The sequence below is a fragment of the Lissotriton helveticus genome, chromosome 3_1 (assembly GCF_964261635.1).
Source record: "Lissotriton helveticus chromosome 3_1, aLisHel1.1, whole genome shotgun sequence".
Taxonomy (NCBI): Eukaryota; Metazoa; Chordata; class Amphibia; order Caudata; family Salamandridae; genus Lissotriton; species Lissotriton helveticus.
The window spans coordinates 2,120,475,751-2,121,052,466 of NC_136061.1; positions in this window are offsets into that span (position 1 = coordinate 2,120,475,751).

A 576,716-nucleotide genomic window follows, 5' to 3' on the forward strand; every position below is an offset into this window, starting at 1 on the left:
ACCATTGCTGCGTCCATATCATTTCCCCATTGCGTTCGTGAGGGTGTAGAGTCAGATCCCCATTTTCTAGCGATGTTTCGCTTTGCTAAGGTCATGCCCAGTGTGGCCCATGTTAGCAATCCACGGTTAAGGTCCGGTGGGGGACCATATATTCAGGAGACAGCACCTTGGTTCTGGTGCTAGTTCTACTTCACTCGCTTCCGATATCTCTGACATGATGGACATCCAGTATGTTTGTATGGAATGACACTCCCATATTGTGTGATAGTATGTACCCCTCATTCCACAGCCTCGTAGGCAGTCTGGCTGCGGTATGCGTCCTAGTTTGTGCAGAAGCGTGCGTGTACAGTACACTCTGTGTAACACTTTTAGTTGTACAAGTTTCAACCGGGATGGTATGGAGGCGTCTCTAGCCGAACCCAGTGCATATAGCCAATCCTCATCGTCTAGATCTCCCAGTTCCACCTCCCATTTGCTTCGGAGTATCACCATGGGATCTGGAAGATTATTGATGAGCTTACGGTATGTAAGCGAGATGGCTTTTTTGTCCAGGTGATCGGTAAGGAGTCTATCTTCTAGTGGGGAGGAGTCCGCTAGTGTGGTCCCTGGGGGAATGGCGCCCTGTAGGGCATGTCTGATTTGTGTATAGCGGTATAGTTCAGTGTCCGCCATTCCGTATTTGTCTTTCAAGGCCTCAAACGTGATAATTGCTCCCTGATTCCACATGTCCCCAATCTTAGAAATGCCTATTAGGTCCCATTGTCTGAAGCCTTTAGTGTTTGCTAGGGTGCCAAGGCGTCGCGTGTCCCATAATGGGTTAGCAAGAGTAAAGACTCCCTCCCATCCCAGTGCTCTTTGGGCTGTATGCCAGATCCTAATCGTGTGTGCCGTCGGACCAGTGAGTGTATGTCGACGTTTGTTGGTATAGAGAGCTTTCAGTAGCTTGTCAGGGGGGAGTATGGCTCTGTCGAGGCAGTAAGCCGGGTCGTTCTGTGGGGCATGTAGCCATTGGTTAATGGTCGTCAGTTGTGAGGCCCAGTAATATAGTTTGACACTCGGGAGTGCTATCCCTCCGTCGTACCAACTACGGATGAGTTTGGAATGTGCAATGCGTGCCGGCTTACCATCCCACAACAGAGAGGAGATTTCAGCATCTATCGCTTTAAAGTAGGTTAACGGGATCGGAAATGGGGTATTTTGTAATGCGTATAGGAATTTGGGGAGTGAAAGCATTTTGAAGAGTGCTGCTCTTCCTAATAGTGTCAGTGGGAGGGAGCGCCAGTGTTTCACGTCAGACTTAAGCCTTTGTAGTGGTTTTAGTAGATTTTCTGCCATAAAGACAGATTGTTGCGGTGTAACGTATATCCCGAGGTATCGGAATCCCCTAGTCGCTATCTGCAGTGTGCATGTAGGGGGTAACGTGGGCGTTTGTCCGTGGAGTACGTATAACAGTGATTTCGCCCAATTAATTGTGTATCCTGATATTTCTCTGTGTTCCTCCAGGATGTCTAGCAGGGTTGATAGGGACGTGGTCGGGGACATTATATAAATTAGCACGTCATCGGCGTAGAGAGAGATACGGTCTTCCCACCCCGGTTCCCATGTGATTCCACGGATCCGTGGTTCCGTTCTAATTTTCACCGCCAGTGGTTCCAGCACGAGTGCGAACAGGAGCGGGGACAATGGGCATCCTTGTCTTGTACCGCGACCTAGTGTGAATGTACGCGAAATGTGTCCATTTGCCACTACCTGCGCCAGGGGACTAGTGTACAATAGCTTAACCCAGCCACAGAACTTGGGGCCAAATCCCATTTTCCGAAGCACCGCAAAAAGAAAGGGCCATTCCACTAGGTCAAATGCCATAGTTGCATCTAAGGATAGAATGGCCGCCTCTTCATTCAGCATCGGAATACGGTGTAGTACGCCATTAAGGCGTCGTAAGTTGAGGGACGTATTCCTCCCGGGCATGAACCCCGATTGATCCGGGTGTATCAATGTCATGAGGTGTGGTTGTAGGCGTAACGCCAAGAGCTTCGCCAGAACTTTGGCATCCGCGTTCATCAGTGAGATGGGCCTGTAAGAGGACGGTAGGTCTTTCGGTTTGCCAGGTTTGTGTATGGCTACAATGGTGGCTAAGCGTTGTTCCTCTGTCAGACTACCTGTCGCTAAACAGTCATCGTACATGGGAAGCATGTGGGGAAGGAGATGTTTCGCCATCGTTTTATATAGTTCTACTGGCAGACCGTTGGGCCCCAGCGCTTTGCCCGTGTGTAATGCTGTCAGTGCTTTTCCTAACTCATCCACCGTCACGTCATCTTCCAGTGTTTGTGCGTCCTCTTGGGACAGTGTGGCAAGTGGTATGTCATTGAGAAATTGCTCGCTGGCGTCTTCTGTTACGCTGCCTCGTGCTGTGTATACCTGGTCATAGTATGTGGCTAATTCTTTGACTATTCTCTGTGGGGAGGTAGTGTGCGTCCCATTGGCCAGTTTCAGTTGGGCTATCCATCTGTCTGCTCTCTCCTTTTTTTCCAGCCACGCGAGCATCTTCCCCGTTTTATCCCCCAGTTCATAAATCCTATGCACGGTTTCAGTGTGTCTTTCTTTGGCCATCTCTTCCACGTATGCTTGATATGCGTGTGAAGTTAGGGCAAGTGTGTGTGTCGTGACGTCTGTAGGAGCTGCGGTATGGGCTGATTCTGCCAGAAGGACCTCAGATTCTAGCCGTTCTATGGCCTCCCTTTGTTCCTTTTTGTGCCTTGTAATAGAGGAGATGGCCTGTCCTCTGAGAACAGTTTTAAACGCCTCCCATAGTATGGACGGTGAGTTTACTGACGATTGGTTTTCTTCAAAGTAGTGCGTGGTTGTAGTGTCTAGGGCTTTTGCTATTTTGGGGTTCTTCAGATAACCTGGGTAAATCGGGTAGATTCTTTGTCGCCTCGTGGGGTGTGTAGTATAGGTGAGATGGAGTGGAGAGTGATCTGATATCCCTCTTGGTAGGTGTTCCAGGGATGTTACCGTTTCCGGGGGCATGTCTAATGTGAGGATGTAATCTATTCGGGAGAGACTGTTGTGTGCTCCGGAGTAAAATGTGTAGCTACGTTCATTACCATGTTTAGTCCGCCACATGTCTAGAAGCCCTATTGCGTCCTGGAATTCCCTGAAGAGGTAGCTCGATCTGGTTGGGTCCCGGGGAGGTAGGCGGTCTATGTCTGTGTCAAGTACCGCGTTAAAGTCCCCCCCGATGATCAGGCGTCCCTCCGGTAGTTTAAGTAGTAATGTCCCTAGATCCTGAAGTGTCCCTTGGTGTAATGAAGGGGGAATATAGACCGTCAGAATGTTGTAAATCCTTCCCTCCCATTGACATGTGATCCCTGCAAAGCGCCCTTGGTCATCCGCCCATGTGTTTTTGATTATTAACGGTGCCTTTTTACTTACTAATATGCCGACTCCCCGGGATCCGGAGGAAAACTCCGCATGGATGGCCATTTTGAAACCCCAGCGATTCATGGCTTGGCTGGCGTTTCCCGCGAGGTGTGTTTCTTGTAGGAGGATAAGCGTGGGGGACTTTCGCTTTAGATATTGTAAGACCAATCCCCGTTTTATTTTATGCCCCAGGCCGTTCACATTCCATGAGATAATCGATAGTGTGGGGATGTCACTTTGTCTAATTGGTGGGTTACGCCCGGCAAGCTATCATCCCCCATCGTGATCAGTATAAAAGGGTGTCGGGAGTGACGCGGCGTGCGTCTGTAACTGAGCCAGTAATAGGCCGCCATCCAGTGAAGCGTCCCACGTCTCTGAACTTCGCGCAAATGGGTGTATGAAGTGTATGAAAGTAATGCTGAATGCATTTTGTAGGCTGGCCTCGTCCGAGGCCGTATTTCTGAGTACACGAGAAAGAGCCATGTCGGGCCTATCTTGTATGTGTGCTAAGGCTAGCCAAGCCAGAAACCTAGAACATAAACATAACAAACACATTGCGTGTAACTCCCCTGCCCCCCTCCCTGCCTCCCTGCCCGGTGGATAAAGAACTTTCCACCCCCCCAACTGAGCAGAGCGCTTAGTGTCCCAACTTAAGATCAGTGTTCGTGGGGGTGAGACTTCTGTAGTCTTCCTTGAGTCTCTCTCATCGCAAAGAATGTGCCAAGTCCGGTAGATCAGGGTGTCTTACCTGCTCGACGCCTACGCCTCAGGTCGGAGTCTTACCCTGTTCGCCAACATCAGGAATGAGCAGATAGTCTTTCTACCCCTGGCAGTGTCTTTGCCATACCTGAGGATAAGGGTGCTGTGTACAGCGAGACCCTCCGTGCTCAAGTCGGCCTGTATGAAGATGGCTGTCGCATAGGCAGCATAGCGGCGCCTGCTCATTCATTTCCAGCATTCATTTGGGGGCTCCTTTCACCGTTGTTCCGGCGTGGTTCACGATGCTTTGGTCGTTTAGCTGGTCTCCAGCCCTCCAGCCAATCCTGTGCGTCTTGTGGCGATTCAAAAAACCATGTTTTACCTTCTGATTCAACGCGAAGCTTCGCCGGGAAGAGCATTGAGTACTTTAGTTCTCGGGCTCGTAGTTCTCTCTTCACGTCAGTGAAACTCCTCCTTTGTTGAGCCACGGCCGCCGTGTAATCCGGATAAAAGTTAATGTCCGAGTTGTCAATCCTGATTGGCGGGTGCATCTGGGCGGCCTGTAAAATGGCGTCCCGGTCTCTAAAGTTGAAAATGCGCGCCAAAATGGGGCGGGGTGGAGCCCCCAGCTTGGCCTTTCCTCCTGGTACGCGGTGAGCCCTTTCCACCGAGAAATAATTTGATAGCCCTTTGGGTTTGAGCTGTTTTTGGATAAGGTCCTCAACATATAGGTCCAGGGCTGGTCCACCTTCAGATTCCGGTACGCCAATCAATCGGACGTTATTGCGCCGGGAGCGCCCTTCCTGGTCATCGAGTTTGGCTCTGAGCGTGGTGTTGTCGTTTTCTAGTCGCGAGACCCTGCGTTGTAGGTCTGACGTGTCCCCAACGAGGTGGTTTTCTCCACTTCTCCGAGGCGCTCCGACATTTTCGCCAAGTCGGCCCTTATCAGTGACACGTCGTTAGAAATGGTGCCCATGGAGGATTGCATCATCTTCAGGGTCGCCATCGCGTCGTGGAGGGTGATCTTCTCGGTGTCATTAGATGCCCCGTTGGGCTGGGGCGATGTACGCTGTGTGTCACTTCTTGGGGTGTCTGGCGGGTCCTTATTATAAGCGAATTTGTCCAGCTTTAGGGTCTGCTGGCCCCGTGTCCCCCTCCCACTCATACTGCAGGTGCTGGGATGTGTCCCTTAAAGCGGGGACCGTGTATGTCCGGGGCTGGATCTGGGCTCGGTGGAGTGGTGGGGCCAGCGCCGTGATGTTTGGCCGGGCTGGCTCTCTTCTGGCTCTGATATGCGGCTGTGGTAGAGCTGGTGTGTGAGGGAATGGTAGGTCGATTCAGTGTTGTATGCCCGGAGCGCGCTGGTCAAAGAGCGCCGTCTTGAATGTGCAGGGTAGCTCCGGGTGGTCCTCTGTTAGGGGTTGCGTGATCTATGCTCCTTAATATGCCAGGAATCTGGTCTGGTGTTTGCTGCTGAGTCCAGGCATCATCACCTCCGCCGGTGCCACACCATGCAACCGCTACGGCTATCTGAGGGGCCCGGGTGCCGCGGTCGGCTGCAGCTCGAGTTCGCGGCCGCTCACGATCCTCCCCGCTTCCCGGGTCACCAACACGCCGGTCTACTTTGACGGGGGACCAGGCAGGGTTCCTGCCGATGGTAGGTGGGCCGCCGACGCGCTGCTGGAGCGTGGCACGTCTGTGAGCAGCTACGCGTCCGGACGCTGCGCAAGGTGTCCGCCCCGTCGGCCTGGCACTCACCACAGTCCCCGGCTTCAGGCGCGAGATTAGGCCTCAGTTCTGATCTCGACATATCTTCGTTGTTTTTGCCCTCACCGAGACGAGAGTCGGCTTTTCAGGGATCGAAGGCTTAGCGCAGGCAGGCAATGCTGGTCAGAGGTTGCGAAATTGCGGATCAGTGCTCGGATATTTCACAAGAGAGCTCGGCAGCTACAGAGCTCAGTTAGTGTGCGGCCATCTTGGCTGGTTGCTAGCCACGCCCCTGAGATCCACACTTTTTAATGCCTGTGTCATCTCTGAAAAAAATCAGTGAGGAGTGGGGCTTTGGTATCTGCCCCTATGCAGATGACACTCAACTGCTGATAACCATTGAAGAACAGCATGAGAACACAAGACTAAAACTGAATAACTGTCTCTTGGCGATAGCAACCTGGGTGGCAAAACACTGTCTAAAATTTAAAGCTGGAAAAGCAGAGATTTTACTCTTTGGAGGAGCTAAACCTGTCTGGAATCCCACGTGGTGGCCCCAGACAATGGGCAATGCCCCAGCTCCAAAGCAATGCACATAAAATCTGGGGGTTATCCATGTAGGACGACGTGTGGGTTCTATGTGGAAGAAGCTTTGCGATGCTGAAGCTTCTAAGAAGGCTTTTTCCTTGGATCCCGCAAGATTGTAGGAGAACGGTCACGCAGGCATTACTTACCAGCAGACTGGATTATGGCAATGCATTATTTGTAGGTATGGCAGACTACCTTTTCACACGACTACATGTGGTGTAAAATGCCGCCGCCAAACTGCTATGTAATGAAGACAGTCTCAGTTCATCGTCCGAGTCCCTGAAACTACTTCATTGGCTGCCAATGCGCCACAGAGCGAAATTTAAGCTGTTCAGCTACACACACAAGGCCCTGCATCAACGGGGCCCTCTTATACTTTGGAAGAAAGTTTAATTCTATGTACCCACTAGGTGCTTAAGATCACGGTAAGATCACGGTCCCTAGCTCTAGCCGGAACAAAACTCATTAAGAAAGTAAGAACAGGGGGTCATAGTTTTTCATACTTGGCAGCAAAACACTGGAATGATCTACCACAAGAACTCCGCCTTACAGATGACCATCTTGTCTTCAGGAAAAAACCTAAGACTCATCTGTTCTCTGGAGAATAATACTGGCCAAGTTCATGAATCACTGAGTTACACACCATTAGTCCTACCACAGCGCCATGATATCCTCTGTATGAATGTCGCGCTTTACAAATACAAATCTCTGATTTGGTAATCTTGCCCTTTTTTTTCTGCGCACTGTTGGCTCATCATCTTTGTCACTTTGCTCAGATTGGCTCGAGACTTCTATCACTTGAAGATATTCTACCTTCAGTCAATATATGTCTCAGCTTTTCACTTTTTATGGGCAATCGGTCTCCTCTTAGCACTTGCCTTTTGCTTTCACTGTTCACGTTAACCAAGTCAATGCTTGGCCTAGTCACCTTCAGTTTGACCCTTGTTACCAATTGTGACCAACTCTCTTTGAGTTTCGTCTGAACCAGGGTATTGAAACCCAGTAGCTGGCGACTCCAATACTCTGTGACGAACCTGAGTTGGTCGTCTCTCTGCCACCACCGGCTCATCCACTACAGGTCCTCCATTTTCAAGGGGACATGGGACTCGGCGAGTGTGGGCAGCATGCACCCAAGTAGGCGGACTACCACATTTAACAACAGTTATGGTTACAAGTATTACTTCATACGGCCCACGCCAACGAGGTTCCAAGCATGTTTTTCGAATGTGCTTCTTCACTAGTATCCAGGTACCTTAGCACAAATCATGAAATGCTCCTGTTGTGCTGAGTTTGCAGCTTCCCCAACCTGGTGAGTCACAGAACTTAGCACATCAGACAATACTTAAAGTAATCAAGTAGCAAATCATCAGCTATCTTCACAAGCTGATTTGCTGGTACTGCAGGCTGTCTCAAAGCCCTCCCCATTATTATCTCAAAAGGGCGCAGTCTTTTTCTTCTGTGTGGGACACAAAAGGTAAAGCATCAGGCTATTTCAGAGATGCAGACGCACATACTTTTGCCAACCGGGACTTTAATGTTCCCTTAACCTGTTCGACCACTCCTGACGCTTCAGGTCGATAGGCAAAAAACAGAAAACTTGGCTGTTTAATGAGTGCAACTAATCTCCTTTTTCTTGCTATTGCTTTCATTAGTCTACAAGCTTAGCACTGGGAAGCCTTTGGGTAGCCATGCGCTCTATGAATCTTCTTAACATAACATAAAACAGTCCAGCTGCTGTTCAATCTAGAGTGCTGCACAAAGCATTCGTATCATTTCGTTATTGAAATGAGATCCGCCATCTGATTCCAGAGGTCGGAAATCCAAAACTTGGAATAAGCTTTCTAAGAAGCAGTTTAGCTACTGATAGACTGTCATTACGTCTCACAGGGTATGCTTCCACCCAGAGAGAGAACAGACACACAATCACTAAGACATACTTTAATCTATTGCAAGGGGCCATCTCCACAAATTCGATCTGCAGCCTGCTGAAAGGACCCCCTGATTTCTCTATATGACTCATACTGACCAACATCTTCCTTCCTGCATTTTATTGTTGGCATACCACACATGTCCGAAACAGAGTTTCTGCAATGGCTCTGAATTGGGGATGGAACCATGTTTGTCGAAAGAGGTGCAACATAGCATCCCTTTCCACATGCGAATGATAGTACCTTGTCATGGGCGACAAACTATCCGGTAAGACTGGTCTCCCATCAATGGACACCCATACCTCATCCTCCTGTTGACGATTGCATCCTGCTTTAATCCACCCTCCTCTTTCAGTTTGTGGCACGGCATCTTGCAATTCTTTGATTTCTTTCCATGTTTATACAACTGAAAACATTAGTCTGCATTCTGTGTCATCAGATTGTTCCTTTAACAGGTCCCCATTAAAGAGGTAAGAATTTAGAGCTCAATATACGCTGTCTCGTAGCGGTTTCCGACCGTCACATAATTCTTTCCTGTCAGTGCGCTGAGCACTTTACCACTGCAATTTGTGCCGGCAGTTGTAATGACATCAATAGGTTTCTCACGCACTCTCCATTTCGTATGGGTGAACACGAAGAGGTCATGTACCTACGCTTAGACCACAACTGCCCAAAATCATGGAAAACCCCAAATCCATATTGGCTTTCAGTGATTATGGAAACTCTATTTTGTTCAGTAATTCTGCAAGTCCTAGCAAGAGTAATTAGCTCAGCCACTTGAGCCAAGTACACTCCTTTCAACCATGATGCTGCCACAACTCCTACTATCCTACAAATAACAAATGCCGCTCGCAAAGTACCTCCTAATCTCTTAAACAAGATCCATCCACAAACAATACATGGTTTTTTGCAGGCAATGGAACATCCAAAATATCAGGACATGGTTTAATGCACAATTCAGTCACATCCAAACAATCATGATCTGCCTCATCAATCACAACTTCATGTCGAGGTAGGGGCATCAAGGTACCTGGATTTAAACTTGCACATCTTGTCAATGTCACATTCTCCGCTCACAAAATCACCTACTCGTACTTAGTCAATCGACTACTTTTGAGATGTTGCATTCTGGTATGGGTAAGCAAAATCTCAGCAGAATGTGGCGCATGTACTTTCAAAGAATGACCCCTCATAATGTTTTCACACTGATCCAGACTCGCATAGTTTGCAGCAACAGCTTTTAGACATCCAGGCAGCACTACAGCTACACGATCTAAAGTAGGTGAAAAGTATGCAACAGGTCTGAGAGCAGTTCCATGTATGTGCTTTAGAACTGACAGTGCACAACCTTCATGCTCACTGTACAACAGAGTAAAACTTTTCAAAGTTGGGCATTCCCAATGCTAGAGATCAACACACATTGTCCTGTGGTTCGTTAAAAGAGCGCAAGCATTCATCATCCCATGGGGCTGGATCTGACACGTCTTTGTGTGTAAGCCCTTGAAGGGGCTTGGCTGTCAAGGAAAAGTTTGGAACCCATTGTCGGCAATAGCCAACCATTCCCAAAAACATGTGAACTTCCTTTTGTGTACTTGGTGGATTCACCTGCAGAATGGCAGTAATCCAGTCTTGCGGTACTTTCCTGACTCCTTTCTCAATGTGGTGTTCCAAGTAAAGAACTTCTCTTTTGCAAAATTATATTTTTTCTGGTGACACCTTATGCCTACTTATTGCCAAATGATTCAATAAAGCAATAGTGTCATAAACTCAAGCCTCTTGGGAACCTGATGCAACTAATAAATTATCTATGTACTGTATTAACACAGAGTGATTCGGCATCTCCAGTGATTCCAGATTTCTTTTCAATATCTGGTTGAAAATCAAGGGGCTTTCTGAATATCTTTGTGGAACTCAGCACCATGCCAAGACACGGTTTCCGAACCGGAACGCAAACAAATATTGGCTATCCGTATGCAGGGGTATGGAGAAAAAGCCTTCGCACAAATCAATAACAGAAAACCGCTCAGCTTCGCAAGGGATCTGGTATAGAATCACAGAAGGATTTGGTACAACTGGGAAACATGGTATCACAGTCTGGTTTATTTTCCGCAAATCCTGCACAATCCTATATTTTCCATTTGGCTTTCGAATACCCATGAAAGGTGAATTGCATGGACTTCCCAGGATCTCTCTTAAGATTCCTCGCTCGATCAGAGTATCAATCAAGGGTGTTATACCTGAAATAGTTTCCGGGCTCAAATTATAAGAGGGTTTTCTAGGAAATTCTGCATTTGGCTTCAGCGTTATTCAGATTGGCGCTACTCCTCTCATCAGACCGATATCTTTTTCTGTAAAATCCCAAACCTCAGGTAACACTATGTCTCTTAATTCAAGTGGCAAAATATTTTCTGTAAGTAAAGGAAATAATCTCTCCACTTCTGTTTTCTGTTTGGCCATTTTGAATACTACATCTTCATCATTTGTATGGAATTATATTCCCTTAGGTGTACAATAGATAGAACAATTTAGTTTTCACAACGGGTCTCGACCTAACAAGTTTACTGGACTTGAGTCACACACAACAAATTTATGTAAATCTTCGAATGACCCAATTTGACCTTGTACAGGTTCAGTCACTGGTGTTGATATTAATTGTTTGAAAACTCCTACAACTTGGATTCTTTCTCCCGAGAGGGCTATGTTGGGAATTTCCACAGTTCTCACAGTGTAGCAGGTAGCATAAGTGTCTACAAGGAATAAAATAGGTGTTCCATTTACCTTGCCATCCACATAGGGACCACTCTGGTCTACCTCTAAGGATGCGCCAAGCACACATTCCTCCTCCCCCTCAGGCACCGTCTTTGGGACATTTCAGAATCACTGTCATCAATTTGCATTAGGGACTGTGAAGCTACTTGTGCATTCAGGTTTATTTGATCACTAGTATGGAAACCCATGTTTACATTGTATTTCTTCACCTGACCATTCAAATGAGGCATAGGAGCTTGTGGCATATCCAAATTGTGATTTCTCTGTCTCTGTATTGGCTGATTTTGCATCATATCACCCATCTGAGGCTGCATCACTTTCCCTAATACTGACTGCTCAATCATCTGGTTTGCTGTATTGTCTTTTTTAACGTCTCTATAGGAGTTCCCCTCTGCCACTTCCTTGAGGCACCAAATTCTGCAGTGAATTTCTTGCTACACCTCGCATTCCAGTAGTTGATTGACCATTTCCCTGGATCATTCCTGATAATTCTGTGTCAAAACCTTTGTAACCCTTTTTCGCTGCCTTCATCTGAGCCAGCATCAATTTCTCTTTCAACTTCTTATGCAAAGAATCTATGTCATCTCCACAATACTTCGCGTACCGGAGAATTTTGTCAGTTGGTTTGCTTTGCCAACATATCAAATTCTGCTGTATCATTGCAATTATTTAGGGTCTTAAGCCATGCACAAACTGTCCCATATCCTTTACTGACACACTCTCGATTCCACTATGTTGCTTAAATGCCTGTAGAAGCTGTTCATAATAAGCATGCACAGTCTCCTTTAATTCGAGTCATCCTGTCTATTTTGACCCAATCAGTTTCTTATGGCAAAATGTTCCGCTTCAAATAGGTAATGACCTGATTGCATTTTCTCATTACTTCTGGTGACGGTGCACCTGTTTCTTAATCTCTGGTAGGCTCTGTTTCTGGCCAATCTACTGTGATCTTACACTCAGTCCATAAATCGGTCGGAACTACAGTGTCAAATAAGGTTTCCAAATCCTTTAACATTACCTGTGAAACTTTCACAAATCTCTTGGCCTGCTTATACTATTTGACAGGCTAGTCTCTCAGCCTTGGAAAATCATTTGTAAATGATAAAATGTCTGACCTAGTCCAAGGGACATGGTCATAACCTCTTCCTGGCACTTCTCTTATGGGTTGTGCTTTTGTCTCTGCTTCCCCATTTTCCATTCTAATCATTGGGTACAGGGGCAGAGCCACTACTGTATTGTCTTTCCTTTGAACGCATCTACCTTCTCATCGCTCTACATCTCCCTATCGCTTGAGGGTTGTTAACAGCTCTTTAATCTGTAATCGTTTTCCCGATGGGTTTAAACTTTACAAATCTGTCACTGAAATCCAATCGATATATCTTCTGCAATGCCTTTGATTTCTACACATCCACTCCATATCTCCGAGATACCTCAATACATTTCTCATGTGTCTTTCTAGGTTTTCAGGAAATAGCCTTGCAAATGAACAGTAATTCTTTTCACGGTATTTTGCTGACCCCTCTGGACTAAGTTCCCAATATCATTTCTTTTATTTCTACCTTTAGCCTACCTATATCTAAGCTACTATCTGTACTATTTTCCACTTCCTTACATTTTCTTCCCACTGTATTCTTTGTAATAGTCGTTGGGGCTATATCTCTCATCATCACGTTCCTCTGAGGTGGGCCATATGGATTTATTTGTGTCTCTCCCTTGAGGCTCCTCACCACTCTGCATAATCCGATGCAACAGGTGTCTCTAATCTTTGAGTCCCCATTTGTAATATTTTCCCTGCTATAGCCTGTGCACCTCTATTTGGTGTTTCAGGAATTATGTATTGAGGTACCAGTCAAAGAGTCTGATCTCTCTTCCCTTGTAGGTATGATTCTCTCACTAGTTTCCTTTCCGTTTTCTCGTGTCACAGTATTTCCTCTTGCATGTGCTGCATTCTGATTTATTTCTCGTGAAATGATATTCATTCCCGATAAACCAGTAGGAAATGTCATCACATGTACCTGTGATGTTCCCCTTCCTGACTGATATAAAGGAACAACTTGTGTTGCAGGGATTCTGCTCATGCACAGAACTATGCACAAGAAACCAGGACCTCGGTGTATTGTGGTGTATCAAAAAGCCACCTCAGTGCCTAGAACCCCAATCCAACTAGCAATAGTGTCTCATTCGTTCTACGTACTACAGTGAAGCTACCAATGATTAGACAACCTAGAACATGCGACCAAGTAAACTCTCAGGAATAGTGGCAATCAAGAACATTCTTTTGCTCTAACACGCATACTAGTCCACAACATGAGTAGTCAGAGACACAGTATAGTTTAACATTTTTATTTTAACTAATGTGCTCTAATGTGCAGTACACTAGCAACAAAATGCATAAGAATAATTCAATCAGCATTGTTACAATTCCATAAAAAACACAAAGGGGAAATCATACCTCTAAGATCAGGTGTAATGAATCACATCCCAGGACAATCACAGGTCATCTCAGTTGGAAAGGTTTCCTCCAAGTGCCCTTTCCTTCATGTAATGCCATATTAAAAAGCACCCGAATTTTAGTTGGACAACTGTGCCTCCTGTTATGTCTATGTGCGTGGGACTGACCAACCTGAGTCAACAGCATACATTGTTATTCAATGTTGAACACGCTGTGCAGACAAAAAGCACAGTGGACGTCTAGATATACGAAAATCAGACCGTTCTCATGTGAAGTAGGCAAGCCGTGTATTCACGAGAATGGAGCCCTGCAGTATTGTGTGCAAAAGTGGCAGAATTGTGTCTAAGCATATATTTCATTCATGCTAACTTAACAGTGTCTGCTGTTTACCCCATATCCTCACTACAGTACCCATTGCTTACAAGTCACAATTGTACACTTCGGCTGAAATGCGCCTTTCAACTGTGCATAAAGTCTTGACAGCGGTCCATATGGCGATCTTTGAAGGAACGTGCACTATCGCAGGGAAAACGCAGGTTGGTGGTGTCACCATATCCTGCTCTTAAAGCTGTGACAAAGTCCAGTGTACCAAATTCTAAAGCTTTAGATCCTCGTTGGATACAATGGGCTACTTCGTTGACATCTCCTGATGTCACATTTATCTTTGACTCCTCGTTGCAAACACAGGAGTTCTTACAGTATGAATTTGTTCATCCTGCTACTCTGTCAATGCGACCTCTTGAGGATTACCATTGTATCATTTACACAGACGGTTCAGCGCAGCCAGCGACGGAATCTAAACATTCTTGTTCAGCAGCATGCGCTATAGTGGCCGGTACCATGGTGCACGCGCAGGCACTCAGGGACTGTACAGGCCAGTTGGCAGAGCTGCTTGCTCTGGTGCTAGCACTGGAGTTTGCTGATCTTCATGTGACGACCTTGATTGTAAGTGACTCTTACTACTGTGTTCAGTCTTTTAATGACAACTTATTTTTTTGGTCTCAGAATGACTATTATGATTCCAAAGGCAGCAGAATTAAGCATAAAATGCTTTTGGTTCGAGTCGCTGATCTTAAAGACCGTCTTCCTCTCACGCAAGTAATTCATACTCTTGGCTACCAGCGCGTGGGAGTACATGTGGTAGGCAACAGCTGATGAAGCAACTAAAACAGCAGTAGCTACATATTCAGTTACAGCAGTTACGCGTTCCAGGAGTAAGATTGATGATAGCTGCTACAGAGAAGGGAGATAAATACCCACGAGGCTTCCCTTCGAAATACTCTTATCATTTATGTCCTGATAAAGTTCCATATGTGGGAATAAATGATGTTGGTGACAGGTTGATTCCCAACGTGGACCGCAGACTTTCATTGATAACAGCCGCACATGCAGGCATTTCAGCGACTGTATTGTATTGTATCTTAGATTTATATAGCGCATACTGTCACCCTACGGGTATCTTGGTGCTGCGACTTGCCTGGATGACATTGTATGTGAAGCTGGCTTGTTTATCGATATGGGTTGCTGAATATCTAGTTCTTGGGAAAGAGCCATGTCTTCAGGTTCTTCCTAAATGAAAGCAGAGATCTGATTTGGTTACCAGATTTGCGCTTGATGAGCGTAGATTTCTCCCTGGGGGTGTACCAGGTGAATCTCCCCTGCATAAATATTGGACCTAGTCCATGTACTGTTCTGAACACCATACAGAGAGATTTAAAGTGAATGCTCTCATTTATGGGCAACCAATGAAGGTCTTTCAGAGCTACAGAAGTTGAAGATCTACGCTACCTATTTAGCGCCAGTTTGGACTGGATCCTCTGTAGCTTCCGTAGTATTGACTGCGGTGCTCCCAGATATATGGAGTTTCAATAGTCCAACCTGCTCAGTATTAGACTCCTCACCACCAAAGGTCTTGAGGTGGCGGGAGGATCTGGCGTAGTGCTCCTAGCAAGGAAAAACAGGTACCGACAGTTTTGTTGACTTGTGACTTGTAGATTGTTGTCCTTTAGGACCCCCAGGTTGCGCACTGCTCTGACTGGAGTCAGTGGTTTCTCCATCGGGGTAAGTCTAAACTTGGTGGGATAAGGCCAGGTGATTTTGGCTGCCGAGCCGTATACTAACTCATTTTTTTTCTCCGTTGAATTTTTCCTAAGCCAACTGGAGGTTCTGAGAATGCATTCCTTGAATTTCTCAAGGGATACTGGTTGCTTTCCTTCCAGAGAGAATATCAGTTGCGTATCATCTGCATAATTGACTAGGTCAATGCCGAAGAGTTTAATAATTGGAATTCAAGGGCGCAAATAAATATTAAAGAGAAGTGGGCTGATTGCTGAGCCCTGTGGCACCCCAGGTCTCACTGGGGTCTTGGGGGATGTGTTTGGTTGAATGGTTACCACTTGTTGCCTTCCCGTCGGGTATGATTGCAGCCACTTTAGCACCCGTCCTGTGACTCCGATGTTCTCTAGTCTTTTTAGCAGGATGCTGTGATTTACCACATCGAATGCGGCAGACATGTCCAGTAGCACTAACACAGACAGATTGCCATTGTCGTCACGTATTCTCAGGTTATCCAAGACCGTAGCAAGGGCCGTTTCTGTTCCATGCCCTGGTCGGAAAACAAATTGACCCTTGTCTAGCAGTTGGTTTCCTTCTAGGTAGATGGACAGGGACTTACTACTTGCCCGCTCCAGGATTTTTACTGGATACGGTAGGAGGGATATTGGTCTAAAATTTGATGGACAGTTAGGATCGAGTGACGGCTTTTTGAGCAATGGAGTCACCACTGCCTGCTTCCAGACCTCCGGGACAATTCCCCTTTCTAATGACTGACAGCAAATCTGCTGCAGCCCGGGAAACAGTTCTGACTGGAACTCTTTCCAGATCACCTGTGGAAAGGGTTCCAACGGGGACCCAGAGGACACGCTTTGGGCTAAGTTGTTGAAAATATCCTCAGTAGGGATTTGAAAGTCCTCCAAAGCGGGTGGCTGGTGATTCATTGGTGTCTCTTTCTGTTGCTTCATTAGTGATCTCGTGGGGAGTTCCTTTTCCTCATCAAAGCTACTGTTGTTATTAGAATTTAGGCCGCCAACTATCTTATTGATTTTTTTGTCAAAGTAGGGAGCAATGTTATCGCAAAGTTTTTGTGTTGTGGTTACTTTGTTGCGCGTACATGCAGGATTGGATAGGTCCTTTATTATTGTAAATAGCATTTTTGTACTATTGGGTGCCTGCAAGATTGTTTAAGCATAGTACTCTGCCTTGGCCCTTGAGATTGCTTCCTTATATAAAGTCTGCACTCATTTCAACTTCTCTCTATCATATTCCTCATATGACCTTCTCAATATCCCTTCGGCCCATTTACGTTTTTTTCTCAAAAGTTTTAGCTCTTCACTGTACCAGGGGGCTGAGGGTTTCTTTCTATACTTTTTATCGGGGCGATCTGATCTAGAGTGCCTTTTATATGGCCACGATAAGTTTGGTATTTTTCAACGACTGACTGACTGGGCACAAATACATTCTGAACTGTGAATGTCAGAGAATTCCTATTTCTTAATAAGTTAGCCCATTCTCTTCCCATCCGGAAGGTTACTGACTGGCTTGTATTGCTGGCCATACTGGGCAGCGTGATCCTGAAATGGATTAGGGAGTGATCGGTCCAGCATTGAGGTAGCACTTCAATCACCTCTGTTTCATTCTGATTCGCAAATAAGAGGTCTAGAATGTGTCCTCCATGATGGGTGGACTGATGGACTAGTTGGTGCAGATTAAAACTCTCACAGGATTGTTCCAGATCTTTTAATGGGGGGCCAAGTGACCCATTGTCCCAGAGATTGAAGTCGCCTGTTATGATCATCCTTGAATGTGTTAAGGACATGTTAGGAAAGGTGTCAATAAGAGCTTGATATTGGGTAGTTTGTCCAGGGGGGCTATAACAGTATTCCAGTCTTCACTTTCCCTTTTACCTCCTGCAATGAAAAGCCTAAGAGTTCAATACCTTCAACCTCATCCAAGTGTAAAGGGGTAAAATCCCACTTTTCTTTGAAGATCACCGCTACCCCCGCCTCTCCCCACCAGCCTTGGTTTGTGAAAGATTTTATATCCCTCTGGGCAGGCAAATCCTAACTCTACCACTGAGTCAGCGCTGGTTCATGTCTCAGTTAAAAACAGGGCGTCGAGGTCAAGGCACTCCAACATGGTTGCCACCTCATGATGATGTTTGACTAGGGATCTACTATTAATCAGACCAAAGTTCAGTCTGCACAGGACTGGTCTGCTAGGACATGCTTGCCGTTATCAACCGCTTTCTGTGTTCCTTTAGTAGCCCTATCACCTATGTTCATAAGTTGTTCCCTTCAGTATCGAACTGGTCAGGCCCTGAGACCAAACCGGCAGCGTGGCTGGTGCTGGAGCGTGGAGGGCCGCAGACGGGCTTGCCTCTGGCGCGCACGCTTGCATCACCCTTCCTAAATAGGAATAAGTGTGCTAGTTAGGGAAAAACAACTAGTGCGCTGACCAAGATGGCATTGTGTCGGTGACCTGCTCTGACAGGCGGAGTACACCAGCATACCTCGGTCAGCAGGGCGCAATTGCAAGTGCCGGTGGAGCGCAACAGGTAAATTCCCACAGTGTGCCCCTTCCCCGTTCCCCGTTCTACACAAGCAGCAAAATCCTAAATATATTTAAAAATCCTGAATATATTTTAAATAATAACTCCCATTAAAACAAGTGCTGGCATACATGCACAAGCGTATCCGCAGTATAGCGTAGCATTGTGTTGGCAGTATTATGATGTGCGCGCTTGCATCACCCTTCTTAAATAGGGAGGCGTGTGCAAGTTAGGGAAAAACAACTAGCGCGCTGACCAAGATGGCGTCGTGTCGGTGACTCGCTCTGACAGGTGGAGTACACCAGCACACCTCGGTCAGCGGGGCGCAATTGCAAATGCCGGTGGAGCTGTGGGGCATACATGCACAAGCGTATCTGCAGTATAGCGTAGCGTTGTGTTGACAGTCTTAGGTGTTTCTATCTTACAGCAGCGTTCATGGTAGCGTGGTTTGTATAAACAAACCCGTAATTATGTGCTTTTGTGTGACATTTGTCAGCAGATTAATCCTTCAACAGCAGCCCCCTCGTCACAAACACAGCTGTACATCTCTAATAAGCCATTCGGTTGCGTTTATTCAGATCACTGCGGTCCATGTTCTTCAGATACTGCGTATAAGTTTATCTTAGTTGCAGTTGATTCGTGCACACATTTTCTTCGGGTCCGGCCACAACGCAGTGCTGATACACGAACTGTCATCAGGGATTTGCGTGTCTTTGTGGGTATTTTTGCATGTGACACCTTCCATTCTGACCAGGGTCCCGCATTTGCTTTTATAGCGTACAAGGATGCCATGAGGTCTTTGGGGGTGCAAGTCAAATTTTCGTCTCCATACAGGCCTGAGGGCAACTCATTTGTGGAGCGAATGAACAGTGACTTAAAGCAATCCTTGACAGCTAGAGTTATAGGTACTGGCAGGAACTGGTTCCCCCATTTATATGGCATATAACGTGCACTAAATAATCTCCCTAGAAGATCTCTGGGTGGGCGGACCCCATACAAAATGCTCTTTGGCATGAAAATGTATGACCTTATGGTCTAGACATGGCCGCGACAGCCACAGCCTTTGACGTTAATAATGATTCTGCTGTGTTTCAGAACCTACAAGAGACCCGTGACAGTCTTGCAAAGGAACATTTGCCCTCCGCCACTGAAGCTGCACTACAGATTCCGGTAGTTGGCTGGCTACCCAAAGTCAGAGACCTGGTCCGTGAGAAGGTGGAGAACAAGAAAGAGTTTGGTCTATCTTATCGTGTACCGGTTCTAGTGCTTGGCGTGAAGGGAACTTTTACAGTCATTTTACCACCACTTCCTGGTGTCATATAGATATGCTTTGCCTACACACTGTGTTAAGTTAGCATGAGCTTATTAGGAGTTTAAACGCCATTTTACCTTTCTGCTGCTTCAGCACGTGACACATAATTGTTGCTTTAGCTTTGAGCTTAGTAGAATGTTTTGCTTCACACGAGAATAATATGTTGTTGCTCTGATATCAGCTTTGCTTAGTGAGCTGTATCTGTACAGTGAGTGCCGAGGCCTTCAAGGATATCTCAACACAGTGGTTGTTGTGAGGTCTGATCTTCGCATGTTCTAGACATAACATACACGCAGCTGCGGCCAAATTCTGGCTTTAGGCGCGTTTTATATTGCACTGCCCAGAGCATACACACACACTTGGTGGTGCTTCGCATGCAGAGAACTGGTGGAAGATGATGTGATCCCTTACCACTAGGATCTGAGGTTTGGGGCTGCCCTGCTAAAACCCAAAGAGACCTTCTTAGATATAATATAACATACTAGCAAGGGAGGGTGAGAATTAGGTGTCTTTTAGCCTTCTTCCCTCTAGCATTTTAACATGCTTTCACCCTTTGTATTCTATGGACTAGTAACTATGCTTATTACTTTGTTTCTTATAATATGTTTGCTTGTATTAGCTAAGATACTGCGCTTGAGAACACTGCATTAGAAAATGAACATTTCAAATGTGCACGCGTCCTCATTTACTCCTTGTTCTGGATTGAAATGATTGTATAATGAAAGAGTGTTCATGTGTTCCACGTTACCTGAGGTGTTCCAAGTCCATGTTCTGGTTTGTCTAAACATTGGGAGTTTGTAAGAACCAATGAGACACTGTTGCTAGTCTGGTAGGGGATTTTGGGTACTAAGGTGAGTTTTGGCATACCCTAATTCACTGAGGTTCCAAGTCTCTATGCACAGTTCTGTATGAGAACGGAATCCCTGCGACACTGGTTGCCAGGATAACAGATACATCTCAGTGGACAATGTCAAATTACAGCGACTGGCCGATTCTTCATAGTATGACACCAGCTGTTTCCTGTCCAGCAATATTAAGAAATACAGTCTTGGACACAACGAACATCATCAGGCATGACGCTGCCATAGAGAAGACCTCTGTTACTAATCCATTGCTACTTCCTCCGACTTGCAGTCTACATGAAGACACTAAATATGCATATGCCACTACAGAGTCATTGCCTGGTTTATAAGCAACTGTGGTTGACCAGTTACGTTTTTCCTTTTACCGCAGTCCATGGATCAGTGGGAAGACCTAAAGGGGGATTGGTCATTTTTGTTTCACTGAACTTGGTAGGGGTTTTTAAGAAACTGGAAACTGCCTCAATGAACGTCCTCATAATTGAATGGACTATTTCCGAGCAGCAGAAATATTTACTTATTAATTTCTATAACGCTAGGGAGGGCTCATCTTTGAACGAGCACTTGAGCGCCCTTGAGCAATTTCTGTCAGTCTAGAAACAAGATCTTTCTTCTGCCCCAGGGTGGTTCTTCTGGGAGATTTTAATATTCATCCTTGCTTGTGGGAATGCTATAATGACATTTATGGAGGGTCACTGTGTGAGGGGGTGCCCCATTTTGAGCACAGCAAGGAGGGAGAGGCCTTGAGGGTCTCCTCTCCACCATGAATTTATTTGAACCAGATATTGGTAATGGGGAGGTGAGAGCTCCAACCTTTATAGGGAGAGGGGCAAACACCGTTATTGATTACATTTTGTTATCCCCTGGTGTCTTGGCTAAAACTATGGGTTATAGCGTAGTGACCTCAACCTTCAGCGACCGTAACCCGGTTTTGCTGGAAGTTGATCTTGTCATCTTCAGGAAACAGAATGACTTAAGAGAGGGGGCGCCTAGGCACCTGTCGACCACAGACCAGGGGAGACGGATTAAATGGAACAGGGTTGTCCCAAAAGCTTTTTTTGAGGAACTTGCACTTAAAACTGAGGCCAACCTGGCTGTCTGCTTGGACGACACTGCTGCAGGTGCTGATGTTGTTGATGCTTATGTAGTAGTGTGTAAGCAGATTTCCAAAGATTTAGAGAGCCGGTGACACCGCCCATACAAAGAGGGCCTATAAATGGTTAAAAAAAAAAAACTGTTCAATCGCTCACGGAGCCCTGCTTAAGGCACTCAAACATAGACCGAGGAATAGAGCCCTAGTTGGTGATCTCCGCAAGGAGTACAAAATCGCAACCATAACACGCAAGCGTCAAATTAAGGAGGAGGCCTGGGAAAATCTGCAATCCGTGGATGTGAGTAGGGACAGCAGGAAATTCTGGGCTGTTATTAATCAGCCGTTCTTCTCGGACCAGGAGAATCTGGATACGGACTGTGTGATCCCGGATGAGAGTTGGCTTGTACACTTTAAAAGCATTTATGACATAGATCAGAGGGGTCCAGCATTTGCCGACCTTGCTACTGTTCGGCACGCTATGCCCGTCAGGTTCTACTTGGCTGAGGTTGAAAGGGCGATTAAAGAGACAAGCAGAAATAAGGCCCCAGGCCCGGATGGGGTTCCTGCAGACTTGTACATCCTGTACCCACAATTTTGGGCAAAAATTCTGACCAATGTGTTTAATGCAGTGTCCACTGCGGGTTTCCCGTACTCTTGGTCCTCTTTGGTCATAGTTCCTATTTTTTAAAAGGGGAATAGAGGGGACCCCGCCTGTTATAGGCCAATCTCATTGTTGGACTCTGCCGTTAAAATCTTGTGCAGGGTCATTTTACAGAGATTGGGGGATTGGCTTGCAGACAGGGGGGTCCTCTCCAACCTCCAGTATGGTTTTAGAGCACATAGGGGTACCATGGACCAATGTTTAAATTTATACTTCCTTATAAGTAAATATACCGTCGCGAAGGAGAGACTCTTATATTTGGGTTTCATGGACCTATCGTCGGCATTTGATTTAGTTAACCGTTCAAAATTATGGTTTACTTTGCGGGAGATGGGTTTGGATGCGTCCTTGGTTAATATTTTAAGTGATCTTCATCAGGACCTGTCCGCCTCTGTCAGGGTTACGAGGGAAGGCCAGTGTACTGGGCAATTTAGCTCTAGAAGGGGGGTCAGACAAGGCTGTATTCTGGCCCCTCTTCTTTTTACTATTTACATCAACGCCCTTAAAAAATCGGTAAACAGTCATAATATCGATTCCAAAATATAGAATGGACAAAATATCGAATGGACACAATATAGTGGTTAAAAATATCGAATTTAAGGTAAGTAATATCGGTTTTGAAAATATAGAAGTGAAAATATCGAAGTATACAATATAGGCATTAAATATATCGATTTTTTAATAATATCAATTTTTTTAAAGTGTTTTGTATGTTAGTATATGTGTGAAAAGTGTATATTAATTTTTGTAATGTATGTTTAATGTATTTTAAGTAATGAATTTTATGTTATTTAATTTTTGCGTAATTTAAGTTTGTAGCGGGTTGTGGGTTTATAGGGGAATAGGGTGGGAAGTAATTTAATTATATTAAATTAAATATTAATTTTTAGCACTTATTATTAATTTTTTATTAAATTTTGCTTTCTAGTTCTGTAGCGGGTTGTGGGTTTATAGGGGAATAGGGTGGGAAGTACTTTAATTGTAATTAATTAAATATTTGTATTTATTTATTGGTATTTATTTTGAATTTATTGTTATTTTTTAATTGGTAATTAATTTTTATTAATTGCCAATTAATTTGTATTCATTGATTAATTGTTAATTATGTTAATTTTCTAAATTTATTTTCTGTAGCGGGTTGTGGGTTTATAGGGGAATAGTGTGGGAAGTAATTTAATTGTAATTAAGTAAATCATTTTATTCATTTATTGGTATTGATTTTAAATTTATTGTTAATTAATTTGTAATTGGTAATTCATTTCTATTATTTGGCAATTAATTTTTATTAATTGGTAATTATTTTATATTAATTAAATATTTTATAATCATGATAATTGTATTAATGTATTTTCTGTAGTGGGATGTGGGTTTATAGGGGAATAGGGTGGGAAGTAATGTAATTGTAATTAATTACATATTAAAAATACTTTTTGTGTATTGATAATTAATTTACTGTTAATTTTTAATTGGTATTAATTTTTATTATTATTTAGTTTTTGTTATTGAAAATTAATTAGTTGTTAAATAATTATGTATAGGTTATTAATTTTTAATAACTAATCTGTAGTTGTATTTCTAATTAATTATTACATAATATTAATTTGGTTATTAATTTCAATTAATGTTTTATTGGTATTGATATTTAATTTATTTTTAATAATATATTAAATCATTACTTTCCCTACTGTTAAACTCACTAGAGTGTGAATAGTAATTTTCACCCTCCCGCTATCCAACGCTTTCCCTACTGTTGCACTCTCTGGAGTGGGAATAGTATTTTTTACCCCTACGCTATCCAACGCTTTCCCTACTGTTGCACTCTCTGGAGTGGGAATAGTAATTTTTACCCCTACGCTATCCAACGCTTTCCCTACTGTTGCACTATCTGGAGTGGGAATAGTAATTTTCACACTCCCGCTATCCAACGCTTTCCCTACTGTTGCACTCTCTGGAGAGGGAATAGTATTTTTTACCCCTACGCTATCCAACGCTTTCCCTACTGTTGCACTCTCTGGAGTGGAAATAGTAATTTTTACCCTCCCAATATCCAACACTTTCCCTACTGTTGCACTCTCTGGAGTGGGAATAGTAATTTTTACCCCTACGCTATCCAACGCTTTCCCTACTGTTGCACGCTCTGGAGTTGGAATAGTAATTTTTACCCTCCCGCTATCCAACGCTTTCCCTACTATTGCACTCTCTGGAGTGGGAATAGTAATTTTTACCCTTATGCTATCCAACGCTTTCCCTACTGTTGCACTCACTGGAGTGGGAATAGTATTGTTTACCCCTACGCTATCCAACACTTTCCCTACTGTTGCACTCTCTGGAGTGGAAATAGTAATTTTTACCCCTACGCTATCCAACGCTTTCCCTACTGTTGCACTCTCTGGAGTGGGAATAGTATTTTTTACCCCTACGCTATCCAACGCTTTCTCTACTGTTGCACTCACTGGAGTGGGAATAGTATTTTTTACCCCTACGCTATCCAACGCTTTCCCTACTGTTGCACTCTCTGGAGTGGGAATAGTAATTTTTACCCCTACGCTATCCAAAGCTTTCCCTACTGTTGCACTCTCTGGAGTGGGAATAGTAATTTTTACCCCTACGCTATCCACCGCTTTCCCTACTGTTGCACGCTCTGGAGTTGGAATAGTAATTTTTACCCTTCCAATATCCAACGCTTTCCCTACTGTTGCACTCTCTGGAGTGGGAATAGTAATTTTTACCCCTACGCTATCCAACGCTTTCCCTACTGTTGCACGCTCTGGAGTTGGAATAGTAATTTTTACCCTCCCGCTATCCAACGCTTTCCCTACTGTTGCACTCTCTGGATTGGGAATAGTATTTTTTACCCCTACGCTATCCAACGCTTTCCCTACTGTTGCACTCACTGGAGTGGTAATATTAAATGTTACCCTCCTGCTATCCTACGGTAAAATATTGTACATTTTTTTATTAATAACTTAAATTATTTATATCTTAATTTTAAGGTTATTTGAGTATTTTTAAGTATGTTTTAGTTAATTATATTTATTATTTCTTTAATTTTAAATTACTTTTAAGACATTTAAAAAAATTCGATATTTTAACTGACTATATTTTTTACAGACTATATTTTGGATTCGATATTTTTTTACTTACCTGTTTGTAGATAGGAATTCGATATTTTGGCATTCTATATTTTGGTGACTATATTTTGGTAAGTCTGTATTTTGTCATTCTATATTATGTCAGTGATCCTGAAAAATCATTGGACTTGGCTACACTGGATGTTCCGCGTATAGGTGGTTCGGATATTCCGGTCCTCCTGTACGCGGATGATGCCGTCCTACTTGCACGCACCAGCATGGGCCTTCAGAGGCTGTTGGATCACTTTGGCAGCTTTATGGAAGCCCTGGATTTAAAAGCTAACACCATAAAATCCCATGTAATGGTTACGGGAGCACAGAATAAAAACATGAAGGTCAAAACCTTCACGTGCAACGGTACCGTAATATCGAGGGTGCCGTTTTTCTCCTACTTGGGAGTTCTATTTGACAAAAAGGGGAACTCATATGAAGCTAAAGAGTAATGTAGTTGCAAGATCTACTACAGCTCTTTTGAACTTCTCTAAAAGATTTGGAGCAAGACCCATGGAAGCAATGCTAAAGATCTATACATCAAAGTGTTTTGCAATTGCCTCCTATGGTTCGGATATCTGGGGTTATGTATCATCGCCCAAGATACGAACTGCAGAAAATAGGTTCCTCAGATCCCTTTTGTCACTCCCGCAATCATCCCCCACATTCTATATACACTGTGAAGCGGGACTGGGCTATGTCTGAGATTATCTGAAAATGGCTCCGTTGATTTGTTGAGTCAAAACCTGGCTGAACGAAGAGATCACTCTTAACCACCTGATATTGAAGGACTGTGTTGCCCTTGAGAAGGCTGACAGGGTCCCATGGCTGTCGTATGTCAGATCGGCATGCGGCAGGTTGGGCCGACCAGAATTGTATTCATCGTCACAGAGCATTAAGAAGGAGGATGTAGGGTGGATCAAGCATAATTTTCACAACTTGCTGGAGGCGGAAAGGGAGGAGGAAGAACTTATAAAACCTATGGTGAGATCCATTTATTGTTTATTAATCTCCCCAGGGATTGAACCATATCTGAAGTATGTCACCAAGCCCTTCCATCGCTTTCTTTTGGTCAGATTCCAGTTCAACCTTATTCATCTCACTTTAGGTATATATCCTAAATGGGGGAAACCAGAAGATACACCACCATGTACTTGTGACAGCTTTTCCTTACAGGATACGCGCCACTTGGTAATGTTCTGTGAGCCCTACTCGGTGGCGCAGAATTTTTTTTAAAATCCAATTCTGCGGGAATCTGGTTTTGTACAAGTAAGGCCTGCCCTCCTATATTTGCAAATGCTTAGTTCTGTCCAGGTCACCAATAGTGTAGCCGGTTTTTTGGTGGCAGCAGCCCGGTTAAAAAAAAGGAGACTCCTCTAACTGTAATTGTTCTGAAGGTTCAAATGGGCTTATGGCCATTAATGGATATAGTAAATGATACCAAATTATGCACTTTATACTGGACTCAAATTGCCGTTGGATAAGGAACTCTCGTACAATTTTATATTGTTTTAAAGTATCCTGAACTTTGTTTATATGAATTGTCAAAATTGAATGTGTTCTTAACCTTTTATATAATCTTAACGTGCGGAGGATGATTTTGTACTGTCTTTTATGATATTAATTAATCGAAATAAAGAACTTTGACCGACTGACTGACTGACTCCACGACATTGAGTCCCCCATCTCAATTTTCTATTTTTGTCACCTGGTTTAAACAGAATTATTTGGTTCCCTCTTGGACATACATCTTGTTGATGCTCCTCGCCATTTTTCATGTCGATTGGATTTGTGACATTCCTTTTCCTTGTAATCAATGGTCTTTGGGAAGAATTTTCCTGCAGTGTGGAGCTCATTGGATATGCGGGAGCCCCCCCCCCGCATAATCGGCACCTGTCCGCGAGTGCACCAGGTAGGTGCATTGTGGAGCGGTAGTATATATATATATATATATATTCACTGAAAAAACCATAGGTTAGAGACCATATATAGTTAGCTGGACATTTTATTGACATAAAACCAAGGAAATTCCATATATAGTTAGTTGCACTAACTATATATCGCGCACCCGCAATCCACTGCTGATGATGTCACATATTCATGACATGGTCAGTGACATCACTGATGACATCACTGATGACATCTCAAATACTAGTTTCTCTTGCCCCCTCTGGGGAATCCAACATCTGTGTAATGACCTAGAAATCCAAAGATCCACTTCACTCACAATGCAGTGGGTAGTTTGCATCTCTCCAACCTTTCTTATTTTTCACGTTTTTCATCTTCCACTCAATCTACACATCATCCACACATACACACATCTAATTGCTGCATTCCTTAGCTGTGATTATCAACTATTCTTCTATTTTATATTCATATTCAAAGAGCAAGCCCTTTATCGAGCCTTTTTGCTGTAACTACTGTTTCAGGAATTCTGCTCATACACAGAACTGTGCATAAAGACTTAGGACATCAGTAAATTACGGTGTTCCAAAACCCACCTTACTACACAAACCCCCTACCAAACCAGCAATCAGTGACTCATTGGTTCTTCGCCCTAGAGCAAAAACACCAATGACTAGTCAACCCAGAACATGCGATTTAGATTACGTGAAGTAAAGTGGATAACAAAAACACTCTTTCAATATAGTCTTACACCAATCCAAAACAAGATGTAAATAAAGACACGTGCAACTTTGAAATGTTTATTTCTAACACCATAATCTCATGCGCAGTACCTTAGAAAATACAACCAAACATATTATCAGAAACAAGGTTGTCAGCATTGTTACTATTCTATGAAATACAAACGGAAAAAGCATCCTATAATGCTAAAGGTAAACACATTTAAAATATACCTACATTTCACCCTCCCTACCTAGCAGATTAGTTTATAACTACAGAAAGTCTAATAGGATTACATGGGCAGAACCATTTTTTTTTGTTTGAATATTTTTATTGTTACAAAATGCAGACATCAAGCCATTAGACAATGCTTGTACAGTGACTAGGGAACTCAACTGAGCATGTTTCACGTCCGTTCTCTCGGAAATGCATATTGTGTAAGAAACAACAGTCACATCTGACTTAAAAACAGATCAAGTTAGTCTACTTGGCAATAGTTACAGATACTGTCCATATTACAACAGATAACAGAAGCAACAGCGGTCGCATGTCCACAGGAACTATTAACTGTTTCTACATATCTCTTCTCCGGAGTGGCATCATGAGAGCACTCGTTACATCATACAGGTAATTGCAAACTTTCACACATATACCCTTGGTATTATACATATTCAAATCTTACTTCTAAACTCAATAAAACAATGAGTGACAATATGTAACAAATCATAGAGACATAGAAACAGGAGACCAAATGCCCACAAATGAACAGAATATACGTTTATATGCACCACACTAAGGATAGGCGGTTTGGGGCGGTGGATGCAAGTGTGTCCGGTGTTATACCATCACAGGGGGTGACCGGAATTGCCCATAGGGAATGTGTTGGGGGGGGGGCGGAAAGCCAGCGCGGAGCAGCGGGGGGGGAGTGGAGAGGGGGGGCAGAGCAAGGGCGAGGGCAGTGGGAAGGGCAGGAGGGAGGGGGGGAGAGGGAGAAGGGGCTCTGGGGGGGAGCAAGGTGGGTCTGTAGGGAAGTCGCTGGCAACAGAGTGATCAACGTCAGTTGGGTGTCTAAGTAATGCCCAGTTGCTGACACGATTGTTGATGGGCGGACAGGGCGGCGTCCCAGTACTGTGCTATAGGGTACATGCGGAGCCCCGCCGTTTCTTCTCTATGTAGCGCCACGCTCTCCACCCCTGCCCAGTTATTAAAGGAATTGCGCCAGTCTATCGCTCGGGGGGGGGCACTATTCTTCCAGCGCTTGGTAATGAGGCGCTTCGCTGTTATCAGTTCAGGTCCCAGAATCGCTCCTGAGCCTTCATTTGTTTAGTTCGCCGAAATAGTCCCAAAAGACAGGCTTCCCACGTGTGTGTCAGGGAGCCCCCCGTCGCTGCCGACAATGAGGTCGATACCGCTACCCAGTAGCTACAGAGGGGAGGGCACTCCCAGAGGACATGCAACAGATTTGCATCCAATAGTCCACATCTGGGGCATGCCGAGGTGGTGAGACCGAAATAGCGATTTAGTTTATCCGGAGTCAGATATGCCCGGTGCACTATATAATATTGGATTAACCTAAACCGTGAGTTACGCAGAACATTGCCCGCCCCAGCTAGTACCCTTGCCCACTGCTTATCGGACCAGTCGTGACCCCTATCCACCTTCCACTTGTCTCTCAGTTTTTGAGACGAAAATTGCGTGTGGTATTGCAGCGCTTGGGCAAGCCAGTGCACTACATGGGAACCGTGTCCCATCACATGCAGATATTGCACCAGTAGGTGCGTGGGCAGCTCCTCAGAGAGGTCGCCCCAGGCCCTCGTCAGTATGTAAAGGAGTTTTGCGTGGACCAAGAATTGTCCTGGCGGCAAGTCAGTGTTAGCTGCCAGGGTTTCGAAGGAGAGAAGAGCTCCCTCCTCGTACAGATCTCCCAAGCCCTCCAGGTCCACAGACGTCCAGCAGGTCAGTGCGGTCTCCGTCAGTGTTCCTCCCTCCCAGGGGGTACCCAAGAGTGGCAGATTTGTGGCATAGGGCTTTAAAGAATTTGTGATTTTAAGGCTGCTCACAAAACATTTCCTCGCCACCGCTAAGTGTATTTGGTCGGGGCAGCGTACCTTGGCTAAAGGATGGAACAGCGCATGAATCTGTGGCACAGTCATCGCTGAATCCATTGTGGCCAGATCGTGTACGTTCTTGCCACTTAGCCAGTAAGTGACCCATTGCAGTTGTGCCGCTAAATAATACAATTCCTGGTTAGGGACGGCCAATCCACCAGCTTCCGCTGCCGCATAGAGGGTTTTCAACGCTACCCGAGGGCGCCCCTTGTTCCAAATTAGGCGTCTGGTTAGAGTTTCAAGTTCACGAAAGATTCGGGTTGGGACGTACACCGGTAGATTCGCATAATAGTATAGCAATTTCGGGAGCACAATCATTTTCGTGAGTGTGACTCGGGCTGGGACATTTAGCGGGAGAGAGTTCCAGAATGTGACCTGAGCTGACAGCGCCGAGATGGCCCTGACCAGGTTGCCCTCTAGTAAATCAATCGGGTTGCGGTAAATTCGGAGCCCCAGATATCGGAAGACAGTCGGGTACCATATGAGCCTCTCCCCCATTACCTCAACGTCGCACTCCGGCATGTCAGCTGCAAACGAATACACTCCGGATTTCACCCAGTTCACGCGCAAACCTGACAAGTCACCGAACGTTCTGAAGATGTCGGTGAGAGTGCGCGGTATGCAGGTTAAGTCCCTGACATAGATCAACAAATCGTCAGCGTACAGGGACACCGAATGCACCCTGTCTGCCAGTGGGATACCCCAATCTTCTCCGGAAACTCGGAGTTGCTCCGCCAGAGGTTCCATCATAAGCACAAATATCAGTGGGGACAGGGGGCAACCCTGTCTGGTGCCCCTGCGAATCAACACTCTATCGGAGAGCAGCCTCCCCGTTCGGATTCGTACCTCAGGTGCGTGGTACAGCAGCTCCACCATTTGAATATATGCATCCCCGAGACCAAATTTCTCTAACACCCGCAATAAATAGGGCCATTCCACCGAATCAAACGCCTTTTCCAGGTCGAGGATCTCGCAACCCGAGCGGGGCCATCTAGATGTGGCATATCGTTGAACCCGGAACAGCCGTCGGATGTTATAGGCTGTGCTACGAGTTGGTACAAAGCCGTTTTGGTACCAGGGTAGGGACCAAGGGTGCCAACCTCTGAGCCAGCGCTGCCGCAAGGATTTTATAATCCGTGTTGAGCAGTGCAAGCGGTCTATATGATCCCAGGTCGAGTGCATCCCTGCCCGGCTTCAGTAGAGAGATCACATTAGCCTCATTCAGGGATGGTGGAAGCATGGCATCTTCTATAGCTGCCCCATACATCCAAAGCAATTCGGGAATTAGAATGGTAGAGTAGGCTTTATAAAATTCCGCCGGTAGTCCATCTGGACCCGGCGTTTTGCCATTGGAAAGAGAAAATATAACAGTACGCAGCTCTTCCTCCGTAAGTGTCGCTCCCAATTCCCCCCCTTGAGCGTTGGTGGCCGAAGGCAGACGCAATAGCGATAGATACTCCGCAATGTCGTCGTCGGTAACCCGCAAGCGGGAGCTATACAAAGATGTATAGTGGGCCGTGAACGTCTCGTGTATGGCTCTCTGTGTATAGACTTCCAAGCCCCCAGGTGTACGGACAGAGAGGACCGGGGCCGTTTGGGTGTCGCGTCTTATCAACCAAGAGAGCAGTCTGCCCGGCTTGTCCCCTGTGTGGTGAGTACGTGCCGAATGTGCAGCATAATTGAGATTTTTCAACCTATCCAGTAGCCAAGCGTGTCGTCCCTGGTCGTCACCAGTGGCGTGTCATCACCCTCCACCGCCTCCTGCTCGCGCTCCAGTAGGATATTCTCCACTTTCATCAGGTCTTTCTCAACCTGCTTGCGCAGTCCCGCCTGCATGCCTAGGCAATTACCCCTGGTGACTACTTTGAAGGTGTCCCACTCCACCCGCGGGGAAGACGCGGACCTACATGGGCAGAACCATACCTCTGATACTCAGCAGTAGTGGATCACATTCAGTGCTCCACAAACTGTCAAGATACGAATGTTCTCCAACTGTGTGTAACTTTTCCTCCACAATGGATTATGAAACACGCAAGTATCAGAGGTGGCCACAGCTCCATATGTATTATGGCTCGAACATGCGAGGATCATTCTGAATAACAGACACAGTATTCAAGATAACCTTGATGTTCCATGCTCTCACTATACACACAAAACTAGCGAGGCAGTTTACAAATCTAGCATACCAAATTATTCTCATATAAAGCAAAATACTCAGCCTTCTCTAAACAATATCACAAGTACGTGTCGTGTGCAAAGCAGAGCAGGAAAGCAAAAATAGCGTATAAACTTCTAATAAACCCATGCTAACTTAACAGGGTGTGAGTGCAACGCTCAGCCCCACGGCACCCTTTCTTGATCAAAGCACGTGATATAAATGTGGGCGAATTAGAAACGCAGAGTCCAAGCCTAAAAAGCAGAGTCAAGTTCACATTTCCCCAAAAAGTTATTCGCTCTTTGATAGAAAGCAGTAAATAAATAATAAAGAATACGTAGAAAAATCAAAGAGTCTTAATCCGACATTGTGTAAGCACAGTATGTAGCAACAGCCCCCAACAGGAAGTCATTGTTCTCATCTGAAAACATTTCAGCCATCCAATTCAATAGTGGGAATGAACATACATGTTCCTCAACGACCGGAACCTCCATCACCATCGGAGGAAAACTCGGGTCATCTTCAATGTAACTGCGTGCCAAGAACTCAAGCGCCGCTGCAAAAACATTCCAACGTCCCATTTTTCCATGTGTGGCTGCTAAGGCCATAATCCCGCCACCAGAACAGAGCACGTCATGAACCAGTAAGGGGCTCATCAGCTGGTCATAATCCACGTTGGGAGACACCGTACTGCAGAGACACAAATCGAGGCCCAGTCGAAATCACAGCTCAGGCAATGGAAGACAAGTTGAACGCATGTGAAAAAGGAGAATCGAAACGATAATCCATAAGCTGCACTCAACGTTGCAAGAGGCAGCGCTCCATAGTAACTAATCATTTGGTTGCGAAGCAGCAACAGCCGGGACATATTATCGTCTGCTGCAGGATGTGCATCCATATTTATGTAAACAAATTAATAAAAGCACACCGGCAACAAACGTGAGTATTAAGCACAAAACACCAAAGATGCTGGAAAAAATCGAATGAAAAAATCCCGAAAAGACACCAAATATACTTTCTACAGAAGTCACAAGGCCACTGCTTCTAACTTTAAAAAAGTAAGGTAACCCGTAGTCAAGGACACATTAAAGATACTCTAAATTAACTCCCCAAAATTCAAGAGCACGTCTGTATTTAAAAAATCATGCACTTCTGTGCGGGTGTTTACTACATGAAGGACAAATGTTTCTGTACCAGATATAAGAGCGACCTCTTTTTGAGACAATAGCGCTCTTATATGACTCATTTGGTTGACTCTGCTTTCAAGGTCGAAATCAACAGCCAGATGGAAACATCCAGCTTCCCATGCAGAGGAGTTAACACAACTTTTTTTTAATCAAACCACACGCTCAGTTACCGTAATCATGTAAGCGATGCCTGCTAACATTGCACAACAATCTCCATTATTTCAAAGTAAATAACTCCCGTTTCCAGTAAAGTGAACATTGTTATGATAGCAGGTGTCGGACTACCTTTCAAAATTCTGTCCAAATTAGGCGCATCTTGTATACAAGAGCCATGCAATTGTATGTGTCTACAAATTAAGTAGTGATATGGTACTATTGTGCAATCGTCGCCATTCACATAGACTTCTTTTCCCTCCCTCCGACACCTATATATAAATGGTAATAACCAAGCTTCATACAGATAAGTGCTCCCTAAACATCCATATCTGCCTATAGCATAGTATTTCATGCAAACCTCAAACTTAACCAGATTAAAAAATAACGTTATGACGTTATGATACTGTGGATAAGCCACACACCTGAATTGGATCTCCAATGAGTCAGCACTTCTAACCATTCTCATAGCGCGCCATGTGCTCTGATTTGACAGTCAGAGAGTGATCGCACCATAGTTTGTACTGCTAATCATTCTCAGCATACGCTACGAATACCCTTTGACGTTACACGTCGCATCAAAGCTTCTGTGTGACATCATGTACGGCGCCCCGTAGAAAAAAGACGCGAATGTTTTTAATTGTTTAAAAACATATATTCATGTATTTAATGAACATACTAACCGAAGACTTAATCTAGGATAATTATGGAATAATTTATTTTTAAGTTTTAAAAATCCTATATTACTTCTATATTCTATGAGTGCAGCTGCGTGCCCCTCCGCCTGGTACCCTAGACTCCACCACGCCCAGACCCGGTTCATAAGCACGCGTGATCGTCACCACAAAACCATTAGAACGCATATCGCTTTTCCACACATGCTTTTACAACTAGTATGCATTTACCAAACATGATAAACGCATAATCTTAATAATGTTTTTTGTTGACCAACACGTGTAGTAATGCCTGTGCCTTACGTCCTTCAAATTAGTTTCTAGCTATACGCGTGACCAAGTCTGATAAGATCTGAGACCAAGGACAAACACCGTGGTATCTGTGGCATGAAATCTCATCAATCACAGAGAAAATATGCACAGGGTAAAATGAAAGTAACAGGTATAATAAAAATAACGGAGAAAAACTACTAAAATGGCGGTTGGAAGGAGTATGTAATCAATGTTTGCGCCTCGACACTACATTTCAAATAAATATACATACAATATGTTTATTAATATATTACAAAAGTATAGCACCGGATGACACACATGACCCGGAAAAAGAAACTGCCAAATTTAATACCTAAAATCAGAAGAGGTTTGCTTGGCGAACTTGAAGAAAAAAAAAAAAAAGTGCACTTGCAAACAAAGCTGCGCATGCGTAGAGAGTACAACTGATGCAGGAAAAAAAAGCGGAAAGTTTTACATACTGTCATAGAAATATAGCTCTAAAAATTGCCCCCGTAATTTGCCCCCCCCCGGGGCCTAATAAACAAAATGGACTTCTAGTTTTTTTTCACCTTTTCCACCACGTACAAGTACTGCACGAGTAACCCGCCATTTTTTATTTTATGTAAAATAAAAATTGAGCCTAAAGATCCATATACCACCCCCTGACCAAGACTATAGGGTCAGAATGTTTCTACCCTGCCCCCTTTCCTTATTTCTCAACTTTGTTTTACTGTTTTCTTGTGACTCTGCTCTCGCGACAAACAAGATGGCTGCCAACATTTCCTGTTTTAGAATATTGACAGCCAATCATAATGCAGCTCCTGCTCGTAATTGTACGTATTTCCATACGCGTACGCCGCGATTTTCCTTTAAAAAATAAATTAATAAATAGAGCCTAAACATCCATGTACGACCCCCTGAGCAAGCCTATAGGGTCAGAATGTTTGTAGCCTACCCCCTTTACTTATTTCTCAACTTTGCTTTACTGTTTTCTTGTGACTCGGTTCTAGCGAGGCACAAGATGGCCGCCAACACTTCCTGGTTTCGAGTGTTGACAGACAGTTCACAGCCAATCAGCATGCAGCTTGTGCTCATAATTGAACAGATTTCCGTACGCGTACTGAACTCCGTCTCTAAATATCGCTATGATTTTACTTGCAATTTTCTCAGAAACTACTGAACGGATTTACACCATTTAACAAAAAGCACAATCTGCAAACAGAACTCTACCTCTCTGTCAAATTTTGTGTAATTCCGTTCAGCCGTTCGGGCTGTAACCCTGGTATAAGGTCCCTATGGAAAATTGCATGGGGAAAACACGTTTTGGGACCCCCTTTTTTCTCGGCCCTCACTTGATGAATCACCCCCAAACTTTCAGGGAAGGAGCGGAACAGAGCAGGCCATTTGCTTGGAGAAATTCACGTGGATTCGTCCACCGGTGCCAAAGTTATTCCAAATAGAATGTTATGGATTACCTATGGAAAGTAGGTCCTAACTATAACTACCTACTGGCGACCGCCAGTAGGTTTTATATATATATATATATATATATATATATATATATATATATATATATATATATATATATATATATATATTTATTTATGTTGCTTTGAATCTTCCAGCCCTCCAGTTCCCTTCTGGCAGAAGTCACGGCACAGCAGCAGCAAGTACGTTTTCACAAAACTTTTTATTTTTCACACACCATATGCAAGAGGACGGCCTACGCGTTTCGGCTTCTGCTGCCTTCCACTGGACCATAGAGTTCTTGGTGTCTAGACCCTCTTTTAAAATTACTTAGTGAGCGTGCCCTTTTTCCCTTTCTATTGCTCCTCTAGACAAACAACCTTAGTTACAGATTATGGCCAAAAGGTGGGCGCCATTTTTTTGTGTGTATTTCGTTTTTTCTGGGGTTGAAGAGATTTTAACTCCCATTTCACACATATTTACAGTGAAGTGCACATATATCAATTAAATTTGAGTTAAATCATATTATAGCGTGCATCATCATTCTAATTTGAATTATTCATTCACAGTGAAGTACTTATCAATCAACATATCAAATTCAATTTACTAGCTATTATCCATATTCTCACTTATTCTCCTATTTTCATAAATGAAAAAATATTTTTTCCATTAACACTCCCACTATGTGCACTATTTACCATCATTTATAGACATATCCTCAATCCATTCATGTACATTCCATAATATGTTTTTTATATGTATATTTCTCTTGTACTTCCTAGTACGATTGTCATTACATAAATTACATTTTCCATTTCTGTAAAGTACCTCAGTTTTTATGTTATGATATTTGTATGGATTGGGTTATTTTGTTGTATTCGTCTATTGTCAGTACATAGTCTACAATGTTCAAAGGAGAACCTAGTGATATTGACTCTTACAATCTATAATTTTAGCAGCTGTTTATATTTCATTGTCACTCAAATTCAATGGGTGAGCTACGTCACTCTTTTCTGAAATATTTACACCTATATACAGCGATTTGATTGATTTTGGAAATTCATATATCACTTTTCAGAATTATTCATTTTTAGTGATTTTTAGTGTTATTCATTTTTAGAGTCTCATGGTTTATTTACAGATGTACATGCAATTCAGCATCTTGGTTGTGCCCATAAGGATACTCCGTTCCCATTGCCAGGATCATTCTTGATTCCAGTTTGCGAAGTTGCATGGTGCGGTCACCCCCTCTTTGTGATTGTTTACTGATCATTAATCCTGAGTAACGTAGTTGATTACAATCAATTAGATGATGTTCCTCAAAAAGTTTTGCCATCGGGTAATTGGGGTCCTTATTCTTAATCGCACGTAGATGTTGCAATATCCCTAATTTTAGTTTATTGATGGTGCTTCCTATGTAGGACTTCCCACACGGGCATGAAAGTCTGTAAACTACATATTTTGACTCACAAGTAATGTGGTCCATGATTTTCTACGACCTGCCATTTTGCAGTATATACTCTGTGATATTAAGACCTTGATCACAGGCCTTACACTTTGCGCACTTCCAAAATCCAGGAGTCGTTAGCCAAGTTGATTTGGTTGGTGGTTTGATTTCCAAATGACTTTTGGTTAGGATGTCTCGCAGTGAGGATGTTTTCCTGTAAGTGACACTTGGGAATGATGTTAAGTTCTCCTTTAAGGTTTCATCCAATAGCAGAATCTTCCAATGTTTCTTCAGTGCCCTCTTCAGGTCATCACTTTGATTGTGGAAGTCCAGGATTAAGCGAGTTTGTTCCATTTTCTCTCCTGATCCCTGTTTCATTCCTCTTATGGTGTTGGTTGTTGGTGTCAGGAGATCAGTTCTGTCTTTCAAGTTCATTCTTGATACTGCTATTTCAACTAATTCTAATGGGTACCCCCTTTCCAGAAAACGAACACTCATTCTTTCGATTTCTTGTTTCAGGTCCCCATCCTCAGAGCAATTTCGTTTAGCTCTTAACATCTGGCCATAAGGTATGCTCCATATTTATTTATGTATTTATGTATAAACCATCCAAAGAGCCTCCGGTCACGAAAGCCATTCCATAATATATAGCTTGATGTCCTGTTACAAGGATGTCTGTGTGTCAGACTTCAACAGTCCATTTCTCATGCTGTGGTGGTGCTGCCTTCCCGGCCTGGACAGACCAGTAATCATCATCCAAAGGTTGTCCACAAATGAAGGCGCACACAATATCAGCCAACCCCGGCTTTCACTGCAGGGTCCTTTATTTGCAAAAATAACAGCTGCTTCTGGAAATCTCATATTACACCCAACGTGTTTCGGCATTTCAATATTCCTTGTTCATGGGTAGTGTGACCGGTAGAGGCAGTTTTTCCCAAGTCTCAATGCATGATTTACGCCCTCTAATGGGCCATATGTGTGTATGTATATATGTTTATATATATATATATATATATATTCACAGAAAAAACCATAGGTTATAGACCATATATAGTTAGGAATTAGCATTTACAAAACCTTGAAAATTCACTGAAAAAAACATAGGTTATAGACCATATATAGTTAGGAATTAGCATTTAGAAAACCTTATTTTACTCACACAAAACCATTGAAATTCCATATATAGTTAGTTGCACTAACTATATATCGCGCACCCGCAATCCACTGCTGATGATGTCACATATTACATCATTCATGACATGGTCAGTGACATCACTGATGACATCACTGATGACATCTCAAATGACATCACTGATGACATCACTGATGACGTCTCATTTGGCATCATTCTTGTGCTAATACGATAAACCTCTTCAGACTCTAATATAACCTTAGATACACTCAGTGTATACAGACACTCACACACTGCCACTCATCCATGGAGTTACTCACACACCCAGTCAGTCATGCAAAGAAACAATCTCACCTCCATTTCTTCAACTATACAGTTATACACACCTTACTTATTGAAACATATACTAACACATATTTACTCTCTTATACAATCCCTGATACAAGTTCACAATGATCGATACAACCACTCACTCAGTGGCTCTCATGCACAGTTATTTATATATGCCAACTCTCACATGTACTGTGTTTTACATATGTACTTACTATGACATGTAGCATTGAGATATCCATTCACTCATCAATACACTCATGCACACAGTCAACTGCCCATGTAGCTGTTTCCACATGCACTCTTGAACTCATACACCTAGTGAATAAACTGCTCACACATCTATGCACAGAGTCACACACCTTCCAGCCACCCCCACACAAACTCAATCTCCCATAGAAATACTTGGGCAACCAATTAATAACACATATAGCCTCTCGTATAGCTAATGATCAACACATGCAGCAGTTTACATCACAACAGACATAATGATGCACAAATTAAGACAGTTTAGTCACTAACCCATGCATTCAGTGAGACACATTTAATCACTCACTCATACAGTCAGTCACGCACCTACTAAATCCTTCATCCAGACACTTATACATCCACTCATTCTTCAATATCTAAGACATATTTTAACTTTACAGAAACATACAGTCACTGGATGTTGTCATCAGTGATGTCATTTGAGATGTCATCAGTGATGTCATCAGTGATGTCACTGACCATGTCATGAATGATGTAATATGTGACATCATCAGCAGTGGATTGCGGGTGCGCGATATATAGTTAGTGCAACTAACTATATATGGAATTTCAATGGTTTTGTGTGAGTAAAATAAGGTTTTCTAAATGCTAATTCCTAACTATATATGGTCTATAACCTATGGTTTTTTCAGTGAATTTTCAAGGTTTTGTAAATGCTAATTCCTAACTATATATGGTCTATAACCTATGGTTTTTTCTGTGAATTTCATTGGTTTTTTAACAGCTAATATCTGTAGCTGTAAAATGTATTCTTCTTTAAATCCAAAAATATATTTTATATGTTTATGAATAATTTTTTTTTTAAATATTTTTTTTTCTTCGTTCCCGCTTCGCGAATCGGGAAGCTTCCCGTTAGCTGACCTTGATGCCGCGAAATAGACCGCGAGCCGGTAAACGTTTCTTTACCGCAAGTGCCGCGTTAGAAAACAACATCGTGACGCCTCCCGTCCGCATGACGTTTCACGTTGTCGCGTGATACGTCATATGACGTGCTACGTTAGCGAACTGGTACGCGAAGCGAGTCGCAAAGCGCAGGTTTCTGGAAGCAAACCGGGAGGCCCTGCAAAGCGCTTAACGTAAACACAGCAAGTCATGTGACTTGGTAATAACACTTTTCATTGGTTCATTTCACTTTTGGTTTCCTAATGATGTAAGACTAGGTCATATAATCTAAAATGAACACTTTTGATTGGTTGAGAACTCTTGTTTTTCCCAAATGATGAAAATCCCTCCTTCTTTCCTCACTCTGACTTTCATCATTGTGAGAGAAAGACCCTTTGTGATCACTGAGCAATGGCTTCTTTAGTAGCTTCAGCTGGTGCTTCCCCACCACCTCCACCACATCCAAGGAAGAGTGGACCACCTGCTCAAGTTCTAATTCAACAAGAAGAAGAAGAAGAGGAACAGGAGGACGAGCACGAAGAGAGGCAGTTTTTGCCTGAGCAGCCCAGGACGTCTCACCGGAAAGAAAACTTCATTTGGCAATTTTTTAAAATTCCCAAAGGTCAGAAAAAAGTAAATGCAAGATACGTAACTTGCCTTATATGTCAAGATAGACTGTCCAGAGGGACCGACAAAAAATACAGTTTCGGAAACTACACAATGCATCGCCATATGACTAGGTGGCATCCTAACAACTACAGTGCTGCACAGTTTCGGAACGACCTAGATAATCTCCCTATTATGGCCAGAAGATCTGTTGTACCGGAAGTAACGGGACCAGAGGGCAGGGAGATGGTGCCAAATATACAAATGAGATTTGGTGATGTAAAACACATCTGCGCATTTTGCGATGGATTCATTTCCTACGGAGAAAAAAGCATCACTCTGATCAACAGAGCTATTGACTATCATATGCAAGTTTGTCCGAAACGCCCAAAATAATAAATACTTCTTTTTTTTGTTTTGTTGCTCCTGTTGAGCCCTTTACAATGAATCGTTTTCATTGCCCCCTCCAAGAAAAACCCAAAAAAATATAAAACTGTTCCGAAAAATTCAAAAACAGTAAAAAAATGTTCAGAAAAATAAAAAAAAAAGTTCTTTTCAGAACTACCTCCCCGTTATTAAAAAATTGGTACAATATTTGGAATTGTGCCAACCTCTATTTCTCTTAGTTCGCTTCCTAGTTCGCTCGCTGGTACGCGAACCGGAAGCGAACCAAAAACAGTAAGTATAAGGGAAGGAAACAGACACTTATGTTAAAAGAAACACAGCTATAAGGGAGTAAACTAGAGATACCATTACCCGTAATCCACTGCTGATGATGTCACATATTACATCATTCATGACATGCTCAGTGACATCATCAGCAGAGGATTGCGGGTTTTTTGGCAACATGCCTTATCCACGGTTTAATAACGCTGCCTTTTGCTTTATATAAGTTTTCAAATTGTATGAAATATATACCAATAGGTCGTTATGAACCTTTAGGTAGTGCTTTTCTTCATGAGGTCTGGTCGCTTCCATACACATACAGATGTTTCAAAGATGATCAAGAAGTTTATCTGAATGGAGAGGAATGCACTGAGACGCCAGATCATTCACTAATGTGTAGGCACATACAGTTACACGGTTCATGCAACAAACACCGACCAAATATGGCTTGCGTGTTGCAAGGCACGCCAGTTCCTGCTATCATCCCCACGTTCAAGTTGTTGGAAAATGGTAGTTATTTGATGCTCAATAATGAAGATTGTTCTGAGTTAATTAAAAGTATTCCTTTTATCGTAACAGTAAGTGAACGGGTTATTTGCTGCAGAAATGTTCTATTTCCTCCCACACATGAACATAGGGAGTTTTCAATCTGGCCACAAATACCAACCTTGGGACACGTTTCAACGGCATGGCAAGAATAAGAGCTCTTTTGTCTCGGAGAGAGGTGGCCTTGAGTTCGGCCCGTGAAACTTTCGTACTTCACATAGCGAACACCCATACAGAGGTGCACACCCTTTTCAATTAAGATTTGCCTTTCAATTTCAGCAACATGTTTCCGACTATCTTTAACGCATCCTCCACAAAGTCCCTGGCACACTTTTTTAAAGTTGTTACCAGTGGTCTCGTGACTTCATTTGAGAAAATCTTTGGAGTCATCCCTGCTTCCTTTCATTGTATTTTCTGCACTCTGGTTCGTAGATTGGCATTTTTACTTGCATTACCAGCGGACGCTCTTGTGCTTTTTTACATTTTTAAATATGGATGTCCCTCCTATGCAACCTCCGACCCTGCAGCTGCTGACACTGTTCCGCAATCGCATGCTAGAATATTATGGCACAATGCCGTTGGCGATATTAAGCACGGCATATGGATTATCTTTTCGGTTCTCCTACTTCACCTGTGTCCAGCCTGTATTTCACTGCCTGACCTGTGATTTCGATTGGGCCATTGATTTGTGTCTCTGCGGACCGGTTTCTCCTGACGTCGACTTTAATCAGCTGATGACTCCTATCATTACTCACGAGTTGGTTTGTCCTGGCGAAAGGATTATGGCTGTGGCATTGATGCATGGACTACTTGGTCCCTGGAATTTACTGGCGGCAGCACAGTCTTTCTTGGAACAGAGCTTTCTTGAAAACCCATCGAGCTGTCCTCTGATGGTGATAGAGGATCCGGTGCTGGGAGAGCACGTATGTTCTTTTCCGCTTTTAAATTGGATGGCTGAACTGTTTTCGGATGAAGACGGTGACTTCCTATTGGAGGCTGTTGCAGCTTATTTTGCATACACAGTTATGTCATAGACCTTTTTCATGTTTGATATGCTGAGTACTAGCATTTCATTGACAATTCATTGACTTATTTGTCAAGTTTTTATTATTTACCTTGCCTATTGGCTTAAGACTCGATAAAGTACTTGGCTGTTTTATTTTTCTTTAGCATTAAATTTTCCTAGTTTTTAATGCTTTACCTTGCGGACCGTCCACATATAAACTTGCAATCTGCTCTCATGAGATGGCACTTCTATTATCTTATTCAGTTCGTTTCCGGATCATGAGGAGGTGTCATCTAGGTCCTGGATATCTTTACACCGTGTTAAGTTAGCATGGGCTCATTACCGGTTTAAACGCCATTTTTCCTTTTTTGCAACTTCTGCACACGACACTTAGTTGTTGCTTTAGCTTTCCACCTAGTAGTTCATCGTGGTTTACATGAGAATAATATGTTATTGGTCTACTATCTGCTTTACTTGTTAAACTATATCTGTACAGCGAGTGCTAAAGTTTCAAGAACAACACGATACAGAATTGTTATGAGGTCTGATCTCCACGACTTCATACTCATAACATAAGTGCAACTTCTGCCAATTCTGGGCATGAGGCGGGTTTTATATTGCTTTGCCGAACACACATACACAACAGTTGATGCGGTTCACATGAAGAGAGAGCTGGTGTATGCTGATGTGATTCCTTCAAATCTAAGACACTAAAGTATGGGCACGCCCTAAACCAACACAAAGAGACCTTCTTAGCAAATAATATAATATGTGTATTAGGGAGGGTGAGATATAAGCAGCCGCGGGCCGTGGAGGGAGTTACGATGGGGCAGGGAGGCGGGGAGGGGGAGAAGCAGGGTGGAGCCCTCTCTACCTTGCCCCTCCCACTCCCCGCCTCCCTGCCCCACCGTAACTCCCTCCACGGCCCGCGGCTGCTTATAAGTGTTGCTAACTCTTATTCATTTACAGCATGTTAACATACTGTCACCATTCGCTTTTTATGTACTACTAACTATGCTGGTAATTTTGCTACTGATAATATGTGTACTTGTATTCTCCACCCTGCTTCTCCCCCTCCCCGCCTCCCTGCCTCACCGTAACTCCCTCCACGGCCCGCGGCTGCTTATAAGTGTTGCTAACTCTTATTCATTTACAGCATGTTAACATACTATCACCATTCACTTTTTATGTACTAGTAACTATGCTGGTAATTTTGCTACTGATAATATGTGTACTTTTATTATCTAAGGTACTACGCCTGAGAAGACGGCATTAGTAAATAAACATTTCAAATACACATCTGTTCTTCTTAACTCCATGTTCTGGTTTCTAAGAAATCTATAACGACCGACTGTTCATGAGTTCCACGTATCCTGAGGTACTATAAGTTCATATTCTGGATTGTCTAAACATTGAGAGTTTGTTATATCCAATGTGACACTGTACCTAGCTTGCTAAGGAGTTTTTGATTACTAACGTGAGTTTTGGGACACCCTAATTCGCCGAGGTTCCAATCCTCTGTCCACAGTTCTGTGTGAGAACAGAAACCCTGCGACAGGGGCACCCCCGACCCTTGCTGGAGCTTCATCACACTTGCGATACAACTCCAGCAATGCGCCACCTTTACGGCACAGATACATCACGCATCTGTGCTGTTTTTGCCCCATGATGCGCCGCATTGTAAATGCAGCACACCATAGGTGACGGAACAGCGGCACAAAATGACTAACACATCCCTGGTGATGCGCCAGTCATCATAAATGTATCCCTATGCTTCTTATCTTGTTAGAGATGAACCGCCATATGTATCATCAAAGTTATTTGCATTTCCTAAATAGCGAACTTTAAGGAATAAATAGCAATTCTTTACCATTCCTAGTTTGCGATGAGCTATTTGCTAATTAGCCGAATGTAGCCCAATGAAGCCCAATGTAGCCCAATGTAGCCCAAAGATGGCCGCCAGACACACAAAAAAACAAATGTAGCCCAAATATCAGCCAGATGTAGCCCAACTATAGCCCAGTGACAGAATGACCAATCAGCTTCGCAAACCTCTGTTACGCGAAGCGGAGCGCTGTTACAGATATATATCTTTTTTTGAACGTTAATTTCTCAAAATCCACTGGAGCACATATATTGAGACCTAGCAAAGGCACATCGGGCTACCAGTCCCTAATATTTTGCCAAGTTTCGTGCAAATCCATTCAGCCGTTCAATTATTATTATTATTTTTTTTTTTTGCCCCGCGGGGCCCTTTTAAAACCTCCACATCAAACCTAGGGGGTCAGCGAGGATCTACTATGCCCCCTTATAGTTATTTCCCCCTTTGTTTTGACCTCCTCTTGTCTCTCGATCCTACCGAGAGACAAGATGGCGGCCGCTACGGACTGTTTGGAATGTTGACAGACGCCGGAGAACCAATCAGCTTCGCTTCACAAAGCTCCGTTGCGCGAAAAGTCCGCGAACCAGTGCGCTGCCCGGTCCGCTGTTACAGATATATATCTTTTTTTAAACGTTAATTTCTCAAAATCCACTGGAGCACATATATTGAGACCTACAAAAGGCACATCGGGCTACCAGTCCCTACAATTTTGCCAAGTTTCGTGCAAATCCATTCAGCCGTTCGGGCTAAAAGTGAGGCCAACCGCCCTATGGAAAACTCAATGTTAAAAACACGTTTTGGGACCCCCCTTTTTTCTCGGCCCCCACTGGACGAACCCCCCCCAAATTTTCAAGGGCTGCTCAGAAACAAAATGTGCCATTTTCCTGAAAATTTCAGCCAATTCCGTCCACAAACGCCAAAGTTATTAGACATAGAATTTTCAAAAAACCCATAGAGAAAAAATCCTAACTATATATACCTACTGGCGACCGCCAGTAGGTAATATATATATATATATATATATATATATATATGTATGTATGTATGTATATATGTGTTTGTATATATATATGTATATATATATGTGTGTGTATGTATATATATATATATATATATATATATAAATATATATGTATATATATAAATATATATATATATACATATATATATTACCTACTGGCGGTCGCCAGTAGGTAGTTATAGTTAGGATTGTTTTCCATAGGGAAATCGCAACATTCTATTGGGAATAACTTTGGCGCCGGTTGAGGAATCTGCCGGAAATTTTCCTCAAATTTGCCTCGCGGCTCTCCATAGGGCGGTTGGACTGACTTTTAGCTCGAACGGCTGAATGGATTTTCACCAAACTTGGCAAAATTGTAGGGACCCGATGTGCCTTTGCTATGTCTCAAGATATGTGCTCCAGTGGATTTTGAGTAATTTAGGTTTAGAAAAATATATATATCTATAGCCGCGCCCCGGTACGCGCACCGGGGAGCGCTCCTGGCGCGCACCGCGAGTTCACGCGCGGAAAGCTGATTGGCTTTCGGGTGTCTGTAAACATTCGAAACAGTCCGGAGCGGCCGCCATCTTGTGTCTCGGTAGGATCGAGACACAAGAGGTGGCAAAAACAAAGGGGGAAATAACCAGAAGGGGGCAGGGTAGACCCCTCCTGACCCCCTAGGTTTGATGTGGGGGCCATAAAAAGTTCCCGCGGAACAACAAAAAAATTGCTTTTTTTTCGATTTTCGCGGGGGGAGCGCCCTGTACGCGCTCCGGGGAGCGTACCGGGGAGCGTACTTTGGGGAAAAATAGTGAAAAAAATTAGTGTAAAATAATCATTTTGAGTGATCAGAGGTAGGGTAGCTCTGAAAAGAGCTTTTGGGTTCTGTGGCTGATTTAGGTACCTACAAGTACATCCCACACACACCCACACACACACACCCCACACACACACCACACACACACCCACACACACACTCCTCACACACACACACCCACACATCTCACACACACACACACACTCCACACACATAACCCTACACCCCCACACCCTCCCCACACATACCTCACACACCCACACCTCCACCCACACCCAAACACCCCACACACCCACACCGACACCTTACACATCCACACCCACACCCACACACCCACACTCACACACACACCTCACCCCTCCTCCCCCCCACACACACACACCTCACAGACACACCCCACACATCCCACACACACACACCTTACAGACACATCCACACATCCTACACACATGCACACATCCCACACACCCCCCCCACACCCACACCCCCCCCACACACACCTCACACACCCACACCTCCACCTATACCCAAACACCCCACACACCCACACACACACCTTACACACTCACACCCCCACCCACACCCACACACCCCACACACCTACACCCCCCCCACACACACACAGACACACACCTCACAGACACCCCCTACACACACCTCCCCCTCTCCCCCCTCACACATGGGGAAAACCCAGTGAAACAGTAAAATAATAATTTAAAGTGCTTAGAGGTAGGGTAGCTCTGCATAGAGTTGTTGTGTTGTGTGGGTGATATAAGTACCAGCATGTAGGTACCAATGCAGAGTTTTAAATTCAATGTAGACTGTGTCCTCTGTAGATAATTTGCATGTTGTTACAGAAGTTATTGTGGTATATGGAATCTATACTATAGTCTGTCAGGAAAGCAGAAACAACATGGAGGCAGGAGATGAAAAAGAGATGTCAAATAAACATTGGAGATAATATAGTGGGAGAAAGGAAGTAACTATGAGGAAAATTACTATGTAACATAAAAAAGTTGCACAGTATACTATAAGTCTCACATTATATTATATTCATGTTGGTACTATTTCATGAATTACATATAAAAAAGAATAATGTCTGGAACAATTTTTAATTATTGTTAAGCGTACCGGGGAGCGACTTTGGTGAAAATTAGTGAAAAAAGTTAGAGTAAAATAATCATTGTGAGTGATCAGATGTAGGGTAGCCCTGAAAAGAGCTTTTGGGTTCTGGGGCTGATTTAGGTACCTACAAGTAGGTTCCAATGCACAATCTTAAATTCAGGAGGAATATTCTATTCCCCTCATTAGAGAAGTGCACACCATCTCCTCTGTAGATATCTTGCATGTTGTAACTCAAGTTGTTGTTGTATATTGAACCCATTCCATAGTCTCTCATGTAAGCAGAAACAGATTTATTCACATGTTTTCGTGCTTTCTCAATCTGTGGACAAAATTGGTTGGACCACTTCCATTTCTGCCTTTGGCATATATTGGAATATACCAAGGCAGTTTGTGGAAAAAGTGTCATCAATTGCCCAAAGGTGTCCTTTAAAACCATTTCCAGACCTACCCCAGTCAAAGTGCCTAGGTCATTTCCACCACAGTGCAAAATTATAAGGTCAGGCTGTGGCAGATGGTGAAAGGTTTTCACCAATGGTATCAATTGATGACATCTCAATCCTCTTTGGCCAATCCATTTTATGTGCACATTTGGTAAATCAAGGTTGTGAACATTTCTGATAGCTGCATACCTTTGAGCCCAGTGAATGTAGCTATGTCCAATAATCCAGACAGAGTACATGGTGAGAGGAGATTCTGGTGCAGTCAGATGAAGTGTAGGAATGAAATGGCAGTTGGAACAGTAGGAGTTTGCAAAAATAAAACTGTGGAGTTTCAGTGCTCTTGAATCACAAGCAATGATTGGTGGATTCATATCGTTGAAAAGTGAAAGTTAGGGTGCATGGTTGTGTTCTGTGAAAGAAGTCATTTGAATGGTCAAGAAAAAGTCATAAAAAGAAAGATTGCACTTGATAAGCTGGTTTATTGATAGGTCAAACATCCTTGCTGAGTTCATGTGCAACATTGTAGAATAAACTTTTAACCCTGAGAGCTCAGTGAGGAGGGAGTTGCTATGGTAGCAGGTAGAAAGGGCTGAGGGGGGGAAGGGTGTTGATTTGAAAATAGAGAGGGAAGAATTTTGATTGGTTACCATGAGGAATATGTGTGTAGAATTAGAGGTTTTCTGTGCCATTCATGGTTGCAGTGGCTGGAGTACATACCTTTTGCTCTGCTAAAGAAATATTGGTGTGTGTATCTGACACTGTTCTCAATCTCCCAAAGCATTTGTAAAGGTGAGTTATGATTCATTCAATATAGATAGAGAGTTCAGATTAAGAAGCACATTGAGCTTCTTTGCTGTTGGTTTGTGTGATGCTTTTTGAAAATGCATGGTATCAATATTTGCAATAGAGAGGAAAAGTATTTTGTAAAATAGTGAGTTTTCTTAACTGAAATGGATTTCTTGTACATAGGACCTGCGCTGTGTTTCTAAAATGTTATTCAAAAAACGATTTTGGGGCAAATCAATGGTTTTACATTTTTGAGAAGGAATAAATAGTGTGTGCATGATTACATAAAAATATTTGAACCTTTCACAATCATATCACCTGTGTTACCTCAGATTAGGAAGCAGAATGAAGTTCTTTGCTGTTGGTTTGTGTCATTTTTGGGCAATGCCTGGTAGGAATGTTTGCAATAGAGAGGAAATGTATTTTGTAAAATAGTGAGTTTTCAGAACTGAAATGGAATTTTTGTAGATCTATTGCGGCATTCTATCAAGCACCAACTGCTAGAGTATTAATTAATGGAAATCTATCTTCTCCCATAAAAATTAACAGAGGCACAAGACAGGGTTGTCCGCTTTCACCCTTGCTTTTTGACCTTTATATTGAGTCATTGGCAGAAAATATAAGACAAGACCAGCGCATCGTACCATTTAAATTTAATAATTGGGAAAAAAAAGTTTCTTTATATGCTGACGATATGATGATATATACAGCAGATCCAATTAATGCTATTTCTTTTATTTATAGTGCCGCGTCTCATTTTGGTCAAATTTCAGGTTATCAAATCAATCAGGCCAAAACAGAATGCATGTTTGGAATGTCAGAACTTTACCAAATATTCCAATTTTAAAGCAGGAAATAAGATATTTGGGAATTCAAATTACGCAGGATATAAACCGAATAGCGGAAAAAAATCTTATAAAAGTAGAGCGGGAAAGTGAGGAAGCATTGAAAGGTTGGGCACTTCTTCCTCTGACCTTGATTGGTAGGGTTAATATGATCAAAATGATGCTGTTACCTAAATTAATCTTTATTTTTCAGAACGTTCCACTTGCCTTTAGTGAAGCCCAGCTAAATAAAATTCAAGCTAAATGGAACACTTTTATTTGGGCCTCAAAGGGCATAAGAATCGCATGGAAGAAGTTACGTAGACGTAAATGTAAAGGCGGACTATGTGCACCGGATCTGAAACTCTATTCCTGGACTTTACTGATCAAGGCAGGAATCAGGCTATTCGACTCTCCAACAATGACAGAAACAGATAATATGTTCCAGATTATGCTTTCTGAGCTCCAGGAAGGAACTCATGGATTTTTGTTTAAGTTCGGTGATGTCCGTTTTTTCAAAAAAGTTCGCTTAAAAGTCCTTAGAGATATGGCCTATGTATGGGCAAGAATGAGAAGGGCGTTGAATATTTCATATTACTCTGCGATGGCTCCAATTTGGGATTCACCAGGCTCGCCAGAATGGACTAAAGATTCTTTAGCATTGCCTCTACGGGCAGCTGATTTGAATGCATGGGGCCAGATAATTCCGGAAGGAGTTCTTTTGAGTTGGGAGGAGATCCTCACGCTTACTGACAATAACTTATCCAAGTTTAAATACTTACAAATCAAAAGTTGGGCTCAGGATAAGTTGACTCAGATTGGTGTAAACTCTCCTTTGGAAGAACTCTTATTGAATAAAGCAAGGAAAATTAAAACATCGGTGCTTTATTGGACAATCTTAGAAGCAGAGGATGGGGAGTTTAGCCTACCGGAGCATCTTTGGAAAAATCATGACCTAGATGTCGACTTGCAGACTATATGGCAAGTATCTTTTGACTTACTATATCTGACAGTCTCACCTGCCAATTTAAAGCGAAACCATCTCTTTTCCCTTCATAGAGTCTATTGGTCTCCGGCTAGATTGGCTAAGTTTTCTAAAGGCTCTATTCCATGCTGTCCAAAGTGTAAGTTGGAGAAGGCGGACGATCTCCATATGTTTTTAACCTGTCCTAATTTAAAGATTTTTTGGGCCGAGATTGAAGAAGGTATGAAATCACTTTTTAATTTTGATATACAGGTCAGTATATTACTAGTTTTCTTTGGATTATTTGGTAATTATGATGAACTCTCTCAAGATACCAACAAACTGTCTCTTTATTTAATAATTCTTGCTCGCAGAGAAATATGTAAACTTTGGGTGAGTGATAAATCACCTTTGTATATTGATTGGATTAGGGCAATCAGACATACACTTAATTTAGATAAGGTTGTATGGAAAAGAAGGAAGCATTTCTGGAACCCATGTATTAATTGGTTGGATAGGATGTAAATAACCTTGTCCAATGATTATGCCTTTTTGCAGACGGAGTTACCCTAAGATCAGTTCATGGGCCTCGATACTCGGTAGAACTGAATTGAGCCGGTATAGTGCAGTTTTGCTATGGACGCACTTGGGTATCTGCAGAAAGCGCACCTATAAGGATCGTCAGAGTCTATAAGGGACCCCTCTGCATTCTTGCAGAGGGTGGTTGGAAACACTGACTTTGAGAATATCCTTACGGCATATGAGGACAAAAAAAAAAAAAAAAGAACTGAAATGGAATGCTTGTACATAGGACCTGCGCTGTGTTTCTAAAATGTTATTCAAAAAACGATTTTGGGGCAAATCATTGGTTTTACATTTTTGAGAAGGAATAAATAGTGTGTGCATGATTACATACAAATATTTGAACCTTTCACAATCATATCACCTGTGTTACCTCAGATTAGGAAGCAGAATGAGCTTCTTTGCTGTTGGTTTGTGTCATTTTTTGGGTAATGCCTGGTAGGAATGTTTGCAATAGAGAGGAAATGTATTTTGTAAAATAGTGAGTTTTCAGAACTGAAATGGAATGCTTGTACATAGGACCTGCGCTGTGTTTCTAAAATGTTATTCAAAAAACGATTTTGGGGTAAATCAATGGTTTTACATTTTTGAGAAGGAATAAATAGTGTGTGCATGATTACATGAAAATATTTAAACCTTTCACAATCATATCACCTGTGTTACCTCAGATTAGGAAGCAGAATGAGCTTGTTTGCTGTTGGTTTGTGACATTTTTTGGGTAATGCCTGGTAGGAATGTTTGCAATAGAGAGCAAATGTATTTTGTAAAATAGTGAGTTTTCAGAACTGAAATGGAATGCTTGTACATAGGACCTGCGCTGTGTTTCTAAAATGTTATTCAAAAAACGATTTTGGGGTAAATCAATGGTTTTACATTTTTGAGAAGGAATAAATAGTGTGTGCATGATTACATAAAAATATTTGAACCTTTCACAATCATGTCACTTGTGTTACCTCAGATTAGGAAGCAGAATGAGCTTCTTTGCTGTTGGTTTGTGACATTTTTTGGGTAATGCCTGGTAGGAATGTTTGTAATAGAGAGGAAATGTATTTTGTAAAATAGTGAGTTTTCAGAACTGAAATGGAATGCTTGTACATAGGACCTGCGCTGTGTTTCTAAAATGTTATTCAAAAAACGATTTTGGGGCAAATCAATGGTTTTACATTTTTGAGAAGGAATAAATAGTGTGTACATGATTACATAAAAATATTTGAACCTTTCACAATCATGTCACTTGTGTTACCTCAAATTAGGAAGCAGAATGAGCTTCTTTGCTGTTGGTTTGTGACATTTTTTGGGTAATGCCTGGTAGGAATGTTTGCAATAGAGAGGAAATGTATTTTGTAAAATAGTGAGTTTTCAGAACTGAAATGGAATGCTTGTACATAGGACCTGCGCTGTGTTTCTAAAATGTTATTCAAAAAACGATTTTGGGGTAAATCAATGGTTTTACATTTTTGAGAAGGAATAAATAGTGTGTGCATGATTACATAAAAATATTTGAACCTTTCACAATCATGTCACTTGTGTTACCTCAGATTAGGAAGCAGAATGAGCTTCTTTGCTGTTGGTTTGTGACATTTTTTGGGTAATGCCTGGTAGGAATGTTTGTAATAGAGAGGAAATGTATTTTGTAAAATAGTGAGTTTTCAGAACTGAAATGGAATGCTTGTACATAGGACCTGCGCTGTGTTTCTAAAATGTTATTCAAAAAACGATTTTGGGGCAAATCAATGGTTTTACATTTTTGAGAAGGAATAAATAGTGTGTACATGATTACATAAAAATATTTGAACCTTTCACAATCATGTCACTTGTGTTACCTCAAATTAGGAAGCAGAATGAGCTTCTTTGCTGTTGGTTTGTGACATTTTTTGGGTAATGCCTGGTAGGAATGTTTGCAATAGAGAGGAAATGTATTTTGTAAAATAGTGAGTTTTCAGAACTGAAATGGAATGCTTGTACATAGGACCTGTGCTGTGTTTCTAAAATGTTATTCAAAAAACGATTTTAGGGTAAATCAATGGTTTTACATTTTTGAGAAGGAATAAATAGTGTGTGCATGATTACATAAAAATATTTGAACCTTTCACAATTAATCACCTGTGTTACCTGAGATTAGGAAACAGAATGAGCTTGTTTGCTGTTGGTTTGTGACATTGTTTGGGTAATGCCTGGTAGGAATGTTTGCAATAGAGAGGAAATGTATTTTGTAAAATAGTGAGTTTTCAGAACTGAAATGGAATGCTTGTACATAGGACCTGCGCTGTGTTTCTAAAATGTTATTCAAAAAACGATTTAGGGGTAAATCAATGGTTTTACATTTTTGAGAAGGAATACATAGTGTGTGCATGATTACATAAAAATATTTGAACCTTTCACAATCATGTCACTTGTGTTACCTCAGATTAGGAAGTAGAATGAGCTTCTTTGCTGTTGGTTTGTGACATTTTTTGGGTAATGCCTGGTAGGAATGTTTGCAATAGAGAGGAAATGTATTTTGTAAAATAGTGAGTTTTCAGAACTGAAATGGAATGCTTGTACATAGGACCTGTGCTGTGTTTCTAAAATGTTATTAAAAAAACGATTTTGGGGTAAACCAATGGTTTTACATTTTTGAGAGGGAATAAATAGTGTGTGCATGATTACATAAAAATATTTGAATATTTCACAATCATTTCACTTGTGTTACCTCGGATTAGGAAGGACACTGACGGCCTTATTTACGAAAACAGCGATGCGTCAGTTTTCACTGCGCACTCCTTGCGACACCAATGATGCGTCATATTTAATGTATGACGCATCATGTCGCAAGGAGTTACAGATAAGTCAGTATTTCTGACGTATCTGTAAGCGCAAAAGTGACGCATTGCTGGAGTGTGTCACAAAAGTGACGCAACTCCCACAATGCGTCTTTTCAAATGGGGAAAGCCCCATGTGAAAGGGTTTGCGTCAGTCTTACGCCTGCTGTGAGGCAGGTACAAGATTTTGACATAACAGTGTCCTAAAAGTGACGCAGTGAAATCTCATAGATTTCACTGCGTCACTATTACAAGGTTTTTTACGGGGGAACGCCCCCTCTGCATACATTATACCTGACGCAGGTATAATGTGACGCAGGGGTTTAAAAAGTGATGCATCTACCTAGATGTGTCATTTTTTAAATATGGCGCAACAAGGCACATGTTTTATGCTGCCGATGCGTCACAAAAAGTGACGCATCACCAGCGGAAAACTAATGCAGGGCCTCATAAATTAGGCTCTGAGCTTTTTTGCTGTTGGTTTGTGTCATGCTTTTTGATAATGCTTGGTATCTACATTTGCAAGATAGAGGATTTTTATTTTGTGAAATAGTGAGGTTTCAGTAGTGAAGTTGAATGCTTGTACATAGGACCTGTGCTCTGTTTCTAAAATGTTGTTCAAAAAACGATTTTGGGGCAAATGAATGGCTTTTACATTTTTGAGAAGGAATAAATAGTGTGTGCATGATTACATAAAAATATTTGAACCTTTCACAATCATGTCACCTGTGTTACCTCAGATTAGGAAGCAGACTGAGCTTGTTTGCTGCTGGTTTGTGTCATTTTTATGGTAATGCTTGGTAGGAATGTTTGCAAGAGAGAGGAAATGTATGTTACCTGTGTTTCCTCAATTTAGGAAGTGGATTGTACAGATGAGGTGAGGCATGTCCAGGGGCGCAAAGGAGTTGAGGCCTGTGTCCATGAGTGCAATTGAGAGGACTTACCTCCTCTGATCCTTAGACAACATTATGTAATCTGTGGCCCTTCGACAGGCCTCAATACATTGAGTATAATTGATGGTAACAGGGTGGAGATGAGATGAGGCGTGTTCAGGGGTGTAAATGAACTGAGGCCTGTCTAATGGTGCAGATGAGTTGATTTCTATTCTGGGTTGCAGATAAGGTGAGGATTGTCCATGGGTGCATAGGAGGTGATGCCTGTGTTAAAGAGTGTAGTGGAAGAGAGGTCTGTCCAGAGGTGGAAAGGAGGGGAGAGCTGTGTCTAAGAGTGTAGTGGGGGATAGGCTTCATGAAGTGCAGTCCAGTGGACTCTTAGACACCGGCCTCACCACCTATGTTCCCCAGGACAGTCCTTACCTCATGTGTACAATCTGTTTACTAATCTGAGGAAACAAACATGCAGATACTATCTAATCCTTGTTAAAAATGTAAAAGTAATTCATGTGCCCGAAATATTTTTTTAGAATTATATTTAAAAAACAGAGATAAGGTCATATGTAGAAGTATTATAGTGTTTATATTGTTTGCTTTTTGTCATTGTTTTGTTGTTTGGTAATAGTGGTCTATAATAATTTTTTTATTTTTATTTTTGTTTTGCACAGATTTAAATCAAGATTTCAAAAATAAGAAAAATGCCCTCAATGGAAAGGAGACGAAAAGATTGTAAGCGGAAAAAATCAAAAACAGCAACGGAATTAAAGCAGTCTCCTACAACAAATACTTCAAAAAACAGGAAAAAAGCTCCTGGTAAGACAACTAAGTCTTGTGATGTATTCCTATAGGTTCTGTATCGATCCCCCTATTCCTGACCCTATTCTGGTTAACAAATTAACTAGCAGCCATCCCATGATGCAGAAACCGTTATCTGATTACGCCAGACCACGGCACAGGAGCGCGTTATCTGATTAGGTCATAACGCTTGCCATCTAATTAGGCAAGCAATATTCCTCCAGCCCCTGATAAGGCATACGGAGTTCTCAAAACAAATCAAACCTATGACAACCTGGGAAAAACCCTGCGGCCATTGTTTTGATTTCACCGAGAACTTCAGTAAAAGAATGTGCTAACGACCAGCTCGTATGACATCCTTATTGACGTATCTATGTCCATCCTTACGTCAATCTCGGCACCTTACAGGTATAAATATTACCGATATTGCCTTAAGCAAACACACGCGGTGGTGACGAGATCGGAGCAGCGAGACTTGCCGAAGCTCAGCAGAGAGCGAAGCCCACTGACGCTGCCCCGCCTTCCTGACGCGCTGAGAACGAGACGCTGCCTTTCTCCTGCCGAGAAATCCAGCTCCGGCGCTTCCGAGCAGCCCTTGCAGGCAGCCTGGAATATCGAGACCAAAGATGAGAGATACCATCCCTCAATCATCCTAGATTCAAGGTACGGAACTGAATAACCCCTTGCAGAGAATTCTTGAATCAGTCACTTGGCAAAACAAACTTAACTTAAACTACTACTTTCTATCCCCGCCCACGTATTAGGCTTAGGTCAGGTACACTGGGGTAGGCGTAGTTAGAAGCACCAGTTGAGTACGATTAGTCAAATGTTTATATGTATGTATCTATTTTATCCATTTTAAACCACCATATGGCTTAGAAACCATATAAATGTTTTTACAGTATTATTTTATACTTCTGCTTTTATTGTATGCACTTTACTTAACCATAAGTATTGCAATAATATCGATTCATTTCTCTTGTACGAGAAAAGAGACTGATCAATAAATAACATCTTTTATTGAACACGCCCGTCTCTTCCTTTTCTCTACAATCTGGTGAAACTAAGAATGCACGTACTGACTGAGTAAAATAAGTTGTCTTTTGTTTTCACACGACTCTAGAGATACACTCTTGATTAGGGGAGAGCAAAGTTGTCATGTTCTATGGTTGTTAGAAACTAAATCCCTTCTTGTCTATCCAGGGAGGTTCAACTCCTCCTTGCCTATTCGAGAAAGTTTCTAGTGAACTCTGAGCTAGCTGGCAAACCCAAAACTTTAAGTCTAATATCGACAGTAGAAGACCTAGTTAAAGTCTGGTCTAGGTCTATACCATTGGAGGTATTATTCCAATGCGCAGAGCCTATTGGGATAATAGGAACTACACTACATGGCGCCCAACGTGTTTGGATAGGCGATAAAACTAACGCAAGACTTTAGAGTAACTCAGTCGTGCTTTTTCACTCAGACCCCTTTTTTCCCATAATACTCCAAAGACGTCTGGAGTGGGTGAGAGGTAAAATCCGCCAAACCTCGCAGGAGGGAACTCCTATGTATGGTTCTTGGTTCAATCAACGTTGAAGGATACACTGTTCCAAAATATTGTGCATCTCATCTTTGTTTCCACAAGAAACCTGATCTGCAAACAAACAGAATAACCATCCTGACAGTAAAATGCCAGAAAGTGATGATGAAAGAGAGAGAGCTAGAGTAGCAGCTGAAGTAATAGAAGCTGATAATACTATGCAAGAAGCAGACCCGGATATAATACTCATCCCGGTCAACATAAGAAGATCTATAACGTTAAAGCTTATAGACAATGGACTGACACCAAGAGGTGGTACAGTCATATTCGTAATTGAGGCACACGAATATAGGCAGACAGAGGTATTCTATTCATGGATAAACTTTCCAGCAGCAAATGCTGTAACAAAGGAGTTCCACTGTTATAAAATAGAGGAACCTCCGGATACCTACACTCCTTTCGAGGAAGTGGAAGGACCACTTAAATTCCAAGAGCACCTGCTCTTGTTTAATGGCGCCCTAAAACATAATAATCACATCATCAGGCTCGGTCCACTAGGTAGACCAGGAGCAACGTGGCCGGTCCTAGCCGGATACACACCACATCCAGACATCGAAAGAATGTCTGCAGCAGATGTTTTAGTACAACTAAAACAATTAATTAAAATATATAGACAACTAGTCCAATATGTAATGCGGACTTCAACCATCCAACCTGTAGTTAAAATCCCACAGCTGACCCCTCATCAGGGGAACACAAATAAAATTACACCACAGAACATACAGTCCTGCCTAGGTAAAGTACCAGCTAAACGGGAACAAATACCATTCTGGTTAGCACAAAAAATCACCCAAATAGAGGCGGTGTTTCCAGACACCACCCCTGTGGATAAACACAGGATTCTGACTATCTGTCTTCCAATGGGAATCGCACCACACGTGGAGGACTGTGACACTTGGGGTACAGTCTTTGCTTCCATTTACACAAAAACACATGGAGTTCCATCCATGTCAGTAATACCAGATGTGCTAAAACAAATTCAAGACGAATACGGTCCAGAACCCGCTTTAACTCTTGGTATGAAATTACTAAAAGACTTCAAGCAGGTCTCGGCAATATTACTAGCCAACATAAAAGGAGAAGCAGCGAATGTGGCGATCCGCCAGAAGTTAAAAGAGACAGATATAGCAGACCAACCAGCTGAAATTGCCAGAATTATAGAAAAATCCTATGAAGAACTAGGTAGAGATAGTTTGGGTGGAATACCAGTAAAGCCCCAACTAATTGAAAGTCCTGAAAAAATATTTATTAAAAATAATCTAAACAGTCAAAAGAAGAACTGGGATGGAAACAAACAATCCAATCCAAAAGAAAAGAGATTCCAGTCCAGAGGAAGGTCTCCTTGGCGGAGAGAAAGATCTCCGGACCAAGGACCCAAGTCTCCCCAAAGGGAGCCCTCTGTGAAAAAATACAACCTTAGAAATAGGGATAACATAAAGAAACCTGATAGATATCAAGACTTTGATACACGTCCCTCTCAATCTTTTCAGACTTCCTCGCAGAAATCGGAAAGAAGAGGACGATCGGAACCCAGGGAAGGGCACGTCAAGTTCAAAGACAAGGAACCTGCTCATCCAAATAAAAAATTACAGTTTCCAAAAAAGAAGGTAGTCAGTATTAAAGTATTCAACAATGCCGAGAATACTGAGGACACAGCTGAAAAACGGAGAGTGGGCTCAGACAATGCTAGACAGCGCAGCAGAAGTGAGCATAGCACGCAAAGTCCTTATGAATCATCTGGAGACAGTGGACACGAATGAATACATTCAGGTGGAAATTGAAAATAAGGGGCCTTTTTTGGGATAATCTCTCCAAGGGCTATGACATCCTTCTAGCTGAAAAAGATTGGCCACCAGAGTTCATCAGGGAGTGCCCACATGGCGAAGAAATAATTATGCCTGCCTTCTCAAATCATATTCCAATTCATAAAAAATATACACTTGCAAGAAAGTGGGCAGTAGCTCAAGCTCCTGCTTTATATAAAAATCATGTAGGATGGGATGAGGACTCTCCTCCTCACAAAATCCAGTTAAAATCACAACCTACTGCACAAAGACAGTATCCAATCAAGCAAGAAGCTAAAAAACAGGTAAAAGAAATTCTAGATCAACTAAAATACCAGGGGGTGATTGAAACTTGCACCTCACAAAGGAACAACCCTTTGTTTCCTGTCTCCAAACCAGACAATTCATATCGTCTAGTTTTGGATTACAGACACCTTAACTCGTGTTGCAAAACTTTTGCAGTACAAAACTCGCATAGTGCTGCACTAATGAATAACATAGTGCGCAAAAAATATAAAACAACATTAGACATCTCTAATGGATTCTTTTGTCAAAATATAGCACCAGAGAGCAGATACTTATCAGCGTTCTCAATAAATGGCGCTCAAAAAGAATTCTGTCGGTTACCCCAGGGGTACAAGAACAGCCCAGGATTATTCTCAGCGAGAGTAACAGAGTTACTACAAACATATGATGACGAAGCATTATCGTATGTCGACGACATATACCTAACAGACGATGACTTGGATACTCACTTGAAGAGAGTGAACACCATAATACTTGGGTTCGCAGCAGAGGGTTACAAATTCAACTTTAAAAAATCTAGAATTGCCCATCTAACAGTCCTGTTCTTAGGATATGAATTATCAAGTGAAGGCAAAAGCCTGGCTGACAATTTCCTAGAGAAATGTGCCGTACTCCAAGCACCTAGAACACTAAAAAACCTACAGTCAATTCTAGGCTTCCTAAATTTCGGAAGAACATACATTGCAAATTACGCAGAAAGGGTCAAACCCCTTTATGATCTAATAAAACCAGATTTTAAAAAAACAAATTGGACTCAAAAACACACAGAAATTCAGAGATCCTTACAAACAGATATGTTAATTAAAACAAAATTAGAAACACGTGATAACACACGCAACCTTGTGATTCGAGTCATCCCAGGAAGATGCGGATTCACATACCTGACCTCTAACGAGGGAGAAAAGGTACCAATTGCATTCAAATCACACTTGTACACAGAAGCTGAAAAGAAATTCAGCATTAAAGAAAACATTGTTCATGCAGTTCAAACCGCAATAGCTAGAGAAAAAGATAAAGCTGACGGTAGACACATCACAGTCAGAACAGCAGAATCAGCCTTTGAGGCATTACCAACCCCGTGTAATTTACCAACAACAGCATTGAATCCGGAATGGATACAATGGGTGAATTCCATTACAATGGACAAAGTAAAATACTACTTTGATCCAGAACTAGAGGAACTAAAATATCTAGAATATGAAAGAATATTCCCTCTGCCAATCGACATTCTGCCATTACGACAGTACGCTTGTGTAATCTATACAGACGGACATGCTCAACCATCCGTTTGGGGGGAACAAGCATACAACCCCACATGTGAGATTACAAAAGAAGTGTGGCGCGGAGGTATACTAAGACCTCTATTAACAAAAACACACTCAGTAGAAACTAATTCAGAACAACAGACTGAAATAATAGCATTGAAAATGGCGCTAGATAATGCAGATCGCGAATTCCCGACACTCATAGTGTCCGATTCGTATTACTGCGTCAAATCATATAACAGCGATTTACAGAAATGGATTCAAAACGGTTACAAAGATGACACAGGTGCAACAATAAAACAAAAACTGCTTTGGGAACAAATAGTTCTGTTAAAAAAAGAACTACCAAAGACTCACGTGATACACTCACTGAGTCATCAGCGTGATGGCGTTCACGTTGCAGGGAATTCATTGGCTGAGAAAGCCACAGCGGTAGCAACTGAATCGGCTTCCGTAGCTAGAAAAAAGCGTACAGTAAAATACATTGACGGTGAAACAATGCTGGCGGTGAAAACGTCATCAAAAGGCGACTGCTCAGCGTTACCGATCAGTTACCCACTCAAATATACATACATAATCGATGCGAACTCCGTTCCTTTTGCTCGAATCCCTGGAGTGGGGGATAGAGTAATTCCAAACAAGGACAGGAGAACTTTGTTAATAGCAGACGCACATATGGGCGAGGGTCTCAGACACCTCAAACTAAAAGATTCTCTGGAAGAACTACAATCAGTGTACTGGTGGCCAGGCATGAGCCTGCATCATCACATCTTTGTAAAAAAATGCCCGGGCTGCAACAGAGATCACAGCGGCGAGAGGAACGGGGTAATACCATGGCGTTTCACTCAATAAGGGCTAAACAATAATCAGTGAAACAAGTGTAAATAATGCGTCCCATTAACAAATAAAGACTAGTTTCCACTTATAAATGTAGACCCCAGCACTCGGCTTACGTCGGGACTGTTATACAAAGATTTGCGAGTCTAAATGGCATATACGCTAGGAGCATGCTACGTTTGACCAATGTTTTCACTTTAGCCCTCAAGCTTGTGGGAAAGCACGGCCAAATGAGCATAGCAAAGCGGGATTCTTCTCACTTCCTTCCTGAGGGATACGGGACGGTGTAAAGAAAAAACCAAGGCATAAAGCAATCTATAACAGCAAAGGTATTAGGTTCGGGAGCTGGGTGGGTCAAACATCTAATAAGTGTCCAACGTAGTCTAAACAACTTGCCAAGAAATTCTCTGAGGGGATTCAGTCCGTACGAATTGTTGTTTGGAACTAGGATGTTAGTCTTAGATCTTGACAGTCAGACTTCAGTGGTAAAAGAAGAAGGCTTTGATATCAAAGACCGTTTGGCTATTTTGCAGGACTTAAACGAAACAAGAAAAGACCTGAGCAACATAAAGTTGAAACAGCAGCCAACAACCACTGAAGAACCACCACCTGTCCCAGCAAGACCTGTCTGGATTCCAAAAGTCGGGGATCTAGTCAGAGAAAAGATCGCGGTAAAGAAGGAATTTGGGCCTTCTTACAGAAAAGCAGTTCCTGTCTTGTCCATCAACGGGACAAGATCAGTTGTACTACCGCCGCTTGCTGGTAAAAAGGAGAACCGAGTTGTATCCATCGACCTGGTAAAACCACAATCATGTGGCCGATAACAAACAGTAGGCCAAGTGGACTCCCGATAAGTAGTAGAACACCGAGGTTTGCTACAAGTACAGAGGTGCTAACTAAAAGGCTAATCACATTCGAAACGCCTACAGAACAACAACAAGGACTATGCAACAATGCAATGGAACTCACACCTCTGAAAACCCAAATAAAAACATTTAGTAGAGACACACCAACCTACAATGAAGTAACAAATGAATATGCTGAAGCTGCAAGAAACAGTAATCCTGAAGCAATTGGAACAATAGACAGAACGGCATCCGGCTACTTCATCAACTTTGAAGATTCTTCTGAAGATCTAAGTGAATCAAAGACACAGCCATCAACAAAAACCTTTAAAGATAAAGCTAAGGAAATATGGAAACAGCTGAAAGAAACCTATCTGATTTCTCCATGGATTGAATTTTGGGTGTCCTTTGGTGTATTTATCCTGATACTTTGGCTCATCATGATACTATGTTTGGGACGCTTCATTGAGGGAAAATATGCTAAAATGGACACAGCAAGCCAGAAAATCAACTTGATCCTCAAGCCACACACGTCTTCACACGTCAAGAAAAGAGAACTTTCTTCAGTCAATTTCACAGCCAATCCTATACCGGGTGGGGTAGCATGGGACAATACTGACTATGAAATTTATGGTCCGGTCGAAATCCTCAAATATCCACACCAAATCAAGATCTCGTTGAGTGACTTTGTAAAACCAAACTCATTTGCTGATGATTGGGACTTTGAAAGTATCAATGACATGATATCTGACCTAGTGATGTCTGCTAAATTTACCAAACATGATTATTTGCAGGGTTCGTCTAATTATGATGGTATGTACTGCTACAACCACTATGGTAACCATTTTTTACATAAATCAGCACAACCTAGAAATGTTTTAAATTATAATCAATGGGAACATTGTGCAACCCCTCCAAAAGGAAGCTCAAGAACCGTTTATGACAAATATTCATATTTTTCAGGGTTCAACACAAGTAATGCTGAAACATTTTATTTCAAATTGTCAAATAAGACAGGAACAAAAACCATGCTTACAAACACAAAATTGATATATTCGGACTCATTTTTTGAACAAATGAATACATTTGGTTTTGATTATTGGGACAAAAATGTTGAAGTAAAAAGTGTTTGGGGTACAAAAGAATGGCAAGTACAAGGTATAGAATCATTGTTTAGAGCCTGCATGATCCCAGAACAAATTATATTCTTGAATGAAACTATTCAACAAACTACCTGTCTTGGATTAGCCAAAATCAAAGACTTAAATAAACCGTCTATTCCAAAACCAACAATGTAAATGTAAATGTATTGGCATTTATATAGCGCACTACTTACCCGTAGGGTCCCAAGGCGCTTCGACCGCTGCGAAACCCTTCCTGGCTTCCCTGAGAGATGGTCCCTTAATGGGTATCTCCAGGGTGAGACCAGGCATCCCCGGCGGTCTGGTGGGGCCGTTAGTGAAGATGAGGCAAGCTAATGCCCAGAGTTGCCGAGTGTGATCGCTGATCAGAGTGGGCACCGAGGCGAGAGAATTATCGAGTCCGCTGACCCTGGTCCAGAAACCTGCCGCGCCGGGAATCGAACCCTGGTCCCGGGCCGTCCTCTGCTCTCGGGTCTGCCGCCTCTAACCAGTGAGCCACACTACTTCACTATGAACAGCAATAACTCTGCAGATGAAGAGATAGACGTAAACTATGTATTAAACCAAAACAGAACAAATCCTGATTGGAAACAATGGTTAATCTGGCCCACAGATACTAATAACTGTCAAGACAGATTCCTGAACAAAACACAGGGGTTCAAATTGACCAGGCCAGACCCTAGATATTCCCAAAGACAACACCCAGGGATAATCACCACCTACAGTGTGGGCAAACTCTGCCTTCATTGGCTAAAAACTTTTACACTGACAGAAATTAAGCAACACCTAACTTTACTTACTGATGGTGCTGACTTGCGTGATTTCATTATGGGACCACGCAAACAGCGTCAAAAACGCTTCATAGCAGCCTCTATATATGCAGCTTACAACGAGGCCTGGAAGATAACTCAAATTGAGACAGCAGAAAGTATACGGGAAATTGACCGTATTAATTTGGAAAAATCGCTTTCTGTAGTGGACAATGGGTTAATGACTCTGTCCTCCAGAATCTTTTCATTGGACAGCATTGTGTCATCAGCAATCGACATATTATCGCAAGACTTACTGTTGTTACAACACGGTCAGTCTCAATTGCGTTCTATTGTACAGCTTGGCTGGACGTTACAAAATCTGCGTTCAGGCTATGTGCCTTGGCGTTTAATCAACACAACGTCACTATTCAATATCTTTAACCTTACTGATAAACAAATCAGTATGGCACAAAAGGGTGCTAATTATACAATACTGAGCATTGAGAAACTCGAGAGATTACCATTGACAATGTCAGAACGACCTGTCATTGAATGGATAATACATGGGATAATTAATATTCCGATATCTACTTTCAGGTTTCAATACTGCCAAAAATATATACAGGCTGGCATGTACGAAAAATTGGGAAAAGGGTACATTAAGACAACATGGAACTTGCCCTATTCACATGCATGTGTCAGTAATAAAGGACAGAAAGTGTTTCTTAGTGGCAATAATTGTGCGATGTCACTAAGCGGTACACTTCTGTGTAATGGAATTAGTTTGCATGGAGCCTGTGAAGGGAACTCAAATAACCTTTCATGTCACCAGCTAGGCACACCTGCAACAGAGATAGAACCATTCTTTAAAAGACTCTATAACGGGAGTTACATTCTAATTGTGGATCGCAGATGTTGTAGTCTACTGCCCGGGGTTCCTTATCTCGTTAGTACGACTGCGAAGGTCATGTGCTGTGGACGCTTATTGTTCCCCAGCTCCTTTCCAGACAGGGAGGCAAGGGCATGGCCTAACTTGAAAATTACTTCTATTCGAGTTGATACTTTAAGCAGAATGAAAACAGTGCTTCTTCAGACGCCGACCAGGCTCACATCATCAAAAGAAACGTATGATCTCCTAGTCGCAAGGACGACTGCAGAGATTCACTCATTGTTATCAACTAATTCCCCCATACATTTCGCAGAAATCCTGAATGAAATCTTAAATATTTCTGATACCAGTGGAGTCTCAAATGTATTTAAGACAGTATTTTCGATGGCATTAACACCATTCAAAGCCATACTGGGTATTTTTCCAGACTTCGTCCATTCGATTTTTGGAGGAGTTCCCCTCATTCTGGGACTAATTGCAGGAATCCTATTCTTAGTCCTTATATTTCGTTATGGCAAACCATGTCACAGACAAAACACCTGCGACACAGGAAGAAACAATCCGAGCCATTGGATACCGGGACCGGATATCAAAAATCCTGGGACTAACCCGGCTTAGAGACCTGAACATGACTTGGTTTCTTTCATTTCGGCCGATATGGCAAAGATGTGTTTTACCTGTATTAAGGTGCATGCTGTGCGGAGAAGAATGCGTGTTGGACACCTGTCTGACGCTACAATCGGATGCGCCAATGGATGCAGAAACATTGTTGGGTCCGGTAAAGGCTCATGCATTGTGCTGCCCTCAACGGCTGCCAATCCTGATGACGGCATTCGTGGAAACTTCACCACTACGATTAAGGGGTAGTGAAGATCAAGATGAAAGCAGCATCGATCAGGTACAACCTTCTGTCAGCAATACTACTCAAAACGTCAATGGAGACAATCATGCACATGAATGCATGGTTACATCCTTTTCCGAGTTAGTGGAACTCTCACAGGAAGCTGTTGACAGCTTTTTCAGCAGTCTCAACAATATGATGTTCTCACCAGAGCAGAAATAATGACTCTTGAACAAGCTAGCACACGGCGTTCCCGACACCTTGAATTTGGCCTTCAACTTTAATAATAAAGTAGCAAGATCGACTTTTCCTCCAGTTCACGGACAGCAATTTTTTAGCAGCCCCAAAATATTTTTGTTAAATTTTACGGGACACTTTTCTTCTGCTTAAAGTAAGAACTATTCTTAGAGAACTAATTTCTATTTTTAGAAACTTCATAGACATTAGCTGCCCGCTGGTATGTTTATAAATATTTTTGAACTGTGATGAAGTGGTCTCGAACTTTTCTTCTGTATTAAGAGCCATTTCATGTGTAATTCTAATATTCAATTACTAATAATGTATACATATGCATGATTATTTTAGCATTATTCTACTGCTTGAGTGCATATAGTACATATGACTATTTTTTTCCCGTATGTTACATAATTTCAAAATGCATTATGTGTAGTTTGGGGTGGTAAGGTATACACAATACTCTACAGTATGTTTTACTATGCCTAGATTCGTAAATATGGCCATAGTTAGCGTGGAGTGGGTGTGATGTATTCCTATAGGTTCTGTATCGATCCCCCTATTCCTGACCCTATTCTGGTTAACAAATTAACTAGCAGCCATCCCATGATGCAGAAACCGTTATCTGATTACGCCAGACCACGGCACAGGAGCGCGTTATCTGATTAGGTCATAACGCTTGCCATCTAATTAGGCAAGCAATATTCCTCCAGCCCCTGATAAGGCATACGGAGTTCTCAAAACAAATCAAACCTATGACAACCTGGGAAAAACCCTGCAGCCATTGTTTTGATTTCACCGAGAACTTCAGTAAAAGAATGTGCTAACGACCAGCTCGTATGACATCCTTATTGACGTATCTATGTCCATCCTTACGTCAATCTCGGCACCTTACAGGTATAAATATTACCGATATTGCCTTAAGCAAACACACGCGGTGGTGACGAGATCGGAGCAGCGAGACTTGCCGAAGCTCAGCAGAGAGCGAAGCCCACTGACGCTGCCCCGCCTTCCTGACGCGCTGAGAACGAGACGCTGCCTTTCTCCTGCCGAGAAATCCAGCTCCGGTGCTTCCGAGCAGCCCTTGCAGGCAGCCTGGAATATCGAGACCAAAGATGAGAGATACCATCCCTCAATCATCCTAGATTCAAGGTACGGAACTGAATAACCCCTTGCAGAGAATTCTTGAATCAGTCACTTGGCAAAACAAACTTAACTTAAACTACTACTTTCTATCCCCGCCCACGTATTAGGCTTAGGTCAGGTACACTGGGGTAGGCGTAGTTAGAAGCACCAGTTGAGTACGATTAGTCAAATGTTTATATGTATGTATCCATTTTAAACCACCATATGGCTTAGAAACCATATAAATGTTTTTACAGTATTATTTTATACTTCTGCTTTTATTGTATGCACTTTACTTAACCATAAGTATTGCAATAATATCGATTCATTTCTCTTGTACGAGAAAAGAGACTGATCAATAAATAACATCTTTTATTGAACACGCCCGTCTCTTCCTTTTCTCTACAATCTGGTGAAACTAAGAATGCACGTACTGACTGAGTAAAATAAGTTGTCTTTTGTTTTCACACGACTCTAGAGATACACTCTTGATTAGGGGAGAGCAAAGTTGTCATGTTCTATGGTTGTCAGAAACTAAATCCCTTCTTGTCTATCCAGGGAGGTTCAACTCCTCCTTGCCTATTCGAGAAAGTTTCTAGTGAACTCTGAGCTAGCTGGCAAACCCAAAACTTTAAGTCTAATATCGACAGTAGAAGACCTAGTTAACGTCTGGTCTAGGTCTATACTATTGGAGGTATTATTCCAATGCGCAGAGCCGATTGGGATAATAGGAACTACACTACAGTCTTTCTTACGGAACATATGTAGATAAAAAAAAAATGTTGGACAGTATGTAGAAAAAGAGAAAGAGAGAGCAATTTTGAAGAGGAAGGAGAGATTCAAAAATGTTTTTACTACTGCAGCAGGAGACAATAATATGTATAGGAATAGAAGGCAAAATCAATTTAGAGACATTCGTAAACGAATGTTTCGCAATAGGGTGGTTTTAAATTTGTTAAAAAATATTAAAAAAGGTAAACAGAGATCTGCTTTTTATAAGAAAAAGAAAAGTGTAGAGAAGATTGTTGATCATGCTTTTGAAGTTAAGAAAAAATTATTTATTTTAATAATCAATAGAATTAGGACACTTAACAAGACAATTGATGTTTTCAAATCAAACAGTAAATGGAAAAGAGTAATTATTCAGACTAATTTTTGTAAAGTTTTTTCTGGAGAATGGATGCACAGTTCAAGTTGTGAGCCATTTTTTAATGAGGAGAGTTACTTTCAGGAGAATGATTTAGTGCATGCAGTTGACACCAGTGGTCGAGCATATGAGGTGAAAGACGGTTATCCGATTGAAAAAGAGAAACTTGTGCCTAGAGAACCAGAAGAAGTGTTAACTGATGAAGGTTTAGGGAGACGTACTAAGGGTCCAGTGTACACTTGGAAGTGTAGTAGTATTTGTAGTGTGCGACAGGAATCAATCGATTTGTTTTGTAACTTCTTACGTACATATAGTAAGAAAACTCTAAAACAGAAAATGAAAATGTTGCAAGACTTAGATCCTTGCAGAGTGAGAGAAAAGACAGGTTTGCAAGGCCATTCACTGGCTTGTCTTTCTAGAAAAGTCTGTCAGAGTGTTTTTCATGATTTTAGGATGTTAGCAGTGCATCATAACAAAATGAGGAAATTAGTGAGAAGGTTGTATAATGCAAAAAGTCCAGCACTTAAGCATAAACAATTAAACAGTGTTCTTTTGCATGGAACTGAATTAGATGTGAAGAAGATTTGTGAAGAATTTGAGATTTTTTATTTTAGTGAAAAAGAGAACAGTGTAGAAATTGACACAGAAATTCAAGGTAATGTGGAAGACAATGTACAGATTTCAAGTACAGAAAAGTTTGACCAGGAAATTATCAGGTTTAAGGTGAAATCAAGTGAAAGGCCGAATTTTACTTGTGTGTGTTGTCGACGAACTCATTATAAGCATCAAACTAGATTAGTTGATTTATACCTAAAAAGTAAAAAGATAAATAATTATGAGTGGAAGGATTTTGCAACTTATTTGTGGGTGGAGAATTCTTTTGATTTGAGTTCTGATCAGCGTATTTGTAAATATTGTTATGATACATTAAATCAAAACAGAATGCCTGCTAGAGCTGTTCATAATAATCTTGAGTTGGTAGACATTCCTCCTGAATTGATGGATTTAAATACATATGAGTGTATTTTGATTCAATGTATCCATCCTTTTCAGGCAATTGTTCGCATGGAGCCTAAGATAGGGAAATTGCCTCCTTCAGATTTACAGAGAGGATTAAAGGGAAGAGTTGTTTATTTGCCTCTAGATTTCAAGAAAAATATCGATACAATTGGTGTAGAGAAAGTGGAAGAGGAACCTCTGGTTATTCTAGTTAATGGGGTTCCGACAAAGAGTAAGAAAATTTGGCAAGATTTAGTGGATGTTAGGAAAGTCAAAAAGGCAACGTTGTATTTGGTCAAAAACAATGAGTACTACAAACATGTATGTGTTGGAGCAGAGGAAACAGCTGCAGATGAAGACAGTGATTGTTCAGCTGGCCAAATTGAAAAAGTTGATGTGTCTAGAAGTGAAGAAATATATGAACATTATACTGTTCATCCTTTGCATTCCAAAGAATTAATGGGGAATGCAATTGACTTGTTTCAAATGAAATCAGCAAAAGGAAGTCCCATTAGTGTATGGGAAGAAAGTTTGGAAGCTCGTTGTTTTCCACAACTATTTCCAACAGGTCGAGGTGGACGATATGACGATCGACCACTTCAAATTCCAGCATCTGAATACCGGACTTTAAGATTATATGCTGAAGATCCAAGGTTTCGTCAATGCATCCCATATTTGTTTCATCTACTGTATGAAAGTGACTTGTCTGGGCTTTCTTATGCAGTAAACCATATACTGAAAAGTGGACCACATCTCCAAAATGTTTCGGCGAGGGACTTTATGGAGAAAGTTAATCTGCAAGATAATATTTTGGAATCTCATCTAATCAATCTCATGGCATGTCAGCGTGGTACAAACGAGTATTGGTACCGTCGTCATGGGGAATTGAAATGTATGCTAAGAAACTTAGGAACTCCTACATGGTTCCTCACTCTTAGCTGTGCCGAGTATGCATGGGACGACTTACTTCAATTTATACGCGAGGCAAATGCAAATATACAAAATATAGAATTCAAAACACCTGGAGAACTATGTTCTTTGGATCCAGTGAATGTATGCAGATATTTTAATCATAGTTTTGAAGCTATGATGTCTTTCATTACCAACAAAAAAAATCCTCCCCTTGGAGAGGTTTTGGATTTCTTTTGGAGAAAGGAGTACCAAGCAAGAGGTGCTCCTCACATACATATGTTGTTGTGGATTAAAGATGCACCCAAATTTGGAACAGATTCGGATGAGGCAGTGATGAGCTTCATTGAAGAGTATTCAACATGTGCTGTTCCGAAAACTACTGAAGAAAATAGTTTAAGGCAACAAGTTTTACGCTTTCAATCCCATCGTTGTGGAAAGTACTGTCGTCGAAAATTCAGAAACAAGGACAAGTTCTACACAAAATGTCGTTTTGGTTTTCCACGAGCAGTGATTTCTAAAGGAAGAGTAAATAATTTGATGTCTTCTCTGCGACATACTGTGATGAGGAAATCACCCAAAAATACATACAATTTAAAAAGAAACGAAGAGTCCAAGTACATCAACGACTACAACCCAGTGATTTTGTCCATGTGGAATGCTAACATGGATATTCTGTTCGTTGCTGACAAATCTATTGCTGTGGCTCGATATGTGACATCTTACATCACAAAAAAAGAAAAGTCAGAACTGAAGGAAATGTGGGAGGACATTTCACATGAAAAGAGTCTAAGCAAGAAATTATACAGTTACAGTCTAAAGATGTTACCACATCGAGAAATTGGAGCATATGAATGTTCCGATCGATTGTCATCAGCAAGTCTCTATGCCAAATCTAGAACCATCATTTGGGTGAGTCTAGGTCTTGCTGCAACATGAAACCGAGTTTTGAAATCTATACAGGAAATAGAGTATTTGGCGGAGAAAGAACCAGAAAGTACAGATATTTTGAAGACAAACATGTTGGATACATACTATCCAAATAGAAGTCCTTATCTTGAGAATGCTTGTCTCTATGAAGTTCTGCAACGATATATTTATAAGAGGAACATCAGAGAAGATATCAATAATGGAATATATGCTGTCATTGGATGTGAAGGATGTCTAGTGAAGCAGAGAAAAGGCCATTTGATTAATCATCGAAAATTGAGTTGTGAAAATCCAGACAAAAGAGAATTTTACTATTTGGCTCTTTTGCAACTCTTTAAACCATGGCGTACAGAAGAGGAACTACTTGGAGATTTTCTCTGTTACGAAGTCTCTTTTAATGCAACGAAGGATACCATAGAATGTCCTGTTTATCCAAATTATCTGCAAATGTTGAATGAAGAAATAGAGCAAGAAGCAACAATTGCTGCAGAGATTGCGAGAGACAGTTCTCAAGACAGTCAGAGTTCTGCTTCATTGAGTCAGGATCCACTAGGAGGACTAGTTATCCAAAATGAAGCTGCCACTGCCATGGATGAGGTGGAAAGAGCTATGGAGCAAGCTCAAGAGGATGTAATTAATTTAGAAGATTTGGTGAAACAATTAAACCTTGAGCAGAAACAGATATATGACGAAGTCACAGAACAGGTTGAACATGGATTCAGTCATGAGAAGAAAGAGTGCTCATGTACATCATTTAAGCCTGTCCAACTATACGTGAGTGGAGAAGCGGGACCTGGAAAAAGTTTTCTGATTAAAGCAATTGCAACTTATCTGCAGAAAAGGACTGAATCACCGCTGTCTTGTGTTGTTACCGCTCCAACTGGGCTGGAAGTACATAATATTAAAGGGATTACTTTACATCGTTTACTGATGCTGCCAGTGGAGCATGATAACAAATTGCAATACCACAAGCTATCTGGAGATGCGTGTTCCGAAGTTTCCAGAGTCCTGAAGAAAATGAAACTTCTTATTATTGATGAATTAAGCATGGTCTCAAATCTAATGCTTGCTTTTGTGCATTTGAGAATGCAAGAAATTCTTAGAACAGAGTATGATGTGTTATTCGGAGGAAAACACATTATTGTTTTTGGAGATCTACTGCAGTTGACTCCAGTGAAAGGACAACCAGTGTTTAAAATGGTCACGCATGAAGATACAAGGAAGTGCCTAGGAAGCATTGGAAACGTTAATATATGGTTAAATTTCAAATATGCAGAACTACTCCAAAATATGCGGCAGGCAAATGATGAAGATTATAAAAATATTCTACAAGATGTAAGAATCGGAAAAATAAGTCAGCATGGAAAAGAAGCTTTACATGGACGATTAATTTCAAATTTGTACCCAAATGAAAACATTCCTCCAGAGAATATTTTTAAGAAAATTAACAAGAAGAAATCTGGCATATGTTTGATGCCTACTCTGAAAGAATGTTCCATGTTCAACAACAAAATGTTAAAGTTAGAAAATAAAGAGATAGTGAAACTGGAAGCTATAGATAAAATCGAGCATATGGGAGCAACAATTATTATGTCTGAAAATTTGAAATCAAAATTGGATTCATTAGAGAAGACTATATCTAAAACTGCTGGTTTTGAAAAGACTCTGAATGTGTGTTTAAATTGTCGTATTATTTTGAGAAGGAATTTAAATGTTGAAAGAGGTCTGGTAAATGGAGCAATGGGTCATGTTGTTGAATTTGTGAATTACAAAAATAGAGATGGAATTGAAATTTTAAAAATTAAATTTGATGGCATTGACGAAATAGAACAAATTTGTCGTTGTTCAGCTAGGTTTTTGCTTGTGAAAGACTTATATATTCGCCGAAAACAGTTTCCTGTTTGTTTGGCATATGCTGTGACAATTCATAAATCTCAAGGTTTAAGTGTAGATAGTGCTTTGGTGAACGTTGGAAGTTCTGTGTTTAAAGATGGTATGGCATATGTGGCATTATCACGAGTCAGAACTTTATCAGGATTGTACTTGATTGAGTGTGATGCAACAAAGATTTGTGCTGATCTAGATTGTGTTAAAGAATACAATAGGTTAAGAAGAGAGTATACTCCACATTTGCCTCAATATCCTTTGTTTGAAAAACGTGTGGTGAGGCCGAAAAAGAAGAAATGAGAATAATTGCAGTGAGGTAGTAGCAAAAAGACAAAAAATAGATGAAACTGTAATTGTAAGCAGAAAGAAAAAGGATTCTGTTGAAGATGTTGTTGGATTTCAGTTTGAAAACAGTTCTGGTTTCTTCAAAATTTACAAGAACAGATTGTTGAAAATCAGGATCAAACATTCTGCTGTTTATTGAATTCCGTGTTTGAGAAATGTAGCAGTGATAGAGCAAAAATAGAAAGTGTTTCAGAAATTAGAAATCTTCTAGACATATGTTCTGGTCAAAATCAATTTTCACAGAATATTCAGCAGGATTGTCAGGAATTTTTAATGTATATGTTTGATGTTTTGGAAGATGAAGGTGTAGATATAAAAAATCTTTTTAGCCTTTCTTATCAATGGCAGCATGACTGCGACAACTGTAGTTTATCAAGTAGTACTAGAATAGACACTGAAAGATTTATATATTTGACTTTACCAGACTGCAAATCAGTGCCTTTTAATAATCTAGTTAAAGCAGCTGATCACAATGTGGTGTGTACCCAATGTAAGTCTGCAATGCTGTCCACATTATTTTTACAAACTTATGGCAAATATGTGATTTTAATGTTCCAACGATGTAGACCTGATGTAAGTAAATTGTCCACTTCTATTAAAAAATTTGTGGCTTCTCATTTATCAATTTCAGGCAGAACGTTTGCAACTGTAGCTATTATTTATCATGACGGTCCTTCAACAACATCAGGGCATTACACATGCTATTTAAAAAGTCGTAAAGGTTGGACCCAGTGTAATGACACTCATTTGACTTTCAAACAACGTTTGCCTTTTGACTTAAAAAATTCATACCTAGTATTTTTAGAACCAAAATTTAAGTAAAGGTAATTGGCCTATGAAGACGGAACCAGTTAATAAAGGTTATTTTGCAGTTTAAAATTATATTCTGAGTAAAAGTGATCAAGATAATATAAAAAATTGAGTTGTCATATAGGTACTGTAAGTGGATCTCATAGTAAGTGATATAAGTATTATAGGAAATGATGAACATGAGTGAGTCAGAGATGGTTTTACAAATACTTAAATATTGTGAAAATGTTGTATGAGCCTTTCTTTCAGAACAATATTTACAACAAGGGGTGGTGATGGACAGAGTCTCTGAATTAAGCAGAATACTCTCACCCAGTCAAGAGATCAGGGCTAGATCCAACACCGTTTTTTAGCTCATTGCACCATCCCAGTTTCAGAACCTGGCTGTATGCAAATTAGTCTGTCCCTGGCCCAGTGCATCATGGGAACAGGGCAGACCAGACTACAAAAACCAATTCTTACACTGGGAAGGAAACAAGCTTCCGGGGACCGGTTTCTGGCATTTCAGCCGTCTTCGGCCCGGCTTGCTTGAATCCAGATGGTGCAATGAGCAAGGGACTCACATCTGAGTATACCCTTCCACGCTTAGGGTGGACAAAAATATTTACAACAAGGGGTGGTGATGGACAGAGTCTCTGAATTAAGCAGAATACTCTCACCCAGTCAAGAGATCAGGGCTAGATCCAACACCGTTTTTTAGCTCATTGCACCATCCCAGTTTCAGAACCTGGCTGTATGCAAATTAGTCTGTCCCTGGCCCAGTGCATCATGGGAACAGGGCAGACCAGACTACAAAAACCAATTCTTACACTGGGAAGGAAACAAGCTTCCGGGGACCGGTTTGTGGCATTTCAGCCGTCTTCGGCCCGGCTTGCTTGAATCCTGATGGTGCAATGAGCAAGGGACTCACATCTGAGTATACCCTTCCACACTTAGGGTGGACAAAAATATTTACAACAAGGGGTGGTGATGGACAGAGTCTCTGAATTAAGCAGAATACTCTCACCCAGTCAAGAGATCAGGGCTAGATCCAACACCGTTTTTTAGCTCATTGCACCATCCCAGTTTCAGAACCTGGCTGTATGCAAATTAGTCTGTCCCTGGCCCAGTGCATCATGGGAACAGGGCAGACCAGACTACAAAAACCAATTCTTACACTGGGAAGGAAACAAGCTTCCGGGGACCGGTTTCTGGCATTTCAGCCGTCTTCGGCCCGGCTTGCTTGAATCCTGATGGTGCAATGAGCAAGGGACTCACATCTGAGTATACCCTTCCACGCTTAGGGTGGACAAAAATATTTACAACAAGGGGTGGTGATGGACAGAGTCTCTGAATTAAGCAGAATACTCTCACCCAGTCAAGAGATCAGGGCTAGATCCAACACCGTTTTTTAGCTCATTGCACCATCCCAGTTTCAGAACCTGGCTGTATGCAAATTAGTCTGTCCCTGGCCCAGTGCATCATGGGAACAGGGCAGACCAGACTACAAAAACCAATTCTTACACTGGGAAGGAAACAAGCTTCCGGGGACCGGTTTCTGGCATTTCAGCCGTCTTCGGCCCGGCTTGCTTGAATCCTGATGGTGCAATGAGCAAGGGACTCACATCTGAGTATACCCTTCCACGCTTAGGGTGGACAAAAATATTTACAACAAGGGGTGGTGATGGACAGAGTCTCTGAATTAAGCAGAATACTCTCACCCAGTCAAGAGATCAGGGCTAGATCCAACACCGTTTTTTAGCTCATTGCACCATCCCAGTTTCAGAACCTGGCTGTATGCAAATTAGTCTGTCCCTGGCCCAGTGCATCATGGGAACAGGGCAGACCAGACTACAAAAACCAATTCTTACACTGGGAAGGAAACAAGCTTCTGGGGACCGGTTTCTGGCATTTCAGCCGTCTTCGGCCCGGCTTGCTTGAATCCTGATGGTGCAATGAGCAAGGGACTCACATCTGAGTATACCCTTCCACGCTTAGGGTGGACACAAATATTTACAACAAGGGGTGGTGATGGACAGAGTCTCTGAATTAAGCAGAATACTCTCACCCAGTCAAGAGATCAGGGCTAGATCCAACACCGTTTTTTAGCTCATTGCACCATCCCAGTTTCAGAACCTGGCTGTATGCAAATTAGTCTGTCCCTGGCCCAGTGCATCATGGGAACAGGGCAGACCAGACTACAAAAACCAATTCTTACACTGGGAAGAAAACAAGCTTCCGGGGACCGGTTTCTGGCATTTCAGCCGTCTTCGGCCCGGCTTGCTTGAATCCTGATGGTGCAATGAGCAAGGGACTCACATCTGAGTATACCCTTCCACGCTTAGGGTGGACAAAAATATTTACAACAAGGGGTGGTGATGGACAGAGTCTCTGAATTAAGCAGAATACTCTCACCCAGTCAAGAGATCAGGGCTAGATCCAACACCGTTTTTTAGCTCATTGCACCATCCCAGTTTCAGAACCTGGCTGTATGCAAATTAGTCTGTCCCTGGCCCAGTGCATCATGGGAACAGGGCAGACCAGACTACAAAAACCAATTCTTACACTGGGAAGGAAACAAGCTTCCGGGGACCGGTTTCTGGCATTTCAGCCGTCTTCGGCCCGGCTTGCTTGAATCCTGATGGTGCAATGAGCAAGGGACTCACATCTGAGTATACCCTTCCACGCTTAGGGTGGACAAAAATATTTACAACAAGGGGTGGTGATGGACAGAGTCTCTGAATTAAGCAGAATACTCTCACCCAGTCAAGAGATCAGGGCTAGATCCAACACCGTTTTTTAGCTCATTGCACCATCCCAGTTTCAGAACCTGGCTGTATGCAAATTAGTCTGTCCCTGGCCCAGTGCATCATGGGAACAGGGCAGACCAGACTACAAAAACCAATTCTTACACTGGGAAGGAAACAAGCTTCCGGGGACCGGTTTCTGGCATTTCAGCCGTCTTCGGCCCGGCTTGCTTGAATCCTGATGGTGCAATGAGCAAGGGACTCACATCTGAGTATACCCTTCCACGCTTAGGGTGGACAAAAATATTTACAACAAGGGGTGGTGATGGACAGAGTCTCTGAATTAAGCAGAATACTCTCACCCAGTCAAGAGATCAGGGCTAGATCCAACACCGTTTTTTAGCTCATTGCACCATCCCAGTTTCAGAACCTGGCTGTATGCAAATTAGTCTGTCCCTGGCCCAGTGCATCATTGGAACAGGGCAGACCAGACTACAAAAACCAATTCTTACACTGGGAAGGAAACAAGCTTCCGGGGACCGGTTTCTGGCATTTCAGCCGTCTTCGGCCCGGCTTGCTTGAATCCTGATGGTGCAATGAGCAAGGGACTCACATCTGAGTATACCCTTCCACGCTTAGGGTGGACAAAAATATTTACAACAAGGGGTGGTGATGGACAGAGTCTCTGAATTAAGCAGAATACTCTCACCCAGTCAAGAGATCAGGGCTAGATCCAACACCGTTTTTTAGCTCATTGCACCATCCCAGTTTCAGAACCTGGCTGTATGCAAATTAGTCTGTCCCTGGCCCAGTGCATCATGGGAACAGGGCAGACCTGACTACAAAAACCAATTCTTACACTGGGAAGGAAACAAGCTTCCGGGGACCGGTTTCTGGCATTTTAGCCGTCTTCGGCCCGGCTTGCTTGAATCCTGATGGTGCAATGAGCAAGGGACTCACATCTGAGTATACCCTTCCACGCTTACGGTGGACAAAAATATTTACAACAATTCAGAAAGTCGGAAAAACGGTAATTTCAGAGTTTCTTAGAATTAATTTGAAAATATACTCATACATCTGACACTATTTGGCCAAAAGGAAAGGTAAAGGAATGAGTAAAGAGTCATGACTGAAAAAAGGAGTATATGAAAATAATGAAAATATTTCAGATGTTCTTGGAGCTTTTCTTCTAGAAAGTCGATGAAATGGATTTTTTAGTGAACAGCAGAGTACTTTCCAACGAGAAAAGGACCTTCATGATATACTATTTGGCCTAAAGGAAAAGTAAGTGAATCAAAGATTAGTGTACATTTGTCATTTGTCAGTATCTAAGGTTTTTTTTAAAACACAATCTTTTAGATTGTGGTGTTTTTTTTCCCGCTGTCATATGATGAGTAATTTGAACTCACTGTTTTAAGTGAAATTCAATATATTCTGAGAACAGCAAAAATAAACTATGTAACATGTTGTACAAGTTATTCTATACTTTGGATTGTGTAAATTAAATTGTATTCCATTTGTCTGACACTCACTTTCCGTTTTCCATCCTCTTTCAGCTCTTTTCACTCACTTATAATGTCTTTCTCTCACTCTCTGTAACCCCGTTCCTTTACTCCACTTCTTTCACAACCCCTCATTCTCATTTCAACTGTCTGCATCCCCTCTCTCCCTTGCATAACTTTTCAGCTTTCAGTCTCTCTGCTTTACTTCCCTTTTCCGTATTTTACTCCTTTGCTCTTTTAGTAATTCCTCTTTACTAACTCAGCGGTATTGTCGCACTCTATCACTATAAATCACCCACTCTCCCTCGCTTATCTTTGTTTGCTCCTTTCTTTTGACCTCTTCTGTCTATTTTCCGTTCACTACCTCTACGTCCTCAGTCCCTCACTCTCCTTGTGTTATGTTCAGTTGTGTTTATCTACCTTGTATCATTTCTCTTACAACAACTTCACTGCTCCTCTCTCATCGTTCTTCATCCCATTTCTTTTACTCTGGTTCCATCACTATCCCTCATTTCCTATCTTTCAGTGTCCTTCTCTTTACTTTTATCACCGAATAATTTTCTCTCAGTACCACTGTTTTAGTCCTCTTCTCCTCTTTCCTTTTTTTGCTCCCTTACTCATTTCCTTTCCTCACTCATTGTACTCCACTTCACTCAATTTTTCTCTTAGTCTGTCTGTCTACTAACTTCCTCACTACTTTTCACTCAATCCTTCTATATTATCCTCTCTCCCTTCATCCCTTCACTCTATGACTGTTCTTCACTTACTCGCAGTTATCTTCCATTCCTCATTCTTCTAAATGATTCCTTAATTAGACTCCTTTCCCTCTCAGTCATTATCTTTTTACTTACTCCTGTTTCCTGATTTAGTTTTGCTAACTCACATTCTTTTAGTATCTTTCTTACCTTCAGTTCATTTCTCTCTTCTTCTCTTCCTCTCTGTCAGTGAATCTATATGCCTTACTCTTAGTAATTTGCTCTCCTTCTATTTCTTTTTCTCTCTTTTTGTCCTCTTACCTTACTTTATTTCTCTTTCTGTGTCCTTCACTCTTACTTTATTTCTAAATACACTGTTATGATTTTTAACCTCTTCATTTGTATCTTTTATTTTAAAATAGATATTTTACTAATTATAACTTATTTTTTCTTCTCTCTTTCACAGATACAAAGTGTAGTAAAAAAATGTAATAAAAGTTACATTTATTATATGGTAAGTGTGACTAAAAAACTGTAGTTTGTCATCACCCTTTGCTTTAACCTCACTAATAATTTCTCAAGCAACCTCACTCCTGTTTCCTTACTCTGCTTCGTTCACTCATTCTTATTCTCCATGTTTACTCCCCTTTCCCTATTTCCCCTCTCACATTCAACTTCTTTCAGTCCCCATTCTTTAGTTCACTTACCCTCTGTTCCCTTTCTTTGCTCCCTCACTCATTCTCTTTTTCTTAATTATTTACTTCACTCCTACACACACACCTCATCCCCCTCTCAACACATACACACACCTCTGACATACAGCCCACACACACACCACACACACACCTTATACACCCCCCCACACACACTCCTCACACACACACACACATTCCATACACACACATACATCCCACACACATACCCCCCACACCCACACACCCCTCACACATATCTCACACACCCTAACCTCCACCCACACCGAAGCACCCCACACACCCACACCCACAGACACACCTTACACACCCACACCCCGACCTACACCCAGTGACTCCCTATAAGTCACACACACTGCATTACTTACCTTTCTTTGCTGTTTCACTCAGACCCATTCAGGCACTGTTTCCTTTTCTCGCTCTGTCCTTTCTCTTTGTCACTCCCCATGTCTTATCCTAATTCAATTTTTCACCCTCTTTCACCCCTCTTTACTTACACTCACTGTTCTTTTCTCACCCTCTCTCACCGTTGTTCATTTATCCCGGTTCCGTCACTACCCTTCATTCCTCATTTTTTAGTGTCCTTTCTTTTTCTTTCAACAGCAACTCACATTCTCCCACTATTTCTACTTTAGTCTTCTTCCTCTCTCTTCTCTTCTTTCGCTCCCTTATTCATTTTAGTTTTCTCACTTTCACCCTATTACACCTTCTCTGTTTTTTACTATGTAATAAACAATCCCTCTGTGTTTCTCCCTCTAGCTCTCTTTCTCTTAACATTACTCTCTTTGTGTTCTTCCCTCATGCTAACTCCTTCATTCATTTTTTTTTCTTTTTTTTGGGTACGCGCCCCGGTGCGCGTACCGTGAGGAAAAAAAATTGACAGAGATTCTTTAAAAATATATGTTTATTTTTATAAATTAAAGTTAGTTCTAAAAAGAACTGGGTTTTTTCTTCTTTTTGTTGTTTTATTTATTTTTATGTTTTTTTGAACATTTTGTACTTTTTTTGGCTTTTCTAAACAGTTTTATATTTTTTTTGTATTTTTTATGGGGAGAAACAAAAAAAAGGGAATTGAAAATGGCTCAACTGGAGCAAAAAACAAAAAACGGAAAAAGATTAGGGTTATTTGGGGCAATTGTGGTTGTCACCAGCAAGGACGATGAGCTTTACGCTCTTTTCACCATAGGAGATGAGCTTACCACAATAAATACATGTAATTCGGAAATCCTCAAATCGTTTTTGAATGCAAGGCATCGTCTCCGTTGTCTCTGGTCCCGATGGAGTGGGTTGCTTTCTTTTGCGGGTGGTCCTTGAAGATTGGGGGAGGTTACTGGCCAGTTCCCTCATCTCTGCAGCAGAATAGTTGTTCGGATGCTTGCGGATCATGTGTCTAATCATGGTATAATTACCAAAAGAATATTTCTTGTTAGGGTTCCCCCTTGAAAGTTCTGAGCCACAGATTCGGCAAGTCACCTTGGCTGCATTGACTTTTTTCTTGCCCTCTGGGATAGAAAAAAGTCCCATACAATGTGTGGCCTTGGCTGGTATGGGGTATTGTCTTCATGCAGCCATCTTCTCCCCTGCTCCTCTTCCTCTTCCTCCTCCTCCTCTTCTTGACCACCAATGTAATGTTGTGGTGGTCCTCTTGGTGGTGGTGGTGGGGGTGCAGATGCTCCAGCTGCTGCTGCTACTGTAGCCATTTTAAAGTACAAAATATTTCTCTAAGTTGTTCAAACAGGTCTTCCTCAGTCAAAGGACAAAGTCAGAATAAGGAAAAAAGGTGGGGTCTTTCATCATTTGGAAAACAGAACTGTTCTGGACCAATGAAAAGTGTTATTTTCAGATCACATGACCCGACGCGCTTACGCTACGCGCCCCGGGGCGCGCCCGTAGTCGCGCCCCGGGGCACGCCCGGGGGCGCGTAGCGTAAGTGCGTCAGGATGTTCCGCGATCGTATGCGCTCGCGTGCTTCCGGGTGCGCTTACGCAATGCGTCATATGACGCATCACGCGGCTACACGATACGTCACGATGTTGTTTTCGTTCGCGGGAATAGTGCTAACGGGATGCTCACCGGTACGCGCCCCGGGGCGCGCCGCAACATTGCGCTTACCCGTGCGTTCACCGGTACGCGCCCCGGGAGCGCTCCGGGGAAAAAATTAAAAAACTATTACATAATTATACAATATAAAATTCGTTATAATTTTTTTTTACTTTTTATACCTATAGAAATTTGCTATTAAAAAACCATTGAAATTCACTGAAAAAAACATAGGTTTCACACCAGTTATAGTTAGGAATTAGCATTTAAAAAACCTATTAAATTCACTGAAAAAAACATAGGTTTCACACCTGTTATAGTTAGCTGGAAGTTTTACTCGCATAAAACCATTGAAATTCCCACGTTATAGTTAGTTGGACTCACTATAACTTGCGCGTGCAATGCACTGCTGATGACATCACATATTACATCACTCATGACATGGTCAGTGACATCACTCATGACATCAGGTCTGTGCTGTTGGTTCCCTCTGGTGGTTTAGTCATGTCTTTTATCAGGGAAAAGATGGTTTTAGATGGATTGGGACTGGAATTAATCATATTAGTATAAAATGCAGCTTTCGTTTTTTGTATAGATGTTCTTTGCTAGAGGGTCGTAGGATCGCCTCCGGGCGCGCTCGAGAATCTTGGAGTGCTTTTTTTATGCTGCTAGTATCTCGGAATACCATGGATGTGACTGTTCGCGTTTGGGCCGGGACACTTTTTTGGGGATAAAGTGGTCTAGTGAGTTGTTGATCCACCCCCTATAGGCTTTGTCTGCTTCCTCCAGATTACTGGGCCAATCTGGGCGAGAGGATTTAAGGCTGAACTCGAAACTGGGAGCGTCCAGTTTATGCCAAGGGTGCCTCCAGAGGGGGGGGAGATTCTGCCGAGAGGTGGCAAATGTGCTGATGCATATGTGGATGAGGAAGTGGTCCGTCCAGATAAGCGGAAGGGGGGCATGGACTTTGATTCCCTCAATGTTCGAGAACACAGGATCAAGTAAGTGGCCTGCCAGGTGTGATGGGCCTTTAACTAATTGGGTTAGCTGGCAGGCTTCCAAGTCTCCCAGGAAGTTAGTGATGCCATGGGAGTCAAGGCGCTCCAGATGTAAGTTTAGGTCTCCCAATATACTAAATTTGGCTGTCTGCAGGGCAAGATTAGAGATGGTCAGGGTCAGGGTTTCTTGAAAAGTGCTCGCCGACCCTGGGGGCGGTAGATAAGAAGCCCAGAAAAAGTGAAATTATCTGATATCCTGATCTTGAATAGAGCGCATTCGCAGTCAGGTATAATCACGGGGGAGAGGGTGCAGGAATAGGCAGATTTGGATAGCACAGCTAGCCCGCCCTCCCTACCACTTGGTCTATTCTGAATACGCATCGTATAGCCTGTCGGAAGGGCCAGGGCTGGGATGGGGGTCGAGACACTGGTTAGCCAGGTCTTGGTTAGAAAGAGTAGGTCCGGGGACCGGTCCATGAGGAGCTCCAGTATTTCTTCATGGTGTTTTACCAGGAACCTACAGTTCAAGCTATATACGTTGAGATTTGTGGGTTTGGAAGACTGTGGTGGTGTCTGAGGGACCTCTGTGGCCCTGAACCCGCATTTGTTGCACCGTAAGCGTGGGGTATCTGGGTGCCAGAGATGGTCGGCACAGGGAGCCCAGGTGTGAAGGGTAAGCAGGTCCACTCGGGAGTAAGGGGGCAGCTGTGCCATCCGACAACCAGGGGTTCTGGCGTCTGGCGTTAGACGGGCGCGGACGGGCGCAGATGGGCGCAGATGGCGTGCCCGCTGCGCGCGTCCACTGCGTGGGAGTGCTGGCATGCCGGCTATGAGGGCGTAGGTCCCACCCCTACCGGAAGTGCGACACCCTCGGTGGCGGTGCCCAGGTCTATTCACGCCCTCCACACAACCGGCACAGACCGTGCTGGAACGGGGCTTAGACCGGAAATGAGGGGAGCAGGTAGGGACCAAGTAAAATGCTATTTTTAAAATATATACAAGCTTTAAAAAGTATTATGTAATTTACTTATAGCGCAAGTGTGGAGTTTCACAAATACAAAAACATTTGCCGCACTGCCGCCCGCTAGCGCCTTACTGATCTAGCGCGTCCGCGTGTGTGTATATGTATGTTTATAAATAAATAAATATATGTGTGTGTATATATGTATATATATTCACTGAAAAAAAAACATAGGTTTCACATATGTTATAGTTAGGAATTAGCATTTAAAAAACCTTTGAAATTCACAGAAAAAAACATAGGTTTTAGGGGTGGTATAGTTAGCTGGACATTCCACTCGTACAAAACCATTGAAATTCCCCTGTTATAGTTAGTTGTACTCACTATAACTCGCGCGCCCGCAATCCACTGCTGATGATGTCGCATATTACATCATTCATTTCATGGTCAGTGACATCACTGATGACATCTCAAATGACATCACTGATGACATAACCGATGACATCATCCACGTGACAATCTGATACATCTTATTATACACTAATAAAACTTTTCAACACTCATTATAAAATATGGAGTACGATATTTGAAACCTTTGAGACTTTTACAAGTTTCTAAAAACCCACTCTGTGATTATTACTTCTACACAAACATTTAAACATTTACCTATAGATTCACTTATATATGCTAACAAAAATCAATAGAACACTATTAAACATACTTATGCACCTACATCGACATTACACACCAGCACACATTCTATTCATTTACGCAGTCATCCTACTCACTTATGCAAACAATTGATCATACTTACATATAGTAAGCTATATACTTATACAAAGACCATTTTATTTATTCATATAGATAGTAACTCAGTGACATCACTGATGACATCTCAAATGACATCACTGATGACATCACTGATGACACCATCCAGTGAATGTGGTTTGGTTTGATTTTTAAATAAGTATTATACATAAAGCAATCTTCATTGAAGACTGAGTGGATGTATAAGTGTCTGGATGGAGCATTTACTAGCACTATGATTGACTATCTAAGTCACTAATTTAAAGTGTCTCACTAATTATATGTGATAGTGATTAAACTGTGTGAATATGGGTATCACCCTATATCTTGTTGTGTAAACTACTACATAAGTTGGTTACTAGCTATGTGAAAGTCTATATTAGTTATTAATTAGTAAACTGAGTATTTGCATGGGATAGTGAATGTGTGTGTGGTTGGGTGGGAGGTGTGTGACTGTCCAAAGTTGTGTAAATAGTTGATTTAGTAGGTATATCAGTTTAAGACTGTATGTGGAAATAGTGGTTTGGGTGAGTGAATCTCTTTATGGGTGTGGTGACGAGTAAATATATTTCTAAATGATACATGTCCAACAAAGTAGAAATATAAAAGGCAGTATATGTTACAGTTCTTGTATATAAATAAGTATACATAAGACTCAGTGATTGTATAAGTGACTATCGAAAAGTGTATACTTTTAATAGTGATGTTATAACACATTAAGTATGAGTTACTATCTATATGAATAAATAAAATGGTCTTTGTATAAGTATGTAGCTTACTAAATGTAAGTATGATCAATTGTTTGCATAAGTGAGTAGGATGACTGCGTAAATGAATAGAATGTGTGCTGGTGTGTAATGTCGTTGTAGGTGCATAAGTATATTTAATAGTGTTCTATTGATGTTTGTTATCATATATAAGTGAATCTATAGGTAAATGTTTAAATGTTTGTGTAGAAGTAATAATCACAGAGTGGGTTTTTAGAAAAAGTCTCAAAGGTTTCAAATATCGTACTCCATATTTTATAATGAGTGTTGAAAAGTTTTATTAGTGTATAATAAGATGTATCAGATTGTCACGTGGATGATGTCATCGGTTATGTCAACAGTGATGTAATTTGAGATGTCATCAATGATGTCACTGACCATGTCATAAATGATGTAATATGTGACATCATCAGCAGTGGATTGCGGGTGCGCGAGTTATAGTGAGTACAACTAACTATAACAGGGGAATTTCAATGGTTTTGTACGAGTGAAATGTCCAGCTAACTATAACACCCCTAAAACCTATGGTTTTTTCAGTGAATTTCATCGTTTTTTTAAATGCTAAATCCTAACTATAACATATGTGAAACCTTTGGTTTTTTCAGTGAATTTTAAAAGTTTTATCATTGATAATTTTTAAATGTATTAATTGCTATATTTATTTTTTCATATTGTTTTAATACATTTTTGTAATCTATTTATTTTTAGATATGATATTTTTTTAATTACATGACACATTTTTAATATCATTTTTTTAAAATTAAAAATATATAATTTTTATTTTTTTATATTTTGTAAAATATATTTATAATATTTTCGTTATTGTTTTTTTCTTTTTCAAATTTTTTTGGGGAGTCGCGCACCCAAATCCCAGATTACTCGATTACCGTGCGGAACCTTGCTGCCATTTTAGGATTGTTCAGTTGGATCCACGTAGGGTGTGCGATAGGTGCGTATTTCCCTGCGTGATCCGTATGCGACCCGTAAAGGACTTGAAGCGCATAAGCAACATATACGTATCGCGGCGCTCTTGTGTTTCCGCATGACGTCATCGACATGTTCAATGCAGTGGGCGTGTGACGTCCGTGAAATTTTTCGATGTGCAAAAATATATATATATGTATTTAATATAAATATTAAGGCAAAATAAATAATAATAGTCTTTTAGTTTTAATAAACATATTACTTTTAAATGCAATTTCGGGAAGTCGCGCTGGGCGCGTGTTGCGTGTACGCACCCAACGCTGATTCCATGTGACCAAAAAATAGAGATTTGATTGGTTTTTAACACTTACTGTTGTAACTATTCAAGAACCCCACCCATTTCAATTACTCATCTTAGACCTTTCTTAGGAGAAGACCTGCCTGAGAAGAACCTCGCTTTTTCTTCATTGGAGACCTGAATTTCTTTTTTGGAGACAAAAATGGCTACACCACTGGAAGAATCATCTGATTCTGATCATTTTGCTGCTGAAGAATTTCTACCAGAACCTCCCCCTCCCGAAAGATACACATCCATCGTATGGAAATGTTTTACTTTTCCGGAGGGGCAAAAGAAATGTAATGCCACCAAGGTGACATGCAAGATTTGCCAGGCAGTGCTGTCCAGAGGAGATCCTAATAAAAAATACTCCTGTGGCACTGCTAGTATGCGCAAACACCTCCAATCCCTGCATCCTGTGTACTATGCTCACGAAGAATGTAGAAGACTGCGCCAAAATGCACCTCTACCACCGGCAATACCAAGTACCTCTAGGGCATCCCCATCAACATCGCTACCAGACATACGTCCTCAATTTGGGAAAGTTAGAATGCACTGCGTGAAGTGCAATTGTTTAAATTGTTATGGGGAGCAGTCAGTAGACCTAGTTTGCAGAGCAAATGATAACCACTGATGTTAGTTTTTTTTTATTCCCTCAAAGTTCATGGTTTTGTTCATCCTGTTGATTTTTTTTTCTTTAAAAAAAAGAAAAAAACATTCAAAACCCCCCCCAAAAATAGAAAACTATAAAAAAAAAAGTTATTTTCAGAACTAACTACTCTGGTTAAAGAAAGAGCTACATTTGTATGCCAGTGTGTTAAAATGTTTAGATGAATGTATAAGTACTGCATAATTGACTGAAAGAAAGCATTTGTGGTGTATGGTGAATGTATAACTGCAGAACTATAAGGAAGTGCTGCAGTATGACACTGTAAGCTCTTTAGAGGTACTTCCGATGCAACATATGTACATAAATATGTTGCAAGTCTGTGCTTCTCTCTGCACTGCTGCTTAAACTACAGCCATGTGGTGACATAGGCACCCTAGCACCATGGTGCTAGAATATCTGTGTCATGTAGAGTTTATTTTGGTACAAAAGGGCACACCTTCCTGCACAAAAACAATCCGTACACATTGTTCTCTTTCAATGTATGCTGTGAATTGTACATATATTGAAAGAGAAAAAATGAGGAGAAATAAAAAGAATTCTCTCTGTTGTGCCTTGCTGCAACAATTGGAGGATGGTGCAGTATTCACACACGTCCAGATTTATCATTTCTGATAAATCTGTGAGTGTTGTGTGCAAAAATACACACAGCAACACCTATAGAACGCCCTTTGAACGTAAAGTGGTGAGTATGATGAAGTTGTATTTACATAGAAAAGAAAAGGTACACAGACTGCTTTCTCCTCTCCTTGTAAATATGAAAGATTTTTTTGCGCTATCACTATGTTACAAAAAGTGACATATTGTTGGCACAGGATGCTTTCTACACATATCTGCTGGGTTAGTTGACCTACATTGACACTCAGTATTCATGTTAACTTTATCCTGTAACTTAAAACACCCAGAGAGCATCTTTACACACATATCTACTCCGTCCATCTCCACTTTCTTCACCTGTGTGCAACCAGAGGTTATTGCGCATTTTAATACTTAGTTAAACTTACCTTCACAGTTATAGAAATAAACAATGCTAGACATTTTTTTCCAGTTGTTTTTTTATAAAATAAATTTGTGAAAATGTGATATTGTAGAATTAGAGTCTGTAAAAGAGAAGAAAAATACAGTTATAATAAATAATACTATATTGTTTACAATACAGAGTAATTTTTTACATTTTACAAATTATTTTCTTTGCCTTTTTTGCTGTTCTCAAAATATATTGAATTTCACTAGAAACAGTGATTTCAATCATACTCATCACATAACAGCAGGCAAATAAAAACGAATCAATAAGATTGCTTAAAAATAACCAAGAATTCATCTTCAATAAAATACCACATAATAAAATCACACATATATAAAATGCTTACTGGTAAGAAAGTTTTATAACTTAAAATTATAAACACTGTAAATGTTGTTGCTTACAACTATACGCTGGGACAATGAGCAAAAAAAGTCCATAATTTAAATAAACTTAAATAAACACCTTTCCTCAAGGCCAAATGGTATTATTCAAATCCTTTTTGTTTAAATTTAGCACTAGTAATCGTATTAATACATATTAATAAATTCTTCAGAGGCCGAATTATGTTCCTAAAACTTTGGCTAAAAAAATATTAGGTAGGAATTTGGGAATTCGCTATGCAAACGTTGTTTAAAAACCAACTGAGCATAATTACAAAGCTTCCACCCTTTTTCACATTTTAGATAGGCAGTGTAATGTCCAGATGTTGTGGAAGGACCATCATGGAAAATTATTGCTACTGCTACAAAAGTTCTTCCTGACTTGCTACAACAAGTAGTCTAAAGTTCTGACTCGTGACAAAGCAACATATGCCATACCCTCTTTAAACACAGTATTTCCAATGTTCACCAAAGCACTGGCTACACTTAAACCTTGAGATTTATGAATAGTCACTACATATGCCAGGGAAACTGGAAACTCTTTTCTAAGGACATATAAATCTTTGACAAGCAAAAAACAAACTGAACAATGACCAATATGTTTAACTTCTCCAATCTGATCAAATTTAATTTTAAAAAATTGCTACAAGTTGACTTGCTACAACATGTTTTATTAAAGTGTCCAATTTTCTTCCATCAGCTGTACAACTTTGCATCATTAAAATTAGATATTGTCCATTTCTTTGTATTAATAATGTTGATAACATTTCTGATTTGCATTGGCTACACTCCATGTTCTGATTTGCAGCTTTAACTAGTTTATTGAAAGACACTGATTTACAGTCTGGTAATTCAAATATATAAATCCTTCAGTGTCTATGTTAGTGCTACATGTAGACATACAATTTTCACAATGATGTTCCCATTTGTAACAACGGACAAAAATATTTTCAATGTCTATGCCTTCATTTTCTAATATGGTAAGCATATACATTAGAAATTCCTGGGCATCTTGTTGAATATTCGGCGTAAATTGTGTGGACCCAGAACATACATCCAAAAGATTACAAATATCACAAACACTTTGTATTTTACTTTTATCAGTTCTCAATTTTTCATAAACGCAATGCAACAATGAACAAAATGTTTTTTCCCGATTCTCTATAATTTGCTGTTGCAAACCTTCATGAAAAAAAAACAACACTGACCACTACATTAGCAGAGCAGTTGACACCTGAACTATTTTCAAACTGATAACCAACAATCTCTTCAACAGTGTCCTTTTTCTTTTTGCTTGCAATCACATTATCTTGTTTTTTCCCTTCTCCATACCTTCAGTACAGATGTTCTTGTATCTTCTTTTTCGTTCTACTACATGCCTTTCAAATACAGGCTATTGACCTAAATTGGGAGCATACACTCTTCTTAACCTATTATACTCGTTTACACAGTTTGCATCTCCAGTAACCTTTGTGTCATCAAAATCAATCAAAAACAAACCAGATAAAGTTCTGACTCGTGACAAAGCAACATATGCCATACCCTCTTTAAACACAGTATTTCCAATGTTCACCAAAGCACTGGCTACACTTAAACCTTGAGATTTATGAATAGTCACTGCATATGCCAGGGAAACTGGAAACTCTTTTCTAAGGCCATATAAATCTTTGACAAGCAAAAAACAAACTGAACAATGACCAATATGTTTAACTTCTCCAATCTGATCAAACTTAATTTTTAAAAATTCAATACCATCTTTATTCGGATAATTAACAAAATCCACAACTTTGCCCAATGCTCCATTAACTAAACCTTTTTCTACATCCAAATTACGCCTTAAAATTACCCGACAGTTTCTACATGCATATAGATTCTTTTCTAAACCAGCAGTTTTAGATATCGATTTTTCTAAAGAATCCAATTTTGTTTACAACTTTTCTGTCAAAATAATAGTGATTACTTCATGCTCTATTTTATCAATGGCTTCCATTTTTATTATTTCTTCATTTTCCAGCTTCAAAAGTTGTTCGTTGAATATAGAACACTCACGCAGTGTTGGCATTAAACAGATTACAGATTTGTTTTCTGCAATTTTAATATATATTTTCTCAGGAACTACATTTTCATTTGGAAACAAATTGGAAAGTAAACGACTCTGCAAAGCTTCTCTGCCTTGTTCTGTCAGTATGCCAATTCTTATATCTTGAAGAATAGTTCCATAATCAACATCATTTGCCTGTCGCAAATTTGTAATGAGTTCCTTGTATTCAAAATATGACCAAATGTAAATTGTAAATTGATACTTGTATAGCGCACTACTCACCCGCAAGGGTCTCAAGGCGCTTGTACGAATACCGCTGTGGAACCCATCCTGGCATTCCCTGTGAGGTGTCCACTCCTGGGCACCCCCAAGGTGGAGGCCAGGCATCCTTAGCGTTGTGGGGGCCGTTGTCGAGATTAAGCAAGCTATTGCCCAGAGTTGCAGAGTGGGACTCCATGATTGGAATAGGCACCGAGGCGAGAATTATCAGGTCCGTGGAATTTTGAGCCCAAGACCCGCCGAGGCGGGGAATTGAACCCTGGTCCCGGGCTAGACCTCTGCATCAGGGTCTGCCACTCTAACCATTGAGCCACACTTCTCCAAATGTTACCAAATGTTAACATTTCCAACACTACCCAGAGACTTTCTGGTGTCTTCATGCGCAAGTGTTTTAAACACTGGTTGTCCTTTTACGGAAGTAAATTGCAGTAAATCTCTAAAAACTATGACATGTTTTCCTCCAAATAAGACAATTATACTCTGTTTTAAGAATTTGCTGCATTCTTAAATGCACAAAAGCAAGCATTAAGTTTGAGACCATGCTTACCTCATCAATAATCAGAAGTTTCATTTTTTTCAGCACTCCTGAAACTTCACAACAAGCTTCTCCAGATAGCTTGTGATATTCAAATTTGTTTTCATGCTCCACAGGCAGCATCAGTAAACGATGTAATGTAATTCCTTTTACGTTGTGTGCTGCTAACCCAGTTGGAGTAGTTACAACACAAGACAAATGTGACTCAGGTGTTTTCTGTATATAACTGGTGATTACTTTAATTAAGACACGTTTTCCTGTTCCAGCTTGTCCACTCACATACATTTGGATCGGTTGAAAAGATGTGCATGCACATTTTTTTTTCATGTAGAAATCCATGATCAATTTGTTGTCTCAATTGCTGATATATTTATTTCTGTTCAACATTTAGTTGTTCTTCCAAGTTTGCTAAGTGCGTTACATGTTCTTGAGCTTGATGCATTGCTGTTTCCACCTCATTCATGGCGATTGCTGCTTCATTTTCAACAATTGGTTGTTCTAGTGGATCTTGACTCAGCGCAACAGAACTTTGACTGTCTTGAGCACTGTCTCTAGCAATCTCAGCTGCAATAGTAGCTTCTTGATTAATTTCATCGTTCAACATTTTCACGTAATTTGCACAAACAGTGCATTTTATGGTATCTTTACAAGCATTGAATTCCAATTCTGAACGCCACGTTTTGAATAATTGCAAAAGAGCTAAATAGTAAAATTCCCTTTTATCAGCAGTGTCGCAACTCAGCTTACTGTGATTAATCAAATTTCCTTTTGTTTGTTTCACCAAATATCCTTCAGAACCAATAACTCCATATTTTCTATCATTGATGTTCTCTGTAGTATTCCATTAAAACTGTAGTTTTGCAGCACTTCTTAGAGACACATGTTCTCAAGATGATGACTTCTATTTGGGTAATATGCATCCAACATATTCGTTTTCAAAATATCTGTACTTTCTGGATCTTTTTCTGCTAAATATTCAATTTCTTGAACAGATTTCAGTACACGATTTCGCTTTACAGCAAGACCTAGACTAACCCAAATTATTCTTCTAGCTTTGGATTTTAAACTTGCAGATGATCTCTGATCTGAGCATTCATATGCTCCAATTTCTCGATGGGATAACATCTTCAAAATGAAACTGTCATATAGTTATGCTTTGCCTATATGCTGTGTTAAGTTAGCATGAGCTTATTAACTACATGAATGTTACAGCAATTCATCCTCTGTGCTGCAGATCCTAGATTCCCATTGTTCATGACGAGCTCAGCATGCGCTGAATTTTGCAGAAGAGTGGGCTAGAGCCCTTGCGCCGGCTCTGTACCGTACTCACTGTGGTTGGGATACATTTTTCCCACACCACGAAATTCCATTGCGGTCGCAGCCACAACTACAACCTCCATATCCCATTAAACGAGAAGCAAAGGCTTCCGTTATGGAAATCCTTTGAGCAATTGGAATATCAAGGTGTAATTGAAACGTGTGTGTCACCAATGAATAACCCACTTTTTACTGTGACCAAGCCTGACGGATCGTATCGTTTGGTATTGGATTACCGGCATTTAAACTCGCATTGCTGTACCTGTGCAGTACAGAATACTCACGGCTCTGCCTTAGTGGATAGTCTTGTGCGTAAGCGGTTTAAAACCACGCTTGACATTTCCAACGGTTTTTATGCCCACCATTTGGATGGTCTGAGTTCACAATGGACAAGTTTTACATGCGGCGGCGTCCAAAAACAATTCTGTCGTTTACCAATGGGTTATAAGAATAGTCCTGGGGTATTTGCCGCCTGCATTGTCTCTCTGCTAGAGAGGATCGACCCTGATAATTACTCGTATGTGGATGACATTTATCTCACAGACGATGAACTTTGGGAGCTTTGTGTCGAGTTGACCGCATAATTTGTAGCTTTGTGGACTTTGGTTACAAATTTAATTTTGCAAAATCGCACATTGCAGAGTATACAGTGTTGTTCCTGGGCTATGAGCTCAACAATGAAGGTCGAGGGTTGGCTCCTCGCTTCTTGGAGAAATGCGCACAACTGTGCGCTCCTACAACACTGAAAAAATTACAGTCTTTGCTGGGGTTTTTAAATTTCGGAAGGACATACATTCCTAAATATCCCCAGCGTATCAAGACTTTGATACAACGTATTTTCACCAAATCGTGCTGGCTGCCTGAGCACTCAGCTATACTGCAATCTTTGCAGGCTGATCTGCTCGCTTCTAAATACTTACTGACTCGTGATAACCACACCAACCTGGTGATAAGAATCGTCCTTGGGACGGTGGGTTTCACGTACCTTACTTTTAATGAAGGAGACACAGTACCTATTGCCTACAAGTCACACTTGTACACATCGGCAGAAATGCGGTTTTCCACGGTGGAGAAAGTTTTAACGGCTGTACAGATGGCGATTCTTAAAGAACGTGCTCTGTCACAGGGAAAACGTATGTTGGTTGTTACCCCGTGTCCTGCTTTGGAGGCAGTCACGAAAGCCAGTGTACCAAATTCTAAAGCTTTGCACCCTCAGTGGATACAATGGGCTGCTTCATTTACGTCTCCGGATGTCACGTTCATTTTTGATGCCTCCTTACGGTCGCAGGAGTTTTTACAGTATGAATTTGTTCATCCTGCGCCTTTGGCTATGCAGCCTTTGGAGGATTTCCCTTGTATCATATACAATGATGGTTCGGCGCAGGTTGCGCATGGTTCTAAACACGCCTACATTTCCGCATGCGCCATTGTGGTAGGTGCCATGGTGAACGATGAGTTCAAGTCCAGAGTTGTGCACACGCAGACTCTAGGGGACTGCACCGCACAATTGGCAGAGCTTCGTGCTTTGATGCTTGCATTGGAGTACGCTGATCCTAGTGTGATGACTCTGATTGTGAGTGATTCTTACTACTGTGTCCAGTCTTACAATGAGAACTTGTTCTTTTGGATTCGGAATTACTTTCGTGATTCCAAGGGTAGCACAATAAAACATAAAATGATCTGGGTCTGAGTGGCTGAGCTCAAGGAGCAGTTGCCTCTCGTGATTGTAATTCATATTCTTGGTCATCAGCGCGTTGGAGTCCACGCTCTTGGCAACTCGCCAGCTGATGAAGCGGCGAAATCAGCGGTATCGACATATTTAGTTGCAGCTGTTACACGGTCCAAAAGTAAGATTGATGATGATATCTTGGCGGCTGTTGCTGCCACTGAGAAGGGAGGTAAATATCCTAAAAGGTTCCCTTCGAAGTACACATACCACTTAAGTCCCGATAAGGTTCCTTATGTGAAAATACCTGACGTTGGGGAGAGATTGATTCCCAAATCGGATCGCAGAAAATACATTGATCACAGCGGCTCATGAAGGTGTTGCATCTGCGCATGCGGGCGTTTCTGCCACTGTGTCTCAATTACAACAGCGTTTTTGGTGGCGGGGACTGTACAAACAGACGTGTGATTATGTACTTCAATGTGACATTTGCCAGCAGATTAAACCTTCAACTGCTGCGCGTCCGCCCCAAACACAGTTGTTCATGTCTAATAAATCACTAGGTTGTGTTTACTTAGATCACTGCGGTCCTTTTTCTTCTGATACTGCATATAAGTACGTCTTAGTAGCAGTTGATTCATGCACACGCTTTGTATGGGTCTGGCCGCACCGCAGCGCTGATTCACGGACTGTCATAAGAGATTTGCGTGTCTTTGTAGGGATCTTTGCCTGTGGAACCTTCCATTCGGATCAGGGTCCTGCTTTCGTCTCTAAGGCGTATAAAGATGCCATGACTTTGTTGGGGGTCCAAGTCAAGTTTTCGTCTCCATACAGACCTGAGGGTAATAGTGTAGTGGAACGAATGAACCGTGACTTAAAGCAATCATTGACAGCTCGAGTTATAGGCACTGGCAGGAACTGGCTGACCCATCTCAATGGCGTGCAGCGTGCTCTTAGTAATCTCCCTAGAAGGTCTCTGGATGGGCGGACCCCATACGAAATGCTCTTTGGTATCAAGATGTATGTACTGGAACTTGACGATCTAGACTCGGTGGCTGATGCTACCTCCTTTGACGTAGATAAACATTGCAATGTTTTACAGACCCAACAAGAGACAGTCTTGCAAAGGAACATTTGCCCTCCACTTCGGATGATGCGTTGCTGATCCCGGTAGTTGGCTGGCTACCCCAAGTTGCAGAACTGGTTCGGGGGAAGATCGAGAACAAGAAAGAATTTGGTCCCTCTTACCGTGCTCCAGTTCCTGTGCTTGGTGTGAAGGGCACAAGGACAGTTATTTTACCACCACTTCCAGGTTGTAAGAAAAACAGGTATATCTCCATTGACAATGTCAAGATACACAGAGTGGCCGATTCTTCTTAGTATGACACCGGCAGTCTCCTGTCCTTCGATTGTGAGAAATTCTGTTTTGGCCACTGCTTCTAGTCCTGAGCCAGAGGTGGCCATCGAGATGCCTACAATTTCCAGACCTTTATTGAGTACATTGCCTGGTACTCACCTTGATGAAATTGACTACACTTACCCAACTGACTTATCGATGCCTGATTTGCAAACCTGTTTGGCCATAGAATCCAGATTTTCATTTGACACTGTCTCACACACTTCGGGAAAGCCCTCTCGGATTGCAGTATATACAAGTTTATTTAAAAAACATTTTTTAATTCCACCTTGGACATACGTTTGGCTGGTACTTTTTTCAATTTGCCTGTTTTTTTATGTCAATTGGTTTTGTGTTTTATTTTTTCTGAATTGTCAACGGATACTATGTCGAAGAAAGAACATGCATTTGACATCTCAATGGAACATTGGCACCACTTTCCTCGTCACATTCTGCCCACAGACTGAAGAGAGACTTGGCATTTGTTAATATCACTGCTTGGCCTGTCCTAGATGGGATTGTATGGGATGCAGTTACATTTCAAATCCATGGCCCCACTGAAGTGATTAATGTCCCTAATGTACTTAGAGTTAACATGGGGGATGTAGTTAAACAAAACATACGTTCTGATGATTGGGATTTTCAGGCCGTAGAGGCGTTGTTTTCTGATTTGAAATATGATGCTGCCTTTGATGCTGAAGATTTGTATTTGGAATCTGCTAATTATGGTGATTTATTTTGCTTCCAACATTTTGGGAATCACTATCTACATAAAACTAATTCCAGAAGGAGTGCTGTCAATTACACAGTGGGATCATTGTCCAGCTCCTTTGCAAGGCAGTTCAAGTACCTTTTTGAAAAAGTACACTCATTTTACCGACTTTAATCAGTCCAATCCCGCTTCAGTTTATTTTAAAATGACAGAAAAGTCCATGTCCAAAGTTAGACTTACCGATACTAAGTTATTGTACTCGAAGTCCTTCCTAGACCAGCTAGCTGTTGGAGGCTTCGAGTTGTGGAAGGAAACAATTGACCTTAAATCAGTTTGGGGTTCTAAAAGTTGGCAGGTGCAAGGCACTGAGGCTTTGCACCGTGCATGTCTCATCCCGAATCATATGTTGTTTTTGAATTCTACCATTTCACAGACAACGTGCTTTGGATTGGCTACTTCTAAAAAGTTAAATACTCCTTCCTTACCTGATTTGGAAGAATATTCAGGTTGGAGTAATCCTACAAATTTTTTTATTAGAGAGTTGCAAACTCTATTGCAAAATTCGTCCTTTAACATATCCAGTTTGGTTCCCAAGGGTTGGTTGATGTGGCACAAAAGTGCAGATTCATGCCAACATCGTTTTCTGGGTTTAGCTGATAGTTTTACACAAGTCAGAGCTGATCCCCGTTTTGAGAATGACCATTCTGTCACCACTTATTCAATAGGCAAATTATGTCTGAATTGGCTCAAACATTCTACCTTGGTATCAGTTAAACTGCATCTATCTAAGCTGACTGGTGATGTTGACTTGAATGATTTTATAAAAGGCCCGGCTAGTGGTAGATCAAAGAGATGGATATATGCGGTTTTTAATGAAATCTGGAAAACATCACAGATTGAGGCGGCTACCCGCCTTAGGGCTATTGATCAAGCTAACTTGGGGAAAGTGCTTGCAGTTGTTGATAATAGCATTAACACGCTTTCTTCCCGCATTTACAAGTTGGATAATATTGTGTCATCTGTTGTTGATATTGTGCAAGATGAAGTGTCTGTGTTATACCATGGTCAGAATCAATTGCGTTCCATTATGAAATTTGCTTGGACCCTGCAGACGCTTAAGGCCGGAAAAGTGCCTTGGAATTACATGAATGTCTCCTCCCTCTTTGCCCCGTTTAATTTGACTGAAAAGCAGCGGTTGCTGTCAATGAGAGATGCATCTTTTTCAATGTTACACATTGAACGCTTAGAGTCTTTACAATTCTCTGTGGCAGAGGCTACTGCTGCAACGTGGCTTATCCACGGTTTAATTACTTTACCGTTTGTTTTGTTTAAATTTACAAATTGTATGAAATATTTTCCAATTGGTAGATATGAGCCTCTTGATAGTTCCTACCTTCATGAAGCGTGGTTGCTTCCTTTTACATACAGATGCCTTAGGGAATGAAAGGAAGTTTATCTCAAAGGTGAAGAGTGCACGGAAACACCAGATCACTCATTGATGTGTAGACATATACAATTACACGGCTCTTGCAACCAAGAACAGCCTAATTTAGCATGTGTTTTAAAAGGTAACCCCGTGCCCGCTATCGTTCCCACTTTTACACTACTGGCAAACAGCATGTATTTACTTTTAAATAATGATGAATGCTGTTGGTTAATAAAAGGCATTGCTTATGTGGTAACAGTCAGTGAAAGGGTGGTTTGCTGTAAAAATGTTTTATATCCGCCTACGCATGGGAATCTGGATGTTTCCATCTGGCTGAGGTTTCCGACCTTGAAGACAGAGTTCAATGGAATGAGTAGAATAAGAGCCCTATTGTCACAAAAGGAGTTTGCACTGACTTCGGCTCGTGAAACATTTGTCCTTCACGTAGCTTACACCCGCACAGAGGTGCAAGCTTTATTAAATACTGACCTACCGTTACATTTCAGTGAGCTGATTCCCACAATCTTTAACGCGTCCTCCACTTCGGGCCTGGCTCATTTTTTTTAAAGTAGTTAGCAGTGGGCTTGTGGCTTCTTTTGAAAAGATATTTGGAGTCATTCCTGCTTTCTTCCATTCAATCTTTTCCAGCCTCTTTGGTGGATTTCCCGTTTTACTGGCGCTGGCTGCGGGCTTTCTGGTGCTCTTTTGTTTAATTAAAAATGGATGCACGTCCTGTGTTCCAAAACGAACTGCCGTTACTGGCGCTGTTTCGCAACAGGATGCTTGATTACTATGGCAATGGCGCACTGCCACTCGCCACCTTAAGTGCAGCATATGGATTATCATTTCAATTTTCCTATTTTACATGTCTCCAGCCTGTCTTTCATTGCCTGAGCTGCGATTTCCACTGGGCCCTGGATTTGTGTCTCTGCAAGATGGTGTCTCCTGACGTGGATTTTAATCACCTCATGAGTCCCTTAGTGGCTCATGGGTTACTTTGTTCTGACAAAGGGATTATGGCCTTGGCAGCGATGCATGGAGTACTGGGTCGCTGGAATATATTTGCAGTGGCGCAAGATTTCTTGGCACACAGCTTCATTGAAACACCGCCGAGTTGTCCTCTGATGGTGCTAGAGGCTCTGGTAAATGAAGAGCATGAATGTTCTTTCCAATATTAAATTGGATGGCTAAATTATTTTCGGATGATAACAGTGACTTCCTTTTGGAAGCTGTTGCTGCTTATTTTTCATATTCAGTCCTGGGCTGAGACTAATGCAGGGCTATTTTTACGGTAAATTTTTGGTTATATATTTTTTTTTAAATTATGGATGACTTTTCAGGTCCCAGAACTATTGACTTTGTTGAAAATGAACACAGAATTGTCATGTTAGTGAGATATTTTTTGATAGTGATAATATTTTTTCACGTTTCCTCAAATTTGGATTGAATCTCGTCCTTGAACTCTGCATTTCAAATAAGAACTCCTTATTTTTTTATCTTTTCTTATCCGTGCTCGGATCATGGGGGGATGTCATATAGTTATGTTTTGCCTATATGCTGTGTTAAGTTAGCATGAGCTTATTAAGAGTTTAAACACCATATTTCCGTTCTGCTGCTTCTGCACACGACACATAACTTTTATTGTAGCTTTGAGTCTAGTAGAGTGTTTTGATTCACACACGAATAATATGTTATTACTCTGATATCAGCTTTGCTTAGTGAACTGTGTCTGTACAGTGAGTGCTGAAGCCTTCAAGGATATCACGACACAGTTGTTGTGAGGTCTGATCTTCGCACCTTCCTAGACATAACATACACGCAGCTGCTGCCAAATTCAGGCGCTAGGCGCATTTTATATTGCTTTGCACAGAGCATACACACACACTTGATGGTGCCTCGCATGCAGAGAGCTGGTGGAACATGATGTGATCCCTTACCACTAAGATCTGAGGCATGGGCCTGCCCTGCTAAAACCCTAAGACCTTCTTAGATATAATATAATATGCTAGCTAGGGAGGGTGAGAATTAGGTGTTGTTTAAACCTATTCATTTTAGCATTCTAATATGCTTTCACCTTTTGTTTTGTATGGACTAGTAACTCTGCTGATTACTTTGTTTCTTATAATATGTTTGCTTGTATTAGCTAAGATACTGCGCTGGAGAACACTGCATTAGTAAATAAACATTTCAAATGTGCACGCGTCCTCTTTTACTCCTTGTTCTGGATTGAACTGATTGTATAACGAAAGAGTGTTCATGTGTTCTACGTTACCTCAGGTATTCCAAGTCCATGTTCTGGTTTGTCTAAGCATTGGGAGTTTGTAATGACCAATGAGACACTGTAGCTAGTCTGGTAGGGGATTTTGGGTACTAAGGTGAGTTTTGGCACACCCTAACTCACTGAGGTTACAAGTCTTATGCACAGTTCTGCAGGAGAACGGAATCCCTGCGACAAAACTGTATAATTTCTTACTTAGAGTCTTCTCATGAGAAATCTCTTCCCATATTTCTTTCAATTCCGGCTTTTCTGATTTTGTAATGTAGAACGTTACATATCGAGCAACAGCAATGGAATTGTCCACAATGTACTGAATATCCATGTTAGCATTCCACATGGACAGAATAACCGGATTGTAGTCATTTATGTATTTTGACTCTTCGCTTCTTCTTAAATTGTAGGTACTTTCTTGTGATGGTATGTCGCATAGCTGACATAAAACTGTTCACTCTTCCTTTGGATATTACAGGACGTGGAAATGCAAAACAACATTTGGTATAGAAGAAACTTCTCCAAAAGGAGGATTTTTTTATTACAGATAAAAGACATCATAGCTTCAAATCTATGATTAAAATACCTGCATACATTAACAGGATCCAAAGAGCACAATTCTCCAGGTGACTTGTATTCAATATTTTTTATATTGGAATTTGCCTCGCAAAGAAATTCAAGTAAATCTTCCCAAGCGTACTCAGCACAGCTTAGGGTAAGGAACCATGTAGGAGTTCCTAAGTTCCCTAGCATACATTTCAGTTCTCCATGACGACGGTACCAATATTCGTTAGTGCCACGATGACATGCCATCAGATTAATCAGCTCAGATTCTAAGTGAAAATCCCTCCGGTTCACTTTATCCATAAAATCCTTTGCAGAAACATTTTGTACTCCTGTTTTCAATATGTGATTGACTACATATGAAAGCCCAGACAAGTCACTTTCAAACAAAAGATGAAATATATAAGGGATACATTGTCGAAATCTTGGATCTTCTGCATATACTCTTGTTGTCCGATATTCAGATGCAGGAATTTGCACAGGTCGTTCATCATATAGTCCTCCTTTTCTTGTTGGAAACAACTGCGGAAAACAACGCGCTTCCAAGCTCTCTTCCCATACACTCATGGGACTTCCCTTTGCTTTTTCCATTTGGAATAACTCAATAGTATTCCCCATCACTTCTTTTGAATAAAGTGGATGTACACTGTAATGTTCATAGATTTCTTCACTTCTTGACATATCCACTTTTTCAATTTGTCCACTTGACGTTTCAGTATCTTCTACTAAAAGTATTTCTTCTTCTCTCATATAAACATTTTTATAGTACTCATTGTTTTTTATTTAATACAAAGTTGCCTTCTGCACTTTCCTAACATCCACTAACTTCTGCCGGATGTTCTTACTCTTAGTAGGAACGCCATTAACTAGAATAACTAGTGGTTCATTTTCTACACTCTCTACACCAATAGTTTCAATATTTTTCTTTAAATCTAATGGTACATATACAACTCTTCCTTTTAATCCTCTCTGTAAATCTGAAGGAGCCAATTTACCTGTTTCAGGCTCCATACGAACAATAGCCTGACACAGGTGCACACATTGAATGAGAATAGACTCATAGCTATTTAAATCTATCAGTTCTGGAGGACAGCTCTAGCGGGCATTTTATTCTCATCTAATTTGTTATAACAATATTTACAAATACACTGATCAGAACCCAAATCAAAACAATTCTCCACCAACAACTAAGTTGCAAATTCCTTCCACATATCATTATTTTCTCTTTCACTTTTTAAATACAGATCAACACTCCTAGTCTGATTTTTATAGTGAGTTCGCCGGCAACAAATACAAGAATAATATGGCCTTTCACCTGAAATCACCTTAAACTTTGTAATTTCACCTTTAAAATGTTTTGTACATTCTCTTCAACATTTTCTTCTATTAATGTTCAGTTTCTGCACTCTCTTGTTCAGGACCAAAGTAACAAAACAAAATGTCATCACAGATCTTCACTTCTGAAACTGACCCACTGAAAAGAGCACTGTTCAACTCATTTAATTTTAGTGCAGGACTTTTTGCATAAAACAATCTTCTGAGTAACTTCCGCATTTGAGTATGATGTACTGCTAACATTCTGAAATGATGAAAAACACTTTGATATACTTTTCTAGAAAGACAAGCCAGAGAATGACGTTGCAAACCAGTATTTTTTCTAACTCTGCAAGGGTCTAGTCCTTGCAACATCTTAATCTTTTTTTAACACTTTCTTTTACCATATTCTCGTAAGAAATTACGTAAAAGATCAATAGATTCTTGTAGTACACTACAAATACTACTGCAATCCCAAGTGTACACTCGGGCTTTAGCACGTCTGCCTAGAACTTCATCAGCTATCACTTCTTCTGCATTTCTGGGAACCATTTTTTCTTTGTCAATTGGACAACCATTTCTAACCTCCTAAGCTCGACCACTGGTGTCAACTGCATGCAACAAATCATTGGTCTGAAAATAACTCTCTTCATTAAAGAAAGGCTCTGAACTTGAACTGTGTTTCCATTCCCCCAAAAAAACATCACAAAAATTAGTTCCGTTAATTACTCTTTTCCTCTCACTTTTGGGCTTCATTAAATGGATTGGTTTATCTAGTGATCAAATTCTGTTTAAAACTAAAATAAATAGTTTCCTTTTTACTTGAAAAGCCTTTTCAACAATAGATTCAATATGCTTCTTCTTTTTTATAAAATAGTGATCTCTTTTTATATTTCTTCATATCTTTCAGCAAATTATGTACTACTCTATTATAAAATATTTTTTTGAGTATCTCTTTATACTGATTTTGGGTTCTTTTACCATATGTCAAATGTTTTGATTGTACATTTGCTTTTTTTCCTTTCCTACTATTTTGATTATTTTTTGTGGTTCAAGCGTTGTCACTGGTTTCAACATTCTGAACATTCTCTTTGGGCCTAGAAAGATTTTAAATACATTTCTTAGTAGTCTTACCAGACGATTTAGTCTTTTTGGCCACATTATGTTGCTCATCCAATACTTGGTGTTGAGTTTTCTTCAAGTAAGTGTCCTTTACCTCTCTTTTTCTCTTTCTTGATTTTTCAGGCATGATAACTTTATTTTAATGATGATAAACAATTTCTGTAAAAAATAAACATAAATAAATGTATATTAATAACTTTATAAATTATACTTTTCTATTACTATACAAACACATTCTATATAGATACTGACAGCGGAATTGTAGACCTTAAATACAAGTGTGAAGGTGGTTAGACCACTACATGCATAGTGCATATGAGTTTGAAGCAGTCCATGTCCTAGGACCTGGCTTGCTGCACGAGTACATGCATACTAACTGAATGATTAGAGTACTACAAGGAGATACACTGGGTGAACTTATATTGTGGGAAAGGGGCCACATGGCCCCCATTCTGGAGCAGTCGAGGCCCTATGGGACATCACTCCCCAAGGCCGGCTCCTACTGTGTCTCGGGGTGCCTACCCCTGGAAACTGCTGTTTGCTATGGCAGGGAGGGAGTTGAGGTTGCTGATCTGTCATAGCAAATTTGAGGGCATATTAATAAGGGCCATTTCAACGCATTTTTTAAACAAAATGCGGTGAAAATTATATCGCCCTGTTTTCTAGGCAACGGTAAGATGCATTAACGCAAGTTAGCAGCCGGTTTGGTAACATCTCGCCTCGCATCTCCAATGAGTTGCAATGTAGGCGTTCCAAGAGGCAAGTTACATTTTCCTATGGCAACAGAACATGAAAGAGGGGAGTACGACATTGCGTTGTATTTACAAGGTTACCCTGAACTTGAGGAGCAATCACAAAACTCTCGCTAATTGCGGTTTATGCAAGATCCTAACATGTGCTCTGAAGTAGACTTAAGCATGTTTAATATGGGAGACGGATTGATTCTATGAAAATTTAACAACAATAAAGGTTTTTAAGCACTTATATGCCTGCAAACACATGAGGCACTCAAATGCTTCTCTCACAATTTTCCCAAATACACACTAACTCACAGTGTGATTATAGACAAATAATAGTATCCTTTGCACTTTACCAAAAAACATTTACTAGTCTGGAACAAGTGAGATGACTGCACACATTCCACGGGCAGATCTACAAGAAAGTGCTGCAGCGCAGCACTGCAAACCCTTTAGCTGCGCCACACTGCGGCACTTTCAGAGCACAGGAATGCAATATATCTACAATGATATTTCGCATTCCTGTGCTCTCCACTGCACCAGCGCAGAAACAGCTGTCATGCGCCAGAGCAGGCACCCTTGCACCATGGTGTAAGGATGCCTGCACCATTGGGAGATTCCTTTTGTGAAGGAAGGGGCCCCTTCCTGCACAAAAGCAATCACTGCAGGCATTTTCCTCTTTCCATGCGTGCTGTAGAATGCAGCATGCATTGAAAGAGGAAAAATTAGGACAAATGAAAATATTTCTCCTTGTTTCGCTTGCCTATGTCACCCCTATGGTGGCGCAGCAAACGAACGCATTTACAGGTTTACAATTTCTGGTGAATCTGGAAATGCATCAGTAGACATGGGTGTTGCATAGGAACACCCATAGCAACACCAATATCCCGCCCCTAACACGCAAAATGTAGTGTGAACAGGGGCGATATTTACAAGCACAGGTTAAGTCACGTAAGGTGACTTTACCTGTGCTTGTAAATATCCCTTGATGTAAAAACACGGGTTAACCCAATAAGTCACTGGGACCTGGGAGAATAAGTGATACAAACAAGGTGGTCCCAGATACTAGAATGAATAAACCATAACTAAAAAATTTTGGAAAATATAAACAGCATTGTTTTTATTCACAACGTGTATCATAAAGAATTATTCATAAAATACATCCACAAATGATCACATTTAATGCCCCTAAAGAGAAGGACAGGGAAGGGTAGTGTTTGGATAGTGAGGGTACTGAAATGAGTAAAGACAACAGTGGTCACTATGACCTCGATAAGCCAGAAATAATAATTGATTGACAAGCTAAAAAATCACAGTTCATAAATTCATTCAAACAATATCATGCCTAAGGAAATCACAAATGATAAATCAGAAGAGAGGCTGAAGGTGAAAAGGAGTGTCGACGTTTCGACCCAAAATCGTGCAGGTGTGGAATGAAACCTTGCAGATGGTCTTCATCAGGACAAGGACGCGGAAGGGGGCAGTGAATCTGCGTACAAAGTTAATAAATCAGTATTAGTAATGATCATGATGATCCATATTACTCATAAAATAATTATAAATGGCCGGGAAAGGGAGGAATAGAAAACATATCACATAGAGGAATACATTATAAGGGTAATCGGTGTCCAGTACGACCCCGATGGACATCACCAAAAGGTGATAGCATGACCCAGTCTAAGTTAGATGGGTAAAGCCCAATTACATGTAAGGTCTGCAATTGCTAATGCATGGTACATCAAGTATGTTGAACCCTTACCAAAAGTCAAGGTCTGTTGGAAATTGGATAACAGACTCACAACAGAGAGGTGGACACATCCACCAATTCATATCGTGCAATATATCAAGCAAGAAACCAAAGAAAGGGGTTTTGTCATAACCCTAGTGATATGGTAACAGCCATTGTCAAACACATCAAAACTAGTTACCTTTTTCTAGGGAACGTAATCAGGGATGGAAAGTAATCCCTCATGTAAATCACGATCCTATATAAGATGTATTGTCAGAGATAGTGTCATTGGCCGTTCAGTTGCAAAAGTTAATCAAAATACGTAGCAAATGTCCATTCGCCTACCTGAAAATCTTAGTGAGGCTATGAGAACGAGGGAGTTCTTAAGCGATAGGTCTCTCAACTTATGCACTCAATCTTGTTCTATAAGAAATATATAAATGCTTAGTGCTAGCTACACAAGTGTGGCCACATTCATGGTTTTGCTAACAAAAATTTAATAGAGACGTGTCCCGTACCTGACACAGTACAAAACGCTGTGCTTTAATGAGGGGGTCTGGAATGGCAATTAATTGTAGTCGATGCTAACCTCACCCATTGAGAGGTATCCGGCTTCTAGAAATTAAAGAAGCAACTGCATTATATTATTACCACAGGTGCAGTCTGTTATCTACATTATCGCGTGTCACAGTAGTAGGTAGCCTACCTTGTAATACAGGATCTGCAACAACATAAAATCGGCGAGTAATTATTGCCGAACCAACCACAGACCAGCAGACTGTGATACTGTTTAAAGTGAGGTTCTAAAGTGCATACCTTCAGAAGATAGACACTCGTTTTAACGGGGGTTCGGTTTGTCCACATCAGTCGGCGTTCGCCGTTCGAGTGGCAAACAGGGATATTGACTGCCTGGTGGAAGTTCCGATCACATGACCACCAATGGTCATAGAAACGGAAGATAGACTCCCGAAATTTACTGCGAGTCGGTAACATTATGTATTGAGTTGCGATGAATAATAGTCAAACAATGAAAAAGATGGAATGACTCCTCAACAAATTACTTGTTTGTAGCACAGATGGGTCATGATCGCACTATTGGTGATAAAAAACACGATATCACCAAAGTGACACACTTAAATGCATTAATCTGTACTTGTCGTCATAAAGGGACAGTGGTAAGCTCAAGGCTGAAGTATAAAAAACTGCAAGGGATCTGATAGAAAGCACTGGGGCACCATAGTGTCGTGATTCCCAACTACAATTAAATAGGTAAAGTCTTATAAGGCAAAAAATAATATTTTTTTTAGATGGCAATACCTTAGTTAATAGTTATAACCAATAAACCATGAATAGTACGGCGTACCTATCATACAAGATGGTAAAGCCGTTCCATCGTTGGAAACATGCAGGGTACATATTCACAGCCTACGGTGACAAATATTTAATACAACAAGACGATTCCAGATAACCATATTGGGCGTACCTGTCTGGCACGATGGTAAAGGCCATATGGTTACCAAGATCAAAATTAACAGTATAAGGAATATTTGAGATCACAATGTACATAATCATAGATCTTATAAATTCTCAGTCATCCTAATGTACATAATGATAGATCTTATAAATTCGCCATTTGGGCAAAGGTACTTTCTGTTTCGTTAAGGCCCGATTTTACAGAGTCCAAAAGGAACATCCATTTAGCCTCTCGGATGTTGAGGATATTAGAAATACTGCCATCTCTAGGTCCCAATGTGATTTTCTCCAAGATAACCCACTTGAAATTATCTGGTGAGTGCTTTTCAGTTATAAAGTGGTCTACAAGGGGGGCTCCTACCACCCCACATCTGATCCTACTTGTATGCTGCAAAATCCTGACTTTTGCCTTCTGTTGAGTCTGACCTACATAAATCAGATCACATTCACAGATGATGGCATAAATAACGTTGGGGGTGTTACAATTCGTGTGTGATTTTAAAGGGATCTTGTGATCCTTATACTCAAAGACCTTGGTCTGAATTGAATTGTTACAAGCTTTACACTTGGTACATCTGTGATGGCCTGTCACTGGTGGAAGATTCCAAAGCGTTAACACAGTTCTGGGTTCAACACGGGGGAGGAAGGATCGAACAACATGATCCCTGATGTTTTTACCCCTTTTAAAGGCATGCAGTGGCAGGGCTGAATAGCCGATATCATCCGATATCAGTGGCCAATGTTTGTTTATGATTTTCTTTACCCTATTGCTTTCAGTTGAAAAAGTGGTTACACAGACCATCCGGAATCTTCTGTAAAATCGGGCCTTAACGAAACAGAAAGTACCTTTGCCCAAATGGCGAATTTATAAGATCTATCATTATGTACATTAGGATGACTGAGAATTTATAAGATCTATGATTATGTACATTGTGATCTCGAATATTCATTTTACTGTTAATTTTGATCTTGGTAACCATATGGCCTTTACCATAGTGCCAGACAGGTACGCCCAATATGGTTATCTGGAATCGTCTTGTTGTATTAAATATTTGTCACCGTAGGCTATGAATATGTAACCTGCATGTTTCCAACGATGGAACGGCTTTACCATCTTGCATGATAGGTACGCCGTACTATTCATGGTTTATTGGTTATAACTATTAACTAAGGTATTGCCATCTATAAAAAATTATTATTTTTTGCCTTATAAGACTTTACCTATTTAATTGTAGTTGGGAATCACGACACTATGGTGCCCCAGTGCTTTCTATCAGATCCCTTGCAGTTTTTTATACTTCAGCCTTGAGCTTACCACTGTCCCTTTATGACCACAAGTACAGATTAATGCATTTAAGTGTGTCACTTTGGTGATATCGTGTTTTTTATCACCAATATTGCGATCATGACCCATCTGTGCGACAAACAAGTAATTTGTTGAGGAGTCATTCCATCTTTTCATTGTTTGACTATTACTCATCGCAACTCAATACATAATGTTACCGGCTCGCAGTAAATTTCGGGAGTCTGTCTTCCGTTTCTATGACCATTGGTGGTCATGTGATCGGAACTTCCACCCGGCAGTCAATATCCCTGTTTGCCACTCGAACGGCGAACGGCGACTGATGTGGACAAACCGAACCCCCGTTAAAATGAGCGTCTATCTTCTGAAGGTATGCACTTTAGAACCTCACTTTAAACAGTATCACCGTCTGCTGGTCTGTGGTTGGTTCGGCAATAATTACTCGCCGATTTTATGTTGTTGCAGATCCTGTATTAATGTGTGTGGCCTCTTCTATATGATACAATATATCCGTGCGGCAGCCGGTGAACCTTTTTACAAGGTAGGCTACCTACTACTGTGATACGCGATAATGTAGATAACAGACTGCACCTGTGGTAATAATATAATGCAGTTGCTTCTTTAATTTCTAGAAGCCGGATACCTCTCAATGGATGAGGTTAGCATCGATTACAATTAATTGCCATTCCAGACCCCCTCATTAAAGCACAGCGTTTTGTACTGTGTCAGGTATGGGACACGTCTCTATTAAATTTTTGTTAGCAAAACCATGAATGTGGCCACACTTGTGTAGCTAGCACTAAGCATTTATATATTTCTTATAGAACAAGATTGAGTGCATAAGTTGAGAGACCTATCGCTTAAGAACTCCCTCGTTCTCATAGCCTCACTAAGATTTTCAGGTAGGCGAATGGACATTTGCTACGTATTTTGATTAACTTTTGCAACTGAACGGCCAATGAGACTATCTCTGACAATACATCTTATATAGGATTGTGATTTACGTGAGGGATTACTTTCCATCCCTGATTACGTTCCCTAGAAAAAGGTAACAAGTTTTGATGTGTTTGACAATGGCTGTTACCATATGACTAGGGTTATGACAAAACCCCTTTCTTTGGTTTCTGTGCTGGTAGAGTGGGAGGAACATGGCGGCGGCAGGCTAACGGCTGCTGCGGCGCTTCTCACCCAAGATAGCACAATGCAGTTTCAGAGAGGTTGTTTTCCCGTTTAGAGGACGGATATTAACACCTTAAACGGTGAGGATATGAGTACCTTTCCCCTTTTGCGTGTCAGGCTTGGAGAGTAAACTCTTGCTTTGGTTTTCTCTTTCTCTCTCCTTCGGCGTTTCGTGAGACTCTGTGGAGACGCTCCGGGGCACTAGGACCCTGTAGCCGCGGTTCAGGCGATGCTGACGCGGCTCACACAGGAATACGAGCAGTGGAGAGCTTCGGGAGGAAGACGCTGCATTTCCCATTCAAGCTGCCTGTCACAGTCAGAACAGTCGGTGGGATCGGTAAAATCAGGTGTCCGACTGCAGGAGACTCGCACTCGCACTTGGAGCAGTGGCAGAGGCAGAGGCTGCGGTAGTTGCGGCTTCTACATTGGGCATTGGCAGCGGTCAAGAGGTGCGCTAATACAGCGCGTGAAATGCCCAGTGTGTCGGGGGCTTTCTGCTTTTGAGAAAAGTACAACAACTGTCGGTAAGAGGTCCCTGGAGGGGGGGGCTTGCATGGAGGTAGAGGGTTTGAAGCCCATATCGTCTGAAGCTGTGGGGTCAGGTCAAGCTGATACTGAAGCTGGAAGTGTGTTTGCGACTGTGGGTACTGACTCTGTCCTCCTGCCCTCCAGTACAGTAGCAGCCCCATATGCAACATTGAACCTGAGAGAGAGCGTAGTTTCTGGTGAAAGTGCTGGAATTTCGGGAGAGACTAGAAATAGGTATCAGTTAAGGTCCAAGCAGGCACTTAAGAAACAGGGGCTTTGGGAGTCAGGGGATTTAAGTGAGAAGAGAGGTCCAATACCGATATCTCCTAAGCAGAGGAAGAGAGGGGGTCCCAGGAAAACAGGGGCAGTTAGGGGCAATAAGCAGTTTCAGGCTCAGAGAAGTACGCCCTCGCTTAAAAGCTTTTTTAAGATTATGGAGCAAGCAGTGAAAGATGGGGGACCAGCGGATAAAGTTGTTGATATAAACACCAGCACTGGTGCTGGCACCAAGGATAACACCAAGGCTAACACAAAAACAAAGACAATTAAGACAGTTGTAGCCTATCAAACTAAAGTTGACCAAACGAAGGCGACCCCCAACTTCCCACCTACACCTGTATCATCTACCTTGTCCCTTTTGCCGCTGGAGAATAGGTATTCTGTGCTGGAAAGTATACCTTGTGAGAGCGGGGGGGACCAGACAATCCCAAAGGGATCAGTATGTAACCCAGAGCAGGACTTAGTTCCCATTTCTAAGATAGGGGAGCTAGAGACATCGGTTTTTTCAATTCCCTCTGGCCCTTCTACCCCTGCTCCGTCTGCTCCCCCTGCCCCTCCAGCTACAGCGGTTACAGCAGATGCAGCGGTTGTTTTAGCCTTCCCCTCGGCTCCCCTAACCATGGTAGTCACTCCAGCTTTAAATCCTGTGTTAGAGGGGAGAGTAAGAGCAGAGCAGCACCTACCGCTGTATCTCAAACTGTTACCCCAGGAACACTTGCCCCAATCATACCAATGTCATTGACACCATTTATATCTGACCCATTGACAGAGGGGGGAGAGGGGAACAGGGCCATTTCTTCTAATCTTTCCAGCTCTTCAACTCCAACTCCAGCCGTGGAAGGGGAAAATTTAACCCCGGTCACACTAACAGATTTGTCTACAGCATTGCCAGTATTATTGACCTCCTCAAATCCCCTCCCTGGAGTCTCACATAATTTCCCCATGTATTCTCCCCTCTCCTCCACTAGTTATGCAATTAGTACAGCTCAAAGTGATCCGTGTTTGAATAGAGAGGTTAGAGATTTAGCGGTAGGAGGAGCGGAGGAGGACAGGCTTGGTCAACTGTTCAATTCACTGAGGGAGGACTTGATGGAGAAATTTGCCACATCGGAGAACTACCAAAGAGGGCTCCATGACAGATTTGACATTTTGGAGGCAAAAATTGAGGGTATAGCTGCTCGTACAGGTGTGTTAGAGGGAAAGGTAGCCTCATTGACAGAAATATCACTGGAGAACACTAAGGATATTGAGGCTCTCAAAGCTCAAAACCGTAAATTAGTTATGGACATGGAATGGCTGGAAATGCAGAGTAGACAGAATAATCTACGAATTCTGAAAATTCCAGAGGGCGCAGAAGTGGAAGATATTAAGGGTTTTGTATGACGTCTGCTACGCGAAGATGTACTAAAAGACAGACCCGATATAGATTTGGAAGCTGAGATACAGCGTGTGCACCGAGACCCCTTCAGACTGCATCTGGAACGCAAGGCTCCGAGGAAAATACTTGTTTATTTTCAAACGTATGCGGTCAAGGAACTTATCCTTAGCAGATGTCTTGCACGCTCTTCTCTCCATTACCGTGCTAATCCTTATCAAATCAGATCAGATTTAGGGGGGAAGACTGCGCAGAGGCAATGGGAGTTGGGTTCTAGGATGCCTGAACTCAGATCACTGGGCGCACAGGTCCAAATGAAATTCCCCGCACTACTAAAGATCATGTGGAACAACAGAATGTATAATTGTAATTACCCAGAGGAGGTAGATGAGTTGTTGGTGGGGATGAGAAAGTAGTAGGGTAATAAGTTTATTTCTAATATAATTATCTTTTGGCGGGAGGGGAGTGATAGACGGAGGGGCGATGTGATGAATGGAAGTAGGGAAAAAACTAGAGGTACTTAGAAAGTTTAAAAAAATATATATATATAAATAAATAAACCAAAAAAAAAAAAAGTGGAAGGGACACAAGCTATAGGTGTTGTATAGGTAAAGGTGTATAAGCATTGAAAATAGAACTAAAATGGGTGGGGAAAATTTCTACTAGATGTTCTTTGGGCTGGGAGCTCCCTAGGGCGTCGGATACGCCAATTGTGAAGGGAGGGTTCCTCGGGGGGTGGTGGGAGGTGAAGGTCCAAGGGGGGGGTGGTGTAAAAACAAAAAAATGTCCTCATATGCCAGAATCTTATGTTGCAAAGGTTTGGAATATCACTACAAGTCTATGAAATTATTAGTCAGAATATCATTATTCTATCAATGTATATATGGCATCGAGTACTAGAATCCTATCATGGAATGTAAATGGATTGGGAAGCCGGAAAAAACAACAGAGAATATGCGAGTTTTTAAAGAATTCTGAAGCATCTTTGTATCTTTTGCAGGAAACACATTTAGAGTCGAAGGAATGTGCGCAAATCTTTACTAGATATAATTGGGTCCAGGAAGTCCTGTGCTCTAATCAGAAAGGGTCAAATAGAGGTGTAGCCATCATGGTACGGGCATATAAAGGGATAAGGGTGATCAGTTGGGGTACTGACCAGTCGGGAAGGTGGTTGGCAGCAGTACTGTCTGTTGGAGGTTTTACTTTTCTTTGCGCTGTGTACTACGGCCCTAACAAAGACAACGCAGTGTTCCTTCAGAAGCTACAAGAGTACTTTACACAGTATACAGTGCCAGTCATACTAGGTGGAGATTTTAACTTAGTGTTTGACCAAGATCTAGACCGTACCTCGAAGGTGAAATATAATCCTCCCAATAAATCTATCTCAGCACTAAATAGTATTATTAAAGAATTTGTTTTAGTGGATGTCTGGAGAATTAAGCAAGGTAATCTTAGAGAGTACTCCTTTTTTAGCAAAAAATATTAACAATTTTCCAGAATAGATTTTTTCCTGACAGATCAAACTTTCCTTTCAGACATACTGTCTGTATCTTATATCCCAGTAGGTTTGTCAGACCACTCTGCGGTGGAGTTGGAAATGAATTTCAAAATTAACTATACAATGCGGCGGTGGACCCTGGATAGAACAATGCTCTTAGACGAAAAAGTTCAATTGAATATCAAAGAAAGTCTCTCTGAATTCTTTCGGTTTAACGTTGGGACAGCTTCAGAGCGAATTGTTTGGGATGCATTAAAATCCTTCTTAAGGGGGGTCTTTAGGTCACAGAAGGCTTCAAAAATAAAATGTAGAAAAGAAATAGACATCCACGATCTAGAAGAGATTAAAAATAAGGAACAGCAACTCCAACGGGCAGCATTAAATGACAGAGGTAAGATACAGGTATTAGAAAAGGAACTGGGCGAGATACAGGCACGTTTTAAGGCTCGTACTGATAAAATTAACAGGGACAGGTGGGAGGTGAGCAAGCTCCGTAATTTTGAATATGGGGAAAAATGCAGCTCGCTTCTCGCATGGAAGGCCAGATCTGAGAGAAGCATAAATAACATTATGTTGTTAATTCAGGAGGGAACGGGGTCAAAGTTAACAGAGGACTCCGAAATAAGGGATGAAGCAAGAGGGTTTATGGAGGAACTGTATAAAGAACAAGATATGCCTAGTGAAGATATATTGGACAATTGGTGGATGGAGAAAGAACTGCCACAGTTGAGTGAATCTGATAAATTTGACCTAGTTACAGCTATAACGGAGGGAGAGGTGAGGACCCAACTGAAAAAAATGACTAGAAACAAAGCGGCAGGCCCGGATGGGCTGCCAACCGAAGTCTATAAGGATAACGTAGAGGAGGTAGTAGGCCCACTTGTTTCATTATTTAATAGGATTCTTATAGAGGGGGAATGTATTCCCGACACTTGGGCTGAGGCAACAATAACATTACTGGCAAAACCTAACAAGGATCCAAAAAGAATAGCTTCATATAGGCCTATTGCGCTCCTTAATTCAGATTCCAAAATATATTCCGGCATCCTTTCGACTAGACTCGCAAAAGTAATTAAATCCATCATACACTCAGATCAGAGAGGCTTTATACCTAGACGCCAATTAAATGAACTAACTTATCAGGTTATAGGGGCCATAGACTTTGCAACTAAGAACGGGCTTCCACTGGCTATCGTTGCGATCGACGCGGCAAAAGCTTTTGACCAAGTAAATTGGAGGTTTCTGTGGAAAACTATGTAAAAATTTGGATTTCCAGACACATTTATGAAGGGGATTGAGACTCTATATAGACGACCTAGAGCTAAAGTCTTAGTTAACGGAAGCTTAACAGATTGGCTATATATTTCAAGAGGAACAAGACAGGGCTGTCCCCTGTCACCTCTTCTCTTTGATATTTACATAGAACCTTTTGTTTGTTCTATAGGATCTGACCTTAATATCTTACCATTTGCATTGGGAAATCTGGAGCTTAAAGCGGCACTTTACGCTGACGATCTTTTACTCTATACATCAAACCCAGATGAGGCTACCCCACGCTTAATAGAATTGGCCAAAGATTTTGGTACAGTGTCAGGGTACGGAATAAACCAAGACAAAACCGACATCATGTGTTGGAATTGCCCGTCCCCCATATTAGAGGCGAAAACAAAAATAAGATATTTGGGGATTCATATCACTCAAACCCTGGATGAGATAGTGAAGGCCAGTTGGAACACAGTATTAAAAGAAGTAAAGAAACTCTTGACTAGATGGAACGCTCTGCCTTTTAATATCTATGGCAGAGTGAATTTGGTTATGATTATTTTACCAAAGTTAACTTTCTTATTGAATTCAATTCCTCTGGGCTTCGATAAAAAAGATATAGCTAATCTCCAAGGTCGGATAGGCTCAGTCATATGGGCTACTAAATTCCCTAGAATAGCATGGAGAAAAATGAGGAGGGGTTTGAAACTAGGAGGATTGGCTTTACCAGATTTACTCCTTTACTGTTATGCTTTTCAGTTTAAAAATTTTAGGCTCCTGGCAAATAAATTGGATTCGTCATCCCATGGTAAACTTTTTCAAGCTATGCTCACAGACTTGCCACAAGGCTCAGATTTTTTTTTGTTTAAATTTGGAGACCAGAATTTTTTTTAAAAGGTCCGTTTGAAGGTCCTGAAAACCGCGCTCGCTGTATGGCAGGCGATGCGAAGAATTTTTTATATTCCCTACTATCATCATTTGGCCCCCATTTGAGACTCTCCAGGTACCCCAGAATGCTTAATGGATCGTTTAGCTATTCCATTGAAAGTTGCAGGTTTTTCGCAGTGGGGTGATCTGTGTAATCATGGAGAACTGTTAAGCTGGGAATCTCTTCTCAGCCTCACAGGAGGTGCCATTTCAAGGTTTAAGTTTTATCAGCTGTCCTCATGGTGGGAAGAGCAATGCGGGGGAAATAGAAAAGAGGTTGTAATGTTGGAGCATGTTAACAGGGGAGGGGGCTGGAAGGGTGAGATATCACACTGGTACACTAAAATGTTATACGAGAAAGATAATTTGGGAGCAGAAATAATCAAACTCTGGGGAGACTTAATAACTGAGGACTTGGGAGAAATGGTAAAATTATGGATGGATTCGTTTGTTCTCTCACAGAATGTTATAAAGCCCTCTAATCTAAGGAGGAACCATTTTTATACAGCGTATAGGGCCTATTGGACTCCATCAAAGCTCTCAAAGATATCTGCAGATGAGTACCTATGTCCCAGATGTAAGACAGTAGCAGCTGATGACAGACATATGTTTGCGGAGTGTCCTGCATTGGAAACTTACTGGGAGGAGGTAGCTAGTTTTTTAGAGCAGGTAACGGTCAAGGCTGGGACCATCGTGGGCCACTGTCCGCGCAATGCGTGGTATTTGGTAATCTCCGGCCGCGCAATGCGTAGGACTTGGCAACCACTGCTATCGGAACTACAATTCCCAGATGCCATGGGGTCACGTGGCGCAGGACGTCAGCGGCACATCCCCGGAACTTAAACCAGGAACCGGAGAAGAATGGTGCCGATAATTTTTCCCCGTGAGTGAGTCGAGGTGGGTGGAGGACGTATCGTCAGAGCCACAGTGAGTAGAATTATAGTGTGTATGCCGGCTGGAGACACACGGACCCCGAGACAAGCGGAACGGCGCTGCGTCCTTGTTTGGATGGCATACACGGCTGTGTGTGTCAGAATCCTGTGAGTCCTGGTTCTATTTGTGAAGGTTTGCCCCGGTTGCGGAGAACAGCGGCTGTGTTCTCGTGCAAGGGGGAACCCTTAGGAGACTCTTGTGTTTTGGATCAAACAATACCAAAATCTTTAGAAGCAAGTCGGATAATTTCACCTTGGGTATTGAACTTACTCTTCAGGTCTCACTCGAGTGGGAACATAAAAGTATCCAAGGAAGAGTGCCTTTATGACTTCAAGTTGCGGGGTACAAACTTTTCCTTAAAGAAACTTTTATCGTTTATTTTGGAAGGCTGGGAAAGAAGGTGCTGATAACCTTCAACATATCGTTTATTATTTGTTGCCTGCAACCTCTTTGTGCTTTCTTCACGGTGCAGGAGAGGAATCAATGAAGGGGGGTGCCTAAACACTCAGAAGAGGTGGCGCAAAGCAGAACACTGTCAGAAAGTGGTATGTGAGGAGCTGTAAGAAACTTATGCCAGTGGTAATAAGGATGTCTAATCTTATGTTCATTCTTGTTCCTTTGTTTAGCTGATTGCTGCCACAGATATGACCCTTACCTCCCTCTCCTGTATACACAGCTTATGCTTTTTTTCCTTTTCAGGTATGAATGGGTCTGGGTAAGAAAGGAGGGTGCCTACATAGATCGTGATTCAGAGTCATAGAGTAGATAGGGAGGGGTGTGATTCTAAACACCTTGTCTTTCTCGTTTCAGATCTCCCTCTCCGCTGTTCCCTTCCTTCCCCGCGCTCGCAGAATCATCCTGCTGGTCTGTGATATATACCGGGCTGTGGGGTGGTTGCGTGCGTGTAGGGATAGGTCTCTCAACACAGCCCTGAGGAGATTGGTGCCAGAGCCTGACAGAATTATCGGCCCACGGAAACTGTCCTCCTCTTGGCTGTGTTGACAGAGAATGGCCTCACTTGACGATGTTTTGGCGGCCTTGGCTTTAGTTCAGACGGAACTGGCTGCCTCCAATAGAGAGGTCGCTGCTTCCAAAACAGAAAACGCTCAATTGCGAGCTCGCATGGATAGGATGCAGGGGAATCCATTCGACGTGGGGGCTATCTCTGCTTCCCCCCCTTCCTTAGTCGTAGAAATGCCCACACAAATCCCACTGGCTCCCCCTGAGAGGTTTTACGGGGACAACAAGAAGGTGCAGGTTTTCATGACACAAATCCTCCTACATTTCATGTGCAAACCCAAAATGTTTTCAACAAATCAGGCCAGGGTGGCATTTTTGATTTCATACCTTGGTGGGGAGGCAGCACAATGGGCGGTCCCCGTAGTGAGAAGAGACGATCCCTTACTATACGATTGGGACGAATTCAGGATAGAATTCGAAAAGACATTCGACCGTAGAGCGGAAACATTCTCAGCAGACCGTGAGTTGTTAGTACTTAAACAAGGCACTATGGATTTGGTGTCTTATTTGAACAATTTCCGTCGCTTGGTAGCCGAAACGGACTGGCCTGAGGTCAAACAATCTGCCTTATTCTACCAAGGATTGAATGACGAGATGAAAGATGTGCTTGCGCACATAGACCCTCAACCACCTACTTGTTCTGCGCTTATAGAACTCGCGCTCCGTCTGGACCACAGAATCAGGGAGCGCAAAGGCGACCTACGAAAGAAAGAACCGGTAGTGGTGGTTCATGAGCAAGGAGGAGGTGGCGAGAAACCTACTTCAGCACAAGACGCAATGGAAATAGGAGCCGTCCGGGCTTCCTTTTCTTTCAGCGAAAAAGAGCATCGCAGAAAGAATGGCCTCTGTTTGTATTGCGGGAAGAAGGGGCACTACCTATGGGAGTGTCCGGCGAAACCGAAACCCGGAAGGTTTAGGACCAGTCAAGCCGCAGCCGGAACCCTAGGGAAGAAGTCGGAAAACTCCAATGCTTGAGAGTGGAAGGAGGGGAACCCTCAAGCAGAACTATCATCCCTTCTGTCACGCCTGGTTGCGATCAAGAAAGGAGTCATGTATTCCTGTCCATGTTATTGGTGATGGAGACCGGAGAAAAGGAAGTCAAGGCCATGGTGGATTCCGGGGCCACCGGGTGTTTTATGGATTATACTGAAGCAGAAAGGTTGGGGATACCACTCATAGTAAAGAACAACCCGGAACCAGTATATGCAGTAGACGGTAGCGAACTGATTGCAGGACCCATTAAATACCACACCCCGGAATATCGGTGTATATGCAACAATATGCCCCAGGAAACTATTACATTCAACATCATACAAGCACCCCAGTATGGCATCATATTGGGGCTTCCATGGCTTCAAAAACATGAACCATACATCCATTGGACATCGAGGACGATCAATTTTGTCTCGGAGTACTGCAAAGAGCAGTGTTTGGTGACTGCTGAGAGTCCATCCCAAACCCTGGCCCGGGTATATGACATTGCCACAGCAGCTGAAAAAGAAGTGACCCTTCCGTCATGTTATTCTGCTTTCTCCTCAGTATTCAGTGAAGAACAGGCGGAGGCTCTTCCGCCTCACAGAGACTTCGATTGTCGGATCGATCTCGTTCCAGGAGCGGTCGTGCGAATGGCAGACTATATGCTCTTACGGTACCGGAAACCGAATACATGAGAGCATATTTGGATAAGTATTTGGCTCTTGGGTACATTCGCCCTTCCAGGTCACCAGCCTCGTCGCCGTTATTCTTCATTCCGAAGGCCAATGGTGACAAAAGGTGCTGCATCGACTACCGCGCACTAAACACCATCACGATCAAGAATCAATACCCTTTGCCCCTGATTCCTGTTTTATTGGAACAAATCAGAGCAGCCACAATTTACACCAAGTTGGACCTGCGAGGGGCATACCACCTGGTTCGCATCAAAAGGGGCGATGAATGGAAAACGGCATTCAAGACGCGGTATGGGCTCTTCGAATATCTAGTGATGCCCTTTGGGCTGTGTAACGCCCCAGCCGCGTTCCAGTTCTTTTTGAATGAGGTGTTACGAGAGTTCCTAGATCTCTTTGTAGTCGTCTACATCGATGACATCTTGGTATATTCCAACAACACGAACGAACACCAAGGACACGTGAGCCGAGTGCTTGAAGCACTGATGAAACACCATCTGTACTGTAAAATCACGAAATGGGAGTTTCACGTGACCACCGTCGAATTCTTGGGAGTGATGCTCACGCCATCAGGACAGGTAATCAATAAACAACTAAGGGTTGGCTCTAATCAGTATGGCTGAGCCTTCATGGAACATAACAAAAGAGAAATTGCCAGTACTGATAATACCACAGTAACAAAAATTCAAAAACAGTACTTGAAGAAATATTCAAGACCGAATGCTAGTTGATAGCTTTTATTCTTATTTATGATTTAATCAAAAGATACTTTTTTGTTTTTCAAAAACACACATGTAAAAAACAATTTACTATCCACAATTAGAACTAGGGATGAACATTCATCATAACACTCATATCACAACCATACGGTAAACAATCATTCAAGGAGAGAAGGAAAGCACTAAAGCAAAAAGCTACAACAATTGGAAAAACATACAATATTTACAATATCATACAGTACCAACAAAAACTAGAAAAGCCAATGTCTGCAAAAACAATTGGGGAATGTTTTCTTCTGATATACAAGCAATTTTGGCGTACATTCCTATAGTCAAATGTAAAAACTACTTCTAAATTCTTTTTGGGAGAAGGAGATAATGTACGAAAAAACGTGATAAGCTACAATTATCATAACATTCGCGCTTATCACTGCAGCAGACAGTAGGGAGGTTTGGGCCTACGCGTTTCGAATCCCAATGACTTGCAGAGATTCTCTTCAGGGCCTTTGAAATTTTCTAAACATAGAAAGACAAAGCAAAAAAGAGGGGGGAACAAAGATTAGAACGCAACTCAAACAGGTACAGTCAATTATAATCACAAGATCAACATCAGTCACCTACACTCAGTTAGCACCCAGGATTTCTCAAACTAAATTATGCACAAATTCCTGACTACTACAAGAAGTCCTAAAAATACCGCAGGCGATTTTACTCACATTCTTTAGTTGTGAGCATTAGTAGTCTCACGGGGACAGTTGGTTGGAACCCTTGGTGGGAGGTAGACCTGTAACCGAATTTATGATTTTTTCAGAAACGGGCAAAATGTTATATTGCATTGGAGGTGCTTAGCGTTTAAAAGAGACTCTCACCTAGTAAGAATGTATGGGGAGACGATTCGACAGGCTGTTCAATTGTAGTGACTGGACGTTTCTTTTAGGAGAATAAAGAAATGTCATATTTAGTATAACCTGGTGGCATAATCTGAAGCCGTAGTAAACAGAACAACAGATATGTATCAATTACCAAAGACGTAGTATTATGGGGCGTTGAGGTAGCACTTGTTCGCAGGGCCGTCTACACACGAGGAAGCTTTCAACGTGTAGCTCGTCTAGAAAAATAGATAAATAGAGAACCTCGTAAGCCGGCAGCGTGCTTTCTCAAAAAGACGGTGAACTAAGACGGCGGCGGCCGCTTACCAGCAAGACAAGTCAGCTACAAGTGGCCACGATAAATCCAGCATGCGGTCGTTTGGAGTTCAAGGCGCCAAAAGGCGGCACATTTTCACGATCAGCGGTAATTTTTAAACTAGGGAGGAATGAAAATACCAGAATTAAAACCTAAATTAGACTATCCAAACAAAGCGTGAATCCGCACGTTTGCCAGCTTAAAGTACTTACTAGCTCTAAATGTATCCAGTTTTCAACAGAAACGGCAACGTCCAAGACAGCACACGCTCGCGTCCCCTCCGCAGTAGCAGACTCTGGTTAAACTGCTCTGCCTATATACCTGGTTAATGGACCCGGGACCCGCCCATTCAGTGGCGACGGTTGCATAAAAGTCCTGGGTTGGATCCAAGAGGGATTTACGGATCGAAATTTTGAAATTTAAACGAACAGCACCAATGTTTACTTCAATGCATCTCATCACAATACTTGGAGATGAATTACCTATGTGCCCTTTACAATTTGAAGATTTCGCTCAGTTCATTGAGTCCAGATACTGCCGTATCGAACTTTACGATAAGGAACGCTTCACGTTTTAATAATATCAAATTTATATCACCACCTCTGGGATTCCGCTCTATCTTAGAGATTACTGTCCACTTGAGGTCACTCACAGAGTGCTGCAGTCGCGTCCAATGGTGCACCAAGGGAGCATTTTCAACTTTCCTATTAATCCGTGATTTATGCTGCGAGATCCGCTGACGGATCTCTTGGTTTGTTTTGCCAATATACAACAATTGACATGGGCATATAATGCCATAGACCACATATTTGCTCTTACAATTACTCATCGTGTCATGTTTCCATGACACTCCATTATGCTGGAACAAAGCACCTTCAAGGGTTGATTCACAGCATAAACAGTTTCCACATTTGTGGTGTCCCAGGATGGGTGGCATCCCCATCATTTGGCGCAACGTTTGTGGTTTGGGGATGGGCATGGCAGCTCGAACAATATGGTTCGCAATATTATTCTCTTTCTTGAAGGCAAATAGTGGCTCATTGGCCAGACTCGAGTCGAGGTTCTTGACCAAGTGCCAGTTCTGTTTAATTACCCTTTTTAAGTGGTTGGCATTAGGGCAGTATGTGGTGACACATACCTGCTTCTCTAGGGCAGGTTTGGATTTGCGCTCCAGCAGTATTTCCCGTGGGGTCCATTGAGCTCTTTTCTTGCAATTTTTAACAAGTTTCTTAGGATAGCCCCTCTCACATAACTTGGATGTCAGATTTTCTGAGTGTTGTTCGAAATCTTCTTTAAAAGTGCAGTTTCTGCGAACACGCAGAAACTGCCCATATGGGAGATTTTCTCTTAAATTTCTGGGGTGATTGCTGGTAAACATAAGAGACTTGTTACGATCCGTAGGTTTAGTATACAGAGTAGTTGCTAGCTTGCCTTTGGAAGGGAAGACTTCCACGTCAAGGAATGCAATCCTGCTGGTGGATTCAGAAATGCTGAATTTTATATCTGCTGTTCTATCATTCAGCCATTGGTAAAACTGATTTAAAGAGTCACCATCACCTTTCCATGTCAAAAAAATATCGTCAATAAAACGGAACCAAGTTCCGATGTATTGAGAAAACGGGTTGTTGTTATAGATGTATGCATTCTCATACATGGCCATAAACAGGACCGCTAATTCTGGAGCAAAGGGGCAGCCCATAGCCACCCCCTTGACTTGGTAATAGAAGTCACCATTAAAGCAGAAATAATTCCTTTTTAAGGCGAAAGTAGCCAGGTCCACTATGAACTTAGTAGGCACCCGCGCTGGTCTTGGCCTAGAGTCAAGAAAATAAGTGAGTACTGCTATAGCCTCATCCTGAGGAATCTGGGTGTATAATGCAGTAACATCTAGAGTGACAAGCCTGTCACAGCCTTCATTGAAATCTATGTTTTCAAGTTTTTTTATGAAGTCAGTAGTATCCTGAAGATAGGATCTGACCTCAACCATAAATTCTTTCAAAAAGCAATCCACATATTTTGCCGCAGGTTCTAATACCGAACCACACCCCGCCACAATGGGTCTACCTGGTGGATGGTCTGGGTCTTTGTGTATTTTTGGCAAAACATAGAACATAGGAACTTTGGGATGTTTATTTTTCAAGTATTCAGCCTCCTTAGGGCCAACAAAACCTGAGTCAAAACCCTCTTGCACAATGGCAAAGAGCTCATTCTGTAATTGTGAAGTAGGATCTTTATTTATTTTGCGGTAACAAGCAGGGTCTTGAAGTTGTTTTAATACTTCAGCGGTGTAGTCTTGAATATCCCACACCACGATTGCCCCGCCCTTATCCGCTTGCTTGATTATAACCGTGTTGTCAGTTTTAAGGTTATTTAAAGCCGTCATTTCTTTTTTAGTGGTATTAAACTTGATGTATTTTTTCTCCCGTTCCATAGCCGATATGGCAGAGAGTACACTTTTCTCAAACGTTAAAAGGTTTTTCGGGACTTTATTAGCTGGGGGGCAGAAGGTTGACTTAAACGTGTCGCCTATTTTTAACCTTTCTAAAAAAGTGTTGACACCGGACGAGGTTAGTGTTTTGGCAAAAGGGTTGTCATTCGTTCCTTCCAAAAGAACCGACTTCGTTAAAATGAAGTCTGAGTTTATAGAGTTTTGCAGAAAGCTACGCTTGACCGTGTTCTTTAGTGAGAACCCTACTATCCAATCCGTAGAGGTGACTGGTCTCAGAAATAAGTCAACCTTCTGCCCCCCAGCTAATAAAGTCCCGAAAAACCTTTTAACGTTTGAGAAAAGTGTACTCTCTGCCATATCGGCTATGGAACGGGAGAAAAAATACATCAAGTTTAATACCACTAAAAAAGAAATGACGGCTTTAAATAACCTTAAAACTGACAACACGGTTATAATCAAGCAAGCGGATAAGGGCGGGGCAATCGTGGTGTGGGATATTCAAGACTACACCGCTGAAGTATTAAAACAACTTCAAGACCCTGCTTGTTACCGCAAAATAAATAAAGATCCTACTTCACAATTACAGAATGAGCTCTTTGCCATTGTGCAAGAGGGTTTTGACTCAGGTTTTGTTGGCCCTAAGGAGGCTGAATACTTGAAAAATAAACATCCCAAAGTTCCTATGTTCTATGTTTTGCCAAAAATACACAAAGACCCAGACCATCCACCAGGTAGACCCATTGTGGCGGGGTGTGGTTCGGTATTAGAACCTGCGGCAAAATATGTGGATTGCTTTTTGAAAGAATTTATGGTTGAGGTCAGATCCTATCTTCAGGATACTACTGACTTCATAAAAAAACTTGAAAACATAGATTTCAATGAAGGCTGTGACAGGCTTGTCACTCTAGATGTTACTGCATTATACACCCAGATTCCTCAGGATGAGGCTATAGCAGTACTCACTTATTTTCTTGACTCTAGGCCAAGACCAGCGCGGGTGCCTACTAAGTTCATAGTGGACCTGGCTACTTTCGCCTTAAAAAGGAATTATTTCTGCTTTAATGGTGACTTCTATTACCAAGTCAAGGGGGTGGCTATGGGCTGCCCCTTTGCTCCAGAATTAGCGGTCCTGTTTATGGCCATGTATGAGAATGCATACATCTATAACAACAACCCGTTTTCTCAATACATCGGAACTTGGTTCCGTTTTATTGACGATATTTTTTTGACATGGAAAGGTGATGGTGACTCTTTAAATCAGTTTTACCAATGGCTGAATGATAGAACAGCAGATATAAAATTCAGCATTTCTGAATCCACCAGCAGGATTGCATTCCTTGACGTGGAAGTCTTCCCTTCCAAAGGCAAGCTAGCAACTACTCTGTATACTAAACCTACGGATCGTAACAAGTCTCTTATGTTTACCAGCAATCACCCCAGAAATTTAAGAGAAAATCTCCCATATGGGCAGTTTCTGCGTGTTCGCAGAAACTGCACTTTTAAAGAAGATTTCGAACAACACTCAGAAAATCTGACATCCAAGTTATGTGAGAGGGGCTATCCTAAGAAACTTGTTAAAAATTGCAAGAAAAGAGCTCAATGGACCCCACGGGAAATACTGCTGGAGCGCAAATCCAAACCTGCCCTAGAGAAGCAGGTATGTGTCACCACATACTGCCCTAATGCCAACCACTTAAAAAGGGTAATTAAACAGAACTGGCACTTGGTCAAGAACCTCGACTCGAGTCTGGCCAATGAGCCACTATTTGCCTTCAAGAAAGAGAATAATATTGCGAACCATATTGTTCGAGCTGCCATGCCCATCCCCAAACCACAAACGTTGCGCCAAATGATGGGGATGCCACCCATCCTGGGACACCACAAATGTGGAAACTGTTTATGCTGTGAATCAACCCTTGAAGGTGCTTTGTTCCAGCATAATGGAGTGTCATGGAAACATGACACGATGAGTAATTGTAAGAGCAAATATGTGGTCTATGGCATTATATGCCCATGTCAATTGTTGTATATTGGCAAAACAAACCAAGAGATCCGTCAGCGGATCTCGCAGCATAAATCACGGATTAATAGGAAAGTTGAAAATGCTCCCTTGGTGCACCATTGGACGCGACTGCAGCACTCTGTGAGTGACCTCAAGTGGACAGTAATCTCTAAGATAGAGCGGAATCCCAGAGGTGGTGATATAAATTTGATATTATTAAAACGTGAAGCGTTCCTTATCGTAAAGTTCGATACGGCAGTATCTGGACTCAATGAACTGAGCGAAATCTTCAAATTGTAAAGGGCACATAGGTAATTCATCTCCAAGTATTGTGATGAGATGCATTGAAGTAAACATTGGTGCTGTTCGTTTAAATTTCAAAATTTCGATCCGTAAATCCCTCTTGGATCCAACCCAGGACTTTTATGCAACCGTCGCCACTGAATGGGCGGGTCCCGGGTCCATTAACCAGGTATATAGGCAGAGCAGTTTAACCAGAGTCTGCTACTGCGGAGGGGACGCGAGCGTGTGCTGTCTTGGACGTTGCCGTTTCTGTTGAAAACTGGATACATTTAGAGCTAGTAAGTACTTTAAGCTGGCAAACGTGCGGATTCACGCTTTGTTTGGATAGTCTAATTTAGGTTTTAATTCTGGTATTTTCATTCCTCCCTAGTTTAAAAATTACCGCTGATCGTGAAAATGTGCCGCCTTTTGGCGCCTTGAACTCCAAACGACCGCATGCTGGATTTATCGTGGCCACTTGTAGCTGACTTGTCTTGCTGGTAAGCGGCCGCCGCCGTCTTAGTTCACCGTCTTTTTGAGAAAGCACGCTGCCGGCTTACGAGGTTCTCTATTTATCTATTTTTCTAGACGAGCTACACGTTGAAAGCTTCCTCGTGTGTAGACGGCCCTGCGAACAAGTGCTACCTCAACGCCCCGTAATACTACGTCTTTGGTAATTGATACATATCTGTTGTTCTGTTTACTACGGCTTCAGATTATGCCACCAGGTTATACTAAATATGACATTTCTTTATTCTCCTAAAAGAAACGTCCAGTCACTACAATTGAACAGCCTGTCGAATCGTCTCCCCATACATTCTTACTAGGTGAGAGTCTCTTTTAAACGCTAAGCACCTCCAATGCAATATAACATTTTGCCCGTTTCTGAAAAAATCATAAATTCGGTTACAGGTCTACCTCCCACCAAGGGTTCCAACCAACTGTCCCCGTGAGACTACTAATGCTCACAACTAAAGAATGTGAGTAAAATCGCCTGCGGTATTTTTAGGACTTCTTGTAGTAGTCAGGAATTTGTGCATAATTTAGTTTGAGAAATCCTGGGTGCTAACTGAGTGTAGGTGACTGATGTTGATCTTGTGATTATAATTGACTGTACCTGTTTGAGTTGCGTTCTAATCTTTGTTCCCCCCTCTTTTTTGCTTTGTCTTTCTATGTTTAGAAAATTTCAAAGGCCCTGAAGAGAATCTCTGCAAGTCATTGGGATTCGAAACGCGTAGGCCCAAACCTCCCTACTGTCTGCTGCAGTGATAAGCGCGAATGTTATGATAATTGTAGCTTATCACGTTTTTTCGTACATTATCTCCTTCTCCCAAAAAGAATTTAGAAGTAGTTTTTACATTTGACTATAGGAATGTACGCCAAAATTGCTTGTATATCAGAAGAAAACATTCCCCAAGTGTTTTTGCAGACATTGGCTTTTCTAGTTTTTGTTGGTACTGTATGATATTGTAAATATTGTATGTTTTTCCAATTGTTGTAGCTTTTTGCTTTAGTGCTTTCCTTCTCTCCTTGAATGATTGTTTACCGTATGGTTGTGATATGAGTGTTATGATGAATGTTCATCCCTAGTTCTAATTGTGGATAGTAAATTGTTTTTTACATGTGTGTTTTTGAAAAACAAAAAAGTATCTTTTGATTAAATCATAAATAAGAATAAAAGCTATCAACTAGCATTCGGTCTTGAATATTTCTTCAAGTACTGTTTTTGAATTTTTGTTACTGTGGTATTATCAGTACTGGCAATTTCTCTTTTGTTATGTATCAGGACAGGTAATGGCTGAGAGGAAAGTCAAAGCCATAAAGGACTGGCCTCGTCCGCGTACAGTTAAGGATATCCAGTGTCTCCTAGGATTTGCTAACTTTTATAGACAGTTCATAGGTGGATTTTCTGCCCTGGTGACACCCTTAACCCGTCTGACAAGAAAGAACGTCCCGTTTCATTGGAATGACGATACGCAGCAGGCGTTCGATGACTTGAAAGAAGCCTTTGTCAGTGCCCCTATCTTGACTCACGCCAACCCCGAATTGCCGTTTATTGTGGAAGCAGACGCATCTGAAGTTGCGTTGGGGGCGGTTCTCTCACAAAGGCAGGAAAAGACCGGAATCCTACACCCTATCACCTACATGTCTCGAAAACTCAACCCGGCGGAGGTAAATTACACCATAGCCGAAAAAGAGCTTCTGGCAATACGAGACGCCTTCTTGGAGTGGCGGCATGGCGGCATTGGTTGTTGGGAGCGATCCATCAGGTTACGGTCTATACGGATCACCGTAACCTGCAATTCATTAGAGCTGCACGCCACCTTACTCCCAGACAATTACGCTGGATGCTGTTCTTTGAAGAGTATCGTTTCATTGTTACGTACCGACCGGGAGTAAACAACAAGAAGGCGGATGCTTTGACCTGGCAAGAACATCCTGGGTTGCATACTGTGACCCCGAACAGATCGATCATAGATCCAGCTAAAGTGGTGTGTGTGACACAATCCGGTGACTTTGTGCAAGCATTACGTTCAGGGATCCAGTCATGCGTTTGGAGAACATGGCTTCGTCATCACCCAGAGTGGAAGGTGAGACAAGGGGTAGCCATGAAAGGAAAACAAGTGCTCATACCAACAAAAGCCCTACAACGTACGGTGTTCCAATGGTGCCATGACTTGCCTAGTGCAGGACATATGGGACATGTGAAAACTCTGGAAAAAGCGTTAAGACAGTTTTGGTGGCCCTCCATCTGTCAAGATTTGAGTCTTTGGGGTAACCAGTGTGTGCAATGTGCCAGAATGAAATCGGATCGGCAACGACCCCAGGGGTTCTTGCAACCTTTACCCACGCCTGAAACGCCTTGGGAAAGCTTCTCAGTGGACTTCATAGTGGGCCTGCCTAAAGACCAAGGGAAAACGGCCATTATTGTGGTGGTGGACTACCTCACGAAAATGGGACACTTTATGGCTTGTAAACAAGTACCTACAGCGGGGCGTTTAGCTCATCTCCTGTTGACACACATCGTTAGGTTACACGGTCTCCCGAAAGTGATAGTGTCAGACAGGGGGGCCCAATTCACTGCAGGGTTCTGGAAAGCGTGGTGTGCTGGGTTACACATATCATCTTCCCTATCCACCAGTTTTCACCCCCAGTCGGATGGCCAAACCGAGAGGCTTAATCAGTCCCTGAAACAATACCTCCGTTGCTATGTTCAGGCAGATACAGATTCCTGGGTGGATTGGTTATGGGTGGCGGAGTTGGCGTATAACAGCACACAACATTCCTCAACTGGCCATTCCCCTTTTCTCTGTAATTATGGCCACCACCCGAGGGTGAATCCCTTGCTCCTCCCCAGACACGAGGTCAGGCTGCCAAACCTCAAGGCAAGATTGATGCGCGTTCGCAGGATCCTTCTGGCGGCGCGCAGAAATCTTGTTCAGGCCAAGGCACGGTACAAGAAACATGCGGATATTCACCGTAGACCGTGTCCTGTGTATAAGAAGGGGGATCTGGTGTGGTTATCCACTAAGCATATCAGATTCCGGAGACAGAGCGTGTTCAACCCTAGATTCATTGGACCTTATAGGGTGGTGAAACTGGTGAACCCGGTAGCGGTGAAGTTGCGGCTGCCTGCTCATTTCAAAATCCACCCCGTGTTTCATGTGTCCCTCCTGAAACCCTCTCGGGTTCCTGTTCGCCGACCTCCTGTGCCAGTTTGGGTGCAACAGGATAGGGAATACGAGGTGTTGAGGGTGTTGGACTCTAGGAGGGTGAGGGGGCGGCTCCACTACCTGCTTTCCTGGAAGGGCTTTGGGCCGGAGGAGAACTCTTGGGAACCCCCTGGGTCTGTGCATGCTCCCCGTCTGGTGTCCCGGTTCCACCGACTCCATCCGGAGCGTCCTGCTCCTGGACAGCGTCCCTTGTGAGGGGGGATGTACTGTCAAGGCTGGGACCATCGTGGGCCGCTGTCCGCGCAATGTGTGGTATTTGGTAATCTCCGGCCGCGCAATGCGTAGGACTTGGCAACCACTGCTATCGGAACTACAATTCCCAGATGCCATGGGGTCACGTGGCGCAGGACGTCAGCGGCACATCCCCGGAACTTAAACCAGGAACCGGAGAAGAATGGTGCCGATAATTTTTCCCCGTGAGTGAGTCGAGGCGGGTGGAGGACGTATCGTCAGAGCCACAGTGAGTAGAATTATAGTGTGTATGCCGGCTGGAGACACACGGACCCCGAGACAAGCGGAACGGCGCTGCGTCCTTGTTTGGATGGCATACACGGCTGTGTGTGTCAGAACCCTGTGAGTCCTGGTTCTATTTGTGAAGGTTTGCCCCGGTTGCGGAGAACAGCGGCTGTGTTCTCGTGCAAGGGGGAACCCTTAGGAGACTCTTGTGTTTTGGATCAAACAATACCAAAATCTTTAGAAGCAAGTCGGATAATTTCACCTTGGGTATTGAACTTACTCTTCAGGTCTCACTCGAGTGGGAACATAAAAGTATCCAAGGAAGAGTGCCTTTATGACTCCAAGTTGCGGGGTACAAACTTTTCCTTAAAGAAACTTTTATCGTTTATTTTGGAAGGCTGGCAAAGAAGGTGCTGATAACCTTCAACATATCGTTTATTATTTGTTGCCTGCAACCTCTTTGTGCTTTCTTCACGGTGCAGGAGAGGAATCAACGAAGGGGGGTGCCTAAACACTCAGAAGAGGTGGCGCAAAGCAGAACACTGTCAGAAAGTGGTATGTGAGGAGCTGTAAGAAACTTATGCCAGTGGTAATAAGGATATCTAATCTTATGTTCATTCTTGTTCCTTTGTTTAGCTGATTGCTGCCACAGATAGGACCCTTACCTCCCTCTCCTGTATACACAGCTTATGCTTTTTTTCCTTTTCAGGTATGAATGGGTCTGGGTAAGAAAGGAGGGTGCCTACATAGATCGTGATTCAGAGTCATAGAGTAGATAGGGAGGGGTGTGATTCTAAACACCTTGTCTTTCTCGTTTCAGATCTCCCTCTCCGCTGTTCCCTTCCTTCCCTGCGCTCGCGCAATCATCCTGCTGGTCTGTGATATATACCGGGCCGCGGGGTGGTTGCGTGCGTGTAGGGATAGGTCTCTCAACACAGCCCCGAGGAGATTGGTGCCAGAGCCTGACAGTAACATTATCACCCGTTGAATGCAATACCAGATTAATACTTCTCGGCCTCCCTCAAGACTATGATATCAGAGATAATATAACACAATTGATCTTTTATGTTTTAGTCATTGCTAGAAGAGAATTATGTAGGGAGTGGAAGTCCGCCAGTCCTCCGAGATTAGCAGACTGCCTCAGAAACATTATGGTGGTGAGTGGTTTGGATCTGCTATGTGGTGGAGAGAAGGCACGTATGTTATGGTCTCCACTGATGGCATTGTCTGAGAGCTAATTCGGAACCGAGCCCGATGATTATCCCAGAGGTTCTTTTGGTCCTATCCTCCCGCAGGGCAAGAATCACCGCAAACGGGAGTGGGATGGGAAATGACCTACCTCTGGGTGATCTCCGTTGGTTGCCTGCAGACTCCAGGGCGGGAACAACTAAGTCTGAGGTGGTGGCCCGGAGAAAGCCTTTCTAGAGTCATATTTCTGGTGGCATTATATGAGGACTCAAAAAAAGAAAGAAAAAAAAAAGGTCTTTGAGTATAAGGATCACAAGATCCCTTTAAAATCACACACGAATTGTAGACCACTTTATAACTGAAAAGCACTCACCAGATAATTTCAAGTGGGTTATCTTGGAGAAAATCACATTGGGTCCTAGAGGTGGCAGTATTTCTAATATCCTCAACATCCGAGAAGCTAAATGGATGTTCCTTTTGGACTCTGTAAAATCGGGCCTTAACGAAACAGAAAGTACCTTTGCCCAAATGGCGAATTTATAAGATCTATCATTATGTACATTAGGATGACTGAGAATTTATAAGATCTATGATTATGTACATTGTGATCTCGAATATTAATTTTACTGTTAATCTTGATCTTGGTAACCATATTGCCTTTACCATCGTGCCAGACAGGTACGCCCAATATGGTTATCTGGAATCGTCTTGTTGTATTAAATATTTGTCACCGTAGGCTGTGAATATGTAACCTGCATGTTTCCAACGATGGAACGGCTTTACCATCTTGTATGATAGGTACGCCGTACTATTCATAGTTTATTTGGTATAACTATTAACTAAGGTATTGCCATCTATAAAAAATGATTATTTTTTGCCTTATAAGACTTTACCTATTTAATTGTAGTTGGAAATCACGACACTATGGTGCCCCAGTGCTTTCTATCAGATCCCTTGCAGTTTTTTATACTTCAGCCTTGAGCTTACCACTGTCCCTTTATGACCACAAGTACAGATTAATGCATTTAAGTGTGTCACTTTGGTGATATCGTGTTTTTTATCACCAATATTGCGATCATGACCCATCTGTGCTACAAACAAGTAATTTGTTGAGGAGTCATTCCATCCTTTTCATTGTTTGACTATTACTCATCGCAACTCAATACATAATGTTACCGGCTCGCAGTAAATTTCGGGAGTCTGTCTTCCGTTTCTATGACCATTGGTGGTCATGTGATCGGAACTTTCACCAGGCAGTCAATATCCCTGTTTGCCACTCGAACGGCAAACGCCGACTGATGTAGACAAACCGAACCCCCGTTAAAATGAGCGTCTATCTTCTGAAGGTATGCACTTTAGAAGCTCACTTTAAACAGTATCACCGTCTGCTGGTCTGTGGTTGGTTTGGCAATAATTACTCGCCGATTTTATGTTGTTGCAGATCCTGTATTAATGTGTGTGGCCTCCTCTATATGATACGATATATCCGTGCGGCAGCCGGTGAACCTTTTTACAAGGTAGGCTACCTACTACTGTGATACGCGATAATGTAGATAACAGACTGCACCTGTGGTAATAATATAATGCAGTTGCTTCTTTAATTTCTAAAAGCCGGATACCTCTCAATGGGTGAGGTTAGCATCGACTACAATTAATTGCCATTCCAGACCCCCTCATTAAAGCACAGCGTTTTGTACTGTGTCAGGTATGGGACTCGTCTCTATTAAATTTTTGTTAGCAAAACCATGAATGTGGCCACACTTGTGTAGCTAGCACTAAGCATTTATATATTTCTTATAGAACAAGATTGAGTGCATAAGTTGAGAGACCTATCGCTTAAGAACTCCCTCGTTCTCATAGCCTCACTAAGATTTTCAGGTAGGCGAATGGACATTTGCTACGTATTTTGATTAACTTTTGCAACTGAACGGCCAATGACACTATCTCTGACAATACATCTTATATAGGATCGTGATTTACGTGAGGGATTACTTTCCATCCCTGATTACGTTCCCTAGACAAAGGTAACTAGTTTTGATGTGTTTGACAATGGCTGTTACCATATCACTAGGGTTATGACAAAACCCCGTTCTTTGGTTTCTTGCTTGATATATTGCACGATATGAATTGGTGGATGTGTCCACCTCTCTGTTGTGAGTCTGTTATCCAATTTCCAACAGACCTTGACTTTTGGTAAGGGTTCAACATACTTGATGTACCATGCATTAGCAATTGCAGACCTTACATGTAATTGGGCTTTACCCATCTAACTTAGACTGGGTCATGCTATCACCTTTTGGTGATGTCCATCGGGGTCGTACTGGACACCGATTACCCTTATAATGTATTCCTCTATGTGATATGTTTTCTATTCCTCCCTTTCTCGGCCATTTATAATTATTTTATGAGTAATATGGATCATCAAGACCATTACTAATACTGATTTATTAACTTTGTACGCAGATTCACTGCCCCCTTCCGCGTCCTTGTCCTGATGAAGACCCTCTAGCAAGATTCCATTCCACACCTGCACGATTTTGGGTCGAAACATCGACACTCCTTTTCACCTTCAGCCTCTCTTCTGATTTATCATTTGTGATTTCCTTAGGCATGATATTGTTTGAATGAATTTATGAACTGTGATTTTTTAGCTTGTCAATCAATTATTATTTCTGGCTTATCGAGGTCATAGTGACCACTGTTGTCTTTACTCATTTCAGTACCCTCACTATCCAAACACTACCCTTCCCTGTCCTTCTCTTTAGGGGCATTAAATGTGATCATTTGTGGATGTATTTTATGAATAATTCTTTATGATACACGTTGTGAATAAAAACAATGCTGTTTATATTTTCCAAATTTTTTTGTTATGGTTTATTCATTCTAGTGTAAATATCCCTTAGCAGGCTGCGCCACCGATGCATCACGTAACTTGATGCACTGGTGGCGCAAGGGGCTTGTAAATCTCACAATGTGATTATAGACAAGCAACACTACTCCCTGGACTTTACCAGGAGAAACACATTAATCGTATTCAAAACAAAAACATCACATACAACTCCTCACAAATAATAACTTACCTTTCAAATTGATTTGTAGATTAAGAAGTATGTCAGTAACACACCAGATTTTCTTATATAGAATGCCTGTACTGCACTACTCAGCAAAACCAAAAAATTGCAAAGTTTCCCTCTCATTCTGCACACATATACATGTAAATATCAAATCACATTGCTTCCCACATTAATTCAAAAGCTAACACACATTTCTAGTGGTTACACATTTCAACCATTTCCAATTCACATAAGTATGAACCCCACCCCCAACTTGCTTACTGCCTGTTACCATGGTAACAGCACATGGATCACTGAACTAAGCACACAGGTCACAAGTTCAACACACAATGTTGCTAATACAAACAGCAAGTGTGCTTGACTTTTCAAAATGTTCCACCTTAACTAATGTAATGTTCCATTCAAACAGTTTTTAATAACCAATAAGAAACATGCTTTTAAAAAACAGAAACATGCACCCTGGTTTTTAGACTAGCATGTTTTTAAACAGACAATCATTTCTAAATTGTTTTCTAAACTGCATCTTATCCACCATTTTATAAAAATCTTACTTTTCAAACTGACATTTCATTTACAGAGAGAGCATCTGAGTGCATCCAGACCTCCTTTCAAGATGCTTAGAGTGTGGATTGTTGTACACAGCTATATTTTCTGGAGCCAAAGGTACGCAGAAAATAGAGCCAGTGACAAAGGCATAGATTTGCCAAATGTAGACATTAAATGGATTGGACAGAAAGGGTTAAAGTGGCACCAATTGATGCCATTGGTTAAATCCTTTTTACATCTCCAACACCCTGACCTCATAATTGTGCACTGTGGTGGCAATGACTTAGGTACTTTGACTGGGGTAGGTCTGGAAATGCTTATGATGGACACCTCTGGAGAATTGATGTCACTTTTCCCCCAAACTGCATTTGTCTATTCCCACATATGCCAAAGGCAAAAATGGAACTGGTCCAATAAATGTTGTCCACAGATTGAAAAAGCTAGGAAACGTGTCAATAAGTCTGTTTCTGCTTTTCTCCGAGATTATAAGAGGGGGTCCATTTACCACAACAATCTGCGTACCAATATAGATGGCATCTATAGGAGAGGTGGTGTACATTTTACAGATGAGGGCAACAGAGTCTTATTCATCAACTTTAGACTCTACATAGGTACTTACTTATAGGTACCAAAATCTCTCAATACACACAAGGGCTCTTTTTAGAGCCACCCAAGATCTAAACACATAAGCTTCATGTTTATCCTAAAAATATTACTTAAAATCAGATAAAAATATCATTGTGAAACACTCGGGCAAGGGGGGGAATATAGTGTTGCAGACATATGTGGACTACAACACAGAATTGGCGGACCCCCTTTGCTATGAGAGAGAACAGAAAAAGGTGTACCTGAGTAGCATCTCTAATTGTAATGAAACGTTGAAAAAATGGTATGAAAAGGGGATTTTGACCTCGGATGAATTTTTATATTTGAGATGTCTGAACCCATTGACACCAAGCTTTTATCACCTACCTAAGGTGCATAAAGACAATATGCGACCACCAGGTAGACCAATTGTGAGTTCACAAGGGAGTTTATTAGAACATATATCTGTGTATATTGACTATTTTTTGGCAGATTTTGTAAAATCTTTGTGAAGTAATATCAGAGATACCAAAGATTTTTTGAGACATATTGAACCAATGGATTGGCACGAAGGTGACTGTATGGTGGTAATTGATATAGCCAGCCTTTACACCAATATAGCACATGATGATGGCTTGAAAGCAGTTAAATCATTTTTGGACAAAAGTTAAGTGAAATTCATAGATTATAATCTTATGCTGTTGGAGTTCCTAGCCTTCTGTTTACAGAATAACATCTTCCTGTACCAGGACCAGTACCAGTACTATAAAAAACTTATGGGCACGACTATGGGCACCTGCTTCGCTCCCAGCTACGCGAAACATTTCGTGGGCTGGTGGGAGGAGCAGGTGACCTTGTTGTTTGCCAATGTAGAATGGACTGAGAGGATAGTGGCCTGGTACAGGTACATAGATGATCTCTTCCTGGTATGGAGAGAATCTTTGGAAACGGCATCTATGTTTGTTAAGATCTTAAATCAGATGAGTACAACTACTGTGAATTTTCTAGATCTTGAGGTATTTATTGCTAAAGGAAAAATCTGTACTCGGTTATATCGTAAACCTACGGCAGGGAATTCCATTTTGCATTTTGAAAGTAATCATCCTCCTCAATTGATTTCAAGTATCCCCTATGGGGAGTTGTTGAGGATGAAAAGAAACTGTACCAATAACGAAGACTTTCCTAGACATGCAGAAGCAACATTGAGAGATTCAGAGCCAGAGGCTATGGAGAACAGCTGCTAAGAGGCTTGCTTGCTAGAATACAGGCAATAAAAATAAAAACGAAGCACGGGCCCCTGTGCTTGTTTAAAAATTAGCTACCTGGGAGGGCCAAATCCTGGGGTCTAAAATATTACACTTGATGGGCGTTCTGAGGGGCTCTGTAGCCTGGGAACCGCCATTCCTCGGTGCTACAAAATAAATGGGTGAGGGAGCTCAAAGGTCTGTCTAAGCCCTGGGGATTACCACCCTCAGGTGCTTTTTGTATTTTGGGAGGGGGGCCACGTGGTCTGCATTCTGGAGCAGTCGAAAGCCTTGGGGAACACCACCCCCCAGGAGCGGCTCCTGCTGTGTCTAGGGATGTCTACCCCCGGGACTCTGCTATTTGCTATGGCAGGGCAGGAGTCGAGGTTCCTGCTGTGTCATAGCAAACTTGAGGGCATATTAACAAGTACCATTTCACCGCAATTTTAAAAAAAGCCAAAAATGCGGTGAAAATTATATCGCCCTATTTACTGGGCGAAGCAAAGATGCATTAATGCTTGTTAGCAGCCAGTTTGCTAAGGGCTCGTCTCGTATCTCTAATGAGTTGCAATGTAGGCGTTCTCAGTGGCAAGGTAGGTGTTCCTATGACAATATAAAAAGGAAGAGGGAGGTATGACAACAGCGTTGTTTTTACAAGGCGGCCCTGGATTTGAGGACCGATAGCAAAATTCTCGCTAATTGCAGTTTATGTCGGATCCTAACGTCTGTTCTGAAGTAGACTTAAGCATGTTTAATATGCGAGGTGGATTGATATGTTAAGTCCACAGTCTTATATTAACAAGCTTTTCACTGGCGAACATGAATTTTACCGTAAAAAAAAATCACCTACTATTAACTTTTATTCTTTCTCGGGATCCCATTCCATGGGATACAATGTGGAGGACTGTGGGTGGAGGCCCAATGTCTCTACGGTCCCAGTTAGCTCCCTGTGTCCTTCGGAAGCCACCATTACTTTTGCACACGGGGAGCTGCTAATATGCAGCTCCCCGTGGGGAACAGCATTCTGCTTAGTGTTTTAAAAGAGAGAGTACGTTTTCGTGTTCTCTCTTTCAAAATGCAAACCAAGTTTGCTATGGCAGGGCGCAAGCCTCGGTTCTCAACCTGCCATAGCAAACAGCAGTGTTGAAAAAAACTTCCGGTAAGAAAACAAAGGATTTTGAAGTCGATTATCGCCCTTTTAGTTGTAGTTTGCTGCCGTTAAAGCGGCGATAATTTTAACACCGTCTTTGTAAATATACCCCTAAGTTTTGTAATGTCGACAATCCCGTCTCCCATTTAAATAGGCACAAAGTATTTAATGAAGTGCATTGTGAATCGTGAAGCAACACTGTCTAATTGTGATCGATAAAGAATTCAAAAAGTTGTGTACTTCTTTTGCTCGTAATGTACATAGGGGTAGATTTACAAGTCCCTTGCGCCACTATTGCGTCACTTTTAACATGGCGCAAGGGGCTTGTAAATCTGCTCCATAGTGTTCTGTCGTCTCAGTTTGCTTTCCCCTCTGTCATGTAGAGGATCCTAGGTAAATATAACGGTTTCTGTACAGGCAGTACCTTTCAACCCTACCCCAAACTGCTTGCCCTCTGTTACCATAGTAACAGTTCATGGAACACTTAAGTGAGCACACAGGTCACAAGTTCACCACACAATCTTGCTAATCCAAACAGTAACTGTGCTGGAGTTTTTAAAGTTGATTATAGGAACCATTCGCCGCCCCGCTCCCGCCACCCAGCTGCTCCTCCCTCCCGGCTCCTTACTTATGACGCCCCCAGAGCGACCGCGCAGCGGACGCGCGCAGCGGGAGCGCCGATTGAGCGCCGAAGGTGCGCCAAAGGTAAGCCCGTCTGCGCCCGTCCGCGCCTGGCCCGCGCCCAGCACCAGGACCCCGGCCCTCCCCGCCGAGGCAAGACGACCCGACTGACCTACGACGCCGCCACTCCCAACGCACTCAATGCCGGCCGGACCCACGCCTGCTGCCGAGCCTCCCCGGGACGCACCCACGGACCCTTCACCTGCTGCACCTGCAAGTTCACCTGCCTCCGAACCTGCCCCGCACCCGCCAAGACAAACACCAGCAGCAACCACCTCAAGTGCATCCTGATCAACACCCGCTCCGTCCACATACACGCCGTGGAACTCTGGAACCTCCTCGACGCTACATCACCGGACGTCGCCTTCCTCACGGAAACCTGGATGAACGCCTCCTCTGCACCCGACATCGCCATCGCCATCCCGGACGGGTACAAGATCATCAGAAGGGACCGCATTAACCAGACCGGAGGTGGCATCGCCATCGTCCACAGGAACACCATCCGCATCACGACCGACGCCAACGACTCCTTCGCCGCAGCCGAACATCTCCACTTCCAGATTCACACCGACCCTAAGACGACCCTCAGAGGCACCCTCGTCTACAGACCCCCGGGACCACGCACACAATTCAGCGAAGACATCACAGACTTCATCAGCCCGCACGCCCTCCCCTCCACTGACTACATCCTCCTCGGGGACCTCAACTTCCACCTGGAGAACAACAAGGACCGCAACACCACCGCCCTGCTGGAAAACCTCGCCAACCTCGGACTCAAGCAACTGGTCAACACCCCCACCCACTACGCCGGCCACACGCTTGATCCCGTCTTCTCTTCCAGCAAGTACATCACCTTCAGCCACGCCACCGGACTCCACTGGACCGACCACAGCTGCGTCCACTTCAGCTTCAAAAGATCCACGACCCACCACCACCCGCAACAGGTACCTCACAGGAATTGGAGCAAGATCACCGTAGACCAGCTCACCACCTCCCTCAGCCAGAGCCCACCCGCCAACACAACGGACCCCAACGAAGCAGCCCGCAACTTCACACAGTGGCTGACCGCCTGTGCCGACGACCTCGCGCCACTAAAGAACCCTCCCAGCAGACCCAGAAGCAAGAAGGCATCCTGGTTCACCGACGACCTCAAGGACTCCAAGAAGACCTGCCGCACCCTCGAGAAAGCCTGGCTCCTCGACCGGACCACCGACCACATGACCGCCCTCAAACACGCTACCCGCTAGCACCACCAGCTCATCCGCACCACCAAGAAGAAATCCCTGAAGGAACGACTGGACAACAACGCCCAGGACAGCAAAGAGCTCTTCACTATCGTCAAGGAGTTCTCCAACCCCAGCACCGGCACCAATGACATCACTCCGTCACAAGACCTCTGCGACTCCCTCGCCTCTTTCTTCCACCGCAAGATCGCCGACATCCACAACAGCTTCGGCGCCCCACCCACGCACCCAACCGTCGAACCAATGCCCCCCACCGCCACCCTTCGCACCTGGACCACGGTGACCACCGAAGACACAACCAGCACGATGAACACCATCCACTCCGGATCACCGACCGACCCCGGCCCACACGACGTCTTCAACAAGGCCGACTCCACCATCGCACCCCAACTCCAGAACATCATCAACGCCTCCTTCAACACCGCCACCTTCCCGGAGAGCTGGAAGCACGCCGAGATCAGCGCCCTCCTGAAGAAACCTAAAGCGGACCCCACCGATCTCAAAAACTTCCGCCCCATCTCGCTCCTCCCTTTTCCTGCTAAAGTCATCGAGCAGATCATCAACAGACAGCTGACCGCCTTCCTCGAGACGAACGGATCCCTCGACCCCTCGCAGTCCGGCTTCAGAGCCAACCACAGCACTGAGACCGCCCTCATCGCAGCCACCGACGACATCCGGACCCTGCTCGACAAGGGGGAAACAGTGGCCCTCATCCTCCTGGACCTATCCGCTGCGTTCAACACGGTCTGCTACCGCACCATAGTCCAGCGCCTCAGCAACATCGGTATCCAAGAGAAGGCACTGGAGTGGATCATCTCGTTCCTCGCCGGAAGAACACAAAGAGTCCGCCTCCCCCGTTTCGCTCTGAGGCCACCGAAGTCATCTGCGGCGTCCCGCAAGGATCTTCACTCAGCCCCACCCTCTTCAACATCTACATGAAACCTCTCGCAGCCATCGCACGCCAGCACAACCGCAACATCATCTCTTACGCCGACGACACCCAGCTGATCCTCTCCCTCACCAGAGACCCAGACACCGCCAGAACCTGCCTACACGAAGGGATGAAAGATGTCGCCGAGTGGATGAAGGACAGCCGCCTGAAACTGAACTCGGACAAGATGGAAGTCCTCATCCTGGGATTTTCGCCCTCCTGGTGGCCCCCAGCCCTGGGCACCGCACCCAAGCCAACCGACCACGCACGCAACCTGGGCTTCATCCTGGACCCCTCCCTCTCGATGACCAGACAAGTCAACGCCGTCTCCTCATCGTGCTTCAACACCCTGCGTATGCTTCGCAAGATCTTCCGCTGGATCCCGACAGAGACCAGGAAGACTGCCACCCAGGCACTCGTCACCAGCCGACTGGACTACGGAAACGCCCTCTACGCCGGAACCACAGCCAAGCTACAGAAAAGACTCCAGCGCATCCAGAACGCCTCCGCCCGACTCATCCTGGATGTCCCCCAACGCAGCCACATCTCCAGCCACCTGAGGAACCTGCACTGGCTCCCCGTCGACAAGAGGATCACGTTCCGGCTCCTCACCCACGCACACAAGTCTCTCCACGACCTGGGCCCCAAGTACCTCAACGACCGCCTGACCTTCTACACGCCCACCCGCCAGCTACGGTCCACCAGCCTCGCCCTCGCAGCCGTACCACGCATCCGAAGAGCCACCGCCGGAGGAAGATCCTTCTCTTACCTGGCTGCCAAGACTTGGAACTGCCTCCCCATCCACCTTCGGCTGACCCAGGACCATCTCGCCTTCAGGAAACAACTCAAGACTTGGCTGTTCGAGCAGTAGCATACCCCTCCCCCCAAGCGCCTTGAGACCCTCCCGGGTGAGTAGTGCGCTATACAAATAGCATGATTGATTGATTGATTGAACCGTTAATCGCAGCTACAGACTCTGGTAAAGAGCTGGTAAAGAGTTAGCCTCAGTATTATACTTCTAGTTATAAACATAATTACTACTTTAATTGTTAAATCTTCTCTAAGCATATGATTATCACACTAAATAGTAGTGAAATGTTGTCAGAAACAGAAGACGTATACACTTTTTTAAAATTAACTTTTATTACAACAAAAATAAATAAACGTAAGTTTAACATAACAATATAGTAAACAAAATGTGAGATGGACTCTAAGTGTAGGAGGGTAGGTAACCTGCAAAACAAAAATGAAAATACGTTTTTAAAATTAGATCTGTGTGACTGAATGAGGTCATAGATCACAAATTACCATAACACTTGGCAATATTTGGTAATTTGCACGTCTGCAGTGTGCCTGATACATCCCACCCCTCTCATAGGCCCGCGTTGAAGAGGTGTCTGTAGGGAAGTGCCTAGTGCGTCAGATCTACAGTATGGTCCAGCAGGTATTTAAAATGATTCAGAGATGAGACAGAATTAGGTGAGATATCTCGTCATTATGCAGGACAATATTGTTTATTTGCAACGCATTTAATTGGAGGCAATGTGTATCTAGGATGCGCTGCTTACCTTTTGTAAACACTGTGTCGAACAGAGTTCACAACTTGAAGTCTGCTTTGTTTGTACACTGCAGACTGTAATAAATTCAGCCTTGATGTATTTATCTGCAGAGTGGACAGCAGCGTCCATAACTTGAAAGGAGAAAGAGAAACAATGTGAGAGAGAGGGAGAGAGAAAAAGAGAGACAAAATGAGATTAAAAGTGTGGGAGAGAGAAAGTAAAAGATGGAGCAGGAGAGGTAGTGGTAATAGTGGAGAAAATCTTCATAGCTCACCTTTTTGCCTCCTTTGTGTGTCCAACAACGTCCCGGTTCATAGTGCACCCTCAAGGTTAGTGATCTGAAAGATAGTACAGACTTAGTAATAGCAGAGTACATACAACTGAACAAGTATATTTCTGAATTATGCCTTTGGACACTCAGGATACTGTATTACATCAACTACCCCTGCAAGGTGGTATCTATGCGCTCTTTTTCTCCCAGAGTACTATACCCATGCACTCTCACTGCATAGCGGTGAGTTCTCATTACTGCGTACCCAGACTGTTGGCTCCCCATTGACTCCCAGAGTCCGGAGGTGAGTGCCTTTTCTTGCACACCCAGACTTTTCCAACCTATCCATTCTCACTGCCGGAGGTAATTGTATATTTCTACTGCTGCACACTACCCACTCTCTCCGCCCACAGGTGACTTCTCAATGCTTCGGAAACAAGCTTCTTTGCTCACCTTCTGCCATTGGCTTGATTCAAAGAGGGTGCACCACATGTCGAAGCAGCCTTCTCAGGCGTTGTTACGAATCATCTCAGAATCCTCAAACCTTGTGCTTTGGAGGAGTTGGGGGGACGCCAATTTGTGAAACACAACATGTTAGATAAAAAGGAAGATAAGATTGTGCACCATTTCTTTATTAAAGGAGAGAGGAAGTGAGAGAGTGACTGAAAAGAATATTTGCAGCTCACCTTTCTGTCATCGTTGTGTCTTCCACCACGTGCCGGGACATAGGGCATCCTGAAGCTCTATATCTAAAAGATAGTGAAAGAAAGATGTTATGATTGGTAATTGTCACTATCTTAATGTGGATTAGAATAACATTGCCCTTACACACACCTTCGCTCCTGCATTTAAAATACAACTATTTATAGAGCTCCAACTTGTTTAATGGGCTTCGATTTATGAAGAATTAGTAGAGTAGTAATGTTTTCCATCCAGTTGTGAAAACAAGTGGTGCGCAGTGATACACGTGGTTTCAATCATCACGAGAGATGGACATTTGACCGACTATAAAAACGTTCCTGCTATTGGAAAAAAAAATACAAATGCAATAAGATACAGTATAGAGGACTGAGTAGGCCTAAATCACTGCGTCACCTTTTTGTATCCAATCTGCTACACCCCATTTACTCCCTCCGCTGTGCACCCAGGCCTCACTGCTCACCTTTTCGCGGGCAGAGTACGTTCTACATCATGCAGTCCCGCTCTGCTACCATGAAGTCTCAGATTTGGTGCAGAGTCTTAATATCACTATCACAAAGGACATACTCGTGCACCTATCTTCATCGCAGGTTCCTCACCTGCTCAGTCTTTGTGGTACCACTAACTCAGTGACGAAAGAGGCCACGCACATGGTAGTGGGCCCCCCTGTTCGGTAGTTCAGGCCTACATGAGACGTTCGAACCACTAGGACGGGCCATCACAGCGCTTGTGATGGAAGCAACTCTAAAATGGGGTAGAGCATGTGCGCTCCATCTTTTTTATTGGTAGGGTCATGTGTGTAGTGACGCATTTGCTGGATGGGTGTGGTGTGGGTGTATAACAGCCATGAGGGAGTGTGTGTGTGCCGCTCTGACAACTAGACTTGGAAGTAAGAAATCACTACAATGGAAATCTGGGCCATGTACGTTGTTGTGTTTTCCTGGAAGCGTAAGCGGAGTGGGCTGGCCTGACGTATGCCAGTGCTGCACGAGGCTGTGAACGATGACTACGGAGCTATGGGCGTAGTTCTGTTGTTAGCTATATGAGAAATCAACTGCTGATTCAGGTGCCCGTGTTGTAGTGCTGCCATCACCCAGGTCTTAAAAGCAAATGTGTCATTATGTCTGTAAAGTCCCACAACATGGTCAACATGGAAGGTGCGGGGTATCACTGACCCTATATTCATCCATAGTTGCACACATAAAAGATGGTGGACATGGCGCATTTCTGAGAATATGAATGTGTTGTTGTACATTCAGTGGAGGGTTGTAGCTGTAATAATACAGGGCTGTGAAAGCTTTAGGTTGCAGTTTTTGGCACATGAAGAGCAGTTAATATATATACGTATGTACTTATTCAGGTATACTGTCGAACTTGGTACTGGAAATCAGTGTTTGAGGCGCGTCCACATCCTGTTATTGTAGAGAAATGATGTAATCTGCAAGTGCCTGAAAATGTAATGTACTGTAAATACAGTGCTCAAGTAAATTGCTGATATACTTTTGGGTCGACTTCTCGCTATATAAATATGCTAAAAAAACGAGAAATAGCACAAACTTATTAATTTACTATGCACTTTCTTGGCAGTATTGTAATGATCCAGTTTGTACGTTAGTATTTGTAGAATGAGCGAGAGAAAGTTATATAATCAAAGTTTTTGTTACTGGCAGAGGTAAGATGGTTGCATACGCTGTTTACAGTACAATATATTGTGGTAGGGCGTAGGAGCAGCATTTTACAAACATAATAAATACTCAGACACAAATAGATTGTTGAAGTGGGTACGGGCACGTGTGCTCGATTCCATTTTATTACATTGCTGTTGGTAACAAGTATAATAGTAATCATGATATCATACACAGATATTCAATCCTAAATGGTTTATAAGTTCTGCTGTACAAAGGTAGGAGCACTATATGTGAAATAATACACAGAAGATTCTATCGTAAAGGGTTCATGAGTTGTGGTGCAATAAGGTAGGGTCGGTTTGTGTGGTACCTGCAATGATGCGTGGTTGAGGCAGAACGCACTGGTAAGAATGTCTTTTGGCTAGTGAATTGTGCCTTAATAAGGCCACGTGGCGATTATTTATGGTGCACTGAGTTAGTGGTACGTATGGTGCTCAGCGTGTTGCCTACTGCACTGTATCATCTGTAATCACGATTTAAATAAAACATGAAACGTATGGAATACATTGTCGAAATATGTATTTTCAGGGACATTATAGTTCAAGTTGTGACCTGTGCTGTCCACACTGTAGACTACCATTGAGTGTGACTTTGGACTTGCAGCGTGATTTTTGTTTTTCAACTAAATCTAGAACTGAAAGAAAAGAAGTTTTTGAAGGAAGGCTACTAAAGGGATATTATGTAGGTTTGAGGGATGTTATACTTTGTTTGGTACTGCACTCTATTAATAATGAATGAAGAGTCAGTTGAATTCTGGCTGAATATGGCCACGTGGCAATGAATTATGGTGCACTGAGTTAGTAGTACCTTTGGGACTGAGCGTGTACGTAACCTGTGATGATGCATGGTCCGGACAGGCCGCACAGGGGGTAATGTTTTTTGACTACTGAATTTTGCCTTAATAAAGCCATGTGGCGGTAATTATTTATGGTGTACTGAGTTAGTGGTATGTCTGGTGTTTACCGTGTGCTCACCTTGAGATGATGTGTGGTGTGAACGGGCTGCACTCAAAGCATTGAATGTTGCATACTGAATTGCATGTACTTTGAGGGGAAAAAAAAACTACCATCGATGGTTATCAATTGTTCTGCAAACTAGGTCTACTGATTGCTCCCCATAACAAATTAAACGATTGCACTTCACGCAGTGCATTCTAAGTTTCTCAAAATGGGTACGTATGTCTGGTGGCGATGTTACAGATTAGGAGCATTTGGTTTTCTTAACCGATTATAGTCTCATACACAATTTGCATGGGTACTAATCTTGAATTGTGAGCCCTACTGTTTTCAGTATAGACCGGAGGCAGTCATCAGGAAGGGCCCACAGCCATGTGGCATCGACTTGAGCTGTATAGAGTTAGTGGTAGGTGTGTCTCTCAGCGTCTACGCAGCCAACGATGATGCGTGGTGTGGGCCAGCTGCACTGGGAGCAATATTTTTTGCCTAGTGAATTCTGTCTTAATAAGGCCACTGGGAGATGACTTGTGGTGCAGTGAGTTAGTGGTACCTGAAGAACTCAGCGTGTGCACAACTTGCGATGATTCGTGGTTCGGGCAGGTCCCACTGGGACAATGTCACTTGCCTACTGGAATGTGTCATGTGCAATCGCCATTCCACCTGAATCGTGAGCCCTCACAAAGTAGATCAAAGGCAGTAGTCAGCATAGACATTGAGGAATGTTTTTAACAAAATCTGAGGACATAGGGGCACATTACGATTGCGGTTTTCCCGCATCCTCCGGGCCGGCGGAAGTCACCGCCGGCCCGGAGGATGCGGGAAAACCGCTGGGGAGGCACAAAAGACCCACCGCCAAATTAGGATGGCGGTGGGTCTCAAAATCGGTCCGCAGCTTTTCCACCGCGGTCGCCTTCCGACCGCGGCGGAAAAGCTCTAACATGGCTGGCGGTGTCTATCAGACACCGCCAGCCATATTAGGATGGCGGAAAACAGATGCCTTTCCGCTGCGGATGCCAGGCTGGCGGTCACATCCTAATTGCACTGGAGGGACCGCCGCTGCCCCTGCGGATGGTCCCTCCCCCTCTAGGGTGGCGGACGGACGCAGGTCCGTCCGCCATCCTAATGAGCCCCCTAGTGTACAATTGTCTCTGCCTTAAAGAAAGCAAGGCTGAATTTCATGCTATCCGTAGTGTAAATGCAAAGCTGAATTCAAGTTGTGAACCCTGCTGTACGCAGTGTACATCGAAGGCAGTAGTCAGCACAGTTATAGACAAAAGCTTTTTGGCACATCCTTTTACAAAATCAGAAGACATAGAGTACAATTGTCTCTACCTTAAATAAAGCAAGGCTTGAATCAATGCTGTTCGTAGTGTAGATCCAAAGCTGAATTCAAGTTGTGAACCCTGCTATCCACAGTGTAGATCGAAGGCATTAGTCGGAACAGTTGTAGACGAATGCTTTTTGTGACATCCTTGTACAAAATCCGAAGACATATAGTACAATTGTCTCTGCCTTAAAAAAAGCAAGGTTAAATTCAATGCTGGCTGTAGTGTAGATCCAAAGCTGAATTTAAGTTGTGAACCCTACTGTCCGCAGTGTAGATCAAAGGCATTAGTCAGCACAGTTATAGACGAATGCTTTTTGGCACATCCTTTTACAAAATCGGAAGACATAGAGTACAATTGTCTCTACCTTAAATAAAGCAAGGCTTGATTCAATGCTGTCCGTAGTGTAGATCCAAAGCTGAATTCAAGTTGTGAACCCTGCTGTCCGCAGTGTAGATCGAAGGCAGTAGTCAGCACAGACATTAAGAAATTCTTTTTGTCGTATCCTTTTACAAAATCTGAGGACATAGAGTACAATTATTTCTGCCTTAAATAAAACAAGGCTGAATTTCATGATGTCCGTAGTGTACATCCAAAGCTGAATTCAAGTTCTGAACCCTGCTATCTGCAGGGTAGATCGAAGGCAGTAGTCGATACAGACATAAGTCTACGGTGCTGTGGCGCAGAGTTCGCAATGGGCCTGTATCGAGGAGGCACGTGGTCATGGCGGCAGCCATGTGGCAAGGTGAGAACCTTCGCTGTTGCAAACTAGTTTCTCTTTGCAGAAGTGAACCACGGCCAAGGCGTAGGCTAATTACTTATAGTCTTACGCTGGAGTTGCATACGTTGGACCAGCCCACTGCGCTTCTGCTTCAAGGGGGATGATAACATAGCTACATGACCAAGATATTCCCCAGTGTCTGAGATAATATGGTTGCGTCCACTGTGCAGTACACTAGACGTATCAATAGTATATCTACACACGGAAAAGTGTTTGGTGTGTATAGTGAGTTGTGTATAGCATATCACCGGTAGTGTTAGGATTGTATATGTTATTGTTGATGTGCGAGTTCCTTCCCTTATACATAGTTGATTGCCATATCTCTGAACATTGAGCTAGTGTGCTGTTGAAGGGATATATTACTTTGGGAAGGTTTGTTGTCCTGCTTTGCGCTGCCTCTGAGGTAGTAGAGGGTGAGAGGTCAGGAGGGGTGGTTGTAGTGGTGGTGCACTAGGTGTTGTGATTTTGTTGGGTGTTGGAAATGCATAATTAGTGACCTCTATCACATATTCATCTTTAAATATGGGTGTGAGTTAGGTGTAAATCACGCAGTAGATAGCCGACCTCCTTACACCAGTTAAATGTTGATGTTAATTTGTTACTGGAAAGTGGAGCGATCGCCTGTTTTTTAGTGATTTGTGGCGGTTTTGTTGGATGGTGGAAGGAATCAATTGAAGAGTGGTGATATTTGCAATTTTTACTAGGTTGAGATTGGGATGATAATTAAAAAAAGAAAGAAAAAACATATATGCTTAATGAACATTATAATTAGGAATTTTCATTTGAAAAACCTTTGAAATTCACTGAAAAAACCATAGGTTTCAGGCAGGTTATAGTTAGGAATTATCATTTAAAAAACCTTTGAAATTCACTGAAAAAAACATAGGTTTCAGGCAAGTTATAGTTAGGAATAATCATTTAAAAAAGCCTTAGAAATTAATTGAAAAAACCATAGGTTTCAGGGGTGTTATAGTTAGCTGGACATTTCACTCATACAAAACCATTGAAATTCCTCCGTTATAGTTAGTTGTATTAAATGTAACTCTCGCGCCCGCAATCCACTGGTGATGATGTCACCTATTACATCATTCATGACATGGCCATAAGTGCCATGGTTGATTGCGGCCAGCTGGGACGCCCAGTAATATCTCTTGATATCCGGGAGGGGTATGCCATCGTCATACCAGGAGAGTGTTAATTTGCGTAAAGCAATACGGGGCCTACCCTCCCACAACAAATTCCGCTGTAAACTCTCTATCTCACTAAAGTATCTAGATGGTACCACATCCAGGGTGTTTTGCAGGGCATAGAGAAAACGGGGGAGGACCATCATTTTAAAGAGGGCTGCCTTTTCCAACAGTGAAAGAGGAAGGAAGTTTCTTCCAATTGGTAACATCACTCTTCAATCTTTGGAGAGGAGGAAGAAGGTTTCGAGTATACCTAAGCGAGGAATCCAGTGAAACAAGAATTCCCAAATATTTGAACCCTTCTGTGTTAACCTGAATAGGAGAGATTCTTGGAGGGACAGGAGGGTCTCCCTTCAATACAAACAGCAGGGACTTCTCCCAGTTGATTGAAAGCCCGGAGTTTCTCCCGAAGGAAGCCAGGACATCAAAAACCACAATAAGAGATTTACGCGGAGAGGTCAAATAAAGCAGAATATTGTCTGCATACAATGATATATGGTCCTCCCATTCAGGGGTCCACTGCAGACCTTTGATTGAGGGCTCCCAACATATCCAAGGAGCCAAAGGCTCTAGAGCCAATGAGAAAAGAAGGGGGATAGCGGGCAACCCTGACGGGTGCACCGTCCCAGCAAGAAGGGAGCGGAAGCTCTATTATTCACTACTACTTGATCTAGAGGCTCCGAGTACAACAGATTAACCCATCCAATAAACCTGGGACCGAACCCAAACTTTGCCAGCACTGCCCACAAGTAAGGCCATTCTATTGTGGCGTCAAGCGCCGCAATTATAGCTGGCTCCTGTAGAGTGTGAGCTCTGGCCAACACCCTGTGCAGTCTGCGCAGATTTAGAGCAGTGTTCCTATGGGGCATAAAGCCCGACTGGTCGGGGTGCACCAGATCGCTGATGACTTTTACCAGTCTATTTGCCAGGAGCTTGGCCAAAATCTTCGGCTCGGCGGGTAAGGAGTGAAATGGGCCTGTAGGAGGCACAGCTTGTTTTAATCTTGCCCTCCTTATGGATCACAATTATCAACGCGATTCTCTGATCTCTATAGAGAATCCCTGCGTCCCTTGACTCCATAAACATTTCCTTCAAATAAGGCGCGAGTTTATCAGGTTTAAGCTTATAAAGTTCAATGGTAATCCCGTTGGAGCCTAGTGCCTTACCGGAGTTCAAAGAACGGATGGCCAGGGCAATCTCGTCCGCTATCAGCGTACTATCCATAAATTGCCGTTCGTCAAAGGAAAGACACGGGAGTTGTATATCTCGGAGTAATAAATGGGAATCAGCTTCCGGGCAGGAAGAAGCTGATGTGAGATCACTTTGAGAGCACTCGCTCGAATTGGACAGGCAAGCACAGCGGATTTTAGCGCTGCCACGTAGCCTCCCACAACACTCCCCCTGACACCAGCACCGGCCACGAGAGAGGCCATGCCCCTTTTCAGGCCACGCCCATCTAACCTCCTTCTTCCGGCATAAATTATGTGCATCCACCGGAAGCGCAGCGGGAGCGCCTAAGGCAAGCCCGTCTGCGCCCGTCCACGCCAGGACGGGCCCTAGGGCACACCACGCTGACCATCTCATTATGTATTCACCTCAATCACTCAGAGATCTACAATACACTGCCACCATGTTATCTCCAATGGCTATTTGCCGCATATCCTCCGTCGGCCTTATGCGCCCTGACCAACTCCATCTGCTCGGACGCTCACCCCCAGTTACGCCGATCAGGAACTCCACGTCTATTAGGGTATCATATCTGAATACCCGCTCGTTAGTGAAACACTCCAAGGACATCTTCATCCTGCTATCTAACTCTAATCCTGACATGCTCCTGCTCACGGAAACGTGGCTAACATCAGAGTCCCTCCCAGACATCCTGGCTGCCCTCCCGCCTGATTACTATATTCTCCACGCCGATCGCCCTGGTGACCGGCCCGGGGGTGGGGTGGCAGCCATTATATCTAAACGCCTGAAGTCTATCTCCTCTTACTCTCTTCCCCTCCCGGAGGTGGAGAACATACTCATCAGTGTGCAAACTGACACCGGCCCCCTCACTTTCCTCCTTTTATATCGGCCTCCCCATTCTATGCCTTCTTTTTCCTCCACTATGAGTGAACAATTGTCCACCTTGCTAACGCTGCACTCCTGCTTCGCTATCTTCGGCGACCTAAACTATTGGTTTAATGACATCAATGCAGGCCCCCATGCCACTGAGCTCTTCGAGACTCTTAAAAACTTGAATCTCACTCAACATATCTCCCAATCCACCCATATTAAGGGACATATCCTGGACCAGATTTGGACCTATAATCTGGCCCTGTCCCCACCAGACATACTCCCTTGTGTCTGGTCTGACCATCAACTGGTGGAAACCTCCATCACAGTCATCGGTCAGACCTCTGCCCCCCTGATGGCCGGTGGTCTTTCACGAAAATGGAGCACACACGACTCTCAGGGCTTCCTTACTGCCCTGGCCGACTCCCGCCCAGCTTCTCACTCCTCCAATGACATCGATGAGCTAGAACAAGGTATCGGTTCCTGGTTAGAGTCGGCCAGTGACCTGTTCGCTCCCCTAGTCAAATTCCCCCGCACCAGGCATCGGAACTCCCACAGGTGGTTTTCTGACGACCTCAAGGCTCAGAAATTAAAAACGCGCCAGTCAGAACGTACCTGGAGACGTGACTATTCTGACTCAGCTAGACAGTCCTATCTGGCCGCACGCAAAGACAATAAAGCAGCCATCAGTTTAGCTAAAATGGAACACTTTGCTAACAGGATCTCCTCGGCAGCCGATAAATCTAAGGAGGTGTTCAAAGTCTTGAACGAGCTAACTACAGATGACAGAACCCTCCCAGTCCAGACCCCCACTCAGGAGGCCTGCAACACCCTGAACTCTTTTTTTTTTGGAAAAGATTACAAAAATCAAAAAGTCTATTCCCCCCCCTTCCCCAGGCACTCTCACCGGATATCTCCGTTATTAACTCCTTAACTTTCACTACCTTCCCCGCTCTAGATCCTACCTCCCTATCGGAACTCGCCACCCGCATGAAATCTGGCTCCCGAACGACTGTTGTCCACCATCTGTCCTGCGGAGTATATGTCTCAACCTGCCAGATTGTATTCTACACTTACTCAACAGATCTCTTAGTAGTGGCATCTTTCCCACTTCTTTTAAGGAGGCTATCCTAGTACCCCTCCTCAAAAAACCCGGCGCCGACCCTGCGGATCCGTCAAACTATCGCCCCATTTCCCTCCTCCCATACTTCTCAAAATTAATGGAAGCCCATGTCACCCTGTGCCTGTCAAGCTTTATTGAATCCTCCTGCCATCTCGAGCCTAATCAGGCCGGCTTCAGACCCGCTCACTCTACAGAGGCCGTCATTCTGGCAGTCCTTGACACACTCAGGAGCAATGCGGATGCGGGGCTCCCCCAAGCCCTCGTCCTCCTGGATTTGTCGGCTGCGTTCGACACTGTGGATCACAACATCCTTCTCCACCGTGTCGAGCAGGCGGGCATCCAGGGCACTGCTCTTGAGTGGGTGGGTCCTTACACTGCCAAAAAATCTCCCACGTCCTGCGGAGTCCCTCAGGGCTCCTCCCTCTCCCCGCTCCTATTCAATTTATACCTCCGGCCACTGATTCAATCTCTTCTGAAATGGGACATCATCGTCTTTAATTACGCCGACGACTTGCAAATCATCTTTTCACTCAACTCACCACTTGCCATCAATACGTTCCACGCAGCCATGATTCATATCCAACACTGGATATCCCCCAACCCGTTAAGGTTCCAACTTAATACTTTTATTTCACTACCCCCATCGTCTACCCTGTACTTCCAGTACGTCCTGGCATTTCGCCTATTGAAACAGGATTCTGTACTGATGCGACAAACAGACCAATCAACATATAAACCAAACCTCCCTCCCTCAAATCCCCCCACCCCACTCCCCTGCCCGCTGAGCTTCAAACTGCCCATTGACAGTGCAGAGTGCCTGTCGCCCCTAACGATTCAAAGAAAGAAAAAGAAAGGAGGAAGGTTTGGCTTTTCCACTCCCACTCAAGACCCCTTCTGATACTAATAAATCCCCCCCAAGCCCCAATTCCCAATAACAAACCGAACTCCCAGAGAGTCTTGTGGTAGTTCCAAGGCCATACGGTCACTGATACCTGATAGATTCAAGTCACACATCAAAATAGAAAACAATATTATTCACGCTCCACTGTCTCATGCTCTTCTGATCGGTCAGGCGCTCCTGTTCCGTCCCGAGGGAGAGTGTCTATCCAATCTGTCACAGCATCTGGGTTGTCAAAAAACCAGACCCTACCTTTGACCTCCGCCCTTAGACGTGCCGGGAACATCATGGCATATTTCAACCCCTTCTCTCTCAGTTTCTTCTTAACAGCCAAAAAATTGCGTCACTGCTTCTGGAACGCCTGCGTAAAGTCCGGAATAAAGGAAAGGGCAGCATTTTCATACCGGATCGGGTCCCCGGACCTTGCAGCTTGCAGGATAGCGTCTCTATCCCTGAAGTTCAGGACCCTGGCGATCTTGGGGCGCGGCGGGGTGAACCCTTCGGCAAAGTATAGCGGTCAAGTTTGTTTCACTGTATTGGCTTTAGTGACCTCGCCCCCCTAGAGAAGTGCCTCTCCCCATCCTCCTTGGACACCATTGCATGCGTTATGCACAGGACAGCTTGGTATTTAGTCTGGTCCCCCTGCGCCAGCGAGCGAGATACTTCAGGGTCCTAGGCACGATATATCCCTCAGCTGGATATTTCAAGTGAGTCTCCTATCAGGGGGGGTTCTCCACATACTCCACTGCCCAGTCACAACAATCTCCACCAGCACCAGTGCACCCCCCACTACTAGCGCTCCTTAGGGCCAATTGTCCCACAATGTTGGATTCACCACAGTTCTTCCTTCTGCTCCTGGCCAGGCACCTCTCTCCTTCCGTTTGCCCGTCTACCGTAGAGTCTGGCCCAGCTCATGGGCAAGGGGACCGGGACCTCTAATTCACACAGGATAGTTCCCCAATATGCTGAGTCTCTCCCAGTCCCCTGCCACACCAAGGCCTCAATGAGAAGTTCAGGGGGGGAGGGGAGGCACTATGTACCCGCAATCTTTACTCACTCCCCCTTTTCAGCCAGGATGTTGTCTGCCTGCCTCCGGCGATCTCCAGGGCCCCGCTAGACCCGGGGCCCTCAGCTACTCCTCTTGCTTTGTGGAGGGAGGGGGCGGGGAGGTGAAAGGGGGAAATCCAGCCCAACCGCAGCTCTTTATACTGCCACCGTCTTCTCCACAATTTCCCCTCTGGCGGACCCGGCTGGCAACCTCTGGTTCGGGCTGCCGTTGTTGTCGCACTCGCGAGCGGCCGGGTCGGAAAACCCAGTCCCCGGCTGCAGCTCTCACGCAGGCCCGAACTGCAGGTGGGCGCCACTCCGGCCCTCGACATCCCCGGGACTCCGGAGCCAGCTGTATGTGCTCCGCGCGACCTCCGGATACAGCTGTGGGACTCGGGGGTCAGGATAGATCACAGGATAATGGGGCCGGCGGATGGTCTCGGTGGAGCCGAGGGTCTATGCGGCCATCTTTATCAGGCATGTAGCTCCTACCCCCACACACCATAGTCTTTATCCTCATTCATAGACAGCCAGGGGACAAATTCCATAAAGCGTGATTTTTAATTTAAGGCAAAAAGAAAATCTCCCGATGCGTTTCAAAGCAGAGCTTCTTGGTCAAGGGTCAGTTTACAAATCACCAATGACAAATATGTGTATATATTTACATGTGTGTGTGTGTGTGTATATATATATATATATATATATATATATATATATATATTCACAGAAAAAACCATAGGTTATAGACCATATATAGTTAGGAATTAGCATTTACAAAACCTTGAAAATTCACTGAAAAAACCATAGGTTATAGACCATATATAGTTAGGAATTAGCATTTAGAAAACCTTATTTTACTCACACAAAACCATTGAAATTCCATATATAGTTAGTTGCACTAACTATATATCGCGCACCCGCAATCCACTGCTGATGATGTCACATATTACATCATTCATGACATGGTCAGTGACATCACTGATGACATCACTGATGACATCTCAAATGACATCACTGATGACATCACTGATAACAACATCCAGTGATTTTTTGTTTCTATAAAGTTTAAATATGTCTTACATATTGAAGAATGAGTGGATGTGTAAGTGTCTGGACGAAGGATTTAGTAGGTGCATGACTGACTGTATGAGTGAGTGATTAAATGTGTCTCACTGACTGCATGGGTTAGTGACTAAACTGTCTTAATTTGTGCATCATTATGTCTGTTGTTCTGTAAACTGCTGCATGTGTTGATCAGTAGCTATATGAGTAACTATATGGGTTATTGATTGATTGCCCAAGTATTTGTATGGGAGACTGAGTGTGTGTGTGGCTAGCTGGGAGGTGTGTGACTCTGTGCAGATCAATCTGTACTTGTATCAATGATTGTATAAGAAGGTAAGTATGTGTTAGTATATGTTTGAAAATGTAAGGTGCTCTATGTTTAACTGTATAGACAAGAAAATGGAAGTGTCATTGATTCTTTACAGGACTGACTAGGTGTGTGAGTAACTCCATGGATGAGTGGCAGACTGTGAGTGTCTGTATAGGTGTATGAGTGCATATGATAGTGTTGTAAAGATGAGTGATTGTATGTATGAATGATTGTATGGGTGAATGAGTGAAGGTGAGTGTAGACGTAGCAATCAGTGAGTGCGTATGTAGTAACTAGTATTGGTGTGTCAATGGTTTCAAAAATTATACTCTCTTTTTAACACTGGGTGAAACAGAGGTTATATTAAAATGTGAGGAGATGCATTGTATTGTCACATGAATGATATCATCAGTGATGTGGTCATTGATGTCAAATGAGATGTCATCAGTGATGTCATCAGTGATGTCATTTGAGATGTCATCAGTGATGTCATCAGTGATGTCACTGACCATGTCATGAATGATGTAATATGTGACATCATCAGCAGTGGATTGCGGGTGCGCGATATATAGTTAGTGCAACTAACTATATATGGAATTTCAATGGTTTTGTGTGAGTAAAATAAGGTTTTCTAAATGCTAATTCCTAACTATATATGGTCTATAACCTATGGTTTTTTCAGTGAATTTTCAAGGTTTTGTAAATGCTAATTCCTAACTATATATGGTCTATAACCTATGGTTTTTTCTGTGAATTTCATTGGTTTTTTAACAGCTAATATCTGTAGCTGTAAAATGTATTCTTCTTTAAATCCAAAAATATATTTTATATGTTTATGAATAATTTTTTTTTTAAATATTTTTTTTTCTTCGTTCCCGCTTCGCGAATCGGGAAGCTTCCCGTTAGCTGACCTTGATGCCGCGAAATAGACCGCGAGCCGGTAAACGTTTCTTTACCGCAAGTGCCGCGTTAGAAAACAACATCGTGACGCCTCCCGTCCGCATGACGTTTCACGTTGTCGCGTGATACGTCATATGACGTGCTACGTTAGCGAACTGGTACGCGAAGCGAGTCGCAAAGCGCAGGTTTCTGGAAGCAAACCGGGAGGCCCTGCAAAGCGCTTAACGTAAACGCAGCAAGTCATGTGACTTGGTAATAACACTTTTCATTGGTTCATTTCACTTTTGGTTTCCTAATGATGTAAGACTAGGTCATATAATCTAAAATGAACACTTTTGATTGGTTGAGAACTCTTGTTTTTCCCAAATGATGAAAATCCCTCCTTCTTTCCTCACTCTGACTTTCATCATTGTGAGAGAAAGACCCTTTGTGATCACTGAGCAATGGCTTCTTTAGTAGCTTCAGCTGGTCTTTCCCCACCACCTCCACCACATCCAAGGAAGAGTGGACCACCTGCTCAAGTTATAATTCAACAAGAAGAGGAAGAAGAGGAACAGGACGACGAGCACGAAGAGAGGCAGTTTTTGCCTGAGCAGCCCAGGACGTCTCACCGGAAAGAAAACTTCATTTGGCAATTTTTTAAAATTCCCAAAGGTCAGAAAAAAGTAAATGCAAGATACGTAACTTGCCTTATATGTCAAGATAGACTGTCCAGAGGAACCGAGAAAAAATACAGTTTCGGAAACTACACAATGCATCGCCATATGACTAGGTGGCATCCTAACAACTACAGTGCTGCACAGTTTCGGAACGACCTAGATAATCTCCCTATTATGGCCAGAAGATCTGTTGTACCGGAAGTAACGGGACCAGAGGGCAGGGAGATGGTGCCAAATATACAAATGAAATTTGGTGAAGTAAAACACATCTGCGTATTTTGCGATGGATTCATTTCCTACGGAGAAAAAAGCATCACTCTGATCAACAGAGCTATTGACTATCATATGCAAGTTTGTACGAAACGCCCAAAATAATAAATACTTCTTTTTTTGTTTTGTTGCTCCTGTTGAGCCCTTTACAATGAATCGTTTTCATTGCCCCCTCCAAGAAAAACCCAAAAAATATAAAACTGTTCAGAAAAATTCAAAAAAAGTAAAAAAATGTTCCGAAAAATAATAAAAAAAATATAAAACAACAAAAACAATAAAAAAAAAAGTTCTTTTCAGAACTACCTCCCCGTTATTAAAAAATTGGTACAATATTTGGAACTGTGCCAACCTCTATTTCTCTTAGTTCGCTTCCCAGTTCGCTCGCCGGTACGCGAACCAGAAGCGAACCAAAAACAGTAAGTATAAGGGAAGGAAACAGACACTTATGTTAAAAGAAAGACAGCTATAGGGGAGTAAACTAGAGATACTATTACCCGTAATCCACTGCTGATGATGTCACATATTACATCATTCATGACATGCTCAGTGACATCATCAGCAGAGGATTGCGGGTTTTTTGGCAACGTGCCTTATCCACGGTTTAATAACGCTGCCTTTTGCTTTATATAAGTTTTCAAATTGTATGAAATATATACCAATAGGTCGTTATGAACCTTTAGGTAGTGCTTTTCTTCATGAGGTATGGTCGCTTCCATACACATACAGATGTTTCAAAGATGATCAAGAAGTTTATCTGAATGGAGAGGAATGCACTGAGACGCCAGATCATTCACTAATGTGTAGGCACATACAGTTACACGGTTCATGCAACAAACACCGACCAAATATGGCTTGCGTGTTGCAAGGCACGCCAGTTCCTGCTATCATCCCCACGTTCAAGTTGTTGGAAAATGGTAGTTATTTGATGCTCAATAATGAAGATTGTTCTGAGTTAATTAAAAGTATTCCTTTTATCGTAACAGTAAGTGAACGGGTTATTTGCTGCAGAAATGTTCTATTTCCTCCCACACATGAACATAGGGAGTTTTCAATCTGGCCACAAATACCAACCTTGGGACAGATTTCAACGGCATGGCAAGAATAAGAGCTCTTTTGTCTCAGAGAGAGGTGGCCTTGAGTTCGGCCCGTGAAACTTTCGTGCTTCACATAGCGAACACCCGTACAGAGGTGCAGACCCTTTTCAATTCAGATTTGCCTTTCAATTTCAGCAAGATGGTTCCGACTATCTTTAACGCATCCTCCACAAAGACCCTGGCGCACTTTTTTAAAGTTGTTACCAGTGGTCTCGTGACTTCATTTGAGAAAATCTTTGGAGTCATCCCTGCTTCCTTTCATTCTATTTTCTCCACTCTGGTTCGTGGATTGGCATTTTTACTTGCATTACCAGCGGACGCTCTTGTGCTTTTTTACATTTTTAAATATGGATGTCCCTCCTATGCAACCTCCCACCCTGCAGCTGCTGACACTGTTCCGCAATCGCATGCTAGAATATTATGGCACAATGCCGTTGTCGATATTAAGCACGGCATATGGATTATCTTTTCGATTCTCCTACTTCACCTGTGTCCAGCCTGTATTTCACTGCCTGACCTGTGATTTCGATTGGGCCATTGATTTGTGTCTCTGCGGACCGGTTTCTCCTGACGTCGACTTTAATCAGCTGATGACTCCTATCATTACTCACGAGTTGGTTTGTCCTGGCGAAAGGATTATGGCTGTGGCATTGATGCATGGACTACTTGGTCCCTGGAATTTACTGGCGGCAGCACAGTCTTTCTTGGAACAGAGCTTTCTTGAAAACCCACCGAGCTGTCCTCTGATGGTGATAGAGGATCCGGTGCTGGGAGAGCACGTATGTTCTTTTCCGCTTTTAAATTGGATGGCTGAACTGTTTTCGGATGAAGACGGTGACTTCCTATTGGAGGCTGTTGCAGCTTATTTTGCATACACAGTTATGTCATAGACCTTTTTCATGTTTGATATGCTGAGTACTAGCATTTCATTGACAATTCATTGACTTATTTGTCAAGTTTTTATTATTTACCTTGCCTATTGGCTTAAGACTCGATAAAGTACTTGGCTGTTTTATTTTTCTTTAGCATTACATTTTCCTAGTTTTTAATGCTTTACCTTGCGGACCGTCCACATATAAACTTGCAATCTGCTCTCATGAGATGGCACTTCTATTATCTTATTCAGTTCGTTTCCGGATCATGGGGAGGTGTCATCTAGGTCCTGGATATCTTTACACCGTGTTAAGTTAGCATGGGCTCATTACCGGTTTAAACGCCATTTTTCCTTTTTTGCAACTTCTGCACACGACACTTAGTTGTTGCTTTAGCTTTCCACCTAGTAGTTCATCGTGGTTTACATGAGAATAATATGTTGTTGCTCTACTATCTGCTTTGCTTGTTAAACTATATCTGTAGAGCGAGTGCTAAAGTTTCAAGAACAACACGATACAGAATTGTTATGAGGTCTGATCTCCACGACTTCATACTCATAACATAAGTGCAACTTCTGCCAATTCTGGGCATGAGGTGGGTTTTATATTGCTTTGCCGAACACACATATACAACAGTTGATGCGGTTCACATGAAGAGAGAGCTGGTGTATGCTGATGTGATTCCTTCAAATCTAAGACACTAAAGTATGGGCACGCCCTAAACCAACACAAAGAGACCTTCTTAGCAAATAATATAATATGTGTATTAGGGAGGGTGAGATATAAGCAGCCGCGGGCCGTGGAGGGAGTTACGGTGAGGCAGGGCGGCGGGGAGGGGGAGAAGCAGGGTGGAGCCCTCTCTACCTTGCCCCTCCCCCTCCCCGCCTCCCTGCCCCACCGTAACTCCCTCCACGGCCCGCGGCTGCTTATAAGTGTTGCTAACTCTTATTCATTTACAGCATGTTAACATACTGTCACCATTCGCTTTTTATGTACTAGTAACTATGCTGGTAATTTTGCTACTGATAATATGTGTACTTGTATTCTCCACCCTGCTTCTCCCCCTCCCCGCCTCCCTGCCTCACCGTAACTCCCTCCACGGCCCGCGGCTGCTTATAAGTGTTGCTAACTCTTATTCATTTACAGCATGTTAACATACTATCACCATTCGCTTTTTATGTACTAGTAACTATGCTGGTAATTTTGCTACTGATAATATGTGTACTTGTATTATCTAAGATACTACGCCTGAGAAGACGGCATTAGTAAATAAACATTTCAAATACACATGTGTTCTTCTTAACTCCATGTTCTGGTTTCTAAGAAATATATAACGACCGACTGTTCATGAGTTCCACGTATCCTGAGGTACTATAAGTTCATATTCTGGATTGTCTAAACATTGAGAGTTTGTTATATCCAATGTGACACTGTACCTAGCTTGCTAAGGAGTTTTTGATACTAACGTGAGTTTTGGGACACCCTAATTCGCCGAGGTTCCAATCCTCTGTCCACAGTTCTGTGTGAGAACAGAAACCCTGCGACAGGGGCACCCCCGACCCTTGCTGGAGCTTCATCACACTTGCGATACAACTCCAGCAATGCGCCACCTTTACGGCACAGATACATCACGCATCTGTGCTGTTTTTGCCCCATGATGCGCCGCATTGTAAATGCAGCACACCATAGGTGACGGAACAGCGGCACAGAATGACTAACACATCCCTGGTGATGCGCCAGTCATCATAAATGTATCCCTATGCTTCTTATCTTGTTAGAGATGAACCGCCATATGTATCATCAAAGTTTTTTGCATTTCCTAAATAGCGAACTTTAAGGAATAAATAGCGATTCTTTACCATTCCTAGTTTGCGATTAGCTATTTGCTAATTACAAATTACCCATTCATTTCCTTCATTTCCATAGGGCGGTTGGACTCACTTTTAGCTCGAACGGCTGAATGGATTTCCACGAAACTTGGCAAAATTGTAGGGACTGGTAGCCCGATGTGCCTTTGCTATGTCTCAAGATATATGCTCCAGTGGTTTTTACGAAAATTAACTTTGAAAAATATATATTGGGCTACATTGGCCTATATATATGTTGGAGCCCAAATGTAGCCCAATGTAGCCCAATGAAGCCCAATGTAGCCCAATGTAGCCCAAAGATGGCCGCCAGACACACAAAAAAACAAATGTAGCCCAAATATCAGCCAGATGTAGCCCAACTATAGCCCAGTGACAGAATGACCAATCAGCTTCGCAAACCTCCGTTACGCGAAGCGGAGCGCTGTTACAGATATATATCTTTTTTTGAACGTTAATTTCTCAAAATCCACTGGAGCACATATATTGAGACCTAGCAAAGGCACATCGGGCTACCAGTCCCTAATATTTTGCCAAGTTTCGTGCAAATCCATTCAGCCGTTCGATTATTATTATTATTATTTTTTTTTGCCCCGCGGGGCCCTTTTAAAACCTCCACATCAAACCTAGGGGGTCAGCGAGGATCTACTATGCCCCCTTATAGTTATTTCCCCCTTTGTTTTGACCTCCTCTTGTCTCTCGATCCTACCGAGAGACAAGATGGCGGCCGCTACGGACTTTTTGGAATGTTGACAGACGCCGGAGAACCAATCAGCTTCGCTTCACAAAGCTCCGTTGCGCGTAAAGTACGCGTCCTGGGACGCTGCCAGGTCCGCTGTTACAGATATATATCTTTTTTTAAACGTTAATTTCTCAAAATCCACTGGAGCACATATATTGAGACCTACAAAAGGCACATCGGGCTACCAGTCCCTACAATTTTGCCAAGTTTCGTGCAAATCCATTCAGCCGTTCGGGTTAAAAGTGAGGCCAACCGCCCTATGGAAAACTCAATGTTAAAAACACGTTTTGGGACCCCCCTTTTTTCTCGGCCCCCCCTTGACGAACCCCCCCCAAATTTTCAAGGGCTGCTCAGAAACAAAATGTGCCATTTTCCTGAAAATTTCAGCCAATTCCGTCCACAAACGCCAAAGTTATTAGACATAGAATTTTCAAAAATCCCATAGAGAAAAAATCCTAACTATATATACCTACTGGCGACCGCCAGTAGGTAATATATATATATATATGTGTGTGTGTATGTATATGTGTGTATTTATATATGTGTATATATATATGTGTGTATGTATATATATGCTTATATATATATATATATGAGTATATGTATATTCACTGAAAAAACCATAGGTTATAGACCATATATAGTTAGGAATTAGCATTTAAAAAACCTTATTTTACTCACACAAAACCATTGAAATTCCATATATAGTTAGTTGCACTAACTATATATCGCGCACCTGCAATCCACTGCTGATCATGTCACATATTACATCATTCATGACATGGTCAGTGACATCACTGATGACATCACTGATGACATCTCAAATGACATCACTGATGACATCACTGATGACATCTCATTTGACATCATTCTTGTGCTAATACGATAAACCTCTTCAGACTCTAATATAACCTTAGATACACTCAGTGTATACAGACACACACACTTCCACTCATCCATGGAGTTACTCACACACCCAGTCAGTCATGCAAAGAAACAATCTCATCTCCATTTCTTCAACTATACAGTTAAACACACCTTACTTATTGAAACATATACTAACACATATTTACTCTCTTATACAATCCCTGATACAAGTTCACAATGATCGATACAACCACTCACTCATTCGGTGGCTCTCATGCACAGTTATTTATATATGCCAACTCTCACATGTACTGTGTTTTACATATGTACTTACTATGACATGTAGCATTGAGATATCCATTCACTCATCAATACACTCATGCACACAGTCAACTGCCCATGTAGCTGTTTCCACATGCACTCTTGAACTCATACACCTAGTGAATAAACTGTTCACACATCTATGCATAGAGTCACACACCTTCCAGCCACCCCCACACAAACTCAATCTCCCATAGAAATACTTGGGCAAGCAATTAATAACACATATAGCCTCTCGTATAGCTAATGATCAACACATGCAGCAGTTTACAGAACAACAGACATAATGATGCACAAATTAAGACAGTTTAGTCACTAACCCATGCATTCAGTGAGACACATTTAATCACTCACTCATACAGTCAGTCACGCACCTACTAAATCCTTCATCCAGAAACTTATACATCCACTCATTCTTCAATATGTAAGATATATTTTAACTTTACAGAAACATACAGTCACTGGATGTTGTCATCAGTGATGTCATCAGTGATGTCATTTGAGATGTCATCAGTGATGTCATCAGTGATGTCACTGACCATGTCATGAATGATGTAATATGTGACATGATCAGCAGTGGATTGCAGGTGCGCGATATATAGTTAGTGCAACTAACTATATATGGAATTTCAATGGTTTTGTGTGAGTAAAATAAGGTTTTTTAAATGCTAATTCCTAACTATATATGGTCTATAACCTATGGTTTTTTCAGTGAATTTTCAAGGTTTTGTAAATGCTAATTCCTAACTATATATGGTCTATAACCTATGGTTTTTTCAGTGAATTTCAATGGTTTTTTAATAGCAAATATCATAAGCTGTCGAATGTCAAGTACGTGGTAAGTGAAAACATTTTCGTGTTTATGCACACTGATCTGCTTTGAATGGTGCCCCCCCCCCTCATTTCTATTAGGAGTACTCTCTCTTTGCAGATAGTGAAAGGTAGTTAACGCAGGCCTTTGCCCCCGTTGTAATCCGTCGTGCCTGCTTCTCTCTCCATTTGATTGATTGTTATCCAAGTATTTACTGTTTTAGAATTAGTTCTCTTTGGTTCATTCTCTATTTACAAACAAACACAGAGTCGCAATACTCTGTTTAGTCTTTGCAGATAACGAAAAATCGTGTAAAAAAAAAGAAAAGGAATCGAGCAAAATCAGTAGGCCACTAATGGGATCTCTTTTTGACCTCGCTAAAATAGAAACATTAGGAACAACCCCTCATGACAAATACAAAACTAGTGAGATGAACTGAACTCCACACAATGATGGCTGCAAAACAGCTCGGCTCCGCCACCCACCCCGCCCAAAATAACGATAAAGAGCGGCTGCCATGATTGGTTGCGGAATGGCCACGACGGAGCTACGAAATGATGCTGCTCTCATGCTAACCCCAGCTTCAGTCTGAAACATCCAGAAACACTGTAGACTACCAATTCGATCAGTTCCGGTAGCGCCCCAATGTAACCCGGTAGAGAAGAACTAGCCCTCCCCTCTTTCACTGATGGTTCTTGTTGCCTGTCCCTTCTGTTCTCATTTAACAGAACTATTTAGCCTGCTGAAAGGGGTTGTGTTCCGACCGCTGGTTGGTGGAGACATTTTGACTATATTCTGGACCTGCGTTGTCGCGTAATGCGTCATATGACGCGCCGCGTTAGCGCATCCGGGGCGCGCAGCGCGTAACGTAAGCATAACAAGTCATGTGACTTGTTAATAAAACTTTTCATTGGTTCATTTTACTTTTCTTATTGTAATGATGAAAGGCTTGCTCATATGACCTAAAAATTACGCTTTTCATTACTTCCGAACATTATTTTTTCTTAAATATATGTTATAATGTTCCAGGCTAATGTACTTTCCCGGAAATTTTACAACTGTCCTGCAAGTAAAATATATTCTTTTTTCGAGAAAAAGAGCGTTTCTTCGTCCCATGATGGAGCCGTTGAGCAAAAGAGGGTCGACCTGCTGTCTTAGTCGCCGATACGCCTGAATATGAGATTCTTATCGATCACTTTATGTTGCAGGAATAGAAAACACAACAGCCCTTGACCATTTATCTTTACTGCGTTCCTTCGTATTATACCTTTTACCCTTCATGTAATTGGTCTGCTTTATTTCACTTGCCTTTTAATGATTCTAAAACAGTGACTATTATTACAAACTTTACCAATGTATATACTACTACCATGTTTTCTTTTAAAAACCTTTATTGTGAAAATTTCATTATACAAATACGAGCCTATAACCACGTGGGCCGGCCACGGAGCAAACTGTAATCGTATGTGATGAGTAGACATTTACACTGTAGAGGAACGTAACGGGCGGGCCATTAGGTTGCAAGAACTAAGGTGTCTAACAGTTACGGAATCGGTGGACGTACATTTTATAATTAAAATACAACAGGGCCAGTTACAATAAAATTATCTAGATATACATTTGCGGGCAAGTACCATGGCTGACGTTAATTCGAACTTTCAACAGTACAGTAATCAATAACACATCAGAACTTAATATCAATAGGGATGTCGAAATATTCAATCAATTCTCGTCCCCGCCCGCCATGTGCTTCAAAACTGCATACGTATCTCGTGATTTCAAGGTTCTGCAACCAGTACACAACAAGGAGTTACGAGTCCCATTTATTCCGGCGCCATTTTGGGCGAGGACGGGCAGGTCCAGGATATAGTCAAAATGTCTCTACCAACCATCGACTATGATGATGTTCATATGCTGTATTTATTAGAGTAACACTCATCTGCCCACATGAAATTAATTTACCACAATCTAAACATGTCATTTTAATCTTTCCAAAGTTCTTCTAAATATTTGGGACCGTTTCCCTTGCCTCTGAAGCTCTCAGTGCCACTTCTTTGATGAATGTACTAGCAGGTCAGGGGTTCTCCTCCAAATCTCTCTTTTATGCAGCACTATAATTAATTGGTACCACCTCTCCATATGATGATGCATGGTATAGTTACCACAACTATATATTTTTTCGGTTCCTCTGGAGAGTTCATCGTGGCAGATGAAGCGTGTAACATACCGGGCATTTACCTTTTTTTGCATGTACAGGAAAGGAAAAAAAAATCGAGCGTTCGAGTTCTTAGGTGTCCCAGGGCCATTTTAGTGGACCAGGCCCAAATCCAAAGAACAGCTATCTCACAGGCTAATGGGGCGACCCACGCCGAGTTTCAGCATTGTAGGATGACCACACAAGTACAGCAACTTGCTAGACATCACCTCGGTGCCATCCGGATCTCGGCGCCCCACTGCAGATGAAGTGCCTCTCAACTATGAAACCACCAGAAAACGCTTGAGTCAGCTTTGTGTGAAGCCGCCATTTTGATTCAATCAATAGCGTCCCCCTGCACACATTCAGGGACCTGGTCGTGTCTTCAGGTCAAACGAATTTGGGACAAGATGCAGAAAGGAAAAGGAAAAAAGTTCCGCCGGACCCCGGGAGGTGGCCGCCTATGTCATGGGCGATCTTAGGCCACACCAGGGCAATAGTGAAGCTGCAGCAGGTGCAAATAAGCTTCAGACAGTGTTACAAGCGCTGCTCAGAACTCTCAACTATGACACCACCTCGGTGCCATCCGGATCTTGGCGCCTTGTGCTGGTTCCGGCCTATTCACACATCGGTCCGCTACTGACGCCACCTCACAGGCCAACGGGGCACCCCACGCCGACTTTCGGCGCAGCATTGTAGGATGGCCACACCAGTGCGGCAAATTGCTGGACACCACCTCGGTGCCATCCAGATCTCGGCGCGTTGTGCTGCCTTCGGCCTATTCGCCACAAGTGCGCACGCAACTCAGCTGCATAGCGAGTGAAACACCAAGGGGCGCCCCACTGCAGCCGAGGAACCTCCATCTTGGGGGCGACGCACAGCATCACATTGCTTTCCAATGCAGTCAGATCCTCAAACAGCCCCCACTGACTGACGCGAACTCACAGGCCAACGGGGCGCCCCACGCCGACTTTCGGCGCAGCATTGTAGGATGGCCACACCAGTGCGGCAAGTTGCTGGACACCACCTCGGTGCCATCCGGATCTTGGCGCGTTGTGCTGCCTTTGGCCCCATTCGCACATCAGTCCGCTACTGACGCCATCTCACAGGCTAATGGGGCGCCCCACGCCGACTTTCAGCATTGTAGGATGACCACACCAGTACAGCAACTTGCTAGACATCACCTCGGTGCCATCCGGATCTCGGCGCCCCACTGCAGATGAAGTGCCTCTCAACTATGAAACCACCACTGTGACATCCGGATCTTGGCGCGTTGTGCTGCCTTCGGCCTATTCGCACATCGGTCCGCTACTGACGCCATCTCACAGGCTAATGGGGCGACCCACGCCGAGTTTCAGCATTGTAGGATGACCACACCAGTGCAGCAACTTGCTAGACATCACCTCGGTGCCATCCGAATCTTGGCATCTCAACGCCTAGTGGTATCTTCCATACTGAAAATATTGTTACGCTACCTTTGGCCCCATTCGCACATCAGTCCGCAACTTAGACATCACCTCGGTGCCATCCGGATCTTGGCATCTCAGCGCCTTGTGGTGTCTTCTCGTCAGAAAATATTGTTGCGCTGCCTTTGGCCCCATTCGCACATCAGTCCGCTACTGACACCATCTCACAGGCCAACAGGGCGCCCCACGCCGACTTTCAGCATTGTAGGATGGCCACACCAGTGCGGCAACTTACTAGACACCACCTCGGTGCCATCCGGATCTTGGCGCGTTGTGCTGCCTTCGGCCTATTCGCACATCGGTCCGCTACTGACGCAAACTCACAGGCCAACGGGGCGCCCCACGCCGACTTTCAACATTGTAGGATGGCCACACCAGTGCTGCAACTTGCTGGACACCACCTCGGTGCCATCCGGATCTTGGCGCGCTGTGTTGCCTTCGGCCTATTCGCACATCGGTCCGCTACTGACGCCGCCTCACGTGCCAACGTATTTTCTCCGCATTTTATACCCTATGCCGCATAACAGGTCATGTGACTTGTTTATAAAACTTTTCATTGGTTCATTTTACTTTTGGTTTCCTAATGATGGAAGGCTTGATCATATGACCTAAAAACAACACTTTTCATTGGATGAAAACTTTTTTTTTTTTCCAAACGATGAAAGCCCCACCTTGTTTCTGGATGTTTCAGACTGAAGCTGGCGTCAGCATGAAAGCACCACCATCTCGTAGCTCAGTCGTGGTCATTCCGCGAGCAATCATGGCAGCCGCTCCCCACCAGAAGCCTGCAGGAGTCGGGGCCCCCAAAACTTTTGATGAATTCTCAAAGCGGAGGGGACGCTTTCGAGAATGGGGTCCAAGACCTAGCAGACAAGCGTCCGATTTCCAAGGTGTCCCAGGGCCATTTCAGTGGACCAGGCCCAAAAAGGAAAGAGCCTGCCGCCATTTTGAGAGTCCTGTGGCAGCCGACTATCGCTGCACCGCAAGAGTGGGCGCAACTCAGCTGAATTGCGGCTTTTGACACAGTGGACCAAAAACGGACGGAATGGCAACTGAAACGGTAAAGGGGCGCCCCACTACAACAGATGACACTCCACCTGGAGAGGCCCGTTCACGCCGCCTCCCCCGGGGCGCTCCACGCCGTTATTCGGAGCAGCATTGTAGGATACCAAAACCAGTGCGGCAACTTACTGGACATCACCTTGGTGCCATCGTTCTGCTGCCTTGGAACTATTCGCACAACAGTTTGCTACTGAAGACCCACCCCCCGCGACGCCCCACGCCGTTATTTGCTGGGTGGCAACTTACTAGACATCACTTTCGTGTCATGTAGATTTCAGCGCGTTCTGCTGCCTTGGAACTATTCGCACAACAGTTTGCTACTGATGACCCGCCCCACGCCGGAAATCTGGACGTTGTGCTGCGTTGGGACTATTCGCACAGCCGACCGCTACTTCGTTGTTTTTCCCTAAAAATGTTTATATGTTATTACTATTTTTGTTTTCTTGTATATATTTATAAATTATTAAAGTTTTATAATCTTACTACTTTGTCGGAGTGCTATATATTTTTAATGTGACACATAATTGTAAAAACTTTGATGTACAAAGAGTCATCCCTGGAATCTTCCGCTTCACGCTCGGTCCCCTCCCCAATCACAATACAGAATGGTTTTCAGATAATAGCAACGCTTCTGCTGTGACGGATCTCATCGAGTGTGGGCCTTGATCTACTATAACTCCTTTGAAGAGGGGTGAATCTTTACAGCTGTGGCCATAAACTACATCTGCAGGGCTAGCTGATACCCTAGGACCAGCCTGGACAATCGGACACAGAGGAAAAGGAGTGTCAGAGGGTGCAGTAGTGAATAGGGCGAAAGGGAGGTGTCGGGCGGGCACAGGGTGTGATTCTCAGGAAAGAGCAGCGCAGATGGGGGGAGGTTTATTACCCATGCATAAGACAGAGAGCGGGGGTGACCACTGCCTGGGGGAGATGCTTGCGAGGGTGGGGAGCCATGCTAAGGATCGACAGCGTGCACAGAGTGGGTCTGGTCAAGGCATCTAAAATGGCTGCCGTGCACGACAAAAGTGTGGCATTTGAAAAAAGACAAGATGGCGCAGACAATGTTTTTCAACACTTCCTGATTTCCTTCGAATCGAACGTTAACAGACGTTGGGGCATATTACCAAAGTTAAGCGATATTTATCCCTAACGATGCATTGCAAAGATTTTTTTACCGTCAGAAATTATCGCAGATAAACGTTGCTATTATCAAAGTTTATCGCAAATACGATAAAAACCGACCGCAATGCATTAATATCGCTGAAAACTCAGCGATATTCATGCATTACCGAGCTAATCCTCTTAGCCATGTTATCCACCTCCCATAGGATAACATGGCTAAGAACTGCTCAGGGCAGCTGTTACTTTTTGGAGATATTCGCGCTTATCTCGAATATTTCCAAAAGTTGATAATAGGAGATAGCGATGTTAGCGACTGTTTCCAGTCGCTAACATCTTGGCATGCCCACTTTGCATGTCATTAGTGATAAATATCACTCACATGCAAAGTGGGGCCCAAGATGGTCGCTATCTCCTACTAGCCGTCGCTAACTGGTGTTAGCAACAGCTAGGTAATACAGATATAATTTTATCTCCGCGAAGCGGAGCGCTGTTACAGATATATATCTTGTTTTTGAACGTTAATTTCTCAAAATGCACTGAAGCACATATATTGAGACCTAGCAAAGGCACATCGGGCTACCAGTCCCTAATATTTTACCAAGTTTCGTGCAAATCCATTCAGCCGTTCGATTATTATTATTATTTATATTTTTTGCCCCGCGGGGCCCTTTTAAAACCTCCACATCAAACCTAGGGGATCAGCGAGGATCTACTATGCCCCCTTATGGTCATTTGCCCCTTCGCTTTGGCCTCCTCTTGTCTCTCGATCCTACCGAGAGACAAGATGGCGGCCGCTACGGACTGTTTGGAATGTTTACAGACACCGGAGAGCCAATCAGCTTCGCTTCGCAAAGCTCCGTAACGCGAAAAGTACGCGAAGCGGTCCGCTGTTACAGATATATATCTTTTTTTGAACGTTAATTTCTCAAAATCCACTGAAGCACATATATTGAGACCTAGCAAAGGCACATCGGGCTACCAGTCCCTACAATTTTGCCAAGTTTCGTGCAAATCCATTCAGCCGTAAGATTATTATTATAATTTATTTTTTTTGCCCCGCGGGGCCCTTTTAAAACCTCCACATCAAACCTAGGGGGTCAGCGAGGATCTACTATTCCCCCTTATGGTCATTTGCCCCTTCGCTTTGGCCTCCTCTTGTCTCTCGATCCTACCGAGAGACAAGATGGCGGCCGCTACGGACTTTTTGGAATGTTGACAGACGCCAGAGAACCAATCAGCTTCGCTTCACAAAGCTCCGTTGCGCGAAAAGTCCGCGAACCAGTGCGCTAACTGGTCCGCTGTTACAGATATATATCTTTTTTTAAACGTTAATTTCTCAAAATCCACTGGAGCACATATATTGAGACCTACAAAAGGCACATCGGGCTACCAGTCCCTACAATTTTGCCAAGTTTCGTGCAAATCCATTCAGCCGTTCGGGCTAAAAGTGAGGCCAACCGCCCTATGGAAAACTCAATGTTAAAAACACGTTTTGGGACCCCCCTTTTTTATCGGCCCCCACCGGACGAACCCCCCCCAAATTTTCAAGGGCTGCTCAGAAACAAAATGTGCCATTTTCCTGAAAATTTCAGCCAATTCCGTCCACAAACGCCAAAGTTATTAGACATAGAATTTTCAAAAAACCCATAGAGAAAAAATCCTAACTATATATACCTACTGGCGACCGCCAGTAGGTAATATATGTGTGTGTATTTATATATATATATGTGTGTATATGTATATATATATATGTGTATATATATGTGTGTATGTACACATGTTTATATGTGTGTGTGTGTATATATGTATATATATATTCACTGAAAAAACCATAGGTTATAGACCATATATAGTTAGGAATTAGCATTTAAAAAACCTTATTTTACTCACACAAAACCATTGAAATTCCATATATAGTTAGTTGCACTAACTATATATCGCACACCCGCAATCCACTGCTGATCATGTCACATATTACATCATTCATGACATGGTCAGTGAAATCACTGATGACATCACTGATGACATCTCAAATGACATCACTGATGACATCACTGATGACAACATCCAGTGACTGTATGTTTCTGTAAAGTTAAAATATGTCTTACATATTGAAGAATGAGTGGATGTATAAGTGTCTGGATGAAGGATTTAGTAGGTGCGTGACTGACTGTATGAGTGAGTGATTAAATGTGTCTCACTGAATGCATGGGTTAGTGACTAAACTGTCTTAATTTGTGCATCATTATGTCTGTTGTTCTGTAAACTGCTGCATGTGTTGATCATTAGCTATACGAGAGGCTATATGTGTTATTAATTGGTTGCCCAAGTATTTCTATGGGAGATTGAGTTTGTGTGGGGGTGGCTGGAAGGTGTGTGACTCTATGCATAGATGTGTGAGCAGTTTATTCACTAGGTGTATGAGTTCAAGAGTGCATGTGGAAACAGCTACATGGGCAGTTGACTGTGTGCATGAGTGTATTGATGAGTGAATGGATATCTCAATGCTACATGTCATAGTAAGTACATATGTAAAACACAGTACATGTGAGAGTTGGCATATATAAATAACTGTGCATGAGAGCCACTGAATGAGTGAGTGGTTGTATCGATCATTGTGAACTTGTATCAGGGATTGTATAAGAGAGTAAATATGTGTTAGTATATGTTTCAATAAGTAAGGTGTGTTTAACTGTATAGTTGAAGAAATGGAGGTGAGATTGTTTCTTTGCATGACTGACTGGGTGTGTGAGTAACTCCATGGATGAGTGGCAGTGTGTGAGTGTCTGTATACACAGAGTGTATCTAAGGTTATATTAGAGTCTGAAGAGGTTTATCGTATTAGCACAAGAATGATGTCAAATGAGATGTCATCAGTGATGTCATCAGTGATGTCATTTGAGATGTCATCAGTGATGTCATCAGTGATGTCACTGACCATGTCATGAATGATGTAATATGTGACATGATCAGCAGTGGATTGCGGGTGCGCGATATATAGTTAGTGCAACTAACTATATATGGAATTTCAATGGTTTTGTGTGAGTAAAATAAGGTTTTTTAAATGCTAATTCCTAACTATATATGGTCTATAACCTATGGTTTTTTCAGTGAATTTTCAAGGTTTTGTAAATGCTAATTCCTAACTATATATGGTCTATAACCTATGGTTTTTTCAGTGAATTTCAATGTTTTTTTAATAGCAAATATCATAAGCTGTCGAATGTCAAGTACGTGGTAAGTGAAAACATTTTCGTGTTTATGCACACTCATCTGCTTTGAATGGTGCCCCCCCCCCCTCATTTCTATTAGGAGTACTCTCTCTTTGCAGATAGTGAAAGGTAGTTAACGCAGGCGTTTGCCCCCGTTGTAATCCGTCGTGCCTGCTTCTCTCTCCATTTGATTGATTGTTATCCAAGTATTTACTGTTTTAGAATTAGTTCTCTTTGGTTCATTCTCTATTTACAAACAAACACAGAGTCGCAATACTCTGTTTAGTCTTTGCAGATAACGAAAAATCGTGTAAAAAAAAAGAAAAGGAATCGAGCAAAATCAGTAGGCCACTAATGGGATCTCTTTTTGACCTCGCTAAAATAGAAACATTAGGAACAACCCCTCATGACAAATACAAAACTAGTGAGATGAACTGAACTCCACACAATGATGGCTGCAAAACAGCTCGGCTCCGCCACCCACCCCGCCCAAAATAACGATAAAGAATGGCTGCCATGATTGGTTGCGGAATGACCACGACGGAGCTACGAAATGGTGCTGCTCTCATGCTAACCCCAGCTTCAGTCTGAAACATCCAGAAACACTGTAGACTACCAATTCGATCAGTTCCGGTAGCGCCCCAATGTAACCCGGTAGAGAAGAACTAGCCCTCCCCTCTTTGACTGATGGTTCTTGTTGCCTGTCCCTTCTGTTGCCATTTAACAGAACTATTTAGCCTGCTGAAAGGGGTTGTGTTCCGACCGCTGGTTGGTGGAGACATTTTGACTACATTCTGTACCTGCGTTGTCGCGTAATGCGTCATATGACGCGCCGCGTTAGCGCATCCGGAAGTCATCCGGGGCGCGCAGCGCGTAACGTAAGCATAACAAGTCATGTGACTTGTTAATAAAACTTTTCATTGGTTCATTTTACTTTTCTTATTGTAATGATGAAAGGCTTGGTCATATGACCTAAAAATTACGCTTTTCATTACTTCCGAACATTATTTTTTCTTAAATATATGTTATAATGTTCCAGGCTAATGTACTTTCCCGGAAATTTTACAACTGTCCTGCAAGTAAAATATATTCTTTTTTCGAGAAAAAGAGCGTTTCTTCGTCCCATGACGGAGCCGTTGAGCAAAAGAGGGTCGACCTGCTGTCTTAGTCGCCGATACGCCTGAATATGAGATTCTTATCGATCACTTTATGTTGCAGGAATAGAAACACAACAGCCCTTGACCATTTATCTTTACTGCGTTCCTTCGTATTATACCTTTTACCCTTCATGTAATTGGTCTGCTTTATTTCACTTGCCTTTTAATGATTCTAAAACAGTCACTATTATTAAAAACTTTACCAATGTATATACTACTACCATGTTTTCTTTTAAAAACCTTTATTGTGAAAATTTCATTATACAAATACGAGCCTATAACCACGTGGGCCGGCCACGGAGCAAACTGTAATCGTATATGATGAATAGACATTTACACTGTAGAGGAACGTAACGGGCGGGCCATTAGGTTGCAAGAACTAAGGTGTCTAACAGTTACGGAATCGGTGGACGTACATTTTATAATTAAAATACGACAGGGCCAGTTACAATAAAATTATCTAGATATACATTTGCGGGCAAGTACCATGGGTGACGTTAATTCGAACTTTCAACAGTACAGTAATCAATAACACATCAGAACTTAATATCAATAGGGATGTCGAAATATTCAATCAATTCTCGTCCCCGCCCGCCATGTGCTTCAAAACTGCATACGTATCTCGTGATTTCAAGGTTCTGCAACCAGTACACAACAAGGAGTTACGAGTCCCATTTATTCTGGCGCCATTTTGGGCGAGGACGGGCAGGTCCAGGATATAGTCAAAATGTCTCTACCAACCATCGACTATGATGATGTTCATATGCTGTATTTATTAGAGTAACACTCATCTGTCCACATGAAATTAATTTGCCACAATCTAAACATGTCATTTTAATCTTTCCAAAGTTCTTCTAAATATTTGGGACCGTTTCCCTTGCCTCTGAAGCTCTCAGTGCCACTTCTTTGATGAATGTACTAGCAGGTCAGGGGTTCTCCTCCAAATCTCTCTTTTATGCAGCACTATAATTAATTGGTGCCACCTCTCCATATGACGATGCATGGTATAGTTACCACAACTATATTTTTTTTCGGTTCCTCTGGAGAATTCATCGTGGCAGATGAAGCGTGTAACGTACCGGGCATTTACCTTTTTTTGCATGTACAGGAAAGGAAAAAAAAATCGAGCGTCCGAGTTCTAAGGTGTCCCAGGGCCATTTTAGTGGACCAGGCCCAAATCCAAAGAACAGGCCGCCATTTTGAGAGTCCTCTTGCAGCCGCCTGTCGCTGTAGCATCAAGAGCAGCCGAAACTCAGCTGAATGGCAACTGAAACGGTAAAGGGGCGCCCCACTACAGCAGACGAGCCTCCACCTAGGAAGGCCCATTCACGCCGGCTCCCCCCCCCCCTTCGGGCACCCCACGCCGTTATTCGGAGCAGTATTGTAGGATGGCCACACCAGTGCGGCAACTTGCTAGACATCACCTCGGTGGTAACCGAATCTCAACGCCTTGTGGTGTCTTCTATTCAAAAAACATTGTTATGCTGCCTTCGACCTATTCGCCGCAAGTGCGCACACAACTCAACTGCATAGCTTGCTAGACACCACCTCGGTGCCATCCGGATCTTGGAATGTCAGCACCTTTTGGTGTCTTCTCTTCAGAAAATATTGTTGCGCTGCCTTTGGCCCCATTCGCACATCAGTCCGCTACTGACGCCATCTCACAGGCTAATGGGGCGCCCCACGCCGACTTTCAGCATTGTAGAATGACCACACCAGTACAGCAACTTGCTAGACATCACCTCGGTGCCATCCGGATCTCGGCGCCCCACTGCAGATGAAGTGCCTCTCAACTATGAAACCACCACGGTGACATCCGGATCTTGGCGCGTTGTGCTGCCTTCGGCCTATTCGCACATCGGTCCGCTACTGACGCCATCTCACAGGCTAATGGGGCGACCCACGCCGAGTTTCAGCATTGTAGGATGACCACACCAGTACAGCAACTTGCTAGACATCACCTCGGTGCCATCCGAATCTTGGCATCTCAACGCCTAGTGGTATCTTCCATACAAAAAATATTGTTACGCTGCCTTTGGCCCCATTCGCACATCAGTCCGCAACTTAGACATCACCTCGGTGCCATCCGGATCTTGGCATCTCACCGCCTTGTGGTGTCAGTCAGAAAATATTGTTGCGCTGCCTTTGGCCCCATTCGCACATCGGTCCGCTACTGACGCCATCTCACAGGCCAACGAGGCGCCCCACGCCGACTTTCAACATTGTAGGATGGCCACAGAAGTGCGACAACTTACTAGACACCACCTCGGTGCCATCCAGATCTTGGCGCGTTGTGCTGCCTTCGGCCTATTCGCACATCGGTCCGCTACTGACGCCATCTCACAGGCCAACGGGGCGCCCCACGCCGACTTTCAGCATTGTTGGATGGCCACACCAGTGCGGCAACTTACTAGACACCACCTCGGTGCCATCCGGATCTTGGCGCGTTGTGCTGCCTTCGGCCTATTCGCACATCGGTCCGCTACTGACGCAAACTCACAGGCCAACGGGGCGCCCCACGCCGACTTTCAGCATTGTAGGATGGCCACACCAGTGCTGCAACTTGCTGGACACCACCTCGGTGCCATCCGGATCTTGGCGCGTTGTATTGCCTTCGGCCTATTCGCACATCGGTCCGCTACTGACGCCGCCTCACGTGCCAACATATTTTCTCCGCATTTTATACCCTATGCCGCATAACAGGTCATGTGACTTGTTTATAAAACTTTTCATTGGTTCATTTTACTTTTGGTTTCCTAATGATGGAAGGCTTGATCATATGACCTAAAAACAACACTTTTCATTGGATGAAAACTTTTTTTTTTTCCCAAACGATGAAAGCCCCACCTTGTTTCTGGATGTTTCAGACTAAACTGGCGTCAGCATGAGAGCACCACCATCTCGTAGCTCCGTCGTGGTCATTCCGCGAGCAATCATGGCAGCCGCTCCCCACCAGAAGCCTGCAGGAGTCGGGGCCCCCAAAACTTTTGATGAATTCTCAAGGCGGAGGGGACGCTTTCGAGAATGGGGTCCAAGACCTAGCAGACAAGCCTCCGATTTCCAAGGTGTCCCAGGGCCATTTCAGTGGACCAGGCCCAAAAAGGAAAGAGCCTGCCGCCATTTTGAGAGTCCTGTGACAGCCGCCTATCGCTGCACCGCAAGAGTGGGCGCAACTCAGCTGAATTGCGGCTTTTGACACAGTGGACCAAAAACGGACGGAATGGCAACTGAAACGGTAAAGGGGCGCCCCACTACAACAGATGACACTCCACCTGGAGAGGCCCGTTCACGCCGCCTCCCCCGGGGCGCCCCACGCCGTTATTCGGAGCAGCATTGTAGGATACCAAAACCAGTGCGGCAACTTACTGGACATCACCTTGGTGCCATCGTTCTGCTGCCTTGGAACTATTCGCACAACAGTTTGCTACTGATGACCCACCCCCCGCGACGCCCCACGCCGTTATTTGCTGGGTGGCAACTTACTAGACATCACTTTCGTGTCATCTAGATTTCGGCGCGTTCTGCTGCCTTGGAACTATTCGCACAACAGTTTGCTACTGATGACCCACCCCCCGCGACGCCCCACGCCGGAAATCTGGACGTTGTGCTGCGTTGGGACTATTCGCACAGCCGACCGCTACTTCGTTGTTTTTCCCTAAAAATGTTTATATGTTATTACTATTTTTGTTTTCTTGTATATATTTATAAATTATTAAAGTTTTATAATCTTACTACTTTGTCGGAGTGCTATATATTTTTATTGTGACACATAATTGTAAAAACTTTCATGTACAAAGAGTCATCCCTGGCATCTTCCGCTTCACGCTCGGTCCCCTCCCCAATCACAATACAGGATGGTTTTCAGATAATAGCAACGCTTCTGCTGTGACGGATCTCATCGAGTGTGGGCCTTGATCTACTATAACTCCTTTGAAGAGGGGTGATTCTTTACAGCTGTGGCCATAAACTACATCTGCAGGGCTAGCTGATAGCCTAGGACCGGCCTGGACAATCGGACACAGAGGAAAAGAAGTGTCAGAGGGTGCGGTAGTGAATAGGGCGAAAGGGAGGTGTCGGGCGGGCACAGGGTGTGATTCTCAGGAAAGAGCAGCGCAGATGGGGGGAGGTTTATTACCCATGCATAAGACAGAGAGCGGGGGTGACCACTGCCTGGGGGAGATGCTTGCGAGGGTGGGGAGCCATGCTAAGGATCGACAGCGTGCACAGAGTGGGTCTGGTCAAGGCATCTAAAATGGCTGCCGTGCACGACAAAAGTGTGGCATTTGAAAAAAGACAAGATGGCGCAGACAATGTTTTTCAACACTTCCTGATTTCCTTCGAATCGAACGTTAACAGACGTTGGGGCATATTACCAAAGTTAAGCGATATTTATCCCTAACGATGCATTGCAAAGATTTTTTTACCGTCAGAAATTATTGCAGATAAACCTTGCTATTATCAAGGTTTATCGCAAATACGATAAAAAACGACCGCAATGCATTAATATCGCTGAAAACTCAGCGATATTCATGCATTACCGAGCTAATGCTCTTAGCCATGTTATCCACCTCCCATTGGATAACATGGCTAAGAACTGCTCAGGGCAGCTGTTACTTTTTGGAGATATTCGCGCTTATCTCGAATATTTCCAAAAGTTGATAATAGGAGATAGCGATGTTAGCGACTGTTTCCAGTCGCTAACATCTTGGCATGCCCACTTTGCATGTCATTAGTGATAAATATCACTCACATGCAAAGTGGGGCCCAAGATGGTCGCTATCTCCTACTAGCCGTCGCTAACTGGTGTTAGCAACAGCTAGGTAATACAGATATAATTTTATCTCCGCGAAGCGGAGCGCTGTTACAGATATATATCTTGTTTTTGAACGTTAATTTCTCAAAATGCACTGAAGCACATATATTGAGACCTAGCAAAGGCACATCGGGCTACCAGTCCCTAATATTTTACCAAGTTTCGTGCAAATCCATTCAGCCGTTCGATTATTATTATTATTATTTTTTTTTGCCCCGCGAGGCCCTTTTAAAACCTCCACATCAAACCTAGGGGGTCAGCGAGGATCTACTATGCCCCCTTATGGTCATTTGCCCCTTCGCTTTGGCCTCCTCTTGTCTCTCGATCCTACCGAGAGACAAGATGGCGGCCGCTACGTACTGTTTGGAATGTTTACAGACACCGGAGAGCCAATCAGCTTCGCTTCGCAAAGCTCCGTAACGCGAAAAGTACGCGAAGCGGTGCGCTGTTACAGATATATATCTTTTTTTGAACGTTAATTTCTCAAAATCCACTGAAGCACATATATTGAGACCTAGCAAAGGCACATCGGGCTACCAGTCCCTACAATTTTGCCAAGTTTCGTGCAAATCCATTCAGCCGTTCGATTATTATTATTATTTTTTTTTTTTGCCCCGCGGGGCCCTTTTAAAACCTCCACATCAAACCTAGGGGGTCAGCGAGGATCTACTATTCCCCCTTATGGTCATTTGCCCCTTCGCTTTGGCCTCCTCTTGTCTCTCGATCCTACCGAGAGACAAGATGGCGGCCGCTACGGACTGTTTGGAATGTTGACAGACGCCGGAGAACCAATCAGCTTCGCTTCACAAAGCTCCGTTGCGCGAAAAGTACGCGTCCTGGAGCGCTGCCCGGTCCGCTGTTACAGATATATATCTTTTTTTAAACGTTAATTTCTCAAAATCCACTGTAGCACATATATTGAGACCTACAAAAGGCACATCGGGCTACCAGTCCCTACAATTTTGCCAAGTTTCGTGCAAATCCATTCAGCCGTTCGGGCTAAAAGTGAGGCCGACCGCCCTATGGAAAACTCAATGTTAAAAACACGTTTTGGGACCCCCCTTTTTTCTCGACCCCCCCTTGACGAACCCCCCCCCAATTTTCAGGGGCTGCTCAGAAACAAAATGTGCCATTTTCCTGAAAATTTCAGCCAATTCCGTCCACAAACGCCAAAGTTATTAGACATAGAATTTTCAAAAAACCCATAGAGAAAAAATCCTAACTATATATACCTACTGGCGACCGCCAGTAGGTAATGTGTGTGTGTATGTATATATATATGTATGTATATGCATATATATATATATATATATATATATATATATATATATATATATTACCTACTGGCGGTCGCCAGTAGGTATATATAGTTAGGATTTTTTCTCTATGGGTTTTTTGAAAATTCTATGTCTAATAACTTTGGCGTTTGTGGACGGAATTGGCTGAAATTTTCAGGAAAATGGCACATTTTGTTTCTGAGCAGCCCTTGAAAATTTGGGGGGGGTTCGTCAAGGGGGGGCCGAGAAAAAAGGGGGGTCCCAAAACGTGTTTTTAACATTGAGTTTTCCATAGGGCGGTTGGCCTCACTTTTAGCCCGAACGGCTGAATGGATTTGCACGAAACTTGGCAAAATTGTAGGGACTGGTAGCCCGATGTGCCTTTTGTAGGTCTGAATATATGTGCTCCAGTGGATTTTGAGAAATTAACGTTTAAAAAAAGATATATATCTGTAACAGCGGACCAGGCAGCGCTCCGGTTCGCGTACTTTACGCGCAACGGAGCTTTGTGAAGCGAAGCTGATTGGTTCTCCGGCGTCTGTCAACATTCCAAAAAGTCCGTAGCGGCCGCCATCTTGTCTCTCGGTAGGATCGAGAGACAAGAGGAGGTCAAAACAAAGGGGGAAATAACTATAAGGGGGCATAGTAGATCCTCGCTGACCCCCTAGGTTTGATGTGGAGGTTTTAAAAGGGCCCCGCGGGGCAAAAAAAAATAATAATAATAATAATCGAACGGCTGAATGGATTTGCACGAAACTTGGCAAAATATTAGGGACTGGTAGCCCGATGTGCCTTTGCTAGGTCTCAATATATGTGCTCCAGTGGATTTTGAGAAATTAACGTTCAAAAAAAGATATATATCTGTAACAGCGCTCCGCTTCGCGTAACGGAGGTTTGCGAAGCTGATTTGTCATTCTGTCACTGGGCTATATTTGGGCTACATCTGGCTGATATTTGGGCTACATTTGTTTTTTTGTGTGTCTGGTGGCCATCTTTGGGCTACATTGGGCTACATTGGGCTTCATTGGGCTACATTGGGCTACATTTGGGCTCCAACATATATATAGGCCAATGTAGCCCAATATATATTTTTCAAAGTTAATTTTCGTAAAAACCACTGGAGCATATATCTTGAGACATAGCAAAGGCACATCGGGCTACCAGTCCCTACAATTTTGCCAAGTTTCGTGGAAATCCATTCAGCCGTTCGAGCTAAAAGTGAGTCCAACCGCCCTATGGAAATGAAGGAAATGAATGGGTAATTTGTAATTAGCAAATAGCTAATCGCAAACTAGGAATGGTAAAGAATCGCTATTTATTCCTTAAAGTTCGCTATTTAGGAAATGCAAAAAACTTTGATGATACATATGGCGGTTCATCTCTAACAAGATAAGAAGCATAGGGATACATTTATGATGACTGGCGCATCACCAGGGATGTGTTAGTCATTCTGTGCCGCTGTTCCGTCACCTATGGTGTGCTGCATTTACAATGCGGCGCATCATGAGGCACAAACAGCACAGATGCGTGATGTATCTGTGCCGTAAAGGTGGCGCATTGCTGGAGTTGTATCGCAAGTGTGATGAAGCTCCAGCAAGGGTCGGGGGTGCCCCTGTCGCAGGGTTTCTGTTCTCACACAGAACTGTGGACAGAGGATTGGAACCTCGGCGAATTAGGGTGTCCCAAAACTCACGTTAGTAATCAAAAACTCCTTAGCAAGCTAGGTACAGTGTCACATTGGATATAACAAACTCTCAATGTTTAGACAATCCAGAATATGAACTTATAGTACCTCAGGATACGTGGAACTCATGAACAGTCGGTCGTTATATATTTCTTAGAAACCAGAACATGGAGTTAAGAAGAACACATGTGTATTTGAAATGTTTATTTACTAATGCCGTCTTCTCAGGCGTAGTATCTTAGATAATAGAAGTACACATATTATCAGTAGCAAAATTACCAGCATAGTTACTAGTACATAAAAAGCGAATGGTGACAGTATGTTAACATGCTGTAAATGAATAAGAGTTAGCAACACTTATAAGCAGCCGCGGGCCGTGGAGGGAGTTACGGTGGGGCAGGGAGGCGGGGAGGGGGAGGGGCAAGGTAGAGAGGGCTCCACCCTGCTTCTCCCCCTCCCCGCCTCCCTGCCTCACCGTAACTCCCTCCACGGCCCGCGGCTGCTTATATCTCACCCTCCCTAATACACATATTATATTATTTGCTAAGAAGGTCTCTTTGTGTTGGTTTAGGGCGTGCCCATACTTTAGTGTCTTAGATTTGAAGGAATCACATCAGCATACACCAGCTCTCTCTTCATGTGAACCGCATCAACTGTTGTGTATGTGTGTTCGGCAAAGCAATATAAAACCCGCCTCATGCCCAGAATTGGCAGAAGTTGCACTTATGTTATGAGTATGAAGTCGTGGAGATCAGACCTCATAACAATTCTGTATCGTGTTGTTCTTGAAACTTTAGCACTCGCTGTACAGATATAGTTTAACAAGCAAAGCAGATAGTAGAGCAATAACATATTATTCTCATGTAAACCACGATGAACTACTAGGTGGAAAGCTAAAGCAACAACTAAGTGTCGTGTGCAGAAGTTGCAAAAAAGGAAAAATGGCGTTTAAACCGGTAATGAGCCCATGCTAACTTAACACGGTGTAAAGATATCCAGGACCTAGATGACACCTCCCCATGATCCGGAAACAAACTGAATAAGATAATAGAAGTGCCATCTCATGAGAGCAGATTGCAAGTTTATATGTGGACGGTCCGCAAGGTAAAGCATTAAAAACTAGGAAAATTTTATGCTAAAGAAAAATAAAACAGCCAAGTACTTTATCGAGTCTTAAGCCAATAGGCAAGGTAAATAATAAAAACTTGACAAATAAGTCAATGAATTGTCAATGAAATGCTAGTACTCAGCATATCAAACATGAAAAAGGTCTATGACATAACTGTGTATGCAAAATAATCTGCAACAGCCTCCAATAGGAAGTCACCGTCTTCATCCGAAAACAGTTCAGCCATCCAATTTAAAAGCGGAAAAGAACATACGTGCTCTCCCAGCACCGGATCCTCTATCACCATCAGAGGACAGCTCGGTGGGTTTTCAAGAAAGCTCTGTTCCAAGAAAGACTGTGCTGCCGCCAGTAAATTCCAGGGACCAAGTAGTCCATGCATCAATGCCACAGCCATAATCCTTTCGCCAGGACAAACCAACTCGTGAGTAATGATAGGAGTCATCAGCTGATTAAAGTCGACGTCAGGAGAAACCGGTCCGCAGAGACACAAATCAATGGCCCAATCGAAATCACAGGTCAGGCAGTGAAATACAGGCTGGACACAGGTGAAGTAGGAGAATCGAAAAGATAATCCATATGCCGTGCTTAATATCGCCAACGGCATTGTGCCATAATATTCTAGCATGCGATTGCGGAACAGTGTCAGCAGCTGCAGGGTGGGAGGTTGCATAGGAGGGACATCCATATTTAAAAATGTAAAAAAGCACAAGAGCGTCCGCTGGTAATGCAAGTAAAAATGCCAATCCACGAACCGGAGTGGAGAAAATAGAATGAAAGGAAGCAGGGATGACTCCAAAGATTGTCTCAAATGAAGTCACGAGACCACTGGTAACAACTTTAAAAAAGTGCGCCAGGGTCTTTGTGGAGGATGCGTTAAAGATAGTCGGAACCATCTTGCTGAAATTGAAAGGCAAATCTGAATTAAAAGTATTCCTTTTATCGTAACAGTAAGTGAACGGGTTATTTGCTGCAGAAATGTTCTATTTCCTCCCACACATGAACATAGGGAGTTTTCAATCTGGCCACAAATACCAACCTTGGGACAGATTGCAACGGCATGGCAAGAATAAGAGCTCTTTTGTCTCAGAGAGAGGTGGCCTTGAGTTCGGCCCGTGAAACTTTCGTGCTTCACATAGCGAACACCCGTACAGAGGTGCAGACCCTTTTCAATTAACTCAGAACAATCTTCATTATTGAGCATCAAATAACTACCATTTTCCAACAACTTGAACGTGGGGATGATAGCAGGAACTGGCGTGCCTTGCAACACGCAAGCCATATTTGGTCGGTGTTTGTTGCATGAACCGTGTAACTGTATGTGCCTACACATTAGTGAATGATCTGGCGTCTCAGTGCATTCCTCTCCATTCAGATAAACTTCTTGATCATCTTTGAAACATCTGTATGTGTATGGAAGCGACCATACCTCATGAAGAAAAGCACTACCTAAAGGTTCATAACGACCTATTGGTATATATTTCATACAATTTGAAAACTTATATAAAGCAAAAGGCAGCGTTATTAAACCGTGGATAAGGCACGTTGCCAAAAAACCCGCAATCCTCTGCTGATGATGTCACTGAGCATGTCATGAATGATGTAATATGTGACATCATCAGCAGTGGATTACGGGTAATAGTATCTCTAGTTTACTCCCCTATAGCTGTCTTTCTTTTAACATAAGTGTCTGTTTCCTTCCCTTATACTTACTGTTTTTGGTTCGCTTCTAGTTCGCGTACCGGCGAGCGAACTGGGAAGCGAACTAAGAGAAATAGAGGTTGGCACAGTTCCAAATATTGTACCAATTTTTTAATAACGGGGAGGTAGTTCTGAAAAGAACTTTTTTTTTTATTGTTTTTGTTGTTTTATATTTTTTTTATTATTTTTCGGAACATTTTTTTACTTTTTTTGAATTTTTCTGAAGTTTTATATTTTTTTGGGTTTTTCTTGGAGGGGGCAATGAAAACGATTCATTGTAAAGGGCTCAACAGGAGCAACAAAACAAAAAAAGAAGTATTTATTATTTTGGGCGTTTCGTACAAACTTGCATATGATAGTCAATAGCTCTGTTGATCAGAGTGATGCTTTTTTCTCCGTAGGAAATGAATCCATCGCAAAATACGCAGGTGTGTTTTACTTCACCAAATTTCATTTGTATATTTGGCACCATCTCCCTGCCCTCTGGTCCCGTTACTTCCGGTACAACAGATCTTCTGGCCATAATAGGGAGATTATCTAGGTCGTTCCGAAACTGTGCAGCACTGTAGTTGTTAGGATGCCACCTAGTCATATGGCGATGCATTGTGTAGTTTCCGAAACTGTATTTTTTCTCGGTTCCTCTGGACAGTCTATCTTGACATATAAGGCAAGTTACGTATCTTGCATTTACTTTTTTCTGACCTTTGGGAATTTTAAAAAATTGCCAAATGAAGTTTTCTTTCCGGTGAGACGTCCTGGGCTGCTCAGGCAAAAACTGCCTCTCTTCGTGCTCGTCGTCCTGTTCCTCTTCTTCTTCTTCTTGTTGAATTATAACTTGAGCAGGTGGTCCACTCTTCCTTGGATGTGGTGGAGGTGGTGGGGAAGCACCAGCTGAAGCTACTAAAGAAGCCATTGCTCAGTGATCACAAAGGGCCTTTCTCTCACAATGATGAAAGTCAGAGTGAGGAAAGAAGGAGGGATTTTCATCATTTGGGAAAAACAAGAGTTCTCAACCAATCAAAAGTGTTCATTTTAGATTATATGACCTAGTCTTACATCATTAGGAAACCAAAAGTGAAATGAACCAATGAAAAGTGTTATTACCAAGTCACATGACTTGCTGTGTTTACGTTAAGCGCTTTGCAGGGCCTCCCGGTTTGCTTCCAGAAACCTGCGCTTTGCGACTCGCTTCGCGTACCAGTTCGCTAACGTAGCACGTCATATGACGTATCACGCGACAACGTGAAACGTCATGCGGACGGGAGGCGTCACGATGTTGTTTTCTAACGCGGCACTTGCGGTAAAGAAACGTTTACCGGCTCGCGGTCTATTTCGCGGCATCAAGGTCAGCTAATGGGAAGCTTCCCGATTCGCGAAGCGGGAACGAAGAAAAAAAAATATTTAAAAAAAATATTCATAAACATATAAAATATATTTTTGGATTTAAAGAAGAATACATTTTACAGCTACAGATATTAGCTGTTAAAAAACCAATGAAATTCACAGAAAAAACCATAGGTTATAGACCATATATAGTTAGGAATTAGCATTTACAAAACCTTGAAAATTCACTGAAAAAACCACAGGTTATAGACCATATATAGTTAGGAATTAGCATTTAGAAAACCTTATTTTACTCACACAAAACCATTGAAATTCCATATATAGTTAGTTGCACTAACTATATATCGTGCACCCGCAATCCACTGCTGATGATGTCACATATTACATCATTCATGACATGGTCAGTGACATCACTGATGACATCACTGATGACATCTCAAATGACATCTCAAGTGAATATATATATATATGTGTGTGTGTATATATATATGTGTGTGTATATGTATATATATGTGTGTGTGTATATATGTATAGACCTGACTGGGTGGCAACCCTTTTAAATCACACCATAGTCTTTATCCTCATTCATAGACAAATTCCATAAAGCATGATTTTGAATTGAAGGCAAAAAGAAAATCTCCCGACACGTTTCAAAGCAGAGCTTCTTGGTCACGGGTCAGTTTACAAATCACCAATGACACACATAAGTACATGTGATCTACCAACACCATAAAGGTAGGACTCTAAAAGGCAAAATGTCCTGCACAGCTGTGGGAGCCATCTTTTAACGTGGGAGCATTCTTGATCAAAACATAATTTCTACATTGGTGCATTACCAATTACATATCCACACTGCAGTTATTAATGGCATAACTTGTAAGCATCCATTTTCTTCACAATAGATGTCAGTAAAGTTCAGAGAGTTCTGCCACAGTGGGCATTTTCACTCATTTCCATAATAAATGGTAATCCAATTCTGCCCCAGTGGGCTACATACTGATACTTATTGATGATCCACCACCTTCTTACAGCAGGCGAAAATTACAGCTCCGCTATTCAGTAGTTCCCACCAGATTTAAGATCTCTTGCGTTCTCCATGCCCTCTATGACCTACAAAATCAAAAAATATTATTAGATCTTTATACTTTTAAAATCTGAAAAATGTAAACTCATTTTCTTAGAGACATATGTCAGAATTTCTTTTTTTTTAAATTCTTTTTATTAACAGAAAAAGACAAACATACATCAACATTGATTAAAGTGCCATAGTGCATAAGTACCAAAACCTGCATTATTTTGTCGTTAGGGTCCGACATATATATATATACATATATTTATGCTACCAACTGGTGGTCGCCAGTAGATAGTTATAGTTAGGATCTAGTTTCCATAATAATGCATTTTTTGATTTGCCAATAACTTTGGTGTCGTTTGACCAATCTGCACGACATTTCCCAAAACAAAGTGTCAAAAAAGTATAGGTTCTGTGTGGTATAGAAAGTTTGGGGGTGATCCATGCAGTGGGGACTGAAAAATAGGGGTGCAAAATAAGGGTACCTTTGTAAGGTTAATTCCCATGGGATCATGTTTTCAAACCTACAGACTGAACCGCTGGATGGAATTACACCACATTTGTCAGAAAGGTAGATGTTGTTATGCAGATTGTGCTTTTTGTTATTTGGTGCATATCCGTTCAGTCGTGTTTTAAAAATGTAAGCTGAAAATTATAGTGACATCTCTGGCCATAGATATTTTGTGACGATTACGCGATTAATTGCGAATGCGCACACCAACGGTAATTCTCTGATTAGCTGGACCCAATCTGAACAGAAAATTGTGGCTGTCATTTTATTGATTGGGGACTGATCCTGGGGCTGAAAACTTCTGTGAAAGCTAACATAAGGGTGTAGGTTGAAGTTACTCTGACCCCATGTTTGAGAAATTGGAGTTTTAGTGACACAAATTATGTGTTTAAAATGTATTTTATTAATCGACAGCAATATTCGCAATGACTCTACGATCTCCTGCACGGTCCGCCTGTACCGTTGCATGGGCATCACAAATATTGCAACATCATTGCGAATATTGGTGAAAATATAAAAAAAGATATTTTTACACACTCGCTGGTCACTGTAACACACTTGCAAACCTACTCAGACACTTATATACCCATTCACATATTCACTCACACACTTATACACACTTATACATTCAGTCACATACCCATTCAGATACTCATGCGCACACTCACATATCCATTCAGATACTCATGCACCCACTTATAGACTCACTCAGATAGTGATGCACCCATGTAGAAACCCACTCAGAGACTCATTCACCTACTTAGAGACCCACTCATAGACTTATATGTACAGTCTCATAGAGACTTTTACACCCACCCACAGACCCATGTGGGCACTCATGCACCCACTCACAGACCCACTCACACACTCACGTATGTATTCAGACCCACTGAGACACTCATGCACCCACTTACCGATCCACTCAGACACTCATATACCCACTCACACACCCATACAGTCACTCCTACACTCAGTCACAGACCCTCTCAGAGATTTATGGACTCAGTCAGTCACTCATATACTTAGAAACTCACACACCCACTCACAAACTCACTCTGATATGCACATACCCACTCACTCACCCGCTCACAAACTCACTCAGATATACACACAACCACTCACTCACCCACTCAAGGCACATACATCCACTCACAGACCCACCCAGACATGCACCCTCCCAGTCACAGACCAACTCAGACACTCATGCATGTACCTTGTTCTGATGCCGACCGGCCCAACACCGCAGGAGTGAAGAACGTCCCAATCCTCTACCCTCACCGTGACCCCCAACACCCGCAATAAAAACGGATGGTGGAGAACACAACACCGGGAGAAGGTGGGTAACAAAACAAGGGAACCCAAGGTCTTGGGGAACACAACTCGTCTCCTCTGGCTTCTTGGCAGCTGACAGCTTGACACAGACGAGAACGCTAAAATGAAAGAAGGAGACAAGATTAAACACACCCCTACTACTATTACCAGTGCCAAGTACACACACGAACCACCGACCTCCCTGCTTACCCCAGATAACAAACGGGAGTGGCTTGATACGAAACAGGAATTCTTCCACTGCAATCGTATTGGTTGCTTCTTGCGTAACCCCAGACCAACCCACGCCCCCTCGGGAAACACCGAGAATGACAAAGGGGGTGGAATTCACAATTCTTAGGACAAAAAAAAAGGACAGGGGAAAAAATGGTATCAAAGGGAATACGAAAGACACCCAAAAAAACCCTGGAATCTAAAAAAGAACACGAAGGTAGCACAAAAACGGCCGTTTTCAGCTCCTTCGTGAAACCACCCAAACACAGCGTATAACAAGATGGTTTGGATACAAAAAAGGGATAATAACGGGACGTTAAAACTCAAAGGAAACGCAGCTGCGAATCCCAGAACGTCACCAAAGATCAAAAAACAGGTCCCCAATAAAGGGTTCTGAAATGCCCAAGAGAATAGAAAAACAAGGGAGCAGGGGAAAAAGGGGATCAAAACCCAGCACTAGAAAAGACCGCTGGAACGGAGCACGAAGGAAGGGAAACAAGGTATAACCACAGGAACAGGAAACACACGGCAAGGAACCAATAAAGAAACCAAGCACCTGTTTCCTGTTGGCAGCCCCCTTTTAAAGCGAGCTCTAGGGAGCGTCCATAAATTTGCATATGCACTTGGCACTTTTAAGAAAAACCGCTAATGGGGAACTAGACAGAAGGAACCAGGCCCCCTTGAACCCCAACACACCTATTCACTCAGCCTCTCAAAGACTTATGTTTTTACTCACAGACCAATCGAGACACTCATATACCCACTCACAGATCCACTCAAAAACTCATACATCCACTCACAGACCTACTCAGACACTCACACACTCATATAGTCACTCAAACTCACTCATAGACCCACTCAGAGACTTATGACCCAATCAGTTAAATACCCAGAGACTTATGCACCCATTCACAATCACACTCCGAGACCCTCACACCCACTGATAGAACCACTCAGACATTAATGCTGCCAGTTATAGACCCACTGAGAGACTTATGCTCTCACTCACAGACCCACCCAGACACAGAGGTACCCACTCACCCACTCAGACACTCACTTAGACACTCATGTATCCACTTACAGATCCAGTTAGATAGTTATATACTTAGTGACAAAGGCACTCATGCACCTACCCAAAGATTGAGTAAGAGACTTATGCAAAATTCACATAAACATTGTGACACTGATGCACCCACGCATAGAGGCAGTCACACAGTTTGTTACAGAAACATTGATAGATGTATGAACCGTCTTACAGATCCACTCAAATATTATACAGTGAATAAGAAACTTACTGATACAGTGATGTATGCAGTTATAGAGTACACTGAAAAAGTTATGCACCGTTGTTTAGAGCTATTAAGGGAGTTGCACATGCTATTATACAGTCATTTTGATAGTAATGTGCTTAGCCTGTTGGTTATAATCCATTTTGCAGTTTTAAGTTTTAAATGTGTTGGTGGCTATTGAATGTCTGCATTTGTTTCATCATTTCACGATGTATTCGCGGCGATCACAGCTAAAGATATAATTGCGACTTCCGTCATCGCCACAATCATGCACAACAGCAAGTAAAAGGCTTTTAATTGAAAAATTCTTCCAAAAGTTAGATTAAAAGAGTATATTATTGAATAACTTCTGTCAAATATCAATTAAAATGTGTAAATATGTGTTCCATGGTTTAAAAAAAAAACATGCGCACTTCGCGACTACCAACAACGTGCAGGTCTACAGAGTCATTGCGAATATATAAGACACAACATTGAAGAGGTTTTTTCACGAAACCATCACACAAACTCAAATATAAACTACATTGCTAAAATAGTGTCTGCTAATAACTAAAATATGTCTATATATACATATGCAAGACTTCCTGACAAGCATGCGCCTTTCGCAAAGTCACCGCGGGTATCGCAACGTCGCGAGTAAAGAAAGAAAAAGCTACTCTTATTAATCCACTGAAGAAAATACAAGACAATAAAAATAAACATTATCGAGCCATTCTAGAAGAAAATACAATTTAAAAACCTTAAACATTCAACAAAAAAACCATAGGTTACATGGATGTTACGTGGAGTGGTGTGGCTCACTGGTTAGAGGCGGCAGACCCGGGAGCAGAAGTCGGCCCGGGACCAGGGTTCAATTCCCGACGCGGCAGGGTCGTGGACCAGGGTCAGCGGACTCGACAATTCTCGCCTCGGTGCCTACTCTAACCTGGGGTCCCACTCGGCAACTCTGGGCATTAGCTTGCCTAATCTTCACAACGGCCCCACCAATGCCGGGGATGCCTGGCTCCACCTTGGGGATTCCCAGTAGGGACCATCTCACAGGGAAAGCCAGGACGGGTTCCCCAGCGGTATACAGCGCCGGGACGCCCCTTTGCTGGGGCAGCTGTGCGCTTTACAAGTATACGACATTTAACATTTAACATTTAGTTTAGAAATAGAAAAGGTTACAGGGGCATTATAGTTAGAAATTAGAATTTTAAAAAAACCTTAGAAATTCACTGAAAAAAACAAAGGTTACAGGGACATTATAGTTAGGAAATGGAATTTAAAAACCTTAGAAATTCACTGAAAAAAAAAGGTTGCAGAGACGTTATAGCTACGCTCAGGGTTCACTTATATAAAACCAGTAAAATTCAGCAGTTATAATTAGCTGAGCTAACTACAACTCGCACCCCTGTAATGCACTGCTTATGATCTCACATATTATATCACACATGACATGGTCAGTGACATCACTGATGACATTACTGATGACATCATCTACAAAATCTGACACACCCACTCACACCCCATATAACCTTTCATACATCTACTCCAACTTCCACACTAACATTCTCAAAACCATTGACACACCCATATTAGTACTTACACATCCACTCACTGATTCATAGATCTATACATACATCCACTCAGTTACCCATATAGCCACTCATACACCAACTCACTCACTAATACAGACCCTGATATATCTACTTATACACCCTACAGCCATTCACACTGTAAGTCACTCATAGTGTTACTCACACATCTACACACTCACTCAAAGAAGCAATCACACAGTCATTTACTCACCTATACTGTTATGTACACATCCACTCACTTATTCATGCAGATACTAACACATAGTCACTCACCAATACAGTCACTCACACAAGCACACACTAACCCATATAGCCACCAGTACAATCCCTCATTCACACATAGTCAATCGTATATACTCCAACACTCACCTATACTGCATTTCCCATATCCAGTTACTCACCCATACACCACTGATACATCCAATCACTCAATAACACTGACATACTCACACTCACTTACACACCTACTAACCCATACAGCCACTGACTCACCCACTCACTCATCCATGCAGGCAGGCAGACACCCTCTCACCCACTCACACAGACTCTCATACACCCCTTCAGGTACTCAGACAACAAATTAGTCACCCATACAGCCACTCATGTACCCACTTACTAACTCATACATCCACTTAGACACCATCTGACAGACTGATACAGACATTCAGACAACCTAGTCAGTCACCCATACATTCACTGAGACACCTAATCACTCACTTATACCGTTATTTTCAAACCTACTGAATCATTCATACAGGCACTCATACACCCACTGATTCAGCAGTACACCTTGGTATTGATATTTAACTCTCACAGTCACTACATGATATCCTCAGTGATGTCATTTGAGCTGTCATCAGTGATTGTCACTGACCATGTCATGAGTGATGTAATATGTGAGGTAATAATGTGAGGTAATAAACAGTGCATTACTGGGGCACAAGTTGTAGTTAGTTCAGCTTCCTATAACTGATGAATTTCACTGGTTTTGTATGAGTGAAACCTGAGATTAACTATAACGTCTCTGTAACCTTTGTTTTTTTCAGTGGATTTCTATGTTTTTTTAATTCAATTCCCTAACTATAACGTCTTTGTAACCTTTGATTTTTTCAGTGAATTTCTATGTGTTTTTAAATTCTATTTCCTAACTATAATGTCCCTGTAACCTTTGTTTTCTACAGCCTGCCTCCTTGGTACTGCACTTGATCTACCAGCGCCGGGACGCCCCTTTGCTGGGGCAGCTGTCGCACTTACACAAACTTTTAACATAACATAACATAATGTGGGTGTATAAATATGTTTATATATATATATATTCACTGAAAAAACCATAGGTTATAGACCATATATAGTTAGGAATTTGCATTTACAAAACCTTGAAAATTCACTGAAAAAACCATAGGTTAGACACCATATATAGTTAGCTGGACATTTTATTGACATAAAACCAATGAAATTCCATATATAGTTAGTTGCACTAACTATATATCGCGCACCCGCAATCCACTGCTGATGATGTCACATATTACATCATTCATGACATGGTCAGTGACATCACTGATGACATCACTGATGACATCTCAAATGACATCACTGATGACATCACTGATGACATCTCAAATGACATCACTGATGACATCATCTAGTGTCTGTGTGTTTTTGTAAAGTTTAAATATGTTTTACATATTGAAGAATGAGTGGATGTATGGAAGACTGAGTGTGTGTGTGGCTGGCTGGGAGGTGTGTGACTCTGTGCATATCAATGTGTACTTGTATCAGTGATTGTATAAGAGAGTAAGTATGTGTTAGTATATGTGTGAAAAGTATGGTGTTCTGTGTTTAACTGTATAGATGAGGAAATCGAAGTGTGATTGATTCTTCACAGGACTGACTAGGTGTATGAGTGCATATGATAGTGTTGTAATAATGAGTGACTGTATGTATGAGTGATTGTATGGGTGAATGAGTGAATGTGTGTGTAGACTTAGGAATCAGTGAGTGCGTATGTAGTAACTGGTATTGGTGTGTCATGATGTCATCAGTGATGTCATTTGAGATGTCATCAGTGATGTCATCAGTGATGTCACTGACCATGTCATGAATGATGTAATATGTGACATCATCAGCAGTGGATTGCGGGTGCGCGATATATAGTTAGTGCAACTAACTATATATGGAATTTCATTGGTTTTATGTCAATAAAATGTCCAGCTAACTATATATGGTCTCTAACCTATGGTTTTTTCAGTGAATTTTCAAGGTTTTGTAAATGCAAATTCCTAACTATATATGGTCTATAACCTATGGTTTTTTCAGTGAATTTCATTGGTTTTTTAAAAGCTAATATCTATAGCTGTAAAATATATTCTTTATTACGTGACGTATAACGTAGCCACATGAGACGCCTCATGACGCGTCGCATAACCGTGACGTATCGGCTCTGCAGCGCAAACAAAACCCGTAACGTAAGCGTGCCGGAGCACGCTTACAGATATATATATTTTTTTTAACCTTAATTAGACAAAATCCACACGTGCACATATCTTGAGGCCTTGCAAAGGCACATCAAACAAACAGTCCCTACAATTTTGCCAAGTTTGCTGGAAATCTATTCCCTTAATTTTTTTTTTACTGTTTCTCTTGGTTTTCCCCTTGTTACGCTTACCGGGACGCTACCCGGTACGCGAACCGGACGCTCCAAAAACACAAGATGGCGGACTCCCGTTACGCTGCCGATTAGCTGCCCGGTTCGCGTACCGGGAAGCGCCTCTACCGCGAAAAATCGCGGGGGACTTTAATATCCCCCTCATCAATCCTAGGGGTTCAGGAGGGGTTTACCTTGCCCCCTTTCCTTCATTTCCCCTTCTTTTTTCACCACATCTTGTCTCTCGAACCTAAGCTGCCGGTTAGCTGCCCGGTTAGCTGCCGGTGAGCCTCTACGGCGTAAAATCTCAAAAAAAATTTTTTTTTTTGCCCCGCGGGGCACTTTAATATCCCCCTCATCAATCCTAGGGGGTCAGGAGTGGTCTACCTTGCCCCCTTTCCTTCATTTCCCCCTTCGTTTTTCACCACATCTTGTCTCTCGATCGTACCGAGAGACAAGATGGCGGCCGCTCCGGACTGTTTAGAATGTTGACAGACACCGGAGAGCCAATCAGCTTCGCTTCGCGAAGTTCCTTTACGCGTCAGGTACGCGAACCGGGGCGCTAACCGGAGCGCTGTCACAGATATATATATTTTTTTTAACGTTAATTTCTCAAAATCCACTGGAGCACATATATTGAGACATAGCAAAGGCACGTCGGGCAAACCATATCTACAATTTTGCCAAGTTTCATGTAAATCTATTGAGCCGTTCGAGCTAAAAGTGAGTCCAACCGCCCTATGGAAAAATGAATGGGAAAAACGCGTTTTGGGACCCCCCTTTTTTCTCGGCCCCCCCTTGACGAAACCCCCCCCAAATGTTCGGGGGCTGCTCAGAAACTAAATGTGCCATTTTCCTGAACATTTCAGCCAATTCCGTCCACAAACGCCAAAGTTATTAGACATAGAATGTTCAGAAATCCCATAGAGAAAAAATCCTAACTATATATACCCACTGGCTATCGCCAGTAGGTAATATACATATATAAACATATATAATCTGCATATCTATATAAATATAAATGCATGCATACATATACATATATGCATACATATGCATGTTATTTACATGAAAGTTTTAAAAACACTAATAAAAGCAAAGCTAAAAAGCCACCTCATTACAAACAGAATGGCTTTAACTTAAACGAGGGCGAGATCTATTGCATTTTCAATGCTTGTTTACTTTGGTTCTATCAAGAAGGCATTCAGATGTGTCACACATTTGCCATAAATTCTGAATGTTAGCACTCTAGTTGCTCATTAGATCACTGTAGTAAAGCTAGTGCTCACCAGGGAAGTCTGCTGCTAATCATGGTTTGCAGCCATTTTCCCGCATTTTTTATCCCGCAGACTTTCAGTCCGCATACCATTATCCCGCAAGGTCATTGACCTCGCATACCATTATCCCGCATTTTTTCAAAACGCATGTGCATTTATCGCGCATGCCTTTACAAAGAATTACGTTTTAAAGGCATGTATGGTAAATGCATTTGCGTTGTGAAAACCACGATGACGAGAGAGGTAAGTGGGTTTGTGTTAATTTTTTCGTGGGTTAGTGATTGTGTAGTGTAGTGTAGTGTTGTGTAGTGTAGTGTTGTGTTAGTGTAGTGTAGAGTTGTGGTGGTTGTTTAGTGTAGGGTCATGCTGGGGGTAGTGTTTTAGGGTTTAGGGCAGTGTTGTAGTGTTTGCGTAGTGTAGGGTCATGCTGGGGGTAGTGTTTTAGGGTTTAGGGTTGTGTTGTAATGTTTGCGTAGTATAGGGTCATGCTGGGGCTAATGTTTTATGGTTTAGGGTAGTGTTGTAGTGTAGGTTCATGCTGGGCGTAGTGTTTTAGGGTTTAGGATAGTGTTGTAGTGTTTGCGTAGTGTAGGGTCATGCTGGGGGTAGTGTTTTAGGGTTTTGGGTAGTGTTGTAGTGTTTGCGTAGTGTAGGGTCATGCTGGGGTGTAGTATTTTAGGGTTTAGGGTAGTGTTGTAGTGTTTGCGTAGTGTAGGGTCATGCTGGGGGTAGTGTTTTAGGGTTTTGGGTAGTGTTGTAGTGTTTGCGTAGTGTAGGGTCATGCTGGGGGTAGTGTTTTAGGGTTTTGGGTAGTGTTGTAGTGTTTGCGTAGTGTAGGGTCATGCTGGGGTGTAGTGTTTTAGGGTTTTGGGTAGTGTTGTAGTGTTTGCGTAGTGTAGGGTCATGCTGGGGGTAGTGTTTTAGGGTTTTGGGTAGTGTTGTAGTGTTTGCGTAGTGTAGGGTCATGCTGGGGGTAGTGTTTTAGGGTTTTGGGTAGTGTTGTAGTGTTTGCGTAGTGTAGGGTCATGCTGGGGGGTAGTGTTTTAGGGTTTTGGGTAGTGTTGTAGTGTTTGCGTAGTGTAGGGTCATGCTGGGGGAAGTGTTTTAGGGTTGTGTTGTAGTGTTTGCGTAGTGTAGGGTCATGCTGGGGGTAGTGTTTTAGGGTTTAGGGTAGTGTTGTAGTGTTTGCGTAGTGTAGGGTCATGCTGGGGGTAGTGTTTTAGGGTTTTGGGTAGTGTTGTAGTGTTTGCGTAGTGTAGGGTCATGCTGGGGGGTAGTGTTTTAGGGTTTTGGGTAGTGTTGTAGTGTTTGCGTAGTGTAGGGTCATGCTGGGGGAAGTGTTTTAGGGTTTTGGGTAGTGTTGTAGTGTTTGCGTAGTGTAAGGTCATGCTGGGGGTAGTGTTTTAGGGTTTAGGGTAGTGTTGTAGTGTTTGCGTAGTGTAGGGTCATGCTGGGGGTAGTGTTTTAGGGTTTAGGATAGTGTTGTAGTGTTTGCGTAGTGTAGGGTCATGCTGGGGGTAGTGTTTTAGGGTTTAGGGTAGTGTTGTAGTGTTTGCGTAGTGTAGGGTCATGCTGGGGGTAGTGTTTTAGGGTTTAGGGTAGTGTTGTAGTGTTTGCGTAGTGTAGGGTCATGCTGGGGGTAGTGTTTTAGGGTTTAGGGTAGTGTTGTAGTGTTTGCGTAGTGTAGGGTCATGCTGGGGGTAGTGTTTTAGGGTTTAGGGTTGTGTTGTAGTGTTTGCGTAGTGTAGGGTCATGCTGGGGGTAGTGTTTTAGGGTTTAGGGTTGTGTTGTAGTGTTTGTGTAGTGTAGGGTCATGCTGGGGGTAGTGTTTTAGGGTTTAGGGTAGTGTTGTAGTGTTTGCGTAGTGTAGGGTCATGCTGGGGTGTAGTGTTTTAGGGTTTTGGGTAGTGTTGTAGTGTTTGCGTAGTGTAGGGTCATGCTGGGGGTAGTGTTTTAGGGTTTAGGGTAGTGTTGTAGTGTTTGTGTAGTGTAGGGTCATGCTGGGCGTAGTGTTTTAGGGTTTAGGGTAGTGTTGTACTGTTTGTGTAGTGTAGGGTCATGCTGGGGGCAGTGTTTTAGGGTTTAGGGTAGTTTAGTTGTTTAGTGTATGCTAAAGGCATATTCGTTCTAAAAGTTTTCGTTATTTTAATTTGCGGCCTAATAGTACATGCGGGATTTTTTTTGCAGACTGATGGTATGCGGGATTTCGTTATATATTCGCTAATCATACTTTCTATGGCAAAATGAACCCCCTCATTTTGTTCCTTTTTAAATTAAATGTTTTAAGAGTTACCACTTTATTCCAATCAAGATGGCTTCAGGTGTGCCATACCTTTGTAATAAGTAGGACTGTTAGCACTCTAGTTGTTCTTTAGAACACTCTGGGACATTCTGTCATTGGGCTATAGTTGGGCTACATCTGGCTGATATTTGGGCTACATTTGTTTTTTTTGTCTCTGGTGGCCATCTTTGGGCTACATTGGGCTACATTGGGCTACATTGGGCTACATTTGGGCTCCAACATATATATAGCCCAATGTAGCCCAATATATATTTTTCAAAGTTAATTTTCGTAAAAACCACTGGAGCCTATATCTTGAGACATAGCAAAGGCACATCGGGCTACCAGTCCCTACAATTTTGCCAAGTTTGGTGTAAATCCATTCAGCCGTTCAGGCTAAAAGTGAGGCCAACCGCCCTATGGAAAATTGCATGGGAAAAACATGTTTTGGGACCCCCCTTTTTTCTCGGCCCCCCCTTGACGAAACCCCCCCAAATTTTCAGGGGCTGCTCAGAAACAAAATGTTCCATTTTCCTACAAATTTCAGCCAATTCTGTCCTCAAACGCCAAAGTTATTCGACATAGAATTTTCAAAAATCCCATAGGAAAAAAATCCTAACTATATATACCTACTGGCTATCGCCAGTAGGTAATATATATATATATATATATATACATATATATATATATATATATATATATGTGTGTGTGCGTATACATATGTGTGTGTGTGCCAGTGGTTAGATCAGAGTTTGCATTGAAACAGCATTTTTTGATTTCTTAATAACTTTGGTGCCCTTGGAATCTGCAGAAAAATTTCCACTAAAACCTTCGTCCAATTTTAATTTGGCATGGCACTTTTTGTACAGATTTGTCAAGCAGGGGCCAAGAGAGGGGTACAAAAAAGTGGAATTTTCCATGTTACGGCCTGATTTAGGGTTTGGCACACAGAGTAAAGGAATACAGGGTGGTGGAAGACTTTGCATCTGCCTTTACTTGGCCAGCCAAATATAGAGATGTCCACCGGCCCCACGGACATCTCTATAAATTGACAGCAACATCTGTCATGGCAGTTCCTGGCAATGTAGGAAGCATATGACGGATGGCTCCGCAATACATGACGAAAGGCTGCCAAACTTTTCCAAAGTTTTTTATTTTTTGAAAAACAAACTCTCAAATTTGAGTGCTGTTTGTTGAATTTACACATCATTTGGCAGATGTGCTGCATGCTTAGCTTACTCTTGCATCTTTATACTTGCACAGATTTATTAAGTGGGCACAGTTAAATGGAAGGGGGTTCAGAAAGTTCTTTTCCTAATAACATAGGCATCATTTAACCAATCCACATGAAATTTGGCAGCCATTTAGCATGTTATGTTTTGACTAATTTCATGCAGACTCATGAAGGGGGCAAAGATGTTTTCTTGTGCTAATAACTGTAATTTATATGATTAAAATGTCGCCAGCTGTGAGCTCCTTAGCCCTTTGTATAAATCTCAGAATGTATGCACATCTAACAAAGTGGGAAAAGTAAAATGATGGGTGGGCGGGCAAGGCATTGAATTGCTAATAAATTTGTAGCAGTTTTCCCATTCTGCACAATACTAGGTGCATACTTACCATGTTTGGCTTACTCCTAATATTTTGATTTCTGCACATATCTGTCAAAGAGGGAGCACGCAATGAGATGGTAAAAAATTAGCTTTTCCCATTTTAACATGTATACTTATCTTTTGTTTGCGCTAGAGAAAAACAACCCAGAATACAACGCAACAGACCTTGACATGAAACTGGAATTTTTCTCAGGGAAATGCCCTTTCTTTCTTTGGCGTAAGGCACTTTAGAAGTTTTTGAGAAATCAGCATTGCAAAACATTAGAGATATCTTAATTGTTAGTCCACAGACAGACCTTGAACTCAGGATCGCAGACAGTCCACGTAGAATCCCATTTAAAGCCTACTCATTTGAGAAAGAAAATCTTTGCTCCAGTTGTCCACTTTGGGTCTGCACTACAGTACCAAAGCTGTGCTGTCAACCTCCCAAACAGTTCACAAACCTTCAAAATATATTATTTATATACATCTAGGTCCTCTGGCCAGCCCTGAATGTGTATTTCTAAAGGTGGCATGCAACAGGGGTTAGCCGCCCGTCGAAGTTCGGGCAACAGGCCTGGCCTTATACCAAGGCATGTGGTCAACCCTGCTGCACATAACCAATGAGAGTTCGCAATATGGGTTGCTGTACACAAAGGGTTGAGCACAGGGACTGGCCAAACCCTGCTGCAAATGGCCAAACCCTGCTATGTACATTTGTGAACAGTGGGTGAGGGCACTTGTGGTACACTGATCACAGGGCCTGCGCCCAACTGTTGAATGTAGTAAATGGTCAAAACAGAGATTCACTGCAAAAAAAAATCAAAGTTAAGGGGAAGTTATGATTAGCTTTGATGTTTAAACAAACCTAGGAAGTTCACTTAAAAATCCACATTTACATTCCAGTTACGATTATGACACATATTTTTTTTTTTTTTTTGGCGGAGTTTTATATAGCGCGAACTAGACCCGAACCGAATCAGGTATCAGAGCGCTTTACATAGCACCAGTTACGTTACATGAGGACACACTTTCATTTTAGGCACAGGTAGATTAAGTGATTTGCCCACAATCACAGGAGGTTTTTGGCGTCGTTACCGAGGCTCGAACCCAGATCCCCAGGTCCGAGGTCGAGCGCCTTAGCCGTTAGGCCACTGAAATTCACCAGGTATTCTTAAGATAAATTGACAATAGCTCATGCCCCATTCATGTACTTCACATAATCCTACATATGACATCACTGATGACATAAGTGACTGAAACGATTGATTTCTAATGTTGCATCCAGTCATAAGAAGTAATGGCAAAGTCAGTAGTTTTGACTTGCATTTTCACCTATATGCTTGTCAGGACGTAAAGAAGCAAAACATTAGCAAGACAGAGGAATACTGTCAGCTGGAGAAGAAGAATGACTGTAGTGTTAGCGAGTCACACAATAACTGGCTTTCGGAAGTTGGGGCACAGAGGTTCAGGGTTATGTAGGCTGATGCTGAGTAGGGAAATTCCTGGGCTAAATAAATAGAGGGAATACTTGCAACATCCCTGAGGTGTTGGGTTATTTAAAACCTCATATACACATTTTTTAAATAATTAATGGTTTTATTTTAAGTTAAGGTTGGAAAGTGAAAGTGTTTTCACCCATAAACCTTGGAAAATGGGATTAAATAATAGGTTTGATTTTAAGTGGCTTGGGGTATTTACCACCCAATAGGCTTAACAGAAGGATTTCTGAGTCTAACATAGTTACTGACAGTAGGTTGGGAAGTGTTCAATAGTTTTTAAATATTTTTATAAACACAATTTAATTTTAATTAGAGTAAATACAGAGACAGTTTGTAGTAACCATTGCTTTATTTCAACTATTATACATTTTATTGTTGAGAGGTTGACAATTATTGATTATTTAATATCAGTAGAAAAATATGAAGAGCTAGTCTAATAGGAGCTTAGTTTTCTTTTTGTTTTTGTTTTTGACAGCTGACAAACCTGTAAAAAGTCTGATATTAGTATTATAATTTGTACTTTTTTTTTTAATTACCTGTAGGAGAATGAAAAAAGTGTTTTCTTTTATTTAATCGGTTTTATTTTTTGCAAATCTATGAAAAATAACTTGCTACTTCATTTTAATTGGTTGTAATTATTTGATAACCATTTTCTTCGTATATAAAAATAAAGAAAATACTTAGAATGTTTTAATGAATGCAATTATTTGACATTTATAGTCAGTCTTGTTAAAGAAAGATATCTGTTTATTACCATTTGTTTTCCTTAATTGGTTATACTCTTGGGTAAAAAAAAGCATTACAATACTGTTTTATAATTTAAGAGACATTTTTAGTTTACATTTATTAAATTGTTTTGTGAAGACAAAGAATATATTATTAGTTTGTTATATATATATATTCTCTGAAAAAAACATTGGTTTTAGGGGTGTTATAGTTAGCTCGACATTTCATTCATACAAAACCATTGAAATTCCTTTGTTATAGTTAGTTCTGCTAACTATAACTCGCGCACCCGCAATCCACTGCTGATGATGTCACATATTACATCATTCATGACATGGTCAGTGACATCACTGATGACATCACTGATGACATCTCAAATGACATCACTGATGAGATCACTGATGACATCATCCAGTGAAAGTGGTTTGGTTCGTTATTTAAATATGCCTTATATTTAGCAATCTGCATTGAAGAATGGAGGTTTTTAGTAGCAGTGTGATTGACTGTTTACTTGACTAATTTATAGTGTCTCACTAAATATATTGGATAGTGACTAAACTGTGTGAATATCTGTATAATTTTGTCATTAGTTGTGTAAACTGCTGCACCAGTTGGTTACTAGCTATGTGAAAGTCTATATTAGTAATTGATTAGTTAACTGAGTATTTGTATGGGAGAGTAAATGTGTGTGTGGTTCGGTGGGGTGTGTGTGACTGCCCAAAGATGTGTGAATAGTTGATTCAGTGGGTATATGAGGTTAAGACTGCATGTGGAAACAGTTGTTTGGGTGAGTGAATATCTTTATGGGTGTGGTGATGAGCAAATATATCTCTCAATGGTACATGTCCAACAAACTAGAAAAATAAAAGGCAGTGTATGTGACAGTTTTTGTATATAAATAAGTATACATAAGACTCATTGATTGCATGAGTGACTGTATAGATAACTGTATACTTGTAATAGTGATTTGATAACACACTAAGTATGAGTTACTATCTATATGAATACATAAAGTGCTATTTGTATAAGTGTGTAGCTAAGTAAATGTAAATATGATACATTGTTTGCAGAAGTGAGTAGGATGTGTGCTGGTGTGTTCTGTCGATTTAACTGTATAAGTATATTTGATAGTGTTCTATTGATCTTTGTTAGCATGTATGAGTAAATATATACGTTATTGAGTAGATGTATGTGTAGATCAAGGAATCACTCAGTGGGTTTTTAGATACTTGTATTGCTGTGTCAATGTCTGAAACCTATGTTTTTTTAGTGAATTTCAAAGGTTTTGTGAATGACAATTTTTAAATGTATTAATTGTTATATTTATTTTTTTATACTGATTTACTACACTTTTTTAAACTATTTATTTTTAGATATTTAATTTTTTAAATTACATTATGATTACATTATATAACACATTACAAAATATACTTTTTCAGAACGAATTACTTTAGTTTAAATACTTTGCAAATAGGCAATAGACTTTTAAGTACAGTAGTTACAGTTGTTGCAATGGGCAACACAATTGCAAACACAATGCAACATTGAGCTCAATGGGAATTTCTAGTTAAATGCAATTAGTTACTTTATGGATTGCTTTTGTAACCACAGGACTGGATCCTAGATTGAGTCCTGGGACATCTCCTGTAAACAGTTGAGTATAATCGTTTTGGTTACAGTAGTGATTTTTAAGGAATATTATTGTATTTTAAAAGTTGACACTTAGAAACTTTTTCACATAGAATCACCAATGTTATCCTGTGGAACGAAATTTACTTAGCAAGTAAATAGTAGATCTAGCACTGGTGCATCTCCTGTAAACAGTTAAAGAATGTGTTTAAGTTATACAGGCAATTTTTAAGAAATATTTGTAGTTTGTGAAAAGCAACGCTTAGAAACTTTTCTTGTGAAAACCAGACAATGGATTCCTATGGAAAGAAATACAAGTTAATGGTAAGTACGCTTAGAATTAGTTTTTAGGGTCAGTGCTGGGCTAAAAGCACTGCGTTCTCTCCTGATAACAGGTGAGTAAATCGGAATTTGTTGTTCAAATGATTTTAGGTGAATATTTTAAAGTTCGAAAACTTCACACTTATAAGTTTTTCCAAGTGAAACCAGTCAATGTTAGCCCATGGAACGATATTCAAGTTACTGGTAAGTACGGTTAGAATTACTTTTCAGGATCAGTACTGGGGTCAAAGATGCAGCACTGAGGTATCTTCTGATAACAGGTGAGTAAATCGCAATTCGTAGTTCGGCTGATTTTAGAGGGTCTCTAGGGTCAAAGTAGCCCACTAGATACCTCCAATAAGCGCCACAGAGCTGTGTTGCAGTGAGGTGTAACAAGGGGCGTGGCCTCTGAACACCTCTCTGCAACGCAGCTCCCTGGCGCATACGGGAGATACCTGTTGGGCTATTTGGCCCTCATGGACCCTCAGTATTGAAAGAGAATTAATTACCCAACTTAAAACCCACAACGGGGTACAGTGGTTAAAGAAGGGGAGGTGGCCTGAGGTGACGTCTGCAAACACGCCCTGTGGCGCGTTTTCAGTTAGGGAATTAATTCCTCCTCAATCCTGTGGGTCCCTGGGGGCCAACTAGCCCACCATGTACCTCCATATGTTCGGAGATGTGGCAAACAACTGTGTATAAGGGAAGGAACTCGCTCATCAACAATAATGTATTTATTTGAATACTCGAATAAATTTAAAAAAACGAATAGCACCTTTTAAAAAAAATAAGGATAATAGGGGTTTTGGATGGGGAAGTGTATTAAAATTGTGGACAGAAACTGTACACATAGGTTTAGGTTTTTATTGACTGCGCAATTAATTACAATCTTTACAGTAAAAGAGAAAGTACAAAGATCAATAATTCTAAAATGACCTTCTAAACAAGATAAAGAATAAAAAAGAAAATGTACCTATGGTGATTAGGATAATAGTATATAGGGGAGAGCAAAAAAAAAAAATGGGTGGAGAGGAGTGCAACTCCCGCAGTCTTAGTCTCAATGTTTAAAAGTTCCCAGCGTTTGTATTGGTTCAGGTAAGAATTTGCGTTGCTGGTTACGATGGGGAGCTGGTGACTTTTTCGGTGGAACAACGGGTCTGGTTCTGTTCAGCTCATATCAGTTCTTGTTGTGGGGATTATCCTAAGTTGGGGGGGGGTACTCTCATTATGAGTTTTTAGTGCTATACTAATTTGGTGAACAAATTTCGCTGATCGCGCTAGGTACATGGTGTTGGTGGTTGACAGGGCTGATGCTTCTGAGCATGTTGTAATGTTCTGATTGAGACAGATCGGGCGCAGCAGTCGCCGACGTTCGCTCTTGAAATAAGGACAGCAGCAAAGGAGGTGCAGGCAGGATTCTCTCTTGTATGTGCAAAGCCTGCATGATGTGGGAACCCCTTTTTGGGCCCAAGCAGGGTTGAAATCGGCTATCCCGAGTGTGACCAGCCTCATGGATAGAATTTTACTTCGGGCATGTGTTGTGATGGCCTCGCTTAGGTATGGTTGTGCTTTGCCCACCGTGTAGGAGTTGTTTAGGGGTTCCAAATTGGAGCTTTGACGAGTGGATCTATGATCAAGTTCAAAGGAGATTTTATTCACCTGTTTATTGATAGCTCTCTTCCAAAAGTTCAACGGGATGTCCTGCTGCGGTAGGTTTTCTTCTACTAATTTAAGGGTTTTAGTTGCTATACCCAGCCTACTGTGCCATGTCGAAGCTGGGTCTTCGAAGATGGGGCGCAGATGGTATTTTAGGGAGTTGGCCGGGGCCTTTAATATCCTTAGGTACAATTTGATGAGCTCCCCCTGGCCGATCACGTCTGGCCTTGCAAGGCCAAGCTCCAGTCTCAACCTGGTTCTCCTAGCGGACCTTGGGATGTGTAACACCGACTTGTACGCCTTAATTTGGGCAGAGGTGAGGAGTGCATCCAACTTCCCTGGAAATGCCAAGTGCCCGTAGGAGATTGCGGGCAGAAGCTTTGCTCTTAGAGCTATCAAAATTGGGCTAGCAGAGGGGCTGGTCAGGTTCCGATTTAGTTGTCTTAACAGGTGTGTTACTTTATTAGCTTTTGAGGCCAGATGATTGAGGTGAACATTTGCTTTTGCCCGTTCCGAAAACCAGACCCCCAGATAATTGTAAGAGGCCACTGAGTGTATTTGAGCGTTCCCCAGCTGCCACTGTGCGTGCCGTTTATGACGGAACGTTCCGAAGATGATGACCTTGGTTTTCCCTTTGTTAACCATCAGGCTGTTGGCAATGTTGAAACTGTTTAAGGCCGTTAGAGCTCTTTGTAAGCCTATCCTCGTATGGTCCATTATGGCTGTATCGTCGGCGTACTGTAAAAGTGGTAGCCTTATGCTTCCTAGTCTGGGTGCTACTAGACAGGCACCTTTTAGGGCCTCTCCCAAATCCGCAGTGTATAGATTAAATAGGAGGGGGGCCAGCACGCACCCTTGCTTCAGCCCATTTGCTGTAGGTATTTTGCGAGTGACAGTGTGTGTGCTTGTTTTAACCCACACCCAGGTGGCCTCATAAAGTGCCATTATTGCCTTCAAGAGTTTCGATGTTATCCCCCATTTTTCTAACTTCCACCATAGGCGTTTTCTGTCCACTTTGTCAAATGCTGTACTATAGTCCACAAAGCAGCAGAATAATGGGGGATGGTTCTTCTGGGTTGCCTTGGCTGAAAGATGTGCTAACGCCAGGACACTGTCCATTGTGGAGGCCTTGGCCCTGAAACCAGTCTGATATGTTGGTATTATTTTTCCTCTTCTGCCCATTTTTCCAGATCGGTAAGTAATAGGCATGCATATGCCTTGGCCTCCAAGTCAAGCAAGGCAATAAGCCTATAATTCGAAGGCTCGGAGCGGTCGCCTTTTTTAAAGATGGGAAACAGTATGGAGCCCCTCCATGAGTCGGGGATTATTGTGGTGTGGTAGGCGTAACTAAAGAGTGGAGTTAAAAGTGTCGCCCAGAACTCTGCTGCCTGTTTAAAGACAGATGCTGGGATCCCGTTGGGCCCTGGCGCGCCGTCATTCCTCATCCGCTTGATGAAGTTGATGACCTGTCTGGTGTTCGCCCAGGTTGATGTGGTTGTGAGGGCGGCGACCGGGGAGCTGTTACCCCTTGTGTTGTTTCTTGGGGATAAGGTGGCTGTGTCTGACTGGAGGCATGGCTGTTGGACTTTCTCGGTTAGCTCCACCCTGTCCGCTGTCGGGGGTTCCTGGCTGGGGGCAGATTCGTATAGCTGTTCCACGTATTGGATCCAAGCTTTTTCGGCTACCCCGTTTTCCCTCGTTGGCCCTCGGTTGCTCAGCTGATTGATGAAGCTCCAGAGTTGAGCAGGGTTCTTTTGTTTGAGAAGAAGGAAGACTTTTAGCCATTTGCTTTCCGTGTCCATTTTTTTTAGTTCCCATAACTTCTTCCTTAGGGAGGTCCTCAGTTCCGATATTGAGGGCCCTTCTGCTTGGTGGCCACTTCTTTTCTTTGCTGCGCAGGCCTTGCGCAGAAGTCGTTTAAGTTCCCGGATATCCTGGGGGCAAGTTCTCCGGTTCTTGAAGGGCACTCTTATTGTTGGATTGTGTGATTTAGGATTACCGAGTTTATTTTGTAGGTCCTCGATGATTTGCACCCATCCTGTTGTGGGGGGACCAAGTGCGGGCAGACTCCCTTGCTGTGTCTGACATAGCCATAATTGATAGTCTGTCATTCTATCCGCCAGTGTCCCACTTATCAGGATGTAATCAATTCTGGACAGATTCCGAAAAGTGGGATGTGGCTGCCAGGTGCTGGAACCTAGTTTTTTCTGCGTATGAGTGGATGACAGTTTGTAACTGCGGAAGAGGTCGCGCAGGGGAGCCACCCTTCCTGTGCCTCGAGGAAGGGTTTCCAAGTTATCTAGGTCTTTTAGGTTAAAGTCCCCTGCTAAGATGACCTGATGTGTGTTGTATTTGATTAACAGGTCCTCCAAGTTGGATGCCAGAGCCTCCAGGTGGTCTTTCATAAGGGTCTGTGCGGGGTTGATGTAGCAGTTTAATACAAGCAGATGAATTGGTAGACTAGTGAGGCTCAGACCCCTTATCAGTAACCAATAAATATACTTGTTTTAAAAAATAAATACAAAGATATTTATTTTAATACTCGTATAATAAAAGAGTGAAAGAATTAAAAGAAAAAGAAAGAGTGAATACATATGAGGATATAAAACTAAACTAAAACTGTTTAACAAGTTTCACTTTTACAAAAACACGTTAAACAGTAGAAATGTGAGCACATGTCAACTGAAAAAGTGACAAAAAAATGGGAGGAGCACTAAATTGGTTCCAAAGCGTATATAAACCACACCCATAGCATGATTACTTTCGTTTCTGTGATTAATTTACGGGTGAACAAACTACGAACAAGATAAAGTTTACGATCATCGGATTCATCTTCAGTTTATCGTCCATTTCCTCAGAGGGAACATAAAACTAATGTATATACTGTAATATATAAAACATTATGCTCCCTCCAGAGGAGTTGGATGTTTGTCGACGGAAGGAAGAAAGAATTTTAAAGAGAGGTAAATTAATAGTATAAGTTTATGCTTTATATATTTTTCTAATGCAAGAATATTATTATGATTTTCAAATGTAGTGTGTAAAAGTATAATTGTACTTTAGAAATGAAATGACGTAAAAACAGTTCATGCATTATCGTCGCAAATTGAAAATACTACAAAGACGAAGAAAAAAGAAGGTTTGAAATATGTACAAATCAAAAAAATATGATAAAGTAATTCTCTTTTTCTTCTAGAGTGAAAATGGGTTTATCAGTATGTATATTCCATAAAGCCCTTTATGGTAGGGCACCAAGCTACATGAAATCACGCCTGACTCTCTACAGGCTGGGTAGGGCGTTAAGATCTGCAGAAGCTACCCTCCTTGTTCAACCACGCTGTAGACTGTCTACTGTGGTAGGTCGTGCTTTCTCCTACACACTCCCAGCTCTCTGGAATAAATTGCCACTGGAACTGCGGAAAGAAACCAAGCTGCTGCCCTTCCGAAAGAAATTAAAAACTGTGCTCTTTCAGCAAGCGTGGGGTTGCCCCTGATTCGTGACCAGCTGCATCTTTCTGAACCGCCATGCGGACCCTGACAAAGCGCTTAGAGACCCCTGGGTTATAATGCGCTATATAAATCAAATAAATAAATATTGTGCAGTACTGTGACCTATTTTCACTCATGAAGAACTGGAGGTTTATCGTTGCAAGCAGTAAACATGGAGAAAAATATTAATGTCAATTAACAAATAATAAAACAATCCTTTTAACAGTCACAATGTTTTCATAAAGAGTAATTGAAAAGAAATGTACAAAAAACAAAAAAGAAAGATGAAGTAGTGAAGGAGTGTTTGTAGAAGCACTTCTATTCTACTTTATCTGAAAGTAAATCATGCCCTCTTATATTGATAAGAATTTTGGGCAACACTTTAAAAAAGATTTGAATAGAAAATAGTGTTTGTGGAGAAAAAAGGGAGTGTGTGCACATATATATAGTGCAAAGTCGACCTAAAATTATATCAGCAATTTACATGAGCAGCGTATTTACAGTACATTTTCAGGCAGGCGTAGATTACATGATTTCTCTTCAATAACAGGATGTGGACATGACTCAGAGGCTCGAACACTGATTTCCAGCACCAAGTTCGACAGTGTACCAGAATGACCACCTACGTATATATATTAGCTGCCCTTCATGTGCCAAAAACTGCATCCTAAAACTTTCATCACCCTGTATAACTACAGCTACAACACTCCACTGAATGTACAACAAGCATTCATATTCTCAGAAATACGTCATGTCCACCATCTTATATGTGTACAACTTTGGATGAATATAGGGTCAGTGATACCCCATACCTTCCATGTTGGCCATGCTGTAGTACTTTACAGATATGTTATGTTATGTTTTTGCGTCTTCTATAGCGCACAGCTGGCCCAGCAAAGGGGCGTCCCGGCGCTTCCAGCTACGAAGTATAACACACACAACAACCTAAAACCGTTTCAACTGCCATAACACCGTAAACTAGATTAAAGGAAAGAGAAATGTTTTAACAGCTTTCCTAAAGGCGAGTAGACAATCTGTGCTGCGGATCTGTTCAGGCAAAGAATTCCACAACCTAGCTGCAAGGTAACGGAAGGACCGGCCTCGCGCACGGCTGCGCTTAACCCGCGGGACAACAACCAGCTGCTGCCCCACCAAACGCAGCCTGCGGGGGGGAACATATGGAACAAGCAAGTTACTCAGCAAGTTGGGGCTAGCAAGTTTCACTTCACTATCTTAAAAGATAGGCACAGTGCCTTAAATTGAATATGCTTCTCCATAGGAAGCCAATGCAGCCTCCGGATGGTGCCAGCAGCAGAACAGAATCGCGGGAGACCTACCAGGACTCTGGCTGCGGCATTTTGGACACGTTGCATCTGAAGTATTTGAGCCTTATTTGCCCCAAGTAAAAGAGAACTGACATTGTCCAGGCAAGATAGAATGGTCGCCTGTACAACCAGCTGACGTGTGGCGGGATCGAAAAACTTCAAAAGGGGCTTAAGACCCCGCAAAAGGCCAAAACATGTGCCAGTCACTTTCCTGGTGTGATCCTGAAAGCTAAGAGAGGAGTCCATCCACACCCCAAGATTTTTGACCAGAGCCTTTGGCATGGGGACATCACCCAAAACAGTTGGCCACCACTGCTCACTCCACAGGCTAGCGTTCTTCCCAACCAATGAAACCTCAGTTTTGTTGGCATTAAGTTGCAGGCAATCAGTAGCCATCCATTCGGCTACAGCCGCCATTCCATCTCTAAACCTAGAGGCATTCGGGGAAGACCCTTCAGCCAAGGTGACAACCAGCTGCGTATAGTCGGCATATGAGACCAAAACAAGGTCCCATTGCCTGGCGACAGCTGCCAAAGGCTGGACGTAACGATTGAACAACGACGGGCTCAAGGCTGAGCCCTGGGGTACCTCCTGGTCAATGGAATGGACCTGCAAGAGAAACGGAGGAGCGAACACTCTGAACGATCTTTTGGTCAGAAAAGATCTAAACCATTCCGGAGCCGACCCGATCACTCCAGCTTCCTCAAGCCGCTGTAGCAAGATGTCATGCGAGACCATGTCAAAGGTGGCACTGAGATCTAACAGGATCAGTGCCGCACTTTGACCAGCATCCAGAATGGACCGCAGATGTTCAGTAGTGGCCGGGAGAGCAGTCTCCATGCTGTGGCCTGGTCGAAACCCATTCTGAGATATATCCAAGATGTTATTGGATTTCAGAAACTGAGTAAGCACGTTGTTGACATGTGCCTCTGCAACCTCAGCCACCCAAGGGAGAAGAGAAATGGGTCTAAAGGTTTCCGGTTTCGAAGAATCCAATGTAGGTTTTTTAAGAATGGGGACACCCAAGCCTGTTTCCACAGTGCAGGAACAATAGCAGTTGAAAAGGAGGAATTAACTATTTGATAAAGTGGAGCCCGAAAAATAGAGAGTGACTCTCTTAACTGCGTTGGCCTCAAAGGGTCAGCAGGAGAGCCAGTTTTAATTTTACCACTCAGCCGAGTGAATTCCTCCTGAGGCATACAAGGGATGGCTGCCAAGGTCAGCCGCGACCCAGTGCCCTGGGGCAAAGGAATGGAATGAGTAGAGACTAAAGGAAAAGATTGATAGATGGCGCAAACCTTTTCCAAAAAAAGGTGGCTAAATCGTCACACTGCTGTGCCGACGATATAGCAGACACTGTAGCTTTCCTAGACCTAAGGTCTTTAAGAATCTTAAAAATACATTTTGCTGGGTTAGGACTCAACTTGATTTCGCTAGCATAGGGAGCAGCACGAGCTTTACAGATGGCTTTATGGTACTGCTTGATTTTAGCGAGATAGCATAGCTTTTCCTCGGAGTCATAATCCATACTCCACTCCCGTTCGGCTTTTTTACATGCTTTCCTTAACATAGTCAAAGAGTCATTGTACCAAGGGCTAGTAGTGGAAGATCACCCCTTAAACCATTTAGCAGGGATCAAGGAGTCAAGACAATGTTTTATCCAGTCACAAAACGAGCCATGATCGGACTCAGAATCTTGTAACGGTCCCAAAGTGTTCACAGCGAGGAAATCATGAAACGCCTCTAGCTTCAACTTATGCCATGGGCATTTAAAGACCGGCTTTACGATATCTGAATTATGAGGCTCAGTGAGCGGGACCGACATTGCAACCAAAGCATGGTCCGTCCAACCCATAGGTATAGGCGCCTCCACCTTAGAAAGCTGAATATTAGAAAATATAGGGTCTAATAAATGCCTAGCTATATGCGTAGAACCAGATACTAATTGGTCCAACTGAAAAGCAGCCAAGTCTGCAAGTAAACTGCAGATTTCACTGTCATGGATTAAATCAAAATGCAAATTAAAATCCCCAAAAATACTAAAATTAGCCGAACCCACGGCGAGCGAGCTGACTGTTTCCAAGAGGGCGTTTTTAAACTTGGCAGCCGGCCCCAGAGGCTGATATACCAGGAGTCCTGAAAGTGTTAAGTGGATAGCACAGTCCCCAGCGATTCTAAAACGGGCACATTCGATAAGTTCCTTGACATGAATAACAAGATTTGAAGATAACTGCAATGCCTCCCCCTCTGGATTCCCTATTGATAGTACATATGGAATATCTAGAGGGTAATGCTATATTAGGCTCCGCTACCATGTCCTCACGTCTCACACAGAAAGAACAGATCCGGAACTTCCTCTGTAACATGTTCGTAAATTTCCAAATAGTGTTTAGACAGCGACCTCACGTTAAGCTGCAATATTTTTAACCAGACCTGGGGCCGGCCACCTGAACCGCATGGTCGGGGTAGGGGGGGCAGGTATAACATAGCTACAGGCCGGGCAACCGATAGATTCTACCCCTAAGTTAAAAGGAGCTGCCTTACATAGAGTAGACCCTGAATTAATAGCCAAAAGTTCTTCCCTGCCATATGAGTACAGTCCGCGCCGCCTCCAACCAGGGGTCCTGGCGAGAGGCGACGTACAGGTGGAGACGAGCGCAGACGGCCTTGCCTTTGGCGCTCCCGCTCTCTAGTCCCTTAAGTATAGGATTACTCAACAGCTAGACAGGCAACCAAGATGGCGTCTAGCAGAGGAAACCGGAAGTGAGGGCTTCCACGAGTCGTAAGAATGCTGTCGGAGAAAGTTAAAACGTTTTTGGTAGGTAAAATCACATACACCTTGTGCAAAACAGTAGATGCACGCCCGGCCCCCAGTTAAATACCGGAGAACCCAGGGAGCACCCAACAGCTAGACCGCCAACCAAGATGGCGTCTAGCAGGGGAAACCGGAAGTGAGGGCTTCCACGAGTTGAGTTCAAGACGCCCTCCACAACAATCAGCCTGAGAGGCTGCGGTGGATCGGGGCACTTGAAGCAGTTAAAAAGTGCAGGTAAGATAAGAAAAAAAACTATTAACAAAATGAAACACACTTTAAAAACATGTAGCCCTAAATGCGCGGCTGTGCAAGCGGCGTAAAAAGGCTGGCAGAGAAAGTTAAAATGTTTCTGGCAGGTAAGATCACATACACCTCGTGCAAAACTGTAGATGCACGCCCGGCCCCCAGTTAAATACGGGAGAACCCAGGGAGCATCCAACAGCTAGACCGCTAACCAAGATGGCGTCTAGCAGGGTAAACCGGAAGTGAGGGCTTCCACGAGTCGAGTTCAAGACGCCCTCCACAACAATCATCCTGAGAGGCTGCGGTGGACCGGGGTGCTTGAAGCAGTTAAAAAATGCAGGTAAGACAAGAAAAAAAACCATTAACAAAATGAAACACACTTTAAAACATGTAGCCCTAAATGCGCGGCTGTGCAAGCGGCGTACAAAGGCTGTCAGAGAAAGTTAAAACGTTTCTGGCAGGTAAGATCACATACACCTAATGACACATTTGCGTTTAAGACCCGGGTGACGTCAGCACTACAACACGAACACCGGAATCAGTTGATTTCTCATGTAGCTCACGACGGAACCACGCCCATAGCTCCGGAATCATGGTTCACAGCCTCGTGCAGCACTGGCATACGTCAGTCCAGCCCCGGATTCGCTTCCAAGAAACCACATCAAATTTAAAGACACTTTCAAAACGCTAAAGTGACGATAATTTGAACGCTGTCCTTGTAAATAAGCCCCCAATATCATGAGAAATACAGCGAAAATTCATGTTCACAGGTGATAACCTTGTTAATATAAGACTGTGCACTTAAAATATCAATCCACCTTGCACATTAAACATGTTTAAGTCTACTTCAGAACACTTGTTAGGATCCAACATAACCCGCAATTAGGGAGAGTTTTGCTATCAGCCCTCAAATCCAGGGCCGCCTTGTAAATACAACGCTGTTGTCATAACTCCCTCTTCCTTTTTATATTCTCATAGAAACACCTACCATTGGAGATACGAGGCGACCCCTTAGCAAACCAGCTGCTAACATGCATTTATGCATCTTAGCATCACCTAGTAAATAGGGCGATATCATTTTCACTGCATTTTTGGCTTTTTCTAAAAAATTGCGGCGAAATGGCACTTGTTATTATGCCCTCAAGTTTGGTATGACACAGCGAGAACCTCGACTCCCGCCCTGCCATAGCAAACAGCAGTGTCCCAGGGGTAGACACCCCGAGACACAGCAGGAGCCTCTCCTGGGGGGTGGTGTTCCCCAAAGCTTTTGAGTGCTCCAGAATGGAGACCACTCGGCCCCCTCTCAAAATATAAAAAGCCCCAGAGGGTGATAATCCCCGGGGCTTAGACGGACCTTTGAGCTTCCTCATCCACTTATTTTTTTGCACCGAGGAATGGTAGTCCCCGGGCTACAGGGCCCCTCTGGACGCCCAACAAATGTAATATTTTAGACCCCAGGATTTGGCCCTCCCAGGTAGCTAATTTTTAAACAAGCACAGGAGCCTGCGCTTCATTTTTTTTTATTACAGCGGATCCATGCACCCAACGCACATGTCCCTGTTTTTTCCCCCAAAGAATAAGTTTGGGGGGTCTTAGGGGTCCTTGTGGGACCCCCTGAGCAAGTCTAGAGAGTAAAAATAATTCTTACCTGCCCTCTTTATACGTTTTAAACACTTGTTCCACTAATTTCTAGACCCTCGCTTCTACCGAGGCACAAAATGGCTGCCAACACTTCCTGGTTTTGAATGTTGACAACCAGTTGACAGCTAATTAGCATTCTGCGCGTGATCGGGACGGTGCGCTTATAATTCGCGCATCCACGAGGCCATAGATATATATGTACTTTTAATTGTAATTCTCTCAGGAACTACTGAACAAATTTACACCATATAAGCAAAAGGCATGAGTCTAAACCAAGGACTACAACTTTGCCAAATTTGGTTTAATTCCGTTCAGCCGTCCGGGCTGTAGCCACGATGAACGGTACCTATGGAAAATTGCACGGGGAAAACACGTTTTGTGCCACCCCTTTTTTCTTAGCCCCCACTTCACGAATCACCCCAAGACTTTTGGGATCGGAGCGGACCGGAGCGCCCCAACAGTTTGGAAAATTTTGCAAAGATTGGTCATTCGGCGCCAAAGTTATTCCAAATAGATTGTTGCGGATTTCCTATGGAAAATAGGTCCTAACTATAACTACCTACTGGTGACCGCCAGTAAGTAATATATAGATATATATATATATATATATAAATATATATATATATATATATATATATATCAAACGCTCCGCCACTTCTCTCACGCTCTGGAGTCACACCAGCCAGGATACGAAGTACACGACACGGACCAGTAAAGTGCTTGCGTTTTTTATTTTTTAGTGCGGGGTAGTCTCACGACGTTTCGGCTCACAGGAGCCTTGTTCACATGACAATGTTCTAATGCATGGTTTGCCCTTATAAAGTGCCAGTGATTGGTTAATTAACGTCACATGTGAGGGCTGTGTATGGACATAGAAAACATACTGAGCTTATGTAACAGTTATATTTCTAACAACATTGTTAAGTTGCTTTTTACAAATCACTGTAGAATACCAGATTAGCAACAAGTAACCTTCTAGCAATGAACTGGAATGTTGACATTTGTAACATCGTGGGAAAAACGAGGTATCATAGTTAAATACATTGTACTAGTAGGCTGTATAATTCAAATTTCCACTCAACTCTGGATACAATAATATCTTCATTAGTCCTAAAAATATATATATATATATGCACAGATATCATTTACAATTCTAATCCTGCTAGACCAAAAGATGTATAAAGTGCATATGCATGATTTATGATGTGCAAGTGTTGCTTTCAGTGCAGTTATTTGTGCAAACATCGCATCAGTGCAAAACAAATCCGATCAGGAATACTGTTCCCCATCTATCTGTACAAAAACGCTAAAGTGCAAAATTGGTATGGTCAATATTCATAGCAGCTGATCGTGCAGATATCCTCCGCCTGTGCAAAAAATCGCAAGGCTTCAAGTAATTAAAAAAGTTCATAAGGACACTGTAAAATATCGAAGCATAATTCTTCAACACTAGATAAAACAATCTGAGTCTAATACTTGCTTACTATTTGTATCCAATGTTTTTTTACAAGATGTTAAAAACAGCCTAAAACTCGTTCAACCCCAATGTTGTCAAACCACCCTTTAAAAGCCCTGGAGGGAATCTCATTATGTACATACACTGTGATAGGAGTGAATTAAGTGTCTACTAAATAATCAACAAAGGACTGACCGGGATTAAAGACCCACACAGTCCATCTAGTTTCTAAAGTGCCCTTCAATAGTGAAAATCAATATTTCAAATATAAGTAGCAGCAAAATCAGTTATTTATATTGGGTCCCACCAATGTCTCTACCTCCCTCGTCCTCATGTGGTACCTCCCAGCCGGTTGGTTCCTGCTCATGAGGCTTATAGAAGGGAAACATTGTGTATTCTGTAGTTGTTGAAAAAAACTCTTATGGTAAACATGTGTAAAGATCCTCGGTCACATTGAGGCCCCCAGGAGTCTTTGTGTTAAGCAACAGGATATATTTTGTTTCAAGCTTTCTCAATGTGGCCTCTCTGTCCCCTCCTCTTCTACTGGCATTTACTGAATCAATCACCCAATATTTCAGGGTAGCATTATTGCTTTGGTGGTATTCCCTGAAATGACGAGCCACCGGATAAGTATTGTCGCCATTGGTGATTGCACGTAAATGCTGAAGGATACGCTTATGAACAGCATGTTTAGTGCTGCCCACGTATCTTAATAGGCAGGGACATTGCAGGATATATACCGCAAATTCAGTCTTGCAGGTTGATACCTGCGTGATGGGATGTTGGAAGTCAGTAAACCCATCCCTGTAGGTCTTAGTATTTTCTCCATGGAGGCAGGCCTTACAGGTTTTACACCGATAAAAGCCCTTATGCTGTTGCCACCAAGCAGACATGACATAGGGTTCTGGATTGGTTTCCACCAGATGATCTCGTAAGGAGGGTGCCCTGCTATAAATTAAAGACACTCTTTTAGGAAGGGTGGTACCTATAATGGCATCATTGGTTACCAAGGACCAATGTTTGTTCATGATCCTATATATCTGCTGATGTTGCCTGCTGTATCCAGTGATTGTCCGGAAGTTCGTACTATCCTTTTTCTTCCTACCTCCCGTTTCTACTATGGCAGTTGTCTGTTGATCAGTTTTCTTGGTCAATAGGTCATCCCTAGATAGTAGCATAGATTTCTCTTTGGCTTTATGGATCAACTGGCTTGAGTATCCTCTTTCCAGGAAACGAATCCTGCTTTCCTCCTGTGCCCTCTCTAGGTCAGCTGGGTTGCTGCACACTCGCCGTAGTCGTAGCATCTCCCCACAGGGGATGCTAGATACCAAGTGTGCAGGATGTGCACTCGCAGCATGCAGTATGCTGTTTCCAGCAGTGGATTTTCGGAAAATTCTAGATTCTAGGTGCCCATCACATATGTACAATTCAGTATCCAAGAACGTAACAGTATCCTGACTGAGGGTAGCAGTGAATCTTAAATTTAATTCATTATCATTAATGTCATCAATGAATTTTAATGCTTCTTCTTTGCTCCCCCTCCAAATAACCAGCAAATCGTCAATGAAACGATACCAAGCAACTAAATTATTGCGGATATTGTGTTGGTATTCCTGGCCCAGGACCAGCTCCTCCCAAGCCCCCATGTGCAAACATGCGAAGCTAGGGGAGAAGCTGGCCCCCATTGCCACTCCCTGTAATTGGCGATAAAGTTGTTGGTTAAATAAAAACACATTATTATCGAGACAAAATTGCAACATATTCAGAAGCATCACATTATGATCATTGAATTCTGGATCCCTTCTTGGTAAATAATGTTCGACTGCTCTGATGCCGTCACTGTGTGTAATGCTTGTATACAGGGATGACACATCCAATGCTATAAGCCAATCTCCTATATATATATATATACTCGCTCCAAATTTCAACGGTGTGCCACCGCAAAAAAGACAAGCACTAAGGGTGGCGAGCTCTAGAATTTTATGTATGAGCTCACGGTGTCCAGACGCATTTCGGCATTCACCTTCGTCGATGGCGAATGCCGAAACGCGTCTGGACACCGTGAGCTCATAAATAAAATTCTAGAGCTCGCCATCCTGAGTGCTTGTCTTTTTTGCGGTGGCACACCGTGGAAATTTGGAGCGAGTATATTTGCGGAGGGCACCATCCGCTGGAAAGCACCCGCCCGTGAGTGCAAAGACTCGGTGCAACCTCGGAGCAAACATATATATATATATATATATATATATATATATATATATATATATATATATATATATATTCACTGAAAAAAACATAGGTTTCAGGAGTTATATAGTTAGGAATTAGTTTTTAAAAAACCTTTGAAATTCACTCAAAAAACTATAAGTTTTAGTGGTGTTATAGTTAGCTGGACATTTTACTCATACGAAACCAATGAAATTGCTCCTATATAGTTAGTTGTACTAACTATATATCGCGCACCCGCAATCCACTGCTGATGATGTCACATATTAGATCATTCATGACATGGTCAGTGACATCACTGATGACATGTCAAATGACATCACTGATGACATCATCCAGTGAATGTGGTTTGCTTCGTTATTTAAATATGCATTATATATATAGCAATTTACATTGAAGAATGAGTGGATATATATAAATAAATATTTGGATGGAGGATTTAGTAGCAGTGTAATTGACTGTTTACTTGACCAATTTATAATGTCTCACTAAATATAGTGGATAGTGACTAAACTGTGTGAATATCTGTATCACTTTGTCAGTTGTTGTGTAAACTGATTCTACAGTTGGTTACTAGCTATGTGAAAGTCTATATTAGTTATTGATTAGTTAACTGAGTATTTGTATGGGAGTGTGAAAGTGTGTGTGGTTCGGTGGGGGGTGTGTGACTGTCCAAAGATGTGTGAATAATTGATTCAGTAGATATATGAAGTTAAAACTACATGTTCTAACAGTTTGGGTGAGGGAATCTCTTTATGGGTGTGGTGATGAGCAAATATATTTCTCAAAGGTACAGGTCCAACAAACTAGAAAAATAAAAGGCAGTGTATGTGTCAGTTGTTGTATATAAATAAGTATACATAAGACACAATGATTGTGTGAGTGACTGTATGGATATCTGTATACTTGTAATAATGATTTTATAATTCACTAAGTATGACTTACTCTCTAAATGAATAGAAGAATTGTTTTTTGTATAAGTGTTTTGGTAAGTAAATATGTAAGTATGATCCATTGTTTGCATAAGTGAGTAGGATGACTTCATATGTGAATAGGATGCGTGCTGTTGTTTAATGTCGATATAGATGTATAAGTATTTTTGATAGTGTTCTATTGTTCATTGACAGCATGTTGAGTGAATCCATAGGTAAGTGATTAGATGTGTGTATACATCTATGAATCACTGAGTGGATTTGTAGATACTTGTATTGCTGTGACAATGGATTTAAATATGATACTCTGTATTTTACAAACAGTGATGAAAAATTGTAATAGTGTATGAAAAGGTGTATGTGATTGTCACGTGGATGATGTCATCAGTGATGTCATTAGTGATGTCATTTGAGGTGTCATCAGTGATGTCACTGCCCATGTCTTGAATGATCTAATATGTGAAATCATCAGCAGTGGATTGCGGGTGCATGAAATATAGTTAGTACAACTAACTATATAGGAGCAATTTCATTGGTTTTGTTGAGTAAAATGTCCAGCTAACTATAACACCACTAAAACTTATAGTTTTTTCAGTGAATTTCAAAGGTGTTTTTTAAATGCTAATTCCTAACTATATATGGCCTGAAACCTATGGTTTTTCCAGTGAATTTCAAAGGTTTTTTTAAATGCTGATTCCTAACTATATAAGGCCTGAAACCTATGGTTTTTTCAGTGAATTTCAAAGGTTTTTTAAATGCTAATTCCTAACTATATAAGGCCTGAAACCTATGGTTTTTTCAGTGAATTTCAAAGGTTTTTTAAATGCTAATTCCTAACTATATAAGGCCTGAAACCTATGGGTTTTTCAGTGTTTTAAAAAAAAAATGATTGGTTAACTGGCTTATTAAGTGTATCTTAGTGAATACATATATTAGCGAGTAATGTTTAAATATTTAAATATATGCATGAGTGATGTAATATGTGACGTCATCAGCAGTGCATTGCAGACGTGCAAGTTATAGTGAGTCCAACTAACTATAACGTGGGAATTTCAATGGTTTTATGCGAGTAAAATTTCCAGGTAACTATAACTGGTTTGAAACCTATGGTTTTTTCAGTGAATTTCAAAGGTTTTTTAAATGCTAATTTCTAACTATAACTGGTGTGTAACCTATGGTTTTTTCAGTGAATATATATATATATAAAATTTCTATGGCAAAATGAAACCCCTCATTTTGTTCCTTTTCAAATTAAATGTATTAAGTGTTACCACTTTATTCCAATCAAGATGACTTCAGGTGTGCCATACTTTTGTCATAAGTAAGACTGTTAGCGTTCTAGTTGTTCTTTAGAACACTCTGGGACATTCTGTTATTGGGCTATAGTTGGGCTACATCTGGCTGATATTTGGGCTACATTTGGGCTCTTTTGTCTCTAGTGGCCATCTTGGGAGACTGCATATCAGAATTTTTTTAATGAAATATAAGAGGATTTGAGAAGTCACTCAAAATGTGCCCTAATTTTTCTTTCTTCAGCACTAATCATAATTTCTATGGCAAAATGAACCCCCTCACTTTGTTCCTTTGCAAATTAAATGATTTAAGTGTTAACACTTTATTCCAATCAAGAGGACTTCAGGTGTGCCATACTTTTGTCATAAGTAAGACTGTTAGCGCTCTAGTTGTTCTTTAGAACACTCTGGGACATTCTGTCATTGGGCTATAGTTGGGCTACATCTGGCTGATATTTGGGCTACATTTGTTTTTTTTGTCTCTGGTGGCCATCTTTGGGCTACATTGGGCTACATTGGGCTACATTGGGCTACATTTGGGCTCTAACATATATATAGCCCAATATATATTTTTTCAAAGATAATTTTCGTAAAAACCACTGGAGCACATATCTTGAGACATAGCAAAGGCACATCAGGCTACCAGTCCCTACAATTTTGCCAAGTTTGGTGGAAAACCATTCAGCCGTTCGGGCTAAAAGTGAGTCCAACCGCCCTATGGAAATGAACATGGGGAAAACACGTTTTGGGACCCCCCTTTTATCTCTGCCCCCGCTTGACGAATACCCCCCAAACTTTCAGGGAAGGAGCGGAGCGCCGCGAGGCAAAGGTAAGAAAAATTTCAGGAGGATTCCTCAACCGGCGCCAAAGTTATTCCCAATAGAATGTTGCGATTTCCCTATGGAAAACAATCCTAACTATATATACCTACTGGCTATCGCTGGCGGTCACTAGTAGGTATATATCAACTTTCGTTTTGTCAATGGCATTTTCTTGCGCACTCAGGGCTTTCTTTAAATGACGACCAGCAATTCCATGCAGTGCACGTTCTTTTAATTTCCTAACAGCTTTACCAGTATATATGTATATATATATATATATATATATATATATATATTCACTGAAAAAACCATAGGTTATAGACTATATATAGTTAGGAATTAGCATTTACAAAACCTTGAAAATTCACTGAAAAAACCATAGGTTATAGACCATATATCGTTAGGAATTAGCATTTACAAAACCTTATTTTACTCACACAAAACCATTGAAATTCCATATATAGTTAGTTGCACTAACTATATATCGCGCACCCGCAATCCACTGCTGATGATGTCACATATTACATCATTCATGACATGGTCAGTGACATCACTGATGACATCACTGATGACATCTCAAATGACATCACTGATGACATCACTGATGACATCATCCAGTGACTGTGTGTTTCTGTAAAGTTTAAATATGTTTTACAGATTGAAGAATGAGTAGATGTATAAGTGTCTGGATGAAGCATTTAGTAGGTGAGTGACTGACTGTATGAGTGAGTGATTAAATGTGTCTCACTGAGTGCATGGGTTAGTGACTAAACTGTCTTAATTTGTGCATTATTATGTCTGTTGTTCTGTAAACTGCTGCATGTGTTGATCAGTAGCTATATGAGTAACTATATGGGTTATTAATTGATTGTCCAAGTATTTGTATGGGAGACTGAGTGTATGTGTGGCTGGCTGGGAGATGTGTGACTCTGTGCAGATCAATGTGTACTTGTATCAATGATTGTATAAGAGAGTAAGTATGTGTTAGTATATGTTTGAAAATGTAAGGTACTCTATGTTTAACTGTATAGATTAGAAAATGGAAGTGTGATTGATTCTTTACAGGACTGACTAGGTGTGTGAGTAACTCCATGGATGAGTGGCAGAGTGTGAGTGTCTGTATAGGTGTATGAGTGCATATGATAGTGTTGTAAAGATGAGTGATTGTATGTATGAATGATTGTATGGGTGAATGAGTGAATGTGTGTGTAGACGTAGGAATCAGTGAGTGCGTATGTAGTAACTAGTATTGGTGTGTCAATGGTTTCAAAAATTATACTCTGTATTTAACACTGGGTGTAACAGAGGTTATATTAAAGTGTGAGGAGATGCATTGTATTGTCACATTAATGATATCATCATTGATGTGACCATTGATGTCAAATGAGATATCATCAGTGATGTCATTTGAGATGTCATCAGTGATGTCATCAGTGATGTCACTGACCATGTCATGAATGATGTAATATGTGACATCATCAGCAGTGGATTGCGGGTGCGCGATATATAGTTAGTGCAACTAACTATATATGGAATTTCAATGGTTTTGTGTGAGTAAAATAAGGTTTTGTAAATGCTAATTCCTAACGATATATGGTCTATAACCTATGGTTTTTTCAGTGAATTTTCAAGGTTTTGTAAATGCTAATTCCTAACTATATATAGTCTATAACCTATGGTTTTTTCAGTGAATTTCAATGGTTTTTTAATAGCAAATATCATAAGCTGTCGAATGTCAAGTACGTGGTAAGTAAAAACATTTTCGTGTTTATGCACACTGATCTGCTTTGAATGCTGCCCCCCACCCCTCATTTCTATTAGGAGTACTCTCTCTTTGCAGATAGTGAAGGGTAGTTAACACAGGCCTTTGCCCCCGTTGTAATCCGTCGTGCCTGCTTCTCTCTCCATTTGATTGATTGTTCTCTTTGGTTCATTCTCTATTTACAAACAAGCACAGAGTCGCAATACTCTGTTTATTCTTTGCAGATAGCGAAAAATCGTGTAAAAAAACAAAAGGAATCGAGCAAAATCAGTAGGCCACTAATGGGATCTCTTTTTGACCTCGCTAAAATAGAAACATTAAGAACAACCTGTTGAAAATAGCAATGTGTATGTACATAAGCGGCGTCCATTTGTGTTCACAGTACCCCTTGTTGATTGTTTGAATCGAGCATTGAATTGTTCGAAGTTGGTTCTCTTAAGGATCTTCTCTGCCTGCAAACGAGGAAGAATAGGAATATTCTCTCTCCCTTTGCAGATAGTGAAGGGTAGGTAACGCAAACCTTTAACACGTCGTGCCTATTTCGTTCCTCATTGATTGATTGTTTGCCCAAACATTGACTGTTTGGGAATTGGTTCTTTTTGGAGGTATTCCCTGTTTGCAAATATACGTAGGAAAATCTTTGCAAGTAGTGAAAGGGTAGGTAATGCGGACCTTTCTCCCCCGTTGTAATCTGTCATGCCTATCTACTCCCCACTGATTGATGTACCTGTTTCACCCGGACCATTTACTAGAGATACGTCATCTGGCCCGACCAGAGAGCACCCCTAGTGAAAAGGACATATGCAATAATAACGAAGTGATCACTGTATCCTGTTAACAGAAACTTTAGCATGAAACAACCTGGAAAGAAAAGAATAGGAAAACGAAAATCAGTAGGCCACTGATGAACTTTTTATTAAATAACAAACAAAGAAACGATAACAATACGTAATGATAAAACCTATTATTGTCCTAGAAACAAGAAACGTTAGAAGTAAGCCTGTAATAAGAAACCTGAAAACATCGCCCCTCACTGCCCCAAAACCTGTCTGTCCCACCGCCTGCCACGGCCAAATAACGGCAAACTGGGAAAGATAGAAGTCAGCAGACATCCGCCCCATTCTAGAAACTTCCAAAGGGCAACAGGTTTTCGGCTACGCCCAGCCGGAAGCAACACATATAAGACGGGTCCTGCTGCCACGCCTCGGCCAGGAGATCATCACGTAGGGTGTAGCCGGAGGAGAGGCCGAGGCCAGCGGGACCCGGCCAGGGGGATTGACAACGCTGGAGAGTTGCAGGGGGGGGAATGTCCGTGTCCTCGACCCTCCCCTCTCTCTCCCAGTCCGGCCGCGGTGGCCCTTGACAGTTGCAGGTAGTCCCGCCACATTCTCTACCGGTCCGGCCACCAACGGCCGGGACCGATGGGATCCGGCTGCAGCCGATAAACCAAGGAACCCGTTCATGGGGCCAGAGCAAGGGGCGTCCGGCCGACATCCACCGGAAGCCCGGCCCGAAGACGGACGGGACATTTCTTCTTTCTTCAATAATGGCTTTGACAACACTGGGGGGATGTCTTGCACATGCCTCCGACCCCTCCCCCCCCTCGTCCTCATCGCCTGGTCCGGCCATAACAAATCTCAAGTGAGACGCCGTGGGGTGCACTGGGAGGGAGAGACGGTGCGAACAGGCCTCTCCCGCCTCCCCAGTGGAGGCTTCCCACCTGCACCCTCAGCACTCCAGGCGCCCGGAAAAGGGTTCTTCCAATGTGGCGATGCTGCAACGTCTCGCCCGGCAGGGTGGAGCCCGTCCGCTCATTTGACCCCGCGATCGCCAGTAGCTACCGAACTCTCAAAATGGCGGTCGACCTGGCAAGAGCGGGCCCAGCATAAAGAAATGGCCCGGTCACTGGTTGACTCCACCACCGTAGTCCTCCACGACCTTGAAGATTCTAGAGGAGCCGCGGGAGTCTCCGACCCCCGCAGACACCCCCGATGGGGAATGACTGCCATGATCGCCCGTGGAGTGACGAAACTGTATCCGCAGGACGTCGGCGCTCCCATGCTGGCGCCAGCCTCACTTTGAATGACTAGAATCCTGCAGACCTCAGTTCCGGTGAAAGCACACTGTGACCCGGTAGGAAAAATTGTTGCACCCCCTCCCCTTTTTGACTGATAGTTCAAACCACCGATCCTTTCCTTTGCCCTTTTACCAGAACTTTGGACTGCCTCCCCCTCTTTTACATTTTCTAGAGAAAACAAAACATTAACCACTACATTAGCATAGCAGTTGACACCAGAACTGTTTTCAAATTGAAAACCAACAACATCTTCAACAGAATCCTTTTTGTTTCTGCTGTGACCCTGCTAACGCACAGGCATTGTCCCCAGCAGTAATTCTGCAATGCCGGTAAGAATAGCTGTGGTGCCTACTGGACTCACTCACCCCCGCGGCGCCCCACGCCGTTATTTGCTGGGCGGCAACTTACTAGACATCACCTTCGTGACATCCAGATTTCAGCGCTTTCTGCTGCCTTGGAACTATTCGCACAACAGACCGCTACTGACAATCCACCCCCCGGCAACATCTTCTGAATTTTCATAATTTGAAAGAACTAGTAACATGTCCTCATCAGGAATTTCCTCATGAAAAGTCTGCAATGATGATTCTTGTAACTCTATGGTCTCCAAACATTCGATAAATTCGCCATCAACAGATTGATCAAAAAAATCATTCATGTCATCTCCTCCTTGTGACAATATTTCATTATTGGTGCCGTCAATTTCAATCAATGTAGTGGATAATTCAAAAGAAATTGCCACGGTCTCTTCATTGTGAGCCATTTTATTTTGAAATTGCTTGCTGTAAATTGCAGAAAAAAATAATCACTTTCATTTATCGTTTTTAGTAATACATAATATAAAACTAACTTTATCAAGTATTTAGTATAACAGAAGGACTGCAAATAAATAACAGAAAACATTTTTCAAATTATCTTCAAGTGTACAACATGGTTCCCCTTACAAATTAACAACTCACCTTTTTAAAAGTAGGAGAAGTGTTAGTACTGTGTAAATCAAACACCAAAAATTGACCACCAAAAATTCCTCACAAATGTACCTCAGACAGTAGTATCACAAAATGGCTGTGGTTTCCTCTCATTTGAGATATATACATAACCAATTAACTTTCATCACACACAAATACAAAACCAAAGTAACATTTTAATTGGTTCTAAATTTCAACACTTTCAAATGTGTTTTCCCCATGCAATTTTCAATAGGACATTTACATACGTCTACAGCCTGAATGGCTGAACGGAATTACACCAAACTTGGCAAAATGGTACATCAAACCTAAGAGGTCAGGGAGGATCTACTATGCCCCCTTATGGTCATTTGCCCCTTCGCTTTGGCCTCCTCTTGTCTCTCGATCCTACCGAGAGACAAGATGGCGGCCGCTACGGACTGTTTGGAATGTTTACAGACGCCGGAGAACCAATCAGCTTCGCAAAGCTCCGTAACGCAAAAAGTACGCGAAGCGGAGCGCTGTTACAGATATATATCTTTTTTTGAACGTTAATTTCTCAAAATCCACTGGAGCACATATATTGAGACCTAGCAAAGGCACATCGGGCTACCAGTCCCTAATATTTTGCCAAGTTTCGTGCAAATCCATTCAGCCGTTCGATTATTATTATTATTTTTTTTTTTTGCCCCGCGGGGCCCTTTTAAAACCTCCACATCAAACCTAGGGGGTCAGCGAGTATCTACTATGCCCCCTTATGGTCATTTTCCCCTTCGCTTTGGCCTCCTCTTGTCTCTCGATCCTACCGAGAGACAAGATGGCGGCCGCTACGGACTGTTTGGAATGTTCACAGACGCCAGAGAACCAATCAGCTTCGCTTCACAAAGCTCCGTACCGCGAAAAGTCCGCGAACCGGAGCGCTGCCCGGTCCGCTGTTACAGATATATATCTTTTTTTGAACGTTAATTTCTCAAAATCCACTGAAGCACATATTGAGACCTAGCAAAGGCACATCGGGGTACCAGTCGTTTCTGTTGGGAGCCTGTTTGCAAGCTGCTCGAAATGAAAATAAAAGTGAATTGGTGTACTGCCGGTGGCTTCTCTCTTTTCGGGGCTAACTCGTGTGTGTAATATATATATATATATATATATATATATATATATATATATATATATATATTACTTACTGGCGGTCACCAGTAGGTAGTTATAGTTAGGACCTATTTTCCATAGGAAATCCGCAACATTCTATTTGGAATAACTTTGGCGCCGGTTGACGAATGAAATTAAAATAAAGTGCACTGCATGGAATTGCTGGTCGTCATTTAAAGAAAGCCAGGAGTGCACAAGAAAATGCCAGTGACAAAACGAAAGTTGATATTGATATATATATATATATATATATATATATATATATATATATATATATATATATATATATATATATATATATATATATATATATATATATATATATATATATATATATATATATATATATATATATATATATATATTCATTTGAACAAGTCTTAGGATAAAAGTTTTTTCGGGATTTATCCTGGTATTTTTAACCCCTTCCATGCTCATGACAAGCTCAGCTCGTCATGCAGTACACTGCTCGTGTGCTCATGACGAGCTGAGCTCGTCATGAACAATGGGAATAAATGAGTGCCAGCGCTCAGGGGAAATTGCTGCAGCATTGATGGTGTTCACCTCTTCGATGCTAATGACAAGGTCAGCTCGTCATGCAGTACACTGAACGTGTGCTTATGACGAGCTGACCTTGTCATGAATAATGGGAAATAAGGATCTTCAGCGTAGGAGAAAAATCTCCATAGCATTGAAGGTGTTAAACATGAAATGTTTTTTTAACAATGATTTTATACAAACATGACTATATATTTATATATATGTACCTTGTACTGATTCCGGGAGTTAAAATGTATAGGAATCAATGATAGTCTTTTTTCATTGTTTACTCGAATGGTGACCCAATCAGAGAGTAGCACTTTGCACTTTAAATATTCACTACAAACGATGATGCGCTGTCATGTGATCAAGGCTTTGTGCTGAAACGTTATGGCGACAGCTGAATAAAAAACAACAGCATCTGAATTACCTGGTCCGTGTCTGCTTCTGAGGGCGTTATCGTGGGAGGACGATCGCACAAGGGAGACGGAGGTCGTTTATGTATTTAGCCGTTCTGATAACACACGGCTATACACGGGACCCTCTTTATCAATCAGCTCGAGGAGTGGGAGCTGAGAGGTCGACGCCTAAGTGATATCCAGTCCGGGTGCACCTGGACAGTTAAGAGCTTCCGCGAGGGAAAATAGCGTCTGACCCCCTGGAACTGGAGAAGCAGTCGGAAGTCGAACAATCCCCGAGGAAACTGTGCCGGAGAGTGGGCGTGGTGAGACTGGGATGAGGTTTGGGACTCCGAGAAACGGCTATACCAGGTACCCAAGGGAAGAGAGCATATATGGATGCACGGGGTTAACTGTGATCAAAGTGAAAATAAGTCATAGTGAAACGAGAAACCCACACTGATTTAAGCAGCATATTAAAATGTCGGCCGACAGCGTAAAAGAACGAGATGCTAGGGCGAGCACAATGTTCTCGGATAGCCTTCCTGTTCCAGCGGCTATTCGTGATAAGTTGGAAGCTGCCAGTGGCCCCAAAAACGATTCACTGTAGGATAAAATAAAATTATTGGAGAAAAAATCACGTCAGGAACAAAGCAAATGGTCGAAGTCCCTTCAGAGGTATATAGATGTCAACAGGATACCTCGGGGCTTGGAATCCTCACCGCTACCAGCTATGAGAACCCTAATCCGGACTTAATGAGGGAATGGGCGGACAGTAACCTGGTGGCTTCCAGGCGACAAGTACTTATATTGATAAAGTACGCTGACATAGATCGCGCCAAGATCCTTGAAGAAATTTCAGCCCTATATGAGGAATTGGAATCCATGGGTCCGGATGATGAGAAGGAAAACCTATTAAAAGAAATGAAAATAAGGTTAAAAAAGGAGGAAGAAAAAATAATAGACGGGAAGACATATAAGTTCCAAAGAGACCGAAAGGACTATGAGCTGGGACAGATCTTTACATTTTCAAAAAGGTATGACTCATTTCGCACAGTAATGTCGGGAAAAGTACAACCAGTAATGCGGGAAAGGGGGTCTCAAAACAAAGCCCGCAAGGATCAAACGGATTCAACATTGTCTGATTTCAGCTCGGAAGCTGGAAGCGGGTCCGAGTCTGAACAAAGGGGCGCAACATCAAATGAAACAAAAAAAAAGCCCTCCCCTGGTGAAGAAATCAGTTTTTTATGCCAGGACCGACTTCAGTCTCTAAGACCGGGGACGCGAAAAAACTACAGCGAAAACGGAAGAACTACACCGCAAGGAAGAGGCAGAGGGCAAGGCAACGGAGGTGAGCCCAAATGGAGAGGTCGGGCCAGTGGTCCAAAAAATAGAAACAATGACAAGGAAGACCATAATTAACCTCACCCCAATGATACTAACGGATAGGGAGGAGGATATTTTGAAATTGGGACTTTCGTTTGCACCAAAAACCAATTTAAACTATGTGGCAGCTCGAACTGATATTTACAGGGCCACGAGGAAGTTAAAATTGAAAAAATTCGACAGGATTAAAAATGCAAGTAGGCGGACTGCCAATAGCGGTTTGAGCCAAGAGGACCAGGCAATGACCCTCTCACAGTAATTGGCGGGACTATGGGAGACAGAAGGGGCAGAACCGATGGCACTGGAGGAAAATAGGCCTACATCGGAAAGCAACAATTCGAGTAAAATGCAAGCCATTCAAGCCTCCATCGACATTTTGTCCAATAATGCCGCACGATGGATTAGACATTTTTCATGAGAATGTTACCATGGATTTAAAAGAACTACAAAAAAAGACATGTAAAGGGCATTACAGAAACATCCAACTCACAGTGGACTATGAGCAACTTGTGGCCAAACTTAATAAAGATAAGAATATCTATTCTTTGTGCGTCCTAGTGACAAAGGTGGAAATGTGGTTTTATTGACAAAGGCGCAATATGATAAGGAGGCATATGCACAGCTTAATGATCGTAATCATTATGAAAGGGTAAATGCGATTGTGGTCAAGGGGCTGCAGAATGAATATCACTTGCTTTTAGCTAGATGGAAGGGTATGAAATTATTATCTGACTGTGAGTATCAATAACTGAAAACTGATTACCCTGTAATGCCCTCGATATACTTCATTCCTAAGGTGCACAAGGACCTCATAAATCCCCCGGGCAGGCCCATAATAAGCGCAAGGGGGGACTGCTTGAGAGTACATCAGTGTACATAGATTACTTTCTGCAAACCCATGTCCAATCCCTGGATTCTTACATTCAGGATTCAGGGGATTTTCTGTGCAAATTAAGGAATATCCAGTGGCAGACGGGTGATTGGATGCTAGCCCTGGATGTCAGGGCCTTATATACGAGCATTCACCATCAGTATGGGATCAATTCTGTCAAATATTATCTGGAAAGAAGGTTTGCCACTTTCAAAGAACACAATGTTATGTTGATCAAAATGCTAACATACTGCCTGGAACATAATGTGTTTATGTTTAACAATTTACTATACAGACAGCGGCAGGGATGTGTGATGGGGGGCAGTTTTTCCCCTAGCTTCGCATGTTTGCACATGGGAGCTTGGGAGGAACTGGTCCTCAGGACTGACTTTGAGCACGAAATGAAAGAGAATGTCATTGCATGGTACCGCTTTATTGATGACTTGTTTGTGGTGTGGAGGGGCAGTCGTGAGGAAGCAGTGAAATTTGTGGAGGACATCAATGAGAATGCATATAACATCAAGTTCACTGTCACGATGAGTCAGGAGCTGGTCCCCTTCCTGGACATTGAAGTATATGTCCACAGGAATAAACTGGAAAGCAGATTATTCCGAAAAAGCACAGCAGGCAACACTACACTGCATGCCAGTAGCACCCACCCTGCACACTTAATAAAGAGCATCCCATACGGGGAGATGCTCCGTCTAAGAAGACTATGCAGTGAGGATGGGGAGTTAGTGAAAGCTCAGGAAGCCAGCACAAACAGGTTTTTGGAAAGAGGTTACCACATAAACACTATTAACCAGGCGAAACAGAAATCCATGGCTTTGGATAGATCCAAGCTACTTGCCAAATATGATGTCTCGGCTGAGACACAGAATCAGCAAGCTATGGCAAGCAAGGGCAAGATGGAGAAAGCTGATCCTTTTCAGATAATTACGGGCTACTGTAATCAACACAGAGAGATTCGTAAAATAATTGACAAAAATTGGCCAATAGTATTTAAAGATCCAGTCATTGGCCACGACCTCCCTAAAAAAGCATCCATCACTTTTAGTAAAGCTCCCAACATGAGAGAGAGAGTGGTTGTCAAATGCCCAGAGACACTGGACAATTCATCATGGTTCAAAAATAACAGAGGGTTCTTCAGGTGTAAAACCTGCAAAGCCTGTACCCATGGTGTAAATAAACTGTCATACAAGGATGGATTTAGTGATCGTGAACATCAAGTCACTAAAGTATTACCTTGTAAAACGGAATATGCCGTATACATCCTGGAATGCCCAGGTGGGCTCAGATATGTGGGGAGCACTAAGCTCCCCGTCCACAAAAGAATACTTCAGCATCTCAGGGCAATAACATCACAGGACAATACCTATCCGGTGGCACGCCACTTCAAATTATGACACCAGAGCAATAATAAGGATCTCACATATTATGTGGTGGATGCTGTCCTTGCCAGTAGAAGGGGAGGGATCAGGCAGGCCAAATTGCGTAAACTTGAAACCAATTACATTCTGAAATTAAATAGCAAGCAGCCAGGGTGGTTGAACCTCACAGAGGATTTATATACGTGTTTACATTAGGATGTACAGGCTCATTAATTGTTACCCGCAGGCACCCGATGAACAGGAATACATATACGGGTGCAATCCAATGAATCAATTATTTTCTCTTGTATAATAGCATTTTTAGAGATTTTTGTATTTATTGTTTTAGATTTGGAATATCAAGTTTACCAACATGCATTTAAGTACAGGCAACTGAACTGAATATAAGTGACTGTAACATCATTTGAATTTCACCTCATATCTGGAGCCATTTATTCTTGGTATAGACTGTGTAATTGGACACTCGTTTGGAATCAATCTGTTGTTATGAAGGACAGTAAACCTAAAGTGGTCATTATGCATTAATGTATGATGTTGCACTTAAAAGACGAAATGATATAGAGGGAAAGATTTATTTATGTTCGGACTTCAAACCTTCTTCCTCCTTTTATCTTGAAATATGGGTACCCATAACTTTATTGTGGTCCAAAAGGGAGCTGTATGGGCATAAAACGAATATAAGCAGTGGGGCATGTCAGTAGGAGCAGCAACCATGTAGATGATTGAAGGGACTGGGCTCAGTCATATTCAATCGTAAATATTAACAAAACAAGTTTTATATTTATTCTATTACATTTTTTGCACTTTTTTGCACATTTGCACAGTATGTTTTAGCTTAGCTGGTGTGGCAAGGGCCATCAGTTGGTATAGTATGAGTTTAATGGGATTTAACCAATCATTTGAACAAGTCTTAGGATAAAAGTTTTTTCGGGATTTATCCTGGTATTTGTAAACATGAAATGTTTTTTTAACAATGATTTTATACAAACATGACTATATATTTATATATTTATATATATGTACCTTGTACTGATTCCGGGAGTTAAAATGTATAGGAATCAATGATAGTCTTTTTTCATTGTTTACTCGAATGGTGACCCAATCAGAGAGTAGCACTTTGCACTTTAAATATTCACTACAAACGATGATGCGTGTCATGTGATCAAGGCTTTGTGCCAAAAACGATATGGCGACAGCTGAATAAAAAACAACAGCATCTGAATTACCTGGTATTCACTGAAAAAACCATAGGTTTCAGGCCTTATATAGTTAGGAATTAGCATTTAAAAAACCTTTGAAATTCACTGAAAAAACCATAGGTTTCAGGCCTTATATAGTTAGGAATAGCTTTTAAAAAACCTTTGAAATTCACTCAAAAAACTATACATTTTAAGGGTGTTATAGTTAGCTGGATATTTCACTCATACAAAACCATTGAAATTGCTCCTATATAGTTAGTTGTACTAACTATATTTCGCGCATCCGCAATCCACTGCTGATGATGTCACATATTAGATCATTCATGACATGGTCAGTGACATCACTGATGATATCTCAAATGGATTAACCGCCATCCTAATCGGCCCCAAAATAAGGCCTGAAACCTATGGTTTTTTTAAGTGAATTTGCAAGGTTTTTTAAATGCTAATTCCTAACTATATAAGGCCTGAAACCTATGGTTTTTTCATTGAATTTCGAAGGTTTTTTAAATGACAATTTTTAAATGTATTAATTGTTATTTTTTTTATACTGATTTACTACATTTTTGCAGGCAGGTGTTCAGAGGGCACGCCCCCTTTTTACAACGTTCTGCAGCGCAACCCCTGGCGCGTTTGCAGAGGAGGAACTAATTCCCCTTGCATACTGGGGGTCCCTGGGGGGCAACTAGCCCACCAGGAGCCTCCAGTATAAGCCAGGGAGCTGCATTACAGAGAGGTGTTATGAGGCCACACCCTTTTTTACACCTCTCTGCAACGCAGCCCCCGGGCGTGTTTGCAGAGGGGGAACTAATTCCCCTTGCATACTGCGGGTCCCTGGAGGCCAACTAGCCCACCTGGAACCTGCAGTATGTGCCAGGGGGCTGCATTGCAGAGAGGTGTAATGAGGCCACACCCTTGTTTACACCTCTCTGCAGCGCAGCCTCTGGCGTGTTTGCAGAATAGGAACTAATTGCCCACCAGGAGCCTCCAGTATGCGCCAAGGGGCTGCTTTGCTTTGCCCCGGGGGCAGCGGTCCCCGGGGCAGTGTGGGGGGGATTGTGGACCCCCCCACTTCTTTATCACTATGCCGCCGCGATTTGGTCCCCCCGGGGGGTAATTTTAAAAAAACAGACCAGGTTTATTTTTTAAAATATGTGGGCCTTTTTAGTCCTTGTGGGACCACCTGGGCAGGCCTAGGGGGTCAGGGTGTATCTACCCTGCCCCCTTTTTGTGTTCTTCACATTTGGTTTTCTGCTTTCTTGTGCCACGGTCTATCTACATGCACACATATACGCATATATATGTGCATATATATGCATTTATATATATGTATGTGTATATATATATATACATACATATATAAACATATATAATCTGCATATCTATATAAATACAAATATAAATGCATGCATACATATACATATATGCATACATATGCATGTTATTTACATGAAAGTTTGTAAAACACTATTAAAAGCAAAGCTAAAAAGCCACCTCATTACAAACAGAATGGCTTTAACTTAAACGAGGGCAAGATCTATTGCATTTTCAATGCTTGTTTACTTTGGTTCCATCAAGAAGGCATTCAGATGTGTCACACATTTGCCATAAATTCTGAATGTTAGCACTCTAGATGCTCATTATATCACTGTAGTAAAGCTACTGCTCACCAAGGAAGTCTGCTGCTGGTATTCAACGTACATATTTCAGTCTGCATGTCAGAATTTTTTTAATGAAATAGAAGAGGATTTGAGAAGTCACTCAAAATGTGCCCTAATTTTTCTTTCTGAAGCACTAATCATACTTTCTATGGCAAAATGAACCCCCTCATTTTGTTCCTTTTTAAATTAAATGTTTTCAGACCTACCACTTCATTCCAATCAAGATGGCTTCTGGTGTGCCATACTTTTGTCATAAGTAAGACTGTTAGCGCTCTAGTTGTTCTTTAGAACACTCTGGGACATTCTGTCATTGGGCTATACTTGGGCTACATCTGGGTGATATTTGGGCTACATTTGGGCTCTTTTGTCTCTGGTGGCCATCTTGGGAGACTGCATGTCAGAATTTTTTAATGAAATAGAAGAGGATTTGAGAAGTCACTCAAAATGTGCCCTAATTTTTCTTTCTGAAGCACTAATCATACTTTCTATGGCAAAATGAACCCCTCATTTTGTTCCTTTTAAATTAAATGTTTTCAGACTTACCACTTCATTCCATTCAAGATGGCTTCTGGTGTGCCATACTTTTGTCATAAGTAAGACTGTTAGCGCTCTAGATGTTCTTTAGAACACTCTGGGACATTCTGTCATTGGGCTATATCTGGGTGATATTTGGGCTTCATTTAGGCTCTTTTGTCTCTGATGGCCATCTTGGGAGACTGCATGTCAGAATTTTTTAATGAAATACAAGAGGATTTGAGAAGTCACTCAAAATGTGCCCTCATTTTTCTTTCTGCAGCACTAATCATACTTTCTATGGCAAAATATACCCCCTCATTTTGTTCCTTTTTAAATTAAATGTTTTAAGAGTTACCACTTTATTCCAATCAAGATGGCTTCAGGTGTGCGATACCTTTGTAATAAGTAGGACTGTTAGCGCTCTAGTTGTTCTTTAGAACACTCTGGGAAGCTGCAGTAGAACACAAAGGAATCAACTGACAGTCTCTGTCCTTGTTGGATGTACATGTTTTACTGAGAATGTCAGACTTCATTCTCACATGATTGAGAAAGATAATGTGAATTTACAGGAAATATGCTTTCAGTTTAGCTTCTAGATCCCCTTCCAAACCACTGTGGGAAAAGCATGAGATAATAGTTTTCTTTCAAACATGATTCATGATATTCCAGCAGAAGGCTTTTTCACATGGTAAAATCACCTTAGAACACACCACAATTCCTAAAATGAGTATGGTACCATCAACAAATGATTTATAATGTAACTAAAGTCCTAAAACCTTCTATTAACTGCAATGCTTTTTAATGAGGTGCCAGCATGTATATTGGTCCCAAGATGGCTGCCAACACTTCTTGGATGAAGTGCTGACAGCCAATCAGATCTCGCGATGAGATGTGTGGTTAGGCTCCGCCCAGATATATATATTTGTTTGAAGTTAATTTTCGTAAAAACCACTGGAGCAATTTTCACCAAATATAGAAAAGGCACTTCTGCGTACCAGTCCCTACAATTTTGCAAAGTTTGGTGTAATTCCATTCAGCGGTTCGGGCTGTAGCCTTGTCTACTCGTCCTATGGAAATTAATATGGGGAAAACACGTTTTGGGACCCCCCTTGACGAACCCCTCGAAAGAAGCGAAGCGAGCTGGCCTAAATTTTGGAAAATTACACGCAAATTCCTCCACCGGCGCCAAAGTTATTCCCAATAGAATGTTGCGGATTTCCTATGGTAGCTAGGTCCTAACTATTTATACCTACTGGCTATCGCCAGTAGGTAATATATATATATATATATATATATATATATATTCACTGAAAAAACCATAGGTTTCACACCAGTTATAGTTAGGAATTAGCATTTAAAAAACCTATGAAATTCACTGAAAAAACCATAGGTTTCACACCAGTTATAGTTAGCTGGAAATTTTACTCGCATAAAACCATTGAAATTCCCACGTTATAGTTAGTTGGACTCACTATAACTTGCGCGTGCAATGCACTGCTGATGATGTCACATATTACATCACTCATGACATGCTCAGTGACATCACTCATGACATCACTGATGACACCATCCAGTGAATGTGTGTCTTTCTGAAAAATAAATATGTGTTATATATGTATATGTAAAAGTTGATGGAAGAATAAATGTTTAAATAAGTGTTTACATGGATGTTTTTTTTTTTTTAATTGATTGGTTAACTGGCTTATTAAGTGTATCTTAGTGAATACATATATTAGTGAGTAATGTTTAAATATTTAAATATATGTATTAGTGTTTCATTTTCTGTATAAGTGGCTCCATGGGTTGGTGAGTAGCTACATGTGTATGTATATGGGTTATTAGATGTTTTTTTAGTATCAGTATGAGTGTCTGTATGGTTTGGTGGGGGTATTACTTAGCACATAGATGCATGAGTGACTGACTCTCTGTTTGTATGTGTTTGTATGTGTTTTAAAGACAGCATATGTGCAGGACTGTATGGGTGAATGAGTGTGTATATGTGTATGTTAGTGAGTGAATGACTGTCTCACTAGTGTCTTTATCAGTAACTACATATGTTTTAATCTAGTATATGTGAATATTGATGTATATAAGTGAGTATATGTGAGAGTAAGAGAGTGTAAGAGTTCCTGTTTAAATAAGTATGTGTTTCTATAAGTGATTGTTTAAGAGAGTAAATATGTGTAAGTTTCCTTAGAAGTAAGGTGGTAGTGTGTGCATAGCTGTATATGCAAATAAATGGATGTTCAATAGTTTATTTGCATGTGTGAGTATGTGTGTGAGTAACTTTTGGATGACTGTCGGTGTGTAACAGGATGTATAAGTGTATCACTACATATGATGAGTGAGTATATGTATGAGTGACTATATAGAACTGTTGGTGAATGAGTGGATGTGTATATAGATGGTGGAATTACTGAATTGGTTGTTGTAACTGGTATGGGTATCTCAATTTTTGTGAAAATGTTAGTTTCTATTATTGAATATGTGTTTCAAGGGTTACATTACAGTGAAAGGAGGTCTGTCACTCTGTCACAAGGATGGTGTCATCAGTGATGTCATGAGTGATGTCACTGAGCATGTCATGAGTGATGTAATATGTGACATCATCAGCAGTGCATTGCACGCGCAAGTTATAGTGAGTCCAACTAACTATAACGTGGGAATTTCAATGGTTTTATGTGAGTAAAATTTCCAGCTAACTATAACTGGTGTGAAACCTATGGTTTTTTCAGTGAATTTCATAGGTTTTTTAAATGCTAATTCCTAACTATAACTGGTGTGAAACCTATGGTTTTTTCAGTGAATTTCATAGGTTTTTTAAATGCTAATTCCTAACTATATATAGGGCCTCAAACCTATGTTTTTTTCAGTGAATTTCAAAGGTTTTTTAATAGCATATCTCTATAGCTATGAAATATAATATTTTTTTAAATGAATCCTATATTGTATATTTATGTAATACAATTTTTTTATGTATATTGTTCATTTTTTTTTTCAAATTTTTTTTTGCTTTGGAGTGCTCCCAGTGACCATACCGGTGAGCGCACCTGTAAGCGCAGTCTCGTGGCGCGTACCGGTGAGCGACCCGTTAGCGCTATTGCCGCGAACGAAAACAACATTGTGACGTATCGCGTAGCCGCGACGCTGTGCGTCATAAGACACATTTCGCGTAGCCGCGAGATGCGCCTTATGACGCACGGCGTAAGCGCACCCGGAAGCGCATACGATCGCGCAACGTAAGTGCCCCGACGCGCTGTTGCTACGCGCCCCGGGGCGCGCCCCCGGGCGCGTAGCGTAAGCGCGTCAGGTCATGTGAGCTGAAAATAACACTTTTCATTGGTTCAAAACAGTTTTGTTTTCCAAATGATGAAAGCCCGGGTCATGTGACCTGAAAATAACACTTTTCATTGGTTCAGAACAGTTTTGTTTTCCAAATGATGAAAGCCCCCACCTTTTTTCCTCCTTCTCACTTTGTTCTTTGAGTGAGGAAGACCTGTTTCCATTCATTGAGAAATGGCTACAGTAGCAGCAGCAGCAGGAGCATCTGCACCACCACCACCACCACAGGGACCACCACAACACCACATTGGTGGTGAAGAAGAAGAGGAGGAGGAGGAGGAGGAGGAGGAGGAGGAGGAGGAGGAGGAGGAGAGGAGGACTTTCCTGCCTGAAGACAATCCCCCTTATAAACCGAGAGAGCACATTGTGTGGGAGTTTTTTAAATTCCCAAGGGGCGAAAAGAAAGTCAATGCGGCGAAAATGACATGTCTGATATGTGGCATTGTACTTTCCAGGGGGAACCCTGCGAAAAAGTACTCTTTTGGTAATAATACCATGATTGCAACGGAGGCATCCCAACAACTATTCTGCGGCAGAGGTGAGAGAACTAACCAGAAACCCTCCCCAATCTTCTGCAAGCACCTCCACAGGCAAACAACACACTCCATCGGGTCCAGAGGCAAGGGAGATGGTCCCAAACATCCAAACCCAGTTTGGAGATTTTAAAATTGTTTGCGTAGGACTACAATTTCTTATCGTGAACAAAGCATCAAATTGATTAACCGTGCTGGAGACAACCACCAGTGCAAAAAGAAGCCTTAATTTGTTCTTGATTTTTTTTGCTCCAGTTGAGCCGTTTACAATTCCCTGTTTTTTGTTTGTCCCCATAAAAATTACAAAAAAATATAAAATTGTTCATAAAAGCCAAAAAAAGTAAAACATTTTTAAAAAAAACAATAAAAACATATAAAACAACAAAAATAATAAAAAACTGTTCTTTTTAGAACTACCTCCAATTTATAAAAAAATGGTACATGTTTAAAAAACTCTGTCATTCTTTTTTCTCCAGGGTACGCGAACCGGTACGCGCACCGGGGCGTGCACCCCCCCAAAAAATAAAAAAAAATAAAGGAGTGAGCATGAGGGAAGGACACGGAGAGAGTTGTGTTAAGAGAAAGAGAGCAAGAGGGAGCAACACAGAGGGACTGTGTATTAGATAGTAAGACAGAGAGGAGGTGTAATAGGGTGTAAGTGAGAAAAGGAAAATGAATAAGGGAGCGAAAGAAGGGAAGAGAGAGGAAGAAGACTAAAGCAGAGGTACTGGGAGAATGTGAGTGGGTGTTGAAAGTAAAGGGAAGGACAGTAAAGGATGGGGAATGAGGGGTAGTGACGGAACCGGAGTAAAGGAACAGCGGTGAGAGAGGGTGAGAAAAGAGCAGTGAGTGTAAGTAAAGAGGGGTGAAAGAGGGTGGATAAAAGTGAATAAGGGTAAGACATGGGGAGTGACAGAGAGAAAGGACAGAGAGAGTAAAGGAAGGAGTGAGTGAAAGGGACTGACTGAAGCAGCAAAGAAAGGTAAGTGAGGGAGTGTGGGTGAGTTGTAGGGAGTGAGCATGACGAAAGAGTAGTGACAGAGTGAGGGGACAGAGACAGTGACGGTAAGAGAGACAAAGTGAAGGAACGGGAGTGAGGAACTGTGAGGAGAGACGGACTGAGAGAAGGAGTGAGAGGAGTGAAGTAAGTGAGTAAGGGAAAGGGAATGAGTGAGGGAGCGAAGGAAGGGAACAGAGGGTAAGGGAAGTAAAGCAGGGGGACTGAAAGAAGTTGAATATGGTAGGAGAGTAAGGGAAAGAGGAGTAAACATGGAGGATAAGAATAAGTGAGGTAAGCAGAGTAAGGAAACAGGAGTGAGGTAGGGTGAGAGAATAGTAGTGAGGTTAAAGCAAAGGGTGATGACAAACTACATTTTTATAGTCACACTTACCATATAATTAATGTAAATTTAATTACATGTTTTACTACACTTTGTATCTGTGAAAGAGAGAAGAAAAAATAAGTTATAATTAGTAAAATATATATTTTAAAATAGAAGAGACAAGTCAAGAGGTTAAAAATCATAAAAGTGTACTAAGAAATAAAGTAAGAGTGAAGGACACAGAAAGGGAAATAAAATAATGTAGAAGGACAAAAAGAGGGAAAAAGAAATAGAAGGGGAGCAAATTACTAAGAGTAAGGCAGATACATTCAGTGACAGAGAGGAAGAGAAGAAGAGAGAAATGAATTGAAGGTAAGAAAGATACTAAAAGAATGTGAGTTAGCAAAACTAAATCAGGAAAGCGGACTAAGTAAAAAGGGAGTGACTGAGAGGGAAAGGAGTCTGATTGAGGGTGCATTTACAAGAATGAGGAATGGAAGATGACTGGGAGTGAGTGAAGGGGAGTCACAGAGTGAAGGGATGAAGGGAGAGAGGATAATATAGAATGATTGAGGGAAAAGGAGTGAGGAAGTTAGTAGACAGAGGGACTAAGGGAAGGACTGAGTGAAGTGGAGTACAATGAGTGAGGAAAAGAAAATGAGTAAGGGAGCAAAAGAAGGAAAGATAGGGGAAGAGGACTAAAGCAGTGGTACTGAGAGAATGTGATTTGGTCATGAAAGTAAAGAGAAGGACACTGAAAGATAGGAAATGAGGGGTAGTAATGGAACCGGTCTAAAAGAAATGGGCTGAAGAACGATGAGAGATGAGAGAGAAGCAGTGAAGTTGTTGTAAGAGAAATGATAGAAGGTAGATAAACACAAGTGAGCATAACACAAGGAGAGTGAGGGACTGAGGACATAGAGGTAGTGAACGGAAAATAGAGAGAAGAGGTCAAAAGAAAGTAGCAAAGAAAGATAAGTGAGGGAGAGTGGGTGAGTTATAGTGACAGAGTGTGACAAAAGAGGTGAGTGAGTGAAGAGGAATTACTAAAAGAGCAAAGGAGGAAAAGACGGAAAAGGGAAGTAAAGCAGAGAGACTGAAAGCTGAAAAGTGGTGCAAGGGAGAGAGGGGATGCAGACAGTTGAAATGGAAATGAGGGGTTGTGAAAGAATTGCAGTAAATGAATGGGGGTGAAACAGAGTGAGAGAAAGGCAGTGTGAGTGAGTAAAGAGAGCTGAAAGAGAGTGGAAAAAGGAAAGTGAGTGTGAGACAATGGGAATACAATATAAATTACACAATACAAACTATAGAATAATTTGTACAACATGTTAGATAGTTTATTTTTGCTATTCTCGGAACATATTGAATTTCACTAAAAACAGTGAGTTCAAACTATTCATCATATGACAGCGGGAAAAAAAACACAATCTAAAAGATTGTGTTTAAAAAAAAACATATAAACTTACAAATCACATATGTACACTAATCTTTGATTTACTTACTTTTCCTTTAGGCCAAATAGTACATCATGAAGGTCCTTTTCGTTGGAAAGTACTCTGCTGTTCTCTAAAAATTCAATTTCATCGACTTTCTATAAGAAAAGTTCCAAGAACATCTGAAATATGTTTCAATGTTTTCATATCCTCCTTGTGTTCAGTCATGACTTTGCTCATTCCTTCACCTTTCCTTAAGGCCAAATAGTGTCAGATGTATCAGTATGTTTTCAAATTACTCAAAACAAACTCTGAAATTAGCTTTTTCCCGACGTTCTGAAAGAAAGACTTATACAACATTTTCACAATGTTTAAAAATTCATATTTCCATTTCTGGCTCACTCATGTTGAACATTTCCTATAATACTGATATCACTTAGTATGAGATCCACTTACAGCATCTATATGAGAACTAGAATTTTTATATTATCTTCATCACTTTTACTCACAATATAATTTTAAACAGCAGATTAACTTTTATTAACTGCTCCCGTCTTTATAGGCCAATTACCTTTAACTAAATTTCGGTTCTAAAAACACTAGGTAAGAATTTTTTAAGTCAAAAGGCAAACGTTGTTTGAAAGTCAAATGAGTATCATTACAGTTAGTCCAACATTTTCGACATTTTAAATAAATTGTATAATGCCCTGATGTTGTTGAAGGGCCGTCATGATAAATAATAGCTACAGTTGCAAAAGTTCTTCCTGAAATTGATAACTGAGAAGCCACGAAATTTTTAATAGAAGTTGTCAATTTACTTTCATCAGGTCTACATCGTTGGAACATTAAAATGACATACTGACCATAGGTTTGTATAAATAATGTGGACAGCATTGCAGACTTACATTGGGTACACACTATATTGTGATCAGCTGCTTTAACTAGATTATTAAAAGATACTGATTTGCAGTCTGGTAAAGTCCAATAAATAAATCTTTCAGTGTCTATTCTAGTACTACTTGATAAACTACAATTGTCGCAGTCATGCTGCCATTGATAAGAAAGGCTAAAAAGATTTTTTATATCTACTCCTTCATCTTCCAATACATCAAACATATACATTACAAATTCCTGACAATCCTGCTGAATATTCTGTGAAAATTGTTTTTGACCAGAACATATGTCTAAAAGATTTCGAATTTCTGAAACACTTTCTATTTTTGTTCTATCACTGCTACTCAAACACAGAATTCAATAAACAGCAGAATCTTTGATCCCGATTTTCAACAATCTGTTCTTGTAAAGTTTGAAGAAAAAAAACAACATTGACCACTACATTAGCATAGCAGTTGACACCAGAACTATTTTCAAACTGAAATCCAACAATATCTTCAACAGAATCCTTTTTCTTTCTCCTTACAATTACAGTGCCATCTACTTTTTGTCTTTTTGCTATTACCTCACTGCAATTATTCTCATTTCTTCTTTTTCGGCCTACGACACGTTTTTCAAACAGAGGATATTGAGGCAAATGTGGAGCATACTCTCTTCTTAATCTATTGTATTCTTTAACACAATCTATATCTGCACAAATCTTTGTCTCATCACACTCAATCAAGTACAATCCTGATAAAGGTCTGACTCGTGATAATGCCACATATGCCATACCCTCTTTAAACACAGAAGTTCCAATGTTCACCAAAGCACTATCTACACTTAAACCTTGAGATTTATGAATTGTCACCGCATATGCCAAACAAACAGGAAACTGTTTTCGGCGAACATATAAGTCTTTCACAAGCAAAAATCTAGCTGAACAACGACTGATTTGTTCTATTTCGTCAATGCCATCAAATTTAATTTTTAAAATTTCAATTCCATCTCTATTTTTGTAATTCACAAAATCAACAACATGACCCATTGCTCCATTTACCAGACCTCTTTCAACATTTAAATTCCTTCTCAAAATGATACAACAATTTAAACACACATTCAGAGTCTTTTCAAAACCAGCAGTTTTAGATATACTCTTCTCTAATGAATCCAATTTTGATTTCAAATTTTCAGACAAAATAATTGTTGCTCCCATATGCTCTATTTTATCTATAGCTTCCAGTTTCACAATCTCTTCATTTTCTAACTTTAACATTTTGTTGTTAAAAATGGGGCATTCTTTCACAGTTGGCATCAAACATATCCCAGATTTGTTCTCAGTAATTTTCTTAAAAATATTCTCTGGAAGAATGTTTTCATTTGGATACAAATTTGAAATTAATCGTGCATGTAAAGCTTCTTTCCCATGCTCACTTAGTTTTCCGATTCTTACATCTTGTAGAATATTTTTATATTCTTCATCCTTTGCCTGTCGCATATTTTGAAGCAGTTCTGCATATTTGAAGTTTAACCATATATTAACATTTCCAATGCTTCCTGGGCACTTCCTGGTATCTTCATGCATGAGCATTTTAAACACTGGTTGTCCTTTCACTGGAGTCAACTGCAGTAGATCTCCAAAAACAATAATGTGTTTCCCTCCAAATAACACATCATACTCTGTTCTAAGAATTTCTTGCATTCTCAAATGCACAAAAGCAAGCATTAGATTTGAGACCATGCTTACTTCATCAATGATAAGAAGTTTCATTTTCTTCAGGACTCTGGAAACTTCAGAACTTGCATCTCCAGATAGCTTGTGGTATTGCAATTTATTATCATGCTCAACTGGTAGCATCAGTAAACGATGTAAAGTAATCCCTTTAATATTATGTGCTGCCAGCCCAGTTGGAGCGGTTACAACACAAGACAGTGGTGATTCAGTCCTTTTCTGCAGATAAGTTGCAATTGCTTTAATCAGAAAAAGTTTTCCAGTTCCCGCTTCTCCACTGACGTACAGTTGGACAAGCTTAAATGATGTACATGAGCACTCTTTTTTCTCATGACTGAATCCATGTTCAATTTGTTCTGTGACTTCGTCCTATATTTGTTGCTGCTCAACGTTTAGTTGTTTCACCAAATCTTCTTAGTTAATTACATCCTCTTCAGCTTGTTCCATAGCTCTTTCCACCTCATCCATGGCAGTGGCAGCTTCATTTTGAATAATTGGTCCTCCTAGTGGATCCTGACTCAATGAAGTAGAACTCTGACTGTCTTGAGAACTGTCTCTAGCAATCTCTACAGCAATTGTGGCTTCTTGCTCTAATTCTTCGTTCAACATTTGCAGATAATTTGGAAAAATAGGACATTCTATGGTATCCTTGGTTGCATTAAAAGAATCTTCGTAACAGAGAAAATCTCCAAGTAGTTCCTCTTCTGTACGCCATGCCTTAAACAGTTGCAAAAGACCTAAATAATAAAATTCCTTTTGGTCTGGAGATTCGCAACTCAATTTTCGATGATTAATCAAATGGCCTTTTCTCTGCTTCACAAGACATCCTTCACACCCAATGATAGAATATATTCCATTATTGATATCTTCTGTGATGTTCCTCTTATAAGTATAGTTTTGCCGAACTTCATACAAACAAGTGTTCTCAAGATAACTACTTCTGATTGGATAGTATGTATCCAACATGTTTGTCTTCAAAATATCTGTACTATTTGGTTCTTTCTCCGCCAAATACTCAATTTCTTGTACAGATTTCAAAACTCGGTTTCGTGTTGCAACAAGACCTAGACTCGCCCAAATGATTGTTCTCGATTTGGCATAGAGACTTGCTGATGATAACCGATCAGAACATTCATATGCTCCAATTTCTCGATGCGACAACATCTTTAGACTGAAACTGTATAATTTTTTACTTATACTCTTTTCATGTGAAATGTCCTCCCACATTTCCTTCAGTTCTGTCTTTTCTTTTTTTGTGATGTAAGACGTCACATATCGAGCCACAGCAATAGAGTTGTCAGCAACGAACTGAATATCCATGTTAGCATTCCACATGGACAAAATCACTGGGTTGTAGTCGTTGATGTACTTGGACTCTTCGTTTCTTTTTAAATTGTATGTATTTTTTGGTGATTTCCTCGTCACAGTATGTCGCAGAGAAGACATCTAATTATTTACTCTTCCTTTAGAAATCACTGGTCGTGGAAACCCGAAACGACATTTTGTGTAGAACTTGTCCTTGTTTCAAAATTTTCGCGACAGTACTTTCCACAACGATGGGATTGAAAGCGTAAAACTTGTTGCCTTAAACTGTTTTCTTCGGTAGTTTTCGGAATAGCACATGTTGAATACTCTTCAATGAAACTCATCACTGTTTCATCCGAATCTGTTCCAAATTTGGATGCATCTTTAATCCATAACAACATATGTATGTGAGGAGCACCTCTCGCTTGATACTCCTTTCTCCAAAAGAAATCCAAAACCTCTCCAAGGGGAGGATTTTTTTGGTTGGTAATAAAAGACATCATAGCTTCAAATCTATGATTGAAATATCTGCATACATTCACTGGATCCACAGAACACAGTTCTCCAGGTGTTTTGAATTCTATATTTTGTATATTTGCATTTGCCTCTCGTAGAAATTGAAGTAAGTCGTCCCATGCATACTCAGCACAGCTAAGAGTGAGGAACCATGTAGGAGTTCCTAAGTTTCTTAGCATACATTTCAATTCCCCATGACGACGGTACCAATACTCGTTTGTACCACGCTGACATGCCATGAGATTGATTAGATGAGATTCCAAAATATTAACTTGCAGATTAACTTTCTCCATAAAGTCCCTCGCCGAAACATTTTGGAGATGTGGTCCACTTTTCAGTATATGGTTTACTGCATAAGAAAGCCCAGACAAGTCACTTTCATACCGTAGATGAAACAAATATGGGATGCATTGACGAAACCTTGGATCTTCAGCATATAATCTTAACACCTTAAGAGCGTTGTAAATCCCTCCCCAGTGCTGCGCTGTCCATTGGAACTAGTGCTGAATGGACGTCCAACGGTCGCACGCAGCACTGGGGAGGTAGTGGCTGTGACGACCGTTGGCCGACGGCAGCAATTAAGGGGTTAAAGTCCGGTATTCAGATGCTGGAATTTGAAGTGGTCGATCGTCATATCGTCCACCTCGACCTGTTGGAAATAGTTGTGGAAAACAACGAGCTTCCAAACTTTCTTCCCATACACTAATGGGACTTCCTTTTGCTGATTTCATTTGAAACAAGTCAATTGCATTCCCCATTAATTATTTGGAATGCAAAGGATGAACAGTATAATGTTCATATATTTCTTCACTTCTAGACACATCAACTTTTTTCAATTTGGCCAGCTGAACAATCACTGTCTTCATCTGCAGCTGTTTCCTCTGCTCCAACACATACATGTTTGTAGTACTCATTGTTTTTGACCAAATACAACGTTGCCTTTTTGACTTTCCTAACATCCACTAAATCTTGCCAAATTTTCTTACTCTTTGTCGGAACCCCATTAACTAGAATAACCAGAGGTTCCTCTTCCACTTTCTCTACCCCAATTGTATCGATATTTTTCTTGAAATCTAGAGGCAAATAAACAACTCTTCCCTTTAATCCTCTCTGTAAATCTGAAGGAGGCAATTTCCCTATCTTAGGTTCCATGCGAACAATAGCCTGAAAAGGACGGACACATTGAATCAAAATAGATTCATATGTATTTAAATCCATCAATTCAGAAGGAATGTCTACCAACTCAAGAACAGCTGTAGCAGGCATTCTGTTTTCATTTAATTTTTAAAAATAATAATTACAAATACGCTGATCAGAACTCAAATCAAAATAATTCTCCACCAAAAAATAAGTTGAAAAATCCTTCCACTCATTATTATTTACCTTTTCGCTTTTTACATATAAATCAACTAATCTAGTCTGATGCTTATAATGAGTTCGTCGACAACACACCCAACTAAAATTTGGCCTTTCACTTGATTTCACCTTAAACTTAGAAATTTCCTGGTCAAACTTTTCTGTACTTGAAATCTATACATTATATTCCACATTACTTTCTTTTACTGTGTCAATTTCTACACTGTCCTCTTTTTCACCAAAATAACAAAACTCAATTTCTTCACAAATGTTCTTCACATCTAATTCAGGTCCATGCAAAAGAGCACTGTTTAACTGTTTAAGCTTAAGTGCTGGACTTTTTGCATAATACAACATTCTCACTAATTTCCTCATTTTATTATGATGCACTGCTAACATCCTAAAATGATGAAAAACACTCTGACATACTTTTCTAGAAAGACAAGCCAGTGAATGCCCATACAAACCTGTGTTTTCTCTCACTCTGCAAGGATCTAAGTCTTGCAATATCTTCATTTTCTGTTTTAGACTTTACTTACTATATGTACGTAAGAAATTACGAAGCAAATTGATTGAATCCTGTCGCACACTACAAATACTACTACACTTCCAAGTGTACACTGGACCCTTAGTACTTCTCCCTAAAACTTCATCAGCTATCACCTCTTCTGCATCTCTAGACACAAGTTTCTCTTTTTCAATCGGACAACCGTCTTTCACCTCATATGCTCGACCACTGGTGTCAACTGCATGCACCAAATCATTCTCCTGGAAGTAACTCTCCTCATTAAAAAATGGCTCACAACTTGAACTATGCATCCATTCTCCAGAAAAAACTTTACAAAAATGTGTCCGATTAATTACTCTTTTCCATCTACTGTTTGATTTGAAAACATCAATTGTCTTGTTAAGTATCCTAATTCTATTGATTACTAAAATAAATAATTTTTTCTTAACTTCAAAAGCCTGATTAACAATTTTCTTTACACTTTTCTTTTTCTTGTAAAAAGCAGCTCTCTGTTTACCTTTCTTAATATTTTTTAACAAATTTAAAACTACCCTATTGCGAAACATTCGTCTACGAATGTCCCTAAATTGGTTTTGCCTTCTATTCCTATACATACTGTTCTCTTCTGCTCCAGTAGTAACATTTTTGGGGGGATCTCCTTCCTTTTCAAATTTGCTCTCTCCTTCTGTATATTCACATTTCCAATGAAAAAAATTTGTGATCTACATATGTTCCGAAAAAAAGACTTAGTTGTCTTATCAGGAGCTTTTTTTGCATTTTTTGAAGTATTTGTTGTAGGGAAGTGCTTTAATTCCGTTGCTGTTTTTGATTTTTTCCGCTTGGCATCTTTCCTTCTCCTCTGCCTTGAGGGCATATTTTCTTACTATTGAAATCTTGATTTCAACTTGTGGTAAAGAAAAAAATAACACATTATAGACCACTATTACCAAACGATATAAACACTAGTTTACAACATATCTAACTTTATACCACAGCAAGTATGTAACTAGGAGTAAGACAGAGAAAAAGAGCTAGAGGGAGTAACACAAAGAGACAGAGAGAGTCAGACAAAGAAACAGGTAGAGGGAGTAAAACATAGAGAAGGAGTAAGACAGAGAGAGTGTATAATATGTTGTAAGACAGAGAAAGTATGTAATAGGAAGAGAGAGTAAGTCAAAGAAAGGGAGAAAGAGGGTAAGTCAGAAAAAGGGTGTAACAGGGTGGAAGACAGAGAGAGGGTGTTAGAAAGGGAAAGGATGTAAAAGAGACTAAAACAGAGAGAGGTTGTAAAAGGTAGAGAGAGAGAGTACGTTTGAGAGAGGGTGTAAGAGGAAGTAAATCAGAGAGAGGATGTAACAAGGAGTAATGAGAGAGAGGGAATAAATCAGAGACAGCGTATAAGAGAAAGTAAGTCAAAGAGAGAGTGTAAGAGAGTGTAACACAGAGTCAGGATGTAAAAAGGAATAAGTTAGAGAGAGGGTGTTAGAAGGGGACAGGTGGAAAAATAGAGTAAGTCAGGAAGAAAATATAAGAGAGACTTATACATTCTTGATAATACTTGGTAAAGAAATGTTGGTGCATAAAGGAATTGTATTTTGTAAATGAGTAAGGTTTCAGTAGTGTAATGAAATGCTTATACATATGACCTTTTCTCTGTTTTTTAAATGTTATTTTAAAAAAAGATTTCGGGCACATGAATTGATTTTACATTATTGACAAGGATTAGATAGTATCTGCATGATTAAAAAAATATATTAGCACATTTCACAATCATGTCACCTCTGTTTCCTCAGATTAGTAAACAGATTGTGCACATGAGATGAGGCCTGTGTCCAGGGGTGCAGAGGAGGTGAGGCCTATGTCCAAGAGTGCAATGGACAGGTCTCACCTCCTCTGACCCTTGAACAAGCCTCACCTCCTCCGTGCGCCCAGGACAGGCCTCAAATTTTTGGGTAAAATTAATGGTAACAGGATGCAGATAAGGTGAGGCCTAACCAGGAGTGCAGATGAGGTGAGGCCTGTCCAGGGGAGCAGAGGAGGTGAGGCCTGTGTCCAAGAGTGCAGTGGACAGAACTTCATAAAGCCTCTCCCCCACTGCACTCTTAGACACAAGCCTCACCTCCTCAGCAATTTTCACAATCATGAAAGCCATTTCGACTTTCCTCACCTCCTCTGCACCTTTCGCAATTATGTCAGGTGTGTTTCCTCAGATTATGAATCAGATTGTGTTTTTGTATTGTTCCTTTCTGTTATGTTTTTTGTTAATGGTTGGTAAAAATTTTCTGCTGCATAGAGGAAATGTATTTTGTCAAAAACTGAGATTTCAGTAGTGAAATGCAATGCTTGTACATATGTTCTGGTCTCATTTGTTTAATGTTAATATAAAAACAATTAAAGGGGAAATGAATGGCTTTACCATTTTTCAGAATGATTAGAATGTGTCTGCATGATTAAATAAATATATTTGCACTTTTGACAAACATGTGAGTTGTGTTTTCTAAGATTAGAAAGCAGATTAAGCTTTTTTATTCTTCCTTTGTGTCATATTTCTTGATAATACTTGGTAAAGAAATGTTAGTACATAGAGGAATTGTATTTTGTAAAAGAATGATTTTTCAGTAGTGTAATGAAATGCTTGTATATATGACCTGTGCTCTGTTTTTTAAATATTAATTAAAAATCGTTTTACGGCACATGAATTGGACCCCTGGACAGGCCTCACCTCATCTACACTCCTGGACAGGCCTCACCTCATCTGCACCCTGTTACCATCAATTATACCCAATACATTGAGGCCTGTCCAGGGGGCACAGAGGAGGTGAGGCTTGTCCAAGGGTCAGAGGAGGTGAGTCCTCTCCACTGCACTCATGGACACAGGCCTCACTTCCTTTGCACCCCTGGACATGCCTCACCTCATCTGCACAATCTACTTCCTAATCTGAGGAAACACAGGTGACATGATTGTAAAAGGTTCAAATATATTTATTTAATCTTGCAGTCACTATTTATTCCTTCTCAAAAATGTAAAAGCCATTCATTTGCCCCAAAATCGTTTTTTTAATAACATTTTAGAAACAGAGCGCAGGTCATATGTACAAGTTTTCCATTTAACTACTGAAACCTCACTATTTTTCAAAATACAATTCCTCTATCTAGCAAATGTTGATACCAAACATTTTCATTAAACTTAACAAAAAGCAACAACAAAAAAGCACAATCTGCAATCTGGAGACGAGGAAGCCAGTGGCAGTGGCAGACTCGATCCGCTTGTAAGCTGCTTGCATCGCACTGTTGCGCTGACTGAGAGCGTTTTTATTTTTAATGCACTAGCGATTACGGCTATTTTAAAAATTACATGGTGTGAGAATTTGAGACTGGCTGGCGCAAACGTTCTATTTTGCACTCGAGCTGGGAATAATCATTTTTAAAACTGTGTCAACTACACTTCTGGGCTGAATAATAGTTCGGGGGGAGACACTCACCTACCACACTCCCGCCCCGGTCCGCCACGTCCATTCTGGGCGTTTGTTGCGGAGGGTGAGGAGGAGCCCAACACTTCCAGGCCCAGAGCAGGCAGGTCAGCGCTCTAGTCGCGCTGTATTAGAGACCAAATAAAAGGTGGGGAAAAACGCAGCCTCGCTGTGGAGACGAGGAAGCCAGTGGCAGTGGCAGACTCGATCCGCTTGTAAGCTGCTTGCATCGCACTGTTGCGCTGACTGAGAGAGTTTTTATTTTTAATGCACTAGCGATTACTGCTATTTTAATAATTACATGGTGTGAGAATTTGAGACTGGCTGGCGCAAACGTTCTATTTTGCACTCGAGCTGGGAATAATCATTTTTAAAACTGTGTCAACTACACTTCTGGGCTGAATAATAGTTCGGGGGGAGACACTCACCTACCACACTCCCGCCCCGGTCCGCCACGTCCATTCTGGGCGTTTGTTGCGGAGGGTGAGGAGGAGCCCAACACTTCCGGGCCCAGAGCAGGCAGGTCAGCGCTCTAGTCGCGCTGTATTAGAGACCAAATAAAAGGTGGGGAAAAACGCAGCCTCACTGTGGAGACGAGGAAGCCAGTGGCAGTGGCAGACTCGATCCGCTTGTAAGCTGCTTGCATCGCACTGTTGCGCTGACTGAGAGAGTTTTTATTTTTAATGCACTAGCGATTACTGCTATTTTAATAATTACATGGTGTGAGAATTTGAGACTGGCTGGCGCAAACATTCTATTTTGCACTCGAGCTGGGAATAATCATTTTTAAAACTGTGTCAACTACACTTCTGGGCTGAATAATAGTTCAGGGGGAGACACTCACCTACCACACTCCCGCCCCGGTCCGCCGCACCCATTCTGGGCGTTTGTTGCGGAGGGTGAGGAGGAGCCCAACACTTCCGGGCCCAGAGCAGGCAGGTCAGCGCTCTAGGGGCCCCTCCCTGTCCCGCCCTTAGCTCCTACAAATGTGTGTGGGGGAGCGTCCGTGCAGAGGACGCGTGCAGCGGGCGCGACGATGGCGCGCCGAAGCCACGCCTAAGTCAAGCTCGTCTGCGCCCGTCCGCAACCGGACGGGGCCAGGGGTCGGGACCTCTGCACAAACTATGCAAACCCCCATTCAATATAACAAACAGGTACTACTTGCTCTACGACCCCCCAGGGAGGAGCCCTGCTGGCATTCAATGGAACCTCTTACTCTTAGAAACTGTCCACTATGCTCCTTTAAAGGCACGCGTGAACCCCATAGTGGGACAGGAAACAAGATGGTCCAGGGAGGTCTGATAAATTGCAGGTCACTAAGTAAACACAGCAGTCAGATCTGGGATCTTCTCGTAGATGAGAATCTTGACTGTCTCTTCCTAACGGAGACTTGGTTAGGAGAACCCTCGGATCCAGAAATAATAGAAGCAATCCCACCATCATACTCCCTGACCAGGTTAGATAGGAGTGAAGGAAGAGGAGGAAGAATTGCTATTGCTATCAAATCTCCGATGAAATGTACCCTAGAACCCATACAAATTGATAACTGCGAAGCAGGATGCTTCTCTCTGACACTGGGGCCCCAATACTCCGTGTCGGGGATCCTCGTGTATAGACCCCCAGGCACACTGAAGAACTTTAGATCTAGTCTGGTGGAGGGTATTGCTCATCTGGCAACTAGAAAGAGCCCACTTCTGGTACTAGGAGACTTAAACATCCATCTTGAAGATGATCAGGATAAAGAAGTCTCAAATCTAAAACTTGACCTACAGGCACTACAAATTGATCTAAAAAATCATACCCCCACCCATAAACAGGGCCACCAACTAGACCCTATCTTTAGTAGCTGGGACGGAGTGAAGCTTGACATGCCCCTTCCGGTCCCGTGGTCAGACCACTATTTGGTCCCATTTAGAGTTCTTATCTTAATTATTGACTCCCACAGAGTGGAGAATAAACGGTACCCCCGCCGCAAATGGAAACAATTCCAACAAGAAGCGTTTAACAACCTATTGCTAGAAGGAGGTCCTCCGGAGGGTGCCGATTGTGAAAACGCATTGAAAAAACTAGAGGAGCGCATTCTCCGGGCCCTTGACAAGACAGCCCGATGCATTTTTCCAAGATAGGGAACAAAGATAGGAAATCAGCTCCCTGGTTTACACCCGACCTACAGGCGGCTAAATCGGCTGTAAAAAAAATGGAACGTATTTGGCGGACAGATTTCAGCCCTCTGACTAAATTAAATTACAAGGAGGGGCAGAAAAAATATCAAATGTTGGTACGTGGAGCTAAAGCCACCCATTATAAAAAACGTATTGGAGAGGCAGAAAACTCGTCGAAAGAGCTTTTCAAAATCTTTAAAGAGATCTCGGTGGTATCTAACCCAACCACCCATGACAATGACTCTGTAGCTGAATCTAACAAAATAGCTGAGTACTTTGCAGGAAAAGTTAGAAAGATATATGATACTTTTTCTAATAAACCAGTAGCTGGAACAAGCTTTGAAGTAATTAGAACAGTAGCCGCCACCGAAGGGGGATTGAAATTCTTCTCGGTTCCTCCCCCAGAGATGCTACGTAGCATCTGTCAGGGAATCAAATCGGGCTCCCCTCGAGACCTGGACCCTCCTAGGGTAATGGGTGAAAGTCTCTTGGTACTGGAGCCATACATCAGGCATATTCTCCAGACTTCCTTTCTTACGGAAAATCTTCCGGTAGACTGGAAAAAAGCAATAGTCCTTCCCATAAAGAATAAACCTAATATTAGTCAGGACATACTGGAGAATCTTAGACCTATTTCTCTACTCCCGTACTTAGCCAAAGTAGCGGAGAAAGTGGTGAACTGTCAGCTAATGACATATCTAGAGGAATCTAATATCCTGCACCCCTCCCAATCGGGCTTCCGGGCGGGCTTCTCCACAGAGACTGCCCTCCTAAGAGCAACCGAGACCCTTAGACAGGGGGCAGATGCCGGTAACACCATGGCTCTGGTGATGCTTGACCTCAGTGCGGCTTTCGACACTGTAGCCCATTCCATCTTGCTACAGTGTCTAGGCAAAGCGGGTATCACCAACTCCGCACTGGGCTGGCTGAAGTCCTTCCTCACAGGCAGGAGCTTTCAAGTACAACAAGGCTCTTGCACATCAGCAGAGATAGCCTTAGAACAGGGGGTACCTCAGGGCTCGGCCCTGAGTCCAACTCTTTTTAATTTATACATGACCCCCTTGGCCGAAGTGGTGCGAGCGTACGGGGTAGAGTTGGTCTCCTACGCTGATGACACCCAACTGCTGATCTCTTTGTCGCAAGCACCCTCGATGGCGGCTTCCAACTTTAAGGCTTGTATGCAAGCACTAGCAGAATGGATGAACGCACACTGCTTGAAACTCAATGGATCAAAAACAGAGGTAATGGTTGTAGGTGGGAACAATATGTGCTGGTCCCCTGATTGGTGGCCAACATGCCTGGGTCCTACGCCGGTTCCCTGTAAAGAGGCCATAAATCTGGGAATATGGGTCGATCCCAACTTGTCCTACGAAGGCCACATTCGTTGCCTCGTAGGCAAGTGTTTTGGAGTCCTGAAAACTCTAAATCGCACCCTTGATCTTTTACCGCTGGAGGCCAGACGCACTATGACTCAGGCACTGGTGACATCCCGTATGGACTACGGGAATGTCTTGTTCTTGGGTGCCACTGAACACAGTCTACAGCGCCTACAAGTTCTCCAAAACACAGCAGCACAGGTTCTCCGACTCCCCAGGAGAGCAGCATCTCAACCAGCTTTGGCGACCTTACACTGGCTCCCGGTGAAAAAAAGAGTGTTGTTTAAAGCTCTCTTAATGTGTCACAAAATAATCCAACACAAAGCTCCTCCCTATTTGCAGAATCTAGTACATAGGTATGTGCCGGCGAGAGCTCTACGTTCGGAGGGGATGGGTCTGCTAACGATCCCCCGGATAAAAAGAAAGAAACTCGGTGGTCGCTCTTTCAGAGCAGTAGTGGCTAAAAACTGGAATGCCCTCCCCACGACCCTAAGACTTGAAGAATCGGAAACTAAATTCAGAACTATGTTAAAAACTCACTTATTTAAACTATAAGCAGCTGCACTAATGAAGGGAGAGTGGTTGTCTGCTCTCTGAATACTTGTTCTCCACAGCGCGGGGACACGCCGAGAAGGCGTCACCATGCGCTTTATAAACTACCTTATTATTATTATTAATCTAGGGTAACACAAGTGACATGATTGTGAAAACTGCAAATATATTTATTTAATCATGCACACACTATTTATTTCTAGTCAAAAATGTAAAAGCTATTTATTTGCTCCAAAATCGTTTTTTAAATAACATTTAAGAAACAGAGCGCAGGTCCTATGTACAAGCATTCTATTTCACCACTGAAACCTCACTATTTTACAAAATAAATTTCCTCTCTCTTGCAAACATTGATACCAAGCATTATCGAAAACCATGACACAATTCAACAAGAAAAAAACTCAATCTGCTTCCTAATCTGAGGTAACAGAGGTGACATGATTGTGAAAGTTTCAAATATTTTCATTCAATCAAGCAGACAGTATTTATTCCTTCTCAAAAATGTAAAAGCCATTCATTTGCCCCAAAATCGTTTTTTAAATTACATTTAAGAAACAGTGCGCAGGTCCTATGTACAAGCATTCAGTTTCACTAGTGAAACATCACTATTTTACAAAATACAATTCCTCTATCTTGCAAATGTTGATACCAAGCATTATCAAAAAACATGACACAAAGCAACATTAAAAAACCACATTTTGCTTCTAAATCTTCTCCGTAGAGTATACAAGTCTCTATCTATATTAACCCCTTCACGCTGATGACGAGCTGGGCTCGTCATGGCGTAGCCTCCTCGCACGCTGATGACGAGCCCAGCTCGTCACGTAACATGCGCTTTTAAAAATCTCAGCGTACGAGCGGAATTCCGCCCGCACGCATGCAGTTAAATGAATCATTACTCACCTTTACAAATGCTTTGGGAGATTGAGAACAGTGTCAGACACACACACACACACCAATATTTCTTTAGCAGAGCAAAAGGTATGCACTCCAGGCACTGCAACCATGAATGGCACAGAAAACCTCTAATTCTACACACATATCCCTCCAATTAAAACTCTTCCCTCTCTATTTTCAAACCAACACCCTTCCCCCCTCAGCCCTCAGCCCTTTGTACCTGTTACCATAGCAACTCCCTCCTTACTGAACTCTCAGGTTTAAAAGTTTATTCTACAATGTTGCAAATGAACTCCGCAAGGATGTTTGACCTCTCAATACACCAGCTTATCCGGTGCAATGTTTCTTTAAATGACTTTTTCTTAACCATTCAAATTACTTCTTTCACAGAACAGAACCATGCACCCTAACTTTCAGTTTTCAACTATCTGAATCCACCAATCATTGCTTGTGATTCAAGAGCACTGAAACTCCACAGTTTATTTTTTGCAAACTCCTACTGTTCCAACTGCCATTTCATTCCTACACTTCATCTGACTGCACCAGAACCTCCTCTCACCATCTATTCTGTCTGGATTATTGGACATAGCTAAATCCACTGGGCTCAAAGGTATGCAGCTATCAGAAATTTTCACAACCTTGATTTACCAAATGTGAACATCAAGTGGATTGGCCAGAGAGGATTGAGATGTCATCAATTGATACCATTGGTGAAAACCTTTCACCATCTGTCACACCCTGACCTCATAATTTTGCACTATGGTGGAAATGACCTAGGCACTTTGACTGGGGTAGGTCTGGAAATGCTTTTAAAGGACACCTATGGGCAATTGATGACACTTTTTCCACAAACTGCCTTGGTATATTCCAATATATGCCAAAGACAGAAATGGAAGTGGTCCAACCAATTTTGTCCACAATTTGAGAAAGCACGGAAACATGTGAATAAATCTGTTTCTGCTTACATGAGAGACTATGGAATGGGTTCAATATACAACAATAACTTGCGTTACAACATGCAAGATATCTACAGAGGAGATGGTGTGCACTTCTCAGATGAGGAGAATAGAATATTCCTCCTGAATTTAAGACTGTGCATTGGAACCTACTTGTAGGTACCTAAATCAGCCACAGAACCCAAAAGCTCTTTTCAGGGCTACCCTACCTCTCACCACTCAAAATGATTACTTTACTCTAACTTTTTTCACTGTTTTTCACCAAAGTACGCTCCCCGGTACGCTTCCTGGTGCGCTTCCCGGTGCGCGTACCGGGCGCTCCCCCCGCGAAAATTTAAAAAATAATAATAATGTTTTGGGCCTATATGGGCCTCCTAAGCCCCCCTCAGAAAACCTAGGGGGTCAGGGGGTGTCTACCGTGCCCCCTTTTACCCATTCCCAATGTTGTTTGTCCTCCATCTTGTGTCTCAATTCTTCCGAAACACAAGATGGAGGACTCCCGTAGCGCTGCCGGTGCGCGTACCGGGGCGCGCACCGGTAAGCGCTCCCCAAAAATTTTAGAAGTTAATTTACATAAAAACCACTGGAGAGACTTTCACGAAATATAGAATAGGCCCTACTACATACCAGTCCCTACCATTTTCCCAAATTTGGTGGAATTCCATTGAGCCATTTGGGCTGTAGCCCTATCTAAATATCCTGAGGTAAATTACATGACAAAAACACATATAAAGTGTTAGAATTTACAACCAATTAAAATGTTACTTTCATTTTCTACCTTTATTTCCTGACATTTGATTGGTTATGTACATGAATATAAATGAAAAATTAGAGGGAAACACGGCCATTTTGACTCCAACTACCTGAGGTACATTTTTAAAGGATATTCTCATAAAACTTCAACAGCTTTCTGTAAGGTAAGTTGTTAATTTGTAAGGGGCACTTTAAGTTAATTTGTAAAAACGTTTTCTGATAGTTATTTACTGTCCCTCTGTTATAGTTATAGATTGAGATAGGCTTCTCTGTTATATTTATGGATTGAGCTAAGCTTCTCTGATATAATTATGAATTTACTTAGGCTTCATCACATGCACTTTTTTATATTTCTACTTCCTGCCTGAAACCATACACTGCCCAAGGATAAATTCACTGTTAAAAACTCAGAAGTACCTGTCTGAACTTAAACTCAACAGTGCCCTAACTCTACTGATATAGTTATCTTTTATGCAATTTACAGCAAGAAAATGGAAGGAAAACAATACACAATTAATATTTCTTTTGAAATTATGATTGAGAACAATCCTGAAGAAGATATTGATGACTTGGAATTTATGGATCAGTCTCTGGACCAGGAATTAATTGACTGTGTTGAAAGCATAGAATCATGGAATCAAAATGAGGAGATTCCAGATGATCTAATGTTGGAAGTTCTTTTAAATTTTGAATAATCAAAACAATAAATTTATATTTAATAATTAAAAATTGTTCAAGACATTATTCATTTTTATATGTAATTCAGGAAATAGTACCAAAATGATTATAATATAAAGTGAGACTTATAGTATACTATGCAACTTTTTATGTTACATAGTAATTTTGCTCATAGTTACTTCCTTTCTCCCACTATATTATCTCCAATGTGTATTTCACATCTCTTTTTCATCTCCTGCCTCCATGTTGTTTCTGCTTTCCTGACAGACTATGGTATAGATTCCATATACCACAATAACTTCTGTAACAACATGCAAATTATCTACAGAGGAGACGGTGTACATTGAATTTAAGACTCTGCATTGGTACCTACATGTTGGTACTTAAATCACCCACACAACACAACAACTCTATGCAGAGCTACCCTACCTCTAAACACTTTAAATTATTATTTTACTGTTTCACTGGGTTTCCCCATGGTACGCTCCCCGGTGCGCGTACCGGGCGCTCCCCCCGCGAAGCCCTTTTATAGCTCCCACATCAAACCTAAGGGGTCAGGGGGGTCTACCCTGCCCCCTTTTGGTCATTTCCCCCTTTGTTTTTGCCACCTCTCGTGTCTCGATCCTACCGACACACAAGATGGCGACCGCTCCGGACTGTTTGGAATGTTGACAGACACCCGAGAGCCAATCAGCTTTCTGCTCGCGAACTCGCGTAGCGCGCTGGTACGCGCCCAGGTGCGCGCCCTAGTGCGCGTACCAGGGCGCGCATATAGATATATATATTTTTTTAACCTTAATTATTTAAAATCCACTGGAGCACATATCTTGAGACATAGCAAAGGCACATCGGGCTACCAGTCCCTACAATTTTGCCAAGTTTGGTGGAAATCCATTCAGCCATTCGGGCTAAAAGTGAGTCCAACCGCCCTATGGAAATTAACATGGGGAAAACGCAGTTTGGGACCCCCAAATATCTCAGCCCCGCTTGACGAATCCCCCCCAAACTTTCAGGGAAGGAGCAGAGTGGAGCGGGCCATCTTCTTTGAGAAATTCGCGAAGATTTGTCCACCGGCGCCAAAGTTATTCCCAATAGAATGTTGCGGATTTCCTATGGAAAACAATCCTAACTAAAACTACCTACTGGCGACCGCCAGTAGGTAATATATATACACACATGTTTATTTTTGATATTTATAATATTGCTATACAAGCTGTAAAAGAAGTTTCATCTTAAAAGTATCATAACATTTTAATAAGTAGTATATTTCATTTAAAAATATTCATTTTCTGTATTTTTAAACATCTTCAATTAGTAATATGCAGTGTGGTTGAAAAGTTTCTTCTTTATGTCCATTAATCCACCATTTTGTTACTAAGCCATTGAAGAATATTTAGATTTTGGTACTTGGGCTGCTGAAGGCTGCATCGACTGATCGCAGTCACGTTGGCACCCATAATTACTGCTTTTTATACAGTTTTGCTTTTACTTTTGTTCTTTATTATGAATGTTCTTTTTCTTAGGTTTTTCAACTTTGAAATCAAGATTGATTGCCACTTTTGGCTTTGCAGATATTGCATTATTTTGAAATTTGTGTAGCAACTTACAGCTACAGGATAAAGTATCGAAGTACTAACTGAGATATTTTGGTGTGTTTGTAACTTTTATTAACGCTCTTTTTTGTATTTTCAGATGTTACCTAGTGCTTTTTTTTCAAATATTTTCTGGGTTTTGAATCGATTTCATGATGGGCTTTCATAGACAGTGTATTCCAATTTTTGTTTTTTTAATTGTATTTCTATGGAGTACTGATTTATTTAATTACGATTTATGGGACATTTTAGATTATACTGTATTTAGATTTCTTTAGAGTGGAGTTTGACTTGGCAGCTTTCATCAGGAGTGGAACAGGTATGTGGTTTTTAAGGGGAATAACAAGCAAAGGAACTAATTAATGGATACATTGTCCATATTGTGGTTAGTTAACTTACTGAAAAGTACTTTGTTGCTTGGTAGTACTGTCACATTTTAATATTGTAAAGTAAAAACATCAATTTCTATGTAGGCTAACCATAGTATAGTATATTGTGTACATTTTTCAAAATGTTTTTTTTTAAACTTCATGGTCCAGACTAGCTCTGAATGACTGAGTTTTCGTGAAAACTCTGTTATTCTTTTTAGGATTTTCTTAAAATTATATATGAATGGAAAGTATTTATCTACTGTGACTGCAAATAAATTAAGCCATCTCTTGATGGCATTATTGGTTTCTGCCTCATCCTCTAAATAAGTTGAATAACAGTTCCAGTACAGCATTTTAATTCTCCAAATTAATTGAGGAAGTCAGCCAATTTTGCTTTCTGTGTAATACTCGCTTTGGCATTTAGGGTTGGTCTGGTGGGTAGAAAGCCAATGATGTTAATTTTGTTATTCTGTGCTGTAGCTTGCTGTTAATAGTATACTCTTTAACATGGTTATTTTTTGTATTTTTTACCATATTGCTTTCCCAAGATAAAAAAGGAGCATCATGGCTGTGTTTCCAGGTAAAAATGTTGTTTATCATGTTTAGCATTGGAAGCCTGAAATCAATTTGTTTAGTTGAATTTTGCTGATTTTCGTTGATACCCAATTTAGAAATTTGTGATAGATTTGATTCATTTTATCTGGAGCCAAATGTAAATGAATGGCATGTTATTTTATAGTACTTTACAATGAATGGTGTAAATCTGAGTGAAAAACCTCCTAAGTTTACTCTATTAATGGTTAACATATTTTTAATTGCTGAAAATGAGTACTATTTTATTAGCATGCTTATTGTCCTAAAACAAAAAAAATATTCAATAGTATGTGTCATTTGAAGGAGTCATAAAAGGTAGTGCTCTACTTGTTATCTTCTCGTGTTTATTGAATTTATGAAGGTCACTACATTTGGTAAATGGTCCAGTATATAATGTGAAATGTTAATTCTTTGTTATTTCATTTTAGCTCCAAAGGACTCACTGGATGTGCTAGCCTTTTCCTTGAAGGTTTCTATATGTTATGAACCTTTGTTTCTACAGCTCAATCATAGTGATTGTATTCTGTTATCTTAAGCACTCTATCTCCAAGTGTCTAAGTTAGTCTTATGCACCTAGAAGTAAAGTATTTTACACATCTCCAGTGATCCCTTGGTTGACAAGTACATTTTCTGCAATATCTGTAGCCCTTGTTTGGCCATAATCTGCTTCCCGTCAAAGATTTAACAATTTCTATTAGTTCATAGGGTTCCATTTTTCTTCAAAAACATGTAAAATCTGTATTCATATTCAGGTTACCAGTGTTATGTTTGTCCCTATTGTTATTGGCTATTTTTCACTAGGAATACAAAAGGGAGGTTGCTGCACTGTTCCAATGGAGAGTGAGAGAAGAGTTAACTGGCATGACCACAGATGTCAGAGTAACATCCTGGGGCATCCATTTTGTTGGATGTAATTGCCTCACACACCCCGAAGGATGTCATGCTTCATCATCGGCGGTTGCTCCTCGTCGGGGAGGCGGTGCAATCCCCGACGGGCTCACCTCAAAGAGGGGCTCTTTGGCGGAGATCTTTTTTCCAACAGCCTTATGGTGAGGTGGGGGTGTGTACACAGTGCAGCAACCTCCCTTTTGTATTCCTAGTGCAATATACGGACACAAGCTGTAACTGGACCTTCCACCACCCTGTGTGGTAAACCGTGTCCGCTGATCCATTGATCAACTACCTTAACTCCCCCCCTTTTTGATATAGTATTGGCTATTTTTCACATACTTTATTTCCTTTTTCCCAAAAGGTTGTTGCCAGGTTTCTTCCTTTTCTATGGTTCTATTTGTTTTCTGTTTAAATAAACAACACCGTTGTTGTTCTTATTTCAACATTAATAGAAACAGTAGTTTTTTTAAATAAATACATTTGGAAAACATACTTATTTAGCGAAAGTCTTTTTTAAATATATCTATTTGTATATGTTTTATTTATAACGTTTCATATTTATAGACTGACAAAGTGCTTTTTACATACTTATTCTTCTATGACTGAATGTGTTGTAATATCAGCTAGCCCTTTTTTTAAATAAAATAAACGCTTTTCAAATTATATGTTTGTTTTCTTTAATGTTTTCTTACAGAGGTTAGATATTTTTCTTCAAATAGCACAGTCCCCACAGCTAATTTGCTTTTAGTGTTCTGTCTGCTGGCATGTCTTCTCAAGAGTGACAACTGTGGGCTGTTTTTATGAACTCTATACTCAGAAAACCATTACTATTGTAAAATACATATATAGATTACTTTTTTCATTGATTTTATTCATGTGAGAAAGCTGTTTTCTAATCAAATGTTTTGCTTATTTTACTGTTAGGAAATGTTACTGCTCTAATAGAACAGGTGTGTTAGAATTATCATTAAAATGTTCCAGTCATGAACTTCCATCTACAGATGTTGCTTTTCATTTTCCAGAATGAAGGCAAGCAAAGTAGGCAGATCAAGTGTCAGGAACAACACATAATAGTGCACTGTTGATGTATGCAAAATACGTTGTAGTAGAATGCCTTGAAATGGTCATTCTAATAGATGTTAACACAATGCGTTGTAATGGTAATCTTTGAGTTACATTAATAGCAAACTAGTCCATTGTACTTGTTTTGCCATACGACATTTTTTCCAGGAAAAAAGCAAGCTCATCTATGATGAACAAACTGAAATGTGCAAAAGAGGAGATCAGGAGTTGATTTTGAAAATTCTCATTTTCATTTGTCGGTTACTTTCAGAACCCCTTATGACCCAGAAAACACTTTGGCTTTATAAGACTGTGGATGCTTTAGGGAATCCAGCTTTCAAATGTAGATGTTGCTTTCTGTAAGAACAAAAGCACATGCTTTAGGATGTAGTGGTTGGGAAATCTTTACAAGAAATGAAATTAGGGAAGCTACACCGATACTAACAGCTACTGAAACTCGACATCTTTGAGTTTTGATGCAATTGATACTCCAGCCTTCACTCTCATTTTTAGGGAAATCCCCATTATTTACTCATAACCCATAACCCAAAGGTTAACTGGGTCCAACCTGAAATATTTTGGAATCACCAATTGTTGGGAATATTTATATTCTCAGACTCAAGTGAAAATTGATTTGTTTGACTATGCAAACATCTGTTAGAGAAGAGCTACAAAAATCAATGTTACTTTATCGGGATTTTTTTAAAGCATTCTGTAAAATGGAAGAAGAGACATTGCCCTCCACCCCCATTTGACTGTACAATTGATTTGCTATCAGGTGCTAAAATTGCCACCCGACCATAGGTGAAAATGTGACACTTTATTGATATCTGAATGAAAATCTATAATGGGAATTTAAGTGTCTCTGGCTGGAACACCGATTTTTGACCTTGCACAGATGATAAAGATCTTAATGCTACTATGGTCCAGAATCGATAGCCTCTCCCATTAATAGCCATCTATTAAGATAGTAGAATGCCTTGAAATGGTCATTAAATATAAATAGCCAAAATATTTCTAAATTTGATCTCAGAGGTGCATATTAACTAGTGTGAATAAAGGAGGTAGATGCAAAGGAACAGCTCTAAATACTCAGTACGGTGAATTGGAATATTTAGTGGTATCATCGATCGTTGTAATGCCCAGCCCCTATTAGCATTCTTTAAAAAAAATATTAACAGACCTTTTAGTTTGGTATGTTATATTATATTTGTATGATATCCTGATATACTCAAAAATTTGGAGAACAATCGGCAACACGTGAAGGAAGTATTGACAAGGTTTCGAAGACATGCATTGCATGCAAAGTAGGCCTGGGTGAAATTTTAATTACGCCAGATTAATCAAAGTAATCTCGGTAATATTTGTTACTCTAATGATGAGAAATTATCGAAAATGTTGTGATTATGCCTTGTTGCATTATTTAGAGTACTTTAAGACAAAGCTGACTAATGCAAGAGCACAAGAACAGAGAATGAGCAACTTCAGGCTGCTGTAGTTTATTATTTCAAAGCAGTTAGAACCTTACGAGGCAAATAATCAGTCTGCTGGTTTTATTGTTGTGTGTTTTAATTGCCCCAAAGTATTATTATTAAAATACTTAGGGTAAGATGTAGGTAAATACTATTTACCTATTCTTAAATACCGAATCATACCGATTCGGTATTTAAGAATAGGTAAATAGTATGTAGGTAATTTTTTGGTAAATTGTACCGAATCTGTAAAATTCGGTATTTACCTAATTGGTATTTACCGATTCGGTAATTGCCATTCATTCCTATGGGCCTGGAGGCCCATAGGAATGAATGTCAATTACCGAATCGGTAAATACAGATTCGGTAAAAGGGGGAAACATTGAAGGGTGGCAGGGTGTCACTTTGACACCCTGTTGCACCCCTCAATTGTGTATGGGTGCACATGTTGCAGACATACATGCCCTAAGGCACTCCAAGGCTGACCTGGTCTGTATGTTTTGCGTGAAATCTGATGCCATTTGTTGTCTGAAGGTGCATGTTGCAGCATCTCTATGTGATTGTCACCATATTTGTGCCTGTGATCTAAAAGCATGTATGTCTGCAACATGGCACTGTTGGAAAAGTAAAAAAAATGCTTTTTCAAAGGTTTTCATTATTTACCACCAACTTGTAGTTGGTGGTAAATAACGAATCCTTAACTGAGGAATGCACTAACTTGAGTGCTCTCTACATCCTGGATTCGGTATTTTACCGAATCGGTATGTTAAGAATTCGGTGTTTTACCGAATCCTTAAATTACCGATTCGGTAAAATTCGGAATCCTACAAAAATGCCACCTACATCTAAAAAGCCCAATACCGGTTGGTAACGGCTGAAATTTGGTCATTTCGGCCGTTACCCACCGGTATTGGGCGACCTACATCTGGCCCTTAGTGTTAAATCGTATGATACCTTGCCCAGTGAAGGTTACTGTATTTTGCACTAATTGCATTTTTGCACCGTGGCATAGTCTTAAAAAACCACCTCCTAACGGCAGTGATGTCTTTTGGCAGTTCCTCTCCAGTCCACCGCAGTCATTAGTGGGCCGTTTGAGTGGAGGGAAACTCACCACCTTCAGAGATTCGCTTCAGGTAGTCCATGCTTCTTCCGCCATTGTGGGAGGAGGCGTTCTAGTCGTTCGGAATCGGACCAGCACGGTGATTCAAAAAGGGGCGATGGCGTGGAAGCGCAGCGGACGTACACAGCGAGTGCACTGGTGGCACACCGAAGGCAACCCGTCTGTGCCCGATCATCGCCAGACGCCAGAGATGCTGCCGGTTCTGCAGGGGATATGCAGACGTACTCCCTCAGAGACCTGCTAGCTGTTAGAAAACTGGTGAGCATTTGCAGTCACCCTTCTTGCGGTCTGCTTGAGGGCCCGTTCTGCTGCAAAAATTGTGGATTTAATTCCTGGGACACAATGCCACCACCCCTTTTCCCTCTCCAGGAAAAATATTAAAATCTTTAGTCTTTATTGTCGCTCTTTAGCCAAACATTTTTCTGATGTTTACGATCTGTTGCAAGATGAATTTCCTGATGTCCTTTTTCTAACTGAGACATGGCTCTCTGATGTTATGGTTTCTGAGCCTGGCCTTGCACTCGCCCACGGCTACAGTATCCTGACCCTTAATAGAGCGCCAAGAGGAGGAGGCATCACAGTCATTTTTTAATCTTGTTACACCTGCACATTTGTGAAGGAGACTTTGGCTGACTGAGGGTGTGCGCATTTAGGATCTCCTTTAGCCCTAATTACAGCATGTCCGGGTTGCTGGTGTATCGGCCACCAGGTCCGTCCAAAGAGTTTAGGGCAGCACTCATTGAGGCAGCCAGTCCCTTAGCTATGAGTGCTGTCAATTTTAGCATCATCAGGGATCTGAATCTGCATCTAGAGAACCCTTTGGACATGGAAATGGCTAATTTCGTTGCGGACCTGGTGGCCTGTCAGTTAATCCAACTGGTTTCAGGTCCTACCCACTCCGCTTGCCATTTGCTGGACCCTGCCTCTTCTAACATTCCTTCCCTCACAGTTCACACCCCTATCCCAGTGTGTTGGTCTGACCACTACCTAGTTTGCATGTCACTCCGGGGTGTAGCACCCTCCCGGAAGGTAGGTCAGAAGTCCTCCTTTAAGCGCCCGTGGTACAAATTGAATTTGGATCAATTCCACACCCTTCTCTCTACAAATATTCCCAGTCTGCCTGCTGACCCGTATGATGCTAATAAAGTGTTATGTGACTGGATTCTCCAGCTCCTGGACACACTTATTCCTGCCAAGTGGTCTAAAAAGCATAACTCTAAATCTACCCTTGGTATAATGACAAACTGGCAACCATGCGCAAGGCATGTAAAAGGCTGGAGCGGGTTTGGAGATGGAACTCCAACCCGGTCTCGAAGGGGTGCTATCAGGCTGCTAATAAAAACTACCACAGGTCCATCCAATCAAAACGGGCAGCTGTCTATGCAAAGGAAATTAGGGAGAGTTGCAATCCGGCCAATACTTACAGACCTTAAATAAAGAAGACATCAACAGCCCCTTTGATTCCGTCGGATCAGCAGTGTGAGGACCTCGCCACCTTCTTTGTTAGTAAGGTGGAAAATATCTAGCTGTCCTTCCCACCGGTACCAGCATGTATAAAGTGTTGTACCAAGGACCTCATACTGGCACCCTGGTGGCCTTTCCATCTATCTCTCAGGATCAGCTGCACTTGCTTTGCAGCAAAATTAAATCCAGCTCTCCTGCTGAACCTCTTAAGCCCGACCAATTTAGGAAAGTGTTGCCTGTGCTCCTGGCACCTTTGTGCCAGGTGATTGATAGGTCCCTCTCCATGGCGGTTGTCCCTAGGATGTGGAAGCAGGCAAGGGTGGTCCCTCTGCTTAAAAAACCCACTCTGGATCCAGTTAAGCCAGAGAACTTCCGCCCTATTTTTTTCTTGCCATGGGCATCTAAGATCGCTGAGGCAGCATTCCTGAAAAAAAAAACATTCTAGACCCCTGTCAGAATGGTTTATGCCCAGGCTCTTTTACTGCTGTCAGCGCTGGGATGCCTCTTCGCTGAGGTAGCTGTGCGCTATATAAAATTTTATAACATAACATTTACTGTTGCATTTCTCACTATTGTCTTAGCACAAGTGCATATATAGACCCATTTTGGATGCAGCGGTGCTGTTTGCACTAGGAAAATAGCACTAAATGCAGGGTTACACTCATAGTGTAATTCTGCATATTTTGCTGTAATTTCATGTAATTACACCTGAGCAAGTTATGCTCACCCATAAATCAAAAGCAGAAAAATGTATATATAAAGTGTCCTTAATCCCCATATTAGGTTTTATTGTCTCAAATTCAGGATCAAAAAAGTTTAATGCTGTATTGGAATGTCCCAGTACCCCTCTATTTTGAATATTCAGAAATTGCTAGGATTTGACTATTTCTATATATATTTTAATCAAGGTTCTTCCCAATTATTGTTGCCAGTCTTTAAATTAACCATGAAGGGGGAGACATTTGCACAGGGACCTGAACGATAACAGACTTTGCATCATCTTAAACAGATGTTTACCATCATCCCAATTTTATTATGTGATTTTGGCTTGGAGCAACCTATTATTGTAGAAACGGATTCTGCCACATAGTAATAGGAGCTATTAGACTCAAATCACCACTACCCTGTCAAATTGATTGCTTCTGTCGGAACGATAAGAAATGACCTATCAATCTCCTTTGCTGTCAACTGTATTGATAATGTCTGAGACTGTGCTCTGCAATGACAGAGAAGATAGAGGAAGGGAGCTAAAGATATGAGAGAAGGCACACAAATGACATTGTCTTTTTATAGTCACAGATGGAATATCTCCCAGATTTTCTGAAGTATCTCCCGTTACTCTCTGCTCTTACTTCAACTTTAAAACACAGGGATTTCATTTACATGGACTTCACATGAATAATAACATTCCACAAGTAATTAAACCTATGCTAGATTCACTCGAGTAATTGATACCTTTATCTTGCTAGAGCCAAAAGAAGTGTCAAAACTGGTCTTGTTCCAATGTCCCATAGAAGTATCAGAACCGCAGCGCGGTTGAACCTCCCGGACCCCGGAGGCACTCCCGGGGCAGCTCTTCAAGGACTCGTCCCTTCGTAGGGCAATGCCCTTCAGGTCCGCCGCTCACGAGGGGCGAGCGATAGCGATGACGCCTTTCCACCAGTCCCAGGTAACAGGCCCTAGTTGCTCCCCCAAGATCCGGCCCCTTGTCACAGGGCCATGCTGGTCAATAATCGCCACCTCCCGGCCCGGGCTGCTTGTATCTCAGGGGTCAATGGGCCCCCGGGGCTCTACGCCAGATGCTAGGGGACAGGGCCGCACCTACCACTCCTCGCTCCACTCCTCCTCCAATGCGTGGCTGCTCGCTGTACCTGCAGTCCCCCAGCTCAAAATGGCGGTGCGCGCCTTCCCAATAGTCTGTCACGATCACCGCGCCTATTCGTTGGCCCCGGCGCTCCACACTGTACAGTTCCAAGTGGGTACTCCAGCCCACAGTGCCCCCTTCCCGCTGCACTCAGCCCCTCAGGGGCCCGTAAGGGCCAGACTGCACTGCTGGCGCCGCCGCCGCACCTCCACAAGATGGGGGCTGCGGTCTTGGATGCTGTCGATGCGGGTCACGCTGTCAGGGAGGGCGGCTGTGACCGCGGTCGCGGCTCAGGAAGCAACAACACCCCGCTATAGGGTCTCGTGGGTGGGACAGCCGCTCACCTCCTCAGTCCCTGCTGTCGGTCCCCGTGCGCGGGACCCACCTATCCGATAGGCCACTCCTCCGGCCCTCTGCCTGGCGCAGCCTCGACTCACCACCGCTGTCCCCTTCTGCTGGATGCCGTTCTTGTGTCCCCATGCGTCGGCGGAAAGGTCAGATCCGTTATCTCTAGGATCAGAGCAGTGTGGATCACCGATCAAACTGACCGGCAGCTGTGGTATAGGCCCCCGGGCCCGTGCTACAGAAGGCTGTCGGCAGGAGCTCCGGACAAACACGTCCACTCAAGCCGCCATGTTGGCCACGCCCCCTTGCATCATATTTTAAAAATATCTGATGAAGGAATAATTTACGTAAATTTAAAAATCTTGGACAGTCCAAAACAATGTGTAGAATATCACATTTCATCCCTATCTTACACATACATTTGCCATCTGGTTGCATTAAAACAGATTTTATTGCACTATTTATTATGACCGGGTTAATACCAATTCTTCTCTTAAGTACTTCCATTCTTAATCAGCGGTTCGGTAACATGTCAAGGTAAGGAAAGCTTATATCTTTCTCCTCGCCAGTATTCATACATTTTACAGAATCTTTCTTACTCAAATACTCTTGGTCTATTGCACTAGAAATTTCTTTACCCTGCATTTTAAGTACACTCTTTATTACATTAATGTGTAGTGTCTTTGGGACTATTTTCACATTCAGGTGGTCACAAATGGTTTGGAGTTTACTTGGCCCACTTTAACTCACTGGATTGAACTTCTTTCATGCACCATTGAGACACCTTTGTGACCTCCCCAATACCCAAACGATTCCAGATTCTGAGAAGACTTAATTGCACCTGAACATTCCATGCAGTTAGGCCTAATTCCAATCTGATTGCCTGGATCAATGCCGAGCTAGGGAGTGATAGTAAAGATTTTAAGCATTTCTCTTCATCTTTGTCCCAGGAGCTTTTACCATCAATACAAAAAACTTCTGAACCATATTGGAGTTGCGGGGAAAACATAGCTTTATAGGCCATCAATAGTGGTTTATGGGACATATCACCATATCTATGGTTGAATTCTTTTCAGCCCACATATCGCTAGGTGAGCTTTTATTTTCTGTGCCTCCAAGTGCATGCCCCACTTCAGGGAACTTGTAAACCATATTCCGAGGTATTTGTATTCAATATATAGTTTGGTTTGGCCCAAGTACCAACTAAACTTCGTATTCCTCTTCCCGAAGCACAACAATTTTGTTTTGTCCATGTTTACTGTTAGCTGTTTTGCCGTAAATGTAAATGTATAGGCATTTATATAGCGCACTACTTACCCGTAGGGTCCCAAGGCGCTTCGACCGCTGCGAAACCCTTCCTGGCTTCCCTGAGAGATGGTCCCTTAATGGGTATCTCCAGGGTGAGACCAGGCATCCCCGGAGGTCTGGTGGGGCCGTTAGTGAAGATGAGGCAAGCTAATGCCCAGAGTTGCCGAGTGTGATCGCTGATCAGAGTGGGCACCGAGGCGAGAGAATTATCGAGTCCGCTGACCCCGGTCCAGAAACCTGCCGCGCCGGGAATCGAACCCTGGTCCCGGGCCGTCCTCTGCTCTCGGGTCTGCCGCCTCTAACCAGTGAGCCACACTAGTGAGCCAAATATTCACTGAATATATTCAGCTTCCTTTGAAGACCCACCTCAATTTGATCCAATATTACTAAGTCGTCGGCATACAGCAAACAGGACAAATGCCTCCCATTTACTTTTGGGCTTGCGCCTCTGGCAGAGCCCAAGAGAAGAGGCAAATCTGCTAGGAATATGGCAAAAAGAAGCAGGGCGAAAACACAACCTCAGTCCATGGTTTATCGCTATCTCAGGTGTTAGGCCACCAGAGGTATCTTTGATTACCTGTGCCCAGTTTTGGCTGTGCAGCTCCTGGATTACCAACAAAAGATCTGCAGCAACCTCATAATTTCTCATGATCTCCCACAAACACTCCCTATCCACCAAATCAAAAGCTGTGCAAAAGTCCACAAAGCAGCAATACAACTTGCCCTGCAGCTCCATGGACTTCCGCACCACAGCCCGCAGAGCGAAGCAGTGATCAATAGTAGAATGTCCTTCCTTAAAGCCTCCCTGCTCTATTGGAACTATCGATCGCCGCTCCACCCACTCCTTTAATCTACCAAGGATTATTTTTGAGAAAACCTTTTCTCCAATGTCCAATAAATTGATTAGTCTATAGTTCCTTGGATCCTTCCTTGCCCCCTTTTTATGTAAGGGTCTAATTATCGCCCCACTCCAAAATTTGGGAATACAGCCCGAGTCCAAAATGGCAACAAACATATGAGATAAAAAACCTGCCCACCAATCTATTTAAGTTTCAATTAAGATGGCGGGAAGATTATCGGGACCCGCTGCGTGACATAGATTCAACTTCTTGATTGTTTCTTTTACTTTCTCTGCAGTGAAAGCTGGTTTTAGCGCTTCTACACACACTGTCCAAATTGGTTTTTCCTTATCTATTTCCGGGATCCTACTAGCTTTATATACATTACTTAGGTAGTTTACCCATGCTGCCTCTTCCACGACACAGCTCATATTTCCCGGGGTCCTTCATGCGGCATCCTGTATTAACCTCCAGAACCCTTTTATATTTTTATTTTCTATTGTCTCTAGTAGGTTTACCCAACATTTTTCTTAAAAAATCCTTTTCTGCTTCCTCACTAAGGATTTATATTCTTTCTTCAGATTGTGCAGGAGCTCTAAGTTCCCATGATTGTAACAATTCCTCTGGGTCACTCTATTTTCCTAATGGCCCTTTTTTTATTCTGACATATAGTATTAAACCACCTGGGCATTCCTTTGCTATGATGTGCTTTTACCTTCGCCTGTTTCTTATCTTTTAGATGCACTCTAAGACATTACACCGCCTGTACTTTTCTATCCACATACCATGCTACCTGATGACCTTCAACACTATCCTTCATCAAATTTTATTGAAAGCTTACCAATTTCTCAACATATTCTTCTGTCAATTTTGTAGTCGGACGCTTTGGGTGTTTCACATTTTTGGGGATCACCCTTTCACATGTACTTGTTAACCCCCTAAATATTCACAATACAAAGCATTATGATTACTGTCCCTACGCTTGATTACCCGTAACTTTTTTACCATTGCTTAGTTCCAGGCCTGAATAAAAATATAATCTATAGGACACTTTTGATTGCCTACTCTAAAAGTCTGTGTAGCTGGTCGGTCTGGGTCCTTCCTGCCTTTTAAACATATTAAACCCTTACAACCCAGAAACTTCCCTAATGCTTCATCTTGATTGGAGGTTAAACACATGGGAAATTCCGCTGACCCTATATTATAAGAGCTAAAAATTTTCTCAAACCAGTGATCTATCTTTCCAAAATGTAATTTGTGGTTAAAATTGCCCATTATCACCGTTATGTCCTTCCCGTACATTTCTATAAAATCAGTTATATCCTTTTTGAAGAGCCCCATTTCTGTATCATATTCTTTTTGGGGACCCCATTGAATGTAAACATTTATGATAATGACCTATTCCCTACCGATACCTCGTCCTCAACACCTAACGAGGAAAAGTTCCGGGGAGAAGATGAAAGTCTTGGTTCCATGGAGGGGGGACAATGTGGCTTAAGTCAGTGTGAGGGAGGAATCAACAATCTCCACGACCTCCTCTACACTTAGTAGCTCCTTATTAAGGGCTTGGCCTTTTCCCGGTGTAAGTGTCCACTTAAAGTGCTTCCCCGCAAAGTCTTTTATTGATTTGGACACTAAACCACCTTCTTTCCCACAACCTTGTATTTTATTAACTGCGGTTGGTTTCTTTGTGATTTTCTTCATCTCCCTTTATCATTTATCACTGGAGAATTCACGGGCACCCCTTCAGGCCCTTCTTCAACTGACACCACCTCAAACTCATCAACTTGTTTCGATGGGTCTTTACATATTTTCCTTGGCTTTACCTTTCTTGGCGCCACTCCAAAATCCTCCTTATGTATTCTGTATTATATGTCAGTTACGTTATTTCGTAGGTTTACCAGAGCAAAGCAGAATAGCCTTTCACTATTCAATACAAAATTCACCAACTCAATTTGAACCTTTCCTCACGCACTTCTTCTTGCAATTCCTGTGCCTTTTAGACTCAATCACAGGTCTGAAATGTAATTGAACAATTTTTAATAGTTTAATGTTTTTTTTTTTTTAAAGCACTTACCTCCCCTGTGTGCTGGCTGGCTGGCCGTGGTTTCTTCTTAATGCTGGCTTTGTCACAAGCTAATTATTTATGTATGCTAATAAAGTCTTGGCTTACGCCTGCCCAGGCCTCACTGGTCACCCTGGAATGGGCGTCTCCCCAGAGATTTGAGCTTCCCCTTGCGGATTTCCCTATACCGCCACCGCTGCTGCTCTCCAGGGACCCAAGCACCCCCACCTGGTCTGCAAAAACGGAACCGCCAGAGGACACGGGGGCAGGGACTCCCAGCTACATACAGCGCTTCCCTCTCAGTATCGACAGTATAGGCAATGTCAGCCGATACTCACACGGTCCCCAGGATAGTCTTGTCACTCCTCACACTCGTGCACTATTTTGGCGCTTTTCCCCAGTGTTTCCTCAGTGTTTTTTGAGCAATTAAAAGCCGGCCGCGTCCTCCAGCTTTCCGATCCGTGTCCGCTCTCTCACTCTCGCTCACTCACGCTCCTCGTTGAGCGTCGTAACGTTGCACGTCGGTCAGCCACAGCCACACAGGAGACTAGAGGCAACAGTAGTACCGTTGAATGCACTCGAGCCACGGCCAGCCGTGCCCAACATGACCGCTGTGTGCCAGTGCCTAGTGATACACGATGTTGTATAGAGGACATTCACATCCTCAGAGCCAGGCTGAGGAAGGAAAAATAGTATAGAGACATCAATGGGGACAATATTTGAAGGCAAAATATAACAGAAAATAAAAGATACATAGTAATATGCAGTGGGATGTATGACGTTACAACGCATGCTTTTACCACGCATGCTGTTACAACGTGGTTTTTACAACGCATACCATTACAACGCATAGCGCTTTGGAGTGCTGGATAGTGAATAGCTTAATTTACTATTCCAACTCCAGTCCCCGTGGACACTAGGGAAGGTGTTGGATAGTAAATTAAATCTATTCCCTATCCTAGAGTGCCCCACAGCGCAATGCGTTGTAATGGTTTTCGTTGTAAAACCTGCGTTGTAATAGCACTGCGTGGTAAAAGTTGCATTGTAAAGGATGTTTCCCTATGAAGTGCAATGTTACCCTCACAGTTTGTATGTAGAACATTAGGGCAATGCCACCAGTATTTACCTAACTCATAAAGGCAATGATCCTGCCGCACCTTTTATGGGGACACATGTGACGAAAGGTCATAGGTGACTGTAGAGTCCTAGAGTCGCTAGTGAGGACCATTACAGTAGGCCTTGTAGCTTAGAGGGTTGAGTGACTAGTATTTGAGGTGGAATATATAGGAAATTAAGGGTGGCATTGTTACAGTGACTAGCCCCCAAAATCTATTTTCACTGTACGGTTGCAACTGTTTCTATGAGAAAGGTAAAGTATTATTAAAATACTATTTTTGGCAACTTTGGTTTGTAAAAAGCTGCATAATCCCTTCAACCACTATATTTAATATACAATTGTATTGCATTGTATTGTAATTGCATTTATATAGCGCCTACTACCCCTGACGAGGCGTCAAAGTGCTTTTTCGACGGGTAGCACGCAACTCCGGGACCCATAGAGGATTAGTGTTGAATTAGTATAGTGAAACATACAAGTACATTTTAAGTGGTCGATAGGTTAGTTGGTTATTTGGATATGGAATGATATCAGAAGGATAGAGGAGGACAAAGATTTGTATTTATTTATCGCTTGTTGACGCACGCTATTCAGGAAGCCTATAAAGGATTAGTGGTGAATTAATATGGTGAAATATGAGGTAATTTCAGTGGTGGATATTAGTCTGTTACTTGGAGTGAGAAGGATAGCGGAGGGATAAAACGGGAAGAAAGATTAGCATTCATATAGCACTTGTTACCCCTGATGGGTGTTGAAGTGCTTTTCTGGCGAGTAGCACGCCACTCCAGAACCCATAAAGGATTAGTGTTGAAAATTAGTATAGTATAAATATGAAGTAATTTGAGTAGTAGACATGGTATTCAGTTAATTGGGCAGTATATTAGTATAGTTGAATATGGAATTTGAGAAGTGAACATGTTAGTCTGTTAATTTTGATTGAAAAGGATAGTGGAGGGATAAAAGAGTGAAGGATTTTTTTTTTAGGTCTTAGCAGTAGGAAGAGGCTTTTGGATGAGTAAAAAGGAGTTTTGGAGGGGAGGAGTCAGAGGGGAGAGTTTAGAAAGGTTTGTTTTAGGGCATCGGTGTAGTAAAAAGAGGTGTCAGATGATGCAAGGAGGGGTAGAGCAGGAGAGAGTCTAGAAAAGGTTATTTTGGCAATCATAGTAGTGGTATGGGGTTTGGGATAAATGAGAGAGTGGATTTAGAGGATATATTGATAGATGTATAGGATGAGAGATAGGGTAGTGCATTGGAAGGAGTAGTAGAAAGAAGTTTGAGATGAGTCAAAAGGTTGGGCTAGAAGATATATTGAGCAAAGTATAGGCTGAGAAATAGGCTAGTGCATTGGAAATGCTAAATTAGAAGAAAGTGATGTAGATTCATAAGTACATTGAAAGTATATAGATACATAAAGGAAGTAAGTATATTTAGATTAAATATATTGATAGAGGCACAGGATGAGAAATTGGCTAGTGCATCGGATATGCTTTTTCAGGAGAAAAGTCACAGACACACAGATTCAAGTACATGGAAGGTACATAGATGCACAATGGAAGTATGTACATGTAGACCAAAGATGATTTTTATTTATTGATTAATATTATTATAATTTTTTTTCTTTTCTCTTAACAACATAATTATTTTACATGTTTCATAAAGTAATACACAAAGAAAGGTACATATCTATAGTGAAAACAAATGCTTATATACAGAGGGATATGCTGTAAATGTCTGTTTCCATATGGTGCTTATGTGGGGAAGAGCCAAATCTTGAGTAGTTTTCTGAAGATAATGTGGTTGTCGGTGGATCTTATGTTGGGGGGTAAAGAGTTCCATAGTTTGGCTGCTTGAACAGAGAAGGATGTGCCACCCATGGTTTTTTTCTTATATGGTGGGATTTTGAGGCGAGATGCTCCTTTAGAGCGAAGGTTCCTTTGTTGAATGCGTTTGGTGATTTTATTCCTGATGAAGAGTGGTCCTATTCCATGTACTGCTTTGTGGGTAATACAAAGCAGCTTGAACGTGGATCTTCTGGCAACCGGTAACCAATGCAGGGCTTTCAAGGCAGGGGAGATGTGGTCTCGCGGTTTGATATGCAAGAGTAGTCTGGCAGCCGAGTTCTGAATCCGTTGTAGTCTTTTCATGGTCGTTAAAGGTGATCCGTGGTAGAGGCTATTGGCGTAATCGAGTTTGGATAGAACAAGGGAGATGGTAGCTTGGACCTTGTGTGGAAATCCCAAATGAGGGAAAATTAGTTGCAGCGTTTTTATAGTAGCAAAGCTTGATCTTGCTAGTGTATCCACTTGGGCATTCATCAACAGCTTGGAGTCCATGGTCATTCCAAGGTTTCTTACATCCTTCAATACTTTAGGCAGTGATCCCAGTTCATCAGGCCACGTGGCAAGCAGGTTTTATTTTTCCCAATCGCCACATGTGAGTTTTTCAGTTTTTTTTTTTAGTTTAGAAAGCTTTATTGAGCAAGATAAACCAAGTAAAACATCATTACAGAATCACAATCAATAAATGAAATAGGCAAAGAAAGAAAATGGCAATATACAATAAGAAAGTGAAACATAAGAGGAGCAATAACCCCATACGGGGAGTATACACAATATACTAAGGGAAAAAGCATTTTTTGAAATTTTGTGGAGATGGGAGGAGAGAAAAGGGGAAAAAGAGAAAGGAAAGAAAAAAAAGAGTGAAAGAAAGGCGAGAAGAGAGGGGGACAGAAAGGAAGAGGATAGAGAGAAGGGGAGAAAATAGGAAAAGGAGGAGAGGCATATTAGGGTAGGCGTCTGGAAAGAAAATCAGTTAAGGGTAACCATAACAGATCTCTTTTGATTAATAAGGGGGTGGTAGTAGCATGAGCACGATCAAGTCTGTGGTGATGACATAATAAATTCCACCAGGCAGTAGAAGAGATCTTTGAAGTATCTTTCCAATTTGATGTGATAATCTGCAAAGAAATAGCTATAAACAAATCTATAAAATTACGAACATTGCGTGAAACAGTCCAAATAGGAGAGGAACCACCTAGAAAAATATGAACAATATCAAAAGTATGATTCGAATTAAGAATTTCGTTCAGCTTGCACCATGTATGCTGCCACAGGGAAGCAACCAAGGGACATTGAAAAAACATATGAAGTAAGGTACCATCAGGGTGGGAGCATGACCAACAATTACTGGAGTCGAGGACCGTAAACTTAAAAAGGTCGTGTGGAGAAAGAAAAAGTCTATTATAAAAGAAAAAAAGGGTCTGAATGGTACTAGCAGAACGAGAAACTGTGTGGATTTTAGACCATATGGACTCCCAAATACGAAAGGAAAAGTCCTGTGCGAGATCCTTTTCCCATGCAAGTTCAGGTTTGGATTTTAGGCGGTCAGAATAGGTCGGGAGAGGGCAGCCGCTTTGTGTGGGGAAGTAAAAGATAAGGGAGTGGAGTCAGTTGGGACAACATCAGATAATGTGATATGATATGAGGAGAGTGCAGATAAGGCTATAGTGAGGTCAGGAAATTGAGAGGAATGAGTGTTAGAGATATGAGATGAGGTGCAAAGAGTGGGTAAATCCAGTACAAAACCATTGACAAGAAGGTCATCTAAATACATAATGCCCTTGTCAATCCATTCCTTCCAGAATAGGGCCTTGTTATTAATCTTCAAGGAAGAATTGTACCATAACGGGATACGAGAGTGTAGGTTAGCGTGAGAGAATGTAGAACGAAACAGTGAGAGAGATAGAGCCCTAAAGAGCTTAAAGGTGGGAGAAAGAAAACGTTTAGGGGGTTGAGACAGATGAATAGCAGCAGAAAAGGGGAAAGGCGATAATTGGGCTTGCTCTAAAGCACTCCAAGCAGTGGGAAAAGGGGGGCGAGTCTGCAAGAAATGGCCAGATTTGCTTTAAAGTGAAGGAGGAGTGAAAGCGAACAATGTTGGGAAAGTTTACACCACCTAGATGCTTTGGCTGTTGAAGGCGGGAGATGGATAACCTGGGTTTATGATTATTCCAAAGGAAACAAGTGAGAATACGATTGATCTGAGTGAAGAAATAAGCAGGAAGAGAAATAGGCAACATAGAAAGGTAAAAGTTGACAATAGGGAGAAGCATCATTTTAACAGTTACCAAACAACCCCACCAGGATAAGAATAAAGGGGACCATCTCTGTACGAAAGTATCAATCTTGGAAATAATATCTTTGAGATTAATCTTAATAGTGTCTTTAATGGAAGAGGAATATAAGATACCCAAACATTTAATACTAGTAGAGTTCCATGCAAAACCAGAGCCATGGAACATATGAGCGAGACAGAATTTGTTGAGAGGTAATACTTCAGATTTATCTATATTTAACTTATAACCAGAGACAGAAGAATATTCAGTGAGTAGAGAAAAAAGCGCTGGCAGGGAAGTAGCAGGATTGGACATATAAAGTAAAATATCATCAGCGTAAGCTGTGAACTTAATATCTAATGATTTATAAACAAAACCGGTATAGAAGGTAGAAAGACGAATCTTTTCAAGGAAGGGTTCTAATGCTAAAATGAAAAGAAGGGGAGACAAGGGGCAGCCTTGTCGAGTACCCCTATGTAAAGGAAAATAAGACGACTGAGAGCCGTTAACCCAAATGGACGTGGAAGGGGAGGAATATAGTAGTTGTATGAGTTTAATGATATGAGGGCTAAAGCCATGCCAACGAAGGGCCCCAAACATAAAATCCCAATTAACGCTATTGAAAGCTTTCTCAGCATCAAGGGTGATAACAGCAAGAGGAGTTGTAATTTTGGAAGCGAGATGAATAATATTAAGGAGAGCTCTAGAGTTATCTGTGATTGAACGACCCTTGACGAAACCTGACTGGTAAATGTTAATGAGGTCTGGGACAAGAGTAGATAGACGAGAAGCTAACATTTTGGCATAAATTTTACAATCAGTGTTGATTAGGGAAATGGGTCGTTAATTCTTACAAAGGGAGGGATCTTTCTCTTTTTTGGTAAGTAAACATAACATGGTTTGTGTAAAGGAACCATTAGATTCAAAGGCGGAGAGAAAAGAAGATATCAAGGAGGATAGGTGAGGTATCAGACAATTCTTAAACTGAAAATAAAAACGGACAGTGAAACCGTCAGGACCGGGAGATTTGTCTTTGGGTAAGAGAGTAATTGCTTGTAAAATCTCTTTCTCGGAGATGGGAGCATCCAGAGAAGAGAGGTCGAGAGCAGAGGAAGCGGATTTGGGTATATTGAGAAAAAAGGAATCAATTTGAGAGCGAGTCGGGGTAGATTCAGGTGTATATAAAGAGGAGTAATACTGGACAAAGCAATCGAGGATCTTGTCATCCGTACAATGACGAACCACAGTGGCATCAGTAATAACAGCTATTTTAGATTTTTGTTTTTTAATTTTAAGGTAATTGGCAAGAGACCTGCCCGCTTTATTGCGACCACCATACATCTTAGAATTACATTTTAAAAGATGATTGCATGCAGACTCACAGGAAATTTATTGAATTGAAGTTTAGCTTTGATAAGAGAAGAAAGAGCATCGGGAGAGTTGGACGTATAGAAAAGGTGTTCGAGGTCTTTAATTTGTTTAAGGATAAGAGACGATTTGGAGAGGGCCAGTTTCTTTTTACGTGAAACAAAAGCAATAATAAAGCCTCTGGCCGAAGCCTTAAAAGCATCCCAAACGAAGTGAAATTTAGAGGTGGAATTAAGATTAGTATGAAAGAAATCATCCATAAAAAGAGTGAATTGTTCAACAAACTGAGGGTCCAAAAGAAGAGAGTTGTTGAAGCGCCAACTAGCGAGAGCTGGGAAGAGAGGAGGGTAGATCAATGTCTAGAATGACTGGGGCATGATCGGAAATCAGAATAGAGCCAATTTCAACATTTGTCATGAATTGAAACATGTGTTGGGTGAGAAAGATATAGTCAATGTGGAAATGTGAAGCATGGACAGGGGAGAAAAAGGAAAATTCCAGGGTATCAGGGTGAGAGAGCCTCCAGGAATCGATTAAACCTCTAGAGGAAATTGCACGATAAAAGGACTTTTGCATTTTATTAGGAATATACCTGGTCTGGGATTAGCTGGTTACAATCACCTCCAACAATTAAATTGACAGTAGTGTGCGAGGAGAGGAATGTAGAGAAATCATTCCAAAAAGCAGGATCAATACCATTTGGACCATAAACATTGCAAAAGGATAAATCAGCATCATTAACTTTGACATCTAAATACAACCATCTACCATCTGAGTCAGAGATCTCATTTTTTAACTGAATAGATAACGATTTATGGAACAAAATAAGAACGCCATTCCTATTATTAACTGACGGTGAACAGAAAACATCACCCACCCACTGTTTACGTTAAGAGGAAAGATCTTTTTGTGAAAGGTGGGTTTCTTGCAATAGAGCAACTTGACATTTCAATCTGGCTAAGTGAGAAAAAAACCGTTGTTTTTTAATCGGGTTACGAAGGCCTTTCACATTCCAAGAAATGACTCAAAGACCATTCATTTAAAAATAAAAAGAAAAGATAAGCATGAGGAAATAAGGAATGAAAAATGGAGAAAATAGGCGATAGCAGAAGAGAAATAGCCTAAAACCAAGAAGGACAGAAGAACCATAACGCAATGTGAAGAAGGGAGAGAACAATGGAGAATGAAGCGAACAATGGAGAATAAAAACAGAAGAAGGAAGGAGGTACAAGTACAGGAAAAATGCCTTGAAGAAAAAGAGAGAGAGAGGAAAATAGACAGTAGAGGAGAAGAGAAGTGGGAGTGAGAGTACACAGCTCCCCTGAGAAAAGGAGAGAGGAGAAGGATGGCGGGAAACCAGAAGGGCTTCAGCCATACAGGGTAAATAACGGGAAAAGCAGTAGAGTGAGAGCGGGAGCAACAGGAGAAGACGACCGCACAATAAAATAAAATAGAACGTCAGAGGCATGGTCTCAAGAACACTTAATAAGGAAAAAAAAGAGAAATGGTACAAGTGGAGAGGGAGACCAAACATGACGATAAAAACAAATGAAGGAAAACTTACCAAACATTTATGAAGGGAGGGCAGCGAACTGGAACGAATAAGACGAACAACAGCACAGTACAGTGAGGAACGCGAACAAAACCAAAACACTTGGAGAAGAGACCTGAAAACAAGATAGGAGAACGAAAACATATTATATTGAGGGACAAAAAGACCATACGTCATACAGCAACAGGAGAGGGCAGTAAAACATTAAGAACTGCTGTGTTCCATGGAATCTTCTTTGTGGGTGTTGATGAATTTCCGAAGGTCAGCTGGGTCGTCGAAGCTAAAAGTTCTTTCTTTATAAGTGACCTTGAAAAAGCATGGGTGTATTAGGCCATATCTTGCATTCATGGAACGAAGCGTGGGTCTCAAATCCAGAAATTCCTTGCGTCGAGCAGTAGTCAATTTGGAGACCTCCTGAGTGAAAAAGAGTTTGTGACCAGACCAAAGAAGCTGTTTATGTTGCTTAGCAGAATGAAGGATAGTCATGAGGTCAGAGTAAAGAAGAAAGTACGCAATGATACCCCTAGGCTTCGAAGAGGTGGAAGATGTTTTAGGACCAAGACGATGCGCCCTCTGAATGTTCACATCAAGGTGCTGTGGCAGTCCAGTGATAGGCAATAGCTGTGTTTTCAAAAATTGGATAATGTCGGACCCCTCCGAATTCTCCGGAACACCATAAATACGTAGGTTGTTGCGCCTATTTCGATTTTCCAAATCCTCGAAGGTTTTCTTGAGAATGTCCATTTCCTTAGTAAGGCTAACAACCTTGGCGGCAACATCTTGAACATCACTAATCTGTTGTTCAACATCCGATACCCTCTTGTCCAAGTTGGGCCATTTATCGTCCAGTCTCTGAAGAGTGTTAGTGGTGTCAGCCATAAAGGGGCGAATAAGGCGTAGTTCTTCCATAGTATCCTCAAGGGTGACAGGAAGAGAAGACTTAGAGGGTGAGGGGGGATCCTTATTAGGGCGTTTACCAGGAGCAGCACGATCTTTGCGAGTATTAGAAGCTGAGATAGATGCCTTTGGGTGGTCCATCTTGACAGTTGCTGAGAAGAGCAATGCGAAGCAAGAAAGGAGGCAACTCGCAGAATGTAGAGACAAAGAAATGCCCCAAAAAGTAGCAACACTGAAGCAGAGAGTTACATAGATGAAGAGTATGAGGCTTGAAAACTCAGGCACCAATAGCGAATAAGGTGCGCCCAATGCTGAGTGGAAGAAAGTACCTCAAAAACCAGTGGCGCACTTGAAAAGAGAAACTGAGGTAAAAAAAAGACAAATTCAAGGAGACTCCATAGCACAGGTGCAGAAAAGCCTCAGGAACCCATTAAAAGAAGTGAAATCCAGAAAAAAATGAGTCAAGGGACCAAAGGCAGGCATGAGAGGTCGAGCTTGACTAAAAAACGGGTAAAAGGAAAAAACAAAATGGCGGGCGGAATTTTTCAGGTGAACAAAATGCGCAATTAGAAAAAAAGGCATACCCAGGCAAGGAGGAACATTTTCCGCCACCGGAATCAGCCGTTTGCAGCAGAATTCGCTGCCTAGAAACGGGACCTCCGTAAGGGAAGCGCCACCGAAATCGCGGAGCTTAGGGAGGAGCGGCCATCTTGTCCGCCGCGTCGCGCGCCCTCCAGTATTTCAGTTTTTGAAGCATTCAATTTGAGATGGCTCCAAGTCATCCACTGATCCACGGCTCTGAGACAGCTGAAAATTGGTGATATCCCAATGTCTTTGGGGCATTCCATTTGAAGGAGTATATCCGTGACATCTGCATATTTGTAGCACGTGAGGTGACATTTATTGATCAGTACTGGAAGAGACTTCATGTAGATGTTGAAAAGCATGGGCGAGATGATAGAACCTTGAGGGACCCCTGCTTTTGTGGAGTACGGTTTGGATGAGAAAGGTGGGGTATAGATGACATTAGTTCTGTTTTGAAGGTAGGACGCAATCCAGTATAGAGCAGTTCCCTCTATGCCAGCTTCATAAAGTCTTTGTTTCAGAGTATCATGGTCAACCGTGTCAAAGGCAGCTGAGAGGTCAAAGAGGAGTAGCGCAGCAACCCCGTTGTGGTCAACTGTATTCCTTTAGGTCATCGCAGATGGCAAGGAGGGCATATTCAGTGCCTCTTCCCGGTCGGAATCCTGTTTGGAAATCTGAAAGTATGTCATTCTCTTCAATGAATTGTGACATCTGGGCGAATGCTGCTCTTTCTATCAGTTTGCCCAGGAAAGGTCCATTTGAAATGGGTCTGTAGTTGTCAGGGTTCAGCGGGTCAAAGTTTGTTTTCTTCAGTAGAGGGTGTATGTATGACTTTTTGAGTTCTTCTAGAAATATTCCAGTAGTTAAGGAATCGTTGATGATGCTTCTTACTGGAATGGCAGCAGAGGTTGTTAAAAGAATTGTCTTGAAAGTTTGGGGAGGACAGGGTCAGAAGGGCTGACAGCAGGCCTGCTTACTATGACCAGGTCCATAAATTCATCGTATGAGATGTGTTGGAAGGAACGGAGAGGCTTGATTAGAGCATTCCGGGATAGTTGTTTTGTACAAGGGTTAGTGTTGGTGCTTTGTTTCTGTTTTAAGTACGAGTCCAACGTGTCTGCTTTGTCCGTGTAATGATTTGCCAGTTTGTCTGTGAAATCTTGAGCAACAGGATGAGTTCCTTCTAGGCAATTTGGTTTTCGAAATTCATTGAGTATTTTATAGAATTCTTTATTTGCACATTTAGCGTTTTGAATTCTCTCTGAATAGTACCTTTTCTTAGCCTTTTTGATAGCCAACTTGTATAATCTGTTAATTTTCTGTAGGTGAAGTTTGTCTTGTTTGGCGTTTGTTTTGAGCCAGGTTTGTTGCAGCATTCTAATTTGTTGTTTTATGTCTTTTATTTCTATGTTCCTCCAAGGCGCTTTTTTCTTTTGTTCTGTTGTGTGGTTTTGAGTGGTATCAGGATGTCAAAAGCTTCCTGTAGCAACTCATATAGATTCTGAGCAGAATTTATGGTTTCCAGATTTATACTGGATGTTAGTTATGTTTCCAAGTGTTCCAAATTGAGTTTGTTCCACGGCTGATAGGTGGATGGATGTAAGGCAGTTTTAGGTGAGTCGCTTAGTGTTGTTTTATGTTGGAAAGCAAGCAAGTGGTGGTCTGACCATGTGACTGGAGTTATAGTTTGAAAGGTAACTAGTTCAGTATTAGCAAAAATGACATCTAGGATATGTCCAGCGGTGTGTGTCGGATTGTGGACAATCTGATGCAGGTTCAATGCGTCTAGGCCGGTGATGATTGTTTTTGGATGGGTCATATTAGTTTTATCACACCAAATGTTAAGGTCACCCAGAACGCATAGGTTGGAGTGTATTGTTATCAGATTTGAAACTGTGTCTAGAAGTGCATCTGGGAATGTTGCCTTGCTAGGTGTAGGTCTGTAAAGGAGCAGGAAGTTACAGGTGGAAGACGGTGTAGGATTGCATCTTTTTAGAAGAGCCTCACAATTCTTTATGGAGATGTTGTCAACTTTAGTGATATGTATTGTTTGCCTGAATACAACAGCTAGACTGCCTCCTTTTTTGGCTGTACGATTTTGGGTGATTATTTGATAGCCTAGAGGAATGGCTTCATGCAGGAATGGAGCCATATCCTCTCCCAACCATGATTCGGTTATGAATAGTATGTCTGGTTTTGCATCGGTGAGAAGTTCGTAGATGTGATGCTTATTTTTAGAGAGGGATCGAGCATATATTAGTAGACAGTGTAGAGAGTGGCCTATGGTGATATTGGGACTTTGTTTTGTAGAAGAGTGATCAGTATTGTGTGGGTGTATAGCAGGTGTGTTATTAGTGCTGGTATTAGGTGTATTAGGATAGCAATCGTGTTCTGTATTGTGTTTCTCATCCAGCATGCTAAGAAGACATTTTGATGGGTATGCATGTGTATGTGTTGGAGATGGTGTTTGAGAGTGAGTTGGAGTGCTGTGTTGCTTTTGTGGTGTAACATTGTTGTGAGGTAGACTTTGGAAAGCAAAGTTGTGAGGTGTGGCAAGTTGCTTACATTTTTTGCGTGTGTTTAAGACGGAAGGTGTATGAGTCAGGGGAGGTGGTGCAGCATGTGGGTCATGTCGTAATGTTATAAATTGTCCAATGGATGAGAGGCGGTTAGAAGAGAGTTGCTGTATTGCTGTATCTGTGTTAGGTGTGGTGGAAGAGTGAAAGCTTGGCATCGGAGTTTGTTCCTTTGTGTGGTTTGAAAAGTGGGTATATGTATGTATTTTGTGATGGTAAGTATTATGAGGTGTTGTGCTCTGAAGATCTTGTTGTGCTGGTGTGTGATATATGTTTTGCTTTTAAGGTGTAGTGAAAAGGGGTGCTGATGTATATGTTTCATGCACTGATTTGGTTGTGTAGTATTGTTTGTGAGAGGAAGTTGTGAGATAGAGGGGGTGGTGATGTGTTTATGAGAAGAGTGTATGTTGTGTGTAGGAGAGAATGAAGTTGAGGTGAGAGTGTTTATCTTCGACTAGTTTGTTTCAAGAGTTATAAAGTGTGGTGGTGTGCAGTGTGTGTTGTGTGTTAGTGTTATTATGGTAGAAGGGAGAGGAGGGTGTTTGTTGGACAACTGATGGAAGGATCATTATATGTTTGTACAGATTTTTGTTGTATACATACAGTAAATGTTCCTTTTAAAAACATAGCCCTTGCCTACCTATAGCTCTAGTAGGGTAATTAACATTAGCCTGCCAGCAGCTGCTGCCCTGCCAATGCTGCTCTTTAGTGAAGTGTAAAAACTGCTCCCATAGCAGAAACAATGGTGTGGGCTTTTAGGTAGGAAGACCTGGATGTGAGGTATGTGACTTATCTTCTCTTAGGAAAGGCAGTTGGGTAGGGCTCGGGAACTTTCACTTACTTGAAAGGGACCAAGGTGAGCCTTCCCACATCTATGTAAGTACAATGTGAAATGTGGGATAGAGGGGTCTTTTGATCCCAGTAGCCAGGCTGACTCCATGACCACAGGAGGGGAAGCTAGTTCCAGAGCAAGCTTGGTGTGGTGAGTAGAAACGGACTACTCATTTCCCTAGCACTCCTCTGACTGAGTCATCAGCCTCCTCCAGGGCAGAAGGGTTGTTCAAATTGGATTTCACTATTTCAAAACTAGTGCACTATGGCATAGCCTTTGGGGCCTTATAAGTGTTAAGCCAGAGCTATTGATTTTGCCAATGTTTTTAAGCTGTGCTGTAGAAAAGTGTGGCTGCTGTGTATCATGCTGAAAAGTTATAATAAAAAAGTGAGAGAAGCATTTTTGTTACCTTATATATGACCAAAAAGGCATTATGTACAACTGAACGACCATATTAAACAAGCATTTACAATGCAATAGGTTTCGCAGCATTAAAGTTTGAGTTACTGGCATTGTGAATGACAATGCTTTGCATAATTATTATTATTTTTTTTTATTTGCAAGTGGTATATAAACATTGTTTGTGAATGGTTAGCTGTTGCTTATGCTAAGCAAAGTTGGCAGTAATATAGAGTGCTAGTCTTGCTTGTTATAAGCATGCTGATTTAAAGCGCTCTGATACCTGCGGGTAAAGTTTGCGCTATATAAAAGTGAAAAGTAATAAATACATTTTAAAAAGCCTACCTGTACCACGTCCGTTCTTATTCTGCGATGCCACATATCTTTGGGTCCCTGTACTTATTAACTGCACCCAGCTGTGGGAAACCTCCATGGCAGGAACAACGTGTTGCGGGGCAGACACGGGCAATGTCGCCACTGTCCTGTGGTAACAGTGTAGGGGCAGGAAGGCAGGCAGTTGGTAGTGCTGTGCCGTAGCAGTGTAGTTCTCTGTGTATGCTGGGCATGGGGGTTGCTATTGCTGACAAGAAGTGGTGAGGAGCTGCCTGTTCGGTGTGCCTGCTTCCTGATCTTGGGCAGGCGACAGGTAAAAAAAGACCATGCTGCACCAGCGCACTCCTACTGCCCTATGTCTAGTGAACATGTCTTATTACAAACTGCAGCACTGCTGCCCAGAGATGAGATGCTGCAGGGCAGCTCAACTGTGCAGACTCACTATACACTGCAGCACTGCTGTCGATAGATGACACATTGCACCCCTTCAGCCAACAAACTGCAAGCAGAAGCTCAAGTGCCCTAAACCTACACGCTCCACCCTTGTACACTGAAATGGGCGTGTGCGAAGTGCTTGTTTACGTTATACATGTCTGTGTAACAGAGTCGGTTTGTGCGTGTGTGTTTGTACGTGTGCGCTTGGACGAGTGTTCTTGTGGGACAGAACGTTATTTGTAACTGTGTGGGAGATTTATATACGGCTACTGTCTGTGTGAGAGTGGGTGTGTGTAGGAGCGCTAGGAAGTGTGTATGAGCGATGTGTGAGTCATCGTGTGCTTGTGTATGTTTTCTACCGCCTTTTCTCTTAATGTGGATAGTTCTGAGTAACCAAGCCCCCTGTAGACCTGAACAATGTGGAATTGTTTATGTAAAAAAAAAAACGGTTTAATCCCGAAGTGTCCAGCATTGTAAAATGCGCGCGCGCTCCTGTGATACTCTGCAAGCCACTACCACCTCTGCACTATATAATGCAAACAGTTTTCCCTCTTCTATCCCTCTACTAACCTCCTCAACCCAAATAACGGACTAACATATCCACCGTTCAAATTACTTTCACTATACTAATCCACTACTAATACTGTAGGGGTTCCGGAGTAGCATGCTACTCACCGAAAAAGCACTTTGCCGCCTCGGCAGGGGTAGTAAGAGCCATATAACCGCAATATATATATATATACACACATACACATATATATTCACACACACACACATAAATACAAAAAATATTAAAAATCAAATGGTCTTGGCTAACACCAGACAAAGAAAATTATACATTACCAATATGATTACCATTAGAAATTAACCAAGAGAACCCGTTTACTGAATTGATTGAATCAGGCTAAAAACGATGCTACATTGGCACAATTTAGCTGAATAGTTTAGGTTATTGTAACAAATGAAGCCTCTGTCTTTACAACAATGGAATAAACACCCACAATGTATTCCCATGTCTGAAAGAAAAAACACTCTGCCACACACCCTAGTTACATGTTGATAGAGAGCGCACGGCAGAAAAGTCGTAGCAAAAGCAAACCGGGGACAATGTGCAATTAAAGACAAATTCGCTTTTTAAGGAACGCTACAAATTAAAGACATTTTCCATTCTTCACGAACGATGCCACTCCCGTAAGCAAAAACATAGTCGGGACTGCTTAGAAGAGGGGTTCACTGGAATAAAGCAGCACATTCTTTACTTTTCAGTACAAACAACTCCAGTCACAAACACCCGCTGGGGATCTTTAAGCTTCTCCCGCCCACCCGCTCGGCGCATATGTCATAAGTCATAACATTCGCCCCTTAATCACCATTCTCGGACAGTCACGATCCTGTACGTACAGTGACGTACCCAAAGCATTTATACCTGCTCTGTGGACCCTGACGATTTCCTTTTCCCGCCACCCGCCATGACAGGCATCTTAAGGCGCGCGCACGCTCCCGACATCCACACGTCAGGAGCGTGCGGGCGTACGCGCCGGACTTCCTGTATCCGGTGACGTACTAAATAAAATACTATATACCAGGTTGAAATGTATGCGCATCTAGTGACAGGTTTTTGAGGCACTTGATTGGAATGCAGATGATACAGGGCGATGTTTTATGTGTTACTTAATTAATAGCGAAACGTAAATTGTGTATTTTCTGTTCACGTAAACGGGAGAAATGACACAAATGTCGCAGAGCAAAATATTTACAATAATGCACAAAACCGACCTTATGCTCAACTGAAACAAGATTTTGTAAGATGGCTGCCTGAGAGCGAAGCCCGGCCACACCCTCCTATCTCGTTTGCTGCGGGAACGTTGAGAGAGTAAAGACAAGTCAGGTCCCGGGCCGCGCTGTGATTGGCTGACGTCACGGGGTGTCCCGGGCCGGCAGCCAATCACAGCGCGGCCCTGGAATGACGTCACGGGGGTGTCCCGGGCCGGCAGCCAATGGCAGCGCGGCCCGGGACAAAGGGGCGGGGCTTAAAAAAAAGCACCAGAAACGCCCCCGAATCGCGTTTTCGAGAGAAAACGCGATTGACAGCCTCTGCCTCCCAATGGCTAGCCTCCATTTATGGAGCTAGCCAATGAGAGGCAGAGGCGGTTCTAACCCCACTATTAAAAACAACAGATTTCGATCTGGGAGGGGCTTCGCCCCTCGCCAGGTTACGAAACCTAAAAAATGTATTCCCTGAATTTGAGTGGAACTGAGCAGAATTCCCATTCGGAAATCCACACCACTCAATCACGAGTACTCTGTTGTTCCTGCAGTTGGATTTACCTTTGAAAAACCAACAAACTCAATTTTACCAGCTGGAAAATCAGGACGTTAAAATGAATGCAGGAACTGGCTGTATTGCAGCCTCTAACCTTTTTCCTGCCCCAACCCCACCCTCATGGGGACATGTAATGCTTCCTCCTGTCGGAATAGTCTGCTCTGCCCTCCCACACCTTCTCTGCCTTCCTTTCTCCTCCCCCTCGCCTCACAGCATTACTTGCCCAGAGCAAATGGTAAATTTGAGTGATAATACCCATAGGAAAGGGAATACTGTACATAATTAAGTCTGGTAAAACCAACCCTGCACGGTTTTCCCCATTCTATGAGGATAAACTTGAAATTGCATGGTATTAATGGGGTGTTACCAAGTGGTATTAGTTTTAACAGTTGTGAATTTACCACCAGTACTGTTCTACTCATAATAGGAATAAAATGGCTGGAAGCAGGCAAGATTTGGTAGTTCAACGATTGCAATATTCTGACTCTGAGCACACCCACAAACTTAGATGTTTAACGATATTTACCAACTCCTCTTCGATCTCTTTCCATTGCGGAAATGGTTGATAATTCACATCTGATAAAGGCAGGCGTAATGGTTTTCACAGTGGGGAAATAGGGGCTGTTTGAAATGTGAATTTGCAGTTGCTTAGCAGATTTTCCCAAGAGCAAATATATCTGCGCATATTTGCTCATGAGAAAATGGATGTCAAAAAAGTTTGCTAGGAGTACAGTTGCCAGGCCTACTTCTATAAACTTTTCTGAATTCCTGAAAGTCATAAATCTTCACTTATGCAAGGACATATACCTGCTGGTGCCATTTGCTGGCTTCCCATTTTTTTTTCTTCTAAACATGGCATTCATCGAACAGTCTTATTAAATGATGTCTCATAGAAATGGTAAAGTTGCACAATGTGTCCTGAGCAGGAGTCGTGATAGCAATTCCATACCCCTGCATATATGCTAACATTTAGGAATACTTGTGGGGTGGAAGACAATTTACTAGGGAACCTCATTTGTTATAACCAGGGCCACCGAAATAAAGTGATTTTGCGGCTGTGGCATATACGCATAATTAAGGTTTACTGCATTTGCCACATAATCATCTGCTGCATAATCTGCAGATTTAAATGTGCTGTAATGCGTGTTGCTGCGCAGTGAAAGGCTCTTCTCAATTGATTGACGGGTTGAACGATTTCTGTTGGTTACTGCTGTATGTTGGTGTTAAATTTATATTAATGAGGAGTCCAGGAGGAGTTATGGTGTAAAAATAGAAAAAATGAAGTAATACTATCACTAAGTAGGGCGTATTGCGAGGTAAAATGTGCCTTTTCTTGTCGTATTATTTTGTCAACCCTGATGCATAATCTTTTTCCAGTGGCCCTGGTCATAAACACTTAACACTGGTGAAGAAGAAGGTTTCGTGACGGAAAGTAAGTGAATTTTATTTCCCATTGACTTACATTGCTGTAATAAATGTTTTCGAATAGAGAAAGAAAAAAGTTATCAAATATTAAAATATTTGGCTACACACTAGAGGAATTCCTGGCTAATTTAGGGAAAGTTTCTGGTGCATATGTTTACGTATCCCTTCGTATTAACTGACAACTAAATACTGATCTTGCCTCCCCACAACCTTTACATTTGAGGCGAGGCAGAGCTACAGTCTCTGGGACTCGGACGGAACACTACTGGCTGAATGCAGCGCTGGCAGAGAGTGGTATGTCTGCTGTTGCTGCCTGCGCTCCAGGTCTTCCCCTGCCAAGGGAGGGAGGCTGGCTGGTTATCCCCAGACACGTGACTCTGCTCTCGGATGGGGTGCTCCTCCGAAGGGAGGGGGCACGGGCTGTATGTGTGTAAGGGTGTGTGTGCGTGTGTGTACTTAAGGTCTTGTGCTGGGCTTTGCTGCCCGAGCTGCCACCACCTCTGCTCCACCTCCTCCCCCTCCCCCTCTTTGCAAAACTATAAATAGTGGAACAAAAGGACAACTTCCTTGAAGCTTGCTGAAACTGCACCAATGTCTTTTTCCAAATAAAAGCAGCAGGCTGCGCAATATCTTCTTCGTAGAATATGGGAGGTTAATTCCACCGGCAGATTTTAATTCGGAAGATGGCATTTTGGTTGGATGTTATTCGTGGCCGAACCAATGAAGCAGGTTTTCTGTCGTCACCGGGCTCTTTTTCCTACCTGGCAGATTCGGGATCCAGTAAGTGTCTTCCGATACCTTCTTCTTGGTGAATATTGGCTGTGGGGCACTGTACCTGCTGCATCCAAAGTATCAGGAGATGTCAAGATGTGTCTGATCTGGTAACAACGGACATATCTATTCCTGCTTGCTTTGACCTAGGACACTGGGGTGAAAACTCTTCACAGGCTTTGAGGCGTTTGGTACGTGATCGATGTGGGAATGTTTTAATGTCTACAGTTCTGCTGCTCGGCTGTCAGAAGTGTCAGTCTGTCGGTTTAATGTTGCTTTCGGGGGAAGATGGGATCAAGACATTCCAGATGCCCCAACGCTTAAAATCGTCGAGAATTTTATTGCACACCTTTGAAAGAAAATTGACTTATCCGGTATCATTGATTCAAAAAGGTAAGGTACAAGTGTTGGTGGATACACTGGGTAGTACGTAGACTCGGGGAACCATTTGCAAGGGTGAATTGTAAGATGTGGCTAATAATGCCAATTTCCCTAATGCTATCATCCCATCTACTCCCTACCAGAAAAGCGGATTTGACAGAGCGAAAATATACCAAACTGCCGGTATTTTGGTTCAAGTAGCCTCAGTTATTTGATACTTTCAGATCTTTTTAGAGGGTGTGACGGAGAATCAGCTGTCATCTTACCCTCTCCCTTTTCGGCAAAGGCTTGTTTACAGCCTAGTGCCGGTTTGTTTGTTTCCTCTGCACCTTGGCGATGGAGAGCACGCACCATCCTCTTCACGACCGTTCCTGCCCCCGACCCCCTTCACCCTCTACCCCACTGGAGGACTGGAAGCTCGGTCAAGACACCTCTCAATCAGAAGCTGGCTAAACAAAAAGTGCCAGTTATTGTGACAAAATGTAAAAAGCTATGCCGCTACTGGCTGCAGTAGGTGAGGCGCATTTAAGCGTTGCTGGGCAGGGGAGGGATTACGTCATTGCACCGTGCGCCCAGTTTGTGTGTTTTGTCCCACCAAACACCAGGGGACACCGGCTACCGGGAAAGCGATGGCGAGAGCTAGCCGCCTCCGAAGAGGCGTGAACGTTGTACCACGGCCTCCTCCTTTATTCTCGACCAGGGTAGGGTTCTTCTGTCTTCGCTCCCAGTGTGCCCGAGTCAAGCCGAAGAAAAGGCTACGCTCGCGCGCAGTGTTTACAGTGCCCGTAGGAGTGCTCTGACGTCACGTGACTGACAACTCCCTCCACCAGACGGCGCGCTGCCAGGGGGTTGGCAACAGGGCTAAATTAGGAATGGGACCGCGTCACGGACGCCTTGACAACAGTGGGCGGCACTTCCGGCTCCATGTGCGCTTGTCCTGCGGTCCTCGATGTTTAGTGGGTGTTTTACTCTGCTCTTCGGGTTGGGTGTTGTGTTTCGTGTTACTTTTTCCCCCTGTTTTGTTCACTACTTCCTGCTCGCCTTTTCGGCGTTGTAAGCTGCATTTCTTTAGGCCTTTCTACACCTTGCGCCATCTAATGTTGGCCTATAAAACTAGAGTTAAAACGGCGACAAAAGTATGGTAAGTTGCTTGAACTAATTGAACGAGCGAATGGTGATTGATAAACAAAAGACGATGGGTTTGAACAACGGACAAGCAAAGAGGGAAGAAACAAGTCAGGTCCCGGGCCGCGCTGTGATTGGCTGACGTCACGGGGGTGTCCCGGCCGGCAGCCAATCACAGCGCGGCCCTGGAATGACGTCACGGGGGTGTCCCGGGCCGGCAGCCAATGGCAGCGCGGCCCGGGACAAAGGGGCGGGGCTTAAAAAAAGCACCAGAAACGCCCCCGAATCGCGTTTTCGAGAGAAAACGCGATTGACAGCCTCTGCCTCCCAATGGCTAGCCTCCATTTATGGAGCTAGCCAATTGGAAACAGAGGCTGTCCTAACCTCACTATTAGAAACAACAGATTTCGATCTGGGAGTGGCTTCGCCCCTCGCCAGGTTACGAAACCTAAAAAAGTATTTACAAGAACAAATGTCCTCAGTTTTCTTTTGCTCTTGCAATGCTGGCAACTTGTTTCCGCCTATTCCAAGGGGGCATAAACAATCGGAGTTTGAAGGTTGGGAACTAGTACCTGTATTATAACACTAGCAGTGGCCAGATGCTAAGGGAGAATTAACAGATGGCAGATTCTGAGAGTGGGCTGAGGTGGTGCTGAGTGATGCTGAGGTGGTGGTGGTGGTGACTGGTGCGGAGACGATGCTGAGGTGATGCTGAATGATGCTCAGGTCTTGATGAGTGATGATTATGTGGTGGTGTACTAGTGCAAAGGTGATGCTGAGTGATACTGATGTGACGCTGAGTGATGCTGTGGTAGTGCTGAGTGATACTGTGGTGGCCCTGAGTGATGCTGTGGTGATGCTAAGTGATGCTGTGGTGGTGCTGAGTGATGCTGTGGTGGTGCTGAGGAATGCTGTAGTGGCACTGAGAGATGCTGAGGTGGTGCTGATGCTGAGAAATGCTGTGGTGGTGCTGAGTGATGCTGTGGTAGTGCTAAGTGATGCTGTGGTGGCGCTGAGTGATGCTGTGGTGGTGCTGAGTGATGCTGTGGTGGTGCTGAGTGATATTGTTGTGGTGCCGAGTGTCGCTGTGGTGGCCCTGAGTGATGCTGTGGTGGCCCTGAGTGATGCTGTGGTGATGCTGAGTTTGCTGTTGTGGCGCTCAGTGATGCTGTGATGGCCCGAGTGATGCTGTGGTGGTGCTGAGTGATGCTGTGGTGGTGCTGAGTGATATTGTTGTGGTGCTGAGTGATGCTGTGGTGGCGGTGAATTGTGCTGTGGTGGTGCTGAGTGATGCTGTGGTAGCGCTGAGTGATGCTGTGGTGGCGGTGAGTTATATTGTTGTGGTGCTGAGTGACATTGTTGTGGCGCTGAGTGATGCTGTGGTGTGCCTGAGTGATGCTGTGGTGGTGTTGAGTGATGCTGTGGTGGTGTTGAGTGATGCTGTGGTGATGCTGTGGTGGTGCTGAGTGATGCTGTGCTGGCCCTGAGTGATGCTGTGGTGATGCTGAGTGATTTTGTTGTGGCCCTGAATGATATTGTTGTGGCGCTGCGTGATGCAGTGGTGGCACTGAGTGATGCTGTGGTGATGTTGAGTGATGCTGTGGTGGCACTGGGTATGCTGTGATGGTGCTGAGTGATGCTGTAGTGGTCCTGAGTGATGCTGTGGTGGTGCTGAGTAATGCTGTGGTGGCGCTGATTGATATTGTTGTGGCACTGAGTGATGCTGTGGTAGCCCTGATTGATGCCGTGGTGGTGCGGAGTGATGCTGTGGTGGTGCTAGTGCTGAGCAATGCTGTGGTGGTGCTGAGTGATGCTGTAGTGGTACTGAGTGATGCTGTGCTGGTGCTGAGTGATGATGTGGTGGTGCTGAGTGATGCTGTGGTGTCCCTGAGTGATGCTGTGGTGGCCCTGAGTAATGCTGTGGTGGTGCTGAGTGATGCTGTGGTGGCACTGAGTGATGCTGTGGTGGTGCTGAGTGATGCTGTGGTCACGCTGAGTGATGCTGTGGTGGTGCTGAGTGATGCTGTGGTGGCCCTGAGTGAGGCTGTGGTGGCACTGAGTGATGCTGTGGTAGTGCTAAGTGATGCTGTGGTGGCGCTGAGTGATGGTGTGGTGGTGCTGAGTGATGCTGTAGTGGTGCTGAGTGATATTGTTGTGGTGCCGAGTGTCGCTGTGGTGGCCCTGAGTGATGCTGTGGTGGCCCTGAGTGATGCTGTGGTGATGCTGAGTTTGCTGTTGTGGCGCTGAGTGATGCTGTGATGGCCCGAGTGATGCTGTGAGGGTGCTGAGTGATGCTGTGGTAGCGCTGAGTGATGCTGTGGTGGCGCGGAGTAATGCTGTGGTGGTGCTGAGTGATGCTGTGGTGGCACTTAGTGATGCAGTTGTGGCGCTGAGTGATGCTGTGGTGGTGCTGAGTGATGCTGTGTTTGCGCTGAGTGATGCTGTGGTGGTGCTGAGTGATGCTGTGGTGGTGCTGAGTGATATTGTTGTGGTGCTGAGTGATGCTGTTGTGGCCCTGAGTGATGCTGTGGTGGCACTGAGTGATGCTGTGGTAGTGCTAAGTGATGCTGTGGTGGCGCTGAGTGATGCTGTGGTGGCACTGAGTGATGCTGTGGTGGTGCTGAGTGATGCTGTGGTCACGCTGAGTGATGCTGTGGTGGTGCTGAGTGATGCTGTGGTGGCCCTGAGTGATGCTGTGGTGGCCCTGAGTGATGCTGTGGTGGCACTGAGTGATGCTGTGGTAGTGCTAAGTGATGCTGTGGTGGCACTGAGTGATGCTGTGGTGGTGCTGAGTGATGCTGTGGTGGTGCTGAGTGATATTGTTGTGGTGCCGAGTGTCGCTGTGGTGGCCCTGAGTGATGCTGTGGTGGCCCTGAGTGATGCTGTGGTGATGCTGAGTTTGCTGTTGTGGCGCTGAGTGATGCTGTGATGGCCCGAGTGATGCTGTGAGGGTGCTGAGTGATGCTGTGGTAGCCCTGAGTGATGCTGTGGTGGTGCTGAGTAATGCTGTGGTGGTGCTGAGTGATGCTGTGGTGGCACTTAGTGATGCAGTTGTGGCGCTGAGTGATGCTGTGGTGGTGCTGAATTGTGCTGAGTGATGCTGTGGTGGTGCTGAGTGATGCTGTGGTGGTGCTGAGTGATGCTGTTGTGGCCCTGAGTGATGCTGTGGTGGCACTGAGTGATGCTGTGGTAGTGCTAAGTGATGCTGTGGTGGCGCTGAGTGATGCTGTGGTGGCACTGAGTGATGCTGTGGTGGTGCTGAGTGATGCTGTGGTCACGCTGAGTGATGCTGTGGTGGTGCTGAGTGATGCTGTGGTGGCCCTGAGTGATGCTGTGGTGGCCCTGAGTGATGCTGTGGTGGCACTGAGTGATGCTGTGGTAGTGCTAAGTGATGCTGTGGTGGCGCTGAGTGATGCTGTGGTGGTGCTGAGTGATGCTGTGGTGGTGCTGAGTGATATTGTTGTGGTGCCGAGTGTCGCTGTGGTGGCCCTGAGTGATGCTGTGGTGGCCCTGAGTGATGCTGTGGTGATGCTGAGTTTGCTGTTGTGGCGCTGAGTGATGCTGTGATGGCCCGAGTGATGCTGTGAGGGTGCTGAGTGATGCTATGGTAGCCCTGAGTGATGCTGTGGTGGTGCTGAGTAATGCTGTGGTGGTGCTGAGTGATGCTGTGGTGGCACTTAGTGATGCAGTTGTGGCGCTGAGTGATGCTGTGGTGGTGCTGAGTGATGCTGTGTTTGCGCTGAGTGATGCTGTGGTGGTGCTGAGTGATGCTGTGGTGGTGCTGAGTGATGCTGTGGTGGTGCTGAGTGATATTGTTGTGGTGCTGAGTGATGCTGTGTTGGCGCTGAATTGTGCTGTGGTGGTGCTGAGTGATGCTGTGGTAGCGCTGAGTCATGCTGTGGTGGCGGTGAGTTATATTGTTGTGGTGCTGAGTGACATTGTTGTGGCGCTGAGTGATGCTGTGGTCGCCCTAAGTGATGCTGTGGTGGTGTTGAGTGATGCTGTGGTGGTGTTGAGTGATGCTGTGGTGATGCTGAGTGATGCTGTGGTGATGCTGAGTGATTTTGTTGTGGCCCTGAGTGATATTGTTGTGGCGCTGCGTGATGCAGTGGTGGCACTGAGTGATGCTGTGGTGATGTTGAGTGATGCTGTGGTGGCACTGGGTATGCTGTGATGGTGCTGAGTGATGCTGTGGTGGTGCTGAATGATGCTGTGGTGGTGCTGAGTAATGCTGTGGTGGCGCTGATTGATATTGTTGTGGCACTGAGTGATGCTGTGGTAGCCCTGATTGATGCTGTGGTGGTGCGGAGTGATGCTGTGGTGGTGCTGGTGCTGAGCAATGCTGTGGTGGTGCTGAGTGATGCTGTAGTGGTACTGAGTGATGCTGTGGTGGTGCTGAGTGATGATGTGGTGGTGCGGAGTGATGCTGTGGTGGCCCCGAGTGATGCTGTGGTGGTGCTGAGTGATGCTTTGGTGGCACTGAGTGATGCTGTTGTGGTGCTGAGTGATGCTGTGGTGGTGCTGAGTGATGCTGTGGTGGCCCTGAGTGATACTGTGGTGGCCCTGAGTGATACTGTTGTGGCCCTGAGTGATGCTGTTGTGGCCCTGAGTGATGCTGTTGTTGCCCTGAGTGATGCTGTGGTTATGTTATTACGTTATTACATATTTGTAAAGCGCACAGCTACTCAATAGAGTGTCCCGGCGCTCAGCAGAACTTACACTATCGATTACAGGACAGACTCTCTAGGAGGGTTATTTATGGAATAGTCATGTTTTAAGTTGTTTCCTAAAGAGCCATACATCAGTCAATTGTCTGAGTGTGATAGGTAGTTTTTTTCCAGAGATGGGCCACCTGTACTTGAAAGGAGTGACCGCCTCTGTAAGAGCGAGAAAATTTGGGCACTATCATCTGATGTTGTTGAGACGATCTTAGACTTCTACCGAGTGTATAGAAGGACACCCGTTTCCTAATGTAATGGGCTCCAGTGCCATGAAGTGCTTTAAAGGCTAATGTCAGAGCCTTAAAATGAATTATGCGGCGAATGAGAAGCCAGTGCAAGTTCTTTAAATAGGGAGAGATGCGTACTCTAGGACCCAACATGAGAATGGCTCTGGCTGAAACATTTTGGATAACCTGAAGTTTATTCAGAAGACAATCCGGTAGGCCCAAATAAAGGACATTTGCATAGTCCAACCTTGAGGTAATAAGAGCTTGGACCACTGTCCGTCTGTGAGAAAGCGATAGGAGAGGCAGAAATCTCCGGAGCATTTTCAGGATGCCGTGGCAGATTCCTGCTACCGATTGAACTTGATTTTCCATGTTGAGAGAGTCATCCATTTTACCCCTAGATTTCTCACTACTCCTGCAGATGTCTGTGGAGGTGACATATATGTTGGCCACCATTGCCTCCATGCATCCTAAATAAATGAGCCAAAGAGAATCACTTCACACTTCTCAGGATTACACTGTAGCTGGTTAAATCTAAACCAGGCAAAAACCTCACTTAGACTGTTGTTAATCCTCTCTCCATCAAAATCCTCTCCCTTTTTACAGGTAAACAAGAACTGAGTATCATCAGCATAAGATATCATTGTTGCACCTCTTCTGCCAAAGGGGCGAGGGGAGCCATAAACAGATTGAACAACAATAGGCTTAAGATGTAGACTTGTGGGACTCCAACCTTAATGGGAGTCATGTAGGAAGAATAAGGGGGAGTTCAGACCTCCTGGCTTCTATCTTGCAAGAAGGAGGAGAACCATTCTAACACCGTGCCCCCCAGTCCACACTCTCCCAATCTCTGTAAGGGTCTGTCATGGGGCACGGTGTCGAAGGCAGCGGACAGATCTAACAATATCAGGGCCGCTCTCCCACCTGAATCGAGAGTCTCTTTGAAGGATTCCGAGATCTCGAGTAAAGCCGTCTCCGTACTAAAATTTGCATGGAAGCCCGATTGACTCATGTGGAGGAGGTTATTAGTTTCAGTGAATTTGGTAATCACAGAGTTTACATATTTTTATATGGTTTTGGCAAAAAAGGCAGGAGAGAAATGGGTCTGTAATTGAATGTTAATAAGGGATCTGCCATAGGCTTTTTTTAACAGAGGTAGTATTTTGGCCATTTTCCAAATGGAGGGAACCTGGCCGCTGCTCAGAGATGGATTCAAAACTGCATTGACCTCTGGATTAATAATATCCGCCACAGACGCAAGTCTTTTTGCAGGGCATGGTTCAGAAGGGGATCCAGATTTTAAATTCTTCATTATCCTTAGAGATTGCTCTAAAGTAATGGGGGGAACTGAAGAATGGAGGCTTTACATGTCGGATTGGCGCTGCGAAATAAAGGAAGAAAATTGGCCAATATTCCAAGGGAAGATATTAAAGATGTTTGAATATCAGCTATTTTCTTGTGGAAAAAAGAAGCTAACTGGTGCGTCCATTTGTCAGATACATCACATTTAGTGATTGCTACTTTGGGCGAAGTGAAATGTTTCACAATTTTGAAAATGTCCTTGCTCCTATTCACAGATCCCTCAATCTTGGCTGCAAAGATAATGTTCTTCTCCTCCAAAATGTTACGGTGATACATTTTTAGCTCCCTTTTATATAGTGCTTTGCTGTCTTCACAAAAATTCTTCCTCCACACTCTTTCCAAGTGTTTACAGGAATTTTTGCATTTCCGCAAGGTTTCATTGAACCAAGGCGCAGATCTCCTTGCTGTTCGTTGAGTTCGTGAGGACTGCTGGGCCAGAGTCCCGATGCCTTGCTTTAACCAATTCTCCAGAATAACGGCATCAGCCTCGATCTTACTACTCATAGAGAAAGGATGAGAAGTGAGCTCACTGCTTTAGGCCTCGGGGTGACTTTATATCTTTAAACCTATCAGAAAGTGGTCGGTCCAGACAAAGGGAATAGGCTCCTCTGTTTGTAATGGGATGTCATAAAAAATTGATCTAACATATGGTCTTTGTCGTGAGTGGGCCTAGATACAAAAGGAAACAAGTTCATGGCCTCCAGTGCCTCACATAGTATGGTGGCATCAGAACTCTCTAAGTTGTCCATGTGGACATTGAAGTCACCTAGGACCAGGACATTTTTAAATCTAGGAACTAACAGTGCAATTACATTGGTACTACTACTCAGGAACGACCCTGCAAGTCAAGGTGGTCTCTAAGTTAACACTCCCACCAGAGATTGGTGGGCGGAGATTGAACAGTGGAAACCAAGACACTCAGCCCCCTCAATTTCATCCATGGGGACTAATTTAGCCAAGATGTCGCTTTTAGCAATCACTGCAATTCCCTCCCCTTTCCCGGTGATGCGGTCCCTTCTCAGAATAGAATAGCCAGGAGGAATAGCTATTGCCAGAGTGGGGCTAGATGTTTATGTGAGCCATGTCTCCATCAAAAATAGAATGTCCAACCTAGACTCTGATATAAGGTCAAATACATGTTGGGCATTTTATTTAGAGAACGTACATTGAGTAGAAAGGCTCTAATATTCTCCTGCCTGGTGGCCCTGAGTGATGCTGTGGTGGCCCTGAGTGATGCTGTGGTGACCCTGAGTGATGCTGTGGTGGCGCTGAGTGATGCTGTGGAGGTGCTGAGTGATGCTGTGGAGGCACTGAGTGATGCTGTGATGGCCGAGTGATGCTGTGGATGTCCTGAGTGATGCTGTGGTGGCCCTGAGTGATGCTGTGGTGGCCCTGAGTGATGCTGTGGTGACCCTGAGTGATGCTGTGGTGACCCTGAGTGATGCTGTGGTGGTGCTGAGTGATGCTGTGGTGGCGCTGAGTGATAATGTGGTGGCACTGAGTGATGCTGTGGAGGTGCTGAGTGATGCTGTGGTGGCACTTAGTGATGCTGTGATGGCCAAGTGATGCTGTGGTGGCCCTGACTGATGCTGTGGTGGCCCTGAGTGATGCTGTGGTGGCGCTGAGTGATGCTGTGGTGTTGCGGAGTGATGCTTTGGTGGCCCTGAGTGATGCTGTGGGTGCACTGAGTGATGCTGTTGTGGCGCTGAGTGATGCTGTGGTGGTCCTGAGTGATGCTGTGGTGGCACTATGGGGTCTTCGCCAGAGCTATACCGCGTGCTGTGTGGGGATTGGGTGAGCTCACGTTTCCAGCAGCCACTGGGGTCGGAGGAGGCTGGGCTAAAAGTGACAGCTGGTTTAAGCCAGGGCAAGTGCAGAAGCAGGCCCTCCGTTGCAGCCCCCCACCCCTCCACCCGCATCGTCTACAGGCGCAAAAGGGCCATGTTTTGTTTTTTCTTGTTTTTTAATTATTGAGGTGTGTGCTGTACTGTTCTTGATTGCTGGGGATGAGAAATTAGAATGTAATGTATTTGAAGACAATCGATCCACAGGTTGTGTTTAGCTCAAGTTCATAAATGTGATTTTGAGTGTTTTCAGGCCTAGAATGGAATTTGGGGCGGAGATGGAGAGAGTTTCACGAGGATCGATCAGTGGAAGTGGTCAAAACAGGTCTGTTTTTGAAGTGCGGGTTTCCAATGTTATTCTCAGGGCCTGATTCGGATGTTGTTAACAGAGGGTGCTTCCGGAAAGCAACAGTCAGTTTCCACCTGCTTACAAAACACACACGATCAGCCCTGTAACTTCTTTCAACCCCTTGCGCCCAGCACTCGCCTCCCGTGCTATCTGGTTCAAGGCTTCGTTCTCGGCGCCCAGCAACCGCTGCGGGAGCCGCTTACTGCCACTGGGGCCCAGGGCCTCCGTGGGGATGGGTAAAGTGGCGATCTCAGGGAGGAGAGGCCGAGAGGGGGAGGGAGCAGCCTGTATGCCGCGCCCAAACTGCCTCTTCTCCGAGACCTCCCCGGCCCTGTGTGCAGTTCCCAGACCACAACTTCTGAGGTACCTACCTCCGCCATGGCCAGCGTCTCATTGATGGCTCAGGCAGAGACAGACAGCTCCCCGCAGAGCACACTCTCTCTGGCATGGTAACGGAAATAGAGCAGAGTTAAAACCATAGGTCACCCTTACACCATCAAGAGCACTGGAGCGCTTTACATGCTCATCATTTTTAGTCATTAGGCACGTGGAGAGGAAGTGAATTGCCCAGAATCACAGGGTTATGAGTTGACACTAAGACTCCACATCGGCACTAAAACGGAAGCGTGCCACGCGCTAAAAGTGGGAGGGTAGAGGGGAGTGCGGCCGAAGAGCACACAAAGCATTTCCCTTGCGGGAGCGAGCCAGGGGCACCATGTGTTTGAAGTTAATTACAAACATGTGGTGCAAAGTCTGCTCCCGCAAGGGAATTACCAAACGTGCACCCATTGCCATTGAACGCAATGCAACCCGTGCACGTTGTTAGGGCGAAAAGCCAATCGATTACAAAAAGGTATTTTTCCTATGCAGCGCATCCACGCTGCGTAGGCGAGACCCAAAAAGTATTTGTTTCTGTGAAGTTCCCCACCATTGTTTAGGAGTCACACTCACCTGCTGGCTAGTTCTTCTACAAAAGTTACAAGCTTACCCCCAGCAAAATAGAAAAAATGTGGAAGAACAGAAGAGGACTGGATTTACTGTCTGTCACCTGTCTCTATCCCTGACGGTATGGACCTGCTTCCACTTGTACTCAAGACTCAGAAGGGAACTAAGACTTCATGGGTACTTTATCTGACCTATTGTGTGGTTACAGGGACATTAAAAACTGATTAAAAAGGCCCTTTTCTGGAGTGACCAGTTGCAACTAGAGCTGGACTGGACTCTGCGAATGGCCTCTGCTGGAATGAGTCCAGGCCCCTATGTGTTGTCTCTGAGGTACTGAGAGCTTTAAAAGAGGCCAAGACCAGTTATTTGAGACAGTTGAAAAATGCAGGACTTTCAAAACCTTCAAAGCATCAGCAGGACTTTGTGGCAAAGGTGTCTGACTTCGCTAGGACTTTCTTGGACACAACATCCAATCTTGTCCCCATGGCTTTTTTTTTTCTAGAATTTTGTGGACAGGGTAAGTTGTTGCAAATGAAACAGAGAACCATGCCTGCTAAACCCTAAGTCTGTATGCCTCATTTAGAGACTGGCAGACCTTAAGTATTCTGTCAATGGGGCAGTTGATGACAAAATGCAGTCAACAGTGTAGGGGCTGTCAGAGGAAGAATATTGCACCATCTGCCTTAATTAGGAGCCATGAAACCTTTGCAATTTTTGGTTAATGCCTCTATGTCCCACGTGTTTGTCAGAAAAATCCTTTTTGTACTATGAATTAAACCTTGAAATACATTCTTTGAAATTTTTTTGAATAAAATGCTATTGATGAGCAATTCCCATTCTTGAATTTCTTTTCTGGATTTGGATGGACATTGGTTTATTCAAATTATTTTTATCAGTATTGGCATTTCTGTTTTGTTAGATAACTATCCGGCTCAACCTTACTGATTAGAGCCAGCCCTCATTTGTTTCTTGAGTCATTAAATTGTGGCCTTTTACCTCTGGAGTCATTAAATCAAAGTAAAATGAAGTCTTTTGTAAAAATGGCTTGTGAAATTCCAGCAAGAAAGTATTGTTGTAGCATAACACAAATAAAGAATTGTATTGTTGTATTGTTGTCTAATGTGGATGACAAGTAACACTAGAAACATGTCACTTGAATAGTACCCTTTTCTCTTTCTCTGATAAAATGTATTATTTTAAGGGTTGACATGAAAAACGCTGACATGGTAATTAGCTGAAATGTGTCTTTAGGTCTCGCCTAGCGTTGCATTGCGCAAAGCGCTGCTCGCTCGGTGAGAGATTTTGTGGATAAAGGGTTTTCAGAAAGGGACTCGAAGCCCCACCCCTCATTTCCATTGGCTTGCATCACCGTTTATGCTAAACGGTGGCCTGCCATTGGAAATGGGGTCTTTTGGTTGCCGCCCTTTGGCTTTTTGGTCCGGTCCATCCGAACTGTCTCGTCTGCTTTGCTCTGTCGCAAAGCACTTTCTTATCTTTATGGGGCCATGTGCATAGCCCCATAAAGACAAGAGATCGATGCTTGTTCCAGGAAAGTTCCTTCTCTGGAAGACAGGGAGCCTGAATGAATAGCTCCTTGTGACACGGCGGTATTGCCAACGAGTCAGTAATTTACACACGCCAGCACACCCCCATGGCTGTCTCCGCCGTTTCTAGGTACCAATTTAGCGACCTTGTCCTGATGCAGGCAGTAATTTGAAACTAATTACTGAGCCTGGAAATGATGATCTTGGGGTCACACGCCGTGTGCAGCTCAAACACAACAATGACGCTTTCCAGTCACATCTCAGCTTTGGGTAGTTCAACCAGTCTTCCGTGTTTGTTTGTTTGTGCGTTTGTGTTTTGGGCTTTTTTCCTTCTGGCACTTGTAGTTTGCCTTTTTCCATTACAAATGTAGACCTGGAGGTGCCAGAATCCATAGAGATGGAGCTAGCGCGAGGACTGACGTAGTCTCTTACACAAGACGCCTCAAAGCCTGCTGCGCCCACAAAAACGTGAGGAATTAAAGAATTAATAGAGGAACATGACTGACGAGCGGCCTATGTCATGTCTCCCATATGCAGTCAGTATGGCTCCCTAACCAGCACTTTTCTTGCACTTTGTTCAATTTTTGATGCTTTTAATAAGCAGAGCTGCATGCGCTGGGTTACCCTTTTTTTGGTGGGGGGAGGAGGTGGGTAGCTTGCTCCTGAAGAACACATACAATATTTATGGCAACATGCACCAGAGCAGCCAGTAATGGTATACACAGACATCCATTGAACCCAGCCCCAGAACAGACACCAACCTAGTAATGCACTATGTAGGGGTCACCGGGTCTCTCCCGCCCCTTCCTCGTAAACAATCACCCCTGTACAAAGCGCACAATGTGGAGAGCTGAGTTTGACACTTCGCAAATAAGCATAATGCGGGGGATAGTCGGAATACTGCGGGTCTGAACCAACCTGCTCCACTCAGCCTTTCATCTTCCCACGGTTGGTACAAAGAAGAACCAGCACGAGGGGTCACAATAACACTGCTTCAGCGCCTAGAAGCAGTTACGTGTGTAGCGTCTGCTTTGGCGCTGTATCCATATTGCTTTAAGAGTCAATTAAGCCACAGGGCTCTCTGACATACCAGACCGAGGGACTTGCTAGCGTGGAACTAAGAGCCCAACCAACACATAACCACTGCAAGCTAACAGCAGTACCTCAGTTCTGTGAGGCAGTGGCTGTAAAGTTTGAGCGCTTTGTAAAATTACCAAATGATGCACAAGTAAATCAGAAGGGAGCAGCCGTGCGTGTTGTCCTGCAGCTAATATAGTCAATAGATGATTGTCCGATACATAGCTTAAATAAAAAATGAAAACAATGGTATAATGAGCACCAGAAAAAACAAGCAAAACAAGCTCTCGGTAAGTATTCCAGAGTACGGTGTATGGTCAATAATATGTCTTTCAGTTTTACCTAAGCCAGACCTGTTTATCAGCGGCAGAATTATTCCCTGATAACACAATGGCAAACATATTTAAACGTAGGTGCTAATACGCCCTTTTACACTCAATGGTAAACTTGTTTGCAAACCCTCTCTTTTTGGGGAGATAAAAGGTGTAGCCACACATGGGAATGCTAGCTCAGAATCATACACTGCGGTCAGGTGTGAAAGCTAGGATTTCAGGTGCCAGGCAAAGTTCCAGACACCACAAGTAAGAATACACACCACCACCCTGCTACATCTGCCATAACAATTTTCTAGTTGGATTTGTTCTAAATTTCCATCTCCCTTCCCTCCTTGCTCCCAATCTTCCCTCCTCGCTTGTCTGCCCCTGTGGTGTGTGTCTCCCCTTCCCTCTGTAGGTCACATTACACAAGGTGCTCCATTTCATGTTCTTCTCTTTCTCTTTGCTTCCCTTTAAGGTGTTGTGAACTCCACAAAACACTAACAAAAAAAACATTAAAAAAAGATGTTATACCCGTCTTACTTATTTTGCTTCCTTTATCTCTCTCCTTTAGCTTTGTTTCTCTTGTTATCTGTAATGTTGAGGGCCCTGGGCCCTCATTGCTGGAAATGACTGACGCAGACACAGGCAGCTACTGGGTACAACTGGCCCAGAGCACATGGGCTCGGCCCCTTTTATTAGACCTGTGTCACCTGACCAGTGACATCAGTGGTGGGTGGGTGTTTAGTGTAGGGCATACAAGAAACACTAGACTGCTGACTGACTGTGGGGCACTACATCCCTCCCAAACTTGGGGGAAAATGAAAACAAAATAAAGTCCAACCTGCGGAAGAAAAAAGTGCAGTTCGCAAACCCCACAACAAAATTCAAACCTGTGGGAAAGAAAATGTACATACAATATAATACTGGACTCTATGACTTGAAGTGAGTCTCTTTGGTGGATTGCAGGTCGCAGATGGTGTAGTTGCTGCATCCAGGACTCATGAGTCACTGTTGCATGGTTTGCCGTTTTTCGGCGGGTCCTATCTTCTGTTTGCGCCGTCTGGACGTTGTTCTCTGTCTTGCCTTTGCTTGGCACCGTGGTGACAGTTGGTAGTTAGAGAGAAGGGTGACATGATCTGAGTATTGTTTGTCTTCTCGGTTCTCCTCTTCAGTCCTGGTCCTTGGTGATGTCTCTGGGCAGGCTTCAAAGTATTTCTGGGCAGATGAAAGGAGTAGGTGCATACATCCCTCTCACTGGGATGTCCCTCTCGCCGGTGTTCTTCTCTCACAAGATGTCCGGGAGGACCTCTTTGCCAGGCTTCCACTGGACTGGTGTTGTCGGTCATGTTGCTCCACCATAGCCTTCGGGCCGTGAGCGGGGCGCTCCACGATCTTCACCGTTGTGTCCTAGTTCCACCTGAAGGTTACGCTGTTGACTCTTTTCTTGCACATGAAGCTTTCCTCTCCGTGGGTCTTGCAGACGCACCGTTGTGGACCTGTCTCTCTTGTGGGACTTGCTGCCACCAGAGTCCATTGAGGCCTTTGCTTCTTGGGCTGCCACGGGTTGATGTGGAGTGGTCAGTTCCTCAGCCGGATGTGTGAGCACTCTCGCCATTCAATCTTCCGCTCAACCCCAAAGGTAGATCGTTGTCAACAGTCCAAACTTGCCCTCTTCTATGATCGCCACATGGATGGATGGCATGTAGGTGGATATCTTTGACTTGTGCCGCCGGTGTTCATGCCAGGCCTTGTTCTCTGTTGCACTCCGGTGTTCTGGTGCATGTCGCCATCTTCTTCTGATGTTTGTGCGAGTTGGCTGGTCACACCTCTTCTCTTCTTGTGGTCTTCTGGTGGCACCGTGGCACTCACTTCCCTTCTTCTCCACCTTTCCTTTCACGACGTGGTTGGTCCCTTTTCTTTTCTTCAACCACCCAGGCCATCTCCGTGTGGCGTGCACTCCACACGAATCTCCCTGGTTGCGTCCTACCCTTAGGACACGCCTTCTCTTCTTCCGATGGGCAAACCAGGCGTCACACCTTTCTTCCTGTCGCTCCTTCTTTATTTTGGGTCGGTGTCATCAGACTTCTTCTGGGTCCCGTCCATGGACCTCTTCTTGAATTTCAGTTACTATGCCTTTGATCTTCTGGCATGTCTTCGCAGTCGTGATCTTCTGACTGTCAGCTTCCTATTTCTTTTTCCGGGCGACCAACTGACTGGTCATCTTCTCCTTTTCTTTCCGGGCGACCAACTGACTGGTCATCTTCTCCTTTTCTTTCCGGGCGACCAACTGACTGGTCATCTTCTCCTTTCTTTCCGGGCGACCAACTGACTGGTCATCTTCTCCTTTCTTTCCGGGTGACCAACTGACTGGTCAGGTTCTGGCGGTGACTTTCTGGCAAGTCATCTTCGCTGTGACCTACTGACAGGTCTCCGAGGACGCGATCCCTGCGTTACTCGGTCGTGGTGGCGTGGAGTGACTTCACTCCTTGCGCATTCCTGCGCAATGCTGTGCTGTCTTGAGGTGTGGAGTTCCTTCACTCCTTGCGCGGTCCTGCGCAATGCTGTGTTGTTCGGTCCTGAGGTGTGGAGTTCCTTCACTCCTTGCGCAGTCCTGCGCAATGCTGTTCGGTCCTGAGATGTGGAGTTCCTTCACTCCTTGCGCGTTCCTGCGCAGTGTTGTTCTGTAGCGTTGGAGTGTCGCTGGGCAGCGTCACTCTGGCGCTCTTGATTCCTGGCGCTCCTTGCACGTTCCTGCGCTGTCCTGCGCGGTCCTGTCGTGCGGGTGTGGGGTTCTTGCACTCCTTGCGCGTCCTTGCACCTCGTGGCGTGTTTCTGCGTTTCTGGCACATTCGTGCGCCACCGCTTGCGCTGCTCCGCACTCACTTGCTGCGTGTGTGTGTGTGTGCTGTCCCTGCGCCGCTGGTGCATTGCTGTGCAGTGTCTCTTGATCCTTGACAGTTGCGTGGTGGCCTGACACCACGCTGGCGCGTTCTTGCACTGTCCTTCAGCTACCTGCAGCTGTCACTCCAGCCCTGTGCTTCCTCTGAGTCTTTGCCTTGTCGCGGGCTTGTTACTGTTCCCTTTCTCCTGGCTGCAGTTCCAGCATCAGTCCACTAGATGGCAGTGTTGCAACTAGTCTCGATTCAGCAGCAGCTTGCCTTTACCTTCCTCCCGTGTTTTCTTTGCCTTCTGTTAGCTTCTCCAGGGCTGTAGCCGCGCTGGGAACTGGACCTCACGCTGTCTTCCTGGTGAGTCCCTTTCCTGTATTTGTTCACATTAGGTGGCAGGAGGCCTCCGTGTGCGTGTGGATGGGGTGGGGTACTGCTCCTCTAGGCTGCGGGTGAGCTCCGTGTTGTGCGCCAAACGGCTGGGGTTCTGCACTGGATCGCTGTGCATGCGGGCGGACTCTGCCTTCGGTGTTCACGCCCTACAGCTCGTCACCCGCTGCAGGCGCTCCTTTGCGGATTCGTCACCCGCCGCCGCAGTTCCACAGCACGCACACTGCGCGGCGGGGGATCAGTGCGAGGCGCAGTCCGGGTGCAGCGAGGTGGGCTCTGGCTGGCCTGGGCATTCTTTGGGGGCACTTACTGGCGGCCGCTGCAGCCTCCGTTCCTGTCACAGCGGGTGGCTCCGCTCTGTTTTCGGCGGCGCTAGCAGGCGGCCGCCATTGTCGCTGTTATAATCATTGCGGGTGGGCTCCGCTTTTGGTTTCCGCATACGTGTGGGCTCACCTTTGGCCAACGGGCGTTTTCGACCACGCGGGTGGGCACCGCGATGGTCTTCCTCGTAGCAGGTTCCGTGGCGGCCGATGCAGGTAGGCTCTGCACGGCTCTCTCTCTTCACCCCAGGCAGGGGGCTCAGTCGCGGCCGACGCGGGTGGGCTCCGGTCAGTCCGCTGCACGTACCCCTCGCGCAGGAAAGCTCACGCTGGGCACGGAGGTGCGGAGTGGGCTCCCGGTCACCTCCTCCTGGATGCCTAGGCCCGGGGCACGGCACACGCCCCTCGGGCCTCTCGGCGGCCGGCGCTGCTTCCCCAGAGGGGTGCCCTGCACATGGGCACTTCCCTTCTTCTTTCCGGGGATTTTCTTCTGTGAAATGCGGCACGCGTGGCTAGCGTCCGCCATCCTCGTCGCCAATGTAATGTTGAGGGCCCTGGGCCCTCATTGCTGGAAATGACTGACGCAGACACAGGCAGCTACTGGGTACAACTGACCCAAGCACATGGGCTCGGCCCCTTTTATTAGACCTGTGTCACCTGACCAGTGACATCAGTGACATCAGTGGTGGGTGGGTGTTTAGTGTAGGGCATACAAGAAACACTAGACTGCTGACTGACTGTGGGGCACTACAGTTATCCACACATTCTGTTCCTTTCACTCCCTGGGCAAAGAAGGCTCTATATCTGAAAGAAAAGTCTCGCAGCAGCAGCCCTAACGCCTTCTTGTGGAAGAGATGATATGCCGATCTAGATACATACCCCGGTATACAACACTTATAACACATAAAGTATCTAGGAGTCAGACAAAGATGTAACTCGACTGTGGACACAGACCTCAACACAATAGGCAGATACAATGGAGACCCAAAAGTGCAACCAAGTGTGACATATGTGCTCCAAGCTAGAACTCAAGGGCATGGCCATCAGTAGCCACTCCGTACCGCCCTTTTAACATCATGTGGGTTCTCCTTGCCAGGAGACAAAGAACACAACCTGCAGATAATCTCACAGCTGTGTTAGTACCTTAACAAAATGTGTTCTCAAAAAGGGTGGTTAGGTGAAAAGTTATTAATATAGATGGCCACTGAATAAGCAGTGCAAAAAAGTGAAAAATAATCAGTTAAAAAGAAGAAAATTGGATCAACTGAGTAGATATTTGAGTTTAATGGTATCTCTCAATTCTCCAAATCTAAAAATTAACGTGAATGAACAGATTTAACAGATTATCTGTGAGCAATAATGGTCGACATGTTTCAGCATTCAAATGGAAAAGTTCCAAATGCTTTCTTCAGGACCCGATGGTAACTACTGCTTATATAATGTGCTGTCTGGGGAGGCAGATGCTAGTCCGGAGGCACTGACGGTCAGAGCGGTGCTCCTCTATACCTGAGCTGCAGCCAGGTGGGGTGAAGCGCCATCACCACTACTAATGGTCTGTGGTGGAGTAAACTACCTGAAAATTGCAGGTGATATCCTTTTTAATTGCACATTATATAAGCAGTAGTTACCATCGGGTCCTGAAAAAAGCATTTGGAACTTTTCCATTTGAATGCTGAAACATGTCGACCATTATTGCCATTACTCGCGTCTTTCACATTGGACTTCGTGACAAGCAGCATTACCAGGGATTATTTAAGAAAAGCGGCCAATAAATACTTAAGAGCATTTTATGCATTTTCTAAGTGACTCGAAGATACTTTCCAGCAAGTTCTGGCTCTAATACGAGACATTGACACTCAACTAATGCATGCTGGGACTTGTGGTATGTTGAGGCTACGCTTTACCAGAGTAGTCCAATCGAATGGCGTATAAAGAAAGTTGCGCAACAAACACACCCGCAGCTCACCTGTGAACAAGGCTAGTTTCTTAGCCGAAACCGGTCAGGATTAAATTAAGGCTGTTTTCTTTGGATTAAAATGCTTGCTGATCACGGAAGTCTGGTCCGACGTGCCTCTTTTCCTGGTATTGGAGGTTGCCTCTTTTCCTGGTATTGGAGGTTGGTGCTGTATATTAACGTGGGTTGTCTGCCCCACTTACGTCGGACCGCACTGGTGATGGTCGAGGCTCTATGCAGACGAACAGTGCTGGATTTGAATTACATATGAGCTTTGACTCGCCCGCGGTGTTTGGAACGCAAAAGGCATGTTCTCACAGCCAGGAAGCTCCCGCTGACACCGCCGGCAAGGGAAAGTGAAGGACTCCCGTCTTTCACGTTGGACTTCGTGACAAGCAGCATTACCAGGGATTATTTAAGAAAAGCGGCCAATGAATACTTAAGAGCATTTTATGCATTTTCTAAGTGACTCGAAGATACTTTCCAGCAAGTTCTGGTTCTAATACGAGACATTGACACTCACCTAATGCATGCTGGGACTTGTGGTATGTTGAGGCTACGCTTTACCAGAGTAGTCCAATCGAATGGCGTATAAAGGAAGTTACGCAACAAACACACCCGCAGCTCACCTGTGAACAAGGCTAGTTTCTTAGTCGAAACCGGTCAGGATTAAATTAAGGCTGTTTTCTTTGGATTAAAATGCTTGCTGATCACTGAAGTCTGGTCCGACGTGCCTCTTTTCCTGGTATTGGAGGTTGCCTCTTTTCCTGGTATTGGAGGTTGGTGCTGAATATTAACGTGGGTTGTCTGCCCCACTTACGTCGGACCGCACTGGTGATGGTCGAGGCTCTATGCAGACTAACAGTGTTGGATTTGAATTACATATGAGCTTTGACCCGCCCGCGGTGTTTGGAACGCAAAAGGCATGTTCTCACAGCCAGGAAGCTCCCGCTGACACCGCCGGCAAGGGAAAGTGAAGGACTCGCGTCTTTCACGTTGGACTTTGTGACAAGCAGCATTACCAGGGATTATTTAAGAAAAACGGCCAATGAATACTTAAGAGCATTTTATGCATTTTCTAAGTGACTCGAAGATACTTTCCAGCAAGTTCTGGTTCTAATACGAGACATTGACACTCACCTAATGCATGCTGGGACTTGTGGTATGTTGAGGCTACGCTTTACCAGAGTAGTCCAATCGAACGGCGTATAAAGGAAGTTGCGCAACAAACACACCCGCAGCTCACCTGTGAACAAGGCTAGTTTCTTAGTCGAAACCGGTCAGGATTAAATTAAGGCTGTTTTCTTTGGATTAAAATGCTTGCTGATCACTGAAGTCTGCTCCGACGTGCCTCTTTTCCTGGTATTGGAGGTTGCCTCTTTTCCTGGTATTGGAGGTTGGTGCTGGATATTAACGTGGGTTGTCTGCCTCACTTACGTCGGACCGCCCTGGTGATGGTCGAGGCTCTATGCAGACTAACAGTGTTGGATTTGAATTACATATGAGCTTTGACCCGCCCGCGGTGTTTGGAACGCAAAAGGCATGTTCTCACAGCCAGGAAGCTCCCACTGACACCGCCGGCAAGGGAAAGTGAAGGACTCGCGTCTTTCACGTTGGACTTTGTGACAAGCAGCATTACCAGGGATTATTTAAGAAAAGCGGCCAATGAATACTTAAGAGCATTTTATGCATTTTCTAAGTGACTCAAAGATACTTTCCAGCAAGTTCTGGTTCTAATACAAGACATTGACACTCACCTAATGCATGCTGGGACGTGTGGTATGTTGAGGCTACGCTTTACCAGAGTAGTCCAATCGAATGGCGTATAAAGGAAGTTACGCAACAAACACACCCGCAGCTCACCTGTGAACAAGGCTAGTTTCTTAGCCGAAAACGGTCAGGATTAAATTAAGGCTGTTTTCTTTGGATTAAAATGCTTGCTGATCACTGAAGTCTGGTCCGACGTGCCTCTTTTCCTGGTATTGGAGGTTGCCTCTTTTTCTGGTATTGGAGGTTGGTGCTGTATATTAACGTGGGTTGTCTGCCCCACTTACGTCGGACCGCACTGGTGATGGTCAAGGCTCTATGCAGACTAACAGTGCTGGATTTGAATTACATATGAGCTTTGACTCGCCCGCGGTGTTTGGAACGCAAAAGGCATGTTCTCACAGCCAGGAAGCTCCCGCTGACACCGCCGGCAAGGGAAAGTGAAGGACTCCCGTCTTTCACGTTGGACATCGTGACAAGCAGCATTACCAGGGATTATTTAAGAAAAGCGGCCAATGAATACTTAAGAGCATTTTATGCATTTTCTAAGTGACTCAAAGATACTTTCCAGCAAGTTCTGGTTCTAATACGAGACATTGACACTCACCTAATGCATGCTGGGACTTGTGGTATGTTGAGGCTACGCTTTACCAGAGTAGTCCAATCGAATGGCGTATAAAGGAAGTTACGCAACAAACACACCCGCAGCTCACCTGTGAACAAGGCTAGTTTCTTAGCCGAAAACGGTCAGGATTAAATTAAGGCTGTTTTCTTTGGATTAAAATGCTTGCTGATCACTGAAGTCTGGTCCAACGTGCCTCTTTTCCTGGTATTGGAGGTTGCCTCTTTTTCTGGTATTGGAGGTTGGTGCTGGATATATATATATATATATATATATTCACTGAAAAAACCATAGGTTATAGACCATATATAGTTGGAATTAGCATTTACAAAACCTTGAAAATTCACTGAAAAAACCATAGGTTATACACCATATATAGTTAGGAATTAGCATTTAAAAAACCTTATTTTACTCACACAAAACCATTGAAATTCCATATATAGTTAGTTGCACTAACTATATATCGCGCACCCGCAATCCACTGCTGATCATGTCACATATTACATCATTCATGACATGGTCAGTGACATCACTGATGACATCACTGATGACATCTCAAATGACATCACTGATGACATCACTGATGACAACATCCAGTGACTGTATATTTCTGTAAAGTTAAAATATGTCTTGAGTGGATGTATAAGTGTCTGGATGAAGGATTTAGTAGGTGCATGACTGACTGTATGAGTGAGTGATTAAATGTGTCTCACTGAATGCATGGGTTAGTGACTAAACTGTCTTAATTTGTGCATCATTATGTCTGTTGTTCTGTAAACTGCTGCATGTGTTGATCATTAGCTATACGAGAGGCTATATGTGTTATTAATTGGTTGCCCAAGTATTTCTATGGGAGATTGAGTTTGTGTGGGGGTGGCTGGAAGGTGTGTGACTCTATGCATAGATGTGTGAGCAGTTTATTCACTAGGTGTATGAGTTCAAGAGTGCATGTGGAAACAGCTACATGGGCAGTTGACTGTGTGCATGAGTGTATTGATGAGTGAATGGATATCTCAATGCTACATGTCATAGTAAGTACATATGTAAAACACAGTACATGTGAGAGTTGGCATATATAAATAACTGTGCATGAGAGCCACTGAATGAGTGAGTGGTTGTATCGATCATTGTGAACTTGTATCAGGGATTGTATAAGAGAGTAAATATGTGTTAGTATATGTTTCAATAAGTAAGGTGTGTTTAACTGTATAGTTGAAGAAATGGAGGTGAGATTGTTTCTTTGCATGACTGACTGGGTGTGTGAGTAACTCCATGGATGAGTGGCAGTGTGTGAGTGTCTGTTTACACTGAGTGTATCTAAGGTTATATTAGAGTCTGAAGAGGTTTATCGTATTAGCACAAGAATGATGTCAAATGAGATGTCATCAGTGATGTCATCAGTGATGTCATTTGAGATGTCATCAGTGATGTCATCAGTGATGTCACTGACCATGTCATGAATGATGTAATATGTGACATGATCAGCAGTGGATTGCGGGTGCGCGATATATAGTTAGTGCAACTAACTATATATGGAATTTCAATGGTTTTGTGTGAGTAAAATAAGGTTTTTTAAATGCTAATTCCTAACTAAGGGGCCGATTAGGATGGCGGTTTTTCCGCATCCTCCGGGCCGGCGGAAGTGTCCGCCGGCCTGGAGGATGCGGAAAAACCGCAGCGGAGACTCCAAAGACCCACCGCCAAATTAGGATGGCTGGTGGGTCTGATAATCTGTCCGCCGCTTTTCCGCCGCGGTCGGAAGGCGACCGCGGCGGAAAAGCACTAACATGTCTGGCGGTGTCTATCAGACACCGCCAGGCATATTAGGATGTCTGTAAATATATGCTTTTCCGCGGCGGCTTTACCGCCGTGGAAATGCATACGGACCTTCACTTCGGGGGCCCGTTGCGGGCCCCCTGGGTGAAGGTGGGGTGGGGGGTGCACATGGGGGGTACCTATGGTACCCCCCTGCAGTTGCGTGCACAATGCAGCAGGCACCGCGCGGTGCCTGCCGCTTTGTGCACGCAAATGCTGTGCATGGATTTTTTACATTGCTGCGGGTGCAGCTTGAAGCTGCACCCGCCGCAATGTTAGAGATAGAGGATGTGACCGCCACCCTGGCGGTCACATCCTAATTTGATCGGAGGGAACGCCGCAGCCCATGCGGACGTTCCCTCCTCCTCAGGGGTCGCGGACGGACTCAAGTCCGTCCGCGATCCTAATCGACCCCTATATATGGTGTATAACCTATGGTTTTTTCAGTGAATTTTCAAGGTTTTGTAAATGCTAATTCCAACTATATATGGTCTATAACCTATGGTTTTTTCAGTGAATTTCAATGGTTTTTTAATAGCAAATATCATAAGCTGTCGAATGTCAAGTACGTGGTAAGTAAAAACATTTTCGTGTTTATGCACACTGATCTGCTTTGAATACTGCCCCCCACCCCTCATTTCTATTAGGAGTACTCTCTCTTTGCAGATAGTGAAGGGTAGTTAACGCAGCCCTTTGCCCCCGTTGTAATCCGTCGTGCCTGCTTCTCTCTCCATTTGATTGATTGTTCTCTTTGGTTCATTCTCTATTTACAAACAAGCACAGAGTCGCAATACTCTGTTTAGTCTTTGCATATAGCGAAAAATCATGTAAAAAAACAAAAGGAATCGAGCAAAATCAGTAGGCCACTAATGGGATCTCTTTTTGACCTCGCTAAAATAGAAACATTAGGAACAACCTGTTGAAAATAGCAATGCGTATGTACATAAGCGGCGTTCATTTGTGTTCACAGTACCCCTTGTTGATTGTTTCAATCGAGCATTGAATTGTTCGAAGTTAATTCTCTTAAGGATCTTCTCTACCTGCAAACGAGGAAGAATAGGAATATTCTCTCTCCCTTTGCAGATAGTGAAGGGTAGGTAACGCAAGCCTTTAACACGTCGTACCTATTTCATTCCTCATTGATTGATTGATTGTCCGAACATTGACTGTTTGGGAATTAGTTCTTTTTGGAGGTATTCCCTGTTTGCAAATAAACGTAGGAAAATCTTTGCAAGTAGTGAAAGGGTACGTAATGCGGACCTTTCTCCCCCGTTGTAATCTGTCATGCCTATCTACTCCCCACTGATTGATGCACCTTTTTCACCCGGACCATTTACTAGAGATACGTCATCTGGCCCGACCAGAGAGCACCCCTAGTGAAAAGGACATATGCAATAATAACGAAGTGATCACTGTATCCTGTTAACAGAAACTTTACCATGAAACAACCTGGAAAGAAAAAAATAGGAAAACGAAAATCAGTAGGCCACTGATGAACATGAACTTTTATTAAACAACAAACAAAGAAACGATAACATAACGTAATGATAAAACCTATTAATGTCCTAGAAACAAGAAAACGTTAAATTATGCCAGTGGTGAGAGACCAGAAAAACAGTCCGAGAAACCAAATCACCCCTCGCTGTCCCAACTCATGCACTCTGAAAGTTCAAAGTTTTGAGGAGTGCTTGTAACATTGTCTGAAGCCTATTTGCAATTGCTTCATCTTCACTATTCTTAAAGTAAGTGGGGGCTGTTGTGATGCGGTGCCACCCTGAACCGCTTGACGGAGGCCCCCGAGGGACGGTGTCATGTCGCAGACTCGGAGGGGGCGCTTGGCTCCGGCCCCCTCCCCAAGTCGTGTTGCCCTGGTGTGGCCTGAGATCGCCCCCGACATAGGTGGCCGGCTCCCGGGGTCAAGCGGAACTTTTTTCCTTTTGGTGACTCTTCCATTCTTCACCTTGTCCCACAATCCGTTTCACCTAAAGACACGCTGTAGTGGGGCACCCCTTTTCCGTTTCATTTGCCATTCAGCCCGCTTTTGCTACACTGTGCCTCTTCCGCTATTCAGCTGTTTACCGCCCGCTCTTTCGACTACAGCGTCTCGCTCACCATGTACTTGAGTTGCTCCCGCTCTTGCGGTGCAGCGATAGGCGGCTGCCACAGGACTCTCAAAATGGCGGCCATCTCTTCAGATTTGGGCGTGGTCCACTAAAATGGGCCTGCGACACCTTGGAACTCGGACGCTTGTCTGCTAGAGCTTGGGCTCCATTCTCGAAAGCGTCCCCTCATCCTTGAAGATTCTACAAAAGTCTTGGGGGCCCCCGACTCCCGCAGGCTTCTGGTGGGGAGCGCCTAGCATGATTGCTCGTGGAATGGCCACGACGGAGCTACGAAATGGTGGTGCTCTCATGCTAACGCCAGCTTCAGTCTGAAACATCCAGAAACACTGTAGACTACCAATTCGATCAGTTCCGGTAGCGCTCCAACGTGACCCGGTAGAGAAGAACTTGCCCTCCCCTCTTTGACTGATGGTTCTTGTTGCCTGTCCCTTCTGTTGTCATTTAACAGAACTATTTAGCCTGCTGAAAGGGGTTGTGTGCCGTCCGCTGGTTGGTGGAGACATTTTGACTATATTCTGGACCTGCGTTGTCGCGTAATGCGTCATATGACGCGCCGCGTTAGAAAGTTTAATAAATTATGAAACACAATAAACAATCCTTAAAAAATAAAAAAAAATAAAAAAAAATCAACAAAACCAACAATCAAATAACATACAGTATTTGAAAAGTCTATCATTCATTTTTCATTGCAGTACGCTGCCCAGAAAGCTTCCCGGTTCCCGGACCGGGCGCTACCCACGCAAAAAAACAAAAACAAAATTTTTTTTTTTGCCCCGCGGGGCCCTTTTAAAGCCTCCACATTAAACCTAGGGGGTCAGGGAGGATCTACTATGCCCCCTTATGGTTATTTGCCCCTTTGTTTTGGCCTCCTCTTGTCTCTCGATCCTACCGAGAGACAAGATGGCGGCCGCTACGAACTTTTTGGAATGTTGACAGACGCCAGAGAACCAATCAGCTTCGCTTCACAAAGCTCCGTTGCGCGAAAAGTACGCGTCCTGCGCCGCTGCCCGGTCCGCTGTTACAGATATATATCTTTTTTTAAACGTTAATTTCTCAAAATCCACTGGAGCACATATATTGAGACCTACAAAAGGCACATCGGGCTACCAGTCCCTACAATTTTGCCAAGTTTCGTGCAAATCTATTCAGCCGTTCGGGCTAAAAGTGAGGCTAACCGCCCTATGGAAAAATCAATGTTAAAAACACGTTTTTGGACCCCCCTTTTTTCTCGGCCCCCCCTTGACGAAACCCCCCCAAATTTTCAGGGGCTGCTCAGAAACAAAATGTGCCATTTTCCTCAAAATTTCAGCCAATTCCGTCCACAAACGCCAAAGTTATTAGACATAGAATTTTCAAAAAACCCATAGGGAAAAAATCCTAACTATATATACCTACTGGCGACCGCCAGTAGGTAATATATATATATATATATATATATATATATATATATATATATATATATATATATATAACAGCTCAAGTGTAAAAACACCAACCACACTCACGGGGCACCAGGCAAGGCTTTTATTCACGACAGGTCGCTAAATAGGTGGAAAACCGGGAACAAGGTAATTGATAATTGTCCTGCTTCGTCGAGTATCCTGACGCGTTTCGAAGGCGGCTGCCTTCTTCTTCAGAGGAAGACGAATTAATTTGCAGGGTAGTAGCAGGAAGTACCCTTCTTTTATGTTCATTGCACGTCCCTGGATGGGCGCCGTGCCTTGTGGTACTTGTAGTCCTGCAAGTGATGCCTACTCACATATGGTGTGCAAGTTCAAAGTTTTCCTTAGTCGTGCAAACGGCCCTGTCCTGGAGACCCCTCGCCAGCCAGGCAGCGTGATGATAATGGAGCAAGGGAGAGGTATATGGTCATCTCCCCACAAGCTGGATGCTCGCCGTTTCTGGGCTCGTTACATCTCGCTGCATGGCGGTGCTCGGCGAAATGCAGTGCTTCTGCGACGCTCTTTCCCATCAAAGCGCCGTTCACTCTTCTCAGGCGGGTGCAGCTAGGAAGGTGATAGGGCCTTCCAATATGTGACAGCTCAAGTGTAAAAACACCAACCACACTCACGGGGCACCAGGCAAGGCTTTTATTCACGACAGGTCGCTAAATAGCTGGAAAACCGGGAACAAGGTAATTGATAATTGTCCTGCTTTGTCGAGTATCCTGACGCGTTTCGAAGGCGGCTGCCTTCTTCTTCAGAGGAAGAAGAATTAATTTGCAGGGTAGTAGCAGGAAGTACCCTTCTTTTATGTTCATTGCACGTCCCTGGATGGGCGCCGTGCCTTGTGGTACTTGTAGTCCTGCAAGTAATGCCTACTCACATATGGTGTGCAAGTTCAAAGTTTTCCTTAGTCGTGCAAACGGCCCTGTCCTGGAGACCCCTCGCCAGCCAGGCAGCGTGATGATAATGGAGCAAGGGAGAGGTATATGGTCATCTCCCCACAAGCTGAGTCCAACTAACTATAACGTGGGAATTTCAATGGTTTTATGCGAGTAAAAATTCCAGCTAACTATAACTGGTGTGAAACCTATGGGTTTTTTCAGTGAATTTAATAGGTTTTTTAAATGCTAATTCCTAACTATAACTGGTGTGAAACCTATGGCTTTTTCAGTGAATTTCATAGGTTTTTTAATAGCAAATCTCTATAGGTATGAAATGTGATATTGAATTGAATTTTATATTGTATAATTATGTAATAGTTGTAAAAAAAAATTTTTTTTTTGCCCGGAGCGCTCCAGGGGCGCGTACCGGTGCGCTCACCGGTAAGCGCAGTGTTACGGTGCGCCCCGGGGCGCGTACCGGTGAGCGTCCCGTTAGCGCTATTGGCGCAAACGAAAACAACATCGTAACGTATCATGTAGCCGCGTCTGCGTGATACGCACGGTGTAAGCGCACCCGGAAGCACCCACGCGCATACGAACGTGCTACGTAAGCGCCCCGGGGCGCGCCCCGGGGCGCGCAGCGTAAGCGCGTCGGGTCATGTGACCTGAAAATAACACTTTTCATTGGTTGCTAACATTTTTTTTATAAAGAATGAAATCCCCACCCATTTCCTTCACTTCTTCTTTCACTTTTGTGACTGAAAGACCTGCCTGTTTTGCTGTCGGTTCTTTGTTGGATATCTTGGATTATCATGGCTGCCAGACCATCCAGCAGTGAAGATGACTCCAATGAATTCATCGATGAAGAGCCTCCTCAGCCAAAATACAAAGAACATTTCATCTGGAATTTTTTTTCCAGACCTGATCACCAGAAGAAGGTAAATGCTCCAAAAGTGGAGTGCAGGATCTGTCACACAGTCCTGTCACGGGGTGACCCCACTAAAAAATATTCTTTTGGGAACTCCACAATGATTCGCCATGTGGAGAGAAGGCACCCCCAGAATTTTGCCCGGGAAAGTGTCAGGGCTCTGGCACAAGAGGTTCCCAGTGATGGGGCCTCTACATCAACCGGAGGACGAACACCATCGGTGAGGGGGAGATCACAAGAGCAGGTTCCGAACATTCAGCCTGCATTTAACAAAGGCGCCCTTAAATTCAGATACTGTGATCAGCTACTTTCCTGTGGGGAGCAAAGTGTTCTGCTCATGGTTCGAGCATTGGAGAACCATCACTGCCGTTACCAGCCCTAATTTTTTTTTTTTTTTGTTGCTCCTGTTGAGCAGTTTCCATTCCCTGTTTTTGTTGTAGTTCTAAAAAAAGAAAAAAGAAGAAAAAAAAGTTATTTTCAGAACTATAACTGGTGTGAAACCTATGGTTTTTTCAGTGAATTTCATAGGTTTTTTAATAGCAAATCTCTATAGGTATGAAATGTGATATTGAATTGAATTTTATATTGTATAATTATGTAATAGTTTTAAAAAAAAAATTTTTTTTTGCCCGGAGCGCTCCAGGGGCGCGTACCGGTGCGCTCACCGGTAAGCGCAGTGTTACGGTGCGCCCCGGGGCGCGTACCGGTGAGCGTCCCATTAGCGCTATTGGCGCAAACGAAAACAACATCGTAACGTATCGTGTAGCCGCGTCTGCGTGATACGCACAGTGTAAGCGCACCCGGAAGCACCCACGCGCATACGAACGTGCTACGTAAGCGCCCCGGGGCGCGCCCCGGGGCGCGCAGCGTAAGCGCGTCGGGTCATGTGACCTGAAAATAACACTTTTCATTGGTTGCTAACATTTTTTTTATAAAGAATGAAATCCCCACCCATTTCCTTCACTTCTTCTTTCACTTTTGTGACTGAAAAACCTGCCTGTTTTGCTGTCGGTTCTTTGTTGGATATCTTGGATTATCATGGCTGCCAGACCATCCAGCAGTGAAGATGACTCCAATGAATTCATCGATGAAGAGCCTCCTCAGCCAAAATACAAAGAACATTTCATCTGGAATTTTTTTTCCAGACCTGATCACCAGAAGAAGGTAAATGCTCCAAAAGTGGAGTGCAGGATCTGTCACACAGTCCTGTCACGGGGTGACCCCACTAAATAATATTCTTTTGGGAACTCCACAATGATTCGCCATGTGGAGAGAAGGCACCCCCAGAATTTTGCCCTGGAAAGTGTCAGGGCTCTGGCACAAGAGGTTCCCAGTGATGGGGCCTCTACATCAACTGGAGGACGAACACCATCGGTGAGGGGGAGATCACAAGAGCAGGTTCCGAACATTCAGCCTGTATTTAACAAAGGCGCCCTTAAATGCAGATACTGTGATCAGCTACTTTCCTGTGGGGAGCAAAGTGTTCTGCTCATGGTTCGAGCATTGGAGAACCATCACTGCCGTTACCAGCCCTAATTTTTTTTTTTTTTTTTTGCTCCTGTTGAGCAGTTTCCATTCCCTGTTTTTGTTGTAGTTCTAAAAAAAGAAAAAAGAAGAAAAAAAAGTTCTTTTCAGAACTACCTCCAATTCTCATCAAAGAGCTATATTCTTAAAAAAATGAAAAAGAGTAAGTGAAGTGGAGTGCATTGATAAATGAAAGGAAAATGAGTAAGAAAGAACAGAAAGGTTAGACAGGCTGAACGAGCCTGGCGCAGAGCCTACTCACCCATCTGCAGGCAACATTTCGTCGCTGCACTTAATAACTATAAAAACCTCCATACTCACGGCTAAGACCGAGTATTTCTCCGAACGCATTCTAGCAGCAGAAAACCAATCCCGTGAGATATTCTCTACCGTACATGAGCTCGCATCGTCGGACAGAGCTGTACCCAAAATCCCCCCTTCCCAGGCCTTATGTGATTCTCTCAATGAGTTTTTCATTGATAAGATAGTCCTCATTAAAGCCAACATTCCTCTCCCACCTCCCACTTTTATTCCTCCCCAACCACCCGAAAATCACTGCCTCCTCACCTCCATTCCTTCACTTGTTAGAGAATCGCTGCTTTGCCTACCTAATCGAGTTAAGTCGGGCTCCCCTGACGATATTGCCCCGGCACGCATTCTCAGCCAGCTTTTCCTGGCATGCCCTTCACCTGTCCTGGCCCTGATGAACAATTGCTTTGCGTCGGGCCATGTCCCGGCCTCCCTTAAGACCGCTATAATTCTCCCAATACTGAAAAAACCCGGAGCTGATCCTTCCTCCCCCGCAAATTACCGCCCCATATCCCTTCTCCCTTATTTGGGAAAAATAGCAGAGTCCCATGTCACCCAGGTGCTCAGCTCCTTTATTGAGAGCAGCAGCTATCTTGCACCCTGCCAGGCCGGCTTTCGCCCCCGGCACTCCACTGAGAAGGTGGTCATTTCAGTTATGGACCAACTTAGGGAGGGCCTAGACACCAACACTCCCCAAGCCCTGGTCCTTTGCCTTTGACACGGTGGACCATTCCATTCTTCTGTCCCGTGTCAAGGCGGCGGGCATAGGAGGCCTGGCCCTCACATGGATAGGCTCTTTCCTGAAAGGACGTACACAGGCGGTCCACTTGGCTGAATTTTCAGCCTCACCTAGCAAGGTGAACTGCGGTGTCCCTCAGGGCTCTTCCCTCTCCCCTCTTTTGTTTAACCTTTATATTTTCCCCCTTATTTTTGCACTCCAACAAATGGAGGTCACAGTCTATAACTATGCTGATGACCTCCAGCTTATTTTTAATTTTTCCCCTTCTTCTCCTGCTGCCTCTAACTTCCAGTCGGTCCTTCTGTTTATCCGTGGTTGGATGAATGCAAACCATCTTAAACTCACCCCGGATAAGACAGAATTGATCTTGACTGGGGGCAGCGGTAACCCTTGGTCATCATCTTTTTGGCCTGTCTCCTTTGGCCCTCCCCCCACTCCCTCCCATTCTGTTAAAACCCTTGGGATCATGCTTAATCACCATTTGACACTCCACTCCCATATTAGTTCTGCTGTCTCTTCCTCCTTTTTTACTTTACGCATTATCAGGAAAGTATCTCGGTTCTTTCCTCCCTCTGCACTGAAATTGATCGTTATGGCCATGATTTTATCTAAAATCGATTATGGCAACATCATCTACAATGCTTATGCACTTCAACGCCTTCAGTTAGTGCAGAACCAGGCAGCTCGTCTAGTATATGGCCTACCTAAATTTCATCATTCCTCCCCTCTTCTTACTGCCCTTCACTGGCTCCCAATAAAACAAAGAGCCCTCTTTAAACTCGGCTGCCTCACCTTTCAAGCTCGGGCTGGCACCGCCCCCGCTTTCATTAATGCAGCTATAACCAACTACATTCCCGCCAGAGAACTGCGCTCTTCCTCTAAATCACTGTTAGTCATTCCTCGGTCCAAAAAGAAGCGCTCTGGCGGCCAGAAATTCTCGGTGCTTGCCCCCACCTTCTGGAACTCTCTCCCCCTTCCCTTAGATCTTTGCCCTCCTACACAGAATTCCGTAAAAACCTCAAGACCTTCCTGTTTCAGCAAGCGTTCAGTCCATAAAACTTTCGTCCTCCCCTCAGTTTGAAATCCTAAAGCGCCAAGAAACTGCCAGTGTACGTGCGCTTTACAAACAACTCAAAATTCAAATTCAAATTCAAAAGTATGGGAGGAGAAAGGAAGTGAAGTAGGGGGACTGAAAGAAGGTGAGTGTTGGGAACGAAAGTCAGGAGAAGGAGAGTGAACATGGGGAATGTGGTTATTCAAACAAAATGTAGAAAAGGAACGGAGGTGTGGAAGGGTAAGAAAAGATGCATTGCTGGAGTTGCATAATTTTTGTGACACTCTCCAGCAATGCATCACTTTTGCGCTTACAGATACGTCTGAAATACTGACGTATCTAAGAGTACTTGCGACATAATACGTCATATATTTAATATGATGCATGAGTAGAAGACTGAAGGCCTCATTTATGAGGCCATGCGTCACTTTTACGCCGCCGGTGCGTCACTTTTTGTGACGCACCAGTGCTGTTAAAAATGCACCTTATTGAGTCATATTTACAAAGTGACGCATCTAGGTAGATGCGTCACTTTGTAAACCCCTGCACCACATTATACCTACGTCAGGTGTAATGTATGCAAAAGGAGTGTATTGACGCAAGAAAGAGTCGTAGAGGTGACGCAGTGAATGAACTGGGTTTTCCCCATGCTACGCTCCCCGGTACGCTCCCCGGTGCGCGTACCAGCCGCTCCCCCCGCGAAAATCGAACATTTATTTTTTTTGGGCCCCGCGGAGCCTTTTAAGGCCCCCACATCAAACCTAGGGGGTCAGGGGGTGTCTACCCTGCCCCCTTTTGGTCATTTGCCCCTTTGTTTTTTGCTACCTCTTGTGTCCCGATCCTACCGAGACACAAGATGGCGGCTGCTCCGGACTGTTTGGAATGTTTACAGACACCCGAGAGCCAATCAGCTTTCCGCTCGCGAACTCGCATGGCGCGCTGGTACGCGCCCGGTACGCGTACCGGGGCGCGCCTATAGATATATATATTTTTTTGAACCTAAATTACTCAAAATCCACTGGAGCACATATCTTGAGACATAGCAAAGGCACATCGGGCTACCAGTCCCTACAATTTTGCTAAGTTTGGTGGAAATCCATTCAGCCGTTCGAGCTAAAAGTGAGTTCGACCACCCTATGGAAATTTCCATGGGGAAAACACGTTTTGGGACCCCCCTTTTATCTCGGCCCCCGATTGACGAATCCCCCCAAACTTTCAGGGAAGGAGCGGAGAGCCGCGAGGCAAAGTTGAGGAAAAATTCAGGCAGATTCCTCAACCGGCGCCAAAGTTATTCCCAATAGAATGTTGCGATTTCCCTATGGAAATCAATCCTAACTATAACTACCTACTGGTGACCGCCAGTAGGTAATATATATATATATATACATTTTTTTTTATTTATTATTTTTTTTTTCCCAACAGTGTTTATTACGGTCACAAGGTTACGCAGCTGCAATATGCCTACAACCCAGGGGACGGCAGCGTTTAAGATGTTATAGTGCAATATAAGACACAGCTGATACACCGACATCCTGGGGGTCCAGCAGCATAGTGTATACGTGAACAAAGTGTAATACAAATCTTAGTTGCTGAACAACAGTGATAGCATCAATGGATATAGAAAATGCGTTACGTTGTTGCCCAACCGTCATATCTTATGGAAACTATTATCTAACTTACCCCCATCCCGTTAACTGCACACATCTGCCGGTATATATTGCATCCATGTATAACTTCCCTGGCGCGACTTTCAGGGGACAGGTCACACATATATCAGGTGTCTTCCCAAGCAATGCACATATCAATTCTGAAATCCTATCAACAGCAAACACTCCAAAATTCACAGATCAGCCATCCATAACAGCAGCTACATCCGCGTCAACCACAACACATACGATTCCCAAATGTCTACTGGTCTAGAGCGACAGGGCTGCAGTTCCCAATAGCGGGTCAGCTGATCCTTACAATATGTAACAGTCTGCAGCCATCCAGCAATGGTAGGCGGCCTCTCCCTTTTCCAATGCACAGCCACCTGTCGCTTAGCCAAGAGCAGCAGCATTGCCAATAATTTGCGAGAGCCCACCGGTGTCTCCTTAACATAGCCTAATAGCGCCACTAATGGATCGGGTGGGACCGAGATGTCTAAAATATCGCCTATGTGCCTGGGTACGTCTGGCCAAAAGTTAGCTATCTCCCTACAGGACCATGCCAAGTGGAGGAATGTTGCGTCTACACATCCGCAGCGCCAGCAATTGGAGTCTGCCCTTAGATTCATACGTTTTAATTGCACTGGTGTGCGATATACCCTATGCAGGTAATTAAAATGAATCAAATGGAGCCTATCATTCGGAGACAAATGTTCTAGCTGTGCACAGCAGAAAGACCATTGTTGGTCTTTTTTTGTCGTGTCCATGTCCGCTTCCCAACTGCCCTTGGACCTAGGAGATGTTATGGGAGAAGTCTTTTGAGTTATACTGTATATACGCGTGATACGTTTTTTAGAGGAGGAGTTGGACAGGACATTCTCCAAAGCAGGTAGGGAGCGTGGTTCCTGGGGATACTCTAAGTAACCGGCTTTGCACGCCGATCTAATTTGGTAATAAATCAGGGCGTCTGACAGGGATGACGCCTGCCCCGGCACATATGTTGTAGTGTCAGGAATGTGGCCTCAGGAAAGAGGTCCTCCCCCTTCTCTAACCCATGCGCCTTAGCCCGCAAAGCAATGGCTCTGTCTGTCATAGGGATTAGCAACGGATTTCCATCAAGCCGCATAGATGGGGTGTACAACTCTGACACTCCCGCTCTCTTCGCTATACCCTTCCAGGCCCATCTAGTCGCCTCCACCATGTCGATTTCGCCCTGTGGACGTTTATAATGCTGGTATACTGCTGCGTGCAAGGGAGTCGGAGCTGACCTGTCAATCTCAATCGCGACATGCGGCTGAAATGGCGTCGGTGTTGCCAGAAGTGAAGGAACTGCGCCTGCGCACTGTAGGCATATAATTCAAAATCCGTGGCCCCCAGCCCACCCTGGTCAAAAGGGAGCGTTAATAAGTTCCAGGACACCCGAGGTTGTCGACCCGCCCAAACGAACTCTAGAACCGCCGTTCGCAAACGTCTAAAGAAGGGTACTGTAAGTGGCATTGGTATATTTACAAATAAATATAACAATTTGGGAAGTATGACCATTTTAGTAAGCGCTATGCGCCCCAACAGCGACAGGGGAAGGCGCCTCCAACCCTTCACCTTGGATTCAATCCAGTCCATCAACCTATCATAATTATCAAGCCACAATTCGTGCATGGATCTGCTTATAATGATGCCGAGATAGCGAGTCCCGGATTCCACCCACTGTGTTGGATAGTCCGTTTCACAGGACGCCGTCCCATCCGTGAGTGCAAGAATGGTGGACTTGGCCCAGTTTATTTGAATACCCGTGAGACCCCCGTATTTGACGACTTCACGCATTAGTGAATTGAAGTTGTCTGCCGGATCCACCATGTATATGGACATATCGTCCGCGTACATAGAGATCAAGAGGCCTCTGGACGTAAAGCCAATACTCCTGTGTGTATGGTGTTGATGCAATCTCGCCGCCAGTGGCTCAGTAGCGATGGCGAATAGTAGCGGCGACAGTGGGCACCCTTGCCTTGTTCCACGCGTTATGGAAACGGAGTCCGACACTTGCCCGTTGATCCGTACCCTGGCCCGTGGCTTATTGTATAAAAGCTGGATTTTCTGTATGAAAGGGAGACTAAGTCCCATACGAGTCAATAAGACAAACAGAAATTTCGGTTCTAAAGAATCAAATGCCTTGGTGGCGTCCAGAAGGGCCACCCCAGCCTGCACTTGTGGTGCCAGGTAATGCAAAACACCGAATAGCGTCCGGAGGTTGTGAGACGTAGCCCTGCCAGGTATAAAACCGGACTGATCCGGTAGTGCTATTTACAGGAGCATGGGCTGCAGTCTATTTGCTAATAATTTGGCATAAATATTCGCGTCGAGGTTAATGAGCGATAGAGGTCTATAGGAGTCTGGGGAAGTGGGATCTTTGTCTGGTTTCAATAACGCTATAATCATAGGTTCTCTGAGAGTAGGGGGTAGCTCACCTGATTCAATCGCCTCCATGTATACCTGCAACAGTCGAGGAGCCAAGAGATCAACATAGTCCTTATAAAGGGCAGCTGTCAGGCCACCCGCACCCGGGGCTTTGCCTGTCAGCATACTGATAATCACTTGCCGCATGTCGTCGACCGTTATCGGCAGATTCATATACTCCCGAGCCCCATTGTTAAACCATGTCAGCGCAAGTGTGTCCAAGTACGCCACTATATCGTCTTCCGATGGGCTCACAGAGGTGGAGTACAGTTGCTTATAATAACCAACCATTGTGGATAGTATATGTCGCGGTGTACTAGCAGTATCCCCATCTTCTGTTTGCAATGCTGTGATAAAATCAGTGCCTTTAGGTGCGCGCAAAGGTCCCGCCAGTGTCTTCCCAGCCCTGTCACCCTCACCATAGCGCCTAGCCTGCGCATATTTATGTAAATACGCCGTTTCCCTCTCCGCTTCGCCTTGGAATTCTGTCAATTTGCTTCTGATTAATGCTACCGTGGCCGCAGAAGGGTGAATCTGGAAATCTCTCTTCAGTGCATCAATTTCTGCCTCCAACCTCCCAAGTGTGGCACCTATGTCTTTTAAAACCCCGGTCTTCAAGGCTATACAGTCACCTCTAATTACCACCTTAAATGCCTCCCAGAGTGTACCAGGGGGAGTCTACCGTACCCTCATTTAATGTGAAATAGTCTTCTATCTTCTCTCTAAGACCCTCCCGGAAGACCTGGTCAAGCAAGGCTCCCGATGGAAATATCCAAGCGAATGGCTGTACGTAAGGCTCGGGGACGCACAGCTTCACCACTGCAGGTGCATGATCCGAGAATGTGCGCGGATAGTGCTCTGCGTCAGTGACTTGTGTATGTATGTCCCACGACAGCAGCCAGTAATCCAGCCGTGACCACGAATTACTATGGTGTGTTATGCATGTACCTGTCCTGTCCATGGGATGTAATGCCCTCCATGTATCCACCAAGTGTAATTCTTGCAAGACGTCCCTTAATGCCTGGGCGGCCCTAGGATGGTGTTCGCGGGAGGCCCCCTCCCTGTCCAGCACCGAAGACCGTACTACATTGAAGTCCCCGCCCCACAGAAGCGACACTTGCATTAGCGACTGTATCCTCTGACAAACACCATAAAAAAATTCTAGGCTATCGGAGTACGGGCCATACACATTCACAATTAATGTAGGAGCACCATAAAGCGTACCATGTAATAGGATAAACCTGCCCTCCCGGTCTATTATGGTGGTGTGTGTTTTCCATGGGACCCCTTTGCGTATAAGGACAGCGACTCCTCTAGAGTAGGATGAATAGCTAGCTACAACAATCTCACCCCACCATGCATTCTTAAGGGTATCCACCGCACCTTCCCGCAAATGAGTCTCCTGTAGGAGGCAAATATCTATCTCTTTCCTTGTCAAGTAGGACTGTGTCAACCTCACCTTTCTTCGGTAATTAAGTCCTCTCAGATTCCAGGACAAACATCTGAGTGGCGCCATACGTGTAGCGTGTCCATTCACATCAGTAGCAGCAGGCATTTATAGCTGTCAGAGCGCATCGCATGCATGAACCCGGCCTCGTCCACTGTATCACTTGACGCAGAAATGGCATTACCATGTGTGACAGGTTAAACTTGAAAAACTGAAGTACCCTCCCCCCTCCCACACCAACCCCCCAATTAGGTCGTGTCCATACCCACCCTACCACAACTCCCCAATACCATTCTAACCAGGGTTGTGAACTCTTGGGAATCTCCCTGTGGGGTGTATGAGTCAATCGGCTATACTCCCCTACACTCATGGCAGGGTGGCCGAACTATCGGAATGTGGTCCAGGACCCGCAGGCAGCACAAGCATTCGTTTCAGCGTGCTCAGTGACCGCCCTCCCAACCATTGGACCGCACATATATATAGCATCATTTGAATTGTGTACCACGATAGCCCCGACCTCCATCCATCCCACCCGCATCAGTGTCAATTATTTGCATTATGCACTTATCTGAGTGTCCAATGCGACTTGTTTCAGTATGTCACTCAATGTCACTGAGAGATTTCTCCAGCTGAGAGTCAGGTATCGCCTCATGTTGTTTGTGTTCTTTCACCATTTGTTTCGCGTATGCTAGGGCAGCCTTGGCGTCCGTGAAGAACATAGGTTTACCGTGTCCTCTGAGCTTAGCAGAATATATCAAAGCGTCGCGGGTGCCAATCTGCTGAAAAATCTTCTTAGCAGGGATAAACTCCCTGCGGGCATTCTGAACTTGCATTGTAAAATTCAGATACAGGGCGATGTTATTGCCTTTATATTTGATCTCCTCCTTTTCCCTGGCGAGTTTCAAGATCATATCCCGGTCTCTGTAGTTCAGTACTCTCGCCAGTATCGGTTCTGCCGGAGCGCCTGGCTTCTGGCGCGCGCTCTATGAGGAACGTTGCTGATAGATCCTGGCCAAAGAGGTCTTTCATCATCTCCTCCACATATTTTTCCATGTTCTGTATGTCCGTGGACTCCGCAATCCCTGTAATGCGTATATTATTTCTGCGTGATCTCGCTTCTAAATCTTCGTTCTTTTGTTTGATAAGCTGAAGTACGCCATCCATGCCACGCAATTTTTTGTCCAACTCCGTCTGACCTTCTTTGGTTTCTGTGACTCTCGTCTCGAGCACACTGACTCTTCCCTTTTGTATGTCCATACGCTGCGTGATGAGGTCCATCCTCTCAGCCAGAGACTCCATTTTGGTATCCAGACTCTGTAGGCAGGTCTTCAGGTCCTTGAACATTGAGCGTATATCATCCTCGGGTGGTGGCGGTGTTGTGGAGCCCGTTGGCTGTTCCTGTTAGCCACCATCTGTATCACCAGCCTTGTTTGATTTCCTTTCGAAAGTAATTTTCGACTGCCTTGTTTCTGGCTTACCCATGGCAGCAACAGACGCCCAATCTGCCAGTCGCGATGCAGACCGCGTGCAGGGCAACGCAATATACCTCTACGCAGCACTTCTAAGTTGCCACAGCGCGGGAGTCGCCGACTGTCTCTGTCCTTCCGTCACGGATCTCCACCTTCTCCACCATCGGACGCGTGCAAGATGCACCAGGCTGTTATTCCGGTGCAGCCGGGCCTCCGCACACCAGGTCTTGGGCGCTGCCAGTACGGCTGTGTTCACAACGTACCACCTCACTCCCAACCAGCCGATCAACCGTTAGGGAACTGTGCAGGACACGGGCCTTATGCATTTGTCATCTTCGGCAGACCTCAAGAGGCCCTAGGGTGCAGCGATAGCCAAACCAGCCACGCAAGTCAAATACCAGCAAAGCGTCCCACTATTGTTCATCAGTTCACGCGTGAGCCAGACTGCCCCTCCACTATTCCGCTCACCTGAGCCTCCGCGGCAGTAAATGTTGAAGTGGGCGGTCTCGCACCAGCGCAGGCGCAAGCACTAGTGTTACAGCAGGGCAGTGTGGGGTACCGCTATCAGTTATATATCCAATGTGGTGAGGCCTTCGCTACACAGGTGTGACTTGCCCCGCACAGCAGCACCCATCTGTCAGTTCTGGCAAATCCATATGGCCCCCAGGAGCCCTCCTAGTTTAGACCGCCGGCAGCTGCACCACAGGTGGTCCAGCCTTCCGCCCTCGCTTTTGGTCTTTTGCTCCTACAGCCGCACGCCACAGATAACGCACATCAAAATGGCGGCCAGTCCCCCCGTTCTCAGTCCAATGCCACCAAGCGCCCGTGGGGATCCGCAGCCATTCGCCTCCTCACTGCTTGTCCGGTCGCGGAGATTCAGCCAGCTGACAACTCGAAGCAGCCTCGGATTCAAATCAGTCCGGTCTCCGGAGCTTGCATCTTCGGGCGGCAGCCGCCGTTATGGCTCACGGCCCCGGAGCTGATTTCCCGCGGCGTCCCGGGGGCCTTCTGCCTCCATGCGACTGTCCAGCTGTAGTCTGACCGGCCTCCTCCTCCGGAGCGCCGGGTCTTGCGTCCGGATCACGCTTACACCCCCGGCACCTCACTCACAGGGCGCAGTCTGCGTCAGATTAGACCAGGTCCCGCACGTCGCCAATATTTAGGTCCTGGCTCCACTTCTGCGCACTAGGCCCCAGGCGATCCCAGCATCCCAGCGCGCCCGGGCTCCAAGCGATCAGTCAGGTGCTTGGTCCGCCTCAGACATCACAGCAGGATGTCATCTGCTTAACTGCTGCCATGTCTGGTCCGATCCAGCATGCCTGTGGTCGGATTATGAACGGATATTTACGGTCGGCCGGCGGAACTGCTCTAGCAAGCAGCCCTTCCGCAGCTCAGCCAAGCCACGCCCCAACATATACCATATATTTAAAGGTATTATTTTCTTGTGTTTTTAATTGTGGAGTGTTTTATGTATATATATTGTGTTTTTCACTTTTTTGTAATTAAGTCACAGCGTAAAAAGTAAGTTTTTGAAATTTATAAATGTTTGTGGGTATAAGTCTTTTTTCTTTAAAAAATATTTTTGGGATTCTCATTGTTTCTTTTCTTACATTAAATTGCTCATTGTTTGGACTTTGTATATATTTCTGTTAAACAGAATGTTGTTTCTGTATGGGATACATTTTTAAATGAGATAATATATTTATATTCTGTATTTAATGTGGACTAATGAGGTTATCTCCATTATTTTAAATTTCTATTTGTATTTATCTTGAATAGCCCCGAAGAAGTCTCTTAATGAGACAAAACGCGTTGGCTATGATGAATTCGTATATGGAAGAAGATTCTGCTTTGTGAACAATAAAAAGAATTTTTGGAAAAAGAAACAAACCTGTCGAATTTGGATACATTTTTCTTCCTTATGCAATTATTTTGTCTATACTTACTTGAAGTGGACTTTGAAAAGAAGCATTAGAAAGTTGTCTATAGAGTGCTGAAACCTTCTTTGCTGTTGTTGTGATTTTGTAGGATTTGTTCTTACATTGTGGGGAGTATAGGGGGAAGTACTCCTTGGTTTCGTGCACCTTCCATGAAATTAGGGGACACTATTCATTTGTTGGGTGCGGATGCTATAGCCTCTGCCCCTTGTTCCTTTTGTTTGTGTATATATATATATATATATATATATATATATGTATATATATATATATATATATATATAATTACCTACTGGCGGTCGCCAGTAGGTATATATAGTTAGGATTTTTTCTCTATGGGATTTTTGAAAATTCTATGTCTAATAACTTTGGCGTTTGTGGACGGAATTGGCTGAAATTTTCAGGAAAATGGCACATTTTGTTTCTGAGCAGCCCTTGAAAATTTGAGGGGGGTTCGTCAAGGGGGGGCCGAGAAAAAAGGGGGGTCCCAAAACGTGTTTTTAACATTGAGTTTTCCATAGGGCGGTTGGCCTCACTTTTAGCCCGAACGGCTGAATGGATTTGCACGAAACTTGGCAAAGTTGTAGGGACTGGTAGCCCGATGTGCCTTTTGTAGGTCTCAATATATGTGCTCCAGTGGATTTTGAGAAATTAACGTTTAAAAAAAGATATATATCTGTAACAGCGGACCTGGCAGCGTCCCAGGACGCGTACTTTGCGCGCAACGGAGCTTTGTGAAGCGAAGCTGATTGGTTCTCCGGCGTCTGTCAACATTCCAAAAAGTCCGTAGCGGCCGCCATCTTGTCTCTCGGTAGGATCGAGAGACAAGAGGAGGTCAAAACAAAGGGGGAAATAACTATAAGGGGGCATAGTAGATCCTCGCTGACCCCCTAGGTTTGATGTGGAGGTTTTAAAAGGGCCCCGCGGGGCAAAAAAAAACCAAAATAATAATAATCGAACGGCTGAATGGATTTGCACGAAACTTGGCAAAATATTAGGGACTGGTAGCCCGATGTGCCTTTGCTAGGTCTCAATATACGTGCTCCAGTGGATTTTGAGAAATTAACGTTCAAAAAAAGATATATATCTGTAACAGCGCTCCGCTTCGCGTACTTTTCGCGTTACGGAGCTTTGCGAAGCTGATTGGTTCTCCGGCGTCTGTCAACATTCCAAACAGTCCGTAGCGGCCGCCATCTTGTCTCTCGGTAGGATTGAGAGACAAGAGGAGGCCAAAGCGAAGGGGGAAATGACCATAAGGGAGCATAGTAGATCCTTCCTGACCTCTTAGGTTTGATGTACCATTTTGCCAAGTTTGGTGTAATTCCGTTCAGCCATTCAGGCTGTAGACGTATGTAAATGTCCTATGGAAAATTGCATGGGGAAAACACATTTGAAAGTGTTGAAATTTAGAACCAATTAAAATGTTACTTTGGTTTTGGATTTGTGTGTGATGAAAGTTAATTGGTTATGTATATATGTCAAATGAGAGGAAACCACAGCCATTTTGTGATACTACTGTCTGAGGTACATTTGTGAGGAATTTTTGGTGGTGAATTTCTGGTGTTTGATTTACACAGTACTAACACTTCTGCTACTTTTAAAAAGGTGAGTTGTTAATTTGTAAGGGGAACTATGTTGTACACTTGAAGATAATTTGAAAAATGTTTTCTGTTATTTATTTGCAGTCCTTCTGTTATACTAAATACTTGATAAAGTTAGTTTTATATTATGTATTACTAAAAACGATAAATGAAAGTGATTATTTTTTTCTGCAATTTACAGCAAGCAATTTCAAAATAAAATGGCTCACAATGAAGAGACCGTGGCAATTTCTTTTGAATTGTCCACTACATTGATTGAAATTGAGAGCACCAATAATGAAATATTGTCACAAGGAGGACATGACTTGTATGATTCCATTAGATTGATTGAAATGGACAGCACCAAGAATGAAATATTGTCACAAGGAGATGACTTGAATGATTCCACTACATTGATTGAAATTGAGAGCACCAATAATGAAATATTGTCACAAGGAGGAGATGACTTGTATGATTCCATTAGATTGATTGAAATGGACAGCACCAATAATGAAATATTGTCACAAGGAGGAGATGACTTGAATGATTCCACTACATTGATTGAAATTGAGAGCACCAATAATGAAATATTGTCACGAGGAGATGACTTGAATGATTCCACTACATTGATTGAAATTGACAGCACCAATAATGAAATATTGTCACAAGGAGGAGATGACTTGAATGATTTTTTTGATCAATCTCTTGATGGCGAATTTATCGAGTGTTTGGAGACCATAGAGTTACAAGAATCATCATTGGAGACTTTTAATGAGGACATTGCTGATGAGGACATGTTACTAGTTCTTTCAAATTTAGAAAATTCTGAAGAATAAATTTATATTTAGAAATCAAAAATTGTTTGAGACATTATTCATTTTTATTTTTAATTTATGAGGTTGTAGCGAAGTGATTGTAGTATAAAATGAGACTTATAGTATAGAGTGCAACATTTTTATGTTACATGGTAAGTTTACTCATATTTACTTCCCTTCTGCCACTATATTATCTCCAATGTGTATTTGACATCTCTTCTTCATCTCCGGCCTCCTTTCTCTCACTGTGTGTCTCCGATGCATCTTATCGCTGTTATTTTGTGTAATTACAGAAGAGAGTAAAATAAAATAGTTCGGAACGTGAAAAGGGGGCAAAGTAGAGTACTCCTCACCCCCTAGGCCTTTTTAGGCGGTCCCAAAAGGATCAGTTTCTGCTTTCCTGAGAGATTATGGTATGAGTTCCATATACCACAATAACTTGCATTACAACATGCAAGATCTCTATCTCCTATTACCAACTTTTGGAGATATTCGCGCTAAGCGCGAATATCTCCAAAAAGTAACACCTGCCCTGAGCAGTTCTTAGCCATGTTATCCAATGGGAGGTGGATAACATGGCTAAGAGCATTAGCTCGGTAATGCATGAATATCGCTGAGTTTTTAGCGATATTCATGCATTGCGGCCGTTTATTATCGCATTTGCGATAAACCTTGATAATAGCAAGGTTTATCTTCGATAATTTCTGACGATGCTTAGTGGTAAAAAATTGGTTGGTAAGCATCGTTAGCGATAAATATCGCTTAACTTTGGTAATATGCCCCAACGTCTGTTAACGTTCGATTCGAAGGAAATGAGGAAGTGTTGAAAAACATTGTCTGCGCCATCTTGCCTTTTTTGAAATGCCACACTTTTGTCGTGCACGGCAGCCATTTTAGATGTCTTGACCAGACCCACTCTCTGCACGCTGTCGATTCGTAGCATGGCTCCTCACCCACGCAAGCATCTTCCCTAGGCACTGGTCACCACCGCTCTCTGTCTTATGCATGGGCAATAAACCTCCCCCCATCTGCGCTGCTCTTCCCTGAGAATCACACTCTGTGCCCGCCCGACACCTCCCTTTCGCCCTATTCACTACCGCACCCTCTGACACTCCTCTTTCTCTGTGTCCGATTGTCCAGGCTATCAGCTAGCCCTGCAGATGTAGTTTATGGCCCCAGCTGTAAAGAATCACCCCTCTTCAAAGGAGTTATAGTAGATCAAGGCCCACACCCGATGAGATCCGTCACACCACACGTGTTCCTACTATCTGAAAACCATCCTGTATTGTGATTGGGAAGGGGACCGAGCCTGAAGCGGAAGATTCCAGGAATGACTCTTTGTACATCAAAGTTTTTACAATTATGTGTCACATTAAAAATATATAGCACTCCAACAAAGTAGTAGGAATATAAAACTTTAATAACATATAAATATATACAAGAAAACAAAAACAGTAAAAACATTTAAACAACGAAGAGACCGTGGCAATTTCTTTTGAATTATCCAATAGATTTATTGAAATTGACAGCACCAATAATGAAATATTCTTGTCAGTAGCGGTCTGTTGTGCGAATAGTTCCAAGGCAGCAGAACGCGCTGAAATCTAGATGGCACGAAAGTGATGTCTAGTAAGTTGCCGCCCAGCAAAAAACGGCGTGGGGCGCCGCGGGGGTGAGTGAGTCCAGTAGGCACCACAGCTATTCTTACCGGCATTGCAGAATTACTGCTGGGGACAATGCCTGTGCTGTAGCAGGGTCACAGCAGAAACAAAAAGGATTCTGTTGAAGATGTTGTTGGTTTTCAATTTGAAAACAGTTCTGGTGTCAACTGCTATGCTAATGTAGTGGTTAATGTTTTGTTTTCTCTAGAAAATGTAAAAGAGGGGGAGGCAGTCCAAAGTTCCGTTAAAAGGGCAAAGGAAAGGATCGGTGGTTTGAACTATCAGTCAAAAAGGGGAGGGGGTGCAATAATTTTTCCTACCGGGTCACACTGTGCTTTCACCGGAAGTGAGGTCTGCAGGATTCTAGTAATTCAAAGTGAGGCTGGCGCCAGCATGGGAGCGCCGACGTCCCGCGGATACAGTTTCGTCACTCCACGGGCGATCATGGCAGTCATTCCCCATCGGGGGTCGGAGACTCCCGCGGCTCCTCTAGAATCTTCAAGGTCGTGGAGGACTACGGTGGTGGAGTCAACCAGTGACCGGGCCATTTCTTTATGCTGGGCCCGCTCTTGCCAGGTCGACCGCCATTTTGAGAGTTCGGCAGCTACCGGCGATCGCGGGGTCACATGAGCGGACGGGCTCCACCCTGCCGGGCGAGACGTTGCAGCATGGCCACAGTGGAAGAACCCTTTTCCGGGCGCCTGGAGCGCTGAGGGTGCAGCTGGGAAGCCTCCACCTGGGGAGGCGGGAGAGGCCTGTTCGCACCGTCTCTCCCTCCCAGTGCACCCCACGGCGTCTCGCTTGAGATTTGCTATGGCCGGACCAGGCGATGAGGACGAGGGGGGGGGGGGTCGGAGGCATGTGCAAGACATCCCCCCCCAGTGTTGTCGCAGCCATTATAAAAGAAAGAAGTGTCCCGTCCGTCTTCGGGCCGGGCTTCCGGTGGATGTCGGCCGGACGCCCCTGGCTCTGGCCCCATGAACGGGTTTCTTGGTTTATCGGCTGCAGCCGGATCCCGTCGGCCTCGGCCCCCCGACCGTTGGTGGTCGGACCGGAAGAGCATGTGGCGGGACTACCTGCAACTCTCAAGGGCCACCGCGGCCGGACTGGGAGAGAGAGGGGAGGGTCGAGGAGACATTCCCTCCCCCTGCAACTGTTCAGCGTTGTAAAGGCAATCCCCTGGCCGGGTCCCGCTGGCCTCGGCCTCTCCTCCGGCTACACCCTACGTTAGGATCTCCTGGCCGAGGCGTGGCAGCAGGACCTGCCTTATATGGGCTGCTCCCGGCTGGGCGTAGCCGGAACCCTGCCCCACCTTGGAAGTTTCCAGAGTGGGGGTGGATGTTCTACTGACTTTCATTTTCCCTAGTCTATCGATTTTTTGGGCGTGGCAGGCGGTGGGACAGCGAGGGGTGATTTGGTTTCTCTTACTGTTTTTCTGGTCTCTCACCACTGGCATATTTTAACGTTTTCTTGTTTCTAGGACATTAATAGGTTTTATCATTACGTTATGTTATCGTTTCTTTGTTCGTTGTTTAATAAAAGTTCATGTTCATCAGTGGCCTACTGATTTTCGTTTTCCTATTTTTTTCTTTCCAGGTTGTTTCATGGTAAAGTTTCTGTTAACAGGATACAGTGATCACTTCGTTATTATTGCATATGTCCTTTTCACTAGGGGTGCTCTCTGGTCGGGCCAGATGACGTATCTCTAGTAAATGGTCCGGGTGAAAAAGGTGCATCAATCAGTGGGGAGTAGATAGGCATGACAGATTACAACGGGGGAGAACGGTCCGCATTACGTACCCTTTCACTACTTGCAAAGATTTTCCTACGTTTATTTGCAAACAGGGAATACCTCCAAAAAGAACTAATTCCCAAACAGTCAATGTTCGGACAATCAATCAATCAATGAGGAATGAAATAGGTACGACGTGTTAAAGGCTTGCGTTACCTACCCTTCACTATCTGCAAAGGGAGAGAGAATATTCCTATTCTTCCTCGTTTGCAGGTAGAGAAGATCCTTAAGAGAATTAACTTCGAACAATTCAATGCTCGAACAATTCAATGCTCGATTGAAACAATCAACAAGGGGTACTGTGAACACAAATGAACGCCGCTTATATACATACGCATTGCTATTTTCAACAGGTTGTTCCTAATGTTTCTATTTTAGCGAGGTCAAAAAGAGATCCCATTAGTGGCCTACTGATTTTGCTCGATTCCTTTTGTTTTTTTACACGATTTTTCGCTATCTGCAAAGACTAAACAGAGTATTGCGACTCTGTGCTTGTTTGTAAATAGAGAATGAACCAAAGAGAACAATCAATCAAATGGAGAGAGAAGCAGGCACGACGGATTACAAAGGGGGCAAAGGGCTGCGTTAACTACCCTTCACTATCTGCAAAGAGAGAGTACTCCTAATAGAAATGAGGGGTGGGGGGCAGCATTCAAAGCAGATCAGTGTGCATAAACACGAAAATGTTTTTACTTACCACGTACTTGACATTCGACAGCTTATGATATTTGCTATTAAAAAACCATTGAAATTCACTGAAAAAACCATAGGTTATAGACCATATATAGTTAGGAATTAGCATTTACAAAACCTTGAAAATTCACTGAAAAAACCATAGGTTATAGACCATATATAGTTAGGAATTAGCATTTACAAAACCTTGAAAATTCACTGAAAAAACCATAGGTTATAGACCATATATAGTTAGGAATTAGCATTTAAAAAACCTTATTTTACTCACACAAAACCATTGAAATTCCATATATAGTTAGTTGCACTAACTATATATCGCGCACCCGCAATCCACTGCTGATGATGTCACATATTACATCATTCATGACATGGTCAGTGACATCACTGATGACATCACTGATGACATCTCAAATGACATCACTGATGACATCACTGATGACATCTCATTTGACATCAATGACCACATCACTGATGATATCATTCATGTGACAATACAATGCATCTCCTCACACTTTAATATAACCTCTGTTACACCCAGTGTTAAATACAGAGTATAATTTTTGAAACCATTGACACACCAATACTAGTTACTACATACGCACTCAGTGATTCCTATGTTTACACACACATTCACTCATTTACCCATACAATCATTCATACATACAATCACTCATCTTTACAACACTATCATATGCACTCATACACCTATACAGACTCTCACACTCTGTCACTCATCCATGGAGTTACTCACACACCTAGTCAGTCCTGTAAAGAATCAATCACACTTCCATTTTCTAATCTATACAGTTAAACATAGAGCACCTTACATTTTGAAACATATACTAACACATAATTACTCTCTTATACAATCATTGATACAAGTACACATTGATCTGCACAGAGTCACACACCTCCCAGCCAGCCACACACACACTCAGTCTCCCATACAAATACTTGGGCAATCAATCAATAACCCATATAGTTACTCATATAGCTACTGATCAACACATGCAGCAGTTTACAGAACAACAGACATAATGATGCACAAATTAAGACAGTTTAGTCACTAACCCATGCACTCAGTGAGACACATTTAATCACTCACTCATACAGTCAGTCACGCACCTACTAAATCCTTCATCCAGACACTTCTACATCTACTCATTCTTCAATATGTAAAACATATTTAAACTTTACAGAAACACACAGTCACTGGATGATGTCATCAGTGATGTCATTTGAGATGTCATCAGTGATGTCATCAGTGATGTCACTGACCATGTCATGAATGATGTAATATGTGACATCATCAGCAGTGGATTGCGGGTGCGCGATATATAGTTAGTGCAACTAACTATATATGGAATTTCAATGGTTTTGTGTGAGTAAAATAAGGTTTTTTAAATGCTAATTCCTAACTATATATGGTCTATAACCTATGGTTTTTTCAGTGAATATATATATATATAATATATATATATATATATATATAAGACTCTGAGAGCTATCTAACGTTATTAAATCTAGATGTGGAACAAGAATCAGAACATATAGCGCTAGATGAAGTATGTACCCAGTTAGGAGCAGGAGTGAGCCAAAAGAAACCCAAATCACGCTTCTACCCACAGATACCACGGGGGAACAAGATAGACACCTTTCATTAAGCAGTCATACAAGACATCTATAAACTAAAGACACAACGATATTTGGATAATCTAAAACCGGAAGAACGCCACGCCTTAACAACCTTGAGCCAAGATGATACAATTGAAATAAAAATGGCTGACAAAGCTAACAATATAATTTGGGACAAACTGGAATATATCAATGTGGCTCATGACCAACTATATGACATAGCTTACTATGAGAGATTAACATCGGATCCCACAGTAAAAATGAAACTGTAATTGGATAAAAAAACTGAAAGGCGGGCTAGATCAAGGATTGATCGACCATGATGAATGTAAATATCTAACAGTAGAATATCCTGTGACTACAACTATGTACTTTGTGCCGAAAGTACATAAGAACCGCACTAGACCACAGGGACGACCCATTGTCTCCGCAAATGGATCTCTATTTGAACCTATGGCTAACTATATCGATTTTTTTCTATTACCTTTAAGTTCTTATATTAAGGACACTACAGATATGTTGAGACATTTAAATTGAATTCCCTGGCTGCCCATGTACAAGTTAATAACAATGGATGTTATATCGTTATACACGAATATAGATCATGAAATTGGTATCTCAGCCTGCAGCTTTTTTCTAAAAGAAAGAAATATCCATTATTCCCAACACAACATCATGCTGGAAGAAATGATAAGAATGTGCCTAACTCAAAATCTTTTTTATTTTGGTGAAGAAATATTTGCCCAAATCAAAGGCACCGCAATGGGTTGTTCTTTAGTCCGAGTTTAGCCTGCCTCACCATGGGATGGTGGGAACAGAAATGGGCATGGCAATCAGACAATGACGTATTCTTGAACAAAACAATACTATGGTTGTGATTCATCGACGATCTCCTGTTAGTTTGGGATGGTTTGGAAAATGAATTCAAGGAGTATTTTGAAATTTTAAAGAAAACACCAGCACATTTCAAATTCACACACAAACTAAGTGAAAAAAGAGTCACCTTTCTCGATACAGAAATCTACATTGAGGCAAATCAGATACAAACTACGTTGCATAGAAAAATGACAGCTACAAATGCAACATTACATGCCAGTAGTTTCCATCAGCAATATCTATTCCAAAATATCCCATACGGCGAATTCTTAAGACTGCGTAGAATATGTTCAGAAGAAAGGCAATGGATGGAACAGAGCGCATCTACTTCAAAAAGATTCATGAGAAGAGGATATTCGAAAAACCATATAAATAAAGGATGGGAGCTCTGGGGGCGGAGCTAGCAGCCGCGGAAAATGGCCGCATAGTCCCGGGGCTCCGTCGACACTGTTTTATTAATCCTACACTATCCTGCATCAATCCATGATCTGCGACCCCCCCTCCCCCTAAAGTGTTGCGGATTACCTGGGGGCCCGGCCGACCCGACTTGAGACGGATCCCTTCAGCTCCGGCGGAGTGGGCGGGCTGCATCGCTGAGACTCTTGGAGGGCCCGTGATCCGCGGTCTCCAGTTGCGACGTGCTCGCGTTGCGTGCTGCGACGTGCGGCTGAGACTGTGCGGCCGAGACTGAGCGGCTGAGCGGGCGGCTGTCGGGACCCCCCGCTGGGCACAGCAAAGCACCGGAAGAGTAGCCGCGGGGAGTGCGGCCATCATTACCTGCACTGCGGACCCGGACCTCGCTCCAGCCAGCGGTGAGAGGTCGGGAGGGGGCTGAATGCACGCGCGGCCTCCCGCGGACCCAGGGCGCCAGGGGCACGCACGGCAGCGGTCATAGATTTTTGCAGCGGAAGGGGGGGCGAAGGTACTTGTGGACTCCCTCCTCCTACCCACCCAGGGAGCCCGGGACGGCTCGCCTGGCCCGAGATCTGCCCCTCTCCTGGTCTGGAGCACTGGCTTACAGGGGACCGCGCGCCTCCCCCACTCTCCCGCTGCTTCTCCAGCACGAGACCCAGGCCCCACCGCATTGCTAACGGCGGTTTAAATATCTGAGGGTGGCGGACCTGCTGCTCCGCCGACCCAGCGGTACCACGACGGTCCCGGAGCCCATAGCTGGCGCTGGGCGAACTCCTTAAAGTCCCAGTAGTGCTGATCTTGTGGTCTGAAGGCGGCAGTAATTACTTGGTGGCCAGATTCCCCTTCACGCAGAAGCGAAGGCATACCAGGACCACAGGAGCCATGGGGAAGGGAGACAGGACCCAGAGCAAGCTCCCCTTCTCTCAGCGGAGGGTCCAGGTGCTGAGTCCGCAAACGCACCAGGATGAGGCTTTGCCCACGGGGGAACGTCAGGAGGACAATTCGGAAATAAAAACGATGCTGCGCTCCATGGAATCGAATATCCAAACGAACATCACGGCGCTGGGGACCAAGATGGACGCCATGTCATATAGGATGGACCGCATGGCGGAGCGTCTCGACAAACACACAGAGAGGCATGACATGGCGGAAAGGCGCATCACGGAGGTGGAGGAGGCCCAGACAGACTTGGATACCGCGAGGCGCCGGGCGGAGACGTTGATCAAGACTCTGCAAGACAAGACGGAGGATTTAGAAGCACGGTCCCGTCGTTGCAACCTCCGCATCCTTGGCCTGCCGGAGACCACTCAGACTGGAAGAATGGAGCAGTTTGTGGAAACTCTGCTCACCAACCTGCTTGGAGAAGGAGTGTTCTCGTCCATGTTCGTGGTCGAACGTGCTCATCGGTCTCTGGGCCCACGTCCTAATCCTGGTCTCCCTCCGCGGCCAATTATAGCGAAGCTGTTGAATTACAGAGACAGGGACACGGCACTTCGGTTGGCACGTTCCAAAGGTGATCTGCACTTCGAGGGATCAGTGATTTCCATCTTCCCTGACTTCACGGCCCGGGTACAGGAGGCGCGCAAACACTTTGCGCCGCACAAGAAACGACTCAGAGACATGGGCCTTGATTACGCCATGCTGTACCCAGCCAAGCTGCGTGTGAATAGGCAGGGACATTCGCACATCTTCACGGACCCTGCGGAGCTGCAAAAAGCTTTGAAGAAATGGGCTCGAGACAAGCCGGAAGAGCAGGCGGATAATCAGGAAGGAGCTGGTCAGCAACCTGAGGACAATCAGGAGTGACCTGGCGGTGACCGCTCTGTGGTGCAGGGTTTGCAGACTGCTCCTTTTGAGGTCGTGTGTGCCTGGAGTGATCTGGATCCGGAGGAACTGTTTGCTGCCGAGATGTCACAGTTAAGAGGTCGTGGGAGGCGGGCACAGTTATTGCCCCTTGTTGTGCTAGACTACACCCATTGTGACTGCTGCTCTTGCTGACCTATTACTATTTGATGGGTTGTGGTTGCAGCGATGGGGTCGGGTTGGGGGGGGGGGGCGCTATTCCCGGCATGACCGGGGGTAATGTTGAAGTGATATCTGTGGTTTGATGGGCTGATGCATACTAGATGGTGTTCGACGGGTGGTAGGGTCTCAGGGCACCAGAGTTGTGACTTACTAGGTGAGTCTGTAGTGGCTGGCTACCTTTGCCCACGAGCCGTTGGCTATGGGGTTTCTGGACTGGTGGCTGGGGAGGGGCGGGTGGGACAGGGACCTGCGTGGCCGAGTTGGGGAGGGTCAGCTGTGGGAGGAGGGTGGAATGTTGGGGTTTGTTTTTGGACTTGAACTGTTCTTTTTGTTATTGCTTGATAATGTGCTTTGCCAATCTATGCGTGGACCTCCCAATATACATTCAACTGTTGCTCCCCTGCCGTTTCTCCTGCTTGACTGCGTTGTTGCAGTTAACGTGAACCCACTCTATATCTTTAATACATTCTGCCATGGCGGGTGGGTCTGATGCTTCAGAGCTCACGGCACTGAGGGAGCCGGAACCTACACACTTAAGAGTATTGACTTGGAATGTTCGGGGATTAAATGACTTCAGGAAGCTACGCAAAGTCCTCAGTTACCTGCGCAGACACCATATAGACCTTGCACTATTACAGGAAACACACTTACCTTTGACCAGCAAAATGCTTCTCCACAAGGGTCTGGTGGATTGTAGTGTAGCTTCTGGGTTCACAACACACTCTAGGGGAACTCTCATATGGGTTAACCCCGGCTCCAAACTAAAACTGACGCTCCTGGAAGCCGACACCGAGGGTAGATATGTACTCTGCAGATGTAAGGGCAGGGGTCTTGATTGCATGGTGGTGAATGTGTATGGCCCAAACTTTGACTCCCCGGAGTTTTACACGACATTGGCTCAGAAATGTGAGCAGTATGAATGTTCAGGGATGCTCTGGGGCGGGGATTTCAATCTGGTTCTTGACCCGATGCTGGACAGGTCGGCGGGCCCACATAGGAGTCCCTCGGCAGCGGCAGCGGTACTACAGACTGCATTGGCACGTCTGGATTTACTTGACGTTTGGCGCAATAGGCACCATGCCAGAGGGGGCTACACGCACTATTCCTCCTATCACGAAATACATACAAGAATTGATTACTGGTTTGCGTCGCGGCCTCTAGCTAGTAGAGTGAGGGACTGTCTGATACTTCCCCGCACACTTTCAGATCATTCTCCTCTCCTCATGCTTCTCGAACTGCCGACGCCTCGCCTCCCTCCGTTCACGTGGCGCTTTCCCCCATATTCTTTACTAGACGAAGTGTTTAGGGGCGAACTCGCGGAGGAGATCCAGAACTTCTTTGACAACAATGTGGGCTCCGTTGATGACTTCCAAACGTTGTGGGAGACATTCAAGGTGTATATACGCGGTGTAGCTATGGCCAAACACTCCAGCGTCCTTAAGTCCATCAGGCAGCGGCTTCAACACCTGGAAACGCGCCTGGCGGAACTGGAGCAGAGGCTGCAGGCAGGCCCCGACGGGGACACACTGGATATTATTAAACAGCTAGTATCAGAATACAATGCGGAAGCTGATAGGGAGGTCCAGCACATGGGCAAATACGCTACGGCACGCTCCTATGGCGAAGGTGGGAGGCCTGGATCCCTGCTGGCCAACATGGTTCGCAGCGAAAGACGACAGCTTGTAGTTGGCGAATTGGTGTCGAGTACGGGGGAGCTCCTGACTGACGAAGAGCGAATTCTAGACGAGTTCAGACAATTCTACTCCACTCTTTATGAGGCCAAATCTACCGGCATGGAGGGGGCGATAGATGATTATTTAGGCTTCATTACGATGCCACAGCTATCAAACGCACAGAGGGAGTTCCTGATGATGCCTATTCAGAGGGAAGAGATAGTTGATGCACTGGACAGTATGTGCGCGGGCAGTGCTCCGGGTGCCGACGGGCTGACGGTCAGCTTCTACAAGGCCTTCAGCGACCAGTTGGTACCCTGCCTGTCGACTCTGTTCGACGGCATATGTCAGGACGGTTGTATGCCGCCGACCATGCGAGAGGCACTCATTATTACTCTCCTTAAGCCGGGAAAACCCCCGACAGAACGGAGCTCATACCGGCCACTCTCGTTAATAAATGTCGATGCTAAACTTTACGCCAAAGTTCTGGCGACGCGTCTGGCTCTCTTGACCCCGGAATTGGTCGCTCCAGAGCAGGCCGGCTTCATCCCTACCAGGAGCCTTACCTACAACATACGCACGGTGCTGGGGACAATGCAACATGTTAAACCTGAGTGTAAGGCGCTAGCTGTATTTTTGGACATGGAAAAGGCGTTCGACTCAGTCGAATGGCCCTTCATGTCTAGAGTACTACGGAAGCTGGGCCTGGGAGAACCCTTCCTGCAGATGATAGGTGCGTTATACTATGAACCATCGGCTAGAGTTCGCCTGGGCAACAGAGTGTCGGACGCCTTCGCAATACGCAGGGGCACCAGGCAGGGCTGCCCTCTATCGCCGCTGCTATATGCACTAGTGGCTGAACCTCTAGCGTGCGCACTGAGGGAATACCATAGTCTCGAGGGAATCAGTTTCCCTACGTACAAGATCTGCATATCTACGTATGCTGACGATACCCTCCTCTATGTTAGAGACCCAGAGCTCAATCTCTCCTCTGTGCTGCGGGAGGTTGTGCAGTTTGGGGCGTTATCTGGACTGAGAGTAAACTGGAGCAAATCCGTTGCATTCCCACTGACCCCGGCAACGAGCGAGTTTGAGATGGATTATCCACTACAGTGGTCGGATGACCCGGTCCGATATCTGGGCATACAGCTACACCCGGACCCAGATGTTCTGGTGAGGGAGAATTATGGGGTGGCCTATTCCAAACTGTCCGATGACGTTGATAGATGGTGCAGGTTGCCGTTATCCCTGTCGGATCGCATAGCCCTGATGAAAATGATTGTCCTGCCCCGGTTCCTGTTTTTGTTCAATACCATCCCGGTGACCCTACCGAAGGTTTTCTTCAAGACGCTGACCCAGGCACTCATACGGCTGGCCTGGGGGGGCAAGCAACCGAGGATACAGTGGCAAATCCTAACGCTTCCATATGAGCAAGGAGGTTTAGGGGCGCCTGACCTGGAGAGATACTACAGGGTTGCGCAAGCAACACATTTGCATACTTGGACTCACGGGGATCGCAACATCCCCCACGTGATACTTGAAACCCTTTTCGCTGCCCCTCTCCCCCCTCCGGCCACAGTGTTTGAACCAGCCTCGCGTCGGGTTGGCACGCTGGACTCCATCACGGCGACTAATCATGCGTGGCATTCTTTGGCTCGGAGTCATGGTCATGACCTACTGTATTCCCCGCTTGTCCCTATAGACTGGGCAGTGTGGCTCTCGCCGTTGCGGGAGAAGGGGGTCCTGTGTGCGCTTCGTCAATTGGGCATATTCAAGCTGGGAGATCTATTCAAAGAGGGTACGGCGATCACCTGGACACAGCTGGCATGTTCCAGGCCGTCTGCCACACTAATGCAACGCTTTCATTTCCACAGGATCCGTGCGGCGTTACGGGACTTGTTGGGTGTTACCATGCAGGAGCCTCCTGAAACTCCGGAACTGACGTACGTTATCAAAACGCCGTCCACTAGCCACCTTGTCTCCCGGTTGTATCGGATAGGCCAGCGTTGCGGCCAACAGACTGCCTCCAAAGCTCGATCGGCATGGCAACGGGATCTGCAGGCGGAAATCAACGATTCTATGTGGGAATACTGCTGCCGCAATACTAGAAGGGTTTCCATTAACGCTCGACATAGACTCATCCACTTTAAATTCCTGCATAGAGTGTATTACACCCCTGAATGCCTACACAGGTACGGCCTCCGACAATCAGCGGAGTGCGAGCGCTGCCACTTCCCAGTAGCGGATTTCATGCATCTTGCGTGGTCATGCCCGGGCATCAACAGATTCTGGGCGGACATTTTTGAGGAGCTGGGCTACATACTGGAGACCGAATTACCGGTTGACCCGGCGTTGGCGCTTCTGGGTCACTCCAGGATTCTCCCGCCGGCAACGCGACGCCTTGCAGATCTGGGACTAATCATGGCCCGACGGTTGGTGGCGCGGTGCTGGATGCGAGGACCTCTCCCGACCAAAGATAGGTGGTCCAGGGATATGCTCTATGGGTGCACTCAGTCGCAGCTCTATAGCGAGCTTCTACCTCCTCGCAGCAGACCGAAAAATTTCTGGGATCAGTACCTGACGTATGCCACCAAAAGGACTGACGCGGATTCAGGACATGAAGAAGAGGAGAACCAGGTCGGGGAGGAGGACACTGAGGTTCGGGGCTCGATTATCTCGGATTAGGTGATTAGTGAATGCATGGGTGTGTCTCTGCGTGGGACTTCGAGGGTTGTGGGAGGCTAGTGGTAGCGTGCCATTTGAACGCTTTTTCCAGGGTTCTACTTGCAGGGCGGGTCGTCGCAGGACTCAGGGTTCACTGAGGTTTGGTGCGGGTGGAGAGTGTAGGTTACAGATTGGGAGAACAGGTTAGGAGGTGAAATGGTTTTGGGAGTCATGCAGAGGCAAGCACGGGGGTAGTTAAGGGGGGGGATAGGGGAAGGTTCGGGGGGGGGTAGTTGTAGGTGAGGTTATAAACTGGGTTTCAGGGTTTAGACAGACATTCCACACCAACACACCTGACCACATCGTGGCGTTGGGTGGGCACTGACGAGGGGGGGGTGCGGTTAGGATGGGAAGACCATAGTACCTAGGGAAAGTGTGCACAGCAGAGGTGAAGAGGTGGGGCGTCCACTTTTCCCTGGGGGGCTATTGCTCTGTAAGATCTGCCGATCCTAACATGATGGTCTTGAAGTTCACTTACATTGCTGCCGGCCCAAGGGTTGTAGGCATAGAGCTGTGTGTATGTACTGTCTCTGAATAAAAGTTTATAACCCAAAAAAAAAAAAAAAAAAAAAAACCAAAATAAAGGATGGGAACGAGCAAATCAAAAAAGTAGAAACAAACTCTTACAATCTACTCAGGAAGATACCATCCAAAAATCTGAAAGTGAACCAATAAGGTTCATAACCACCTTCTCAAAAGAATCAACACAGATTAGAGAAATATTGAAGAGAAACGGGAAAATCATGAAACTAGATGCAAACATTGGGCCAATTGTGGGAAATGCACCGCAGGTAACTTATCGCCAAGCACCACACCTAAAAGATCGATTAAAACACAGTCATTTTCATAAGGAAAAGAAGAAAACATGGCTACAAAGCAAAAGGTTCAAGAAATGTTACAACTGTAAAGTTTGTCAAATCGCTATAAATGTACAAAATGTAATGTTGGCAAGTTGAATAATTTGGAACATACAGGAGCTGATCCCTTGTAACAGCCAATATGTGATTTATGTAATTGAATGTCCGTGCCAACTCAAATACGTTGGCAGCACTATATGTGAACTGAAAAAGCGGATTTTAGAACATGTGAGGGCGACTGTACATCAAGATAGAAGCAATGCAGTTGCAAAACACATGGAAACGCATCATGAGGGCAACTGGAAGAGTTTAAGTTTTTACGGAATTGATACAGTAAAAAAGCAGACAAGAGGCGGACACAGAGAAAGAACTTTGAGACAGAAAGAGTCAAGATACATTCTAAGTTTACGTTCAATGACTCAGCATGGACTAAACCAGAGTGAAGAAATGTATATACATCTATAAAGACATTCATCAAAGAGGAGGGATGAGGAAACTTGTCCCATTCGATTCCCCAGGGATAGAGTTTAAATTAATCAAAGAGAAGGGGACACTTGTATCTACACGAACCATTGGTTCAAATTGACAACCCTCATAGACGCTGAAGATTTAAACGTTGCGGTATATTTGTTTTTCCGCCCCTCATCAAGCGTCATGGCATAGTCATTGGGTAGTCAAAAGGTTTTGTATGCCGGCCTCACCCGAGGCACCTCTGGAACAGTGTAGAAGTGTCCAGAGACCAACAATTGTACCTCCAAATGGAAGGGAACACAAGGTCAAACTATGAGGGAGATATTAAAAGACAGTTCGCACACCTCAGGCAATTTATTCGGGAAGGTGAGAACTGTTGACTTAAAAGAATAGGGTATATTCGATAATCAAGTGACTAGATTACCATATACAATTGGTAGTTAAAAGTCGACATGTTTCAGCTCCTTATGGCCCAGCCGGGTCTGTGGAGCTTTCGTCAGGACAACAAAACAAAGCAAAATGTACTTACACAACTTGTGCAGTATTCATATGTTTAAGTACTCACAGATTCATTTCCCTGTATTTTGGATACATAAAACACAACATCATATGATTCATATATGTAACATCGGCATACTGGACTGGCCACATGCGTCGCAGTCTGTGACATCTTATTCTATTAAGAATGTGCCAATTTGTAAAATGTGCGTGATAATGCATGCACACATACACTATATGGGTGGTGAAAAAGTGGGTGGGAAAACAGGTACAGGTCTCAATCAGAAACGATAAATTCTTTGTAAGTATTTAAGGTGACCACTAGCAAGCAGGCATCCTTAGTATGTTAACACTGGTATGATTTTGAAGTGAGCGCTAGCAGTATTATTAGCATTAGGATTCAATGAACATTGTCTCAGTATCTTTATCGTGCTCAGTTCGGAGGACAAGCTGGTGAATAAAGAAAAGGGAAGAAAAGACGCTAATACATCTTCATATCATTTGGCAAATCTCCGCACTTAATTACCTGTGAACACGGAGGAAAACTCCTCTTCAGAGTGCTAAGAGCCACTGCGGATTATGGTCTTAACTGCAAGCGATAAACACAGTTTTAATCAAGGATGTACTTGTATTTTGTAAACTTCGATATAACATCTTATGCCCAGTGACGCTAGTCTGTCTTCCAAAACGTAGACATTGTCCATTTCTATGATAGCTTGTCATAACATGCTGCCTCACCGCGCCTCGGCGCTTCCAGAGGCAGAGTCAGTACAAGCAACGAACGGACCGACTTGTGGGTAAGTGAGAACCCTGCCGAGTGATTTCCTGGTGGGGCCTCTCCGTATAATCTGACTTTTACACTGTGTTTATCGCTTGCAGTTAAGACCATAATCCGCAGTGGCTCTTAGCACTCTGAAGAGGAGTTTTCCTCCGTGTTCACAGGTAATTAAGTGCGGAGATTTGCCAAATGATATGAAGATGTATTAGCGTCTTTTCTTCCCTTTTCTTTATTCACCAGCTTGTCCTCCGAACTGAGCACGATAAAGATACTGAGACAATGTTCATTGAATCCTAATGCTAATAATACTGCTAGCGCTCACTTCAAAATCATACCAGTGTTAACATACTAAGGATGCCTGCTTGCTAGTGGTCACCTTAAATACTTACAAAGAATTTATCGTTTCTGATTGAGACCTGTACCTGTTTTCCCACCCACTTTTTCACCACCCATATAGTGTATGTGTGCATGCATTATCACGCACATTTTACAAATTGGCACATTCTTAATAGAATAAGATGTCACAGACTGCGACGCATGTGGCCAGTCCAGTATGCCGATGTTACATATATGAATCATATGATGTTGTGTTTTATGTATCCAAAATACAGGGAAATGAATCTGTGAGTACTTAAACATATGAATACTGCACAAGTTGTGTAAGTACATTTTGCTTTGTTTTGTTGTCCTGACGAAAGCTCCACAGACCCGGCTGGGCCATAAGGAGCTGAAACATGTCGACTTTTAACTACCAATTGTATATGGTAATCTAGTCACTTGATTACCGAATATACCCTATTCTTTTAAGTCAACAGTTCTCACCTTCCCGAATAAATTGCCTGAGGTGTGCGAACTGTCTTTTAATATCTCCCTCATAGTTTGACCTTGTGTTCCCTTCCATTTGGAGGTACAATTGTTGGTCTCTGGACACTTCTACACTGTTCCAGAGGTGCCTCGGGTGAGGCCGGCATACAAAACCTTTTGACTACCCAATGACTATGCCATGACGCTTGATGAGGGGCGGAAAAACAAATATACCGCAACGTTTAAATCTTCAGCGTCTATGAGGGTTGTCAATTTGAACCAATGGTTCGTGTAGATACAAGTGTCCCCTTCTCTTTGATTAATTTATACATCTATAAATACAACTGATCTATAAGGTGTTAGGGCGGATCATGTAAGAGAGTTGATCTAGTCTTCATTTGAAGAACAAATGCAGTAGTAGTGTTGTTCAGCCTTTTAACTCACGGCAAATTATGCTTTTAAATAACAATTGTATTATGTTTTGTTTTGTCACAATGGGTTTATATTAACCAGCACAAATGAAAGTGAAAAGAGAAAGCCACAAAGTCCAGCACTGTCAAAGTAAGAAGGAGTTAATATGAGATCAGCTCCAACGTGCCATGACCCAGATTAACTCACAAATATGATGTTAAAAAGGCCACCAGAGGCAGAGAACACATGTGTAGAAGCATTATTAATTAATAAAATCTACAGTCACGATATATAGACACTAAAGGCAATTATGACCGAGAGAAACTTAGTGAGTGAAAAAATAGAGTTTTAGAAAGGTTAAGAATTGGCACATAAATAAATAACAAAGGTAGCGAATGTAAATAATTTGATTACCTATATGAAAGGCTGGCACCAAATTTATGTTATCATATCACCAAAAATAAGGGGTGATCAAAATGGAATGTGTTTTAGTTTTATCTTATAAATTTTTTCACAAAGTTACTACAACAACCATAATGTCCTATTTCAGTAACTACAGGAAATGATGTCACAGTGACAAAGTCTGATAAGAGTAGTAGGAAATATGGAGGCTTTACCGTGATCAAGATCTCAGGAGAGATCAAAACGCGTTGGTGTGTTTTTTATGTTTGGAATTACATGGAATAAATCAATTTGAATTGTGTAACACGATCACTGGAGTGCGACCCTATTCTTTGCTGCAAGGAAGTGGTTTGGCAAATTGTAGCGGTTTGGCTCAACCGCGGGGTCACGCACGGCAAAAAGCAGCACCACGTCCGTGACAAGAGCTACAGGATTTTTAATATATATATATATATATATATATAATATATATATATATTTATATATATATATGGAAAGAAAGAGTTGCTCTGCATGAGACCGCACACACTGTAAGTAGACCACTTTAATGAAGGCACGGCAAGTTACAAAGGCTCACAGCACGGGTCCTCTCTGAGGGGCTTGCCTGACGCGTTTCGAACATCCTTGTTCTTAATCATAGGCATATCTCAAACGGAGCTGCAACAGCAGGTATTTAAATTTGCCAACATCTCGCCCCCTGGGCGTGTACCAAAGAGCTTTATGGGAGTTGAAGTCCTGCAATAAAAATAGAAGCCAAGTGGGTGTTGCTGACATCCAAAAATGTAAACAGTCCCCAGCAACAGACAGTTTCATAACTGGAAGTCCCGCAAACACTGCCCATACAGTCCAACAAACAGGGACCCTCACCACTCCATCGGCAACCCCATTTGCAAGGTCGCCATAGATCCGCATTTCTTCGCGGCAGTGCAGTCTCGCAGGTGAGCCCAGCCGCTATTAATGGAAAGAAAGAGTTGCTCTGCATGAGACTGCACACACGGTAAGTAGACCACTTTAATGAAGGCACGGCAGGTTACAAAGGCTCACAGCACGGGTCCTCTCTGAGGAGCTTGCCTGACACGTTTCGGACATCCTTGTTCTTAATCATAGGCATATCTCAAACGGAGCAGCAACAGCAGTTTTTTAAATTTGCCAACATCCCGCCCCCTGGGCGTGTACCAAAGAGCTTTATGGGAGATGAAGTCCTGCAATAAAAATAGAAACCAAGTGGGTGTTGCTGACATCCAAAAATTTAAACAGTCCCCACCAACAGACAGTTTCATAACTGGAAGTCCCGCAAACACTGCCCATACAGTCCAACAAACAGAGAACCTCACCGCTCCATCGGCAACCCCATTTGCAAGGTCGCAATAGATCCGCATTTCTACGCGGCAGTGCGGTCTCGCGGCTGAGCCCAGCCGCTATTCATGGAAAGAAAGAGTTGCTCTGCATGAGACCGCACACACGGTAAGTAGACCACTTTAATGAAGGCACGGCAGGTTACAACGGCTCACAGCACGAGTCCTTTCTGAGGGGCTTGCCTGACGCGTTTAGAACATCCTTGTTCTTAATCATAGTCATATCTCAAACGGAGCAGCAACAGCAGTTATTTAAATTTTCCAACATCCCGCCCCCTGGGCGTGTACCAAAGTGCTTTATGGGAGTTGAAGTCCTGCAATAAAAATAGAAACCAAGTGGGTGTTGCTGACATCCAAAAGTTTAAACAGTCCCCAGCAACAGACAGTTTCATAACTGGAAGTCCCGCAAACACTGCCCATACAGTCCAACAAACAGGGAACCTCACCGCTCCATCGGCAACCCCATTTGCAAGGTCGCAATAGATCCGCATTTCTACGCGGCAGTGCGGTCTCGCGGCTGAGCCCAGCCGCTGTTCATGGAAAGAAAGAGTTGCTCTGCATGAGACCGCACACACGGTAAGTAGACCACTTTAATGAAGGCACGGCAGGTTACAACGGCTCACAGCACGAGTCCTTTCTGAGGGGCTTGCCTGACGCGTTTCGAACCTCCTTGTTCTTAATCATAGTCATATCTCAAACGGAGCAGCAACAGCAGTTATTTAAATTTGCCAACATCCCGCCCCCTGGGCGTGTACCAAAGTGCTTTATGGGAGTTGAAGTCCTGCAATAAAAATAGAAACCAAGTGGGTGTTGCTGACATCCAAAAGTTTAAACAGTCCCCAGCAACAGACAGTTTCATAACTGGAAGTCCCGCAAACACTGCCCATACAGTCCAACAAACAGGGAACCTCACCGCTCCATCGGCAGCAACTGTACTTTTAATAATCCTATATTACTTTTAAAAAGAATTACACAAATCGCTGTAGAACATCATGCGTACTCGTATTGAAAGAGCTGCGCAAGCGCATCATAAGCGTACGCAAAGCCATGTGACTTTAAAAGTAGAGATTTGATTGGTTCTTAACTTTTCCTATTGCGAGTGTTGAAAGTTCCGTCCCATTATAATTATTCGACTTTGACTTTCTAAGAAGAAGCATTTGTTGTGAGAATCTTATCAAATAGAAGGAAGATCACCATAATAAGAGCAATGGAGTCATCTTTCAGCAGTTCTTCAGAGGAATATTTAATTCCTGAAGAAGCTCCAAAGAAGAGGAAAGAAGCTCTAATTTGGAAGTTTTTCACTTTTCCAGAAGGTCAAAAAAAGGTTAATGCTGCAAAAGTAACCTGTAAAATTTGCCATGTAAAAAACCGCAGCCTTTCAAGACACGACAAAAGAAAAGACGTCACAACATCAGCCTCCACCGTAAATTGTATATACATAATGCTATTTTTTATCCTTCATATGGCTTTCCTACCATTCAATGGTTTTAAATTGTACTTACATAATTGAAATATTTCTTTATAAGTCACGAGATCCTATACACCTCTAATCTTAAAAATTGTGCGTGCATAAATTTCGGTGTCGTATTTCTGTACTACGCCACGTGTTTAAGCCTCTATTATTATTACTATTTTCTTTTCTGCGTCACGAGGCCGTCCCAGGCCTCTATTAACTTATTGATCTTCCTTTGTTTGCTGGAGCAGCAACAGTCTTAACTACGGAATATTAAGAACCCACATTAAAATTCACTTTTGATAGTAGTTATGCAACTCAGTTTACGATGACTAATCAAAATGTCCTTTTGTTTCCTTCACCAAACATCCTTCAGAAGCAACCACGGCTTATCGAGCAACAGCAATGGAATTCTCTGCAACGTATTGAATATACTTTGACGTATAGAGGCAGAGTTCAAGTCGAATGGTGAACTCTGGTGGCCGCACTCTTTATACAAGGTAAGCACAGCACCCTAGATCTACAAAGCCTTCATAGCAATGCATTAGAAATAATTCGGCATAACGGGCGTCAGTAACTCAGTAGGCACTTCCATTTAGACACCACTTGAATGCAGCACTATAACAACTGAAATGTACCAGGTACACTGCACTCGTAAAACTGTACTGTTAGCCTTATTTGTGAAATGAGAGAGGGCCATATCATCAACCCTTGGTGACGAAATTATTGCCACTTTATCGGCAGCAAACTGCCGCTAAAGAGGTCATAATAGGTTTGATAATATGCTCTATGGAATTCCAATCGAAACTCATGTTACATTTGAAGGACATCTGACATGACCTTCGATTGAAATTCCATAGAGCATATTATCAAACTCATTATCTCCACTTTAGCGACACTTTCCTGCCGATAAAGTAGTGATAATTTTGTCACCCAGGCTTGATATTATGGCCCAGAGTGCGTAGTGTACAGCAGCTTCTCTGTAAGATCTATAATTACCTCAGAGCAGTGACAACAGATAGGTTACAACAGTCTGACAAACAGATCATAAAACTTATTACGCCACTTTTGAGTCATTTTTAACATGGGTAAAGTGATGCAAGGAGCTAGAAAATCTACGTCTGGTTCAACAAAAAATCTCAACTCCAGACTCTGCGACACAGTTTTAATGTTTTCTCTCTCTCTCACTCTCTGTGACATCATTTCTCTATCTCTCTTAAACTTAGACACTGCTGTCTACTTGGACGTGTAGAAGATCAGCCCACCTGAAGTTGTGCATCCAAGTGCCTGCAGTGTATGGCCGCAAGGTTTATACAACGGTAAGCACAGAGGCCTAGATCTACAAATCCTTCATAGGAATGCATTAGAAATAAGTCGCCATAACGGGCGTCAGTAACGCAATAGGCACTTCCATATAGACACCACTTGAACGCGGCACTATTACAGAACAGGAATATACGAGTCACACTGCACACGTAAAACTGTAGAGTTACCACAACTTCTAATGCTTCAGCTCATTTACTCACATCTACATAATTCTAAACTCTAATTTTCTTTTTTCTTTTACAGATTACCAATTGGACACCTTTTGGAATCCATTTCACAATTTCTTTATAACATTGTTTAAGTTATTTTGCCAGTTCTAATATAGTTATAATTGAGTTTCGTTTATATTTTTTGTTTAATAAAAGTTAATAAAAAAAACCTACATACTTCTTTTATTTTGTGGGGGAGGGGTATGACGGTCCACAATAAAAATAATGTTGAAAAACTATAGTAAGCTATTCAAGACTAGGATTGAAAACTACTGAGTTCTAACTAACTGATATAATAAATACAACGGTGAGAAACTACTAAAATGGCGCTGGATGGAGTACGTAATTAACGTTTGGCGCCTCGGCACTACCTTTCAAATAAATATATAAAAAATATCACTATTAATACTGTACAAAAGTACAGCACCGGATGAATCACACGAACCGGGAAAAGAAAGCGACAGATTTACTAACTGATATAAAGAAAGGTTTGCTTGTTGAACTTGAAGAAAAAGAAAACGTGAATTTCGAAACGACGCTGAGCATGCGAAGAGAGTACAACTGCTACACCAAAAAAAAGGAAAGCTTTTCATACAAAAGGCGATACATTATCATCGCTTTTATCGACAGGAAACTGCAGATAAAGCAGCGATTATATGCTTGATAATAGGCCCTTGTAACTTCCCATAGCAGCCCAGGTTCTGGTGTTAACCTGGGCTGCTATGGTTATTCACAAGGGCATATTATCAAGCCCATTATCACCGTTTTATCTGCAGTTTCCTGCCGATAAAAGTGATGATAATGTATCGCCTTTTGTTGATAATATGGCCCATTGCTCTTTTTTTGACCAATAAACTTAGGTGCATATCATCAAGGACCGGTGTTAAAATTATCGCCATTTTATTGCCAGGAAACTGCCGTTACAACGACGATAATGAGCTTGATAATACGGCCTTCTTATTTCCCATAGAAGCCCATGTTAACACCAGAACATAGCCTTCTATGGAAATTTACAAGGACGTATTATTAAGCCCACCCTCCCAACATTAACAAAAAAACATAGCCCTTGTAAATTCCCATAGCAGCCCAGATTCTGATCCTAACCTAGGCTGCTATGGTTATTCACAAGTACATATTATCAAGCCCATTATCTCCGCTTTATCTGCAGTTTCCTGCCAATAAAAGCGACGATAATGTATCGCCTTTTGTTGATAATATGGCCCATTGCTCTTTTTTTTTACCAGTAACTTAGGTGCATATTATCAAGGACCGGAGTTAGAATTATCGCCGTTTTATTGGCAAGAAACTGCCGATAAAACGGCGATAATGAGCTTGATAATACGGCCTTGTTAGTTCCCATAGAAACCCATGTTAGCACCAGAACATAGACTTCTATGGGGATTTACAAGGATATATTATCAAGCCCACCCTCCCAACATTAATAAAAAACTCCAGACAATGCAGATACCCGGAACTAGAAGGTCATTTTACATATCACTGCCCCAGAAAGGTGGCATTCCCCGCGACGTGTATGGGGAGAGAGAGAGAGAGCTCAAAACATATTTTTCTTTTAAAAAAGACCCGAGGGGTGCCGCTCACCGAGACTGCGGGGAGTAGGACCGTAACCCCCCCGCATACTTCAAAATAAAACTAGAGGAGTGCCGTTCCCCAGTGCTTGGGGCACCTTACAAGCCCCCATTATGCAGAAAATTTGCCCCCGTAATTTATCCCCCCGGGACCTAATGAATAAAACGGACTTCTACTTTTTTTTTTCACCTTTTCCACCGCTACTTTGTTTTTCACCTTTTCCACCGCGTACAAGTACTGCACGAGTACCCCGCTATTTTTTATTTAAAAAAAATAAAAATTGAGCCTAAAGATCCATGTACCACCCCCTGACCAAGATTATAGGCTCAGAATGTTTCTACCCTGCCCCCTTTCCTTATTTCTCAACTTTGTTTTACTATTTTCTTGTGACTCTGCTCTCCCGACAAACAACATGGCTGCCAACACTTCCTGGTTTGGAGTATTGACAGCCAATCAGCATGCAGCTCCTGCTTGTAATTGTAGGTATTTCCATACGCATACGGCACGATTATTCTGTAAAAAAAATAGAGCCTAAACATCCATGTACGACCCCTGACCAAGCCTTGAGGGTCAGAATATCTCTACCCTACCCCTTCCCTTATTTCTCAACTTTGTATTACTGTTTTCTTGTGACTCGGTTCTAGCGAGGCACAAGATGGCCGCCAACACTTCCTGGTTTCGAGTGTTGACAAACAGTTCACAGCCAATCAGCATGCAACTCGCGCTCGTAATTGAACAGATTTCAGTACGCGTACTGAACTCCGACTCTAGATATCGCTATGATTTTACTTGCAATTTTCTCAGAAACTACTGAACGGATTTACACCATTTAACAAAAAGCACAATCTACGAATGGAACTCTACCTCTCTGCCAAATTTCGTGTAATTCCGTTCAGCCGTTCGGGCTGTAGCCCTGGCTAAAGGTCCTTATGGAAAATTGTATGGGGAAAACACGTTTTGGGACCCCCCTTTTTTCTCGGCCCCCACTTGACGAATCACCCCCAAACTTTCAGAGAGGAAGCGGAACCAAGCAGGCCATTTTCTTGGAGAAATTCACGAAGATTCGTCCACCGGCGCCAAAGTTATTCCAAATAGAATGTTGTGGATTTCCTATGGAAACTAGGTCCTAACTGTAACTACCTACCGCTTTTTGAACTTGGTGCAATAAAATCATCTTGCCTTATTCTTGGGATTCGTTTGGTCTCTGTTCGCCAAAAGCTGGAGGTTTGAGATCGTTTGTTTGAACACATATATATATATTACCTACTGGCGGTCGCCAGTAGGTATATATAGTTAGGATCGATTTCCATAGGGAAATCGCAACATTCTATTTGGAATAACTTTGGCGCCGGTTGAGGAATCAGCCTGAATTTTTCAGCAACCTTGCCTCGCGGCGCTCTTCTCCTTCCCTGATTCGTCAGGGGGATTCGTCAAGCGGGGGTCGAGATAAAAGGGGGGTCCCAAAACGTGTTTTCCCCATGTTAATTTCCATAGGGAGGTCTGTCGCACTTTTAGCTCGAACGGCTGAATGGATTTTCACCAAACTTGGCAAAATTGTAGCGACTAGTAGCCCGATGTGCCTTTGCTATGTCTCAAGATATGTGCTCCTGAGGATTTAGAGTAATTTAGGTTCAAAAAAATGTATATATCTGTAAGCGCACCCCGGTGCGCGTACCGGGGAGCGCTCCGGGCGAGCCACGCGACTTGCGCACGGAAAGCTGATTGGCTTTCGGGTGTCTGTAAACATTCGAAACAGTCCGCAGCGTCCGCCATCTCGTGTCTCGGTAGGATCGAGACACAAGAGGTGGTAAAAACAAAACGGAAAATAATGAAAAAGGGGCAGGGTAGACCCCCCTGACCCCCTAGTTTTGATGTGGGGGCCATAAAAGGGTTGCTCGGGTAAAAAAACAACAAAAAAAACGATTTTCGCGGGGAGAGCGCCCGGTACGCGCACCGGGGAGCGTACCGGGGAGCGTACTTTGGTGAAAAATAGTGAAAATAATAATGTAAAATAATCATTTTGAGTGATTACAGGTAGGGTAGCTCTGAAAAGAGCTTTTGGGTTGTGTGGCTGTTTTAGGTACCTACAAGTACGTCCCACACACACCCACACGCACACAACCCTACACCCCCACAGTCACACACTCCCCACACACACCTTACACACGCACACCTCCACCCACACCCAAACACCCCACAGCCCTACACCGACACCTATACATCAACACTCACAACCACACATCCCACACACCCAGACACACACACACACCTCACCCCCCTTAACACATACACACGCACACACAGATACCTCACAGATACCCCTCACACATCCCACACACCTCCCCCCCACACACACACACGCACACCTCACAGACACATCCACACATCCCACACATACACACACATCCTATACACATACTCCCCACACCCACACACACCCCAAACACACCTCACACACCCACACTTCCACCTACACCGAAACACCCCACACACCCACACCCACACACACACTTTACACACCCACATCCCCACCCACACACCCAAACACCCCACAGCCCTACACCGACACCTTATACATCAACACTCACAACCACACATCCCACACACCCAGACACACACACACACCTCACCCCCAACACACACACACACGCACACACAGATACCTCACAGACACACCACACACATCCCACACACCTCCCCCCACACACACACGCACACATCACAGACACATCTATACATCCCACACATACACACACATCCTATACACATACTCCCCACACCCACACGCACCCCAAACACACCTCACACACCCACACTTCCACCTACACCGAAACACCCCACACACCCACACCCACACACACACTTTACACACCCACATCCCCACCCACACACCCAAACACCCCACAGCCCTACACCGACACCTTATACATCAACACTCACAACCACACATCCCACACACCCAGACACACACACACACCTCACCCCCCCAACACACACACACGCACACACAGATACCTCACAGACACACCTCACACATCCCACACACCTCCCCCCCACACACACACGCACACCTCACAGACACATCCATACATCCCACACATACACACACATCCTATACACATACTCCCCACACCCACACACACACCAAACACACCTCACACACCCAACACACACACAAGCACACACAGATACCTCACAGACACACCTCACACATCCCACACACCTCCCCCCCACACACACACGCACACCTCAAAGACACATTCATACATCCCACACATACACACACATCCTATACACATACTCCCCACACCCACACACACCCCAAACACACCTCACACACCCACACTTCCACCTACACCGAAACACCCCACACACCCACACCCACCACACACAACCACATAGGTACCAATGCAGAGTCTTAAATTCAATGTACACCGTTTCCTCTGTAGATAATTTGCATGTTGTTATAGAAGTTATTGTGGTATATGGAATGCATACCATAGTCTGTCAGGAAAACATAAAGAACATGGAGGCAGGAGATGAAAAAAAGATGTCAAATACACTTTGGAGATAATATAGTGGGAGAAAGGAAGTATCTATGAGCAAATTTACTATGTAAAACAAAAAAGTTGCACAGTATACTATTAGTCTCACATTATATTATATTCATTTTGGTACTATTTCATTGATTACATATAAAAAAGAATAATGTCTGGAACAATTTTTAATTATTAAATATCAATTTATTGCTCTGATTTTTCAAAATTTAATAAGACTTCCAACATTATGTCGTCGGGAATGTCCTCATTTGGATTACATGATTCCATTTCTTCCACATATTTCAGAAACTCTTCATCAAGAGACTGATCCAAAAAATCTGAATCGTTATTCTCTTCCTCTGGGTTGTCCTGAAGATCAAGTTCGAATGAAATATTACATTTATTTTGATCTCCTTCCATTATGTTGCTGTGAATTGCATAAAAAACAAATATATCAGTAGAGATAGGGCACTGTTGGGTTTACGTTCAGACAGGTAGTTTTGATTTTTTAACAGTGAAGTTATCTTTGGGCAGTGTGTGGTATCAGGCTGGAAGTAGAAATATAAAAAAGTGTATGTGATGAAACCTAAGTACATTCATAATTATACAAGACAAGCCTAAATCCATCCATAACTATAACAGAGAAGTCTATCTAAATCTATAACTATTACAGAGGGATAGTATATAACTATCAAAAAAAGATTTCCATATTAACTTAAAGTGCACAACATACTTCAGTTTTCAAAATAATAACTTACCTTTGAGAAAGCAGTTGAAGTTGTCAGTGAAAATGCTCTTGAAATGTACTTCAGGAAGTAGTAGTCACAATGGCTGTGTTTCCCTCTCTTTCTTTATATATATTCAGGTACATAACCAATCAAATGTCAGGTAAAAAAAGTAGAAAATGAAAGTAACATTTTAATTGGTTGTCAATTCTAACACTTCAGATGTGTTTTTGTGAAGTAATTTACCTCAGGATATTTAGACAGTGCTACAGCTCAAATGGCTCAATGGAATTCCATCGAATTTGGGAAAATGGTAGGGATTGGTATGTAGTATGAGCTATTCTATATTTGGTGAAAGTGAATCCAGTGGTTTTTATGTAAATTAACTTTTAACATTTTTTGGGAGCGCTTCCCGGTGCGCGCCCCGGTACGCGTACCGGCAGCGCTACGGGAGTCCTCCATTTTGTGTTTCGGTAGATTTCAGACAGAAAATGGAGGACAAACAACGTTGGGAATGGGTATAAGGGGGCATCGTAGGCACTGCTTGACCCTCTAGGTTTTCTGAGGGGGTCTTAGGAGGCCGAAATAGGCAAACAAAAAAAAAGTTTTTCTTTTTTGCGGTGGGAGCGCCCGGTACGCGCACCGGGAAGCGTACCGGGGAGCGTACTATGGTGAAAAATAGTGAAAAAAGTTAGAAAAAGATAATCATTTGGAGTGATCAGAGATAGGGTAGCCCTGAAAAGGGCTTTTGGGTTCTGTGGCTGATTTAGGTACCTACAAGTAGGTACCAATGCACAGTCTTAAATTCAGGAGGAATATTCTATTCCCCTCATCTGAAAAGTGCACATCATCTTCCCTGTAGATATCTTGCATGTTGTAACGCAAGTTATTATTGTATATTGAACCCATTCCATAGTCTCTCATGTAAGCAGAAACAGATTTATTCACATGTTTCCGTGCTTTCTCAAATTGTGGACAAAATTGATTGGACCACTTCCATTTCTGCCTTTGGCATATATTGGAATATACCAAGGCAGTTTGAGGAAAAAGTACCATCAATTGATCAAAGGTGTCCTTTAAAAGCATTTCCAGACCTACCCCAGTCAAAGTGCCCAAGTCATTTCCTCCACAGTGCACAATTAAAAGGTCAGGGTGTGGCAAATGCAAAAAGGTTTTCACCAATGGTATCAATTGGTGACATTTCAATCCTCTGTGGCCAATCCATTTAATCTTCACATTTGGTAAGTCAAGGTTGTGATAATTTCTGGTAGCTGTATACCTTTGAGCCCAGTGGATATAGCTATGTCCAATAATCCAGACAGAATACATGGTAGAGGAGGTTCTGGTGCAGTCAGATGAAGTGTAGAAATGAAATGGCAGTTGGAACAATAGGAGTTTGCAAAAAAAAAAAAAACTGTGGAGTTTCAGTGCTCTTGAATCACAAGCAATGATTGGTAGAATGAGATAGTTGAAAACTGAAAGTTAGGGTTCATGGTTGTGTTCTGTGTAAGAAGTAATTTGAATGGTTAAAAAAAAGTCATTTAAAGAAACCTTGCACCAGAAAAGCTGGTGTATTCGCAGGTCAAACATCCTTGATGAGGTGATTTGCTACATTGTAGAATAAACTTTTAACCCTGGGAGCTCAGTGAGGAGGGAGTTGCTATGGTAACAGGTAGAAAGGGCTGAGGGGGGAAGGGTGTTGGTTTGAAAATACAGAGGGAAGAGATTTGATTGATTACCATGAGCAATATGTGGGTAGATTTAGAGATTTTCTGTGCCTTTATGGTTTGCAGTGTCTGGAGAACATACCTTTTGCTCTGCTAAAGAAATATTGGTGTGTGTATCTGACACTGTTCTGAATCTCCTAAAATATTTGTAAAGGTGAGTTATGATTCATTTAATATACATAGAGACTTGTATACTCTATGGAGAAGATTTGGAAGCAAATTGTGGTTTTTTAATGTTGGTTTGTGTCATGCTTTTTGATAATGCTTGGTAAAAGGTTTTTACTGCATAGAGTAATTGTATTTTGTAAAATTGTGAAGTTTTAGTCGTGACATGGAATGCTTCTACATAGGACCTGTGCTGTGTTTTGTAAATCTGATGTAAAAAACGATTTTGATGAAAATAAATAGTTTTTACATTTTTTAAAAGGAATATAGATTGTGTGCATGTTTAATAGAAATACATTTGACTCTTTACAATGATGTTACCTGTGTTTTAAATCAGTGTAGGAAGCATATTGAGTTTGTTTGCATAGAGGAATTGTATTTTGTAAAATTGTGAAGCTTCATGTGAAAGCGTTTGCCTCAGTCTTATTCCTGTTGTGAGGCAGGTGCAAGATTTTGCCTCAGTCTTATCCCTGCTGTGAAGCAGATGGTTGTAAATATGATCTGTGCTGTGTTTCCTAAATGTGATGTCAAAAACGATTTTGGGGAAAATAAATGGATTTTACATTTTTGAGTATAATGTGGCACAAAGGTTTAAAAAATGACGCATACATGTGTCACTTTTTAAATATGGGGAAAAAAGGTACATGTTTGGGCTTTCCTGGGGAGCCTAGGTGGGGAGGATTGTAGCTAAGGTTGCAATGGACTAGGTTTCATGAAGCATATCCCTGTCTGCATTCTTAGAGACAGGTGTCAATTTGACTCTTTACAATGATGTTACCTGTGTTTTAAATCAGTGTAGGAAGCATATTGAGTTTGTTTGCATAGAGGAATTGTATTTTGTAAAATTGTGAAGCTTCATGTGAAAGCGTTTGCCTCAGTCTTATTCCTGTTGTGAGGCAGGTGCAAGATTTTGCCTCAGTCTTATCCCTGCTGTGAAGCAGATGGTTGTAAATATGATCTGTGCTGTGTTTCCTAAATGTGATGTCAAAAACGATTTTGGGGAAAATAAATGGATTTTACATTTTTGAGTATAATGTGGCACAAAGGTTTAAAAAATGACGCATACATGTGTCACTTTTTAAATATGGGGAAAAAAGGTACATGTTTGGGCTTTCCTGGGGAGCATAGGTGGTGAGGATTGTATCTAAGTCTGCAGTGGACTAGGTTTCATGAAGCATATCCCTGTCTGCATTCTTAGAGACAGGTGTCAATTTGACTCTTTACAATGATGTTACCTGTGTTTTAAATCAGTGTAGGAAGCATATTGAGTTTGTTTGCATAGAGGAATTGTATTTTGTAAAATTGTGAAGCTCCATGTGAAAGCGTTTGCCTCAGTCTTATTCCTGTTGTGAGACAGGTGCAAGATTTTGCCTCAAAACACCCAAAATCGTTTTTGACATCACATTTAGGAAACACAGCACAGTTGTTTTGTTATGTTCACTTGTGTTTATCTACCTTCTATCTTTTTTTTTACAACAACTTCACTGCTCCTCTCTCATCGTTCTTCATCCCATTTCTTTTACTCTGGTTCCGTTATTATCCATCATTTCCTTTCTTTCAATGTCCTTCTCTTTACTTTCATCACTAAATTATTTTCTCTCAGTACCACTGTTTTAGTCGTCTTCTCCTCTCTTTCCTTTTTTTTGCTCACTTATTTTTTTTCTTTTCTCACTCATTGTACTCCACCTCACTCAGTTTTTCTCTTAGTGTGTCTACCTTATAGCTTCCTCAGTCCATTTCCTTCAATTGTTGTATATTATTCTGTCTCCCTTCATCCTTTCACTCTATGACTGTTCTTCACTTACTCTCAGTTATCTTCTATTCCTCATTCTTCTAAATGCATCCTTAATTAGACTGTTTTCTGTCTCAGTCATTATCTTTTTACTTACTTCTGTTTCCTGATTTAGTTTTCCTAACACACATTGTTTAAGTATCTTTCTTACCTTCAGTTCATTTCTCTGTTCTTTTCTCTTTTTTTCTTAGTGAATCTATATGCCTTACTCTTTGTAATTTGCTCTCCTTCTATTTCTTTTTCCCTCTTTTTGTCCTTCTTCCTTAGTTTATTTCCCTTTCTGTGTTCTTCACTCTAACTTTATTTCTAAATAGAGTGTTATGATGTTTTTAGCTCTTCATTTGTATCTTTTAATTTAAAATACATATTTTACTAATTATAACTTATTTTTTCTTCTCTCTTTCACAGATACCAACTGCAGTAAAAAAAATTAAAGTTACATTTATTATATGGCAAGTATGACTAAAAAAATGTAGTTTGTTATCACCCTTTGCTTTAAGGTCACTAACATTTTCTCAATCTACCTCACTCCTGTGTTTTTACTCTGCTTCTCTCACTTATTCTTATTCTCCATGTTTACTCCCCTTTCCCTATTTACCCTCTCATATTCAACTTCTTTTGATCCCTATTCTTTACTTCAATTACCCTCTGTTCCCTTCCTTTGCTTCTTCACTCATTCTCTTTTTCTTAATTATTTACCTTACTCCTACACATATACCTCATCCCCCTCCCAACACATACACACACCTGTAACATACACCCCACACACACACCACACACACACCTCATACACACAAAAAAAACTCCCACACACACTCCTCAAAAACACACACACATTCCATACACACACATACATCGAACACATATACACCCCACACATATTTCACACACCCTCATCTCTACCCACACCAAAACACTCCACACAACCACACCCACAGACACACCTTACACACCCACACTCCGACCTACACCCACTGACTCCCTGTAAGTCACACACACTGCATTACTTATCTTTTTTTGCTGTTTTACTCAAGCCCATTCAGGTACTGTTTCCTTTACTCTCTTTGTCCTCTCTCTTTGTCACTCACCATGTGTTATCCTAATTCAATGTTTCTCCCTCTTTCACCCCTCTTTACTTATACTATGGGTAGCGCACCGGGGAGCGTAACAAGGGGAAAACCAAGAGAAACAGTAAAATAATATTTTAGAGTGCTTTGAGGTAGGGTAGCTGTTGTGTTGTGTGGGTGATTTACTTACTGCACTCCTTCCACTCCTTTTCTCAGTCCCTCTGTTCTCACAGTTCCTCACTCCCGTTCACTCAGTCCGTCTCTCTTAATGTAATTGTCTCTGTTTCTTCACTCTTTCACTACTTGTTCATTATGCTTTCTCCCTGAAGTTCAAGCACACTACGTTATTTACATTTCTGTGCTGCTTCAATTATTCCATTTCTGTTACTTCTTCTTTTCTTCTTTCAGTTTTTTCTCTCTGTCAATCCACATGTTTTAACTTTAGTCGATTTTATCCATCTTATTTCATCCCTCTTTAGTTATGCACACTATTTTTTCCTCTCTCTCCCTCACCAGTGTTATTTAGATCTGGTTCCGTTATTACCTTTTATTTGTACATCATTTTTCTCTTTCCTTTTACTATTTACAGCCACTCACATTCTTCATGTGCCTCTGCTTTAGTATTCTTCTTCTCTCTTTCTTTGTTTCACAGCCTTATATTTTTTCATTTTCTCTCTTACACTTTCTTATAACTTTTACACTGTTTTACTATGTATTACACAGTACCTATGTGTTGCTCTCTCTTGCTGTCTGTCTCTTAACATTACTCTCTCTTTCTCTTTCTCTTATGCTCTCCTTCTCTTGTTTTTTTTTATTTATTTTTTTATTGCGCTAACGGGGCGCTCTCCAGTGCGCGCACCGGGAAGCGCACCAATGAGAAAAATGAAGTCAAGAGTGCTAAAAATTGTAGTAATTTTTAAAAAATGGGAGGTAGTTCTGAAAAGAACTTTTTTATGTTTTTGTTGTTTTATATTTTTTTTATTTTTCCGAACATTTTTTTTTTTTGTATTTTTTGAACAATTTTATGTTTTTTTGGGTTTTTTTGGGGGGGAACACCGAAAAACAGGCATTAGAAAGGGCTCAACAGGAGCAAAAAAAAAATTTACTTCTTGTGGCGTTTTGAGCAATTGTGGTTTTCAAATGCTCTATTAATTAAAATGATACTCATATTCCCATATGAAATTAGTTCACCACAATAAATGCACACTAGCTTCATGTGCACAAAATTCTGTTGAATATTTGGGACTGTCTCCCTCGCCTCTGGTCCCGAAAGAGTTTGCTGTGATGATGTACTGGCCACAGGAGTTCGTGGGTTATCCTGGAGGTGACGCAGCTCAGCAGCGCTGTAATTGATTGGATGCCACCTCTGCATGTGGTGGTGCATAGTATAGTTCCCAAAACTATACTTTTTGTTTGTACCTCTAGACAAAACATCTTTGCAAATGAGGCATGTGACATATCGGGCATTGACCTTTTTTTGGTCTTGAGGGTAAGAAAAAAATTGCCATATAAAATTGGCTATGTGGTGGGATTTTTGGGGCTCTTACCGCAAGAACTGCCTCGGCTCTACGTCCTCTTCCTCTTCTTCTGCCTCTTCCTCTGGGTTTGGAAGGAACTGTAAAAGTGGTCCTTCTTTCCTAGGTGGTTGTGGTGGTGGTGGGGGTCCACCAGCTGCAGCTACTACAGATGTCATTATTTTAACAAGCAGAAACAGGTCTTCCTATCACAAAGATGAAAGTCAGAGTGAGGAAAAAAGGAGGGGGTTTTCATCATTTGGGAAAAAAAATTGTTCTAAACCAATGAAAAGTGTTATTTACAGGTCACATGACCTGTTACGCTATAGGTACGCGTCCCGCTCCGCGCCCGGAGCGCTTCCGGTGTGCTGCGCTTCGCGCCTCGTTCGCGCAACGTCGCACTTACGCGACGCGTCACGATGTTGTTCTCGAACGCGGCAGTTGTGCAAACGGAACGTTTCCCGGTGCGCGGACTGGGTCGCGGCATAAAATTGAGCTAACGGGAAGCTACCCGGTGCGCGGACCGGTAGCGAAACTAAAAAAAAATAAAAAATTATATACATAAAAAAATTATATTAAATACATATAAAATATATTTTTCCTTTAAAAGAAGAATACATTTAACAGCTTTTAATATTTGCTATTAAAAAACCATTGATGTCACTGACCATGTCATGAATTATGTAATATGTGACGTCATCAGCAGTGGATTGCGGGTGCGCAAAATATATAGTTAGTGCAACTAACTATATATGCGAATTTCAATGGTTTTGTGTGAGTAAAATAATGTTTTATAAATGCTAATTCCTAACTATATATGGTCTATAACCTATGGTTTTTTCAGTGAATTTTCAAGGTTTTGTAAATGCTAATTCCTAACTATATATGGTCTATAACCTATGGTTTTTTCAGTGAATATATATATATATACATATATATATATATATATATATATATATATATATATATATATATATATATATATATATATATATATATATATATATATATATATATACCAAAGAAAAAGCTCCTTCCAGCAATCCTCCTTCGCGTTTCAAGAAGTGGCTCGAATCCGGCGGAGCAGCCGGAATAAATATACCATCAAGAACAGAGTACCGTCGAGCACTACACTTAAAATATCACAGAAGTCCGGGTTCTTATGCCAAAGAAAAGAGGTTTATTGACTCATAAACCTTTGCGACGCGTTTCGCGCTTGAAAAGCGCTTGTTCACACAAAGTTTTGTTGAAGATTATCGTGCTTTATGGACACAAACAATTCTCTTGAATCGTCAAACATAGAAAGTGGACTGTTCGTGTGTCGGCCATGTTAGAATGATGTGCCGATGTCAGATCAACATAAGTTACAACAACAATGTAATCAGATACGGAAATAAATGAAATTCATAGCAATGCATTACTGCTTGATACATCTTTCTCAAGTGGAATTAATAATGCTTATTAGCGCACGTTCGTTCAGTTAAATAACGACATACCCTCGTGGTGCATTGTGGTAATGGTAGTTACATATAAATATTGCGCATAAATTCCTGTGAAATTGAGATCTGTGAAGTCTCAAACACATGTTGTACAGTAAGTGTCAAACTAAATGGGACACAGGTCATGCTCAAAAGACTAGTGACTGACCAGTAGCTGATCAGTGTCCAGTCATGACTCAGTCACTAAGCATCCATAGCCAGTCACTGTTTGAGCCAAGTGCGGCTGTAGGTAGATATTTCCTGTGTACATAAAGGTCATAATAAATTCAATGTTAAGTAATGTCATTGCTGGTTAGTGCCTTTATACTATTGATTCGTACCCGAGTGGTACTACATAGCCGTCTCCCATTTGTAGCTGATATGGGTTGTGTGACTTAAACAACAAAGTACATCTACTGAAAAAGAGTCCATTTCATCACAGCACCTATTTAACCTCCTACAATCCGAATAATCAAATCCAATTGTGTACATATAAACAGTGCTCAAATTAAAAAATAAAATTTAAAATTTACATTACATATGAGGAAGATGAGTGATGAATCACGGAGAAAGGATTAGGGTATCTCTTGTCACCGACCTGCGGCAAGGTCCCTCCCTTTCATTCTATGAGAGAGCGAGAGAGAAAGGCAGAAGATTATAAGGAGTAGGGATTTAACACATCCTGATACATTGTTTATACAGCAATATAGGAGTCATGTTAAAAGTTGTTACAGTCTATTCTACATGTAAGTGTCTAATCATTTCTTTATCCATATTGTGCCCCTTCGGGTAGCGTGTACAAAGATTAATAATGTACTTTGATTCTCGTTGTCTTAATTTTAAGGTACGATTCCCGCCCCTGGGGCCAAGTATCACCTGTTCCACAATGAAATAGGACAGTTTTGTGGGATCTGAGAAATGATGACTCTCGAAGTGACGAGCTACGGGGTACTGTTTGTCATTCTTATTTATGGCTCTGCGATGTTCTAAGATTCTCTTTTTGGCCATATGAGTTGTACTTCGCACATACTTGAGGTCACAAGGACACACCAGTACGTAGATGACAAATGTGCTAGTACACGTAAGAAATTGTTTAATCTCCATCATCTTGTTAGAGCTAGGACACCAATACTCTTTTACCATGTGGCTATTATTACAGGCTTTACAGTGTCCACGTGGATAGAATCCACATAGGTCAATGCCTCTTTTGATATTCATGTTGCTAATGTCATTATGCACTAGCAGATCTCTGAGATTCCTCCCTCGTCTGTATGTAATACTCGGTCTTTCTGGTAGACTGGATCCTATAATTGGATCCCCCTTCACTAAGTTCCAGTTTTTAACAAGAATCTTGCGAATCATAACAGAATTTCCATTGAAATTCAAGATGATACGAGTCTCACTGTCTTCGCTCTTCTCTGAACATTGGGAGAAGAATTGAACAAACACGCGGAACAGGAGATAATCATCAAATTCTTTGCTGAGATGAAAATGAGATTGAAAACAACAGAAGATGACATAAAAAAACGTAAACAATATAAATTGCATCGCGATTGTGGTGATTATGAGGCAGGACGCATTCTAACCCACAGTCTCAAGTATGATCATCTGTTTGCTGGTACTAGCGCCTCTGGCTCTAAGGTACCAATTCCACAAATAGTAGAAGAAGAAGAAAGCGATGAATACAGTGATGTCACTTCATTGGTTTCAGAACTAACAATATTGTCGGAAAGCTCAAACTCTGACGCAGAAACCCATCCAAAATGACTTACTTTTTTAGACGAGTATCGTATGCTGAAGGAAACCAGGCAAGCAACGCGGTCATCGCCGAGAATAAGGGAGAAACAAGACAATGTGGGGAACAACCGCAGAGGAAGACCAAGGGGTATCGACACAAGAGGAGGAAGAAATTCAAACAGAGGAGGAGAAAACAGCAGAGCAAAGGACAAGAGCAAGTGGGATACAAAAAAGCTCAAACCAAGAAGAAATAATTATGGATGATGAACAGGTAAACCAAACCATAGTGAATTTATCAATGAAAGAGACAAGTGAAAAAGACAAAAGAACATTATGTCTAGGTTTGTCCTTTTGCCCGACTACAACCATGAGTTATGCCGATAACAAAATTGATATCTTCAGATTTTGAAGGAAATTGAAGTTAAAGAAATGGCATAAATTGAAACCTACAAGAAATAAATCGCAATCCCCTAGTAGTAGAGGAACTCACAATGATGAACTGATTACAGGGGATATCGATGCCATGATGGCATTGGATGAACCGGGACATAATAATGATGACTCCAACACTAACTCTGAAGCTTTACGAATCCTTGATGCGATGGAAATAAGGCAAGATTTATCGGCCTGTACTGACTTCCGCATGAAATCCACGTTTATGACCAAGATGAATCATGACAACATCAACACTTTTCAGGATGTTGTGGGGAATGAGTTATTGGAATTGAGAAGCAAAAATTGTCCTAAAAAATGAAAACATTCAAACATAATTTGACTTTGGCACAAAAAACATGCAAAGTGTGATTTGGCAGCAGATGAAAGTGTGCTAATCAGACCTGCCGACAAAGGCGGTAATATGTTCAGTTCAAGTTCAGTAAATTTGTATAGCGCACTACTCACCCAGAGGGTCTCAAGGCGCTTGAGGGGGGATGGGTGCATTACTTATCAAAAAGCCAGGTTTTTAATTTTACCAAGAGAACTTTATATAAAAGAAGTCAATCGTCACTTAGGTTGCAATAAAACATACAAAAGATCCAATCAAATTAAATACAATCTCAGCTTAATGAGATATGGGACAAGCTAAGTGAATGGAAGGATAGAGGACTTATTGAGTGGGAAGAATACTGTTTCCTCAAAAAAGATCCTCCTATTTTGCCCATTTTATACCTACTTCCCAAGATCCATGAATGCAGGATAGATCCCCCTGGAAGACCAATAATTTCATCCAAGGGAAGCGTATTGGAAAACGTTTCCCGGTACGTGGATCATTTTCTGAGGGATTTTGTGATAGAGTTACCCTCATATGTGAGGGACTCCAAGGACTTTTTAGACAAACTGAAGAACGTAACATGAGAAGTTGACTGTCTTTTACTAACTATGGATGTGAATTCCCTGTATACGTCTATAGAACATCAACAAGGAATCGAAGCATGTGCCAGATTTTTAAAGAAAAGGAAAATCTGTTTTTTGGACCATACGACTATGATCCTTGACATGATGTTGCATTGTTTAGTTAACAATTTTTTCCTCTTCAATGATGAATGAAATCTTTGTACAACTACATGGCACGGCAATGGGCACATGTTTTGCCCAGAGTTTTGCCAATCTGTTCATGGGGGCATGGGAAAATGATATACAAAATGATACCAGATTGATGGTGGATTGGCCAAAGGTGAAGGTTTGGCTACGTTATAAAGACGACATTTTTGTCGTCTGGAAGGGCACAAAAGATCAAGCTTTAGACTTCATAACTAAACTGAACAACAATAGTCTTAACATCTCTTTGACCTGTAATGTAAGTGCTAAGGAGGTAGATTACTTGGACACCAAAGTGTTGATCAGAGATAACAATATACATACGGTCTTGTACCGTAAAAGTACAGCAGGCAACAGCCTCCTACATGGACTGAGTAGCCACCCTGAAAATCTGAAATGGAGTATTCCTTACGGTGAGCTACTCAGCGCCAAAAGGAACTGTAGTTCCGAAAGTGATTACATCTTGGAAGAACAGATCATGTCAAAACGATTTGAAGCCCGAGGATACCCAAAGTGTGTTATCAAAAGAGCAAGTGACAAGGTCAAACAGATCAAACATGAAACCTTATTGAGCACCAATGAATCCCAATGTTCAGAGAAGAGCGAAGACAGTGAGACTCGTATCATCTTGAATTTCAATGGAAATCTGATATGATTCGCAAGATTCTTGTTAAAAACTGGAACATAGTGAAGGGGGGGTCCCATTGTAGGATCCAGTCTACCAGAAAGACCGAGTATTACATACAGACGAGGGAGAAATCTTAGAAATCTGCTAGTGCATAATGACATTAGCAACATGAATATCAAAAGAGGCATTGACCTATGTGGATTCTATCCATGTGGACACTGTAAAGCCTGTAATAATAGCCCCATGGTAAAAGAGTATTGGTGTCCTAGCTCTAACAAGATGATGGAGATTAAACAATTTCTTACGTGTACTAGCACATTTGTCATCTACGTACATGTGTGTCCTTGTGACCTCAAGTACGTGGGAAGTCCAACTCATATGGCCAAAAAGAGAATCTTAGAACATCGAAGAGCCATAAATAAGAATGACAAACAGTACCCCGTAGCTCGTCACTTCGAGAGTCATCATTTCTCAGATCCCACAAAACTGTCCTATTTCATTGTGGAACAGGTGATACTTGGCCCCAGGGGCGGGAATCGTACCTTAAAATTAAGACAACGAGAATCAAAGTACATTATTAATCTTTGTACACGCTACCCGAAGGGGCACAATATGGATGAAGAAATGATTAGACACTTACATGTAGAATAGACTGTAACAACTTTTAACATGACTCCTATATTGCTGTATAAACAATGTATCAGGATGTGTTAAATCCCTACTCCTTATAATCTTCTGCCTTTCTCTCTCGCTCTCTCATAGGAAGAAGGGGAGGGACCTTGCCGCAGGTCGCTGACAAGGAATACCCTAATCCTTTCTCCGTGATTCATCACTGATCTTCCTCATATGTAATGTAAATTTTAAATTTAATTTTTTAATTTGAGCACTGTTTATATGTACACGATTGGATTTGATTATTCGGATTGTAGGAGGTTAAATAGGTGCTGTGATGAAATAAACTCTTTTTCAGTAGATGGACTTTGTTGTTTAAGTCACACAACCCATATCAGCTACAAATGGGAGACAGCTATGTAGTACCACTGGGGTACGAATCAATAGTATAAATGCACTAACCAGCAATGACATTACTTAACATTGAATTTATTATGACCTGTATGTACACAGGAAATATCTACCTACAGCCGCACTTGGCTCAAACAGTGACTGGCTATGGATGCTTAGTGACTGAGTCATGACTGGGCACCGATCAGCCACTGGTCAGTCACTAGTCTTTTGAGCATGACCTGTGTCCCATTTAGTTTGACACTTACTGTACAGCATGTGTTTGAGACTTCACAGATCTCAATTTCACAGGAATTTATGCGCAATATTTATATGTAACTACCATTACCACAATGCACCACGAGGGTATGTCGTTATTTAAGTGAACGAACGTGCGCTAATAATCATTATTAATTCCACTTGAGAAAGATGTATCAAGCAGTAATGCATTGCTATGAATTTCATTTATTTACGTATCTGATTACATTGTTGTTGTAACTTATGTTGATCTGACATCGGCACATCATTCTAACATGGCCGACACACGAACAGTCCACTTTCTATGTTTGACGATTCACGAGAATTGTTTGTGTCCATAAAGCACGATAAACTTCAACAAAACTTTGTGTGAACAAGCGCTTTTCAAGCGCGAAACGCGTCGCAAAGGTTTATGAGTCAATAAACCTCTTTTCTTTGGCATAAGAACCCGGACTCCTGTGATATTTTAAGCCTAGTGCTCGACGGTACTCCGTTCTTAATGGTTGATATATATATATATATATATATATATATATATATATATATACATATATATATATATTCACTCAAAAAACTATAAGGTTTAGTGGTGTTATAGTTAGCTGGACATTTTACTCATACAAAACCAATGAAATTACTCCTATATAGTTAGTTGTACTAACTATATTTCGCGCACCCGCAATCCACTGCTGATGATGTCACATATTAGATCATTCTCGACATGGTCAGTGACATCACTGATGACATCTCAAATGACATCACTGATGACATCACTGATGACATCATCCAGTGAATGTGGTTTGCTTCGTTATTTAAATATGCATTATATATATAGCAATTTACATTGAAGAATGAGTGGATATATATAAATAAATATTTGGATGGAGGATTTAGTAGCAGTGTAATTGACTGTTTACTTGACCAATTTATAATGTCTCACTAAATATAGTGGATAGTGACTAAACTTTGTGAATATCTGTATCACTTTGTCAGTTGTTGTGTAAACTGATTCTACAGTTGGTTACTAGCTATGTGAAAGTCTATATCAGTTATTGATTAGTTAACTGAGTATTTGTATGGGAGTGTGAAAGTGTGTGTGGTTCAGTGGGGGGTGTGTGACTGTCCAAAGATGTGTGAATAGTTGATTCAGTAGATATACAGTAGATATATGAAGTTAAAACTACATGTTCTAACAGTTTGGGTGAGGGAATCTCTTTATGGGTGTGGTGATGAGCAAATATATTTCTCAAAGGTACAGGTCCAACAAACTAGAAAAATAAAAGGCAGTGTATGTGTCAGTTGTTGTATATAAATAAGTATACATAAGACACAATCGTTGTGTGAGTGACTGTATGGATAACTGTATACTTGTAATAATGATTTTATAATTCACTAAGTATGACTTACTATCTAAATGAATAGAAGAAGTGGTGTTTGTATAAGTGTTTTGCTAAGTAAATATGTAAGTTTGATCCATTGTTTGCATAAGTGAGTAGGATGACTTCATATGTGAATAGGATGCGTGCTGTTGTTTAATGTCGATATAGATGTATAAGTATTTTTGATAGTGTTCTATTGTTCATTGACAGCATGTATGAGTGAATCCATAGGTAAGTGATTAGATGTGTGTATACATCTATGAATCACTGAGTGGATTTTTAGATACTTGTATTGCTGTGACAATAGATTTAAATATGATACTCTGTATTTTACAAACAGTGATGAAAAATTGTAATAGTGTATGAAAAGGTGTATGTGATTGTCACGTGGATGATGTCATCAGTGAAGTCATCAGTGATGTCATTTGAGATGTCATCAGTGATGTCACTGACCATGTCATGAATGATCTAATATGTGACTACATCAGCAGTGGATTGCGGGTGCGCGAAATATAGTTAGTACAACTAACTATATAGGAGCAATTTCATTGGTTTTGTATGAGTAAAATGTCCAGCTAACTATAACACCACTAAAACGTATAGTTTTTTGAGTGAATTTCAAAGGTTTTTTAAATGCTAATTCCTAACTATATAAGGCCTGAAACCTATGGTTTTTTCAGTGAATTTCAAAGGTTTTTTAAATGCTGATTCCTAACTATATAAGGCCTGAAACCTATGGTTTTTTCAGTGAATGTCAAAGGTTTTTTAAATGCTAATTCCTAACTATATAAGGCCTGAAACCTATGGTTTTTTCAGTGAATTTCAAAGGTTTTTTAAATGCTAATTCCTAACTATATAAGGCCTGAAACCTATGGTTTTTTCAGTGTTTTTAAAAAACAAATTGATTGGTTAACTGGCTTATTAAGTGTATCTTAGTGAATACATATATTAGCGAGTAATGTTTAAATATTTAAATATATGCATGAGTGATGTAATATGTGAAGTCATCAGCAGTGCATTGCATACGTGCAAGTTATAGTGAGTCCAACTAACTATAACGTGATAATTTCAATGGTTTTATGCGAGTAAAATTTCCAGCTAACTATAACTGGTGTGAAACCTATGGTTTTTTCAGTGAATTTCAAAGGTTTTTTAAATGCTAATTCCTAACTATAACTGATGTGTAACCTATGGTTTTTTCAGTGAATATATATATATATAACATTTCTATGGCAAAATGAAACCCCTCATTTTGTTCCTTTTCAAATTAAATGTATTAAGTGTTACCACTTCATTCCAATCAAGATGACTTCAGGTGTGCCATACTTTTGTCAAAAGTAAGACTGTTAGCGTTCTAGTTGTTCTTTCGAACACTCTGGGACATTCTGTCTTTGGGCTATAGTTGGGCTACATCTGGCTGATATTTGGGCTACATTTGGGCTCTTTTGTCTCTGGTGGCCATCTTGGGAGACTGCATATCAGAATTTTTTTAATGAAATATAAGAGGAATTGAGAAGTCACTCAAAATGTGCCCTAATTTTTCTTTCTTCAGCACTAATCATAATTTCTATGGCAAAATGAACCCCCTCATTTTGTTCCTTTGCAAATTAAATGTTTTAAGTGTTAACACTTTATTCCAATCAAGATGACTTCAGGTGTGCCATACTTTTGTCATAAGTAAGACTGTTAGCGCTCTAGTTGTTCTTTAGAACACTCTAGGACATTCTGTCATTGGGCTATAGTTGGACTACATCTGGCTGATATTTGGGCTACATTTGGTTTTTTTTTGTCTCTGGTGGCCATCTTTGGGCTACATTGGGCTACATCGGGCTACATTGGGCTACATTGGGCTACATTGGGCTACATTTGGGCTCTAACATATATATAGCCCAATGTAGCCCAATATATATTTTTTCAAAGTTAATTTTAGTAATAACCACTGGAGCACATATCTTGAGACATAGCAAAGGCACATCGGTCTACCAGTCCCTACAATTTTGCCAAGTTTGGTGGAAAACCATTCAGCCGTTCGGGCTAAAAGTGAGTCCAACCGCCCTATGGAAATTAACTTGGGGAAAACACGTTTTGGGACCCCCCTTTTATCTCGGCCCCCGCTTGACGAATCCCCCCCAAACTTTCAGGGAAGGAGCGGAGCAAAGTTAAGGAAAATTTCAGGAAGATTCCTCAACTGGCGCCAAAGTTATTCCCAATAGAATGTTGCGATTTCCCTATGGAAAACAATCCTAACTATATATACCTACTGGCTATCGCCAGTAGGTAATATATATATATATTAGAAACCATTAGAAACCGCGCCTCAGACCGACCCAACTCTCGAGCGCACTGTCTCCGCGCATCAGGAAGCAAACCAGAGTTGTCGGCATGGTTGCTAGGGTTATACTCACAACAATAGTCCTTAGCCAATCAGGGATCCACACGTCTCCAAGTTTACTGAAGCTGACGTATCAGAACCCATTCAAGTTTAACGAGGGCGGACACGGGAGGGCGCAATGTGGATGACACATTTAGAACGGAGAATTGTTTACATAAACCTACAGTAATAGCCTCATTGTACGATCAATATATATTTTCTCACTGGTCCAAGGGCAAAGCTGACAATGGATGATGCGATATTAATGTAGACATGATGTAATGTTTAATGTTTAAATATCACACAAATAGTCACTGTGTATGATTAGACTACGGCCATGCAGTTAATGTGCCTTGTTTAGACAACTGTGACGTCACTAACCAGGATGCAATTGAATCACCTTAGCAACAAGCAATGCTAATTATGTGTGTGACGTCTGTGCTCCAATCGCTGTTTGTGTATATATAAGTGCACTGTGAGATGGTCAGATGTTAGTGAGCAAGGCGGGAGTTAGCCGCCGAAACGCGTCTGAGCAGAAGCTGTAACTGAGAATAAAACGCTTGAATATTGATACACGGAGTCAGCGCCTTCTTTTGATGGAAAGTGTGGTATGGTGAATATATATATATATATATATATATATATATATATATATATATATATATATATATTCTTTATTCTTTATTTTAATTTTATTTTTGTTTATGCAAATATTGAGACACTTGTCGATTATGTTTCACATATTTATATTGCATACATTATGAATCATATATATTTTTTGTTGTAATGTTTTGGCATTATGCAATCATTACATAACAAGGTCTATTCAGTTATTGGCATTAATTTTGTAGCAACTAACATTTGTGACTCACTCAATATGGCGACCATTGTAGTCTGTTTTTTATTTTTATTCAGGCATGTGTCAATTGAAATCACCTGTATACGACCTATAAATTGGTGTTACATTTCGGGCGCGTCATATGAACAAGCTCCTTCACGGAGCGAAACGCGTCATGGATGACATTATGTCCTTCACTTTCTGTTGTGTGGAATAAAAATTCTGCCTTTTCACTTGAAAAAAGACTTGCTGCCTTTCTTTGCCTTTTGATGCTGTGATCGTTTAAAAGTAATTTGGAAGAGGTCCTTACCTGGCTGTTCTCACCGTGGAGTGGTGAGCAGGAACATTGTTGCATCTATGAACCGGGAAAAGCTGCTTCCGGTTTCTGGACCCTCCCGCTCTTTGAGGCACAACTTTGGCACAGCTGACTGCGTTTTTCACATTGGACTTGGACTGGGATCAGTCTTGCTTTTCTGTGCCCCCCGCCAAGGCTGCAAAGTTGCAACACCATTTCTGGAGAGGTCGAACGGCGTGGTAGCTGTGTGGCTGGTCGGTCGGCTGACGGACACGGAGCCCGGCACCGATTCCGGTAAGACGCTCCGGTGGGCGGGTGTTTTACCTTTCCTCATTTGCCACATTAAGCGGGTTGCAGGATTACAACTTTCTAAACCATATCAGCGAATAAGGCAGCTCTTTAACGCTTTTGGCAGAAGCTATCACTACGAGTATTGAAATCTATATGAAAATCCACACAATGATTTCCATTCGACGCGCTCCGGAACCGAGAGAGCACAGCGGAAGCTCGCTTTGAAAATCTTCCAACGGTTGCTAATGAGCAACCTTCTACTACAGCCACTGATAATAACAAGGATGTTAAATATCTTCTAAAGACTTTGGAGAAATTATTGCGCGGTGAACTCTCAAAATTGTGGGAGAAAAAGTCATTAGAAAAATATCGTGATGCGAATCGAGTGCCACGAGGCTTGCGCGTCCTCATAGTGCCGACATACGAAAACCCTAACCCACAAATGTTGCAAGAATGGGCAGTAAATAATCTACTAAGCTCAATGAATATGTTTCACATATTAATCAAATACGTGGAGATCGACCGCGATGCACTTCTTGTGGAGATTGAAAAAACCAATACACTTTTGGAGGCAAGTGGTGAAACTGATTTCATTCAGAAAAGTAAGACGGATATAGATGTGCGGATTAAAAAATTGGAGGAAACAATAATTGAGCCACAGGTAAAATATTCACGTTTTCAAGGAAATACGATAACTACAAACGTAAGGCATTGATTGGCACCAGTAAACAAAACGTGAATCAATCAGCAGATGAAGGTGCAACGTCCTCCACTCACGATCAGTCCGATATAACATCTATAAATTCTCTGACATCCAATGAATCAGACGACAACCACATAACAGCACCACCAGGACTAGCTAGCCTGGCTAATTTTTCTCTAATTGAGGAGTTACATTTTGTAAACGAGGACCGGCGTTATTCCCTGTGCTCCCGCAATCCTCCATCCAAGCCGGCAACTCCAGCAGTCAACACCGGCGCGCAAGGAAACGCAAACACAAGCAAAAATATCTTGCAAGGAAAAGCAAAAAAGAGCTGGAGAAAATAGCAGACAACATGGAAAATACAGTGGTAAATTTAACTGACATTATTCTTACTAAGGCGGAAGAACAATTATTGTCGCTAGGTTTAACTTTTTGTCCTAGCAATAGGTTTTCCTACAATCAAACACGCATTGATATTTTTAAGTTTATTAGAAAAATCAAATTGATTAAGTATTTTAAATTGAACTCAGTACGCAAAAAATCACAAGTGGAATCAGCAAATGCAGAAGGTTCAACATCAATACGTGTGGGTGATTTGAGTGGCCTTCAAAACCTATATGATCTGGCACATGAGGATGATTCTCAACCGGGCCCAACAGTCAGTCAGATCTTCACTGTAAATGCACCTGCTCCCAGTCCTTTCAAACCAAAGTCGACTTTCCTTCCTCTTATGGCTAGGGATGCAGTGGACGTATTCAGTGACAGGGTTGTTACCGAGCTTAAGAATTTAAATCAGCAAGTCCTGAGTAAAACTAGACATACGAATTACATCAATGGCCAATACCATCAATTGGTCAAAAAACTACAAAACAATCGTGATGTCATAATTAAAAACTCAGACAAAGGGGGCAACACAGTACTTTGGGCACGTTCCGATTATTTAATTGAGGCCAACCGACATCTTTCTGATTTGTCATGTTATGCTTTGTCTACCCAACATGAAATGTTGAAAAGTGATGCAATTATTCGTAAAAAGCTGCTAAACTGGCATAAAACAGGTTTACCTTCAAATGATGAATTTAGGTTTCTGCATGTGCAACACCCCATGGTCCTTTTTTTGTATTTTCTCCCCAAAATTCATAAGTTGGTATGCCCTGTACCTGGTCGTTCCATTATCTCTGCCATAGGTAGCATCAATGAAAAGATATCCAAATATGTAGACTATTTTCTTCAACCTCATATGATTAATTTACCATCTTATTTAAAAGATACAACTGACTTTTTGAATAAGGTCAAAAATGTGCAATGGCATTCCAATTATCTATTTTTGATAATGGACATTGAGTCATTATACACTTCGATCAATCATTCACAAGGGATGCATGCTACAGAATATTATTTAAACAAACGTGATGTTTTGTTCCGAGGGCATAACACTATGTTAATGGAAATGATCAGAATCCGTCTAACAACCAACTATTTTAAATTCCAGAGTAACATCTACCAGCAGCTGCGTGGGGTGGCCATGGGTTCGTGCTTCTCCCCCAGCTATTCATGTTTACATGTTGGATGGTGGGAGGAGGGCGTTCTTAATGTCACGCACGCCAGGTGGTTGCCACATATTTCTCCCTATTGGCGTTATATTGGCGATGTGTGCATTATCTGGAATGGTACTGTTGCTGAGGCTACGTCGTTTGTCAATGAGATCAATGTCAATGACTTAAATTTAAAATTCACGGCAACAATCAACAACGAGATGGCTGAATTTTTGGATGTCCAGCTATATGTGGATAATGACAATTTGGAAACTAAGCTTTTCCGCAAATCCACCGCGGGCAACTCTATACTCCACGCTCAGAGTGCCCACCCCATACACACAATTAATAGCATCCCCTATGGGGAATTTATTCGAATTTGTAGTGATGTGGGAATAGCTGCTGCATGTCTAGATTCCTCTTTGCAAAGATTTTTAAATAGGGGGTATTCTAGGCGAGTATTAGATCAAGCCCTAGTCAAGGTTAAATCACTTGATCGAAACATGTTGTTAGCACCAAAATGTAAAAATCGGGAGTGTCAGTCATAATGTTCTATCAGACTGATCACTACTCAGCTCACAAGAGAGAACAATCCGCCGCATCATTTGCTCAGAATGGCCAATTGTCCTAACAGATAACATTTTAGGCCCAATTCTTCCTAGTTTGCCACCCATCACATTTAGGAGTGCACCATCTATGCGGGATGCTTTGGATAAACCGATGCCGGAGGTTTTACCAAAAAAATCATGGCTCAGCAAGACTGGTTTCTTTAAATGCACTTCGTGTCGCGCTTGCACTTTTGCCCAGAACTGCACACACTATACTACAGCTTTTAGTAATACCAAAATTCCAATAAAGGAGCATTTAACCTGCAGGTCGGAGTTTGCAGTTTACAAACTCAAGTGCACCTGCATTTTGGAATATATTGGGAGCACAAAACTCCCTGTGAATAAGCGCATCTTACAACACATACGTGCCATTGTGAACAGCAATAGCGACTATCCGGTTGCTAGACATTTTAAAGCTGTTCACAACAACCAATTAAAAGACTTGGAATACACTGTCTTGTGCTCTGTACCACTCCCTGGCCGGGGAGGTGATCGGGAGAGAATATTAAGACAAAAAGAATCCCATTTCATTTTATCGCTTGATACCAGAGCCCCTAATGGTTTAAACCTTACGGAAGATTTGCATGTTTTTTTGTAATCCACCCAATATTGGTTTATTTCATTAGTATCCTTAAGGTGATTCCCTTCAGTTGTATCTTTAAAGCTGCAATAAGTCACTTTTTATGAATTAAGAGCTTATGTTTGACAAACGTATCTGTGACTCTATTTGCGGCTTTTCTTATAGCTTTAATTATTCCAGTATTTGAAAATTGCACTGTGCATATTCTATCTCCAAACTGTATTAGGCATCTTTATATCAGTTGCCATTTGCAACGCTATTTTGGTTTTCATTATTTGCTTCCGATGTTGCTTTAGTAATGTTTTTAATGCACTTTTTTGTATGAATCATTACGTTAAATTATGTACTTTATATACACATTTTTGTTTTATTTTCAGGCCATATTTTCACCATATGTTTCAACTCTGCCAATCAACAATTGAACTATGAACTGAATTCTGTCGACCTTGTCAAATTCTGATTCATTTGAACTAAATGGACAGCTCCAACTATGGACTAGATTGGGACACTTGTCATTTGCTGTATTTATTTTTATTTTTATTTTTGTTCATGCAATTAATGAGACTCTTGTCGATTATGTTTCACATATTTATATTGCATACATTATGAATCAAATATATTTTTTGTTGTAATGTTTTGGCATTATGCAATCATTACATAACAAGGTCTATTCAGTTATTGGCATTAATTTTGTAGCAACTAACATTTGTGACTCACTCAATATGGCGACCATTGTAGTCTGTTTTTTATTTTTATTCAGGCATGTGTCAATTGAAATCACCTGTATACGACCTATAAATTGGTGTTACATTTCGGGGCGCGTCATGTGAACAAGCTCCTTCACGGAGCGAAACGCGTCATGGATGACATTATGTCCTTCACTTTCTGTTGTGTGGAATAAAAATTCTGCCTTTTCACTTGAAAAAAGACTTGCTGCCTTTCTTTGCCTTTTGATGCTGTGATCGTTTAAAAGTCATTTGGAAGAGGTCCTTACCTGGCTGTTCTCACCGTGGAGTGGTGAGCAGGAACATTGTTGCATATATATATATTTTACAATTAGGACTGACGTTCTGCCCCGATGATAAATTTGAATTCACTCAGACCCGAATAGACTTGTACAAGTTTACTCGTAAAATGAAATTGCACAAATTTCATAAAATGAAACCATCAATCGCAGAATCGATGAAACTGAAATCGAAATCTTCAGTGAAGGACACTGATCTCCTTAACATAAATGATCTGAGCATGATGGAACTGCTGGAGGACCTACGCATGGAGAATCAAGATGTAGGACAATCACAAGGGGATGTAATTATAAGATCTAGGAAAATTGGCATTGACCAGGAGGCACCAATGACCTCTTTCAAACCCCCTTCACAATTCAATCCACGCCTACCTTATGACGCCAATGATACCTTCTCTGATGCTGTTCTTAAGGACATCAATACATTGAGATATAGCACAAATACTAGACCACCTCAACAGCAGAACCTGACAAGTGAACAAAGGAACATTTTGAGCTTGATGAGCAAGGATGATAATACAATCTGTAAACCCTCAGACAAAGGGGGAAATATTGTCCTCCAGACGAGAGAGCAATACTGTCGCGAATCTCTGCGACAATTGAATGATGGGAGATATTACGAGAGGACAACCAAAGAACAATATCTTTTTTTTTTTTTTTTTTTTTTTTTTTAAAAACCTTTATTTGAGTATGCAGTAAAATACAAGGATGGGCCTACAACCACACGGGCCAGCCGCTAAAAAGGAGAAAATACACAATATACACTTCCGTAGCGGTAACGATCAATCGTCAATGCAATACTCCATATAATATACAGAACAAAAACAGATTTTGTTTTATAAAAAGAACAGACACACAAAAAAGGCGAAAGTGTATTACCGAAGGTCAGCCCAAAGGACGGGAGGGGACAGCAACAAAAATGGAATCAAAGCTATAAGCTCCAAAGAGCCCGGATGGGGGGGGGGGGACGGGGCACGAAGGAGAAAAAGAAGGGGGGGGGGGAGCCGGAAAACCAGCACCGCCCCTATATGCAAGGTTCCAAGAACGCTCGCCTAAGGAGACCGGGAAAGCTCAATGTCATCTACAAGGGGAGGAGTACAGATGGCACCACGATATTCATTCCATTGACCCCACACCCTAATCCATGCCCTGGGTCTGCCCCTAGCCACATAGACAGTCTTCTCACGGAACATAGACCAATCCATGTTGTCTTCCCATTTCGATAGTTCAGGGGGCTTGGAGGCCCCCCAAAGTTGAGCAATATCTCGCTTAGCAACCATATAACCCAGGGTGGCCCACCTAGTCTGGGCCACCGAGCAGTCAGTGGGCTCCCAAACATTCAAAAGACAACGACGCGGTTCCGGACACAAGGACACCCCTGTCACCTCAGCCATAACCTCAAGCACAGCCGTCCAGTAAGCAACCACCATCGGGCATTCCCAAAGAATATGTAGGAAAGTCGCACTCAAACCACATCCACGCTTACACAACCCATCGGAAGAAAAACCCATCACAAGGAGACGAGGTCCCGTAACATACACCCGATGAAGGATCTTCAATTGGACCAAACGGAGACGAGCCGGGATAGCCACCTCTTTAGGAGAAGAAAGGGCCGACTGCCAATCCTCGTCATCAAGCTCCAAACCATCACGAACCCACGCCTCCCGGAGTCGGACCAACAGATCAGTTCGATTATTAATCAGTTTCTTATAAATCAGGGAGATAGTGCTGTCAGGAAGATGTCCGTCAAGGACACGGTCCTCAAGGGGGGAAGAATCAGGCGGACTCTCACCAGGAGCAAACACAGCGGTCAAGGCGTGCCTAACCTGTAGGTATCGAAAGAATTCCCGACCACTCAGGCCATATTCAGCCTGGAGGGCCTGAAATGATCGCACCGAGCCCTTGGAATATACATCTCCCACTTTAGAAATTCCAATCATGTCCCAGCGATCGAAACCCTTGGTAGACCAAAGACCGCCCAGACGTTCGGAAGCATAAAGCGGTGTGGCTAACGTCAAACGATCTTCCCAGCCCAGGCTCCGAGTCGCGGCCCGCCACACCGCCAAAGCAATCGACGTGGGACCCACAAGATGGCGCCCAGCAGGGCGAGAGTAAAGCACTCTGTTAAAGTCACCTCCCGGAAGCTGAAGTCTATCCATCTCAAACGCCGGATTACTACCCGGCGAGAACATTATGTGGTTGATAGCGGACAAGTGTGAGGCCCAGTAATACCTCTTAATATCGGGGAGTGCAATGCCACCGTCATACCAGGGAATGGAAAGCTTAGCAAGAGCAATACGCGGGCGTCCATCCCAAACAAGTTGTCTCTGAAGGGTCTCAATCTCCCGAAAAAAGGACTGAGGGACAGGATCATAATAATTCTGGAGAGCGTAGAGAAACCGCGGTAACGACATCATCTTAAACAGGGCTGCCCGACCAAGGGGAGACAAGGGAAGCTTGTGCCAACGAGCAACGTCCAAACGCAGGCGAAGCAACGGAGGAAGGAGATTACGATCAAAGCGAAGAGACGAGTCCAGAGTAACGAAAACTCCCAAGTATTTGAAACCATCCCGGGCCACCTGAAGAGGGAGCCTGCTCGGTAATGGAGGCAAGACACCAGACAAAACGTACACACAGGACTTGGTCCAATTGATTACGAGGCCCGAGTTAGCACCAAAGGACACAAGAACGTCAAACAGAACAGATAAAGACTTACGAGGGGAGGTAAGATACAAGAGGATATCGTCCGCATAGAGCGAGACTCGGTCCTCGAAGTCCGGGGCCCAGCGGATCCCTTTAAGGGACGGTTCCCAGCGGAGCCAGGCCGCCAACGGTTCAAGGGCGAGCGCAAACAATAGCGGGGACAAGGGGCAACCCTGACGGGTGCCCCTGCCCAGGGGGAAGGGAGCAGACACCCTACCATTCACAACCACCTGCGCCAAAGGTTCCGCATACAATAACTTAATCCAGCTTATAAACTCGCACCCGAAACCGAATTTCTCAAGAGCCGCCCATAAATAAGGCCACTCCACAGTATCAAAGGCCATGGAGGCATCCAAGGACGCCAAAATGGCCGGTTCAGTCAATAGCCCCGCCCTCGCTAACACGCCGTGAAGACGACGTAGATTCAAAGCAGTGTTGCGATGCGGGATAAAACCAGATTGATCCGGATGAACTAAGTCCCCGAGAACCGATAGGAGTCGGGTCGCCAAAAGTTTCGCCAGAACTTTGGGTTCTACATTTAACAGGGAGATGGGTCTATATGAGGAACAAAGGTCGCGAGGCTTACCGTCTTTAGGGATGATGACTATCGTCGCCAGACGCTGATCATAGGGAAGGAGGGTACGCTCACGCGATTCCAAAAACATATCGCGGAGATATGGCGCCATTTTGTCGGGTCGCAACTTGTACAACTCAATAGGCAAACCATTTGGACCCAACGCCTTGCCCGAACGGAGCGAACGAATGGCAGTAGCTATTTCATCAACCGTAAAGGGGGAGTCCAAAGCGATACGGTCTAAATCAGAGACACAGGGCAATGCAATATCACGCAAAAGGAGGCGAGAGTCAGCCACATCCCTTACAGACACAGGAGCATATACAACACGGAAATGTTCCGCAAAACGATCCACGATGGCGATCGGATCAATCACATTCTCACCACCCGCAGACTGAATCACAGGCACCACACGATTAGCTCTTTCTTTCTTGTCCAACCACGCCAGGAGTTTACCCGCCTTATCACCAACATCATACAAACTGCCTTGTCGCTCACGAAACATCACTTTCGCAGCGTCAGTAACTAGGGATTTATATGCAAACTGTTTTAGACCCAGGGCATGAAGTTTCTCAGGCGTGACACCAGATCCCAACTCGTCCTCCAAGGCAGAAATTTCCCCCTCGAGGTCCACTACCTCCCTCTTCCCGGCTCTCTTAGCTTCAACAATCAAAGAAAGGGCCTGTCCACGAATCACAGTTTTGAAGGCTTCCCACAGGGACACCGCCGAAGGGACCGACCCCTCGTTTTCCAGGAAATAAGCATCTATGGACTTGAGCAAAAGGGCACGAGTCTCAGGGGAGGAGAGATACCATGGGTTAATGGGAGCCACTCGGCCCACTGCCTCTATCCCAACCTCAAAACGAAGCCAGAGCGGCGAGTGGTCAGAGATGCCCCTTGGCAAATGTGTAATCTCACGGACCGCCGACGACTGGGCAGCGGGCATCAGGAAATAATCTAGCCGAGATAGGCTACCATGGGCACCAGAGTGAAAAGTGTATTGAAGCTGAGTAGGATGTAACAATCGCCAGCAGTCCACAAGGCCAAAAGTATCCAAAAACCCACCCAACCAACGCTGGGCATGCGGGGTATCCCTGGGGGGATGGCGATCGTGAAGGCCAGAAAGTACTGAATTAAAGTCACCGGCAAGAAAGAGTACACTAACAGGAAGGTCCAACAAGACACGGCCTATATCAGTGAAAGTAGCAGTTTGCAAGCCTGGGGGGACATAAACATTAAAGAGGGACAGGGTGCGGCCCTCATATCTACCCACCAGAACAATATACCTCCCACGATCATCCCGAATCACCTCATCTATTGCCAGAGGGAGGGAGTTACGAACAAGGATACCCACACCCCTGGATCCTGAAGTAAACCCCGAGTGTGCCACAAGACTGTAGCCCCATCTATTCATCGCATTACATACATTCCCAATCAAATGGGTCTCTTGCAGGAAAACAATGTCCGGTGACAAACGTCTTATATATTTCAATACCACACTGCGCTTGATGCGATCCCCCAGGCCGTTAACGTTCCAGGAAACAAATTTCAACCCCCTACCCCCCATCCCATCCACCCGAGCCAGGACCCCCCATCCAAGAGCTAGACATCAGAAACATCAGTAAAGACAGAAGCAATTTGCCTTGAAAACGACACACAAAAAGATAAAAACTTCCCATCCCCCCTCCCCCAAGCTGAAAGGAAACACCCCCCACCCTGCACCCCTGCAAAAAGCTAAAGAGCCACCCCAACCTGCAGTGTGCCTGTCGCCCCATAACCCCTAGTCTACACAAAGACCCCGGAGGAGGAAAGGTCTCCGTTCCACCCGCCCCCAGACTACAGTAAGAGCAAGAAACAACACACAAAAATAAATAATCACATTGCAGAGGTACGCCGGCCACCACTCCTGGGAACATATTCAAAACGAGACATCAGAGTCAAACAATCAGATCTCCACACCACCTTCGGCACCACCAGGGTGAGCGGCAGACTCAGTATCAGGAGGACGGTCAGGCAAGGAGTCCAGCCAGTCATTAACAGTATCCGGTCTATCAAAGAACAGAGTACGCTCATTATACTCGACACGAAGTCTGGTGGGGAAAAGCATAGCATAGCGTAGACCCCGATCTCGAAGACGTTTCTTAGCACCACGAAACTCCATCCGTTGTCTTTGAACCTGTTGGGAGAAGTCCGGGTAGAAGTTCACTGTGGCATTCTCGAAGGCCACCGGGCCCTTCACCCGTGAGGCCTGCAGGATAGCGTCCCGATCTCTATAATGAAACAGTTTAGCCACAATAGGCCTTGGCGGAGCACCCGGCTTAACTTTGCCCCCCGGGACACGATGTGCTCGTTCAACCGTGAAGAATTTGGTAAGCCCGGAGGGGGCAAGATGGTTTAAAATCAGACCCTCAACCAGGAGATCAACAGAGTGGGGTTCAGGGTTTTCCGGTACACCAACCAGGCGAACATTGCAGCGACGTGCCCTGTTTTCAAAATCCTCCAGGCGTCGAGTCATGAAGTCGTTCACCCGACGAAGATTCCCAACCTCTGTCTGGAGCTCCGAGACGTCCTTCGTGAGGCTAGATGATTTAATATCCAATGACTGGACCCTTTCATTCGTCTTGCTGAGATCAGCACGAATCAGGTTCACCTCAATGGCCACGGTGTCAAGTTTGTGGGCCAAAGCCTCGTACTGAAGGCCGGTGGATTCCCTCACTCCCGAGATGGCGCCCATGATATCCTGAAGGGAAGGCTCCGCCGACTCCTCCAAAATTCGTTCAGACGCCGTACTGTGGCCAGGCAGGGCAGCTCCGGGGGACCCCTTAGATAGAGTATAACGGTCCATGACGTTCGTCTGAACCGATGCTCCGCGCAGAGGTGTTTTCGTCTTGCGCGTTTCTCTGTCCCCTCTGCCCGCCATTTTGAAGATGCGCCAAGAAACAAGCCACCAGGGTCGACGGGCCAAACACCCAAAACTCAGGATCAAAAGTACACCAAAAAGAAGGGTTCAACTCGGGAGGAGGCCACCAAACCAGCAAGTAGACAAGAGGAAAGCCCCGTGTCCGAACTGTCTCCAAGTCTCAGCCCAGCGCGATACGCACACTCGCGGCACAGGTCGAGACAGAATCGAAACCGAAACTCAGGAAAGGGGTCTCACAAGGCCAGAACTCCTGCCGTTGTTGTTCAATTCCAGGACGGCCACAGATCTGCACCCCGTCCCGGGCGCACCTCAAGGGCGGAGCCCAAAAGTTCAGATCACCGTAACTCAGGAGTACGAGATCCAAAGCAAATTCCGGAAAGTGCCAGGGTAATCAGCCAAACGTCCTCTATTTGAATTCTTACAAGAAATCAGGATCTAGTCAGGATAAATCGCCGGGAGCGGCGAGGGTCCGGAGAGCGCTGTGCTCAAGCGGCCATCACGGATGCCCGCCAAGCTCCTCCAAAAGAACAATATCTTGAAAGCATTGCTTCTTACCATGATTTGATCAACAAATGGAGAACCCATTCCATGTTAGATACCGATGAATACTTGTTTCTAAAGAACAGCGAACCCTTGATTCCAACTTTCTCTCAACTCCCGAAAGTGCACAAAAGCCTGGTGGATCCGCCAGGCAGGCCTATTGTGTCTTCCAAAGGAGGAGTGACTGAGAATCTTTCAAGATATATAGACTCATTTCTCCACCAGTGGGTTATTGAACTTGACTCCTACGTTAAAGATACTAAAGACTTCATTGTCCAAATAAATATGATTGACTGGGATCCTGCATTTATATTAATTACTCTTGACATCACAAGTTTATATACATGCATAGCTCATTCGCAGGGCATGCAAGCTATTAGTTATTTCTTGAGAAAAAGATCGCTGAAGTTTGCAGAACACAATAACATGTTATTGGAATTTGTGAATTTCTGTCTACACAATAACATCTTTCTATTTCAGGTAGACCTGTTTAGGCAGATCTAGGGGACGGCGATGGGCACCTGCTTCGCCCCCAGCTATGCAAATTTATTCGTAGGCTGGTGGGAGGAGCAGGTGGCCCTGGCCGGGGCACATGCCAGGTGGACTGACAATGTGGTCATGTGGCGTCGATATATCGACGATCTTTTCCTGATCTGGAGGGGCTCTTCCAGAGAGGCAGAGGAATTCATTAATGATCTAAATAGGAACTCATTAAATTTAAAATTCACATATAAGATGAGTACCACCACAGTCAACTATTTAGATTTAAGAGTATTTGTAAAGGAGGGAGTTTTAAGCACTGAACTATATAGGAAGCCCTCGGCTGGGAACTCTACCCTCCATGCACAGAGTAGTCATCCACCGAATCTGATCAAAAGCATCCCTTACGGAGAGCTTTTCCAACTTATACGCAATTGCACACATAATGTAGATTTTGAGAAGGCAGCAACTGAATGCCTGGCGAGATTTAAGATCAGAGGGTATAATCTAGGGCTATTAAAGTCTTTTTTTCTTTTTTTTTTTGAAAGACCTTTATTACAAGTCGTTAATCATACACAGCCGTTGGCCTACAACCCTGGGGCCGGCCGCCAACCAATAAACAGGGGGTAATGACATGTTATTCATATGTTGTTAAACACTTACATGTTGAGTGCGGTATTAATCGCAAAGCATGAGGTCTTAAAGTTTCTTTCTTTTTTTTTGTTTTTTTACCGTGTAAATCATCAACCATACACACAACAGAATTAAACAGTAACACAAAACTGAGACTCCCACAGGTTATCTAAATCAGCAATATTATGAAATGGAAGTATGGTGTTCATGGACACACAGGACCCAATTGTCGCATACCTCCCACAGTGTAATTCACATATCTAGGTCAATCTACCTCCTCTGTATTTATTGACAGTAAATAGTCCGTTAGATAGCACCAGAATTCCTTGGGCCTGGATCTTGCAGGCAATTCTTCTTCATAGGTCTGTAGCTTGTCTCTACAGCTGGCCATATCGAGCAGCCATCTGGATGTTTTAGGTACCAGCCTGCTGTGCCAGCACTGTGCAATCTGTCTCTTGGCCAGTAACAACGCTATCGCACAGAATTTACGCCGTGTAGCCCTAAGCTGCGCTATCACTCCCAGCAGACAGGTGCGGATTGTACATTCTATCTCAGCCTCTAGCATAACAGACAGTGCCGTGGTCACCTCCGTCCAATATGCATACACCGCAGGGCAGTGCCAAGCCAAGTGTGCAAACCCTGCCCCCTCTCCACTGCATCGTTTACACCTGTCGTTATCTTGCAGTCCAAATCTGTACATTCATGCGGGCGTGTAGTATGCCTGATGTATAAATTTGTAATGAATAATTTGCAAATTACCGTTTGGAGTAAGGAGTTGTGTTAATGTACAGGCTTGTTGCCATTCGTTGTCAGTTAGTGGTTCCTCTAGTGCCCCGTCCCATCTCGCTTTGGCCTTGTCAGTGGCGCAAGGTATTTCGGCCTGAGCTGTGGCGTACAATCTAGAGACAAGGTGGGACAGATCCTGAGTGGTAATGATCAGTTGTAATGCGTTCAGGCTATCGGGTTCAACAGGGAATGTCGGAAAGTGTGTCTGCAGTGCACGCTGCAGCCTATAGTGCGTGAATCGAAACATGGGCATTTTGTTTTCGATATATGCCAGATCTTCTGCTTTTACAAAGGTGCCCTCCTGAAACACGTCTCCCATTCTTGCAATGCCCACCTGTTGCAGTAGTGACATGCCCACTCTTTCCCCCGTGACCGATAATGCTTGGTGGTAAGGCAAAGGCATCGCAGGTGCGTACAATGGTGTCTTATGCGCTAATCTTCCCAATTTTCTCCAAGCCTTGACGGTGGTGTCAATCGTGTTAATGTCGTGAGCATGTAGCGGTTGTCGGACATGGGAGAGGATTGAGGCCAATGGTATCGGTGACGCATCTCCCTCTTCAATAGCAGTGTGCGTAAGGTACGGTATTTCATGGAACCAAAATGCAGCGTATTGTGCTTGAGCGCATAGGTAGTATAATAGAAAGTCTGGTACCCCAAAACCTCCTCTGTTATATGGAAGTGTCAGTGTTTGAAGGTCAACACGTGCTTGTTTCCCAGCCCAGATAAGTCTTAGCACAAGTGATTTAATACGACGGAATACTTCTGCCGGTGGCTCAATAGGGATGTTGTTGAAGAGGTACAATAACTTAGGCAGGATATTCATCTTCACAATCGCTATGCGATCCGCTAAAGACAGGGGCAGTTGTATCCAGCGTGCTATCTTATCTTCCAGTTTGGATATGGTGGTGCCATAGTTTGATCTGATAACTACTTCGGGGTCTCTATGGTACAGCACACCTAGATACCTCACAGGATCTGACTGCCACTCCAAAGGGTACTCAGTGTCCTGAGGGGTCGTCTTGTCTGTCAGGGGTATAATGGAGGACTTGGACCAGTTTATTGTCAGTCCTGAGTGTCCACCAAATTTGATGTATTCACGCAGTATTGGATTTAAATGCGTGTTCGGGTCTCGGACATATAGTAGCATGTCGTCTGCATAGAGAGAGATATGCAATGGTCTGGATGGGAACTGAAGCGCCGAATCTTTGTAATTTTGTCGTATTATGCAGGCTAGAGGTTCGAGTGCTAACGCGAATAATAGTGGTGAGAGCGGGCATCCTTGTCTGGTGCCTCGTTGAATCCGAAATGGTTCCGACACATAACCATTGATGCGCACCCTGGCACTTGGTTTGGTGTATATGAGTGATACCCACTGAACAAATCATTTGGGGAATCCCATTCTATGTAAAATAGTAAGTAAATACTCCCACTCAATGGAGTCGAACGCTTTAGCGGCATCGAGCATAACCGCCACTGCTTTTGTTGATGGAGTAAGATAATGCGAGAGGGCGAATAATGTTCTAGTATTATGGGAAGTGGAACGCATAGGAATGAACCCCGCCTGATCTGGCAAGACCAATCTCGTCATTAGCGGGTTCAGTCTCATGGCCAGTAGTTTCGCTAGTATTTTAGAGTCGGTGTTTATAAGCGAGAGTGGTCTATAGGAGTCACACACCTTCGGGTCTTTGGCAGGCTTGAGGAGCGCTATTATTGCCGCTTCCCGCAGTGTCGGTGGTAATTCTGACTGTTCGAACGCTGCTCCATACATTTCCACCATATGTGGGGCAATGATGTCCACAAAGCGTTTGTAAAATTCATTAGTGTACCCGTCGGGGCCAGGTGCTTTCCCATTCGGGAGAGATCCAATCACCTCAGTCACCTCCTCTACCGTGATGGGTGCTGCTAGCAGTTCTCTCTGTCCGTCTGAGAGCCAGCCTATTGCCACCTTGTCTAAGTAGGTAAAAGTGTCATCTCTCGATGCTACCGGCCGTGTCTTGTATAGTTCCTCGTACCCTTCTGCAAAACATTTCATGATGTCTGTGGCATGTGTGTGTAAGGCACCACCCTTCCCTTTGATACGTAGCACCGGTGTGTGCCCCTTGCCCTCACAGATTTTGGCTGCCAGTACGCTGCCCGGTCTACCTCTCTCACCGTATGCTCTGGCTGAGTGTTTCCTGTCTAAGTGTTTAATTTCGTCATCTACGAACGCTTGATGTTCTGAGTGTAGTTTTCTTAGTTCACCCGAAACGGTGACATCCTGGGAGGCGTCATAAGCCAACTCCAGTTCCCTCATTCGTGTTTCGCAACGTGCAATCTGCCGTCTGATATCCTTTAGTATACCTATGGTGGTGCTCATGCATACTCCACGTATCGTGGCCTTGAATGCTTCCCATAATAGCCCCGGGTCCTCCACCACCGGTGCATTCAGTAGGAAGTATTCCTTGATTGCTTTGTGAATAGTGTCTGCATAAATCGTGTCTGTGAGTGCACGGGAGTTAAATCTCCAGTGAAATGGGGGCGTTGTGTAGTTCAGAAGCACAAGAGCTAACAACACAGGATTGTGGTCCGATAAGGTTCTGGGTAAGATCCGTATATCTTGTGACCATAACGCAATGCCATCCGACCCCAGCCAATAGTCTAGGCGTGACCAGCTATGATGTGCAGCAGAAATGTGCGTAGCTCCCGGGGTATCTGGGAATTTGTGTCTCCAGATGTCTGTCAATGAGAGGTCTGAGAGCATATGCAGAAGTTTAGCCCTGGCCTGCTTATGTGGTTCCATTGAGTGTGATGCCCGGTCTACTCCCTCCACCATTGTCACATTCCAGTCTCCCCCGCAAATGATGTGGGTATTCGCTAGTGTTTGGAGATGTGCCCACAGTTCCTGGAAGAATTCTGGGGCGTCCGTGTTCGGGCCGTACACATTTAGAAGCGTTATCTTCTGCCCACGTAGTGTGCCTGACACTATAATATATCTGCCACTGGGATCACTTATTACCTTGTGTATCATGAAGTTGACGCCTCTACGGATTAGTGTGATCACTCCTCTTGAGTACGCGGAGTAATTGGCCATGTATGATGATTCCGACCAGCGCCCCCCCATCTGGGCATGCGTGTTGGGTGCAATATGTGTCTCCTGTAGAACAGCAATATCCACTTCCCACCTCTTCAGGTAAGCAAATACTTTTCTTGTTTTTCTCGGTTGATTTAGACCCCGGATATTCCACGTGAGGAGATTGATATGATTCCTGCTGTTACCCTCGACTACCCGTGCCATCTATAGAGTGGAGATCTCCTACTAGGTAGCAGATGATTGTTAAGAACACACCAGGGAATCAGATTCCTAACAAAAAACAGTTGCGCTTCATCAGCCCCCCTTCCACCAACACTACGTAAATGAATACATGATACCTGTTTCGGTCTCAAAACTTGTATAGTCTTCCCATACCCACCTCCCCCACCCACTCCAGCAACCCAATTCTGCCGAAGCCATTGCCTCATTTCAAACATCCCTTCAACAAATGAAACAAAGAAAAACAGTCAGATACAACTAACTTTGATGGGGGTTACCCTTTTGGAGGTCCGCCTGGGGCACATCTCTACACCCATCGTAATGAGTGCGGACGACTCACATAGATTCGATAAATACATGCGTGTTATGTCTATCCATCCCGGGTGCACCCACAAACCCCGGTCAGTTTGGCGAAACAGTGCAGTTCCTTGTCACACGTGGTCAACAATTTACCACTGAGTCATGGGGTACCACCCGTGCGATCGGATGGGGCCGTGGCATTAACCCCTCAGTGCAACACAGTGTTCCTCAGTCCAGCAGTCCGGACCGCCCATACGTTGATCTCCACGCAGTGGCACCACAGCGTGCCGCGCCACCCAGTGCAGGTTACCCGCGGGAGTGGTCCTGTAGATCAACATTGCAGAGATACGCAGAGATCTGGCTGTCGACGTGCATACAGTTCCATCCATGTAAGTTTCTAATGCAGGTCTTTATCTAAATACGTGTACAGAGATCCCACAATTGTGCGGACCCCAGGAGTTACACATGCAGTCTATCTGGGTATGTAGAAAAAGAGAGTCTTACCAGAGATCTGCGATCCTCCGCCCACGTTCTTACTCTGCTTCGTCCGAATCTGCGTGTTGAGCTTCTCGTGCTCGTTGCTTGTTGTGCTGGATTACTTTTTTAACGAAGTCCTGGGCTGCTTTAGGGGACGGTAACACCACTGCCTTATCATTCCATGTCACCCGCAACCTTGCTGGGTATAACATGGAATACCAATTCTCTGAGTTTGGCCTTGACCGAAGCAAATTCCTTCCTCGCTTGTTGAACCGCCATCGTGTGATCCGGGTAGAATTCGAGGGTGTTTCCTTGGGGTGTGATCTTTCCCTTCTCGCGTGCCAGTCGTAGAATGGTGTCCCTGTCACGATAATTGAGGATTCTTGCCACAATCGGACGCGGCGTCGCCCCTGGTTTCGGTTTGGGCGCTAGAGATCTGTGAGCTCTCTCCACTATGAAAATGTGGGATAGGGCCTCTTGACCAAAAATGTCTTTGCACAATTGCTCTATGTAGATCTCCATCTTGCCTGTGTTTGTGGACTCTGGCAGTCCCGCTATGCGTACATTATTGCGTCTGGATCGTGCTTCCAAATCTTCCTCCCTTACCTTTATCACCTCCAAGACGCGTTCCATACCGGCACACTTGTTGGTCGTGGCGTGCGACTCATCCTCCACTGTCGATATTCTCAATTTAGCGTTATCAAGCCTTTCGCCATGCTTCTCAAGTTTGTCTGACACTCCGTCCATTCTACATGTCAGGTTGTCCAGCTTCCCGTTGATATCCTGTACATTCGCTTGAATAGACAGTAATATTTTTTCCATGTTAGATAGAGGCTCCGCGATTGGTGCTCCGTCAACCTCTGGCGCGTGCTCTGTGACTTTCGGTGCCTTCTTGTTCTCAAAGGAGATTTTCTGTTGTTGTTTATCTGGTTTCCCCATCTTAGATGCTCCAGTAGGCAGTGCGGTTCCGATGATTCTGGCCGCCGCAGTCGCACTTCGAGTAGCGATCCCGGGGGGCACCACAGTGTCGCGGTCCCCCAGCTTCTTCCCTCGTCCTGACGCTCTCCTTGGCAAGCCAGGAACCACAGGTTGTCGTGCGTGTATAGTTCCCTGACTACGGGCAGTATCCTAGCCCAGATTTGACACGCTGTGCAACTTTCTACCCCTCTCTGGATCGGTGCGCAAAATGTTCACCTTGCTTCACATAGACAATCACGCTGGTGCTGATCAATTGCTGTCAGAGCCCTGTGGGTGGCAGTGTGCGAGTACTTCATGTCCACAGGTCTAACAGGCGTCCCTGTCTATGGCGCATTGGTTGTTGTGTGAGACCTCCCGAGCGATGCCCATGGCTCTGTAATCTGTGTTGCTCCGACGTCTGCAACGCGGGGACACTGCCACATACGTTCCTATCGCGTTGGTCCAATCGCTCTACGCTCGCTTTCTCTTCTCGGTCAGGGGATGTACCTCACAGTTTGCCGTTCCAGATATGGTTCTGTACCAGCCCTGAGCACTGTGATCATTCAGGCCCCTGTGTCTGCTCGGCGACCCCACGGATGTAGTTGCCGGTGGCGGCGCGCTGCATATATTAGTCGGTATTCCGCCGTCCCAGGATCCAGGGTATACCGAGTGTGTGCCACAGATGAGGTATCGAGGGTTACTCTCCCCGTCCGTCCCGGGCCAATCGTGTTGTTGTCCTCGGTAAATGCGCCAGTCTCCGACGACACTGACCCGCCCAGTAAGCCTCCACTTTGCCTGCCGCCGGGCTAATTAGCCATGGGTCGCGCCGTGCTTATGGGCGCCGCCATCTTGCGCAGCATCCAGCCAGAGTTTCTTAAAGGGGCCATGAGCTGTTACGACGCCGTAATTACTGATCGTTTGATAGTTATACTCCTGGCGTGCCTGTGATCTGCCGGATAATACTCACAGAGCAGTTCTTGAGTGGTCACAGGGAACGCGGGTAGTGCGGGGACTCGATGTGCAGCGGGAGATCGCCGCGTCATCCGCCATCTTGTCTCCTCACACCAGTCTCGCCAGATATCTTCGCCGTTCTCCGGCGTTAGATCACTGCACAGCCGCTTTTATTCATTTCATTCGGGGCATGTTGCGTTCACCTCCCCGATCCGGTGCCTTTTGATAGTTTTGGGGACCTAGGTAGACAGTCCAGGCCGTGATTCGTGAGCCGTCCAGCGGAGCTGTGCATTCACCCAGCCATTCCGCCGTGCGCCCCCTAGCGCCTCCTCCAGGGCTATTAAAGTCTGCCTATAATAAAGTGCAAGAAAAATCACGGGAAGACCTCTTGATGAATAAGGCGGGAGGCGAAATAGGAGGAATGTCTAAAAATGATCACAAGGCTCAGTTTTGAATGATCACCGGTTACTCCAGGGATGCACAGAATGTGAGACGCATCCTGAGACGCAACTGGCACATCCTACAAACTGACCCCATTATAGGCATGGATGTCCCAGAATCACCATTGATGACCTTCCGTAAATCTAAATCTTTGAAAGACATTCTAGTACAGAGTCATCTATCACCCCCAGTACCACGAACAGGAACACTTAAGGATATGAGGGGCTTTTTCCCTTGTGGAAAATGTAAGGCCTGTGCCACGAGTAGGAGAGTGTTGAGCTACATGATCCCCGGATGTGGGAAATCTAGGTTGATCAGTAAATTCATCTCCTGTCTCACCCCATACGTGGTGTACTGTTTGGTGTGTCCCTGTGGACTTAAATACATAGGGAGTACTGTTCACAACGTGAAGGTGAGAATTTTGGAACACCAACGCGCCATAGTTAATAAGGATGAAAACTACTCTGTAGCGCGGCATTTTGCCTTAAAACATCAAAGCAACAGAGAATTACTCCAATACTATGGCATTGATCATGTTCCAATACACCCAATAGGGGGTAATAGATTACAGCGATTGAGAAGACTTGAATCCCGCTACATCATAGACCTGCACACTAAAGCACCTAAGGGGTTAAATAGTAGCGAGGAACTGACAGTTCATTTGGGTTAATTGCATAAGATCTATCAAGACAATTTGTATCAAATCCAGAGTTAATGAATAAGGCAAATAGGTGCCCAGTTGTATCTATGCTTTAAATAACCTTTCTGTTGTATTATGTAATTGATAAAATATTTTTATGGGGACTATGGAATGGCACCATTCAGGTGTCTATGAACGGTTAATTGGTTATGCCGATTCACGGCTGTATTATGCTGTCCACTTGGGGGGCTCATGGGGAACCACTATTTAAGTAAGGATCTTTCTATCTATAATATGTTGAAGTAATTTCATTCATACCCCGCCCCATTAATATGTGGACTTGTGCCGATCCACGGCGAGATTTTGCATTTTTGCATTTGCCGTTCATTAACTGCACATTGACTGGCATTGAAATGTATTAATTGTGTACATAAATGTATATATTGAGTATCAATAAGTCTCCCTGAATTTAAGAGACACATACAAGTTGTTTTTCAACATTGACTAGGCTAAGATGGCGCCCGATATGAGAATGGTCCTGTTTTGCCAATCCGTTGTCGCTGTTGTTTGTTCAGTGACGCGGGAATATTTAAAAGGGATGTTTAACTGGTAACTTTGTAACACTGACGAAGGAGTCTATCCGAAACGCGTCTGTTTCTTATACCATCTGCTGAATAAACTATCGATGGTGGCTTCCTGTGTGCCCGAGTTTCTGTTATGATTTGGCAGAATTGGGAGCGCAATCTATTTCGCGGCAAGCACCGGCGCGTTTGGGCACCCGCCCGAGAGTGCAGAGTATAGGTGCAAGTTGGAGCGTTTATTTATATATATATATATATATTCACTGAAAAAACCATAGGTTAGAGACCATATATAGTTAGGAATTAGCATTTAAAAAACCTTGAAAATTCACTGAAAAAACCATAGGTTATAGACCATATATAGTTAGGGATTAGCATTTAAAAAACCTTATTTTACTCACACAAAACCATTGAAATTCCATATATAGTTAGTTGCACTAACTATAAATCGCGCACCCGCAATCCACTGCTGATGATGTCACATATTACATCATTCATGACATGGTCAGTGACATCACTGATGACATCACTGATGACATCTCAAATGACATCACTGATGACATCATCCAGTGACTGTGTGTTTCTGTAAAGTTTAAATATGTTTTACATATTGAAGAATGAGTAGATGTAGAAGTGTCTGGATGAAGGATTTAGTAGGTGCGTGACTGACTGTATGAGTGAGTGATTAAATGTGTCTCACTGAGTGCATGGGTTAGTGACTAAACTGTCTTAATTTGTGCATCATTATGTCTGTTGTTCTGTAAACTGCTGCATGTGTTGGTCAGTAGCTATATGAGTAACTATATGGGTTATTGATTGATTGCCCAAGTATTTGTATGGGAGACTGAGTGTGTGTGGCTGGCTGGGAGGTGTGTGACTCTGTGCAGATCAATGTGTACTTGTATCAATGATTGTATAAGAGAGTAAGTATGTGTTAGTATATGTTTCAAAATGTAAGGTGCTCTATGTTTAACTGTATAGATTAGAAAATGGAAGTGTGATTGATTATTTACAGGACTGACTAGGTGTGTGAGTAACTCCATGGATGAGTGACAGAGTGTGAGAGTCTGTATAGGTGTATGAGTGCATATGATAGTGTTGTAAAGATGAGTGATTGTATGTATGAATGATTGTATGGAGTGAATGTGTGTGTAAACATAGGAATCACTGAGTGCGTATGTAGTAACTAGTATTGGTGTGTCAATGGTTTCAAAAATTATACTCTGTATTTAACACTGGGTGTAACAGAGATTATATTAAAGTGTGAGGAGATGCATTGTATTGTCACATGAATGATATCATCAGTGATGTGGTCGTTGATGTCAAATGAGATGTCATCAGTGATGTCATCAGTGATGTCATTTGAGATGTCATCAGTGATGTCATTTGAGATGTTATCAGTGATGTCATTTGAGATGTCATCAGTGATGTCATTTGAGATGTCATCAGTGATGTCATCAGTGATGTCACTGACCATGTCATGAATGATGTAATATGTGACATCATCAGCAGTGGATTGCGGGTGCGCGATATATAGTTAGTGCAACTAACTATATATGGAATTTCAATGGTTTTGTGTGAGTATAATAAGGTTTTTTAAATGCTAATCCCTAACTATATATGGTCTATAACCTATGGTTTTTTCAGTGAATTTTCAAGGTTTTTTAAATGCTAATCCCTAACTATATATGGTCTCTAACCTATGGTTTTTTCAGTGAATTTCAATGGTTTTTTAATAGCAAATATCATAAGCTGTCGAATGTCAAGTACGTGGTAAGTAAAAACATTTTCGTGTTTATGCACACTGATCTGCTTTGAATGCTGCCCCCCCTCCCCCTCATTTCTATTAGGAGTACTCTCTCTTTGCAGATAGTGAAGGGTAGTTAACGCAGGCCTTTGCCCCCGTTGTAATCCGTCGTGCCTGCTTCTCTCTCCATTTGATTGATTGTTATCCAAGCATTTACTGTTTTAGAATTGGTTCTCTTTGGTTCATTCTCTATTTACAAACAAGCACAGAGTCGCAATACTCTGTTTAGTCTTCGCAGATAGCGAAAAATCGTGTAAAAAAACAAAAGGAATCGAGCAAAATCAGTAGGCCACTAATGGGATCTCTTTTTGACCTCGCTAAAATAGAAACATTAGGAACAACCCCTCATGACAAACACGAAACTATTGAGATGAACTGAACTCCACACCATGATGGCTGCAATACAGCTCGGCTCCGCCAGCCACCCCTCCCAAAATAACGATAAACTCTATGCAAATATTACAAATATATACAACACACCAGCAAAGTAACAGGGTAAAACATTTTATTAAACAACTATTTACATAACTATTTTATACTTTTTGTTGCCCGATCCGGCTAGCTCAATCGATCGAGCATGAAACTCATGCACTCTGATGGTTCAACGTTTTGAGGAGTGCTTGTAACACTGTCTGAAGCCTATTTGCACTTGCTTCAGCTTCACTATTCTCAAAGTAAAGTGGGGGCTGTTTGAGGACGTGACTGCATTTGTGAACAATGTAATGCGGTGCCACCCTGAACCGCTTGACGGAGGCCCCCGAGGGACGTGTGATGGCGCGGACTCGGAGGGGGCGCTTGGCTCCGGCTCCCTCCCCAAGTCGTGTTCTCCTGGTGTAGCCTGAGATCGCCCCCGACATAGGTGGCCGGCTCCCGGGATCAAGCGGAACTTTTTGCCTTTTGGTAACTCTTCCATTCTTGACCTTGTCCCACAATCCGTTTCACCTAAAGACACGCTGTAGTGGGGCGCCCCTTTACCATTTCAGTTGCCATTCCGCCCGCTTTTGCTACACTGTGCCTCTTCCGCTATTCAGCTGTTTACCGCCCGCTCTTTCGACTACAGCGTCTCGCTCACCATGTAGTTGAGTTGCTCCCGCTCTTGCGGTGCAGCGATAGCCGGCTGCCACAGTACTCTCAAAATGGCGGCCGGCTCTTCAGATTTGGGCGTGGTCCACTAAAATTGCCCTGCGACACCTTGGAACTCGGACGCTTGTCTGCTAGAGATTGGGCTCCATTCTCGAAAGCGTCCCCTCAGCCTTGAAGATTCTACAAAAGTCTTGGGGGCCCCCGACTCCCGCAGGCTTCTGGTGGAGAGCGGCTAGCATTATTGCTCGTCGAATGGCCACGACGGAGCTACGAAATGGTGGTGCTCTCATGCTAACGCCAGCTTCAGTCTGAAACATCCAGAAACACTGTAGACTACCAATTTGATCAGTTCCGGTAGCGCCCCAACATGACCCGGTAGAGAAGAACTAGCCCTCCCCTCTTTCACTGATGGTTCTTGTTGCCTGTCCCTTCTGTTGTCATTTAACAGAACTATTTAGCCTGCTGAAAGGGGTTGTGTTCCGACCGCTGGTTGGTGGAGACATTTTGACTATATTCTAGACCTGCGTTGTCGCGTAATGCGTCATATGACGCGCCGCGTTAGCGCATCCGGAAGTGATCCGGGGCGCGACGCGCAGCGCGTAACGTAAGCATAACAGGTCATGTGACTTGTTAATAAAACTTTTCATTGGTTCATTTTACTTTTCTTATTCTAATGATGAAAGGCTTGGTCATATGACCTAAAAATTACGCTTTTTATTACTTTCGAACATTATTTTTTCTTAAATATATGTTATAATGTTCCAGGCTAATGTACTTTCCCGGAAAATTTACAACTGTCCTGCAAGTAAAATATATTCCTTTTTCGAGAAAAAGGGCGTTTCTTCGTCCCATGACGGAGCCGTTGAGCAAAAGAGGGTCGGCCTGCTGTCTTAGTCGCCGATACGCCTGAATATGAGATCACTTTATGTTGCAGGATTAGAAAACACAACAGCCCTTGACCATTTATCTTTACTGCGTTCCTGCGTATTATACCTTTTACCCTTCATGTAATTGGTCTGCTTTATTTCACTTGCCTTTTACTGATTCTAAAACAGTGACTATTATTAAAAACTTTACCAATGTATATACTACTACCATGTTTTCTTTTAAAAACCTTTATTGTGAAAATGTCATTATACAAATACGGGCCTATAACCACGTGGGCCGGCCACGGAGCAAACTGTAATCGTATATGATGAGTAGACATTTACACTGTAGAGGAACGTAACGGGCGGGCCATTAGGTTGCAAGAACTAAAGTGTCTAACAGTTGCGGAATCGGTGGACGTACATTTTATAATTAAAATACGACAGGGCCAGTTACAATAAAATTATCTAGATATACATTTGCGGGCAAGTACCATGGGTGACGTTAATTCGAACTTTCAATAGTACAGTAATCAATAACACATCAGAACTTAATATCAATAGGGATATCGAAATATTCAATCTATTCTCGTCCCCGCCCGCCATGTGCTTCAAAACTGCATACGAATCTCGTGATATCAAGGTTGTGCAACCAGTTACGAGTCCCATTTATTCCGGCGCCATTTTGGGCGAGGACGGGCAGGTCCAGGATATAGTCAAAATGTCTCTACCAACCATCGACTATGATGATGTTCATATGCTGTATTTATTAGAGTAACACTCATCTGTCCACATGAAATTAATTTGCCACAATCTAAACATGTCATTTTAATCTTTCCAAAGTTCTTCTAAATATTTGGGACCGTTTCCCTTGCCTCTGATGCTGTCAGTGCCACTTCTTTGATGAATGTACTGGCAGGTCGGGGGTTCTCCTCCAAATCTCTCTTTTATGCAGCACTATAATTAATCGGTGCCACCTCTCCATATGACGATGCATGGTATAGTTACCATAACTATATTTTTTTTCGGTTCCTCTGGAGAGTACATCGTGGCAGATGAAGCGTGTAACGTACCGGGCATTTACCTTTTTTTGCATGTAGAGGAAAGGAAAAAAAATTCGAGCGTCCGAGTTCTAAGGTGTCCCAGGGCCATTTTAGTGGACCAGGCCCAAATCCAAAGAACAGGCCGCCATTTTGAGAGTCCTCTTGCAGCCGCCTGTCGCTGTAGCATCAAGAGCGTCCGAAACTCAGCTGAATGGCAACTGAAACGGTAAAGGGGCGCCCCACTACAGCAGACGAGCCTCCACCTAGGAAGGCCCGTTCACGCCGCCTCCCCCCGACCCCCTTCGGGCACCCCACGCCGTTATTCGGAGCAGGATTGTAGGATGGCCACACCAGTACGGCAACTTGCTAGACACCACCTCGGTGCCTACCGAATCTCAGCGCCTTGTGGTGTCTTCTATTCAGAAAACATTGTTGTGCTGCCTTCGACCTATTCGCCGCAAGTGCGCACGCAACTCAGCTGCATAGCTTGCTAGACACCACCTCGGTGCTAACCGAATCTCAGCGCCTTGTGGTGTCTTCTATTCCGAAAATATTGTTGCGCTGCCTTTGGCCCCATTCGCACATCGGTCCGCTACTGACGCCATCTCACTTTCAGCATTGTAGGATGGCCACACCAGTGCGGCAACTTACTAGACACCACCTCGGTGCCATCCGGATCTTGGCATCTCAGCGCCTTGTGGTGTCTTCTATTCAGAAAATATTGTTGCGCTGCCTTTGGCCCCATTCGCACATCGGTCCGCTACTGCCGCCATCTCACAGGCCAACGGGGCGCCCCACGCCGACTTTCAGCATTGTAGGATGGCCACACCAGTGCGACAACTTGCTAGACACCACTTCGGTGCCATCCGGATCTTGGCATCTCAGCGCCTTGTGGTGTCTTCTATTCAGAAAATATTGTTGCGCTGCCTTTGGCCCCATTCGCACATCGGTCCGCTACTGCCGCCATCTCACAGGCCAACGGGGCGCCCCACGCCGACTTTCAGCATTGTAGGATGGCCACACCAGTGCGACAACTTGCTAGACACCACCTCGGTGCCATGCGGATCTTGGCATCTCAGCGCCTTGTGGTGTCTTCTATTCAGAAAATATTGTTGCGCTGCCTTTGGCCCCATTCGCACATCGGTCCGCTACTGCCGCCATCTCACAGGCCAACGGGGCGCCCCACGCCGACTTTCAGCATTGTAGGATGGCCACACCAGTGCGACAACTTGCTGGACACCACCTCGGTGCCATCCGGATCTTGGCGCGTTGTGCTGCCTTCGGCCTATTCGCACATCGGTCCGCTACTGACGCCGCCTCACGTGCCAACGGATTTTCTACGCTTTTTATACCCTATGCCGCATAACAGGTCATGTGACTTGTTTATAAAACTTTTCATTGGTTCATTTTACTTTTGGTTTCCTAATGATGGAAGGCTTGATCATATGACCTAAAAATAACACTTTTCATTGGATGAAAACTATTTTTTTTCCCAAACGATGAAAGCCCCACCTTGTTTCTGGATGTTTCAGACTGAAGCTGGCGTCAGCATGAAAGCACCACCATCTCGTGGCTCCGTAGTGGTCATTCCGCGAGCAATCATGGCAGCCGCTCCCCACCGGAAGCCTGCAGGAGTCGGGGGCCCCCAAGACTTTTGTAGAATCCTCAAGGCGGAGGGGACGCTTTCGAAAATGGGGTCCAAGACCTAGCAGACAAGCGTCCGATTTCCAAGGTGTCCCAGGGCCATTTCAGTGGACCAGGCCCAAAAAGGAAAGAGCCTGCCGCCATTTTGAGAGTCATTTTTGTCTCTCGATCCTACCGAGAGACAAGATGGCGGCCGCTACGGACTGTTTGGAATGTTTACAGACACCGGAGAACCAATCAGCTTCGCTTCACAAAGCTCCATAACACGAAAAGTACGCGAACTGGAGCGCTGCCCAGTCCGCTGTTACAGATATATATCTTTTTTTGAACGTTAATTTCTCAAAATCCACTGGAGCACATATATTGAGACCTAGCAAAGGCACATCGGGCTACCAGTCCCTACAATTTTGCCAAGTTTCGTGCAAATCCATTCAGCCGTTCGGGCTAAAAGTGAGGCCAAATGCCCTATGGAAAACTCAATGTTAAAAACACGTTTTGGGACCCCCCTTTTTTCTCGGCCCCCCCTTGACGAAACCCCCCCCAAATTTTCAGGGGCTGCTCAGAAACAAAATGTTCCATTTTCCTGAAAATTTCAGCCAATTCCGTCCACAAACGCCAAAGTTATTAGACATAGAATTTTCAAAAATCCCATAGAGAAAAAATCCTAACTATATATACCTACTGGCGACCGCCAGTAGGTAATATATATATGAAGCAACCATCCCTCCAAAAAGAAGAACGCGGAGGCCAAGGGGAGTACAGGATAAGCAGCTCGTTTATTTCCTCATCACAGCAATGGCGGCGAATGCATTTCGGCAACAGTGGCCTTCCTCAGCGCCCAACACTGCAGCATGTCATGTTACCCAATGTTCCTTCCTGCTTAAATGTTCATTCCAGCCCCTGGCACTCCTCCCCCTAATGCGATTGACACATCCGGTTAAGGTCCGTTTTGATGCCGGACTTCAACTCCCAGCAGGCACTGTGTCGGCATGACTGGGTAGATGGCGTGAGGGAGTGAGGTAGACTGTGGGTCCCGCTGGTAGACAGGTAGGTGGTAACAGGTTTCATGCCCCAGAAAGAGGAAAGTCGACGGCCGTCGTCCTGGGTCCCCTTATGTCCGCTACAGCCAGCACAACACGACTCAGCGGCTGGGACAGGGCAGTCAATGCGGACTGTTCGCCCACCGAAGTAAAATACCTCGTTTTCCCAACATAAATCAATGTCCTCTGGCGGTCATCGGAGATTGTCGATCCCTCGGCACACATGAAGCTGCACGCAGCTAATTGCCAGTTTGAAACTCCGAGACTCTTGATGTGGCAGGGCCGTCCGTACTGTGTCTCTGGCAGGCACAGAATAAATGAAGCAACCATCCCTCCAAAAAGAAGAACGCGGAGGCCAAGGGGAGTACAGGATAAGCAGCTCGTTTATTTCCTCATCACAGCAATGGCGGCGAATGCATTTCGGCAACAGTGGCCTTCCTCAGCGCCCAACACTGCAGCATGTCATGTTACCCAATGTTCCTTCCTGCTTAAATGTTCATTCCAGCCCCTGGCACTCCTCCCCCTAATGCGATTGACACATCCGGTTAAGGTCCGTTTTGATGCCGGACTTCAACTCCCAGCAGGCACTGTGTCGGCATGACTGGGTAGATGGCGTGAGGGAGTGAGGTAGACTGTGGATCCCGCTGGTAGACAGGTAGGTGGTAACAGGTTTCATGCCCCAGAAAGAGGAAAGTCGACGGCCGTCGTCCTGGGTCCCCTTATGTCCGCTACAGCCAGCACAACACGACTCAGCGGCTGGGACAGGGCAGTCAATGCGGACTGTTCGCCCACCGAAGTAAAATACCTCGTTTTCCCAACATAAATCAATGTCCTCTGGCGGTCATCGGAGATTGTCGATCCCTCGGCACACATGAAGCTGCACGCAGCTAATTGCCAGTTTGAAACTCCGAGACTCTTTATGTGGCAGGGCCGTCCGTACTGTGTCTCTGGCAGGCACAGAATAAATGAAGCAACCATCCCTCCAAAAAGAAGAACGCGGAGGCCAAGGGGAGTACAGGATAAGCAGCTCGTTTATTTCCTCATCACAGCAATGGCGGCGAATGCATTTCGGCAACAGTGGCCTTCCTCAGCGCCCAACACTGCAGCATGTCATGTTACCCAATGTTCCTTCCTGCTTAAATGTTCATTCCAGCCCCTGGCACTCCTCCCCCTAATGCGATTGACACATCCGGTTAAGGTCCGTTTTGATGCCGGACTTCAACTCCCAGCAGGCACTGTGTCGGCATGACTGGGTAGATGGCGTGAGGGAGTGAGGTAGACTGTGGGTCCCGCTGGTAGACAGGTAGGTGGTAACAGGTTTCATGCCCCAGAAAGAGGAAAGTCGACGGCCGTCGTCCTGGGTCCCCTTATGTCCGCTACAGCCAGCACAACACGACTCAGCGGCTGGGACAGGGCAGTCAATGCGGACTGTTCGCCCACCGAAGTAAAATACCTCGTTTTCCCAACATAAATCAATGTCCTCTGGCGGTCATCGGAGATTGTCGATCCCTCGGCACACATGAAGCTGCACGCAGCTAATTGCCAGTTTGAAACTCCGAGACTCTTGATGTGGCAGGGCCGTCCGTACTGTGTCTCTGGCAGGCACAGAATAAATGAAGCAACCATCCCTCCAAAAAGAAGAACGCGGAGGCCAAGGGGAGTACAGGATAAGCAGCTCGTATATTTCCTCATCACAGCAATGGCGGCGAATGCATTTCGGCAACAGTGGCCTTCCTCAGCGCCCAACACTGCAGCATGTCATGTTACCCAATGTTCCTTCCTGCTTAAATGTTCATTCCAGCCCCTGGCACTCCTCCCCCTAATGCGATTGACACATCCGGTTAAGGTCCGTTTTGATGCCGCACTTCAACTCCCAGCAGGCACTGTGTCGGCATGACTGGGTAGATGGCGTGAGGGAGTGAGGTAGACTGTGGGTCCCGCTGGTAGACAGGTAGGTGGTAACAGGTTTCATGCCCCAGAAAGAGGAAAGTCGACGGCCGTTGTCCTGGGTCCCCTTATGTCCGCTACAGCCAGCACAACACGACTCAGCGGCTGGGACAGGGCAGTCAATGCGGACTGTTCGCCCACCGAAGTAAAATACCTCGTTTTCCCAACATAAATCAATATATATAATATATATATATATTACTCCAAAGTTCAAAAGACGTCCAACACGCTCTCAGAATCCAACAAAGAACACTATATATATATGTATATATATATATATATATATATTCCTTGTACGATCCACCCTGGCAGCAGAACACTCGGCGGGTGCCTCTAAAGTGGGGGGGGGTTGTTCCCGCTATGTTTCCCAACAACTCCAGTACCGGAGCACACACGGGGTAAAAATCTATTTGTTTAGTGCAAAATGCATTTTCGGCATCGGCCTTCCTTCCTCAGTGCATCAAATTAAAACAGCTAGCACAGGTTTACGCAATTTATTTCTTTTGATATCCATTGGCGGGACCGTGGACCAATCCCTGAGGGCTAACTCCGTCTTCCGGGCAAAACTTAGGCAGACATGAAGGCCTCAAAGTCCCACAATCCCTTGTGGTATTTCATTTCAGGTAAATTTAAATCCTTATTTTACTTCATGTTCTGTCACTCTTTATTGTGCGCCTGTTCACGATTCCCATTTTTGTCCATGCCTGTGCAAATCTCCCTCGCCTGCTGCACGATGCCCTTCACAGGAATCCCGTAGATGACCCTCATATGGTCAGGGTCAGGCATCTCAGACTCGTATAGTCGGCATCCATCTGGCTGCCGGGCCCCTGACACAGCGGTTCACACTCTCCAACAAAAACTCCTTGTACCATCCACCCTGGCAGCAGAACACTCGGCGGGTGCCTCCAAAGTGGGGGGGTGTTCCCACTATGTTTCACCACAACTCCAGTACGGGAGCACACACGTGGTAAAATATCAATTTGTTTAGTGCAAAATGCATTTTCGGCATCGGCTTTCCTCAGTTCACCAAATTAAAACAATTTGCACAGGTTTACGCAATGTATTTCTTTTGATATCCATTGGCGGGACCGTCGACCAATCCCTGAGCAGCAACTCCGTCTTCCGGGCAATACATAGGCAGACATGAAGGCATCAAAGTCCCACAATCCCTTGTGGTATTTCATTTCAGATAAATTTAAATCCTTATTTTACTTCATGTTCTGTCACTCTTTATTGTGCTGCCTGTTCACGATTCCCGTTTTTGTCCATGCCTGTGCAAGTCTCCCTCGCCTGCTGCATGATGCCCTTCACAGGAATCCCGTAGATGACCCTCATATGGTCGGGCATCTCAGACTCATATAGTCTGCATCAATCTGACTGCTGGACCCCTGACAGCAGCGGTTCACACTCACCAACAAAAACTCCTGTACGATCCACCCTGGCAGCAGAACACTCGGCGGGTGCCTCCAAAGTGTGGGGGGGGGGGGGGCGTGTTCTCACTATGTTTCACAACAACTCCAGTACGGGAGCACACACATGGTAAAAATCAATTTGTTTAGTGCAAAATGCATTTTATATATATATATAAACAACCCAATTTGTACCGCGAACACTGTGATCAATTTGACAGAGATTGAATTGAGTACTGCTGAGACACAATTACTGTCATTAGGATAATCTTTTTGCACAAAAAATAGTTTCAAATATGTTCAATCTCACACAGATGTATTTAAGTTCATAAGTAAACTAAAACTGATCAAGCATTTTAAATTAAGCAGTCAATGAAACTGCGGCTACAATCATTGCTGCAAATCAACCGAGAAGAACTCTTCAAACATCGGACATTACCACATTAAGGTCTACGTATGCATTGGCTGGGCACGCTGATGACACCATTTTAAACATGCAGGAAGAGCTCCAGCAAGTGGGCATTAAAGGTGGCTGTGCAGCAAAAAGTCCATTCAGCCCTCCATCCAATTTTATTCCTCTCATGCCAAAGGATGCAATAGACACCTTCAGTGACTGCGTAATTGAGGATTTGAAGAAGCTCAATCAAAATGTCTTATGCAAGCATAATCAAAGAAGTTACAATACTCCAAGTTAATACGCAGAATCAATGAGAATGGCAACATAATTGTGAATAAAGCGGACAAAGGAGGTAATATAGTGTTGTGGCCTCGAGATGCATACATAAAAGAAGCAGAACAGCATCTGAATTATCCATTGTGCTACAGAAAGGTCTCATTTCAGGAACTTAAATTAATCAAGGATCAGTTTTTTAAGGAACTAACCCAGTGGAAGAGAGAAGGACTGCTAAGCAAGCATGAAATCAACTTTCTTAGGAATGATCACCCAATTACTCCGACTTTATCCCAAAGGTGTACAAGCGAGTAACTCCAATGCCTAGAAGACCGATCATTTTGGCTCAAAAAAGCCTTCTTGAAGCTATGTCTAAGTATGTGCAATTTTATCTATATGAATATGTGGAAAAACTTCCATCTTTTATGAAGAACACGGGCAAGTTCCTGAGTAAACTGCAATAAGTTACCTGGAATGAAAACTATTACTTCATAGTCATGGATATATGTTCCTTATATACCAGTATTGAATGAGGTAAAACTGTTTTTATCCAACAGGAACATACAATTCTCTAAGAATGATTGAACTGTGTTTGCTAAATAACTTCTTTTTGTTTAACAGGCAGGTTCATCAGAAACTACGTGGGGTGGCTATGGGGGCATGTTTCTCCCCCAGCTATGCGTGTGTGCATGTTGGCTGGTGGGAGGAGCATGTCCTCAAGCACACTCACGGGGAGCAATTCGCCACCCATGTTATCAAATGGTGGCGGTTCATTGATGATGTGTGTGTATAATTTGGCATGGATCAAAGGAATCAGCACAGGATTTTGTCAATGCTATTAATGTCAACAATTTAAATCTTTAGTTTACTGCCACTATAAGCACTGAGAGGGTTGAGTTCCTAGATGTTGAGGTTTATATCAACAATAATACCATCCAAACTAAACTTCAGAGAAAGGTGACAGCAGGGAACTCAACATTGCATGGCAGCAGCTCCCACCCCGGACACCTAATTAAAAGCATCCCGTAGGGGGAATTTTTATGAATCAAAAGAATGTGCAGCCATACCACAGATCTCACACAATGTCTAGCAGAATCAGTACAAAGATTTCAGGCATGGGGCTATAAAACAAAGGACCTACAAACAGCTTTAGCAAAAGTGAATAACATCGGTAGAGAGGCAGATTTGCCTAGTACAGTCCATGATTCAGGAATTGAGAGAGAGAAGAATCCACAGAATGAGGATAGTGTGGTTAGATTAATAACTACTTACAACCGCCATGAAAAACAGGCCAGGAACATTATTAATAAGAATTGGTCTATACTTAGAACTGACATTACTCTATCCTCAATTCTGAAAGAAACACCTGCCGTTACTTTTAGGAGGGCACCCTCTATGAGGGATGCGCTGGTCAAAATTAGCCCGGAAGTGTGTACTACTAAGCATTGGCTCTGTAATAGGACAGGATTTCATAAGTGTAGCTCCTGCAGGGCTTGCAAGTTTGGAGTCAACAAACAGGAATACACCGATGCATTTGCACTTATCCCTTCTAATATCGAGGGGATGTTCAGCTGCAAAACAGAGTATGCGGTGTACGTACTTGAATGTTCATGCCATCTTCAGTAAGTAGGCAGCACTAAGCTGCAAGTATTCAATCGCATTCTACAACACCTGCATGCAATTGTCAACTCAGACCCCAGCTATCTGGTTGCTCTGCATTTTAAGCTTGTCTATCAAAATATTCTAAATGATTTATTTGAGCTACTTTGTAATAATGCAGTACCTATGTCATTAAGAGGTGGTAACAGGGTAAAGAAACTACGGCAATTGGAAACACAATACGTTTTACAACCCGATACTAAGATGCCAAATGGCCTTAATACTGGAGAGGATTTACATAATGTTTTATAACAGTTGTTTGTAAAGTTATGTATTTATGATATGCGTTCAGATCCCTCCATTTCAACACTGCATCTTTCTGCTGTGTATAGGAACTGTGGCCGCAAATAGTTTTCAGCTTTTTAGCTCGATGATTTTTAGCCGGTTTTTAGCCCTATTTTTACCTTGTTTTACCTGTTTTTACTGGTTTTACTCGGTGTTTATGGGATTTTTATCAGGCGATTTTAAGTCGAGTTTATAAAGTTGTATATATTGGTGTATATATTTGATCGGTGAATTTTTGTGATACCATTAAAATGTGGCCATTCATAGGTCTATCAAAATATGCGTATTTGCACTGCTTATTTTGCACATTAATTAGAATCTGAATCTGCTCCCTAATTGATGAACTTATATGAAGTTCTTGAGGATGGTCTCTGTGGTTTGGCTTGATACATTTGTGTATATTATATATTTTGCACTAGCACTTTACAATTATGGAAACAGGGTCTGAGGAACTACCCAGGCACCCATTCTCTTTTATTATTATTAATTTTTAGCGATTGGATCAACTATGAGTTGATAGTTGGTTCTGGTTTACTTTTATCACAACCACCTTTTAAGCACAAACACTTTTTGTTTGCACAGAAATTGCACTTTATGCAATTTATGTGATCAACAGATATATCTCCCATCAGGGGAAACATTAGGTATGGCCCTGTGTGTCATGTTGGATTGATGGTAACTGATACTACCGCATTTGTGGGCCCAGTATTAGAAATGTATTTTTCATGTGATATTTAAATGTATTTATTTGCACTTAAAAATGTATTTATTTATAATTAACTGCATATATTTATTTACACGTGTAGTGATATAATAATACCATGCAATCCAAGTTATTCTTGCGTGGCACAGCAGTAGTATGTTGTTCAGCTTCATTATGTGAGTGGGAGGGACTGCTGTCAAGGTGTCGCTCTAAAATGATGTTATAGGTCCTGGCAGGTCATGTGATCAAGACCGTGGAAACCCGGTCGAAACGCGTCATGCTGCCGAATACACAATAAAGCACTGGATTATTGAAGTACTTTGCGGTCCGTACCTGATTTTCCAAAGGAAGTGGAATTCTTGTCAAGATCGTGGTTACTATATATATTACACAGAGAAGAAGTGTGCTCAGAGGATGATTCTTTGTTATATATATATTTATATATATATATCAAAATCACTTCCACACTCTCATCTCAGGGTCAGCATGAAAAGCACGAACTCGGGAATTGCATCAAATAAGTTTTATTTGACGGATTTCACGGCAACAAAGTAAATACTCGACGCTTTTCGGGAAACACCCTTAGTCACGAGTCAAGATGTGAATATTCGATTGGTTTAAATAACAAAACATGTGATCACAATATGACATAAACAAAAACAACAGACTCCCTTAAGTGTTTCTATCGCGCTAAATCCTATCGCGCTAAGTAGTCAGAATGTGCTTTTCAAATTCGTTTTCCATTAGTTTTACCACAATGATTATTACAGGGAAAATCCAAAACATCCGATTAGGTACATTGCAATTATTTACGATAATTCATACATTTTCAAATAACGGTGTACCTATTCGTACTAGTGTTACCCAAGTGGGTTGGTAGCGCTTGATAAAGATTCAAATTCAAAGATTAGTCCAGTGCTACCCTAGTGGGCAAAAAAGCGCTCACAATTATACAGCGTTGCAAAAGGAAACCACCTCTTAATGAAATGGCAATGTAAACAACCTTCGGATGCCTTCTTATTCATATTTTTTCTCCACAATCCAGCCCGAGTGGGCATGAGTCAAAGTGTTAATTCACTTAATCATCCATTGAAAAAGTAGTGCAGTATTGTATTCAGGGCACATTCTCTGAAATGAAACCAAAATAATATGTATAATCACACAATTAATCCAAAATTCCATAAAATTACACAAACTTGATATTAGAAACAAAGTTAAAAAGACTACATACGGCTACATTTCTTGTTAGGTTAGGATTCTCTAGTAGGGAGCAAATTGCGGCGCTCTGCAGAGGAGAATGACAAGTTAAAAAAGATTCAAAATTCATTCTTCATGGCCAATATAACCTGGGCAATTTAACCTAAATGAACTTCCAGTTCCTCATCATTATTATGTCCTAGCGGGATCATAGTTCTATATTGTATTATTATTTTTGATTCCAATCTTCTCAAGCATTGCATTCTATTGCCCCCTCTCTCACTGTGTTTGATGGTATCGAGGACACAGAAGCTTAAAAGATTGGAATTCTGATTGTGATGGCTTTGGAAGTGTCTTGCAATGGGATAGGTTTTGTCCACATTCTTAATTGCTCTTAGGTGTTCAAGAATACGCAGTTTTGCTTTTTTGATTGTGCTGCCAATGTATGTCTTCTTACATGAACAGAACAGTGCATAAACTGCATAATCAGTGTTACAAGATGTTCTTTCATGTATAACAAACGGTTGAGCTGTGGGTGATAGAGTAACTACTTTCATATTGTGGCTATTCTTGCAGGCTTTGCAATTCCTGCAAGTGTAAAAACCTTCCAATTTAGGCATGATAATTTTATTGGGTTCTGTTGCCCGGCATAAATGATCTTTCAAAGATCTGGCTCTCCTAAACGTTACTTGGGGAAATGTTTCTACACTGGATGCAATATCTGGGTCAGTTTGAAGTATAGGCCAAAATTTATTCAAGCTCTTTTTTAACAAGAAGGCCTTACTACTGTAAGTGGTAATGAATCTGGTTTTCATATCCTTCCTGTCTTCTGGTTTAGTGGCAGGTTTTGGTTCTAGCAGTGACTCTCTCGTTCTTACTGCTACTGTCTTCTGTGCCTTAGTGATTATTTTCGGAGAGTACCCTCTGGCCAGAAATCTCTCACACATTATTTTCTCCTCTGCAGCAAAACTCTTACTAGTGCTGCAATTCCGCTTGGCTCTGAGTAGTTCGCCTACCGGAATGCTTTGAATCAGGCAGCTCGGGTGGCAACTACGAGCATGCAAGAGGCTATTTCCTGCAGTCGTCTTTCTGAACAGTTCACTTTCAAGCTTGTTGTCAATGACATTCAATTTAAGATACAGAAATTCTGATGAGTTTTTAGACCAATGACTTGTGAATTTTAGGTTAAAGGTGTTGTTATTTAATGTCTGCACAAACGTCATAGCCTCATCTTCTGTCCCTTTCCATATCACGAAAATATCGTCTATGTAACACATCCATTTAATTGCGTGTTCTTTATACATAGATGATCTATACGTGACTTCCTCCTCCCAGTACCCCATGAAAAGACCTGCAAAGCACGGAGCAAAGCAAGTCCCCATGGAAGTACCGAGAGTTTGCTTGAAAATCTTGTGATCAAATAGAAAATAGGTTTCTGTGAGGCATTAGGATTCGCCATCCAGCACAAACCGCTGTCGACCTGTGGAGGAGTCATGGCGTTGGTCGGCGTTTGCCGACCGTTACGATTTATATATATATATATATATATATATATATATATATATATATATATATATATATATATAGATATATATGTATTCTGTTATGATATATGACAATCTCAAAGCATCAGATTCCTCTGCACTGGCAACACTCTATGAATTAAGTAAAGAAAGTGATATGGCCAGAAAAACTCAGTTTAATTCAAAGTTAAAGTCTACTCAAGTGCAAATAGAATCACTCAATTTGATCAAATCAAGTACCAATAAAAGTCCATTAAGACCAAATCTAGCTTCATGCCTATAATGCCTAAAGATGATGTTGACGCCTTTCATGACAGAGTTATTGAAGATCTCAAAAATCCCAATCATCAAACGAAAAGAAATCGAAGAAAAATCAAATATTGTGATGTGCAATAAAATAAATTAATGCAAAAGCTTAAAAAGAACAATAAGCCGGTAATAAATAGAAGTGAAAAATGCGGCAACGTGGTAATTTGGCCGAAAAAGGAGTGCAGTCAAGAGGCACTACATCTACTCAACAATGTAGACTGCTATGAGAAAACAGAAAGTAATCAAAAGAGGTTGGGTGCGCACCCAATTATTGACAATAGTTTTGTAGAGTTGGTGCGTGCTCCTGGGGTATCACCCCCTGACTGGGGTGTCTTTAAACTAGTAATGAAGCTGCGACACCTGATTAGGCATCCGCCCTTGGGCACAGCGTGTGAATACACAATTACAGCGTATTAAATAATCATTCCAAACTGAATTGCGAGTTCTCCAAAAGATGATCAAGGCAAATTAAAAGCATTTATTCATGCTTTTCCAATCGGAATGATCCAAATCATAATCCAAATCTTCAAAAGATCACGGTGTTATCATCACAGCATCTTGACAATCATTTACATTCCCTATGCATTTCGGGCGGGTAGCCCTTCATCAGGGGAGTGATCTGTAAACAATAAAATGCATAAGATGCCAAACAGTATGCACACACCTAAAAGCTAACTGCGTGAGATTTAGTCTGTGTATAGAAAAATAGACGCATCAGAACTAAACGAACAAACAAGATTCCATATGTGAAGAAACCTTGTGTTTCGGAAATAATCGTTGTAACTCAGACAAGTGCAAGTGACCGTCAGCAACAGAATAAAGGCGGACCAAAGATCCCCTATAGCGTGAATGTTAAAGGTGCTGGGAATCAGAAACATGTTTGCGGCATGCGTATTAAAATGATAATAGCAGCGTGCCCGGCACCAGTCGGTAAAACTAAAAGGAAAGGTGCAATTAACTGAGTATAAAAAGTGCACAGATATCAACTCCATTCGGCATGTGAACACGAATATATGAAACATACAGCACTGACAGGCCGTATAAAGCGGCGTACGCCAAGTATTGAACTTACTGAATGCTGCGGTAAAACCGAATCTCATAGATGTGGTTAGTAAGCGGGTGACGTCGTGTCCCAATAAGAGTCCGTGAGGAGTGAAACACAAATAACGGATTGTGTAAACTCGAGCTTATAACATTGCAAGAGTCGGCGCTATATTAAAACAATATAAAATGGCAGACAGAAATGCATTGAGTGGAATAGCGGCAGTGAAATAGAGGGACAGGGAAAGTGTACCATAAGAGGTAAACAAGGTGAAAAGTTAAACAAAAGCTAAGTAAAATGTAAAACACAATAGGGGGAAGTGGATGTGTTAAAAAGTGAAACGAAGCTAAATAAAATGTGAAACAGGGGAGGGGGTATGGAAACATATGTCAGAGAGGGTGAAAAAGAGCGAAGCTGAAAGATGAACAATTAAAGATAGCAAGAAAACTCCATTAGTTCTTTGAGACCATGGGGTTTCATGGAGTACAAATATTTGATCCAATGATTCTCTCGTTGTAAGAGAAAGTTGTTATTGTTCCGGCCTTCACGTTTCTTCGCCACTTCAATCACGGCAAACTGCAGTTGACTAATGTTGTGTCGGTGTTCCTTATAATGCAGTGCAATGACAGATTTGGTGTTACCAGTTCGAATGTTGCTTTTATGTTCATTGATACGTGTTTTAATTTTTCTCTCTGTTTTCCCGTTGTAGATAATCCCACACGGACATTTCAAAATGTAGATTCAATTTTTTGTATCACAAGTGGCATTCAGTTTGAGATGGATCTTAGTTCCTTACATGGGATGATTGATAGTGGGTCCTTTAATGATATTGTTACAATTATTGCAGTTGTGACATGGAGTGTTTCCTTTGTAAATCAGGGTCGAAGTGATTGTCGGAGTATTCATGATGTTGTCTTTGATGTTCTTCCCACGGTTGAAAGCAAAGACAGGCGGACCTTCAAAAATGTTTTCAAAATCTGGTTCAGAAGCAATGATGGGCCAATGTTTGATGATAGACTTCTTGAAAGCATAACTGATGGTGGAAATTTTGGATACCACTACAGGTTGTTTGGATTGAGATTTTTCTTTGAAAGTGAGAAGCTCAGAACGTGTGATCTTGTCACATCTGGCCTTGGCTGCTCTTAAGATGTCTAGAGGATGTCCTCTTTGCTCGAACCTGTTTAACATGGCTGAAGCTTGTTGCTCATACTTGATCTGGTCAGATACAATCCTTTTCACATGTAGCAGTTGTGGATTATGGCAAATGGTTTTTCAAAGAAGCCTGAAGAAAACTTTGATAGTGTAATAAATTATTGCGGTCTGTAGATTTTCTTAATAAATTGGTTTCAAGGATATTGTCATGTCGGGTTATTTGAACATCAAGAAAGGTTATGGTGTTAGCATGGTATTCATAATGATTGAGCGCTGCTAATGCTTCCGATAAAGACTGTAAGGAACCTCTCCATACAACAAAAATGTCATCTATGTATCTCAAAAACATTGTAGAATCCACATAGGTCAATGCCTCTTTTGATATTCATGTTGCTAATGTCATTATGCACTAGCAGATCTCTGAGATTCCTCCCTCGTCTGTATGTAATACTCGGTCTTTCTGGTAGACTGGATCCTATAATGGGATCCCCCTTCACTATGTTCCAGTTTTTAACAAGAATCTTGCGAATCATAACAGAATTTCCATTGAAATTCAAGATGATACGAGTCTCACTGTCTTCGCTCTTCTCTGAACATTGGGAGAAGAATTGAACAAACACGCGGAACAGGAGATAATCAGCAAATTCTTTGCTGAGATGAAAATGAGATTGAAAACAACAGAAGATGACATAAAAAAACGTAAACAATATAAATTGCATCGCGATTGTGGTGATTATGAGGCAGGACGCATTCTAACCCACAGTCTCAAGTATGATCATCTGTTTGCTGGTACTAGCGCCTCTGGCTCTAAGGTACCAATTCCACAAATAGTAGAAGAAGAAGAAAGCGATGAATACAGTGTTGTCACTTCATTGGTTTCAGAACTAACAATATCGTCGGAAAGCTCTAACTCTGACGCAGAAATCCATCCAAAACGACTTACTTTTTTAGACGAGTATCGTATGCTGAAGGAAACCAGGCAAGCAACGCGGTCATCGCCGAGAATAAGGGAGAAACAAGACAATGTGGGGAACAACCGCAGAGGAAGACCAAGGGGTATTGTCACAAGAGGAGGAAGAAATTCAAACAGAGGAGGAGAAAACAGCAGAGCAAAGGACAAGAGCAAGTGGGATACAAAAAAGCTCAAACCAAGAAGAAATAATTATGGATGATGAACAGGTAAACCAAACCATAGTGAATTTATCAATGAAAGAGATAAGTGAAAAAGACAAAAGAACATTATGTCTAGGTTTGTCCTTTTGCCCGACTACAACCATGAGTTATGCCGATAACAAAATTGATATCTTCAGATTTTGAAGGAAATTGAAGTTAAAGAAATGGCATAAATTGAAACCTACAAGAAATAAATCGCAAACCCCTAGTAGTAGAGGAACTCACAATGATGAACTGATTATAGGGGATATCGATGCCATGATGGCATTGGATGAACCGGGACATAATAATGATGACTCCAACACTAACTCTGAAGCATTACGAATCCTTGATGCGATGGAAATAAGGCAAGATTTATCGGCCTGTACTGACTTCCGCATGAAATCCATGTTTATGACCAAGATGATTCATGACAACATCAACACTTTTCAGGATGTTGTGGGGAATGAGTTATTGGAATTGAGAAGCAAAAATTGGCCTAAAAAATGAAACAACAGTGAAGTCATCAGTGATGTCATTTGAGATGTCATCAGTGATGTCACTGACCATGTCATGAATGATCTAGTATGTGACTACAGCAGCAGTGGATTGCGGGTGCGCGAAATATAGTTAGTACAACTAACTATATAGGAGCAATTTCATTGGTTTTGTATGAGTAAAATGTCCAGCTAACTATAACACCACTAAAACGTATAGTTTTCTGAGTGAGTTTCAAAGGTTTTTTAAATGCTAATTCCTAACTATATAAGGCCTGAAACCTATGGTTTTTTCAGTGAATTTCAAAGGTTTTTTAAATGCTGATTCCTAACTACATAAGGCCTGAAACCTATGGTTTTTTCAGTGAATTTCAAAGGTTTTTTAAATGCTAATTCCTAACTATATAAGGCCTGAAACCTATGGTTTTTTCAGTGAATTTCAAAGGTGTTTTAAATGCTAATTCCTAACTATATAAGGCCTGAAACCTATGGTTTTTTCAGTGTTTTTAAAAAAAAAAATTGATTGGTTAACTGGCTTATTAAGTGTATCTTAGTGAATACATATATTAGCGAGTAATGTTTAAATATTTAAATATATGCATGAGTGATGTAATATGTGAAGTCATCAGCAGTGCATTGCATACGTGCAAGTTATAGTGAGTCCAACTAACTATAACGTGGGAATTTCAATGGTTTTATGCGAGTAGAATTTCCAGCTAACTATAACTGGTGTGAAACCTATGTTTTTTTCAGTGAATTTCAAAGGTTTTTTAAATGCTAATTCCTAACTATAACTGATGTGTAACCTATGGTTTTTTCAGTGAATATATATATATATATATAACATTTCTATGGCAAAATAAAACCCCTCATTTTGTTCCTTTTCAAATTACCACTTTATTCCAATCAAGATGACTTCAGGTGTGCCATACTTTTGCCAAAAGTAAGACTGTTAGCGTTCTAGTTGTTCTTTAGAACACTCTGGGACATTCTGTCTTTGGGCTATAGTTGGGCTACATCTGGCTGATATTTGGGCTACATTTGGGCTCTTTTGTCTCTGGTGGCCATCTTGGGAGACTGCATATCAGAATTTTTTTTAATGAAATATAAGAGGAATTGATAAGTCACTTAAAATGTGCCCTAATTTTTCTTTCTTCAGCACTAATCATAATTTCTATGGCAAAATGAACCCCCTCATTTTGTTCCTTTGCAAATTAAATGTTTTAAGTGTTAACACTTTATTCCAATCAAGATGACTTCAGGTGTGCCATACTTTTGTCATAAGTAAGACTGTTAGCGCTCTAGTTGTTCTTTAGAACACTCTGGGACATTCTGTCATTGGGCTATAGTTGGGCTACATCTGGCTGATATTTGGGCTACATTTGTTTTTTTTTGTCTCTGGTGGCCATCTTTGGGCTACATTGGGCTACATCGGGCTACACTGGGCTACATTGGGCTACATTGGGATACATTTGGGCTCTAACATATATATAGCCCAATGTAGCCCAATATATATTTTTTCAAAGTTAATTTTCGTAATAACCACTGGAGCACATATCTTGAGACATAGCAAAGGCACATCGGTCTACCAGTCCCTACAATTTTGCCAAGTTTGGTGGAAAACCATTCAGCCGTTCGGGCTAAAAGTGAGTCCAACCGCCCTATGGAAATTAACATGGGGAAAACACGTTTTGGGACCCCCCTTTTATCTCGGCCCCTGCTTGACGAATCCCCCCCAAACTTTCAGGGAAGGAGCGGAGCGCCGCGAGGCAAAGTTAAGGAAAATGTCAGGAAGATTCCTCAACCGGCGCCAAAGTTATTCCCAATAGAATGTTGAGATTTCCCTATGGAAAACAATCCTAACTATATATACCTACTGGCTATCGCCAGTAGGTAATATATATATATATATATATATATTTATATATATATATATATATATATATTACCTACTGGCGATATATATATATATATGTACATATATATATATTACCTACTGGCGGTCGCCAGTAGGTATATATAGTTAGGATTTTTTCCCTATGGGATTTTTGAAAATTCTATGTCTAATAACTTTGGCGTTTGTGGACAAAATTGGCTGAAAGTTTCAGGAAAATGGCACATTTTGTTTCTGAGCAGCCCTTGAAAATTTGGGGGGGGTTCGTCAAGGGGGGGCCGAGAAAAAAGGGGGGTCCCAAAACGTGTTTTTAACATTGAGTTTTCCATAGGGCGGTTGGCCTCACTTTTAGCCCGAAGGGCTGAATGGATTTGCACGAAACTTGGCAAAATTGTAGGGACTGGTAGCCCGATGTGCCTTTTGTAGGTCTCAATATATGTGCTTCAGTGGATTTTGAGAAATTAACGTTCAAAAAAAGATATATATCTGTAACAGCGGACCGGGCAGCGCTCCAGTTCGCGTACTTTTCGCGCAACGGAGCTTTGTGAAGCGAAGCTGATTGGTTCTCCGGCGTCTGTAAACATTCCAAACAGTCCGTAGCGGCCGCCATCTTGTCTCTCGGTAGGATCGAGAGACAAGAGGAGGCCAAAGCGAAGGGGCAAATGACCATAAGGGGGCATAGTAGATTCTCGCTGACCCCCTAGGTTTGATGTGGAGGTTTTAAAAGGGCCCCGCGGGGCAAAAAAAATAAAAAATAATAATAATCGAACGGCTGAATGGATTTGCACGAAACTTGGCAAAATTGTAGGGACTGGTAGCCCGATGTGCCTTTGCTAGGTCTCAATATATGTGCTCCAGTGGATTTTGAGAAATTAACGTTCAAAAAAAGATATATATCTGTAACAGCGCTCCGCTTCGGAGCTTTGCGAAGCTGATTGGTTCTTCGGCGTCTGTAAACATTCCAAACAGTCCGTAGCGGCCGCCATCTTGTCTCTCGGTAGGATCGAGAGACAAGAGGAGGCCAAAGCGAAGGGGCAAATGACCATAAGGGGGCATAGTAGATCGTCCCTGACCCCCTAGGTTTGATGTGGAGGCTTTAAAAGGGTCTCGCAGGGCAAAAAAAATATATATCGTTTTTTTAGTTTTTTTGCGTGGAGTGCGCCCGGTTCGCGAACAGGGAAGCGTTCTGGGGAGCGTACTTTCTTGAAAATTAGTGAAAAAAGTTAGAGTAAAATAATAATTGTGAGTGATCAGATGTAGGGTAGCTCTGAGAAGAGCTTTTGGGTTTATGGTACATTTAGGTACTTATAAGTAGGTACCAATGCACAGTCTTAAATTCAGAGTGAAAATTCTGTTGCCCTCATCTGAGAAGTGAACTCCATCTCCTCTGTAGATATCTTGCATGTACTAACGCAAGTTATTGTTGTACAGGGAGCCCATTCCATGGTCTCTCATGTAAGCTGAAACAGATTTGTTTACATGCTTCCTCGATTTCTCAATTTGTGGACAAAATTGGTTCGACCACCTCCATTTTTGTCTTTGGCATATATTTGAATATACCAAGGCAGTCTGAGGAAAAAGTGCCATCAATTGCTCAAAGGTGTCCTTTAAAAGCATTTCCAGACCTACCCCAGTCAAAGTGCCCAAATCATTACCTCCACAGTGCACAATTAAACGGTCAGGTTTTGGCAAATGCATAAAGGTTTTCACCAATGGTATCAATTGGTGACATTTTAATCCTCTGTGGCCAAACCACTTAATTTCCACATCTTGTAAATTGAGGTTAGGTAAATTCCTGTTTTCAGCGTATCTCTGAGCCCAATAGATGTAACTATGTCCAACAATCCAGACAGAAAACATGGCGAGAGAAGGTTCTCCTGCAGTCAGATGAAGTGTGGCAATGAAATGGCAGTTGAAAAAATGAGAGTGTAAAATGAAAAAAACTGAGGAGTTTCTGTGTTAATGAAGCAGTAAGAGTGATTGGTGGATTTTGATTGCTGAAAACAGAAAGTTAGGGTGCATGGATGAGTTCGTTGAAAGATGTATTTTGAGTGGCGAAGAAAAAATCATTAAATGAAAGATTGCACTGGATATGCAGGTGCACTGAGAGTTCAGAGTTCAATTGCAACATTGTTGTGTGAACTTGGAAACAAAAGATTTCTTTAATTTAGATAGAAAATAGTGTGCTTTAAGGAGAAAATTATGAAGAAAGTTGTGTTTTTCAAATGTTGCTTTGTCTCAAGTGTTTTACAAATAGATTTTGTTTCTTTGAGAAATTGTAATTGGAGAAAATGTGAAGTATTAGTACTGACAGGGTTTTTATGTGCATAGGAGCTGTGGAGTGTTTTCAAATTATGACTTGTAAATCGTTTTTGAGAAAAAGCAATGGTTTTAATATTGATGACAAGGACATAATGGTGTCTGCTTCTTTATAAGGTAATTGAGAGTCTCTGATGTTATTTTTCCCATTTCAATGTAAGAAGTTTGTCTGTGGAGCAAATTGCTTGTAAATATGCTCCCACCTGTGCATGGCAAATTTAGATTTTGAATGTTTGCGTTACATGGGCATGTTAAAGGTGACTGAAACATGCTGCAAAGGCAATCAAAAAATGCTTTTATGTGTCTTAAGGACATTTTAAGTCATTTCCCCATGTGCAGTGTTTTCAAATTATGAGTTGAAAATCGTTTTTGAGGTAAAGGAATGTTTTCAAAATGTATGTGCGCCATATGCCCCCAAATTTCTTTTTCAGGGGTGCAGCAGGGTGTTCTTGAGACACCCCTGCACCCTCGGAAAAATTCGTAATTTGCGATGAGGTAATTGCTAATCGCAAATTGCACCTTCATTCCTATGGGCCTCCTGCTGCATGGAAATGAATGGGTAATTTGTAATTAGCAAATAGCTCATCGCAAACTAGGAATGGTAAAGAATCGCTATTTATTCCTTAAAGTTCGCTATTTAGGAAATGCAAAAAACTTTGATGATACATATGGCGGTTCATCTCTAACAAGATAAGAAGCATAGGGATAGATTTATGATGACTGGCGCATCACCAGGGATGTGTTAGTCATTCTGTGCCGCTGTTCCGTCACCTATGGTGTGCTGCATTTACAATGCGGCGCATCATGGGGCAAAAACAGCACAGATGCGTGACGTATCTGTGCCGTAAAGGTGGCGCATTGCTGGAGTTGTATCGCAAGTGTGATGAAGCTCCAGCAAGGCTCAGGGGTGTCCCTGTCGCAGGGTTTCTGTTCTCACACAGAACTGTGGACAGAGGATTGGAACCTCGGCGAATTAGGGTGCCCCAAAACTCACCTTAGTAATCAAAAATCCCTTAGCAAGCTAGGTACAGTGTCACATTGGATATAACAAACTTTCAATGTTTAGACAATCCAGAATATGAACTTATAGTACCTCAGGATACGTGGAACTCATGAACAGTCGGTCGTTATATATTTCTTAGAAACCAGAACATGGAGTTAAGAAGAACACATGTGTATTTGAAATGTTTATTTACTAATGCCGTCTTCTCAGGCGTAGTATCTTAGATAATAGAAGTACACATATTATCAGTAGCAAAATTACCAGCATAGTTACTAGTACATAAAAAGCGAATGGTGACAGTATGTTAACATGCTGTAAATGAATAAGAGTTAGCAACACTTATAAGCAGCCGCGGGCCGTGGAGGGAGTTACGGTGGGGCAGGGAGGCGGGGAGGGGGAGGGGCAGGGTGGAGAGGGCTCCACCCTGCCCCTCCCCCTCCCCCCCTCCCCGCCTCCCTGCCTCACCGTAACTCCCTCCACGGCCCGCGGCTGCTTATATCTGACCCTCCCTAATACACATATTATATTATTTGCTAAGAAGGTCTCTTTGTGTTGGTTTAGGGCGTGCCCATACTTTAGTGTCTTAGATTTGAAGGAATCACATCAGCATACACCAGCTCTCTCTTCATGTGAACCGCATCAAGTGTTGTGTATGTGTGTTCGGCAAAGCAATATAAAACCCGCCTCATGCCCAGAATTGGCAGAAGCTGCACTTATGTTATGAGTATGAAGTCGTGGAGATCAGACCTCATAACAATTCTGTATCGTGTTGTTCTTGAAACTTCAGCAGTCGCTGTACAGATATAGTTTAACAAGCAAAGCAGATAGTAGAGCAATAACATATTATTCTCATGTAAACCACGATGAACTACTAGGTTGAAAGCTAAAGCAACAACTAAGTGTCGTGTGCAGAAGTTGCAAAAAAGGAAAAATGGCGTTTAAACCGGTAATGAGCCCATGCTAACTTAACACGGTGTAAAGATATCCAGGATCTAGATGACACCTCCCCATGTTCCGGAAACGAACTGAATAAGATAATAGAAGTGGCATCTCATGAGAGCAGATTGCAACTTTATATGTGGACGGTCCGCAAGGTAAAACATTAAAAACTAGGAAAATTTAATGCTAAAGAAAAATAAAACAGCCAACTACTTTATCGAGGCTTAAGCCAATAGGCAAGCTAAATAATAAAAACTTGACAAATAAGTGAATGAATTGTCAATGAAATGCTAGTACTCAGCATATCAAACATGAAAAAGGTCTATGACATAACTGTGTATGCAAAATAAGCTGCAACAGCCTCCAATAGGAAGTCACCGTCTTCATCCGAAAAGAGTTCAGCCATCCAATTTAAAAGCGGAAAAGAACATACGTGCTCTCCCAGCACCGGATCCTCTATCACCATCAGAGGACAGCTCGGTGGGTTTTCAAGAAAGCTCTGTTCCAAGAAAGACTGTGTTGCCGCCAGTAAATTCCAGGGACCACTTAGTCCATGCATCAATGCCACAGCCATAATCCTTTCGCCAGGACAAACCAGCTCGTGAGTAATGATAGGAGTCATCAGCTGATTAAAGTCGACATCAGGAGAAACCGGTCCGCAGAGACACAAATCAATGGCCCAATCGAAATCACAGGTCAGGCAGTGAAATACAGGCTGGACACAGGTGAAGTAGGAGAATCGAAAAGATAATCCATATGCCGTGCTTAATATCGCCAACGGCATTGTGCCATAATATTCAAGCATGCGATTGCGGAACAGCGTCAGCAGCTGCAGGGCGGGAGCTTGCACAGGAGGGACATCCATATTTAAAAATGTAAAAAAGCACAAGAGCGTCCGCTGGTAATGCAAGTAAAAATGGGAATCCACCAAGCACAGTGGAAAAAATAGAATGAAAGAAAGCAGGGATGACTCCAAAGATTTTCTCAAATGAAGTCACGAGACCACTGGTAACAACTTTAAAAAAGTGCGCCAGGCCCTTTGTGGAGGACGCGTTAAAGATAGTCCAAACCATCTTGCTGAAATGGAAAGGCAAATCTGTATTTAAAAGGGTCTGCACCTCTGTACGGGTGTTCGCTATGTGAAGCACGAAAGTTTCACGGGCCGAACTCAAGGCCACCTCTCTCTGAGACAAAAGAGCTCTTATTCTTGCCATGCCGTTGAAATCTGCTCCCAAGGTTGGTATTTGTGGCCAGATTGAAAACTCCCTATGTTCATGTGTGGGAGGAAATAGAACATTTCTGCAGCAAATAACCCGTTCACTTACTGTTACGATAAAAGGAATACTTTTAATTAACCCAGAACAATCTTCATTATTGAGCATCAAATAACTACCATTTTCCAACAACTTGAACGTGGGGATGATAGCAGGAACTGGCGTGCCTTGCAACACGCAAGCCATATTTGGTCGGTGTTTGTTGCATGAACCGTGTAACTGTATGTGCCTACACATTAGTGAATTATCTGGCGTCTCAGTGCATTCCTCTCCATTCAGATAAACTTCTTGATCATCTTTGAAACATCTGTATGTGTATGGAAGCGACCAGACCTCATGAAGAAAACCACTACCTAAAGGTGCATAACGACCTATTGGTATATATTTCATACAATTTGAAAACTTATATAAAGCAAAAGGCAGCGTTATTAAACCATGGATAAGGCACGTTGCCAAAGCAGCCAACCTTTTGGATTTATACTGGAAATGTTAAAGGAAGAATTATGGAGTAGGGCCTGTAAATCTTTAATGGACAACCGAGTAAAATTACTCCAACCATCATATTCCTCTAACTCCGGGATAGTAGGGGTGTTTAAATTTTTTAGACGTAGCCAATCCAAAGCATTTGGTCTGGGAAATTGTTTCATTCACAAACAACATATGATTTGGGATGAGATATGCACGGTGCAAAGCCTCAGTGCCTTTTACCTGCCAGGTTCGTGAACCCCAAACTGATGTAGATCCTGGATATCTTTACACTGTGTTAAGTTAGCATGGGCTCATTATTGGTTTAAACGCCATTTTTCCTTTTTTGCAACTTCTGCACACAACACTTAGTTGTTGCTTTAGCTTTCAGCCTACCTGCGTCAAGATCTATGCCTGCTTCAAGCAGGCGCAGGGTTTTGATGCAGCTTTGTCCTATCTTATTGTAAATGCGGCAGACTGTGGGTGGTAGAGCAGCGGTGCACGTTAACTGGTGCATCTCTGGGGATGTGCTAGTTAATATAAATCTGCCCCTTTCCATACATACTGAGCATGTCATGAATGATGTAATATGTGACATCATCAGCAGTGGATTACGGGTAATAGTATCTCTAGTTTACTCCCCTATAGCTGTCTTTCTTTTAACATAACTGTCTGTTTCCTTCCCTTATACTTACTGTTTTTTTGGTTCGCTTCCGGTTCGTGTACCGGCGAGCGAACTGGGAAGCGAACTAAGAGAAATAGAGGTTGGCACAGTTCCAAATATTGTACCAATTTTTTAATACCGGGGAGGTAGTTCTGAAAAGAACTTTTTTTTTATTGTTTTTGTTGTTTTATATTTTTTTTATTATTTTTCTGAACATTTTTTTACTTTTTTTGAATTTTTCTGAACAGTTTTATATTTTTTTGTTTTTTTTTTGGAGGGGGCAACGAAAACGATTCATTGTAAAGGGCTCAACAGGAGCAACAACAAAAAAAAAGAATTTATTGTTTGGGGCGTTTCGGACAAACATGAGCATGATTGTCAATAGCTCTGTTGATCAGAGTGATGCTACTTTCTCCGTAGCAAATGAATCCACTGCAATGTACGCAGACTTGTTTTACTTCACGAAATCTCGTTTGTATATTTGGCACCATCTCCCTGCCCTCTGGTCCCGTTACTTCCGGTACAACAGATCTTCTGGCCATAATAGGGAGATTATCTAGGTCGTTACGAAACTGTGCAGCACTGTAGTTGTTAGGATGCCACCTAGTCATATGGCGATGCATTGTGTAGTTTCCGAAACTGTATTTTTTGTCGGTCCCTCTGGACAGTCTATCTTGACATATAAGGCAAGTTACGTATCTTGCATTTACTTTTTTCTGACCTTTGGGAATTTTAAAAAATTGCCAAATGAAGTTTTCTTTCCGGTGACACGTCCTGGGCTCCTCAGGCAAAAAGTGCCTCTCTTCGTGCTCTTCGTCCTGTTCCTCTTCTTCCTCTTCTTGCTGAATTATAACTTCAGCAGGTGGTCCACTCTTCCTTGGATGTGGTGGAGGTGGTGGGGAAGCACCAGCTGAAGCTACTAAAGAAGCCATTGCTCACTGGTAACAAAGGGTCTTTCTCTCACAATGATGAAAGTCAGAGTGAGGAAAGAAGGAGGGATTTTCATCATTTGGGAAAAACAATAGTTCTCAACCAATGAAAAGTGTTCATTTTAGATTATATGACCTAGTCTTACATCATTAGGAAACCAAAAGTGAAATGAACCAATGAAAAGTGTTATTACCAAGTCACATGACCTGCTGTGTTTACGTTACGCGCTTTGCAGGGCCTCCCGGTTTGCTTCCAGAAACCTGCGCTTTGCGCCTCGCTTCGCGTACCAGTTCGCTAACGTAGCACGTCATATGACGTATCACGCGACAACGCGAAACGTCATGTGGACGGGAGGCGTCACGATGTTGTTTTCTAACGCGGCAGTTGCGGTAAAGAAACGTTTACCGGCTCGCGGTCTATTTCGCGGCATCAAGGTCAGCTAACGGGAAGTTTCCCGATTCGCGAAGCGGGAACGAAGAAAAAAAAATATTAAATTTTTTTTTATTAATAAACATAGAAAATATATTTTTGGATTTAAAGAAGAATACATTTTACAGCTACAGATATTAGCTGTTAAAAAACCAATGAAATTCACTGAAAAAACCATAGGTTATAGACCATATATAGTTAGGAATTAGCATTTAGAAAACCTTATTTTACTCACACAAAACCATTGAAATTCCATATATAGTTAGTTGCACTAACTATATATCGCGCACCCGCAATCCACTGCTGATGATGTCACATATTACATCATTCATGACATGGTCAGTGACATCACTGATGACATCACTGATGACATCTCAAATGACATCACTGATGATATCTCATTTGACATCAATGGTCACATCAATGATGATATCATTAATGTGACAATACAATGCATCTACTCACACTTTAATATAACCTCTGTTACACCCAGTGTTAAATACAGAGTATAATTTTTGAAACCATTGACACACCAATACTAGTTACTACATACGCACTCACTGATTCCTACGTCTACACACACATTCACTCATTCACCCATACAATCATTCATACATACAATCACTCATCTTTACAACACTATCATATTGACTCATACACCTATACAGACACTCACACTCTGCCACTCATCCATGGAGTTACTCACACACCTAGTCAGTCCTGTAAAGAATCAATCACACTTCCATTTTCTAATCTACACAGTTAAACATAGAGTACCTTACATTTTCAAACATATACTAACACATACTTACTCTCTTATAGAATCACTGATACAAGTACACATTGATCTGCACAGAGTCACACACCTCCCAGCCAGCCATACACACACTCAGTCTCCCATACAAATACTTGTGCAACCAATCAATAACCCATATAGCTACTTATATAGCTACTGATCAACACATGCAGCAGCTTGCACAACAACAGACATACTGATGCACACTTTCAGACAGTTTAGTCACTAACCCGTGCATTTAGTAAGACGCATTTAATCACTCACTCATACAGTCAATCACGCACCTACTAAAACCTTCATTCAGACACTTATACATCCACTCATTCTTCAATATGTAAAACATATTTAAACTTTACAGAAACACATAATCACTGGATGTTGTCATCAGTGATGTCATTTGAGATGTCATCAGTGATGTCATCAGTGATGTCATCAGTGATGTCACTGACCATGTCATGAATGATGTAATATGTGACATCATCAGCAGTGGATTGCGGGTGCGCGATATATAGTTAGTGCAACTAACTATATATGGAATTTCAATGGTTTTGTGTGAGTAAAATAAGGTTTTCTAAATGCTAATTCCTAACTATATATGGTCTATAACCTATGGTTTTTTCAGTGAATATATATATATATATATATATATATATATTCTTTATTCTTTATTTTTATTTTATTTTTATTTATTCAAATATTGAGACACTTGTCGATTATGTTTCACATATTTATATTGCATACATTATGAATCATATATATTTTTTGTTGTAATGTGTTGGCATTATGCAATCATTACATAACAAGGTCTATTCAGTTATTGGCATTAATTTTGTAGCAACTAACATTTGTGACTCACTCAATATAGCGACCATTGTAGTCTGTTTTTTATTTTTATTCAGGCATGTGTCAATTGAAATCACCTGTATACGACCTATAAATTGGTGTTACATTTCGGGGCGCGTCATATGAACAAGCTCCTTCACGGAGCGAAACGCGTCATGGATGACATTATGTCCTTCACTTTCTGTTGTGTGGAATAAAAATTCTGCCTTTTCACTTGAAAAAAGACTTGCTGCCTTTCTTTGCCTTTTGATGCTGTGATCATTTAAAAGTAATTTGGAAGAGGTCCTTACCTGGCTGTTCTCACCGTGGAGTGGTGAGCAGGAACATTGTTGCATCTATCAACCGGGAAAAGCTGCTTCCGGTTTCTGGACCCTCCCGCTCTTTGAGGCACAACTTTGGCGCAGCTGACTGCGTTTTTCGCATTGGACTTGGACTGGAACCAGTCTTGCTTTTCTGTGCCCCCCGCCAAGGCTGCAAAGTTGCAACACCATTTCTGGAGAGGTCGAACGGCGTGGTAGCTGTGTGGCTGGTCGGTCGGCTGACGGACACGGAGCCCGGCACCGATTCCGGTAAGACGCTCCGGTGGGCGGGTGTTTTACCTTTCCTCATTTGCCACATTAAGCGGGTTGCAGGATTACAACTTTCTAAACCATATCAGCGAATAAGGCAGCTCTTTAACGCTTTTGGCAGAAGCTATCACTACGAGTATTGAAATCTATATGAAAATCCACACAATGATTTCCATTCGACGCGCTCCGGAACCGAGAGAGCACAGCGGAAGCTCGCTTTGAAAATCTTCCAACGGTTGCTAATGAGCAACCTTCTACTACAGCCACTGATAATAACAAAGATGTTAAATATCTTCTAAAGACTTTGGAGAAATTATTGCGCGGTGAACTCTCAAAATGGTGGGAGAAAAAGTCATTAGAAAAATATTGTGATGCGAATCGAGTGCCACGAGGCTTGCGCGTCCTCATAGTGCCGACATACGAAAACCCTAACCCACAAATGTTGCAAGAATGGGCAGTAAATAATCTACTAAGCTCAATGAATATGTTTCACATATTAATCAAATACGTGGAGATCGACCGCGATGCACTTCTTGTGGAGATTGAAAAAACAAATACACTTTTGGAGGCAAGTGGTGAAACTGATTTCATTCAGAAAAGTAAGACGGATATAGATGTGCGGATTAAAAAATTGGAGGAAACAATAATTGAGCGGAAGGTTTTCAAATTCGCTCGGGACAGAAATGACTATGCCACAGGTAAAATATTCACGTTTTCAAGGAAATACGATAACTACAAACGTAAGGCATTGATTGGCACCAGTAAACAAAACGTGAATCAATCAGCAGATGAAGGTGCAACGTCCTCCACTCACGATCAGTCCGATATAACATCTATAAATTCTCTGACATCCAATGAATCAGACGACAACCACATAACAGCACCACCAGGACTAGCTAGCCTGGCTAATTTTTCTCTAATTGAGGAGTTACATTTTGTAAACGAGGACCGGCGTTATTCCCTGTGCTCCTGCATTCCTCCATCCAAGCCGGCAACTCCAGCAGTCAACACCGGCGCGCAAGGAAACGCAAACACAAGCAAAAATATCTTGCAAGGAAAAGCGAAAAAGAGCTGGAGAAAATAGCAGACAACATGGAAAATACAGTGGTAAATTTAACTGACATTATTCTTACTAAGGCGGAAGAACAATTATTGTCGCTAGTTTTAACTTTTTGTCCTAGCAATAGGTTTTCCTACAATCAAACACGCATTGATATTTTTAAGTTTATTAGAAAAATCAAATTGATTAAGTATTTTAAATTGAACTCAGTACGCAAAAAATCACAAGTGGAATCAGCAAATGCAGAAGGTTCAACATCAATACGTGTGGGTGATTTGAGTGGACTTCAAAACCTATATGATCTGGCACATGAGGATGATTCTCAACCGGGCCCAACAGTCAGTCAGATCTTCACTGTAAATGCACCTGCTCCCAGTCCTTTCAAACCAAAGTCGACTTTCCTTCCTCTTATGGCTAGGGATGCAGTGGACGTATTCAGTGACAGGGTTGTTACCGAGCTTAAGAATTTAAATCGGCAAGTCCTGAGTAAAACTAGACATACGAATTACATCAATGGCCAATACCATCAATTGGTCAAAAAACTACAAAACAATTGTGATGTCATAATTAAAAACTCAGACAAAGGGGGCAACACAGTACTTTGGGCACGTTCCGATTATTTAATTGAGGCCAACCGACATCTTTCTGATTTGTCATGTTATGCTTTGTCTACCCAACATGAAATGTTGAAAAGTGATGCAATTATTCGCAAAAAGCTGCTAAACTGGCATAAAACAGGTTTACTTTCAAAAGATGAATTTAGGTTTCTGCATGTGGAACACCCCATGGTCCCTTTTTTGTATTTTCTCCCCAAAATTCATAAGTTGGTATGCCCTGTACCTGGTCGTCCCATTATCTCTGCCATAGGTAGCATCAATGAAAAGATATCCAAATATGTAGACTATTTTCTTCAACCTCATATGATTAATTTACCATCTTATTTAAAAGATACACCTGACTTTTTGAATAAGGTCAAAAATGTGCAATGGCATTCCAATTATCTATTTTTGATAATGGACATTGAGTCATTATACACTTCGATCAATCATTCACAAGGGATGCATGCTACAGAATATTATTTAAACAAACGTGATGTTTTGTTCCGAGGGCATAACACTATGTTAATGGAAATGATCAGAATCCGTCTAACATCCAACTATTTTAAATTCCAGAGTAACATCTACCAGCAGCTGCGTGGGGTGGCCATGGGTTCGTGCTTCTCCCCCAGCTATTCATGTTTACATGTTGGATGGTGGGAGGAGGGCGTTCTTAATGTCACGCACGCCAGGTGGTTGCCACATATTTCTCCCTATTGGCGTTATATTGGCGATGTGTGCATTATCTGGAATGGTACTGTTGCTGAGGCTACGTCGTTTGTCAATGAGATCAATGTCAATGACTTAAATTTAAAATTCACGGCAGCAATCAACAACGAGATGGCTGAATTTTTGGATGTCCAGCTATATGTGGATAATGACAATTTGGAAACTAAGCTTTTCCCCAAATCCACCGCGGGCAACTCTATACTCCACGCTCAGAGTGCCCACCCCATACACACAATTAATAGCATCCCCTATGGGGAATTTATTCGAATATATCGAATTTGCAGTGATGTGGGAATAGCTGCTGCATGTCTAGATTCCTCTTTGCAAAGATTTTTAAATAGGGGGTATTCTAGGCAAGTATTGGATCAAGCCCTAGTCAAGGTTAAATCACTTGATAGAAACATGTTGTTAGCACCAAAATGTAAAAATCTGGAGTGTCAGTCATAATGTTCTATCAGACTGATCACTACTCAGCTCACAAGAGAGAACAATCCGCCGCATCATTTGCTCAGAATGGCCAATTGTCCTAACAGATAACATTTTAGGCCCAATTCTTCCTAGTTTGCCACCCATCACATTTAGGAGTGCACCATCTATGCGGGATGCTTTGGATAAACCAATGCCGAAGGTTTTACCAAAAAAGTCATGGCTCAGCAAGACTGGTTTCTTTAAATGCACTTTGTGTCGCGCTTGTACTTTTGCCCAGAACTGCACACACTATACTGCAGCTTTTAGTGATACCAAAATTCCAATAAAGGAGCATTTAACCTGCAGGTCGGAGTTTGCAGTTTACAAACTCAAGTGCACCTGCATTTTGGAATATATTGGGAGCACAAAACTCCCTGTGAATAAGCGCATCTTACAACACATACGTGCCATTGTGAACAGCAATAGCGACTATCCGGTTGCTAGACATTTTAAAGCTGTTCACAACAACCAATTAAAAGACTTGGAATACACTGTCTTGTGCTCTGTACCACTCCCTGGCTGGGGAGGTGATCGGGAGAGAATATTAAGACAAAAAGAATCCCATTTCATTTTATCGCTTGGTACCAGAGCCCCTAATGGTTTAAACCTTACGGAAGATTTGCATGTTTTTTTGTAATCCACCCAATATTGGTTTATTTCATTAGTATCCTTAAGGTGATTCCCTTCAGTTGTATCTTTAAAGCTGCAATAAGTCACTTTTTACGAATTAAGAGCTTATGTTTGACAAACGTATCTGTGACTCTATTTGCGGCTTTTCTTATAGCTTTAATTATTTCAGTATTTGAAAATTGCACTGTGCATTTCTTTGTCCAAACTGTATTAGGCATCTTTATATCTGTTGCCATTTGCAACGCTATTTTGGTTTTCATTATTTGCTTCCGATGTTGCTTTAGTAATGTTTTTAATGCACTTTTTTGTATGAATCATCACGTTAAATTATGTACTTTATATACACATTTTTGTTTTATTTTCAGGCCATATTTTCACCATATGTTTCAACTCTGCCAATCAACAATTGAACTATGAACTGAATTCTGTCGACCTTGTCAAATTCTGATTCATTTGAACTAAATGGACAGCTCCAACTATGGACTAGATTGGGACACTTGTCATTTGCTGTATTTATTTTTATTTTTATTTTTGTTTATGCAATTAATGAGACACTTGTCGATTATGTTTCACATATTTATATTGCATACATTATGAATCAAATATATTTGTTGTTGTAATGTTTTGGCATTATGCAATCATTACATACAAGGTCTATTCAGTTATTGGCATTAATTTTGTAGCAACTAACATTTGTGACTCACTCAATATGGCGACCATTGTAGTCTGTTTTTTATTTTTATTCAGGCATGTGTCAATTGAAATTACCTGTATACGACCTATAAATTGGTGTTACATTTCGGGGCGCGTCATGTGAACAAGCTCCTTCACGGAGCAAAACGCGTCATGGATGACATTATGTCCTTCACTTTCTGTTGTGTGGAATAAAAATTCTGCCTTTTCACTTGAAAAAAGACTTTCTGCCTTTCTTTGCCTTTTGATGCTGTGATCGTTTAAAAGTAATTTGAGAGGTCCTTACCTGGCTGTTCTCACTGTGGAGTGGTGAGCAGGAACATTGTTGCATATATATATATTTTACAATTAGGACTGACGTTCTGCCCCGATGATAAATTTGAATTCACTCAGACCCGAATAGACTTGTACAAGTTTACTCGTAAAATGAAATTGCACAAATTTCATAAAATGAAACCATCAATCGCAGAATCGATGAAACTGAAATCGAAATCTTCAGTGAAGGACACTGATCTCCTTACCATAAATGATCTGAGCATGATGGAACTGCTGGAGGACCTACGCACGGAGAATCAAGATGTAGGACAATCACAAGGGGATGTATTTATAAGATCTAGGAAAATTGGCATTGACCAGGAGGCACCAATGACCTCTTTCAAACCCCCTTCACAATTCAATCCACGCCTACCTTATGACGCCAAGGATACCTTCTCTGATGCTGTTCTTAAGGACATCAATAAATTGAGATATAGCACAAATACTAGACCACCTCAACAGCAGAACCTGACAAGTGAACAAAGGAACATGTTGAGCTTGATGAGCAAGGATGATAATACAATCTGTAAACCCTCAGACAAAGGGGGAAATATTGTCCTCCAGACGAGAGAGCAATACTGTCGCGAATCTCTGCAACAATTGAATGATGGGAGATATTACGAGAGGACAACCAAAGAACAATATCTTGAAAGCATTGCTTCTTACCATGATTTGATCAACAAATGGAGAACCCATTCCATGTTAGATACCGATGAATACTTGTTTTTAAAGAACAGCGAACCCTTGATTCCAACTTTCTCTCAACTCCCGAAAGTGCACAAAAGCCTGGTGGATCCGCCAGGCAGGCCTATTGTGTCTTCCAAAGGAGGAGTGACTGAGAATCTTTCAAGATATATAGACTCATTTCTCCACCAGTGGGTTATTGAACTTGACTCCTACGTTAAAGATACTAAAGACTTCATTGTCCAAATAAATATGATTGACTGGGATCCTGCATTTATATTAATTACTCTTGACATCACAAGTTTATATACATGCATAGCTCATTCGCAGGGCATGCAAGCTATTAGTTATTCCTTGAGAAAAAGATCGCTGAAGTTTGCAGAACACAATAACATGTTATTGGAATTTGTGAATTTCTGTCTACACAATAACATATTTCTATTTCAGGTAGACCTGTTTAGGCAGATCTCGGGGACGGCGATGGGCACCTGCTTCGCCCCCAGCTATGCAAATTTATTCGTAGGCTGGTGGGAGGAGCAGGTGGCCCTGGCCGGGGCACATGCCAGGTGGACTGACAATGTGGTCATGTGGCGTCGATATATCGACGATCTTTTCCTGATCTGGAGGGGCTCTTCCAGAGAGGCAGAGGAATTCATTAATGATTTAAATAGGAGCTCATTAAATTTAAAATTCACATATGAGATGAGGACCACCACTGTCAACTATTTAGATTTAAGAGTATTTGTAAAGGAGGGAGTTTTAAGCACTGAACTATATAGGAAGCCCACGGCTGGGAACTCTACCCTCCATGCACAGAGTAGTCATCCACCGAATCTGATCAAAAGCATCCCTTACGGAGAGCTTTTCCGACTTATACGCAATTGCACAAATAATGTAGATTTTGAGAAGGCAGCAACTGAATGCCTGGCGAGATTTAAGATCAGAGGGTATAATCTAGGGCTATTAAAGTCTGCCTATAATAAAGTGCAAGAAAAATCACGGGAAGACCTCTTGATGAATAAGTCGGGAGGCGAAATAGGAGGAATGTCTAAAAATGATCACAAGGCTCAGTTTTGAATGATCACCGGTTACTCCAGGGATGCACAGAATGTGAGACGCATCCTGAGACGCAACTGGCACATCCTACAAACTGACCCCATTATAGGCATGGATGTCCCAGAATCACCATTGATGACGTTCCGTAAATCTAAATCTTTGAAAGACATTCTATTACAGAGTCATCTATCACCCCCAGTACCACGAACAGGAACACTTAAGGATATGAGGGGCTTTTTCCCTTGTGGAAAATGTAAGGCCTGTGCCACGAGTAGGAGAGTGTTGAGCTACATGATCCCCGGATGTGGGAAATCTAGGTTGATCAGTAAATTCATCTCCTGTCTCACCCCATACGTGGTGTACTGTTTGGTGTGTCCCTGTGGACTTAAATACATAGGGAGTACTGTTCACAACGTGAAGGTGAGAATTTTGGAACACCAACGCGCCATAGTTAATAAGGATGAAAACTACCCTGTAGCGCGGCATTTTGCCTTAAAACATCAAAGCAACAGAGAATTACTCCAATACTATGGCATTGATCATGTTCCAATACACCCAATAGGGGGTAATAGATTACAGCGATTGAGAAGACTTGAATCACGCTACATCATAGACCTGCACACTAAAGCACCTAAGGGGTTAAATAGTAGCGAGGAACTGACAGTTCATTTGGGTTAATTGCATAAGATCTATCGAGACAATTTGTATCAAATCCAGAGTTAATGAATAAGGCAATCAGGTGCCCAGTTGTATCTATGCTTTAAATAACCTTTCTGTTGTATTATGTAATTGATAAAATATTTTTATGGGGGCTATGGAATGGCACCATTCAGGTGTCTATGAACGGTTAATTGGTCCCCATGAGCCCCCCAAGTCCACTTGGGGGGCTCATGGGGAACCACTATTTAAGTAAGGATCTTTCTATCTATAATATGTTGAAGTAATTTCATTCATACCCCGCCCCATTAATATGTGGACTTGTGCCGATCCACGGCGAGATTTTGCATTTTTGCATTTGCCGTTCATTAACTGCACATTGACTGGCATTGAAATGTATTAATTGTGTACATAAATGTATATATTGAGTATCAATAAGTCCCCCTGAATTTAAGAGACACATACAAGTTGTTTTTCAACATTGACTAGGCTAAGATGGCGCCCGATATGAGAATGGTCCTGTTTTGCCAATCCGTTGTCGCTGTTGTTTGTTCAGTGACGCGGGAATATTTAAAAGGGATGTTTAACTGGTAACTTTGTAACACTGACGAAGGAGTCTATCAGAAACGCGTCTGTTTCTTATACCATCTGCTGAATAAACTATCGATGGTGGCTTCCTGTGTGCCCGAGTTTCTGTTATGATTTGGCAGAATTGGGAGCGCAATCTATTTCGCGGCAAGCACCGCCGCGTTTGGGCACCCGCCCGAGAGTGCAGAGTATAGGTGCAAGTTGGAGCGTTTATATATATCTCGAAGGCGAAACGCGTCATGGCGGCAGCGCTGGCTTTATTTCATTAAAACCACCTTGCACCAGCACTTTTTGGGTCGACTCTTTGTTGCTTTGGATTTGGCAGGACTCTGCCTTTGAGTAGCAAGCTTCGTGAATATATATATATATATATATATATATATATATATATATATATATATATTACTCCAAAGTTCAAAAGACGTCCAACACGCTCTCTGAATCCAACAAAGAACACTATATATATATATATATATATATATATATATATATATATATATATATATATATATATATATATATATATTTTCACGATTGATCCTGTCGCAGAGGGAACTCCACAGGTTGGTGCTGGGTTCGGGACCAGGACCGGATCCCGTGAATTATTTTTCACGAACAGAAGACCAGCACTCCGCACTTCGGAATTAAATTAAAGGTTTATTACAGACACTGTTAGAAGCCTACGCGTTTCGAACCAGATGGTTCCTTTTCACGGCAGTGTTCACAGTAGTCCTACTTCACTTACAATTATATAGTTTTTTAATGCTTATCCTAGTGCATTATGGGACATGCAGTTTGGCATTCATTATGCATTGTTATCTACATTTTTGACATGTTTGCATTGTTTAACGTTTACATGTATTTCAATGTTGGGCTAAGTGCCCAATGTTCAACTTTATTGCACGAGGAAAAGGTGTCATGGCAGTGTACTGAACTGCACAGGCAATTACATTGTTCATTCTCGTTAGGGCCATGTGGTCATCAGTTGGGCTGTACAGTCTGATACTGTTTCCTCGGGCTGAGTGCCCTTAACACTGCCATATCTACAGACACTTAGGTGTGCATATGCATTGATTTCAGAAAGCAAATTGTTCTTTGCAATGGTTGTTTAATAGTGGCAAATAGGTGTTTTCTTGTTTCAGATCTCCTTTTTGGCAATTTATTCAGAGATGGAAATAAAGTTCCTCATTTTCGTTCAGTCCCATCGGCTGTCTCGTTTTGAAGCGTATTATCAATCTTGATTCCATTCTTCTTAGATTTTGCTTCCTATTACCACCCCGTTCATGTTGTTTTACCGTGGTCAACCCAAAGAAATGTGTATCTTTCCATGTTTTGTTTGTATGGGTCATTAGATGTTTGGCCATGGCATATGTGGAGTCTTTATTTTGAATTGCACGAATATGCTCCAACATTCTTTTCTTTAGGGTGCATGTGGTACTGCCAATGTATTGTTTTCCACAGTAGCATTGTAGCATGTATACTACAAAACTTGTTTCACACGTGATGTGTTCTCTTATGGTAAACATCTTGCCTTTTGGATCGTTGATTGTTTTCATGTTCTTTCCTATCTTACATGCTTTGCAGGTATTGCATCTGATGAATCCTTTCTTTTTCTCGGTGAGCCAGTCGGTCTGTTTCCTCTCTTCGTAATGGCTATGCACCAAGTGATTGGCTAAGTTTGGAGGTCTTCTGTAAGTTATTGAAGGTCTCTCTCCAACGTTTCTGCCTATATCAGGATCTTTCTGTATTACGTGCCAATACTTATTTAGTATTTTGCTGATTTTATAGCATTCCTTACTGTAGGTGATGATCATTCTTGGGGGCTCTGCCTTAGTTGGTTCTTTGCCTGGGGCGGTACTTAATGGTTTGGGTAACAGAATTTCTGTTCTAGTTTTTGTCCTGGCCTTCACTTCTCCCTGGTGAATGTCCTGGTATTTGTAACCACGTTGCTCGAATCTTTTCTTGGTGTCTTTAAAGTTTTTCTCCATTTCTTTGTCTTCTGAGCAATTTCTCCGCATTCTTAATAGTTCCCCATACGGGATACTTCTCTTGAGGGTTTCAGGGTGGAAACTTTGTCCATGTAGGATGCTGTTTGTGGCTGTCTTCTTCCTGAAGGTGGTAGTATGTATTTGGTCGTCTTGAACATATACTTTCGTATCCAGGAATTCCACTTCCTTGCTGCTTATATTATACGTGAATTTTAAACCGACCTCGTTGTTATTCAGTTCGTCAAAGAAGATCAAGAATTCAGATTTTGTTCCCTTCCATAGCAAGAAGAGATCGTCAATGTAGCGTAGCCATAACGCTACATTGCCCATGTGATGGTCGTTTTCTTCTCTCCAAGCTATGCTCCTCTCCCACCACCCCATCATGAGATTCGCATAGCTTGGAGAGAAGGAAACTCCCATTGCGGTACCGCACTGTTGCCTGTATACTTTCTTATTGAACAGGAAAACATTGTTGTATAGACACGTTCTGATCATGTCTATGATCATCTTGGAATGTTCTCTTTCTGTGATTGGTCGTTGCTGCAGAAAGTATTGGACTGCTTTAATACCTGTTTCGTGTTCTATCGATGTGTATAATGAAATGACATCGATGGTCACGAGCATGTAGGTAGATTGCCATTGAGTGTCTTGTAAGATACGCAGAAAATCCCCGGTATCCTTGATGTAGGAACTAAGAGTAGGTACTATCGGGGCAAGGAAATGATCAACATATTCCGATATGTGTTCATATAGGCTGCCACAGCTTGAAATGATTGGTCTCCCTGGTGGTTTGTTGAGGGTTTTGTGGACCTTTGGAAGAAAATATATGGTTGGTGTAATGGGGTGTTCCACCATTAAAAATCTTCTTTCCTCCTCAGTTATTAGTCCCATTCGTTTCCAGTTTTGTAATTTTGTTGCCAATTCTGTTTTAAGTTGCAACGTTGGGTCATTGGTTATGCGAGTGTAGTTCTTGTCTTCACCTAATTGTCGCATAGCCTCTTCCACATAATCCTCTCTTTGCATAATCACGATGTTGCCACCCTTGTCGGCTGGTTTGATCTCGATGGAATTGTTATCTTTGAGAGTTTTTAATGCCGCGCGTTCTGCTTTCGATAAGTTTTCCTTCTTGTTCTTTTCAGTTTGTGTCATTTCCTCTAGATCTGCCAACACCAGGTCGTAAAAGGTGTCAATTTTGTTCCCAGGGTTTAAGATGGGGCAGAATTTCGATTTATTTTTGAATTGTGTTGGTATACTTTTGTTAGTTGTCATTCCCATGTCTGTTAATATCTGTGTATCTGTCACTGAGGATGCCTGTGTTTGATGCGCTAACTCATACGCTGTGCGTAGACACGGAATTTCGTCAGTTGTGAACTCTTTGGACGTGTCAGTGGAATCTAGACTGGGTGCTTCCTGTCTATGTGCAGGGTCTGGTTGTTTGGACATTTTTGTAAAATATTTTTGAAGTTTGAGTTTCCTCACGTATTTGTAAAGGTCAATTTTGGTGTCCACAATGTCCTGATGCACTTCCGGGCAGAAGGACAGGCCTTTATTGAGAAGTCTCCGTTCGTCGTTTGTGGGTGTATATCTCGAAAGATTGATTATCAGGTCTGGTTGTTTCTGATCAACTGAGTTTGCACTGTTTACTTTTTGGGTGGTACGCGGTTGCGCAGATTGTATACGCTTTTTTTCGTTGCGCTTTCCTCTCCTGGTTTTGCGTTTCGTCCTCTTGGCTGGTAAATACCCCTTGTCATGGGTTTTGTTGGATGTAAACGTTAAACAATGCAAACATGTCAAAAATGTAGATAACAATGCATAATGAATGCCAAACTGCATGTCCCATAATGCACTAGGATAAGCATTAAAAAACTATATAATTGTAAGTGAAGTAGGACTACTGTGAACACTGCCGTGAAAAGGAACCATCTGGTTCGAAACGCGTAGGCTTCTAACAGTGTCTGTAATAAACCTTTAATTTAATTCCGAAGTGCGGAGTGCTGGTCTTCTGTTCGTGAAAAATATATATATATATATATATATATTCCTTGTACGATCCACCCTGGCAGCAGAACACTCGGCGGGTGCCTCTAAAGTGGGGGGGGGGGGGTTGTTCCCGCTATGTTTCCTAACAACTCCAGTACCGGAGCACACACGGGGTAAAAATCTAGTGCAAAATGCATTTTCGGCATCGGCCTTCCTTCTTCAGTGCATCAAATTAAAACAGCTAGCACAGGTTTACGCAATTTATTTCTTTTGATATCCATTGGCGGGACCGTGGACCAATCCCTGAGCGCTAACTCCATCTTCCGGGCAAAACTTAGGCAGACATGAAGGCCTCAAAGTCCCACAATCCCTTGTGGTATTTCATTTCGGGTATATTTAAATCCTTATTTTACTTCATGTTCTGTCACTCTTCATTGTGCGCCTGTTCACGATTCCCATTTTTGTCCATGCCTGTGCAAATCTCCCTCGCCTGCTGCATAATGCCCTTCACAGGAATCCCGTAGATGACCCTCATATGGTCAGGGTCAGGCATCTCAGACTCATATAGTCGGCATCCATCTGGCTGCCGGGCCCCTGACACAGCGGTTCACACTCGCCAACAAAAACTCCTTGTACCATCCACCCTGGCAGCAGAACACTCGGCGGGTGCCTCCAAAGTGGGGGGGTGTTCCCACTATGTTTCACAACAACTCCAGTACGTAGGCACACACGTGGTAAAATATCAATTTGTTTAGTGCAAAATGCATTTTCGGCATCGGCTTTCCTCAGTTCACCAAATTAAAACAATTGGCACAGGTTTACGCAATTTATTTCTTTTGATATCCATTGGCGGGACCGTCGACCAATCCCTGAGCAGCAACTCCGTCTTCCGGGCAATACATAGGCAGACATGAAGGCATCAAAGTCCCACAATCCCTTGTGGTATTTCATTTCAGATAAATTTAAATCCCTATTTTACTTCATGTTCTGTCACTCTTTATTGTGCTGCCTGTTCACGATTCCCGTTTTTGTCCATGCCTGTGCAAGTCTCCCTCGCCTGCTGCATGATGCCCTTCACAGGAATCCCGTAGATGACCCTCATATGGTCGGGCATCTCAGACTCATATAGTCTGCATCAATCTGACTGCTGGACCCCTGACAGCAGCGGTTCACACTCACCAACAAAAACTCCTGTGCGATCCACCCTGGCAGCAGAACACTCGGCGGGTGCCTCCAAAGTGTGGGGGGGCGTGTTCTCACTATGTTTCACAACAACTCCAGTACGGGAGCACACACATGGTAAAAATCAATTTGTTTAGTGCAAAATGCATTTTATATATATATATAAACAACCCAATTTGTACCGCGAACACTGTGATCAATTTGACAGAGATTGAATTGAGTACTGCTGAGACACAATTACTGTCATTAGGATAATCTTTTTGCACAAAAAATAGTTTCAAATATGTTCAATCTCACACAGATGTATTTAAGTTCATAAGTAAACTAAAACTGATCAAGCATTTTAAATTAAGCAGTCAATGAAACTGCGGCTACAATCATTGCTGCAAATCAACCGAGAAGAACTCTTCAAACATCGGACATTACCACATTAAGGTCTACGTATGCATTGGCTGGGCACGCTGATGACACCATTTTAAACATGCAGGAAGAGCTCCAGCAAGTGGGCATTGAAGGTGGCTGTGCAGCAAAAAGTCCATTCAGCCCTCCATCCAATTTTATTCCTCTCATGCCAAAGGATGCAATAGACACCTTCAGTGACTGCGTAATTGAGGATTTGAAGAAGCTCAATCAAAATGTCTTATGCAAGCATAATCAAAGAAGTTACAATACTCCAAGTTAATACGCAGAATCAATGAGAATGGCAACATAATTGTGAATAAAGCGGACAAAGGAGGTAATATAGTGTTGTGGCCTCGAGATGCATACTTAAAAGAAGCAGAACAGCATCTGAATTATCCATTGTGCTACAGAAAGGTCTCATTTCAGGAACTTAAATTAATCAAGGATCAGTTTTTTAAGGAACTAACCCAGTGGAAGAGAGAAGGACTGCTAAGCAAGCATGAAATCAACTTTCTTAGGAATGATCACCCAATTACTCCGACTTTATCCCAAAGGTGTACAAGCGAGTAACTCCAATGCCTAGAAGACCGATCATTTTGGCTCAAAAAAGCCTTCTTGAAGCTATGTCTAAGTATGTGCAATTTTATCTATATGAATATGTGGAAAAACTTCCATCTTTTATGAAGAACACGGGCAAGTTCCTGAGTAAACTGCAATAAGTTACCTGGAATGAAAACTATTACTTCATAGTCATGGATATATGTTCCTTATATACCAGTATTGAATGAGGTAAAACTGTTTTTATCCAACAGGAACATACAATTCTCTAAGAATGATTGAACTGTGTTTGCTAAATAACTTCTTTTTGTTTAACAGGCAGGTTCATCAGAAACTACGTGGGGTGGCTATGGGGGCATGTTTCTCCCCCAGCTATGCGTGTGTGCATGTTGGCTGGTGGGAGGAGCATGTCCTCAAGCACACTCACGGGGAGCAATTCGCCACCCATGTTATCAAATGGTGGCGGTTCATTGATGATGTGTGTGTATAATTTGGCATGGATCAAAGGAATCAGCACAGGATTTTGTCAATGCTATTAATGTCAACAATTTAAATCTTTAGTTTACTGCCACTATAAGCACTGAGAGGGTTGAGTTCCTAGATGTTGAGGTTTATATCAACAATAATACCATCCAAACTAAACTTCAGAGAAAGGTGACAGCAGGGAACTCAACATTGCATGGCAGCAGCTCCCACCCCGGACACCTAATTAAAAGCATCCCGTAGGGGGAATTTTTATGAATCAAAAGAATGTGCAGCCATACCACAGATCTCACACAATGTCTAGCAGAATCAGTACAAAGATTTCAGGCATGGGGCTATAAAACAAAGGACCTACAAACAGCTTTAGCAAAAGTGAATAACATCGGTAGAGAGGCAGATTTGCCTAGTACAGTCCATGATTCAGGAATTGAGAGAGAGAAGAATCCACAGAATGAGGATAGTGTGGTTAGATTAATAACTACTTACAACCGCCATGAGAAACAGGCCAGGAACATTATTAATAAGAATTGGTCTATACTTAGAACTGACATTACTCTATCCTCAATTCTGAAAGAAACACCTGCCGTTACTTTTAGGAGGGCATCCTCTATGAGGGATGCGCTGGTCAAAATTAGCCCGGAAGTGTGTACTACTAAGCATTGGCTCTGTAATAGGACAGGATTTCATAAGTGTAGCTCCTGCAGGGCTTGCAAGTTTGGAGTCAACAAACAGGAATACACCGATGCATTTGCACTTATCCCTTCTAATATCAAGGGGATGTTCAGCTGCAAAACAGAGTATGCGGTGTACGTACTTGAATGTTCATGCCATCTTCAGTAAGTAGGCAGCACTAAGCTGCAAGTATTCAATCGCATTCTACAACACCTGCATGCAATTGTCAACTCAGACCCCAGCTATCTGGTTGCTCTGCATTTTAAGCTTGTCTATCAAAATAATCTAAATGATTTATTTGAGCTACTTTGTAATAATGCAGTACCTATGTCATTAAGAGGTGGTAACAGGGTAAAGAAACTACGGCAATTGGAAACACAATACATTTTACAACCCGATACTAAGATGCCAAATGGCCTTAATACTGGAGAGGATTTACATAATTTTTTATAACAGTTGTTTGTAAAGTTATGTATTTATGATATGCGTTCAGATCCCTCCATTTCAACACTGCATCTTTCTGCTGTGTATAGGAACTGTGGCCGCAAATAGTTTTCAGCTTTTTAGCTCGATGATTTTTAGCCGGTTTTTAGCCCTATTTTTACCTTGTTTTACCTGTTTTTACTGGTTTTACTCAGTGTTTATGGGATTTTTATCAGGCGATTTTAAGTCGAGTTTATAAAGTTGTATATATTGGTGTATATATTTGATCGGTGAATTTTTGTGATACCATTAAAATGTGGCCATTCATAGGTCTATCAAAATATGCGTATTTGCACTGCTTATTTTGCACATTAATTAGAATCTGAATCTGCTCCCTAATTGATGAACTTATATGAAGTTCTTGAGGATGGTCTCTGTGGTTTGGCTTGATACATTTGTGTATATTATGTATTTTGCACTAGCACTTTACAATTATGGAAACAGGCTCTGAGGAACTACCCAGGCACCCATTCTCTTTTATTATTATTAATTTTTAGCGATTGGATCAACTATGAGTTGATAGTTGGTTCTGGTTTACTTTTATCACGACCACCTTTTAAGCACAAACACTTTTTGTTTGCACAGAAATTGCACTTTATGCAATTTATGTGATCAACAGATATATCTCCCATCAGGGGAAACATTAGGTATGGCCCTGTGTGTCATGTTGGATTGATGGTAACTGATACTACCGCATTTGTGGGCCCAGTATTAGAAATGTATTTTTCATGTGATATTTAAATGTATTTATTTGCACTTAAAAATGTATTTATTTATATTTAACTGCATATATTTATTTACACGTGTAGTGATATAATAATACCATGCAGTCCAAGTTATTCTTGCGTGGCACAGCAGTAGTATGTTGTTCAGCTTCATTATGTGAGTGGGAGGGACTGCTCTCAAGGTGTCGCTCTAAAATGATGTTATAGGTCCTGGCAGGTCATGTGATCAAGACCGTGGAAACCCGGTCGAAACGCGTCATGCTGCCGAATACACAATAAAGCACTGGATTATTGAAGTACTTTGCGGTCCGTACCTGATTTTCCAAAGGAAGTGGAATTCTTGTCAAGATCGTGGTTACTATATATATTACACAGAGAAGAAGTGTGCTCAGAGGATGATTCTTTGTTATATATATATTTATATATATATATCAAAATCACTTCCACACTCTCATCTCAGGGTCAGCATGAAAAGCACGAACTCGGGAATTGCATCAAATAAGTTTTATTTGACGGATTTCACGGCAACAAAGTAAATACTCGACGCTTTTAGGGAAACACCCTTAGTCACGAGTCAAGATGTGAATATTCGATTGGTTTAAATAACAAAACATGTGATCACAATATGACATAAACAAAAACAACAGACTCCCTTAAGTGTTTCTATCGCGCTAAATCCTATCGCGCTAAGTAGTCAGAATGTGCTTTTTAAATTCGTTTTCCATTAGTTTTACCACAATGATTATTACAGGGAAAATCCAAAACATCCGATTAGGTACATTGCAATTATTTACGATAATTCATACATTTTCAAATAACGGTGTACCTATTCGTACTAGTGTTACCCAAGTGGGTTGGTAGCGCTTGATAAAGATTCAAATTCAAAGATTAGTCCAGTGCTACCCTAGTGGGCAAAAAAGCGCTCACAATTATACAGCGTTGCAAAAGGAAACCACCTCTTAATGAAATAGCAATGTAAACAACCTTCGGATGCCTTCTTATTCATATTTTTTCTCCACAATCCAGCCCGAGTGGGCATGAGTCAAAGTGTTAATTCACTTAATCATCCATTGAAAAAGTAGTGCAGTATTGTATTCAGGGCACATTCTCTGAAATGAAACCAAAATAATATGTATAATCACACAATTAATCCAAAATTCCATAAAATTACACAAACTTGATATTAGAAACAAAGTTAAAAAGACTACATACGGCTACATTTCTTGTTAGGTTAGGATTCTCTAGTAGGGAGCAAATTGCGGCGCTCTGCAGAGGAGAATGACAAGTTAAAAAAGATTCAAAATTCATTCTTCATGGCCAATATAACCTGGGCAATTTAACCTAAATGAACTTCCAGTTCCTCATCATTATTATGTCCTAGCGGGATCATAGTTCTATATTGTATTATTATTTTTGATTCCAATCTTCTCAAGCATTGCATTCTGTTGCCCCCTCTCTCACTGTGTTTGATGGTATCGAGGACACAGAAGCTTAAAAGATTGGAATTCTGATCGTGATGGCTTTGGAAGTGTCTTGCAATGGGATAGGTTTTGTCCACATTCTTAATTGCTCTTAGGTGTTCAAGAATACGCAGTTTTGCTTTTTTGATTGTGCTGCCAATGTATGTCTTCTTACATGAACAGAACAGTGCATAAACTGCATAATCAGTGTTACAAGATGTTCTTCTCATGTATTACAAACGGTTGAGCGGTGGGTGATAGAGTAACTACTTTCATATTGTGGCTATTCTTGCAGGCTTTGCAATTCCTGCAAGTGTAAAAACCTTCCAATTTAGGCATGATAATTTTATTGGGTTCTGTTGCCCGGCATAAATGATCTTTCAAAGATCTGGCTCTCCTAAACGTTACTTGGGGAAATGTTTCTACACTGGATGCAATATCTGGGTCAGTTTGAAGTATAGGCCAAAATTTATTAACAAGAAGGCCTTACTACTGTAAGTGGTAATGAATCTGGTTTTCATATCCTTCCTGTCTTCTGGTTTAGTGGCAGGTTTTGGTTCTAGCAGTGACTCTCTCGTTCTTACTGCTACTGTCTTCTGTGCCTTAGTGATTATTTTCGGAGAGTACCCTCTGGCCAGAAATCTCTCACACATTATTTTCTCCTCTGCAGCAAAACTCTTACTAGTGCTGCAATTCCGCTTGGCTCTGAGTAGTTCGCCTACCGGAATGCTTTGAATCAGGCAGCTCGGGTGGCAACTACGAGCATGCAAGAGGCTATTTCCTGCAGTCGTCTTTCTGAACAGTTCACTTTCAAGCTTGTTGTCAATGACATTCAATTTAAGATCCAGAAATTCTGATGAGTTTTTAGACCAATGACTTGTGAATTTTAGGTTAAAGGTGTTGTTATTTAATGTCTGCACAAACGTCATAGCCTCATCTTCTGTCCCTTTCCATATCACGAAAATATCGTCTATGTAACACATCCATTTAATTGCGTGTTCTTTATACATAGATGATCTATACGTGACTTCCTCCTCCCAGTACCCCATGAAAAGACCTGCAAAGCACGGAGCAAAGCAAGTCCCCATGGAAGTACCGAGAGTTTGCTTGAAAATCTTGTGATCAAATAGAAAATAGGTTTCTGTGAGGCATTAGGATTCGCCATCCAGCACAAACCGCTGTCGACCTGTGGAGGAGTCATGGCGTTGGTCGGCGTTTGCCGACCGTTACGATTTATATATATATATATATATATATATATATATATATATATATATATATATAGATATATATGTATTCTGTTATGATATATGACAATCTCAAAGCATCAGATTCCTCTGCACTGGCAACACTCTATGAATTAAGTAAAGAAAGTGATATGGCCAGAAAAACTCAGTTTAATTCAAAGTTAAAGTCTACTCAAGTGCAAATAGAATCACTCAATTTGATCAAATCAAGTACCAATAAAAGTCCATTAAGACCAAATCTAGCTTCATGCCTATAATGCCTAAAGATGATGTTGACACCTTTCATGATATTGAAGATCTCAAAAATCACAATCATCAAACGAAAAGAAATCGAAGAAAAATCAAATATTGTGATGTGCAATAAAATAAATTAATGCAAAAGCTTAAAAAGAACAATAAGCCGGTAATAAATAGAAGTGAAAAATGCGGCAACGTGGTAATTTGGCCGAAAAAGGAGTGCAGTCAAGAGGCACTACATCAACTCAACAATGTAGACTGCTATGAGAAAACAGAAAGTAATCAAAAGAGGTTGGGTGCGCACCCAATTATTGACAATAGTTTTGTAGAGTTGGTGTGTGCTCCTGGGGTATCAACCCCCTGACTGGGGTGTCTTTAAACTAGTAATGAAGCTGCGACACCTGATTAGGCATCCGCCCTTGGGCACAGCGTGTGAATACACAATTACAGTGTATTAAATAATCATTCAAACTGAATTGCGAGTTCTCCAAAAGATGATCAAGGCAAATTAAAAGCATTTATTCATGCTTTTCCAATCGGAATGATCCAAATCATAATCCAAATCTTCAAAAGATCACGGTGTTATCATCACAGCATCTTGACAATCATTTACATTCCCTATGCATTTCAGGCGGGTAGCCCTTCATCAGGGGAGTGATCTGTAAACAATAAAATGCATAAGATGCCAAACAGTATGCACACACCTAAAAGCTAACTGCGTGAGATTTAGTCTGTGTATAGAAAAATAGACGCATCAGAACTAAACGAACAAACAAGATTCCATATGTGAAGAAACCTTGTGTTTCGGAAATAATCGTTGTAACTCAGACAAGTGCAAGTGACCGCCAGCAACAGAATAAAGGCGGACCAAAGATCCCCTATAGCGTGAATGTTAAAGGTGCTGGGAATCAGAAACATGTTTGCGGCATGCATATTAAAATGATAATAGCAGCGTGCCCGGCACCAGTCGGTAAAACTAAAAGGAAAGGTGCAATTAACTAAGTATAAAAAGTGCACAGATATCAACTCCATTCGGCATGTGATCACGAATATATGAAACATACAGCACTGACAGGCCGTATAAAGCGGCGTACGCCAAGTATTGAACTTACTGAATGCTGCGGTAAAACCGAATCTCATAGATGTGGTTAGTAAGCGGGTGACGTCGTGTCCCAATAAGAGTCCGTGAGGAGTGAAACACAAATAACGGATTGTGTAAACTCGAGCATATAACATTGCAAGAGTCGGCGCCATATTAAAACAATATAAAATGGCAGACAGAAATGCATTGAGAGGAATAGCGGCAGTGAAATAGAGGGACAGGGAAAGTGTACCATAAGAAGTAAACAAGGTGAAAAGTTAAACAAAAGCTAAGTAAAATGTAAAACACAATAGGGGGAAGTGGATGTGTTAAAAAGTGAAACGAAGCTAAATAAAATGTGAAACAGGGGAGGGGGTATGGAAACATATGTCAGAGAGGGTGAAAAAGAGCGAAGCTGAAAGATGAAAAATTAAAGATAGCAAGAAAACTCCATTAGTTCTTTGAGACCATGGGGTTTCATGGAGTACAAATATTTGATCCAATGATTCTCTCGTTGTAAGAGAAAGTTGTTATTGTTCCGGCCTTCACGTTTCTTCGCCACTTCAATCACAGCAAACTGCAGTTGACTAATGTTGTGTCGCTGTTCCTTATAATGCCGTGCAATGACAGATTTGGTGTTACCAGTTCGAATGTTGCTTTTATGTTCATTGATACGTGTTTTAATTTTTCTCTCTGTTTTCCCGTTGTAGATAATCCCACACGGACATTTCAAAATGTAGATTCAATTTTTTGTATCACAAGTGGCGTTCAGTTTGAGATGGATCTTAGTTCCTTACATGGGATGATTGATAGTGGGTCCTTTAATGATATTGTTACAATTATTGCAGTTGTGACATGGAGTGTTTCCTTTGTAAATCAGGGTCGAAGTGATTGTCGGAGTATTCATGATGTTGTATTTGATGTTCTTCCCACGGTTGATAGCAAAGACAGGCGGACCTTCAAAAATGTTTTAAAAATCTGGTTCAGAAGCAATGATGGGCCAATGTTTGATGATAGACTTCTTGAAAGCATAACTGATGGTGGAAATTTTGGATACCACTACAGGTCGTTTGGATTGAGATTTTTCTTTGAAAGTGAGAAGCTCAGAACGTGTGATCTTGTCACATCTGGCCTTGGCTGCTCTTAAGATGTCTAGAGGATGTCCTCTTTGCTCAAACCTGTTCAACATGGCTGAAGCTTGTTGCTCATACTTGATCTGGTCAGATACAATCCTTTTCACATGTAGCAGTTGTGGATTATGGCAAATGGTTTTTCAAAGAAGCCTGAAGAAAACTTTGATAGTGTAATAAATTATTGCGGTCTGTAGATTTTCTTATTAAATTGGTTTCAAGGATATTGTCATGTCGGGTTATTTGAACATCAAGAAAGGTTATGGTGTTAGCATGGTATTCATAATGATTGAGCGCTGCTAATGCTTCCGATAAAGACTGTAAGGAACCTCTCCATACAACAAAAATGTCATCTATGTATCTCAAAAACATTGTAGAATCCACATAGGTCAATGCCTCTTTTGATATTCATGTTGCTAATGTCATTATGCACTAGCAGATCTCTGAGATTCCGCCCTCGTCTGTATGTAATACTCGGTCTTTCTGGTAGACTGGATCCTATAATGGGATCCCCCTTCACTATGTTCCAGTTTTTAACAAGAATCTTGCGAATCATAACAGAATTTCCATTGAAATTCAAGATGATACTAGTCTCACTGTCTTCGCTCTTCTCTGAACATTGGGAGAAGAATTGAACAAACACGCGGAACAGGAGATAATCAGCAAATTCTTTGCTAAGATGAAAATGAGATTGAAAACAACAGAAGATGACATAAAAAAACGTAAACAATATAAATTGCATCGCGATTGTGGTGATTATGAGGCAGGACGCATTCTAACCCACAGTCTCAAGTATGATCATCTGTTTGCTGGTACTAGCGCCTCTGGCTCTAAGGTACCAATTCCACAAATAGTAGAAGAAGAAGAAAGCGATGAATACAGTGATGTCACTTCATTGGTTTCAGAACTAACAATATCGTCGGAAAGCTCTAACTCTGACGTAGAAACCCATCCAAAACGACTTACTTTTTTAGACGAGTATCGTATGCTGAAGGAAACCAGGCAAGCAACGCGGTCATCGCCGAGAATAAGGGAGAAACAAGACAATGTGGGGAACAACCGCAGAGGAAGACCAAGGGGTATTGTCACAAGAGGAGGAAGAAATTCAAACAGAGGAGGAGAAAACAGCAGAGCAAAGGACAAGAGCAAGTGGGATACAAAAAAGCTCAAACCAAGAAGAAATAATTATGGATGATGAACAGGTAAACCAAACCATAGTGAATTTATCAATGAAAGAGATAAGTGAAAAAGACAAAAGAACATTATGTCTAGGTTTGTCCTTTTGCCCGACTACAACCACGAGTTATGCCGATAACAAAATTGATATCTTCAGATTTTGAAGAAAATTGAAGTTAAAGAAATGGCATAAATTGAAACCTACAAGAAATAAATCGCAATCCCCTAGTAGTAGAGGAACTCACAATGATGAACTGAATATAGGGGATATCGATGCCATGATGGCATTGGATGAACCGGGACATAATAATGATGACTCCAACACTAACTCTGAAGCATTACGAATCATTGATGCGATGGAAATAAGGCAAGATTTATCGGCCTGTACTGACTTCCGCATGAAATCCACGTTTATGACCAAGATGAATCATGACAACATCAACACTTTTCAGGATGTTGTGGGGAATGAGTTATTGGAATTGAGAAGCAAAAATTGGCCTAAAAAATGAAACAACAGTGAAGTCATCAGTGATGTCATTTGAGATGTCATCAGTGATGTCACTGACCATGTCATGAATGATCTAATATGTGACTACAGCAGCAGTGGATTGCGGGTGCGCGAAATATAGTTAGTACAACTAACTATATAGGAGCAATTTCATTGGTTTTGTATGAGTAAAATGTCCAGCTAACTATAACACCACTAAAACGTATAGTTTTTTGAGTGAGTTTCAAAGGTTTTTTAAATGCTAATTCCTAACTATATAAGGCCTGAAACCTATGGTTTTTTCAGTGAATTTCAAAGGTTTTTTAAATGCTGATTCCTAACTATATAAGGCCTGAAACCTATGGTTTTTTCAGTGAATTTCAAAGGTTTTTTAAATGCTAATTCCTAACTATATAAGGCCTGAAACCTATGGTTTTTTCAGTGAATTTCAAAGGTTTTTTAAATGCTAATTCCTAACTATATAAGGCCTGAAACCTATGATTTTTTCAGTGTTTTATAAAAAAAAAATTGATTGGTTAACTGGCTTATTAAGTGTATCTTAGTGAATACATATATTAGCGAGTATTGTTTAAATATATGCATGAGTGATGTAATATGTGAAGTCATCAGCAGTGCATTGCATACGTGCAAGTTATAGTGAGTCCAACTAACTATAACGTGGGAATTTCAATGGTTTTATGCGAGTAGAATTTCCAGCTAACTATAACTGGTGTGAAACCTATGGTTTTTTCAGTGAATTTCAAAGGTTTTTTAAATGCTAATTCCTAAATATAACTGATGTGTAACCTATGGTTTTTTCAGTGAATATATATATATATAAAATTTCTATGGCAAAATGAAACCCCTCATTTTGTTCCTTTTCAAATTAAATGTATTAAGTGTTACCACTTTATTCCAATCAAGATGACTTCAGGTGTGCCATACTTTTGTCAAAAGTAAGACTGTTAGCGTTCTAGTTGTTCTTTAGAACACTCTGGGACATTCTGTCTTTGGGCTATAGTTAGGCTATAGTTGGGCTACATCAAAGTTAATTTTCGTAATAACCACTGGAGCACATATCTTGAGACATAGCAAAGGCACATCGGTCTACCAGTCCCTACAATTTTGCCAAGTTTGGTGGAAAACCATTCAGCCGTTCGGGCTAAAAGTGAGTCCAACCGCCCTACCGCCCTATGGAAATTAACATGGGGAAAACACGTTTTGGGACCCCCCTTTTATCTCGGCCCCCTCTTGACGAATCCCCCCCAAACTTTCAGGGAAGGAGCGGAGCGCCGCGAGGCAAAGTTAAGGAAAATGTCAGGAAGATTCCTCAACCGGCGCCAAAGTTATTCCCAATAGAATGTTGCGATTTCCCTATGGAAAACAATCCTAACTATATATACCTACTGGCTATCGCCAGTAGGTAATATATATATATATATATATATTAAACACACAGAGTTAGCGTGCTTAAGCCTCTTGGACGGCGGGCTCACGACGGGGTACGCCAGCCCCTATTATGCACAAACTCCTGGTCACTCTTCTTGCATGAAAAACCAGAGTCGGAGCCCAAATGCATTACGGTGCTGTCAGTTTATTTGGCAGAGCAAACCCAACGCGTTTCGAGATCCGCCGATCTCTTGCTCATGGGTGGGGCTTTGCTGGTACTGGCAGTCATTTAAAGAGACATAGTGTTTACAAATTATGCACGTGATTGTGAACATAAAGGAAATACCATTGCAAGCTAAGTCTGTCAGTTATAAACATAGTTTCATGTAAACAATTGTAACAGTTCCAAACAAAATTAGGAATTAGTTAGGAAGCCACATTCTTGACTAATTATTTAAATTATAAGAACAATGTTCGTGTTCATGAGACAGACCAAATTAATTTATGCTGTCCATTTAACCTGCGCCCATACGCCAGACATAATTTGCTGTACTGTGTTAGATTCACACAATTACTCGAGTCATTGTTCATGTATTGTATTGCCCCAGTGGGCCAAAGTCCATCAATTAATTAATCGGAGTTGACTTGACTTGATGGACTCTGACAGCACCGTAATGCATTTGGGCTCCGACTCTGGTTTTTCATGCAAGAAGAGTGACCAGGAGTGTGTGCATATATATATATATATATATATATATATATATATATATATATATATATATATATATTACCTACTGGCGATATATATATATATATATGTACATTGTTTCTTTCATGCTATGGAAATTCTTCAGGCTCGCCAGCATTTCCGACGAGATTTGGAGCGGTTCACCGAGGCATTGCCTCAACTTGGGCGGGTTGCACTGTCTCCCTGCCCCCGCTGATTTTGAACTCGGACATTTGGCAGATGGGGTGAGGGGACTTGAAGCAGCACCATGAATTGCGGGGTTACAGCACGCTATGCAGAAAGCCAAAACCTTTGCTATTCTCTCGGACTTTACCGAGAACGACCCGGAGCACCACTCACCTGGGAGCCACTGCTGCATCCTGGGAAACTGAGTCCTGAGATCTTCTGTGACCAGCTGAACTGAGTAAATTAGTGCCGAGGGGCGGAGCCGATATTTGGTTGGGCTTTTTAAGAACTGCAGAAACGTGGGTTTCATTTATATCCACCGCAGGCGCTGACGAAGGCCAAACCGGCCGAAATGCATTCGCCCTTTATCTGTGAACAATAAACGGAGCTGCTTTTAATCCCCGCTGAGGCTTCTGCTTCTGTCACTTGAGAGGAGTTCCTGTTTTTCATCAATTTCACGCGCATTCCAGATGCGCGTTCAGTAGCCCCCTCATAGCAAGTGGCTTGGAGACTCTGGTTTATGCTACGGCATTTTGTTTCTTTCATGTTATGGAAATTCTTCAGGCTCGCCAGCATTTCCGCCGAGATTTGGAGCGGTTCACCGAGGCATTGCCTCAACTTGGGCGGGTTGCACTGTCTCCCTGCCCCCGCTGATTTTGAACTCGGACATTTGGCAGATGGGGTGAGGGGACTTGAAGCAGCACCATGAATTGCGGGGTTACAGCACGCTATGCAGAAAGCCAAACCCTTTGCTATTCTCTCGGACTTTACCGAGAACGACCCGGAGCACCACTCACCTGGGAGCCACTGCTGCATCCTGGGAAACTGAGTCCTGAGATCTTCTGTGACCAGCTGAACTGAGTAAATTAGTGCCGAGGGGCGGAGCCGATATTTGGTTGGGCTTTTTAAGAACTGCAGAAACGTGGGTTTCATTTATATCCACCGCAGGCGCTGACGAAGGCCAAACCGGCCGAAATGCATTCGCCATTTATCTGTGAACAATAAACGGAGCTGCTTTTAATCCCCACTGAGGCTTCTGCTTCTGTCACTTGAGAGGAGTTCCTGTTTTATATATATATATATATATATATATATATATTACCTACTGGCGGTCGCCAGTAGGTATATATAGTTAGGATTTTTTCTCTATGGGATTTTTGAAAATTCTATGTCTAATAACTTTGGCGTTTGTGGACGGAATTGGCTGAAATTTTCAGGAAAATTGAACATTTTGTTTCTGAGCAGCCCCTGAAAATTTGGGGGGGGGTTCGTCAAGGGGGGGCCGAGAAAAAAGGGGGGTCCCAAAACGTGTTTTTAACATTGAGTTTTCCATAGGGCGGTTGGCCTCACTTTTAGCCCGAACGGCTGAATGGATTTGCACGAAACTTGGCAAAATTGTAGGGACTGGTAGCCCGATGTGCCTTTGCTAGGTCTCAATATATGTGTTCCAGTGGATTTTGAGAAATTAACGTTCAAAAAAAGATATATATCTGTAACAGCGGACCAGGCAGCGCTCCGGTTCGCGGACTTTACGCGTTACGGAGCTTTGTGAAGCGAAGCTGATTGGTTCTCCGGCATCTGTAAACATTCCAAACAGTCCGTAGCGGCCGCCATCTTGTCTCTCGGTAGGATCGAGAGACAAGAGGAGGCCAAAGCGAAGGGGCAAATGACCATAAGGGGGCATAGTAGATCCTCCCTGACCCTCTAGGTTTGATGTGGAGGTTTTAAAAGGGCCCCGCGGGGCAAAAAAAAAATAATAATAATAATCGAACGGCTGAATGGATTTGCACGAAACTTGGCAAAATTGTAGGGACTGGTAGCCCGATGTGCCTTTGCTAGGTCTCAATATATGTGCTCCAGTGGATTTTGAGAAATTAACGTTCAAAAAAAGATATATATCTGTAACAGCGCTCCGCTTCGCGTACTTTTCGCGTTACGGAGCTTTGCGAAGCTGATTGGTTCTCCGGCGTCTGTAAACATTCCAAACAGTCCGTAGCGGCCGCCATCTTGTCTCTCGGTAGGATCGAGAGACAAGAGGAGGCCAAAGCGAAGGGGCAAATGACCATAAGGGGGCATAGTAGATCCTCCCTGACCTCTTAGGTTTGATGTACCATTTTGCCAAGTTTGGTGTAATTCCGTTCAGCCATTCAGGCTGTAGACGTATCTAAATGTCCTATGGAAAATTACATGGGGAAAACACATTTGAAAGTGTTGAAATTTAGAACCAATTAAAATGTTACTTTGGTTTTGTATTTGTGTGTGATGAAAGTTAATTGGTTATGTATATATCTAAAATGAGAGGAAACCACAGCCATTTTGTGATACTACTGTCTGAGGTACATTTGTGAGGAATTTTTGGTGGTCAATTGCTGGTGTTTGATTTACACAGTACTAACACTTCTCCTACTTTTAAAAAGGTGAGTTGTTAATTTGTAAGGGGAACTATGTTGTACACTTGAAGATAATTTGAAAAATGTTTTCTGTTATTTATTTACAGTCCTTCTGTTATACTAAATACTTGATAAAGTTAGTTTTATATTATGTATTACTAAAAACGATAAATGAAAGTGATTATTTTTTTCTGCAATTTACAGTAAGCAATTTCAAAATAAAATGGCTCACAATGAAGAGACCGTGGCAATTTCTTTTGAATTATCCACTACATGTATTGAAATTGAGAGCACCAATAATGAAATATTGTCACAAGGAGGAGATGACTTGAATGATTTTTTGGATCAATCTGTTGATGGCGAATTTATCGAATGTTTGGAGACCATAGAGTTAGAAGAATCATCATTGCAGACTTTTCATGAGGAGATTCCAGATGAGATGATTGAAGAGGAAATTCCTGATGAGGACATGTTACTAGTTCTTTCAAATTTTGAAAATTCAGAAGAATAAATTTATATTTAGAAATCAAAAATTGTTTGAGACATTATTCATTTTTATTTTTAATTTATGAGGTTGTAGCGAAGTGATTGTAGTATAAAATGAGACTTATAGTATAGAGTGCAACATTTTTATGTTACATGGTAAGTTTACTCATATTTACTTTCCTTCTCCCACTATATTATCTCCAATGTGTATTTGACATCTCTTCTTCATCTCCGGCCTCCTTTCTCTCACTGTCTGTCTCTGATGCATCTTATCGCTGCCATTTTGTGTAATTACAGAAGAGAGTAAAAAAAAATAGTTCGGAACGTGAAAAGGGGGCAAAGTAGAGTACCCCTCACCTCCTAGGCCTTCTCAGGCGGTCCCAAAAGGATCAGTTTCTGCTTTCCTGAGAGATTATGGTATGATTTCCATATACCACAATAACTTGCATTACAACATGCAAGATATCTATCTCCTATTACCAACTTTTGGAGATATTCGCGCTAAGCGCGAATATCTCCAAAAACTAACACCTGCCCTGAGCAGTTCTTAGCCATGTTATCCAATGGGAGGTGGATAACATGGCTAAGAGCATTAGCTCGGTAATGCATGAATATCGCTGACTTTTTAGCGATATTCATGCATTGCGGCCGTTTTTTATCGCATTTGCGATAAACCTTGATAATAGCAAGGTTTATCTTCGATAATTTCTGACGATGCTTAGCGGTAAAAAATTCGTTGCTAAGCATCGTTAGCGATAAATATCGCTTAACTTTGGTAATATGCACCAACGTCTGTTAACGTTCGATTCGAAGGAAATGAGGAAGTGTTGAAAAACATTGTCTGCGCCATCTTGCCTTTTTTGAAATGCCACACTTTTGTCGTGCACGGCAGCCATTTTAGATGCCTTGACCAGACCCACTCTCTGCACGCTGTCGATCCTTAGCATGGCTCCCCACCTTCGCAAGCATCTTCCCCAGGCACTGGTCACCCCCGCTCTCTGTGTTATGCATGGGCAATAAACCTCCCCCCATCTGCGCTGCTCTTCCTTGAGAATCACACTCTGTGCCCGCCCGACACCTCCCTTTCGCCCTATTCACTACCGCACCCTCTGACACTCCTCTTCCTCTGTGTCCGATTGTCCAGGCTATCAGCTAGCCCTGCAGATGTAGTTTATGGCCCCAGCTGTAAAGAATCACCCCTCTTCAAAGGAGTTATAGTAGATCAAGGCCCACACCCGATGAGATCCGTCACACCACACGTGTTCCTACTATCTGAAAACCATCCTGTATTGTGATTGGGGAGGGGACCGAGCCTGAAGCGGAAGATTCCAGGGATGACTCTTTGTACATCAAAGTTTTTACAATTATGTGTCATATTAAAAATATATAGCACTCCAACAAAGTAGTAGGATTATAAAACTTTAATAACTTATAAATATATACAACAAAACAAAAACAGTAAAAACATTTAAACAACGAAGAGACCGTGGCAATTTCTTTTGAATTATCCAATACATTTATTGAAATTGACAGCACCAATAATGAAATATTCTCACAAGGAGGAGATGACTTGAATGATTTTTTTGATCAATCTCTTGATGGCGAATTTATCGAATGTTTGGAGACCATAGAGTTACAAGAATCATCATTGCAGACTTTTCATGAGGAAATTCCTGATGAGGACAGGTTACTAGTTCTTTCAAATTATGAAAATTCAGAAGATGTTGCCTGGGTGCCGCACTGATTTGGGTATCCGACGTGGGGCGTCCCGGGGGGTGGATTGTCAGTAGCGGTCTGTTGTGCGAATAGTTCCAAGGCAGCAGAAAGCGCTGAAATCTGGATGTCACGAAGGTGATGTCTAGTAAGTTGCCGCCCAGCAAATAACGGCGTGGGGCGCCGCGGGGGTGAGTGAGTCCAGTAGGCACCACAGCTATACTTATCGGCATTGCAGAATTACTGCTGGGGACAATGCCTGTGCTGTAGCAGGGTCACAGCAGAAACAAAAAGGATTCTGTTGAAGATGTTGTTGGTTTTCAATTTGAAAACAGTTCTGGTGTCAACTGCTATGCTAATGTAGTGGTTAATGTTTTGTTTTCTCTAGAAAATGTAAAAGAGGGGGAGGCAGTCCATAGTTCCGGTAAAAGGGCAAAGGAAAGGATCGGTGGTTTGAACTATCAGTCAAAAAGGGGAGGGGGTGCAACAATTTTTCCTACCGGGTCACACTGTGCTTTCACCGGAACTGAGGTCTGCAGGATTCTAGTCATTCAAACTGAGGCTGGTGGCAGCATGGGAGCGCCGACGTCCCGCGGCTACAGTTTCGTCACTCCACGGGCGATCATGGCAGTCATTCCCCATCGGGGGTGTCTGCGGGGGTCGGAGACTCGCGCGGCTCCTCTAGAATCTTCAAGGTCGTGGAGGACTACGGTGGTGGAGTCAACCAGTGACCGGGCCATTTCTTTATGCTGGGCCCGCTCTTGCCAGGTCGACCGCCATTTTGAGAGTTCGGTAGCTACTGGTGATCGCGGGGTCAAATGAGCGGACGGGCTCCACCCTGCCGGGCGAGACGTTGCAGCATCGCCACAGTGGAAGAACCCTTTTCCGGGCGCCTGGAGCGCTGAGGGTGCAGCTGGGAAGCCTTAACCTGGGGAGGCGGGAGAGGCCTGTTCGCATCGTCTCTCCCTCCCAGTGCACCCCACGGCGTCTCGCTTGACATTTGTTATGGCCGGACCAGGCGATGAGGACGAGGGGGGGGGAGTCGGAGGCATGTGCAAGACATCCCCCCCAGTGTTGTCAAAGCCATTATTGAAGAAAGAAGAAATGTCCCGTCCGTCTTTGGGCCGCACCTCCGGTGGATGGTGGCCGGACGCCCTTTGCTCTGGCCCCATGAACGGGTTCCTTGGCTCATCGGCTGCAGCCGGATCCCGTCGGCCCCAGCCCCCGGCCGTTGGTGGCTGGACCGGGAGAGAGTGTGGAGGGACAACCTGCAACTCTCAAGGGCCACCGTGGCCGGACTGGGTGAGAGAGGGGAGGGTCGAGGAGAGGGACATTCCCCCCAGCTGAAACTCTCCAGTGTTGTCAATCCCCCTGGCCGGGTCCCGCTGGCCTCGGCCTCTCCTCCGGCTACACCCTACATGATGATCTCCTGGCCGAGGCGTGGCAGCAGGACCCGCCTTATATGTGTTGCTTCCGGCTGGGCGTAGCCGACAACCTGTTGCCCTTTGGAAGTTTCTAGAATGGGGCGGATGTCTGCTGACTTGTATCTTTCCCAGTTTGCCGTTATTTGGCCGTGGCAGGCGGTGGGACAGACACGTTTTGGGGCAGTGAGGGGCGATGTTTTCAGGTTTCCTATTACGTGCTTACTTCTAACGTTTCTTGTTTCTAGGACAATAATAGGTTTTATCATTACGTATTGTTATCGTTTCTTTGTTTGTTATTTAATAAAAAGTTCATCAGTGGCCTACTGATTTTCGTTTTCCTATTCTTTTCTTTCCAGGTTGTTTCATGCTAAAGTTTCTGTTAACAGGATACAGTGATCACTTCGTTATTATTGCATATGTCCTTTTCACTAGGGGTGCTCTCTGGTCGGGCCAGATGACCTATCTCTAGTAAATGGTCTGGGTGAAACAGGTGCATTAATCAGTGGGGAGTAGATAGGCATGACAGATTACAACGGGGGAGAAAGGTCCGCATTACGTACCCTTTCACTACTTGCAAAGATTTTCCTACGTTTATTTGCAAACAGGGAATACCTCCAAAAAGAACTAATTCCCAAACAGTCAATGTTCGGACAATCAATCAATGAGGAATGAAATAGGTACGACGTGTTAAAGGCTTGCGTTACCTACCCTTCACTATCTGCAAAGGGAGAGAGAATATTCCTATTCTTCCTCGTTTGCAGGCAGAGAAGATCTTTAAGAGAACCAACTTCGAACAATTCAATGCTCGATTCAAACAATCAACAAGGGGTACTGTGAACAGAAATGAACGCCGCTTATGTACATACACATTGCTATTTTCAACAGGTTGTTCCTAATGTTTCTATTTTAGCGAGGTCAAAAAGAGATCCCATTAGTGGCCTACTGATTTTGCTCGATTCCTTTTGTTTTTTTACACGATTTTTCGCTATCTGCAAAGACTAAACAGAGTATTGCGACTCTGTGCTTGTTTGTAAATAGAGAATGAACCAAAGAGAACAATCAATCAAATGGAGAGAGAAGCAGGCACGACGGATTACAACGGGGGCAAAGGCCTGCGTTAACTACCCTTCACTATCTGCAAAGAGAGAGTACTCCTAATAGAAATGAGGGGTGGGGGGCAGCATTCAAAGCAGATCAGTGTGCATAAACACGAAAATGTTTTTACTTACCACGTACTTGACATTCGACAGTGTATGATATTTGCTATTAAAAAACCATTGAAATTCACTGAAAAAACCATAGGTTATAGACCATATATAGTTAGGAATTAGCATTTACAAAACCTTGAAAATTCACTGAAAAAACCATAGGTTATAGACCATATATAGTTAGGAATTAGCATTTACAAAACCTTGAAAATTCACTGAAAAAACCATGGGTTGTAGACCATATATAGTTAGGAATTAGCATTTACAAAACCTTGAAAATTCACTGAAAAAACCATAGGTTATAGACCATATATAGTTAGGAATTAGCATTTAAAAAACCTTATTTTACTCACACAAAACCATTGAAATTCCATATATAGTTAGTTGCACTAACTATATATCACGCACCCGTAATCCACTGCTGATCATGTCACATATTACATCATTCATGACATGGTCAGTGACATCACTGATGACATCACTGATGACATCTCAAATGACATCACTGATGACATCAATGATGACATCTCATTTGACATCATTCTTGTGCTAATACGATAAACCTCTTCAGACTCTAATATAACCTTAGATACACTCAGTGTATACAGACACTCACACACTGTCACTCATCCATGGAGTTACTCACACACCTAGTCAGTCATGCAAATAAACAATCTCACCTCCATTTCTTCAACTATACAGTTATACACACCTTACTTATTCAAACATATACTAACACATATTTACTCTCTTATACAATCCCTGATACAAGTTCACAATGATCCATACAACCACTCACACATTCAGTGGCTCTCATGCACAGTTATTTATATATGCCAACTCTCACATGTACTGTGTTTTACATATGTACTTACTATGACATGTAGCATTGAGATATCCATTCACTCATCAATACACTCATGCACACAGTCAACTGCCCATGTAGCTGTTTCCACATGCACTCTTGAACTCATACACCTAGTCAATCAACTGCTCACACATCTATGCACAGAGTCACACACCTCCCAGCCACCCCTACACAAACTCAATCTCCCATACAAATATTTGGGCAACCAATCAATAACACATATAGCCTCTCGTATAGCTAATGATCAACACATGCAGCAGTTTACATCACAACAGACATTATGATGCACAAATTAAGACAGTTTAGTCACTAACCCATGCATTCAGTGAGACACATTTAATCACTCACTCATACAGTCAGTCACGCACCTACTAAATCCTTCATCCAGACACTTATACATCCACTCATTCTTCAATATGTAAGACATATTTTAACTTTACAGAAACATACAGTCACTGGATGTTGTCATCAGTGATGTCATCAGTGATGTCATTTGAGATGTCATCAGTGATGTCATCAGTGATGTCACTGACCATGTCATGAATGATGTAATATGTGACATGATCAGCAGTGGATTGCGGGTGCGCGATATATAGTTAGTGCAACTAACTATATATGGAATTTCAATGGTTTTGTGTGAGTAAAACAAGGTTTTGTAAATGCTAATTCCTAACTATATATGGTCTATAACCTATGGTTTTTTCAGTGAATATATATATATATATATATATATATATATATATATATATATATATATTTTCTTTATTTTTATTTTATTTTTGTTTATGCAAATATTGAGACACTTGTCGATTATGTTTCACATATTTATATTGCATACATTATGAATCATATATATTTTTTGTTGTAATGTTTTGGCATTATGCAATCATTACATAACAAGGTCTATTCAGTTATTGGCATTAATTTTGTAGCAACTAACATTTGTGACTCACTCAATATGGCGACCATTGTAGTCTGTTTTTTATTTTTATTCAGGCATGTGTCAATTGAAATCACCTGTATACGACCTATAAATTGGTGTTACATTTCGGGGCGCGTCATATGAACAAGCTCCTTCACGGAGCGAAACGCGTCATGGATGACATTATGCCCCCTCACTTTCTGTTGTGTGGAATAAAAATTCTGCCTTTTCACTTGAAAAAAGACTTGCTGCCTTTCTTTGCCTTTTGATGCTGTGATCGTTTAAAAGTAATTTGGAAGAGGTCCTTACCTGGCTGTTCTCACCGTGGAGTGGTGAGCAGGAACATTGTTGCATCTATCAACCGGGAAAAGCTGCTTCTGGTTTCTGGACCCTCCCGCTCTTTGAGGCACAACTTTGGCGCAGCTGACTGCGTTTTTCGCATTGGACTTGGACTGGGAGCAGTCTTGCTTTTCTGTGCCCCCCGCCAAGGCTGCAAAGTTGCAACACCATTTCTGGAGAGGTCGAACGGCGTGGTAGCTGTGTGGCTGGTCAGTCGGCTGACGGACACGGAGCCCGGCACCGATTCCGGTAAGACGCTCCGGTGGGCGGGTGTTTTACCTTTCCTCATTTGCCACATTAAGCGGGTTGCAGGATTACAACTTTCTAAACCATATCAGCGAATAAGGCAGCTCTTTAACGCTTTTGGCAGAAGCTATCACTACGAGTATTGAAATCTATATGAAAATCCACACAATGATTTCCATTCGACGCGCTCCGGAATCGAGAGAGCACAGCGGAAGCTCGCTTTGAAAATCTTCCAACGGTTGCTAATGAGCAACCTTCTACTACAGCCACTGATAATAACAAAGATGTTAAATATCTTCTAAAGACTTTGGAGAAATTATTGCGCGGTGAACTCTCAAAATGGTGGGAGAAAAAGTCATTAGAAAAATATCGTGATGCGAATCGAGTGCCACCAGGCTTGCGCGTCCTCATAGTGCCAACATACGAAAACCCTAACCCACAAATGTTGCAAGAATGGGCAGTAAATAATCTACTAAGCTCAATGAATATGTTTCACATATTAATCAAATACGTGGAGATCGACCGCGATGCACTTCTTGTGGAGATTGAAAAAACCAATACACTTTTGGAGGCAAGTGGTGAAACTGATTTCATTCAGAAAAGTAAGACGGATATAGATGTGCGGATTAAAAAATTGGAGGAAACAATAATTGAGCGGAAGGTTTTCAAATTCGCTCGGGACAGAAATGACTATGCCACAGGTAAAATATTCACGTTTTCAAGGAAATACGATAACTACAAACGTAAGGCATTGATTGGCACCAGTAAACAAAACGTGAATCAATCAGCAGATGAAGGTGCAACGTCCTCCACTCACGATCAGTCCGATATAACATCTATAAATTCTCTGACATCCAATGAATCAGACGACAACCACATAACAGCACCACCAGGACTAGCTAGCCTGGCTAATTTTTCTCTAATTGAGGAGTTACATTTTGTAAACGAGGACCGGCGTTATTCCCTGTGCTCCCGCAATCCTCCATCCAAGCCGGCAACTCCAGCAGTCAACACCGGCGCGCAAGGAAACGCAAACACAAGCAAAAATATCTTGCAAGGAAAAGTGAAAAAGAGCTGGAGAAAATAGCAGACAACATGGAAAATACAGTGGTAAATTTAACTGACATTATTCTTACTAAGGCGGAAAAACAATTATTGTCGCTAGTTTTAACTTTTTGTCCTAGCAATAGGTTTTCCTACAATCAAACACGCATTGATATTTTTAAGTTTATTAGAAAAATCAAATTGATTAAGTATTTTAAATTGAACTCAGTACGCAAAAAATCACAAGTGGAATCAGCAAATGCAGAAGGTTCAACATCAATACGTGTGGGTGATTTGAGTGGACTTCAAAACCTATATGATCTGGCACATGAGGATGATTCTCAACCGGGCCCAACAGTCAGTCAGATCTTCACTGTAAATGCACCTGCTCCCAGTCCTTTCAAACCAAAGTCGACTTTCCTTCCTCTTATGGCTAGGGATGCAGTGGACGTATTCAGTGACAGGGTTGTTACCGAGCTTAAGAATTTAAATCGGCAAGTCCTGAGTAAAACTAGACATACGAATTACATCAATGGCCAATACCATCAATTGGTCAAAAAACTACAAAACAATCGTGATGTCATAATTAAAAACTCAGACAAAGGGGGCAACACAGTACTTTGGGCACGTTCCGATTATTTAATTGAGGCCAACCGACATCTTTCTGATTTGTCATGTTATGCTTTGTCTACCCAACATGAAATGTTGAAAAGTGATGCAATTATTCGCAAAAAGCTGCTAAACTGGCATAAAACAGGTTTACTTTCAAAAGATGAATTTAGGTTTCTGCATGTGGAACACCCCATGGTCCCTTTTTTGTATTTTCTCCCCAAAATTCATAAGTTGGTATGCCCTGTACCTGGTCGTCCCATTATCTCTGCCATAGGTAGCATCAATGAAAAGATATCCAAATATGTAGACTATTTTCTTCAACCTCATATGATTAATTTACCATCTTATTTAAAAGATACAACTGACTTTTTGAATAAGGTCAAAAATGTGCAATGGCATTCCAATTATCTATTTTTGATAATGGACATTGAGTCATTATACACTTCGATCAATCATTCACAAGGGATGCATGCTACAGAATATTATTTAAACAAACGTGATGTTTTGTTCCGAGGGCATAACACTATGTTAATGGAAATGATCAGAATCCGTCTAACATCCAACTATTTTAAATTCCAGAGTAACATCTACCAGCAGCTGCGTGGGGTGGCCATGGGTTCGTGCTTCTCCCCCAGCTATTCATGTTTACATGTTGGATGGTGGGAGGAGGGCGTTCTTAATGTCACGCACGCCAGGTGGTTGCCACATATTTCTCCCTATTGGCGTTATATTGGCGATGTGTGCATTATCTGGAATGGTACTGTTGCTGAGGCTACGTCGTTTGTCAATGAGATCAATGTCAATGACTTAAATTTAAAATTCACGGCAACAATCAACAACGAGATGGCTGAATTTTTGGATGTCCAGCTATATGTGGATAATGACAATTTGGAAACTAAGCTTTTCCGCAAATCCACCGCGGGCAACTCTATACTCCACGCTCAGAGTGCCCACCCCATACACACAATTAATAGCATCCCCTATGGGGAATTTATTCGAATATATCGAATTTGTAGTGATGTGGGAATAGCTGCTGCATGTCTAGATTCCTCTTTGCAAAGATTTTTAAATAGGGGGTATTCTAGGCGAGTATTGTATCAAGCCCTAGTCAAGGTTAAATCACTTGATAGAAACATGTTGTTAGCACCAAAATGTAAAAATCTGGAGTGTCAGTCATAATGTTCTATCCGACTGATCACTACTCAGCTCACAAGAGAGAACAATCCGCCGCATCATTTGCTCAGAATGGCCAATTGTCCTAACAGATAACATTTTAGGCCCAATTCTTCCTAGTTTGCCACCCATCACATTTAGGAGTGCACCATCTATGCGGGATGCTTTGGATAAACCGATGCCGGAGGTTTTACCAAAAAAATCATGGCTCAGCAAGACTGGTTTCTTTAAATGCACTTCGTGTCGCGCTTGCACTTTTGCCCAGAACTGCACACACTATACTACAGCTTTTAGTGATACCAAAATTCCAATAAAGGAGCATTTAACCTGCAGGTCGGAGTTTGCAGTTTACAAACTCAAGTGCACCTGCATTTTGGAATATATTGGGAGCACAAAACTCCCTGTGAATAAGCGCATCTTACAACACATACGTGCCATTGTGAACAGCAATAGCGACTATCCGGTTGCTAGACATTTTAAAGCTGTTCACAACAACCAATTAAAAGACTTGGAATACACTGTCTTGTGCTCTGTACCACTCCCTGGCTGGGGAGGTGATCGGGAGAGAATATTAAGACAAAAAGAATCCCATTTCATTTTATCGCTTGGTACCAGAGCCCCTAATGGTTTAAACCTTACGGAAGATTTGCATGTTTTTTTGTAATCCACCCAATATTGGTTTATTTCATTAGTATCCTTAAGGTGATTCCCTTCAGTTGTATCTTTAAAGCTGCAATAAGTCACTTTTTATGAATTAAGAGCTTATGTTTGACAAACGTATCTGTGACTCTATTTGCGGCTTTTCTTATAGATTTAAATATTTCAGTATTTGAAAATTGCACTGTGTATTTCTTTCTCCAAACTGTATTAGGCATCTTTATATCTGTTGCCATTTGCAACGCTATTTTGGTTTTCATTATTTGCTTCCGATGTTGCTTTAGTAATGTTTTTAATGCACTTTTTTGTATGAATCATCACGTTAAATTATGTACTTTATATACACATTTTTGTTTTATTTTCAGGCCATATTTTCACCATATGTTTCAACTCTGCCAATCAACAATTGAACTATGAACTGAATTCTGTCGACCTTGTCAAATTCTGATTCATTTGAACTAAATGGACAGCTCCAACTATGGACTAGATTGGGACACTTGTCATTTGCTGTATTTATTTTTATTTTTATTTTTGTTTATGCAATTAATGAGACACTTGTCGATTATGTTTCACATATTTATATTGCATACATTATGAATCAAATATATTTTTTGTTGTAATGTTTTGGCATTATGCAATCATTACATACAAGGTCTATTCAGTTATTGGCATTAATTTTGTAGCAACTAACATTTGTGACTCACTCAATATGGCGACCATTGTAGTCTGTTTTTTATTTTTATTCAGGCATGTGTCAATTGAAATTACCTGTATACGACCTATAAATTGGTGTTACATTTCGGGGCGCGTCATGTGAACAAGCTCCTTCACGGAGCGAAACGCTTCATGGATGACATTATGTCCTTCACTTTCTGTTGTGTGGGATAAAAATTCTGCCTTTTCACTTGAAAAAAGACTTGCTGCCTTTCTTTGCCTTTTGATGCTGTGATCGTTTAAAAGTAATTTGAGAGGTCCTTACCTGGCTGTTCTCACTGTGGAGTGGTGAGCAGGAACATTGTTGCATATATATATATTTTACAATTAAGACTGACGTTCTGCCCCGATGATAAATTTGAATTCACTCAGACCCGAATAGACTTGTACAAGTTTACTCGTAAAATGAAATTGCACAAATTTCATAAAATGAAACCATCAATCGCAGAATCGATGAAACTGAAATCGAAATCTTCAGTGAAAGACACTGATCTCCTTACCATAAATGATCTGAGCATGATGGAACTGCTGGAGGACCTACGCACGGAGAATCAAGATGTAGGACAATCACAAGGGGATGTAATTATAAGATCTAGGAAAATTGGCATTGACCAGGAGGCACCAATGACCTCTTTCAAACCCCCTTCACAATTCAATCCACGCCTACCTTATGACGCCAATGATACCTTCTCTGATGCTGTTCTTAAGGACATCAATAAATTGAGATATAGCACAAATACTAGACCACCTCAACAGCAGAACCTGACAAGTGAACAAAGGAACATTTTGAGCTTGATGAGCAAGGATGATAATACAATCTGTAAACCCTCAGACAAAGGGGGAAATATTGTCCTCCAGACGAGAGAGCAATACTGTCGCGAATCTCTGCGACAATTGAATGATGGGAGATATTACGAGAGGACAACCAAAGAACAATATCTTGAAAGCATTGCTTCTTACCATGATTTGATCAACAAATGGAGAACCCATTCCATGTTAGATACCGATGAATACTTGTTTCTAAAGAACAGCGAACCCTTGATTCCAACTTTCTCTCAACTCCCGAAAGTGCACAAAAGCCTGGTGGATCCGCCAGGCAGGCCTATTGTGTCTTCCAAAGGAGGAGTGACTGAGAATCTTTCAAGATATATAGACTCATTTCTCCACCTGTGGGTTATTGAACTTGACTCCTACGTTAAAGATACTAAAGACTTCATTGTCCAAATAAATATGATTGACTGGTATCCTGCATTTATATTAATTACTCTTGACATCACAAGTTTATATACATGCATAGCTCATTCGCGGGGCATGCAAGCTATTAGTTATTTCTTGAGAAAAAGATCGCTGAAGTTTGCAGAACACAATAACATGTTATTGGAATTTGTGAATTTCTGTCTACACAATAACATCTTTCTATTTCAGGTAGACCTGTTTAGGCAGATCTCGGGGACGGCGATGGGCACCTGCTTCGCCCCCAGCTATGCAAATTTATTCGTAGGCTGGTGGGAGGAGCAGGTGGCCCTGGCCAGGTGGACTGACAATGTGGTCATGTGGCGTCGATATATCGACGATCTTTTCCTGATCTGGAGGGGCTCTTCCAGAGAGGCAGAGGAATTCATTAATGATCTAAATAGGAACTCATTAAATTTAAAATTCACATATGAGATGAGTACCACCACAGTCAACTATTTAGATTTAAGAGTATTTGTAAAGGAGGGAGTTTTAAGCACTGAACTATATAGGAAGCCCACGGCTGGGAACTCTACCCTCCATGCACAGAGTAGTCATCCACCGAATCTGATCAAAAGCATCCCTTACGGAGAGCTTTTCCGACTTATACGCAATTGCACACATAATGTAGATTTTGAGAAGGCAGCAACTGAATGCCTGGCGAGATTTAAGATCAGAGGGTATAATCTAGGGCTATTAAAGTCTGCCTATAATAAAGTGCAAGAAAAATCACGGGAAGACCTCTTGATGAATAAGTCGGGAGGCGAAATAGGAGGAATGTCTAAAAATGATCACAAGGCTCAGTTTTGAATGATCACCGGTTACTCCAGGGATGCACAGAATGTGAGACGCATCCTGAGACGCAACTGGCACATCCTACAAACTGACCCCATTATAGGCATGGATGTCCCAGAATCACCATTGATGACCTTCCGTAAATCTAAATCTTTGAAAGACATTCTAGTACAGAGTCATCTATCACCCCCAGTACAACGAACAGGAACACTTAAGGATATGAGGGGCTTTTTCCCTTGTGGAAAATGTAAGGCCTGTGCCACGAGTAGGAGAGTGTTGAGCTACATGATCCCCGGATGTGGGAAATCTAGGTTGATCAGTAAATTCATCTCCTGTCTCACCCCATACGTGGTGTACTGTTTGGTGTGTCCCTGTGGACTTAAATACATAGGGAGTACTGTTCACAACGTGAAGGTGAGAATTTTGGAACACCAACGCGCCATAGTTAATAAGGATGAAAACTACCCTGTAGCGCGGCATTTTGCCTTAAAACATCAAAGCAACAGAGAATTACTCCAATACTATGGCATTGATCATGTTCCAATACACCCAATAGGGGGTAATAGATTACAGCGATTGAGAAGACTTGAATCACGCTACATCATAGACCTGAACACTAAAGCACCTAAGGGGTTAAATAGTAGCGAGGAACTGACAGTTCATTTGGGTTAATTGCATAAGATCTATCGAGACAATTTGTATCAAATCCAGAGTTAATGAATAAGGCAATCAGGTGCCCAGTTGTATCTATGCTTTAAATAACCTTTCTGTTGTATTATGTAATTGATAAAATATTTTTATGGGGACTATGGAATGGCACCATTCAGGTGTCTATGAACGGTTAATTGGTCCCCATGAGCCCCCCAAGTCCACTTGGGGGGCTCATGGGGAATCACTATTTAAGTAAGGATCTTTCTATCTATAATATGTTGAAGTAATTTCATTCATACCCCGCCCCATTAATATGTGGACTTGTGCCGATCCACGGCGAGATTTTGCATTTTTGCATTTGCCGTTCATTAACTGCACATTGACTGGCATTGAAATGTATTAATTGTGTACATAAATGTATATATTGAGTATCAATAAGTCCCCCTGAATTTAAGAGACACATACAAGTTGTTTTTCAACACTGACTAGGCTAAGATGGCGCCCGATATGAGAATGGTCCTGTTTTGCCAATCCGTTGTCGCTGTTGTTTGTTCAGTGACGCGGGAATATTTAAAAGGGATGTTTAACTGGTAACTTTGTAACACTGACGAAGGAGTCTATCCGAAACGCGTCTGTTTCTTATACCATCTGCTGAATAAACTATCGATGGTGGCTTCCTGTGTGCCCGAGTTTCTGTTATCATTTGGCAGAATTGGGAGCGCAATCTATTTCGCGGAAAGCACCGCCGCGTTTGGGCACCCGCCCGAGAGTGCAGAGTATAGGTGCAAGTTGGAGCGTTTATATATAGATGTGTGTGTATAATTTGGCATGGATCAAAGGAATCAGCACAGGATTTTGTCAATGCTATTAATGTCAACAATTTAAATCTTTAGTTTACTGCCACTATAAGCACTGAGAGGGTTGAGTTCCTAGATGTTGAGGTTTATATCAACAATAATACCATCCAAACTAAACTTCAGAGAAAGGTGACAGCAGGGAACTCAACATTGCATGGCAGCAGCTCCCACCCCGGACACCTAATTAAAAGCATCCCGTAGGGGGAATTTTTATGAATCAAAAGAATGTGCAGCCATACCACAGATCTCACACAATGTCTAGCAGAATCAGTACAAAGATTTCAGGCATGGGGCTATAAAACAAAGGACCTACAAACAGCTTTAGCAAAAGTGAATAACATCGGTAGAGAGGCAGATTTGCCTAGTACAGTCCATGATTCAGGAATTGAGAGAGAGAAGAATCCACAGAATGAGGATAGTGTGGTTAGATTAATAACTACTTACAACCGCCATGAGAAACAGGCCAGGAACATTATTAATAAGAATTGGTCTATACTTAGAACTGACATTACTCTATCCTCAATTCTGAAAGAAACACCTGCCGTTACTTTTAGGAGGGCACCCTCTATGAGGGATGCGCTGGTCAAAATTAGCCCGGAAGTGTGTACTACTAAGCATTGGCTCTGTAATAGGACAGGATTTCATAAGTGTAGCTCCTGCAGGGCTTGCAAGTTTGGAGTCAACAAACAGGAATACACCGATGCATTTGCACTTATCCCTTCTAATATCAAGGGGATGTTCAGCTGCAAAACAGAGTATGCGGTGTACGTACTTGAATGTTCATGCCATCTTCATTGTTGTGTTTGCAGTTACCGCTCTAAGTGTACTGGGGATGCTCAGACGTGAGTCCCAGGCACTCCACACCACTGGAATCAAGCTAGCCGGGCTGAAGAGAGGTGTTACCTCGAAACCGGGCCGGTCCTCGGATGCTTGTTTCCGTTCTGGGAAGGACATGGCTTTTGTAGTTCGGACTGGACTGTTCCCATGGGGCACAGGGTCAGTGCTGATTTGCATATCGCCATTGTCTAACCCAGGGTGGTGTGGAGTGGAAAAACGATGGATTTGGGCCCAGATCTTTGGACTGGGGTGAATGTGTGACATTGATCCACATTCTGTCCATCATTGTTGTGTTTGCAGTTACCGCTCTAAGTGTACTGGGGATGCTCAGACGTGAGTCCCAGGCACTCCACACCACTGGAATCAAGCTAGCCGGGCTGAAGAGAGGTGTTACCTCGAAACCGGGCCGGTCCTCGGATGCTTGTTTCCGTTCTGGGAAGGACATGGCTTTTGTAGTTCGGACTGGACTGTTCCCATGGGGCACAGGGTCAGTGCTGATTTGCATATCGCCATTGTCTAACCCAGGGTGGTGTGGAGTGGAAAAACGATGGATTTGGGCCCAGATCTTTGGACTGGGGTGAATGTGTGACATTGATCCACATTCTGTCCATCATTGTTGTGTTTGCTGTCTTCAGTAAGTAGGCAGCAGTAAGCTGCAAGTATTCAATCGCATTCTACAACACCTGCATGCAATTGTCAACTCAGACCCCAGCTATCTGGTTGCTCTGCATTTTAAGCTTGTCTATCAAAATAATCTAAATGATTTATTTGAGCTACTTTGTTATAATGCAGTACCTATGTCATTAAGAGGTGGTAACAGGGTAAAGAAACTACGGCAATTGGAAACACAATACATTTTACAACCCGATACTAAGATGCCAAATGGCCTTAATACTGGAGAGGATTTACATAATGTTTTATAACAGTTGTTTGTAAAGTTATGTATTTATGATATGCGTTCAGATCCCTCCATTTCAACACTGCATCTTTCTGCTGTGTATAGGAACTGTGGCCGCAAATAGTTTTCAGCTTTTTAGCTCGATGATTTTTAGCCGGTTTTTAGCCCTATTTTTACCTTGTTTTACCTGTTTTTACTGGTTTTACTCAGTGTTTATGGGATTTTTATCAGGCGATTGTAAGTCGAGTTTATAAAGTTGTATATATTGGTGTATATATTTGATCGGTGAATTTTTGTGATACCATTAAAATGTGGCCATTCAGAGGTCTATCAAAATATGCGTATTTGCACTGCTTATTTTGCACATTAATTAGAATCTGAATCTGCTCCCTAATTGATGAACTTATATGAAGTTCTTGAGGATGGTCTCTGTGGTTTGGCTTGATACATTTGTGTATATTATGTATTTTGCACTAGCACTTTACAATTATGGAAACAGGGTCTGAGGAACTACCCAGGCACCCATTCTCTTTTATTATTATTAATTTTTAGCGATTGGATCAACTATGAGTTGATAGTTGGTTCTGGTTTACTTTTATCACGACCACCTTTTAAGCACAAACATTTTTTGTTTGCACAGAAATTGCACTTTATGCAATTTATGTGATCAACAGATATATCTCCCATCAGGGGAAACATTAGGTATGGCCCTGTGTGTCATGTTGGATTGATGGTAACTGATACTACCGCATTTGTGGGCCCAGTATTAGAAATGTATTTTTCATGTGATATTTAAATGTATTTATTTGCACTTAAAAATGTATTTATTTATATTTAACTGCATATATTTATTTACACGTGTAGTGATATAATAATACCATGCAGTCCAAGTTATTCTTGCGTGGCACAGCAGTAGTATGTTGTTCAGCTTCATTATGTGAGTGGGAGGGACTGCTCTCAAGGTGTCGCTCTAAAATGATGTTATAGGTCCTGGCAGGTCATGTGATCAAGACCGTGGAAACCCGGTCGAACCGCGTCATGCTGCCGAATACACAATAAAGCACTGGATTATTGAAGTACTTTGCGGTCCGTACCTGATTTTCCAAAGGAAGTGGAATTCTTGTCAAGATCGTGGTTACTATATATCTTACACAGAGAAGAAGTGTGCTCAGAGGATGATTCTTTGTTATATATATATTTATATATATATATCAAAATCACTTCCACACTCTCATCTCAGGGTCAGCATGAAAAGCACGAACTCGGGAATTGCATCAAATAAGTTTTATTTGACGGATTTCACGGCAACAAAGTAAATACTCGACGCTTTTCGGGAAACACCCTTAGTCACGAGTCAAGATGTGAATATTCGATTGGTTTAAATAACAAAACATGTGATCACAATATGACAAACAAAAACAACAGACTCCCTTAAGTGTTTCTATCGCGCTAAATCCTATCGCGCTAAGTAGTCAGAATGTGCTTTTCAAATTCGTTTTCCATTAGTTTTACCACAATGATTATTACAGGGAAAATCCAAAACATCCGATTAGGTACATTGCAATTATTTACGATAATTCATACATTTTCAAATAACGGTGTACCTATTCGTACTAGTGTTACCCAAGTGGGTTGGTAGCGCTTGATAAAGATTAAAATTCAAAGATTAGTCCAGTGCTACCCTAGTGGGCAAAAAAGCGCTCACAATTATACAGCGTTGCAAAAGGAAACCACCTCTTAATGAAATGGCAATGTAAACAACCTTCGGATGCCTTCTTATTCATATTTTTTCTCCACAATCCAGCCCGAGTGGGCATGAGTCAAAGTGTTAATTCACTTAATCATCCATTGAAAAAGTAGTGCAGTATTGTATTCAGGGCACATTCTCTGAAATGAAACCAAAATAATATGTATAATCACACAATTAATCCAAAATTCCATAAAATTACACAAATTTGATATTAGAAACAAAGTTAAAAAGATTACATACGGCTACATTTCTTGTTAGGTTAGGATTCTCTAGTAGGGAGCAAATTGCGGCGCTCTGCAGAGGAGAATGACAAGTTAAAAAAGATTCAAAATTAATTCTTCATGGCCAATATAACCTGGGCAATTTAACCTAAATGAACTTCCAGTTCCTCATCATTATTATGTCCTAGCGGGATCATAGTTCTATATTGTATTATTATTTTTGATTCCAATCTTCTCAAGCATTGCATTCTGTTGCCCCCTCTCTCACTGTGTTTGATGGTATCGAGGACACAGAAGCTTAAAAGATTGGAATTCTGATCGTGATGGCTTTGGAAGTGTCTTGCAACGGGATAGGTTTTGTCCACATTCTTAATTGCTCTTAGGTGTTCAAGAATACGCAGTTTTGCTTTTTTGATTGTGCTGCCAATCTATGTCTTCTTACATTCTTATGTATGTCTAAACTACGGCAATTGGAAACACAATACATTTTACAACCCGATACTAAGATGCCAAATGGCCTTAATACTGGAGAGGATTTACATAATGTTTTATAACAGTTGTTTGTAAAGTTATGTATTTATGATATGCGTTCAGATCCCTCCATTTCAACACTGCATCTTTCTGCTGTGTATAGGAACTGTGGCCGCAAATAGTTTTCAGCTTTTTAGCTCGATGATTTTTAGCCGGTTTTAGCCCTATTTTTACCTTGTTTTACCTGTTTTTACTGGTTTTACTCGGTGTTTATGGGATTTTTATCAGGCGATTGTAAGTCGAGTTTATAAAGTTGTATATATTGGTGTATATATTTGATCGGTGAATTTTTGTGATACCATTAAAATGTGGCCATTCATAGGTCTATCAAAATATGCGTATTTGCACTGCTTATTTTGCACATTAATTAGAATCTGAATCTGCTCCCTAATTGATGAACTTATATGAAGTTCTTGAGGATGGTCTCTGTGGTTTGGCTTGATACATTTGTGTATATTATGTATTTTGCACTAGTACTTTACAATTATGGAAACAGGGTCTGAGGAACTACCCATTCTCTTTTATTATTATTAATTTTTAGCGATTGGATCAACTATGAGTTGATAGTTGGTTCTGGTTTACTTTTATCACGACCACCTTTTAAGCACAAACACTTTTTGTTTGCACAGAAATTGCACTTTATGCAATTTATGTGATCAACAGATATATCTCCCATCAGGGGAAACATTAGGTATGGCCCTGTGTGTCATGTTGGATTGATGGTAACTGATACTACCGCATTTGTGGGCCCAGTATTAGAAATGTATTTTTCATGTGATATTTAAATGTATTTATTTGCACTTAAAAATGTATTTATTTATATTTAACTGCATATATTTATTTACACGTGTAGTGATATAATAATACCATGCAGTCCAAGTTATTCTTGCGTGGCACAGCAGTAGTATGTTGTTCAGCTTCATTATGTGAGTGGGAGGGACTGCTCTCAAGGTGTCGCTCTAAAATGATGTTATAGGTCCTGGCAGGTCATGTGATCAAGACCGTGGAAACCCGGTCGAAACGCGTCATGCTGCCGAATACACAATAAAGCACTGGATTATTGAAGTACTTTGCGGTCCGTACCTGATTTTCCAAAGGAAGTGGAATTCTTGTCAAGATCGTGGTTACTATATATATTACACAGAGAAGAAGTGTGCTCAGAGGATGATTCTTTGTTATATATAAATTTATATATATATATCAAAATCACTTCCACACTCTCATCTCAGGGTCAGCATGAAAAGCACGAACTCGGGAATTGCATCAAATAAGTTTTATTTGACGGATTTCACGGCAACAAAGTAAATACTCGACGCTTTTCGGGAAACACCCTTAGTCACGAGTCAAGATGTGAATATTCGATTGGTTTAAATAACAAAACATGTGATCACAATATGACATAAACAAAAACAACAGACTCCCTTAAGTGTTTCTATCGCGCTAAATCCTATCGCGCTAAGTAGTCAGAATGTGCTTTTCAAATTCGTTTTCCATTAGTTTTACCACAATGATTATTACAGGGAAAATCCAAAACATCCGATTAGGTACATTGCAATTATTTACGATAATTCATACATTTTCAAATAACGGTGTACCTATTCGTACTAGTGTTACCCAAGTGGGTTGGTAGCGCTTGATAAAGATTCAAATTCAAAGATTAGTCCAGTGCTACCCTAGTGGGCAAAAAAGCGCTCACAATTATACAGCGTTGCAAAAGGAAACCACCTCTTAATGAAATGGCAATGTAAACAACCTTCGGATGCCTTCTTATTCATATTTTTTCTCCACAATCCAGCCCGAGTGGGCATGAGTCAAAGTGTTAATTCACTTAATCATCCATTGAAAAAGTAGTGCAGTATTGTATTCAGGGCACATTCTCTGAAATGAAACCAAAATAATATGTATAATCACACAATTAATCCAAAATTCCATAAAATTACACAAACTTGATATTAGAAACAAAGTTAAAAAGATTACATACGGCTACATTTCTTGTTAGGTTAGGATTCTCTAGTAGGGAGCAAATTGCGGCGCTCTGCAGAGGAGAATGACAAGTTAAAAAAGATTCAAAATTAATTCTTCATGGCCAATATAACCTGGGCAATTTAACCTAAATGAACTTCCAGTTCCTCATCATTATTATGTCCTAGCGGGATCATAGTTCTATATTGTATTATTATTTTTGATTCCAATCTTCTCAAGCATTGCATTCTGTTGCCCCCTCTCTCACTGTGTTTGATGGTATCGAGGACACAGAAGCTTAAAAGATTGGAATTCTGATCGTGATGGCTTTGGAAGTGTCTTGCAATGGGATAGGTTTTGTCCACATTCTTAATTGCTCTTAGGTGTTCAAGAATACGCAGTTTTGCTTTTTTGATTGTGCTGCCAATGTATGTCTTCTTACATGAACAGAACAGTGCATAAACTGCATAATCAGTGTTACAAGATGTTCTTTCATGTATAACAAACGGTTGAGCTGTGGGTGATAGAGTAACTACTTTCATATTGTGGCTATTCTTGCAGGCTTTGCAATTCCTGCAAGTGTAAAAACCTTCCAATTTAGGCATGATAATTTTATTGGGTTCTGTTGCCTGGCATAAATGATCTTTCAAAGATCTGGCTCTCCTAAACGTTACTTGGGGAAATGTTTCTACACTGGATGCAATATCTGGGTCAGTTTGAAGTATAGGCCAAAATTTGCTCAAGCTCTTTTTTAACAAGAAGGCCTTACTACTGTAAGTGGTAATGAATCTGGTTTTCATATCCTTCCTGTCTTCTGGTATAGTGGCAGGTTTTGGTTCTAGCAGTGACTCTCTCGTTCTTACTGCTACTGTCTTCTGTGCCTTAGTGATTATTTTCGGAGAGTACCCTCTGGCCAGAAATCTCTCACACATTATTTTCTCCTCTGCAGCAAAACTCTTACTAGTGCTGCAATTCCGCTTGGCTCTGAGTAGTTCGCCTACCGGAATGCTTTGAATCAGGCAGCTCGGGTGGCAACTACGAGCATGCAAGAGGCTATTTCCTGCAGTCGTCTTTCTGAACAGTTCACTTTCAAGCTTGTTGTCAATGACATTCAATTTAAGATCCAGAAATTCTGATGAGTTTTTAGACCAATGACTTGTGAATTTTAGGTTAAAGGTGTTGTTATTTAATGTCTGCACAAACGTCATAGCCTCATCTTCTGTCCCTTTCCATATCACGAAAATATCGTCTATGTAACACATCCATTTAATTGCGTGTTCTTTATACATAGATGATCTATACGTGACTTCCTCCTCCCAGTACCCCATGAAAAGACCTGCAAAGCACGGAGCAAAGCAAGTCCCCATGGAAGTACCGAGAGTTTGCTTGAAAATCTTGTGATCAAATAGAAAATAGGTTTCTGTGAGGCATTAGGATTCGCCATCCAGCACAAACCGCTGTCGACCTGTGGAGGAGTCATGGCGTTGGTCGGCGTTTGCCGACCGTTACGATTTATATATATATATATATATATATAGATATATATGTATTCTGTTATGATATATGACAATCTCAAAGCATCAGATTCCTCTGCACTGGCAACACTCTATGAATTAAGTAAAGAAAGTGATATGGCCAGAAAAACTCAGTTTAATTCAAAGTTAAAGTCTACTCAAGTGCAAATAGAATCACTCAATTTGATCAGATCAAGTACCAATAAAAGTCCATTAAGACCAAATCTAGCTTCATGCCTATAATGCCTAAAGATGATGTTGACGCCTTTCATGACAGAGTTATTGAAGATCTCAAAAATCACAATCATCAAACGAAAAGAAATCGAAGAAAAATCAAATATTGTGATGTGCAATAAAATAAATTAATGCAAAAGCTTAAAAAGAACAATAAGCCGGTAATAAATAGAAGTGAAAAATGCGGCAACGTGGTAATTTGGCCGAAAAAGGAGTGCAGTCAAGAGGCACTACATCAACTCAACAAAGTAGACTGCTATGAGAAAACAGAAAGTAATCAAAAGAGGTTGGGTGCGCACCCAATTATTGACAATAGTTTTGTAGAGTTGGTGCGTGCTCCTGGGGTATCACCCCCTGACTGGGGTGTCTTTAAACTAGTAATGAAGCTGCAACACCTGATTAGGCATCCGCCCTTGGGCACAGCGTGTGAATACACAATTACAGTGTATTAAATAATCATTCCAAACTGAATTGCGAGTTCTCCAAAAGATGATCAAGGCAAATTAAAAGCATTTATTCATGCTTTTCCAATCGGAATGATCCAAATCATAATCCAAATCTTCAAAAGATCACGGTGTTATCATCACAGCATCATCTTGACAATCATTTACATTCCCTATGCATTTCGGGCGGGTAGCCCTTCATCAGGAGAGTGATCTGTAAACAATAAAATGCATAAGATGCCAAACAGTATGCACACACCTAAAAGCTAACTGCGTGAGATTTAGTCTGTGTATAGAAAAATAGACGCATCGGAACTAAACGAACAAACAAGATTCCATATGTGAAGTAACCTTGTGTTTCGGAAATAGTCGTTGTAACTCAGACAAGTGCAAGTGACCGTCAGCAACAGAATAAAGGCGGACCAAAGATCCCCTATAGCGTGAATGTTAAAGGTGCTGGGAATCAGAAACATGTTTGCGGCATGCGTATTAAAATGATAATAGCAGCGTGCCTGGCACCAGTCGGTAAAACTAAAAGGAAAGGTGCAATTAACTGAGTATAAAAAGTGCACAGATATCAATAGGGGGCAGTGGATGTGTTAAAAAGTGAAACGAAGCTAAATAAAATGTGAAACAGGGGAGGGGGTATGGAAACATATGTCAGAGAGGGTGAAAAAGAGCGAAGCTGAAAGATGAAAAATTAAAGATAGCAAGAAAACTCCATTAGTTCTTTGAGACCATGGGGTTTCATGGAGTACAAATATTTGATCCAATGATTCTCTCGTTGTAAGAGAAAGTTGTTATTGTTCCGGCCTTCACGTTTCTTCGCCACTTCAATCACGGCAAACTGCAGTTGACTAATGTTGTGTCGGTGTTCCTTATAATGCATTGCAATGACAGATTTGGTGTTACCAGTTCGAATGTTGCTTTTATGTTCATTGATACGTGTTTTAATTTTTCTCTCTGTTTTCCCGTTGTAGATAATCCCACACGGACATTTCAAAATGTAGATTCAATTTTTTGTATCACAAGTGGCGTTCAGTTTGAGATGGATCTTAGTTCCTTACTTGGGATGATTGATAGTGGGTCCTTTAATGATATTGTTACAATTATTGCAGTTGTGACATGGAGTGTTTCCTTTGTAAATCAGGGTCGAAGTGATTGTCGGAGTATTCATGATGTTGTCTTTGATGTTCTTCCCACGGTTGAAAGCAAAGACAGGCGGACCTTCAAAAATGTTTTCAAAATCTGGTTCAGAAGCAATGATGGGCCAATGTTTGATGATAGACTTCTTGAAAGCATAACTGATGGTGGAAATTTTGGATACCACTACAGGTCGTTTGGATTGAGATTTTTCTTTGAAAGTGAGAAGCTCAGAACGTGTGATCTTGTCACATCTGGCCTTGGCTGCTCTTAAGATGTCTAGAGGATGTCCTCTTTGCTCGAACCTGTTCAACATGGCTGAAGCTTGTTGCTCATACTTGATCTGGTCAGATACAATCCTTTTCACATGTAGCAGTTGTGGATAATGGCAAATGGTTTTTCAAAGAAGCCTGAAGAAAACTTTGATAGTGTAATAAATTATTGCGGTCTGTAGATTTTCTTAATAAATTGGTTTCAAGGGTATTGTCATGTCGGGTTATTTGAACATCAAGAAAGGTTATGGTGTTAGCATGGTATTCATAATGATTGAGCGCTGCTAATGCTTCCGATAAAGACTGCAAGGAACCTCTCCATACAACAAAAATGTCATCTATGTATCTCAAAAACATTGTAGCATGTGTCCTCCAAGATGTTTGATTTAAGATATTGTTCTCTTCAACATATTTCATGAAGATATTGGTGTATGAAGGCGCGGCACAATTGCCCATAGATGTACTGCAAATAATGTTTATCCTCCCATTGGAAATAACTCTGAGAGTAAAGTGTATCAGTTGCATGAGGAAGACTTAAAGTCAAAGTCTAATTTGGAGTGTAATAAAGTGTGTATAATCGCGTCAATCCCTAGGTCATGGGGGATGGAGGTAAAGAGGGATTTCACATCAATTGAGCACAGCCAAATTTGTTCATCACCAGTGAATGAAATTCTGTTCACATGATTAAGGAAATCTGTTGTATCTTTTACGTAGGTGTGCATCTTTAACACAAACGGTTGTAGATATTTGTCAATGAGTTTCCCCACAGGTTCATGGATGCTGCCTTTAGTAAACACTATCAGTCTGAAGGGAGGGTGTGAGATGTTCTTGTACACTTTGGGTAGCATGTATATATTAGGAGTTCTGGGATCTGTCTGTACAAGATACTTGGCTGTTTTAGCGTTGATGACACTCGTTTCAACTGCCTGTTCAATTATGGTTTTCAAGATTTCAGCAAATTGTTCCAGAGGGTTATAATCAATGGTACAATAAGTATTGCGATCATACTGATGTTCCAAAACTTGTTCTCTGTAGAAATTTGCATTGTAAACACTGCAATCTCTCGAGCAAAGAACATGCTACTGTGAAAAAGCTGGCTAACAACCCTGAAATCATCTGTCAGTCCGCCGACAAAGGGGGAGCCTTTGTCATCATGAATGCAAATTTCTACCGAACATTTATATATTTCTAACTGCAATGAACTTATATTATGATAAATATATTTTCTCAAAATTGCATTGGGGCGGCCTCCTTGCACGCTCGATGCGAGATTGCCATGTGACCTTAAAAAAAAGCATTTGATTAGTTCATAACATTTCCCATTGTAACAGTTGGAGGACCCCACCCATTTTAGTCATTCTCTCTACAGCGTTTGATGAGACACACCCCTTCTGCTTAGAGAGCTTTTTTGAAAAGTTTTTTGCTGTATACACATTTCTTTTTTATTTTATTTTCTTGTTGGTCGAGGGAAACCAAGATGGCGGGTTGAGGAACGCCACTGAGTGACAGCATTACCGGAGGCTCCCTGCTCCCCTGCTTAACAAGGAGAAATTCAAGGATTTTAACGTCGGGAATGAGCTGAGGAGATATTAAGAAAAGAAAAGAACGTACGGGAAAAAATTACGAAGTAACTGTGTTTGCTTCGTTACTTGCTGAGAGCTACGGCTTTGTGAAGGTCGGCTACGCTGGCGGCTGTTAGCCGCTCGAATTTTGCCTGCTTACTCGTGGATCAGCTGCTCTGGTCTACAACCGCTAGCCGCACTGTTAGCAGTCCAGAACACCCTGAGGACTACAACAACAACCGACTTGTCCCAGGCTCACTCCCCAAAGTATACCATGGCGCCCAAGAATGTTCCACGATCAATACGTACCGGGAAGGGAGGCGTAACGGACAGCTCAGCGGTTCCAGATGGAGGGGAAACTCAATGCGGTGCAATGATTACACCGAGTGCAATGACGGCGAAGGCAGCGGCTTCAGCGATGGCGATGACGAGAGCAGCAATGTCTGCAGAACAACATGAACAGCCAACGGGTAAGAAACTAATTCGTGCCCCACTGCTTACTGTAATAGATAAAACTTCCAAAACTAAAAATTGGCTCGGTACTGCAGTTGCTGCTTCTAATGAAGATCTTTTACAGACTCCTAGCCTTGAAACTATTTTTGCTAACACGGTTGGTGAAAAGGGGAATACCGTACTAACTCTAGAAGCAGACAATATCCCTGACAGTACTGATAATAAGGATACTAAGGAGAAATCGGTCACCTCGGATGGTATCCAAGACTTAGATTCCCCACTAGAAGAGTTGCCGAATAACGCTGAAGGTAACAATGAGGAGCTCAATCTAAGTGCGGTGAAAGACCCTGCCATTAGTGGCAATATGAATATAGGAGCAAGCACAATAGACACAACAACAAATATTAATGTTTTACAAATAAGTGGATCTACCGGAGTTGTTAACTCAGTGTACTTACCCTCACGAGAAACCGATCAAGGAGAGATTCTTTCTGATCTGAATTTGGAGGCTCCTAGTATGACTTCTATATCTGATTCTGAAAATCCTAAAAAATCAGCCATATCTCTGGATAAAAGAGCTCCAAGTGTGCCGGTCTGTCATACGAAGCATTCCTATGCCAGTGTTAATGAGGAGGAAGATTACTTAAATGATGAATGTGAAGAATTGGAAGAGGGGATATCTAACTCCCCTGTAACTGCGGTTAAACAACTGGGTCGTAAAAAGGGGAAGTCTAAAGCTAAGAATAAATCTAAGAAAGGGAAGAGCTCTAATGTAGTTGCTCTTTCCAGCTCTATTTCTAATTCTAATACACAAGGTAAACCCCTTAATGAAGAGAGTCCCTTACGTAAATGCATCCAGGAGAAGGGAGGGGTTAGGAATATGGTATTTCGCCTTTCTGCTAATAACCCTACTGAGGGGAAACACCCGAGAGAGGACCATTACTTAACCTCTTCTTTCCCTGTTGTCCCAGAACCACTGGCAGCTCTTGTAATACAATCTAATTCTATATATGGACTTCAGATTGATTCGGAAGTTCGGTCTGAACCAAGGTGTACTACGACAGCTATACTTGTAAAAGAAGCCTCAATAACAGACGCTGGCCCCGAAGCTCAACTTACAATTCCAACTGTTACTGCAGCCACTAATCCATCTGCTGCTGATGCTCGGGCTCTGGCTCCAGATCATATAGAAGGGGTCAACTTCTCTTCTTTAGATTTGATACTAAAGACACTTTTTGAGAATCATCGGGAAGCTCAAAAACACTTCATCCAGCTGAGAGATGACAACACTAAGATGCAGAACTTTCTATTGGAAGTGACAAGTAAGCTCGGTGGGATAACACAAGAGATAGAAGAACTTCAACAAAGGGTCGTGGGTGTTGAAGAACTATCCACTCGTACAGAGACTTTAACTTCCCAACATGAGACTCAGATTACGAGCATGCAGAATAAGAAAGAAGACATGGAAAATCGTCAGAGGAGGCAAAACCTCAGATTTTTCGGTATTCCTGAAGGAACAGAGGGAACAGATCCACGAGCCTATATAGTTAATCTACTTCAGAAGGCCTCCCCAGATCTGGCGGACTGGGACTGGGACTCACAGCTCCAAAGAGCTCATAGACTTCCACTAATACACAGAAATAGAGAGAGCAAATTTCCCCGTCCCTTTTTGATATATTTTGGTAATTTTTTACTAAGACAAGCTGTATCTCTTAAAGCGAGGCCTAATTCTCCTGTCACAGTAGGAAATATTACTTTCTTTGTTAAATCTGATTTAAGTAAGGTCACCATGGAGAAAAGGTGGAACTTACGTTAGCTTATCGATCCCTTTAAGTCACTAGGGGGACAGGCGTTCCTCCAAGAACCAGCTCGCCTCAAAGTGATTAAAGATGGTCATACATTTTTTTTTACTGATGTTAGAGAAGCTGAGGCCGCACTATACAAATTTGGATATAAATCTGGTTAATGAATATTATTTCAAATATAAATAGAGAAAAAGAATACGGATTTTGTCTTTAAGGAGTAGGATGTTCACTTAGTATTTGAACATGTGTAGGGTAAAGTAGGTTTACCTTTTGTTTTGGATTAATTATACTAAGGGGGTTAGAGAGGGTTGGAGATATACTTTCTACCAGGGGTTCTGTTTGACTGGCTACATCTATCTAAATTGATTCTTTCCCTCTCTTTCTTTCCTCCTTTTCTCCTTCCTTGTCTTATTCTCTAGGCTTAACTGTCCTTGGTTTAAAATTAATTATATTAGATAGACATTGCCAAAGTGAAAATCTCTTTCTTGATGTTCTCCTCTTTCTTTTTCATTTTTTTGTTTCTAGGGTAATCTTTTTTTTTTCTTTTTTTTTTTCGGGGTAGCCGGGGGGGTGAACTACGATGCTGTCTCTCTGTTAGGCTGCCCTTCCAGCGGCAGCAAGGTTAGAGGGGTGGTTTCCCTTAGGGACAAATGGGTGGGGGGTAGGAGGCTTGAGAGCAAGCTTAGGGGAGCTGGGTTGGGGGTGGGTCTCAAGGGATGCTGGGTTAAAAATGATAAAATTTCAGCGCGAGATACAGAACTGTCTGAATTGTTAAAGAAGATGATTAAAACTACTTACATTACGGTTTTTACTTATGTAGAGAAGGCAATGTATTTTTTTAGTAATGTATTTTTTTAGGTGCCTTACATGGAATGTGGCTGGTCTGAATAATAAGATTAAGAGGAGGCTGGTGCAAGAAGAACTTAATATGTATAAACCTCATTTTGTACTGCTCTCCAAAACTCATATTGGATTTCAAGATAGGAAAGTACTAAGGCAATTGGGTTATGAACTTATTGTATGTTCAACTTTAAATGCCTCTATTAGGGGGGTCGCAATACTGAAGCAGAAACAATTAAATATCAAAATAAACCGCACAGCTGCCGATAAGGGGGGTCGATGGGCAATAGCTCAAGTAGAAGTAGAACATTGCAAATTTGTACTCTGTGTAGTATACGGACCAAATATCGATGAACCATCCATTTATGATTGGTTAAATATTGAATTATTAGATTGGGAGGGAGAGTTACTGGTTATGGGCGACTTTAAATGTGTTATGAATTATGATCTAGATACTACCAGGCGGGGTGCCTTCCAGCGAATGCGTAAAATCTGTGCTGCTATATTAGAACTAAGTCGTCTGCATAATTTAAAAGATGTCTGGCGTACAATATACCCTAATCTTGCTGGGTTTACTTATTACTCTGCACCACACAAATTATGTTCTAGAATAGATATGGTCTGGGCTACAGACAGGATTTTGGAATTCAGCAGTATAGAATTGTGTCCAAGAGTAACATCAGATCACAATCCTATTCTCCTGGAGTTTCATATTTCCACCAGGAAACAAGGCTTTAGGCAGTTTACGTTTCCCAGATATCTCTTATCGGATGTAGCTTTCATTACTCAACTTAAAGCTCATATTACAGAATTTATCGAGATCAATTTAAATTCGGCTGCAGTAACAACTGTGTGGGACACCTGTAAGGCCAGCATAAGGGGCTTCGCCCAGCAATTTGTTCTTAGAAAGAACTCAGAACTCAGGAAAGAGACTAGGCTTATGACTTCTAAAGCTCTGTCTCTGGAGATCCAGTTGGCTGAAGCACTCCAAAATGGAAGGTCTAATGCTGATGAGTTAAGAATGGAACTAGTGAATCTTCAATCAGCTAATAAAAAGACATTAAGGGAGAAACATAGTGTGAAACTACATAAATACCATCTTTCACAATATGAGAGCGGTGATAGGATTGGAAAAATCTTAGCATACAAAACAGCTGATAAGAAGGCAAAAACTCTCATCAAGTCTTTAAAATGAACAAACTCTATAATTTACGACCAACCAGAACAAATTCTAGATCAATTTGTCAAATATTACAGTAGTCTATATACCCCTGAAAACTTTCCTACCAACCATCATATATTATCATATATTAACGCTAACATGACCGATCAAAGTGAGAGAGAGGTAGTTGACCAACTTGATGAAAATATCACTTATACAGAGATTAGGACAGCAATTGCTTCTCTCCCTTCCGGTAAGGCAGCGGGAGAAGACTTGCTCCCCATTGAAGTCTATAAAATTTGTATTCAGGAATTACTCCCTCTCTTTAGCTTAGTCATAGATTCGATTGGAGAAACAGGCAAAGCCCCTACATCGTGGAGCATAGCTACAATTGTTTTTTTTCTTAAAAAACATAAGTCTGCAGATGAGTGTGGGTCGTACAGACCCATCTCGTTAATAAACGCGGATGCCAAGGCATTCGCAAAGATTTTGGCTACCCGACTTGCTCCCCTCATGCCCGAGTTGGTGAACTTACAGCAGCACGGATTTGTGGTTGGGAGGGATACTACTGCACATGTAAATACAGCTATAACTGCTTTCGATGTCGCATCTAACGGTCCCACCCCACTCGGGATGGTCATGCTAGATGCTGAGAAAGCATTCGACCGAGTGGGGTGGGACTATCTATGGGCTGTACTAAAGGCATATGGATTTCAGGGGCAATTTCTAGGATGGATACAGTCTCTCTATGATCATCCGACTGCCAAAATAAGCTATGCCGGTATGAACTCATTTAACTTTCCCATAGCCCGGGGCACTCGGCAAGGGTGCCCATTGTCACCCTTGCTGTTTGCTCTCCCCTTAGAACCATTCCTAAATGCACTACAGATTCAAGCTGATATTATCCCCTTTCGACATGATGTAAATATTTTAAAAATAACTGCGTATGCTGACGACATCGCGATTTTCACTACTGATGTCGTTAAAGCCCTCCCTGGGATAATCAAGGAAGCAAACATATTTGGGGATATCTCTGGATATAAATTAAACTTAAATAAAACTCAAGTTATAGTTAATTACAAACCAGGTAACTCAGTCCAAGGTATATGTAAAGCTGCTACATATCTGGGAGTGAAAATCTCCGCGAATATTAGTGAGCTAATAGCGCTCAACTATGATTCTTTATTAAAGGAGGTCGCTTATTTACTTAAAAAATGGCATAAGATCCCACTTAGTCTAGTTGGACGGATTAACTTAATTAAGATGAAAGTTTTGCCAAAATATTTGTATTTATTCCAATCAATCCCCATACGCCTTAATAATTGTTTCTTCAAAAACTGGATGGTATCTGTAGCAGCTATATCTGGGGCTATAAGAAAGCCCGCAGATCGATACAAATGCTTAAACTTCCAATTGAAAAAGGAGGGTTAAACTTTCCAGATTTTAAGTTATATTTTTTTGCAACATTCTTCGGGCGCTTCCGAAGCTTGCTTAAAACGGGCAATCCATTATTATTTTTTCAGCTTATGTTGGGCACAGATGGCAACCAATTTCTGGCCAGAGTGCACGATCCAAATTACTACAAAAGGGTCAAGTTTAAGACCGCTAGGGAGATCGTAAGCATCTGGAACTCGGTGATGGTTTTTAGTAATACTTCCTTCTTTCAGTCTGAACTACAGATATGGGGTAATCCAGGACTGCCTGGTATTTTTTCGGATGGTGCCGGGCCGCTGTGGGCCAGCTGTGGTATTAATACCTTAGGTGACCTTTCAGTTCAAAAGTCTTTATTTCGAATATCAATTCATAAAAGACAATACATAGAAAAAAAAAACAGTATTTTATAAGATCTAAAAGTTTTCCTCATTTAAAAAGATTTCCTCATTTAAAAAGATATTAAACAGTTTGTCAGACAATTTAATAAAGACTTCTAGTTATAATAACAATCAAGTTTATACAATGTGTAAAAAACAGGCATTAAGAGACATTGGAGTTCCTAGTTCGAATAATCCAGGCCCAGCCTAGATACTTGGCCACGCCAACCACCACCATCTCAGATGTATTAGTGCGAAATATCCTCATGGCTTCTAAGAACCCTTTGATTTCAAGATTATTACATATGGGTTTAAGCCATTTTAACCGCGGTACGCGGTAGGCGGGCATGCAATGAGAAAATGACCCATACTTTCCGGGTGATTAGGGCACCAAGGACAAGTATAAATTGTATTCGCAGACCATTTTCCAACAAAGGAAGTGACTGGGAGTGATCCGACACGGAACTGGTGGTATAATTTCCGGTCGAGGGTTTTAGTGATCACGTCCCATTAAGATTCTAGAGAAGGGGTCAGTTTATGTACCAGAAAATGCCCAGTTAGATTAGAAGCATCCGACTGGACCTCTGCCAGGTGTTTTACTGTGGCCCAGTATAAATCCTTGAAATCCTGTTTAGAGGGAAAGAGGAAGTCCCCCGGGTTAGACCAGAGGTGGTTGAGACCCATCTCATCCAGCGCAGATTTTACTTCCCTTAGCCTGGGGATTTGGGAAGCCCCCCACAGTGATCTAACTTCATCCAGTTCCTTGGCAAATAGGCTAAGCTCTGGAGTAGTCCAGAGCCGTCGCCATAGGGCCACCAGACGGAACCGAGCCAAGTCATTGAAGGGTTTACAACCGAAATCTAACAGCAATGGTTTGGTGGGTGTAGATTGAGGAAGACCCACCAAATTACGCAGGAATTTATTTTGTGCCTTAACAAGGAGAGACAAATCTTTATATCCCCACACATCAGCGCCATATAATACGGCAGTGTTAATTTTCGCTTCGTAAATTTTTATCACCGGGGCAATACGTTTGCTCCTGTAATAAGCATCCCGAGAGGCGGACAAACTTAAGATATAAAGCCTCAATCTGGGGTTTCCAGCTAAAGCGGTAGTCCAGGGTCACACCCAGGTACATCATTGTATCCACTTGTTCAATCAGGGTACCATTCAAAGTAATAGAGGTTTTAATAGGGCTTTTGTTACTAAAAACCATAAGTTTTGTTTTGTCTGTGTTGATCTGCAGATCGTTAACCCTGCAAAACTCAGCGAACCTGTTGAGGGCTTGTTGCAACCCCCCACGAGTTTTTGAGAGAAGCAGGGTATCATCTGCAAAAATCAACATCGGGTATTTAAACCCGCCCAAAGATGGTGCATCGGTCGGGGTATCAGAAAAGAATTTTACAACCTGAATAATAAACAACAGGAATAAGGTGGGCGCCAACACGCATCCCTGACGCACACCGCGTGTAACTTGGAAACTATCAGTCACCTGACCTTGTTTGCCCCATCTCACTTTGGCAAAGTTCGGGAGGCAGACCCATGAGTCTAAGGGATTTCCACATTTTCTCTCTTGGTACTAAATCGAAAGCCGATTTGAGGTCCACGAAAGCGGCATAGATGGCGCCTCCACCCAGCTTGACAACCTTCCAAAACAACATGTTGAGTCTAAATACCTGGTCTAGGGTGCTGGTGCCTACTCTAAACCCAGCTTGCATAGGGGATAAAAAAAATTCTTGCTCCATCCACCCCTGGATTCTCACAAGTACCATCCTCGCAGCTATTTTTTTAATAGAATCTATCAAGCTTATAGGGCGATAGTTCCCCGGGACTGAGCGGTCTCCTTTTTTAAAAACAGGTAGAATCTCCGCCCCTTTCCAGGAGTCCGGAATCCTTGCCCCTGCAGCGATTGCATTTACAAGCATGGTTATGTAAGGAACCCAAATGTCTAAATTCATTTTAAAAAGATCAGAGGGTATTGCGTCCATCCCAGGCGCTCTACCTGAGTGGACTGTACCCAAAGCATACTTCGTGTCAGAGGTATTAAAGACAAGCGGGCAATCAGGGTTAGTAGGCAAGACTACATCCAACTCCTGATAAGTATCCTGATCCATATCCGGAGTTCTGAACTGCAATGAATAGAACGCCACCCAGTCTTCCACTGAGACATGATTCACGGGGGTTTTGGAATCCTGGTTCGCACCCCACCTAACGATTTCCCAAAACTTGATTTGGTTTGATGTTAGACATGCCGAAAGGAGCTCTGACCAATGACGGTCCTCCCACTCCTTCTTCGCGGCCCAGAGTGTTTTTTTATAGATGAGCCGGGCCGTTCTAATAACTGCAATGTCTCTGGATTTAATCGCTAAGATCAGTCTGCTGTGTGCTACCCTACAACTTTTATTATACCATTTGGTCCGGACTTTGTCCTTCCTTGGTATTAATGGGGTTGTTAACAGGGTTTTAAGTTCCGCAAAGCACTGGTCGTGAAGATCACTAATCTGGGAGATATTCCCCTGGGAGGACAATGCAACTTCCATTGCAACCAGTGTCTTTGCCACTTCTTCTTCTATACCTTTTATTATGGAGTGGTCTGCAACTACCCTAGACCATTTTACTCTTTTCCTGTCATTACACAATATAACTTCTGACGTTGAGCAGGTGGTAGTAGAAGGCCCATCTCCAACGCCTAGAAGCTTGAGACTCAATGAAAGGGGGTTATGGTCGCTCTCTGGGTGTTCCACAACCTCCATGTCAATAACCTTGAACCAGAGCTCATTTTCAACAAGGAAGTAGTGGATACGACTCTTACTGACCCCATTGTTAAAGGTCGGTTGGCCTGATTTATCGGAGGGCGTGCGACCATTAGCAGCACGCAGCCCCCACTCTAGACATAAGCCCAGCCAGTGAAGTCCTGCCTCAGTGCCCTTGACGCCCCTTGTTATTAATAAGGGCGGGATGTCCCATGCCACATCTTCATCAGCCCCCAGATCCTCCCCCACACTGTTCAAAGGCTCAAATGAGCAGTTCAAGTCACCAGCGACCAGAACAAAACTGTCACTACCTATTCTCCTCAGCAGAGAGTCCAGATCGTCTATAACTGACTGTTTGCGACCTCCAGGGCGTCCTCTAGCATATATATTTATGAGTACTAAGTCCTTGTTGTTGTCTCGACTACACTTAATACACAAGAGATCCGGATTATCTACCGAAATCTCCAGTAGACTAAACCCCATGGACTGTCTTATCCATACTACTAACCCTCCTGAGGGTCTACCCTTTGGGCCCTGTATAGCAGGCTTAAAAAAGTTTAGGTAACCAGCCCTATGGATCGGGGTAACTGCCCAACTTTCCTGTAGGATTACAATATCAAAGGAGTCAATGAAATCAGCCCAATCTTCACTATCCATATGACCCCTTAGTCCTGCCATGTTCCAGGAAACTATTTTAGTTGTCCCCACCTGGTTACAAGATGGGGCTGCATCTATGGTATACTTATCCACTTCTAATTCCGCATTCACCCTCCAAAGGGGACTAGTTCTCAGAGGAGATGATTTAAGGTAAGATTCTGTATAAACCTTGCTATTACCCTCCTCAGTGGCGTAATTTCCTGCGCAAATGGAGAGTTGGATACAACCTATGGTGTCCCTATTAGAACTATCCGGACTATGAACATACCCCAGTCAATCCACACAATCCAGCCCTGACAGTGGATCAAACCTGTTCGAGAGGCACGGGTAAAAGGGCGAGTTGGAAAACCTCCCTACCACGTTTCTCCCCACCGGTCTATGTGATGGAAAATTTCTGGGAGGGGGCGGACCATACCTTTTAGGGTAGAAGTAAGACAAGCTTAAGGATTGTACATCCCCTGTACTTCCGAATCTTGCCTCTCTGCGTATATAGTCAACCACCCATGGATCCCGAAAGTTTATTAGAATGCAATCGCCTTCCAAGTCCTTTGGACAATAACCCACCCAATCGACTCTGCGGACTGTTAGGATCTTTGTAGAAGAGGAAGGTGGAAGGGGACGATTTTTATTAAGCCAAAAGGCTACTTTGTTCATTAAGTCACCATGTGATTCCGATTGTCTGTCCCTTAAGGGTGCAACTCCTGTCAGGACGATAGTATAAGGAGTGGCATCGAGTGGTAGATCTGCTGGGGGGGGCCCTCTTCTAGTAACTCTTTTGGGAGGTTGTGTACACCGAGCTGCAACACTAGCATTTTGATGGGAAGACGATTTGGAACTGCCTACCCCTGAAGTAGAGGCCTGTGCAGAGCTCACAGACTTGGAGGTAGATAGCAGAGGTAGCCCATGAGATTTAAAACTTGCCTTCTTAGGTATAACAGATTGGGTAACCGGGATGGAGGGTTTATTTGGTGCACTAGATGGCTTCGAAGTCCTAGCCTTTGGGACCGGTCTGGTGTCGCTAACATTTGACGGTTCCCCAGGTGGAATAGCCTTGGTAACTGTATAAGTATGGCCTGAAGATTTAGGGTTAGGATGACCAGAACCACTAGAAGAGACCAAATGCTTAGCCTGATGGCTAACCAGTTTTTTTAGTAAACAAGAATTATCTTTAGTGATGGTCTCTAGGTTATCAATTTTTAGATTCATAAGTCTAGTTCTCTCTAATACCGGGAGCAAAAGTGTCTTAATTAAGATTTCCATTTGTGCTAGCAGGTCGGCATTATTTCCATTCATATTTAATATGCTAGTAAGGGGGACCCCTGTGGGATTAGAAGCAGAAGTATCAGGGCCACCCGATGGGATAGTAAGTAATGGGTCATCCCTTAAACGGAGAGTTTCAGAAACACACAACGATGGACTAACAGTTTTTAGTGCCTTAGAAACTCCACCTTTCTGCCGGCCTTTGTTGCGCTTCCTCTTTCCAGGGCGATTCATCTCCAGAATCTCCTCATCGAAGGAGGAGTCAAGTAGTAAGGGTGTAGCTGATAGAACGCTATCTTCTACAACACTCACAGATGAATCAGCATCACCAATGTTATTATCAGAAATATAATGCAGTAGAGGGGAATCTTCAATGTCATTATGTATCTCAACTGGTACAAGAACCAAACTAGGGGGAGGTGGTTGGTTATGTGTTGGGCTTGGTACTGTAACAATGTGCCCCAAGGAGGAACGTTTCCCATTTATTAAGTCTAGGGACAACCTTTTCTCAGCAAAAGCTATTTCTTTTTCTAAAATACCCGTAGCTTTGGTTATAAAAGCATCTACTGGGCCTGATACCACCCCCTTAGAAGTCTGAAGTTCTACAGAACGATCTTTACCTGAACGTAGGGGCATGTTGAAAAACAGACAAGCTATACAACCAAGGTACAGAAATTATAATCTCAGCGAACACCCAACAATTACTATGACTGTATGGGCGACTAAGCCACTTAACCATTAAGTAGTAATAATCACTTCAGGTCTTTGTCCAAAGGCCAAGGGGAATGGCCCGGCCCGGCCTCCTACGGCCCCTGACGGCCACAGACGGTCCCGCCCTTGTCCCGGGCTGCTCCCGCGCTGCGGGTACGCAGTGTTCTTTAAATAACGAGGGACGTGATTGGCGGGGGTCGGGGCAGGCAGGGAGAGCAGCCCAGCTGATGTTATTGAGGCACGCAGGGACTCCTGGTCCACGGAGTCCCTGCCTTCAGCTCGCAGCCCTGCCGGTCAGATATAGAAGTGCCCCTCCTGTTACAGCAGCTCTTGCGGTTACACCGCGCTGCGGGGCCAGCGAAGCGGGTCCGGCGAGTTGCTGGGTGTGACCCCAGAGGCTGAAGGCCGAGAACTGGAACAGCAGCAGTCAGGTGTGTATGCTGGCAAAGTCCGAAGGAAAGAGTCCCACTAACAGGTTCTCTGGGCCCCCGTTTACCTCCGTGGGCGGGGGGCGGGGCTGGCAGGGAGAGCAGCCCAGCTGATGTTATTGAGGCACGCAGGGACTCCTGGTCCACGGAGTCCCTGTCTTCAGCTCGCAGCCCTGCCGGTCAGATATAGAAGTGCCCCTCCTGTTACAGCAGCTCCTGCGGTTACACCGCGCTGCGGGACCCGCGAAGCGGGTCCGGCGAGTTGCTGGGTGTGACCCCGGAGGCTGAAGGCCGAGAACTGGAACAGCAGCAGTCAGGTGTGTATGCTGGCAAAGTCCGAAGGAAAGAGGTGACCTTTATGGCTCAACCGGATTTATTGATTTTACATTACTCAAACTATTGTACAAATTGAATGACTATATGTATTTTAAATATATTCAAATCCGGGATTTCTTTGTCCGAAAAATGAAAATGAATGAGGTTGCAGATTCTGACATTATGAAGTGTCTTTACTCTAGTAAGACTAAATCGCTTATTAGTGAGGGATATAAATATTTAAATCGGATCAAAACTGATGACTGTAGCAAGCTAGCAGCGAAATGGACTACTAGAATGGGTGTTAATATAAATCCAAATCAGATATCAGCCTCTCTGTGTCAACTCAATCGGGTGGTTCAGTCTTCTAGTTTAAGACTACAGTTATACAGAACTGTTTGTGAACTTTACTATACCCCTCAAAGAATTTCACGCTGGACACCTAATAATTTATATAATGATCGTACTAAATGTCCTAAATGCGATCTTTTTGCAGCAGATCAGGAGCATATGCTTTTTTCTTGCCCCATATTGTCTGAGTTCTGGAAGGGAATAGAAAGCATTCTTAATTAAAGGCAGATCACCTTTTCGCCCTTCTCAGCTATCACGGTCTTGTTAGACCTGCAGGACCTAAGTAGCCCTCATAAAGATCTAAACACTATTTTAGTTGCTTGTGCAAGACTGACTATCGCGAGGGCTTGGATCTCTATGAAACCTCCACATGTTATGGAGTGGTGGTCATTAGTTAATGAAATCTTAACGATGGAATCTGCATTAGCTAAAATAAGAGGACCTCGTTCTGTGAGGAAATTTGGGAGAATCTGGGGAATGTTATTAAACGCCGAGGACTGACCTTCTTTGTTCTAAAGCTTTGTTAAAACTACAAAAGTTATGCACCTAGGATATGAATCTATGTTATATGAATTATTCACTATAAGTTATATCTCTGCATTAATATCTGTTAGTGAATTGTTTTTTCTTTTTTGAGTTTGAAAAGAATGGCTTTATTTCTTTTACTTTGTTTCTGTCTCTCGCAATGTCAATAAAAAGGTTTAAAAAAAAAAAAGTACACATTTCTTATACTACACACAACATGCAACGATCAACTTGATCAATATTCATGGTCTGTACATTAGCCTTTCATGTGTGATGGCAATGCATCTGAAACGTTATATCAAAAAACAAATGTGTGTTACACGATGCCCCTCGTGTGTGTGTGTGTGCGCATTATTTGACGGGACGCTGCGTTCTCGTTCTACTTGAAGCACTATCCTACTGCCTTCATGATTAAAAAGAATTTGCCTCATTGAAGGAATCCGGTGACGACTAATTGCGTCTACCTAGCAACTTTATCTGTTTCTATCACGTGCGTCCATGGCGAATATTTGGCGCTTTTTAAAGTTTTTTGACACACGAAAATGGTGGTGGTTTGAAGATACTCTATATCGGGAAAACGAACATTAGAAAATTGCCGCTTTCGACCTCCATTTATCAGGAATTATCATCTAGTTACGAAGACGATACAGAACTTTCAAGTTACAGGCAACAATTGGCAGTTGGACTGTATCTACCTTAACCACTGCTCTACCTTGAAAAGAGGATTTTTAGAATATATCTTCAAACAAGTCCGGTCAACTATCCGAAACAATAATATTGTGTGGCTCCTGAAGAAGGCGTTTTCTACGCCGAAACGCGCGTCGAGTTCGATTCGCCACTTTCCTTGGACACCCATGAGTGGCGATCAACAGACTTGAGTTGGCCTCGAAGGCCCCCGAACAATTAGTAAACAATACCTGGGGACGTGGCGATCCCCTAGGCTGCCAAACGTCTCTGTGCCCTCCCATGCCTAATTTACATGTGAGATTAAGGTCCCCAGTGCTGTAGAGACCCCCCCAATATAATAATAGGATTGGCGCCGGAACATTGCCCACCAGCGGGCTCATTTAATGCTTCATAAGCATCTCTTGGACATGCCACACATACTTATGTTTCTTTTTTGTCTTGCAGGTTTTGCACGCTGCTTCCTGAGGAGTCCCACTCACTTATTTCATGTTATACTGCTGTTTGTTTGAATTAAGTTGCATTTCCATTTATTTGTTTTGTTTTAATAAAGGTTATTGTGATAGAGCGCGCGAGGCCACCCGACCAATAGTTTTCGCCGTTTCCGGCTTCAGGGCCCATATACTTTCAAACCACCATATACATCGATCGGGTGACTTCACGAGCTCTACCAAGTTGATGTGTGTGTGTTCCCTGCTAATAATTTTCAGTGCACCCGACTTACCATCCACCGATGCGGGTACCTAATGACCACAATGAATCAGGGAGCTAGCTGTAAAAGAAAGGCAGCAAAATGCAAACCCAAACAATATCATTCAAATACTGTTTAAATGACCACGGACAACTGGAAGTTTTAAAATGTTTATCTAAATTCAATATTTCCTTGCATGAGGTACAGTAAAATAAGGCAATCAATAACCAAGATAACGTAAATTATATAGGCATAAAGAAATAATGACAGGGTAATCATTCAAATGTAATATGAAATGCAGATGGAAAATACTATAAAATCTCAGAAATGTTTAAGCATGGACAGTTTATGCATGAATAACTATGGGAGGGCCTATAAAGAGTAACACGCTTCACTTAAGGTGAATGGGCCTTTGAACAATCTAGGCAATGAAGTTCTAGACCATATCATAAAATTACAGACTGCAATGCAAAATATAATTTCTAACCAGTGAGAAGACATAGGAACAAAACCTTATGGAAAACATGTAATTGACTTTCAATAGTTGCGGAAAGGCATGGAAAATATAACATATGCAATGATGAACTTTATTAAAGCAAAGTCAGAAATTCAGAAGGTGCAAGATTTAAAGAGTTTTCAGAGCAATATTTACCTAGAAAGGTGTGGAAACCAAACCCTGGCCACGGGTTAGTTAAGGACAGGAAACCCTCAAGGAAGGATACCCCTCAAAGGACAGCAGGTGCAGAATGGACACCCAGGACAGGACAGGATACCCTCGGAATAGGAATCAGGACAGGACCCTCAGGACAGGACAGCAAACCCTCAGGACAGGACAGCAAACCCTCAGGACAGGACCCTCTTCAGGACAGGACCGGAACCCACAGTTCGGAAGCAACGCCTGCGCTCCACCCGTTCTGCAGCTATCGATCAAGACCCCGATTGGGTCAGCGAACTCCCAGCTAAGTGCTTGCCAGCACTTTAAGGTTCAGTAGAACCTCAGTCTATGGTCAAATTCGGACAGAGTGCTTCGCAGCGCTCTGTATCTTCAGTCACCTATTGAGTGCGTTGGGTCAGTGACAGGTCAGCTAAACCAGACAAGTCGGACGGCTCCCCAGGGGAACCCAGGGTAGATATACAGTTTGGGGACAGCGTACCACCCCCCAATGTTGCAAAGTGTCAGAATCCCTCAATGTCGATTGGTCCTAAGGTAGGATTTGGGTAACACACCAATCATAACAGTCTATTTGTATGCCACATTAACATATTTTGGTACCGCCTAGTGGGATAGTGGTTCCCATGAGAGACTACACGGCAAGCAGCAATACAATTACATTGTAACATATAAGGAGCCACATTCGCTGTTCTCGCAGGGCAGAGGTGACTTTCTCAGGAGCATCTCGCCCATCACTGCCAACTGGCTAGGTTCCATCAGTCAAGGTCCCCTGTGCTGCCGAATGTCGCACAGGCGCAGAAGGGACCTCCAATATGGCTCTCCTCTCACTCAGACCCCCATTCCCCGCGGTACATGAAAAGTAAGTGAAAAACAAATTAATACATAATAATGTCATTATGAAAATACATCACAGGATTTGTACTTTTGACTCATCATCAAGAAATAAAACTATTGCATTAAAATGTTAGCTACATTGACACAGTCACAAGAGCAGTGGCACGAGCAGTACCACATGATAAGCACAGCTATGAATTACGCATGCGCATAACTTTCCCTCCACTTCGGCAGACGCGTCAGGACACGTGAGTGTGGCTGACGCATGCGCAGTAACTAAATACAAGCGGCGGCCATTTTAGGTGACTTGGGTAAATTATTTTAGTAAAACACATGTGCAAGCTTCACTATCTATGTTCAAACTTAACATAAACGTTAGTAAAACATACATTTGTTACCTTATTACACATAAACGAGGTTCTTGACTTCGGCAAGCCGCAAAATATGCGAAGCTTTGCTTCATCAATCCCCTCTTTGATGATATTTACTATCATCACAAATTATAATGGAACCAGATGCCAACTTTCTTTCACACTTTATAAAGTTCTATTTCTTCCAGCAACCGTTCTAACTTTTCTCTCTCAGTTTTAGTAGGGTGAGAAGTCTTCACCTTTTTGTATATCTGATCATTCACTTCCTCTAATTCAATCTCATCCACACTTCGTTTCACTCCTCTTGCATTTACCTCGTGCTTTTTGGTGCGCTTGCGGCATTTACAGCATAAGAAAATGGAAAGTATAATAAGACCTATAATACCAATTGGCATCAGAATTTTGAACAATAAGCTTTTACCTATGCTAGCAAGCCAATGACCTACATATGAGAGACCATCTACCAGTCTCTTCCAGGCACTATCAACCTCGAGTGGTTTGAGTTCCTTTGCCAAATTAGTAATGTTTTTCACATATCTTTTGATCTGTACACTTTTATCCGGAATGTAAGTGCAACAATGTTGCGCCTTCAACATCCGGCAGACTCCGCCCTCTTTCGCTAATAAGGTGTCAAGAGCAAGTCGATTCTGCAAAACCGTTGATCTGATCGCAACCATTTCAGTATTGACCAGCAGAAATCCATGAGCTGTTTCAGTAGACAGTACATCTACTATAGTAGACAATTTGCAAATTCTGTGAGTGTTCAGAACCACTCCCACTCCAGGTATCAGTGCACTGAAAATACTACCCATAATTTCACCTATACTTTCTCTTTTACTACGCACTAAGCCATTAGTATCTTCATTGCTTCCAGCTTTCCCATTCACATGGTATATTTTCGGGAAGACAATGCCAAAGTAGCAGCTTCCATACCAGTGATCCGGCAATTTGAAATAAGCCTTGTCCCCACAAATATAATAAATTCCAGGAAACACAGGCTCTGACCCATTTTTGAAACCCCAACCTCCAATTACCTTGTAATTATGTTCGCATTCACTGGAACCAATGAAAACATTATTATAATAGCTAGTCTTCTCGCGGTGAAGACATAGCTTGCCTTTCTTTTCAAAATCCAGCAACAGAGCAGGACCCGCTCCACCAGATGAGGTGCCTTCCATGTTCTCTGCCCACTTTGGCTTTTTCTGACTTTCGTCATTAGCCTTCTTTTGAATTTTAATTCTTCTTTTCTCTGCCATGTTCAGGAACATCTTTTCCTGCTCACGCAAAGAACAAGTCAAGTTATCTCTGTGTGCGTCTGCTATGTCAATGTTACCTATAGTCAGAAAGTAGTCTCCCATATATCTTATGGTGTCACTTTTGGTATGTACAGGATTCAAGTTCCCACGTATAGGAAGTTCAGAAAAAATCACGTCATTGTTAGAGTAATAATACTGTAACGGTCCCCTTTTGTAAAATAAACTAGCTAAAATGCTACAGGAGATTCCATATGTCAATGGCAGGTGATGGTATGTCACGCCTTCAGCCACAGAAGTAGGTAGCTTCATGCAGACATAGCAATCTTCAATTTCCATAGTCTCTACATAGTGTATTAATAAGTTTGCGAAAACATTTAAGTGTGTCTTGTTCTTAACTCCATGATAATGTAGTCCTCCCTCATCTGATGCTTCTAAGTTCTGTTTTGTTTGTCTCAGGGCTCTTTCATGTCGTGCTACACTCTGTGTTGTTAGCTCCTCACTGTCAGTATTTACAACTTCAGTAGGGACAATGTTAGTATCTTTACTTACAGCAAAGGGAATGAAAATTGTTAATCCTATCCAGATAACTATCAGTACTACTACACTACATATACACACCTTGCAACACGTCTTAAAACGGCTGCAACTAGGTCTACCATTCACTGTTGAATCAGACATTTTGGCTCAGAAGGAGTTTCTCGAACCCCTCTTTTTGGCTTTACACAACTAGCTTACTTTGTGCAAATTCACGGTGGTTCGTCTTCTTCTTCAGCTGAGTACTCAGGGACGGGCTCTCCGTCGCTCACGTCAGTTATATCAAGATCTTCAAGTTCTTCCAAAACCAGTGTCCATTCAGGAGACTTGTACTTTTTGTTTTGTCTTTTTATTCGTTCACTCCTTCTTTTGGAAGAGTCTTCTTCTTGCTCTGCTATCCGAGCACTTCTTCTTGCTTCTGCACGGTTTTCTTCCACTGTCTTTATCCTTAGTCTCAATCTTTTTACAAACCTAGGCTCAAGGTTGTTTCTTTTCTTTAGTCTCTTAGTCGGTACTTGGACTTCACTTTCTTCTCTTATTCTCTTGTTCTCTTTATCTTGTGGTAATTCTTCTCCACTTTCTTCTTCTATTTCCCCTATCTGGCTAGTTCCAGGGCTAGCATCAAATTCTTCTGCCTGGTTGCTAATCTGGCCTTGTTCAGGAATATTTTGTTTTTGGCTTTCGATTGTCTTTGTTTCTGTTTCTGTTTCCTGAACCCGTTCTTCTAACCCTCTCTGATCCTGTTCAAGCACTTCGATCTCTTGATTTTCTTCTGCTCGAACTATCACTCTATTTCTAGTCTCTCCTTTATCTGCATCAGGTGTTAGCGGTGGTGTATCGAACACCTGCTCTGTCCCTGTCTGACCTTCTCCTTCCTCAGTTTTGATGTGAATCTCAAGCGGCTGAGGTTCTTCGCCTGTGCCTTGCTTTTCCTGACTAGTCCACTCTCTACCTTCACTAAGTCGCTCTCTTGTTCTGATAGGATCTTCGGTCAGATCAATCATCGGTATCCATTCTTCTGGCCATATGCTTGGCAGCTCGTCTTCAGCTACTCCTGGCTCAGTTTCCTGGACCCCTTCAGCAGGCTGGATTCTTGGCAGTTCGTAGTCAACTACTCCTGGGCCAACGTCTGCTGTTCCTGCAACCTGACTGGTGCTGGGCTGCTCGTTGTCAGTTGCTTCTGGTCTGGCTCCTTCAGGGTCCTCTGCTGGTTGCCCTTCTTCTTCAAATCCTCTGTCTGGTAATACCTTCTGGGTGTGTCCAGCGTGGATCCACTGGGGAACACCTGCGACTTTCACTGCAGTGGTTGTTACCAGGATTACTTGGCGTTTCTTTCCCCACCTTGGTGCCAGACAGCTTGATCGAGTGTGCTTCTTTATTTTGACCCAATCTCCTGGAACCAAGCTGTGGAGAGGAGTCGTTGGATTGAGGATGCCGTCGTCTCCAATCTGGCGAGAGATAGAACGCACTTGATCACCCAATCTTCTGCAGTATTCAAGCACCAAATCATCAGTAATATTCAACAGTTTGCTTCCTGGCACCCATGCTTGTCTCATCACTCTTCCCATAATGATTTCATGGGGACTTAGGCCTGTCTTGCGGTCAGGAACACTTCTCAGTCCCATCAGGACCAGGGGCAGGGCCTTCACCCAGGTCATGCCAGTAGCATTTGTCAGCTTTGCTAGTCTGTTTTTGATAGTTCCATTTACTTGTTCCACTATTCCAGAAGCCTCTGGGTGGTATGCACAATGCAATTTTTGCCTTATTCCGAAGGCCTTACATAATTCAGCCAGTATCTCATTCTGGAAATGTCCACCCTTATCTGATTCAATAATGTATGGTATGCCGAATCTAGGTATCAGTTCTTTTAGTAAACACTTCGCTACTGTCAGTGCGTCACTTTTGGGAGTAGGGTAAGCTTCTACCCATTTTGAAAATACACAAACAATGACAAGGACATATCGCTTTCCTTCACAACGGGGCATGGTGATGAAATCAATCTGTATTTTTATAAAGGGACCCCCTGATCTCCCAATCTTGCTCAGTTCAACCATTGTCCTCTTGCCTGGGTTCATCTGTTGACATGACAGGCACCTCTGGCAGAGGGACTCTGCTACCTTCCTGAACTTTTTACTGTACCAAGTCTGTTGAAATACCAGAATCATGGCATCCCTACCAATGTGTGATCCTTCGTGTATTAATCTTGCCATTGCGCCAAGCAAGTGTCGGGGTAACACAGGCATACCAGTTGGGCTCAAAATCACACCATCCACACGCCTCGGTCTACACCCATCCTCCTTCCATTTCTCTCTTTCTTGCCAAGGAGCCGATTCCTGCCACTCTCTCACTTCATCCCATGTAGGCACTTCTTCAAACACCTGAAGCTGGCAGCTGGTTCCTGGCCCCCCTCGTTTTGGATTTACAATATACCGATCTTTGGCACACCATTGGGCCACTCGATCAGCATAATCGTTTCCCAGTGATACTTTGTCCATGCTCTTTTTATGAGCAGCACATTTTACCACTGCCAGTTCTTTGGGCAACTGGATGGCCTCTAAAAGGTCATGAACAACCTTTGCATTCCGAATGGGAGTACCTGAGGAAGTCATGAATTCCCTCTGCAGCCACAATTGGCCAAAGTCATGCACAACTCCATAACAGTACTGACTGTCAGTATACACTGTTATGCGTAAGTCCTTCCCAATTTTGCAAGCTTTTATCATAGCTATTAATTCGGCTACTTGTGCAGACTTGATGTTATATAGGTAACCTGCTTCTTCAATTTTTGTGAAAGAGACTACTGCATAAGCAGCACTCAAGCCTCCGAGTTCATGTCTTAGACAGGAACCATCCACAAATAGTTCTTTATCATGTTCAGGCAATGGCACTTCTTTTATGTCTGGGCGTGGTTTAGTACTGAACTCTGTCAGGTCAATACAATCATGTTCATCATCATCCCCACCTTCTATTTCCAAGGGGTCGGGGAGTAAAGTGGCAGGGTTCAGAATACCGCACCTAACAATGCTTACATTTGCTGCACCCACAAGAATCCTCTCGTATTTAGTCAGCCGACTAGGGGTGAGATACTGTGTTTTAGTTCTGGTCAATAGAATTACCACTCCATGTGAAACATACACGGTCACAGGATGTCCCATGACAATGGACTCACTCTGTTCCAAACTTGCGCAGGTAGCAGCTACTGCTTTCAGACAGCCTGGTAACCCAGCAGCTACTGGGTCCAAAGTGGCAGAGAAATAGGCCACAGGCCTTCTGGTCGTGCCATGTTCTTGAGTCAGGACTGACAATGCACAATTATCGCGAGTGTCACAGAATAGGGCAAACTCTTTGGAATAATCTGGCATTCCCAACGCAGGGGCTGTACACAGACAGTTTTTCAGTCTTGTGAAAGCCATTAGGCTTTCATCGTCCCACTCTACAACATCTGGCATTCCTCTCGTGGTCATTTTTATCAAGGGCCTGGCTAAGGCTGCAAATCCCAGAATCCACTGCCTGCAGTACCCTAATACACCCAGGAACATTCTGACATCTTTTTGAGTACGGGGCAACTGCATCTTTTGAATTATTCTCACTCTCTCTGATGTGACTTTTCTGACACCCTTTTCTATTTGGTGTCCCAGATATTTCACTGATTTCGCACAGAACTGTAGTTTGTCAGGGGCCACTTTATGCCCTTTCTCACACAGATGATTTAAGAGGGCAATGGTGTCAACTACACAGTCCCTATGACTTTTAGACGCCAGTAGAAGGTCGTCTATGTACTGCACTAACACAGAGTTCCCAGGTAAGATCAAAGTCTCTAGACATTTTTTCAAGATCTGATTAAAGATAGAGGGGCTCTCTGTATACCCTTGAGGGACCCGGTTCCAACAATACACGTGACCTTCGAAGGCAAATGAGAAAAGAAATTTGCTGTCGGGGTGCAGGGGTATCGAAAAGAATGCATGACATAAATCAATCACAGTGAACCATTCAGCATCCCAAGGAATCTGGTACAATATCACTGCAGGGTTCGGGACAATAGGGCAGCAAGGAACTACAATTTTGTTAACCTTTCTCAGGTCCTGCACTACCCTATACTTGCCACTAGGCTTTTTGATGCCCATAATCGGTGAGTTGCATGGGCTGCTCATCACTTCCTGTATGATGTCTCCTTCTAATAATTTTTGTATTTCCAGAGTGACACCTGCTTTCACTTCAGCATTCATTCGGTAGGGCCTAGTGTTAGGATATACTGCATTGTCCTTGATGGCTATCTGTATGGGGTCCACATCTTTCATCAACCCCACATCTTTTCCAGTGAAATCCCACACCTCTGGCTTTACGGCTTCCTGAAGTTCTTGGGGCAAGTCCTGCAGGGTCAATCTTTTAATTTCTGAGTCAGGTCTAAGTAACAATAATTTATAAATGCCATCTTCATCTGGGGTCTGTATTTCAACACCTTTTGGTGTGCAAAAGATGGTACAGTTCATTTTGCACAGCAAATCACGACCCAGTAGATTCACTGGACTGGTGTCACAGACGACAAATCTATGCATCTGTTTAAAATTTCCAATTGAAATCTCCATTGGTTCGGTAACAGGAGTACTAATCAATTGATTAGATACACCCACTACTTGGATATTTTCTCCCGAGAGGGGTAGGTTTGGAACGTCCACTGTTCTTACAGTAGAACGGGTAGCGCCAGTGTCCAACAGAAAGGTGACATCATTTCCGTCAACCTTTCCTTCAATATATGGTCCAGACTGGTCTACCGGCAAGGAAGCGCCAAGTACGCACTCCTCGTCCTCCCCTCTCAGGCCCCGTCAGTCCTGATCATTACAAAGGAAGGTATCATTTAGCAGATACTGCGAAGTTGCTGTATTTCTGTTCTCCCCGCTTTCCCAAACCTCTATCTCTTCATCTTCTGCCTGTCTTCCCCTGTATACCTGCTTGGATGCTCGAGGCACCTGGACTGTTTTTACCTGGGGTTGAGTCTTTCTTGGTCTTTCTTTCTGCGTCTGTGGAGTTAAATCAGGAGTTTTTTCATTAATATCTACTAATTGGGGACACTCGTTTCGCCAGTGTCCAATTTCGCCGCACTGATGGCAGGGAAATTTCTTCATAGCCTCTTCCCTGCTAAATTTGGGCCGGGGCTTTCCTCCACCCCCTCCCCCAGGACTTTTGTTCTCAGCATTCTTAACCATGTTACTCAATTGTTTTTCCTGCTGTTCTGCGAGCTTCACCTGAGCCCACATCACCTTTTCCTTAAGGGCCTTTTTCTTCTCTGCCATCTCGTCCTCGCAGTACTTAGCGTACCGCAGGACCTCATCCATTTTCTTAGTATGCCAACAGATTTTATTATCTTTTATCCACTGACAAATTTCAGGTCTTAAACCATTTACAAACCTGTAAATAAAGTGCGTCATGTCCTTCAAATCGATGTTATCAATACCACTGTATGTTTTAAATACCTGCAATAACCTCTCATAGAAGGAGTGCACTGTCTCGTCCCTTTCCTGAGTTGTTCTATCTATTTTTGTCCAATCAGTTTCTTTTGCGGGCACCTTTTCTTTCAAATGCTGAATTACCTGCTCATATTTTCTCATGACATCCTTTGATGGCTCCCCAGTTTCCTTGTTTCTGGGATACTCCTCACTGGGCCAGTCTATGGCTATTTTACACTGGGTCCATAAATCTACTGGAACCACAATGTCGAAAAACCCATCCAGGTCTTTCCACAGACATTTCTGTACCTTCACGAACCTCTCCACCTGCCTGTACCAGTCAACTGGTTTCTCTCGTAATTTTGGAAAATCGTTCGTGAAGGACACAATATCCTGCCTAGACCAGGGGACATGCACATATTTCCCTCCTGGAACTTCGCGCATGGGGCATAACTGCTCAGGTTTTTCTACCTCCCTTAAAGCAAACTCAGGAGTCACTTGTCGGGAGCGAACCTCTTCCCTCTTTTTCGCCCACCTGCTTCTCCATCTTTCCACATCTCCCCATTTCTGCAGTACCCCCATTAATTCTTTAATCTGCAACTTCTTCCCTGCCACATTCAGGTGTTCTATATCTTTGTCTGAGAAGTCTGCTCTGTACGGTTTCTGTAAGGGCTTGGATTTTGAGATATCTACCCCCATACTAACTGCTGTTTCGGTCAGTTTTTCGTGGAGCACTCTGGTGTTCCTTGTAAAGCTTTTACATATGAACGACAATTCTTCTTCAGAGTAGGTATTCAATCGATCCAACCCCACATTTCCTGCCATTAATTCTTCTATTTCGACCCTCAGCTTGTAGAGGTCTAAAGGTTTTGTTTGCGGAGTCTGTTTCTCTAATTCACGACTCCAACTCTCAATTTCATCCGGAGTTACCAGAGAGACATTCCTAGTACCTGTTGCTGTCTCTAATTTAATTTCTTTTGTATTAAAAGGGTTATGCCTCTGCTGTATTCCCTTTCCAGTCTGTTTGTTTGGTAATTCCAAGAACGCAACTTCAGACTCGCACTCACTGGACTGATCATCTATGATGATCGGTTCCTGTCTCGGGGTTGCCATGACTGGGTTCATAACTGGAGTAATCGGATTTCCCTGACCATTTCCGTATAACGGGACCACCGGTCCAATAGTTACTGGAATAGTCAATGCCTCAGGACTGGTATTTAACTGGGAAATTTTCTGAATTATTTCTGTCCTTTGTCTAGCTAGAGCCTCTTGCTCCTTTTCCACTAGTACCCTTCTTAAAGTTGTGTCATGTAATATCTGTGGGGTCAACGGAGGAGTAAAACTCGGGGCAGTAGGATGCGTTTCACTTGGTCCTCCCCCATAATTTGGTTTCGGGAATAAAGTTCCAGTATTAAAGGACCTGCGCTCTTCCCCATATGGAGGTTGAACAAAAGGCAGTCCTGAATTCGATGGTTTCTCTTCGTTTTCATACAAGGGTCTGGGAAAAAAGATTTTCGTACGTGAATATTTTTCTTCCTGGCTCGCGGGCACTTTGGGATATATATCCCTTGTTTCCGTCGGTTCGGGTTTTTCAGGATAGGGCAATACTTGACCACCCCCTCCCAGTCCCAGGGACCTGTCTTCTTCCTTTAGGAAGTGGCGTCGGGGAACATCTCCTACACTGGAAGGTCGGGTTCCCTCATTGTAAGGTGGCGGACTTCTGGTACAGATGTCATCTATTAGTTCATCATCTGATTCCCCCAGGGCCCCCCAATGCTTACATTTTTCAGTACTTTTCTCACCCGCTCCAATGTTATGACATGCCGGCATCATGGGAAACAGACCCTCAACAATCATGCTCTGCCTCCACTGTTTCATCCTTTTGTCCCTGGACTCCTGTTTCTGCCTGGGGTACCACTTGGTCAAACCCTTGTCCATTCGGGGTCTTTCTCTTTCAAAAGCCTCAATCTCCCATTCCTCTAATGCCTCATACTGCGTTAGTCTCGGTCTGGGATGCAATTCGTTCATCCGAGTCCTTAAATTAAATAGGATCCTACCATTGAAAGTACCATCTAACGGAAAAGCCAATACTCCGTCATCTTTTGTGTATTTCACCCAATTCTCCAACCACACACAGGTATTGTACCCTCGGTCAAACATCATGAATGAGGCAGGAGTATTAGGTGGTGGGACAAGAACACATTCCCTAGATTTAATCGGTTTGTCCGTTTTAAAATAATTTTTCACCTTACTTATAAGTGACATTTTTCTCTTTGTTCCGTACATAATATCGTATCTATTAGTCTTCCACTGATCCCTTTCAAACCCTAGGTGCCTTGGATCAGGTCGAGTTCCTGTAGTCTGCGAGTGCCACATACGACTTCTGCGCTAAACTTTGTTTACAAACTACCTCCAATCAGAACGCGCTTCAGAAATTCGTGCAACCAATGGGTGCGCGACACTAAATAAGCTCCGCCAATGGGTGCGCGGCCCCTTCGTGAGACAGTTCCCACGCTCCGGCGCTCACCCCTCCTTTACAATTCCAGCTCCGCTACCCGCCCGCTGCTTCTACCAATCCCAGCGCGGCACAGAGTGACGTCAGAGGCGCTTCGCGACTGACTCCCTCCCTTCACAAGGTAACGGAAACTTTCTTTCTTTTAAAGTGCTCAGTGCTTGGTTATTTTACAACAAATACACATTCGCCACAGTGCTCAAGTGTCTAGACAGAGAAAGAATTGTTTTACTGCAAGTAAACTACTTCCATTTACTTTTCACTCGCTGCGGGCAGATCTCTTCCGCCTACCCTTCACTCTAGCATCGGTGAACCTGTTATTCCCCTAAACTCATCCACTTCTTTCCGGGATATATTCCGAGTTTAAGGTTTCTCAGCGGACCCCTCTGCTTTCACGCTAGCTCCGAGGAACCTGCTACTCTTCCGATGTGACCCTTACTAGGTTACGCCACTATGGGAATTTTGCCAATGAACCCCGTTACTGTCATTTATTCACACATGTATTCAGAAAACCCTAGTTAGTGCTTCCCGGTTATCTTAACCTGCACCTAACTTTCCTCGAACCTGTGACCTCAGGACAATGGATTCTATTCACCACTTGCCCTTTCAATTCCCCGGGGAGTTCGGACAACATGAAACTAAACGATTGACAAATGCATGGATTAGTACATATAACAATATAAGAACAAGAATAATAAAATGCAAAAATTCATGAGTTTCAGCGGCGTATTCACAAGAGAATGATCAGGTCTCTTAGAACAGCCGCTCTTTTAGCAGCATCAATATAATAGCAGTTTCCGACTCAACTAGTCCAACTAATCCCTGCCTTACTCTCAACTAGTCCCTAACCATCCTCTAGCTACCAGAAAAACTGATAGAGCGCGCGAGGCCACCCGACCAATAGTTTTCGCCGTTTCCGGCTTCAGGGCCCATATACTTTCAAACCACCATATACATCGATCGGGTGACTTCACGAGCTCTACCAAGTTGATGTGTGTGTGTTCCCTGCTAATAATTTTCAGTGCACCCGACTTACCATCCACCGATGCGGGTACCTAATGACCACAATGAATCAGGGAGCTAGCTGTAAAAGAAAGGCAGCAAAATGCAAACCCAAACAATATCATTCAAATACTGTTTAAATGACCACGGACAACTGGAAGTTTTAAAATGTTTATCTAAATTCAATATTTCCTTGCATGAGGTACAGTAAAATAAGGCAATCAATAACCAAGATAACGTAAATTATATAGGCATAAAGAAATAATGACAGGGTAATCATTCAAATGTAATATGAAATGCAGATGGAAAATACTATAAAATCTCAGAAATGTTTAAGCATGGACAGTTTATGCATGAATAACTATGGGAGGGCCTATAAAGAGTAACACGCTTCACTTAAGGTGAATGGGCCTTTGAACAATCTAGGCAATGAAGTTCTAGACCATATCATAAAATTACAGACTGCAATGCAAAATATAATTTCTAACCAGTGAGAAGACATAGGAACAAAACCTTATGGAAAACATGTAATTGACTTTCAATAGTTGCGGAAAGGCATGGAAAATATAACATATGCAATGATGAACTTTATTAAAGCAAAGTCAGAAATTCAGAAGGTGCAAGATTTAAAGAGTTTTCAGAGCAATATTTACCTAGAAAGGTGTGGAAACCAAACCCTGGCCACGGGTTAGTTAAGGACAGGAAACCCTCAAGGAAGGATACCCCTCAAAGGACAGCAGGTGCAGAATGGACACCCAGGACAGGACAGGATACCCTCGGAATAGGAATCAGGACAGGACCCTCAGGACAGGACAGCAAACCCTCAGGACAGGACAGCAAACCCTCAGGACAGGACCCTCTTCAGGACAGGACCGGAACCCACAGTTCGGAAGCAACGCCTGCGCTCCACCCGTTCTGCAGCTATCGATCAAGACCCCGATTGGGTCAGCGAACTCCCAGCTAAGTGCTTGCCAGCACTTTAAGGTTCAGTAGAACCTCAGTCTATGGTCAAATTCGGACAGAGTGCTTCGCAGCGCTCTGTATCTTCAGTCACCTATTGAGTGCGTTGGGTCAGTGACAGGTCAGCTAAACCAGACAAGTCGGACGGCTCCCCAGGGGAACCCAGGGTAGATATACAGTTTGGGGACAGCGTACCACCCCCCAATGTTGCAAAGTGTCAGAATCCCTCAATGTCGATTGGTCCTAAGGTAGGATTTGGGTAACACACCAATCATAACAGTCTATTTGTATGCCACATTAACATATTTTGGTACCGCCTAGTGGGATAGTGGTTCCCATGAGAGACTACACGGCAAGCAGCAATACAATTACATTGTAACATATAAGGAGCCACATTCGCTGTTCTCGCAGGGCAGAGGTGACTTTCTCAGGAGCATCTCGCCCATCACTGCCAACTGGCTAGGTTCCATCAGTCAAGGTCCCCTGTGCTGCCGAATGTCGCACAGGCGCAGAAGGGACCTCCAATATGGCTCTCCTCTCACTCAGACCCCATTCCCCGCGGTACATGAAAAGTAAGCGAAAAACAAATTAATACATAATAATGTCATTATGAAAATACATCACAGGATTTGTACTTTTGACTCATCATCAAGAAATAAAACTATTGCATTAAAATGTTAGCTACATTGACACAGTCACAAGAGCAGTGGCACGAGCAGTACCACATGATAAGCACAGCTATGAATTACGCATGCGCATAACTTTCCCTCCACTTCGGCAGACGCGTCAGGACACGTGAGTGTGGCTGACGCATGCGCAGTAACTAAATACAAGCGGCGGCCATTTTAGGTGACTTGGGTAAATTATTTTAGTAAAACACATGTGCAAGCTTCACTATCTATGTTCAAACTTAACATAAACGTTAGTAAAACATACATTTGTTACCTTATTACACATAAACGAGGTTCTTGACTTCGGCAAGCCGCAAAATATGCGAAGCCTTGCTTCATCAATTGTTTTAACCAATAAATAAGTGAGTATATGGGTCTTCTTTTTCTGACAACACTCTATGTAGTTTATTGTGAAAATCGGCTGTTTATAGCAGGTTATGAGGGAAAACATTTGAAATTTTATGGTGCACCTACCAAATATAAACCAACAGACTATTACATAAATGAAGCCTGCGTAATTCTACAACTGCAAGGGTTCTATGAGTGTATCACTTTACAACACCATGAGTACTGCCAGTGTGATTACAGAACCAATAAGGCACTTCCTAGGGCCAAAGAGGCTTCAGGGACTGGCGGGGCCCATCCTGCATATTTAAGTGAAGCCCCGGAGAGTGGCCATCACCAGACTTGAGTTGGCCTCGAAGGCCCCCGAACAATTAGTAAACAATACCTGGGGACGTGGCGATCCCCTAGGCTGCCAAACGTCTCTGTGCCCTCCCATGCCTAATTTACATATGAGATTAAGGTCCCCAGTGCTGTAGAGACCCCCCCAATATAATAATAGGATTGGCGCCGGAACATTGCCCACCAGCGGGCTCATTTAATGCTTCATATTTTTGTGTCCATTTTTACCATCCCGATCTGCTCTATTAAAGCGATACGAGGTTTTCCTCTCCTCGCTTCAACGAGGCAAACAAGGATTTGCTATTACAGGGTGGAAGCCATGCACCCACCCTGTAATAGCAAACATAAATGTCCAAGATGCACACCCCGGGACATTGTATGAGCTGCGCCTGGGAGGTGGCGCTCCCTAGGACCATGATGCATTGGTTACTGCATAACTACAGAATTAGTATAAACGCATACTCACACTACTTGCACACGTGTAGTACAGCGACCAGTGTGTAATGAAGAGGCAGAGGAAGCCCAAAATCTAAAAATATAAATTCTACCAGAGGTTGGATGACATAGTTCAATGAGCTGACGACCCTGGGATGAGTAAAAACAGTTTCACGAAGAAAATGTGTCTTCAGCACAATGCAAGCAAGCTCGAAATATTGGTGAGTGCTACCTTCTTTTTACCTTCTCCCGCTCACTGCCATATTTATGTGGTGAAGAGGCAGACAGCAGTGGATCCGATAAGTAGATTTATTTCACGAAAACAAGACAGCTTAAACAGCCACCAACAGGAGCAGACAGCAAGGCAACCATTTTCTCCAGCACCGTGTACAAACTCCCCAAGGTTCCCCTCACAACAGCCCTACATTCTAACATTACATACTTAAATTCTACTAGCATTACATACTAACATTTTTCTGACTTACTTACTGAATACTACACAGAGCACATGACTTTACAGCAATGAGCTCATGGTTTCATCCACGAGTCTTGAGACCGGTAGGGGTGAGTAGTTCGCTTCCCACTCCCTGTATTGTATAAACGCAAACTAACACTACTTCCACAGGTATGCTACACTACCCAGAGCACATCACTTTACAGCAATGGGCTCAAGATTTAGGCTCAGAGTTTAATCCCCGAGTCTTCAGACCAGTAGGGGTGAGTAGTTCGCTTCTCACTCCCTGTATAGTATAACAGCATACTAACACTACGTACACAGTTATACTACAGCGGCCAGTATGCTATAGTGCCCAGAGCCCATCACTTTACAGCAATCAACTCGGTTTGATCCCCGAGTCTTCACACCGGTAGGTGTGAGTACTTCACTTCCGGAATAGTATAAACGCACGGTAGGGGTCAGTAGTTCACTTCCCACTCCCTGTATGGTATAAACGCCTACTAACACTACTTGCAAACATATGCTACAAAGACCAGAACACATCACTTTACAGTAATGAGCTCACGGTAGGCTCACTCCGAGTGTAGCAGCATCTCATCTCAGCACCATGTCACTCTGAGCAACACCGCACTTTCAGACCGGTAGGAGTGAATATTTCACTTCGCACTCCCCCACAGAGGCTACAGTGCTCCTATCCTCCTTTTTTCTACTCTTTTTGCCCTTATTTCCCCTTACTCGTTTCAATAGAATCACAAAATGGCTGCAAACACTTCCTAGTTGCAACCGCTCGCACCGCTCGCAGCCAATAAGCAGCAGGCTCGTGCTCATAACGCCTCAGCCAATCAGATGGCAGAATTCCCAAATATCGATATCGGTAAATTTCAATTTTTCTCCAAAACTACTGAACGGATTTACACCAAATAAACAAAAGCGTGCTTTCTAGACCAAGACCCTTCTCCTTGCCAAATTTGGGATAATTCCGTTCACCCATTCGACCTGTAGCCTTGTCTAAAGTTTCCTATGGAAATTGCATGGAGAAAACACGTTTTGGGACCCCCCTTTTTTCCCAGCCCTCCCTTGTCGAATCACTCCCAAACTTTCAACATAGGAGCTGATATGAACTAAATATTAGTTTGGAAAATGTCATGAAGATTCATCAAACGACGCCAAAGTTATAGGCAAAACAAAAAATGCTCTTCCCAAGAAACTTGATCCTTACTATAACTACGACCGCCAGTAGGTAATATACATACATATATATAGATGCCGTGATCAAGCAGCGGCTGCTGCGAAATGCGTCGGTCTTGTTTGTTTTGCCAGAGTAACCGATGGAAATATAATGAAAAAATATAAATAAAAGAAACTTGACGAAGCGACTCCTTTTGGCGTGTGCGACCCGTCTTTTCTGGACTTCCAGAAGTGTGTTAAAATATATTTATATTTTTTTTATATATATATATATATATATATATAATAAAATAAAAAATATATATATATTTTCTTGTGATCCTCCATCTTCAAGTATATATATATATATATATATATATATATATATATATATATATATATTATATATATATAGGTATATACATATATATATAAACAGGGGACTTCCATGGGCACCTGCTTCGCCCCCAGCTATGCCAGCCTTATGGTAGGCTGGTGGGAGAAGCAAGTGCTCTGGAATGACCAAACTGAAAAGTGGGCTCACAATGTGTCAAAGTGGCTAAGATACATAGACGATATCTTTTTTGTATGGAGGGTAACAGAGAAGGACCTTAATGAATTTGTAGATTGTTTGAATCATAACAAAGTTAATCTCAGATTCACAAGATACTACAGGCAGACCTCGGTCGAATTTCTTGATCTCAAACTCACTGTGGAGAAAGGGAAAATAAGTACGAACTTATTCAGAAAGAGCACAGCTGGAAACTCCATCCTCCATGCTGCTAGCGCCCACCCACCTAGTTTCAGATGGGGTTATACCATACAGCGAATTCCTCAGAGCGAAACGCAACTGCAGCTCTGAGGGGACATACATGAGGGCAAAACAAGAAATGAAAGCTAGGTTCTTAGAGAGGAGATACTCCAAGAAAGCCTTACACCAAGCCGAAACCAGGGTCGAGGCCTTATGCAGAGAAGAAATCTTGAGACCAAACACTGAAATTTCAAGCAAGGAAGTGACTAAACCTGCACCCAGATTCATTACCAAGTTTTGCGGTCAATCCAATCAGATCCGTAAAATACTGAAAAATAGATGGGATATCCTAAGGCAGGACCCCATACTACGCAATGAGGTAGGATTGAGACCCTCCGTATCATATGAGAGAAACACGTCACTCAGGGATATTCTAGTCCAGAGCCACCTTCGTCCCAAAGAACATAATTGGCTCAAACAGAACAAAGGGTTCCGCAAATGCGGAAATTGTAAAGCATGCAGACACAGTACCAACATCACAGAAACCACCTTAGAAAGAACTAGGATAAAATGGAAGATAACCCAAATAATAACTTGCAATACTGAATATGTAGTGTATGTGATTGTCTGCCCTTGTGGCCTTTGGTATATTGGGTCTACCACCTTTGCAGTTAAAAAACGCATCCTGGAACACTGACGCGCCATAACCAATAGTGATCCTAGTTACAGCACTGCAAGGCATTTCACCAGAGTACATGGAAGCGATTGGACAAAGGCAAAAAATTTTGGCCTTGACACAGTGAATCCCAACCCGAAAGGAGGCAATCGTATTGCCACCCTCCGCAAATGGGAATCTCGCTTTATCTTGTTATCTGGTACTATGTTCCCCAATGGCCTGAACCAGGACGAAGAATTGTACAGTCACTTGTAATTAAATAGAATTTTATCACACTATGTGTATGTTGACCTTTAACGCAATTGCTGGACAGATACCCTCTCCTCCCCCTTCCCTTATCCCCTTTCCCACCCTCCACTACCCACATCCTCACTGTTGTTTCAAAAATGTTTTTGCTGCTAACATTGTCGATCTCTAATTTCATGTCAGAACAACTTGGCCAAAGGGTGCATACTTTTGATATTTGCTATGTACATCGTCACAAGGTGTCCATTATGAATTGCCCTAACTTATATGTTTCTTATTGTAGGACCTTGGAAACACATCACTCACCCGCAAATCACGTCTGAGTTACAAGTATGAGCACCTGAGTCCCAGATGGCTACCTGAGCTGACTCTAGTCACATTTAGAACAATAGGTACTAGACCTTCATTACCGCCTGACCCAAGTAGAAACATAGGCACTCAACATTATTAAGAGGACACTAATTGGGTACTAGACCCACCAAAACAAACATGCAAACCTCTCTACCTATAACCAACCTACCGGTAATACACCTATAACAACCAGGTCAATCTGACAATGACACATAATCTCTGAACATACTATATGTCTAATACATGTGTCATCTCATTTTCCACTAGACAAACGAAATTAGCAGCACACACAAATTAAATGCACTGTATTGTTAAAAAACCTTCAACTAACTAATTTTTTGTTCCTCAAAAAACTAAAAATTGGAAAAAAATGTGACACTTTAACATGTTATTATTTTTTATGTCTAGCACGACGTTTACACACTGTATCTTCAAATGATGTGACATGGAGGCGTGGTTCATGTGACCAAGACTACGGCTGTAGTCGAAACGTGTCATCCCTAGCTGCCAAAATAAACACCTTACCTGCTTTAATCAACCTGTGGGCTCGCCTGATTTCTGCTTCATCAAATTTCCTTTGCTGGAATATATATATATATATATATATATATATATATATATATATATATATATATATATATATATATATATATATATATATATATATATATGTTCCAGCAAAGGAATATATATATTCAAGCAAAGGAAATTTGATGAAGCAGAAATCAGGCGAGCCCACAGGTTGATTAAAGCAGGTAAGGTGTTTATTTTGGCAGCTAGGGATGACACGTTTCGACTACAGCCGTAGTCTTGGTCACATGAACCACGCCTCCATGTCACATCATTTGAAGATACAGTGTGTAAACGTCGTGCTAGACATAAAAAATAATAACATGTTAAAGTGTCACATTTTTTTCCAATTTTTAGTTTTTTGAGGAACAAAAAATTAGTTAGTTGAAGGTTTTTTAACAATACAGTGCATTTAATTTGTGTGTGCTGCTAATTTCGTTTGTCTAGTGGAAAATGAGATGACACATATATATACACACACATATATATACACGCACACACACATATATATATATATATATATATATATATATATATATATATATTCACTGAAAAAACCATAGGTTATAGACCATATATAGTTAGGAATTTGCATTTACAAAACCTTGAAAATTCACTGAAAAAACCATAGGTTAGAGACCATATATAGTTAGCTGGACATTTTATTGACATAAAACCAATGAAATTCCATATATAGTTAGTTGCACTAACTATATATCGCGCACCCGCAATCCACTGCTGATGATGTCACATATTACATCATTCATGACATGGTCAGTGACATCACTGATGACATCACTGATGACATCTTAAATGACATCACTGATGACATCACTGATGACATCTCAAATGACATCACTGATGACATCATCTAGTGTCTGTGTGTTTTTGTAAAGTTTAAATATGTTTTACATATTGAAGAATGAGTGGATGTATGGAAGACTGAGTGTGTGTGTGGCTGGCTGGGAGGTGTGTGACTCTGTGCATATCAATGTGTACTTGTATCAGTGATTGTATAAGAGAGTAAGTATGTGTTAGCATATGTGTGAAAAGTATGGTGTTCTGTGTTTAACTGTATAGATGAGGAAATCGAAGTGTGATTGATTCTTCACAGGACTGACTAGGTGTATGAGTGCATATGATAGTGTTGTAATAATGAGTGACTGTATGTATGAGTGATTGCATGGGTGAATGAGTGAATGTGTGTGTAGACGTAGGAATCAGTGAGTGCGTATGTAGTAACTGGTATTGGTGTGTCATGATGTCATCAGTGATGTCATTTGAGATGTCATCAGTGATGTCATTTGAGATGTCATCAGTGATGTCATCAGTGATGTCACTGAAGTATGGTGTTCTGTGTTTAACTGTATAGATGAGGAAATGGAAGTGTGATTGATTCTTTACAGGACTGACTAGGTGTGTGAGTAACTCCATGGATGAGTGGCAGTGTGTGAGTGTCTGCATAGGTGTATGAGTGCATATGATAGTGTTGTAATAATGAGTGACTGTATGTATGAGTGATTGTATGGGTGAATGAGTGAATGTGTGTGTAGACGTAGGAATCAGTGAGTGCGTATGTAGTAACTGGTATTGGTGTGTCATGATGTCATCAGTGATGTCATTTGAGATGTGTTCAGTGATGTCATCAGTGATGTCATTTGAGATGTCATCAGTGATGTCATCAGTCATGTCACTGACCATGTCATGAATGATGTAATATGTGACATCATCAGCAGTGAATTGCGGGTGCGCGATATATAGTTAGTGCAACTAACTATGTATGGAATTTCATTGGTTTTATGTCAATAAAATGTCCAGCTAACTATATATGGTCTCTAACCTATGGTTTTTTCAGTGAATTTTCAAGGTTTTGTAAATGCAAATTCCTAACTATATATGGTCTATAACCTATGGTTTTTTCAGTGAATTTCATTGGTTTTTTAAAAGCTAATATCTATAGCTGTAAAATATATTCTTTATTACGTGACGTATCACGTAGCCACGTGAGACACCTCATGACGCGTCGCATAACCGTGACGTATCGGCTCTGCAGCGCAAACAAAACCCGTAACGTAAGCGTGCCGGAGCACGCTTACAGATATATATATTTTTTTTAACCTTAATTAGACAAAATCCACACGTGCACATATCTTGAGGCCTTGCAAAGGCACATCAAACAAACAGTCCCTACAATTTTGCCAAGTTTGCTGGAAATCTATTCCCTTAATTTTTTTTTTACTGTTTCTCTTGGTTTTCCCCTTGTTACGCTTACCGGGACGCTACCCGGTACGCGAACCGGACGCTCCAAAAACACAAGATGGCGGACTCCCGTTACGCTGCCGGTTAGCTGCCCGGTTCGCGTACCGGGAAGCGCCTCTACCGCGAAAAATCGTGGGGGACTTTAATATCCCCCTCATCAATCCTAGGGGGTCAGGAGGGGTTTACCTTGCCCCCTTTCCTTCATTTCCCCCTTCTTTTTTCACCACATCTTGTCTCTCGAACCTACCGAGAGACAAGATGGCGGCCGCTCCGGACTGTTTACAATGTTGACAGCTACGCTGCCGGTTAGCTGCCCGGTTAGCTGCCCGGTGAGCTGCCCAGTTCGCGTACCGGGACGCGCCTCTATGGCGTAAAATCGCAAAAAAAAATTTATTTTTATTTTTTGCCCCACGGGGCACTTTAATATCCCCCTCATCAATCCTAGGGGATCAGGAGTGGTCTACCTTGCCCCCTTTCCTTCATTTCCCCCTTCGTTTTTCACCACATCTTGTCTCTCGATCGTACCGAGAGACAAGATGGCGGCCGCTCCGGACTGTTTAGAATGTTGACAGACACCGGAGAGCCAATCAGCTTCGCTTGGCGAAGTTCCGTTACGCGTCAGGTACGCGAACCGGGGCGCTAACCGGAGCGCTGTCACAGATATATATATTTTTTAAACGTTAATTTCTCTTAATCCACTGGAGCACATATATTGAGACATAGCAAAGGCACGTCGGGCAAACCATATCTACAATTTTGCCAAGTTTCATGTAAATCTATTCAGCCGTTCGAGCTAAAAGTGAGTCCAACCGCCCTATGGAAAAATGAATGGGAAAAACGCGTTTTGGGACCCCCCTTTTTTCTCGGCCCCCCCTTGACGAAACCCCCCCCCAAATTTTCAGGGGCTGCTCAGAAACAAAATGTGCCATTTTCCTGAAAATTTCAGCCAATTCCGTCCACAAACGCCAAAGTTATTAGACATAGAATTTTCAGAAATCCCATAGAGAAAAAATCCTAACTATATATACCCACTGGCTATCGCCAGTAGGTAATATACATATATAAACATATATAATCTGCATATCTATATAAATATAAATGCATGCATACATATACATATATGCATACATATGCATGTTATTTACATGAAAGTTTTAAAAACACTAATAAAAGCAAAGCTAAAAAGCCACCTCATTACAAACAGAATGGCTTTAACTTAAACGAGGGCCAGATCTATTGCATTTTCAATGCTTGTTTACTTTGGTTCTATCAAGAAGGCATTCAGATGTGTCACACATTTGCCATAAATTCTGAATGTTAGCACTCTAGTTGCTCATTAGATCACTGTAGTAAAGCTAGTGCTCACCAGGAGAGTCTGCTGCTAATCATGGTTTGCAGCCATTTTCCCGCATTTTTTATCCCGCAGACTTTCAGTCCGCATACCATTATCCCGCAAGGTCATTGACCTCGCATACCATTATCCCGCATTTTTTCAAAACGCATGTGCATTTATCGCGCATGCCTTTACAAAGAATTACGTTTTAAAGGCATGTATGGTAAATGCATTTGCGTTGTGAAAACCACAATGACGAGAGAGGTAAGTGGGTTTGTGTTAATTTTTTCGTGGGTTAGTGATTGTGTAGTGTAGTGTAGTGTTGTGTAGTGTAGTGTTGTGTTAGTGTAGTGTAGAGTTGTGGTGGTTGTTTAGTGTAGGGTCATGCTGGGCGTAGTGTTTTAGGGTTTAGGATAGTGTTGTAGTGTTTGCGTACTGTAGGGTCATGCTGGGGGTAGTGTTTTAGGGTTTTGGGTAGTGTTGTAGTGTTTGCGTAGTGTAGGGTCATGCTGGGGGTAGTGTTTTAGGGTTTAGGGTAGTGTTGTAGTGTTTGCGTAGTGTAGGGTCATGCTGGGGGTAGTGTTTTAGGGTTTAGGGTAGTGTTGTAGTGTTTGCGTAGTGTAGGGTCATGCTGGGGGTAGTGTTTTAGGGTTTAGGGTAGTGTTGTAGTGTTTGCGTAGTGTAGGGTCATGCTGGGGGTAGTGTTTTAGGGTTTAGGGTAGTGTTGTAGTGTTTGCGTAGTGTAGGGTCATGCTGGGGTGTAGTGTTTTAGGGTTTTGGGTAGTGTTGTAGTGTTTGCGTAGTGTAGGGTCATGCTGGGGGTAGTGTTTTAGGGTTTAGGGTAGTGTTGTAGTGTTTGCGTAGTGTAGGGTCATGCTGGGGGTAGTGTTTTAGGGTTTAGGGTTGTGTTGTAGTGTTTGCGTAGTGTAGGGTCATGCTGGGGGTAGTGTTTTAGGGTTTAGGGTTGTGTTGTAGTGTTTGTGTAGTGTAGGGTCATACTGGGGGTAGTGTTTTAGGGTTTAGGGTAGTTTAGTTGTTTAGTGTATGCTAAAGGCATATTCGTTCTAAAGGTTTTCGTTATTATAATTTGCGGCCTAATAGTACATGCGGGATTTTTTTTGCGGACTGATGGTATGCGGGATTTCGTCATATATTCGCTAATCATACTTTCTATGGCAAAATGAACCCCCTCATTTTGTTCCTTTTTAAATTAAATGTTTTAAGAGTTACCACTTTATTCCAATCAAGATGGCTTCAGGTGTGCCATACCTTTGTAATAAGTAGGACTGTTAGCACTCTAGTTGTTCTTTAGAACACTCTGGGACATTCTGTCATTGGGCTATAGTTGGGCTACATCTGGCTGATATTTGGGCTACATTTGTTTTTTTTTGTCTCTGGTGGCCATCTTTGGGCTACATTGGGCTACATTGGGCTACATTGGGCTACATTTGGGCTCCAACATATATATAGCCCAATGTAGCCCAATATATATTTTTCAAAGTTAATTTTCATAAAAACCACTGGAGCCTATATCTTGAGACATAGCAAAGGCACATCAGGCTACCAGTCCCTACAATTTTGCCAAGTTTGGTGTAAATCCATTCAGCCGTTCAGGCTAAAAGTGAGGCCAACCGCCCTATGAAAAATTGCATGGGAAAAACACGTTTTTCTAGGCCCCCCCTTGACGAAACCCCCCCAAATTTTCAGGGGCTGCTCAGAAACAAAATGTTCCATTTTCCTGACAATTTCAGCCAATTCTGTCCTCAAACGCCAAAGTTATTCGACATAGAATTTTCAAAAATCCCATAGGAAAAAAATCCTAACTATATATACCTACTGGCTATCGCCAGTAGGTAATATATATATATATATATATGTGTGTGTGCGTGTATATATATGTGTGTGTATATATATGTGTATATATATATATATATTCACTGAAAAAACCATAGGTTATAGACCATATATAGTTAGGAATTAGCATTTAAAAAACCTTATTTTACTCACACAAAACCATTGAAATTCCATATATATAGTTAGTTGCACTAACTATATATCGCGCACCCGCAATCCACTGCTGATCATGTCACATATTACATCATTCATGACATGGTCAGTGACATCACTGATGACATCACTGATGACATCTCAAATGACATCACTGATGACATCTCAAATGACATCACTGATGACATCATCTAGTGTCTGTTTGTTTTTGTAAAGTTTAAATATGTTTTACATATTGAAGAATGAGTGGAAGTATAAGTGTCTGGATGAAGGATTTAGTAGGTGCGTGACTGACTGTATGAGTGAGTGATTAAATGTGTCTCACTGAATGCATGGGTTAGTGACTAAACTGTCTTAATTTGTGCATCATTATGTCTGTTGTTCTGTAAACTGCTGCATGTGTTGATCATTAGCTATACGAGAGGCTATATGTGTTATTAATTGGTTGCCCAAGTATTTCTATGGGAGATTGAGTTTGTGTAGGGGTGGCTGGAAGGTGTGTGACTCTATGCATAGATGTGTGAGCAGTTTATTCACTAGGTGTATGAGTTCAAGAGTGCATGTGGAAACAGCTACATGGGCAGTTGACTGTGTGCATGAGTGTATTGATGAGTGAATGGATATCTCAATGCTACATGTCATAGTAAGTACATATGTAAAACACAGTACATGTGAGAGTTGGCATATATAAATAACTGTGCATGAGAGCCACTGAATGAGTGAGCAGTTGTATCGATCATTGTGAACTTGTATCAGGGATTGTATAAGAGAGTAAATATGTGTTAGTATATGTTTCAATAAGTAAGGTGTGTTTAACTGTATAGTTGAAGAAATGGAGGTGAGATTGTTTCTTTGCATGACTGACTGGGTGTGTGAGTAACTCCATGGATGAGTGGCAGTGTGTGAGTGTCTGTATACACTGAGTGTATCTAAGGTTATATTAGAGTCTGAAGAGGTTTATCGTATTAGCACAAGAATGATGTCAAATGAGATGTCATCAGTGATGTCATCAGTGATGTCATTTGAGATGTCATCAGTGATGTCATCAGTGATGTCACTGACCATGTCATGAATGATGTAATATGTGACATGATCAGCAGTGGATTGCGGGTGCGCGATATATAGTTAGTGCAACTAACTATATATGGAATTTCAATGGTTTTGTGTGAGTAAAATAAGGTTTTTTAAATGCTAATTCCTAACTATATATGGTCTATAACCTATGGTTTTTTCAGTGAATTTTCAAGGTTTTGTAAATGCTAATTCCTAACTATATATGGTCTATAACCTATGGTTTTTTCAGTGAATTTCAATGGTTTTTTAATAGCAAATATCATAAGCTGTCGAATGTCAAGTACGTGGTAAGTGAAAACATTTTCGTGTTTATGCACACTGATCTGCTTTGAATGGTGCCCCCCCCCCTCATTTCTATTAGGAGTACTCTCTCTTTGCAGATAGTGAAAGGTAGTTAACGCAGGCCTTTGCCCCCATTGTAATCCGTCGTGCCTGCTTCTCTCTCCATTTGATTGATTGTTATCCAAGTATTTACTGTTTTAGAATTAGTTCTCTTTGGTTCATTCTCTATTTACAAACAAACACAGAGTCGCAATACTCTGTTTAGTCTTTGCAGATAACGAAAAATCGTGTAAAAAAAAAGAAAAGGAATCGAGCAAAATCAGTAGGCCACTAATGGGATCTCTTTTTGACCTCGCTAAAATAGAAACATTAGGAACAACCCCTCATGACAAATACAAAACTAGTGAGATGAACTGAACTCCACACAATGATGGCTGCAAAACAGCTCGGCTCCGCCACCCACCCCGCCCAAAATAACGATAAAGAACGGCTGCCATGATTGGTTGCGGAATGACCACGACGGAGCTACGAAATGGTGCTGCTCTCATGCTAACCCCAGCTTCAGTCTGAAACATCCAGAAACACTGTAGACTACCAATTCGATCAGTTCCGGTAGCGCCCCAATGTAACCCGGTAGAGAAGAACTAGCCCTCCCCTCTTTGACTGATGGTTCTTGTTGCCTGTCCCTTCTGTTGTCATTTAACAGAACTATTTAGCCTGCTGAAAGGGGTTGTGTTCCGACCGCTGGTTGGTGGAGACATTTTGACTATATTCTGTACCTGCGTTCTCGCGTAATGCGTCATATGACGCGCCGCGTTAGCGCATCCGGAAGTCATCCGGGGCGCGCAGCGCGTAACGTAAGCATAACAAGTCATGTGACTTGTTAATAAAACTTTTCATTGGTTCATTTTACTTTTCTTATTGTAATGATGAAAGGCTTGGTCATATGACCTAAAAATTACGCTTTTCATTACTTCCGAACATTATTTTTTCTTAAATATATGTTATAATGTTCCAGGCTAATGTACTTTCCCGGAAATTTTACAACTGTCCTGCAAGTAAAATATATTCTTTTTTCGAGAAAAAGAGCGTTTCTTCGTCCCATGACGGAGCCGTTGAGCAAAAGAGGGTCGACCTGCTGTCTTAGTCGCCGATACGCCTGAATATGAGATTCTTATCGATCACTTTATGTTGCAGGAATAGAAAACACAACAGCCCTTGACCATTTATCTTTACTGCGTTCCTTCGTATTATACCTTTTACCCTTCATGTAATTGGTCTGCTTTATTTCACTTGCCTTTTAATGATTCTAAAACAGTGACTATTATTAAAAACTTTACCAATGTATATACTACTACCATGTTTTCTTTTAAAAACCTTTATTGTGAAAATTTCATTATACAAATACGAGCCTATAACCACGTGGGCCGGCCACGGAGCAAACTGTAATCGTATATGATGAATAGACATTTACACTGTAGAGGAACGTAACGGGCGGGCCATTAGGTTGCAAGAACTAAGGTGTCTAACAGTTACGGAATCGGTGGACGTACATTTTATAATTAAAATACGACAGGGCCAGTTACAATAAAATTATCTAGATATACATTTGCGGGCAAGTACCATGGGTGACGTTAATTCGAACTTTCAACAGTACAGTAATCAATAACACATCAGAACTTAATATCAATAGGGATGTCGAAATATTCAATCAATTCTCGTCCCCGCCCGCCATGTGCTTCAAAACTGCATACGTATCTCGTGATTTCAAGGTTCTGCAACCAGTACACAACAAGGAGTTACGAGTCCCATTTATTCTGGCGCCATTTTGGGCGAGGACGGGCAGGTCCAGGATATAGTCAAAATGTCTCTACCAACCATCGACTATGATGATGTTCATATGCTGTATTTATTAGAGTAACACTCATCTGTCCACATGAAATTAATTTGCCACAATCTAAACATGTCATTTTAATCTTTCCAAAGTTCTTCTAAATATTTGGGACCGTTTCCCTTGCCTCTGAAGCTCTCAGTGCCACTTCTTTGATGAATGTACTAGCAGGTCAGGGGTTCTCCTCCAAATCTCTCTTTTATGCAGCACTATAATTAATTGGTGCCACCTCTCCATATGACGATGCATGGTATAGTTACCACAACTATATTTTTTTTCGGTTCCTCTGGAGAGTTCATCGTGGCAGATGAAGCGTGTAACGTACCGGGCATTTACCTTTTTTTGCATGTACAGGAAAGGAAAAAGAAATCGAGCGTCCGAGTTCTAAGGTGTCCCAGGGCCATTTTGGTGGACCAGGCCCAAATCCAAAGAACAGCTATCTCACAGGCTAATGGGGCGACCCACGCCGAGTTTCAGCATTGTAGGATGACCACACAAGTACAGCAACTTGCTAGACATCACCTCGGTGCCATCCGGATCTCGGCGCCCCACTGCAGATGAAGTGCCTCTCAACTATGAAACCACCACGGTGACATCCGGATCTTGGCGCGTTGTGCTGCCTTCGGCCTATTCGCACATCGGTCCGCTACTGACGCCATCTCACAGGCTAATGGGGCGACCCACGCCGAGTTTCAGCATTGTAGGATGACCACACCAGTACAGCAACTTGCTAGACATCACCTCGGTGCCATCCGGATCTCGGCGCCCCACTGCAGATGAAGTGCCTCTCAACTATGAAACCACCACGGTGACATCCGGATCTTGGCGCGTTGTGCTGCCTTCGGCCTATTCGCACATCGGTCCGCTACTGACGCCATCTCACAGGCTAATGGGGCGACCCACGCCGAGTTTCAGCATTGTAGGATGACCACACCAACTTGCTAGACATCACCTCAGTGCCATCCGAATCTTGGCATCTCAACGCCTAGTGGTATCTTCCATACAAAAAATATTGTTACGCTGCCTTTGGCCCCATTCGCACATCAGTCCGCAACTTAGACATCACCTCGGTGCCATCCGGATCTTGGCATCTCAGCGCCTTGTGGTGTCAGTCAGAAAATATTGTTGTGCTGCCTTCGGCCTATTCGCACATCGGTCCGCTACTGACGCCATCTCACAGGCCAACGGGCGCCCCACGCCGACTTTCAGCATTGTAGGATGGCCACACCAGTGCGGCAACTTGCTACACACCACCTCGGTGCCATCCGGATCTTGGCATCTCAGCGCCTTGTGGTGTCTTCTACTCCGGAAATATAGTAGAAAATATTGTTGCGCTGCCTTTGGCCCCATTCACACATCAGTCCGCTACTGACACCATCTCACAGGCCAACGGGGCGCCCCACGCCGACTTTCAACATTGTAGGATGGCCACAGAAGTGCGACAACTTACTAGACACCACCTCGGTGCCATCCGGATCTTGGCGCGTTGTGCTGCCTTCGGCCTATTCGCACATCGGTCCGCTACTGACGCAAACTCACAGGCCAACGGGGCGCCCCACGCCGACTTTCAGCATTGTAGGATGGCCACACCAGTGCGGCAACTTCCTACACACCACCTCGGTGCCATCCGGATCTTGGCGCGTAGTGAAGCTGCAGCAGCTGCAAATAAGCTTCAGACAGTGTTACAACCGCTGCTCAGAACTCTCAACTATGACACCACCTCGGTGCCATCCGGATCTTAGCGCGTTGTATTGCCTTCGGCCTATTCGCACATCGGTCCGCTACTGACGCCGCCTCACGTGCCAACGTATTTTCTCCGCATTTTATACCCTATGCCGCATAACAGGTCATGTGACTTGTTTATAAAACTTTTCATTGGTTCATTTTACTTTTGGTTTCCTAATGATGGAAGGCTTGATCATATGACCTAAAAACAACACTTTTCATTGGATGAAAACTTTTTTTTCCCCCAAACGATGAAAGCCCCACCTTGTTTCTGGATGTTTCAGACTAAACTGGCGTCACCATGAGAGCACCACCATCTCGTAGCTCCGTCGTGGTCATTCCGCGAGCAATCATGGCAGCCGCTCCCCACCAGAAGCCTGCAGGACTCGGGGCCCCCAAAACTTTTGATGAATTCTCAAGGCGGAGGGGACGCTTTCGAGAATGGGGTCCAAGACCTAGCAGACAAGCGTCCGATTTCCAAGGTGTCCCAGGGCCATTTCAGTGGACCAGGCCCAAAAAGGAAACAGCCTGCCGCCATTTTGAGAGTCCTGTGACAGCCGCCTATCGCTGCACCGCAAGAGTGGGCGCAACTCAGCTGAATGGCGGATTTTGACACAGTGGACCAAAAGCGGACGGAATGGCAACTGAAACGGTAAAGGGGCGCCCCACTAAAACAGATGAGACTCCACCTGGAGAGGCCCGTTCACGCCGCCTCCCCCGGGGCGCTCCACGCCGTTATTCGGAGCAGCATTGTAGGATACCAAAACCAGTGCGGCAACTTACTGGACATCACCTTGGTGCCATCGTTCTGCTGCCTTGGAACTATTCGCACAACAGTTTGCTACTGATGACCCACCCCCCGCGACGCCCCACGCCGTTATTTGCTGGGTGGCAACTTACTAGACATCACTTTCGTGTCATCTAGATTTCGGCGCGTTCTGCTGCCTTGGAACTATTCGCACAACAGTTTGCTACTGATGACCCACCCCCCGCGACGCCCCACGCCGGAAATCTGGACGTTGTGCTGCGTTGGGACTATTCGCACAGCCGACCGCTACTTCGTTGTTTTTCTCTAAAAATGTTTATATGTTATTACTATTTTTGTTTTCTTGTATATATTTATAAATTATTAAAGTTTTATAATCTTACTACTTTGTCGGAGTGCTATATATTTTTAATGTGACACATAATTGTAAAAACTTTGATGTACAAAGAGTCATCCCTGGAATCTTCCGCTTCACGCTCGGTCCCCTCCCCAATCACAATACAGGATGGTTTTCAGATAATAGCAACGCTTCTGCTGTGACGGATCTCATCGAGTGTGGGCCTTGATCTACTATAACTCCTTTGAAGACGGGTGATTCTTTACAGCTGTGGCCATAAACTACATCTGCAGGGCTAGCTGATAGCCTAGGACCGGCCTGGACAATCGGACACAGAGGAAAAGGAGTGTCAGAGGGTGCGGTAGTGAATAGGGCGAAAGGGAGGTGTCGGGCGGGCACAGGGTGTGATTCTCAGGGAAGAACAGCGCAGATGGGGGGAGGTTTATTACCCATGCATAAAACAGAGAGCGGGGGTGACCACTGCCTGGGGGAGATGCTTGCGAGGGTGGGGAGCCATGCTAAGGATCGACAGCGTGCACAGAGTGGATCTGGTCAAGGCATCTAAAATGGCTGCCGTGCACGACAAAAGTGTGGCATTTGAAAAAAGACAAGATGGCGCACACAATGTTTTTCAACAATTCCTGATTTCCTTCGAATCGAACGTTAACAGACGTTGGGGCATATTACCAAAGTTAAGCGATATTTATCCCTAACGATGCATTGCAAAGATTTTTTTACCGTCAGAAATTATCGCAGATAAACCTTGCTATTATCAAGGTTTATCGCAAATACGATAAAAAACGAGCGCAATGCATTAATATCGCTGAAAACTCCGCGATATTCATGCATTACCGAGCTAATGCTCTTAGCCATGTTATCCACCTCCCATTGGATAACATGGCTAAGAACTGCTCAGGGCAGCTGTTACTTTTTGGAGATATTCGCGCTTATCTCGAATATTTCCAAAAGTTGATAATAGGAGATAGCGATGTTAGCGACTGTTTCCAGTCGCTAACATCTTGGCATGCCCACTTTGCATGTCATTAGTGATAAATATCACTCACATGCAAAGTGGGACCCAAGATGGTCGCTATCTCCTACTAGCCGTCGCTAACTGGTGTTAGCAACAGCTAGGTAATACAGATATAATTTTATCTCCGCGAAGCGGAGCGCTGTTACAGATATATATCTTGTTTTTGAACGTTAATTTCTCAAAATGCACTGAAGCACATATATTGAGACATAGCAAAGGCACATCGGGCTACCAGTCCCTAATATTTTACCAAGTTTCGTGCAAATCCATTCAGCCGTTCGATTATTATTATTATTTTTTTTTTTTGCCCCGCGGGGCCCTTTTAAAACCTCCACATCAAACCTAGGGGGTCAGCGAGGATCTACTATGCCCCCTTATGGTCATCAGCCGTTCGATTATTATTATTATTATTTTTTTTTGCCCCGCGGGGCCCTTTTAAAACCTCCACATCAAACCTAGGGGGTCAGCGAGGATCTACTATGCCCCCTTATGGTCATTTGCCCCTTCGCTTTGGCCTCCTCTTGTCTCTCGATCCTACCGAGAGACAAGATGGCGGCCGCTACGTACTGTTTGGAATGTTTACAGACACCGGAGAGCCAATCAGCTTCGCTTCGCAAAGCTCCGTAACGCGAAAAGTACGCGAAGCGGTGCGCTGTTACAGATATATATCTTTTTTTGAACGTTAATTTCTCAAAATCCACTGAAGCACATATATTGAGACCTAGCAAAGGCACATCGGGCTACCAGTCCCTACAATTTTGCCAAGTTTCGTGCAAATCCATTCAGCCGTTCGATTATTATTATTATTATTTTTTTTTGCCCCGCGGGGCCCTTTTAAAACCTCCACATCAAACCTAGGGGGTCAGCGAGGATCTACTATGCCCCCTTATAGTTATTTCCCCCTTTGTTTTGACCTCCTCTTGTCTCTCGATCCTACCGAGAGACAAGATGGCGGCCGCTACGGACTGTTTGGAATGTTGACAGACGCCGGAGAACCAATCAGCTTCGCTTCACAAAGCTCCGTTGCGCGAAAAGTCCGCGAACCAGAGCGCTGCCTGGTCCGCGCTTACAGATATATATCTTTTTTTAAACGTTAATTTCTCAAAATCCACTGGAGCACATATATTGAGACCTACAAAAGGCACATCGGGCTACCAGTCCCTACAATTTTGCCAAGTTTCGTGCAAATCCATTCAGCCGTTCGGGCTAAAAGTGAGGCCAACCGCCCTATGGAAAACTCAATGTTAAAAACACGTTTTGGGACCCCCCTTTTTTCTCGGCCCCCACTGGACGAACCCCCCCCAAATTTTCAAGGGCTGCTCAGAAACAAAATGTGCCATTTTCCTGAAAATTTCAGCCAATTCCGTCCACAAACGCCAAAGTTATTAGACATAGAATTTTCAAAAAACCCATAGAGAAAAAATCCTAACTATATATACCTACTGGCGACCGCCAGTAGGTAATATGTGTGTGTATATATATATATATATATTACCTACTGGCGGTCGCCAGTATGTAGTTATAGTTAGGACCTAGCTACCATAGGAAATCCGCAACATTCTATTGGGAATAACTTTGGCGCCGGTTGAGGAATTTGCGTGTAATTTTCCAAAATTAAGGCCAGCTCCGCTCCGCTTCTTCCCTGGAAGTTTCGGGGGAATTCGTCATGCGGGGGCCGAGAAAAAAGGGGGGTCCCAAAACGTGTTTTCCCCATGTTAATTTCCATAGGACGAATAGACAAGGCTACAGCCCGAACCGCTGAATGGAATTACACCAAACTTTGTAAAATTGTAGGGACTGGTACACAGAAGTGCCTTTTCTATATTTGGTGAAAATTGCTCCAGCGATTTTTACGAAAATTAACTTCAAAAACACATATATATCTATATGCGCGCTTCGAGCGCTTACAGGTACGCGTACCGGGGAGCGCACCCGGTGTGCCACGGGAGTGCGCAAGCGGAAAGCTGATTGGCTCTCGGGTGTCTGTCAACATTCTAAACAGTCCGGAGAGTCCGCCATCTTGTGTCTCGGTAGAATCGAGACACAAGAGGTAAAAAAATAGGGGGTAATGATTAAAAGGGGGCAGGGTAGACACCCTCTGACCCCCTAGGTTTTCGGAGGGGGGCCTAGAAGGGCCCTGAAGGCCAAAAAAACGATTTTTTTAAAATTTTTGCGGGGTAAGCGCTGGGTGCATTCCCATGTATGCTTCCCGGTACGCGTACCCTGAGCGCACCACGGGGGAAAAACAGTGTAAAAAATTAGAGTAAAAAAATAATTTAGAGTGCTTAGAGGTAGGGTAGCTCTGAAAAGAGCTGTTGTGTTATGTGGGTGTTTTTTGTACCTACAAGTAGGTTCCGATGCAGAGTCTAAAATTCAAGAGGAAGACTCTATTCCCCTCATCTGTAAAATGTACACCATCTCTCCTATAGATGCCTTGCATGTTGTAACACAAGTTGTTGTGGTGTATGGAACCCATACCATAGTCTCTGAGGACAGCAGAAACAGATTTATTCACATGTTTCCTTGCTTTCTCAATCTGTGAACAAAATTAGTTGGACCAGTTCCATTTTTGCCTTTGGCATATATTAGAATATACAAAGGCAGTTTTTGGAAAAAGTGACATCAATTACCCAAAGATGTCCTTTAAAAGCATTTCCAGACCTACCCCAGTCAAAGTGCCCAGGTCATTGCCACCACAGTGCACAATTATGAGGTCAGGGTGTGGTAGATGCATAGAGGATTTTACCAATGGTATCAATTGGTGACATCTCAATCCTCTCTGGCCAATCCACATAATATCCACATTTGGTAAATCAAGGTTGTGAATACCTCTGTTTGCTGCATATCTTTCACTCCAGTGAACAAAACTATGACCCACAATCCAGATTTTTGGCATCTTGAAGGTAGATGTGGTTGTATTCAGATGAGTTGTGGAAATGAAATGGAAGTTTGAAAGTAGGAGTTATGAAAAAAAGTGGTTGAGATTCAGTGCACTTGAAAAAGAAGAAATGATTGGTGGTTTTTAAAAATTATCCACTGAAAATTAGGATGCATGCTTTTGTTTTTTGAAAGAAGTAATTCTAATGGTTGAGAACAAGTCATTGAAAGAAACATTGCACATGATTAGCTAGTATATTGAGAGGTCAAACACCCTTGCTCAGTTCATTTGCAACATAGTATGATTAACTTTTCACCTGTGTGCTGAGTTAGGTGGGAGTTACCATGGTAACAGGCTGAATGAGCATTGGGGGGGGATGGGTGAATATTATGTGAGTTTGAAAGTGTTGAAATGTAGAACCAATTAAAATGTCAGTTTGGTTTTGAAATAGTGTGGGAAGAATTTTGATTGGTTAAGTCCAGGGATATGTGTGAAGAATTACAGGGAATCAGTGCCATTTGTGGTTGCAGTGTTTGAGGTGCATTTCAGAGATTCTGCTTAAGAAATTCTGTTGTGTGTGACTGACACTGTTCTAAATCTTCAAAAGCATTCTTAAAGGTGAGTAATGATTCATTTAATATAGATAGAGTGCTATATGCACTATGGGGAATATGCATATTGGGCTTGTTTATTGTTGCATTGTGTCTCATGTGTCTATGTAATGCTGTCTAAAAAATGAATGGTGCATATTGGAAATGTATTTTGGAAATGAGTCAGGTTTCTGCCTTGTAATGTAGTGGTCATTTAAATGGGCTGTGCTCTGTGTGTAAAACGATTTACTATGCTACATGTTTTTTGGTAAAATGTAATATGGTGAGAGATGGTGAGATGGTATAAGCACAGACACACATAGTGGAGGCAGAGACAGACATGGTAGATTACATGTAACATCCTGGTCATGTGCCTAAGATCACACTGTGAGTCAAGCTTGATTTTAAATGAATCTGGGTAAATAATTTGCTTAGTTGATGTGTTTAAAAATATGGGAATACATGTATTCTTAGAGTCAGTTCGGCTTTAGGATATGTACTAGTAGAGAATCTTAGGCAGCATGTCTGTTAGGCCTCTTACTTCAGAAATAGGCTATAAGCTGTGCAATAAAGTTCCAGGGTGTGCTGTTGAAATGAAAAAGGAATGTTATGTCTTGCTTATATATATATATATATATATATATATATATATGGTCTGTTTTTTCCCAGTAGAGACAGTTAGATAGTATGAGCACAAACACACATAGTGGAGGCAGAGACAGACATGGTAGATTACATGTAACATCCTGGTCATGTGCGTAAGATCACACTGTGAGTCAAGCTTGATTTTAAATGAATCCGGGTGAATAATTTGCTTAGTTGATGTGTTTAAAAATATGGGAATACATGTATTCTTGAAGTCAGTTAGGCTTTAGGATATGTAGTAGTAGAGAATCCTAGGCAGCATGTCTGTTAGGTCTCTTAGTTCGCAAATAGGCTCTAAACTATTCAATAAAGATCCAGGGTATGCTGTTGAAATGAAAAAGGAATGTTATGTGTTGCTTATATATATATGGTCTGTTTTTTGCCAGTGGAGACAGTGAGATAGTATGAGCACAACCACACATAGTGGAGGCGGAGACAGACATGGTAGATTACATGTAACATCCTGGTCATGTGCCTAAGATCACACTGTGAGTCAAGCTTGATTTTAAATGAATCTGGGTGAATAATTTGCTTAGTTGGTGTGTTTAAAAATATGGGAATACATGTATTCTTGAAGTCAGTTAGGCTTTAGGATATGTACTAGTAGAGAATCTTAGGCAGCATGTCTGTTAGGCCTCTTACTTCAGAAATAGGCTCTAAGCTGTGCAATAAAGATCCAGGGTGTGCTGTTGAAATGAAAAATGAATGTTATGTCTTGCTTATATATATGTATATATGGTCTGTTTTTTCCCAGTAGAGACAGTGAGATAGTATGAGCACAAACACACAAAGTGGAGGCAGAGACAGACATGGTAGATTACATGTAACATCCTGGTCATGTGCCTAAGATCACACTGTGAGTCAAGCTTGATTTTAAATGAATCTGGGTGAATAATTTGCTTAGTTGATGTGTTTAAAAATATGGGAATACATGTATTCTTGAAGTCAGTTAGGCTTTAGGATATGTACTAGTAGAGAATCTTAGGCAGCATGTCTGTTAGGCCTCTTAGTTCGCAAATCGGCTCTAAGCTATTCAATAAATATCCAGGGTATGCTGTTGAAATGAAAAAGGAATGTTATGTGTTGCTTATATATATATGGTCTGTTTTTTGCCAGTGGAGACAGTGAGATAGTATGAGCACAACCACACATAGTGGAGGCGGAGACAGACATGGTAGATTACATGTAACATCCTGGTCATGTGCCTAAGATCACACTGTGAGTCAAGCTTGATTTTAAGTGAATCTGGGTGAATAATTTGCTTAGTTGGTGTGTTTAAAAATATGGGAATACATGTATTCTTGAAATCAGTTAGGCTTTAGGATATGTACTAGTAGAGAATCTTAGGCAGCATGTCTGTTTGGCCTCTTACTTCAGAAATAGGCTCTAAGCTGTGCAATAAAGATCCAGGGTGTGCTGTTGAAATGAAAAATGAATGTTATGTCTTGCTTATATATATATATATGGTTTGTTTTTTCCCCAGTAGAGACAGTGAGATAGTATGAGCACAAACACACATAGTGGAGGCAGAGACAGACATGGTAGATTACATGTAACATCCTGGTCATGTGCCTAAGATCACACTGTGAGTCAAGCTTGATTTTAAATGAATCTGGGTGAATAATTTGCTTAGTTGATGTGTTTAAAAATATGGGAATACATGTATTCTTGAAGTCAGTTAGGCTTTAGGATATGTACTAGTAGAGAATCTTAGGCAGCATATCTGTTAGGCCTCTTAGTTCGCAAATCGGCTCTAAGCTGTGCAATAAAGATCCAGGGTGCACTGTTGAAATGAAAAAGGAATGTTATGTGTTGCTTATATATGGTCTGTTTTTTCCCAGTACAGACAGTGAGATAGTATGAGCACAAACACACATAGTGGAGGCAGAGACAGACATGGTAGATTACATGTAACATCCTGGTCATGTGCCTAAGATCACACTGTGAGTCAAGCTTGATTTTAAATGAATCTGGGTGAATAATTTGCTTAGTTGGTGTGTTTAAAAATATGGGAATGCATGTATTCTCGAAGTCAGTTAGGCTTTAGGATATGTACTAGTAGAGAATCTTAGGCAGCATGTCTGTTAGGTATCTTAGTTCACAAATAGGCTCTAAGCTGTGCAATAAAGATCCAGTGTGTGCTGTTGAAATGAAAAGGGAATGTTATGTCTTTTTTATATATATATATATATATATGGTCTGTTTTTTGCCAGTAGACACAGTGAAATAGTATGAGCACAAACACACATAGTGGAGGCAGACACAGACATGGTAGATTACATGTAACATCCTGGTCATGTGCCTAAGATCACATTGTGAGTCAAGCTTGATTTTAAATGAATCTGGGTGAATAATTTGCTTAGTTGATGTGTTTAAAAATATGGGAAAACATGTATTCTTGAAGTCAGTTAAGATTTAGGATATGTACTAGTAGAGAATCTTAGGCAGCATGTCTATTAGGCCTCTTACTTCAGAAATAGGCAGTAAGCTGTGCAATAAAGATTCAGGGTGTGCTGTTGAAATGAAAAAGGAATGTTATGTGTTGCTTATATATATATGGTCTATTTTTTGTCAGTAGAGACAGTGAGGTATGAGCACAAACACACATAGTGGAGGCAGAGACAGACATGGTAGATTACATGTAACATCCTGGTCATGTGCCTAAGATCACACTGTGAGTCAAGCTTGATTTTAAATGAATCTGGGTGAATAATTTGCTTAGTTGATGTGTTTAAAAATATGGCAATACATGTATTCTTGAAGTTAGTTAGGCGTAAGGATATGTACTAGTAGAGAATCTTAGGCAGCATGTCTGTTAGGCCTCTTACTTCAGAAATAGGCTGTAAGCTGTGTAATAAAGATCCAGGGTGTACTGTTGAAATGAAAAAGGAATGTTATGTGTTGCTTATATATATATGGTCTGTCTTTGTCAGTAGAGACAGTGAGATAGTATGAGCACAAACACACATAGTGGAGGCAGAGACAGACATGATAGATTACATGTAACATCCTGGTCACCTGCCTAAGATCACACTGTGAGTCAAGCTTGATTTTAAATGAATCTGGGTGAATAATTTGCTTAGTTGATGTGTTTAAAAATATGGGAATACATGTATTCTTGAAGTCAGTTAGGCTTTAGGATATGTACTAGTAGAGAATCTTAGGCAGCATGTCTGTTAGGCCTCTTAGTTCGCAATTCGGCTCTAAGCTGTGCAATAAAGATCCAGGGTGTACTGTTGAAATGAAAAAGGAATGTTATGTGTTGCTTATATATATGGTCTGTTTTTTCCCAGTAGAGACAGTGAGATAGTATGAGCACAAACACACATAGTGGAGGCAGAGACAGACATGGTAGATTACATGTAACATCCTGGTCATGTGCCTAAGATCACACTGTGAGTCAAGCTTGATTTTAAATGAATCTGGGTGAATAATTTGCTTAGTTGATGTGTTTAAAAATATGGGAATACATGTATTCTCGAAGTCAGTTAGGCTTTAGGATATGTACTAGTAGAGAATCTTAGGCAGCATGTCTGTTAGGTATCTTAGTTCACAAATAGGCTTTAAGCTGTGCAATAAAGATCCAGGGTGTGCTGTTAAAATGAAAAGGGAATGTTATGTCTTTTTTATATATATATATATATATAGTCTGTTTTTTGCCAGTAGACACAGTGAAATAGTATGAGCACAAACACACATAGTGGAGGCAAACACCTACATGGTAGATTACATGTAACATCCTGGTCATGTGCCTAAGATCACACTGTGAGTCAAGCTTGATTTTAAATGAATCTGGGTGAATAATTTGCTTAGTTGATGTGTTTAAAAATATGGGAATACATGTATTCTTGAAGTCAGTTAGGCTTTAGGATATGTACTAGTAGATAATCTTAGGCAGCATGTCTATTAGGCCTCTTACTTCAGAAATAGACAGTAAGCTGTGCAATAAAGATTCAGGGTGTGCTGTTGAAATGAAAAAGGAATGTTATGTGTTGCTTATATATATATGGTCTATTTTTTGTCAGTAGAGACAGTGAGATAGTATGAGCACAAACACACATAGTGAAGGCAGAGACAGACATGGTAGATTACATGTAACATCCTGGTCATGTGCCTAAGATCACACTGTGAGTCAAGCTTGATTTTAAATGAATCTGGGTGAATAATTTGCTTAATTGATGTGTTTAAAAATAAGGGAATACATGTATTCTTGAAGTTAGTTAGGCTTTAGGATGTGTACTAGTAGAGAATCCTAGGCAGCATGTCTGTTAGGCCTCTTACTTCAGAATTAGGCTGTAAGCTGTGTAATAAAGATCCAGGGTGTGCTGTTGAAATGAAAAAGGAATGTTATGTGTTGCTTATATATATATGGTCTGTTTTTTGTCAGTAGAGACAGTGAGATAGTATGAGCACAAACACACATAGTGGAGGCAGAGACAGACATGATAGATTACATGTAACATCCTGGTCATCTGCCTAAGATCACACTGTGAGTCAAGCTTGATTTTAAATTAATCTGGGTGAATAATTTGCTTAGTTGATGTGTTTAAAAATATGGGAATACATGTATTCTCGAAGTCAGTTAGGCTTTAGGATATGTACTAGTAGAGAATCTTAGGCAGCAGGTCTGTTAGGTATCTTAGTTCACAAATAGGCTCTAAGCTGTGCAATAAAGATCCAGGGTGTGCTGTTGAAATGAAAAGGGAATGTTATGTCTTTTTTATATATATATATATATATATGGTCTGTTTTTTGCCAGTAGAGACAGTGAGATAGTATGAGCACAAACACACATAGTGGAGGCAGACACAGACATGGTAGATTACATGTAACATCCTGGTCATGTGCCTAAGATCACACTGTGAGTCAAGCTTGATTTTAAATGCATCTGGGTGAATAATTTTCTTAGTTGATGTGTTTAAAAATATGGGAATACATGTATTCTTGAAGTCAGTTAGGCTTTAGGATATGTACTAGTAGAGAATCTCAGGCAGCATGTCTGTTAGGCCTCTTACTTCAGAAATAGGCTCTAAGCTGTGCAATAAAGATCCAGGGTGTGCTGTTGAAATGAAAAAGGAATGTTATGTCTTGCTTATATATATATGGTCTGTATTTTCCCAGTAGAGACAGTGAGATAATATGAGCACAAACACACATAGTGGAGGCAGAGACAGACATGGTAGATTACATGTAACATCATGGTCATGCGCCTAAGATCACACTGTGAGTCAAGCTTGATTTTAAATGAATCTGGGTGAATAATTTGCTTAGTTGATGTGTTTAAAAATATGGGAATGCATGTATTTTCGAAGTCAGTTAGGCTTTAGGATATGTACTAGTAGAGAATCTTAGGCAGAATGTCCGTTAGGCCTCTTAGTTCGTAAATAGGCTCAAAGCTGTGTAATAAAGATCCAGGGTGTGCTGCTGAAATGAAAAAGGAATGTTATGTCTTGCTTATATATATATGGTCTGTTTTTTGCCAGTAGAGACAGTGAGATAGTATGAGCACAAACACACATAGAGGAGGCAGAGACAGACATGGTAGATTACATGTAACATCCTGGTCATGTGCCTAAGATCACACTGTGAGTCAAGCTTGATTTTAAATGAATCTGGGTGAATAATTAGCGTAGTTGATGTGTTTACAAATATGGGAATACATGTATTCTTGAAGTCAGTTAGGCTTTAGGATATGTACTAGTAGCGAATCTTAGGCAGCATGTCTGTTAGGCCTCTTAGTTTACAAATAGGCTCTAAGCTGTGCAATAAAGATCCAGGGTGTGCTGTTGGAGTGAAAAAGGAATGCTATGTCTTGCTTATATATATATGGTCTGTTTTTTGCACATCCTGGATATGGGGTAGGCACAGAGTGAGATGAGACACAAGCACCGAGTGAGATGAGACACATGCACAGAGTGAGATAAGACACAGGCACTGAGTGAGATGAGACACAGGCACAGAGTGAGATGTGACACAGGCACAGAGTGAGATGAGACACAGGCACAGAGTGAGATGAGACACAGGCACAGAGTGAGATGAGACACGCAAAGTGAGAAATGAGACACACAAAGAGTGAGATGGGGCAGGCACAGAGTGAGATGAGACACAGGCACAGAGTGAGATGAAACACGCAAAGAGAGAAATGACACACACAAAGAGAGAGATGGGGCAGGCACAGAGTGAGATGAGACACAGGCACAAAGTACCCTTTAACCTTAGAGATGCAAACTGCGAGCAGACACAGGTGATATTATTGACAAATGTGAAAATATATATCCTTATTTCATACAGACACTCAGTGTGATCCTTGTCAAAAATGTTAAAGCCATACTTTTTACCATAAAACATTTACCAGAGTGAGATGAGACACATGCAAACAGACAAATGACACACACAAAGAGAGAGATGGGGCAGGCACAGAGTGAGATGATACACAGGCACAGAGTTAGATGAGACACAGGCACAGAGTGAGATGAGACAGAGGCACAGAGTGACATGAGACACAGGCACAGAGTGAGATGTTGCCGGCAGAGAGTGAAATTAATAATGAAACTGTACTGCACTGTTGCTGTGACACAGTTGCTGTGGTATAAACTTACTTATGTTGTAAACCAGTGTTTATATCGTTTACTTATTGTAATTGCTATGTAGTATGTTTGTAGTGGTCTATAATATGTTATTTTTTCTTTACCACAGATTGTAATCATCTATAGAAAGATAAAAGAATATGCTGACGAAGGAAAGACGACAAAAAATAAATAAACATGATTTATGGTCCAAGAAAACACAAATAGAAGATTCATCCAAAACACAATCTTCATTGAAAAAATAGAATGCTCCTGGTAAGCAAACAAAGGAGTTTTTAAGGAAATAATGAAATGTAAAAAAAAAAAAGATGTTCTTTCAAAGAAAAAAAAATCATCTGTAAATACAAAGAAAAAACTGTGCCCCTCAAAAAATGTTAGACCTGTAGAAGGAGATGATATTCTCTATAGAAATAGACGGAGAAATCAATTTATTGACATTCGTAGACGAATGTTTTATAACAGAATTGTTTTAAATGTATTAAAAAATGTAAAGATGTATCAAAAGAAGAGTGCTTTTTACAAGAAAAAAAAGCATAGTGAAGATTATGGATCAGGCATTTAAAGCGAAAAATAAATTATATGGTTTAGTAATCAATAGAATTCGTACACTAGATAAGGTAATCAATGTTTTCAAATCAAAATGTAAGTGGAAAAGAGTAATTAATCGGACACATTTTTGTGATGTTTTTTCTGGAGAATGGAAGCATAGTTCAAGTTGTGAGCCATTTTTTAATGAAGAAAGTTACTTTCAGGATAATGATTTGGTGCATGCAGTTGACACCAGTGGTCGAGCATATGAGGTGAAGGACGAGTGTCCGGTTGAAAAAGAAAAAATTGTGACTAGAAATGCAGAAGAGGTATTAGCTGATGAAGTTTTAGGGAGATGTCTTAAGGCTCCAGTGTATACTTGGAATTGTAGTAGTATTTGTAGTGTGCGACAGGATTCAATTGATTTGTTTCTCAATTTCCTACGGACATATACTAAGAAAATTCTAAAACAAAAGATGAAGATTTTGCAAGAGTTAGAGCCTTGTAGAGAGAGAGAAAAAACAGGTTTGCATGGGCATTCACTGGCTTGTCTTTCAAGAAAAGTATGTCAGAGTGTTTTTCACCATTTTAGGATGTTAGCAGTGCATCATAATAAAGTGAGGAAATTAGTGAGAAGGTTGTATTATGCAAAAAGTCCAGCACTTAAGCTAAAACCGTTAAACAGTGTTCTTTTGCATGGAACTGAATTAGATTTGAAGAACATTTGTGAAGAAATTGAGTTTTGTTACTTTGGTGAAAAATAGGACAGAGCAGAAAGTGATACAGTAATAGAAGGTAATGTGGAAGAGAATGTACAGATTTGAAGTACAGAAAAATTTGAACATGAAATTACAAACTTTAAGGACGATTCAAGTGAAAGGCCTAATTTTTCTTGTGTGTGTTGTCGACGAACTCATTATAAGAATCAGACTAGATTAGTTGATTTATATGTAAAAAGTGAAATGGAAAATAATGATGAGTGGAAGGATTTTGCAACTTATTTGTTGGTAGAAAATTGTTTTGATTTGGGTTCTGATCAACGTATTTGTAAATATTGTTATAATAAATTAAATGAAAACAGAATGCCTGCTAGAGCTGTTCATAATAATCTGGAGTTGGTAGACATTCCTTCTGAATTGATGGATTTAAATACCTATGAGTCTATTCTGATTCAATGTGTGCATCCTTTTCAGGCTATTGTTCGCATGGAGCCTAAGACAGGGAAATTGCCTCCTTCAGATTTACAGAGAGGATTAAAGGGAAGAGTTGTTTATTTGCCTCTAGATTTTAAGAAAAATATTGATACAATTGGTGTCAAAAAAGTAGAAGACGAACCTCTGGTTATTCTAGTTAATGGTGTTCCAACAAAGAGTAAGAAAATCTAGCAAGAATTAGTGGATGTTAGGAAAGTCAAAAATGCAACGTTGTATTTGGTAAAAAATAATCACTCCTACAAAAATTTATATGTTAGAGAAGAGGAAACAACTGTAGAAGAGGACAGTGATTTCTCAGCTGGACAAATTGAAAAAGTTGATGTCTCTAGAAGTGAAGAAATTTATGAACATTATAGTGTTCATCCATTTCATTCCAAAGAAGTAATGGGGAATGCTATTGACTTGTTTCAAATGAAAGAAGCAAAAGGAAGTCCCATTAGTGTATGGGAAGAAAGTTTGGAAGCTCGTTGTTTTCCACAGTTATTTCCAACAGGTCAAGGTGGACGATATGACAACGACCTGTTCAAATTCCCGCATCTGAATACCGGACTTTAAGATTATATGCAGAAGATCCAAGGTTTTGTCAATGCATTCCATATTTTTTTCATCTACTGTTTGAGAGTGACTTGTCTGGACTTTCTTATGCCGTGAACCATATACTGAAAAGTGGAGTACATCTGCAAAATGTTTCGGAAAGGGACTTTATGGATAAAGTCAAACTGCAAGACAGTGTTTTAGAATCTCAGCTAATTAATCTCATGGCATGTCAGCGTGGTACTAACGAGTATTGGTACCATCGTCATGGGGAATTGAAATGTATGCTAAGAAACTTAGGAACTCCTACATGGTTCCTCACTCTTAGCTGTGTTGAGTATGCTTGGGAAGACTTACTTCAATTTCTACGAGAGGCAAATGCAAACATTGAAAATATTGAATACAAGACACCTGGAGAACTGTGCTCTTTGGATCCAGTTAATGTATGCAGCTATTTCAATCATAGGTTTGAAGCTATGATGTCTTTTATCACAAACAAAAAAAATCCTCCGCTTGGAGAGGTTTTGGATTTCTTTTGGAGAAAGGAGTATCAAGCAAGAGGTGCTCCTCACATACATATGCTGCTATGAATCAAAGATGCACCCAAATTTGGAACAGATTCGGATGAGAAAGTGATGAGTTTCATTGAACAGTATTCTACATGTGCTGTTCCGAAAAGTACAGAAGAAAACAATTTAAGACATCAAGTTTTACGCTTTCAAACCCATCGTTGTCGAAAATACTGTCGTTGAAAATACAAATCCAAGGACAAGTTCTACACAAAATGTCGTTTTGCATTTCCACGTCCAGAAACATCGAAAGGAAGAGTGACGATTTTATGTCTTCTCTGCGACATCCTCGCCGCCGTCCCCCGCATCCGAAGAGCGACAACAGGAGGAAGGTCCTTCTCCTACCTGGCCGCCAAGACCTGGAACTCACTCCCGACCGACCTGCACCTGACCCAAGACCACCTCTCCTTCAGGAAGAAGCTCAAGACCTGGCTGTTCGAGCAGTAACGGCACCCCCCCCCCACCTAGCGCCTTGAGACCCTACGGGTGAGGAGTGCGCTCTATAAATGACTTGATTGATTGATTGATTGACATACTGTGACAAGAAAATCACCGAAAAATACATACAACCTAAGAAGAAATGAAGAGTCCAAATACATAAATGACTACAACCCAGTCATTTTGTCCATGTGGAATGCTAACATGGATATTCAATATGTTGCTGACAACTCTATTGCTGTGGCTCGATATGTGACGTCTTACATCACAAAATCAGAAGAGACGGAACTGAAGGAAATGTGGGAGGAAATTTCACATGAAAAGAGTCTAAGTAAGAAATTATACAGTTACAGTCTGAAGATGTTGTCGCATCGAGAAATTGGAGCATATGAATGTTCTGATCGGTTATCATCAGCAAGTCTATATGCCAAATCTAGAACAATCATTTGGGTGAGTCTAGGTCTTGCTGCAACACGAAACCGAGTTTTGAAATCTGTACAAGAAATAGAGTATTTGGTGGAAAAAGAACCAAACAATACAGATATTTTGAAGACAAACATGTTGGATACATACTATCCAAATAGAAGTAGTCATCTTGAGAACGTTTGTCTCTATGAAGTTCTGAAAACCTATACTTTTAAGAGGAACATCACTGAAGATATCAATAAAGGTGTATATGCTGTAATTGGATGTGAAGGCTGTCTGGTGAAACAAAGAAAAGGTCATTTGAATAATCATCGAAAATTGAGTTGTGAATCTCCTGACAAAAGGGAATTTTACTATTTAGCTCTTTTGCAACTCTTTAAGCCATGGCGTACAGAAGAGGAACTACTTGGAGATTTTCTCAGTTATGAAGATTCATTCAATGCAACCAAGGATACCATAGAATGTCCTGTTTTTTCAAATTATCTGCAAATGTTGAACGAGGAAATACAGCAAGAAGCTACAATTGCAGCAGAGATTGCTAGAGACAGTTCTCAAGACAGTCAGAGTTCTGCTTCATTGTGTCAGGATCCACTAGGAGGACCAATTATCCAAAATGAAGCTGCCACTGCCATGGATGAAGTGGACAGAGCCATGGAACAAGCTCAGGAGGATGTAGTTAACTTAGAAGATTTGGAAAAAGAACTGAACGTTGAGCAGAGACAAATATATGACGAAGTCACAGAACAGATTGAGCATGGTTTATGTCATGAGAAAAAAGAGTGCTCATGTACATCATTTATACCTGTCCGAATGTACGTGAGTGGAGAAGCAGGAACTGGAAAAAGTTTTCTGATTAAAGCAATTGCAACTTATCTGCAGAAAAGAACGGAGTCATCGCTGTCTTGTGTTGTTACCGCTCCAACTGAGTTGGCAGCACATAACATTAAAGGGATTACTTTACATCGTTTATTGATGCTGCCAGTAGAGCATGATAATAAATCACAATACCACAATCTATCTGGAGAAGCTTGTTGTGAAGTTTCAAGAGTCCTAAAGAAAATTAAACTTCTTATCATTGATGAGGTAAGCATGGTATCAAATGTAATGCTTGCTTTTGTGCATTTAAGAATGCAAGAAATTCTTAAAACATAGTATGATGTGTTATTTGGAGGCAAACACATCATTGTTTTTGGAGATCTACTGCAGTTAACTCAAGGGAAAGGACAACCAGTGTTTAAAATGCTTACGCATGAAGATACCAGGAAGTGCTTAGGAAGCATTGGAAATGTTAACATATGGTTAAATTTCAAATATGCAGAACTGCTTCAAAATATGCGACAGGCAAAGGATGAAGATTATAAAAATATTCTACAAGATGTAAGAATTGGAAAAGTAAGTGAGCATGGCAAAGAAGCTTTACATGCACGATTAATTTCAAATTTGTTTCCAAACGAAAACATTCTCCCAGGGAATATTTTTAAGAAAATTCCTGAAAACAAATCTGTCATATGCTTGATGCCAACTCTGCAAGAATGTTCAATCTTCAACAACAAAATGTTAAAGTTAGAAAATCAAGAGATTGTGAAACTGGAAGCTATTGATAAAATAGAGCATGAAGGAGCAACTATTATTTTGTCAGAAAATTTTAAATCAAAATTGGATTCTTTAGAGAAGACAATATCTAAAAGTACTGGTTTGGAAAAGACTCTGTATGCATCTTTAAATTGTCGTATAATTTTATGACGGAATTTACATGTGGAAAGAGGTTTAGTAAATGGAACAATGGGTCATGTTGTTGATTTTGTGAATTACCGAAATAGAGATGGAATTGAATTTATAAAAATTAAATTTGATGGTATTGAAGAAGTACAACAAATCAGTCATTGTTCTGCTCGATTTTTGCTTGTGAAAGATTAATATGTCCGCCGAAAATAGTTTCCTGTTTCTTTGACATATGCGGTGACTATTCATAAATCTCAAGGTTTAAGTGTAGATAGTGCTTTGGTGAATATTGGAAGTTCTGTGTTCAAGGAGGGTATGGCATATGTTACTTTATCTCGAGTCAGAACTTTATCTGGATTGTACTTGATTGATTTTGATGAGACAAAGATTAGTGCAGATCTAAATTGTGTAAAAGAATATAATAGGTTAAGAAGAGAGTATGCTCCCAAGTTACCTCAATATCCTCTATTTGAAAAGCGTGTAGTAGGCCGAAAAAGAAGAAATGAGAAAAATTGTAGTCAAGTTGTAGCAAAAAAAAAAAAAGTAGATGAACCAGTAATTGTAAGCAGATAGGAAAAGGATTCAATTAAAGATGTTGTTGGATTTCAGTTTGAAAACCCTTCTGGTGTCAACTGCTATGCTAATGTAGTGGTTAATGTTGTTTTTTTCTCAAAACTGTACAAGAACAGATTGTTGAAAATCGTGATCAAAGATTTTGTTGTTTGTTGAATTCTGTGTTTGAGAAATGTAGCAGTGATAGAACAAAAATACAAAGTGTTTCTGAAATTCGAAATGTTTTAGACATATGTTCTGGTCTAAATCAATTTTCACAGAATATTCAGCAAGATTGTCAGGAATTTCTAATGTATATGCTTGTTGTATTGCAAGATGAAGGTATAGATCTAGAAAATCTTTTTGGCCTTTCTTATAAATGGCAGCATAACTGCGACAATTGTTCCTTTTCAAGTACTACTACAATAGACACTGAAAGATTTATATATTTGACTTTACCAGACTGCAAATCAGTGTCTTTTAATAATCAAATCAAATCAAAACATGGTCTGTACTCAATGTAAATCTGCAATGCTATCAACATTATTTATACAAAGATATGGACAGTATGTAATTTTAATGTTCCAACGATGTAGACCTGATGGAACTAAATTGACAACTTTAATTAAAAATTTTGTGGCTTCTCAATTATCAATTTCAGGAAGAACCTTTGCAACTGCAGCAATTATTTACCATGATGGTCCTTCGACAACATCAGGATATTACACAGCTTATTTAAAATGTCAAAAAGGCTGGACTAATTGTAATGATACTCAATTGACTTTCAAACAACGTTTGCCTTCTGACTTACAAAATTCTTACCTAGTGTTCTTACAACCAAAATTTCAGGATAGGTAATTGGCCTATGAAGATTGGAGCAGTTAATAAAACTTAGTTTGCTGTTCAAAATTACTTTGTGAGTGAAAGTGATCAAGATAATAAAAAACTTGTAGTTGTCATAGAGGTAGTGTAAGTGTATCACATAGTGAGTGATATCAGTATTATAGGAAATGATGATCATGACTGAGCTACAGCTGGAAATATAACTATTGTTACATGATGTAAAAGATGTTTGAGCTTTTCTTTCAGAAACTCGGGTAAATGGAAGTTTAACAGTACTATTGAGTACTTTCCAAAGAAAAGGACTTTCAATATACTATTTGGCCTCGTGGAAAAGTAAGTGGATCAGAAATGAGTTAAGATATGTTTTTTCTAAGTTTTACATTATTTATTGAAACATTGTATGGGTTTTTTAAACACAATCTTTTTGATTGTGTTTTTTTGCCTGCTGTTATATGATGAGTAGTATTGAACTCACTGTTTAAAGTGAAATTCAATATATTCTGAGAACAGCAAAAATAAACCATATAACATGTTGTACAAGTTATTTTGTATTTTGTATTATGAAATATATATTATACTCTCCTTGTTTCACGCTCACTCACCTTTTTCCACATTCTATCACCCCTCTTAACTCACCCTCACTGCCCTTCTCCCGCCCTCCCTCACCCTCCCTCACCCTCGTTCCCTTTCTCCACTTCCCTCACTATCCCTCATTCCCCATTCCTTCACTGCCCTTTCCCTCTCTCCCATCCACCACTTTCCAGCTGTCAGTCACTCTACTTCACTTCCCTTCCCCTTCTTTCCTTCCTTTGCTCCCTCAGTAATTCCCCTTCCCTTACTCACCTTACTCCACTTCACTCACTCCTTCTCTCACTCCCTCTGTCCTCTCACATCCTCACTCCCCTTCCCTCACTCTCTCACTCTTAGCCTCACTCTCTCCGTCCTCTCACTCTCTCACTCCTCTTCCGTCACGCTCACTCCCTATAACTCACCCACACTCCCTCACTTACCTTTCTTTGCTCCCTTACTCAGTCCTTTTCTCTCACTCTTTCCTACACTACCTCTATGTCCTCACTCCCTCAGTCCCCTTGTCTTACACTCACTCGCCTTTATCCACCCTCTATCACTCCTCTTTCCTCAACCTCGCTGCCCTTCTCTCACCCTCCCTCACCCCCGTTCCCTTACTCCACTTCTCTCACTTATCCTCATCCCCCATCCTGAACTGCCCTTCCTCTCACTCTGCTCCCGCAGTCACCTTTTCACAGTCCCTCTGCTTAACTCCCCATCCCTTCTTTCCTTCCTTTGCTCCCTCAGTCATTCTCCTTCCCTTACTCAACTTACTCCACTTTACTCACTCCTTCTCTCACTTCCTCTGTCCTCTCACTTCCTCCCTCCTCTTCCCTCACTCCCTCTCTGTTACCCTCACTCCCTCTGTCCCCTCACTCTCTCATGCCCCTTTACTCACCCTTACTCACCTTCCATCCCTCATTGTTGTGAATGCACCCTCACTCACTCCCCCTCCCTGTCACTTACTCCCCTTTCCTTACTCCCTTTTCTTACTTTAGTTTTGATAACTTACATTCCTTTTGTATCTTACTCACCTTCAGTTCATTTCTCTCTCCCTCTCTGTCACTGAATCTATCTGCTTCATTATCCTCTTAGTAATTTGCTCTTCCTCTATTTCTTTTTCTCTCTCTCTATCCTTCACCATTCCTTTGTTCCCCTGTCTGTGTCCTTCACTCCTACTTTATTACTTACTACCCTTTTATGACTTTTAATCTCCTGCCTTGTCTCTTGTATTTTGAAATATATATTGTAAATATTATAACTTACTTTTTCTTCTCTTCCACAGACATTAAATTTAGTAAAAATACGTAATTAAGTTTACATTACTTATCAGGTAAGTTTGACAAACAAAATTTACTTTCTCATCACTCTTTTCTTTAACCTCACTACTCTTCTCTCACCCACCCACCCCCCGTTCCCTTACTCCGCTTCCCTCACTTATATTCAATCTCCATGTTTACTCCCCTTTCCCTCACTCCCCTCCCACACTCATCTTCTTTCAGTCCCCCTGCTTTACTTCCCTTCCCCTATCTTTCCTTCCTTCGCTCCCTTACTAATTCCCCTTCCCTTACTCACCTTACTCCACTTCACTCACTCCTTCTGTCACTCCCTCTGTCCTCTCACTTCCTCACTCCCCTTCCCTCACTCTCTCACGCCCCTTCACTCACTCTCACTCACCTTCCATCACTCATTGTCGTGAATACACCCTCACTCACTCCCCCTTCCCTGTCACTCACTCCCCTTCCCCTTCTTTCCTTCCTTTGCTACCTCAGTAATTCCCCTTCCCTTACTCACCTTACTCCCCTTCTCTCACTCTCTCTCACTTAGCCTCCCTCTCTCCGTCCTCTCACTCTCTCACTCCTCTTCAATTACGCTCACTCCCTATAACTCAGCCACACTCTCTCACTTATCCTTCTTTGCTCCTCACTCAGTCCCTTTCTGTCACTCTTTCCTTCACTCCCTCTATCCCCTCACTCCCTCAGTCCCTTTGTGTTACCCTCACTCACTTTTATCCACCCTCTTTCACCCCTCTTTACTCACGCTCTCTGCTGTTTTCTCACCCCCGTTCCCTTACTCCGGTTCCTTCACTACCTCTCATTCCCCATCCTTCTCTTCCCTTCCTTTTACTTTCATCCCCCACTCACCTTCTCTCAGTACCTATGCTTCAGTCCTCTTCCCCTCTATTCCCTTCCTTTGCTCACTCACCTTACCCCACTTCACTCACTCTTTCTCTCACTCCCTCTGTCCTGTCACATCCTCATTCTCCTTCCCTCACTCCCTCTCTCTTAGCCTCACTCTCTCCGCCCCCTCACTCTCTCACTCCTCTTTCGTCACGCTCACTCTGTATAACTCACCCACACTCCCTCACTTACCTTTCTTTGCTCCCTCACTCAGTCCTTTTCTATCACTCCTTCCTTCACTCCCTCTGTCCCCTCACTCCCTCACTCCCCTTGTCTTACCCTCACTCACTTTTATCCACCCTCTTTCACCCCTCTTTACTCACGCTCACTGCCCTTCTCTCACACTCCCTCACCCTCATCCCCTTACTCCAATTTCCTCACTATCCCTCATTCCCCATCCTTAACTTCCCTTTCATTTACTTTCATCCCCCACTTACCTTCTCTCAGTACCTTTGCTTCAGTCCTCTTCCCCTCTATTCCCTTCCTTCGCCCCCCCACTCATTCCCCTTCCCTAACTCATCCTACTCCACTTCACTCACTCCTTCTGTCACTCCCTCTGTCCTCTCACATCCTCACTCTCCTTCCCTCACTCCCTCTCTCTCAGCCTCACTCCCTCTGTCCCCTCACTCTCTCAGTCACCTTCCCTCATGCTTAATTACTTTTACTCACCTACACTCCCTCATTTTCCCTTCTTTTTCTTCCTCACTCATTCCCCTTCTCTCACTATTTCCTTCACTCCCTCTGTCTCCTCACTCCCTCACTCCCCTTATCTCATGCTCACTTGCCTTTATCCACTCTCTATCACCCCTCTTTCTTCAAGCTCACTGCTCTTCTCTTACCCTTCCTCACCCCCGTTCCTTTACTCCGCTTTCCTCACTTATCCTCATTCCCCATGTTCACTCCCCTTCCCCTCACTAACCTCCCACTCGCACCTTCTTTCAGTCCCCCTACTTCACTTCCATTCCCCTCTCTTAACTTCCTTCGCTCCCTCCCTCATTCCCCTTCCCTCACTCACCTTACTCCACTTCACTCACTCCTTCTCTCACTCCCTCTGTCCTGTCACATCCTCATTCTCCTTCCCTCACTCCCTCTCTTTTAGCTTCACTACCTCTGTCCCCTCACTCTCTCAGTCCCCTTCCCTCATGCTCACTCCCTTTAACTCACCCACACTCCCTCACTTACCTTTCTATGCACCCTCACTCAGTCCCCTTCTCTTACTCTTTCCTTCACTCCCTCTGTCTTCTCACTTCCTCACTCCCCTTGTCTCACGCTCACTTGCCTTTATCCACCCTCTAACACCACTCTTTCCTCAACCTCACTGCTCTTCTCTTACCCTTCCTCACCCCCGTTCCCTTACTCCGCTTTCCTCACTTATCCTCATTCCCCATCCTTAACTGCCCTTCCTCTCACTCTGCTCCCGCAGTCATCTTTTCACAGTCCCTCTGCTTCACTTCCCTTCCCCTGTCTTCCCTTCCTTCGCCCCTTCACTCATTCCCCTTCCCTTACTTACCTTACTCCATTTCACTTACTCCTTCTCTCACTCTCTCCGTCCTTTCACTCTCTCACTCCTCTACCGTCACGCTCACTCCCTATAACTCACCCACACTCCCTCACTTACCTTTCTTTGCTCCCTTACTCAGTCCTTTTCTCTCACTCTTTCCTTCACTACCTCTATGTCCTCACTCCCTCAGTCCCCTTGTCTTACACTCACTCGCCTTTATCCACCCTCTATCCTCCCTCTTTCCTCAACCTCACTGCCCTTCTATCACCCTCCCTCACCCCCGTTCCCTTACTCTGTTTCCCTCACTACCCCTCATTCCCCATCCTTCTCTCCCCTTCCCTTTACTTTCATCCCCCACTCACCTTCTCTCAGTACCTATGCTTCAGTCCTCTTCCCCTCTTTTCCCTTCCTTCGCTCACTCACTCATTACCCTTCCCTCATTCACCTTACTTCACTTCACTCACTCCTTCTCTCACTCCCTCTGTCCTGTCACATCCTCATTCTCCTTCCCTCACTCCCTCTCTCTTAGCCTCACTACCTCCGTCCCTCACTCTCTGTCCCCTTCCCTCATGCTCACTCCCTTTAACTCACCTACACTACCTCACTTACCTTTCTATGCTCCCTCACTCAGTCCCCTTCTCTCACTCTTTCCTTCACTCCATCTGTCTCCTCACTCCCTCACTCCCCTTGTCTCACGCTCACTTGCCTTTATCCACCCTCTATCACCCCTCTTTCCTCAATCACACTGCTCTTCTCTTACCCTGCCTCATCCCCGTTCCTTTACTCCGCTTTCCTCACTTATCCTCATTCTTCATGTTCACTCCCCTTCCCCTCACTCACCTCCCACACTCACCTTCTTTCAGTCCCCCTGCTTCACTTCCCTTCCCCTCTCTTCCCTTCCTTCGCTCCTTCACTCATTTCCCTTTCCTCTCTCACTGTACTCCACTTCACTCACTCCTTGAGAATATGTAAGGAATATAGCTCTTTTTGGAGAATTGGAGGTAGTTCTAAAAAGAACTGTTTTTTTCATCTTTTTTAGTTTTACATTTTTTTTTACTTTTTCCGAACGTTTTTAATTTTTTGGGGTATTTTTTTCAGATCAAAAACATAACTAGGGAATGTAAAACTGCTCAACAGGAGCAAAAAAAGGGGGAAAAAGCAGGGCTGAGGGGCGCTACGGTGTTCTTCCCTTTTTCTAACAATTAGTTGAATGATCTGCTCCCCATAACAAAGCAGTTTATCACACTGCTTTCAACGAATTGTAATGTCTGCAAAAACAGACTGAATATTTGGTATCATGACTGCTGGTCTTCCTCTCACCGATGATGTTGAACCTCCGGTGGAAGTGGAGGGGCCATCTTGTGGTGGATTAGAAGCTAGGGCTCTGGTGCTCTCCCGTGCAAAATTAATCGGGTGCCTCCTCTCAACGTGCCTGAGTAAAGTTGCATTCCCGAAATTATACTTCCGGGTGGGATCTCCACGGGATAGAACAGTGTCACAAATCTTACACGTGACTTTGGCAGCATTGCATTTTTTCTGTCCCTCTGGAAAAGAGAAAAACTTTCATATGAAGTGGTCCTTCATTTTTCTCTGTGAGGGGTCCTCAAGCAGGAATCCATCTGAAGAGTCTGAAGACTGGTCCCGGGAAGGGTTCTGGGAACCAGACATTATGGAATTAGGTTTCTCTTTTGGCAGGAACAGAGAAGAGGTGTTGTCTCTGCAAAAGCAATGAGGTTGTGAGGGAACTAGGTAGGGTGTTTAACCACTTGTGAAAAAAACTCTTATTAACCAATCAAAAGTGTTGTTTTAAGGTCACATGGCTTGACGCGCGCGTACGCTAAGCGCTCCGGGGCGCTTACGCGGCACGTATGTAGGCGCTTCCGGGGGCGCTTACGCGGCGCATCAGAATGACGTTTTGCTAGATTTTCCTAAATGCGTTTAGAGTCAAAATACAGTTTTAAAAAATACTACTTTTATGAGTATGCTACTGAATGTCTTGCATTATTATTTACTTTAAATACATAATTATATTTTTTTCGCACCCGGGAATAGCGCTCTCGCTACGTGTACCGGTGCGTTTACGGGTGTGTTTACGGGTGCGCGTACCCAAAGCGCTCCAGGGTAAAACGATAAAAAAAAAAACCACAGGAAAAATACATTGAATAATTAATGTTTGAAAAATATACATTATTTACATAATTTTATAAAAATTATAATAATTAATTGCAATAAAAAATAGCTATTAAAAAAACCTAATAATTCACTTTAAAAACCATAGGTTACAAACTCGTTATAGTTAGGAATCAGCTTTTAAAAAACCTTTGAAATTCACTGAAAAAACCATAGGTTCAACACTCGTTATAGTTAGGAATTACCATTTAAAAAACCTTTGAAATTCACTGAAAAAACCATAGGTTTCACACCAGTTATAGTTAGCTGATCATTACACTCATACAAAACCATTGAAATTACCACGTTATAGTTAGTTGGACTCACTATAACTCGCGCGCCCGCAATCCACTGCTGATGATGTCACATATTACCTCATTCATGACATTGTCAGTGACATCACTGATGACATCACTGATGACATCTCAAATGACATCACTGATGACATCAGCAAACAATGTGCACAGTTAGGCAAACACAGAGAAAGCCACAATGACCATGCAGAAAACACACAACACCCTCCCTTTAGTCAGGGTACTAGCACTTACAAAGATACTAGATATATAGTTGCTAGGGAACTCATCAGCAGTCCAAAGTCCAAGGCAGCGTATGTCTGCAAAGCCGGGCATATATCCAGTGTCCATTGAAAGGGACACCAGATGCAATGAAACACAGTTTTCCCACAGGTAAACAGGCAGGCCGAAATGTAAAAGACCAATCAAGATCTAGTTGTTGTAGTCGAAGCATTCCAAAGATTTGATTCGTACGCTCATGGTAATGTTGGAGCCATGCCAGCTCCAGAGCACCCGCAAAAGCAGGATCCATTGCGGAGAGACCGGAACAGAATGAGCATGCCGCCAATGTGGAATACCAGCTACAGGAATCCTCTAAATACCCTAGATAAAATGGAGTGGATAAAAGCCAAGATTACTAAAACGATGATCTGAAACGAACTATCAAGCCCTGAGACCACAACTTTAAAAAACTGTGTAAGGCCTGTTGTACCAGAGGCATTAAAGAGTTGATGTATTCATTCACAGAAATGCAGGGGAAGGTTAGGTTAGTGTTCAACAATTACTGTATTTCACTAAAGGTTCTAGTTCTAGCCACCTGCAATTGGAAGGTCTTGTGATCCGATGTGAGAGCTCCTTCTTGCTGAAACAATATTGCTTTGAGTCTGCTTAGTTTGTTGAAATCTGCCTTTAAGTTTGGAATGGAAGGCCATAGTGAGCTATATACAATCCCATGTGGAGGGGGAAACGAGACATTGTTACAACAAGTGACTAACTGGGGAGCCGACAAAATATACAGGACTCCAGCCTGCATTTTGCAACAGTCTTGATCACTAAACATGAAATAACTCCTGCTAGAGTGTACTGTAATGAAAGGGAGAATTGTTGGAACAGGGATTCCTTTTAAATAACAAGCCTAATTTGGTGCTGAAGTGTTACATGTGCCGTGAATCTTTAGGTGTTTACAAACAAGGGAATGTCGGACAGTAGAGTCGCATTCTTCACCAGTGATAAATACTTTGTCGCTACGTTGACAACAATAAGCAAAAGGGAGTGACCATACTTCATGTATATAACTGCCTCCTACTGGTTCGTATTTACCTACAGGAAAATGTTTCATGCAAAAGGTGAATTGAAATGTTGAAATAGGTAGTGAAATAACTCTGTGTATTAAACACACCGTCAAAGGCGTTTCAGCTATAGGGAATGGTATACTGGAAAAAAAAAGTATTATAGACTTAAAGAAAACAGGATATGGTTATTAATAGACTGTGCTACATTTTAATATTTTTGGCACTACTTAGAGTATGCAAAATGGCTCTGTTTATGAATGCTCACCACTTTTATATGTGGTTTAGTTATGTAAAGGTAATGATCTAGAAATATAGGGAAAACAAGTCCGCCTTACCTGTTTGAGAAGACAGTAGACAGAGTATAATTAAAATGTACAATAATATTTGTTATTTAATACTGTAAAAATGAGCGCTGGCATTGTGTTATAGCATTTTTTATTTTGTGCTAAACAGTGTGAGAGCAGTTAAGGAGGGGGTGAAGTCGAATTGCTAAAGAAAAATGGCGAGGTGGGGTTGAATGGGAAAGCGTTATGACGAAGTGATGGATGAGAGGGAAAACAGCAAGAGGTGTGAAAGAAAATGTACTGGCTCCATTGTCTGCACTGAAACAAAAGCTTTTTGTGCTTGAAGCATATTGTCTTTTGTAACACTTTAAAGAGTTCCCAAAGAGTAAACTATTAGAGGGAGTGGTTTTTAAATTGTGCAGTGACCCAGGATTTGCCAATAAAACTACCTGGTTTACAGCTACGAAGTGTGAACACTTTGGGGCTGATTACGATGGCAGGTGAATTGCAACTGCTGGCCTGGCGGTTTCGATCCACCCGCCATCGTAACCTGATTTACCCCCTGCCATATTATAATGGCGGGTATCGCGGTGGACGCAAAGTGCGTCCGCCGCTTTTCCACCGGTTGGCAATCGTTCCGATTGCTGGCCGGGCGGAGTTGGGCCACCAAGCAGGCACCGACATCCATGTTGGGATGCTGGGATTTAAAGGCTTTTCCATGGCAGCATCGCCACGATGGAGAGGCTGGCGGGGATTTGCTATTGGGGCCTGTTGTGGGCCCATGAGTGTAAGGGGCGTGGAGTGTACACTTGGGGGACACCCATGGTACCCCCTCCATTTCCATTCACAAGGAGGCAGGCAACGGGTCTAAGCAGCACCCGCTGCAGTGTTGAACTGCGGAATGCGGCTGCCAGGTTGATGGTTGCATCCTAATCTACAGTGCGGGACCACCGCATGTCTGGCGGCCTATCCCAACACTGCGGGTATGGCAGGTGGACTTAAGTCTGCCTGCCATCCTAATCACCCCCTCTCTGTTTGAAAAAGTGCGTGTTGTTCTACTAGTGATTTTACATATGCCTTTGAAGTAGCAGCAGATATTTTTTGGTTACCTTGGAGACAAAAATACATAAATGAAAAACCAAGCTGTTTGTTGTCATTATGAAAGCACATCCACTTAAGGCAACATCAAAAGAAAGCCCTGCTACATTTTAGCAAACGTGAAATAACGTGTAAAACTTTATGCATAGACTCTTTGTTTCTGCTTTAAATAAAATCTTCCCCTGCAAAATACATAGTCTATTAAATTAAAACCAAATTAACTTTGCAATAAAAATCTGCTTATGTTACGGCATACTAGCCTTTGTTATAATTAGCTATTAAAAGTTGCCCTGGTGTGTTCAATATAAGGTATGTGGGAATGAATAGTAACGAGAACAATAGCATTGCAAATGCATTGTAAAAACTTCAGTAGTTATGTTATTAAAAAAAAAACAGTAACAAAGACATTACCATCGAAAGGCTACTTAGAGGAGTACTGCAGCATAAAAGAGAAAAAAATACAAAATAAGAGGCAGACAAAGTCTTACAGGCTTAAATAAAAAAGAGAATATTTGTGTAGAAGAGCTGTGTGTTATTTGAGGTTATGTAAATGTTTTAGGCTAAAAAATCCAAAGAGACCAACTCTACCTGTTATGCTTAGGAACACAGTAAACAGAATATAATGAAAGCGTGCAAGAATGCCTGTTATTTATTATGTGTACCAATTACGTAAATATAGAAGAATTGCTATAAAAATTTGCATTAGGGCAGTGTAGTAGCGCTTTATTTTTGTGAAAAAGCGGTAAGGTCAGTAAGGATGGAGGGTGGAGAAATAATGTCACTTAATGTCACTTCATGGCGTTTTTTTTACAGTAAAAGAGTGGGATAGGCAAACAAGCACGGAAGGAAGGTAAAACATGACACTGCCCCATAGATGTATTACATATATGCTGTGACTTTCTCAAAATACAGCTTGTTACCGAAAGCATCCAAGTTGCCCTTAAAATAACTCTCTTAATGAACATTCCCTAATATCATCTGCTATTATCAAAAGGACATGAGCTACAAATGTAAGGAAACCAAATCTACCTTTTATGCATGTGAAGACATAAATACATTATAAATAAAGCAGCCAATGACATCTAGTGCTAACGCTGTATTAACGCACTTTTTTGTACAAAAAAAGAGCGGGTCAGGCAAACAAGGACAAAAAAGGTTGAACATAACACTGCCGCGTAGATGTACTACATCTATGCTACGGTTTTGGGACAATACCGTAGGTGACAAAAAACTTCAAAGTTGCCTTTAAATAACTCTGTAAATAAATATTTTCAAATGTGATCCTTTGTTACTAAAAGGAGTTAAGCTACAAATCAAGGAAACTAACTCTACTTTCTATGCAAGTGAAGATATAAATAATGTATAGTTAAAGAGGCAAATAATATATAGCGCTAAAACAGCATTATAGTAGGGGTTTTTACAACAAAAGAGCAGGACAGGCAAACAAGGACGGAAGAAAGGCATAATATGACAGATGTACTACATATATGGTATGGCTTTGTCACCATATTGTTGGTTACAAAAAGCGTCCCAAGTTGCCCGTAAAATCACTCTATTAATGAATAAAGCAAATGAATAAAGTATAATGAAATAGACCAATTATATCTAGCGCTAAGGGCGCATTATAGCACGTTTAAATAAAAGAGTGGGAGAGGCAAACAAGGACGGTAAGAAGGGATAAGATGACACTGCTGCGTAAATGTACTACATATTTGCTACGATTTCCTGTCAATTATGTTGTTTACAAAAAACATCCAAGTTCCCCTTTTTAACTTGAACTATACATCCTGGTAAACCAAGTCTACCTTCTATGCATGCGAAAACAAAATAAGCAACAAAATGCATTGTTGAAACCTACAAAAAATTTACAAATACAACATAAAGAAAAAGCATTGTGCGAGTGGAAAAAAGCTACAAACAGAACATAATAAATGTAAACGAAGTGCAAAATATCTATCTCTGAAAAGGTGTGTGTTGTTGTACTAGTTATTTTACATACGCCTTAATGTAGCAGCACTTATTTAAGGTTACCTTGGAAACCAAAATACATAATAAAACAACAAAGCCATTTGCAGTCACTATAAAAGCACACCAACCAAAGATAACCTGAGTAGAACGCCCTGCTACATTGTAGTGCAAGTAAAATAATGTGTGTAACTATATACATAGATGCTCCATTGCTCCATTTTCTGCTGTAAATAAAACCTTCCACTGCTAAATAAATCGCACATTAAATTAAAAACAATCTTTGCAATTAAAATATGATTATGCTATGGCATAATAGCATTTGTTACAAATAGCTGGTAAAAGTTGCCCTTGTTTTTAATCTTTATCAGTTACCATACAAAGGCTACTTGCAGGAGCACTGTAGCATAAAAGAGAAGAAAATGCAAAATATGAGACAGAAAAAGTGTTACAGGCTTAAAGAAAAGAGAATATAAGCATAAAAGAACTGTGTTACATGTGATTATTATTAGTATCATTTACAGCCTGTAAAGTGGCTTTGTGCCTGAACGCTCGCCACACTGCTCTTCTCTTACCCTGCCTCATCCCCGTTCCTTTACTGTGCTTTCTTCACTTATCCTCATTCTTCATGTTCACTCCCCTTCCCCTCACTCACCTCCCACACTCACCTTCTTTCAGTCCCCCTGCTTCACTTCCCTTCCCCTCTTTTCCCTTCCTTCGCTCCCTCACTCATTTCCCTTTCCTCTCTCACTGTACTCCACTTCACTCACTCCTTGAGAATATGTAAGGAATATAGCTCTTTTTGGAGAATTGGAGGTAGTTCTACAAAGAACTGGTTTTTTTCTTCTTTTTTAGTTTTAAATTTTTTTTACTTTTTCCGAACGTTTTTAATTTTTTGGGGTATTTTTTTCAGAACAAAAACATAACTAGGGAATGTAAAACTGCTCAACAGGAGCAAAAAAAGGGGGGAAAATCAGGGCTGAGGGGCGCAACGGTGTTCTTCCCTTTTTCTAACAATTAGTTGAATGATCTGCTCCCCATAACAAAGCAGTTTATCACACTGCTTACAACGAATTGTAATGTCTGCAAAAACAGACTGAATATTTGGTATCATGACTGCTGGTCTTCCTCTCACCGATGATGTTGAACCTCCGGTGGAAGTGGAGGGGCCATCTTGTGGTGGATTAGAAGCTAGGGCTCTGGTGCTCTCCCGTGCAAAATTAATCGGGTGCCTCCTCTCAACGTGCCTGAGTAAAGTTGCATTCCCGAAATTATACTTCCGGGTGGGATCTCCACGGGATAGAACAGTGTCACAAATCTTACACGTGACTTTGGCAGCATTGCATTTTTTCTGTCCCTCTGGAAAAGAGAAAAACTTTCATATGAAGTGGTCCTTCATTTTTCTCTGTGAGGGGTCCTCAAGCAGGAATCCATCTGAAGAGTCTGAAGACTGGTCCCGGGAAGGGTTCTGGGAACCAGACATTATGGAATTAGGTTTCTCTTTTGGCAGGAACAGAGAAGAGGTGTTGTCTCTGCAAAAGCAATGAGGTTGTGAGGGAACTAGGTAGGGTGTTTAACCACTTGTGAAAAAAACTCTTATTAACCAATCAAAAGTGTTGTTTTAAGGTCACATGGCTTGACGCGCGCGTACGCTAAGCGCTCCGGGGCACTTACGCGGCACGTACGTAGGCGCTTCCGGGGGCGCTTACACGGCGCATCAGAATGACGTTTTGCTAGATTTTCCTAAATGCGTTTAGAGTCAAAATACAGTTTTAAAAAATAAAAAATACTACTTTTATGAGTATGCTACTGAATGTCTTGCATTATTATATACTTTAAATACATAATTATATTTTTTCCGCACGCGGGAATAGCGCTCTCGCTACGTGTACCGGTGCGTTTACGGGTGTATTTACGGGTGCGCGTACCCAAAGCGTTCCAGGGTAAAACGATTAAAAAAAAAAAAACACAGGAAAAATACATTGAATAATTAATGTTTGAAAAATATACATTATTTAAATAATTTTATAAAAATTATAATAATTAATTGCAATAAAAAATAGCTATTAAAAAAACCTAATAATTCACTTTAAAAACCATAGGTTACAAACTCGTTATAGTTAGGAATTAGCTTTTAAAAAACCTTTGAAACTCACTGAAAAAACCATAGGTTCAACACTCGTTATAGTTAGGAATTACAATTTAAAAAACCTTTGAAATTCACTGAAAAAACCATAGGTTTCACACCAGTTATAGTTAGCTGATCATTACACTCATACAAAACCATTGAAATTCCCACGTTATAGTTAGTTGGACTCACTATAACTCGCGCGCCCGCAATCCACTGCTGATGATGTCACATATTACCTCATTCATGACATTGTCAGTGACATCACTGATGACATCACTGATGACATCTCAAATGACATCACTGATGACATCAGCAAACAATGTGCACAGTTAGGCAAACACAGAGAAAGCCACAATGACCATGCAGAAAACACACAACACCCTCCTTTTAGTCAGGGTACTAGCACTTACAAAGATACTAGATATAATATATGGTAGCTAGGGAACTCATCAGCAGTCCAAAGTCCAAGGCAGCGTATGTCTGCAAAGCCGGGCATATATCCAGTGTCCATTGAAAGGGACACCAGATGCAATGAAACACAGTTTTCCCACAGGTAAACAGGCAGGCCGAAATGTAAAAGACCAATCAAGATCCAGTTGTTGTAGTCGAAGCATTCCAAAGATTTGATTCGTACGCTCATGGTAATGTTGGAGCCATGCCAGCTCCAGAGCACCCGCAAAAGCAGGATCCATTGCGGAGAGACCGGAACAGAATGAGCATGCCGCCAATGTGGAATACCAGCTACAGGAATCCTCTAAATACCCTAGATAAAATGGAGTGGATAAAAGCCATGATTACTAAAACGATGATCTGAAACGAACTATCAAGCCCTGAGACCACAACTTTAAAAAAGTGTGTAAGGCCTGTTGTGCCAGAGGCATTAAAGAGTTGATGTATTCATTCACAGAAATGCAGGGGAAGGTTAGGTTAGTGTTCAACAATTACTGTATTTCACTAAAAGTTCTAGTTCTAGCCACCTGCAATTGGAAGGTCTTGTGATCCGATGTGAGAGTTCCTTCTTGCTGAAACAATATTGCTTTGAGTCTGCTTAGTTTGTTGAAATCTGCCTTTAAGTTTGGAATGGAAGGCCATAGTGAGCTATATACAATCCCATGTGGAGGGGGAAACGAGACATTGTTACAACAAGTGACTAACTGGGAAGCCGACAAAATATACAGGACTCCAGCCTGCATTTTGCAACAGTCTTGATCACTAAGCATGAAATAACTCCTGCTAGAGTGTACTGTAATGAAAGGGAGAATTGTTGGAACAGGGATTCCTTTTAAATAACAAGCCTAATTTGGTGCTGAAGTGTTACATGTGCCGTGAATCTTTAGGTGTTTACAAACAAGGGAATGTCGGACAGTAGAGTCGCATTCTTCACCAGTGATAAATACTTTGTCTCTACGTTGACAACAATAAGCAAAAAGGAGTGACCATACTTCATGTATATAACTGCCTCCTACTGGTTCGTATTTACCTACAGGAAAATGTTTCATGGAAAATGTGAATTGAAATGTTGAAATAGGTAGTGAAATAACTCTGTGTATTAAACACACCGTCAAAGGCGTTTCAGCTATAGGGAATGGTATACTGGAAAAAAAAAGTATTATAGACTTAAAGAAAACAGGATATGGTTATTAATAGACTGTGCTACATTTTAATATTTTTGGCACTACTTAGAGTATGCAAAATGGCTCTGTTTGTGAATGCTCACCACTTTTATATGTGGTTTAGTTATGTAAAGGTAATGATCTAGAAATATAGGGAAAACAAGTCCGCCTTACCTGTTTGAGAAGACAGTAGACAGAGTATAATTAAAATGTACAATAATATTTGTTATTTAATACTGTAAAAATGAGCGCTGGCATTGTGTTATAGCATTTTTTATTTTGTGCTAAACAGTATGAGAGCAGTTAAGGAGGGGGTGAAGTCGAATTGCTAAAGAAAAATGGCGAGGTGGGGTTGAATGGGAAAGCGTTATGACGAAGTGATGGATGAGAGGGAAAACAGCAAGAGGTGTGAAAGAAAATGTACTGGCTCAATTGTCTGCACTGAAACAAAAGCTTTTTGTGCTTGAAGCATATTGTCTTTTGTAACACTTTAAAGAGTTCCCAAAGAGTAAACTATTAGAGGGAGTGGTTTTTAAATTGTGCAGTGACCCAGGATTTGCCAATAAAACTACCTGGTTTACAGCTACGAAGTGTGAACACTTTGGGGCTGATTACGATGGCAGGTGAATTGTAACTGCTGGCCTGGCGGTTTCGATCCACCCGCCATCGTAACCTGATTTTCCCCCTGCCATATTATAATGGCGGGTATCGCGGTGGACGCAAAGTGCGTCCGCCGCTTTTCCACCGGTTGCCAATCGTTCCGATTGCTGGCCGGGCGGAGTTGGGCCACCAAGCAGGCACCGACATCCATGTTGGGATGCTGGGATTTAAAGGCTTTTCCATGGCAGCATCGCCACGATGGAGAGGCTGGCGGGGATTTGCTATTGGGGCCTGTTGCGGGCCCATGAGTGTAAGGGGCGTGGAGTGTACACTTGGGGGACACCCAAGGTACCCCCTCCATTTCCATTCACAAGGAGGCAGGCAACGGGTCTAAGCAGCACCCGCTGCAGTGTTGAACTGCGGAATGCGGCCGCCAGGTTGATGGTTGCATCCTAATCTACAGTGCGGGACCACCGCATGTCTGGCGGCCTGTCCCAACACTGCGGGCATGGCAGGTGGACTTAAGTCTGCCCGCCATCCTAATCACCCCCTCTCTGTTTGAAAAAGTGCGTGTTGTTCTACTAGTGATTTTACATATGCCTTTGAAGTAGCAGCAGATATTTTTTGGTTACCTTGGAGACAAAAATACATAAATGAAAAACAAAGCTGTTTGTTGTCATTATAAAAGCACATCCACTTAAGGCAACATCAAAAGAAAGCCCTGCTACATTTTAGCAAACGTAAAATAACGTGTAAAACTTTATGCATAGACGCTTTGTTTCTGCTTTAAATAAAATCTTCCCCTGCAAAATACATAGTCTATTAAATTAAAACCAAATTAACTTTGCAATAAAAATCTGCTTATGTTACGGCATACTAGCCTTTGTTATAATTAGCTATTAAAAGTTGCCCTGGTGTGTTCTATATAAGGTATGTAGCAATGAATAGTAACAAGAACAATAGCATTGCAAATGCATTGTAAAAACTTCAGTAGTTATGTTATTAAAAAAAAAAAACAGTAACAAAGACATTACCATCGAAAGGCTACTTAGAGGAGTACTGCAGCATAAAAGAGAAAAAAATACAAAATAAGAGGCAGACAAAGTCTTACAGGCTTAAATAAAAAAGAGAATATTTGTGTAGAAGAGCTGTGTGTTATTTGAGGTTATGTAAATGTTTTAGGCTAAAAAATCCAAAGAGACCAACTCTACCTGTTATGCTTAGGAACACAGTAAACAGAATATAATGAAAGCGTGCAAGAATGCCTGTTATTTATTATGTGTACCAATTACGTAAATATAGAAGAATTGCTATAAAAATTTGCATTAGGGCAGTGTAGTAGCGCTTTATTTTCGTGAAAAAGCGGTAAGGTCAGTAAGGATGGAGGGTGGAGAAATAATGTCACTTAATGTCACTTCATGGTGTTTTTTTTACAGTAAAAGAGTGGGATAGGCAAACAAGCACGGAAGGAAGGTAAAACATCACACTGCCCCATAGATGTATTACATATATGCTGTGACTTTCTCAAAATACAGCTTGTTACCGAAAGCATCCAAGTTGCCCTTAAAATAACTCTCTTAATGAACATTCCCTAATATCATCTGCTATTATCAAAAGGACATGAGCTACAAATGTAAGGAAACCAACTCTACCTTTTATGCATGTGAAGACATAAATACATTATAAATAAAGCAGCCAATGACATCTAGTGCTAACGCTGTATTAACGCACTTTTTTGTACAAAAAAAGAGCGGGTCAGGCAAACAAGGACAAAAAAGGTTGAACATAACACTGCCGCGTAGATGTACTACATCTATGCTACGGTTTTGGGACAATACCGTAGGTGACAAAAAACTTCAAAGTTGCCTTTAAATAACTCTGTAAATAAATATTTTCAAATGTGATCCTTTGTTACTAAAAGGAGTTAAGCTACAAATCAAGGAAACTAACTCTACTTTCTATGCAAGTGAAGACATAAATAATGTATAATTAAAGAGGCAAATAATATATAGCGCTAAAACAGCATTATAGTAGGGGTTTTTACAACAAAAGATCAGGACAGGCAAACAAGGACGGAAGAAAGGCATAATATGACAGATGTACTACATATATGGTATGGCTTTGTCACCATATTGTTGGTTACAAAAAGCGTCCCAAGTTGCCCGTAAAATCACTCTATTAATGAATAAAGTGAATGAATAAAGTATAATGAAATAGACCAATTATATCTAGCGCTAAGGGCGCATTATAGCACGTTTAAATAAAAGAGTGGGAGAGGCAAACAAGGACGGTAAGAAGGGATAAGATGACACTGCTGCGTAAATGTACTACATATTTGCTATGATTTCCTGTCAATTATGTTGTTTACAAAAAACATCCAAGTTCCCCTTTTTAACTTCAACTATACATCCTGGTAAACCAAGTCTACCTTCTATGCATGCGAAAACAAAATAAGCAACAAAATGCATTGTTGAAACCTACAAAAAATTTACAGATACAACATAAAGAAAAAGCATTGTGCGAGTGGAAAAAAGCTACAAACAGAACGTAATAAATGTAAACGAAGTGCAAAATATCTATCTCTGAAAAGGTGTGTGTTGTTGTACTAGTTATTTTACATACGCCTTAATGTAGCAGCACTTATTTAAGGTTACCTTGGAAACCAAAATACATAATAAAACAACAAAGCCATTAGCAGTCACTATAAAAGCACACCAACCAAAGATAACCTGAGAAGAACGCCCTGCTACATTGTAGTGCAAGTAAAATAATGTGTGTAACTATATACATAGATGCTCCATTGCTCCATTTTCTGCTGTAAATAAAACCTTCCACTGCTAAATAAATCGCACATTAAATTAAAAACAATCTTTGCAATTAAAATATGATTATGCTATGGCATAATAGCATTTGTTACAAATAGCTGGTAAAAGTTGCCCTTGTTTTTAATCTTTATCAGTTACCATACAAAGGCTACTTGCAGGAGCACTGTAGCATAAAAGAGAAGAAAATGCAAAATATGAGACAGAAAAAGTGTTACAGGCTTAAAGAAAAGAGAATATAAGCATAAAAGAACTGTGTTACATGTGATTATTATTAGTATCATTTACAGCCTGTAAAGTGGCTTTGTGCCTGAACGCTCGCCACTAGTATTTTGCTGTTATTTATAATGTACACATTAAGGGAGACCAACACTATCTTTTATGCTGGAGAGATTGGTAAACAGAGTCTAAGTTAATTAGACAATAACATTTCATTTCATTTAGGTTTTTTTCAGTTAAAACCATAAGAGCATTTCAACAAGGTAATAACACATATTACAAATCAGAGTCGATATAATATAGTAAATTCATGATCAAATCAACTGTGATCACCTAGATGTATCTTAGTCATCTTTCACTGCTCATAAACATCAGCTTATACAATCCAAATGCACATACAATTCAGGTAATTTGCCAAAACGATAAAACACTTCTAAAATATTCACAATTAAAAAGAGTTACATGCCTACTTACATATTCAGATCTATGTCTGATATGGTATGCCAATCATGATTTTGAGTTGGTAAAACAAAAAAATTATTAGGTTCACCATTACCACAAATGGATGATAAACTGTTGACCTACGACATGATATGCACAGTAGCCAAGGTACTAGAACAAGAGCATTGCAGCTTACGTCTACGATTTGGTGAGCTGAGTGAGTTTGATCTATGTATTTTGCATTAGGAGCAATATAAACTTGCCAAAATGCGAAACTTCACTTATACATATCTGTATTGGACTATACACAACTAAGAGACTCTTTGTGATATTCAAAGGCCCGGGGTTTCAATTTTTGGGGAGCGCCTTTGACCTCATCATCCACAACCAGCCAAAAAACCTAGCAACTGAAACAGCAATTATTAGACACTTCTCAAAATTAAATGTATTTAATTAGGCAATATCATCTGGTATTAGGCCACATGAAAATTATGTAAATATGGTATGAATTAGTCTATAAACCAGCACTAAACAGCGTTACAGAACTTTTTATTTTAGGATAAAAGAGCAGGACAAGTAAATCTGCAGTGATAGAAATTAGTATACTAAACACTTTCCTGTAGAGTGTTTGATATTAAAGCACCAACCACAATGCTACTAAACACAAGGCTACTGGTAGGGGTATTACAACAGAAAAATTCAACAGAAAATACCAACCAGAAAACATCTGACAGAGTTAAAGAAAAGAGGGCATGGTTTTTAAAAGTGTGTAGTACATATTATTATTACTGGCATTATTTGCAGATTATAAAAGTGCTCTGTTAGTAACTGTTCGCCACGTTATCCTTAATTATGCAAATGATATAAGCCTTATATAAGCCTGAAATACAGGAAGACCAACTCCATCTTCAATGCTGCTAGGGTAGTGAATAGAGTGTAATTAAAGCGGGAAATAAGATTAGTTATTTTTTACGCATGCAAATGTTAAAAATATGTTATGTATTATGAAAAGTAATGCTAGTGCTGCATTATAAAGGGTATAAAATGAAAGCACCAATCAAGGTGAACAAAGATGGCTACTCGCAGAAGCACTGCATGAGAAGAGAAAAGGAAATGCACAACAGGAAATGCCAGAAAGAAGTGCTACGAGCATAAAGAAAATAAGATATGAATTTTAAAAAACTGCATTTTACATTATTGTTATTGGCATTTACAACTGTTAAAATCGCTCTGTTAGTTATGTTATGTATTGGTTCTTGGTAAGCGCATATATCACCGTAATGTCTCATAGCGCTAGCCTTAACTCAGAAAACAGAAAGGATGAGAAGAGGGTGGACAGACTGAAGGGAACATAGGCTCGGAATAGCCAGGTTTTGAGAGATTTACGGAATTCTTGTGGTTGTTCTCAGTACGAAGATGCAAAGGCAGAGTGTTCCACAAAGTGGGGGCAAGATTAGAAAACGATCTACCGCCCTTCTTGACTGTGCGGACCTTAGGGATAGTTAGGAGGTATTTTTTGGAAGATCGAAGAGTTCTGGTGGGCTGATACCTTTTCAGTTTGTTTGCCAGATAGTGGGGGCAATGTCTGCTAAGGGATTTGTGTACTAGACAGCAAATCTTAAAATTGATCCATTCCTGACTGGAAGCCAGTGAAGGGCTTTACGATTGGGTGCCCCGGGGGAACTGGGTGGGAGGTTTAGAACCAATCTAGCCGCCGTGTTCTGCATAACCTGGAGCTTTGTGAGGTGTGCTCTTCATTTATGGAGGCCAAAAGGGCGTTGCCGTAATCCAGACAGCTGATTATTAATCCCTGGACCAGTGGCATACGAGATGACAGTGCGACCCATTTAAAGATTTTATGGAAGCTACGCATTAATCCATAACAGATGCGAGCTATGTGGTTAATGTGGTCTGACATAGAAACTTTATTGTCAATCAGCACTCCTAGATTGAGGGCTGCCGCCTTAGGTGAAGGGCATATGCCTAGAGTGGAAGGGCACCAATCATTTGTCCACAACGATTGTGCAT